General features: G+C 41.0%; 15 protein-coding genes and 1 long non-coding RNA gene across 26 annotated transcripts; 7 read left to right on the top strand and 9 right to left on the bottom strand.

The window, feature by feature from the left end:
* Positions 1-5994: 5994 nt before the first annotated feature.
* Positions 5995-26594, top strand: crip2 (cysteine-rich protein 2). Its single transcript, XM_014414333.3, has 8 exons — positions 5995-6166; positions 19744-19838; positions 22827-22884; positions 23130-23261; positions 23971-24039; positions 24171-24265; positions 24812-24869; positions 25116-26594. The coding sequence occupies exons 1-8, from the start codon at positions 6124-6126 to the stop codon at positions 25181-25183; spliced, it is 618 nt and encodes a 205-aa protein (XP_014269819.1). The 5' UTR covers positions 5995-6123; the 3' UTR covers positions 25184-26594.
* Positions 26595-52090: 25496 nt separating this feature from the next.
* On the top strand, positions 52091-56085 carry crip1 (cysteine-rich protein 1). Its single transcript, XM_004540206.5, has 5 exons — positions 52091-52263; positions 54958-55052; positions 55242-55299; positions 55657-55701; positions 55831-56085. Exons 1-4 carry the CDS (start codon positions 52224-52226, stop codon positions 55695-55697), a joined length of 234 nt encoding a protein of 77 aa, XP_004540263.1. The 5' UTR covers positions 52091-52223; the 3' UTR covers positions 55698-55701; positions 55831-56085.
* A 3858-nt stretch (positions 56086-59943) lies between these two features.
* On the bottom strand, positions 59944-62556 carry LOC143413937 (uncharacterized). The gene is made up of 3 exons (XR_013094495.1): positions 62502-62556; positions 61148-61205; positions 59944-60115 (listed from the first exon to the last, which is right to left on the bottom strand). It is a non-coding gene; the product is annotated as an uncharacterized LOC143413937 (long non-coding RNA).
* A 3511-nt stretch (positions 62557-66067) lies between these two features.
* Positions 66068-92155, bottom strand: mideasb (mitotic deacetylase associated SANT domain protein b). 4 transcript variants are annotated; one of them, XM_004540200.3, is made up of 13 exons: positions 92041-92155; positions 84652-86412; positions 82571-82843; positions 81636-81972; positions 81303-81369; positions 79686-79828; positions 79238-79341; positions 76149-76224; positions 75100-75188; positions 72982-73125; positions 72445-72567; positions 71298-71497; positions 66068-69634 (listed from the first exon to the last, which is right to left on the bottom strand). In XM_004540200.3, exons 2-13 carry the CDS (start codon positions 86119-86121, stop codon positions 69400-69402), a joined length of 3261 nt encoding a protein of 1086 aa, XP_004540257.1. In that variant the 5' UTR covers positions 86122-86412; positions 92041-92155; the 3' UTR covers positions 66068-69399. The 4 variants fall into 4 exon arrangements, with proteins under 4 accessions (XP_004540257.1, XP_004540256.1, XP_004540258.1 ...); XM_004540199.5 differs by lacking the exon at positions 92041-92155 and adding an exon at positions 91482-92022; XM_004540201.4 differs by lacking the exon at positions 92041-92155 and adding an exon at positions 88498-88916.
* Positions 92078-95572, top strand: ptgr2 (prostaglandin reductase 2). The gene is made up of 9 exons (XM_012922266.5): positions 92078-92219; positions 92306-92387; positions 92525-92643; positions 92818-93009; positions 93237-93407; positions 93546-93755; positions 94871-95080; positions 95204-95243; positions 95321-95572. Exons 2-9 carry the CDS (start codon positions 92351-92353, stop codon positions 95383-95385), a joined length of 1044 nt encoding a protein of 347 aa, XP_012777720.1. The 5' UTR covers positions 92078-92219; positions 92306-92350; the 3' UTR covers positions 95386-95572.
* A 1281-nt stretch (positions 95573-96853) lies between these two features.
* Positions 96854-105106, bottom strand: tmem62 (transmembrane protein 62). The gene is made up of 14 exons (XM_014414313.3): positions 104926-105106; positions 104564-104768; positions 104151-104262; positions 103877-104014; positions 103409-103454; positions 102880-103021; positions 102534-102658; positions 102109-102231; positions 101855-102010; positions 101594-101753; positions 101131-101329; positions 100837-100932; positions 100485-100603; positions 96854-99667 (listed from the first exon to the last, which is right to left on the bottom strand). The coding sequence occupies exons 1-14, from the start codon at positions 104961-104963 to the stop codon at positions 99347-99349; spliced, it is 1980 nt and encodes a 659-aa protein (XP_014269799.1). The 5' UTR covers positions 104964-105106; the 3' UTR covers positions 96854-99346.
* A 3355-nt stretch (positions 105107-108461) lies between these two features.
* ttbk2a (tau tubulin kinase 2a) lies at positions 108462-127921 on the top strand. 2 transcript variants are annotated; one of them, XM_024806255.2, is made up of 16 exons: positions 108462-108802; positions 113574-113735; positions 114814-114961; positions 116082-116155; positions 117524-117664; positions 118063-118167; positions 118643-118708; positions 118846-118938; positions 119020-119145; positions 119283-119440; positions 119703-119910; positions 120021-120244; positions 120362-120914; positions 121760-122098; positions 122887-123854; positions 124013-127921. In XM_024806255.2, the coding sequence occupies exons 2-16, from the start codon at positions 113667-113669 to the stop codon at positions 124458-124460; spliced, it is 3720 nt and encodes a 1239-aa protein (XP_024662023.2). In that variant the 5' UTR covers positions 108462-108802; positions 113574-113666; the 3' UTR covers positions 124461-127921. The 2 variants fall into 2 exon arrangements, with proteins under 2 accessions (XP_024662023.2, XP_024662025.2); XM_024806257.2 differs by lacking the exon at positions 121760-122098.
* A 2071-nt stretch (positions 127922-129992) lies between these two features.
* cdan1 (codanin 1) lies at positions 129993-143068 on the top strand. Its single transcript, XM_004540197.4, has 28 exons — positions 129993-130136; positions 130650-131311; positions 131407-131607; positions 131942-132132; positions 132348-132467; positions 132561-132639; positions 132728-132848; positions 133026-133135; positions 133390-133479; positions 133602-133677; positions 133799-134004; positions 134155-134296; positions 134479-134622; positions 134804-134970; positions 135067-135148; positions 135322-135411; positions 135486-135540; positions 136536-136672; positions 136762-136865; positions 137231-137380; positions 137495-137558; positions 137720-137798; positions 140131-140354; positions 140590-140697; positions 140797-140860; positions 140973-141184; positions 141881-141988; positions 142111-143068. Exons 1-28 carry the CDS (start codon positions 129993-129995, stop codon positions 142231-142233), a joined length of 4053 nt encoding a protein of 1350 aa, XP_004540254.2. The 3' UTR covers positions 142234-143068.
* Positions 143069-143233: 165 nt separating this feature from the next.
* stard9 (StAR-related lipid transfer (START) domain containing 9) lies at positions 143234-186481 on the top strand. The gene is made up of 32 exons (XM_012922909.3): positions 143234-143524; positions 145690-145759; positions 148343-148459; positions 162348-162464; positions 162653-162685; positions 162811-162872; positions 163623-163735; positions 164862-165004; positions 165157-165224; positions 165420-165517; positions 165649-165855; positions 166006-166103; positions 166193-166270; positions 166561-166638; positions 167001-167180; positions 167976-168027; positions 168293-168418; positions 170346-170428; positions 170609-170670; positions 171097-171290; positions 171453-171933; positions 172045-178800; positions 179056-179244; positions 179369-179552; positions 179727-179891; positions 179984-180077; positions 180333-180481; positions 180659-180723; positions 180863-181065; positions 182400-182479; positions 182837-182995; positions 184509-186481. Exons 1-32 carry the CDS (start codon positions 143478-143480, stop codon positions 184608-184610), a joined length of 10653 nt encoding a protein of 3550 aa, XP_012778363.3. The 5' UTR covers positions 143234-143477; the 3' UTR covers positions 184611-186481.
* Positions 186482-186795: 314 nt separating this feature from the next.
* Positions 186796-229360, top strand: sptb (spectrin, beta, erythrocytic). Of its 2 annotated transcripts, XM_014414325.4 has the most exons (37): positions 186796-187134; positions 191348-191618; positions 202960-203111; positions 203242-203415; positions 205179-205276; positions 206377-206457; positions 206582-206697; positions 206801-206913; positions 206990-207177; positions 207411-207528; positions 208045-208203; positions 208363-208665; positions 208745-208895; positions 209219-210089; positions 210256-210393; positions 210838-211597; positions 211837-212039; positions 212688-212778; positions 213157-213303; positions 214390-214656; positions 215081-215305; positions 215799-215888; positions 216346-216636; positions 216862-216992; positions 217222-217426; positions 217921-218144; positions 218443-218593; positions 219728-219972; positions 220802-220940; positions 221300-221384; positions 221764-221960; positions 222068-222150; positions 222524-222587; positions 222731-222981; positions 223630-223803; positions 225856-225898; positions 226391-229360. In XM_014414325.4, exons 2-37 carry the CDS (start codon positions 191471-191473, stop codon positions 226580-226582), a joined length of 7068 nt encoding a protein of 2355 aa, XP_014269811.3. In that variant the 5' UTR covers positions 186796-187134; positions 191348-191470; the 3' UTR covers positions 226583-229360. The 2 variants fall into 2 exon arrangements, with proteins under 2 accessions (XP_014269811.3, XP_076733624.1); XM_076877509.1 differs by lacking the exons at positions 186796-187134; positions 191348-191618 and adding an exon at positions 194096-194736.
* Positions 229361-229453: 93 nt separating this feature from the next.
* Positions 229454-244480, bottom strand: snap23.1 (synaptosome associated protein 23.1). 4 transcript variants are annotated; one of them, XM_076877510.1, is made up of 10 exons: positions 244384-244480; positions 243916-244058; positions 243011-243188; positions 239753-239867; positions 236603-236644; positions 235930-235978; positions 235053-235170; positions 232224-232397; positions 231969-232113; positions 229454-231588 (listed from the first exon to the last, which is right to left on the bottom strand). In XM_076877510.1, exons 3-10 carry the CDS (start codon positions 243016-243018, stop codon positions 231526-231528), a joined length of 714 nt encoding a protein of 237 aa, XP_076733625.1. In that variant the 5' UTR covers positions 243019-243188; positions 243916-244058; positions 244384-244480; the 3' UTR covers positions 229454-231525. The 4 variants fall into 4 exon arrangements, with proteins under 4 accessions (XP_076733625.1, XP_004540252.1, XP_076733626.1 ...); XM_004540195.6 differs by lacking the exon at positions 243011-243188 and having other exon boundaries at positions 244384-244479; XM_076877511.1 differs by lacking the exons at positions 243916-244058; positions 244384-244480 and adding an exon at positions 243718-243888.
* A 3602-nt stretch (positions 244481-248082) lies between these two features.
* On the bottom strand, positions 248083-328915 carry efna2a (ephrin-A2a). The gene is made up of 4 exons (XM_004540191.3): positions 327804-328915; positions 257232-257524; positions 252097-252162; positions 248083-250574 (listed from the first exon to the last, which is right to left on the bottom strand). Exons 1-4 carry the CDS (start codon positions 327944-327946, stop codon positions 250450-250452), a joined length of 627 nt encoding a protein of 208 aa, XP_004540248.1. The 5' UTR covers positions 327947-328915; the 3' UTR covers positions 248083-250449.
* A 3523-nt stretch (positions 328916-332438) lies between these two features.
* On the bottom strand, positions 332439-346966 carry ptbp1a (polypyrimidine tract binding protein 1a). The gene is made up of 16 exons (XM_004540190.3): positions 346870-346966; positions 346036-346089; positions 345754-345784; positions 342330-342390; positions 342010-342182; positions 341463-341609; positions 341026-341199; positions 340666-340776; positions 340298-340478; positions 340101-340178; positions 339776-339933; positions 338307-338340; positions 337140-337232; positions 336662-336878; positions 336356-336433; positions 332439-336075 (listed from the first exon to the last, which is right to left on the bottom strand). The coding sequence occupies exons 1-16, from the start codon at positions 346875-346877 to the stop codon at positions 335943-335945; spliced, it is 1731 nt and encodes a 576-aa protein (XP_004540247.1). The 5' UTR covers positions 346878-346966; the 3' UTR covers positions 332439-335942.
* A 2045-nt stretch (positions 346967-349011) lies between these two features.
* On the bottom strand, positions 349012-372556 carry palm1b (paralemmin 1b). Of its 3 annotated transcripts, none has more exons than XM_004540188.6 (7): positions 371955-372556; positions 360343-360444; positions 357892-357934; positions 357130-357210; positions 353489-353604; positions 353175-353245; positions 349012-352920 (listed from the first exon to the last, which is right to left on the bottom strand). In XM_004540188.6, exons 2-7 carry the CDS (start codon positions 360387-360389, stop codon positions 352541-352543), a joined length of 738 nt encoding a protein of 245 aa, XP_004540245.1. In that variant the 5' UTR covers positions 360390-360444; positions 371955-372556; the 3' UTR covers positions 349012-352540. The 3 variants fall into 3 exon arrangements, with proteins under 3 accessions (XP_004540245.1, XP_004540244.1, XP_004540246.1); XM_004540187.6 differs by having other exon boundaries at positions 360343-360401; XM_004540189.5 differs by lacking the exon at positions 360343-360444 and having other exon boundaries at positions 371955-372553.
* Positions 372557-381101: 8545 nt separating this feature from the next.
* Positions 381102-403395, bottom strand: plppr3a (phospholipid phosphatase related 3a). The gene is made up of 9 exons (XM_004540185.3): positions 402852-403395; positions 398123-398226; positions 397574-397759; positions 394949-395078; positions 394028-394223; positions 389603-389660; positions 387276-387449; positions 385629-386441; positions 381102-385194 (listed from the first exon to the last, which is right to left on the bottom strand). The coding sequence occupies exons 2-9, from the start codon at positions 398201-398203 to the stop codon at positions 384241-384243; spliced, it is 2592 nt and encodes an 863-aa protein (XP_004540242.1). The 5' UTR covers positions 398204-398226; positions 402852-403395; the 3' UTR covers positions 381102-384240.
* A 3805-nt stretch (positions 403396-407200) lies between these two features.
* grin3ba (glutamate receptor, ionotropic, N-methyl-D-aspartate 3Ba) lies at positions 407201-501597 on the bottom strand. The gene is made up of 12 exons (XM_024806207.2): positions 500805-501597; positions 447467-448167; positions 441012-441508; positions 439664-439935; positions 438812-439048; positions 434091-434237; positions 432672-432817; positions 429759-429874; positions 413727-413878; positions 412361-412525; positions 411018-411085; positions 407201-410238 (listed from the first exon to the last, which is right to left on the bottom strand). Exons 1-12 carry the CDS (start codon positions 501336-501338, stop codon positions 409284-409286), a joined length of 3990 nt encoding a protein of 1329 aa, XP_024661975.2. The 5' UTR covers positions 501339-501597; the 3' UTR covers positions 407201-409283.
* Positions 501598-512478: the final 10881 nt, after the last annotated feature.

Raw genomic sequence — 512478 nt, 5'->3', positions numbered from 1 at the left:
ATTGACCATCCCAGCCTTGCCGTTATGGTCCATTTGATTCACCTTTTATTGTTTATTTTATTTTCATTTGCTGAATACGGGACAGACTTGACTGGAGGAAAGAAGGGGAGAAAGAAAGAAAAAAGAAACACAACAGAATAGGCAGAGAGAAAGAAGAAGAAAAAAATGCATATATCGATCACCTGGATCACCTGTTGAGAAAGAAAAAAAGAAAACAAGCAGAAGAAAACGAGAGCAATAGAATAAACAACATCACAATGATTTATGGGAATACGACAGTAAATACCAAATACTAAACATTACCGTTAAGCACGCAAGATCGACAGCACACAGTGCGCTTCGAAGTAGGAGCCAAAAAGGGTGTAGTTTGTGTGTGTGATCACCCGTGTGTACACCTGTGAGCATGGGCGCGCTTGTTTTTAAAAGGTTCCTTCATGTAATGATCTGCTAGAGGGTGTGGGGAGCCACTGCCCCGTCCTCCAGGGCATGAAGCAAGTATGGAGGAGATCAAAACTCCAGACATCCAGAGGCCCTCAGAACATAAGAGATCAAGAAAGACCATCAGAGGGGCAGCCGCGCCACTGTCCCAGAAAGAGCTGAGGAGAGTCCCCGATGAGGGGTCACTCAGCAGCCGCGGAGCAGAAACCAGGGGGGGGTTGCAGTGACGCGCCCGTGAGCTCCGCCGGCAGCCAGCTGTGCCTGAGTGACCGAGCCCCAGGCCGAGAGACCGGGGGCGCTCCACCCCCGAAGTGGCCCGAGCGAGCCCCAGGTTCCAGGCCCTGATAAGCGGCTGCCAAGGAGTGAGCCGGTGTGTACCTGGACGCCCATCCCCGGACACAAAGAACCACCAACGCACCGATGTCTGAGGGAGTCCGCCACCGGCAGGGGAAGTGGTGGTGGGGGAAGATAGGCCTCCAGACCTTGGAGGGCTTGAGATGTCCCCAGGGAGGTGGCGTCTGATACCCAACCTGACATATAGACACAGACATACAGGCACACACATATACAAACATCCATTCCCACCCTCATGCTCTCATATGCACTTACTCCACACTCAACCAACGTGGAGACAGACATAAAGACACGCTGTACACACAATCACACTCCCCAAGCATACTCTACGAACCGGGTCTAGGTACCCTTTCCCCTGGAGGGGGGAACTGCACCCAGACCCAGGTGGTGTTACCCTTTTCCCTGCGGTGGGGAGAAGCAGACCGCCCCGACTCCGCAGCAGCCGGGAGGCCCCACACTCCAGACCCCAGTCAGACGGCCAACTCTTCCTCCTAGCCCCCCGCTCCAGTAGGCCGCAGAGAATGGGGGTGGGAGAAGACTCCAAACCTCCCTCCACCCGCTCATTATAGTGTTGATGCATGTGTGTTCTAAGGTGCATTTAAAACGCAGGAGGGCTTGGAGCTACCTGCCAGAGAGCAGCAGGTAAGCGCATAGGCCCTCCTGCTAGCCCTCAATGTCTACGTGTATTTAAAATTGAGAGGTGGGCAACGACGCCGGGGGTGAGGTGTACACCCTGATGGTAATTTGGATTCCGTGTAGCGTGCCCACCCCCAAGATCCTATATGTATGTGTAATGAGAGTGTGACTAATGTGAATGTCTAGGTTGTGGGATAAAATTGAGGCAGAGGCAGCCAGAAGGGGACAGAGGGGGGGTTGGCCTCCTCTGCACCCTGGTGACATACCCCTACTCCAAGGTCCTGCATGTGTGGGTGGTTGTGGTGGAGCGGGAAGAGGGAGGCAGCTGGAGATGGGGAGGGAAAGAAGGGAGGGGCAAGTGACCCCTCCCTGGGGCCAGCTCCCCCGCTGACCCCAGTAGGCACCCCCATACTCCGCGACCCGCCAGGGAAAGGGGGCCCAGGCCCATCCGGACCGGGGCCCAGTGCAGCAGCGCCGCCCGGCCCCACAGAGCCCGGGACAGTCCACCCAACCCCACCACAGAGAAAACTCCACCCACCCAGTCATCCACTCATCTTCCAGACTACACAAGACAATAGACGCCCAGGTTGAGATCTTCCTCCACCTCTCCTGTATCTCCCCCTCCTGCAGAGAGAGTTCCCGAAGAGAGGAGAGCTCCTGCAAGATGTGACAACCCCCCCCCCCCCCCCCCCCACCAGTTGAAGAGCCCCCCAGGTGGCTCGACGCACCGGCGGCACCCTGCGCCAAGGCCGGGCCCCCACACACCCACCCGCCCACAACCCCAGCAACACACCAACCAGGACCCAAGCCCCCGAGGCCCAGCCAGGCCCCCCCCCCAGAGCCGGAGCGCCCCCAGAACCTCATGCCCATCCCGGACCCACCCAGGGGCAGCCAGGCTACCAGGTCAGTAACCCACGTCCGTCAGCACAGACCCTCCCCTAGCCCCGCTACACGCAGCCACGAGGAAACTGTCACATAAGAGCCCCTAATTGGCTACCCCGAGTTGAGCCCCCCGAGGAAGATGCCTCCGGGGAACCCCCCGACGCCCTAAGCCTGTCCCTACCCCCACACCAATCACAACAGTGAAGTGACATAAACCTTGATGATAAAACCTTACTCTAAAGTGCTGTACGGAAGTCTTCATTCACCCATTATTTCTTTATAATTAGATAAGAAGATAAATGGGAATTAGAGACATCTGCAAACACAAATTTCTCCAGGTTTTTTGAAGGACATTGAAGATTCATTGGATGTTGGCCTTCCTTTTATTACGCTCTCTGTCAACACACTACTGTATTGAAGTTTGTGGAGGCGAGTCCTTGACAGATAGTGTTCCATCGTGTGTTTTTACTGCATTTGTACTGTGTTTGGTTCATTGTTATGCTAAAAAACTGAATGCTAGTCAGCAATGATCGAGATGGTATTGCATGGTGGATCAAAATCATTCTGTGCTTTTTGTGTTCACAACTCCAACACCACCAACTAAATGCAGCCTCAACCATGTTTTACAGATGGCTGTAGACACTCACGTTTGTAGCTCTCTCCTGACCTCCACCATACATATTGATGGCAAAATTTCAACTTTAAGACTTGCTGCCACTGATTTTTCTTGCATGATGTGGCATGCCTCACCTTTTTCACCCTTTTTCCTCTTCCTTAAGATTGGCTTCTTCACACCCACCCTTCCACTGAGACCATTTCTGATGAGGCTGTTGATTTATCAACAGAAGGGCCAGATGGTTACTTAAGGACTTTACTTTTGGATAGTCTTCAATATTTTTAGTCTTGTTGTGCAGACACAACACTGGCTCATCCGTTTTAGAAGCTTTGATGATTCAGAAGTCAGTGGCAAGTGTTGATCTGAAAATAATCAGGTATGAGGACAGGAATGAAAATGAGTGAAAAAGCATCCAATTATCCAAAGAAAAACATTGACCTACCCTTTAAGACCACATTAAGTAAAAAACAACAAAATCTGGCGCTTTGAAAATAAACAAAGCAAAATAAAGCAAAAATAAATCAGTAACGGGTGGCTCAAGACGTTTGCACAGTACTTATCATTGTGCGATTTTTACTGCTATGAAGACTAAGTTTTGACTTGAAATGGCTTAATACTTAGTAGCTCTGCTATAAAGCTATTGATGCATTCCCTTCCAAAGGGTGTTTTTTTAATAAAGACACTTTACTGTGTTCTTGTTCAGTCTATACTAACATGCTTTAAGACCCTTAGGACCACCTCACCCTTCCCTCTCTAACTGTTGCTTTCTATTTCTGGCTATCCCTGTGGGGCTAGACTCTTGATCTGCTCGGAAAGAGCATTGCGGGTTTGAACCAAACACCAGATCAGAATCAAGTTAAAAGTAAAACTGGTGGCCTGAATACGTTCGCTCCGGTCTCTGTGGCATTACCCACTCCTCAAAATCATCAAATCACATCACACCACTGTCAGGGGCACCTGTTCCCTCACTTGTCATTCAGTTTTGGCTCCATATATTTTTTGACACTGAAATGAATAAAATCAAGTTCTCAAACTTTGGTTGTTTGTAGTGCATAGATGCAGGTAGTGGGGATAATACACCCCCTCTTTTATCTTTATCATGTGTTCAATGAGCCAAGGGTTTTGCAGAACACTGCCCTTCAGTTTCACTCTCTTAGTCCTCTTTGTCTCCAATTCACTCCATAGAAAACTTGACCTCTCCTCTCAGCAGCTTTGAGTGCATGCTGCAGCTGAACGGGCAGCAAACCTGCAACCACAGCACACAGCCGAAAGGTGAACTGTAACGAACTCATGTTCTCTGTGAAACCCCACCAGATGATCAACTGTTTAACTGCAGAGTGCACAATTTTGCTACCATTGAGAAGCCTTTCCAACCGTTAGTCTAAGGTCTTTTAAAAACAGTGAACTCATAGATAAGGAGGGACCGGTTACAGGCATGCTGACGGGTGCTAATCAGCTGGGACACAGATGTGGGAAATTTCAGTGTGTCTGTTCCTAGATCAGGACCTGTTCTGTGTCACTAAGCAGATAGACCAGGCAATAGCAATGTGTGAATGTGATGATCTCAGTTACTCCCAAGATTGGAAAGAGGCAGACACTCTGCCGGAGGAAGTGATAATCTCTTGAGTGTTTTAATAAGTCATCATAAGTGAGGGCAACAGCTACATGTCATCCTGGGCTGTGTGAACTTCTGCTACTGCTTTCCAGCTCAGCCTATCACTCTCAGTGGGCCTAATTTGTCATGAAGCCAGGAAGCCTTCTAAAGGGAAAGCTGATCCACCCAAACCACGTTTCAGCAGCATCTTCCTTTGCCTAACAAATTCCTACGAGTCACTCACTCTGAAAGAAAGCATTGTGATTCATCCAACCACTGCCTACTCCTCCTGTGGAAATAGGGAAAAGGAAGTGGGAGTGCGTTTGCCCCAGTGGACTGGCCCACCACTTGCCCAAAAGCATTCCCGCCTGAACATGACTGACTATGGCAGACAGGCTGGCCCATAGAGAAGGCGGTTGCCTTTAAGGACAGCTCGTAAGACTTAAAACTCAAAATCAAGCTTGAAAGATTCTGAAGCTGAAGCATGTTTTAAAGAAAGCAGATTATACAGCATGTCATTTAGCCGTGTTTAAAGTTAAAGTGTGCATGAGAGACAACAACCCCCCTTATCTTAATTAAATACAAGTTAATTAAGATATGATAACTGGGTAAAAATGAGAAGAAACAGAAAGCATATGAAGGGAAGCAGCTGAAACAAATAAAAATATAAAAAAAATTAAGGGAGATTCAGCAAGGCTGATTTCCGCAGGCAGGTTCTTATAAGGGATCAGAGCTGTGATCCCTAAAGCATGGATCACCTTTTGTCTTTGCTTTGGCTACAGGGACGTCCAGGAGACCCAGAGGATTCCAGATTGTGCAAAGCTAGAAGCTGGGTTACTGCCTCTTTAGTAAGATAAAGGTAATCAAGAAAATAAAGCTCCTTAAAAGCATCCGCATAGTTTTTCAGTAAGCAACTAGGTAGCTAAACTCAATAGTTAAAGTAGGATTTTCAGATTTCTAAAGTAACAAAGCCTCATCCCAATCCTGACATCAGCAAGAGACAAACTTTTCAACACTCACACATTAAACAGACACATTGTTTGGAACACAATTTAAAATCAATGGATTTTACTTACCATGGGAAAAGCTTCCCCAGACATTCAATCCATATTCATGTGACTAAACAGGATAAAGATGTTGACTAGTTGCTGTTTTGTTTTGTTTTATGAAGAATTATGTTGCCAGAAATTGTAATACAAAAGCACACAAGCATCAAAGTGCACTTTCAGTGACGAACAAGTAACATTTGTCTAATTGTCTAAGCTCATATAGTGTAGGATGCAACGTATAAGTTCTGCAAATTACACAATCAATTTTCAGTAGAGCTTTTCGGAAAATTCACTGAAAACTTCGGCGTTTTTACCAGTCTGTCGTGAAATTGTGACATTTCCCACCATTCTTGAAGGGGGCATTAGGAGTGTTTTCATAGCGTGGGGGGGCGGAGCTATGTAAATGACGAGCCGTTAGCTGAATAGATGCTCCAGCTTCTGTGAGCGGAGCGGGGCACTTGCTGTTGAGAGCAGAGCTAGAGGACGATTAGAGAGTAGAAACCGCTGCGGACAACCAAAACACATCACTTTCACTCGAACCACCACACTCAAAAATGGCCTCAAAGTGTCCTAAGTGTGAGAAGACGGTGTATTTCGGTAAGTGATTCCCGGTTTAAGGGATCCAGCGTGTTTAAATTACTTTTTGGCTCGTTAGCTAAATATACTCATCACAGCAATCAATGTAATTTTTATTTTTACATTAATCCTCTTAATTTAGAAATCCCATGAGCGGTGCTTTGAATGGGATATAAAATATTTTTGATATTTTTCAAAGTCCATTCATTGGAAATAAACAAACATTTGACCTAGCACTAGCATTTACACTCATTTGCTAAAAATGGCTGATTTTTAAATGAGGTTCTGAATGTAAACACGAACTGGGTGTATTTTGTTTGAAGAATTTGTGAAACTGTAGCTAACTGTATAACTTAATGTATAATGATGTGTAAAGGAATATCTCCTTCAGCTAAACCTCCTAACATGTCTTATTAGACTAAAGGTTGCTGACAAAGTAAATGATTCACAGAGAAATACTTTGATAAACCTAGAAGCTGACGTGAAAGTGGGGTTAGTGTAAACAAAAGACCCAATAAGTGCAAAAAAAGTGCAAACATTTAATAGATTTTATTTTTGTACACTAAACGCTTCTAACTTATGTGAATGGAAACATGCCCTGTTTACACTTGTCTACACAAGACTGGATGAATGATTTATCTTATTTCAACACTGATCTGTGGCATTTTTAATTTGTTGTGTTTGGTAAACATCCAAGCCTGGCAGTTGGCTTTGGAGAGTTGGCTGATGCAGGCCGTTGCCAAGAGTGCAGAAATGCCATATGCTGAGATTGCCCACTCAAGAGAGGAGCGGAGCAACATCATGCTGCGTCAGTGGGATGAAAACCTGAAAAAATGCATCTTTCACATCTTTGTAAATAAAAATATGAAAACAAGACACCCACTTGAGCCGTGAGCTTCGACTCGGTCACAGTGAGAGTGATCGCACCTTATATTCATTGCAACAGATGTTTACAGTGCAAAGTAATCTACGCGCAGAGCGCTGGATTAAAGGAGAGCATTTACATCTGAAAGCTGCACTTGACATGCTCACTCCTCAGTTTGTTTTTATTGCTGTTATGCAGTTGAACTTCTGAGTATTTCTGTGTTTGTGTTTGACTGCATGCTGGGGGAAAAAAAATCTTGGGTACCGATCTGTTGTACACTTCACAGCACACATCTGAGCTGTTACGGGGGTCAAAACCAATTATGTTAGTGGATGGAAGTCCTCTTATGTAACACGGGTGGCAGTGAATATCCCAGCTGCTGCTCATCCTATGGGTCCCGAGAGTCATCGGCATGGAATAATATCAGCACAAATAAGATTTATTTTCCTCCAATACAAATTTTATGCACCGTACCCGTAATGCGCTGCAGTGGGTGAGTCACAGCTCCTTAGTGATGTGTGATGTTTTTTTATGTAACATGTTGAGATCCAGGCTAGCGGAGTTATTTTTGGTTGGGGTGTGTTATTGGGTGGAGAGCAATGAAGATGACGGCGTAGGCCTACTGGAAGCCAGTGCGTACTAAATTAACTGCACTCATCCAGCGAAGGAGATCAGGGGAGGTGTGAATGGAGGTATTATTAAAGTTTTAGCCATTTCAAGGGAGGCTGTGAAAACTATGACGAGACAAGGGAGAGGTCAGGGAGGGAGAAGAGTTTAGCTGCCCACAGGCTGAGCGTCAACGTGTCAGTGATGAAGTTCAAATATTGTAGATGAGCTCAGTGGCTCCACCTACACACGCCCTCCTCTCAGCCATTTGGTTTTGCAGAGTGATGAAAAATGCAGAGCAGAGATCAATTTTCAGCTCTGCAAAACTGTTAAAGTCAGAGGGAAAGGCATGAATGGGGGTGTAAAGTGGAAAATAAAAACTCTGTGCTTTAGAAATGCACCGTGACATGTGTTGTTGATGGAGAAAATTGTCTATTTTCCATCTTATTTTGCTCTACCCCTTTTCTTCTTTTGGTGATGGTTTGTGGTGTGCTGTATAGATGGGCCCACCCTGCTGTTCCCCACCTGGTCTTCTTGCTGATTGGCTGAGTCCCACTGTAGGACTTTGGGGGTTGGGAACATTATTTCAAGTGGCCTCGGTGAGCCGCAGTCTGGGATGGAAATTCTTTCGGTTTGGGGAAAAGGAGATTTTTTTTATTATTATTTTCCTTTCAGTTTTAAAGGACAGCTGTCTTCCGGTGGTGACAGTTCAATTTCATTGCCACTCGATGCACATGTTGGAACGTTTTCTCTACTTTTAAAGCTTCTGCAGCCTAAAAGCGAAGGCTTATTTTTAAGAAACCCAAATAAGCAGTAGCAGAAAAAGGAAGCTGCTCTTGATGCTGGTATTAAAAGAATGCAAACATCTCAGAGATGGTCACTTCTTAATTGCAGGGCTTGCTTACTAAAATTCTCAGCGTCCACATTGCGGTGACGCGTCTGTTAGTTCCTGTGGTATGGAGATGCTCATAATACACGGGGCACTATTTGCTGACACTGTTGGCGTGTGAAGGAGGACAAAACGGCTCGCTGAGCTTGTTTCGAGCACCCAAGTTCAGCCGAGTGATGCAATTCTTGTTCATAACAAACGGGAGCAATGCATCTTTGTGCAGCTAACTGAACAAATGAGAGCTTAATGGGAACTAATGGTGTTCTGCTGCGAGTTTCCCTTTTCTCTCTTTCATTCAGTAGTCTTTCTCACTCTGGCTCTCTTTCCTCTTTTTTGGTCAGCAATGCCTCAGGCCCTGAATTCCTCTTCCCGGTTTATTTTTTTCTTTAAACTACAAGGACCGGGGGAAATGGGGTGAGATGGCTCGCCTTTATTTAAACTGAGACTCTCAAAGTGCTTCATGCATTATAATGAGAAAGGACATCTCTATTCACACAGGGCTCTTTCTGTCTCTCCGTACATTTGTCCTTCTAGTGAGACCGAATACTTTCGTCTCCTCAGTCTGACCACAGAGACCAGGGCACTGTTTCCCACACACCATCTTTTTTTTTTAAACCCCGCTTTTACCCCAAACACCTACACAATACCCCTATTTTTTCCCCCTCACCTCTTCTCTGTCGATGCTAGAGTACCCTGTTTTCCACTTGGCTGCCCAGTGGGCTGTGTGAATGTGCCTTTTCAGTTATGTAACATCATTTCTTGAGTTGTTGCCTCTTGTTCAGTGCCATTGCATAACCTATCAGCTCCTGTGTGCCACTCAATGAGAGTCCCTTTTCTCTGCCTTTTTGAGGCACAAATATGATCCCCTAATGGAGATGGCATTAAGCTGGGTGCTGACAATTGAGCTCCCCACTACCCCACCTCCCCACACAGGTCAAGCCTTCCAGCAGTGCGACCTGTTACATAACGGCACAGAGGAAACAAAGGTGGATGTGTGCATTTCACCCAAATAGCTTGCTCATTACATTAGTTCTAGAGATTGCATTATTACAACACACCTTCTTTATATTTTTTTACAAATAGATTTTGTTCAGCAAGCACAATTTGTTGTATTTATGTTCTAAACGTATCGCTATGTTGAAGCCCTCTATACATAGAGAGTACATGTGCAGTCACGTGGCAGGTTTCCAGTAAAAACTGGAGGCTGATAAAACACAGAACACTAGGTGATAGATTGTAAATCATATAGATATGAGGTATAGTTGGATAACAGGTTTTGTTTGTGTGAGATGGAAAAACTGTTAGAAGTTCAGAAGCAAAATATGATAGAGTGCAAGAGAAACAGGCATGACGTACATGAACCATGTGACTTATTTGTCACTCAAGGTTAATATATCAGAAAATCCAAGTTTGTCTGAGAAATTCAACAGTTTTCAGTAGATTGAGTTTTATTTGGAGCTGTTTGAAAATAATCTTTTTGCCCTGTCTGCAACCAGCTACCAAAACACCCACTGTTTCTATGACAACAGTGGATCGAAACATGAAAGTTAGCTTTCGATAGCAAATCGGTAAGTAAGTGGGCTAGACTTGTAGCTGCTTAGTCTTACCTAGTTAGACCATCACTAACACACTAGACTGTATATAAAAGATGGCGATAACCCCATGATGTCACCCATTGTTTTAAGGCTCTTTTGAAGCCATTAGCATTTTGCTCGTTTTAGTGTTTTTGGTCATCTCAGGTTTATCTGGAGCCAAAAGTGATGATATTTACTAATTTATATGCTTGTTAGGTAACAGGATGTGTTCACACTGCCTATTGGTGCTAAATATAAAAGACCAAAGATATAAAACATTAGAATTTTAGCCTGTGTAACAGGAGTACAGATTTCTTGGATGGGCTGTTATTACAATTAACCATAGAGGAAGCCATATTTGCCATATTTGAAATGCTCTAAAAGCCTGGCACACAGCTAGCATCAACCTCCCAGACAAAGTGTCCGTGCCCCGATCATGCTTAAGTTTAGCCCTAATATAATTGAAAGAAGTCATTTTAACATGGGTTTATATGGATTGGCTTGATTTAAATCGCTGTAGGAACTGCACATTTTGCCAGTGGATATCAAATTTCTTTTTTTCTGTTCGTGTTAACCAAAAAGTAGCCACTACAGATACATTTGCTGCCCCAAATGGCTAATGCTGGTGTTATTGTGGATGTTACCACTGGGTCCTTGTTATTAAAAATCACATGTCAATTTAAAAGTGTTGTGCACTTTTAAATCGAGGCACTCCAGTACACCACACTCTTCTGTTTTAATATTCCACTTTACACAGCTCAGATGATTTCACTTAGCTGCTACATTTTCTGCCTCCGTCATATGATGTCTCTTTCCCTCAGGGCTTCATTATCAAAATTACCTCTGGCTGGAGCTAAAGAAATTTCAGTGATCCTGCCTACACTTCTGAATGCATTGCCCGCTACTCTAAGCTGTACATGCAGAATAGATCTTTTAGAAAACCCTGAAGCTGGGCTAAGTGTCCTGACTGGTTAGAGAAGAAATGTGGTGTAGGGGTAAGCATGCGTAGGGGTTTGGGGAGGGTGAGCATGTCACTGAGACGGACTGCGGTGAGGGTGCTTTGCCTGCGGCTCCTTTGACCAGCCCAGACAGGATGCGAGTCAACTGCAGTCCATTTACGTCAGTCAACAGGATTCACGCGGTCTGCCTTTTTTTATTCACAAAGGGAGGGGAGAAAGGGAGAAAGCCTGGGGAGGAAACCTCGCCTTGGCTGAGGCGACAGACGACCTCCAGAGTTAAGTTTTGCTATGGGGTTGCATCAGCCAACAGGAGACTCGTCCAAAAAAGTGTTTCCTACCCTCTCTTTAGCATGGCTCTCCACCCTGCGCTGTCACTGAGCACCACAGGGAACTGCAGACACACATTCATCCTGAACAGATCAATTATGATGTTCGACACAGCAGTGCCAGGGTCAGCTTAGTTTTAGTTTAAACAGATATAGCACTGGACAGTCTTAAAACTATTTTCTTGTCAAGTGGGGATGGATTTTTTTTTAACAAATTATCCCTCAGAGCTTCCTTCCTTAACATGATTGTAAATTTTAAAGAAAACTTGCTGATGGCCACAGCTCTATCAAGTTAATAGAACAATTTGATTCCACTTAGGCAGGATAAAGATGCCACAAATGAACACATTCCTTACTTTAAAACGCCCCCAAAGTCACTTGTGAGGCTTAATTCCCCTGTGGGTGCAAATGAATGGCCATTGTCTTTAAGTTGAGTAAAAGGTCACAAGTCCTTGAGGGTATTTGTACTTTAGAGAGCTGAACAGTAAGAGGATGCAGAGGAGGAAACACAGGCTGCTTATTTTTTTTCCTTTCTTACATCCCTCTGTGTACCCTTCACGCTTGAGTCCAACGTTGCCTTTGGGGCCCTTTACTCTGCCAGTCAGGTGTGTGGTGCTTATTAGGACATGCAGTCATCGTGCTGCTGCGACAAAAGCCAAAAAAGCGAAACACCCGCGTGGACTCAGCTGTCACTGATGGATGAAAGGAATGAGAAAAAGGATGGAGAGGGAGTATATGTGTCTGTGTGTGTCTCTGCGTGCACACGCGCACGTGTGTGTTTTGGTTTGTAAGTGTGTTTAATAGGGCTTTATTGTGGGAAAAGCTGAACAGATGGGTCCACATTACCAGAAGGTGCAACAGAACAGAAGCCAGGCAGCCATGAGTTCAAGATATTTACAATAACATCGGTTACATCATGACCATTACGAAAGACTTGATCGCTTAATCACTTGCAAAAATGTAAATAAGCTACTAATTTGATGTCTGCACGCTGCGTCAAGCTAATTCAGAGCACTTTCAAACCGCCGATTTTTATATACCTTTGGCTTTGATGCAGTAGAGTTCTCCTAAACATACAAACCAGGACCCGGTACAGTTATTTTTTTTAAATCTCATTGCAGAAATGAGCTCCAGCTGCATGCAGAGCTGTGGCCCTGTTGTCTTCCTCTTTGTCAAACACATTAGATTTTCCCCCCACTGCACCCTGATTGAATTATTGAGTGATAAGAGAGCACCCATATGCGATTCCAGAGCCTGCCCCCCCCCCGGCTGACATTCCTCCCGCACTGCATGGTGGGAGATCAGCTGGGTAAATGTTTTTCAGTACGTCGAGCCCCTTTATCTGTTATGACTCCGAGTTAGGCAGCAGACAAATTTCCTCCTGACCCGGGGTGAGTACATCAGGCTGTCGTCAGCTCTGGTGTCTCGATGCAGCTCCTTCATTACTGTTGACAATCATGCAACTGTGATTAAGTCATTTGGAGAAATGGCCCCTTAATGCTTATTTCCTCTGAAGACCCCTTGTTAAAGTCCTGTTGCTTAATGTTCTGTGCAATTACCCGATGTTTGTAGACCATTTGCTGCAGGCCTTCTCCGGTGCCTCTCCCTTTATAGGCTGAGGAACTTTGTCTGAGCATAACAGCGTTCGGCCTTAATGCAGTCTGGTGCATAATGGCATCTTGTAGCTGAACAAACAAGGTAAATCAAGTTATAACCTGCTTAAAGTTCTCTGAGGTACTACTGTGTTTGCAAGTGGAGCAGATATTCTTACCAGCTGAAACTCAATCACACAAGTAATTTGTTTTCAGACATCCTGAATCTACTTGATGTTGAATTGCTGTTTTTATCCTTAGACGTCTTATGATTTCAATTTCCCGGGGAAAAGTTAGACACAAAGTTAGAATAATGATGCTGTGACTCCTAATAAAACAATAAGACCAGATTATTGGGTTGGGGATCTACTGGAGAGGATGTTAGTGCTGTAATTTCTTTATAAATGGGTCATGGGTTGTGCAGTACTGTATCTCGAGTTTTGTCTCCTTTACTTTGACTAATGCATAAATCAGTGAGAAGAGGGATCAGCAGCAGGCTCACTCGGTGATTTAAACCATATTGACAATGCAATCAGGGCAACCGAGCACGGACTGAAGAGCTTAGACCAGGAATTTACAAATGAAGTTAAGCAGCTTACAGTGGTGCAGGTATCATATGGTTATAGTGATGACCTCCGTCCAGCACTTTTTCTCATTTAAAGCTCGGTGTTCCCGCAGTAGCATCATCTCTGTCAGGACTGCATCTGCATGGAGAAATTTATTTTCACTTCTAAGTTCAACAAATTAAGAGATTTTGTTTTTTATGCTTGAATGCAAATACTTTGCAGTAAATAACTGACGTCTGGGACACGAGGTCGTTGCCAAATACCGAGTTCCCACCCTTGAGATATTTTGCCAGGCTATTATTGCAGCTGTCTTTGGTTGATGCTTGTTTGTGGGCCTTTCTGTTTTTATTTTCCTTCTTCAACATAAAAGAGTAACCCAGTTCCACTGGCAGCCTTATGTTACAGTCGCACTGGGGAAAGCGACCAAATTATTGTGACCATGTGCAATGAACTTGTTGCCTTTGAACTGGTTGTTTCAAAGATGGAGACAAGGTCTGCGACCGTTCAGTCAGTTGGTGTCTTCAAAATGATGTTGGTGTGCCGAGATGGCAGTAAAATGGCAATAGCACGGAGCCAGTGTGCTATCAGTTTGGGTCACAATAACTACTTACAGAGTTCAGAGGTCATCCAGAACGTCAGTTAAAAAACAAATTCAGAAATTCAGGCTATGTCCACACTAGCCCGGATAGATTTGAAAATGGCGTTTTCGTCTGAAAACGCTCCGCGTCCACACTAGCGTTTTCAGTCGTTTTCACAGAGTTGCACGTCCACATTGAAATGGTCGAAAACGCTTACGTTCCAGTACTGCGCATGCGTGAAACGCAAGAAGATTCGACCTGCCTCATTTCTGTTTGCCGCTTATTTACTTTCCGGCTCTTTGAAACGTCGCGGCAGAATGTTGAAGAAAAGCACCGAGTTTTTTAAATGGACTAACAATGAGGTGGAGTTGTTGCTGCGAGTAACACAAAAGTACAAAGTTGCAAAAGCGAGTGAGAGTTAAAGAATTTGAAGAAAAGCTATCTGGAGCATGTACATACTGATATTAAGCTTTAATAGGGCTGTCAAAACTGAACGCAAACAAAACTGCTGTATGATGCCCTCCGCTATCTTAGTTTTATTGGTCACACGACTGGATCATATGACTAACACGTGTCATCGTTTTCAAAAGTCTGCATTTTCGCTGTCCACACTGCAACGCGAAAGCTTCGTTTTTGAGAGCGTTTTCAAAACGGTGCGTTTTCCTTGTGCGAAAACGGCATCTCAGTGTGGACTGTCAGTGTGGAGGCCAAAACGGAGAGAAAACGATGCGTTTTCAAACGAAAACACATCAGTGTGGACGTAGCCTCAAAAATCTTCACTAATCTGCCTGAGAGTGATTGCAGTCAGCATGTTGAATGCCATTGTTTAAAGACAGGTTGCCTTCCACCAGGCAGCATGTCCCCTGTAATTAAAAGCGGTCGCCCAGAGGTTGAGGGTGTTGCTCAAGGTAAATCTCTTATATATGCATTCATAAAGCTGTTATTGAAGCCTGTTGGTGTCGGTGTTTAACTCGCCAATGAAATCTTTCTTGCACCAAAGGCTGATTTTTGGCACTCTTAAAGGTCTCTTGCCGATGGCCTCATTTCTTTGGACCACGTATTAAGTTTCTTAGATCAGCTATCAAATGCAAGCTCAAGACTTGGTGTCATGTCACTATATCTTATGTCACATTTAATTTAGTTGCTGTGTTTTGGGTTAGGCAGCAGTCACACTCATTAATATTTGCAATCTACTGTGTGACAGTGGTGTTTCTTCACCCCGCTGTTTTCAGCCCCCGGCTATTTCAACGCAGTTAGAAGCCATGAATTGTTGGCATTACTTCAGCTATAAAGCAAAAGCAGAAAGGAATGTCAGGTGAGGTGCTCCACCACTGTTCAGCAGTGATTTCCTTAAGGACTTCCATTGTTTACATCAAGTCATGGTGGAATCCTTTTTTTGTGTGTGCTTTTGAGTGAAGCAAATCGCATGTTGTCGTGAGAGAAGACAGTCTGGCTAAAAGGATTTGGCACATTCTCGTCGGTGTTGACAGTGTAAATGTGAGTATCCGGAGAGGAGCCTGCTTGTTTACACAAGTGGGTGCATTTACCCTAATGTTGTTGCCGTAACCAGGTAGAGGAAAATGCGATGGCATTTTATTTGCTTTATTTGCACCCACACTGTTACTATTTTGGGATACTGAGACCATCTATCGTCCCTTGGCGCAGTCATTATGTAACTTTTATTTATTTATTTTAAATGTGGGGTTTTTTTTCTCCTTTTCTTTTTGACATGCTTGTCAAATGACATACCCAAATCCAAATGATCTAGCTTTATTTTAGTGTTCGGGGGATGTAGATCCCCTCTACCTCCCCCCACTCTATAACTCCCCCACTCTATATTCCCCCATCACATAACAGAGAGAGACAAGCTCACTCCTCTTACAACAGCAGCCGGCTTTTAAATCAGGGAGCCTTCAAACAGTGGACAGTCACTCATAGAGGAACAAGGACATGCTGGCGAGGCTCTGACGTCCGTTTCCATTCATACACTGACTTCAGATCTGTCTGGAGGTGTGTCTGTATTCATGAATCTGCCCTGGCAGGCTACCTGTAGCCCATTTATGCAGCTTATTTTAACACTGAATTACGTGTCAAGAAGTAGATTCGTGTCCTCAGATTTATGATGAAACAAATCAAACGCTCATACAGACAAGGCAGAACCCTTATTGGTTGTATTTGCACTCTCTTCAAACATCATCTCAAGATACTGTAAAGATGTGAAAGAAACCTGAAAATGCATGCGCTAATCCTGCAAACAGGTTAAAACAGGTTAAAAGGTCTTTCCTGTGAAGTATTGCTAGAGTTAAAGCTGAAACATCAAAAGGAGCTACAGTGTCCATGCAAATCTTTCTGTCACATGTATGTGCAGCAGCTACACATGTATCATTCTGCATCCCCCTCTTTCCACTATTCTCCAGGGCCTTGTTGTTGCCCTTTTTGTCTCATTGTTGTAATGGCCAGTGAAACTGTTTGTAAGTGGAAACCTCAGCAGGGTGTAATCAGATCTCCCAAAGCGATCCTTTCCACACCAAAGTCCAAATCAAATTTTTGTCATTCGCATCAAATCAAATCAAATTTAACTTGGTTATCCAAAGAACAAAGTTGATTTAATCAGACGAGCCCAAAATATAAAGACGCTGTAGAAAAATTAACAGAAGACGGTCTGTTCAAACAGCATTTCCAGAAGAAAGGCAGTGCATCATGACCTGAGGTGTGCTATTGCTTCCAAAATGAGTAGGACGCACAGATACACAAGGCTCAGAACTTACTCTTTTGTCATATGGAAGTTTGCAATCATTGCAAATACTAATAAATTTTAGTGATATAAAATTTGTGTGTGCTCACAGCTGCAGACTTTTTTAGAGAGTCAAAACATTTTTGAGGTATTTCAATCTGGTTTTAAAGCACTTCACAGCACAGAGACTGCACTTTTGAGAGTTTTTAATGATATCTTATTAACTGCTGACTCTGGGAAGTCTGTCTTACTTGTGCTTTTGGATCTCACAGCAGCTTTTGATACAGTAGATCACAATATTTTGATTTATCGTCTAGAACATCATGTTGGAATTAGAGGCACTGCCTTGGAGTGGTTTAAGTCATACCTCTCTGATAGAAGTTTTTCAGTCTCACTTGGTAAATTTCATTCATCTTCCGTCCCCCTCCCATGTGGTGTACCTCAAGGATCCATCCTTGGGCCCCTTCTTTTTAGTATTTATTTACTTCCCCTTGGCCATATTATTAAAAAAACAAAGTCTCATTTCATTTTTATGCAGATGATTGTCAAATTTATCTACCGATGAAACACAATGACCTTAACCCCCTCAGGCCTATTTTAGAATGTCTTAAGGATATCAGAGCATGGTTGGCTCTGAATTTTTTAAACTTTAACGAAAAGAAGACTGAAGTCATTATATTTGGGCCGAATGGACCTGGTGTCCCTCCATCTGACTTGGGTCCTCTTACATCGTGTGTCAAATCAATTGTCACCAACCTTGGAGTAAAATTTGACACAGCTCTTAAAATGGACAAACAAGTAAATACAGTGGTGAGAAAAAGCTTTTTTCAGTTGAGGCAGCTCTCTAAAGTAAAACCTTTTATTTCTTTTTGTGACTTGGAGAGAGTTTTGCACGCATTTGTGACCACTCGCCTTGATTATTGTAATGGACTTTATATTGGTATTGATCAGGCTTCACTATCACGCTTGCAAATGGTCCAGAATGCTGCTGCTCACCTGTTGACAGGGACACGCAAACGTGAGCACATTACCCCTGTTCTTGCCTCCTTACACTGGTTGCCTGTCCATTTTAGAATTCATTTTAAAATTTTATTGCTTGCTTTTAAAGTTTTAAATGGCCTGGCTCCGTCTTACCTGTCAGACCTTTTACACCAATACACTCCACAAAGGTCTCTCAGATCATCTGACCAGTCACTCCTTGCTGTCCCCATGTCGAGACTGAAACACCGAGGAGACCGAGCTTTCGCTGTTGTGGCCCCCAAACTATGGAACAAACTGCCCCTCCATATTAGGCAGGCCCCAACACTTGAAATGTTTAAATCACTTTTAAAAACACACTTTTTTTCAAAGGCCTTCTAGGAGTGTTATCAGAGCCAGTTTGTAGTCAGTTTTTAGTCAGCTGTTGGTCATTCTTAATCTTTTTACTTTGTTAATCTTATTCATTGTATATCTTATTGTTTATTCTACTCATGTTGATTTATTTTTATCTTCTTTTTCAATTATATATTTGTTTTGTTTATTGATTTCATTGTATGCTTAAAGTATGGTTTTAACTGCTATCTCTGTTTTATTATTGGAAAGCACTTTGGTCAACTTTGTTGTTTTTAAAAGTGCTATATAAATAAAGTTGGATTGGATTGGATATAAAAATAGACAAGTGCTTTCAGTACTTTCCTTGTTTTGTTTTTTCTCAAAGTCGAGAGTCTTCGTATCTTAAGTCTAGTTTTTATTATTGTTCAAATTGTTGCTGACACGTGACCACAGTGCTCTTCTGATTTCAATTAGATGTAATAAAGAAATGCCTTCATAAAGCAAAAACTTATAACTTTAATGAGGTTTGGTCAGAAGACAATCTGTTCCAGCCTGAGACAGTGCTGCTATTGTGATTGTCATTAAATGCACACAACCCGGTAAAATCATGCGTTACACTAGTAAGCAGGGCTTCCATATCAAAGTATCCTAGTGGAAGTTTGCGAATTCAGACAGATGTTTTGTCAGTGAGCTTCACCTAGCTAGCCAAGCTAACTCCTGTAGTAGTTCATCATATGTAGCAAAAGGACTGTTTCACGACTCAACATCTCAAATTTCTTAAGTCCTAAAACAACTTGAATTCCTGGTTTTATAGCACAGGAAGAAAACAACATCAGAAGGAATGAATGCATGCCCGATGTGCATATGTTTGTGTTTTTTCCAGTCTTGGGTATGTAAGGAAGCAGATTCCCGTATCCGGCTATTTGTGCCCTGCCTTGATAAGGGAAGGTGTTTCCTCTGCTGCCTCTGTGACTCCTTAGGGCTCATTGTGTTGAAGCAGTGGTGATTTATTATTGGAAAGTGTATAATAAGGCTCCCTGGCTTGTCTACAGGGCCAGTTCGACTGGATGACTCGGGGGAGGGGGTGGGGGGGTAATGGAAATGCAGTTGGAGGACCGCATCCAGCAGGATGGGTATACTGTAAATCGGGGGATGGGTGTTTGTGTGTTTGTGGGTGTAACACAAAAGAATTGGGTTAGATGTTGCCAACCCCCTGCTGCTAACGCTGGTCTGGGACTAACACAGCTGTCCGTCTATCCTTCGGTGACATCATCACAGCATCCTGTGCGGTACACAGGCATTCCCACTCTCCCCACCTCCTATACCAACCCCCCACTCTCCCCTCATCCCCAGTTGGCATGTTGACAGGTTTTCAATCGGGCCACAGAGATACAGTACGAGGTTATTGTGGAGAGTGAAGCAATGAGGGACGTCATTCCTCCAGGCGATGACTGATTGAACAGCACGCACAAAGCCCAACACAGCTGATGGGGAAAATAAAAGGCTGTTGTTTCAAGTAATCTATATAAATGTTGTTTTATGCCCGTGGTTGCACTCATGCACTTCTTCTTTCTTTGTTTTTTGTCTTTCTTGTGCAGCTGAAAAGGTGTCATCACTGGGGAAGGACTGGCACAAACTGTGCCTCAAATGCGACCGCTGCAACAAGCTGCTGAACGCCGGGGGCCACGCTGAGGTCAGTAAGAGCTAACGGTGCTGCTGTGTGCTGCTGATCTACATGCGTGCAAATTCTTATCTGGTTCTTCAGCTAAGCATTTTCCCCCATCGTCTGTTAATCTCTTCTGTTTAGTTTTCCATTAAGTGTTTTGCTCTAATGGCTCACAGAAATTCATGAAGTGCCACAGTAAAGTGGCCAATTTTGGCATGTTAGAAGTTTAAATCAGAGGACTGTTTTTGCTTGATGAATAACAAACGTGGGGTTATTATTGCCAAACAGCTTACAGGAATAATCTGGTTTTCAAACTGATTAATATGGAAGAAAGATTATTTTGTAGTTTGCTTCACATTTGTGACACTTCTGCTTTTATTTTTATTTGTTGCTAAAATATAACTTTCTGCTGGCAATGTAATTGAATTGGGGGGGCTCTGTATCTGCAGGCGGGACAGTGATATGGCACTCAGCACTGATGTGAATTACTCTAATTAAAGTTGTCCTCTTAATAGCGACCGATAAGCTATTTATGAACTAGTTTTCTGTTAATGCAAGTTCCATTTCCAGTAGTTAAGCCTTTTTTTCTGCAAATAATAATGGCAGCACAGTACAGGTGGCCAGAAAGAATCAAGTCTGCAACATTACTAATTGACACAAGACGTTTGGCTTTTCCACAGGGAGTTTTTGCATTTTGAGGGAAACTTAAAAAAGGTGTCTTAACCTCAAATATTTAAAATCTCGTTAAACTTAAAGAATACAGTCTTTTCAAATAGAAGCTTTGTATTTGGGGGAGTTTATTTCACTGACCTTTTGTAATTTTTGCAGGAAACTGCTGAGGGGATGTCCCTTTTCCTTCCTTGTTTTATGTCTGGTTGCATCTGTCAATATGTTTTGTCCCCATGGGAATTTGACCCTCTTTAGTCCTGCAGGATGAGTCGCTTTCAGATCCTTCCTCTCAGTCTTGTGTAACCAAACCACTCTATCATGTCTCAGCATACTGTAGTTTCCCCTGACTATTCACGATCTGGCACCTTCACCCTGGGGGTTTTCTTATCTCGCCCTTTTTATTTGCCTTTCATAGGCCAGCCAACAATTCAATTTCACCTTCTTGGATGTCACTCAGACACCTTTTTGAGTCTCTCGCTTTGGTTAAGGAGGATATGATCTCAGCCTCTTTGTACACAAAACCAATTTCCCTGCAGACCGCAAAGGATGCAGCTCTGCTGTTTTAATCTCTTTGTGATTACAGTAATGTAGTAGTCACACAGTCTCTCTGAGGCCTGCACTCTCTCTGCCCACCATCCTCTCCGTCCTCCCTCTCTCTCCATGGACGGCATCCAAACCCGAACCAGTCCATGTGACAGTTCTTTTTTTTTTTTTAAAATGTAAAGGGACTGTGGGATTGCCTGGGAGAGGGTTTGATGTCATCTAAAACCTGGTATGCAGAGGGTTGTGAACTTCTTCTTTAAAAGGAGTTAAAGGGACAGGATGAAGCCCAGTGCGGTCAGTTGTCTGTGGGCTAAAGGAAGGAAGCAGCTCTCTCTGGTTCATGCAGTGACCAGCAATCAAAGAGTTAATGGGAAAAGTCTCCACATTGGACCTTGAATGTGTGTAAATGTGGCAAATTTAGGCGCTGATGAAATGAATGAGGGTTAACCGAATGGAAATTAAGCAACTTGCAGTAAAGAAGGTGAAACTGTCTGGGGGAAAATGCTGAAATGCTGGAAACCTGTCATCCTAAAACACCTACAGTGCAACATGTGCTGTGTATAAAATGAGGGGAAATAAAGGAATGTGAGAAGTCTGAAGTTAATCCACCTTCCTTTTACTGTTTGACATGGCACCTCCAGTCCAGCGCAACAGTGAGAAGTTGTTGAGGTACAGAGCATAACAGGAGGATTAAAAAAAAGGTCAGGAAAGAATAGAAATTTGAGAAGAATAGATGGAAAAGACAGATTTAAACTTCAGGATGTAGGAGTTGAACTGCTGGGAACAGAGTGGGTCGTTCTGCTATAGATAATCCAGTTTCAGGGTCTCTTTGGCTCTGGATGGGTAATGTCTGGTGCCATAGGAGGACTCTGTACATGAGGCTGTTAACAGTACACTCTTGACAGAGGAGCCCTTTGTTTTCTGAGAAAGTCACTTACTCATAGCCTGGCATCGGCACCCCTACCTTCATGGATCTCGTAAGTGTTTAACAGGAAGCGTGAAAGGAGTGTGTGGCTGCTTTAACAGTAGCTGATCCTGTCCCGGTTGATACATTATTAAAGCTGAAAGAGCAGGCTTTTTTTTTTTGCTCTTAGAAAAGGAGCTCATGTGGCCAAAGCAGAGGGGATTGTGGGTATGTGCGTTGTTTAACGGCAAATGCCTGTTTTTGTGGGGTCTTTTCTGTTTTTTTCACCTCTACCACTCTGAGCCTGGCACCTAGCCTGCTGAATTACTTGATTCTTCTCATCTATGGGCATTGAGCTCTGGACCAGTGGCCACCCTGGCTCTCAGCCCTGATCCCCTACCCAGGCTGGTCACATGCTCCTGCATTGACCGCCACATTCCCAGCATGCATCAGCAACAGGCCATTTTTGACTAGATTTTTTTTTTTTTTCTCCCCTTCCTCAAGTGGAAACTCACAGCGCTCCCGCATATGCAGACACATGGCTCACTGTGAAGTGTGGCGTGAATTTATCAACACAGGCCTGTTGCTTGGATACGGCCACTGTCATCAAAGTAACCTGTGACAGTGACATCATCATTAGGAAGAAGTGAGGTGAAGGGGGGAAATGAACAGGAGTCAGCTCCATTTTTGGATATAGTCACTCCATCTTTTCATACACCTAAATAAAAGACCAAAATTAAAAATGTGACATCAGAAAGGAGTGTCAGAAATATGACTTCTCAGAAATGTCACGCCCAGTTTTCCCTTTTGCGTCAGTATATATTTTTTTGTCCTTTATATGGATGTTGTATCAGTTTGTTTCATCCATAAGTCATGGTGTTTTTCTCTTTCTCCTGCAGCATGACGGAAGGCCCTACTGCCACAAACCATGCTATGCTGCCCTCTTTGGGCCAAAAGGTGAAGTGCAAGTCAACTTCACCTACTTGAGTTCCTGTCAGGTCTTTGTACACCATGTTATCACGTCTTAATAAGCACATAAATAAGCAAAAAAATGAAATAAATAAATAAGATATGGAAAATTGGTTGATTTATCAGGAAAAATAAATCTGTTTTGTTTTTCCACATTTCTTTGCATTTCTGTGTTGCTGTTACTGACCTCGCCACCAAAGTCCACCCCTCACTTCACTCTTATACATTTGCAGGTGTGAACATTGGTGGAGCAGGTTCGTATGTGTATGATACCCCTGCCAACAACAACGGGTCTCCCACCAGCGTGGATTCAGCCTCCAAAGCTGAAGAGAAGCGTGCTTACGCACCCAAGGCACCATCAAAAGGTAAACAGGAAAGTGTATTCATGCTGCAAATTTGTGGCTCTTTCAGCTGGTAGGATTTTTGGGGTTTTTTCTCCCCACCCGATGAAGATTTGGGTGTTTGCAAGAAGCGGCTGACTCGGTGATAAGAAAGTCGGTGTGCAAAGTCTCTTGAGGCCTGAAGGGGATTTTTTTTTTTTTTTTTAGATGTGTCAGACAAGAGCAGATGCAAAAGTATTTAAATAGTGTGGATTCAGTTGTTTGGCATTTCTGTAAACTTTCATTATGTGAGAGCTACGTTTGGGCAGTAGATGATATGAAGATGTGAACTCGTATCATTTCAAAATCAGGAAAGTTGAAAGAAGGTTTTAAAGTTTCTTGAAATATAAAGAGGAAAGTAGTTAAGGTCAGGTGTTGCATGTGGAACAAGGTGTTGCATGTTGTCTTTGCCTTTTGACTCCATCTGCTGTTTGCAGCAGACCAAATGATTGGCTCCTGCAGGAAGGTGTTTAAAACTGGCAACCAGAGTATCTAAATCAGCAGCATTAGTGTCTTTACTCAATATTGTTCCCTTGAAGTGTGTAAAAGCTGCTTAGCACTTGGTCCATTTTTATTTTTATTACCCCATGTTATTAGTTGACTAAATTTTACACCTGGGAAAACAGGTGGTCATTTATTTAACCGTTCCCCTTTGCTTTGCCACTATTGTAATGTGCCTGTAATGTGTCAACAGCTGGCAGCATCACCACTTTTTCTGGGGAGGCCAACCTGTGCCCTCGGTGCAACAAGAAGGTGTATTTCGGTAAGTAGTTTCACGCTTCCAGGAAACGGGGTATTAAGAAACGTGTCTGAGCAAGAAGGTGTGAATCTGCGAAGTGGTTGCTACAGTGTGTCACCAGGGTTGTATACATTTGTGTGTGTTTTCCACCGTAGCCGAGAAGGTGACATCACTGGGCAAGGACTGGCATCGCCCCTGTCTGCGCTGCGAGAGGTGCAGCAAGACTCTTGCTGCTGGCAGCCACGCAGAGGTGAGAAAAACGGGTGTTTTGGCGGAAGGAATTCAGAACAGAAAAGTGGAAAAACTGAAGAGTTGAGAAAAGAAGTGTCGAAAAGAAAATGAGGCAAAACATCTTGAATATGACAAGAACGTACTCTTTGTATTCCTAACCTAAAATCTCTTAAATTAGCAGGTTTGCTACATATAATCCAAATCTGAATTGTCAAGTTTGCCCTTAAAAAGCTTGTCTCACTGGTTTAAAAATATTAGACAGTCTTAACAGTATGGCAGTTAATGCTTTACACAAATAAAGAAGAAATGATTTGATATGGGGGCAGCACAGTGGTAGGCACCATCGCCTCACCGTGTGTGGTGCTTGCATGTGCCTGCGTGGGTTTTCCTCCCCCACTCCAAAGATGTGGGTGTCTGAACTGTCGGGTGTACCGACAACAAGTAGATCTGCTCATTTGCAGAAGTAAATTAACTAATCTTTCTAAAATAAAGCAGAAATGAGAGCTGTCACCCTTTTTCTTATTGCTATGGTCGTGTTAATCTTTCTTTTCTTTTCACATTACAGCATGATGGCCAGCCCTACTGCCACAAACCATGCTATGCTGTTCTCTTTGGGCCCAAAGGTAACCGCTAGGGGGTGCTGTCAACCCACCAGTTATCAGCTACACTTGAAGCAGAATGTCTGAGCTGCACATGTTACACATTTCAGTTGTTTCATCATAAGTTCGTATGCTTCACAGAAGCTTCCTCCACTCCGAGGTTAAAAATACAGGAAATGCGTCGCAACCTGTCCTGCTCATGTCGTAGCTTTGCCTCTCCCTCTTGATTAACCCCTGACTCCCGCTGCTGTGTCCCTGTGGTTTTTCCAGGTGTGAACACTGGTGGTGTGGGCAGCTACATCTATGACAAGGAGCCCAGTGCAGTGACCCAGCCTTGAGCCTTTTGTCCCCTCAGCCTCACCTCTTTTCTCCACTCGACACTGACCATCAACCACAGTATTATTTGTAGCCTCTTTTCTCTTCCCCACTTGTGTGTCCGTACCTGAGACAACCAGCCTTCTGCTCCAGATCTTCTCCTAAGTCTCTGCTTTTCCCCTTTGCGCTAGCTGGATCAGATTTAGCTACACAAGGAATGATTCATTGACTACAAATGCTGCCTAGACATGTGTTAAATGTATTTGCTGCAGGAGCACAAAACACATCAAGCATTCCCACATTAATGATATTGCACACCAGCAATGTTTACACATTTCTAAATGTATATGAACACGATAAATGTCAATAGATTAAAACATAAATGTCTTAAATTTTCTAATATTTTACCCACAAAACAGCCTGACCAACAAATGTTTTTGATCATGCATGCTCATTTTAAAGAAAAAAAACAATCAGAATGGGATTCTCAGGTGTGCAAAAAAGTGCATTGTGGGTAAGGGAGGTGCAGGTCTTTACTGTGACGTGCTGACAGCCTTAGGAATTTCACCCCGTGGGTGCTGCAGACACAGGTGGTGCTCTGTAGCACGTTGCCAATAAATCTGTGTTTTACAAATGCCATATTTTTAGTTTGGCCACCTGACAACATTCCTCATGTGGAGGGGGAAAAATCTATTTTGTTTGGAGAAGAGGGGAAAAAAGTCCCGATATGATGTTTAGAAGGTGGGAATGTGGATGTCGGAGCCGATTGTTGATGATTTTTCAGAACTGAGCAAATAAACTGTATGTCAGAATCTGGATAATAATATATGATGTGCTAATACATAACAAATGTTCTGACCCAGTTATATACATGAAGTCTTAGTGAAGTTTAAGGAAGGTTGGGCTGCAGACAAACCTGTATTTATTCTTTTCATTCAAGTCCTTTGAGTTTCAAGCCACTGAAGCCCTCCTGGGACTGATTTTGTGTTTTCTTTTTTGAAGGAGGTCAAATGAGGCTGCATAAGCTGTATAAATCTCTACGATCAAGATTTTTATTATTATTATTTTCAAAGAAGTAACCCTGCTGTTATTTTTCCGAGAGATGACGCATTATTTGAAGTATTATATTTCTTGCCATTAATGAACAAAGTAGCGTAGCTTGTAGAAAGAATAAGACTTCAGACAAGTCATTCTGTAAGAATGTGCATCCTAGTATTACTGTATGACTGTTACTGTGTTTGTTTATTACCTGTTGTACATCGTAGGGCTTAACAGACCCTGCAGGGCTCGCTGTTCGTAGAGCCGAATCGCCCTGCCGCATTCATCTTTTTAATCCCTTGGATAAATATTGCAGAAAGTCTTCATTTGCGCGTGACAGATTCTCAACTCCCTCGTTCTGTTCATGAATTGCAATAAACAAAACACTACACATGGTGTGAGTTTGTGGTATTTTCGTCTCGTTTGTTCTCCTAAGATGGATTATGTAAGTTTTTGTGCTTTTGCTTCAGGGGAGAGTTATGTGTCTGCTTTTAAATAAGAGCCAGGGAGCGTCAGTACAGGAAAATGAATGCAAAACATTATTAAAGTAAATGAATCTGTTGATAACCTTCTCGTAAGTAGTGTGTAGAGTTTAAGTAGTGTGGTTAATGGCACAATAATTTAATGTGTTTTATATTAAGGAAAGACATATGAAGCACATCTGCTAGTTTAATTGGTGACATCTGTGTTACAGCTTAGTGTATGTATATGATACTGTCTGTATCACTTTACTTTCAAGTCTATTATTTAGCATGGATAAGCAGTATAAATGTGTACTGAATGGGTAAACCAGTGTAGCTGGAATTGATACAAAGCAATTTTAAGCATTATTAATGTACAGAAACAATTGTTTTTTACTGTTTTTACTGCACAGTCTGAAAGGCCTCGAGTATTATCATCACCGTGCATGGCAGCGGGCGTGACCGCCCATTTTTGTGCGTGTGATAACTTGAGAGAGATGTCACCTGGGCTTGCCCTCTAATAGGTCAAGTTCAGAGGGCAAGTCTTTTGAAAAGCTCGTGAATGAGATAACTCAAAAAGAAAGTCAGGAATTTCAAATTAATACCATAGGTGCAGCTACTGGGAGGCTGAGCAGTAGCACTGGTACGGGCCAGTATTTTTTCCATTTGTTTCAATTTGGCCTTTAAGGCCATGACAAAAGGATTTTTGTCAGTTTAAGAACATAATTTATTAAACTAACGTAGACATATACAAAATTAATGAGCTGTGCAAATCAGTGAGATCAGTGGTGCAGGGTGTGTATGGGTGTAGATGAACATGAGGCAGAATGGAGTGCCAGCCACAGCTTTAATGTCCGGGAGCAGGGAGCAGGTGTTCCCAGTTCATACCGATGAGCTTTTGCTCAGGAGGAAGCTGGAACACGTGCAGTGCAGAAGATATTTCTATGCATCAGCATGCCTGCAGAGGGAACGAGTTAACAGCTTTTCACATTTGAATATGTAGTTTTCAGCATGTCGAAACACTGTAACTATTATTCTTCCCATATTTACTTGATATTGGAGTCATTGTCCATGATGCAAATCTCCTGTTTTGCTACATCCCACGGGTGCTCTACTGGACTGGGATCTGGCCCTTTGACATCATTTCAGCTTCGTGACATGATGTGTTATCCGGCTATAAGCTGTGCTAATGCAGGGGCGGACATGGTCGGCAATGATGCTCAGGTAGGCTGGGGCATTTAAAGTACGCCTAACTAAGGGGCCCAAAGTATGTAACTACAATTCCTTTCGCCACCAGCTACCTGAACTTGAACCTGAATTCTAGCCTCAGTTTCCTGTTCTTAGACACGAGCGGCACCTCGTGTCTGCGCAATGTTTATTACAAGTGTGTTCAGAGATGCTCTTCTGCATACCTGGGTAAAAAGAGTCATCATTTTTTGAATTTGCATTTAACCAGACAATTTTCTGCAAATTGAAAAAATGGTTGTGTGGGATAATCCCAGAACCGCTGCCCTGATGAACGGCTACCCTGAGGGACGGACACCTGAGCAAGGTAGCGTACCTACCCACTGCTCCCCGGGCGCTGCACTGGTGGCTGCCCACTGCTTCACTGGGTGAATGGGTTAAATGCAGAGGAGTAATTTCCCTACGGGGACTAACACATACACATTATTATTACATTATTATTATTAGAAGATCAGCAGTTTCTCAAACTGTTCAAACCTTTCATGGTAACTTTGACTATGCTACAGTCAAAATTACTTAAATTACCTTTCTTGAACTTCAGCAAATCATCTTCACCGCGTCTGTGCCTAATTGCATTGAGTTGCCATGTGATTGGTTGATATGTTCTGCATTAGCAATCAGTTGCAGAGATATACTTAATAAACTGGCCACGAGAGTATGAAGAGGATTTGGTTTTCTTTATATTGTTAGGTATTGTAGTTAGTTTGCCCCTGTTCTGAAGGCTAGAAAGTGTGAACCCAGCACCATGCTGCAATTATGAATGAGTGAGCTATGAGATACGCTACATTGCTGGAGGCTAATACTGAAACTAGTCACAGTATCTAGATACCTTGCTGAAGAAAAACAACATGCTTGAAATGACTGGAAGATGTCAGTTATATCTATCACACACACACATTTCCAAACTTGGTGAGTGAAAGCAGCAGGAATGTCTTCACCCTGCTGCACGGTTTCAGCCTTACATCACTTTTTAACAAGTTTCACAGTATTATAGGTGTGGTTGCATTGCTGCTGCATGGACATGCATGGCAGCACAGTTGCAGCTTATGTCATCATCAAGTCAAAATACAAACTACCAGTTTCTTCCCAGCATTCAGTCACATCTACTAACACTGTGAAAACATCTTTGTATCGTTGGGCTGAACCGCACCCTGAAACCTGTGTGGTTTCCTGGATACCAAACACATTTCTGTATGTACAGAGTCACTGAGCCACCTACACTGTTTCACATCACTGACTACAAGGTCACATGCACCTCGGATGGACTGCCACCTTGTGATGGAGACTGCCAAATAAAACCATCTGCTGCAGGCAAAATTAGACACTCAGGAATTAGAGAGAATACAGTTGTCACCACTCATACAATATACTAGCTTCAGAAATACGGATTGTGATCTTCACCTCCGGTTTAGAACTCGCTAAATGTGAAAGATCCACCGTAGAGTGTCTCATTCAGTGCGCGTAAGTCGTGAGCCAGCACAAAGACTTGCCAAAAATCCACACCCATGTTTTTTTCTGATTTGATATTATCACCAGGATCACAAAAATGAAAGAGGAGCGCCCTATGAACATGTTTAGTTATAGAAAAGCCGACAAACCGGGCAGCGCTAAAATAGAGTCTAACCTTAAACCCTGAGAGAATTGGCAAGTAAAGAGATTTCTTGTGAGAGGTGTCAGATATGGGAGTATTATCTGTTAAAGTAATGTGTCTCATAACTGCTTTTCCAATAAGGTGATTTCAATTCCTCCTTCTCTCTTTTCCTTTTGGACCATTTCCTTTTCATTGAGGGGAGCGAGCTTTGTCTCACATCATAAAACAATATTTCCAGCAGTTATTCCCTAAATAGATATTGCATACTTCCACAGGCCTAACCCATCCACCAGATGTCCAAAGGTTCCAGTAAAGTGACCAAAGCAGCCATACTGTACAAGTATGTAGGCGTAGAGGTCACTCCAATGGATCAGGGACAAATCTGTGGAGACGTCTTTGTCACTTTCCGTGGACGCCCAGTCTTGCAAACGTAAAGCAACTGCTCTCCATGATCAAAATGTGTTTTTTAATTTAGCTTTGTTGCAAAAATACACAACCCTGAGAGTCATTTAAAACGGTAAATTGCTTCCTTTATAGCAGGTATTGTTTGTATTTTGACAGTGGCTCTATTTTTAGTGAACCCAAGCAAGACACATATAGACTGCATGTGAAAGATGCATGACATCTCCTGCTGGTTTAAGTATATTGGCTGCCTTTGCTATGAGGTGACAATTTTTAAATGAGAGGGTGGAGTGTTTAAGCACGGTTAACATGTAACACCCATATACTGTTTGGACACAACACACAGACACAGATACCTGCTACATGTGTCTAGTATCATTGACTGAGACTAATAAGGACTATTCCCAAAATGGGCCGCTCATAAAATACTTAAATTTAGCGCTCTGTCATTAAAGTACAAACTTCTTTGGATGGTCAGTACCTCACAGTGGAGTGGAGAATCTTATTCATGAGTGACAGGAAGATGGGACCAGTGGATTGGTGCAGTGATTTCCTGGTGTTTCTATGTCCCAACCCTTACCTGAGGTCATGAGATCTCTTTAGTGATCAAAAGAGTAAGGTAGTGAAAATAAGCTGCGAAAATGAGATAGGGTGAGGCCCATAGATATCTGAGGGATCTCAGAGTAGAGCATATGCTCCAAAAGAAGCCAGTTGAGGTAAGGATGCACAACTGGGACAAGACCCCAAGACACTGGAGAGCATTGCAGGGGAAAAGGCTGCTTGGAATAGCATGATGAGCCTGCTGATCTCACTTTAAATAAGCAAAGATAATACATGGCTGGATACTCTATTAACACCACAACCATAGCGGTTGAAGATGAGGCCAGGCAGAAAAAGGCTACAACTGTAACCACACCTGTCAACCACACCCTAACTTTAAACCTTTATGGTATCCTGATGGATATGTAATATAAAAAAATAAAACAAATCACCCTTGTACAGTAAGTATGGCAGAAACTATCCATGGAGACCAAAAATGTGTTTTGTATCCAGCTGTAAACATGCTGTTAAAGCTGTTAGGTTGGGCGTTTTAACATCAGAGTCTGTGGGGATTTGCCCTGTTTTGGAGCCAGCCTCAAGTGGTCGCTCCAGGAACTAAGTTTTTGGTTTTGGGCACTTTTCAGTTGTTCAGTGCAGCCCTGGAGATTTTTTGCTTTGCTGTGACCAAATCCAGAGCTAAGGATGGAAAACTCCAAATAAATAATAATCCTTTCAAGTCTGAATAAGTGTTTATTGAATCAAATATATATAATTTATATAGCAAGAAGCTGGTTAACAAAAGAGTTTTTCAGGATGTCTTCAGTGACTCTTAGGAGTCGTGTGTCAGTCTGACTCTGATGCCGTTAAACAGCTGTTCAGCGCTCCTCTGGCTCGCATCCACGTTAGATTAACTTCAGTCCCAGTGAAGTGGGTGACAGACTGCATGGGAGTCACAGCTTTGTTTCCCCTTCGGTCAGGCAGGCTGAATGAATTATTGAGGCGCCTTTTGGTAATTACATTTCAAGTTTTTAAATGCCCTCTGATCTGCTGTGATATTACAGGGAGCAGTTACAAGATAAGACATGTTTACTTCAGTTCTGGTGTTTTTACCAAAAGACTTTGCTCCAACCAAAGAACATCTGATGGGAGGTGCGCAAAATAAGCATAAAGTCATATTAGAGGCCCTGGCTTTGCACCATGGGTTTGGTTTAACTGTACAGCTACATCAGATCCTCTGTATTAGTAAAAGGCGTCAGAGGTTTAATTAGCATTGTCCTTTTCATTACAGTGACGGTGCTATCTGTACACGCTTCCACTGCCTGTGACGGTTTTCAAAAGACGCTGCGAAAGCTTTTGTTTCAGTTTTCATGTTTGGCATCAGCATCGAGTGTGTTTGTGTGATGCTAATGCAGAGGAGCAGATGTCAGAGTTTAATCACAGCACAGCCATTCGGCCTCTCCCTTCTTCTGCTCATAACATCCTCCCTGTGGCTGCCACAGCTCAGGCCAGCCAGATGGACCCACATTGAAAGTGAGATGACACGATTGCATTCGATGGATAAAAACGAACCCCAGAACCTCCCTGCTACCCCGATAGACCAAAATGATATGCTGTTTCTCCATTGCTGCCCCCAAGCTACCTCACAAGAACAATCAGCGAGCACAGGTGGGCCGTCTGCTGTTTCAAACAGACGAGTACAGCAGCGCAGAGACACGAAACCATGGCGAGCTGCCACTGTCTGGGCCTAGAGCCAAGGCCTTCCCTCTCTCCCTCTTCTGTATTGTTCTCCCACTGTTCCCCCAGGGCCTAGCCCAGCCTGCGATGAAGGGATTTTTATCATGCTTTTGGTAAAGAGAGCTCTATTTTTCACAGATATCAGTGACTCAAAAAGACCAGCTGCCTTTCTAGGTCATATTACAGTTCGTGGCAGGGGTAATTGAAGGCTGGTGGCAAAGAAAATGAGGATAACCTTGGTTTTGGCTCACCTTTTGTTTACGCCATCAAAACATGACACAGATTAGTTAACGAGGTATGCAAAGACCAAAGTCCCTTTGGTTGCAAATCCAAGAGCAACAGCAGAGCCTTTGCTGGCATTTATCTCATGTGTCAGGTCGGAGAACAGATAAAACAGAAAGTGAGATTGGAAAAACAGACTCTGTGCTGATATTGGAGGGATGCTTTTGAAGCCCTGGCTGAACTTCCATGTACCACTCCCACTTTGACCTTCCCATCAGTCCTTTCTGCAATATCTTAAGCAAATAGAAACCCAGTGAAAAGCGTGCTTTTGTGTGTTTACTGATGTCAGTAAATGGGTTACATAATGTTCAGCCACACCCTTCAGACAACCAGGAAGCAGCTGCTAAACCGCTCACATGAAACGGCCGGCTCCTCATCACCACATCTGTCCAGAGTCTTTTCCCTCTTTTGTCCCCTTTTCCTGTTTTTCTTCTCTTTTCAGTTTTCCATTGTGCACATTTAATTGAACGTACATACCTGCATGAGCTACAGCAGGGTTATTAAAAGGATCTAATGAGCGATGAAAAGAATAAAAAGGATCTCGAGATAAATAGGGAAAGTTGGGTAGCCTCCTGCCATTAAAAGCAAGGTTGACGCTCCCTTTGGCTTTTGGGTTTTTTGGCGTGGTTTTTTCATTGTTTTGTTTGTTTGTTTTTTTAAAATCCAGTTGGAAGCAGAAGTGAGATAAAACAGAAAGATCTGGTGGGTATAACAGGTTACAGGTGGACTTCTGAATTCAGACTCACTGAAAAGAAAGAAGAGCAATGGCTATAATTTCTATTTTAATAGCTGTACAGCTAACAAATGCAGTAGAATCAAACCAGATTCCCATAAAGTCTCTCAAGACATTTTGTCTTCGCTGGATTTTTAGAAATGCATTAATTAACTGGAAACAACAGAGCTGCACTTTACAAAATTACTTTTATGCTTCTCAATTGAGAGTGGAGCGCTATTAAAGCTACACTAATCAACTCTTTTTTAAAAAATTTTAATTATGTGTATAGCAAAAAATGTTGCTGTCAGGGATGAAACCTCTTACGTCTCTGCCTCTTTTTATCTTATTGTTTGTTTTGAGGAGGTCCATCGGCCTTCATCTTCTTTATGATCTTGCCACAATTGTTTAAGCAAATACTTTGATAAAAAAGCAGCCAGATGTAAGTCACAAAACTTCACAACACCATGATTGTTGGATCTGTAAATAAGTTTGTTGTATCCATCACAAAGAGAGCCACGGATGCGAAAAGTGTCTGAATCTTAAATATCTTGCTTTAGTCAATTAGTGCTGCATTCGCTGCATTAAATGGTAAGGCTGAACTTCCTGAAATGTGTGTGACTGAGTGCCTGTGAATGCATGAGCAGTCACATGTAATTCCCCTAATTCTTATCTCTAACCGAGCTCAGATAAAACAAAGTGCTGACAGTGGGCCCTGAGCCCCTCTGAGCACACTCACATGCTCATAAAAATCAGTAGCACATGTGGAACAAGAAGGCAAATATTTAACCGCCATGTTGATTTTGTTTTCATTCATCTTTCTGCACATGTTTACATTTTCATCATACGTGTCCTTAATAAATGTAAAATAAGCCACGCTGTAAAGGCGTCGGTCTGTGTCCAAGGCCGCGCCCGCTGACGTCACAGCGGCTTTCCTCATTGTTGAGTATATTGTAAATGGGGACAACCTCCTTGTGTACAATGGACTCAGTGTGCATGCTGCCAGACTGAGCTGGAAAACAAACGAGGAGGGGTGCTTAGCTAAAGCGCTGCAGAGTTTGTGTCGCTCGTGGAGGAGGACGAGCGATGACTGGAATGTGAATGAGGGGAGATGATAGGACAACAAAGACACTGAGGACAGGAAGAAACAGGAAGAAAGCTCCAAAACTAGAATAACTTCTCGAAGTAAAAACTGAATTTAAAAAATAAAATGCATAAAATAAACAGCTATCATTTTCTTTTTTTTAAAGCTTTTGTTCTTTGTTGCTAAAAAATTAATTACAAAGAAGTATTTTTCTGCTGTGAGGTTACTGCCACTATTTTTTCATTGATCGAGTAGCTGTGATGTTTGAACTATTGATTCAAAGTCTACACAGGAAGTGAGCCAGCTAATACGCCTTCAGGGTTAGTCATGAATCTTTAACATTATCTGTGATCTTATGACCTGCACCTTATGTTGAACACACACACAGAGACCAAAAATCTGGGTGGGGAACCACGGCAGAAGCTAGCTGGTCTACTTTCTGAGCATAATTATTAGCATATAGAGCAACCCAATTATTAAAAGAGGAATTAAAAAATGTTATACACAAAAAACTGATTTTTAACATTTTATTATTGCTTTAGACACTCGCACGAACACCAACACTAGGCTGGACCCTCTTGTGCCTTTAGAACTAGCTGAATTCTTTGTTTTTGTACACAGATCCAACAAGGTGCTGGAAATATTCCAGATTTTCTGGTCAATGTTGACATGATAGCATCACAGATTTGCTGCTGCAGATTTGTCAACTACATTCCACGATGAGAATGTCTTCCACAACATCCCAAAAGTGTTCTAATAGTTTAAGATCTGTGGACCGTGGAGGTCATTGGACTACAGTGAACACAATTTCATGTTTAAGAAACCAGTTTGTGACGTTGTGGATTATCCTGCAGGACGCAGCCATCAGACTGTGGCACACTGTGGTCATAAATGCAACTCAGTTAAAGCGATGTGTTTGAACGATGCCCGGAGGGCCCAGAGTGTGCAAAGAAAATATCTCCCCCCACCAATGATGATCCATGCTTTCGTGTTGTTTACAGTACATTCTAGCCCTGCTATCAGAATGTAACTGCAAGAAATTGACACTCATCAAACCAGTCAATGGTTTTCCAGTCTTTGATTGAACATTTTAGTGGGAGTTCTTGCCTCAGTTTCCTGTTCTTAGCTGACAAGTGCAGCACCAAATATGGTCTTCTGCTGCTGTAGCTCACTGCTTTGAAGTTCAGCCATGCTCTTCTGTGTACCTTGGTTGACTTCCGCTATCTACATGGCATTTTCACCCAGACTAACTGCATCGCACTGGATGTTTTCAACCATTCTCTGTTAACAGTGAGGTTTGTGGGAAAATCCCAGCAGATCGGTAAGTATTCAGACCAGCCCATGTGAAACCAACAACTATGCCACATTTAAAGTCACTTATGGCGCTATTCCCTACTTTAATGCTTGGGTTAAACTCAGGTTGTCTTCATCACGTCTATCTGCCTAAATGCATTGAGTTGCTGTTGATGGGCTGTACAAAGTCTACTAAAATGCCTTAAGTGGTGGAATTACAAAGAACTGAGCACACCACACCTCTGTAGCCTACGTCCAGGCTTTTAGCTCTTGCTTGTATAATACACCCACATCTGCATCCCGAGCTGTAGGCATAGACTTACACTGCGGGTAATGTAGGTGCCAGGTTTCAACAAGAAGGAAGAATGTAGGAAATAAAAATGACATCCATGATGCGTCTCACAGCTTCACCAGAGTGCAAAATCAGTGGAAAGCTCTCAGTGTTATGAAGTGTTTTGAATCCTTGTACAAAGCACATAACAAAAAAAGTTATGTTTCCACACAAATGTGGAAGGAATTCATATTTCAGCATCCTAGCAGTTTCATGCTGTTTTAATTTAGAAGTCTGTTGTTTTCCATCCAACTGTACTCCCGTCTCGCTGAAAACAAAAGCCCAAGATGCCAGATGAAACAAAAACCAGAGCAAATAACGTGGGCACTGACAGGATATGAATTGTGCACGCTCAGCCTGCAAAAACCCCAGCTGTTGCTCTCATATTATCTCACAGACTTCTTCAGTGGTCACAAAGTGTTCCCACATAATCAAAGTCCACCACTGGGACCCTCCAGAGACCATCACTTGGGAAAACATTCTCTCCGCTTTCGCCCTTTATTTGCCTGGAGCAGGAATCGAGGTCTGTTTGTGTTATCGGGAGGCGGTTGCCAAGGAGACCTATGTTTCTCAGACGAGCAGCATTCCAAGTTATTTTGAACATCTCTTACTTTTGCACCGTGTCCTTTCTGATAAAGCATGTCTTCATGCAAAAATATGCATTCAGAAATTGCTCCGTTTTCTCTTCGGTGGTGGACACCACTTAGGAAAACATAATCCAGATGCAAGCATGTCTGATGATTGATACGTATTTGGACTAACATGCTATTAGTGCTTGATTATTCACCAGTGTGTGGCTGCACAAGCTTCTTAGCACTGCCAGAAATGTGGCTTAAATATCCCCCGACCAAAGGAACCTTTATTTGATTTGGCCCAAGCAGAAATTGGTTAGGGAAAACCAACAGATTTTATTCTTCCCTCCAGGCAGCGAGAAAGCAGCTCGCCTTAAAAATAGTCTTTGTTTTGGAAAATGTCTTTTGGTTGAGCATGGCTAATCAGTTTTGCTATAAATGAATTTTGGTACACTGTATACTGTATATACTGCTGTACTGACAATAAAGCTCTAAATGCTCAGTTTCAAATGTTGTAATCATGTAATGTAATAATCTGTCTAATTAAATATGCAGATCCAGCTGAAATAAGATAGCTAGGTCATATGGCACACAGCTCTGGCTGACCACACAGAAGCCACACCCACCTGCTGTTCAAATGTTCTCCTTGTGAGGGGCAGCCAATTGGAAGGAAGCTGGCTTAAAAGGGAACTGCAGTGATTTAACTGGGAGGATGCATGAAGGCCCGTCACATAAATGAGGATTATTTTGAGAGTAATTGTAGCTATTCGAAGTTTAAAGTCCTACATTATCTGATATGACAATAAATCTGCCCTCAACCTAAAAGCCTTCTTCCTAAAAACAACACTATTTTTTTTAATTAAACTTAAGCCATAGCTTCCTAACCCCTGCATTAACATTTCCAGAAACCATTTTTCACATCGAGTGATTGAGTAATGCTGTTGTTTGGAGACCTCAAACTTCGAAATCCTCTGTTTTCATTATGGAAGCGATAAAGTGGTCCAATGTTTACCAGCCCTGCTTCAAAGCTAAACTCTAAACTCACGCTCAGATTTTCTCCTACAGCCCAACGAGATGCTTGCTATTAAGTCACTGCTTACTGTAGATGTGATTTTAAGCATGAATGACACTGCTGGTTGGAGATTTAAAGCAGAAGCTTGGATGCATTGATTACATTTTTTTTATTTTCCTCTTTATCATATATAAAACCTTTCCAGCTCCTAGAAAAGGAAAACACACATGGAAATTTGAACAACTGAACAACAGATTTGAACATTTATAATGAGCTAGATAGTAAATATTTGGTAAGACCACCTTTATTCTTTAGCATAGCCTGAACTCTTTTTGACCAGCTTCTTGTCATTTCTTTAAGTATCTTGCAGGAATATTTCTCCAGGCTTCTTAAAGGACATTGAAAGCTCTTCTTTGGCTCTTGGCTGCTCAAAATAATCCCACACTGCTTCAATAATGTTGAGGTCTAGACTCTGGAGATGCCAATCCATGGCTGACACTGTTCCATTGTATGTTTTTTTGCACTGGTGGTGTGTTTTTGATTATTGTCAAGCATTAAAAAAAATGAAGCTGACGTTATTTTTCTGTAATCATAATTCTAACAATTTTGACGAGCTCTCCACTTTTAAAATGCAGTCCCAAATCATTACAGAGATTCCACCGTGTTTTACAGGTAGCTGTGGACATTCACTGTTCTACCTCTCTACTGAGCTCCTGCTTACATACTGATGACAGTTTGAATCAAAAGCTTTCTATTTGGATTCATTACTCTGTGAGACCTGTTTTTGGTGCCTGTATGATCCTTGAATGATTCATAGATTAGTGTTAAGTGGCTTAACAAACAAAAAAAATACCTCTGAAATTCCAAAGTACAAGGACTGGACTAAAAATGGGTGAAATAGAAAGTCTGGCTCCTTGGAAACAAAACATAAATAAATGACGGGTTGAGATTTTTGCACAGTACTGTATCTGTGATATCTACACAAAGCTATGGGCCAAGTAGGAATCTGCAAGTGCAAGTTCCCCCATGTGACTGATGGGGTAAGGGGGGGGGGACTGCCATTTACAGTACAATCTCTCAGTAAGAAAGTAATCCTTTGACTCTGTGTCATGCCCTCAAGCAATGCAAAGTAGTACCACCCTTCCAATACAGCAGTCAAAATACAAAACAGCAATGCGAGAGAGTTCCCAGATTCAAATGTGTGCGACAATGTCGCTGATGAACACACGCACAGTCAAACTTTCCTGAATGCAAACCATCATGAATCTATTTGCATGTTAAGCTTCTTCAGAATCCATTTACATCTACATCCACTTCAAAAAAACACCTCATTATCTGGTGCTCTGTTCAATGCAACATCCAGATCTCTCCCCAAAAGAGGCCCCTTCCTAAAGTGGACCACATCACACAGGGGAATTGCAAAGTCCGCAGCACAACTTTGTAAACGGGGTTATCTTTATCCCGATGGAGCCGAATGAAAGGAACGGTTCGCTGGAGGTGAGCTATACTGCTCCGTGTGCGGTCAGCCTAAAAGCTGAAAATCGAGGCCTTAATGGCAAACACACTGAGAAAAAGGTATTTGCCAGGAGCATATGAGGATTTCTGCTTTAAATCACATAGTTCAGACCCGCCCTTGATTTACAGCCATGTGCAATGGGCTGAAGACAACAACAGCAGTTATAAACAGAAGACCGCAAAGATGGCCGCCCGCCTTACTCGTGGAAATAAATCTTGCAGCAGGGAGAGCAAACAGTATACACAGAGTCAAGTTTCACGTTTCTATAAATTCTGTCACATTGAGTACATTTCTAAGGATTGCAGCTACACAGAATCACTGTGTTTGGAGATGGTTGTGCTCAGGATAAAAAAAAAAAAAAGAAACAAAAAGAAACAAAATGTCATATTAAAATAATCCCAATGTTTTCATTATTGCTCTGCAGCCTGTTTTTGATACACTCAAATCTTTACCTTCCACTGAGTTGCACATAAACTCTCATCAGCTCTCCGTAGTATAACATTTCACAGTTGCTGAACCAGATTTATGAGAGTTTATGGAAACACAGACAAAGACATGAGCGCTGGATGATTAATGGCTTTCTGACTACAAGTCGACGTCCGCTGGCATTCACGGATTCTTTCTCGAGGAAAGCCTGATTAGTTTTCCGGTGCAGAGGTATAAATATCATGAGATCTTGTTGTTTTAGTTTTCCACTGGCTTGGTGAACTCTCCAGTCACACGGAGCATACTGTACAGTGGTTGTAATACCAGCATTCAGTCATTTTTGGCCTACTGCTATTCTAAAAACGGCACATGGGAAAGTGTTGCCTACTGGTGGTGGTCAGAGGGCCCGGTGGCGCCAGTGTCCGGCAGCCTCGCCTCTGTCAGTGCGACCCAGTGTGTGAATGGGTGGATGACTGGATGTGTAAAGCGCTTTGGGGTCCTTAGGGACTAGTAAAGCGCTATACAAATACAGACCATTTAATAGGTTTAATCTTTCCTCCAGGGTGACATTTGATTACTTTAAGTACCACTTATGGCCTTAATGATGGCGATCGCTGATTGCACAGCTGGTTCATTGGGTCATAAATACATTAACGTTGCTTCATTATTGTTCGCAGACTTTTAAATATCTAAATACGCTTCGTACTATTACAGCTCTGATGCACTATGAGCTTAATAAAGTATCGCACTAACTTTTTCATCATCCAAACCTCGGTTATTGATTGTCCGTGAAGTGAGACTGTGTAAAATTTATAGCTTGTCACCAGTCACGACAGCCTCTCCTTAACATGAAGTGCAGATAGATGGACAGACATATAAGCACAGACATATAATTTAGTGCGCTTTGTGAATTATTAGTCCCATGATTGATCTGAAGTGGGATTTAAGTGGCATTTACGGGATGGAAGTGAAACCATTCAAAGTAGTTTGGTTGATGATTGCTTACAGTGTTCAGGGTTTAAGAGTACTTTCAGCCTGGGCCGAAACCAACCGTGAAGCTTTAAAAAGAATCAAAGGAAAACAGCTGTGTGAAGAAAACTCCGTGTTAGGAACGGTGGATGAGTGGCGCGACTTGGATTGAGCAAAACCTGCTAACCTTGCGTGGCATTATTCCTCCTTATTGAGGAAGCTTTGATGATTGATTGCTTTCTCTGTTAGTTCGCTGCCCTTGAATAAGATTTAGGGAACCACGCACTTTCACATTTGTGCAAATAGTTAAGACTGGGATCAAACTGAAGGCTAAAGAAAACCTAGACAAAGAAAGAAAGGTTTCAACTAATTGTGCTGACTGTTGGAAGGGAGAACAACCCCTATGATGAGTAAAACACACTAGAAAACACAGCACAACACAGCTCGACAAACTAGCAGCAAGTGTGTAGCAAAGTTCATTCTGAAATGGCAAAAAAGGAAAAAGATGCAGGACCAAGTCACTGACTTGACAGATATATTACTTAATTGCGGATATTTAATAATTTCCCACAAAATTAAGCACAGACATATCATATGCATTGTTACTGATGGTGTTCTGTTTTTAGCTGGGCTCTTGCTGTTGTTCACCTCACCTCTCTTTAAGGAGTCATGCTGCAAAATAGAAATCAGGAGTGTTTTTTGATCATCGTGGCAGAGGCAAGAGACAATGAAGTCTTCACTAGCCTTGAACGCATTTTTGGCACTTTTACAGAATTTGGGCATTTTTGCAGTGTGCTGCACAAAACAGGATTATTGAGCTGTCTTTTGTCCAAGTCAAAGCCCGGTGATGCAATGCACCACGGGTCCACCTACTGTAAACTTTAAAAAGGCCAAGAAACAGAAAAGAAAGGGAGCTGGTCAGCTGGAAATGCTTTCAGACTTGTGAATGTTTTGACTGCTTGCCAAGTCTACAATGAGGTGAGAGTAGATCCACTGACTTCCTACAGACTGACAAATGATTCCCGATCAAGAAAACACAATCCCCGTGTTTGCATTAATGCTTGCCATTTATATTCCAAATGATATAAAAGTCTCCCTCTTGGCCTTCTCTTACCTTTAATACGCCCTGAGCTGCTGATATAAAACTGCACGGCTTGGCAGCACAGCTAAGCGTAGGCTCTAATGAGCAGGAATCTTAACATATTTCGGTGGTACCAGAAGGGAAGTTATGAACAACTGCGAAGCTGTCAACAGGTGCTAAATTATACAGCAATGATCAAGAGTTATTTGGCATTTTGAGGTGAAAAGTGGTTTGATCTACAGTGAAGATGGAAGCTGCTCGGCTTTTTTCAGTGGGAAATGCCTTCTGGGCAGAGACTTCATGTGCAGACTGCAGACAGTAGAGGTTACGGAGGCCAGTGAACAAAGAGGGGATTGTATTGTTTTGACCGCGTATTGAGATGGATGGAGAAACCAATTCCAAGCCAAATAGAGAGTAAATATTTAACCAACACTCACTTCTAATCAGCTGGGGAAAGTAGGAAACCACTGGCCTGAAATCCTAAAAGTAAGCAACTGCTGTATAAGTGATGAAAAAAAAGACCAAACTTCCTTTATTTATGATATTATTACTTAATTCGAACCACACGTGGGTGGGGGATAGCTGTGTCACTCGGTTTGGTCATCCATCACTTGTACAGTACGTCAACAATGGATGGCTTGCAATGAAAAGTGGTTCCCCACAGGATAATAATTTAGCATCCAATCTAAGGGCATCATCAGTTCAAAAAGTAACAAGCAAATATCAGCATGGAAACACAGACTAGATGTAAGCATTATCTTATAAACCAAATCATCTAGTTATAGGACAGCGGGCCTTTTAGTTTATACGTTTATTGTGGGGATAATTGAAATTGCCCTTTATCACATGCAACATACAACAGGAGATAGCACAGTAAAGCTTGCAGAAGGGGCTCGAGCTCTGGATGGAAAGTGGGTCATTTTAGGGTGCTCTTGGATAAGTTACTGTGCGCAGGATAAAAGTTTGTATCGATGAGCAAATGCTTGTGATTTATAGTCTAAAAATGCGCATGATGTACTCATACTATATGAGTACAACTAGTTTTTTACAATTTAGCAATGCAAGCATCCGCTTGTTCACAGTGAGTTCCCAAGATAATTACAGGGCATTACACTGACCTTTTGTGCATGATCGATCTGCAGGGGACATTTGCGTTCCCGCTTGCACCTCTGTTGTGCATGCCTGCACTGCATGAGTGAGATAGCCATAGTAATGCACAGCCTCAAAACTTTCTGCCACGCCTACAAATCACAGCAAATCAAGAATGTGAGAGGGGAGACGCAGTGTTTCAGGCACTTATTACTAGTAGACAACATTCATAGTGTATTTGAATGTCTGATGATCGGTTCGGTGAGTTCAGAAACCAAACTGTCCTCAGACCAGCACTCAGCAGATGTGGCTTGACAAGTATTCGTTCATCTGGCAAGAAGCATACTTGTTACATATTTCTATCACCAACAAGCTACCTCTTAAGTATTATATGAAGGGCTGTGAGGAGAACTGAAACACAATATAAAGGCATGAGATGAGTGAGTGCTGCTAAAGCAAGAACTCCATAGAAACCCATTTAAAACATGTGGTATTGTTCCACATTCTCACCGCTGCTCCATCTTTCCTCTGCTGTGCTTTCATTCAGAATAATATCCCACCTTGAGCTGTTTTATATAAGCAATGGTGGAAAACTGGAGTTACACTTTTTTAGAACAAAATGCTCCCTAATTTGATTCGACATACCTTCCTGCTAGTGATCGTACAGCTAATGAGTTCCAGGAACAGTAAATCTGAGGCGTTACTGTAAAAGTGAGGTTTTAAAACTGTTACTGCTGTCATCAAACTAATCGTAACCCCTTTACTGGTTGATGAATATGATAGGCTATTAGTGTCGGTGAATGGTCTTTACAATCCTCAAAACAGGTTTTTACAATTAAGAATGAAATATATTTTTGCTCCTGGTCAGTGAGCAAATCATGTGAAGCAGGTTACTGTAAAATGAACAGGCAAGTATGCGCAACAAATCTTAAGACTCTCGGGAAATCCGTGAGGCTATAGTCTACTGTAGTTTCAAAAACAGATGTTGATGATTTACAGACACTCCCTGGGTAAAATATATTCTGTGATGTTACTAAGCAGCAAGCTACTTCTTTTATTGGCACATACATCCTGAATTTATTTATAGATGTATAATTAATAGTTCCCAAGTTTAACTACTTGATTTTTTTTCCTTTATTTTTGCCTGTTGTTTCCCGTTTCTACTACACATGCAGTCCAGCGCTGGAGCACATTTGACAAAAAGGCAGTACACCATAGAGACTTAGAGAGAAAACCCCAACAATCAGATGATCCCCTTTTGTTAGCATTTGGCGATGGTGGAAAGGAAGAAGTCCCTTTTAACAGGAAGAGAGGATTGTTTTGAGTCTAATTTTAGAAGCAGAGAGGATGTCTGTCTCCTGAATCCAAACTGGGAGCTGGCTCTATGGTAGACGGGCCTCATAGCGTCCAATTCTACTTTTAGGAGGATCATTTAGGATAATATGATGCTACAGAGTCTTTAAGATTGGATGGGGCTGCATTATTAAAGACTTCATATGTGAGAAGGATTTTAAATTTAATTTGAATTTATGATTTTGCTTTCTCTTCCCTGTCAGTACTCTCTCTGCATCTCTTCTGGATATAACTAGAGACATTTCGCAACAACTTGATAACAATAAATTACAGTAGTCCAGCCTAGAAGTAATAAATGCATAAAACTTGCTTTTAAACATCACTCTGAGACTGAATGAGTTCTGGAAACCTGCCAGTCAGAAAAGAGAGGAAAAAGTTTACCTCATAAGCCCTTGTAGATGGTCTTATTTTCAACTATGTTACATTTTTAAAGTTAAGCAATCCTTATGAAGAACAGAGTTGACTAATTCACTCTCTATGAACTAAACCTATTCCAGTATTTTTGCATCTGAACCTAATAATAAATTAGCTGTATTCCCTTAATTTAACCAACAACTGAACACCAAATTCAAAAAATTATCGCAGATGAGACGGTTTATTTTGAGGCTGAGGTTTTAGGTTTGTTTGTGCCTCCTTCTCTGGCTCGCAAAGAGGAAACCTTGGGAACAAAATTTGGCTGGTGCAACATCGTGATGATCTCCTGCAAAACAGTTCACCTTACATAACACTAGCATTAAAACATGAGAAAAATAAGCAATGTCGCAACAATGTTACTTTTACATTCTAAAAAGTTACAAAGTTACAAAACATAAGATTAACTCGACACCAGTCAGTAAAATATTTTGTATCTTCTTTATGTTGTTCTATGATGTAACTGCAGCATTGTAGAAATGCCTGAGTGTCATCTGGTTATTTTGAAACTATTTTGTCACCCACTAGTGATGTTGCAACCTGTCAAATTATGACCACAGGCAGCACTAGGATTGAGTAATGTGTTTTTAGGGAACACTCCTGTAACTTCTTGAGCTGTGTAGAGCTAGTTAGTAGTGGTTGTAATGTATTTGATCCAATTTCTGGCTAATCTAAGGTCACACTCAGTGTTTATTTCACCACAACCAGCCAAAACATTGAACTAACTGTTTTGGCTGGTTGCTGTTTGTCTGTTTAAGCGCTTGCTCAGACACAAAAAAGGCAAATGTACGTGATACTTTCACACTGTGTAACACTGTGCTCTCTTTCATGTCTTTAAAAGGAAACGATCTTTTAGCAGGCTCAGAAACTTGCCTCTTCACTTCCTGTTATTGAGGAACTCACAGTTGCCATGGCAGCGAACACAACCATCCTAACAAACAATTACGGTTGCTAAGGAAATTGCAGCTTACCACAGTGTTTATTTGTTTGACCTTTCTTTTCCTACTAAATTGTTGAACTGGTGCCCGGTCCCAGCCTTAATGACAGCGGTTTACTGTAGCACACTGAGTTGAAATGACTGTTTTAAATTCATTCAGTCTGAATAGTCTTTACTGGAACCTTTTTTTTTTCTTCTTTATCAAATATCGCCTGCATGTTTCATCTTGATGATGTCCGTTTTGGACTTTCCGCCCTTGACATTTCCCACGATGGACCAAATGCTTGATCTGTAGCATTCCTCAAAAAGCAGGCTTTGCACACACATACATATGTGTTTGTGTGTGTGTGTGTGTGTGTGTGTGCGCGCGCACATGAGTGTATTTGTTTTGACTGAGGGACCACAACTGAAAGACGCCCAAGATAAACATGGTTTATGGAACTTATCTGCCATCAGTGACTTCTTGCACAGCGTACCGAATATTTAACTGGCACTTTGCAACCATGGGAAGAAAATGACGTAAATTCCAGGACTGGAGGGTGCAGGCTCAAATGTATTTGCAATTTTAATATATTTTGACACAACGAGGCAGACAGAAATACGTGCAAGGCCAATTAGATTGATTTACAAGTGAAAAAAGATCATGCAAATTTTAAGTCTTACAAGCCTCCCCAACCCCTACTAACATTCCATTGGCAGCATGTTCCCAAGGTTTAATTGCTAATTGTATACCTAACAAAGATGGGGAAAAGGAATGCCTGAGGCAAACTCTGGGGAGGGACTACTTCTTGCCTTCATACTCTCTGGACTGCATCTTTAGCTGCATTATGAAGTTAAAAAAAACAACAATGTTTTTTCAAACTCTTGATATCAGCTTTCACTTTATATCACAGCTTGTGAGCCATATTAGCAGGCTGAAAAGAAGCATTTAGAAACACAAACCATCATATATGATACATAAAAAGTTTTTAACTCTGTAAGAAAAGGCAGACCTATCCCAGAGGATTTGGAAGGGTCTGTATTGATCGGGTTTGGCTTGAAGAGCCCTGACGATTTGAAGTTCAATGCAAAGACTTGCCTGTAGTGACATGGTGGGGGATCTGAATTAGCAGTAACTTGTAAGGAGGCAACCTTATCTTAGATTTAACTGCACAATTTATTGAGATAAAATCAGAAAGCGGTGTTTGTGCATACTTCATAAGAAAATCGTCTTGCTGGCACAACATCAGGATTCATCAGTCCGCAAGTCACCTCGACAAGAAGATTACTGGGTGTACATGTTCGAACCAGAAAAGTGAAGCTTGACATGATGAAAGAGAAAAAAAAATGCCTCGGAGATAGTATGATGCAAGACAAAAGACAACACAAGCTGAGTGACGATGATCTTTAGGGCATTTGAGGGTAAATGAAGGAGAACAGTGTTATATGGTATGACATCACTGGTACCACATGCAGTTTGTAATGCATATATCAAAAGGGAGTTTCCCTGGGAAAAGATCCCCTTATTACAAGTAATTATGTCAAATTTGCAGTATTTCATTTTGGCATCCAGTTATGTTCCTGCCATCAAGACAGGAGGAGTTTTCTTGTTATGGTAAGACAGGTGTGGTTACAGTACTGAGTGGGAATACAGTTCACCTACAGCAAAGAGTGAGTCGAGTGTTATGGTTCAGATGCGAGGATAAAACCAGAGAGCACTAGTCCTTCCAGAAACTTCGACAAAGCACAGACAGTCCAAGGTTTCTGTTTGTTTCAGTTCACAGGAAACTGACGTGGAAGCTGAGGTAATTGGCTCATCAAAGGAGAGCAGAGATAAAGACCTAATGTGAGACACTGCAAATGTGATAAAACTGGGAGCTGATAGCAACCCTGGAAAAACCTGGAGTGTGTCTTTGTGTGTGTGCGAGCGAGGGGGGAAAAAATAGAGTTTGGACCTTTGTCGCTGATTAAAGTTGTGAAATCTGTGAAAGTGGGTCTAAACAATCATGTGGGGGCCCCACAAAACTAAAGCAGTGAGTTAAACGCTGATGAAATGCTCCACAAGCTGGGTGAAAAACTAATTAAAGTCTCTTTGAATAGTATGTAAATAGGTGTATGTGCAGAACGTTTTGCGTACTGAATCCACGTACAGTAAATCAGAAAGGACTTGCTTCCATTGCTCAGCCACAGCTGACACAGTTTGGCTTTCATGATTCATCTTCTCCCCTGCTCCACCTCCATCCCCTGGGCACCCATCTGACAGATCTGCAGGAGTGATGGCCAACACCTTGCCATGATTCTTTTTTTCCCTTTACTCCGCGTTTCCCTAAAAGCAGATTTAGTTTACTTGTGTTGCTCCTTATGCAGAAACTGATCCATCACTGTGCATAATTACAATGCGCTAACATAAATTCAACAAAACCCAGAAAAAAAAATCAAACAACCAGGGCAGAGGTTATTTTGAGACCCGTGACATTAAATTTATTGGGCTCATTTTGCTGCTCTGTAAGTAATTTTGGACTTTTTCCATGGGCCATTAATCTTCCTGCAAATTAAGGGGCCTCTCTAATTTTCCTCTTAATTTTCTGATTAATGCACATGCAATTGAAATGTCAGATTTTACTGCATCAAATGCACCAAGCAGTGATGTCATGCACCCTAAGAATAACACAGTATTTAGCTGACAGTAGCTTGCAGTAGCTGCTCCGTGCACAGGGCGCTTGAGCCAGAACCTCACATGTATCGCATGAATTCTCTGGTTTAAAGGTCACGAGCCGTATCAGAGTGTTTGAATGATGTGACCAGAATATAAAACAGCATTGTGACTACATTCGAGGAAAACATGACGTATTTTCAGCAGAAATACTGAATAGACTTTTTCTGTCATAAAATATAAACCTATATAAAGAATTTGCCTAGGCTGCGATCAGAGAGGCTGTATCACCATGACAACACCCACTGGTCTGTCAGCTCCATTTTCACAGTGTCATGTTAGGCATTTTTGTCACTCTGAATCTTCTTTCATCTGCTCCTTTATTTGCAGGGGGTTTCCACAGCAGGTAGCCCTGCAGGTCTGTTTTGATAGATTTTTACCACCAATGAATTATTTTTATTTAGTTCGTTTTTGCTGTCTAAAAATCCAAATCGGGGCTTTTATCTCAACACTAAACATTAAACTAAACCCAGAATTCTGACTTATGTATGGCAAAAAAGTTTCAGAAAAACAAACAAATAAATAAATCTTTCAGCGGCAGAATCAAGCCTCCATACCTTCTACTTTTATGATACAATCCCTGGTAACACTTTATAACACGACCCACAAATAAGGCGCAAGTACCCTGTACTTACGTGCATTTTGAGGGCAACAAGTCGGTTTTTTGCAAGAAACAATGAAACAGGTGCACTGTAAGTACCCTGTACTAGTTGCCTGCAAAACACATGTAAGTATGCAGTACTTGCACCTTAGTCACTCCATAACACGACCCGCGCCCCAGAAAGTTTAGGGTACTTACAGTGTACTTGTTTCATTGTTTCTTGCAAAAACCTGACTTCTTACCTGCAAAAACACAGGTTGTGTTATGAAGTGTTACCTAATCCCCAGAGGATTGGTGTAACCTCGCAGAAATTTGCTGGGGATCCTTCACTTCTTAGTCAAATGTGTAACCTGCTACACTGTTGAACCTCATGTGTGTTTAACACTCTCATCCTATATTTCTTGGAGCCAGGAAGCTAGAGGTCTAGCTGGCACTTGACAATCCATAACTTTAGGCATAAAAATAATTTCGATATAATTTGAAGGACGAAAAGAACTCAGTCCCCTTGCTTTTGTCACGAAAGGGGAAAATAGCTTTGTTTGTATTTGTATTGGGCTGTAAGCACATTAATTCCTGCTGTACACTTCACCATTTTATCATGGGGACTGGCTCAGTTTTGGAGCCAGCCTCACGTGGCCATCTGCAGCTTTTAATCCTTTTTGGCTCCGAAGACTTTTGAATTTCGTGACTACACCAAGCTGAAAATGGAGTCCATTATTCCTGATTCAGCAGAGTTCCATCAAAGGTATAACCTCAAACCAACTAAAACCAGTTTGTCCAAACAATTCTGCCACCCTAAACAGCTTTAACTCTTAAAAAGCTGCAAACTGAAGCTCACATCTGCCTACAAAGCTCAACCCGGCTGATGTGCATGTGTGCACTGTTGTCTTCATGTGGTTCTTGAGTTATTACTGTGCTTGATTAGTGATGTAGAACATAAAACCTTCACCTTAATCTTGCCTATTTAAGGGAGTTGAACTAATCTCTTTTTTTGGTGTAATTACAAGGCAGCAACTCATCAACCTCAATGGCTGGACGAAGCCCAAGCAGACTCTGGAGCAGATCTCAGGCCACTGAGCCATAACACCGCTCCCTTGCAGCTACCTGGGTGGCAGGGAGATTAGTTCACCAATTAATCATTGAAGATTAGGCTTCAGCCTTACATCTCTAATTTAATGGAAACCATCCCATGAAGAAAATTACATGGTGATCTTCTCACACCAACGATTTAGCCAAACCTGCAGGTTAAACCTTCGCCGTGAACCACAGCTAACAAGATTTCAACCATACTGCACTGGATCTTCTTTTTTTTCAGCATTGTTTAATTTTCCCCCGGTGCACAGAAATTTGCAGTGCCGAGGACCTGATTAGTCACACCGCTAGCACTGATGGAAGCATGTTAGGTTGGATTTCTCTTTTCTCCCTCTTCGTTTTGGTATGTTTCCCGCCGCTGTTAAGTAACACTGCTGCCTGCAGATGAAGAAGAAAATAATTTAATGCCTGACACCTAACATTAGAGGGATATGGGTTGGATCTTGTGTTTAGGGCAATTTCAAATGATCTTAGTGAAACTGTCGTCTTGATTAGCTCTGCTATCCTCGTGAACGCTAAAGATAGCTAAAGGTAACATCATAACTGATTTTTTTGCTTTGTTTTTGTTTTGTTTTGGTTGTCATAGTGATCTAATTTCCATAAGCTCCTCAGAGGGTTTGAGAAGTCCTTCAGCTGTGGCAGACAACAGGCGTGTCTGTATGCGCAACATGCTAAGGTCCTCACTCATACACATATGGATTGTTATGCAACAATGGCTTTTCTGATCAGGTCAAAAGTCGCCCTCGGTTGGGTGTGATCGGCCTCTGCTGAGGTGATTACGGCAAAGAACAAGCATGAGAGTCAACTGACATTAACATTGTCATGAATGTGATGCAATCTCACGCCAACAGTGACTTCTTAAAAGAATAAAAACCAACAATAAAAACAAGAGAGCAGGTGCCGTGCAGCTACCTCCGCACGCAGGTGCACAAACCTTTTGCAACATGTTAAACTGATCACTTAAACTCACTTAAAGTCATTTTTTACTTTATTAATTTTATAAAAGTGAATATTGCTACTTATCTTTACATCCATGTGTGTTTGGATTACTTCAGATAAGCTTGCAGCTTGAGTGGAAAACGTTTCAATTTCACCAATTAATTAAATTCTTTTAAGCCATTTTCTGTTTATGTTTACATGTTCTTTTCACAGAGATTTAACCCCTTGATTATAATTGTTTTTGGTTAATTTGGAGATTTGTCTGCCTTTGAGTCTTACCATAGTCAAAGGAAAGGTTTTTTTGAGGTATCATATGGGTCAGGGTGTCAAACTTAAGGCCCAGATGCCAGAATCAGTCCAGCAGAGACTCTAATCCGGCACATTGCATGATTTTGGAAAACGTGACGGAGCGCATAAATTTTGGACATTTCGGACAGCATCTGAAGCTGGGTAGAAGTTTTGCGATGGAGTAGGGCACTGAAGTAGCTGCCTTTTGGAGCAGCCTAGTCAGAGCCCAAAGCTTAGTCTGAAAGGGGCTAACCTCAAAAGAACCAGACATCAGATCTGCAGATAAGAGCTGATCTTTAGTGTCTAGAAATTGTTTTTTTCACTGTGACCAAGCATTCGCTTCCTTTTTCTAATGTTTTTCAAAGTTTAATCACTGTCTACATTTAAAGCATGTAATTATTTTTTGTGTTGTTAGCTTAAACACATTGTGTTTGACTCTACTTGGCACTTATTTGCACAGAGTAATTCCAAAGAGTACATACATACGTTTTATAATGGCTACAGAAAACCTGCACTCCTGAATACACAAAGCTCTTCGTGCACAGGTGTGTGCACCTCGACTTGGATTATTCATCATGTGGATTAACTTGCCAGCCAGCAGTGAATAGCCATGTGTCAAACAGATCGATGATGATGACAATGAGGAGGCCCCTTTTACCCTCCTTTTAGAGAAGGAGCTCAGGTGTGGGAGATTCCTCAGGATAACATTTTGTTGATACTTTCTTATAGGAGTTACAAGTCACACAATCATTGTTTTTAAAGTTTTAAAATGAGGGAGATGAGAGATTAAGTGGACATGAAGATTTAAATATGAACAGAAGATTTTCTGGGGATGAATAATTCAGTGTGTTTTTAAAATAATTCATCGTATGCAATGCTACACTCTAATTAACTGATCGCTCATTAGTTTAAGGAGAAGATAACAGCAATTTAACATGATTATATTTATTTAATTATACAACATTAAAACAGAGCAACTTTTGATCGATTTCATCATGTGACCTTGAAAAGAAGAAATGCTCAATTTGCAGCTCACAATCAGGGACAAAGCAAAACCGTGTTTTATAATAGTGCAAAAAGAAATGCACTTTATGTGTAGCAAGCTCATTCTTTAATTTCGGTTCCTCGTGTCATGTGCTCTGCACGTACACGTCTCTTCAACACAACGTGGTTGAGGCCTCTCCCACTGCAGGAAAAAAACACAGTCGAACTATTTCCTCTGCGCTATAAATGCAGCACGGAGCGCGGCAACATCTGCACTTTAGAGCAGGCGTGGTCAGTCAGAGCGAACAGGTGGGCCGGTGACAGCTGCAGGAAACTTTATCAAGACTTTGCTCTCTTCTCCAGACTATCACTCACAGCTGCAACAAAAATGCCGAAGTGCCCAAAGTGCGAGAAGGAAGTTTACTTCGGTAAGATCTGAGTTCTCTATTACAATTTTACTCGTGTACTAACACTGTGAGAAGCATCCGGGATTTTCTAGTTTTTAAAAACCGGTGGCTTTTTTGTACAAAGGACGAAACAGGAAACCAAGAGTCTGACAGACTGACTGAGACGCATGCCTTTCACTTGCATATTAGACGGGGGGGAAAATAGTAAACCTGTATATAATGCTTTCCTGGTGTATATTAATAACCTGCTAATGTTTAGAAAATAAGAAATAGTGCATGTTTTGTATTTTTGGAAGAGTTTAGCGTTAAAAAAGCAGTTAAATTGCTCAAAAATACGCAATTTACAGGAAGTCAAAGTATGCACGAAGTAGGATGAATTATTAGATTATTGCTTACACCTGTGATACATAATATTATCTATACTGAATACACTTAAGTTTTGACAATCACTAATAATAAATTAAGTGTAATCAGATAGTTACACAGATAAATAGCAGTTTTAACAGGTCACTGCACTCTGGAAGCTTTCTTGCTGTCAGACTACTTTAGAGTTTGAGGTCTTTGCTCCTGGTGGAAGTGGTTTGTCCTCCTTAATGAGGGATGAGTTCCGTGAATAATGACTAGACCAAGGAAACAGGTTTCTCCTCTGCTTAAATACACCTCCGTCTATCTTGTGAGAATGCTCTCAAAGCAGGGACCAGTTACAGCATCCGGGGAGGAAAAAGGGGGGCTCGCTCAGGTTTATTTGTGTCTTAATCCATTTACCACATTGTCTCCTGCTCAGTAGCGCAACAGATAAATCTTCTCTTGGGGAAGATGTATAGAAGCTGAGGCCAATGCAAAATACAAAGACGAGTCTTTGGACTGTCAGTCAGATGGATGGTCCGTGTGACTTTCCATTCTCCCTGCTCATGGATAAACTCTTCCCTCTTGGCCAATACAAGCAAACCAATTTGTTTTGGTCAGAACAAGCTAGTCAGACATGGCTTGTTTTTTTTCCTCTTTTTTTCCCCAGTGTAGGAAAAGAAAAAGTTTATATCCAGCCGAAGGAGAAGAAAGCTAGAACAAAGCTTTGCCTTCTTTGTGTGTGCTCACAATCTTCTCGTTGTCTTGAATTGTCTGCACAACCGTCTCACTCCTTTCCACATCAATGTGCGATTGTCTTTATTGCACTTCACTCCCCTCGCATCTTTTTCCATCTCTTTTGCTGCTCTTCTATCTTAACGTCAGCAAGCTCTCAGATGGAAACGATCAGGCTACCGCTGCCTGCCTGAATGATGGAGGTCCAAGTCAAAAGAAAAAAGAAGCAAATACTTTGCTGTTGATGGAAACTTTTCAGACACTCGTGCTTTGTGCTGCAGGACCGCTGTTGGGAGCAGGGCAGTGTGTTGATTAGGATGTGTAGAGATTGTGCGTGCATCTTTAAAGTTTAACATTGAGTCTTGTGTGTTTAATTTACCCACATATAACGGATATTTTTAATCAGCCAGAGCCTCGGCTAAGCAGCTAGTTATTTTTTTCTGGACAGAAATAAATGCGGGCTGTTATCTGCTTTCTCATCTAACTCGCTAAATAAGTGTACTTTTATAAACACGTGCAGAAAAAAGTTCTCATAACTCTAAGTGCTTAAAACTCCCTGTTTATTTCTCCTTTTTTAGCATAGCAGCCTGTCCTTGATAATTTGGGAAATTATTTGAAAGTAAAAGTGGGTGAGTCTCCCCTCCCATGGTACGTTTCTCCATTCAGATTTGCATGTTTGTGTATGCTGGACCTGCTCCAACGAGCTGCAGATTCAAAGCTGAGAGCGAACTTCGTTATTCTTCTGTCTGGCTCGCCTAATTTCACGTCATATTATGAGGTAAAATAAATACTGCAGCTGTCGCACAAAACAATGAGACTATCAGATTTATACGCGATCAAGGGAGCGTGAATGTGCATCATTATATTCTCCTACATCACTGTCAAGCCACTGTTTGCTCAGCGCATTGGTTTGTTATTTGAAGTTAAGCACGGTCATTGTTTCAGGGTCGGACTTTTTTGTCCACCGCATTCAGCTGAAAAATTTTCAATGAGTTGGCCTGAGAGAGAGGCTGACCCCACCCTGCATCCACCATCTGTTGCATAACCCCGTGCCACATCGGGCTATTCTTGGGAACTAAATAGGTCATTTCCTGTCATTTTGACAGTTTCATTCTTTCGTGCATCCGCTGTCCTTTCTCACTTTTTAATTTTTAGAAAATCTGCAGAGGCTAATCTTGTCTTCAGTTACCCCTCTATGGCTCGGAGGTCTGCCTCGCTGAACCTGAGCAGTTTCTTGGCTGCAATTCGACCACATGTTAGCATGTGACTTGTCTTCTCCATACATGAAACATAGGTCTCTGCTGAGTACGGTTCCCTCCCACGTTTACAGTCCTTATGATGGATCTTTGTGCAGAACAGCCCTGACAATCTGATTAAAAACTGGCTATATCAGGGTTTATGAGGGACGCTTCTCAGGGACACTTCGGGCTTCGAGTACCACACCCAACTTTTAAACAGACACTGAATTAATATGTATACCTATTATTAATATACCCCATATGCGCCTCAGATTGTGACTGGCCCAGTAAGTTATCGTGGAAAGCTTCCGTGTCCTCTCCAGATGATACTATGTGTGTTTGTGGGGATAAGTTAGAGTCCGCTGTGATTACATTTGATTTTTTTTGTGCTTTGCAGCCGAGAAGGTGACATCACTGGGAAAGGACTGGCACAGGCCCTGCCTAAGATGTGAGAAGTGCAGCAAGACTCTTTCACCAGGCTCACACGCAGAGGTGAGATAGTCAAATCACATGAAAATATCCTGTAGTTTCACCTCCTGTGTGCACGGTTTTATCACATCTGCATAACGTTGAAGTGTTTTACTTTACTAAAACCACCTTCTAAATACACTCACAATGCAGACATGCACAGTAACAGCTTTACTGTTTCCAGATGGTTTGACACATGTTTGCCTCTTACAGCATGAAGGCAAGCCTTACTGTAACAAACCCTGCTACGCTGCTCTGTTCGGACCTAAAGGTAAGCGCATTCAGCTCGAATAATCCAGATTACACAATAACTGAACTCGCTCTGACCCCTCTCAAACAGCACAATCAAAAAACTATAAAAGACAGACGCAATCACCTTTGGTACTGAGACTCAGGAGCTGCGCCCTGATTGGGGATGATGTTTTGCATCTGTGTTGTGTAGACTAGAAATGGTCCTATCAGAGCACACTTATCAGCTGATCGCACATGCAGTAAAACATTTAAACGTCTCTTTAAACTCTCAAACCAAATGAAAGGATTTGCTCTGTCTTAGATTCCTGCAATGTTTAACAATTTAACCAATGTTTAATCACTTTTTTCTAAAAATCATTGTCTTTCTTCCTTCCAGGATTTGGACGCGGTGGAGCTGAGAGCCACACATATAAATAAATAGGTATTCACGTCCATCGTCCTTTCATTCATTTGCTTACATTTGCTCGTCTCCTATAGTTTCCATGCCATTTTCATACACAAAGATAGTAATCTCTCATCTCCCTCATGTTTTTCTTGGCGTCTCTGTCAGGTTCAGGGGCCCTGCAGTGAAAATGTTGCCTGGAAACTACATGGAAGAAGCCAGCATGCTCAGAAGTCACAATCAAAACCAGCAAACAAACCGTGCTCTCGTTCAGACACATTTTGTGTGCGTGTTCTTTTATTTTATGAATTTGAACTCTGTCGTCTGATTTTTGCATTCCCATTATATGTTATGAAGTGACTGTCCTCTGGTCTCATCTTTTTATTAGGGCGGTCAGTCTGATTAAACACTTTTTAAAATTTGTGTCGCTTCTTTTGCTAGTTTTTTGCTCATTGACTCTCTGCAAACTTTAATTGATCCTATGCATGGAGATCTAACTAGCTGTTGGAAAATAAGGAGAACATATTGGAATAAAAGCCAGTAACAGCCAGATACAATACACAGCAGTAGTTATTGCGCGATGATAAACTTTTGTTTGGATTAGATGATCTTCATCAGCAGGCGGAGCTCAATTGTGATGAGCTTGTGTATTTTTCTTCGCACTTCTCACTCTAAATGATATCATTTTAAAAATGTGTGACAGAAAACACAACACGTGTGGGAACTCGATGTCATGAAAGGTCTATTTCTGGACCCACAAAACTTGCTAATCCACAGGATGACACATTAAAGAGAGATTTATTATCAACATTGTCCCAACCTATGAAGTAAAGCCTTACCCACAGCTAAAAATAAATGCCCAGTGCAGATGCACTGATTACCAGGTCAAGCCAAGAAGAATAACCCATCAGCCTCCTGTTTTTGTTCCGTTTTATGATAATGGAAGATAATGTGAGTTATGACTTCATCCCAGCAGCATTAATGTTTCCATTTTAGTAGCTGGCTTTTGAAAGGAATCGACACCTGAACCTTGACCAGGCCGCTGGTTAGATGGGCGGTTTGAGTCTTTGCAGCTCGCCGCAAATTTCCGCTTGGTTTCCAGAGTTTTGCCCTTGAAAAGCAGAGCAGCCACCATCGTCTCTCTCCCTCTGCCATCACAGCAGGACGGTTGCCGTGGCAACAGACACAAATAAGCCACAACAGATGAGCAGTGTGTCCGTCAGTCTGGCTGTCACCCTTTTTGTCTTAAACAAAGAGGCTCGCTGTCAGGGGAAAATCTCGAGCAAGGCCTCAGACACTCAGGCAGCTGATGAAGGCATGCAGAGGATGTTTGGCAATCAAGTCATTTATTTCTGCTTCTCCTCCAAACTGGCTGCGACATACGGTGTAAAAAAAAAGCCTGTTCATACATGCTGAAGGTTCTGTCTAAGCACTTGTTATTTTCCGGTTAAACTGCATGATAATGCCGGTGAGACATTATCAGGGATTGATTGCAATCTAGTATGATATAAACATCTGTATTTCTATGAAGAAGACCAGCTGATAAATTCCCAGAAGTGCCACAATAAAATTTTTAGTTTTCAGAGTTGCCCCCTTCAGGGCATTAAAAGAAAATATGTTTTATGGAATTCGCTTTTCAAACCCAGAAGCTACAGTAGGCCGGTCTTTTATTTACGGCCTTGTACTGCACTTAGCAAGCTTGACCATGCTGACAAACTACAAGTTGAGACGATGTGTGACGATACAGACACCATTTAAAGAAAAAAGTTACATATTTTTGAATTTGATGGCAGCAGCATGTCTTGTAACAGTTGGTACAGAGCCATGTTTACCACTGTGTAGGATCTCCTCTTCTTTTAAAAACATGATGTAAACATTTGGGACCTGAGGAGTCCAGCTGCTGGACGTCTGGGAGAGGAATGTGTTCCTATATTTGTCTTGTCTAGGATTCTAGTTGCTCAACACTCCTGCGTCTTCTTTTGTCGCAATTTTTGTATCATGATGCAACAAATCTTTGCAACATTTAAAGACTACAGGGAGGTCGGTTTAGCACCTGTATCCCTCTACTATGAAGCCATGCTGTTGTAATAGATGATAAATGCAGTTTATCATTGTTGTGCTGAAATATGCAAAACCTTCCCTGAAAAAGATTTATCTGGATTCGAACATATGTTGCTCTAAAACCTGTGTATACCTTTTAGCACTGATGATGCCTTTCCAGATGTGCACAATTTGCTAGGCACCAATGCACCCTCATAACATGCATTACATCAGAGATGAAGAAGGCTGTTAAACAGGTGGACAATGATCTACAAAGAATTTCAAATGTCAATTCATCAGACCACAAAAAAATGGGTCTGTTTTTGGATCATGTTTATATTTGTCTTTCTCTCTTCATGATGGAGCTTTAACCTGCATTAGTGGACAGCAGAGTGAATTGTTTTCACAGACAGTGATTTCTGGAAGTGTTCCTGAGCCCATGCGGTGATTTCCATCACACTGTTATGGAATGCAGTGCCGCCTGAGGACTGGAAGCGTGCAGACATCCATTTTTCCCCACTACTGATTTGCAGCCCTGTACCTTGCGCACAGAGATTTCTCCAGACTCTCTCAATTTGTTGATGATATTATGCACCGTAGAGGATGAGACACTCAAAGTCTTCACAATTTTATGTTCAAGAACATGATTTTCCAGCCTTTTATTGATGGCACCCAACTTCTTTGAGACACGTAGCTGTCATCAACTTCAAAAGAAGCCAACATTTTTCTTAAAATATGGTTAATTTTCGCTGATTAAACATCTGATATGTTTTCTATGTTCTATTGTGAATAACATATGAGTTTATGAGATATGCAAATCGCAGGTAGCATTCTGTTTTTGATTACATTTTTCACCAAACTCGAATTAACAGATGTAAATTTGTTCTGAACTAGATGCCCGTATCAGTACCGGTTAAGAATTTCCCCCCAGTGCATCCGTTGTGCATACAGCAGTAAACATCCGCTATTACACAGTCAACATCCAGATCAAGGTCTTACACAAACAGATTGGCCAGTATTTCTAAAAGAAAATGGAACAGCTTTAAATCCATCAAAGATATCAATCAGTCAAGTAAAATAACATCTAGAAAAAAGGAAATCAGACATTATTAGAAACAATATTTAAACAAATCAATAAAAATATGAAGCACTTACAAGCCAGATATGCATCAGTAAAGTCCAATAATGATAATGAAGGTACAGTAGAAAAGAATTGATCAAAAGCTTAGGCAGAAACTTTTTATATTAATCAAGCAAATCTATTTAACACTTATGGATGTTTACAAATATAAAGCAGTGAAAAAGTGCTTAATTTCTGCATTGGAAAACTAAATGATCTGAATGGGGGGAAAAGAAAGTCGAAGCAGGTTCCCTGCTTTTGAATAACTTTATTTGGAAGTTACGAATAAGTAGGGTTACTTTTCTTTGAATTGGTATAGTGGGGTGCTGTGCATCTAAATGCCTCCTGTGATGATAATAATAGCTACCACTGTGGCTTCAAACATTTCCCTCTCAGCTTTCTGCACAGGAAATACCACATCTTTGTGGTTGTGATGCCCTCAGATGTTTGTGTGAAATCTGCAGCTTTAGTTAAGTTCATAGCTTCATGGTAAACAGCCTTTAGTGCCTGAAATGTGACCATAAGCATTGTCAAAAACAAAAGTACATGCATCAAACGCAGTCAGTGATGAGCACACTTATTCCTGGCTCCCAGCGGCACATACATGATTCATGTGGTTGAGGCCTAATTTATTAAAGTGCGAATAATTTTGCTGATCATAAAGAAAGCATAGTGCAGGCAGTACACATTCACTAATGCTGACTTACACAGCACTTAAGGTGAAGGGCTTCCAGGGGTTTTTTTTCCCGTCACGGTGGAAACCAGGGTAATTTGCCAACACAGACCCGCTGTGTCAGCATGAAAAAGAAAATTAGACCCATGAACCTTTTAAAGACTGGAAAATAATTGTCTCACAGCTGTAATAACTCATGCACACACAGACCTGGGAATGCCACTAGAAAGATGGACTAATTCTTGGAAAAGATCCAGTTGTTGTGAACGGGATCCGCAGCAGTTGACAGCATGAAAAGGAAGGATAAATAAAACATGTAAATAAAAATAAAACACATAAGTGCCATTCTTATAGTTTAATTTAAATTATCACTAAACATGAACAGCACATAAAATTAATTACAAGCTCCACAGCAGGTTCTAACTTCTAAATGTTTATTAAAATCTTCTTGAAATTTTATTGACTTTGGCGACCCCTGGTGGCAGTGCAAAACGCTGCACGCTGACCTTGTCCCTGTTTAAAAAGCTGGAGGCGGTTTGAAGGTCATTTTTTTATGATTGGTGGAGCACAAAATCAGCAGGTGAGGTCATGGCAAGGATCTGTAGCATCCTATCATCCACCTGAAAAAGCAGGAACAGATGACTGACAGCAAAAAGTGTAGCAACACTTTAATTGTGGTTGAAATCAAAGTGCAGAGGCAACAACATTAAAACAAGACATGACCAGAGATGTTTGTGCTAGAAATATCTGGAAACCTTAAAAATCATGATTCTTGTCATATCTGTAATAAACTTCATGTCTTTCTTCGTAATGTGTTGTTGAACTATGTTATTCTGGAGTTTGGCTCGGTTGTCTGAGTGAAATGTAAATAAAAACGGAAAAGCAGTGTCTTGCAGATCTCACAAACCCAGCATATCAAATGTTTAAACTGAAAAAATGTTGAATTTTAAGAAACATATAAGGTCATTATGAAACTGATGGAACAGGGCCATGTTTACCACAGCGTAGCATCCCCCTCTTCCCAACAGTCTGCAAACATCTGGGAACTGAAGAGACCAGCTGCTGGACTTTGGGGAGAGAAATATTGTCCTATTTTTGTTTTGATATAAGATTCTAGCTGCTCAACAGTCCTGGGTGTTCTTTGTTGTATTTTTCAGTTTGTGATGCTGTGACTGACAGGTCTGGACTGCAGGCAGTGCGGTTAAGCTTTCAGATTCTACTATGAAGCCATCCTGCTGCACAGGACAGTTTCCACTTTGCCTCAGTCCTTTTTAAATAAGATTTGGCCAAGAGAAGATGGCAGTGTTTCTGGGTCTTATTTACATATGGCTTCTTCTTTGCATGATAGAGCTTTTTTGGAATTTTGTACATTGGTTGACTAAATCCAGCCTCCGATTTCTAGAAGGGGGTTTAAAAAGGACAATGCGTGAGAGCACCGAAGGACAGGAGGGATATTTTACATCCTTCAGTTTAACAGTGAATCTGTATCAGATGTGTGAAGCTATGGAAGTCCTAATCTGGAGCGCACCAGTTTATACATTAGGCCTATGCCTCTGGCAGCACGCTAATATTCCTCCAACATTACATCAGTTTTTCCTACAGGACTGGTCTGCTAAGAAATTAGAAGGTGTGTTTGTGAAAATGTTCCTTACACCCGCACCGGCCTGTGAACACGTGGTAGAATGTCCAGCCTGCCATCAGCTGCTAAACCTGTTAGTGGGATTTTTTAAAAGACAAAAAATTAGAACAGGAAATCAACTGTATACTTTTCACTCACTTAAAAACTGACCCTCGCAGGTAATTAGTAATAACTGTTAGGAGTTTAAAAGAGTTGTTCACTTTTTCCCCTCCGTTAGAAAGAGGGATTTCTCTTGCTCTAATGGCAGTAATTCAGTCAAGGTTAGCAATTTTCAACAAAGCAATTTTCCTAATTGCTTCCAAGTTTAAATATGATACTGCAAAGATGGCTAAAAATGACTATTGTTTAAATCATAGGAGAAAAAACCATCCTGCAAAAGGAGCTCAAAGGAGCTAAGATAATTATCGAGCCCTTTAGGCCTCTGATTATTTAACCACAGCAATATGAGATTTGGAAATAACCTTTGATTGAACTGCTTACAACTAATCTCTGTGTAAACAGATGGAAAATACCACTTTCATATTTGTCCAGCTACAGCCAGCAGTCAGTTTGTATAGCTCAGCATAAAAACTGAGGCCTTCAACTTCAAACATGCACCACAACAGGAAGTCCCCTGCTTCAAACTCCATTTGGTGTATAAGTGAGGAAGCTAGCTTCATTTCCACAACGAAAAGGCTATTTCAACACTTTTAATGTATTGTTAATCTTCATTGTTTTTCACTTAAGTCTCTCTGTTTAAGCCCCGTGATAGACTCACAACCTGTCTATGCTAGCAGCTAAGATGCTAAATTTGATAAGTCTAAAAAATATATGGATTTTTTTTTTGAAAGGTGTTCCCATCATTTTCTTCCTCTACCTCATCTAGAAAAAAAATCTGCTGTTATTTAAAATGATTTAATTTAACTTCTTTGAGGTGTGTTGCAGTCGCAGTATTGCTTTGGACATAGCTAGGCTAGCAGTTTCCCCAGGTTTACAGTCTTCATGCTAAGCTATGCTAAACAGCTCCTGATTGTAATTTAACAAATTAGCGTATTTCCCAAAATATTGAGCCGCTGTTTTCAAAGATCAATTTTCAAGCTTCCCAAATCCTCTAAAAGTATTAAAAGGTTGACTAAATGTGGAGCAGACATTCTTGCATTTTTAATGGCTTTAGTAGTACGCAGTAGCAGCAGCAGTAGCAGCAGCAGCACGGTGGGGAGAGGCTGCACTACTTAAAAAGCCAAAAGACTTCTTGCCTTTTTTCTTTTTACCAGCATTTCAAGGAAGGTCAAGAAAAATTTGACCTTGAGTGAAATAAACAGCAAACTATTGTTTGTTATTAGCCTTATTAATGCCACCTAATTTTACTAATTTTTTTATGTGGTCACCTGCAAACACTCCAGTTGGACAGTATCACAATCCTCCACACTCCCATTATCATTTTTGAACTGGCTTTGGCAAAATAAAATCCGGTGTGGGGAGTTTGTAAAATGAGTCTTGCACAAATCGGGTAAATCGGGGTCATCTCTATCCCTGGTGAGGATCCCAAAGCTGCCTGTTGGCTGTATATGTTAATTTAGAAGTTCAGTTTTCCTTTGAAAGACTGTGTAGCAGGAGAATAGCTGGAACAGCTATTGTGAGAAGAATCTGGTCCTTACTTCTGTTACTGATTATTGATGGCTTTCTCAGATACTCTCCCAGTCTTCATCTACACCTCTTTCACCCCTTGATCCCTTTCTTTCTACCCTTCCCCTCTTAATTTCTTTTTTCCATCCTGCCGCCTCTCCTATTTTTGTCTTCCCGCCTTCACCCTCCTCCTTCCCCTGGTACATTATTCCTCTCTTCCCTCTATCCGCCCTCTCATCTTGTTTACAGGGATTGGGCTGGAGTTGATTAGTGCTGCTGGATGTATCTGTTACCGCTGCAGTGCTCTGTCTCAGCAGATGTGTATAAATAGACCCTCTGGCGTTGTAATTGCTAATAAGGATCCAGTGTGTGTATGTATGTGCAGAAACGATGAACCGCTGCCATGAACGCTTGTATGGGAGCCAGCTCCCCAAAAACCACACAGAGAGGGGATAAGTCGGCCTCTCCAAGCCCACGAGAAAGCCTCTGCTCTGAGGTAGTTAATGAGACGGGAAGGCCTCCGAGCCTGGGCTTGGATGTTTGGGAAAATAATAAAAAATCTTGTTTTTTTCCATGTGTTTAAGCCAAATGAACGAGTTTAGCAAGCATTCCTCTCTGTTAATATGGCTTCAGGTAGTTTCAGTAACAAGGGCCTCCTTATAAGAATGAAATTCAACTGTATTTTAGTCTGTTTCACACTCTTTGCACCCTCCCCTCCCTCTGTTTAGGAACGACGTGAGAAAATAAACCATTTGCAACTGTGGTGAAACAATGCCATTAATCATTTACAACAATAAACGGGGATTGGAATAAAAGGCCACGGATGTGGTTCTGTGAGGCTGCACTAATCAGCATCCTATCACCATGTCCAGCATCTTAATTTAGCACATTAGTATGCAAACCTTTGCTAATTACGCCTGAATGCAACAATATGCACAGCTGCTTGTGAGGTGGTCAGGCGTTCCCCTCCCGCACCAACTTGGGGCGTCGCAGAGCAGCCTTCAAACATTTCTGTGACTCTGTGCAACCAACAGTTCACACCCACCTCATTCCATAATTATTAGCCATCTGTACAGCAGTGAGATGGAAGCCAGGGTTTGAATGCAGTTTATTTTGTCACTTTTTTGTGCTTAGTGAGTGCAACCAGATGAGAAATGTCTGAAAACACGCTCCAGTGTTCTAATAAGTGGTTATTAACTCTGGAGGAAGGCTCCTCAGAAAGCTATAAGGTACAATAAAATAAGAGCTGGTGGAAATATATTTTGCAAAACCTTTGAGATGATTGCACAGAGAGATAGCTGAGGGGTATATAAATGTCTGCCACAAAATCAGCTTCAGTCAGTCAAAATGTTGCTGAGATGTTTCATGTTTGAAATGGATGGATATCTTGAAAACCTTTCATTGTCTGGACAAAAAAACAAAACAGATTAAACTTAAATCAATGAACCCTTTATACTCTTTGTTGTAACCTTGAACTTTTCAGCAAACGTTTGGAAACATTTGTCAGATTTTAGGTGCTACATTTAGGTGGCAGATCCGTCCAGGATTTGGCAGGATCTGGACATCAGGCTGAGAGTTCTCATATCACACCTCCTGCTGGGCTTGGCTCTGATGGCCAGACACAGAAAGTAATATATCGGGTTTGAGCAACAACAAAAAAAACCCCCCACATTCATTTCCTCTCTCTCTAACTCCCACACACACTCTTGTTCACACACACTCAGGGAGAGCACCTGGCTGTATTTGTCAAGTTTCTCTTGACACATGTTGTCTGAGCCTTGGGGAGGGATTTGGACTGTATGAGAGCTGTTATAAATAGCCTCTAGTCTCTCTTTGTTGATGTGATGGATGCTTTGCAATACCGGCGCTGATACAAGTTATCATTAAGTTGCAGGAATGTCTTAGAAGTGTTTTTAGATGTAAAAGATGAGTGCAATTTTTCAAACTCAACCAACGCTCAGAGATGGATGTGATGGAGGTGTTGTGCAATTTTGATTCAGTGTTTGCAAAGCTTTGCCCGCCCTGATCTCTAATTTTCTCCAGCTGTAAGATAGGCAGATAAATAGATTGTGATGCCTGTTTCCCTCCTTGGCTCCCACTCCTCCTATTTGTCTTCCTCCTCCGCCTTCTCCTCCCACGGGCTGGAATGAGCAAAAAGAGAACGAGAGGACACATCTGAACAGCATGCTGTTCTTGTTTGCCTTTCCCAGACTGCCCTGCTGCTAGTGGGAGTATTCAGTTCCCCTCATCACTTTATCTCCACTGTCAGATCCTACAGTTATCTCTTAAACATCCTACACAGTCACAGCCATATAGACCCAAGCATCATTGCTACAAAGGCTCAGGTTTTTACAAGTTTCATGCTCTAACCTGCGCATGCGCATCCTAAGCTGCAGTGAGAAACCTTTGACACCTTCTCTCAGAAATAAACTCAATAATGAAAATGAAAGTTTTGTATTACACACTTTTGTTTTCACTCTAATCTCACCAATAAGAGCAGGAACTTTATCTTTAAGAGCATAACCTCACAATGAGGATGATGTAATGTTTATCTATGTATTTGTCTACATATATATAGATACATAGCTAGATAGATATTAGGAAACTGGACTAGACTAAAAGACTAGAACAGATGGATAGTGTCTGAAAGCTAGATCCTGAAGAAATGGGAATAAATCCAGCAAAGACCTGAGAGATGCAGCTGATTGATCTACTGTTCGTTGAAGCCTCAGCAGAAATTGTCTCAGTGGAAGGGTGGTGGTCAAGAAACATTTAAGGAAGAGAAAGAGGAAAGGCTGTAGGCAGTACAGTTATGGTCTAATTTAGACCATAACTGTACTGGAAACCAGCAGAAACAGGACCGAGGAGCGATGAACCCAAATGAGAAACTTTTGGTTTCTCTTCTATATGGAGATCTTTAAGAGATTAAACTGTGTCGAAGAAGAAAGACGGTCATACCAAATATGAACAAACTGTTTTTGTCTGATTTACTGTATTTCCATGAATATTTAAATAGGTTGGAATAAATTGCTGCACTGACTTGCTGTCATGTCCCAATTTATGATACCAAATAGCGTACAGCTATATGGTTAAATATGACATAAGCCAATCAGATGTGATTAAGCCATCACAGAACAGCCTGGCTCTGGGCACAGAACAGCTTCCTCCTCCTTTCCTCTGCCTGAATGAACCGCTGCAGCAATGCTGCCCCCTTGTGTGCTGGCTGTGAAGTAATGCAAACAACAGCAACTGTCACTGTTAGAACTTTATCAGGTCTGGTTTGGTGTAGTGATCGTGAGGGGTGAAAAAAGTGACTCAGAAAGTCATGCAGAATATTTTAAAACTTTAATATACAGTGCTTCATAAATCATTACTAAAAACACAGGTGGTAAAAATCAAAACAAATAAGTTACACTGTAGTAAAAAGCACTTGAGATTCCTTTCTGTTTTCATCATTAGTGTGAACCTCATATGAAAATAGCATAGAAAGTATGCAAACATAGAATTCCATTCTTATATAGATTTCTAATCTTTAGCTAAATAAACCTTTTGTCCCCTCAAAATTCCCTTAACCGGCCAGAAGAAACAAGGAAAGCTCGTGGCCTCGACTTCACCCACAAGTCTGCTTTTAAGAAGCGGGAACACCTTTTTTCTGTTCAACATCCCCCCTCCCTCCCCCGGCATGAACCCAAATAAAAAGAAATATAAATTAACATATCAAACATGTGAACAGTCTGCAATTTCTTTTCTCCGCACTAACTGGTGTACAGTTAAACATCTTACCTATCAGCAGTCAGACACACACAGACACACGTTCTTTTAACACGGTGCCCCCCTGCCCCCCCACACACACACACACACACACACACACACACACACACACACACACGTGAACAGTTTGTGCATAGACCCAGGTTTAACTTGTGGACTAACCGGTAATTGGAGCCTTTTCTCCCCGCTCCCCCGAGCTCCCCCACTGTGGTTTGTCCTTTAAAGGAAAATAACCCTTTAACCCATTTGTTGCCATGGCAACAGAAGCTGGCTCTGGGCTGAAGGGCTTAACACAGATATGCAGCGATAGACAGATCAAAACACACCGTCTCCGTGGTCCGATTCGGCGCCTCGTATCAGCATAAAGTAAACAGAAAATAGGCGACCACAGATGCACGGCGTAGGGTTAAAACGATTTCGATATCAGCCTTTGATCAGCCACACTGTTATACAAGTCATTTAAATAGCTTCCTTATCACAGCTACACCACTAACGTGCATTTTATTTTATTTATTTCTTTTGCACATGTTTCCATTTAATTATCAAATGCATTTGTAAGCTGAGTCACGCTGTCCTTTAGCTGCTGCTGCTGACGACGACGACCCCCTCCCCACAGCTAAGCTCTCATTGGAGCGTGTTGGTGCCACAACAATCCATATGCAGACTGAGACACTTTTCCATGCTGACTAAAGAGAGACACTATTCTTCTCTTCTGTCGCATCATGCTTCAATTTAGAAACACCGAATATCAGCAACCAAGTGCAAGAACACGAGTTGAATAACGGCACCGACATTTGCCTGCAAAGAGAAAAAAAATCAGGTACTGAAGTAGAGAATGGGCCCTCCCTTTGTCCCTATCTGTATGTTTTATAGTAAACAGTCTGTGTGAAGTGTTTATAGTAAACTTAGGAGCAAACACTCGAGGGGAATTTGTATGACAGCGATAAAACTCTGTAAAGTTCGAGCTTCCATCTCTCTTAATGCCTGTGTTTCAGCTTTTGCCAGTAAATTATTTACCATCATCAACAGTTTGTGGGGAGTGTAAATAATGAGCTGTGGCTGACAGGTTTAGCTAGAGGGCATGTGTAAGAAAAAATAATAATAAAAGAGCCAGATTTAAGAATCTGTGAGACAGACGAAGCAAAGAACTGCCTCTAAAAACCTACAAAATATGACATTTTAGTCTGAACCAGCCACAAGAAGAAATTTCCTTTTGTATTCCGTCGGTAATTAGATGGAAGTATGAGGAAAAAGCATACTGAGGTAGAAAGTATGTGCTAAAGGCCTACAATATTGGTTCAGTTAGCAGTGAGCAAAGTTTCTGCTGCTTCACCCATTTGTTGATGGAAGTAAAGAATTTACTTACACAGGATAACGACAATTTTAGTTTGCTTGAGCCAGATTGTACAAGCAAAAATTTCCACTATTATCCAAATTAATTTAATTGAACTGTCTCGAGTTGGTCATTGCCGTTTTCTGCTTCAATGTGTGCATCTGTAGAGACCTGCAGTTTCAACAGTCTGAGTCAATGCTTCCCATCAGTTACAGCGGTGCCAGTGAGGCATCCGGAGCAGCTGGTTGTAAGCGTGAAGGAGAAGGTGGGAGGGGGCCGGGTGGGCTTGAACACTCAGGTAACAGGGGGTCAACTTGTTCTATTGCACATACATCTCTGCCTTTTCTTCATTTCATGTTTCCAAAAGAAATCTCACAGTTATAAACAGGCAGCAAGTAGCATTATTGAGTTTTTTTGTTTAAATTAAAAAAATAAAAATAAAAAACAGAAAAAAAAAAAAAAAAGAAAAAGAAAAAAAAAAGCTCTGGACAAAGATGGGAAAAAGCGCTTAATTAAACTGCAGCCAATACCAGAATATAATAGTAGTAGTAATAATAATAATAATAATAATAATAATCATAAACAGGAATATTCACAAAAAAACAACAATAACCGTATACAGCTACACAGGCAAAAAAGAAAAAAAAAAAGTAACGTCACCTGTATACATATCAATAAAAAAAACAACAGTGTAAAATTGATTGTCATTTTGAGATAAAAAGCATAACATCCAAGGCATCGACAGTGAGGAACTAACTGGGAGCTATAAAAGGTGACGGGGCTGAAGGTGGAGTAGGTGGAGGGGGTTTCACAGAACAAAAGCCCAATGAACACAGAGAACCCATTTGGCGCACATGCGTCTGACAAAGCTTTTGGCAGCTTTGTGTCCAGGAGAGCGGCGACACAGAGGCAACAGTTTGCACATGCCATCCATCCATCTGTCCGTCCCGGAGCGGAGAACCTAACAGCACGAGCCTCCGTTCGCTTCAACGCTCCCCCAGCTGTCCGATTTTAATGTCTTCAAAACTTCACCCGATGCTGGACGGTCGAGATGCAGCTTTTAAGCGGGTGCTGTGGCTCATCGTAAGAAGCGAAGTAGAAAAAAACGAAACAAAAGGGGGTCTGACGAGTTCCACACCTGTCAAAATGATGCAGGGCGAGTTTCAAACTGGCGAGGAAGGCCGCGGCTGGGAGTGGAGAAAAAGGACAGCGCCGAAAGAAGCGGCATGGCTTTGATTTGACCGAGCCCTGTGACCAAGAGAGGTAACACTTGAAAAGCTTTTCAAGCAGAGTAAAGGGGAGTTGGTGAGTTTTGGAAAGCACGTTGTTCCAACACGAATAAAACACTCTCACTCAGTCCACGCGTTCACAGTTAAATGAGGACACGGGAGCTCATCTGTCCCTGAATGTGCCAAGTAACAGAAGTCTTCTTGTTCCACAAAAATTTACAGAAACTTCACAGGGGGGAGGGTTTCTTTATTTCTTTTCAACTGTCCTTCTCCTGTTCAGTAATCAAACCTCGCTACCGTTGCATTCGGTGTGTACGGTCTTCCCATTTACTGCCAGTCATCGTCGTCCTCGTCCTGTGCGTCTGAAGAGTCATCATTGGTGCTGTCGCCGCCCACCTGTCGCGTCCCGTTCTGCTGCCGCGCAGCCAGGATGGCAGCGGCCTCGGCTGCTTTAGCCGCCGCCCGCTCCTCAGCCTCCTTCTGCCGCAGAGCCGCAGCCTTCTTCTCTTGCTCGGCGTGGCTCTTCATGTGAGCGCTGCGGCTCTTCACTTTGTAGAAAATCCTGCAGGGTTAGGGAAAAGCAGGTCAAAGATGCATTTTGCTTTCATTGCTCAGAGTGGTTATATTAATGCCTTCATGCTTTACAAGCAGCTAAAATGCAACTCTGCATAATCGCCTCATTTAATATGTACGGCTCTATAAATATGCAATCTGCTACTCGTGCTATAAAGAGGAAAGCAGTGCTGTTTGTGTTTGTTAAGCAGGCTCAGTTAAGCTCAGTTTGTAAGTCTGGAGGTCAGGAACACAAAGCTGCTTTCAAGCATAAAAAAAAAAAACCAAAACCTGGTACTGGACGGACACTGGACACCAGCTACGTCCTGGCTATGTGCGTCTGTTTGCAACATGACAAATGGAGGTGGCTGAACACACACAGGGCACGTGTAAGACATCAGCCTCCAACATCACTATTATCAAAACAACTAATCATGTGTTGCCAGAGACAGATAAACCTCTTTCCTCATCACTAGGTCTGACTTGTTAGATATGAAACTGTGGTTCTCTAGAGTTTATTTTTGAAACAGTCAGTGACACATTGGAAGTTCCTCAGCCATGTCATTGACAACTTAATTTAAACATATTAAAACAAACAAACAAACAAACAAACAAACACTATCGGGTACCAATGCAAAGGGAAAGACATGCAAAGAAAACAAGGCTGTTTGGAAAAAGGTGGAACCCATTTCAGCTGCTGTTTGCCTGACATGGTCACAGTAAACAAACCGCTTAAGAATGAATATGCAGAATTTGAATATATAACTTTATGAATTATGGTGTAGAGAAAATGTTCAAAGCCCACTAAGCAAAAAGACATCATTATAAGTAAAAGGGTTCAGCCGGGGGGAATTATTTTATTATTTTAAAGAGCACAAAATGAAAATTAGATTATACACTCTGGGAACTATCTCATAAAGCCTCTTTTATTCAAGTTTTATTGAAATACTGCACATTATTCAACAACTCATATAAAGGGTTCTCACACATTTAAGCTCAGTACTTCCAGACAGCAAAGAATCTGTCTCTCTGTAAAGAATGAGGTCAAAGTTCACTAGCATACACGAACACAAGCTTCTAAACAACAATGATTTTCAGAAAACATTACAACTCCAAAGAGTACTAAAATCCGATCATTTTAGCTCCACAATAAGTCTCACGTCATGTGACACAACAGCAGATCTGCGATAAAACATTTCAAAGCTGTGAATCACCTAGCTGGATATCTGTGGTGGAGGACAGTCTATAATGAGGACACTGAGCTGGTGTGAAGAGCAAGTGTAGTGCTCTTCAAGTCATTGGGTAGAGCTGCACTGACAGGAGGTGTGATGTGCCGTATCTACTCTGTGTTTCGGTTGCTAGGACACAGTTGGCAATAACATGGCCGGTGTTGCCAGAGGACGAGTTGTTATTTTACCAAAGCATGACAGGACGGTTTGATTCTTTCAGAGAGACACCATGAGACACTTCCCTCTATTTACCATTCATATTCCAAGTGGGCAAAAGAAGTACAAATATTTCTGACAAAATTTTTATTTTTCCCATCTTGTCCTGTCTAAGGCTACTTACGCAACTCGAATGAGTGCTGCTGTCATCTTTACATAAGCAAACAGACTCACCCCAGCCTCTCCGACACAACAGCGGTGACTGATGCCACATTTCTGATCACTAACCTGCCACATTTCTTGCAGGGAAATTCCCCCTCCTGACCAGCTGGGCCTTTGTTGCCTGTCGAAGGAGTCGTCTTGCGGGCGTTGCTTTCGTAGCGCTGTTTGGAGCTGGGAGGTGGCGGGTGAGGGGGGTGAATAACCCGGGACAGCGACTGCTCCCTCCCCGTGTCGTCCTGGCCTTTCATAATCAGAACGGTCCCAGGCTGCACACCCAATAAAAGAAAGAAGTGCATTAACATGAAAGCTCCAAAACACCTTTAACATAGCTGCTTAGTGCAGCTGAAGCCACTTTACGAGCAGCTTTTATATAGAATAGCTTCACAACGGTATGCATGTGGACGCATAAATGAGGACACAATCAAACTGCAACATACGCACAGCCTGAATTCATCTTTAACATTTAAAAATGAAAAAGAAAGAAAGGAGAAAAGTTTCTTGCTGAGTCACCGTTTCCCAACAAAGACTATGGAGTTGCACAATGCAGAGCAGAGAGCTGAGGGGAGGACTTGAGTTTTCTTCTCCAAAACCCCAGCGGGGGGCAGCAAAACCAACAGCCAACCAGCAACTCAGGCAAGGTTCAAAAGGACAAATCTTCAACTGACACATTTCTAAAGCAGGAATCAGTTTGCCGCAAAACATTTTCCATAAAATCTAATCTTATCTTCCCAAACTCTCCTGCAGTTTCTCTTTGCTTTAAATTTATTTATATCAAACTTATATGTTCAATCTAAATCAGTCGATATACTCGCTTTACAATATCTTTTAGAATAGTTTGTGTGTGCACAAAAGCAAAAAACTAAAGATGATTAAAATAAATTACATTATTTCTACTGTGAAAAATTATTTTTGAAAAAAAAAGCACGGATATTATACTACTAAATAAAACACTATATGCGATAAGTATAATGAGTATAATAACCACAGTAATGATAGAAATTCAGTGCCACCAAACTAGAGCACCAACCTTCGTATTCTGGGGTTGTATTATATTAAAAAATACTGTTTTACTCATTTTATCTCATCTTTGAGGACAAAGAGGAGAAAACACTGAAAGGAGAGACTTCTGCGCTCGCTGCTCAGCTATACATGTTTTCATTTAATTTATTCACGCCATCATTAATTCATGCAGCTCTTCTAATTGCACACGTACATTCTCTGTGGACGGCAGCGCATGAGACGTCCTGGTAGGGCAGACATCCGGTTTCCTGTCAGCTGACCCTTCCCATTTCCTGCTGTCCTCCTCCCGCTGTGGCTCCAGTCTGTGAGAGCCCTGCTGGTCCAAGAAGAACATTGACTGTAAGGCACACATGTCTGAGGGAAACTTACATCTACTAGTATACAATTAATGTTGAGAGCTATTTTGTACATGACTTCATTCGCACTGTGGCTACTTAAATACAATTATAGCAAACATGCTGATATAGAGATATATATATGCATGCAGCACTATTCAGTTACCATAAAACCCAAACAGCCTGCAGTTGTACTTTTTTTTAAACATGCTCTACCTTCTATTATCAGTGTGTAAGGTTACTGTAGACACCATGAACCACAGTTGCAGACAGATACAGACTTTTACATAGTTCAGTTCAACAGCGATCAGTGAGGATATTTGCATGTATTAAACAGACATCCTTTTATCCGCTATTTTCTGCAACGCTAATGTGAAACATGGTTTAAGACTGACCTTGCGGTCCATCTCCTCTTCTGTGGTCTTGCTTTCCAAAGGCTCTGTCTCACCGTAGGTTAGCGTACCATTGCGGCCAGTCTTCACACGCTTCTTATAGGTGTAGTAAAACTCCACACACTGGGCCACCGTCTTTGTGGATACCTGTGAACCGCAACCGCGCTCTTTATTAGTGAATTTTAAACATTTCTCTTTTTCATACAGTCGCTCTACATGGATGAGCATTTCAGAGCTGCTAAAACAAGCAATCGCACCCAAATGAGTTCAGAGCTTTAAAAAAACCAAAAAAAACAAACACATGTGTGTGTGGGTCTTTTTATGCATCATGGCATTTCAACTTCGGCTTAATTATATCTGATTGCCTTGAAAAATCTTGTTGCAAATTCAGCTGGAATGATTCATTTCGATATTGATTCATCTGCCATTTCCTCCACCTCTCTTTTTTTTTTTCTTTAGTAGTCAGTGAACTATGGTGTCAATAATGACAAACGCCCATCACAATGATAGACAATGATAATGACAATAAAAAAAAGAAAATGTCAGCACTAAATCTAATTCAGAAGTTTAAATTTGATTTGACTAATGAAGCTAAAATAACCCAGCTAACACTGTCGCTACCACTTGTCCAACTACACTTTTTGATGATCATTTTGTACTTAATTCAGTTAGCTTAATCAGCTAGCTCAGCGGTCCCCAACCCCCGGGCCTCGGACCGGTACCGGTCCGTGAGTCGTTTGGTACCGGACCGTGAGAGTTGAGGCTCAGGTGTGAAATGTATGGTTTTCAGGGTTTTTAAATCAGTTTTCAGCGTTATTTTGTTATCGTTTTTTATCGTTAACCCTGTTTTCCTGGGTCTTTTCACGTGTGTTATGAATAAATCTTCTTTTTTTCGGTACCAGTACTAGTTTTATTTTGTTGTATTTATCCGCGACACCTTAAAGGCCGGTCCGTGAAAATATTGTCAGGCATAAACCGGTCCGTGGCGCAGAAAAGGTTGGGGAACGCTGAGCTAGCTGATGTGCTTGGTGCAGAGTGGCAGGTAAGGAGCTCTCCAGCCTCAGTCTATAGTAAAGGCATGGACCATGCTAGTGCCCAGTATTAGCTTTCTCGGGTTCACTGGCTAGAGAGAGGCTATTTTAGTAAAGCAATAACCCGAATGACAAATGATGCCACATCACTCTCTCTTAAAGTGAGTGTGTTTCCGTCTTGACGCAAGCCAATGATAGTTAAAGTAACCTTACAGGGGTTGTATCACATCCACCATATTGGATGTGATGCAACATCTTCTGGGGGAAAATTGGTATTCCCAAATGGTTGGCAAGGGATTGCTGGCAGTTGTTGGGTGAAGCTGATCACAAATAGGGTTTTACACCAAAAACATCTTTAGGATTCTTTTGGTCACTGGCAGATATTTGCAGCTGCCTGAAGTTGTAGAGACAAACTTCTCTGCAAACAAACTCCAACTGCTTTCAGAGCGGTAATAAAACTTGGAAAAGTGTGCAGTAAACTGGAAAATGATAAAATTTGCTTTGCTTTGAAAGCACATGGCCTAAGTTTCCAGTTCATGCTGCACTTTTCACAGTTTCACTACCATTCAGAAAGTAGCTGGCGAGTCTGCATGTAGGCTGACCACAGCAATCTGCTCGTGACCAAAGGCACAGTTGGAGAATATACATTTTTGTCCCCTCATGATCCCTGGTTGCCAGATGGTTATGAACCAGCCTCTAGGCCTGTGTAACTAGGGCCTTATTCACTGACCCTACACTGTTACTATAGTTATCATAGGTCCAATATGGCAGACAAGTAAACGTCATGTGCAAAATCCTCAGGAACCTCAGCGACACTGAAATTTTATTTTTGAAAGAAAACCTCCTTGATCTCTGAAATGGTTCAGACAACAAAATTGTATCATTTTGCACTTTTGAGAAAAACCTGTTGACTATGAGACACCAAAAAAAACATCAAACCAAAAGGAAATACTTCTATGAAGCAACTCAAAGGAAGAAAAATATGTCTACAGTGATCATAGTAGAAAGTGATTGACAGCTACTAGATGGCCTTGTTCTTCCATCACTGTAGTCTGGACTTCCCTCTCCTTGTGTTTGAAAGGACACATACCTGTTTCTGCACCGTGAAGAAGTCTTTCTTGTATGCAGCGATGCCTTTGTTAAACTGGCGTCTCTCAGCTGCTGTCCAACTGTCTGATCCTGTAGAAAGACAGAGGAGGAGGAGGAGAGGTAGAAAGAAAAAAAAATGCAGTTGTTAGTTTAAAACACTCCAAAACTATCTGTTTCCATATAAAGTGTGTGTGTGGTGCCTCGTCAAGTTCACTTCCACCCCCACTCTCAACACACACACACACACACACACACACACACACACACACACACACACACACACACACACACACACACACACACACACACACACACACACACACACACACACAACTGGATAAACAAAGGCTCCCCTGTCTCCTGCTTGGGATTAACCACATGCTGCAAGCCTCTCCAACCCCCCCACCCAATTCTCCTACTTCCCTCATCACATTGACTCTGACAATCCTCCACAGTCACCAACTAACCCACCACGGCCACACTCTCACTACTGTAGCTGCTGCTGCTTTGAGGCAAGGCAGAGGGCTCAAAGTCAATCACTGTTTTAATGATGAAAGCACAAAAACTGGGGCTAAAAAAATGGTCTAAAGAATGAAATGAAAAGCCAAAATATGCACACATGGGGTTCATCTTGGGTGAAATCAGAATTCTCAATGATTTATAAGAATTTTTTTGAGTTTCTTGAAGTACCAGCTGGTTGGAGTATAACAGAAATAGCAATAATGGATATGACTTTTACTTGACAAGGTCACAAAAACAAGGATGGTGCATAAATACGGTGCAATTTAATTTGATTTTAATCTAATCTGATCTGATAATCTTACCGTATAGCAACTTGCTTTGTGCACTCAGTCTAAAAACCCCACGTTATGAACTTAATATCACTGCAGACCGAAACCAAACAACTTGGATATGTTTAGCACAGAAAAAGGCTTGAAAATCAACTTTTTGATAATGAATCCAGTGTTTTTTTCCTACTTTACAAAAAATCTCAAATACCCTTTTTTAAAATCTAACGTTATTTGAAAGAAAAAAAAAATCTTAATTTACCTGAGTAATGGTAGTTGGACAAATGATGAGACTTTGGGAAAATTGGATTCCTCAGCATCAGCATGGACAGAGCAGCCTGAAAAACAAATAACATACCATTACTGTTTGAAAGTGAATAAACACGGCACAGCAGCTGCACAGCAGTGATTGTTACGAGCCTTTATACAGCCAGTCCCTCCTGCTACACAAAGCCAACTCCTGCTCTATTAGGCGCTCCAATTGTGCTTTTATAGATCCGTAAAACACTGAGCCAAAGCGTGAATCAGTTTCTCACAGGTAACTAGGGACTGAGATAACCACTGCTCTCATTTTCCCTGAAAATGCCAGGTATCTGAGGGCTTTATATCATAATTGTACCGCTCTCTGCCATTGTCAAAATAACAATTAACTTTGTGCTCTTAAAGGAGAAACTGACTGTGCATGAATGCTGGAAGGCGGCAGCTCGAGCCGGCCCGCTGCAGAGAGTGGGCGCTATGACAGCCCCCTCCCCCTCCCCTCGTGGTTTCCTTGACAACGTTGGACCACTGCTGGTCGCTAGGGCCTGAAATCTTAACCAGCAGCATCATAAAGCACACTGACAGCTCTACTACTACGCTGCAAGACAACTTCTGCTTCAGTAATGGAAGTATTGATTTAAGATCTGCATTAAAGTCACTGTAATGAAGTGCAACGTAATGCGCAATGCAAAGAGTCTTCCTCTGCTGATGAGTATCATACATAATTACCATACCATCATCAGTTACATCCTCTTTAATTTGTCTTTACACTAAGCCCCTATCAAGTGTGACAGAAGAACACTTGTGTGTTTCAGGAAACAGTGACTGACATTTTGCATTGTTTTTAAAGTCAATATATATGAAAAAGTCACTGGATGTTCAGTTGCTGGGAATTTAATGGGGTTGATATGGTGGGTAAGAGCCACTAGAGATGCTGCCTCCTCAACATTTAACAGCAACCACTCTTTGACCTCATTACAACAAGCGCAGAGTCTATTATTTCTCACACACACTGAGGTTTGGTGTGTTTTATGTAAATGTTTTATTATTCTGCTGTTGAACGCAGCTGTGAAAGTTGCGTTTCAGTCGGTGGCTTACATGTTGCAGTATCAGCACTGAAATCTTCACTAGATCGATCTGTTCATGTGCTCAGATGCAACTAGTGGTCTTCAGTAAGTATGAGACACAGGATGCATCATAGCTGTAGTGTAGTGGAACACTCGTCTGTCCAGGCAGATTTCTCAGGAACGCCACGCTGAGTGATGGCAAGGTCATAAACATTTATGTCACATGTTGCATTTAAGGCGCTTTTCTCTTGCGAGTAACGCCAAGAAGAATGTGTGAACCTGACAACGTGACTGACAGCCACGGTACATTTTACTGGCCGTGCTGTCTTTTTCTCTGAGCTCAACGTGTGAAACAATGCACTAAAGCACACTCAAAACATAACACTAATCACCTGGGAATGCAGCCAACAATTTCATCAACCACTAAAGATATGTTCACTACCACATATGACAAAGAAAAAAGGCAGATAGCTCCGACTAAGAGCATGAGAGCTATCAAAAATGTGGCACATTTCTTTTAAAATCTCCCTTAACCATTTTATGTTTATCAACTGATTAAATAAGTGTTTCAGCTCTACAGCCCCCAGCAGCACATGTACCTCTTTGTGCCTCGATACAGGAGGATCAGTCTGCTTCTGACTAAACGGCCAAACGGTTTTACTATCTCCGTCATCTCAGGCCACCGGGGTTTCAGAACAGAGTAAAGTGAAATTCTACTGATCACTCACTTCCTTCCTTTCACTACTCACCAAGTGCTAAAGGCACTGAATGACTACATTAAAAACATGCTCAGCACATGTAAGGGCACTCATCACTAAACCGAACATGTATAAGCAGGCAGTCAGTATATTCTATAATATACAGTAGTGTACTGCATAAATCTCAAAGCAGCACTCATTTTATCTATGAAAAGTAGAGTATTTTTCTACCAACACAGTGATTCCCAATGATTTACTATCCAACAACTTGGTATATCTAAGAAGATGTGACAGGCCAACAGCCTACAGAAGATTAATATCTGCCATTCTTCAGGAAGGGAAACGGGAAGAAAAGTCTGAGGCATTCCAAATTACACGAGAACTGGACTGAAAATCAGTGGCAGTAAGTCCTATAAAGTGCTAAATCCAATCTTGAAATCCAAATCAGTTTTACCATACAACACGATCTGATGATAACTGCTTCATTTTTCAGCATTAAAATGATCCCAAACACACTCTCAGTTCCATAAATGCATATGTAGTTTAAAAAAAAAGAAAGAAAAAAAGACCATGCAATCCTATCAGTAATGAATTGGCCTCCCCAGAGGGGATCATCTTGACTGAGATAAATAATGTTGCAATAAATCACTGCACCCATTTCCCATTTTCCTAGAAAGGTATAATGAAATATTGGGTGGCTCAAGATTTCTGCAGTGCATTTTTGAAATGGTGCTGGTCTATTTTCAGGGTACCGAAGATACAGCTTGACATGTTTTCTGCAGGCAGGATTTAATTATTTTGACAAGGACACATCAGTACAAATACTGATTTTTTTCTTCATTCCTCTGCCTTTTTTCTCCTACACTGAACACGCAGGCAGAATTGTTCACATGAGATTTAAAATAAAATCTCAAGTAAAATTGCCAAATATTCTAGCTATTTAAATTTTAGTAATTTATTAGTGCATTCTTGTCTGCTTTTGTGCTGCGACAAATATAATTCATTCATTCTGTTACATGGAGCACTGCAACAATAAATGAGCATATAAGAACTATGCATGATGTCTTTGTCTCAAATATGAAATATTACCATTTAACAACTTCTACCGAATGTTACTATACTGTAACACAATATAATCTGTGTGGACTTTATCTGTGATCTGTAAGTGAAAACAGTCTTAAGAGGTAAACAGGTTGGTGTAAAGTGTGAGTGGGCTAGAAGAAAACCTGGCTCGAGTCCGACCACGGTGAAGTACAGCTCCCAGTTATGTTTTTATTATTCATGGTGATCCCTGTTGCAGTCAGTATGGATTGTTCTGTTGAACTCACCATTATATCCCCTTTGCACTCGTACAGACAATGGTGGGCTAACTCCTGGTTGGTGCCTCCTCCACATAAAACGCTGGAGCAGGCCAAGTGCATGAGGTCTTCCACTGCAAAAGCAAGAGAGAAAAAAATGATTTTGCATACAGTGATGACAATAAGAAAATGTATTATTAAGATATGCAATACATGGAGACAAAATATGGCTGGTTTCAGTGTTCTGGTATGTTTTTATTATCCATGACTCAACAAAATTACATACTCCAGCTGTTAAATCAATTCCGCAATATTGCAACATTTATATACTATGAATTGAAATTCTTATGAAGAGCCGTTTTTTTCCTTTAAGGCCACTTTCATTTATCAAACCTTTCACTGCACCACCATCTGCGTGCCATTATATAAGCTTTCGGTTTCACTTCATATTCTCAAAAACTCTCAGGTAGTGACTCACCTTTCTCCTCAAGGTTAGGTTTTCCTTCCAGATCGCACAGGGGAACCCAGACCAGTTCTGCACGATGATGATCCTGCTCGACAGCAGATCGCTGCCTCAGCTCTGGTACTTCCGCCTGGTACCGTGAGCCAATATTTATGCGTCTGGGAACAGGACATCAGTTTTAAAAACAAGGCAGGAGGTGTTTGATCTATTTAAAATTCATCGACTCTTTCTGCATTCACGAGGCATTTATTCACTCTTAAATATTTTAGCGAAGACAGCATTTGCTTTATGAGTATCAGTATCAAGTTGCGCTTTACAGTAAAGCTCGTGTTGTTTCTGAGAACGTTTTTATTTTCTTTGCTCGTCTGTTATATTCTTTAAAAGGTCACAGAAAAATTGCTGAGGCGCTCCGGCTCTGAACATTGCAGCTCTTGTACTGTTAACCCAGCTGAACTGATGGTCTGGATTTAGCAAGAAAAAGAACAAAACCATGCAAAAATAAATGTGAATCAGATACAGTTCTTTAAAAGCTTACATATCAATGCAAACCAGATATCTCAGTGTGAAAGTTGTGAAAATTATGCTGTCAACAGATAGAGCTAGGATATCCCCTCCCTCCCTTGCATTTCCAGAGAAACTGCAGTGTACCCAGCTGAGTGTGTGTGTGTATACTGGCAGCCTCCCCCAGAGAAAGTGGGCTGCTAAAACTTGACCTGCAAAGGCTGTTCTGCGTTTGAAAGCACACCAGATCCAGCTGAAAACATGATTTATAGGAAGCCTCCCTAGCTCGTCCCTGCCTAACATCTGAGCAGCTGGCATCAGTGAAGCAACAGCTTGCACAATGCACCCCCATAAACTGCAACTCGTCGTTGATGCAACTACAAAAAATGGATTTTCATACACACCCAGCTATCAGTGGCTTTGTTTATTCATGGAGTAACTGCTGACTTTATCTAGGAATGCATTTAAGGTTGTAATTCTACGTTCTATAGAGTAGTTTTCACTAGCAGCTGTAGTGTATGCCATTCTCACCCTGGATCAGGGTCCTTCCATCTAGGATCTTACCATATACAACCCTCACAATCTATTACTCAGTCTAGGCATTTCTTTTCCAACAGCAGTCCTTTTTTTTAAGTTTTTGATTAAATGAGATTGTATAATATTGTTTCTTTGTATTTATAACACAGTAAGTGCAACCAGTGAGCATCCTTAAAGCAAAACAGGTAGCCCCGCTTTACTATCAGTAACGGCTACATGTGCCCATTCTAATCACTTTCCAACTCTGGCAAAACTTTAAATAACATTTGCATATCACACTGAAACCAGGTTTCATGTACACCTTAAAAAACGCGATGTTCTAGTGCGACATTGGGCCACATAGTTGATTCAAAGAGACAACTTCTGGTAATAATGTTAGCTGTGGATGACAGAGCAAAAGAATTTAGTGGTAACTGTGGTGAAGGGGGAGGCTGCATTAAAAGACGGGATTAGAATTTCAAGAAGTCTATGTTCTCATTCTAGACATTTCATAATTCAATTCACTGTTATGCTTTGAATAATTCATTGTAGCAATATAATTCCTTTCAAAATAGCACTTAACCTCTAAACTGATCGTACAGGAGAAATACTCACGGCTCATTGCTGACCGGAGTGGCCTCGCTCATAGCAGACAAAACTGGTGGTGTGATGTCGCAGCTGTCTAAGGGGGCAGCAAAACACACACATAACGCACTCACTCCAGCAACAACAAAGACACAGCACAGGAGTACACTAACATGCAGTCCGTCAAAATTCTAATATATTAAAAAAATAAAAAAATAAAATTGTACCTGGTCTTACATTCAGTTTTTTTTTAATGGGGAACTACAGCAAGGTGCTTATTACAAGTGCACAAAACTTTGATCCAAAGGACATCTAAACTGGAAATTCATTCAATCGAGTTTTATAAACTTCCTTTTTACTTACTAGATCGCAATAGGCTGCGTGTGGCTGACTTGGGTGTAGCGGGAGGGGGCAGGCCTGGGCCACTGGCCAAAGCAGATGACAGGAAAGTGGAGAAGTACAGGCCGGTGCCCTCACGAACAGGGCTGAGGATCGGCGGTGGTGTGTAGGGGGGCATGGTAATAACATTGTCGGCGAGGCGTACGGGGGAACGTAGGTGGCTTTGGTAGGGTGTAATGCTGGAGTAGACGGGCGGGGCGATGAATAAAGGTTTAGGTGGCGGGATGAAGAGAGGCTCAGGGCGTGGACGGCGTTTGGACTTTTTGCCATCGTCGTCTTTTTCACCCTCTGCGCCATCGTTCTGGGAAGGAAGGAAAATTTTATTTTAAGAGGTGAGGTTGTAGCAGAAGTTTTTGTGTCTCAAATTAAAAACATGCAAAAAAAAAAATTATACACAAAGTTGGTTTAGTGACTGTAAACGCCTCAAAAAAAAAAAAAAAGAAAAAAAAAAAGAGAGAGAACAGGGACCCCAACCCTCAAATCTTAGGTACATAATGTACAGTATGGCAGTGCTAAACCCTGCTAATCTGCCTGATCTGGGACAGGGCAAAGAGTTCACCAGCTATACCCCCTCCACCCAAATAAATGAGAGAAAGGGAGAAAAGGGTACAGGATGAATATGGGGGCAGGGAACGCATGAAGCATGGCTGGGGGAAGGGAGAATGTGTTCATGGGTGGGACAATGTGGAATAAATTCAAGGATTTATAGTTGGAATTAAACAGAAAAAAAACAAACAAACCAAATGTATATAAAAGCTGGAACTCCAGTCTATTCTCCCTAACTGCATGGAGAGTCCCATGAAACTTCCCTCTGAGATTTTGGTGAATGAGTTCTGCATATGAAAGTGTGTTTTAAGTGTAGAAAAAGCAAAACCAGCAAGAATTTCATGTGTATCCACCTGCTCTGCACTGTCTGACAAGGAGTTCCTCAGTGAGCGTCTTCGGGTGACGATGACCGAGGGCTTGTGGTCTGCACGCCCGAGATCCTGGGAGTTTGAAGACCTGTGAGGCCAGTTGGTTGCCAGACTTGCTTCGTCACTCTCGGGAGACGAGGGTTCCTGCCTCCGGACTGGAACAGACACGGGGATAACAAGTGGAACAAGGTTGTCGTCTCGAGGTCGCTTAGGGTTCATAATCTCTTGTTCTGTGGGACTCCATGGCCTGTGTGGCTCCTAATAGAGATGAAAATCCGTTATTGCAATGCTCTTTATAAATGGTTTTCTTTTAAAGCATATGACATATCAAAAAATTATACCCATACTAAATGAGTTCTACTGCCTACTCAATAGTATTTTTGGAAAAAAAAAAAAAAAAAAAAAAAAAAAAAAGCTAATCTGACTCCTCAAACAACAACACTGTAGACTAAAGACTAAAGACTCACCAGAAGCAACAAGCAAAAAGGACAAGTAATTAAATCAATTGCCTATAAACAACATCTGTAAACAATGCCACTGCCTACCAACTCCAAGGAAGAGTAGCTTTGTTTTCCAGCTTAGCACACCCCAGTAAATAGATCTGATTAACAGGATGGGTGTTAATTCAGCTGAACAGGCTGCCGAACTCTAATCAGTACAATGAACTGGAATCCCACTAAACAACAATTAAATCAATACTCAAACAGATGCAGGCACCAATCACATTTAAAAAAAAAAAAAAAAAAAAAAGCACAAGAGAAAGTGAACAGCTGTGGAAAGAAAAATTTCAAATGTCAGAATTTGAAATATAATAATGTCTCACTCTCAGCCCTTTCACTATCGTATTTTACTGCTAGGTGCAGCACTTTAGTGACATATTTAACATGCACTTCGACGGAACAACCCCCAAAGGCATTCTTCACAGTTTTTTTCCTTCGACAAACCATAATGAGTGGGCCCGAGCAGCCTCTGTGCCACGATCAACTGAGGAACAACTTCAAAGCCATTTAAACGACCACATTATAGGACAGCTGAAGGCAGATGCATGCCGTCTCTGCACACTGCATCTTCATGGTTAGAAAGGCATGCAGCACTGTGGCTAAGCTGGAGCAGCTCTCATTATTGCTGGTGGAAAACTCCAGCCCTTCCACCAGAGTGGTGGAGAGATATTCTGCTGAGCACTGCAGGCAGGACAACCCTGCACCCCTCCCTGTATAGATAAAGGGGGGAGGGCAGGCTGGAGTTTCTCTGCTTTGAAGGGGAGGGCGTGCAAGCATGTAACTAAACACACTGCCTGTACAAGCAGCTAACTGTGAGGGAAATTCAGGCCAAAGCCATGCTTAACTATAGACGTACTGACTCAGCACTGTTTAGCAACAGCATTTGTTGCACAATAAAGACATTCAGCACATAAACACAGATAATTGTATGACTTTGCATGTAACAGTCAGGGTATAATATCAGGTTTGTACATTTAACAAATCCTGTGAGAGGTGTAAAGTCATACATTGAGGCTTTCCTAGAGCACATTTTACCCCAATTTAATATTTGCTATGTAAAGTTTTGTCTTAGCTGCAGATTTTCCCCACAGGGCAGAGCTGAGCAGTTTACTTTTGCGGCGTACACTTCACTGGGCTCTGATTACATTCAGCATCTCTTCCAGCAACACGTTAATCACCAACAACACAACTTTTGGCACAGTTTTCCTGGCAGGGGCATTTGTCCCAGTTCCCACTCTTGCTCTGGGAGTAAAAATCCCAATGCAATTATGCCCTGGGATAACGCTAGAAACCTAGACTTCCAGCTCTCACCGAAATATTTGCAATTAAGGCTTCCAGCTTGTAGCGACACGTTTAGATTTAAACAGCAGTGCAATCACTCTGATTCAGAACATTCTGTCCTTTTACATCAATACTTGTTTCTGCTGTCCTTATGCTTGATAGAAAACAGCTGAGAAGCAGATGAGTGGGCAAAACAACATGGAAAACAGAAAGGCACATAAAAGCAAAGGCAAGGGGGGAAAAAATAGCTGCATTGCCAGTTTCCAAATGAAATTATGCATTTACCTTAAGATGTGATGGTGGAGACTCCCTTTCTGAGGCCTTCTGAGCAAGCATCTCCAGGTTGACCTCCTGGGAAACCCTGCGTTTCCTGCGTGTGCTTTGGATGACACCTGTCGGGGCTGCCTGGATGTCTCGTGACCCGTTCTGCGGTCCCTGAAGCACTGGTGCTGACTGCTCCAAGGGGACAGGCAGGAAGGGATTGTCCGAAGGCGCGCCGCCCTCCTTGGAGAGCCGTCGAGATCTGCGAAGCTGCGTTTGGGATTGAGGCTGCATCTGAGGCTGCGACTGAGTCAGGTGCTCAGACTGCAGAGGGGGCTGCAGCGGGTCTGATGGCTGCTGTGGTTCTGGTGTGATGTCCTGGATGATTGGTTCCTGGATCTTTGGCGGCGCTGGACCAGAGGACTCGTAGGAGTGTACCACAACGGGCTGGGGGTGAGCGTGAGGGTTTGCATTTTGCACACCAGGGTAATAGTCAAGCACATGGGGGTTTTGTTGTTGCAACTGCTGATGCTGCATTTGCTGAATTTGGAGCTGTTGCTGCTGCTGTTGCATCTTTTGTTGCTGCTGCTCATGCTGTATTTGTTGCTGCTGCTGTAGCTGTTGCTGCACATGTTGTTGGTGCTGAAGGATTTGTTGCTGCTGCATTTGTTGCTGGATTAGATGTTGCCGTTGTATTTGTTCTTGCTTCTGCAGCTGTTGTAAATGATGTTGGGATTTTGCATTCTGTGCCGAGTAGTTTGGAGGGTTAGGTAGAGTTGTCTTGTTACCTTGGAACGTCTGGTAGTAGGCAGGCAGGTGCTGCTTGGGCTGACCAAAGGCCAACTGGAAGGACTGCAGGACTGAGCTTCCTCCTGGGTGGGATGTGCTCTGCTGCTGGGTGTTGATCACCCCGGATTTTAAGGTGTCCTGAAAAACTTGCGGCTGCTGCTGCTGTTGCTCCCACTCCATCCCCCGAGACTTGCCTACATCCCTGAACACTTCCACTGCAGGTTTGTCTGCAGCTCTGTTAGGGGGTTGTTGATGTGGCTGCAAGCCAGCGGTCTCTTGCATTGACTTCACAAATACATTCTGGGTCCTTGAGTCAGTTACTCCTCCAATATAACTTGGAAAGTTCTGCCCCCAGTGAGGCATGGTGGTCCAAGGTGCAGCTCTCGACTGCTGCTGATTGGGCTCCTGGTGAGCCCACTTCATGGGTACAGTCTGCTGATAATGACCCCTGCTGTGGTCGCCCTTATCTGGGCTGAAGATGACAGAGCTGAGGTACATATGAGGGCCCTCTGGATTGGATGTCACAGTACTTGCAGCCTCACTCTGTCCAGGCTCTGAAACATTACCACTCGCCACATAGTAGGACCCATCTGGGTGCTGAGAAGTCTCCTTCATTGCTACACTTTGATCGTTGAAAAATGTGATTCGTTTGCCTGTTCTTTTGGCATTAGGTTTCTGCTGCGCCGGTACGCTCATGACGGGCATGAATATTCCGAGGCAGGTAAAAATTTTCAGTCAGCTAACGTGATAATACTCCACTTGAATGTATCAATCCAGCAATCAAAGATGGGAATATACACGTATACCCTTTTATAGGGAATGTACAATAAAATAAACCAGTAAAAATCACACTGACGTCAGAATAAGCAGGAGCCAGGTTGAACAAGGTTATCTTCTATCCCCTCTGAAGTTCTTTGTGACCTAATCACAGGTTGTCAGCCGGGAGTGAACAGATATGAAGACGTTTGTGTGTTTTTCTCATTCATGGACAACACCCTGTAGAGAAAATGAGACAGATATCAAGCACTGAGCTATCAGTGTAAAGGGACTCTCCCCACTGGAGGGTCTCATTAACATCCCTGACTCAATCGTTTAAAAACCTGTTGTTTGCTTTTTCAGCAATAGACCTCGACCGAAAAGCATGGGTGTGAGAACAGAGCATGCGAGGGGCCTATTCACAAAGCTCATGTGACAAAGGGATGATGTCCTACATGCAGGCTAGCATGTATACAACCAGACGTGTGTAGAAAACTGGAACCAAAATAAGGTAGTTGAGAGAGACAGCCAAATCAATAGTTCCTGGAAATGTTACACAGGATATTACTGTGCTGCATTTAATCAGCAATGAAACAAAAACAAGCACTGTGGGAGAAAAAAAAAAAGAAGCATAATTGTACATCGTGCCACTGCTTTATCACCATTATCAAACAGCACACGTGACCTTTGACTAAAAGGAAGCTCCCTTTCCCGCGTAACAGACGGCGGACTGAAAGTGATAGAAACCACTTTTTTTTTTTTCCTTTTTCTCTTACAACTCAGTGACTCATCAAAGGGAAAAGAAGGGAACCCATGCCCTTTGAACCACGGCCGGAGACTCGAAAAAGAAGGGCAACTGAAAGTGAGCAAAGATGAGTCAGTATGAAACTATCTATGCAAAGGGGGGGAGCAAGGAAAAAGTCAAAATGGCCTTGAAGGCTTTTTTTTAGCTTATGGAAAGATCTTGACAATTGCTGGTAACCCATTATTAAAATATTATCTGATGTCCGAGTTTCAAAACAGATTCTGGCACAGTCCAGTTTGCCAAAAACATCCTGGCTGCTCCTGTTAAAATTTCAAATCAATCCTCTGTCTGTGTAAAACAAAACAAACCTTGTGCAACACTAAACAACTTCAAGAGAAAAGCATTACAGCTTTGTAATCACTGCACGGCTCGTGTTGCACACCAACAATTTGGTAAGATGATTACATAAATGAACATGAGAATCTTTACAGGATGGCCTTGCCAAAGGTCCTTTCTGACAACATAGGAAGTGACTGACAATTGTCACCCTTTACTCTGGTGACCTGGTAAGACACACACACACACTGCTTAAAATAGAAAGCTGCAGCTGTTCAGATCCTGCACTCTCTGCGAGACACCACTGACAGAGTAAAGTGAATCGCCACACTATGTGGGCTAAGAAGCTGTTTCTGCATCAGTAGCAACACAATGTGCTGCTACACATGCATGCAGACACGTTGTCAAACTCTGACACATCCACTACGAAAAGCTGCACGTTTCTTGCAGGATGATTAAAATAATCAAGTAAATAAAGAAATAATTAAATAAAAACGGTTAAGGTTGACCATGCCGAGCATTAACCGCACCATCTGAGGTGAGAGATCATCATGACGCATCACAAGTGCAGCCTTACACAAGCCTGGGGTTTAGCCCAATATACAAACTAACACGTTAAATGGCTTAAAATAAATGTCAAGCACCATTAGCCGCCCTAATCCATCGCCATTTCCTAATTCAAAATCAGCACTAGCGCTCACACATACACACACACACACACACACACACACACACAATACGCGGCCTGCACAAATAAAGAAAACGCAAGAACACTCAACGTGTTGCCCTGGACCCACTCCCTCCACATCACTTTCTGTTTCCAGCCTATTTTACGAGAAGCCCTTTGTTGCAGAAAACGGATTGTCTACTCACTAATGCCATGTCCCATTGCAACAAACCGAAGCAACAATGCAGCTCCCCGTGACGAGAGAGGAAAGAAAGTGTGGTGGCACGGCTAACAGACAACGCTAATCGATTCAACTTGTCAAAAAAATTAATACGTCACGTTTCTTTCTATGTATTTTCGTTGCGATCCGCGTTCACTGGCACGTTAAACACGTCGCACAGGGCGAGCGGTAAGCCCCGCATGGAGCTCCGATCTGTCGACCGCCCAGTCCGCCACGGGCGAGGTAAACAAAACTTTGTCAGCAAGCCGTGGCCACAATAACGCGCAGTGTCGACCGTATCAACAACGCCACAGTCATCGACAGCGTGGCTCCGGCCCCGTGTTCCCCGATACTTACTGTGTTTGTCATGAAAGCTGCTACTAACGGCAGCTCAGCCCGCAGGATCGCACACTCGCAGCTCTGTGCGGCCAGCAGCGGCAGCAGGCCCGCACAATGCACTCCTGCGATGATGACTGCATATATCCCCGAGGTTGACTCATGCTATGTTGCTGACCTCACTCACTCACTGCTACTTTTCTTCCCTTCACCTCCCCTTACAAAGAGGGAAAATTTGTGGAGAGACAGGGGAGCGAGGAGGGGGTGCACGGGTCAACCTCGCTGCGTAAACAAGAGTCCTTCCCGATAGGAAACGGGGTGCTAATCTGGAGAAACGTGAGCGCAGTGATGCCGCTGTCTGTTGCACATTATTGCACGATGATTGCACTAAAAACATACACACTGGCAATGCGGCCTATTTGCTCTGCGCGTCTCTGTTCGTCTTGTGATTCCCCCCTCCCTTAACCCAGCCACCAACCCAGCCCTCCAACACCACCAGCGCGCTGGCCACACCCACTTCCCTGCCCAAATAAGGGGTTTCCTTTGACATACAAGGCGCCGTAATTTACGGAGCAAGATCCTTCTCAGTCCATGCGGGAAATTCCAACACACATGGGAGGACCGACGGTCTGAAGGGGAAGGACGTTCACTTTCCTTTCACTGCATTCACACTTCTTGTTTTCTTTCTATTGAATATTTTCTCTGTGAAATCTATGTGTAATGTTTACACGTGGAAACAGCAGACGGAAGATTGTTTCTAGAGGCAAATGCAGAAAGGCCCTTGAGGGTGTGGGGCACAGAAAGTGTTTATAACAAGGGTTGTGTGATTTAGTTTTCCATATAATAATGTGAAACAATGAAATGCTACTTCATAGGAATCACACTGTCTTCAATTCAATGGGGTATTTTCATTACCTTAGGAAACATTGCGAAATGCACGCCCAATTTCCTGACAAAATACAGATAAGGACAAAATCTCCACACTGAATCATAGACTGGAGCCAGAGCATGTAAGGATTTCTAAATGAAAAACAGCTTAAATGGCTATCCAAATAAGTAAACTGTGAAAATAAACGTGGAACAGAGAAATGAGATATACTCTAAGTAGAAATTGGCAGTTTCACAGATAACTAAGAGGAAGCACACAGGTGCAATTAAAGGAATGCACTAATATAACAGCTGACTATCTGTATGCTCGGCCTGATTATCCAATGGGCATTCTGTGCAAGTACCCAGGGGCCTCCACCACTTCCATCTCCTCTAACTGCCAGGGGCACACCTAGGCATTCCCAAGCCAGCCTAGAGTAATCTCTCCAGTCTCTCCAGTGTGTCCTGGGTCTGCCCTGGGGCCTCCTCCTAGTGGGACATGTCTGCAAAACCACCTCAACTGGCCCCTTTTGATGTGGTAAAATAGTGGCTCATCCTCATCCGATCTCTTAAGGCCGAGCCCGTGCACCCTTTGGAGGAAGCTAATGGAAGTTTTCATTTTTTGCTCAACCAATTCAGCAAGCTAACAAGAGGATAGCTGTAGCAGCACCTCACAATTGCAGTGGATTTATAATCTGAAACTGTGGTTGGATCTAAATGAAGAAGCCAGGCTGCTTTCACCAGTGGAAGGCCTGCCAAACCTCACAAATGAAGAAGCAAGTATCCAGTGAATATTTTATACCTGCATCATTATTATTATGTCATTATTATTATTATTATTATTATTGTGACAAGCAAAAAAAAGAACTCCCTTTGTACAAGTAGACACATCTCAAATCTGTGCTTTTCCCAAGAAGAGCTCTATCTAGTGAACAAGTGCAACAGATAGTGATATTGGCAAGTGGTGCTGACGGGAGGAAAAGGAGGAGATCATCATGGAGACAAATAGACAGAAAGAAGACAACAACAGGTGTGTGTGTGTATGATGACAATGACATTATTATTATTACTATTATTATTATGAGTATTATTTAAAAACAAAAGTGAAAGAGCCCTGACTGCTTGCGCTAAGTTTTAGCAAAACTGTATTGTGGTGTTCTCTATTCAGAACTATTCTTTGTACATGTATGTACACATTCATGTCAACCATCCACCCCTTTTCTGAACCATATCACAGTTGCAGGGGGTCTGAAGCCTATATCAGCTGACTTTGGACTTCAGTGAACTGAAACAATTCAATAAACCAAAAGGAAATGTGGGTGTTTTTTCACCAATGTGCAAAGCCTTTTTTCATATGTGTAAAGGATCAAATTAATTACGGCTGCATCCTTTAATTTCTACTACAACACTGGGCAAGATCACGGCAGTGCAGGCCTGTAGTCTCTCCTTCTCTGTGGATCTCAAATTACTTGACAGGACTCACCAATATAAGTTTTCAAGGTTTATGGCTGTAACATTTGGTTGATTAATGGAATAGTCATTAATGTTTGAGGAATCCAGCTCATTATCTGGATTCTGGATTTTCTGGAAACAGTAAGAACAAAGTGCAGAAAAGGAAAGCATGAAATCACAAGAAAACAAGCATCTTCCCTCTGTGTGCTGACATTTTAAAGCCCACATTCTTAATCAGTACAGTAATCTAATCTACCATGTACACAACAGAAGAGGTTTCTAAAAAGTGCACATAAATGTCACTGTAAATGCTGACACGCTTTTGCAACGACTGCCCAAAACCGATGCTTCTCCTTAATAAAGTCACGTTTTAGCACGTCGCCACATTCCAACCTAACTTACAAGAGTCACTGTTTACGTAGGAGGGACTTTTCAGATAAATGTGACATCCCTGGTATGAATGGTAGTCTGGGGGCTTTCTGGGATTTTTACAACTCGCGTTTGTGAGAAGGACGTGGGTTGAAAGAAAAAACAAAACAAAAAAACAAACAAAAAACAAAACAGGGGTTAGATCAAAGCTCGCTGTCTAGTAATGACACATTAATAGCTTCCCATTTAGCATTCGCCTTCATAAACAAAATACTTAGCAGCATGCAAAACAGCCCTTATGCAGTAACGGTACTTACATTAAACTCTGCCCTTCCATGGCACATAAGCCTTCATCATCTCGCTGTTTCGACAGCGCCCCGCTGCACCTAATCCTGACGGCATGCTAGAATAGTGTAACGGTAGCGACTGATTTAAGCATCAAACTTTTTTTTCCCCTCACCAGGCGTCACTTCCCCAGTCCTACTTTGATTCAGTTTTAGCTAGCAGTCGATGGTGCAACGGGACATTAACAGTGAATATGTAAATGTAAAACGGACCGACTGAACTGCTAAAATGTTAATTAGCTGCAGTGTTGATAAACTCGACTGTAATAAAATGGGGCTGTTGAGGCCGCGTACCGTTTATGTCTTAACGGCTCAACGGCACCTAGTTTATCACAGTTTATCACAGGCAAGATAGTAAACCCCCGCTGCACCGGAACATCGGTTGAATAATGTCGCACTTTCATTCAGGTATCTCAAGTTAGAGCTTATATTATTTCAATATATACTGCATTTTTTTTAAAAAAGAACGAATTACTAGCAAATCTAAATGTAGACAAAACTTCTAAAAAACACAAAAAAAAAATCCACCAACCCTAAGCAGTCAGCCTCGCGGGATTTAAACGAACACGGACTTGAGCAGCACGGAATTCTCTCGCTCTTGTGGTCGTGACTTTCTTCGTGGTCTCTGTTGACATTCTGCTAGCCTGCAAACTGATAACAAGAAACCTGTTCGGTAATATAAGCCGTTGGATATCTTCACGTGTTGCTACGGTAAAATACTTTGTCCACGTTGTTTTCTCTAACACTGTAACCGAGCCCACCGCTCACAGAAACTTGACGTTTGCTGCCTGTTTTAGTCATTGCTACAAACTCAACCTCGGTGCTCGCGATATTTCAGCGAGATGCAGGTGCAAAGAGTCGTTCTTAACTCACGACCAGGTGTGTAACATTTTTACTCTCCTCTTTTATCGTGTTCTGCACCTTGAGTTTTTAAGTCTTTAATACAGTAACTGATACTGCACCATTACTGCAATCACGTGGCTAGTGTTTACTCAACCTTCTATTTTTGCATACAGGTAAAAACGGGGCGCCAGTTCCGGAAAATTTCCGCCTGGAGGAGATTACTTTAGCACCTGACCTGAAAGATGGGGAAGTTCTTGTTCGGACGCTTTATCTTTCAGTCGACCCTTACATGGTATTAACACAAACACATGACATTGATACAGCAACAGCAGGCATCAGTAATGACCTTTAGCATTTGCTGTCTGGAGTAATTAAACGTTGTAATTAAAATTAAAGACTACAGCACAGTAAAGTAACAACTTGTGTTTTGTTTTTTTAACTCCCACTAAAACTCTTTCCCTGTCAGCGATGTAGAATGAATGAGGACACCGGTGCTGATTACCTGACTCCATGGCAGATTTCCAAGTGTGTGGATGGTGGAGGTGTGGGACTGATTGATTCCAGCCGCTGCAATAATTTTGCTGCGGGAGATGTGGTCATTTCATTCAACTGGCCTTGGCAAACCCATGCTGTTATGACCGGAAGTGACTTACAGAAGGTCTCTGTTGCTGTGTGTCACCACTGTTTGGTGAACAGGGTCATATTTCCTCTTGCAGACAGGAAGAGGAAACCTGTCTTAATGATATGTACATAAAAAATTACACTGTGTTCTGCAAATGTGAAGGAACTGATTCATACCCTGTGTTTGCAAAACACACTGACTAAAAGCAGCTTACCTGCTACAGTATGTATGCTGATGTCACTCAGGTTTTGGTCTCTTTGCAGGTTGATCCACAGCTGGTTGATGGACATTTGTCCTACTTTTTGGGTGCAGTTGGAATAACAGGTCTCACTGCCTTACTGGGTATCAGAGAGAAGGGTCACATAACCAAAAGAGCCAATCACACGATGGTAGTAAGCGGCGCAGCTGGTGCTTGTGGCTCCATAGCTGGACAGGTAAATGCAACAAGTACCAGATAGTTTAATGTCTACGAAATACACTAAACTATCTGAGATGTTGGAAAAATTACTTCCATAAAATTGTAGATCTATTGCTCTGCTTGTTTTTTTTGTTTTGTTTTGTTTTTTCCCCAGATTGGCAGGTTGGATGGATGTGTGAGAGTGGTGGGGATCTGTGGTTCTGATGAGAAGTGTAAAGCTATAGTGGAAGATTTAGGTTTCTCCACAGCCATCAACTATCACCTGGAAGATGTCCCGACAAGGCTTAAGGAGAGCTGTCCTGATGGCATTGATGTTTACTTTGACAACGTAGGGGGTGCCATTAGTGATGCTGTTATAGCACAGGTACTACATAATTTTCATCCGGATGGATGAACTACTTGATTAAATGTTCTTTGTTATGAACAGTTATGCCCAAAACTATTCATACCCTTGTTGAATTTTGAGGGGGGGGGGTTGTTTGTGTGGTTTGTTTATTTTGTTTTTTTGGACAGATCAAACAAACAAAAAATCTTTATGTAAGTCTCTCTTGAAAAGACATTTTAAACCTCAATGAGAATTTTATTTTTTATCTCTTATTTGCAACTATAGGGTTCTTAATCCAAATGAGCTTTTGCAAAGGCTAGGTGAGTTTTGTATGCCTGTAACTGAGGAGTGGTCTTCCTTGCCTGACCATAAAGACTCCCATCCCCCTTGTAAAATTTTCTCTGCAGTGTCTGTTTTGAGAACCATGAAAACTGGAGTTGCTGGTATTCTGCAGAATATCCTTGGTTTTGTTGTGTGGGTTACAGTTGGCCTGCTGTGAGCTGAGGTGTCCCCTTAGGTATTCTAACGGAGCCTTTTCCATTCTTGATGGTGTGGAATACATTGTTAACAATGCTCTTTTCTGGCATCAGGAACTTTGAGTCACTTGGATATGGTTTTGTAGCCTATGGCATTCTCACGCGCATTTAAAACACATGACCGGAGATCCACACCTAATTCTTTCTTCTTACATTCTGGCAGATGTCCTAGTACTGACCATGAACTGAGAGTGTTTATACCAATTCACTTCAATTTATAGCCCCCAGGAATGCTTTAGAAATCAACATGGCTTGGATTTGTTTAAAATTGTAGAGACATCTGGAAAATACTGAGTGTACTCAAATACTGCACAGTAAACAACAATTGGCTTAATAGTGAGGCAGGTATTAATCATTTTGGAAAGGGTTAAAAATGCATCTGGAAACTTCCATCACAACTATATTTTGCTGAATATCGGCAAAATATAACCAGCCAAGCTTTTATGTCGAAGAGACTCATAAAGGAATGAATTTTTCATAGGGGGATGAATCATTTTTGGGAAGTAAACGGTTTGTGCTGTAAAAGAATAGTGTTGGACGTGATGGCTGTAGGTGTAACAGTGAGTGTTTTGTGTGCTGTAAGCTCAACTTGACACATCGACTTGCACTCATCTCCAGATGAACAACGGCAGCCACATAATCCTGTGTGGTCAGATCTCACAGTATAACAAGGATGTGCCATATCCACCACCTCTGAGCGAGGAGACTCAGAAGAACCTGCAAAGTAAAAATATCACCCGGGAACGTTTTACGGTGCTAAACTATATGAGCAAAGCAGACGCTGCCCTGTGTGAGCTGAGCCAGTGGATTAAATCAGGTCGAATCAAGGTACAGAGGAAATGGTGATGCTGTGTGGTTCACTGTATGGTTCACTGTATAAGCACCTTTGCAAATTGCACACTTCATCTTTGTCTTTGTTTTCATCGCTTTAATCTTGCTTTCACTCTTCAGGTTCTGGAAACTGTGGTGAATGGTATAGAGAATATGGGAGGTATTTATGAATTTCAACATTTTTGTAATTGTATAAGTTGTTGTGGGCAGTTTCATTTTTTTTTCCTTTTCTTGCAGATGCATTTTGCTCTATGATGAAAGGCGGAAACATTGGCAAGCAAATCATAAAAATATCCCACTGAAGAAAATCACCAGTGTTTCCAGTGGAGGCTGCGCTCTCACCACTCACCATGGGAAATTAACCTTACTGCTGCCTGTTATCTCTGCCATTAAGTTACTTAATGAGCTGCAGTCAAAATATTGCGCTGATTAACCGAGGCCAGCTAATTGCAACTGAATTATAAATAATAAAATCTAGCAATCGAACAAGTCTTCAGTTTTTAATAAGAGTTTGTTTAGTCTTTTGGAAATTGGTGCAGCAGTGAAAGAAATGTAGAGCAGTGTTGCAGTACTGATACATGATATTAACTTAAAAATCATAGTCTCTTAACGGTGCCGATGTGGGATAAAACCTGGAAATTCTCTGCTTTAGTATAGCAAAATTAGCAGGGCTTTTTCTGTTTTACTCAAAGTTACTGGGTACACTCAGGTCATAATGGGATGGGCATGATCAGTAGCTATACTTGGGTAGGCTAAATGAAGAACATATCCTCCATACCATTACACCACCATCACTAGCATTAACCACTGAACCATCTATACTTTCATGGTGTTCAGGCCAAAGTCTGACCCCCAAATGTTCTAGTAGAAGTTGAGATTTAACAGACCAGGTAACATTTTTCTAATCTGTTGTCCAGTTTTGGTCAGTAGAAAATAAATTAATAACATTATTTGTTGATGCCATCAGTTTTAAGCCACCCCTCATTTCTTCATATTTTGCTAGGAAAGTGGGAAATAAGTGGTTTCCAATATAGTATGTTTGAGATCAGTGTCATGCTGAAAAATGAAGCCGTTGCTATCAGATGCTTTCCAGGTGGTATTGCATGGTGGATCAAATTCTGACTCTTTATTTCTATGTTCGTAGTTGCATTAATTTTAACAAGATATCCAACAACACTGGTTGAAATGCAGCTTGAAACCATGATGGGGCTTTCACTGTGTTTTACTGATGGCTGTAGAGACACTGACCTTCTCACGAAATGATTATTTAAACCAAAAATGCCAAATATTACTTTATAACACCAATCACTGCACAGATTTTCACTTTGGTACTTGTGTAATTTGCATACATCAACCTTTTCTCAGTTTTCCTTCTTAAAGGATGGGATCTTTCAGCCCTTCCACCAAGACCGTTTCTGAAAATGGCCTTTCGCGTTTCACATAAATGAATGTTGTGAATGAATTGTGTTCTTCCAGCAGGTTGCTAGTAACAAAGTGTCTAAAGATGTGTTCAGCTCTAAGGAATGGACTGAGAATGAATAAAACCTTATAAAAACCTTCAGAAAGCCTAGAGAACTATTGCTCAAGCCCACTTTAAAAATGACAAAAACACATGTTGGACACAAAACATAAATAAGGGTTGGCTCAAGGGTTTTTTTCCATTACTGCATACAGTATGTTTTTTTAAATCTGTCTTTTTCACTGTTTTGCCTCCGTGTTCCCTTCTGTGTAACATCATTTGGAAATGAATGAATCTATACAAAGTTATTTACTATAATGAACATTTTTATTTCACAGCACTAGAAACCATTAATAAAATAAAATAGTGGTCGGCTCTAATTTCAGTTGTCACAAGAAAAATATGTGGCAGGTGTAAAATCCTCATCTATTCAATCATATGCTTCAGTGTTTGAACACATTACAATATACTCCTTGTAAGAGCTGAAATGGTTGTGGAGGCATTGTCAGTTTTTCTTGTGTAAAGTACAGAACAATCACATCCAGACTCATTATTAACCATAATCATTTAGTGGCATTAAACTAATAAACCCGTCTTTTAATAAAAACACAGTTCTGATGTTTTGTTCAAAAACAAAACAAAACAAAAAACATTCCCATGCATAATTTTAAAGTGAGAGTGAAATGCAGCACAGTCATGATTCATCCATATTCATTCAACACTGCCTCCTTGTGGACAGATTACACAGCTTGACTGAGGTACTGAGCATGATTAGAGAAGAAATCCCTAATAACAAAAGTCCATAATTTCTAAATATCCATCTGTTTCCTGTTTGTACACTTGGTGGTTCTCCTATACAAATGAAGACTTGTCTGTGCAGAAAGGGGTGGAAAAAGTAATTAAACCACTGTTATCAAGACGGCACATACTTTCATTTATTTAGTGTCTGGCAGCTGTTCTAGTATTAAACCATGAGGGTCAGATCCCCACAGTTCTTGCTGTGTATGGCTGAGGATAAAAAAAGAAAATAAAACACTTAATGTGTCTTTCAACACATTTCTGTACTTCAGATGAGTTCTTGTAGAATCCAGGCGACTGCTACTGTTGAGTAGAAAGGACCGAAAGACTTAGTTTACAGTTCCCACAGATTAGCAATCTGAGCAACATAGAGAAAACATGTTTGTACGCACACACACACACACACACACACACACACAGATCAGTTCAGCGTTCCCCAATATTTTCACGGACCGGCCTTTAAGGTGTCGCGGATAAATACAACAAAATAAAACTAGTACTGGTACCAGAAAAAAAGAAGATTTATTCATAACACACGTGAAAAGACCCAGGAAAACCGAGTTAACGATAAAAACGATAACAAAAATAACGCTGAAAACCGATAAAAACCCTGAAAACCATACATTTCACACCTGAGCCTCAACCCTCGCGGCCCGGTACCAAACGACTCACGGACCGGTACCGGTCCGAGGCCCAGGGGTTGGGGACCGCTGAGTTAGATCGACTTCAAACACCAGGAATGCTCTAAAATCTTTTCAACCACACTCATCCTGACAATGAAGAATACTTTCCAGTGCAGATTTAAAACACCAGTGGGGAGAAATAAAAATCACACAATAGAATAAGAATGAATAAATTAAAAAAAAAAAAAACAGCATAGCGCTGGCTCATCTCATTTCACCAAAGCTATTAAAACATTCATTTCGTTTTTTTTGTTTTTTAGCCACCACACATTTGGATTGTTTAATGCGGGTTTAGTTTACTGAGCTACTCTAGGAGTACAAAAACATTGTCCTGAAGTACTACTTGGACCAGCTTTTTGTTCAATTGCTCACATTCCTGAGAAACAAACAGCTGCTTTCTGTAGTCATGTTTAAAGGAACATGAAAAAAGTGGAGGCGGCTTCTCTGTGTTTTGGTAAAGACTGGCGTTAAAGTTTTGATATGAATATTCCAATGTGAACATTGAACAGTACTGGCAGTTGTTTAACTTGAAAACTAGCAGTCATAAACCTCTTGTACACACATCAGCTACAGTACTTGATTAATTTGTACTTCCCTTCATGTGATTATCTGTAATTGTGTGTAAAATTTACTTGAGAATACGATCGTCTAGGTTCCACTACTGGCGTGACCTTCACAAGATGTAAAAGGAAAAGGATATAGCATACAAAAGGTGGTTCAATCCTTTCTTATGCACCGAGTTGTTATCAGAAGGTAACCACAAGGATCATTTTGGCACATCCAGCCTTCGTTAGCGTATGAAAATGGGTTTAAAGAGAAAAGAAGAAAAGGAAAGGTGAAATCTTTCTTATTCATCCTTTGGCAGTGGTGAAGTGGCATTTTGGCCAAGGCAACACTTCCAAAAAGTGCTAAATCTCAAGTAAATGACTCAGCTTAAACCACAGGAGAATACAACTCTAATACAGTATACTGTCAACAGCAGCATACGTTGGACTAGTCTGTCACATAGCTCAGATTGGCTAATTTACCCTTTAGTATCAAAGGTATTTTTTGATTGGTTTTTTTACACTGTACACATTGCTATGAATATGGCCAGAAATGTGCTCGCCGGTGATTTACAACAACATGCATATTAAGTAAACAACACTATCTAGAAACAGGATAGTGAGTGATGTACTGTGAAGTGGCTTCGGATAGAGGAAAGAAAGAAAGGAAGGGGCTGCTTTGCAGGGAAAACTGAGGCTTGCGCCGTGGATAGAGACAGCAAAATATATCTGAGAGTCAGGCTTGAGGGGAAGCAGCGGCGGTACCGTGCAATTACTGTCAAGAGGGAGAGACGCTCTTGCTTGTGTCACGAATGAGAGAGGCGGGGCTTGTCCAGGCGCGGTAGACCAATAGCAGGCTGAGCCCTAACGCCCACGTGCGCACAGGAGACAGGAAAAAGGCCATGGGGCCATAGGTCTCCAGGAGGAAGTAGCAGGAATGGGCCTGCCAGGTGAGGAGGAGCAGCATGAATAGGTGAACAGCCAGAGTCCTCCAGCGGCAGCCCGGCCGCAGGAAGTGGGATCGGAAGGTGTTGCCACGGCAACGGTGGTGGAGGCTCCAGCAGAGATAAGAAGTGAGGGGCATGTTGAAGAAGAGGAGCTGGCAGAGAGGAAGGGAGTTTAGTTGATGCGAACAGAACATGCATTTATAAATGAAGCAGTACCCACAGGTTATATCATAGCTTCTAGCTTTAGAGAGGGAATGTTGTAATTCCCCCACACATCTGCATGCTTTGTCCTTCCTCTTTCTGGTTCATGAAGGGTGTAACAGATGAGTCTTTAGAGGAAATATGTTGCCACTCTACTAATTGTTTAAAAAGGACCTTATAGCTACCATTCTCTCTCTTCTCCCCAGCAGGCAAGTTTGTTTAAGCTTGACTTTGGGTTTAATTTTCTTTCTGCCACTTTCTGCCAGATTTTGCCACTGTATATTTACTTTCAGTTTAAATAAAGAATTTTCAGTTCTCTTTAACTCCATTATTTGCGACATTGCCCAATTATGTCTGACCTTTGATCCAGTTCGTGGCAATATGACCCAACCAGTGATTTTTTCCATCCTAAAGAGTTTGTTTTCAGGAATCATGATCATTATTATTATTATTATTAAGTACTTTAGGGGAACTTCTGAAATGCTCCCTTCATTTCCATGTCACTGATTTATTTTTCTACAGGTCCTGACCAAGCTTTCCACCTCTAAGGGTGCCACAGTGTTGACAAGCTGTTAGTTTTTCCTATCCAACAGTCAGTGCTGGGCAGGAAGTTCACAGTTCCTAAGAGTTGCTGAAAACAAAATTAATTTAAATGTAAAGCAAATATGTTCAGTAACAGTCTACAGCTGGACATATAACATGTATGCACAGAATCACAGAGAGGCTAATGTGTCCAAAACAAGGAGGGAAAAAATTCAATGTTCTTACTTGAACAACTCCAACCACATAGGTGAGACTGCCCTCTAGGAAATGTCCATCAATGAATACTCCAAAGGCAAAGCAGGCCCCACTGTGGCCATCAATCAGCTCTCCTATGAACCACGGGCCTGAAGGAAGAGAGGAATGGATTACAGCAACATAGGAGAGATTACTGGGTAATCTTGTAAAAACCAGATGTTATTTGTACATTGCTTTGTACAAACTTCAAATCTGGCAATCACAAACAACTCTATTGTTTATTACACATGACAGATACAGTGTAGAATGGCAGATAAAATAAAATTTTTGACAAAGAGGATGGAAAAAGTTAAATGGGAATAAGGCACAGCATTAAACTCACCTAAGGCCGTGCACAGGTTGAACAGTAGCAGAGAGTAGTAGAAAGTGTCTATTTTACTGACCAAGCGGAGTGACATACACACTTGAGAGGTCAATCCTGTAGACATAATGAAATACCAAACATCTATGATTGCGCACAGTGCAGAAAGACTTCTTATAGTGTGCATTTTAAAAGCTGACATTGACATCCTTATTGAGAACCCTGTCTGTGTCTCAAGTTCAGTGCGACTGAACCTGAACAGTCTGTTACATTATGATGGTGTATTTATCTGAAGGTTAGTCAGAGACAGCTCACCTCTGCCCGAGAGAATAGGCATAAACCTGAAGGCCATGAGAACACCGATATTCAGCAGCATCATGAATATAAAGGCCACACGACCCAGGACGTAGTGATCTGTGAGGAGGATGAAAGACTGCACGAAGCCGAAGGTAGGAGTCAGATCGCCCTCCAGAGTAAAGTGCTGCTCCCGCACTGATGACCGGCCTGCCGCGTCCTGACTCACATGCACATGTAGAAAGACAAGAAGTTCTTAGTTTTTAGAGAAAGGTAGGAGCATTTTTTTAAAAGTATGAGAGTACAACAAACCCCGAGCCACCAGTGGGTGTTTTCTAGCTACAATTCCCAGACAGCAAATCTAATACAGCTATTCATAATTCAACAAAGGAAAACAAATCTTCTTAATCTAATAAAAGACCCATGAAATATTCAAAAGTCTCAGAACACAATAAAGTGGAAGATAAATGAATGTTGCACCGACCTCCACTTTAACTCTGATTGTATGCAGTCCTGTGAGGTAAAGAGATGGATCCCATAGCAGAACATAAAGGGGGCCTCCAGCAGAGTGACCTTTCCCCAGTGGTTCCCCATCTACACTCACATGCACCGCAGTGATCGGGGCCTCTGAGAAGGCCAAGATCCTTCAGAAAAGGAAAGAAAATGAATTCTTAAATATTAGAAATTGAAATTCATTTCCACTGGAACATAAGAAAACAGAAAATTCAACGCATAGACAAAACACCTGATGTGCGTCGACCTTCGTATCCGACCCAGTGCCTCCACCCCTGGGTGCAGATATTGTGCATCCTTGGGGTTCGTGATGAGCACTGCAGGCCACTGCTCAAACCTCAGATCAGAGAAACTCAGCAGGTCATGGTCAAAGGCCAGAACTCTGTACCTGTAGAAAGATGTTAGAAAAATATGGGCGATAATACGACAGAAACAGAAATACAAGTAAGAAAATTACTGTTAGAAACACCTATTGAATATAAACACCTGCGATTGTCCATCCAGTCGCCCAGCTCCAGCTCCAGAGTGCCTTGGGGATGCCGGCTGTGCAGCACAGGCATGAGGCCACCCAGAGTGTGCAGATGGCCGCACAGATATGCAACTGCAGATCTTAACACAAAAACGTAGAAATTTTAGTTAGACTTGTTAAGTGTCTGCAAACAGAGGCAGTTGAAGATGTACGATACTTTACTCCACAGCATGAATTTGAAACATGCAGCCAGTCAAAATGCTTCTTACTTTTGTTTTTTATCATTCTAAGACTGAGACACAATTTTAGCTTGCAGCCAAAAGGAGGAGGTTGCTGAATGTTTGCACCATGACGTGATGGAAAAAAGGTTTCATTTCCTCAGCTCACCCTTAAAATAAAAATAGGAAGAAAAAAAAGATTCAAAATCGGGGATTGTTCTTGCCTCATCATGTCTCGTACTCCTGAAGAAGGAGAGACGATGGTGGAGGTGGTGTAATGGCCAAACCAGATCGACTGGTTGCTTTTCAGACTCTCAGCTCTGAACGTGTCCAGCAAGTCCATTTGAGTCTGTCAGATATGACAAAAAAACTTCATGTTTATGAAAACTGACAGCTAAGCAGATACTTTCGTTATTGCTACTCAGAAACTAAAACACTGTGCGTTTACCGTTTTCTTTCCTGTTTTCTTTACCGTTTGTTGGACCACATTTTCTAACAGAGGTCCTTCAAGAACTGGGCTCTTTCTAAAGATCTCAGAATTGTTCATGAAGAGATGTTGCACAAACTCACCTGGTTGAGAATACCAAAGAAATTGTACGGCCTCTTGGGGCCTGGAGTCAGGGTGGCATCCACACAGACAAAGGAGTAGTTGCCAAAGGGGGTCGTGTGAACGTAGTGGAAAGAGCCTACTTTCTGATTGGCTGAGTATTTCCTAGAATAAAAATTGAGAAACGTTACACATGAGCATCAAGCTACTGTACAGCATAAAACAGATTTTTTTAAAATAAATAAATAAATGCGATCTTTAAAGAATATCGGGAAGATTAAAGACCAGCCAGCGCTAACAGAAGCATCACCAATGTCACATAAAACATGAAAAGAAAAAAAAGAAAAAAAAGAAACAGCGTGTTCGTGTAGGTCCTGCTTCTATTTTTGTCGTCAGGATGTTCACATAGCTGAACTATTAATGGAAAACAAGTCTGCAACTATACTGGTTTAAGGGCGTCAAATGCCACAGCATACTCCAATCAGCTTTCTCTTGTTGCTGTGAAATGCAGTAAGGGGCTATCCTGGCCATTTACTGGTACTTTGTACTAACCTGTAATAATTGGTGGTGCTGTCCAGTGAAATAATGTTGAAAGCATCTGTGAGGAAAAATGAAATAACTGTGAGATTAAGCAGTGTACAAGCTGTATGGGAGTTGACCGATGAACTATTCTTGTACTGTATTGTAACAAAGAAAAATCTCCCTTTACTAAAGGACCCACAGATAAACATCCGGGAAACACATCAGCAGCTGTAATCAGCAGCAGAATAGTTGTCAGAGCCACTGCAGATCCAATGAACAGCTTTCCCTTTTTTTGACAGTTACAAATTCAGGGTGTCTTGTTTCACATCCAGTCACAGACAAAGGGAAGGGGAGGGGTAGAACCACTTCCTGTGGGATGCTCCATGGATTCTTCTGAAAATCTTAGCTGTACACTCGGCACACTGAAGATGTTTCAGCTGAATCAGTGAGCCTTGAGAAACCATAGTAATTTTTTTTTAAAGTGCCATGGTTAATCACCGTGATTTCCGCGGATGTCAATCCACTTGGTGCGCTCCATTACACGTGACCTCTTTAGGATGTTGTGGTACGCCTGCCACTCCACCTCGTGCTGGAGGGATCCCACCTTACTCTCTGTTTTAGCATCAGTCAGATCCCCTGGGGTAAAGGAAAAAAGGAGGAAATCTCTGTAAGCAAACTGTCATCTGATGGCAATGCACGAACTTGAGCCACACCCAATCAGTCATATTATAATGCAAAGAATTTAACAGGAACTAGTTAGAGATCACTGTACCTGTTGCAAGCACAAGAGCTGGTTTGATCACCTCTATGGTGTCGGTGCAGAACTTTTCAAAGTCTGGGATGCGCCTTGGGTCATGAAATCGACTAATGTGAATATCGGACACCTTGAATTACACACACACACACACACACACACACAAATGGAGGTGAGGGGTAAAGGCAAATATTTTAAATGGGGCTCTGTGACATTTTCAGCTCTTGTGGTATAAAGGCTATAGAACAAGAGTCTGGCTCAGAGTTGCTGTTTCTGTGTTGAAACACCTTTTCACCCAACATCGGAGCACTTCTGTGGACACTGACCCCTTTCTGTCAATCATTCAGAGCTTAACCCTAACACAAAGTCAAACGCCTGTATTGTATACACACTAGATGTAAATAATCACTACAGACGGAATAATAGCCCACCTGTACAAACCAGAATATATTGTTCAAGTGTTCGCCGGGAAATGGTGGAGAACTCCCCTTAGATTCAGCTTCATCACCGACAGTCGGGTGCTGAACGCTCCGTTTAGGGTGCCAAGCCGTGTCATAGCTGTCCAGCACCCAGGAGGTGATGCACGCCAGGGCCAGTCCGAGGATAACCAGTGCACCAAACAGCTTCAGCATCCTCCTGTAGTGGCGAGAAAGGGGGGCTAGCTGCCGCTGTCTATCCCGGACAGAAAAAAAGCTAGCTACTGGTGGAAACAGCTAAGGGCACGAATCACACTAACATTAACTACAGATATAACAGACAACTGAGCTACATGGCTAAGAGCTAAGGCTCAGACCGTTTCTGTCGCTGCCATCGCGGCCACACGGGATGCATTGAAGTGCGTGGTTCATTCACAGCTCCGTTCAGCTGCCTTCGGAGGCGGAGGAGGTAGCACGGCAGGTTAGCCAGCAGCTAGCTTCCTGCCTACCAGCTACCAACACAGCTCTGACCGGGTGGAAGGGGGGACGTCACCAACAATGACGAGGCAGCGTTATGACAGACAGAGCTCCCACTCTGACATTGTTTTTCAGAGCTCGGTAATGCTAACACACCTGCCATCGCGAGGACTTTCGGGAGCACCAAAGCAATTGTCAACTTCGGGTTTTTGTAATCATTTATTCTCCAAAACCATTTTTAAAAAAGGAAATAATTAAAGCTTTCGCACAGTTTTTAACTATGCCATTTGATATACGGAACTGCAAACGCTTGACAGGAACTGGCTGATATTTGAAAGATGAATAAATGAATAAATAGACAGATGAATAGATGAATACATTTATTTTAAAGATAGAAAAAAGGAAAGGACCCTTCACTTTATATTTTTTTCTGTCTTTTTCTGTGGGGCGGGATTTTGTAAAAAAAAAAAAAATCCAGCTCGAGCATCAAAGATACAATTTTTTTAAAGCATTTTTCAGTATTTATTTTCCACATCTTTGCTCAGATACACCCATTATATAATAATTCAGAATGTTACAAAGGCAATAGATCAAACCCTTCTGAGGTAATAAAGCATTTCTGATCATTTTATCAATCGTGACATGGCAACTGGGTTTAAGTTAGAGTATCAGGGTTGCAAAAAATGACTCGCCTGAATGGATATATCCTTTTATTTGTAGATTATGACATATTTGCGACAAATAAATACTCGGGACCACAAAACCGTTGTTAATATAATAATATTTTGTATTTTTTTAATATGCATTTCTTATGTTAATGTTATATGATAGCAGGGTTGCAAATCAGCACTAGTATTAGTGTTTTATCAGAAAAAGATATTATCTGTGGAATTTAATGATCTGTGAAAGTCAAGGATGTATTTATGTAAATAAAAGGACAGAAACTCTGAAATGAGTTTGTCTTCTTTTGATAACATGGGCAATGGGTTTGCAGTTAGAGTGACACACTCAGTCTTCAGAAATCACTGGAAAAAGACAAAATACGTCAAAGAGGACTGACCTTTGGTCAACCCATGGTGCTAGCACATGACTCAACCATGTCACTTCTTCTTTGTCAGGTTGTCTCCCTGTTTTCGTCTCTTCCTCCTCCAGGCTAAATAGGTTTTGGTAACTGAGATGCATATATGTTGTGAATGGTTTCCTTTTAAAAAAAATATGCTGATAGTAAATGGTTTGATATTTCTAAATGAGATCTTCTCAGAGGTTCTCAAAGGCCATTTTGTATTTTTAAATAATGTTTTTCAAACCAACAATAGGTTTACGTTTTGTCTCAGGAATGGTGTATTTACACAGCAAATGCATACCTTAGTATTTATGAATTCATTATTTTCAAATTATGGCTGGGACAGAAAATGTCCTGCAATCGTATGTTGACCCAGATATCTGCAAATAGGAGGATACTTATGGCTGTGGCTGATGTTTATCTGATGTTCCACAGCACTTTTGTGCGGGCTAAATTCTCAAAAATAGTGTGACAAAGAGCTTAAAGGCTTTAAAAAATACTGAGAATTCTTTGATCCCCTGACAGAAAAGAGAGAATAAATAACAAAAATAAAATGAATGAGAGTACACATTAAAAGAAAGTAAGTCAAAGTAATCATTGGAATAAACCTAGTAAAACTGCTGTTCAGTTACAGTGCATTGCATGATGCCAATGACTAATCTCAAATGTAATTGAGTCAAAGCTGTGCAAAACAGGAAATTATTAAGACTCGGTTTCCAAACAAATTAAACCTTCAGCTGTGCTGAATATACACTGTATAACAATTGTTCCACACCAATGCACCGTAGTGGTGCAGGGAAAATAGGGTGCACAGTGTGCACAGAGCGTGCTAGATAGAATCAAACAGAAATAACTGTATTGCAATCTTGCAGTTTTTTCTGCAGATGGAGCTATATTACAGTAATCTTGCATATCTTTTCACTGGATATTTTATTTTTATGCAGATAAAATGGGATAGTCTTTTTACAAACCACATTTTCTTAGGGTTGTATTTTTAGTATTTTCATTTTTAGTATGTTATTATTTTCATATGCAATATATATGTGTAAAAGTAAGGATTTAGAAACTGTGATGTAAATCTAACTCTACTGCAGTACTTTGCTGACATTAAATTTTCATTATTTATATGTGTTATGTCTGTGCCATGACTTCTGTATAACTTCATCAGTCTCTCCCATTGATGCAGATGAGTTTTGGCCCACTTTTTCTTTAAAATATTGTCGCTGTTCATTGAGGTTTATAGGCCCTTGTTTATCTTTAGCTCTTTTAAGATCCACTAAAGCATTTAAATCAAGTTGAAGAATGCCCTTTGACTGGAAAATTGCAACACCTTGATTCTTTTCCAGCTGTTCAGTTTTAGATTTGTAGGTGGCCTTAGGGTCTTGGTGCCCAGGTCCTGTGGCTGAAAACCAAACCCATATCATAATGCTTTCACGGCTGTGCTTCATAGTTAGTATGATGTGTTGATATGCTGTGTTTGGTTTTGTGATTTATGGCCGCACATGTCCACTTTGGCCTCATCTTTCTAAAGGACATTGTTCCAGAATTCGTGTGGTTTGTTTAAATGCAATTTTGCATTCCCAAGCTGTGCTACTTAGAGAGAAGAGACTAGAGAAGATGGATTTTTTGCAATTTCCCCTATATCACACTGTGTAGCATTGTAATAACACACATCTGAGTCCTGCGGACCAGCAAAATGCCACAACCTCTGCTTTTATAGAGATGCTCACACTTGCTGATGATCATTTGATTAGCAACACCTTGCTATTACTTGCCCTCTTTAATTAGAAGTATTTTGTGTGCACTTGGCTTTTCACAGAACTCTATGCAGTCCTGTTTAAACTTTCTATTTCACATGACCGAAAGCAGAGTTTTGAGGTAACTTATTTACCCCAACTCCATTACAATTGTTTTACTATATCATCTTTCCTTTCTTTAGATTGAACTACAAGAAAATCACGTAATCACTACATGTAAATGCAACATTTTTTGACAATATCTTTGCTGTCGCACTTTTTTCTGTTCCACTTAAATAAAAACCGTGTATCGTATGTTTTGTATTGTAAAATACACTTTTCATCACTGAGTCTTGTTGTTTGTATAGCAATGGCGTCTTTTGCTTAATGCCGCCCCCTAGTGTTATTGATAAAAAACCGTCTTTTGTGGCCGCGTTCCAAACCAAACCGATTGTATCCTTCATATTATCCTCTAACATCATTTTCTCATATCTCCTTTGTACGTCCATATACGATGACACTCCGCATACGCTTTGGGCTGGGAAAACAAACGCAGACGCGGTGACTGCGTACTGCGCGTGCGCGCAACGCTAAACCGCGGAGACGAGCTTTAAAGAGGGCCCCCTCGCGCGCGTGGCCGTGCTGTTGCGAGGGGCCGAATCGGGGCCGCGCGCGCAGGAAGGCTGCTGATCATCAGAGTTGTCACGTCACGGATCCGCAGCGACAGATAAAGATGCTGAGGTGACAGGCAGAAGGAGAAAACGGACGATCACACTCAGACATATTTCCTTCGCTCCTCCATTCGCTCTTTTATTTTATTTCCAGTCACCGACAACTCCACCACCACCTCCGCCTATGGACGCTTCGCTCGCTATGGGATTCCGCTCGTTGTCGTCCCCGCCGCCCCCAAACCAAAAGGATTTTTCGTAACCACACCCGGCTCTTCTTTGGAACAAGGGCTGGCAGCTCAGACCCGAGGTAAGGATCCAGATGATTCAGTGCCTCCTCTTTTTTTCCACCACTCTTAACACCCCCATGTTTGTCGGCGGCAGCTGCGTACATGCGTTCGGTTTGTTAACCTGCATATTGTCAGCGCTTAAAGTCAGGCAGGATGGGCTTGCGTGGCCTGCGGGTGGCCAATGTGCGTGGACGCGCCTGAGTAAATCTGCTGTGGCAACCAAATCGCTATGCAACAGCTCTCCACAGCAAAGCCGGGGTCAGTCAATGCAGGCAAGAGAAGGGGTTTAATTTTGCAGGGCGGCGTGACACCTTTGCTGGGACTCGGCTGTAGCTTGTTATCGACACATCCCGTTGAATACGATACAGAAGGCCTCTCTGTATTTGCTTGGTCACTGTGGTATGCACTAACAATGATCAAAAAGATGCACTGGAGGCAAGTGTAGCTCTTTACGTGAATGCATCTTTGATTCCCTATATAAACACACTTTCTGGTCCCATCCTTCCCAGCTTCCCAGTCTCCTCTTGATAGAACCCATCGTTCTGGAGAGAAGTCAGTCCAGAGATTAATTTTCATCCAGCAGCAGTCTCTCCGTCCTACCACTGAACCAGGCCACTCTTGGATTAGGCAGAAGATATTCTCGTTGGATCCAGGCTTATACGCATGTATGCATAGCAAGCTTTCAGGGTCAGGTCTGATTTGTTGTTGTTGTTTTTGTGAATATTCACCATCAAATCACATTCATATTCACTCTCAAGGAGAGCTACTCTGCGGCAGAATCACTCATTGACATTTCATGATGCTTTTTGTAGCTGTAAACTTGCAGCTTCCAGCAGACCTAAAGGGCAGAGGCGATGACCAGCTGCAGTCAGCAAATGAAAATGGCACTGCACCATCGTCGCCATGGAGATGCTGGGGTCAGGAAGCGGGATGCATTATGAGGCAGGAGCTGGCTGTCATACGCGGCTTTTAATTTTGGGGTCCAAAGGCTGCTTCTGGTGGGCTTGTTGTTTTCTCTCTCGTCATTGGCGGTGTCTGGTATGGAGGAGGAGGAGGAGGAGGAGGAGCGGAACCGTGCCCCCTCTGTAAGGCGTTAGATTAGTCACAGCGTGAGGCAGCCGGGCTGGCTTGTGCAGGTGTGTTGATTTGTGCAATATGTGTACAAGCTTATGTTTGAATGAATGCTGGTGTGTTTGTGGGTCAAAGATGGCCTCAGATGAAGCCACTATTTAAAACTTTCTTTCCCCACACCCTATTTGCATGAAATAACAACCTCCAACTTCTGACTAATTGTAAGCAAATTATCTGCTACAGCCTCTTATATGTGATAGCCAGGTGTGACCCTGAGGAAAAAACATCCTGAAGGAAAGCACAGGAACATGGGATGACCTTGAAGTTCTCACTCAGAGCACTAGTTATTCAATCACAGAGAAAGTTGCCCATCCCTTGAGGATATGAGCATTTTTGTGCAGCACGTTTGATGGCATGCTCTGTGATTTTGCATAAGCAGCAATTAGCTCAACGTTGAGAATTTACAGTTGGCTCAAAGACTTCCTGTGTTCATCGCTAATTTACCAAGAAAAATACTTTTATAGAAGTTTAGCCGGTGTGAATTAAAAATATTTCCTCTTTTGATTTACTTTTGATTCTCTTGAACCAAAGCAAGATAAAAGATTCAGGAGGTATGCTCAGGAGAGAAGAGGAGTTAGAGAGAGACAGGTGTAACAGTGAAGCTGGGGGGAGCGGAGGTAATGAAGGTGGTTGATTTTAAATACCTGGGGTCAATCTTTCAAAGCAATGGAGAATGAAGAAGAGAGTGCAAGGCAGCGTGGAGTGGGTTGGAGAGTCAGAGGCAATTTGTGACAGTAGGATGTGAAAAGGAAAGGTTTACAAGATGGTAGTGAGACCTGCTATGACGTATGGTTTGGAGTTGGTGACACTACCAAAAAGACAGGAAGCCAAGCTGGAGCTGTCAGAACTGAAAATGCTAAGATTTTAAATGGGAGTGACCAAAATGAACAAGATTAGAAATGAGTACATGAGAGGGAGAGCTCAGGTTGAACAGTTTGTAGATAAAGTTAGAGAGGCAAGGCTGACATGTGCAGAGGAGGGATAGCAGATATTCTGGGCAAAGGATGTTGATGCAGGTGCAAGGGAGGTGTAAAAGAGAAACATCACAGAGCAGCTTCATGGATGTAGTGACAGAGGACACGCAGAGGGTAGGTGTGACGGAAGAGGATGTTAGGGATCATGGGTGAGATGGAGGCAGAAGATTCACTGTGGCGAGCCCCCAAGGGAGCAGCTGAAAGAAGAAGAGTGAATGACCCAATGCTTAAAAGAACTAATGGTGAATGAATGTCAGCACTCACTCTGCTGTGTTTGGTATAGTAATTGGAAAATTCTAGCATGTGAAATGGTGACCGTGATCTCTGTTAATCCAAGCCTGCTGACAACAGAATGAGTGGCACTCCTGTAGAGCATACTCTAGTATAGTTCGACAATCTAAAATGTTTTAGTATCATTAAATATGGTTTTCAGTCATTTTTACACAATAAAAGGTAAGGATTAGGGTTAGGGTTAGCCTCAAGGCTTCTTCAGCAGTAAAACTGTGCTACATCCTAGTTCATCGCAAAACAGTACAATGTAGAGATTAGTGGCATTTTAAACTAAATCAGAGCATATATACTGAATATATGCAGTGTTATAAATGACCGCACACAAATTTCCAACCTTGCATTGTCACAAGTCTGATCACTCAAAGCCGCTTCATTGTGCTGCACTGGCCAAAACGCACAACCACTTTAATGTCATCTGATATTTTTTACACTGCGCTGTTTTTACGACATTTAGTAAGTGATTGTTGATTTCGAATTATCGCACGTGTCTTGATTTCAGTTAAGTTTTTCCATTATGAAGATATTTGGTTTGTCGTGTATTTTGTTGAGGTCTATGCATGCCATTTGTTACATGTTTGATATGTTTAACCGCCTATAAATAAAGCATAAATTAGCTTATTATTATCCTCGCTACACCAATTCATGTAAAACAAAAAAACTGAAAAGCTGTAGGAGATGTAGACACATTCATAGTAGGAAGCATATATAAATATGCAGCTGGGGTCATAATCAAGCCCCTTTTGTCCCGTGAAGGTAAACATTTTAAAATAGACTGTAGTGTTAGTGTAATGTAAGTCCATTACAGTAATTGCGAGTCATTAAAAGGGATTTGTTTGGTCCAGTTGTGTCGTTGGATCTGTGTAGCTTCAACAAAGACCACCTTACTCCTGAGCCTTAACCTTGGGTCACATTTCATGCTCATCACTTCACTGTTATCTACTCTAACCACACTTCTCCCTCTTCCCAGCCTCACTAGCATGCTGCATGATGGGATTGATTCCCTCCTTGATGCCGGGATCATGCCCTGTAACCAAATAGTGTTTTGAAGGCTCGTTGCGTAACCGTAGATGCTCGGGCGCCGTGTACAGAATGATGAATCAAAGTCGGGCTTGCTGTAAGCGAGTGTTTGAAGGCGGACTAAAGGAAGTATCTAGCGAGTGCTCTCCGGAGGAATGTTTATCTGCGACACGGATGTTGTATAATGCAGGAACATGGACTCGGTTTTTCAAAAGGAAATTCCATTTTAAAGTTGATGTGTGTTAAAGGAGTTTGGCCACATCATGTCAGCCTAATTAAATGATTGGTAACACTTTTTAACAGGTTGTATTTTATAGAGATTCTATAAATTATTATTAAGTTTATTAATAATTTTTCTATTAATGCATTAGAAGCCTTCAATTTGGCTCCTCTGGAAGGTGTTTATCCTCCAGCATGGTGCTTTTTAGACATCTAGTCCAAAAATGTTTTATTAACAAATGATTACCGTGTATATGTAGTAATACTGACACAACTAACTTTATTTAATATGAACTGTAAGTTAGAATTATTACAGAATGATTCAGTATTGTGATAAATGTGAAAAGAGTTTATCTACAGCTGGATTTGACATGAATCGTCCATCTTTTCTTTCTTTTATCTTCATTCAATTTCCCAGTTGATGCCAATTTTTCTTTCTTTTGTATCAGGCGTAGGTATTATGTAAGCTGTAGCTTCAACCTACACATTTTTGGTTTGTCACTTGATTTTGTTTTTTTTAATCATTCAATTTCTCGTGATATAAATGAACAGAATAGAAATAACGACTGCAGATATCCATATTTCATTTGTGTGTGGAATTAAAAATAAACTTAAAACTGTCTTACACAATGAAATGAATGAATATGTAATTTCTAAGAATAGTTGGTGCTTTGTGTAAATTCAGTTATTTATAAAAATGTGAATTTTTGTGTGGTTTGTTTTTAATCAGTTCACTACTGAGTCGATTTAAATTAAGGAAATTAAACAGACTCATTACATCTGATAATACACTCATAAGATCTGCTGCTTGGCTTTCATACACAGAAGAGGGAAAATGATACTAAGATGATGAAACCTCTTTGTAATGTAATAGTTTTGCCTGTGAGTTTGTTGGGTGAGCTTGTCTAGAAGGACAGCTGCTGGCAGCAGGTGTGGCAGCTGCTGCAATGGTCACGTATCAGAAAGCTTCAGCTATTGAGGCAACGGTCGGTCTCTCAACTGAGCGGCATGCATGCTTTCTGTAGTGTTTTTAATGCCGTAAAACCCGCTGGATGTTAGCCTGAGATGCTAAAGTGCAGCTTGGTCAAATGTAAACAGATTACAGCTGATTTCCTCCTTCCGCTTCTGACTGCTTTGTTTCTCTCTTGGACTTCCGTAGGGTTCTTCATCAGATCCCAAATGCTCTGCCCAGTGTGAGGCTGCTGGTCGTGGGGGAAGCAGTGAGGGCAGCGTCCCTAGATTTGCTGACGGGATGAGTGGGGGAGCAGAGCAAACTGACATCTTGAGCGTGCTCTCCCTGGTTAAGGAACGATGGAAAGTGGTAAGCGCCGTGTTTTCCAGCTACAATAGGCAGCGTGTTTGTGCAGCCCCATCACTGCCTGTCCCGAGGTCACCCTCTGTTCCACAAACAGGATTTCTTTGTTCCTCAAACAATGCTTCCCCTGCCTATGAGCACCACCGCTTTCTTTTTAAGTGTCTCACCTGTGTTTTCGACAGTTTGGGGTCATGTCTCTCTGTCCAGGTTCTGCTGCTGCAGTACGGGTGATCCAAAAATAGCCTGTATAGCTATTTGTGGCAGTGCATTGTGCTATAGGCAGCAGCAGCAGTGCTCCCCAAAGGCCCATGTCTCTCACTGCTGTGCCAGCCTGGGCTCCATGTGAGGCTGTTGTTCCTAACTGGCTCCACTTCCTGTCATCTAAGGAGTTACATAAGAATGCTGCAGCTAATCCCACAACTTTAGCTCCAAGTGCGACAGAAAACTCTGTGCGAGCATGGAGGACAGTGAAGGGCACATCAGAGCTTAGGGGGAATTAAAGCTGTAGTAGTTGAGATACAAGATGAGCTTGAATACTACTGGTAGTTGAGAAGCAGCTAAAAGAATGAAATAAGGACGATGCTATGCACAAGTATAGGTGAACTATAAACTGAGTCATATAAATTCCTGCTGGTTAACCAGGAAAGAAATTTCCCATTTGCCAGCAGTTTTAATCAGAATCGTTTTTTTTAAAGAAAAAACTATTCAATTCAATTAATTCAATTCTATACATTCAAATAAGAACAAAAAATCTCCAACTAAGGATCAAACCAAATCGCAGTTATATCACGCCACAGAAAGGATAATAAATACTATTAAATCGCAAGGAGGTTGGTTTTAAAGTGGAATAACCCCCTGCTCACCATCAGAAAAAGCACAGGTTTAAGGCCCTTTACAGACCCAAAGGCTACATCTGTCTTTTGCATACAGTTTGTGGGCTCATGTGCCATTGTAGTATTCTTCTAGTTGACAAAACACCTAATTGTCATAAACTCTGTGAAGCCTGAAATGATCTTCACCTCTTACTTTTACTCTGTAGAAGTAGTATTTTTATATATCATATGTGCCATCATCTTTACTCCAGGTGAAGAAGATCGGGGGTGGTGGGTTTGGGGAGATCTACGAGGCGACGGACCTGATGACGCGGGTCAGCGTGGCACTGAAGGTGGAGTCGGCCCAGCAGCCCAAACAGGTGCTGAAGATGGAGGTCGCGGTGCTCAAGAAGCTCCAGGGTGAGTGCAAATGGATTCACTGATGTCACTTATTGGTACTGGCCCATCGTCTCACACGTGCAGAGTATTTATTGTTATCATCCAGCAAATGTTTAAGAGAAGAAAAAGCATTCACAATGTCTATCCTTCCTTCCAAAAATCTCCTCCTAGGAGAAAATGCTGGTATCACTTGTTAGCATCAGAGCAGGGTAGAATAAACTCTCCCTCTGAGAATAGATATAGATCTGAAAACAGTTTGGCCCAGGGTTCAGCACAATTTGCCTCAGTCCATGCTGTGGAAAAAACATCTGTGGTGGTCCTGCTTTTTAACAGAAACAACACAGCAAGTGTACGGTTGTCTGTGCTTGGACACTCCCAGGGTTAACATAAAGTTAGATCCTTTAGGGGGACTGTGTTACTTCCATTTCTCTTTCTTTTATAAAAGAAAAAAGGTCCTTCCTTCTCCCTTTTACCCACAATGCTTTTTTACCTCCCCCCTCCCAAGAAGAAAATCAATGGGCTGGGATCATGTTTGCTGTCTAATGGCTTTGGCCTGGAGCATCGTGGTCCTGTTGCTTCCTGAGGGAACCAGCATATAATTTGAGATGGGCTCAATTCCAGCCCCCCAACCATTGCTGACCCGCCCAGCTGTAGAGAGTAAATATCAACCAGCAGATATATAAAGCATAATGGAGTCAAATATAACCCACTTTCAACTTTGATGTATTTTTACCCTTAAATAACAATTTTGTAATAACAAATGATCTAAATAGTAGCATTTTTAGCACGAAGGTGTTGTCACTAACTATGCATGTAGACGCTGCTAGCTGAAGGGCTTTGGGGTGTGGCTGCAGCCAACCTGCCGGTGCAGCAATGTCCTTCCCATGCATAAACACACACACAAATGCTCAAGGCATCCATGCACACATGTCTAGACCTGGTGTCATGTGCTATATCCCATAAATCAGCAGGGAAATAATACAGTGAAGCTGCTGATGAGAGGGCACGGACATTGGATACGGTAGGGCGACTAAGTATGGGCACACACATCATTATGATTCATACAACCAGCCCTCAAATAATACAGCACGTGTAAGGTGAGAGGAAGGATCCTGAAACTCTCTTGTCCTTTTTCTCTTAGGTAAAGACCACGTGTGTCGCTTTGTGGGATGCGGCCGTAATGACCGTTTTAACTACGTGGTGATGGAGCTTCAGGTTAGTCCCAAGGGAAAAGACTCGTCTCTAAAAAGACTCTAAATGAAGCTTCTTTAAGAGTCAACTAAATCACTCACCAAGCAAGTGTCAAACATTTGCTAATTTCAGTTTGTGCAATAAAGATTTTTTGCCTTTCTGTGTTTCATATATTTGGAAATGTAAAAAATGTGGGAATTGGATTACTGGCTGTCCAAAGCATTTTAAAATCACAGAGTCAAGCTAAGTTAAAGCTCTAGAATTTATTTGAGTGGACTTTTAGACATTTTACTCAGTGATTATTTGGGAAATTAAAAAAAAATAAAGCACAACCATGCAAAGAGCAAGAATAACAACACAAACAAAGGGAAAACTAAATTAATAAGAAAAAAAACTTATAATTGAGCTAATAAACATCCTCATAGCACCTATTCTGCTTTGATCACTAGCTTGCTTCTGTTTAGCGTATTTCCAGTCATGCTGTAACTGTGTCTTGTGGTCATAGCCACCATTCAGTCAATATGTGCAATGTTTGACCATTTTGATTATTTACCCTGGCCTTGATTGGACTTTGGGCTGTTGACTTGGAGAAATCATGGTGAGCTCTTACTCAAAGTTACTGTTATATAGAAGATGGTTACATGAAACCAAAGCAAATAAACATTTTAGAAATTTCTAAAAAATACTGCTGCATGTAAATAATTCAGCAGCTAACCTACAGTATATACAAAAAAACCAAAAAAACCAACAAATATGGCCAAAAGAACAGTAACTATTTCCACTTTAAATGCATGTAGCATTTTGCAGAATATCAGGCAGAAGCAAACTCAAGCTGCAGGCTATTGATAGACTGCATCACATGCTGTGAATTGCAGGTATAAGATTCGTTTTCCATCGACCACATGAGGCTGTGTTACCCAAGACATGATCAGAAATTATAAATGCATCCTACTTGAATTGGATAGTAGTTGGCCTTGGGGTGTTATGAACGTGTGATCTGGTTGTAATTTGTGCAACCATTCCCACAGGAATGTCAAATTTTACTGCACCGCACTGGCTCCCGACCACACCATGTGTTTAAACTGTTGTGTGCAGCTCAGTTCATGTTGTACCTCACTTTTGGCTTGTTTCCTGCCCGCTGAACACATCTGTCTATCGCCCAGGCCAAACATTTCAAACAGTAAAGCCTTTGATTTGTATGTATCTTTAAATACTTTGTTCTTTTGTTTCATCATGTTTCAAACACTGTTCACTTTGTTTAGAGCACGATGGATGGATGGATGGATGGATGATTTGATTGATTGACTTGTTGTTCATTAAAAGCCAGGTGCAATGGGGAGATTTATCAGACAACTGCCTCTATACTAATAACTCGCTTGCGTGGCCCTTTAGGGTCGAAACCTGGCCGATTTGAGGAGAAGTATGCCTCGAGGAACATTCAGCATCAGCACCACCCTCCGTCTGGGGCGCCAGATCCTGGAAGCTATAGAGAGCATCCACTCTGTTGGCTTCCTGCATCGTGACATCAAACCGGTGTGTAGCAGGGAGTTGGGTGCAGGACATTCTTTGATTGCACATATGTCCCTACAGTATATTCAAGGCAGATAAGTAATATAAATATAGTCATATTTTTATTTCTATTGTCAGCATTGGACTCTGCCACTGACATCATTTTTTTGTAACTGGCTGCTAACATTGCTGCTGATTCAGTAGTTTGCTTTTTGCTTGCAGTAAGTCGGCTCAGCGTCAGTGTTGGCTAGATTCCTAAAACTAACAAAATGTAAATATTGTTTATCATCTGAGGTGCTGTCTTAAATTATATTCCCTTACTGGAAGACATTTCTTATTCATATATGGATATACTGTAAATAGAAATGACATTTTATTGCACATAGATTTCACTCTTTTTCAACTTCCTGTTTCTGCTACAGTCCAATTTTGCCATGGGTCGCTTCCCCAGCACCTGTCGTACCTGCTACATGCTGGACTTTGGTTTAGCTCGCCAGTTCACCAACTCTTGCCAGGAGGTCCGACCTGTAAGTGCATTCTCTGTTATGGCTTATATACTGAATCTGAAGGAGCAGTATGTAGGATTTAGTGACATCTAGCTTTTAAACTGAGGAGTGGAACTATATGAAAGTCCTATTTTAGCTCTATTTTAACTTGCACATTTAAGAACAGGGACATTTCCACTGATAAAGGTTCTGCTCTGTTTACTGAGTTTTTGTGTAGCTTATTGTTTTGGTCTGTTGTAAATCCACAATGGAGACAAAGTTAACAAGTAACTTTTGAATATAATGCATGTTTTGCAGCTATAAAGACAGATACTTTTGTAGTTTCGTGTAGAGTATTGAAATTCAAACCAATTCTTATCTTGTTCTCCAAATCTCTGTTTGTAACAGGAAGCAAATTAAAAGTTTATGTCTAAAAATCTTGTTTGAAACTAACCATAAACAAGTTAGATATCATCAGCATCACCATTTAATGACTATGCCTGTCTTTATTTGTCAGCCCCGTCCAGTCGCAGGGTTTAGGGGAACAGTGCGATATGCATCTGTCAATGCGCACAAGAATAAGGTCAGTATCTGCCAAGTATGTGATAGAGGTTTTGTTTCATCTGTGATGCTGTCCTGCATGCGTCTTGCTCTTCTTTTCTTTTTTGACAGTCAAACATTATCCAATCCTGTTAACTCAGAGTTGTTTTCATTCTGCAGGAGATGGGACGTCACGATGACCTGTGGTCTCTCTTCTACATGTTGGTGGAGTTCTTGGTCGGTCAGTTGCCGTGGAGGAAGATCAAGGATAAAGTGAGGGCACTGAAAAAAATGAGCTCTGTCCTGGTGGCTCCAAATGATGACATATAATTGATGTGTGTTTGTGTATTTTAGGAACATGTGGGAAAGCTGAAAGAGACTTATGATCATCGTCTGATGCTCAAACATCTACCGGCAGAGTTTGGTGTGTTCTTGGATCACATCTCCAGCCTTGACTACTTTACCAAACCTGACTACCAGGTATGATTTACATTCAATAAAGAGGGAAGGTTTTCCTGTATCATAACCTGAGCAAATCGCTCAGGTTTTGGAGTGCATGTATATTTTCTGCTTCTATCATGATGAATTGATGATTATATATTTTTGTGTTGTTGCAGCTGTTGATGTCAGTGTTTGACAATAGTATGAAAACCTACAATGTCGTGGAAAATGACCCCTATGACTGGGAGCGGACCACTACTGATGGCACGCTGACGATTAGTGCCAGTACCACGACACCTCAACATCACACTCGCCTCACTCCAGCACACATGGGGTATGTTTGAAATATATACATGTATAAGTATAGAAGCATGTTTTATGGTGTCTATTTTCAGTAACTTCATGTATGGCTGAAATTTCTCTTGGGTCCATTTAAAAAAAAAAAAAAAAAAAAAAAAAAAAAAAATATATATATATATATATATATATATATATATATATATATATATATATATATATATATATATATATATATATATATATATATATTATATCTTCAGAGACATTGAAAGTGTGTGCACCTTTTCTTGTTACAGTATGGCAAATGCGTCCCTGATCCCTGGCGATCTGCTGAGAGAAAATACAGATGAGGTTCTGCAGGATGAGCAGCTCAGCGACGTGGAGAACAACCCTGCTCCAGAGCGTCTGCCGGGCTCTCCCCTCCACCCGCACCGGAACCAGGAGACTGACGTCTGGGAGGAGCTGGATCGCAACCGTAACCGCATCAGGACAGCTGTCTGGAAGGTAAAAGCCACAGGGAATTCAAAGAAAATATAAGAAATGAACTTCACCTGCTTCTTTGGCATTTAAGTTACTTTTTAAAAAACAAAACAAAAAAACACTGTCTCCCACAGACGGCAGCGGAGGAGGAACACTGCAACAACCAGGGCAACCAAGGGCACCAGAGCCCCTATGCTGGTCCAAGCCTGGGTTCCCCTGTCAAACTGCACTCTGAGGTGGTGGCTTCAGACCGTGATGGCCCTCTGCTCAGGAAGCTCCGCAACATCCACAGCTTCGAGCTGGAGAGGAGGTTTGGCCTGGAGTCCAAGCCCAGCCCAGAGCGCTTCGTGGATGCCTGGTAAGTCTACTAAGCAACCAATACTTGTACTGCACGGTAATACTTACTTTCTTATCTAAATTCACCTTTAGGTAGACCAGAAGGTTGATTGTTTGCATTTGTCTTGTATATGTTCAGTTCAGCAAAGCAGCAGCTAGGCACTCAACAACAGGAGAAGGAATCTGACAGAGCTGCTATCATCCCAGTAACTCAGGCTCAAACTGTAATTGCCGGGGAGCGTCCTGATAGGGTTTGGCACTATGATGAAGAGTTCCTATCCGGTGGTGGTTCTCCTAAGCCAGCTTCCCCTGGATCGTTAGAGCAGGGAGAGGGGGCAGCCAGCAGTGGGGGATTTGTGGCCCTCAATTTGAGCTCTGGGAGGCAGGACTTTGACTCAAGGGAGTGGGTAATGGTGGAGCGACCCAGTGGGTCCCCAGGAGTCAAGGCTACCACCAGCCCTTCGGAGGAGGATGAGGAGCCAGAGGTGCTACAACCAGATGGACAGGATCCTGGATGGGAAAAGGGCAGCCAGAGCCCTAGATCGGGGAAAGCCAAACAAGAAAGCACGGCCTCTTCCAAAGGAAGTGTAAAAATGGACAAGTTGGAGCTTAGTGTGGGCCCTGCAGGGCCCTTGCCCCCAATCACTCCAACCAGCCCGGCTGAAGCTCTGGCTGAAGGAGTCCTCACACAGGTAAGCACTTTCATTTGAATACCATATCATAACATGGCATACATAATCCTGACTATAGTCAGCATTTTACAAGGTTAAAAAGCTGCACAGAGTCAGAGTTCTAGGTATAGAACGTAAATGCTAATATCATTCAACAGAGTGTCACCAGCTGCATCTTGCTGTGGTTTGAAGCTAAATGTTACTGCTTTATGTCTGCTCGCTTCTTCACTTGTGTGTATTTGTTAGAAAAAGATAGTTGTGACACAACTCAGAGCTTTTTATCAGATCACAGCATGGGAGAAAGAGGTCTTATGGCTTTGATTTACTTTAATTTGTAATCAATCTAATTATTTATTTGCAGGCATTTGGGTTAAGTGGTTGCTTTTTTCCTTTTTTGCTTCTCAAATCAAACTTTTTATTTCCAAAATATGTTTTGATTTGCTTACCTTAAACTACTTTCTTGCTACTTACCTATTCATAACATCCCAGTAGTCTATATCTTCCATTTCCATATTGCTGCTCTGTCTCTGAGCTTAACTTTGACTGATTTTAACATGTAAGAGAACAGACCTGCTGTCTATCCCCTGACTTCCTCTGCAGTCCGAACTTCTATATCCAGATTGCAAACATAAACTGCCATAACAAAAACTCCCTGACTGGTCTCCATCTTTCTTCATCAGTGTATGCAAAAATTTTAGAACTTCTTTAATTGATCCCTTCATCACTTAAAGCTCTGCATCCTGCTCCCCGCTAGCGCAGCCTGCTTGTCCCACCTCACAGTACTTCCACTATACTTCCTCAGTCCCTCACAAATCTCACAACCCCTCCTCTCTCCACCTCCCACTTCTTTCCCTCCCATCTCTTAGCTCCCTACCTCTCCTCCATCTCTGCCCGAGGAGATTGCGGTCCGGACATCCAGCCCCATCCCTCTGCGCTCTCCCAGTCCTCACACCCTCCTGACCACCTTGTCGGACCCACTGCACCAACGTCAGCTGCCGGCCCTGAGGCGCAGCCAGTCCGCCGACCAGCAGCCGCAAGAACGCCCCTCCTCTTCCTCCTCCTACCACGCCTCCCTACCTCTGCCACCAAACCCCACCCCCAGCACCTGCTCACCCAGTCGCAGGAAATTGCCAGCCATCCCTGCGGGTGCTGCCAACACCAAGTTTCCCTCAGTCATTCGCATCACCCGTGCCCAGCTTCAGCAGGTGATGAGCCCATCACAGTCCTGTAAAAAGAGACCTCCATTCAGCTCCCTCTACATCAGTAGCATTACACCCGCTGTCAACATTTTTGTTCTTTTTTTGTTTTCATTTAAGTTGCTGGTTTTGGCTTCTTTTCTTCATTTGGCTTGCTTATTGTGTTGCTGTCAGGCAGCTCTCTCCAGAAACCATAAGGGGCATTGTGCAGGCCAGACAGAGCATGGGTCAGATGTGTCCTTGTGTCTGGACATGTGTTCCTGTGATCTGGATAGGGTTTGTGTGTTTGTCTGATTGTGGCATGTGTGTTTGGAATGTCGAGTCATGACTACAGGTTGCATGGTCTCTTTTGTTTCAGATCGTCTTTGTCCTCTCTATCTTTCTCTTTCTCTCTCTCTCCCTGTATTTGTTCCTCACCCTCTCTTCGCTGAAGCCCCCTGCGAAGTTGCGTGAACGTTTCCTGTCCTACTTGCTGGTTTAGTACTCACAGCTTGACTGACACTGCCATAGCACTTGTGTGTTTCGGTCTGATAATGGTAGCTATGGTATTGCATGCTGTTGCCAAACTAATCACCATTTATTACCACATTTTGTAAAATTGTTCAGTGTTCACACATCTGCAACAGGCTCTTGCTGCAGATCTACAGCACAACTCGCCATGTTGTAGTCTATCAGCAACAGACCTTTGACAATTTAGAATATTACTGCCATTTTTTTAGTCTTTTCTTTTTCTTAAATAATACCTGTGTCTTTTTCTCTTCCCTCCCATGTCTCCACCTCTTCCCTCCCCACTCCAGTTAACGGCTCAGCGTCCTTCTGGGCTTTCCTCCCAGTCAGGTTCAGACAGTGCTCCACAGTGTCTCCTGCTGGAGAGGCATGGCGAAGCTGAAGCAGAAGCTCAGCAGGTTCAGGAGCGTACAGTGGACATCAGCTCCCCGCAGGACCATGTGGCCTCCCATCCAGGGTCACCAGTAGACCCCCTGGCTGAGATGCTGGTTAATGGAGACAGCCGCACCAAAGCTCAAAGCCCTGTGCCAAGCCGCATGTCTTCCCCGCGCTGCCCTCGTTCACCGTGCTCGCCTCCTCCATGCTCGGCATCTTCCCATCGCTCTCCTCGCAGCCCCTTGTTTGCCAATGGCCGTCTTTCCCCTCCTGTTAACAACCAAAGGGATTTAAGTATTGGAACTTTCCTCAAGCTTAAAGACAATGAGAATGACTCTATCCCCACTCCCTGTGTCACAGAGCCTCAGTTGAAGGGGGAAGACCCTAGAGAAGTCAACCTGACCCCAGAACAGATCACTAGCCCAGCCTCCTCCACCCCGCTGGCTGCCCCCCGTAAAGACCCTAGCCGCAGGCAAAGTCGAATCCCTGTGCTGGAGCCCTCGGCCCTCCTGGAGCTCCCTCCACCAGGATCCGCCAAGGAAAAGCTCTTACAGAAGAAAGCCAGCCACCAAGGCCAGGTCCCCTCACCCACTGCCTCGCCATCCCTCTCTGATAGGCGTGGCCCAATGGTAGCCTCCCTCACTAGAGATCCACTGTCCTCCACCTCTGACCGCTCTCAGGATGAGGACTCTCTTATGGGCTCCCGTTCTGACCGCCAGGGAGACGACGCTCCGTCTCTCTCCTCCTCCTCTAGCCCGCTGTCCCGCAAGAGCAGGATCCCTCGTCCCGTTCAGGCAGCTTCTTCTGCTGAGCAACTGGCTGCTCAATTCATGCCACGTCCACCTCCTGGAAAACCACCGTGTCGCCCCACAGTGGAGGGCAGGTAAGTTGTTGCCTTGCATCTTTTACTTTCATTAAGATACTATAAAGATATTTTCTCTTTTATTTATTTAATTTAATAATTTATGCCAAGAAACTTGATTTATCTCCATTTGAGCTTTGCTGTAAAATATCACTCGCTGTTTTTCATGTTTCACTCAGGCTTAGACGTTACCGCATCCGAGCTGGCAGCACCAGTGACTCAGAACTGCTGACGTGTATTGCTCAGCTAATGCATGGCTCCCGTGGCTCCCCCCTTCACCACCGCTCCTCTGCCCAGCACGGGGGCTCCAGGATGGGCATCTGCAGCCTGACGAGCTCTCCGCACCACCACCGCAGCTCGAGCGCCTCCCCCCGCAGTTCCTCCTCCCTGCAGCGCTCGGTCAGCTCCTCGCCCTCTCGCCACGAGCACCGTGGCGGCGGAGGAGGGGGCTGCTTTGGCCGCAGCCGCTCACCCCCTAGCTTCTCCGGCTCGCCGCCTCCCCGCCGCTTCTACCACCACCACCAGGATACATGCTGTAGTCGGCAGGCGCGCACCAGCCCGTTCCACCTGTCTAGAGGAAAAGGCTGCAGCAAAGAGAGCAAGTGCTCCAGCAAACTGAGTAGATAGACCCCACCAGGTTGAGTTGCTATAGCAGAGAAGTTGTAATAGGACAGACATCAGCCAGTGAGTCTTCCTGTATAATCAGTAAAATAGTCTGAACTTTACTCCTCTCACAGTTTGTCAGTGTTCTCTTCGCTCCTTCTGTTTTTTGCATAGGCTTTGTCATTCAGTATGTGTCCAGCTTTTAAATACCACCCCAGTGATTGTAGTTTTGCACTAAGGCTGCCGGACTCCTGGAAAACATATTTTAAAAAAGACTTTTATTAATCTTTGTGGCACAAGCCGGGATATCCAGAAATTTTAGTCCAACCCCCAAAAATGCTGCCTTTCCCAAAACTCTGAGGACATTAAATACTTGTTCACAAGCTGAATGACGATGCATGACTAGCAGACTGAACTTGAATTGGTGGAGTGCGTCCTTTATGATAATTTACCAAACAGGCAATGTTGTGTCAGGGTCTTCTTTTCATTTTTACAATCAATGCTGTAGTTTAAACCGTTCATGCAGCGCTGTAACACATAAATCAGAAGTTAGTTGGACCAGTGGGCACATATATAAAAGTCTCCGGATTATTGAACTTTGATTTGTCCTGCACCGCAATATATTAGAACTTATTTATCCCCAGCACTAATGCATTTGAATCATACTGATGGGATTTGCGACTTTAATTATTGGCCGGAGGGCCTAACTCAGATCAGGCAGGGTATAACGTTTTCTTTCTGATAAATGTGAATGCATAATAGGCAGAATTTGTGTATTTATTGAGATATTTATTTTGATGCTTAGCAATGCTTACGACTCCTATCCTCTCGCGTGCGATCGTTAAAGTGTGGTTTTTGTGTCACGTGCATTCGTTTTTAAAATGAGGGGATCGCTCAAAGCGACCCTTTATACAATCAGTCATGTAAAGCATGTGAGGAGGACTCACACCTTTTTGTGCCTACTGTGTTGCTGAGAGGGAATCTGAAATGTCACACTGGAATGAAGGAATTAGAGGTTAGACTTGTGATGTTTTAGTAGCAGTAGTAAGTTTAAACGACTCAAGGTGCACTGATGTTCGTCGTAGCGCGTGCCTTGGCACTTCGGGCAGCTTGAAGATTCACTTTGGTGTGTTTGTAATTAGCGGAGGAAGATAAAAACAACAAAAAAACCAAGAGCCAAAAAACAGACTTGTGCCAGCGGTTATAAGACAACCCTTTTCATTCATTTATGTAGAAAAGGTAGCAACACAAATGTTTGTTAATCAAACATAATTTGAGCAGCAGTTTACTTAAGGACAAAGTAGCTATTATTTGTAACAGGAAATATTAGCTGTCCTGTCTACATACCAGGCCAGTGTTTGAGATAAAACTCTGAACAAATGTGAATTTCAGACCTCAAAAAAAAAGAATTTTGTCAAATGTTATTGAAAACGGAGGCCATATGTACATATTTCTCACACCAAAACGATGCTCCATGCCTCCACGTGCGAGAATGTTTTTTTTTCCGTTCCCGTTTCTCCCGCACCGGAGAATGTCTTTTATATAACGACATACAGTATACGTTCTGTGCACAAGGTAAAGAAGCCAGAGTGTTGTTTGTGTTCAGTTTTTAGTCAGGATTCCTCACTGAAGCTCTCCTCCACAACCTATTCCCACTCCTCTGCTTGTAAGATACTGTAAAATAACTTCAGCTTCCTTCCAGTGCTTCTCTTTGCATGCTCAACAGAGAAAACCCCCCAAATCGACTACTGAGTAAAAAGCCGCATAACACTCATCATTATATAGCATTTACCACATTGGCCATTTCCTGTTAGGTGAATCTCTAAATCTTCTCTGGCTCATATTAAAAACTTGCTTTCTTACCTGATGTTAGTTTTCTGCACCGACCTGGGATGATTCTATCATTGCATATAATTGTAGTGACATGCAAAAATAAAAGGAGAACAGACTTTCCTGCATTTTACAGTCTTGCATTGTACTCACGAGCTGAAGCCTGATGGTAGTCACAGTCACAAACCACATCGCCAAATATTTTGATATACTTTGCAGTTTGAGTTGAGATGAGAGCGTCTTATTTCTGTCGATATTAAACAATGCTGTTTCGTCTGACTCATGTAGATTTCGCAGGTACCTACGCTAGCCTCACAGAGCAGCTATGATGACTCATCCTGAAGGCAGACATCGTTCAGTCAGTCAGCCGCCTTAATGTCTCTTCTCTGCCCCTCTGTGCATAGCGAGGGATGACTGAGCCTTGTCTGTGTTGGAGATCATTCCAGTATTAGGCCAAGCCAAGCCTTTCTCTCTCTCTCTCTATTATCTCACGGTCTATAAATGGCATGTGCTACCATGCAAACCCTCGCCACTGAAATCAGTGCTGAAAGACTTCTGTGTCAGAGCCGGAGCGCTCCACTGTGAGAATGTGTGGACCATTTACTGATCGACTGGTTGAAATTGGAGAATTTCAGGGTGCCGTATTCAAGGTGTGTTTGCAGTGTGATAGCTGTATGCTTTCAAATGGCTGTGCAATTTATACATCGCCAGCGAGCAGTCTTTGAATTCCCCCTCTTTCAAGGCTTCGAAGTTCAGAACGCTGTTGTGCAGACTTTTAATATATACCTGTAAAATATTGAAAGTAGTATTTAAATAATATCATTATCGTACAAATATGACATATATCCTAACGGGCTTCAATGAAAGGGAAGGACAGACACTAAACAGTGTGCTGCTGATTTTAAAAGATAATCAGATTTCTTATCATGGGTTTTAATATTATTATCTCACAAGTGGTGTGTAGTCGTAGGATTAGTGTTACCTTCCAGATGAGATTTTTCTTTGTCACTTTTAACAGTGGCTCGCTATTAGAAAGTGTCATATTTATAGTAGCTTGTTGGGGGTTTTTTGTGGTTACACAAAGCCACAGACCAACAGAATAAAGCCAGCTGTTTTGTTTTATTTTGAAAGGTGAGATGGAAACTAATAAAAGCTTTGGTGTGCACTTGTACACTTCTCATGTCATGATATTGAATTGCTTATAAATACTTGACAGAAATTATTTATTGTGACTTTTGCTAATTTGCCCATCTGTCATTTTCACTTGAGTTGTTGGGATTTTTTCAATGGTTGATATTTTTGTGTTGTAATGTATGTCGTTGTTTTGAAATGTAACTGTACAGTCTCAAGGAAAGAATGTAACAAGCGGGAGTTTTGCATTGTATATACCTGTAATTATTTATGTTAATTCTATTATTTGTATCATATCAATGCCTTGTACAGTGTTTTGTTTCTTTTTGTTTTCAAATTATTTTGTATTTTATTTTTATAAACTGGTTACAAATAAAATACTCATTCCGCATGCAGAAAGAATTTTGTGACAGATTCCTGTTTATAATCCTGAAATGTTGGACACTGAGCAAGGATACGCATATTAAAATTGCTAATTTATAAAGTGCTTCTTTTTAATTGAAATAAAACCACTGGGCATTCAAGCTGTTGTTTTTTTGAAAAAGACAAAAAAAAAAAAGCATCCAACAAAACATAAAAAAGTAACTGAGTTAATAACATTTTACTTGCTTGTGCTTTTAAGGTTACATTGAAAATTAAAAACAAGTAAAAAGGGTTTATTCATTGTTTTGTTTTTCTAAATGGAAATGTGGAATTAGTCCCAAAATTAAATAAAATATATCACAATTTTTGAAGATTGCATTCAAAGTCAGCAATGCTGTGTGTATCTTAATACAATATGATTTAGACTCAATCATTAAATAAATAAATAAATAAATATATATATAGCTATAGACACCCCTATAGGAACATAAAAAATACACTACCAGTCAAAGGTTTGGACACATTCTCAATGTTTTTTCTTTATTCTCACGACTGTTTACATTGTAGATTCTCACTGAAGCCATCGAAACTGTTAATGAACACACAAGCAATTATGTAATAAACAAAAAAGTGTGAAATAGCTCAAAACATTTTTATATGTTTCGTCATGATTCTTCAAAACAGCCACCCTTTGCTTTGATTACTGCTTTGCACACTCTTGGCATTCTCTCGATGAGCTTCATGAGGTAGTCACTTGAAATGTTCCCAGAGATGCTGAGCACTTGTTGGCCCTTTTGGCTTCATTCTGCGGTCCATCTCATCCCAAACCATCTCGCCTGGGTTTAAGTCAGGTGACTGTGGAGGCCATGCCATCTGGTGCAGCACTCCATCACTCTCCTTGTTGGTCAAATAGCCCTTACAGCCTTGAGGTTTGTTTGGGGTCATTGTCCTGTTGAAAAATAAATGATGGTCCAACTAAAAGCAAATAGGATGGGATGGGATGACATGTCGCTTCAGGATGCTGTGGCAGCCATGCTGGTCCAGTGTTCCTTCAGTTTTGAATAAATCCCCAAAAGTGTCATCAGCAAAGCACCCCCACACCATCACACCTCCTCCTCCATGCTTCACGGTGTGAACCAGTTGTCAAATAAGGGCTGTCAGCTGTGTACCAACCTGACTTCTGCACAATACAACTGATGGTCCCAACCCCATTAAGAAGGCAAGAAATTCCACAAATGAACCCTGTCAAGGCACACCTGTGAAGTGAAAACCATTTCAGGTGACTACATCATGAAGCTCATTGAGAGAAGGTGGTCAACAAAGCAAGTGGTGGCAACTTTGAGGAATCTAAAATATAAAACATATTTAGAGTTTTTAGCATTTTTGTTTTGCTACATAATTCCATATATTTGATGTCTTCAGTGTGTATATACAATGTAGAAAGTAGTAAAAATAAAGAAAAATGAGAAGGTGTGTCCAGAATTTTGACTGGTAGTGTAGGTGTAGCGATTCATTGTAAGTTGCAAACATATGTAGAAATACAGTATGTGAGGCAAAAATACACTTCATGTGAGCATTTTCAACACACCCCGAGGTTTTCTTTTAATTTTTTTAAGTTGTAAAGTAGTGTTAAGGAATAGTTATTCAGGCTATTTGAAGAGTATTTAAAGCTCTTCTTTGAATGCTGGCTGCCCTTTCTTTTGTTTTCTGTCAACATGATCCCACATTTTTTCGGTAATGCTGAGGTCCAGGCGATGCCAGTCCGCGACTGATAGTGTTTCATTGTATGTTTTTACTGCACAGGCAGTGTTATCGGAATCATTGTCATGCTGAAAAGCGAAGACGTTGATCAATCAGATGTTTTCCAAAAGGAAGTGCATGATAGGACATGACTTTAGGATACTTTTTAGGATACTTTTCAAAAACTTCCAATTTCCTCAGGTTATTTTAAGGCAACACAGCACACCATGCTATGATTTTCAGAAAGCCCAGGAAACTATTACGCAACACCACTTTAAAAGGTTTTTGAGAAAGTCTCCCTCCTTGGAAGCGAAATATTAAAAAATGAGTGGTGACTCGAGATTATTTTTTTTTTGCAAAGGACTGTATTTAGGTTGTTATTATTAGTGTGTGGATGACATGTGAAAGCAGGCCCTTTTAACGGTCCTTGAATGACTCTTGAAGGCTCAGATGACAAACACACGTGGTTGGCACACGTAATTTGCAACACGCATGCGTACACAGGCTAACCCCGCCCCCTTTCCTCTCAGTTCTTCAGCCGCGCAGCGCTTGGCAAGAATGGCGGCTCTTTTGGAATCGCTTCTATCACACAAAGTGGATATTATTAAGGTGGTGGACTGGCTAAAGAGTGCAGGGGTAGGTCTGAAACGGGTAATACTATCACGAGAGGAGCATTTATCTGCGTTTTATCTCCGCTTACTTTGTTCTGTGTGATGACACAGCTCGTAACTAATTGTAAACAAAACTTTTAGCTGCTGTGCTAGCGAGCCACGTTAGCTGTAGATCAGGTCGACTACAGACAAGATGGTAGCTGTCAGCTTCCCTTTTTTCAGAAGAAATGTTTTCAGTAAAACCTGTCATAATTTACCACAGTTACTTAATAATTTTACTATTATTTTCATTCTCTTAAGACAGATGTGGGGTTTTGCCATAAATTAGCCAGCACGTTGTTAGCTAGGTTAGATAATAATTTTCTTAGGAGATTTAACTGTATCTATCCAGAAAATTTAATTGCGTGGATATCTACTATCTTGGGATGCATCTAGGATTTAATCGCGCTGATGATCTGAGTTATTTCATGGTTGATAGATGGTTGATGCGCTTGTCTCGATCCAATTTTCCAACACTTAAAGTCTCTTTCTTCAACAGGACGAGGACAAGCTGTCGATTAGTGAACTCGGGCTGACAGTTCACAAAGAGGAGTTCGTCCCTTTTCTTTTAAATTTTCTGAGAGAGCAGAGCAGTCAAGCACTCACCCATGGCCCCGCCACCCCAGCTAAGACTCCCAGCCGCCCTAGGCCTGCTGCACAGACCCATGTTTTCTCGGAAAAGAGGGGCTGCAAGTCTGCCAGTGGTGGAAATGGTACTCGGGCTGCGAGCCGCGTCCAGCTGTTTTCTCCTTCATTTGTGTCACCTGGACCTGAAGGATCTCACTGTCTGAGCGGGGTCACTGCCTTCAGCAGCCCCTCCTCTTCTACAACATGGAGCCCTGCTTCCAGGCCTTCAGGATCTGAGCGGCGTGGTGGGCAAAGGATCATGCTTGGGGACTACATGGTTTCTCCTCCTGACTTTCAGCACAGCCCTAGCTTCCAGTCCCAGAAAAGCCGCAAGAAGAGTGGTGGCAACATGTCATTGGGGGGGCGAGGACGTGGAGGGCATTATATTGATGAGACTGGGGGGAGGAGATCAGTAAGAGGAGGAGAAGGGTATGGTAGGATAATTGAGCAGGTTTCACCTCCATCTGTTGGTCAGCTCAATTTCAACAACTTGGAGGAGTTCCCTCCTGTTGGCTCCTCACCCATTTCTCCTGCGTGAGTCTGCACAAGTCTAACATAAGTAGAGTCGTAAATATATAGATTTGAACATGTAATTTTCAAACAATCTGACCACTTCTGTTATTCCTCAGGGCATCTAAGCCAACTAGAAGAATAAACCCGACACCAGTAAGTGCAGAGCGGCCACGCTCTAAACCAAAGACCTGCTTCACTTCCACCCCGTTCAGTAAACCATCCAGCCCCCTGTCAGGAGTAGTGCCACTCGAGGGGTCGATGACAGGGTGCAGTTCTCTGAGTCTGCAGGAAGAAAGGGAATTGCTTAAAAAGGAAAAGTAAGTGCACTTTTCCTCGATTTGGTCAAACAGATTTGAGTGCATTGTGGGGAAAATGTGTTTAGTTTTTGGATTGGCCAGTAATCCATGTCTGCTAGTGGGTGCCATATTACTTACAGATGGGTAATATTTTGCTGTGTTTTACAGGGAATGATGGAAGTGTAATCCATATTTTGTTGGTAATCGTCTGTACACTCTGGATTAGAGTAAAATTCCCCTTCAGGTTCTTATATGTATAACAGTCTCAGCTGTTTTTGCACCAGCTGAAGTATCTTTTTTTTCCACATCTCAGTTTATCTTTGTAGTTTTATGATCAGGAATTTCTTGTTTTTAGGACAAAGCGTGCCCAGCAGGTCGGCTCTCCTCAGCCGTCTTCTTTGGAACCATGCACCCCTACCAAGACAGTGCTTAAAACAGGATCTAAAGTTACACCAGAACAACAGACAACTTGTCCTGAACCATCCAAAGTCACTTTCTCCTTGGAACTGGATCTTTTGGTTGAGCTGTATAGTACCTGCATCTCTGGTAAATGACCACAAGGTGGTGATCATTATCTAAAAACAATTACATGAGGATAAAATGAACTTGTACAAACAATTTTGCTAGATGAAGAACAGCTATTAGTAAATGCCTGTCAACAGGTTTCTGTTAAGTAATTAAAGAGTAATTAATAATGAAAGAAATTTAAAAAAGACTAAACACATTTAAATTAGTTAAAAAATTTTTTTATGTGTTTTCAGAAAACCTCGTACCAAACATTTTCCTGGAGCTCTTCTTTGTGATGCAGTTACTAACGTCTCGGTCCCCTCACACTCATGACGATGAACAGGAAAGTTTGTGTGCAGCTCATTCACACTCAGGTGTGCAGTCACGGAATATTACAAATACTAGGATTGCATATTTGCGTGTGTGTGTGTGTGTGTTGAAGGTCCCGATCTGTTTCAAATTTTCAGATATTCTCGAAAGATGTTATTTAAGACTAGTACACAATTGTGTGTATTTTGCAGTGAAGGTCCTGGAGAATCAGTTTCAGTGAGTGTCTTTTGTTTTCTCCACTTAACCGACTCCTCAACATTCTTAACTTTTTGACTCGTAACCATGTCTTCTTGTAATTTATCAGGTTGGTAGCTCATTTGGACAAGTGCACATTGCGACTGCTGGCAGAGAATGAACGGGTGGCATCTTTCTCTCCACATCTCAGGGACTTACTCACTCAGGCCCAAGATAAAAGCACGGCCAAGGTAACAGAGTTGTATTGTACAGCTGATGAAGTAAATGCAAACATTTATTGTGTTTTTAAATCTTTCCCAGTGCTGTATGCTATGTTATTAACATTACTACCAACCTATGTTGTTAATCCAGATTCTTATTTTGACCCATCTTCACTTAAAAAATAAAATAAAATGAATGTATTTCAGCTCTCTCCTTCAGTGTCCACTTTCATCCACTCGGTCCCTTTCCAACCTGATACTGACAACCGGTCCAACTTTAGCAGTGACAAGGCTTTCCACATCTTCAAAAAACAGAGGTACATTTCTGCTTTTGTCCATTTTATAGAGGTGAACTGCTTTAAATTGCAAACGCAATGTTGAAATATTATAGTTGGATAATTTGTAGATTTAATTGTGAGATGAGAAACTTTTCTTGATTGTTTGGTGAATTAAGGATTCAACTGTTGAAATAAGTTGAATAAAACCACTGAATTAATTTTATTAATGATCAAGTATATTTTTTCCATTCATCAATTATCTTAATCACCTGATTCTTTTGTTCTTCTCACAGAGATATTTTTTATGAGGTGCTGAGAGAGTGGGAGGACTTTCACAAGGAACCCGGGTGGAATTTTGACACTGCACTTGGAAATAGGATCAGGTAAGTCCAGTTAGTTACAGCAGTGTTTTATTTATTTATTTATTTCTCCCCCTCATGGTCAGGAATTGGGTGAAATTAAGGATTTCAATGTAATAAAGGATCTTTTTCTGTCTTTACTTCAGAGGAATGATGAGTCAGATGACTTCTGCAGGAAATCATTCTCATTTTGCGCGTCTGTTCCTGAAGCAGCTTATTCAGGTAAATCATACATTTTAACAAAAGCTATCTATCTCATTGCAGAAGTTGCCACCACGTGACATTCTTCTTACTTGGCCCAATAAGGTCTCAAATTGACCTTTTTTTTTTTTTTTTCCTTTAGATGTGTAAAGGTCCCCGAGTGAACAGCACTTCTGGAGATGCTCCTGATGCTGACTTGTTAGGCATGTTGGGAGCTGAGGGTCTGGGGCGCCTGAAGCGTCTTGAAGAGCGTCTCATTCAGCCTCACGGAGTTGTTGGCCCGTGCTCACCTCCATCTTTTCCTGGTTACCAAGAGTTCTTCAGGGACTTCCTGCAGGCTGCTAGCTGGTGAGACAACAACATTTAAGTAAAAAGATAACAGCATAATAAATATTAAATTTCATATAAATTTCCTGTGTTCTTACTAGTTAAACTTTTTTCTTTAATTTTTTTTAATGGACTATGTTGTTATAATCTGTTTTGTATATTGTGCACTAGCTGCCAGCTGAACCAGCACCTGCAGGATAGCTTGTGCCAGCAGCTACTCCAGCTGGACGAGGTGTCCATCCTGAGCCCTCCTGCTTCCATCTGTGAGCGGGACAAAGAGGAGGAGGAGGAAGATGGAGACATGGAGCAGCAGGTATTTTGTTATCTGCATCTGCAGCTCTTGTGGGTGTTTTGTTAAAATGCTTTACAGCTGTATTTTCCTTTTTTATTTGAAGCAATGTATTTTAACCTGGGTACCTGGAGAGCTCATCTTCTTAAACCTGTCCACTCTAAGAAGATGAGCTCTTATGCTGTTTATTATTTCATCCTTTTTAGGACGAGAAGCAGCGGTTCTCCTCTGTGTTGCTCCTAGCTCGTCTTCTAGCAAAGTTTCTGGGATTCATTTCCTTTCTGCCTTACCAAACATCCGAGAAGCCGTCCAGAGAAATACAGGATACTGCTATAGCCCTGCGCAGCAAGGTGACGAAACAAATACTTATTGCACCAAATGTTCAGGCCTGTTTTTAAATGGTGTATGTAAAAGTCAGAAGTAGTTTCAGTTCCTTTTATTTTCTTCCTGTACATCTGCAGTACAGATATAAATGTATATTTGATGCCATGCTACTTTTTTTTTCTTTTTCTTTCCCTCTTGGTCCCACAGAGTGTTCCAGTGCTAGATGTGTGTGCTGTGTTGAGAAACAGTATAAGGAGAAGGCACACCATCCTCACTGTTCCCTGGCTGGTGGAGTTCCTCTCCATGCTAGACTTTATCGGCCCTCGGCTGCTCTGCTACAGGACCACATTGGGCACACTGCTTCTCCTATATAGGTTTGTCTTCATATGCATGCATGTAAACTAGTTATGACAGTACAGGTAAATGGTATGTGTATATAGTAAAATAAAAAGTCTCCTGTTTGCTTGCAGGAAACTGGTTCTTGATCGATGTGAAGAAATGTGTTACCTAAATAAGCTACTGATGGTGTCAGTATTAGGCTGGCTCTTTCAGGTGAGTTACAATGTGTAGGCAAGATTTGTTTTTTATGTAATGGTTTATACAGTGAGCAGCAGACTCACCAATCATGAATCAAAGATCTATTTAACACTTTTATGATGCCTGAGAATAATATTTATTTATACGTAATGCTAACATGTAGTTGAACTTGTGTTTAACTTGTGTAGATTCCAGTGATTCCAGAGGATATTTTCTTCACTAGTGAGTTTACTGAGGTTGCCAAGGTGGAAGAAAGCGACATAAATGTGGCAGGGCTTGTAAGTGACAAACTTTAATAGGTGTTTGTCCATAAAACGACTTGTTTTTATATGCTTGTTAATTTTTTTTTTAGGACTGTATTCCTCTGGTGGATCAGCAGCTTCTTTATACTTGTTGTCCATTTCTTGGTGAGTAGAAATGTGGAATGCTGAATGTAAATCTTATGTTTAAATTGGGTTTAAGGGCACTGTATTCTTATCTTAATTTATAGTAGCTGTTTATTTCTGCATGCCTTAATTTAGATGGTTTAATAGCCATATTAACATTGGAGTCTTTACCTTCCCCTTTATTACTGAGATTCATGGGAACAAGGAGTCACAAGTTTGGTACAACCAGCCAGCTGATTCGCACATTCATCTACACGTGTATGTTTATCTGTGAGGTTTTGATCTTTTTTTTTTTTTTCTTTTTTTTTTCTGTTCAGTGTGTGTTTTTTACTGGTAGTAGCATTAAAAAAATAATACTAATAAAATGGATTGTCTCACAAAGTATTTGAATTGCAAGAAAGAGTGTCTGTCGCTGGCTGTTACAATTACAGTAAAAATTATTACAGTGAATTACTTTGTATGTTATCAGTCACTTTCTTGGCTTTTTATAGTTTCTCTTGGGCTGGTTATGAGCTTTTTTCATAACAAAACTGCTTTGTCATTTCATCTGTAGGTTCGAGGCTGGTCCTCACGTTATTTTTGTGTCTTTTAATTTGCATATGGGGAGCTGGGTTGTTGGACTAGCATGTCCTTTTCTTCTGGTTAAAGTGAAGCTCTGTCTTGAGGATGGTAATTTCTTTTTTTTTTTTGTTGTACTGGTGTGATTATTCTTAACCATAGACACATTAAATTTAAAGTCTTGCATCTACAGGACTCAATCTTTGCCGGATTTTTTGCCCTTTGATTGGATGCAGAGTAGCGAGTGCAAGAATGGCACAGTTCTTATAGGTTGTTTGGCCTTTTGTTTAGTCATTGGTGGACTCGAGTTTCATTAAGAAGTTTGAAAAATAAACCGTCCTTTAATCAGAAACTGCACAGCTTTGTTCACGTTTGCTCAACACGTTCACCACAGATGAGCCAAGGGACAGCAACACGCGCTTTCTTTAGATAAATCCATCTTGTTTTTATTAATTCAGGTGAATTTCGTAAGCTTTTGGCTGCCTTTGTGTCCGGAAGCACAGCCAAGAGCGGAGGAATTATCCGCAAGATTACTCCCACGTCTGCTGAGCTCAAGGACACGCCAGCAGCTCACAGGTCACAGCAGAAACTGCAGGTGAATAACCAAGCGGCACAGCAAACAGGACTTTAAATGCAATAATTCCTGTGTGTGGGGTATTTAAATCTGTTGCTTGAATATGACAGGTGGACCTCGAGCAAGCCTTCTTTCACAACCAGCCTCCATCGTTACGTCGCACTGTGGAATTTGTAGCTGAGAGGGTTGGATCCAATGCTGTCAAGCATATGAAGTGAGTATTGTGGAGCTTTCAGAGTAAGCTGGTTTTTAAGCCACTAGATTGCAAATTAACTGCAGCTTTCACATCCCTTTGTTTTTATTTAACCTGCCTTCCATTAGATTATCCTTTTCCAATTGAAAGTGACTCTGAGAATGGTTTGTAATCAGCCTGCAGCTTTGGTTGGTTGCTTACCTAGGAGGCTAGAGACTGTCCAACAGCTTGTTTTACAGCACTTCAGTGGCAACTGCTGTAAATTTACCACTCTGTGTTTAAATGTTATATAGATATCTGCTCAAGACTTACTAAGAGCATCGTTGTTATTTTATTTTAAATGTAATTTTTCTACAGTTGTGTTATTCGTTTTGGGCTTCCCGCAGGGCTACCTTAGTAAATGAGTTGGTGGGACGAGGAGAAAAGATGCTGAGAGACGGACTGGGGTCGCCAAACTCAAATCCATCAAAACTGAATGACTCCATTTGTGCTCAATTGTGTGATGCGGGATTGGAGGCTTTGGCAAGAGCCACCAGGTACGAGAGCTTATTTTACAAGCGCCCAGCCGTTTTCTTGTTACGTGAATAGATTTGATTGGGAATTATTACAAGGTGCCACTTTCAGTTAAGAAAACACCCTCTTGCTTGCAGATTTTGCTGTGAGAAGAGCCCTGAAGCCATACGAATATTGCTCCCTCATGAGACTTCGCCTACTGTAAGTCCAAGAATACATATTTGGTTTAAGAAAAAAAAAGGAAGCAGAACATAAGTACAACAAACTACAGCAATATAGAGTTTTAGCTAATAAAATAATTTTCTGAGAAACCTTTGTGGATGAGTTTGGAATTGGATATTTACACTCGAATTTCTACGCAGGTACTCGCCACTTCGGAAAACATCACCAAACGTCTTGCAACAGAAAAAGCCTGCAGCTGGCTTTCGGCTAACATTACAGGTAATTAGTTAAAGGGATAGATCACCCAGAAACTTAAATATAGAGCTGTTTCAGATGTGCATTTTCTGCATGTCTGCAGAAGAAGATTATAATTTTTATTTATCTATTTATTGGAAGGAGATCCAATGACCGGTTGTTCATTTTATTTACTTTCAAAAATCTTAGCTTATACTTCAACAGACACAGACAAAATGTAATGTCATATTTATTCTAGAGAGGCATCTAGGGATGGGTATTGATAAGATTTTAACGATTCCGATTCCATTTTCGATTCTGTTTAACAATTCGATTCTCTTAGCGTTCTCCTTTTAGCTTAGAACTTCTCTTTGAACAAGATAGAAATTTAGGAGTAACATGGCCTTACAAACCCAACAGTGAGATCTTAAGAGATCCACAGCCTACGGCTCTTCAATGGGGTGTCACAGGGTCCCCAGGAAAAAAAATTGTAAATGTAAAATAATAAAATAAATATTCTTCAGTAGCAATTACACAAGAATATCCAGTAATGTCCCTGCCTACAATTAAACACATTCACTTACCGAAAATCGGGGGCATCTGCTGTGGCAAATGGGTGCAAGCCTTTTACCACAAACTTAGTCACTGCTCGGTGACATTCGTCTATCCTGGCCTGAAAGGAGACGCTACCGGTAGACTGCAGCGAGAACTGCCAGCATCTGAGCCAGACTCTGTCTGTCTCTCTCATCATGGTCACCTAAATGCACAGTAATGGCAGGTTTTGTAATAAGGCAGATCGCGCTAACATAATATGCACTGTTAGTTGATTATTTACCTGCCGCATTAACGGGAGAGGACGTGCAAACGTTACCGCTGCTGCTGGGTTGAGATTCACGAGTCCGGAGCGGAATTAAAAACACGACATTCATTTAAGGTCATCGCGTGTTTTGTGAGCAAATGCTTTTGCATATTCGTAGTGTTTCCTCCCTTAATTGAAATATCTACTTTGCAAGTATTGCAAGTTGCCCTGTTGTCATCCGTTCTCGTAAAGTGTGACCAAACTTTTCAGCGTTTGAGCCGCTTAGGCGCCGTGTTTCCTGCCAGTTTTGCAACTTCGGCCAACGAAGTTGCAAAACGTTCCGCAATGTGGTGATGTAATTCGGGGCGACTAGAATCGATAAGGGAATCGTTTGCAAAAATGGCAAACAACTCCAAGGAATTGAAACAATGGGAACCGGTTCTCAACAAGAACTGGTTTTCGTACCCATCCCTAGAGGCATTTATACACTTGTGTTTAATTTGATGGCGGCAACATGGGGGTATGGCAGCTGGGGCGCAGGGAGCAAAAGGCTGGGAAAGTGAGTGGTATTGAAAAGGACACGCCTGGAAGAAAATCTTTCAACCTAACCTGAGATTGACCTTTGGACCCTCAGGCAGCACTGCATTTAAAACGGGTATGATTCTTGAGTTTAGGAAGAGTTCCAGAAAACATTACGTGGGGAATTGTTTACAGACAGGTGGACCTCGAGCAAGCCTTCTCGAAGAAGCCATATGTGAATATAATCCAGAGAACATTTTGTCTTCTCTGAGCCAAAGCTAATTTAAAATGGACTGAGGCAAAGTGGAAAACTGTTGTGTGGTCAGATGGATTAAAATTGCAATGAGGAGAAGAGAGGGAGCATCCAGTTTGTCATTAGTGCTCAGTTCCAAAGGCTGGATCTCTGTTGGTTATGGGGGTGCATTAGTGTCCATGGATTTTGCAGCTTGCACAGCTGGAAAGGCACCATCAGTGCTGAAAAGTACATACAGGTACATTAGTCCCAGGTAGGAGATGGGGTTGATGAACTGTTTTTAAAATATGATGCACAGTGATTACGTGGCCCTATCCAAACTTTTTTTGGAGACGTAGGCCTGCCACCCAATTCAAATGACTTTTTTTTTTTTTCCCCTTAAATTATACATTTTTACAAATTCAAACAATTTCTTCCATTTTTCTTTTTTAAATGTTTTATTTTGAATAAAATTTCGGTTTATAAGATTTGCAAGTGTTTTTGTTTAACTTTTTAAAAACAGTTTTGGGAAGTCCCCACTGGAACATGAATGCATTGATTGCTTTGAACTGCTGAATGAATGTAAATGAAGGAAAGGCTGAATTTTATGGCAGGGCAGTAGTTTTGCAAGCTTTTTGTGCTCGACTTAGGCCTGTTTTACTACTAACTAAGCCTCCAGACTAAAGCGTACAAAAACATTGAACTGACCTCAAACTCTCTGTGATGCCGGTATTATTTTAAGAACATAATTTCCATTGTAGATGAGAGAAGCACTCTCAGGATATCTAATTTCCATTAATTTCTCATTATAATTCTCTCTTATAAAGCACTCGTAAGACGGGAGTGGAAGAGCAGGTATGACCGCGTGATGAAGGCTCTTGGTAGTCCACCTGCTCCAGACTCTGATGTGGACAGAACTGTGGCTGAGCTGGTCCCTCAGGAAAAGTCACAAACTCCCAAGAGGAAACAAGGAAGTGAGAGAGTGATGTCCTGTCCTCCCCACTGTGACCACAGTGCTTCACTGCCCTCTGACATCATCGTTGAAATGAAGGTATTTTTATTATTTTTTTGTGTGTTAGTACTTTGTCCAGCAGTGCTTTGTAATAACAACATTTCATTTGTGATTCTTTTCTCTTTTTATTTTTTCCCCACTATGTCATACAGTTTACTGTTAAATCACGAGTGTGCCTCACCAGAATGTTAGAAAGTCCATGTAATAAATAAGATCTTAAATATGTAAAAGTCAACGATATGTCTGAACTCAAAGGGTTTAATTTTTAATGTAGGAACTGCTGAGCATCGCTGTTGGCCCGAGGACTGATAAGGAGCTGCCGACTGGCTCTCAGCTCCTAACACTGCTGCAAAAAGTGGGAGAAACATTATCCTGCAGAAAGGTGCGTCAGAGAGAGACGAGTGTCATAAAATTACACCGAATTTACTGATGAGTCGTTTCCCAGTGTTAATTACAGTCTTCCTTCTTTTTTCTTGCTTAGTTTTTGAATGTACTGTCAGAGCAGATGCTTCTGAACTGTAGTGTCCTACTGGCCTGCAAACTGGGTGAGATTTTAAGTGTTTAACTCTCATCATTCAAAATTGCTCTGCTTCTTAAATGTAAACATTATGAAACGTCCTTGACAGACCTGAGAATGTGTTCTGTGTATCTGTTCAGTGTCGGCAGAGCTCCCGGTGCTGCCTCTGTCAGAGTGCAGCGGACGTGGCGGGGATGCTGTTGGTAATGGTTCAGGGTCAGAGCCTCCTGTCACAGCGCTGCTGGAGCAGCTCGCTGAGCTGTGGGAGAAAGACAGCTGTTCCTCCGCCCCCATCCACCTGCTCTTTACCCCGCTTACAGTCACTGCTGTGCTGAAGGCCAGCGACACAGAGGTATGAATGATATAGATGTATTAATGATCATAATATGACAGTCAAATTGAACATATATCAAACTTGTTATACATGTCCTTGGATAGATCCTAAAAAAACATTAGATTGAGGTGTGCAACACACATCGTTTTATTTTTTTTAATTTTTTTTTTCCTTTTCAATTTCAATGTGTTAAAAATCTACAAGACTGAACAGTGTCGGCAAAATGGAACAGTTCTGTTGATGTTTCTTTTCTTGAAAGTTTCTTTACTATAAATTGTTCAAACCTACTCGCCTAAACACTTATAGCATGTTTATACTGGATGGAGACTTTATTTATTTCCTTCCTGGATTCTTCTTCTTTGACTTATTTTCACTGCTTCTCCAGTGGATTTTAATACTCCTCCTGCTTTCCAGTCTGTCTGCTTTCTAGAGTAAACAGACTGGAAACAAGGCCGAGGGGAATGACATGTGAAACGGTCCCTGTCTTGAATTGAAAGATTTGGCCTCCAGCATTCTCCATCATTTTGAATTCTTCCTCTTTTTTTTTTTTGTTCAGTTCTGTCAGGCCCAGTGTTCCTTAAACAGTTTTATTTATATACATATTTAAAAATGTAACCTTTTTCTATAACCTCTAATTATTTAATTTAAGGTCATTTGACACTGAAATCTCTAATTTTCTGCAAATGTTTTTATTATTTTTGTTGTGTTTTTTAGAGGAAGAACTACCGGTTTGTAATTGGAAGACTGGTGGACAGAGGATTATTGAGTGAAGAAGAGGTCAAATCCCATTGGAAGAAGCTAACAGAACTGGCCTTACCTGTGGTGAAGCTTCATTTTCTTGTCATCTTGTATAGCTTTGGAATTATTTCTTAATACTAATGATCTGACCTCTGGCTTTTTCTGCTCTCCTGTTCTAATTTTCTTGTCATTTTTTTTCTCTTTAGGAGCAGATAGCGAATTTTCAGCTGAAGTTAAAGACCGTGAAACCCGTCTCACCTCTGGCGGAGTTACAAAGCCACATGGACATTCTGCAGGTCTCACATCAGACAGTAGAGGGAGCTACATGATAGCAATAGTACTATCCAGTTTCCCCGCCGCAATTGTGTTTTCGCCCCAGTGTTTAATGTAACATCTGCTTGTGTTGTTCAAGAGGTACACAGTTCTGAGTGACTTCTTTTTGCTGACTAGCTTTCTGTTTCACAGACCGTCAAAGAGAGTCAACAGTCAGCTTTTGCAAGCCTCAGGCTTAGGTTCTGTAGCTGCAAACCGAGAACTAAGGTGCCAAGTAGAACCAGAAAACCCCGTCAGTCAGGGGTAACATCTATGGACCACACAATCTCATCTTAGATCCAAAGGAATTTCCTGCAGGCAAACCTGGATTGATGCTTGTGTCTTTAGGCAAACAATAAACAAAAGATCGAGACGATGCATAGATTGGAGTCATAGTAGATTCACGCTTAAGACTGAAGAAGACTGGGCAATGAAATGGGGAATTTTTGCATAAAAAAAAAAAAAAAAAAAAAATTGCGTTATTAATATTTATCACGTAAAATCTATAACAAATACTACAAGTTTCAAAATTAGAAAAGTCACGTTTGTGTAAGACACATTGTTGTCTTCATTTCAGTATAGCACTTTCACTCTGCTGTTGACCGCTTCACTAGTGACTGCGTCTCTTTCATAAATGCAAGCATTTGTGATCATGTTTTTGTTCATGTTGAACAAGCGCCCTACTCCCTGCTGCTTTTAAACTGATATTCTTTTTAATGTTGCCGCATAGTTTAAATTCTAAATGACAGTGATGTATTCAGATTTAAGTGTTTATTGTGTATTGTCATGTTTGCAATGAGTAACATACAATTTCGTAATGAAAAAGAAAATAAAGTTTATCAGCTTGAATAATCTGCAGATTTTTGGGGGGTGTTTTTAATCAATGTGAAACTCAATTTAAAGACCTTTTGAAATGTAGAGAAATTTAAATAATAACAGACATGCAAAAAAAAAAAAGGATTTGAATGTGGCTAAAAGGGAGGAGTATCCAGCAGCATCCCCTCCCTCTCCTTCCATGTCTGCCCTGCAGGAAGTTTCACTTCTCTGCTGAGACTTTTGGAGACGTTCGGATTCTCGATCAGAAGTCGGGAGATGGCTTGAACAAGAGCGGGGGGGCTTACCGGACAACTTTGCCCCACTGTATTGGAGAAATATGAAGCGATGTTCACCATGCTCACATTAAAACCGTTATTTTACACTAAGTCCGACTTGGACAGCTGCTGAGTTGCGTGTAAAACCCCTCAAAACAACAACACACATCATGGCAAACGTAAAAGTTGCGATTCGAGTCCGACCTCTCAACGCGAGGTAAGTTCCCGAGTTAGCTTATCCAGCTAATACAACATAATTTAATAGTTTATTGTTGTGTTATTGCTTCTTTGTGTCTGGAGTGCTGCTACCAGTATTTAAAACCATGTAATGTTGCCTGCTTCTTGGTGTGTTCAACAAGGCGTTATACTTCGTATGTTGCCCTCTTTTGCTTCTATTTTGTCCGTTTTGCTGCTTTAAATCGAAATCGAGCGTTAAACTAGCTCGTTAGCTAGCTCAGTACAACGCCGTGGTTTAAACGATGAGTGGTGCACATGTTGAATGATGACAACTGTGGCTGTCAGGGGTGCTGCCTACTAAATCAGCCTGTGTAGAGCTGAGTAGTAGTAGAAAAATGCAGGAAATATGTCTAAATTCAGGCAGGAAGTGAATGAATTACATTTCTGACTGACCCCTGCTTAAAGCCTCGTTTCGTGGCTTTTAGCTACAATCATATAAGTCATTATATTCCATTATGTCTGACAGTGTTATGCATATTCCATACAAAAACCTTTTTCACTTTGATCACATGGAAATGTGATGCATATTTTTTTTAAGGCATTTGTTACCTTAAACAAGGCAGGAAAGTTGGAATGAACACGTTGGTTTGGTTTAATTTTCCGCTTTATGTTTAGGTGGGAAGATTTTGTTACATTTTATAGCGCTATGAAATCTGCTGGAACTACCAAAAACACGCCAGGAGGTTTTAAAAGCTGCCATTTACATCAACAGGAAATTGCTACAGTATGTTAAATGCAGTTTGTTATTTTGAGGGGGTCTGGAGAAACACTTCAGACAAGTTCCATGGTGGTGTATTTAATTATTTTGAACTCTGGCTGGGTTGCTTAACCTCAGAGGCCACTACAGTACCGTAACAAAGCATTATTCAGGCTATGAAAGGCTGGACAATGATTCTTTCAGCTGGTCTTCCTGGTGTTTTACATAACAAAAGAATTTCTTATATTAAATGTTCACTGTCATGCAAATCTGTCCTTCCTGATTTGGGATTCTGACACCCTCATTTTGCTCATCGCTTTGAAGGATGTATTTCCTTCCTCTATATATTTGAATAAGGACCTGCTGTGTAACAGAGATAACATTTACACCAGCCAGGTCTGCATTCTTCATTCGACCTTGCATTTGAGCGTGTTGCTCTTCTGTTTTAGTTGACTGGCAGGATTCAGTAGGTGCCCCTGACAATGTGGGCAACATCTCACATATGCAAAAAAACAAACAAAACAAAACATGTCAGCCTGAGCTCATCTTAAGTTTGTATTAAAACACGTTTTTGTGCAAGGTTTACTGTTTTCCAGTCCCCAACCACCTCATGTACACGCTGTTTAGAGCCTAAGATTGAAGGTTGGTGGTTTTGGGTTGGGCCGCTGCTGGGGTTGGCAAAATGAGTCCCACGTGGTGAAGCACAGGGGGATGATTTACAACAGCCGCCTCGTGTGTCCCTAGCCCACCACAGAGATGGAGCTAGATGCCACTGCAGGCAGCATTTGCCATCATTATCACTCCTGGAGATCGAAATCCTCTCAGCTTCGTATTGTGATTGCCTTCAGTTTTGCTTGTGTTGCATCAGATTTGCTTGGTCCAGCTGCTGAAGCACACACATACACATACAGCGCACACAACGGATGACACAGTGGTCTTGATTACGCTCACAGAACCCTTGTGTGCTCTCTGGACTTTGTGGAAACGGCTCCAGCTGCATCTCAGACAAAGTTTTTGCAGAGCATGTCGGGGTCTGTTTTCATTTGAATCTGGGACTGGTCAGTGGTGCACTTGTGTTGCAATTTCATGGATCACATGCGCACACACACACAATTCATTGTGTTAATTGTCATGTGATGGCCTCAAGGCGAGTGGAGCCAGCGTAAATTTATCTCGACACTCTGAATTATATCAGCTGCAGCAAAAGAGGATTTTTAAAACCGATTTGAAACAGTGTATAGGATGATTATACAACTTCTGAATTTAGAGTGAAAATGTTCTTAAAGCTCTGTCTGGTTTGCATTTGAGGTGTGAGAGCCTGGTCAGTACTGATAGCATCCCGTAGGGCCATTTCTCTCTAGTGGAAGCATCAACCTTCTCAGTTGTTACCCACACCTAATAATAATAATAATAAGCATACACTTTTTTTTTTCTTTTCTTACTCACAGGGAGAGCGCAGATGGAGGAAGGCTAGCTGTTCGGGTGGAGGATAAGTTTGTGAAGATCCGAAACGTGAAGGTGAGTAGTCCTGTATACAAGTGTGACAGAATGGGAGTTGCACATAGCAACAACAGGATGTTTACAGGCTTAGTTCAACTTTTCCCCCCTCCTTTAAGCTGCTTCTGTTTGTTGTACAGTATGTGTTGAGCTCACACACACACACACACACACACACACACACACACAGCATAGCGACCTTTCCTGTCGAACACATGCAGTCTGAGCCCTCGGTGCACAAATATAAACAACAGCGCAACTACGTCATACTTCAGATACCTCCCAAACATCTCCAAGAAGAAACTGTGAAAGATAAAAACACCATGCAGTAGCTTTACTGTTAAATTAGGGGGGTTTATGTGAATCTGGCATGTGGCTGGAGTTATTATTCGAGGTTTCATTGAAGTTCTTGACATTTGGAACTAATTATTTTGTGAGCTTACAGTCCTGTAAGCTGATACTTTCCCCACATTACCAACCTGCTGTGTCATATAGCTGAGTAGGCATGTCTGATTGGTTGAGCTGCATTGCCTGCAGACAGTCTAATGCTGTCTCTACAGCTTCAGTATGGAAAATGTTACACTTTATTTCTGATTTGGAATATCTGTATGAGCTAATATAGAAGTGAGAAAGCTCTATTTAAAGGGTCTAGCCTGTGGAAACAACAGCTATTATTATGATTCAAAATGATAAAGGACTTTCAGCTTGAAACCATTTTTGAAACTCACATTTAATCTTAAAGAAATGCTTCTCTTTATTTGCATTTTGTTTTAAATGCATGCTTTCAGGAAGAAGGTTTGGGTGGTGGACTAGAGAATCTGTTGCACATGATGTGACAGGAGACAAACCACATATGGCCTCCCTCTGCCTTGGAAAGGGATCGTGAACCCACGGCTCTTGCAGATCTCATGGGAATAATTATTTATGGAAACTGGGACAGTTTTGGAGCGTTTGAGACAGAAATAATAAAGACTGGATTTCAGTCGCAGTAAACAGCAAGTGAAACAACCTATAAAGACCTACTGAAATTAGCCTGTGTAAAACAAGAAAGAAGTAAAGGATAATGTTTTACAAGTTGTCAGGTTTCTTTAATATAAGTTGTTGGAGCTTTGTCGTTCAGGAGATTTGCCAGGGGCTGGTGTTGCTCTTAGTTCATCCCTCACACTACAAGTTCATTGTCCGTTTCCTCACAGTGCACAGGGGTTAAGTAGTCATGCTTTCAGGCAACCCAATTGCTGTGAACAAAATTGAATCCCAGGGCTTAGTGCTGCCTAATGCTGCAGTCAGTAAACGATTACTTACACAGATGATAGAGTGGGCTACACCTACAAGACTCTTTTTCCAGCCCCCTTCTTGGTGCTTTTTTTTTTTTTTAACCAGCTGTAGTTGTGCTGTATTACAATGGAATCTGATCTGAACAAATGTAAACACAACATGTAATGTCAGCAACTTTCTCAATCTATTTATCAGTTCACCCCAACAGGGACTACTTTCACCTAGAACAGCAGAAAGAAAAAATAACCTTCCTCAAAGCCACTGTGTTCAGATATAATCTTTTATAATAATAGTAACATGCTATCTCATATACAGTACTGTGCAAAAATCCTGACAACCCCTGATTGATATTTTGCTAGGAAAAAAACATTAAATAGATGCAGTGTTTTATTAAAACATGTACTCATGTAAATGAAGATACAGTATATAAAGCAGAAACAGGGTTTGTGCAATTCTAACGAACTAACGAAGTCAATATTTAGACTGATCACGTTTATTCATCAACAAACCCAGAACACTCTCGGGAAAGCTTTCTTGTCATTACTTTTAAGTAGTCTTTGTGACATTTAAAGCAGCGGTTAGAAAATGGTCGGACTTATGTACTGGAGTGAAAATGATTGAGCCCTTCAGATAGCTGGCTGTACCAAGGCCCAGTATAAGAAAATATAATGAGCTTAGTAGGTCTACTTTAAGTTAAATGATATAATGACATAAATATAATTATTACCTTTTCAACCACAGGCAAAATATTAGATTGGGAAATTAAGTGCAAGAACAATAATAAAACACAAATGTTATCATGAGCAGATGTAGCAGAGACTCATTGGATCCCCAGTAAATTGTAATGATTTTTTTATTTTACATTGCAGGCAGTGACTTAGAAGCATTGTTCAGGTGCTGGACTTTTCCAGTGCAGTTGTTACGCACGAGTGAATGCAAATGCTGCTGTGCTGTCTTTCCTCAGTTCAGGATTCACTTGCAGTAAGCAGAAAGTTGTGCAGTGTTAATGCACTGTGGCAAAGAAAGAACTGGAGTAGGAGTAAGCTTGTTGCTAATGAATGGAAAAAGCTTGCTTGCAATTCCACACTGTTGTTTAGAGCCTCATAAACAATGTCCATAGTACTCACTTCATGACTGGGATGTTTGGTTTCATTTTCTTGTTTTTTCATGTTATTAAAAGCATGCACGCTGTAAAGTCTGTCACTATGCTTATTTGTATAAGGTAGAATTTAGTACTTACTGGCCGTGCTGCTTTACTGTGGTAAGCATTGTTACTTATCTTAAATGTAGACTAATTATATGTCTTACACTTTTATCTCCTTCCTAAAGTTGGATGGACGGACAGAAGGAGCTGTAGATTCCAGGGAGAAGCTTCTGGAATTTTGTTTTGACTACTGCTACTGGTCGGTGGATCGCGCAGACCCTCACTATGCATCGCAGGAGGAGGTAATGACCTAACTCACTGTGATTATGTTACTCACCGCAAATAACATGGTATCCTAAGTCATTATTTTTACAAAGGTGGTTGCTCACTGACTTATTGGTGGTAGTTATTTATGTTGTAAGCATCTACACAGTATATTAAAACACCAGAGTCTATGTCTATCATTTAGCCTCAAACATAACCTTTCTGTAATGTTAAGCCTGCAGTTCAGACCTTTAAATCCACAATCAAAATTTAACCAAACAGAATGCTCTAAAATTCTTGAATATACAGTGGGGCAAAATAGTATTTAGTCAGCCACCGATTGTGCAAGTTCCCCCACTTAAAATGATGACAGAGGTCAGTAATTTGCACCAGAGGTACACTTCAACTGTGAGAGACAGAATGTGAAAAAAAAATCCATGAATCCACATGGTAGGATTTGTAAAGAATTTATTCGTAAATCAGGGTGGAAAATAAGTATTTGGTCAATAACAAAAATACAACTCAATACTTTGTAACATAACCTTTGTTGGCAATAACAGAGGTCAAACGTTTACTATAGGTCTTTACCAGGTTTGCACACACAGTAGCTGGTATTTTGGCCCATTCCTCCATGCAGATCTTCTCGAGAGCAGTGATGTTTTGGGGCTGTCGCCGAGCAACACGGACTTTCAACTCCCGCCACAGATTTTCTATGGGGTTGAGGTCTGGAGACTGGCTAGGCCACTCCAGGACTTTCAAATGCTTCTTACGGAGCCACTCCTTTGTTGCCCGGGCGGTGTGTTTTGGATCATTGTCATGTTGGAAGACCCAGCCTCGTTTCATCTTCAAAGTTCTCACTGATGGAAGGAGGTTTTGGCTCAAAATCTCACGATACATGGCCCCATTCATTCTGTCCTTAACACGGATCAGTCGTCCTGTCCCCTTGGCAGAAAAACAGCCCCATAGCATGATGTTTCCACCCCCATGCTTCACAGTAGGTATGGTGTTCTTGGGATGCAACTCAGTATTCTTCTTCCTCCAAACACGACGAGTTGAGTTTATACCAAAAAGTTCTACTTTGGTTTCATCTGACCACATGACATTCTCCCAATCCTCTGCTGTATCATCCATGTGCTCTCTGGCAAACTTCAGACGGGCCTGGACATGCACTGGCTTCAGCAGCGGAACACGTCTGGCACTGCGGGATTTGATTCCCTGCCGTTGTAGTGTGTTACTGATGGTGACCTTTGTTACTTTGGTCCCAGCTCTCTGCAGGTCATTCACCAGGTCCCCCCGTGTGGTTCTGGGATCTTTGCTCACCGTTCTCATGATCATTTTGACCCCACGGGATGAGATCTTGCGTGGAGCCCCAGATCGAGGGAGATTATCAGTGGTCTTGTATGTCTTCCATTTTCTGATGATTGCTCCCACAGTTGATTTTTTCACACCAAGCTGCTTGCCTATTGTAGATTCACTCTTCCCAGTCTGGTGCAGGTCTACAAAACTTTTCCTGGTGTCCTTCGAAAGCTCTTTGGTCTTGGCCATGGCGGCGTTTGGGGTCTGACTGTTTGAGGCTGTGGACAGGTGTCTTTTATACAGATGATGAGTTCAAACAGGTGCCATTCATACAGGTAACGAGTGGGGGACAGAAAAGCTTCTTACAGAAGACGTTACAGGTCTGTGAGAGCCAGAGATTTTCCTTGTTTGAGGTGACCAAATACTTATTTTCCACCCTAATTTACGAATAAATTCTTTACAAATCCTACCATGTGGATTCATGGATTTTTTTTTTCACATTCTGTCTCTCACAGTTGAAGTGTACCTCTGGTGCAAATTACTGACCTCTGTCATCATTTTAAGTGGGGGAACTTGCACAATCGGTGGCTGACTAAATACTTTTTTGCCCCACTGTATTACTTTTGAATGCAGTCTAATAGATAAAAATATCCATGTATTTTTGGTGAACAGGATCTGGTTTGATGTGTAGTTGTTTGCACTGCAGCATTGCCCAAAGCTGTTTCTTGTTTTCGTGCCATATTACATGCACTATTGTGGGTGGACACTGTGTGTGCGCTGATCCAAGTTTTGGCCACAAGTTGACTCTGGGCAAACCGAATCTCCAAAAGAAGAACCCAGAGGAAGCACGGTCCTTGTAGACAAACCACAACAAGAAGGGTGTGTGTTGTTTTCTATGTTTTTACACAGACGGCCACTCGGGGGACGTGATATCAGCTCCATCTGTTACCCTGCAGTCTCTTTGCCTCAGAAATGGCATGGCTAGAGTCGGCTTGCTTTTCATGTCCTGACTGTGACTGGGTGATTAGATATCTTCGCACTGCTTTGATTGGAGAGTGTTACTGGAACCTGAGATGGGCTTGAGATTAAGACGAGGTAGTGCTCATTTTTCAAGGAAATTTCCTCATATGGATTTTTCTTATTACACATAGGTTTGTCTCATTATGAATTTCTTTTTCCGTCACGTTTTACTTAGTGCAAAAGCTTAACAAAAAAACCTTTGGTTTTAGAGCCAGTCCACTTATTCTGTCCTTTGTTAATGGGGTTTCCTTCTCTGCCACGCCCTCTGTGCTGCACTCCACTCTTGTCAGTACTGCTTTTGTATGTGTTTGAGAAAGACTGGGCTGTGCCGATGGCCCACACACTGCACAGAACTATAGACAACACAACACTTCTTCCTGTCTCTGCTTCTGGCTTTATCCGCTTGTGTCCTCAGCGGAATCGTGTCCAGTCACAGTGGCCTGAAGACATTCCTCTGATGGCCTGGTGTGGGAGAAAGGGCACCAGTGATGGACTGAGCTGCTGGATTTAAATCTGACCTCCTTTCCAGAACTAGAGTCCAAAGCATTGTCTCCTCAATAGATTATGTATATCGTCATGTCAGCTGCTTACTGATCAGACATTATAGTTGAAAATGTTTAAACTGAGGGTTTCTCTGATGGATTTGATGACACAAGGCCTGATGTAAAAAGGAGAAAAGACTGATTGCATGCTGCAGGGCAAGAACCATGATTAATGGCGCATTGCCAGGTAGACTTACATGTTCAGAAACCAGTCGTAACTATGTTACCAAACAAACTGGCAACCGAACTTTGCAACAATGCCCTGTTGTGCTACCTCATTTAACTGCCATTACATTTTGGTCATTGCTCCAACGTCACCCCTATGGATTTTGTTGTTTTTGTTTCCTAGCTTAATAAGGTGATGCTATTTTTTGCCAGTGCTGATTTCTCATAGTTTCTACTCAAGCAAATTATATTTTTGCATACTTTACTTTTTTTTCATAGCAGGAAAACAGACTTTGCCTTGCATGCAGTGTAGTTCCCAGGAGACTGAGACAATCTGAAACAGTGGGGGAATGAGACATGGAGAAACTGGATCTTAACTCCTGCTTTTCCAGTCCAGCAGGACTATCTCACCACTCCCACCTCCCCTCTCCTCTCCCCATGGATACATGCCTGCTGCTCTGTGCTGTCCACTGTACATGTCCATGCATCACTGATAGTTTACACTAGATGCTTGTAGTGTCTTCCAGCTTCATACACGGTTATAGTGAAGAGTGAAGACAGAAATGCAGTGTCTTATATCTGATTATATCTGATTCTTTTCAATGAGGACTGTTCACAAAAAGTTGACCTTTTAGGTCGGGAGGTTTGGTGTTTAATATTTATGTTTATAGGAGAAGGCTGAGTAGGGAGGAATGAGAATGGCTTTGCCAGGTGATGAAGGGTAAGATTTTGGAAGAGATTTATAATGCATAATGAAAGCCAGCTGTTTGGCTAATGTAGCAAAACAAGTGGGACTATTTGTCTAAATGGTGCCTTTGTTTTTGGCTTAGATATTAGGCAAACAAATATTATTTCCCCCTTATTTATTACCACAAACCCCTCAGCTTGTTTATTGCTTCGGTCTGTAAGAAACATGGAAGGGAAAAATTACAGAGAAGCAGCGGATTTGAGTTTGGATAGAGACAAATGGCAAGAGAAAGTGATTAGAGACAAAGAGGGAATGCTGCTGAGGAGGAGGGGATATGGGCCGGGGGTCCGCTGTGCCTCTGCAGCCCCCCAGCTCTCCCCTGCCAAACTCACAGCTGCCTCACTAAGCAATTTTTCACAGTCAAATTTCAGTGTGACAACGTCACTGCTGAGGATTCAGCTCGGAGCACAAGGTTTTCTGTTGATTGCCTAATGGACTCAGATTGCAGGGGCTTTCCCCTCCCTGTCATCTGTATCTCTGACTTTTGTCAGTGTGCTGTGCGATTTAAATATGGCAGCAGTGTTTCTAGGTCTGTGTGTCAGTGGTGCTGCAGAGCGAGGGGAAGAATGGCTTCTCTGTGCATTGGAATAATCCTTCACACGCATGTGAGCAGTCGGCCGAAGCAACAGCCAACAGCCCTCTTCAGGCTGGTTTGAATTATCTACAAACATGGCACCAAATAGACCACATGATGTCAGCATAGAAATCTGAGATCTATGCCATATGGGTGCAGTGTGAGCACCTGTGTTTTATGGATACTCTGCCCTCACTTTTTCTATCAGCGAGGGAAGCAGATGAAAGGAATCATTTACGACAACGAGTTAAAGTGTGTACATAGAAGCGTACCACAAAGGATGCGGTGAAGTCATTTGAAGACAACTGTAAACTTCAAATGGAGCCTCCTCTCTGTAACATGTTCACTGTGCACACTTTAGTTGCTGTAGAAAGAACCTTGTGTGTGTGTGTGTGTGTGTGTGTGTTATTTAAAATGGGACACTTGTTACTGTTTTATTTATAGTAGACATACAACATTGATATGTTAGTGTATTATGAAGTGTGGTGTGAACGTGTGGACCTCTGGAAGAGCAGCTGCTACTCTATAAAAGCTAATGGGGAGCTAACAATATTGGTGTATTTCAAGCCTATCTGTAATGATACTGCATAAGTCTGGTCCCTAGTAAATGCGACTATATACTGAGCCACTCTAACCTACCCATGGGGGATATCACACAAGGCTCCCACCAGTCTGAAGCCTGCAGAAATAATTCCCAGCTTCCCATAAAGATTGTAATATGCAGGTCCACTGTACAGTGTTCTGCTTTGGCCTATTTAACAGCGATATGAGGGGGAGGAGCAGCAAGTCCCCAAACTCTTTCCAGATATGGTTTTATTTATTTGTGTTAAGCCTTGCCTTTGCCACAGTAGTTGCATCAGAAGTCAAGGCAAAATGAAGTGAAATACACTGTTGGAGTGCCCCCTGCCTTCATTTTTCTTCACTTCCCCTCCTCTGCTCTGCTTTTCTTTCCCTGGTGCCCTTCATCATGTGTAGGGATGCCTGAGTAATGAAGAGCAGCCTATCTGTTTGGCCTGCACATCTCTGTCTTTCCCCCTCCCTCTCATACAACCTCTCTGCTCTTCCATGCTAATTTGACCTACAAATTCTGTCCAAGTGTGACAAACGAGAGCGTTGTTGAACTCTGGCCAAACAGCTTCCTCTGTGTCTCTTCTTGCTGCTTGTGATTCAGCCTCTGCTGCCCGTGTCCTCGCGCTCCCTTTTTCCTCTCTGTGATGTTCCCTTTCCCTTTTCTCTCTCTTTCTAATCTAACTCTATAAACCCAGATTCCTTGCAGGAAGGAAAAAGATCTCCTGTGACATCTTTTTTTTTTTTTTTTTTTGTTGTTGTCCCATGTCTAAACAAAGGCATTTAGTTTTGCTCAGGGCCCAGCTGTTGTGTTTGTGTAACCCACTTGGAAAGTGTAGGACGGGAACTGAGTGACCCTTATCTCTGCTGCAGCTGTCCACCTCTGGACAGAAAACTGGGAGTAAAACCATTTTCACATGCAGACTCTCAGCTATGCATTGCTGTTGGTGACGCCCCTCTTGCCCGATCCTTTTGGTTGCGTCACACTCGGCTAAAGCAACGAGAAGCCAAAGTTTTAAATGTGGTTAAATGCTTCGCTCTGCTGGCCGTTTGCCATCACCCTTGACGACATTTACACGTATTTACACACAGACACGCTACACATAAATACTTCTCTGGGGTTTAGCGCAAAGCAGGCCACATAAAACCAGACCAGCAGTTGGCACTTCCACAGTGAGCGATTACAGGACTTAACTCATTACAGAGGCATTATTCCATGACTTTTTTTTCCCACCGTATTGCTGTATTTCTGTGCAGGAATCGCTTTTTCGTCAACCTTTCTCACGCACTTCATTTCCTTCCACCACTTTTCCCTTCTAGTTTGTTACCAAGCCACAAACTAGGCTCTGTGTTTGGGAAAAATTAGTTTTGCTCCGTGTTTTAAAACAAACTTGAACACAGTATTTGCCAGATCTCTGGCATAAAAAACAGCCAGATTCTTGTTTTACAGATCTGCTCCAGCTTACTTTGATGCGCATGAGGTAACTCAGGATTTTAGGTCTGTTGCTTATATAAACTTTTAGTAGATAGATACTAGACAGGACTCACCACTTGTTTAAAAAAAGCTGTAGTAAATATCACGTGGCACCATTTTAATGTAACATTTCTTTGCTTAAGTTTCATCATAATTTGAGGCCGCAAATGCATTTTATTAAGAGATAACGGTGTGCACAGTCTATTCTTGCACAACCAAGTGTTTCACTTAGTGCATCCCTGCGTAGCTGGATGATAAAAATAATATTATGTGATCTGCATTTTAAGTAATCTTTCCTCTGGAGGCTCTGAAGGCAGTTTTTCTCCATATTCTTCTTGATAATGTTTTTTTTTTTTCCACACTGAAGAGAGGGATTTAGCTTCTGCTAGATCTGGAGCCCTTCTGCTTTCCTCTTTCCTGCTTACTGTGTTTTGACAGTGACTCTGACCGGTGTTTCCTTCATTTAGAATGAAATCTATATTTTGCTTTTTCATTGTTAGATTGTTTTTCCTCAGAGGGCAACGCTTTTGTCCTTGTTTTGGTTGCTGTTTCGGCAGCCACTTAACTGGTCAGATGCAGACATGGGCGCGTGCACATGCAGCGACCTTCCTGTTCATTGTGGTGTTTAGTTTCTGTCTGTTTTGAGGAGTTGATCAAGCCTGCACATTTGCTGTCGCCTTGGCCTGGAAATTTCAGTCTCCAGGCTATTTCTTTATTCCAGAAATGCCATCTGCCTCATATCTCACCTGCTTTGTTAAGCCAGAAATGCATCCTAATGCTGCAGGGTGTTGCAAACTGGGAAAGTAGGTTGTGACAGAAAGCCATTGTGTTCACTGAAGCAGGTTGAGTACAGTGACACAAATTACAGTTTACTGATTTTAATTTGGTGTGACAATGGCGACAAACAATGGGGTCACTTTAATATTTCCTGACACTGGCTGTTGAGACAAAACTCACACACAATGTTATTGTGTCAAGAAGCTGAATTAAAGTCGAGCTTCTTCTTGTGGTTTTTACAATATATAGTCAACTTTGAATAAAAACAGTACAAATTTCTTGATAGAAACAGAAAACAATAGTAATGGTTTACTAGACAGTACAGAGACAGTCAGGTTCAAAGGAGCGAAAAGTTAAAGGAAAGTTCCTGCTCTTTGTGCTAAGCCTGGAGGGACACTAGGCCTTGTTGTAGAGGCCTTGTTGTAGCCCCCATAGAGTGAATTTAAGAGGGTCAACTTTAACAAGGACTGTATTGATTCTCTGTGTTTGAGAGGGGAGACGTTGTCTGTGTCTGTTTTTCAATAGCACCATGAGGACAAGACAGAGGCGGCAGTGCTTTTTGTCTTCATGTTTAAGCCTTCATTCAGCTAAGAGGCAGGGGGTAACACTTGGTGGTCTGCACCCAAGTGGGCTGCACACTTTGGCATTTGTAGGAATGAGAACCGTTATTGAGCTACAGTTGCACAGTTAAGGTGCTTTTACTTTCAAATGATCTCTTTGTATCAAATATTACACTTTACTTTGGCTTTATTCTATTATTTTGATCTTTCTCTGTATACAGTATATCATACTGTATATTAAAAGTCAGTTACAAATTATATTCTTACTATCAAGACCCCAAAAGGTTTTAAGAACAGAAGTTAGCTTAAAGATCTTCTGCACTAAAGATGGTTAAAATCAATTCCTAATTTGGAGGGAAAATTATGATTTAGGTATTTCTACCTGTGTGTCTGTAGAGTGATTTATGAGGCCATTCAGAAAAACCAGCTGTCATGGAAACACTTTTACAAGCTGGATGTGGCTCTTTCTGTACATTTCTTTAAGCTGCATACATTTTCATGGTTTTTATTTCAGAAGTGGCATGTGGTGCTAGTTAATATTTGAAGCAGGTGTTTACTATTTATATAAAAGTTTGACAGTTTGCTTTCTTGCTGTTTTTTTGCTACAATAACACGATATGCTGTTGGTCTCTGCGTGAGCTTCGCTCCATCATGTCAGTGCTAAATATTTTACTTGTCTGAGAAAACCCAAGGCTGTTGAATATTACCACACAACCTCACACAGTGCTAAGAAGAACTAGATGACCACTGAATACATTCAGAGTACTTTCACAAGGCTTGAGTCTTTCACAAGAGTTTTCAGCCACATCCAACTTAAATCTGGCCTTGCAAAATTGTGGGAATAGAGTATATACAGGCTTAACTCCAGGTTCTCGCATATCGTCAAAGCAGTTGGTAGTGTGATACACATGTGTGCACACACACAGGAGGCATGTTAAAAGTATTCCTTGATCTTTGGAGGTTGTGGTAGCTTTGAGAGGAATCCTCCTCTCTTCTCTGTGTACCCACCACCAGTCTCCATGGTCCAAACTTGAGCCTGGGGGCCTGGGAAAGAAAACCCCTCTCTGATCCCAGGGTGTGTTATGGTTTTTGGGGGAGAATGTGCATCTCAGGTCTGGTCTAGCTCAGGTTCCCAATGCCCCCAAAGGTATGTGTTGCTTTTGGACATAGCTTTTGGGTTGCAGCTGAGGCCACATGTCCTCAGAAACGGGTTTATTGATCGGTTGTATACAATGGACAACAATCAAGTCCATCCATCCATCTTCATCCGCTTATCCGAGGTCGGGTCGCGGGGGTAGCAGCCTAAGCAAAGAGGTCCAGACCTCCCTCTCCCCAGCCACCTCCTCCAGCTTGTCCGGGGGAATACCAAGGCGTTCCCAGGCCAGCCGAGAGATATAATCTCTCCAGCGTGTCCTGGGTCTGCCCCGGGGCCTCCTCCCGGTGGGACATGCCTGGAACACCTCGCCCAGGAGGCGCCCAGGGGGCATCCTTGCCAGATGCCCGAACCACCTCAGCTGGCTCCTTTCGATGTGGAGCAGCAGCTGCTCTACTCTAAGCCCCTCCCGGATGGCCGAACTTCTCACCCTATCTCTAAGGGAGAGGCCAGCCACCCTTCGGAGGAAGCTCATTTCCGCCGCTTGTATCCGCGATCTCGTTCTTTCGGTCACTACCCACAGCTCGTGGCCATAGGTGAGGGTAGGGACGTAGATCGACCGGTAAATTGAGAGCTTCGCTTTTACACTCAGCTCCCTCTTCACCACGACTGACCGGTGCAGCGTCCGCATTACTGCAGCCGCAGCCCCAATCCGTCTGTCGATCTCCAGCTCCCTTCTCCCATCACTCGCGAACAAGACCCCGAGATACTTGAACTCCTCCACTTGGGGCAGGAACTCATCCCCGACCCGGAGTGGGCACTCCACCCTTTTCCGGCTGAGAACCATGGCCTCAGATTTGGAGGTGCTGATCCTCATTCCCGCTGCGTTACACTCGGCTGCGAACCGCTCCAGTGCGAGCTGGAGGCCCTCACCCGATGAAGCCAACAGAACCACATCATCCGCAAAAATCAGAGATGAGATTCTGAGGCCACCAAAGCGAAAGCCCTCCGCCACTTGGCTGCGCCTAGAAATCCTGTCCATAAAAATTATGAACAGAACCGGAGACAAAGGGCAGCCTTGGCGGAGCCCATCACCCACCGGGAACGAGTCCGACTTATTGCCGGCAATGCGAACCAAGCTCTTGCAACGGTTGTATAGGGATTGAATGGCCCGTAGCAATGGGCCAGACACCCCATACTCGCGCAACACCTCCCACAGGACGCCCCGAGGGACACGGTCGAATGCCTTCTCCAGGTCCACAAAACACATGTAGACTGGTTGGGCAAACTCCCATGCACCCTCAAGTATCCTCGAGAGGACAAAGAGCTGGTCCAGTGTTCCGCGACCAGGACGAAAACCGCATTGTTCCTCCTGTATCCGAGGTTCGACTAGCGGACGAACCCTCCTCTCCAGCACCCTGGCATAGACTTTCCCGGGGAGGCTGAGGAGTGTGATCCCCCTGTAGTTGGAACACACCCTCCGGTCCCCCTTCTTGAAGATGGGGACCACCACCCCGGTCTGCCAGTCCACAGGTACTGCCCCTGATCTCCACGCAACATTGCAGAGACGTGTCAACCAAGACAGCCCTACAACGTCCAGAGCCTTCAGGAACTCGGGGCGGACCTCATCGACACCAGGGGCTCTGCCACCAAGGAGTTGTTTAACTGCCTCAGTGACCTCGCCCCCGGAAATCGGTGGGTCACACCCCTCATCCCCAGACTCTGCTTCCTCCCCGGAAGACGTGTCAGTGGGATTAAGGAGGTCCTCGAAGTATTCCTTCCACCGCCCGACAATTTTCTCAGTCGACGTCAACAGCGCTCCGCCAGCACTATACACAGTGCAGGTAGAGCACCGCTTTCCCCTCCTGAGACGCCTGACGGTTTGCCAGAATCTCTTCGAGGCAGTCCGAAAGTCTTTTTCCATGGCCTCTCCGAACTCCTCCCACACCCGAGTTTTTGCTTCAGCCACTGCCCGAGCCGCATTCCGCTTGGCCTGTCGATACCTGTCGGCTGCCTCCGGAGTCCCACAGGCTAACCAAGCCCGATAGGCCTCCTTCTTCAGCCTGGTGGCTCCCTTCACCTCTGGTGTCCACCATTTGGTTCGGGGATTACCACCACGGCAGGCACCAACCACCTTGCGGCCGCAGCTCAATGCAGCAGCTTCGGCAATGGAGACGCTGAACATGGTCCATTCGGACTCAATGTCCCCAGTCTCCCTCGGAATGCTGTTGAAGCTCTGCCGGAGGTGTGCGTTGAAGATCTCGCGGACTGGGGCCTCTGCTAGACGTTCCCAGCACACCCTCACTACGCGTTTAGGTGCACCAGGTCTGTCCAGCGTCCTCCCCCGCCACCTGATCCAACTCACCACCAGGTGGTGATCAGTTGACAGCTCAGCCCCTCTCTTTACCCGAGTGTCCAGAACATATGGTCGCAGGTCTGGTGATACGATTACAAAATCGATCATCGACCTACGGCCTAGAGCATCCTGGTGCCACGTGCACTTATGGACACTCTTATGTTCGAACAGGGTGTTCGTTATGGCCAAACTGTGATTAGCACAGAAGTCCAATAACAAAGCACCGCTCGGGTTCAGATCAGGGAGGCCGTTCCTCCCAATCACGCCCCTCCAGGTCTCGCTGTCGTTACCCACGTGAGCATTGAAGTCTCCCAGCAGGACAACAGAGTCTCCAGGTGGAGCACCTTCCAGCACCCCCCCCAGGGACTCTAAGAAGGCTGGGTACTCCGAACTGCCACTCGGCGCATAAGCGCAGATGACAGTCAGGACCCGTTCCCCGACCCTAAGGCGCAGGGAACAAACCCTCTCGTCCACCGGGAAAAACCCCAACGTACCGGCAGCAAGCCGAGGGGATATAAGAATACCCACCCCAGCCCGCCGCCTCTCACCAGGGGCAACAACAATCAAGTGATTTATAATTTGCCCAGTCGTTGTTCATCTAACCTGCATGCACATAGTTGTCTGTATAGTGCATTTTATAAGTGATAAACAACCACTTTGCTTCATAGAGCCTGTTCCCATAATAGAAGATGTTTGGCTTCGCTAAGAATCATAATAAATATTTGCTGATTCTACACCTCTGTGATGCCAGGCGAAGCTTTTGAGCTTAATTGGTACTAAAGGGTCGAACGCATTCCAATAAAATATCCCCCAAATTCAGGATTCTGACCCCACCATTCACATGTTACAGGAGAAAATGAGATTTGCCAGAAAAGGGAGTGTTTTTCCAGTCTTCTCTTGTCCATGTTTGGTGAATCTGTGTGAACTGTAGCCTCAGTATCGTCTTCCTAGCTAACAGGAGTGTCACCTGCTGTGGTCTTCTGCTGCTGTAGCCCATCTACTTGAAGGCTCCACATGTTGTGCATTCAGAGATGGTCTTACACATATCTTGACTGTAAAGAGTGGTTACAGCATTTGAGTTAGTGTCGCCTTCCTAGCTTGAAGACGTCTGGTCATTCTCCTGTGACCTCTGGCCTCAAATACTCGTTGTTTTTGCTTTCCCAGAGAACTTCTGCTCACTGGATGTCTGTCTCTTTTTTTTTTTTTTTTTTTTTTTACATTATCTGTAAAGCCTAGAGATAGTTTGAACTGGAGCGGGTCCTCTTGACCATGTCTACATGCCTAAATGCATTGGTTTTCTGCACTGTGATTGGCTGCTTAGAGAGCTTGTGTTCAGGAGCAGTTGAATAAGATAAGATAAGATAACCTTTATTAGTCCCACACGTGGGAAATTTGTTTTGTCACAGCAGGAAGTGGACAGTGCAAAAGTTATGAGGCAAAAATTTGAATACAATAAGAATAAATACAGTACACAACTGTACAGAATAGAATAAAATAAAATACTATATACAGTAGAATAAAATAAAATAAATATACAATAAGATAAAAATAGAATACAAATACTATATACAACTGAGTAAAAATACAACGATGACAGAAAGGATTATTGCACTTAGTATTATTGGTGTACTGCAACAGGATTTTTCACTTTGTATATGTTTATTGAGTTTAAACAACAACTGAGAAGAGCCCAGCTACTGAGATAATGTCTTAATTGTTTTTGCACAATAGCCATATGCTCATTGGAAAACAGATTTCTTGTCCATAAATTATGACTGTGTAAGATTAGTATCTTAATAACTGTTGAAAGTTGTCAAGATTAAAATCCTGATTGTTTGCTGTGCTGATCGTAAAGCTCTTTGAGGCCTAATCATGATTTATGATTCTATATAAATAGAAATGACTTCACCTCAGTTTATAAGACTTTGTTATTCAACCCTTATTTGGTATTTACTGCCTATTACTCCATGATTTTAAGACAGAGGCTCAACATCCTGGATTACTGTTATATAATATATCTGTTTAGATTTTCATCTGTTTTGACATAAATGCAAGTAATAAAAAGCTAATTTGTAAAAATGCAAGTTTGGATTGATAGCAAATTCTCCTACACTACTATATCTCTGCTGCAAACACAAAATGATATGACTGCATTTCATTTGCCAGTATAGGTTTCAGGAAAAGTCTTTGTTCTCCTATAAAAATAAGTAGTTGAGATTTGGCCTTGTGCTGGTCATCTGCATGCTCTGGAGCTCAGATGCAGACACAGTAAGAAGGAAAACAAGAGGCCTCAGTTGATTGTTTTAGCGGGGCTTTCCGGGATCCCCTGTCCGAGGACTTTGCTGTTAGTCAAAGTTTATTTTCCTGACCCAGCCATTTTTCAGTCTTTTTGCCCTCACATTTGTTTCTCTTACATCTGCACTCTGCAAAATTGTTTACCTTGAGTATTAGCTGACCTCCATGCTCCCTGCACAAATACATCAGCAGGAAGGAACATTACCTCCCCACCACTGGCCTCATGCCACAGCATTGTGATCAAGAAACCTTAGTGTAAATCTATACTCGTGTAAAACACAACTGCAGTGCAGATCAAGGGCTTTCAGTTACATTGTAAACAACCCAGCAGCCCCTACTTGTTTTATTAAAATAATCTTCGAAGGGATGGAAGGGAGGAATCCAGGTGTGCTTTTTAACTCTGCATACTCTTTGTGCATTTCTGGTTAAGGGAGTGTGTGTATGTGTTAATTTCTTCAGGTGTTCCAGGACCTGGGTGTGTCGGTACTGTCCGGAGCTTCTGAGGGCTACAATGTGTGCCTGTTTGCTTATGGTCAAACAGGATCTGGAAAGACTTACACCATGATGGGGACGCCGGTGAGGAGAGTCCTGGAATCACTGCACAATATTAGATGCACTTTTTTCATGCCTTAGTTAATATTATAAAGGACATTGAAGGGTCCAGCTCATGCTACGCAGGCAGAAAATGCTTTGTTTTATAAATCTTTCGGTTGTGGCCCACACGTTAATGTTGGTCACTCTTTTTTTTTTTCAATTTTCTTTAGGACTCCATGGGCTTGACTCCTCGCATTTGTCAGGTAAGGTGGTTGATTAATACTCAACTCAGGTGGCGACACGAATGAAGTGAACATGCTGAACATTCATCTTCCTGAGTATCTAGTATTGTAGGTTGAAGTAACCTGCTGATCTTCTTTCCTCCCAGGGTCTCTTTCAGTCTGAAGACACTTTTTCAGATGGGCAGAACTCAAGCAGAGTGGAGATCAGGTACTTCTTTATTGCAGAGATCTGTGTCTTCTGATTCTAATCAATTTAATTGGGCCTTTTGTTGAAGTTTAATTCAAATTAGACAAGAGTTTATGGTGCAGTTATGCTGAAAAACTGTAGCCAGCAAAATTAAAACAGGATTCATTTCTGTTTTAATTTCTCTGGGAAAATTTGTTCATTTTAAGCTCTTCCTGCCCTTCACTCATAAATGTTAAATGGACTTGCACGTCAGTGGAGACGGAGCGCCAGGCTGGAAAGACTTTGGGTTCAGTGTCTTCTCCAAGGACACTTTGGTTTGCGGAGGGGCCAAGGATCAAAGTACTAACCCTGCCATTAGTGGACACCTGAGTACACGCCACTTGAGCCAAAGCTGCAGTATGGTTATTACAAGGAAAAATACAGGGTTTTTTACAATTTGAAGATTACAATCTCTCTAGCATACACACTGTTTCCCAGTTATTTGATTTGCTAAGCAGTTTAAAACACTGCCCGGGTAGCCATGATTACTACCTGGCTGAACTACAGCCAGCTTTTATTGTGTTTTCTAAGCTCTCAAAAAATAGAGCAGAAATAAAAACCTCAGAAGAGTAAAATTTAAGACATAGACATACAGATAATGAATGGAGTAGATTTAGCCAGACATGTGGTGTGCATCTAAGTGACGTTAGGGATATAAAAGACTTTAAGCTGAACTTATATTGAAGCTGATTTTTTTTAAACTTCTGCCTCCTTATTTCTCTGTCCTTGCAGCTTCTTGGAGATCTATAACGAGCGTGTAAGAGATCTGCTGAAGGGAGGAGAGCAGAAGAAGAAAGCCACACTGAGAGTTAGAGAACATCCTGAGAAAGGACCCTATGTACAAGGTGAGTTTTCATTCCTTTCCACTGCTAGACAGAAGAATGATAAATCTACATTAAAAACCCCTAAAATCAAGATGAACAAATTGCATTACAATGTTTAAAACATGACGTAGCAGTTCCAGGTGATGATGCACTAAATGTTGATCTAACGGACCAGCTTCAAGGAGACACAAATCCCTTTGGGATTGCATCAGGAAGGGCATCCGGTGCAAAAAATCTCCCAAATTAAACAGACAGTGACCCCTTGTGAGTAGGGGAGCAGCCAAAAGTATCTTGCATGAATGCACACTCAAGTAGAAGTCAGAAAAAATTCTCTAAGATGTCTTGTTTGTGTTGTTTACAAGTTACAAGTCTTCTTCTGTTTTTGATTTAGTTTTAGTCACATCTATTTTTAGTTGTTAGATTCCTGTTGCTTCTTTTATTTCACCTTTTCTCTTTTCCCCTTCATCTCTTCATCTTTTCCCTCTCGTTCCCTCCATTTCTTTCTCTCCTTGTCATCCGCCGGACTCTCCGTATTCAGAGCCCCACATCCACTCATTGTCTGTATCAGGAGAAATCCCACTTGGCCAGAGGAAGTGAAGTCATTTCCTTGTGGTTCCAAGCAGTTCCACACACATCATATCCCATTTAGGTTTTCCAAATTCTACTTCTAATCCCTCAGTGCTTTTCCATCCAAACACTGTTTTGCTGCCACTCCTGTTTTCCTTAAACAATTTAACTCTTTGTATTGACCAGCTTAGAGTTAACAAAGAGGAAGAGGCTAAATGATGAGCCAAGAGGCTCCATGATGATCTGTGTGCACATGTTTAACAGCTTTTTAAGTTGGTGATTCATGCCTGGAAGTAGAGCATTGTTAGAAACTGTTGTTTCTAGATGCTGTGGGAAATATTAAAAAGCACATGGTGGGAGCAAGGATTGATGCATTTCCTGTTTGTGTCTCTTTTTTATACTTCTTTCCTCTTAACATTTTAATCCCTGCAAATAATCAAAGCAGCTTTTTTGTCTCATCTCCATTCAGTTTCATGTTTTTAGAAGTTTTGTATGATGTAGAATAAAAATCGGACTGTGTTCAGTCTTGCTCGGGGTTGACCAATACAAATTATCATTCTCTTTGCGTCCCTCCCATCAGACCTTTCATCACATGTGGTCTCAGACTGCAAACAGGCCATAGACCTTCTGGAGGAAGGCATCGCCAACCGCATCACCGCAGCAACCCACAACCATGATGCCAGCAGCAGATCCCATGCAATCTTTACGATTCAGTACACACAGGTCATCTCACTCAGACTCTGCATGTTGTGCTGTTACTTTTTTCCAGATATTCTCATAATACTCCAGAGTATTGAATTTGTATGACGACTGTATAACTGACCACTGATCAATATGCAGACTTTGGGTTATTTACTTTTGTCTTTTCTCTTTAGGCTATCCTAGAAAACAACCTTCCTTCTGAAACTGTCAGCAAGATTAACCTGGTCGACCTGGCTGGGAGGTGAAAATGTTATTTCCTGCTGTCGTGTGCCCTATTTTTTCTCCTTCAGCATTGTTTAAGCCCAAATCGTTGACAAAAGTGCCCCCTAGTGGATACTGACTCTTGCCCTCACTTTGCTGAACTCCCTATTTCACACATTTTTTAGTCATTTTTTATTGATATGATGTTATACTTTGTTTTTGTTGTGTCTACCAGTGAGAGAGCAGATCCCCACTACTGCAGGGATAGACTGACAGAGGGCTCCAACATCAACAAGTCTCTGGTTACTCTAGGCATTGTCATTTCAGCTCTTGGTAAATAAAATGTTTTAGTATTTTTATTTCACTTGAATAAACTTCCACAAAATTCACATCTATTCTCTTGTGTTCTCTCCTGTGCTTGCTTTTTGGCACATCCTTCAATCTTTTTGCCACCACCTCCGCAGCTCAGAACTCACAGATGTCAAGCAGCTGCCAGAGTATCAACAGCGTGGCCTCTGAGGGCGATGGTAGCACAGTGGGTAGCCACAGCAGCTCGCTGTCTGGAGGTGGAGGTGGGAGGAGGCACTGCTTCATTCCCTACAGAGACTCAGTCCTGACATGGCTTTTGAAAGACAGTCTGGGTGGAAACTCCAAAACCATTATGATTGCAAGTGAGTTCAAACTGAGTGATTCCACAATAAATTTTTATTTTCATATATATTCTAAAACTGTATTTAAGAAAACTGACCACCTTATGCCACGTAATGTGAGCGTTAACTGCTGCTGGCTTGTGTGCGTTTCGCGTGTATTTTCTCTTGCAGCGGTCTCACCCTCTGCCAGCAGTTATAACGAGACCCTGAGCACCCTGCGCTATGCTGCCCATGCCAGAAATATTGTCAACAAGCCTCGGGTTAATGAGGTTAGCGGCTGTTTGGAGTCAGATGCCAAGGTTTAATGTTTGATCTAATTGTTTGGATTAGGTTAACGTGCACTTTGATTTCTGTGCAGGATGCGAATGTTCGGCTGATCAGGGAACTGAGAGAGGAGATTGACAGGCTGAAGAGCATGCTGCTCAGCTTTGAAATGGTATGGTGACCTTTTATCGCTAGAGCGTGTCTCTAACTCTCCCAGGGAGACACTCGGCTGCGTTCACTCCCTTAAAAAAAAAAATCCTTCTTAGTACTGTAAGGCTTTGTATAAAAGAGATTCTCACATTACACATTTTTCTACCAAATCCTTAATACAGTGTTTTATATCTTGGTGACATTTCTAATCCCCTTAGGTGGGCAGGACTGAATTGCATTGTAATGTCTGTGTGACATTTTCCTTTTGCACAGTATGTTGACTGATCATTTCTTTACTTTCTTGATTGACAGCAACGTAATCCCAGTCCATCCTTGAGTGACGAAAGGGATGGAAATCTTTCTGAAATCGTGCTGCAGAACGAGCTAAAGGTAACGCAGGGTCGACACACATGCTTGCATCTGCCTGTCTGAGTCTTTGACACTTTAAGCAAGTGTGACTTCGGTGGAATGTTTTTATCAGGTCGCTGCTTTTTCCAATATTTACCATGTATCTTCTCAAAGATTAGACACAGACACTAACTGAACTGGGATTTTATTTTTTGTTCTGCCTTACTAGGAGACATTGGAAACTTAAACAGTTAAACTATGTGTTAGAAATCATTCTATCTGAAGAAGTTTTTTCAGTACTACTATCTATAGGACTGGACATTAGTAGCAGATGTTGGTGCCAACGTTTTCTACCTCCCATTCTTCCTGACATTCCTTTCCCCTTACCCATTCCTGGGTTGCAGGTGGAGCAGCTGACAAAGGACTGGTCAGACAGCTGGAGAGACAAGAAGGAGCTCCTGGAGGAGTACAGTGTGGACATCAACAGAGACCGGGCCGGCTTCCTCATCAACTCCCTCCAGCCACACCTCGTTGCCCTTGATGGAGATGTTCTCAGCACCGGTGTCGTCTTTTATCACCTCAGGGTATGATGAGAAAAAAAAGGAAATACAGGGTTTATATTCTTTCTCTTTTTATGCAAGTGTCTTTGCAACCCAGGAGATACGTATTTGTAATTTACAGGCATGCCATAACATTCAAAATATATTTTTTTGCACAAACAACAGAATGCAAACTTTTGCATTTGCTCTACTTTTCTGAAATCTCAAGTTACTGTTTTTGTCAGCTGACTTGACTAAAACCACCTCTGTTTTTCTACTAGATCCCTCCAATCCTCTCATCTTCTTGTACTACTATTTCTCTCTGTACTTCTAGAAAAACTCTTGAGAAAAGGTGCGTTTCTGTTGCCTTTTCTTTTCACTGTATCTTCCAACTGTCCTGTCAACTTCCCCTCTGTGTGTACGTGTGTGTGTCTGCGTGTACCTTCTGCAATGCATAAAACTCTCTTGGATAAGAGGCTCTTAGTTCTGAGGCTAGGAGTCAGGGGAGCTTAAGCTGTCCTGATTCTGACAATGACAAGCGTACCCTTAGGCCTGACAATTACACAGTTTCCTTCATGTGAAGAACTGAGGCCACCTGGGAGCACATGTGGACTTGACACCAAATAAGAAAGCCTTTAATCCCATTAGATAAGACTTCAGATTAAACAAATCACATTTATTTTTCTTCCAGGTAAGTGAAAGAATAGACGTTAAAACCCCTTCACAGAAGATTTTGTGTCAAAATATTTGCTTGTTTTTTTTTTTTTTTTTTAGATATTTTTGTGTTGTATGTGGATTTTGATTAGAGCTATCATGCTCACAATATATTTTTTGTTACAGGAAGGAGTTACCCGCATTGGACCTCAGGACCAATTTGAAGAACCACAAATAGGTATTTATTTATTCTCTTAAAGCCATGCGATAAGAGAGGTCTGGAAACAGAAATGATACAATACAGACAAAGTATGTTTTTGAGTTTGTCATGTAGGTTATTGCACACAAGGTGCAGGGTACATTATGACGATGTGGATGTATTATAAGCCCCTTTTTCATTAAATGTTGCATTAGATGCTGTAAATGTTGTGTAGTTGAATAGCAGCAACGGTACAGCTTTCTAAATCAAAATGTGTCACAACATTTCTGCATTCTGTGTGTAGTCTTGCAGGGCAGCGCCAGCTGTGAGATTGAAAACCACGGGGGTGTGGTGACGCTCAGGCCAGTGCCGAGCTGTGTCTGCCTGCTCAACGACAGAGAGGTCACAGAGTCCTGTAGACTGGCTCAAGGTCAGCTCATGTCCTCAGCAGAGCACTTTGTTCATACTGTCTTTGGTTCCCAGCAGGTTTGCCCCAGATAATGTGACAGAAGCTGGTTATCTTGGTACAAAAAGGAGAAAAAAATTTATTTTTTAATTAGAGACGGACCGATCCGATATTACGTATCGGTATCAGTCCAATACTGACGTAAATTACTGGATCGGATATCGGAGAGAAATAAAAATGTAATCCGATCCATTAAATATCAAAAAAGCACCTCACAAAACTTGCGACACGGCGTAACTCGGCTCATAACCGTAGCACGTCGGAGCAGTGTGCTCACGTGATAGAGCGGCTGTGTGTATTTGTAGCCTCGCTACCAAACCAGCATTTCATCTCCGAGGAAGTTATCCCAGAGAGAAGTAAAGCAAGTGTGTAAGTTCATCTCTGAATGTTTGTAAAGCATTCCCACGTTAAGCTTAACAACCGATATATGGAGCGACTGCCTCTTCTTGCTGCTACTTCAATCGTGAAACTGATTAATGATCAGCTGATCGGCTTTTCCGTCGCGTGTCCGTCTCTCTTGTTTGTTTTTGGCCCACTTCGCGCCAGAAAGAGGAAACCAGCGGCTGAACAACAGCAGCACGTTTAAGCTTGATAAGCTGTTGTTAGAATTTATTTAATATTACTTTCTACACCAGGATCGTTTTCTACGTAGCTGATGGCTGGTAACTGTGCAGGGGCGGATCTAGCAAAGTTTAGCCAGGGGGCCAATAGGGCATGAACAGGGAAAAGGGGGCACAAAGACATACTTTTCTTTCTTATTCTCATTTAAAATGTCTAGCTTTTAATAAATAATTATCTGAATCTTACACCCAAAGTTTTAATCTTATGTAAAATATATAGAAGTCCATTACTGTATATAGTAACTGTTAAGTCTAATATACCCTAGTAAGCTATACTACTTTTTCCTTTGGGAAGACACCATCTGTGCAGTCTGCAATTTTGTTGAAGAAAGATGTTGAATCTATTTAATATTTCTTGAAAAATAATTTATTTCTGTGCATTTTTTTTTTTCACACTGCATCAAATTAAGGTTGATTACGTCGATTAAGCATCATGAGGTGGAGGGTGGGGGGTGGTTCCCTATTTTTTATTTTTTTTTGCTGGGAGTTTGCAACCCTGTTAGTTAGGTTGCTTAATATTTCTGCTAAGTACTCTTTAAAATACCAGAATAGGAAGGATTGAGTAGGTTTAAGTTTATTAGATTGATCAGTTTTGCTGAACTATGAAATATTTTGGGTGCAGTGTATTTTTTACATTCAGGTATAATAGAATAGCTTTAGTGTTGTTGTTTATTTAAACTTGAGTATGAACTTATACAAAATGCAGCAATATATTAAAAAAACAGTTTTATTGATTAAAAAAACACACTATATCGGATTCATATCGGTATCGGCAGATATCCAAATATATGATATCGGTATCGCACATAAAAAAGTGGTATCGTGCCATCTGTAGTTTTAATGTTGGATTTGAGCTGTGCGAGTCCAATTTTGTGATTTGATTGATTATTTTTATGTAGATATTGCAAATCAGCTTTTGGTGAGTTACTGCTTTGCTCTGCTGCACGTAAAGCTAATTCATGACTTCAAATGCAGTTGATGCCTTTTGCTTAATTAATGCTGGCCTTAAACGAAACTTGAATTTCATCCAAGAATCAAAAGAACATGCTGTGAGCAATTTGTCTTTCAAATAAGCAGGGGGAAAAAATGATGTTCTCGACACACATATACATTCAGCAAAGCTGAAAAAAATATAAATGCACATATGCTTAAAGATTTACAGAGTTACCTTAAAGATAAAAATGCAGGGTACACACACACACAGCTTCCATGAACACAATGCCATGGGTTTAGCACAGCTCATGATGAAAGATTTGTCTCTCTGTCTCCAGGGACAGTGATTACCTTGGGAGGGGTGCATAAGTTCCGCTTCAACCACCCGGCTGAAGCAGCTGTCCTTCGGGAACGCAGGCGGGTAGGTGCTAATCGTCCCAAAACGAATGCGATGCTGTTGATTAGGATGACAATCATGAAAATATTTATGATGAGCAGATGATTGGGTGATACACTTGAATGCTAATGATACACAGAATTTCCCTTTTAACACATTTCTTATTTTGTCTGTAAACACTAAAATATTAATTTTTCTTTTAAGGCCAGTGAAGGTGGCATGACCTGCACCTACACAGAGCTTTGCCTTGTGACCCCTGATAACAGGTAAATACTGTTTTAAGGCAATGTTTCCCACTCTGTGAATATATGTGGGTTAAACAGGTATTTTTCTGTCCCCACTTTCATATTTGATAAGAATTACAAATCCAGTGTCCTTCCTGTAGATTCATGCATAAGTCCTTCCACTTGGTGGAGTGCATGTTTCCATTAGCCCCCACCCTTGTGAACAATCCCAGTTAGCTGTTTACGATTCAGGCTCAGGGGTTGCTTAGTTACTCATGAGACGCTGAACACAACAGTATCCTTTACTTTCAACCTCTCTGCCACCAAACTATAAAATTCTAGACATCAAACTACACATAGGTGAGGTAAAATGATCGTTTTACTCCCCATGGTTGTCTTTTTTTCTCTCTTATTTCATCATCGTTTCTCAGTCTGTGCTTCATCTGTGTCATGCATCTCTTTTTGTAGTGTCAAAGAAGCGAATCTCCCACAGCAGGTGGGTGCATGCTTCTCTCCCGGTGAGGAGCCTTCTGCCAGGCAGCGTGTGGAGGAGCAGAAACGCTTTGTGGAGAGTTTGCGTCAGGAGATTCAGGCTGAACAGAGACGGGCTGAGAGAGAGCTAGAAAGGGAGCAGGCCTACCTCCAACAGCAGCACACTGAGAGTGAGAACTCTTTGCATTTCATCACTTACACAAGTATTATTCAAAATCCAAGCTGAAATTCTGCATCGTTTAAAAAAAAGAAAAAAGGATGACATACCAAAAGTCATATTGATTGCGATTTCTAGTGCTCAAAATGTCCTACTTTCTGTCTTTAATCAACAGTCCAGCAGTGGATTTTGAAGGAGAAACATCGCCTGACAGCTGTTGAACAGAGGATCACTCAGGAGTCTGGAGTTCAAGCAGACCTCCTCCCTGCACCCCTGCTGGAGAGGTTAACAAGTCATGTGTTCAGGGATCAGAAAGATGTTTCAGTGGATTGTCCATCCCAAGTGATAAGAGCCAGGAAGAAGGCAGTGCAGGATGAATTGCTAAAGCATCACGCTCTCTGCCGGGCCGAGAGCCGCATTCGGCGCAAAAGGCTGCGTTACCAGCTGGAGAGAATCGCCAGCAAGCAGCATCTGTTGGAAGCAAAGAAAGAGTTACAGCAGCTGGAAAAGACTCTGCCTTTAGGACCAGACAGCCCAGAATCTCCTGAGGCTGGATCGCCCTCAAAGGTCAAAGGACGACCGTTTGATTCTCGTAGACACTCGTTTTCATCCGATCTTTTGTCCCGACTCTACCCACAGAACACACCCATCTTCAGGTAAGGGGACAGTAAAATCTGTTGGTGAGGATTCAGGAAGCAGTTTTTCAGGTTTTTTTAATTATTTAGGTCTTGACTGTTAAGACATCTGTTTTTCTCCTTCTCCAACAGACACTTCCTCAAGAGAAACAGATCCACAGACCTGACTTTAAATTCACCCACAACGTCCGATTGGACTGGTAGCAGGAAGTGGGTTTCGGATGAGTGTCTTCCTCGGGAAAGGACCCAAAGTTGTTCTGGTTCTATCTTCTCAGAGCAAAATCAGCCCCGCCAGAATGGAGTAACCTCCCCTGAAAAGATCACACAGACTGCCAAGGAGGGACCACAAACCCAGCTCTGCCGGGAAAGGCCAGAAAGGAAACCTCTGCTTCCGAACCGAGACCTGTCTTTTAAGAACAGGTCAGACCAGAAATTGACGGGTACACAGAAGTTGCCTCTTGGATGTAGTTTGCTGCTAGTCGGCAAGGAAAACTTTCAAGGATCATCCACAGACAAACCCAGTTCTGAGAATGGCCCTGTTATGCACGAGAAAACATCCTGTCATGCAGATAACAGCAGATTAGGAACCATCAGCAAGTCGTTTCCTCGTTCTGTGGGGCCCAGGATAAAAAGAGCTCTGTCCAGAGTGTTCAGAAAACCTCCCTCAGGTGTGAATAGACAACTGCCTAAGCTGCTTGGAAAATTTACAAGTAAATTTCACTGGAGACAAAGAAGAGACAAGAGCCTTAGAGACACCAAAATGGGTCAAAGGAAATGTACCATTAAAACTACAGTCTCGTGTGAGGAGCTTGACCAAAGGACTCTGTTTGAGAGCATTAGACATAGACGGTGGCATAGTACTGAGGCTCTGATGAACAAGACTAGTAGATGGATCGATGAGCAGCATGGACTGGTTGGATGGGAGGAAGAGCGAGAAGTCAAAGACAATGGGACATCAGACTGCGAGAGCCTTTTCTCTCTTGATTCTCTGTCCTCTGCTTATGCCACAGCTCTAGCAGAGCAGCTGAGACATGAGGATGCAGCTCAAAGCGAAGCAGAGAGTGAAGACAGTCAGATGTCTAAAGATTCACTCAGTTTGGAGAGCACTGTTAAATTCTCAACAGTGAAGAGATTTAGCCAGACACTGGTACCAACCTACTCACTGGTGACGGATTCCACTGATTCATCCAAGCTGCACACTAAAACAGCAGAGACCAGTTTTGAGTGGGACAGCCGTCAGAAAACTCTCGTAATCCCAATAGAGGCATACTGGAGCCATCAAAGCTCCCCGAAGACAAGACAAATTGATACAACAATGAAGCCTTCTTCTCAAAGCTCATTAGTAGCAGATTCTAGAGGCAGAGACACTGTACATAAATTAACTCAGGACTTTGGGAATGTGGAGGCTTTAACCAGTAGCCCACGCTCTCTGAGCAGCTGCAGTGTGAGGGAGCCAGAAAACCCGCTGGTTCTCACTGATGCCTGGTCCTCCACAGATGCAGCAGAGAGTCCCAGGATGCAGAGGGATTCTCTACCTTTTCAAAGAAACATTATGTTCCGACACGCAGAGATCAGCAGCAGTAGTCCCAGTCCGACAAGTATGAATCTGTCTGGCTCTCAGGTTGGATCTAGAAGCCATAGCTCTATGTCCACTAGCACTGAAGGTGTAAACATGAAAGTGGAAGAACACGACCTTGAAGTTTTGGGGGGTTTTCAGGCGCTGACAACACCAGACAATGCCCTGAAGTCTGATAATCAGAAGGATGTAAGGTGTTGTGCAGAGTGTTTAGGAGAACCCGCAAAAATGAGAGATCCTTCTATTACAGGTACTCCAATTTTCAGTTACAGTCAGCATCCAGCATCTTCATTAGATCAAATGGAGACTGAAATTTCCCAGACCACACAAACAACATCAAATTTGATTCAGGTGTTTGCAGATTCCTCCAATATGATGTTTGCTGACATTACAGTGTCCTCTGACCATGAAATGTGCAGCTCATTGTCTCAGTCAGTAATCCATTTCTCCACAAATCCTACAAACCCACGTGAAGTACTGGCTGAGATGCCTGAAGCTGCAAGTCTCTTAAAACCTTCTACTGAAAAGGCAAGAGTATGCAGTCTCGATTGTGGAACAGAAAAGGTGAGAGATTTACAGCAGTGTAAGTTTACAAATGCAGAAGATGCATTTCTTATAAGGGATGGAATCAAAGACGCTGAGCAGGCCACTGCACTACAGCAGGAAGTTGATAAATCAACTTGTAAAAATTCCAGGAAGAGAAACAAAGACAAAGAAGATACTTTCATGGGCAGCTTGAAAATACCAAATACACAGGACAGCAGCGAGCTGGTAAGCTTCTGCTGTGCATCAGGTGACAGCCATGAGGAGATTTGCCCTGATGACAATAATAGCACCGGGGATTCTAATAAAGAAGAGCCTGCAGTAGAAACTAGCAGCAGAGGATGTGATTCTGTTTGTGTTGTTGGCAGCGTTACACAAGATACAGTGTCTTCAGTTGCATTGCCAGTATCTGATTGCAGCAGTGGGAAACTCGAACCAAGTCGTGGCGTCTTTGAGGACTCTCAGTTTGGGCTTCAGAGTCATGAAAAAGATTCACAGAATAGTATTTCATTTGGCGATAATAAAGTAGTCCAAAAGGTGGGTGTAACCCTAAAGGAACAGTTTGTAGAAACAGAACAGAGAGAATCCCGAGTGAATAACCATGGAAAAAACCAGGAAAGGGGAGAACACGTATGCAAGTCAGATGCTATTTGCAGCACTATTGATCTGAGAATCGCAGAAGTGGTGAAAGAGCACATGAAATTGACATTGATGGATAGTGATGGGGCCAGGAAGAGCTTGAGTCAAAGTCTGAATGCCTTGTCATCATCTGCAATTCATTTTGTTTCAAACAGTAATGAATGTAGATGGACAGCAAAACATCTGCGAGATGAAAGGAGTAATCAAGCGAAAGAAGGAACAAACCTGAGTGGACATCCTACACTGGAAACTTTACTGATAAGTAAAAATAAGGTGGATAAAAGTGAGCACCTGGCTTCAGCTATGGCAGCTGAATTGAGGAATAGCAGCACGGTTGTATGTACTGAAGTGACGGAAACCTTTGACAGCGCTCATAGCGTGTCTGATGGAACATTAAACAAGCAGGTCTTCAGCCGCTGTGTTTTCCAAAACTCACTTCCACATATCCACTCAAGTCTGACTCTGTGCAGCCAGGCAGGGTGCGAGCACGCTAGCGACTCTTTGTCAGCAAGTGATGCCTTTGTAACACAAAAACAAATTAATGATGCAGGCAAACGTGAAATAATAGCTAATCTTCATCCAGTTATTACTGATATTTGCTCCAAAAAAGCGGACAGCCAGACAGATCCCCCAGCTTCCAATGCTAAGCAGACATGCCCACAACTTAACCAAATAAGCCCTGAAACACTTTTCACCACTGACTGCATAAAAGTGAATTGTAGCTGTACTGCTATGGGGCGCACAGGTGTGGAAACTGCATCGAACGTTGTCAATAAAGATAATTATTCACCCAAACCAAACACGCCAAAGATGATTCAACATTTCCAAACCAGTGGCGAAATATCTGGAGCCATGAAGTTATTAGCTGGTGGTGGATTACATCAGTTTAAAGCAGACAGAAGCTACAGCAACCAGAACACACCCCGTGGTGAGGATGTCTGCATGAAAGGCTCGGCTGGGCATGATGTAAATGTTGAACGAGACACCACAACAGGAGGCAAACCTTCTGTCACAGCACAGGATGAGTTCAGCTATCGACAGACTGATTCCGATAACTCGTCTCAGAGCTGCTGCAAAAACAAACCCCCAAATTTATCTGAGTCACATCCCAAATTTAATGAAAATACTCAAATCATTAGCAGTGGAGATTGCATAATGAAAAGTGACAAAGAGACTTTGACCCAACCATTCGTGCCACACAATCGAGCAGTAACGGCGGAGTCACAATCTAAAACGCTACAGCAAAACTGCTTTAAAAATCCAAGTTGTTTTAGACCTGTAATCGCCAAAGAGCCCAAGAAAAGCACAACTGGAGGCATGTTAGGAAATTCTTCTCTTATGATGCATAAAGGCAAAACTAAGCGGTTCAGAAAGTCTCACATCAGGACCTGTCCCACATCTTCCTCTGACTCCTCTCTTAAGTCATCAGACGAGGATGAGGAGGACCACGCCGCCACTAGGATGCATCACAGCAGGCTGGCATCTAAATGGGTCAAGCTTGACATTCAGAATGATGTCAAACCTGAAGTCAGACAGCCAAGAAAAAGCAATGCAGGACAATCTACTTTAGCAGCAGCAAACAAATCAAACGTGAAGACTTTTTCCCATGGAAACCCCGGCAAAAACGAAGTTAAGCTTAGTAAAGCTTACACGCTAAAAAGACACTCCTTACCTCTTCGGTCAGTGTCACAGAAAACGGAACAAATTAGCCCGCATGCAAACAAAAAGGAGCCACAGCATGTGCCAAAGTCTCAAGACTCCCCTATTCATTTTGCATCCAGTGACATCAACCCTTATGTTCACCAGTGGCAAGAAGACGACTCAGGCCAACATTGCTACCCAGCGTTTGGAAGTGCTGCTGACCTATCCAGTAATTCTCCACTTTTAAACAGCTCAGAGAAACGTATAACAAGGTGCTGCAGTGTCGATAATGGTCTGAATGAGCAGAACTCTCCATTTAATTCTCATCTTAGCACATATGCTACAAACAAGGGACTCTCTAGTACTCTTAGTAGTGTGGAGGATTATAAAGAACAAGCAACTAAAACATCTCGGCTTACACCCTGTCAACAGGCATTTGCGAATATCTGCAGTTGCCCTGCTAATCTGACAGCAGACAGCGGTTCTTCAGTCAACAGTGTTCCTGGCGATCCTGGCAACGCTTCCGGTCGAGTAGATGAAATCATGTTTGTTTACTCACCTGAGCAAGAGTGCCAGACGAGCAAAACAAACGCACAAAGGACATGCGAACACAGTACTCAGACTGAGCGTGAGCTTCAGGCGCAGGGTAACGGTAAGAACTGTAGCTCTCTGAAGAGGAAAGATCGTCACAAAAGGAGCAACACAGATGTACCCGCGTCACAGAAAAACAAGGTGGATATCACAGAATCTCCAACTTGGGCCAGTATGGAAAGCATGTCAGCTCACATTTCTAAGTTAATCAACAGCACCTCAAACCTGCTGGGGGACGTCCAGGGAATGAGGACAGGTGAAGTTCGCAGTTTCAGTTCAAGGAGTATTAACTTCTCTGATCTTAGCACATCTTACGTCGAGTCTAATGGTGGCACCAAGAGAGACTGCTCAACTCAGACAGCTGCAGATGTTGGGATCCAGACTGAGAGGCTTGTAGCTCCAGCAGAGAAGAAAGCTGCTGTTCTTCTGTCACCCAGTGAGAAGTCTAAATCTCATGAAGTCAATGTCATAGTCAAAGTGATTGGTTCTGATGCTGTGAGTGTCTCTCAAGACAAAAATATCCACTGTGTGGTAAAAACAAAATCTAACACAGTTGAAAAGATGCAAAGTATGCCTGACCTGAGGTTTAACACCTCTGTTTCCTCACAGCCTGCGAATGACCCTCTCAAAACTGCTCGTGCAAAGACTGCAGCTGACTGTCAAAGGCGTGTAAGGTCTGCTTCATCTAGAGTCTCTGAAGCACTGGGCCGCAGAAGTACTGCAGTCCCTGAAATCACCCATAGGTCATCAAAAATCTGCTACCAAGAAAATCACAGCCCTTCATTAACACACCTCACATCTCCTCATCTGAAGAAAATGGTCACATATACAGACCGTGCGTCTTCTCCTATTCTTACAGTGGGAGCCAGATTACGCACGAGGCTCAAGGGTAAACAGTCGGTAACATGTTCTGCAAAATATAAGGCTCAAAAGACAAACCATCCCTCTGAGGATGACAGCATGACCATTCCTTCTGTTTCAGATGGCAATCGGATGTCCTTACGGGATTGTGATTCTTCCTCTGACAAATTAGAATCAGTATCACTTGAGAAAGTGAGTGAAATTAGTTGCACAAGCTCTAAAAGATTAGATAAGTGCTCTTCAAGTCCAAATCCATCAATGGAAACATATGCAGATTCTGATGGGAGACATGTGAACTATCAAGACAAGGACAACCACAAGCTCGGGTCCAAATGGCCGGTGGCATCCCCGCAGTGGACGCCTACTTCAGCAAATGGTTTAATTTTGCAGAACCACATTTCCCCCACATTAAAACAGACTGATGTGCACAAACAGCAGGCATCAGACTTCAGAAGACTTGTGCCTAATGCTGGGGATTTTAACTACAGTCTATCTCCATTCAGCGACAAGGCTGATCAACCTCAAGAGGATGATATAATGTCACTAGCACCCAGTGAATGCAACACAGATGTGCTTGTGAACATTGAACCTGTCAGCGATGTGTTTCCTTGTCAAGATAATCAGAGAGTCCCGGAGGACCTGCCTATGCACAACAAGTTCACCAACTGGTCGGGGGTCAATCAGCAACAGTCAAAATGCTCAAAAAACCTGACCACATTTGTGACCAGTGAGCACAACAAACGCAGAGAGTGTGCCGAATGGGGTGAAGTCGGGAGCTTTGGTTCAAATGCAGAATCTGTGGCGCAGAGCGACAGGAGGGCAAAGGAGATAGTGAAGCTGCGACAGGAGAGAGAGCAGGTGATGGCGACGGTCAACCTCAACATGAACCCGACACCACTGACTGTGGAGCTGGCAGAGGCTAAGCTTCATTACAGGCTGGGAGAGACGGACACGCTGCTAAAGATGTTGTCCCCGAGGTCCAAAGAAGAGCTTGTGACGCCAGCTTCTGCTTCTACAAAACAGCAGCTGTATGATGTGTAAGGATACAGTTGCCACAAATGCTCTATTTTGACATAAGATTTGCTTTAAAATGTTTAATACACACCAAAGTGGAAATACCTAATTAAAAAATCCAAAAGAAATAATAATAATATTCTCACCTGACATTTAGTGCCAGCTTTTAAAGCATAAAACGCTTTCGTAATTGATACTGCGGATACATTGATATTTTCTAAAACTGGTCTTCTCTTAGACTTCATTGACATTACTGTTTTTTAAATTGGATCTCTCAGGCATCGCAGGAGTATTGAGGGTTTGAGGCAGGAGAGGGAGGAGCGCCTCCAGACTTACCGGAGAGCTCGTAGCTTGAGTCCGAGCAAGCACCCACGCCTCCGTCCTCAGGAGGCTGCATCTATTGCAATGCCCAGTCGGCACAAAGAGCATCTTCAAAGGCTTCGGCAAGAAGTGATAGAGAGCGCCAGGTGAGATGCTGAGTTTCACAAAATCAAAGCACAACGGGCTCCTTGAATCTCACATTTCGTGCTTAGGTTTTCAGGAGTGATGTAAACAGAAAATCTATTTGGCTCTTATTTGTTTTTACTGAAGAATGCCAGATGCTCCAAGGGAAGAAAGCCAGTATCCATCTGACATTGAGCAGCTGTTGCGGGACTATGGTCGAGCTCGGGAAGAAGCCAGGACGGAGATCGCAAAGGCACGAGAACGACTGCGAGAACGGACTGAGCTTGAGAAGAGGAGGCTACAGCAGCAGGCCCTATCTCAGGAAGACAAGGTCAGTCAGATCCATATCACAGAGAATAATTAAAGATCCCAGCCAGTGAACTCCAGGGTCTTCATCTTATCATGATAAAAGTGACTATAGAGGGGATCCTGTGTGCTGTGCAGCATTTAGATGTTGTTGTAAATGTTTGGATAAATAGTTTTGTCTGTATGAACTTGACTCTAGGTGACGTGTGCCGGACAGGATGACTTGAGGCATCGGACAAGGATAAGCAACAGCACTTTGTGCACGGGGTCCAGTCTGAGTCTTTCCTCTGGACCAACATCAGGGTACAACAGTGGCAACACCATCCAACTACAGCAGGGCAACAGACCAGTTCGAACAGGACAGGTCTGTATATTAATGCTACATGATACATTAGATTTGAAATGAAACTGAGATTTAAGACTGAGCTAAAAAGGCTCAACTTTTCTTCTGTCCAGATCATGAAGAATGAAGGGCTGAAGGTTGGGACACGTCCTCCTATTTGTGCTCCACAGAGTGTGAAGACACAGAGAGGGTGGCTGTCAGCCCAGGGTAACAGCAGGACAGTTAATCACCAACCCCAAATAGATTTGGGCAATAATCATGATTAATTATTATTTCAATAAGACGTCCAGATAAATCATTGCTATTTCAGGCTTTATATTTGCCTTCCTTGGAAGCTTTGGCAATTTGTTAAATATGGCGACTAATAAATGAGATCATTGCCCAGGTTTGTCACCACTTCTTTACCCTCTTCTTTACACCCTCTGTATCTAAATGTGCTAATAATATCATGTGATTTATTAGACGTCCAACAGAGCAGCGGGTTTGAACCTCTGATGACTTCATCTCCGGCCTGTACACGCCAGCGGACAGCATCCGTCGGCTCCTCGTCTTCCATATCGACAACCTATCAGGACATCACATTCAGTCTTCTCGGTCGAGCTCTGGCTGAGGTAATATAGCTGAAAAGTCAGCTGTAGAAAAACGTGCTCTAGGAGAGACATTCTAATTAGTATTTTGTATTTGAGTTGAAAGATTCACATAGTAATTAACTGTCCTTTATAAAAATTTCGGGTTTATTCTCACTGGCATTTGTTTTTGAGGTGAGTAAGACATTTTTTTCTCGACAGGTGCGACTGGCTGCCTCAGGGGATTTTGGCAACTTGGTGACGGGCAAAGCCGCAGCAGGCTGGAGGTGAGCATTCTCCAACCATCTCCCCTTTTCTCGATTTCCTCCGTGCCTGCTCCAGGATAATTTTGAGCAAGTAGACAATTTGCAACACAAAAATCATTTATGTGCTATTAGAAAATGAACTCTGTCTATCTTTACCCAGTTACCAAGGAGATGAACGGGGAATTCAGGCATACTACAAACCCTCTTCCTGCCCATCTGTCCACGGTTTCCTGGGGGCTGGGGAGCTGGACAGACCACCGGATAGCCTGTGGAACCTAATCTCCCAGCTGTCCAAGAGCCACATGTACAATCAGTCAGTCCGCTCAGTGTGGACACGACCACTAGATGACAGCACTCAGCTTGGTGAGCCAACATCCTCATAGGCAGCAGTTTTAATGACAGTATATTTAATCTTGAGTTATCCTGAATATCACAATTTTAAGGAGATTTCTTGAAACTTCATTCCTCCCTATCCATTCATTTGTTATAATGCTAGTAGTTAAAACATCATCTTAAAAAGTAAGATGCTTATTTTCTGAGAGAGTTCAAAAACTAAAACACTGCTTAAACGTCATTGCTCAGAAAGAAAAACTGATGAATTATGGTTGTGTAAGGTGGCCTTGTGCAATCCGTTTACCTTGCAAAAACCTTTGTGCTTTTGCTAAAAAGCAAATCTTAAAAATAAAATATAATATTTACACTTTTATCTTGACAGCAAAACTATTTATATTTTGTGCTACGCAGTTAATAGAGCCTGCAAATTCTTCTCAGCGAACGCATCTGCATCCATTAACTATCTGTACTACAGCGTGGTTCAGCACAGTCTCATTCATCACTGCCAAGTTTGTTTTATTACGCGGCCAGCTCCATTCTCACACCTGCAGTGTGTTTTCATTTAATACCTGCAGCCCACCACGAGGCCTTTTTTACTTCTGCTGGCCTCTTGTTCTCCAAGTTTTCATTCTTTGGATAATTTTTGTTTTTTATGCAAGCATGTAGAATTTAAACTAAAGTATCAAATCACTGTATCGTGAATATGACATTTTATTTAGTGAACTTTCTTTCCACCAGTCTAGTATCCCAGTATTAAACAGAATTGGTGCTGGATAATTAAAACACGTAGTAGAACGTACTGAAGGTACATGATTTGTTTGTAGTGTAGTTTTTCTTTATATGTGACTTTGTTTTTTAAATGTTGTATTTATTGATTTTTGTACAGCATACACAATCACAAAGAACAAGTAAGAGTCTGTCAGACACTAAAATATACATAAAGAATTGAAGATAAAGATGCAGCGGCCCGAGTTTGAGTCCAACACGAGCCCCTTTGCTGTGTGTCTTTCCACTCTCTCTCACTGCTCTCCTGTCCACGCTCTTCTGTTACACTATCTAGCATTATTTTTATTACTTTTTAACAGATGGAAGTCTGAAAAAGGCGAGATATGTCATGTGTGGTTTGTTGTGAAGATTATGAGTAGGCTCGTTAGTGTATTCATGAAAGTCTGAGAAAGAGCCTTGCGCTCAAACATCACACTGCAAATAAAATCCTTGCACAGGAGCTGTTTGGTTTGTCTGTTTCTATAGTAGTAAATCTATTTCCAGTATTGGGCTTTTATTACATTGCCCCAGTTGTTTTATTTCCAGGTTTGTATCGACTATACTTGATCATTTTCACGTATCTCTCCATTTTTGTTTAGTTTACATTCTCACAGATTCGTCCACCTGTCACCTCAGCCAGCCGCGAGATTTCTGCTGCATCAGCTCGCAGTCCAAACAGGTGAGCACAGCTTCAACATTAACCAGCCGGCGTGCATGATTACTGTTCATCTCTCTTGTGTAAGGCTCAGGGAGTATGTGCAGCGTTTGCACGCTTTAGCTTGACAAAGAAAAATCCAGATTACATTGTAGTGCAAACAACAATTTAACAGCATGTTCCTCATCCACAAAATGTTAAACATGCTATTTAGATACTACTCATGCTTAGAAGTCACCGAGCATAAACAACACTCTGACTCAGAGGCAGTGGGTGTGGAGGAAATCATGTCAGCTGTTGGTGTCGGTGTACACTTGCCTCCCGGCTGATCAAAAGAGTGCAGCGGCACCTGTTTTATTGATATTGTTTTCTCTGCTGCAGGGTGGCCTGCACGTGCTGGCAATGCAGTCTGTGTTTGAGGAGTCTCTCCCTCGGCCCAGTGTGGACGCCATCCGTGGGGAGATGTTGCCCAGTTGCTGGATCTTGCAACCAGTTAGACGTAATGAAAAGGAAGTAACCAGAGTCATCTACCTGCTACAGGTAAAATATGCTTGCCAGAAATACATCCGCAGGCTCTCATGCATCACTCCCTATTTCACTGGGTGCAAAAGTAATGCGTTCACATAATTCAGAAGAATAAATCTGACCTTTGTGAAGGTTATTATGTTCGGTTTCTTTTTTGTGGTCATTTTGGAGGCTGCCGTTTAAAGGCCAAAATACCTAAAAGACATCTTTCAGTGAATTACTTCTATATTCCCACTGTATTACTTTTAGATATACGTAATAGCGCAGTTGTGTGTATTGCAATACAACCAACAGAAGGGTAGCAGAGTTGAAGTCTATGCATTTTAACTTCCAGTAAATCAGTCTTTCGAGCTGATTATTGAGGCTGATTGTGCTGATCTAAACAGCAGGATGACTTTATGGCTCTCCACTGGCAGGCTTATCACTATTAGGGAAATTAGTTTCGTGGAGTAGAAGCTTTTTTTTCACCTTCCACCAAGTTTACCACAGGAGCAGCTGATACAGCACAGACAGACTTCACTCAGAGTCCATCTTTATAATGAAAACATAATTGTATTTTTGTATTTGCTGTGTTTGAGTAACTTGCTCACTGGACATTTCATTAGGTATACCTATTTAGCTACTCATTTATGCAAATATCTTATCAGCCAATCGCATGGCAGCAACTCTGTGAACTACAAACGGATGGGGAATAAAGGTTATTTCAGTGACTTTAAACATGCCGTGGTTGTTGGTGCCTGACAGGCTGTTTTGAGTATTTCAGAAACTGCTGATCTACTGGAATTTTCCCAGACAACCATCTCAAGAGTTTACAGAGAATGGTCCAAAAAGTTATGTGGGTAAAAATCCCTTGTTGATGCCTGAGGTCAGAGGAGAGTGGCCAGAAGCTGACAGATAGGCAACAGTAACTCAAATGTAACCACTTTAGGCAGCCAAGGTATGCAGAAGAGCATCTCTGGTGTACAGCAGCAAAAGACCACAACAGGTGCCTCTTCTCTCAGCGAAGAACGGGAAACTGAGGCTACAATTCACACAGATTTACCAACTTTGGGCTGTAGAAACATGAAAAAATGTTGCCAGGTTTGAATCTCGTTTTCTGCTGTAATATTCAGGTGGTGTTGGTGTAAACAACATGAAAACATGGATCCATCCTGCTCTGTATCAGTGGTTTGGGCTGGTGGTGTAATGGTGTGGGGACTATTTCCTTGACGTACTTCAGGAGGCCTTGGTACCGATTGTATCAATGCCTTTATGATCGCAGTGTGTCCCCATCTTCTAATGGCTGTTTCACTGGATGTGCAGCTAACAAATCTGCAGCAACTGTGTGAGGCGTGGCTCTCATGTCAATGTGAACCAAAAATCTCTGAAGAATGTTTTCAGTACCTTGTTGACTCTTTCCACAAAGAAAATGGGGTCCAGCTCATAATTAGCACGGTGCACCTAACAAAGTGTCTGGTGAGTGTAATTTGCAGGCTGTACTACATGGATGTCATTTGTTATCTCCGTTTCCTCTTCTGTTTATTTTCAGCTGGACCTAGGAACTCCATCTTTTCCTCACCGTCTCGTGAACACTGTTGCCAGACGACAGGCAGCCGTCATCGCCGATCTTGACGTTTTCCTTTCTTCGTAAATCGGCGGGACGCGCAAAGACGCATCATTAGCAGCGAGCACTTAGATCCTCTCCATCACGGAGTCGGTCTGTCTTTTGAATTTGCACCTGAAATGTTATTTACTTGATTTTTTTTTAAGGGCACTGTTACATTTTATATCCAGACACAAAGTTGAAGCAGCTTTTTTTTTTCTTAATGAAGGTATTTTTGTAAAATATTGGTGTTTTTCTATATTTGTGCATGCACATGAATATTTTCAAGACTGTTTTACCAAAGATGAGATGTTTTTAAATGAATGACTTGGCATTACAGTTATTGCCAGTTGCTTTTAGGTGCTTTCAGGTTGAGACCACTTAAGTTTCCCCTCTAAATCTTATATCCCCCTGATAAATAGCAGGCATTTTACCTCCTCAGTGACATTTTTGTCTGTTTACTTTCTTTTATATGTTGACTGACAGATGCAGCCAGTTCTGTTAATGTTTTAAATCCACCAGTGTACATCTTTGACTGCTTCCTCGCAGATGCACATAAAAAAAACACGGTGTAGTGATAGACAGAACAAAATAAGACAATTTTCACAAACTTCTCTTTAGTCCTTTTCCCGCTACATTTGTGTGCCTACAGCATTTCCTCACATATTCAATAAGATTAATTCAGCAGAATATGACTTTCAAATATCTCTTAGCAATTCTCACAAATGGAAAAGAAAGATATGTAAGCTATATACTGTATTTTATAGTAGCACCATGTAGGCAAACCTGGAGGAATGGTAAGGAGTTGTTTTGTAGCTGCAAATGTTAATCAGCTCACTGCAAAAAAACACGAGGGGAAAAAAAGTTTTGTAGCAAAACAAGGAAGAGGAAAGTTGGGAACCTTTTGACTATTATCAACTCTTAAGGGCATGAGGGCAGATCAGTTTTGAACCAGAACATGATGGTTCATGCCTTCATGTCAAACATGCAACGTGTTGATGAGACTATTATCCAGCTCCAGGGTTAAGCTCTCATAGTTTTCAGTACCCCGATTCTGCATGAGGTGAGTTTTTAAGGTCTTCCCCTCCCACTTGTTTCTGAAGCCTGTTATTGATTTAGTTTCTCTTGCCTTCTGTTTGAAATGCTGTTGAATGTGTTATGTAGCTGTTTTTCGGAGTGCTGTGTTTGTGGCTGCTTGCACAAAACCTTTTATGCATTTAGTAAAATTGAAGAGGATTGTAAAAAGGTTGTTGTTTTAATGTGTACAGTTCTTTAAATTAAGATGAGAAAAGGCCAGACTGCTCTCAGACATTCCGGGTCTTGTGTATTTGGATATGAAGCCATGTTATGCGGAGTCATTAAAAGACAATGTTGACTCTGAAAGTTCAACTAAACCTGTTCCCTGAGGCACCAAAGAAAAAGAGACAAGTGAAAAATGCAGTAGGAGCTGTATGGAAGGTTGAAGGAAAATAAAACTTTAGCAGGAAAAATTAATTGCAAGATTTTAACTTGTCAGAATTTTGAGATGCCTAACTCAAAAGTTTGACTTACAGATTGCAATTTTAATATTGTCAGTAAAACAAACCTCCGTACAGCTTTTTGTAATAATTTCTTGGTTTTTTTTTAATAGCATATTTTTTATTTCTTAAGAAATATATATATTTATGTTTTTCTGGTGTGATATGTATGTATTTTATTATAAGCGCCATACTTCTTGTTGCTAATAAGTTGTTATTAGCCATTTTTCAAATAATTTGTTTGTTTTTTATGACACAGAAACTGTTGCATCAAAACCTCTTGTGTGTTCAGTTTTAGTTACCTTGTATGTAGCAAGCAGAACATTTACCTTTAGTGCTGACTGAAATTCTTTTTGGATATTGTTGTACTGAAAGGTGATATTAAAAAAACAAACAAACGTATTTCTCCGTGTGCTTCTGGGTTAGAAACATTGTGTTGCACTATATCTTTAATGAAGTTTCTAATAAGATTATATCGGTGCAGTTATATCGCTTAAATGGTTTCCAAATGAGCTTTATTCCTTTTTTGATGTCATTTCTTCTGACTCTGACTTCATCACACAGGTGTGTCCACTCTCCATGTCCTGGCCTCTCTTCTCTACCTTGGAGGTGACATTTCTGAAAGGGTCTCGATAGGTAGGTGGGTAGTTTCCGTGTGCGCGATTAGAGCCCTTTCTGGGCGGGGTGGAGTGCACTGAGGTGGGGGTAGGAGGCGTTGCACAGGACATCAGAAGTGTCTCTGCCATTTAGAGTCACCAGCCCTTGTCAGGAATGTCCGTCCCCTGCGCGCACAGATCATGTACTGGATGCGCCAACTTTATTTTTAACTCTGCAGGGTGGGTCACTCGCCTGGCTTTCAGGAATGACCGTGGAGCGCGCGGCGCCTTCAGCCCCTTTCCCTAGTCCCCAGTGTAGGACTGTGCCCACCTCGAGCTGTGGAGACCTCTGTGCGCTCTGACCAGGACCCCCACTGAGTCAATGGGATTATAACTGGTTTACTGGCAGGAAGAAGACTAAAGATAAACACTTTCGGACAGAAGAAAAACCAGAAGCAAGTAAGTGTAAACTGAAGGCAAAACTAATGTGCCATTGCAAAATTAAATTAATGATCTTTGTGCAAATAGTAACGGAGCCGTGTTCATTTATTTAGACTACTGTTCGCAGTTGTTTGTTGGTTAAGTTTCCTCCAAAGTACCTGTTGATCCGGGCTGTCATGTTTAATAATAACGTAAAAGCTCTGGATGATTTATCATTGTTATAATATTCACTGATAAAACCGCTAAACATTGTTTTAATAAAGCTATATACAAATTCCCAAGTTATTAATTTGTTTTCTTTTACTGTAAAACAGCCAGGGTGGCGTGCGTCTTTAAATTTGCGCAGAAATAGGCCATTGCGCGCGATTGCGCACAAAACTGCGCTTTCCAGTAGGTATTGCGGAACTATTCAGATAATTTAACAATCTAAAAGTAGCAACACTTAGCTCAAAAGTAGTCTGCTATACTTCAAGTATACTTCCGTCACTTAAAGGAGCACAATGCTACCGAAACGTGTGCTTAGACATTTCCGAAGTACAAGTACTCAGAAGGTGTCTCCAGTGGGCTTCCTGTCATATTAATACCGGTGCTTTAATGTAGGTAATACTATTGATGTCATATTAGTTTCACGTCCAATATATTAGGAGAGATCACTCTAAAGTTGTATCATGGTTCTTACGCCTGTCGTTATTTTTTATAAAAGTGACCCAAGAAAAGCGCCAGAAATATGTATTTCGTTACATTCCATCGCTTACGTTTGCCAAAGCTTGAAAACATTCCACTGTAGTATGTGAGCTAGTTTTCCCTTTGTTAAAGCACCTTGCAAAGCCTTTTCCACCTTTGATTGAAAGCAGTCTGCTGCCCTTTGAAAGGCAAAGATATGGCACATTTCCTGCTCAAAGAAAGTTCAGCTTTATTCCCCTTAAAAGGACAAGTGAGCATGTGTGGCTCTGTCTGGCCAGGCAGGGACTTCAGTGTAAACACACTCCAGGAATAGTTTATTATCGATTCATCTTAACCTCTTGCACGATCACACTCAGTGCTGTTGAAGTCCAAACAACACTGACCACAAGAAATGAGCTTCTTCTTTTAGCTTATGTTTTATGGATTGATATCCTTTCTAGTCTTGGTTTCGGTATTCATTCTTATATATAAAAAAACAAGTAATTGTTCTTTACTCCATATTGATCTCTGAGTGCTTGGTGTTTATGTCTCAGATTTACTCTCAGCTGGACCGCAGGCCTACCTCTCCTCAGTCCAGTTGCTCCTGCCGCTACAGTTTCACAAACACACTGTAGGTCACACATCTCGACCACACCCATCTCTTATTTCATCCTCTCCATCTGACTCTGTGCTGCTCAGAATAATGCATGGCCAGCTAATGTTTTGTTCTGCTCAGAGTGCAGAGCAAGCACCAGCGTAACATTTACTTACAGCTGGAAAAATGGTCTGCAGAGTTGTAATTCAACTCAAGTGCTGATTTGATGTTTGCATTGGACATACTTGTTCACAGTGTAGTTTTGCTATTTTAAAAAAAGGGGGTCCAGTAAGTGCAGTAAGAGGTAGGTTACCAACTAATTTCAGCCAAGCATAAAGGTAAAACTTTGATTCACACCTTTAAATATTTTTTCCAAGATCCTCTGCTGGCATTATATGCAGAGCTGTTTCCACAAAAGTCCAAGCTCATGTTGCATATACTTACACGCACCCAGGTCATGCAACATGTGGGGATCTGAAGGAATTCCAGCTGACATTCTTATCATCCCTCTTGACATTTTACTGCTTTGGAGAGATTATCCAGCACCTCTTACCCACCAACACACAGCGTGCAGTCACAAGAATGATTTGTATACAACAGGAACATGTTCTGGGGTCTTTATCTACTGTAGGTGATAGAAATCTATCCACAATCAGCCAAACAAAAAGATTGAATCAAATTAAGCTTTATTAGTAGAGGCGTCAGAACTTAACTGTGTCAATTTTCCGTCATATTTAAACTCAGTAATTTAGTGATATGATGGGTAAAAATAACTTTAAACAGAATGAAATCACTTTAGAAAAATGAAAAAGAAGTGCAACGGTGCACACATGCCTTTTATGCATAATAAAGTTTCCATCTGTGTATTTGTATTTTTTAAATATTTAAAACATTTTCCAGGGTGACCTTCTGTGAGCAAGCAGGTAGATTAGAGTGTTCCCTCTCACTCAAGGACACCACGAGAGGACACCTTGCTATTGAGACACACATGCTGTGGCAGGCAGAGAACTTGTGACCTTTGTCGGGCGATCGTGGCTCAAGAGTTGGGAGTTTGCCTTGTAATCGGAAGGTTGCCGGTTCGAACCCCGGCTCGGACAGTCTCGGTTGTTGTGTCCTTGGGCAAGACACTTCACCCGTTGCCTACTGGTGGTGGTCAGAGGGCCCGGTGGCGCCAGTGTCCGGCAGCCTCGCTTCTGTCAGTGCGCCCCAGGGTGGCTGTGGCTACAATGTAGCTTGCCATCACCAGTGTGTGAATGGGTGGATGACTGGATATGTAAAGCGCTTTGGGGTCCTTAGGGACTAGTAAAGCGCTATATAAATACAGGCCATTTACCATTTACTTTGTGTCACTGGACCTTCTATAATAAAGAGTTCAGCATGTCTCCAAATGGAACTGACTGCAGCATCACCGTGTATAAACATGTTTGGATTTGTGTTCAGCAGCTAAATGGAGCAGTCGGTCAATCCCCAAACACGATTAGATTCTCACAGCTTTGTGACAGTTTGTGAATATGAATTTGTGCGCCGTGTTAGAGAAGGTTTGTGCAGTAGAAGTGCGTCGTGCAGTCATGCCGGGCCAGGTTGTGCACGAGGTGATAAGGGGATCCCTAGTGGTGGGTGGAGCATCCCTGTGCTGATAACAGCCCTCTGCTGAGGACTGATACTGAGCAGGAGGAGGAGGGACACCTGTAGGATGCCATCACTGCGCATCACTGAGGGCCTCTTCTCTGAATGGACTGAACAAACAAACCTCTGTAGTTTGTAATTTGTGTCAAAGTACATTTAGTAAAATAAAATACTTACAGTAGAGACAGTTTAAGTTTTTTTTAATATATATGTTTGTCACCTTTTAAAGTAATATTGAACTAATTATAAAGATGCAAAGTACTGAATATCATGAAATACTGAGCACTGTGCAGGTAAACTATTAAAAGTATTACACTTATAATAACACAACGCCAGTAGTGAAGATAATCTCGTAGAGATGGAGTCCATCTACTGTTTTTAGTGAACTTTAGAATCACATCAAAAACCACAATTATTATCATCAGATTACAGATTATAGCCTTTATCTGTAATCCATCATTTAAAGCTCTAATGTTAGTAAAAGCAAAATGCATGCGCCCTTAATTTGTGCTGTAAAGGGGGACTTTGGCATGTTCTATACCCCCATGCTTCATCTAATGGAGTATTAACCTAAGTTAGACTCCCCGCCTCACTTCAGCTCACATGACTATTCTCACCAACAAAAAGACGCAAACACAAACACGTTCGTACTTCGAACTACGTGAGCGGCATCATTCAAAAGAAGGCGGTTTCGTCACGTTTCTGCAGTACAGAGGGGTTCCCCTCCCCCCGTGTGGCATGATAAGAGAGCTATGCTGCACCCAGATAGAGCTATCTGAGTGGTTGCCCTTCAACCCGCCATTCCACACGAAGAATACACAGACACACGGCGCTGTGACAGTTGACCAAAGTCACACGTACAAAATGGAGACTGTGAGGAGGGGGCACAAACTCATGTGGGCATCTTGAAAGCTGCCATACATTTGATTTTTGTGTAAAAATATCCTAAAACTGCAGCTGATACCACACCAATGCCCCAAATTAAATTCTGGTGTCAGTTATAGATACAGCCTCGTATAGATTGAAACTTAAACTCCTCTCCAAAAAAATGAACTGCAGAGAATAAAAGTAGAATTTATCAATAGTTGGATGGCAACTAACTGTAAATATCATCACTGGTTGTGATGCAGATAATATTTTGACATCTTTTAGACTATTAGATTGGAAAATTGCCTTTATATTGTCCCTAAATTAACGTTACATTCTGCAGCCAACAGCCCAATGATATACAATTAACTGTAAAAGCACTAAATTCTCACAATTTGCGGAAAATATTAAAGAAAGTAAACCCTACAGTCTGTCATTTTTTCTATTAATCATGCTCTGTGTATTTGCCCTCTGTTTCAGGCCGCCTTCAGCATTCCGGGTTCATCCTGCCGCTTTTTCCATCTGCTCATCTCCCTCTTCACCCAGACCACCTGAGGACGCCGCCAGCCGTCCCCCCGCCCGCTTGTCACCCTGGCTGCCGCCATGACTTCCACCACAGATTTTGACAATGTGGAGATCACGCAGCAGTACAGCCACATCAACACCCGCTTTGACCTCTCTGATGAGGAACTAGACAATGACAACAGCTCTGCCAGGCTGTTTGAGCGCTCGCGCATCAAGGCCCTCGCAGGTGAGTGCCTGCATAGTAAACAGGCTGCGTCCTCGGTGACAGATTTTCGAGATGACAGTCTTTTTAAAAGCGAAAGAGAAGGGCACAGAGGATGAGCTGTAAAGGGTGAGCACCTGTTTAACTTTAGTTGGGTTGAATAAAACTGTGACCTTCACTCAGATTTCTGTTACAAAAATTACAAAACTCCCACCGCAGGTCAGCTTTGAGTTTACTCCACGGCTTTTGCTAGCACTCTCCAGGGTTGGTTGTGTATGGATGAATCTAACAGTTACACCCAACCAGCAGCTGAGCCCTGACACTGCTCCACACCCTCTGCAAATAACTGGGATCACTTGCACATTCCCTGAATGTCCAGTGTCTGACCGATCTGGACAGCTGCCCTGTCTCTCTTGCTCCCATAGCATAGATCTTTGGGATTTCTGGCTAAGCTGGTAAGCTGTGACCCACCTGTGGGCCTGCTGCTCTGAGTTTTTAAATAGCAGTGTTCCTGTGGTAGCAGGAAGCGAATCACAAAAGGGGAGTGATGGAGGGTCAACACCATGGTCGGTGCACAAGAGAGATGATAGGACACAAATTAATCTCTGTGGAGTTCAGACTTCTGGAAGGGCTTAAGATATTTAAAGAGATTGTAATGATGCTGACACTGAAACGTAGTCCTCAATGAACTTTGAACAAAAGCATTTTTTAAATGTTAAATGTTGTCAAATACACTAGTATTTAACACATCATCACCACATCCAGTTTAAATGACAAACCTGTTAGTGGGCAATGACACCCAGCAGACACTGAGCAACATTAGCTTTTCCCTGTGTCATCTTTGGATCCACCTGACCAACACAAGTCCAATATTTACTACTTCAGGCGGTCATACAAAGGCAGCAGCGGCTGAACCAAAACATCTGCAGGATATAAAAGCAAAAAATATGCTTAAAGACATTTAAAAGGATCCTTTTATCTCAGCAAACTGAGGGCTATTTGGAGAGTTAGCAATCTGACCCACTATAATAAGAAAATAAATATTTAATAGAATGGCTTTGACAATACAGATCAATGTAGTTGATCACTGACACAAAAGCTGACAACTTCAACTTGTGACTGGATTTTGTGTAAGCACACACTAGCTCTTACATTCTGTGTGATATCTATTATGCGTGAATGCATGGTTTCCTGTGAGGCGGTTATGGGTGGGTATACAATTTGAGTCCAGTGTGGAAAAACTGGGCTCACCGACCAACAAGGAAAACCGCTTTAGGGAGAATTATGTTGCAGACACAGATGACTGGTGTCACTTAGCTGCTTTACCGTCATCATGTTCAATCATGTTAATGCTGCTTCTCTCACTGCTGCGGCTCATTAGTCTAACCCAATTTCCTCCTTTTACAAAATTTACAAACAATTTTACAACCATTTGCTTCAAGCAGTGAAGGCGCCAGACAAAAAACAGAAAATGGGCAAACACAGAAGGCAAATTCTCTGTAAAATTCGGCTGGATAACAACAATTAAAGTAGCAGTTTTGCCGATGAACATCAACCGCTCTCATCAAAGCCATCTTTTTTTGCCGACAGGCACATGTCAGTACATCGGTGGATCTGTGGAAAATTTTTTACTTGTGATTTGAACTTAGATTCAGTAACTCCCATATCTTAGTAGTTTTCAATATTTGATACTCTGGATGGACAAAACAAACTCCACAGGTTTGATGCCGGCTGATATTTTGGGTTTCCAGTATGGGTTTTTTTCCGCCTTTCCAGGATTGTTGTTTTTTTTGTTTTTTGTGTTTATAAAGAAGCACTACTTTTCCTGCTGTCTCTTTAAGTGATGAAGGCTTCTGTGTGGGTGCTGGTGATGTTGTGTTAGAGTGCTGCTGCTGTAATGCAATAAGTGTTTCCTGTCAGAGAAAGAGAGAGAGAGTGAAGGAGGGAGGAAAGTGATAAGAGAAGCAAGAGATGAGAGAGGCTGTGAATGACACCCGCTGCTGATTTACAGCTTGTGAGCTCAGAAATATGCTCTCAGCAAGCCATCAAAGAACATACAGGCCGTACTGAATATACACTAGTTTACACTGTGTCTTACTTTGGCTTAGAAAAGACACGTTTCTTTAAGATACGCTTCAGTTTCATGATGGTTTATTGGCTCAAAAAAAAACGACCTCTCCATGTGTACAGTTAACATTCAGCGATGTCACGACTTTGTGGGAGTGTTGGGTATGGGGAGGAGGGGGTTTGTGGGAACACGTGGATGTATTGAAACATAGTGTATGCGCGGCTGGAGCTGGAGAAACCACTCAGATCTGAACTGAAGGGTGCCTGAGCTCTGGTGTTGCCTGAGAGTGGAGGCAGAGCATCACCACGGCAGCAGTGAGGAGAGTGAAAAAGTGGAAGGAGGAAGAGGAGGGAGGGAGGGAGCAGGAGTGAACGTGAGAGGGATCTGGAAAGGAGGACAGAGAGCCAAGAGACTGGGAAGAAGAGAGACGTGGTGTGCCAAGCTCCTCTGCTGGCTCCAGAGGCAGTGTGTGTTCCTGTTGTTGTTGTTTGGGGGTCAAGATGAGCAGCCCGTGCCTGCTGCGCACTGCCCCTATAAGCCAACCCCGGCTCAGAGAGGTCAAGATCAGCGTGAAGGCCAGCAGCAGGGAGACTACAGCCATTCGGAGCAGCAGCGGAGGGGCCAAGGAGGCTTCCAGTCGCTCTTACATGCCACCTGAAAAGGAAGCACCTGTGCGGGTCAGTGTGAGCAGCAGCCGGAGCAGGAGCACGCCGCCGGTCCACAGGGCCCAGAGACCCGAGAGCAGGAAGTCATCAGGGGGAAGCACCTGCAAGCAGCAGCAGCAGCCGGAGCACCACCCGGAAAAGAACGGCACCATCCTGCATGTCCCGCTTGGCGTGGCGCCCACGGGGCTGTCCCTTTTCTCCTCATCTTCCTCCTCGTCCTCCTCCTGCACTTCCAGACGTCAGCGGCCCTCTCGCCCCCATGTTACCCCTGCCCCCACCCCCCTCCTCCTCTCGTCCTCCTCCTCTTCCTCCTCGGCCAAGAGTATGAAGCGAGCTCGCTGGCTGAGTTACAGCACCTCTAACATCTGCTTCAACTCCATCCTGGACGGGCGCTTCAGGCAGCTGCAAGGTACAGGGTCCTGGTGGCAGAGCTGTGCGTGTGTGTTTGTGTGTGTGTTTGTTCACCCTCTTATGCCTCACAGACACTTTTCCAATTATGCCCCTCACTTACCCAACTTGGGTTTCTTGTTAGGCCGGGGTGAGATGGCAGGGAGGTCGAGCTGCGAGTTGAGTAAGTGTGAGGCTAGTTTGTCATCCTGTTGTAAGAACTGGAAAAAGGCAGCAGCAAGTAAGTGCAAACTTCATAGCAGTTGCCATTTTATTAAATGTATTTGGTTGTAATTTATTTATTTCCAGGAAGCTGTGGCTCTGCCCCAATTGTTCACTGACTTGACTTTGAATAATTCATAGGCAAACTCCTAAAAAGGTTGTGATGTTTTTCCCTCCAAAGCCATTCATGGCTGGCTACTGTTACGCATTCTTATGTGCCCTGTTTTTTTATTTATAAACAAGAAACATATCCGTCATTGTGCCACCTATTCTCCGTACGGCCCTTTCCACTTATAAACTCTTCCTAAGTATAAAGTATGAGTGCGTTTCGTTCCTAACCTCCTTTTCCCCTGAATGACTAGCAATGGTGGTGTTAAAAAACAATCAATTTCTCTGATGGTTTTACCTTCTCCCTGCCCGTGTTATTAAGGTTTTAAAAGAGAGGTCTGCCGTCACAGTGGATTTTTGTTAGCTTGCACTATGCTCTCCAACTCCCCGATGACAGGAGTGCATTAGTGAGTGGAAGAAAATGGAGGAGACGATGCAGGAACAGAGAGGGGAAATGCTTTTTTTCCCCCTGCCTCTGCTAGATTTCAAGTATTGACTGATTCTGCAGACTGCAGAGGCAACTGATACGTGAAGCAGCAAAGTTTTGAAGCCTCCCCAAATCAGGGATGTGTCTTGAGATGTGTATTGATCCGCCATGATATTTTATTTACTTCCTATTTACCTGCTATTAGGGAGATATGGCCAAGACTGCAGTTGGGCAGAATAAGATTTGTGTTTCACGTTTATTGGTTTACTTTTGAAATGTACACATGCTCGCTGTTGTCAAGTATGTCTGCCGCCGAGGTTACAAGAAGCAGTCTTTGAGTTGTTTGACTGACCTTTAACCCTTTTAGTTTTCACCAGTGGTGTATGCACCTCTCTCCAAGCCCTTAATCCTCTGCTGTTTTCTAATTATAAATACAATCTCACTATTGGATTGATTCTCAGATTATTTTTTAATGTCTTCTTTAAGCTTGAGCCAGGCTTTACAGTTCACTTGCTTCTTTTGCAGCTGCTCTAAATACCTTTGAGTGAGAACGCATCAAGAAACCCTGGGAGCATCAAATATGCATTAATATGATGCTCAGCAGTTGCCAAGTACATGTAATGAAGACTCAGACAATCCACTTGCCCAGTAAGCAAAATGTTTTAGTCAGTTAGATGTCTAGAAGACATCTGTAGTAGTGTAGTGCTCAGATATTTAGGGTAAAATCTGGTTGAAAGGTCAAGCTTTAGTAGATGTACCAAATCTCACATAGACATTGTTTAACCAGCTATATATCTACTTAAAAAAAAGCTTATTTTTGCATTGAGACTGATTGCTTGATTTAACCTACTCACCTAGATCCCATCTCTGACTGCTTCTCTCTATCCTAGAATATATCTGCCAAAGTATAGCCTGCTTTTAGCCCAATCCAACATTTAGAGATGTTTTTGGTGGTACAAATATGTGATAATAGGAGGTAAGTGTTGGTTAGTCTTGTTAATAAAGCACAGTATGATAGCTGCGGGACAGGTTAAGCTGGCAGTGACATGACTCAGTCATGTAACGGGGTGCTCTAAGACCTTTGGGCCAAACTCAATAAGAGCTGACTGTGGGAAAAGACGGATCAAGCTTTATACAGGGAAACTCCATCAGCATGAATAAGTCATCGGGCTTTCGCTGGAGTCAAAGAGTGGACGAGAAATTACAAAGTAAAAGCATGTGAAACAGAGGAGTGTTTAGTAAGGTTGCACTGATAGCAGGCGGGAGGCTGGATAAGGGACAAAATGCAGGCGTGACAAGACGCAGCTGCAGTCCAGAGGAAAAAAAATGAAAGCGAAGTGAAAGAAGTTGGACATACAGTATGACTGCTGCACTTACACTTAATATTTAATAGCATGGCAACAGCAGGGCGACGAACAGCTGAACAGTAAGGTTATACTCAGCCTGTATCACAAATTATTAGTACAGCCAGTTTTATATTTATAAGCTGGACTTAAATGTTCATGTTTCACTTCCATCCAACATTAATGCTTTCGAATAGCTTTGATTGATCAGTTTACAAACTGTGATACGTTTGCATTTCACACTAGCTTCACAGATTTTTAAGCTGAACTACATAAATAATGTTAAAATGAAATATTAATCAAAAACTGAATTAATGACCAATAAACCGTCTTCCAGCTCAGTTTCATAAAATCATGGATTTTGGTGCTCCAGTCTTCTTTTTCCTGGTGAGTCCACCAGACCTCAGTTGATGTTACTGTTGGCGTGTCGTTGAACACGGCGCAGACAAACATCTCAATAGCTTTAACACAAATAACAACATATTCCATATTAGTAAGTAATCAGAGGAGGCGTGTCCCGATTCCTGCTCCTTTCTGTGACTGAGTTTGAGCTCGCCTTATTTTGACGTCTTATTTTTGAAACAAGAGAGCCAAGAAAACTTTTGGACTTAAGAAGAAATGCTATCTTTGTCTCGTGTTAAATATAGAAGATCAAAAAGCAAATGGAAAACCCAAACCTATGACCCGTAGAGCTAGGGTGTCTAGCTAGGCTCTCTTATGCAACGTTATGGTTCGGATCACTGCAAATCAATACAGCGCTGTCCTCGGTGACATTCCTCCTTATGTGAGTGGTCTCTCCAGAATAAAAGTGCATCCCTTCCAGCAACTATATGTTATATTATTTCCATATTTATTTACTAGGAAATCAAAAAGCTACAGGAAGTGTTGTGGTAAAAGGTTCCAGAGCAAGCACATTGAAGCTTATCCAATAACCTGTATGTAGCAGCAAACCGCTCTATTTGAGCTCTCTATTATTAAGTACTCTCAAGTGTATGAAACCCCTGACTTACATTTACAAATTTATTCTGCTCTCCATCAGCAATTCATGGTGTTAAATCGCGTATTCTTTAAATAATATTTGAAGGTCATAATTCAGCAGGCTTAGTGGCCTCATATTCTCAAAGTGAAGTGCCTCTAAAATCATCAGTGGTGACACTAAATTATTATTATTATTATTATTGTTATTATTATACAGCCATCTGGTCTTAGTCACCCTCCAGATTTCATACCCTCAGTTACACTTTAAATTTCTTCCTTAGTAATTTTTGACCCCAGGTGTCCTTTTTGTCTTCATCTGAAATGTAAATTCTAGTTAACCACTCAACAACTGTGGGACTATGAAATGTCCAGAGGGCTCTATTAATTTTAATTGGATCTGCAATAGATATCTCATTACTTTTAATTGATGTGATTGATTTTTTTTCTTTCTTTTTTTTGTTCAGTGTAATTTGCTACGCAGACTTTCTGTGATATAAATGCAAAAGCTCCAAATTTTTATTACATTGTAAATCGGCTCTGAGACCAGCAAAGAGAAACTCTTATATGTATCTCAATACTCGAATATTAAAATCACAGATGTAACCAGATCATGAGTCAGTAATCAGGTTAAAATTATAATTTTCTGCTGCTCTACAAAACCCATAACTGAGTTTATGGGATTAAACAGAACTTAGTTTCCCAAAGAGGGCCGAAGGCTTTTTTTATTTTTACAGAGCACTTATGTCATATTGAGCTTGTTGAACTGTTCATCTGGAGACAGCTCAGTGGGGTGCATGCAAACAACAGCTTCCCTCCCATCTTCCCTCCCCCGTTGTCCTCCCATGCTTCCTAAATGGCCGGGAGCATCCATGTGGGCTGCGTCCCCTCTCAAGGTCTCCCGATGTGAAGTGATACGGCAAAACTCTGTGCACGTCGCAGGGATGCACTGTAATTGTCCTCTCCTCTCTAAAACCCTCTGGAGGCAGCACTCCAAATAGTTCAGAAAGGATTTGTTACAGTTTTTATTTTTATTCGAGCCTTTTTGTGTGTGTGTCTCTGCTTTCTGTGCTGCTGACAGATAATGATGTGACCATTTGTGCTAAATCAACACTGACACCACTAATGGAGCTTTGCATGTTTTAATTGTCATTACTTTTTCATGGCGCAGTTATCCATGTGGATGTAGCCGAGCGGTGTGTGCTGTTGTTCTGCTGAAAGGAGCAGAATGAAGCATGATTTATTTACAGTACTCCGCTGCACCTTGTGTTTTACGTACAATAACGCCTGATTTCTTCTCTTTGATATGCTAAAGACCGAGCTGCTGCTTCAAAGTTGCTCACTGGGCGGTTTTTAAAAGTAGGGAAGATGCTGCTGGTGATGTGTCTTGGTCTCTTCTCTTGGATGGGTCTCTTTGGACTAAACCTAACACTGCAGTCACTCTCCCCATTACTTTCTTTCAGATCTGACTCACCCTCTTTTTCCTTTCGTCCTCTTGACAGGTTTACCTAGCAGACTCCCTGTCTCCCCCCTCTTTGTCCTTCTTAACCTTTAAATCAATATCTTTAACAACTTCCCTCTACTACCTCTTCTTTTGTTCCTCCTCTTGAGCTGTTCTTTACTTGTTCTCGACAACCTCAGTGTTTGAATCATTTATTACACCAGTCCTTAAGGATGCAGTCCTTTGCACTCCGTGGTTTGCAGCTGTATTCGGGTTTGGGAATAAACAGGGCGATCTGCAGCAGGCATGCCAAAGGGAAGTCATGTGGTGCAAGCTGGGATGACTTGAGGAGAGAATGTCTCATCACTGATCTAAAGTTTAGGAAGCTATGTGTGGGATAAAACAAAAGCAGGGGAGAGGTGGGGATTTGTACTGAGTTGTGAGTAAAATCAAGGTCAGTATAATCAAAAAGCATCACCCTTCTGCTTTACTTGATCCAGTCTAAATTAGTGTACCAGGTCTCTGAGCTTCAATTAAATCCTCTGTGTTAAATCAATTTATCCTTTTACAAACTTCTATTGTGATGCCAAGCAAGATTTAATTTTAAATTGACTTGACTCTGGGGTTTTTACTCTCGCAGAATTTGACTATTTTTTAAATAATAAAATTCTCAATAGCTGAAATAATTTCATGCACTGAACATCCATTTAATCTTTGTTGTATTTGGTTATACTATGAATGGATTACCTGCTGCAAAGTAATTTGTACAAAAGTTTCTGATTTAGGTTATTTTTCATGGAGTAATAACTGCTAACATTTTTGTCCGTTTATCCTTATCTTAGTTTTAATTTTTCATTGTCTGGTACTGGTACTGATACCAGTAGTGGTGACTTATTAACAGCCATCTATCTTCTTTCTTAACCAGTGCTCAGAGGAACTGCAAAAATAATTAAAGCTACATATCAGATTTGTATAAATCTTGAAGTAAATAACCTGAAGGGCTGTTTGGAAGGGTTGCCAGAAATAAAAAAGAATGTGCCAGCAAAGCTTAGTTTTGCGAAATTACAAGTGAACAAAGTAGAAGACGTCTGGAACAATGCCCTTTGGATAGACAAGGCCACCATGGAGATGTCTGCCATAATACACAAAACCAAACACAGCCTAATGACAACAAACACCTCATACCAACTGTCAAGCACGGTGATGAAGGGGTGATACTGGGCACCTTCCAGTCCTTGAGTCAACAATGAAATCCTCTGTATAACAAAGTATTCTAGTCTCACATGTGGGGACATATGTCCGACTGCTAAAGCTTGCTCCAAACTGAATCATGCAACAGGACAAAGATCCCAATCACAGCAGCAAATCTACAGCAGAATGGCTGAAAAAGGAAAAAGGAAAAAACAATCAAGATGCAGCAATGACTCAGTTAAAGTCCAGACCTCAACCTGATTGATATGTTGTAGTGGGCTCTTAAGAGACACATGCATAAACAAATGCCTGCAACCCCACGTAGTGTATAAGAGTAATTTCAGCCATATTTCAGAAGCCTTGAGTTGAGGATTTCCGCCATCATCGTTTTGGTTGGAAAAAAATGGATGTGATGAGAAAGTACAGATTGTGACTTATGCATAATGGCTTGTGACTGATAACTTGTTAGCCAATGGTGGTTTCATACCACAGATCATTCATTTTAAACATGGCACAGTATGACAAAAATTTACAAAATAGACTTTATTTTTATTTAGTATGGCCTAAAACGAGTGACTGAGTCGGTAAAGTCGGCAGAAAAGTGTTCTCAGAGGTCATGACAGAAAGCCCCTTTCCCATAGACATGCATAGGACCACTAATCTTTTTGCAACCACAACCATTGCCATCTAGGGGCCTTCAGACAGAATGCCGGCAGAAGGCACTTGAACATCGGCTTCATTTTTCTGACCCAGAGGCCACATCCATTTTTATACTGTCTGTGTGCAAAAGTGCATGAACTGAAGCAAAATTGTAAAGAATTACTGGCTAAAAATTCTCTAAAATGATGTGAGAGACTTACAAAGTCATGCAGAAAATGATTACTTCATGTTAATGTTGATAAAGGTAGTTATACAAGCTACTGAATCATGGTGCGTGTACTGTACTTTAATACACTGCTTCTACATTTTGTTAGTTGGTTGGTTTTATAAATAACACTGAAATATGTAGTGAATATGTAAAAAAAACACTGTAATATGTCATATTTAGGTCATTAAGGTAGGTCTTATAGAAACACACTGAATGCCCATTTATAGCAATACACCCACTCAGACCTCCCACATCTCCATTCACAGTGCATTTGGCCACAAATAAAATAAACAGAGTGTAGTACATTGGGTCTTTCTGCCATATGGTCCCATCAAAATTGGTTTTATTTTTGCTGCCGAGTAGGAGGAATATCTTCCGTACATTTTAATATGACGCGCGTGTCTGCGTGAGCGTGATGTGTCACCATGTGGGCAGCGCTCATCCTCCCAAAAACCTCTCAGTGTGCGATGCTCATGCTATCTTCATCTTTCTGCCTTGCCATTCCCGAGCTTTTTGGAGCATTTTCAACAAAATTACAACACGTGGCATAAATACGCTGCATCATGTCTGAGGAGGCATTGATAGTTACAGTAAAGCTTTTCCCTTGTGAGCAGACACCAAGCCTCCATTATATAAAAAATCATGAAGCCATATGAGCAGTCATGCTATTTACCAGTTTAAGCAGAAGTGACCGCTAATATCTGCTCCATAATCAAGTAAAAGGTCAAAACTGCCAGATTTAGATTTTTCAGCATTTTAAGAGGCTTGATGGATGGTTTGATTGGCATGCTGTTCGGATTCTAATAAAATAGATGCACTGTACAAATACAGTGGGGATAATAGGACTGGCCCTTTAATATTGGCTGTGTCATACAGAGGAGGTCTTCTCCAGAAGGGCAGCATGCTGACGAGATTGATTGTTTAATGAAGATTCTGTTAGGTGGATATTGATGGATTACTGAACCGGCATACGGGTCACAGGCCTGGAGGCCCAGAGCCTGATTCTTCCTTTGAAGTGACATTTCTTGTTGGTGCTCACAGTGTTTTGCACCCGGTTGATCGGTCTTTTAATTCTGTCTGCCAATCACATTTAATTAAAATACAGTAAAGTTGGTGAAGGAATATAAATTAGGGGGAAGTGGAATAGTTCTGTTTAAAAAAACTGCAATGGTTTTCTATGGAATTTAGGTCTGGTGGTGTTTCCAATATTTGGAAGGGGTTGAAGTTCATTTAAATGTCTCATTGTCTTATAGTCATTTATGCTGTTGAAGTAATAATATTTCCTGGAGGCAGATTTGATGTACAGTGTGAAACAACATTATTAGCTGAGATGAATTTAACAACTGGAAACAATTTGAGTGGATGCTGGCTGCAGACAATGCTAACGTCATGTTTTTTAGCAGCAGTGAAGCAGAAGTATACACCTTTGCTTTACCCTATACTAAGAATTAATTTAACTTGCATGATTTCTGTGGCTCTGGAGCAGATTTGCAGATGTTCTGTAACTCCTGCCAGGTTCTTCCTTCAGCCTCCCAGGCTTCCACTCGTCTAACGTGCCCTTGTGCAAGACTGTAAATCCCTACCAGCTCCAGCGCTGCTCCTCTGTACCTCTGAGGATTTTGCATTATTAATGGGGCTCATGTTCTTTCTTAACTTTGTGCTCTCATCAGACGAGCGAGAGGCGGTTCAGAAGAAGACCTTCACTAAATGGGTCAACTCAATTCTGTCCCGGGTTGGCTGTCGCATCTCTGACCTCTACCTGGACCTGCGGGATGGACGCATGCTCATTAAACTGCTGGAAGTGCTGTCTGGTGAACGACTGGTAAGAAACATTTCTGTTTCAGCTTATATTCCTCTTTATATTCTGTGTATTACTCAAAACTCTCTTGTAGTCATTCATTTTTCTTTGAAATGCTCTCCTAAAATCGTTTTTTTTGTTCTGGTCTTTAAAGCCCAAACCAACGAAAGGCAGGATGCGTATCCACTGTTTGGAAAATGTGGACAAGGCTCTTCAGTTCCTCAAAGAGCAAAGGGTCCACCTGGAGAACATGGGTTCCCATGACATTGTTGATGGCAACCATCGCCTCATCCTCGGACTCATTTGGACCATCATTTTGCGTTTCCAGGTAAACCTAGGACATGTGATTGTCTGTGTCATGTTGTTTTAGACTATTCTTTCTGTGTACATTGAGATTAAAGAAAAAGAAAAGGAAAACAGAGACCAATTCTTTGTAAATGTAAACACAGCTTATCACAAAAGCATATAAATGCTTCTCATTTCTTTAGTTGAATCCACGGGCAATGCCACTGATAATACAGACTGACAGGCATAAAAAACATTTTTGTGCCACCGAGATGATTCCCAAAGCACTATCAGTCATATCTCAGCATGGTGTGCAGTGTGTCTCTTAAACATCTGAGGAAAATCAAAGCTGGAAACACAAGAACTGGACTAAAAATCAGTGATAACAGGTGTTATGGACTCTTGGTCTTGTCTAAACAGATGGAATTATGAACACAGAAAAGTTTGGTCAGATTTGGATCCTTCATGAAATGCCAGAAAATACACTTTCGAACACACTGAGTCATGGATTGGCCTCCCCAGAATCTTGACTTTAATATTATTGAAGCAGTGTGGGATCATTTTGACAGAGAACGCAAAAAAAGGCAGCAATTATTATATATTCATATATATAAAATACTAGTGTCATTAATATGTATACTATACGACAGAAAGACTTATATAATTCATATAATAACATCATAAAAATATCATTATTTTTATGTTATTATATGTAAAAAAAATTGAATTACACTTCAGCAATCACGTAATCTTCATGTTTTTTCAGCATGCATGTTGAAGGTTCATCAAACCTGATTAGCTGATCTTATAAGTAGCACAATCACTTCAAGTATGTTATTGTACTTCATATGCTATACTCTAATTATGCTACCACTGACTAACAGCGTGCAGTCTCTTTTATTTAAATGAATCTTAATTACATTCTAATCACATTTACATTTGCACTGAAGTGAAGCCAGGGTGTACAGCATATACAGCATGCAGCGTTATACAGACAGCCTCAGATAGTTTCAGCTGGCTGCCTTGCAATGTTATATATTTTTTTTTTGTTAGTATCTGTTTTTCCTCAGAACCGTGCCTTCAGGTTCCAGCCATTATTATCTGCTGCTACAGGAGCATCCAAAGCATCAGAACATGTCTGTTTGACTCTTTTATCATCTTGGAGAGGCTGTATATTTATTTTTAATTTGACAGCAACTCTTCTATTTTTAGAGATGTTACTTCAAAAAATATAGCCCGCTGCATTATTCAGCCTTTTCAAAAGGACAAAAAAAAGAAAAAAAAAAAAGAACAGGAAACAGAAAAGAAAAGAGTTGACTTGGTCCTGTCTGTATCTTAAAGTCTGCATAAACCAAGGAGAACCAAAGCTGGCTAAATTTAGCCGCCCCTCTCTCAGGGCCTGTCTCTCAGATCACATCACTGCTCTAATTACTGGCCCACTGTGTGGGAAAATAAGAAATTCAATAATTACTACTCCTCTTTCTGTCAGTTGGATCCGATGTCTAGTTTTGTGAGAATCCAGCCAGCAACACTGATGATGTATCATTTTACATTTTTTTTTTTTCTTTTCCACAAATACCCCCCCCCCCCCCCTTCTTTTTTTTTTTCCCCCTTAAAGCTGTGATAAATGATGCATTTCACAGTGATATTTGTGCCACTTTGACAAACTGTTCCCTTCTGGTGCAACCCATTAGCAAGATATTAATATTAGTCAGATTTCTTGTTTGTTCTTGTTTGATTGCAAACATGACACATTAGTTAAGTTTCATTATTTACCATCCAGCTGTGCTTGTTGCTGTTCTTCAGATCCAGGACATCATTGTGGAAACGGGCCAGGCGGACCAGAAGGAGACACGCTCAGCCAAGGATGCTCTTCTTCTTTGGTGTCAGATGAAAACTGCAGGGTAAGAGCTACATGTGACTCCTGGCATCATCAAACTATTGCAAATATCCTTTGGGAATAACTGAATGTGCTTCTGACTTTTTATTAGTTTAAAATCTTATAATTCCCCATATTTTTTTTAATTTATTTCACAACTGACACATAAAGTGTCCTTAAGAGTCTTTAAAGCTGAAAAAATAAGCTACGATTTTCTTGTTTAATTTTTTTACGGTTAAAAAGTGTTTGACATAAGTAAGCACAATTACAAATGCTCATTGTAATGTCCCATCTGCACAGTGAAAATGTAAAGTAATCTTCTTTTTATAGCAGTGGAAAAAATATAATGAATAATAAAACAATTACAGCCAAAATTTAAATAAATGACCAAATATTTGCTCCTTGAATATTTAAAATAAATATTTAAAATAAAATAAACCAAGTAGTACCTAAAGTAGATAAATGTGCAGCTGTGTATAGTTCATTTTTTATTTTTTATTTTTAATTTTTAAATTAAGCCACAAATAATATTTCTCATAGGAGTACTTTGATGTTTTTGGATATACTCATTAAATGTTTGTTTTATGAGTAGACTGGTAACTCTAATCATGTCTATACCAACTAGTAGATGCGGAAAAAGGAAACCCAACATGGCAGAAGTTAACAAAATCCCCCCTGCCTAGTTAACAGAGATGGTGTAAAAGACACTGTAGACAGATTTTGCTACCTTTGTTCTCAGATACCTCTTTTCTTCTTCCACGACTTACAAACTAAGCAAATCAGTGTCTGTCTTCATTTTTGGTGTGGAGGCACGAGTGGGAGCAGTCTCTTTAAAACAAATGTATCTCCCAAAAGATGTTCATTTGAAGTATGGTTATTAGCATCCAGCTATTGTTAGCATATAGCTGTTATTCTCTGAATCTATGTCGCTATGTCTGTCAAGATCCTTAAAAAAAAGTGTGATCTTTTGAGTAAATAGATGCTGCCGTTCTGAGAAAGCACATTTCTTTCAAGGCTTTTAAACTGCAGAACTAAAAGCTTGAGAAGTGGGATGAAACCCAGATGCTGATTTTAAACAGCAGCCTCCTCCTGTTCAGTCCGTGACGTCTCCTCGCTGTTTTACAGATATCCCAGCATCAACATCACAAACTTCACCACCAGCTGGAAAGATGGCATGGCCTTCAATGCTCTCATACACAAACATCGGTAAGGGGAGATGAATAGCAAAGCCACTCTCTCCAGCTTTAAAGTGTAAACACACATGAAATCCGTCTGCTCAGTCTCTCACTCTCTGCAATATACTCTCTTACCCTCTATATTTCTCTCCCAGCCCTGATCTGGTTGACTATAACAGTTTAAAGAGATCCAATCCGACCCACAATCTCCAGAACGCCTTCAACGTTGCAGAGCAGAAGCTTGGTGTGACCAAATTGTTAGACCCAGAAGGCGAGTGACTGTGAACATTGTGCTTCCTAGAAAGAAGACGAGTGATTGTCTCTGGTTTGGCCGGGAATGACTTATTTGACTTGTTTTCAATTTTCTTTTATAGATGTTTTCACAGAGAACCCAGATGAGAAGTCCATCATCACTTACGTCGTGGCATTTTACCACTACTTCTCCAAGATGAAACAACTCGCTGTTGAGGGCAAGAGAATAGGAAAGGTGAGTTGGAAGGTGTGGTGTGCATTTTTTATGCGAGTTTGCCCCGTTCACTTACTTAATCTTATTTATTCTTCAGGTTCTGGATCAAGCCATCGAGACGGAGAAGATGATCGAAAAGTACGAGACGCTGTCGTCAGACCTGTTGATGTGGATCGAGCAGACCATTGTCGTGCTGAACAACCGGAAACTTGCAAATTCTCTCAGCGGCGTTCAGCAGCAGCTTCAGGCCTTCAACACCTACCGCACTGTAGAGAAGCCACCCAAGTGAGTCAGTGACAGCTTCAACGCATTACAGTCGCAGTGGAAACTGGATCAGGAGCTCAAGACACACTCACACACAGACACACACTTGCACTCTATTTTTCATGTCTTAGTGAGGACGTCTAATGTACATAATGATTTCCCTAGCTGTAACCCTGACACTAAAACCACATTTTGAGTCTCTGATGTCCAATAGTACTTTTTGTGCAGTTACTTAATTTCTTGTTTTCTCTCAGGTTTCAAGAGAAAGGTAACCTCGAAGTGCTGCTCTTCACCATCCAGAGTCGAATGAGAGCCAACAACCAGAGAGTTTACACACCTAAAGAGGGAGCCCTGGTTGCAGATATCAATAGGGTGAGATGCCTGGATGCCATTTGGAGACAAATCAGAATGCAGAAGATCAACTGTAACAGGAAGATTATCTTTGTGGTTTGGGGTTGCTTGGGTGGACAGAGTTTATTAATTTAGCTAAGTTCATGCTCGAGGCAACAATTAAAACACAAATGAAATTAATTACCCCTGCAAGCCTGTTGTGTATTTTCCTAAATGACAACATAAAAGCCATTTTATTGAAGAAAATTAAAAAAGAACTTTGAGACAGAAAGGAAAGCACAGCTTGGTTTGAACTAAGTTGAAGATTTCTTAGGTGTATCAGTAGATATCTACCCTGTAGTGCCATTACACATAATACTTAAAGCGTACCAGCTCCAGGAGGGGTGCTCTGAACTTGAACTTCACTTTTAAACTCTTTGAAAATGAGGAAAGCTTTCTCATTTTCAGATCTTAAAGTATGAAATTGCTGTAGTTGTTTTGATGACCGACTAACGCAGATTGCAAATCCTCATGATGATTCCCATCATCTATGTGCAGGCTTGGGAGCGTCTGGAAAGGGCGGAGCATGAGCGGGAGCGTGTCTTGAGAGACGAGCTGATCAGACAGGAGAAGCTGGAACAGATGGCGAGAAGATTTGACAGGAAGGCTGCCATGAGGGAGACCTGGCTCGCGGAGAACCAAAGACTAGTGGCCCAGGTAAACCCACAGCAGCTGAACTAAAGCTGTTATGAAATGTTTTGTGGAGTGACATGGTGGATTTTTGTTCGGAAGTTTCAGTCTAAATCCAAAAGTCTTTAGTTCGTTTTAGTTAAAAAATTGTCCATAATTTGGCACCCTCCATTCTCTCCTCCTCAGGATAACTTCGGCTATGACCTGCCAGCGGTGGAAGCGGCTAAAAAGAAGCATGATGCTATTGAGACGGACATCGCTGCATACGAGGAGCGTGTTCAGGCCTTGGTGGACATCTCAAAGGAGTTGGATTCGGAGCGTTATCATGATGCCAAACGGATTGATGTGAGAAAAGACAACGTCCTGCGTCTTTGGGACTATTTGCAGGACCTACTGAAGGCTCGAAGGGGACGTTTGGATAAGAATCTGACCCTGCAGAGGATCTTCCAGGAGATGCTTTACATTATCAGCTGGATGGATGAGATGAAGGTAAGAGCAAAAGATTTTTAAAGGAAGAAAGTAAAAATTAAAAGTTTAAGTGAATTAAGTTGCTTCTTTTCCTCTGCAGGACCGTCTGCTTTCTCCTGACTTTGGGAAACACTTGTTGGAAGTGGAAGACCTGTTACAGAAACATGCTCTGTTGGAGAATGACATTGCTCTGCAGGCAGAGAGGGTACAGAATGCCAGTGCTGCTGCTCTGAAATTTGCCAATGGAGATAGTAAGTCCAAAACTATTTAAAAAGTAACATGAGAAAGTGTGCAGAAGGTATTTTTATGAAGTATTCATTTCAAATAATACCCAACCACTAATTTTCTCCTTCTTCTTCACCTTGATGATGCTTCTTCATCTTTACCTTCTTCTTCTTACTCTTCATCTCTGCATCATCTTCTTCTTATCCTCCTCAGATATACTTGACAATAAGATGGATTGGACACAGTACAATAAATATCAGTGGCATGCAATATGTGTTAGTACTTACAAGCTGAAATAGATGCACATAGACATAGATGACACTTATGTTGTCATTCGCTCTCTCCTTAGGCTATAAGCCATGTGATCCCCAGGTGATCAGGGACAGGGTGCAGCACCTGGACTTGTGCTACCAGGAACTTTGTGCTCTAGCTGCCCAGCGAAGAGCTCGCCTGGAGCAGTCTCGCCGCTTCTGGAACTTCCTGTGGGAGGTAACAGAGCTGGAGAGCTGGATCAGGGAGAAGGAGCAAATTTTCTCCTCCCTGGATTATGGCAAAGACCTGACGAGCGTGCTGATTCTCCAAAGCAAACACAGTGCTTTTGAAGATGAGCTCGGAGCCCGCCGTGCCCATCTTGAGCAGGTCCTAGCTGAGGGAGATAAAATGATTGAGGCCAAACACTTTGGCTCCCCGAAGATTCAAGAATGCAAAGATGACTTAAAGCAGCAGTGGCAGCAGCTGGAAGAGCTGGCTGCATTTAGGAAACAGAGCCTTCAGGACACGCAGACATTCTTCCAGTTTCAGGGAGATGCTGATGAACTCAAGGCTTGGCTGCTGGACGCTAAGAGGCAGATGAGCAGCGATGACGTCGGCCACGACGAGTACACCACTCAGCGGCTGCTGAAAAAGCACGGCAACTTGAAAAACGAAGCCATCAAGAATGGAGCCACTATTGATGCTCTGTCCAAACAGGCCAACGCACTACCAGAGGAGCTGCAAAACACCCCAGATATCCAGAGACGACTGAAAGACATCAAGGACCTTTACATGGAGCTCATGTCCCTGGCTGACCTGAGGCAGAAGAAGCTCGATGACACTATGGCTCTGTACACCATCTTCAGTGAGACAGATGCCTGTGAACTCTGGATGGGCCAGAAGGAGACGTGGTTGGTGGATTTAGAGGTGCCTGAGAAGCTGGAGGATTTGGAAGTAGTACAGAACAGGTGCACAGACAAATTATATTTTAAGCATTTAATCACTCCTGAATTAGATTTGCATGTCTGATTAAAACTGTGTATTTTTTGCAAATAGCATTACATCTACTAATCGTGTATTTTTATCCAGTAGATTGTGCAGATGTTGTTTTCACCAACCTTTTCTTGTTTTCAGATTGAGTATTTTAGCTCAAGAAATGGGAAATTTCCAGTCACGAGTAGATGATGTCAACAGAGCGGCAAAACAGCTCGAGGACAGCAGACACCCTCGCACCAAAGAAGTCAAGGAATGTCAGACGCGACTGAATAAGAGGTGCCGTTAACGAAGTTCACAGTTATACCTGAGACAAATAACAAAAAAGATGCATATCTGAGATCAGACGAGGTCGGGCGTGCTCAGGGTGGTATGGCCGTAAGCTAAAAGATGCATATCTGAAGCATTTAATACTGTATAAGGTTTTGAAATTACTTTAATGCAAAGATGACATTCAACAAAATTTCCGAAAAGAAGTCTTTAATTTAGTACTTGAACACAGAGGCAATGTTAAATTCTTCACACTTCCAGTTACTTTTTTAGTTTATAACAAGCTCTGCACACCACTGCAAAAATGGGCATGCAGAAATTTGTCTACAGACAAATGAGCTTTCCTTATTTTAAGAAATCACACATCCATAACTAAACATTATCAAAGATACTTTAATAACAACAGTGACCCACGGAGTATTAACCTCTGTTATATAAAATATTGTTTCCTAGATGGGAGGCTTTCAAGGCGATGGTAGAGGAGAAGAAAAAGAAAGTAGATTCTGCTCTTAGTCTGCACAACTACGGCCTGGAGTGTGACGAGACAGAGGCCTGGATCAGAGACAAGACACGGGTGATTGAGTCCACGCAGGACTTGGGCAATGACCTGGCAGCTGTTATGACCATCCAGCGGAAACTTTTCGGTATAGAGAGAGATTTAGCCGCCATCGACGACAAGCTCAATTTCTTGCGGAAAGAAGCTGACCAGTTGGCCCAGGACCACCCGGAGAATGCAGCAGACATTTTGGCCCGCAGAGGAAAGCTGGACGCTGCCTGGGACATGCTCAAAAACACCCTGAAAGACAGAGAGGACTCTTTGGGTGAGGTCAGCAAGTTGCAGACCTTCCTTCAAGACATGGATGACTTCCAGTCCTGGCTTTTCAAGACCCAGAAAGCTGTTGCATCAGAGGAGATGCCCGCCACGCTGCCAGAGGCTGAGGAGCAGCTGAGCCTTCACGATGCTGTGCGTGAAGACATAAACAACCACGAAGAGGACTTTCACCGTGTGAGGGACACTGGCGCTCAGGTTACCCAGGGTCAGGAGGACGATCCTCAATACCAACAGCTCGACCAGAGGCTAAAGGGCATGGACCGTGGTTGGTATGAACTCCAGAAAATGTGGGACAGCCGCAAGAACTTTTTGGACCAGGCTTTGGGCTTCCAGCAGTTTTTGAGAGATGGCAAAGCAGTAGAGGCGATCCTCAACAACCAGGTAATGCATAAATAATATGGCTTGTCTTAATGTTGTGTTTAAGTGGAACAGTCATCAGTTACCACATGGGATGAGTTGCTAATGAAGGGTTAGTGATCCTACAAGTATTTAAAAGTTTGTGATATGAAAGAATGGGACACGGTCAGTTCAAACGCCCAGTGCTGACACACGGCCTTTCTTAAGGTCGTGCATTTTTCTGGTTATTTTTTCCCAATACAATTATTTCGGATTTATTGCAGGAGTACACTCTAGCCCACATAGACAAACCTGACACGTTGGCCGGGGCAGAGAAGGCTTTGAAGAAGCATGAAGACTTTGTGAGCACCATGGAGGCCAACGAGGACAAAATTGACGGAGCGCTGCAGGGCGGACAGCGACTGGTGGACAACAATAACCTGTACTCTGGGAAAGTTCAGGAGAAAATGGGCTCGATCCAGCAAAGGTCAGTCAGCATGGTTTTTGGTCAGCATTCATTCAAGTGAAGTGTTGACAGAAGGGCAGCGCATTGGAGAAATACGGTTTTGATATAATAGTATTTGAGCTTCACGTGATTTCAGCAATTCTAGAAGGGATCAAGGAGTTGATGATGATTTAAAAATCCTAATCTGTAGAGTAATTAGTGACTATGAATGTTAAATGAATGTAGTTCAGTCTGAAAAGTCATACAAGTACAGAAAAGCAATGGATACTTAAGCAAAAATCTAATGTGAAATTCAGGATTTTAGCAGGATTATAATGTGAAGGATTTTCCTATTTTCAAAATATAACCACAGGTACTGATCTAATCTGTTCAGATCAGCAATTAAAAGACATCAACAAGACGGTGTATAGAGGGCATGGGAGCGACTCCCATTAACTCCCATAATTCAGCTTGGTAGATGGGCACCTGCAGTAATGGATATTGATCGTTAAGTCAGAGGTATTCTTCACAGTGTAGCAGAGAAGCCGTTTTTTTTGGTGGAGGAGGAGCTCATGTAGATACGTGAGTTACATCTTGTTTGAAGTGTGTCACAGAGGGATTTCTTAGAGAAAAAAAATACTGTATGTTTAATGCATTTTCTTGTTTTTTTTGTGTGTTTTTTTACTTCAGGCATGACAAGAATAAACGAAGAGCTGAGGAGGTGTCTGAGAAGCTCAGAGATAACCGTGACCTGCAGCACTTCCTGCAAAACACACAAGATGTAAGTTCACTGTCAGTTTACAGTTTATTTGGCCATTGGGAAACATCAATTAGCACATTAATTATTAGCTTAATTATTCCTTCACTTGCACTTGACATCACAGTGTTTTCCTCTTTTTATCTCGTGATTATTTGAGTTAATTTGCCAAGCACATCCTGCTGTGCTTATTCTAACGCTGTGCTTTTGCCTGTCCTAATGTTTAGAATTGAGGTCCCATTTTACTAATTGGTAAATGCTGTGTTTTGTAAAGATAATGAAGTAAATCCTGCTTGTGTAAAGTTGCTTCTGCATAAACGTCAATAGTTAATGTTTAGATGACTTTCCAGAGTATAGTGGGCATTTTTGCATGGATCTTAGATGTTCTTACTCTTGCTTCAGTTGACAGTATGGATCAATGAAAAGATGCTGACAGCGCAAGACACATCATACGATGAGGCCAGGAACCTGCACACCAAGTGGCAGAAACATCAAGCCTTCATGGCCGAGCTGGCCTCCAACAAGGACTGGCTCAACAAAGTAGATCAGGTCAGTAAAAGTTAAACGCTACTCATTACTGAACTATTATGATTTCCGCTTAAGAGCTGCTCAATCTCTTTATAATTGCATTTTACAACAACTAATTAAGGCTCCCTTTAGTCAGTGAATGTCATGGCTATTCCAATAAATAAGTAATGTAAGTGGTAAGATGCCTATCACAGATTAGAAATGAGGTTTTATTTATTTAGCATCACATATTACTTATATTACATGTACAGTTTTAGAAGATGAGGATGACTGACTGCTGCTCAAATCACAATGGACTGAACCCCCACATTTCCCCTGTGGGTGGTGGGCCCACAGGAGGGTGAACCCAGGTACATAATTTGGACTAAGCTTGGCTAGGCGCCATGGGTTAAGGGACAGTCACCAGACGCTCACTACTACCCTGAGCATGTGTCCAGAATGACCTCTCTGAATGGCTCTTCATCTGCCACCTGAACCAGGACAAATTTGCCATTGGAGATACTACCACGGTCAGATCGGCCCCAACAACATAGCTCCTAGGGCCTACAACCCCCCTCCACCACGATAAGGTGGTGATTCACACAGAGGAAATGAATCAAAATGCCTCCTAAGTGAGGTGTTTTTGGCATGTCCTACTGAGTGTATAGCCAGGACATGCTGAAGATATTATCCAGTGGATGGATGGATTTTGCATATAGTATATAGGGTCGGTTCACTGAAAATAGCAACAAAAATCACTTTGTGATTGCAAAATTTAAACATTCAGAAATGTTATCTGTCACAAGCTAATTGAATATGTTCAGTGAAGCGCAGGGTGATGTGCTATTAGGAGCTAGTGTGCAACAAATAACTTTAATTGGAATAAAAAGGATGTAAGTTAAAGCAAAGGAAAAGAAGTATGAAGGATAAAAGAAGGACACTCAGAGTGTGCAGATTTCACTCTCTTTGAATGTCAACATATAAAAATCTGAAATGTACACAGGTACTAATATACTCATGTACTAAGTGTTCCACTTGCTTTAGATAATTTATGTATCTTATTTAAAAAAAAGTCATACAGTGTTTTTCCTTCACAGAAACATTCGTCTTTGTTTTTTGCAAGTACAGGAAGGTCAGGAGCTGATGGAGTTCAAACCAGAGTTTGAGCCAATTGTGACGGAGGAGCTGGCCAAACTTCATGAGCTGTGGGACAAATTGGAGTCCACCACCCAGGAGAAGGCACGGCTGCTATTCGATGCCAACCGCTCTGAGCTTTTTGACCAGAGCCTGGCTGACATGAAGAAGTGGCTGGGTGAGCTACAACAGCAGTTACAGAGTGGAGAGGATGATGTTAAAGACCTGACTAAAGCCAACATCCTGCTCAAAAACCATCAGGTTTGTCTCTTAATGCACCATGCTCTGCACACTTTAGATTTGTATGCTGCCTTTTCTTTGCAGTTCCTCTTCACACGAGCACCCCACTAAACAGAATTAAATAACTGGGAATGAAGGCTTTATAGCTTTAGGATTTATTTTGTGTGATCATCTTTGTGTTTACTATTTGCATCTAAACACAACAAACTCCAAAAAGCTTTGCATTTGTCTGAAAGAAAAACTGGAACACAAGCTACACTAAATACTAAATTGTAAACATAAGCGCGATCTGTACTATGAATTTATATTAGAAAATTTACATGAATTAAAAACTGTGTCTGAGCTCAGTTTCATACATAAATGGCATGACTAACTTTTACCGTCTGCTACATCCTGATTAGTAGCTTGAAAGGTTATTCATCTTCATGTTTTTTTCCTATGCCAGATGATGGAGAACCAGGTCCGTGACCAAGCTCGGGAGCTGGAGGAACTCCAGGAGGCTGTCAGGAAGCACGGCGGAGGCAGGGAGGACCAGCCGGAACTGGAGGCTGAGCAGCAGGCCCTGCAGAGAGACTTCCAGCAGCTCCTCACCCCACTGGCCCAGCGCAAGGGCAAGCTTGAAGCCGCCAAAGCTGTCCATCAGTTCTACAGAGACTTGGCTGATGAGCTCGTAAGCATGGATCCATTTTCACAGCAAAGTGTTCAAAGTCACTACTCTGACAAAATGACCGATAGCAGAAGTTGAGAATAAAAGCCGTTAAGTGCTAGAGTTACATTTGTGTTCGCACAAAGCTGAAACCTTATCATAACGTAAACTTTAAGGTTTATTTCTTTGCTAAAATTTGCAAACCTAAAGTATGAACTAGCAAAACTACTAGCTCTCACAGTGAAACTTCCTCTTAAGGTGAATTTGTGTAAAGAACAGTTTAATCCCTCATGGGTTGCACTGCCTTAATCCACTCTAGTCAGCTGAAGAGAGCTTAAAAAAGGATTTTGACTGTTTAAGACATTTGGTCAAGGGTTAAACATTCAATAGAAGTCACTTGGTCATGGATGTTTTTTAAACAAATACATCATAGATTTATAAATCTCTTCACAAATTTCAGCTGCGTTCTGTCCTCTTATCATAACCTACTTTTCCTTTATTTTTTTCTCTCTCTCAGCTCTGGATTGAGGAGAGGATGCCCCTGGCAATGTCACAAGAACATGGCCACAATCTTCAAACTGTGCAAATGCTGTTGAAGAAGAACCAGGTAGAGATTTATAGCTGCATAATAACTTGTGGTTAGCTAAAAAATTGTAACACTGATTCATTTCATTGATTAATTTACTTTCTTAATTAGTCTATAAATCACAGCTTCCATAACATGTCAGAAAATAGGGAAAATGCCCCAAAGCAAGATGGTAAAATTAGTCATGTTATACTACCAGTGGTCAAAGATAAAAGAAAAGCAACAAGTACTCTCAGCAACTTGAAAATTATCTCAATAGTTGTAATCATTTCCATAGATCTCGGCATAATTAAGTAACTAATTGTTTCAGCTCCATCTGCTTTGTTTTTACAGTATACTTGGTGCATAATATGTAATAAATTAATTTTCAGATGAATATTTCTGAATATATGTTTGTCGGCTGCACAATATATCAAGTCTTTGTTTCTGTATATCAAAAACCCCTGTTGAGGTCCACAATCTCCTTTTTGTCCCTCAGACTTTGCAGAAGGAGATCGAAGGCCACCAGCCCCGTGTAGATGAAGTACTAGAGCGAGGAAGGAGAATGGCCATCGCCGCCGGCGCAGAGGGCAAACCAGAGGCAGAACGTATCACGGACCAGCTGAAGGAACTAGAGGAGGCATGGGCCCGGCTGCAGGATGAGATGGTGAAGCGCCGAGAGCGGCTGAATGGCTCCAACTTGGCCCAGCAGTACTACAATGACGCTGATGAGGCTGAAGCCTGGATAGGGGAGCAGGAGCTCTACATGATCGCTGATGAGAAAGCCAAGGTGAGGCTAAGAGGAAGACCACAGATATATACAAATCTGATCTAATGATCTAAATTAAAACAAGCCATATTATCCTAAAAAAGACAAGCAGTTCTGCATCCATTAACATAATTACATGGTTTGAGTTTCCTTTAATTAAGGTGGCATACTTTTTATAAGTGGCAGCCTGCACTGAGAGTTCATCTGGAGTACTATAACATACTCTTCTTTTCCTTCTCTCTCTAGGATGAACAAAGTGCCATGCTGATGCTGAAACGCCAGGTGATCCTTAAGCAGGCGGTAGATGATTATGCTGACTCCATTCAGAAGCTGGCTGACCGTGCCCAAAAGATGTTTGGAGAGGAGCACCCTGATGGGTTTGTACACACTGAAGAAAATCATTTGAACTCTTAGTCAGGATGCTAATTCACTCATGTTGTCCCAGTCAGTTGTGGTTTAGTGTGATAAGACTGACAACCATGCAAAATTGGTATTTTAATCATATGCCTCATCTAGAGTAAACCTAAATTCAATCTCTGTGAGCTATTTTTTCTAATTTCCCTAGATCTCATTTTCTTCTGCTCTCTCCCTTTACCTTTTGTGCAGTGAAGAGATCATCAGGCGACAGAGCCAGGTAGATAAGCAGTATGCGGGCCTGAAGGAGTTGGCAGAGGACCGCAGGAAGAAACTGGACCTCACATTCAATCACTTCCTACTGAGCCGAGAGGTGGAGGACCTGGAGCAGTGGATCTCAGAGAGGGACGTGGTGGCATCCTCCCAGGAGATGGGCCAGGACCTGGATCACGTCACGGTATTTTATATACAAAGAATTATAGCACATAGAGGGAGAGAAACTGGGAGACAGGCTGGCCACAAAATGGGAAAGATTTTCATCCAAGTGACACAGATGGACGTTTTTACACTCACTGGGATAGATTAGTGCAGCGCACTTCCATGTGGTCTTCCCCAACTTTTCTGCTTAAGTGCTAACCTTTTTTTAACCTATTTCAGTCCAAACATAAGGACGTGTTCACAGCGATTTAAAACGTCTTTCACTTGCCTTGTGTGAAATGGTTTGAGAATTTCTATTTAAATCTGAAGATCAAGTTAAAGATTGAATTTATTAAGCTGTGCAATATATTTGATCATACTGGGGTTTTTTTTGCCACAGCTTCAAAGTTTTTGTTCATTCTTACTGACTTCATTTTCAGTGATTTTAGGTGAAGTGAAGTCAATCACTTAATCACATATAAATTCTGTGTTGTTTGGGATTTTTTTTAAAACAAAACAATCTTTTTCCTTCAGCTTCTGAGGGATAAATTCAGAGACTTTGCGCGGGAGACGGGAATGCTGGGTCAGGAGCGAGTGGACATGGTCAACCAGACGATAGACGAGCTGATCGAAGGCGGGCACAGTGAGGCGGCAACCTTGGCGGAGTGGAAGGACGGCATCAATGAGAGCTGGGCTGATCTGCTGGAGCTCATCGACACTCGCGCCCAGCTCCTGACAGCATCTTATGAACTGCTCAAGTAAGAAAAACAGTATTGACAAACCGCTCCACAGGCTGAAAGATGTCCAGTAATCTGAATGGACATAAACAGAAGCTTTTGTGTCTAATCCTGTAATGTCACATGCCCAAATAAGTGAATATAGATTGATTTAGGCAGTATTAAACTGTGGCATGACTAAAGGCATCAAAACAGAAAACATATGCATGCGATAACAGCGTCACAAAGAATTAAACCTAACGTGATGACTACATCTGATATTTAAGTAGGATGATAAACACAGAGCTGAAGAGATAGACATCGATCTGTTTTCTTTAAGGTACTTTGATGATGGAAAGGAGTTGGTGGCTCAGATCCACGACAAGCAGAAAGAGCTGCCTGAAGATGTGGGTGAGGACTTCAGCAAAGCAGAGTCTTTCCACAGAATGCACGCCGCGTTTGAGAGAGACATCACCACTCTAGGCAAACAGGTAATACACACAAAGGGGCCTTTTACTCAGTGGGAACGCACTAGGCAGTGGCCAGAAGGTAACTTTGATGATTCATATCTAGAGGGGGGAAGAGAGTGCTGTAATGTTTGGGTAACTGCGAGGAGTTTTCTCAAAAGGTGAGAATCAATGAAAAAGCTGTGCAAATAGTAATTCTTAAATTTGCCATCCCTGCCCACAACTTATTGCAAAGAAGGAGACTATAACAATTAAAGGTCTAGGAATAAAAATATTTATGCACGTTAGACCGATCTATGTAACGTGAAAGGTGTCTCAGAACTACGGCCTCATTCAGCAGTATCCCTTTTGACGCCATTGAAATCTTTTGCACCTTTGCATAATTTGGGTTTGAAGACAGCTAAGGGGCTCCCAGCATTCATAAACATCATTCATGTAATGTCCTTAAATTGACGTGCTGTGATTTTAAAAGGTTTCATGCTGGCTGCAGGACATCAGCAACTGCTCTTTTATAAACAAGACAGTGAGGAGATAAAAGAAACATTATTTTATTTTATAAGGAAAGCCTTTCTGTTTTAGTTTGGCCTCTATTTGGTTCAGTAGCACTAACTTTGGAAACAGTATCCAAAGTTACAAAAACTGGTAAATACAGTGGAGGATTTGGCTTAAAAAGGTCTGTACTCCCCCCCCGGGAGTTGGTGGAGGATAAAAACAGAGCTAAAAGCAGTGGATATTTTGCCTGGATTCTCCAGATTTCCAAACACAACTTCAAATGAATGCAAATGCTGCTGCGCGTCTGTCAGATGTGTAAATAGGCATCTGTTTGCTAACCCGTTAACACCACACTGTAGCAACTAATGTCACAGCCTCTCAAAATTCAATAAAAACTGCTTATAATACTGACCACGTTAAAAGTCACAGCATTACCCTCAACGTACTGTGCAAATATTCATATATAAAAAAATCTTAATTTCAGAGAAGAAGCAATGTAAAAATAAGTGTTCCCTAGTCATTCAACCTCCTAGTTTTACATAAATAAAATAATAATAAATTAAAAAGAAATGCAAAGAATATTTTTCTCTGACATGATTCTCTTCACATCAGGGAAACAAAAACCCCTAAAGCCATGTTTTGACTTGTCCCTCTCCTTCACTCCAGGTTCAGCAGTTCCAGGAAACAGCTTCAAGGCTTCATGCCCAGTACGCAGGGGAAAAGGCAGATGATATTCAGACTACAGAGAGGGAGGTGGTGGAAGCCTGGAAGGGTCTGCTGGATGCCAGCGACGGACGCAGGGCGGAGCTGGTGGACACAGCAGAGAAGTTCCGCTTCTTTACCATGGTGCGAGACCTGATGGCCTGGATGGAGAGCATCATCCAGCAGATAGAGACCCAGGAGAAGCCCAGGTGATCAAATATGTCAGATGAGGACCGTCTGGCCTTCGGTTAGCTGTGCTGGATCTTTCAGTTCCTCTCACACTCGACTTGATATCCAATCCCGGAGCCTGTCTCCGGATATTTCGGAGGAGATGATATCTCCCCCCTGACCTGGCGTCCTGGCCCCCCCTTGCCGTAGCATGTTTGTTGTAGAAGAAGAAAATAAAGTATACAAGAGATAAAATCTGATTGTGGTAGCTGAAGACCAAAAACTGTGCCAATATTTGTTTTTAGGAGGTGGAGGGAAAGAAGTGGAGCTTTTTTTCCTGGGGTTTATCTCTGCACATGTATTTCCTTTTTAGTTAAAAGAACAGAACAACTTCAACTAAGTAATAACATATCTATTTAGTTAATGATTATGAAGTATGTCTTTCACTTAATATATTTGTAAAACAATTTCTGCTACTATTTACATTTGCATTTTACATTTACTTTGTTTACTCATTTGCTCCAAATGGATTTGTTTGTGTTGCACATTAATTCGCTTCTGGATGAATCATCTTAATGAGGAATATTCAGATATGCGGCAAGATATATTTTATTGTCTGATTTTATAAGAAAAGCTTTAATTTTTCATAAATGGCACTTTGTTCACAAGAGATAATAGCTCTGTCCTATTTATGTGACAGAATTCATCTTCCTAAAGATATTCAGCATGACTATAATATTCTAGAATAGAGAACACTGGAAGTCTGCCAGAGCCGACTGCAACAATGCAGTTCCAGTTGTTACCAACAGAGGTAGGTAAACTTCATGCATTACCTGTTATCACTTAACATCCATCATTTCTCTGCTTTAGGGACGTCTCATCCGTTGAGCTCCTGCAGAAGTACCACCAGGGGATCCGCTCGGAGATTGAAGCCAGGGGAGCCAAATTCACTGACTGCGTCGACCTCGGCAAAGCCCTGCTGACACGCAAGCACCGAGACTCTGCTGAGGTGAGCCTTCAACAGCAAAGACAGCTCCTTTTCATCCTCAGCTGGGCTTCAAATTGCTGCTTTCATTAGATTTAATTACTTTTCTGGGAGTGATTGTTCTTGTCTGGCTCAATGGAACCAATTGGCTTGCCGTGAAATAAAAAATTCCACTCATCTTACATTCATCAGGGAGACTATAGAGCAAACACTAATTAGAAATGGAAAAGCTAAAAGAATTTAAATGAGCAATTGACCCCGGCCTGAATTTAATATTTGGTTAATTACTCCACAATACTAATTCTTAGAGGATAATGGGCAGTCTTGGGGCTGAGTTGTTTAATAATACTGATATGTAACTGAGACCATACTACTTGTGTCAGATCAAAGAGAAACTGGTGCAGCTGATGGAAAAAAGAAAGGAGATGATGTTCAAGTGGGATGACAGATGGGACTGGCTCCGGCTCTGTGAGTAATATTACACTTATCTTATACTTCAACCCAGAAAATATACCCTAACCCTTTACATACATTATCTCTTTGAAAAAACAAAAAATCTTTACTTATATCCCAAAGGCCATATGGTTAAAATATGTGAAAGCTCATGCATATAAATCCCAGCTCAGAAAGTAGCTCCCAGGCTTTTGTTCATCAGAAGCCTCCATTAACAACAAGGATACAAAAATAGTTGCTTACTTCCAACAATGCCCCAATTTGTCACATAATGCACCCCCCAGTCATAACATTCACCTTACAAGTGAGGGATCGCCGCATAATATGAACACATCTAAAAGAAAGACTTTTATATCTTAAACTTCTCATGATGACGTGGCTTCATTGCGTCTAGTGCTGGAGGTCTGTCAGTTTGCGCGAGACGCTTCTGTGGCGGAGGCGTGGCTGATCGCTCAAGAGCCCTACGTGACCAGCAAAGACCTGGGTCAAAACGTGGACGAGGTTGAGAAGCTCCTCAAGAGGCACGAGGCCTTCGAGAAATCCACCGCCACCTGGGAGGAACGCTTTTCCGCACTGGAACGCCTCACTACGGTATGCAAAAATCTTACACGTGATTTACAGTAATTTGATTACTTCACGTGTTTCATTTACCCTGTAGCTAGCCAGGTTACTGATCCTTGTTCGCCACTGTGTTGCAGTTGGAGTTGTTGGAGCTGCGAAAACAGCAGCAGGAGGTGGAGCAGTTCATTAAAGATGGGCAACGCTCAGATAAAGAAAGCAGGTAAACATACAACACACTGGCTTTCATGTTCGTACTCTATATGCATGAGGGCATAGTATTAATTGGTAGCAGTGTCATCAAAGTGTAAGTCTGGTGATAAAGGCAGTGTAATTTTAAGTCAATCCTTCTGTTGTTAAGCCCCAGAGAGAAATACAAAAAACTGCAGTGAGCATCTGTTAAAGGAAATTAGTCTGTTAAAAATGAAAGTATTTATATTAATACCCTAAATTGTGCAGAGCAAAAAAGTATTAGCAGCCAAATGCAATGTTTTGCAGACTTTCAATGAGTCGCATTTGATCTCTCTTTCTTTCACATACACACTTCCACACCTGCTGTTCTTAAAAGTCCTCTCATGCTGCCCTGTTTCCTTTAGGAGAGAAGACACGGGCTTTGTGGAAGAATCTTCACAGCTCTATACTGCTGAGGAACAGACTCTGGTTAGTACTGCACTCAATCAGCACAAGCTTTCTGTATTTATAATGTTGTCAACTCTGTTTCAGCATACTGACTCAGCTCTCATCTCTTCTCCAAGGAGACAAGTTCACTTTCTCATGAACTCATTTATTTATTTTTGCTTTAGTCTGGTGAAGCGGAGCCTAGTTCGGGTCTGCAGGAGGGGACGGCTGGTGACTCGACGGTGCCCTTAGAGTCAGAAATGAGAGAGAGTGCCTCCCTGGAGCTGGAGCCCTCTGTCTCGGTGGTGACCCCAAAGGAACCAGAGAAAGCAGCCACCATGCCCTCGGACCCCCTCAGAGGCCAGCCTGTGCTGCAGGAGGGCATGTTGAGCCGCAAACATGATGTAGAGGGCTCAGGAAAAAAAGCTTCAAATAGGTAGATAACAAATGGACCACAGCACTGTGTTTGTCTCTAATATGGCCTTTGACTATTCCAGGCATTGTTTCCTTTCTTTATGTTGGGAAAATCTATGAGCCTATTATTACTTGCTTATGTTTGTTCATCTGTCACGGTGAACATCGAGACTTTTCCTTATTTTACTGACCACAGTGCTTTCGAAATCACACCACACCTAAAAAGCGTTAAAAAAACCGACCATTCAGCACAATTTGTGTTCCTTGTGATGGATTAAAACCAACTCGAGTAAGTTTGAAACTTGTTAAAACAGCAAAGGGAGATCTATACTTTAACTCAAAGTATGGATCAGTACTGCTTTAAATCAATTTTTCAATAGACAAGCCGCCAAAAGTAGCCCTACAATAAAAGTGCTTTTTGTCAGGGATCTTGCAGGGCTTCATTACAAGAAAATATTATTACTCCTATTTAAAGATAGAACAACCCACTGTTTTGCAATTAGTGCTTATTTAAAATGAATGTTCACAAAATAAAGTCTCGATGGATTGGTGAGGTAGCTGCTCTTTAATGGGGATTAAATGAAATTCATTTCGTGTTCTTGCCAGAAATTAACCTGAAATGATGTTAAAGTCCTTCTTTTTCCTGCTCCTGCCTCTTCTTCGCTGTCAGGTCATGGAACAACTTGTACTGTGTGCTAAAGCCCGGTCAGCTCTCAGTCTATAAGGATGCCAAAAGCTTTGGCCACGGAACGACGTATCATGGCGAGGATTCCCTGCCCCTCACCAACGCCAACTGGGAGATCCTCACCAACTACAAGAAAAAGAAGCATGTCGCCAAACTACGGTAAGAATTACATCATAGGTTTACCTGAGTCATGTTATTCGGAAAGGTAAATATACGATATAAGACCTTATTAAATTGACTTATTAAGAGCAACAAGAAAAGGTGGTTTGTACTTGTATTCTCCAGGGTTCTTTATTTTGAGAAGCAAAAGGTGCTATAAAAATTCACCTGACTGAAATTTCATTACATTTACTGGAAGTTAGTAGAGACATCGGGAATACACCCCTCAGCCCCCGGTCCTATTTACAGCTGAGAAATAGCCCTTTGTCACCAAAACCTCTTCAGCTTAGTAACCATTATTCAAATGGGGAGTTATTCAAACAGATTTAGAGATACGGAAAAGTGGATTTTTTTCCTTTACCTTTGGACAGAGGTAAGCTGTTTCTAAACTCACCGCTTTCTGACTGCAGTGTTATATTTAACAGTGTTATATGGATGTTGGTATTACCATTTAACATTTGCAAAGGGAGCAAAAGAAAAAAAAAACATTTCCCAAAGCTCCCTTTAAACTGAAAAGAGATAGAAGCTAAATGCAAACTCACATTCCTCACGCATACAAGTCTTAATCAATACACGTTGAATTTAGTTGAATAGATTAAATTCTCTGCTCAGAATGGATTGTACCACTGAAGGTTTACTTTAGCAAGTTTTTACCTTGGTGTGGTTCTCTGGTTTTTAAAAATCAACCACAGCCTCTTGATTTTTCATGAAGGAAAAAACAGGCAGCCAAGACAGATTTATATGCAAATTACAAATGAATATAAGCACTGCTCAGCTCTTTGATAAAATGGTCTTAGATCCTAACTGGTTAGATATTAATTGTCATAAGGAATTGTCAGAGTTTGTTAAATTCTGACTTTTAAAGTTTTGGTATCACTCAACAGCCATGGGTTGTCCTAAGCAGCTGACTGAAGTTCTGAAACTAAAGACTGCTGGTGTCTACAAAGCAGCTAATATATCAATGTGCTTTCAGCTTGCAATTTACAAAACCCAAAGAGCCATTAAAAAAGAAAATCATAGTTAAGGCAAACTGTGGAAGACATTAAAAAGTATGGGAGACCAAGAAAACTTCCAGAAAAAAACAAACAAAACTACAAATCTGCTTCACACTACAGCATTGATGCACAAACATGGTTCACATAGAAGAGTCCTCAGAGGGATAAACTAGGCAGATCAATTTAAGATTGAGTCCTATTTGAATCAAAGAAGCCTGAAAAAAAGCACCTTGGCAACTGTAAAACATGGGATTTAATATATTCTGCTTTAGGGTGGTGTGGTAGTCGTTGGCAGGAAACACTGCACTGATATTAACAAATTCTGAATACGAATGTTTTTGTCTCAGGGCGTCAAATACTGCTGCTCTCTGTATACACACGAGGTGGCCTTCAGCACTGATGCCTTGGGGACATATGGGCCCCTTTACAACATTAATCTCTGGCATTGTTAGATGTTGAGAAATAATAGTCTAGTATTGAAGAGCATGTGTTATAAGGATCAAGAGGTGGCTTTGGAGTTTGACATCCATTAGGCAGCAGTTGATTTAATCCACTGTTTTATTTTTGCTTCTGGGTTAGGTTAGCAACTAAAAAGTAATTGCTAAGGTTTGGTAAAAGATCATGGTGTGAATTAAAATATCCCCCCTCGCATCAACTCTAGAGCTAGAAAACATCAAGGTCACCCAGTGTGACCTTTACAAGCATCCATAAATAATTATTTATCATTACTGGCTAAACCAGGTGCAAGTTGGACAACTGGTGCATAATCTTAATTTTGCCAGCGCCTTTGACAAAATGGCAATATCTGACACCATGGTTCATTGCACCATATGTGCAATAAAGAGCATGCATTTGCTTTAATAACATGACTTCCACTCAAACATCTAGTGGTTGTTAAGAAATACGCAGACAGGCAAAACTTGGCACGCAGTAAAAGAGTTTTTCACTTATTTGCCAATTTCAGGGAAATGTCTGGATGTTAACATGATTTCATTCTGGCGATTTTAATGTAAAACATAAGTGCTTCTAATATTTATATAATTTTAACCTTTTACAGGCTTGGAGACGGCAGCGAATTTTTGTTCCAGTGTAAAGACGAGGTGAGTTGAATTACATCGGACTTTCTCCTGGACTTGAATTATTCTGGTCAAAAGGCATCTTATATAATGGCTGACCCTATGTAAAGCAGTAATCACAGGTTGCAATGCTACAGATAGCAGTTACGCATTTGCATTTAATTTTCCGAACTGTTTCCGTTTAGCATTGCTGTCCATGTCTAAGTAATTTGGCAAGGTTGTAGAATGTGACATAAATGAGGTTATTCGTGTTTCTTTCTGAATCACTATCAGCTAGTGAGAAATTTACCCTACGGGAATCATTAAGCCTCACAGAATAAGAATGCTGACAGTGAGTTTGTCTTTATCTACATTACCCCAGTTTAACCTCACCAGCATTTCAAGTTTCATTGTTAAAAGCGTGGCCACCTCTGCTTGTTTATGCTAATAGACTGGGAGACCAAAACACTCACTGCCCCTCTGGAGGTGGACTTGCCTTTCTAAGCTGCTGCGATGTGTGCGTGTGTTTAATTTCAGGAAGAGCTCCAGCGTTGGAGCCAGGCCATGGAAAAGGCCGTTCAGCCCCTGGCAGCAGAGGAGGCATCGGGGCCCTCGGGGGCCAAAGCCCAGAGCCTGCCCCCTCCCTCCTCCTCAGCTGCACTCCCTGAGCCCAGCTCTGCCAAGAAAGACAAGGAGAAGAAGTTTAGCCGCTTTGCCAAGAAGAAGTGAAAGAGACGGGAAGGCCATCAGGAGGAGGGGGTTGTCTAGGCAACCTGGGAAGAGAAAGTATTATGTGTACAATCAATCAAAGTATGCTTTTTGTCACTAGATTTTCTATATTATTTTGTGAGAATTACCATAAATATTGTAGTTAAAGTCATCACTCTTTTGCCTGTATTTAAGCCAGTGTATGTCTACAATGGTCCACCGTTTTTGTTTGTTCTTTTTAGGAAAAGCCAAATTCAAAGCATTAAATTAAAGCACAGGAATGCTCCTCTTCACACACAACCAAAGAATGTTTGTAAAACTTTTCATTTTGATAATTTAGCTGAAGTTTTTTTTGTCTTTTTTTTTTGTTTCACTAAGGCATGCTTTGATATAGCCATGTATAACATGAAGGCCTGTAATGAAGATGACTCAAGAGTACTGAAAAGTACTTTTAATAACCTGCCTTATCAAATGGTTGTGAACTGTAATACTGTGCTGTTTGAATTTGGAGCACTAAATGCTACGTAAAGAACCAGAGTTTAATAATCCTTTTTTTTTCTTTTTTTTTTTAAAGAGCTTTGTAAATGGCATGTAAGATTTGGGGATGAGAAAACCTCAGCATAGTGCTGTACAGTATATACACACACACTCTCCAAGTATATCTGCAGTTATGCAAACTAAATGCTCTATGCACTGTGAATGATTGACTTGATTTGAAATTGCTTACCAACATTGCACGAGCGGTCATGTGACACCACAATGTGTCAGTTTTGGATAAGGACCCATTCAGGTTTATTCTCAATTGAACTGTGGCAGTCTGTCAGCTTGAAATATATTTAACACTTGTGTAAACTTAAATTTCAGAGCTATCCATCAACATATACCGTATATACATATATATATGCAGATGCATGAAGTATGCTATACATTAGTTTGATATGGTGCTATTGTCATATTCTTAAAACTTCAAACAAGACCAACTTGACCTACCTTGTTTGTCTTCAAATTTGGCTTGTAGGGACACACGTAAAAAGTGTTGGAATATCTGAGGGGTGCTTCATAAAGGTGGCTCAGAAAAGCAGTAGTTATTCAGGTTTACATGCATCAAGAATCAATAGCATTTACAGTCACAGATCATCTTAATTACCCTTTTAAAATGCACAAAAAAAAGCAGAAATAAGCACAAACACTGCCATGTACAAAAGACAGCTTTTGTTATGGAGTTGTAGGTCAGTGATGAGCTCAGACTCCCAAAATAGGGATCAAATCTGCAACACTGAACTGTTCATTTGCAGGGCTTTACCTGTAATTATGACTTCACGGCTTCCCATGAGAGTAGTTTTTCTTTGTGCAGTTGAACTGCACTTGAAGTTTTAGCTTGAAGTTTTGTTGTAACGAAATATAAAAAGCAAATGTTTTTTTTTGAAATCAGAACTTCTCCATCTTTGAATTTTACTACTTGGTTTGTGAAAACATGATACTGGATAAATGCCTTCAGGTTTGTACTTTTTAATTACAGAAACATGCTGACCCAAATAAGGCTAAATAAAAATATGGGTCAAGAAGACAAAAAAGCACAAGCCAAGTATTTAATCTGACAAATGGGTCACGATCAAAGACAAAGTACAGGGGGTAAATGACTACACAGAGGTGCAAAACAACTATGAAAATAAGACCATGCAGCAGCACAACATGATGGGAGGTTAGGGGCTTTTTACATGTACTGTATTTGCCCCAGAACCCCCATTATGTGTTCATGCCCATGTACGCCTCTCTTGATTTATTTAAAAAAAAAAAAAAAAAAAAAAAAAAGCGCACCTTCAACCAGCAGTCCTTGCTTTATGAAACACCCCTCTAGTCTTGCAAGTTGGACTTTATTCATTACACAAATAGAAATGCTAAAAGACGACAAAATGTTAGCATCAGGATGAACTAGAATTTAAACCAGGTGCTGTTATTCACGAAAGCAGTTTACAAGAGCCTGCATCATTATTTGAAGTTTTATAGAACTAGCCAAAGTCTAGAAAAGCAAAGGGTTGCATGAGCCTTTCCTGCTTTTCCACACCACACAACAGGACCAGGCATGCTCCCCAACCAAGGATCGTACAGTAGCCGTACGGAGCTGAAGGAATGTGTTTTTAATATGAATGTAAGGAGTGGAAATAAGTTCATATGGGAATTTCCAACAATAAAGCCATTACAGAAATCAGCATTTCAATTAAAAGTATGTACAGTACATGGATCTGCATTTATACTTTGATGCCAGGATGGGGACGGTCAGTCTCACTGCCGTTTTGCCTTGTCCCCGAATTATGATCCAACTCAAGTGACCTCACTGAAGCGATGGAAGTCAAATCTAGGAGGATAAATGTTCAGCTCAAGTGTTTTCTAGTAAACATGGTAGCATCTCTGTCTACAGATTAAAGCAATTGTTAAAGCCATGATCTTGTGACTGTATGAACACAAACTACAGAAGCTTTTGTGCGCCGTGTGCCAGCAGAACATCGTGACCATGCTACTCAAATTTTTTAGCACCTCAAAATGTTTTGAGACTTGCATCCCACAGATTCACTATGCTTTCTGTTGGTCGATATATCTACAGATTGACACTTCGACTTTGTCACCTTCACCCACAGTTATTCCTTCACACCTTCCCTACCTGCCTTTTCAGTTTAGTGGTTTTTAAAAATTGCATTTTGTACTTTCCAGGTATGTAAAATATCCAAAAATGTTGACCCTACAAAAAAAAAAAAACCCAAAAAAAACAAAACATTTTGAAATAAAGTTAAATTAAAATTATGATAATATACAAGCTTGTTTTTGTTTTTTTAAACAAATGCAGTCTTTAATTATTGTCACTACATCAAAAGAAAAAAAAAAAAGTGCATTCAATTGAATTTCAGAAGAGATTTATTGAGTATAAACAATTCAACAGTGGCAAGCGTGAAACAGAAGGCATTTTCACTTTGAGCAGTCATCCGCTCACCGAGCTAATTTCAGATAAGATGAGCTCCATATGAACATATTTAAAATACACAAAACTGTTGTATTTACATTCCAGTGGCTGTGGGTGAAACAATGAATAAACAGCTTCCAGACAGCAAGGCAGCTTTAGAATAATAATAATTAGATCCGAGCTCATACGTAACAGGCTGAGGATGATCACTTATAGCAATACAAAGCCCTGAAAACAGTTCATTTCAATCCTTACAAACTGAGTAGGTATATGCCTGCAGCACAGCATGCAAATTAGCATTTTTCTTCAAAACAAATAAGAAGATTCATACGAGAGATACTTTGGGCACATTGTATCCCTTTATCAATGGCCAATTTTCCTCAGCGAGCCTTAATACAACCCACCAGGACTTATTGTGCCTCTGTGTTTACCCCTTTAACAACTTTCACTTACATGTATACTTTTTGCATTTTTGCTGCCAGCGACGATTTCTCAGCCTGGCTACAGCTTCGACAACACAAATTTAAATTCTCCTTTCAATCGTCAGATGATATTGTACCATAGCTGTGCTGTAAAAACTATTTACACATGTAAGAGGAGCATTTTACGATGCAGCGGCTGTTACAACACAACCGTACATCGTGTATAAGATTGATTGGGTTCCTACAGATTTCACCACTTTTTATTATAGGATATTGTTTTTAAAATGCCAAGATTTTAGTAACCAACTGGCCTGAACCTAGCACATAAAGAGACCTCACAACAGGTTAAACAATGCTCATCTGTGGTTCAGAACTGAACAGTTCCACAATTATCAAATTGCCCTGCACAGGTTGTTATGTCTCCTCTTGTAAGCTACTAATCTCCATTAACCATTAAGAGGAAACAAAGTTAAGAAATTAGATTAATTGCCTCTAGTCATCCTGTTAAACAGTATTTACATCAACACTGTGATCAAAGTGAAGAAACGGTGAACATAGAAGAGAGCAGTTCACCTACTGTTACATATCCCAAGTTCAGTGTTATTGTGAAGTAAACTAATTGCTTCAGGGCAGGTAATGATAAACAGACCTCATGATCCTTGCAGACCTTCCTTCTCATAAGAAGAACGAGTGATTGCTATACAATGTTTCTAACCACAGGTCATCTCTTTGTAGCAAGTAATTACAATGACCTTAACTCCCCATCTATCAGAAATTTTAAGTAGTAACAACATCAAAATTCTTTCATTCAGGTACAACATTAGATTTTTATTTTTATTTTTATTTTTTTAAATAGCCCTTTTATATGAACAGGCATAAATGGCATGGGAACAAAGTGTTAAAGAGAACTTTATTCGCAAGTCATTTCTGCTTCATGAGTAATTAAATAAGCAAATAATATCAAAGCATTACACATGATACAATAAACCTAATTACACAATGATAAGGAGTATGTATAAGGATTTGAGTAAGATTCATTTCAGACCAGAGTTGATGTTTCCTTTTAAACTACATGAGGCTTTATGGAGACAACAGCTCATCAGTTTTGATGAGTTAACGGTCACATCAACAAAACAGCTCATTCTTGACTTAGATGAGAAACAAAAAACAAAACAACAAAACGGAAAGCAGCAAATGTGCCACTTCCCTCCCTGTGAAGGTTACATGCATGTAGTTTGGTATCAAACAGCAGTGATAGGCAGTCAGCCACTTACTGAAGTATCTCACACTGTTTCTCACGGTCCAGCATGACTAGGCATGTGTGTAAAAGGGTGTGAATAGTGGTGGACAGTCCAAGAAGTTGTCTTCACTCTACGTACAACTTAGTGCGATAAGGGCAGGCACACTACTGGCAAAACTTCTTCATGAGAGAATTTCTTTTTACTTGCAAAGTATGTTTGCAGATGCGCACAAATATACAGTGTGTGTGTGTGTGTGTGTGTGTGTGTGTGTGTGTGTGTGTGTGTGTGTGTGTGTGGCGAGAGAGGCTCAAGGTTGATGAAACTAGCAGAAGCGGGATTTCTCATCTATTTGATGAGCTTGTTGGCCCTCTGGTTTGCTTCATCAATGCGCAGCTTGTTCATGTCCGCCTAAAGACACAGACAGGTGGAAAGGGGCAGTTATACAGCTGTTTTTCCTTCCCCAAGTAGCAATTTATTATCAGTTGTAAATTTTTATGAGTAAGTTTCCATTCTCTTCCTCTGTAAGAACATATGCATGTTTGTGAATGTTTTTACAAAAATCTGATATACATGAGGGGGTAACAGCCCATCATATGAAGCAATGAGTCGACGCAGACATGAGCATCAACTACATACAATTCAAATTATTTAGGGGGGGAGTGTAGAAAACAAACAAACAAATAAAATAAAAAAACAGCAACTAAGTGTTTTATGGATCAGTAAAGTAAATTTACTTGGACCCCTTTTCACATTTACTAGAGGTTCATGTGATTTTAAGCCGTTTTTACCTTGTCGTTGATGCGGTCAATCTGTTTGTTCTGCTTGTCTATCTCACTTCCCATGTCCACAGCAAGGCTTTTCAAGTTGCCAATGATGCTGCCGACCGCCTCCAAATTCTCCTCCATTTCATCTTCACGTGCATCATTGGTTATTCTGTTATACATATGCAAAGTATACATATGTTCTGTTAAATTGACTGCAATAGTTTTGGCAACACCAAAAAGTTCAAGACTTTTAGCAATATAAAATAACCAGGACAGTACCTCTGGATGTATGGGCCTGATGGTCCCGCAGCATTAACCTGGGCAGCCTGGCCATTGCGGACGCCTGAAGGCTGCTTTGAGACCACTTTTGAGCCATCTGCATCATTTTCACCTTCAGTTCCTCCAGTACCCCAGGTACGCTTATACCGTGAGTCATTCTCGATTGATGACACTCTGGAGCGAAAAAACAAAACAAAAAAACAGCGTGTCAGGATGCATGAACAAATGCAGAAGTACTTAAATTCAGTCACTGCAACAATTACATATGTTCAGTAATAGCCATGAAACTCAAAGGATTCCCTACCTTATATCTTGATAATCAAAGAATCTTCTTCTCCAAAGTGAAAGCATTTTGGGAAGATTTTTTTTACATGTTAAAACCATCATAGGATCTCAAAGTGCACACAAAGTGACACTCCAAAATCATCGCTGCATGGAGGATTTTAAGTGCATTTAGCCCAGATGAGTATGCGGCTCACATTAAGAAGTTGGCTGGAACACCATCACATTTCCTATCTGTCCATTAATGATTGGAAATGCTCACAAATTTAATCAGCAATCTTCTCACCACGAAATGTACATTTGCCAAGCAGAGAGTTTTTTTTCTCCTTATGTCAACACACACAGACATTGTGAGCCACATTTGGGCCACAGCAGCCAATCAAGTATTCGTGAGAAATGTTCCTGACTGACCACTGATATTGTGGAGATCTTTAAGCAAATAATATTCAATATTTTAAGAGTTGTAAGCAAGAGGGTCACAAAGCTAAAACATACATTTTCTGAGGGTCTTGTTAATTTTCCTTGAAAATGTGAATGAATAAAGCCCCATGTTCACAACTTAGCCGTTTAAAGTTCACATTACATACATTTACGCTCTAGACAGGACTGTCCAGAGCGTAAACGTAAATGTTTAGTATCCTTTAAAGGATTAATACTTAGAATACTCTATAGATTCTCGGGAGAAATGCTGCTTGGGAGATAAGTGCTGCCCTCTCATTCTAAAAAAAAAAACAAACAAACAAAAACAAACAACCTGCATTGCTTTGAATTTTTAAAAATTCAACCAAATATTCTGCAACCAAGTCCAGCTTTTGTATTAAGGAGCAAAACTGAAAGGTGTCAATGCAAACAGTAGCAAAGTAATTCAATTGTCACTTAACATGCATAGAAGAAATTAGTGCAATTTTTACTAGAGATGGCACGATACCACTTTTTTATGTCCGATACCGATACCATAAATTTGGATATCTGCCGATACCGATATGAATCCGATATAGTGTTTTTTAATCAACAAAACTGTTTTTTAAAATATCTTGCTGCATTTTGCAAGTCTGCAAGTTCATACTCAAGTTTAAAACAACAACTACACTAAAGCTATTCTGTTATACCTGTGTACAAAAAAAATATTTAATAGTTCAGCAATACTGATCAATCTAATAAACTTAGACCTACACCATCCTCCCTATTCTGGTATTTTAAAGAGTACTTAGCGTAAATATTAAGCAACCTAACTAATAGGGTTCCAACTCCCAGCAACAACAAAAATAAATAAATAAAAAATAGGGAACCACCCCTCACGCGCCACCTCATGATGCTTAATCGACGTAATCAACCTTAATTTGATGCAGTGTGAAAAAAAATGCACAGAAATCAATTACTTTTCAAGAAATATTAAATAGATTCAACATCTTTCTTCAACAAAATTGCAGACTGCACAGATGGTACCTTCCCAAAGGAAAAAGTACTATAGCTTACTAGGGTATATATATTAGACTTAATAGTCACTATATACAGTAATTGACTTCTATTCATTTTACATCAAATTAAAACTTTGTGTGTCAGATAATTATTTATTAAAAGCTAGACATTTTAAATGAGAATAAGAAAGAAAAGTATGTCTTTGTGCCCCCTTTTCCCTGTTAATGCCCTATCGGCCCCCCTGGCTAAACTTTGCTAGATCCGCCCCTGCACAGTTACCAGCGTCAGCTACGTAGAAAAAGATCCTGGTGTAGAAAGTAATATTAAATAAATTCTAACAACAGCTTATCAAGCTTAAACGTGCTGCTGTTGTTCAGCCGCTGGTTTCCTCTTTCTGGTGCAAAGTGGGCCAAAAACAAAGACGGACTCGCGACAGAAAAGCCGATCAGCTGATCATTTAAGCAGTTTCACGATTGAAGTAGCAGCCGGAGAGCGAGAGGCAGTCGCTCGTTAAGCTTAACGCAGGAATGCTTTACAAACATTCAGAGATGGACTTACACACTTGCTTTACTTCTCTCGGGGATAACTTTGTCGGAGATGAAATGCCAGGTTGCTAGCGAAGCTCCAAATGCTATCCAGACCACCGACAGGTCCCGCATGCCACAGCCTCTCTATCACGTGATACATACTGCTCCGACATGCTAACGTTCTGAGGTGAGTTACGGCGTGTTGCAAGTTTTGTGAGGTGCTTTCGTGATATTTAATGGATCGGATTACATTTTTTATTTTTCTCCGATATCCGATCCAGTCATTTAGGTCAGTATCGGACCGATACCGATACGTAATATCGGATCGGTCCATCTCTAATTTTTACTTTTGTACAACACCAAAATAAAAATAACAGGTTGTACTGTAAAATGCAGTTTTCTCAGCTTTACACAGACTGCTTGTGTGTTTGCTTTGTATCATTGTGAACCCCCATAAAAAAAAACAGTCACGTACACACAATGAACATACAAGCCACCACAGCACACAAAAAAAAAAAAAAAAAAAAAAAAAAAAAAAGGGTGTTATGGATCCAAAAGTCAGTGATTTAGATCTCTCGGCAGCTCCAAGTATACACTATACCTATCACAGGGGCAGACACAGATGCCACAGCACTTTGAGAGGTCGGTAAGGTTTTTCTCAGCCTGTCTCATGTCCTGGTTGATCTGATCCATGCCTCGCTCCACACGGCTCAGCTGTTCTAAAACAGACAGGCACAGCACACCATGTCAAACTCTGCTTGCTATGCACTAGAAAACGGTTGTAAATTGTGTTTTAAATATCACCTTGATTTATTCATTTTTAGAATAGATTTAATTATACTAAATGATCCCTGGGGGAATTTTCAAACTGGGTCAATAACTGGGCCACTGCAGCAGAAAAGAGGCATATTGTAAAAATACTGCAGTTAGTGCAATAAATAAATACAAATACACAATTGTTTAGCATGGAACATAAACCTGCAACAGCACTCGAAAGTTAAAGCAAATCTTACTCAAATAAAAAGTATAACAATGGCCAATTTTTATGAATGGTGAATTTCAGTACGACAATGAATATATTTGCCTGGATGCTGCAAATTCAGATGTGTAAACCCCCCAACTTAACACAACACTATAGCGTGCCTGCAGCCACTGTTGTTGGTGCAAATTAATTCATCTCATGTCTAGAAAGTAAATATTTCTACTGGCATAACATTCTCAAGCATCTTTACACATTCTTTTCTTGCAATTTATGTTTTGTTTTGGTTAAATACCAAAAATTTTGTACAATCTTGACTTCCTTTGGTGCAAAATAAATAAATAAAAATTTTAATCAGGAAATCTGTACTCTTAAATCATCAAAATTAGAAAAAAAAACTGTCATTAAAGGCTATGCTCTTTGGCTGATTTTGACTACCAAGTATTTTTTTTTTGATAATACCACAAATATTTAACAGAAAAAAAACATCTTCATCTACCTCCTTGTTGGTCCAACATCACCACTGTGTTGACGCCTGTTTGTTTGCTCTGAAAAACAAGTTAAAAAGTCAAATGTCTACAAATTAATTTATGCATTTAAAATATGGTAAATGGTAAATGGCCTGCATTTGTATAGCGCTTTTCTAGTCCATAGGACCCCAAAGCGCTTTACACTACATTCAGTCATTCACCCATTCACACACACATTCACACACTGGCGATGGCAAGCTACATTGTAGCCACAGCTGCCCTGGGGCGCACTGACAGAGTTTGTTAGATTTCAGAATTAGGATAAAAGGGAAGTGGCCATTTTATCTTGTGTCCTTGTTCTGGTCTACAGCTCAAGCACACAAACCCTCCAGCTCACACAGCCTCTCTCAGAGAGCAGAACAAGGACCAACATTTCTGGTTTCAGCCAAAAAACTGACAGGTAGTAACAAATGCTTTGCTAAAGCAACAGCACAGTCTAGGCATCTCCAATCAGGGTTTGGGCATTTAAATACTAACAAAAATATAAATCTGGATGCTTAATCAAGCCACAGTTCTTGATCCCACCTCAGGTAATGGCCTACGACAAAAACAAACAACAAAACCTATCTGGCTGCTACAGCAAGACTCCACTGAATATATCACAGTGGTTTATTGGCAAGAGCAAAATCAATAAAGTCTCACCTCTTCTGCCATCTGTAGCATCCTCCGTGTGCTTTCAAGTGACTTTAAAACAAAAGACAAACAGAAGGCATTAGAGTGTAACGAGAATTCAAGGTTCTAGTTAAAAGTAATCTGTAAACAGACTGAAAAAACTCAAGTAGTAACTGTAGTTACACCTAAGACTTCTTATGCTGCATTGGTTTATCTGGCTCAATTAGTGTGCAATCCCATGCTACAAATAAGAGGCAGCTAACAGGGCAGTGTTCTGTGAACTTAAGTATAGATATAGTTTTAAAACTTGGATTGCTTAACTGCTAATGTAAACAGATACACTGATTATTGTGCGAGAGAGAACGAGAGACAGAGAGAGAACGAGAGAGAGAGAACGAGAGAGAGAAAATCAGGAAAGTGGAAAGATGCAAGTGATAAGCAAAACAGGGAAGATGCTACACATCTGATATTCACAGATAAATGAAAGTAGATACCAGCAAATTTATAAAACCACATTTAAGAGTATGGAGCTGTAGGTTAATATGGTATACTGTCTGATTTAATTTCCCTGCACTCTAAGAGCACTGCTCAGCTGTAAGCTCCTCAGCACTGTGCAGTCATTGGGGGAGAAGTGTATGCACTAACAGCAATAGAGCTGATAGTGAACACTGATTCACTCAGACTCCTTCAACACAAAATTAAATCTGACAACTCTGAACTGATGGCTTTTTTTTTTTTTTTTAAATTCTTAAAGAAAAACTAACTCATTCCTTGTTCCAGTCAATCAGTTGTGAGGATGTGCTGTATTTCTGTCGTATGTTGTTAATTGAAATGTTTGAGCATCCTGACATGGTATACTGGCGTCACTTTTTTAATGTGCACACCCAATAATTTTTTTTTATAATTAATATATATATATATATATATATATATATATATATATATATATATATAATAACACTTACAAAAAAAAAAAAAAAAAAAAAGCTTAACATTTCCAAGGATAGCGTGGACAACAATACAAATACACCCACAGACACAAAGTGACGGCGGTGAACTGGAATGCAGTCGGTTCAGGTGAGTTACAGCTTTTGTTTCTCTATTAATAGTAAACGCAGTGAAGAGAACAGAGCATCCAGAGGAGTGGAGGACTGAAGCACATATGCGACTTCATTGTTACCATCACTAATGAACTGCTAACGAGAGCGCGAGGACCAGATTCCTCATTCTCTGTGTTATGTTTGCTCTGAATACATTAATCAGTGAGCTGAGAAACAGACAAACACAGAATTGGCGAGAGGGATATGATGAGCTCAGCCAGGTTTCTGTTGGCTTAGCCAGAACATCACTTGGGTGGATAAACATTACATTATGTCTCCCAAAATCCTTGAACTTGGCTAATTAAGCTTGAAACCACTGTCTTAGCCAAATTTTCCAGATCGGGATGCTGCGACAATTCTTTGAGAAACAGATGAATCCTGAGGTGTTTCTGTTATTTGTTAGGAATGGCTTAATTGAAAGTAAAGTTAGGTGAGGTGCATGACAGTTGTTATTCTACACACAGAGAAGCAGAAAATTGCTTATGGGTATTAACTGGCTGCAATATGTCAGGATTATCAGAAAATATCACAAATATTTAACTAATTTTACAGCCTCGAGGGTCTTTAAACCTAGTTTTTTTTGACTGCAAAACAGCCGTGATATTAGAAAGACACCTCATATTTAGCTTCCTAAAGATAATCTGGTCTTATAACCAATTCCTGTAATGCCCTGACACATTACCAGTCCCTGCATGACAGTGTTTCAGGTATGATATGAGTGGTTACCCAAAGCCAGAGTGGTAAGCATTAGCAGAAGGACCCTCCCAAGCCCTGTCCCTTCCTCTTTTCTCCTACGTCAACCAGGCAGCAGCAGACAGAAGAAAGATTAAAAGAAGATTGCAGGTTAAGTCAGAAAGCACACAAAGAGAAAAAGAAACAAAAGCCACAGATAATTAGTACAGTAAAAATTACATGAAGGTGAAGTGCACAGCTACAAGCCCAGCTAGCAGGTTAATTTGCTTCCATTTGATTCAGATGGCTGATTATATGATACCCTGAAGTGCTGATTAAACAATTATCTCCCTGATAATAAAACACTAAGATATAGCTGATAACATTTAAACTGTCAAAACCAGAGGGGTAAGGGAGCTATCAGGTTAAATTAGGCGTAAAGTTATACACACACGCGTGCGCACACACAGGCACATGCATGCGCACACTTCCTATGAATACTGTTAGTGGTTTAAATATTTCAGATTTGTTGCTTATACTTATGAATACTATATAAAATATTCAAGAGCTTTCCTGCCAGAGTTAAAATAAGATGACCAATATCTCTCTCGGGTATTTATGCCAAATTTGGAGCTATAGCTTATGTTCTTTTCTAAGGATTCAAAAACCAACTTTCATAGGTGCTAGCTGGTGGATAGTTTTAACCTTCAGTCAGACCCTGGTTATTTCTCCTGCACACAAGCTAACTGTGGTTTTGCATGCGGGACGTAATAGCTGCCCGGACTTACAATGCTAGCCTTCTGGATGCCTAGCATTGGTTTGTCATCAAGCGACACTCAATGAAAATCCCTTTTTATATTCAAACTGTGATCACTTATTGAATGCTGTCTGGGGATAAACAATTTCTAAGTCATTACCCAATTATTTATTGGGAAGTTTCCTGAAGAATTATGTGATTTACAACTAATTATTAGGAATTCTTGGCTGCTGTAATGAAATGCTAAGTTTGAATCCAAGTAAACATTCATTCATTACTAATTTAATTTTTATATAAACTTGGCTTGTCTCTAGGCAGATTTCTACCATTTATACTACACTGACCCTACCCAACCCTACAAATACATATACTAGTCCTTTATACTGGTAAGTAAATGGAATACATTCAGCAGATGTGTTTTGCCTTGTAGCCAAATTAAATTGACGCGTCTAGGAAAATTTATACTGAAAAGCTCATATACAGAGCATATAAGCAAACTTATGAAGTGCCTCCCTTTCAGCATAATCCATTTCCCTGCATGACATTCGTACATTTACAAACTCTATATTAAAAACTCACTTTAAGGAAGTTTCACAGTTCGACAGATGATGACACAATGGATGTGAGTATGCATTGTTTAGGAGTCAGTACCTCATCAGTCACTTGGTTGGCCCTAATCGCCATCTGTTCCACAGTCATGTCATCCATGTTGCTGGTGTCCTGTTTGGAGGCTCCTCCCGTCTTACTGAGCTCAATAGTCTGAGGCCTGCAAGAGGGGCAGAGTTCAAAGGTCACTAAATAGCATCAGAGTGCATCAATTATCATGAAATTGCAACTTATTTTTTAAGTTGAGCACAGTTGCCATGTGAACTTTGCAAGTGTTAACAAAATTTAAAGAACAAAAAACAAACATGGTTATATAATATGTAACTTATATAATATGTAATAAGCTTCTTTTACATGAATTTCCTGCAATAAAACAGCTGATATATCAAGGCTTCTGATGCAGCCACGATATCGACAATAGCAGATGAAGGATATCAAGGCCACACTTCCCGTTCACCAGTCATTATCAAAACAAACCAATGGTTTCCGACCTTTTAACCAAAGCCTGTTGAATAGGAGAAGTGGAAACCTGATATTTTCAGGTATCAAAATGATGTTGCTTGCAGATACTGTCTATATTGTGCTTACAGATGTGTGCTTATAGAGATTACAACTCATTAAATGTTCGGTCTACTTTGTTTCCTGGCTTGTTCGTAGATAAATCTACCAGAAAAACTGTGATAATTTGTGGTGGAAAGTTTCCTCACATTGACAACCCGCTACAAAGTTATCAAATCTGATTTGACAACATTTTTTACAGCAGTGAACCATAAATGTAGAACAATTAATGTTTTAAAAAATAAGGATAAATGAATCCATCTGTTAAGATTTGGAAAGACCACAAAATAAAAGAAAAAAAAAGGCTCAGTGTTTTACATTACTAAAAATAGAGGACGCATTTAAAAGGTTAAGCATTTAAATGTGCAATCAATGTTCACCTTGTTTGTATCCATCATATGGAGAGGGAAAGAAAAGATGCAAAATCCAAACAAATCAGGCTCTTTTCCTTCCCCTGAAGGAGTGTTGCGAGTCTGGACACAGAGCTGGCTTAGTGATAAGGCATGTAAAGCTTAGCAGTGGGATGGCTAGTAGAATCATGTATGCCAACAATGAGGGAACTTTGATGTGGAGCTTATGATATGGAAATCAGAGGTGTGAGACTGGATAGTGACAACTAGCAGGAAACACTTATCGTGCCTGCCTACGATACATAAAAGTGAATTTAAATCACTGGTTATTATTAGACATTTTAAGGTTGCAGCTCAGTGAAATAACCAGTAAAAGTTTATAAAAAGCACATGAAATAAAGTCCTTAAGGAATATTTAGAGGTTTACGGTGGTATTTACATTTGTTAACTTATTCGACTACAACTAAGTGATGAGCTTGTGATTTTCTTCAGAATTTTCAAAATGCATCAACCTCCCGCTGCATGAAACAGATGCAGTGTACGTCACTAAATAAAATTGGAAAAGGAAAAATCATGATACCATAAACTGATATAACAAAATAAAAAGTGAGTTTTTACATCTTAAGTCAGTACCAGAGCTACTTTTAACACAGAACTGTGAAAATGAAGTGCATAAATACCTAAAACACAGCTATGCTGCTACATTAGAATAATTATATAACAGCAGATGCTCTCTGTGGTTGGTTTAACACGAAACTAATGACAAAATGTGATTATAAGATAACAGGCTGTGCACTCACTAGTATCTTTATGGTCGGCATATGTACTGAAACACTAAATCAACTTAATTAGTGTCCTGTCCTGTCATATATCCATAAAAAAGGTGCCTTGTAATGTGAATCAAACAACTTTCCTTCCTCTGTGTTAAACACTGAATTCTTAAGAAGCTTCATTGTCAGTTACTCAGTCACCAAAAACTGGTAATGCCTGAGAACAAAGGCATTACCAGTTTTACTGCTATAATCTTGGATGTGATTAACTTCCAGAGCTGGTCACATCAGGATGCACAAGTCCATGTTTGCCAGCTCAGTGCATGCTCTGTTCAGATCAACATTCAGATTTCATGATCATGCACAATTTGTAAAAACAGCAGGCTAGGCATGAGGCAGTATCATCAAGAAGCTGTGAACAGCAGCAGGAAGAGCTGACCGTGTCTAGCAACTAAAACCCAGAAAGTGTGAAAACTGCCTGTTTTTTTGTGCCCTCTGTAGTTTTCAAACAATGCAGAGTATGAATAGTTCAGTCAAAACAAGACAGATGAAAACAGATCAGAAGAAAATGCTTATGTTTGTTAGAGATCTAAAAACAAGATACACGAGGAACAAGCTGTCTCCCAACTTGTATTGTGCATTTCAGTACAATTCATTTAGAGGAACAAAGTGTGTTAATTGTTGCAGTTATAATTTGGATCACATAATGAGTGATGTTAGCTCGTGCAGGAGTTTAGCAGATACAAATCCAATCCAAACAAAATTACTTTGTCAGGTGACCTTCATGCAGTCTCGTATCATGGGATATGCTAAAAATGACTGGCGTAATGGCCTCAGACAAGCTTTGGTGAACAAGGCAACATTAGATAAAGCTCATCATAACCAAAGAATTAAGCTTGTTTTCCTATCACTGTACTGTCAAGGGCAGAAGCAGTAAACTGTAAAAACAAAGCTGAATCATTTACTCCAAGGCTAGAGTTTTTAGATGCAAACACTGCTGCTTTTTCCCCCCTCATTTTTCCTGTCATCTGCTTTTCCTTGTTAACATTCAAGTGGCATTTTCCTGTTTTGCAAATAACCCCTGAACTTCAAGTTCCCTTTCAAACCTGCAGCCCCTAAACATCCTGAGGGGAAAAGGAAAGGAAAAAAGAAAAAACAAAATACGGATAGTCTACTTGGCAGACAGTGCAGAGGATTTAATGTTGTTGACTCTGCTTTTTGGACAAGAGTGCACTTTATTCACTCAGGCTTCACTGCCTTTTCTGACCGATTATTGGACTTGGCAAGACACTGATGTGAGTTTACAACTATAACAATGAAGGTGGACTCCTTTACACACCTACACTCTTTAGATAGCCACGATGAGGGCAGATGAACATGTCAGCGATACATAATAAATGTGACAGTAAAAGCAGAGCTTTTTATAAACTGATAGCAAATGTTCTCTGTGTTTAGCCACATATGTGACTAGATTTACTAAGTATATGACTTAAATATTATATTTTGTTTATTTGCACCCCAAACTACGTACCCAACCCTTAAATTCATTCCACAGTTAATACAAACAGAAAAATGTTAGTTCAGAGGAACAAAGGAAATAATACAACCGAGGCTAAAGAACATACCGATTCATGTTGCAGTTTCTTCACTTGACCAAGCACAAGTGGCAAACACCACACAGGGAAATGCGTTTCTTGTTCTTCTACCCAAACCTGTTCCTCCAGATTTGATTGGAGCACAGGTGGCGTCTTATTCCAATCACGTTGAACACATATCCTCATTTCACTCTTGATGTTTTATTTTCTTTAAACAATCAGACAGAAGCTATTGTTCAACGATTTGTCCTTACAGGCTGTCTTGAATAAAGACAACCTATTTATTATGCCGAGGAGGAAAGTGTGTCATGTTTTGGGTCATGTTTTGGGTAGGAGGGTTGACTAATAACAAACAAGGGGACCTGTGACATCATACCAGTCAGGCAAAGCCTAAACTGCGACATTTGATTCAACTATTTGTAAACGATAAAAGCATTCTTCAAGACAGAAGACTGAGGAAAATACGACATGTGGTTAATGATTCCTGCTGTAACACGTATCCACACACCTGACTGTGGTTAACTGCCAAGTGGCCACGTAACGTGGATCACTTGATAAACAGGTGAAAAAGCATTACAAGAAACCCCCGTAGTTTCAGGCAGTGTCCCACACCCATTACACTATCACTGGGGCCGAGAGGTTTCCAAAACAAAACTTCTTAAACGCAATGAAAAAGTTACAAAAGAGGAAGAGACAAATGTCAAACAGTTTATCAAAGCGAATTAAACTTGTCTTACATTGTCTGAAAACTTGCAGTGGTGCTCAGCTATCGCAAAGAGGGTAAAATCCGAGAGGGTAATTTCTTAAACAGGCTAATGTACGTGCTGGCCTGCTAGTTAGCTAGTTCCGCTTTCTTGTCAACTAACGCTAACACTGAAACAGCTGTGTTGAGAGGAAAGTGTAGATAGATATTTTCCAAGGGAGTAAATACTTACAGTTAACCCTCCTTGTTTTTTAAAAAAAAAAGATGACCTGAAAACTCCTCCTTCTTGACGGTATGTGAACTTGGCGCTGGCAACTCCCGAATTCCTTCACTGGTTCCGCTGTCTGTCCGAAGTTACGATGGTGCTTTCAAATGCTGTCGGAAATATGAAAACTCAAAACTTTCAATGGACCTTGCATCCCACGTGTTGCCCAGAATGATTTGAGGCACGGCATGCATTATTTCTCTCCCTATAGGTTTAACAATCTAAAACTGAAAAAGTAGTCTAGTTCTCAGGTAGTCAACTTTACATGAAAAGTTGACTTAAATATAACTGTTAAACTACTTGTGTTTTTTGTCTGTGTTTATCTTTCAGCTGCTGTATACTGATTTAACAAAATCACGAGATAATACAACTTGTGTGAAGTTACTTGGCTTTCAATTTTTCTTTCTTGCTAATCAATTTTCTTTGTGGCCTTACTGTGCATCAAACTGCGACTCATAGAGAAGTGAGCGTTCCGTCAGCACTGAACGCAACACTTAATGATGCGCGTGTCCTGTCATATGACTCCAGAGGAAAAAGAAGAAGAAGAAAAAAAGCGCTGCTCATTTTCCCCACATGAGTGCAGCATTTACCCTTCACCTGGACCTCCCCCCCTCGCCCCCTCGCCCCTCCCCTCTTCTGGGTATTTTACATGAAGACAGACTGTTGGATATTTTTCATAGTGTTTCTAAGCGATGCTCTGAAATCCGAGCCTCTAGCAAAGAATCTGCTGTGTAATTCCCCAAGTTTTATGGTTTAAACCACAAAAGCCTTTTGAAGGTGACTGCAAAGACACCGGGCAGAGTGCCAGCCACAATATCAGCTGACAGTGTCTAAAAGGCAAGTTTTATTTTTCTCTCTAACTGGAGCTAAATATTTTCCCTGTTGGGTCACCTATAGCTAAATATGTACAAGCTGAAAAGCCTGTTATAGCTCCAAATTTGCACAAGGGATGCTCCAACGTTGCCCTCACCAAACTGGCCATGGTGCCTGAATGATTCTTAGCTCTCTCTGCCCATGTATCTTTTATAGAGTCTACATAGCATGCATTATTCAGCAATAACACACGGCCCATCTGGACTCCTGCAAATGTGTTTGTGCATGTGTCTATGTAAGGGTGTTGGGGTCCATAGTTAACTTTCTTGCTGTGCCATTTCACCATTTCACGCCACATCCAACAGTGCCTGAAGAGCTGAAATTATTTCTTCTGTAATTACAACTAAGGTATAATGTGTGTGTGTGTGTGTGTGTGTGTGTGCGCGCGCACGCGTGTGTGTGTGTAAGAGAGAGGGAGAGGAAGGTAAGGGCAAAGAATAGAAAGAGAAATATATTAGGTGAATGTGTAATAGTGACTGCAGATGGCACATTGAGGAACAAGCTCTTTCATCATCCTGTTCCTCATTAATAGAGATGGGAGTGCTGCCCTAATTCCATAATTCCTAAATCATGCTAGTTAGTTGAGTATGAGGAGACAAAAATACAAGGGAGAGAGGAGAATAGATTAGCCTATACCCTAATAATGTGTTTGAGAGCGCAAGGAAGCATCAGAAGAGGAGATGAAGGGGGAAAGGGAAAGAGGGGGGGAGAAAAATGGAGATCGCCATCTGTATTTCCTCGGTTGCTTTTTGATTGTTGCCAAAACTAACATCATATAGGCCAAGTTTATTCTCGCCAACTATTGTCCCATGTGTATGGCAGCCAGTGAAAATAGATAAAATAATCAAGTGATTAATTAGATCTGGAAGAGAATACATGGGGATATAAAAGAGCGTGTCTGAGTATGTGTGTCAGTGACATAGCCCTGATTTCTTGTTTCTCGTGATTTCAAGGAGCACATCTGTTCATTTCTGGCGCCGCTCCAGTTGGATCGTACATCCATCTTTCCTCACACAAGGACCGAGACGTGGGAATGTTTCAAGGCCTTGCTTGATCGGGCTTAATTTAACATTAGGCTAATTCCGCTGATACCTGATACTTGTCAGGACAACGAATTGGCTGACCAAGCGTGCATCTCAATATTCAGAGATAATTTCATTCCCTCGTCTCCTTTTCACTGCAGTCTACTCTTTCTCCATTTGAATTGAGCTCTCATGTGAAGCAATTTGAAGGAAACTAGAGACATCGATAGCCATTAGCCCGCTTTGCACAGGAGGGCCAAACATGGAAAGCCAAAGCTCATCTATTATTCATGTGCCTCAGTTTTCCCCCAAAACAACATTTCTGATATTCTTTTTACATCTCGTTGCCAAAAGCGACAAGTCAGTAGTTTCAAATAACGCTTTTAAAACAAAGCTGATGAGTGTTTCAAGCTAGCACTAGCCCTTACAAACCCCAAAAGGGAAAAGTGCCCATTGTCTGTCTGGCTGTTTATGTCCGGATATGGGGAAAACCTAACAAGCTTAAGTGAACATTTCATTTTGACTTATTAAACATTAAACTTTCTTGTTAGATCAGTCCAGCTGCAGAGACAGTGGAATGGTCACAATCTTCCTCCTCCAACCAGCATTACATCCATGTTTGTTCAGACTTGACCTTTGACCTTTCATACTCAAATGTTTATGCTTTTAGACATTTGTCAGTGTGTGAATTCTCGATTTATAGGTTAAAAGGTCTGGGAAGGGGTACAAAATAAATGTAGGGTAATAAATTGATGAATTCTACAACAATTGTTTTTTAAGTTAGAAAACTAATTCTCATTGATTTACTTTTTGCTTTCTTTTAAACAGTTTAACAGTTAACGCTTACTTAAATGACAGCTTGTGTAAAGGGAAAATCATCATCAATGTTGGTGAAAATTAAAACAAGTCGTAAACAAACAGCTCAAAGTTTCCACTCAATTCCGGCTTATAATGTTATAGAATTTAAAGACAGTCTAAAAATAGAAGTAAAATATTAAGACACACTGTTGTGAAATATTAAGGATTTGAGATAACCCCCTACTGAGATAAACAGCTGAAGACAGTTGCTCAGATGCCATAAAACCAGTGCAGAAGAAGACATCATAAACAGATGATGCAATTAAAACGAGCAAATTTCAAGTGAATTTTGTTTGTTTCATGTATTATTTCTTTAATCTATTTTAATGTAATTTAACTCCTTCTTGAGCCACCTATCTGAACATTTACCCACTGCAAGTGTTGGTCTTGTTTAAAGCTTGAGTGTAATATTTCAGCTTCAGTTTGCATTCTCATTCATTTCCACCTTTAAAAGAAAGAAGGCAAGTGCACAAAAATGAACTTAGAGATACTTGAAATCTATCTGGACACAGCTTTGTGCATAGAGGAGGTCTTTCACCTGTCTTTTGCAAAATCAGAAATCTAGTGGAGTATTTTCCTTCTAAATGCAGTTTAGACCATGGGCATACAGTAAAGTGCAAGTGCAGTCAGTACATGAGATCTCCTTTTATGCTCGTTTCTAGCTCAATGTTTTTATTCTGGGACTATGGTAGTGTGAATAATTTAAAGTTCAAAATAATTTATCTTATACTAAGCTACTGTGAAGCCACTTATTTCATCCACTGCCTGAAACGAGCTCTTCTCTCTGAAAGACCACCCCGCTTGAAGAAAGCTTTCTCCCGATTGGCTGCCCCTCCCAAACAAAAGGTTTTAAAAGCAGGTCTTCGAAGCTCTTATTGTCATAGCCAGATCTGAGTACCTTAAATGATCATTTGAATGATTTCCCCTCTCTACTCATATAGAGCCACGAGTAGAAAAAGCCTGAACTGACCACCAACCATTGCTACAGCATTTACAATTACAAATTGCGTAATAGGTCAACTTCGAAGACACTGCTTGGTTATTAGCACTTGCAGGCCACCCTTCTTGAAATCTGATGGAAACAGAAGAGGAAAGGCTATCAAGTTATTCACTCTCCTTGTTGTCAGCAGTTCAGATTAGCTGTCACATCACTGAGGGAGAAACAGCTGAAGATTGGAGAGGGTGATTTCATCTGAATAATTTCATGCTTTGACTGGCAGAGCTCACTGCTCACCGTCCCACAGCTTTGATGTCAGAGGAAGATAGACTGGGCAAAATAAAGACCCAGGTGCAGTCTAATATACGAATACAATCATCAGCACTTTGGAGGAAGAAAACAAAAAACAAACAAAGTTAATTCACATTTCCACTGAAGAAATTCCACTCACTTGGCTTGATTTCCGAGTAGACAAAAAGACAATCTTTATTTGTGTGTTTCTCTCCTTGCTCTGACTTCTGTGTTTACTTTTGACTGACTTTAATGACTGAGGTCAGCGTCCACAAGAACACAACAAACAGAAAAGGAGACAAACTCATACATGACGCTCAGCCCCGGAGGCATCCTACCACTACCAACCATGGATCACAAACCAGAGAAGAAGAAGAACAATAGAAGGACAGCATCAGTGGAATAGAAGAAGAGAAGACACATTTTTTTAATCTTCCACAGGCTATACCCCATCACTGCTTTCCACACAGGAGTAATTAACAGTGATTTTAAATGCTACAAAAATAAGATGAAGTTGGGAAAGAAGTGCTTCCCCTTGTTTGTGTTTTCTTGTGTGTGTGTGTGTATGTGGTGTGTGATTGTACATGTGTGTATGTTCATGCCATGTCTTTGTAAATGTCTAGATCTGCATTCGCTCTTCTACATGTCTTTACGTGTGTATATCTGTACATGGGTCATCGTGTGTATGCAGGTGTGTGTTCACAGTGCTTACTCATTATGTTCACTTCCCAACATTAAAGAGGTCTCAGTCCCATCATACACACATGCTTTCTCTCCCCCCCTCCCTCCTCTCTTCGCTCTCTCTTTGTGCTGTTCCCTTTATAGTCATGACCATGAATGCTCCCACCATCTCAGAGGAACAGTCTCGTTATCAAAGACTAAACATGTGTATGTGAATGTGTGTGTGCGTGCGTATACACCCATATGTGTTATTTAGTGATGCTACCACACGCTTACACACGCACACACACACACACACATCTCGCCTCATTTGCCACAGTCTATGCACTTCCCTTATTGGTTTAACCCTCAGACCCAGGACCAGCTTCAGTCAGTGTTTATGTCCATTGTGATCTGGCCTGGGCTCTGAGGGCTGATTTCCAGTCAGTTTCACCCTGTGGGTCCATTTATCTCCGGGCCCAAGCTAATCCATCAACGACTGAAAGCCAGACAGGAGAAACCGTGTGAGGAGAGAGGTTAAATTTTCCTTTTGATGTCTGAAAAAGTCTCAGGGAGAGCAAAGGAGCGGCAGCAGGGTGTTTCTGATTTTCCCCATGAAAAAATATATATCATCATTAGAAACAAGATTGATCTGAAGGTTTCACAGTGGTCATGCAACTTAAGTGTCGCCTCCTTTTCTCACCTGTCCTCCGTTCATCCTTACTTCACCCCCCGCCCCAACTCCCACATGTCATCTTTTCAAATCCCTGACTCTTTCATCCTGCCAGTCTGAGAGAAGGTACTGTAAGTGACCACAGTCATAATAATACAGAAAGACAAAGAGGTGGGTGACCAGTGGTACATTCATACATGAGAAAATCATGGTTCCAAAAGTCACCCGACCCATTCAACATTAGACAGTGCTGAAGACGCCTGTGCTGGCCAGGCTGTGATAAATGCTTTGTTTAGAAACACGAATAAGACAGAACACATCCCACCTGAAGATCTACATCTCATCGAACCTACCCCGAACACCCCCACACCCTCCCAATGAAACAGGCTATGGTTATACTTGTCATTTAAATGAGTTATCTGAGTCTCTTCTAAAACTGCATGAGTTTTGTATCACATTGCAGTGACTCTACACTGGATCTGAAAATATCAACACGTGTAATATTACATTTCCCATATGGACGTATTCATGTAAATCTGTGCTCATATTGTTTCCCCCTTTCTTTTCTGCACAGCCTGAGCCACTGTGCTCCTCTCCTCTATGCAATTGCTCTTATTGTTGTTGCAGCTGGAATTGGTCCACATAGCATAGAATTCCAATTACAATGCAAGCTTGGCCACTTCCAATTCTTGGTTTGAGGATTGGATAGCAATGTGAGCAAAATTCAATTTTTGTGCATCCAGGCCTATCGCTTAATGCATCCTGCCGTGATTGCATGATTGGAATTGCCCCAGAACGACAAGTTTAATCATAGCCATGGCGATATCTACCCCATCAGTGGCCAAGAGTCAATAGTCAAATCAAAAGGACCCTCTGATATGAGTGCAGAGGCATTTCTCTTGTGTTTTTCAGCTGAGAGGTGCTTTTCCACCTGGAATTCAGGGACCAGAGATAAACGACAACTTCCCAGACAGCTTAAGACCCAGCCCTCTTAGTCAGGCCTGTGAAGGGTGTCCGTGGCTGGGCCATAAAGGATGCTGGCAGTGGGGGTGGTTGGTGGTTGTATTGAGGTGGCGGTGGGAGCGGAACGGAGACAGAGGGCTTCCCTGAGGGGTGGTGGATTGAGAGGGACAGCCAGCCCAGCCCATTATCCCTGGGCGGGAGCTCCATGAAGAAGGAGAGAAGGGTCACAGCCAGTAGAAGAGTCCCAAGAAGAGTGAGGCCAGAGCAGCTAAGAGGGTCATGCACCCTGCCCTCCAGCTTGAACTTCCATCAGTCAGGAAAGGCTCCGGAGAATCATATCCCGACCCATCTGAAACAAAGAAATGAGAAAGAGAAAAAAAACGACAAAACATCTGAACTGAGAGAGGACGCACAGACAAAGACAAAACAATCTAAAACACAGCAAATGAACGAGGGGGTGGATTTAGCCAAAGAAAAATGGTAGACAAGTGAAACGATTACGGTTGGGGAGAGGTGGAAAGCAAGCAGCAAAGCACAAAACTCTCATCCTTTAACAGCTAAGGAGCGGCAAAGGAGGAAGAGGAAAAGAAGACGACGGCAACTGAGCTCTGCAGGGGGTTTAACCAACCTAATTACAGTTTAATCACAGAGACTCAGAATCTGGAGCAGCTGACACACAGACACACTCACAAAGACACACACACTCACACACATGTACAACTGCTCAGAGCTCAATCGAATGACAACATTTCACAGAAAAGATGGAAGCTGCAATGTCAGACACATTGCTTTAACAGCAACTCAAAGAGGAGCTGGAGCAACGACAGAATGTACATTGTTTCAGTAATTATGAAGGAGGAGAGAATTTCCTTTTCCCTTAGCGAGATATGGAATGATCTGAACCTGGAAAGCTGTGTAAGCTGACTCTCTTTTATGAAGCTCTTCAAAGCCATGTCATTATCCAGGGAGACGTGTAACTACCCAGGTTTGATTCCTTGGTGGGGTTTAGGCTGGGGGAGGGGGATAAAAATCCACATTCGTAGACATACAGGTAGATTTTCAAGATAACGCAAGTATAATGTAATGCTTGCCATACTCTGATCCCCATGTACGCAAGGCTTCTCTTGAGTTATTTTTAAACAGCGCTATCATTGGACAGCATGGCTCACTAGTGTCAGCACTGCGCTCTGCCTATGAGGAAGCACTTATCAAAGGTGTGTGTTTTAGCAAGCTGCACAGTGACGTGGCAAGCAAGTCATCCCTCATCTTCTCATCATCTGCCTTGTCAACTTTAAAAACAAACCTGAAACATTAGGAAAACTTTAAATCTTTAAATTAAACTTCTACTGCATGCAGCTGGTTTATTATTAGATTGCTTTCTGTTTCCTATGAGTGATTCAAGCAAGTCTGATGATGTTGAGGCTTGGTAACATTCTTAGAGAGCACTTTCAGCCGGCTCTGTTCTCTTTCTACAAGGACAGAAGGTCTCCCTCACACCCAGTGTGATGTGATGTGATTTGATGTGAAGTGCGTATGCCACTTTTTGCTTATGTGTGTGTGTATGTGGGTGCACTCTTCTCTGTGCCTGTAAGTGTGTGCTTGCGTCTGCGCACGGTCATGTGCGCTCGCATGTGTGAATGTGTCAGTATGCGGGCGCGCGCGTGTGTTTTTTCAGCGTGCGTGTCTGTGGGTAAAGGTGTTAAAGTGTTGCCTGGCCGGTCTGTGAATCAGAGCGAGGTCTGTTGCCGGGGCATTCTATCAGACCTCTTATTCCCCCTAATTTTACTTTGATAGCCAATCTGGACCTCTGTGTGTATATGTCATTGTGTGTTTGTGAGTGAGCATGTGTGTGTAGATAGAGCGTGACTTACCTGGAGGTCTGACATACACTTTCAGCTTTAGACATGCCCGCCCCACATGGTTTGGGTGAGGAGATGCTGTGAGAAGAGACATTGAAAGTGGAGATTAGTTTAGAGATAACGTGATTTTTGCTGCTGATTGCAAACCAAATACATTTAATAACCAAATATAAAACAAGATTATTTTGTGTTTATGTGAACCAAAAGTAGATTTGACAGAATTTTTTCATTTTTAATAACTGATATATTGCAAGCCAGTAAGAACCAACAGTATTGTGTGAAAGTCATGAGATACTTTAAAGCTCTTTAGACTTTGCTTCCAAGGAGCCAAACTTTCTTAGAAGTTTTAGAAGTTGTCACGAGCCATAGTTCTCCAGAGGGGCGTACTGTGAAGCGTGATCAATGGCTTAGTGAGCTATGTTGAGGTTAAAGCCAGAGTTTTCAGTGTCACGAAAGTGGCTGTCTTTTTACTTGGCTAAATCATTGTAGTATCTTGTGCTGGGGTATGTTCAGAGTTTTGGTTTTAAATTGGCCACGTTTTCACTGATTCTCGTGTTTACAGCATTCTTTATGTGCAATTGAGACTCTCGGCTGGTGGCATACATTTTAAATTTGCAAGTTGTTAAGTCTTACCCTACTAAAATCAATGAATGAAGCACAAACTGTGCATTGCCTAATGCAGAAAATGTAAAAAAAAATTCTTGATTGCAAAAAATTGTAAAAGTCTCTTTTACACTGCTGGAACTGGAGCTACTAGAACACAGAACACACACTAAAAATACCTGTTCAATCAGTACAATTAAATCACTTTGATTTGCAGATAAACTTTCCTTTATTAGGCTATAGGACAGTAACTTTGATGATGACCTCCCCTTTAACCTAAATCACGAGGTTTGATACCTCTCTATATATACACAAATACAGATGTGGTTTGAGGACCATAGATATAAACTGAAACTTAAAGGGCTCATGCAACGATAAATTAAAATGCTTATTTTACTGCTCTGTGAAATAAATCCAAAGATGGCTTTACTTAGCATTAGTCTTTTCTCTTATTTGTAGCAGTATTGTGTTGAAAAAGAGTCACAGGACATGTGAAACAGAGAACGGCTTAGTTGATAACCACTGGTGTGATCTCCAATGGATGGGATTTGGGGTTTTGTTGAGCCAGTGCAAAGAAAGAAAGAATGCAAAGAAAGCCCGGCTGTGTTGAATTTCATTTGTAGTAAACCCCACGAAAAGTTCAAAAGACCTTTAAAAAGGCTTTCAGTTTTTTCTTTGGACATGTTTTTTTCCCACTTATTTTTCAGTCCTTGTACCTGAGCATTTTCAGAGGAATTTTTATTTTTAAGCCACTTAATACTGAGCAATGAATTATTTAGGCATTAAAAAGTCACCTAACTCGAGGAACAAACCAGAGATGTTGTGTCTACACATAAAAGATAACTTAGCAAAAAAAAAATTCAATTTGTATCTTTATGCACTTTGTAACTAGCAGCCTGTATCAAAAACACATCTTTTGTTCATAATTTCTTTAGCCGAGTCTACAAAAAAATACCAAAGATAGCACGGTTCATGTTTGCAACAGCAAGGTGGTTCCTGCAGAGCTATTATCAAAACCTTGGTATGCAGCGTGCCCTTAAAAACTTTAATTTAACTGAATATGTCAGATGACATAAAAATGTATCCAAAAGATAAAATTTTTCAGTTAACATGTTAAACATTTGTCACAATTTAGCATTAATCCAGTAATTAATTAATTAACTGTTTTGCAGTTGCAGTGTTTAGAAGTTTAAGCAAGTGCAGAGTTTCATATATTATGTCCTCATACTATATGCTCCCATAAACACACTAAGCACGTTAGGCAATGTAAACAAGTTTGTAAGGGATCACTGAAATTCATTCACACTCACATTCCTAAGGGAAATAACTGACTCTCAAATCAACCTGGCTTGAATGTCTTTGGAATGGGGAAGGAAATCCATGCAAATTCCCCACAGTCGCAGGTCTATCTTGCCGTGAAGTAACAGTGCAAACCACTGAGCCAGCTTGCTGCCCAGATTGAATGCCAAAAAAAAAAGAAAAAGAAAAAAAAGTTAAAAAGTTAGTGTGATTCAAACTTCAAAGTAGAGTAAATGAAATTGAATCTGGGTTTTTAGTCCCACCTCGCTCCAATGTGAAATAGAGCTGGAGACCCTAAAGGAGATTGTGTCCAAGTCTCTGACCAGTCAGACATGCTGACGAGCACAGCCACCCACACACATACGCAGATGTGTAAAAGAATGTGCTCACGCACAGTTGGTTGCAGAAGTGTGCGTGGAGACCTACTGGCCTTCTCCCTTGAGGAAGCCACAACCCAGTAGTGACCCCATAGAGAATCATGTTTGAGATCCACAGTGCACAGGAAATAAATCTGACCCCTCATTTGCCCTCTCCTCCCTCTTTTTTTAGCCCACGACTCCTCCCTCCATCTTTCTCTCTGACCTTCACCTCCTTTACCCTGTAAGGCCTTACCTATAGGCCACTTCCTATCCATCAATTTTTTTCAGATTATCTCCCTGCACTACTTGTAGTGGGCAGAAGAACTTGGGCCTAGCATTAAGGCTTGTCCTAGTGGACGTTTCTGTTTTGGCTTGACTGAAAAAGGCAAAATGGCTAGAAAGGTTTTTTCCCCTCTTCTTTGTTACCCCCAACAATTTTCACCTGTGTCATTTTTAAAAGTCACACCAATTCACCCAGTGACTCATTTTCCCAGCACATCCACAATCTAAAGTCTCCTAAAAACCCATTGAAAACCACTCAGCCTCATCAGATGACAGCTGGGAGAAGCAAGGGGTGGAGCTGACCTGTCAACATGTCAGCCCCATGACAAATACACACACCAGTGTGCACTCACAGGGATGCACTCTCATGGATGTGACCACAAATGCCAATCAAATATGTGCTTCACAAGTATGTTCAGAGAGGACGCACACAATAAGGCACTTAGCGGAAAGGCCGGGTGGTTAAAACGGTCGGCACGTTGTCGTTCCACATCAGTACTGACCTGTGCATGAGTGTGTTTAATGTGAGCATGTGAGTGACGGTGAGAGGCAAGAATGTGTGTTAGCCTGCCAGTCAAGATGATGGACATGGCCTTTCACGGACTCACAATCGCTTGACAACTGACCCCCATGACCAGGCCTCCCCCCGCAGCGCGCACACACACACACACACACACACACACACACACACACACACACACACACACACACACACAGATATATATTGAAACACATTCACAAGCATTCTAGTCATGTGGAACACACACTATCCCTAGGGGTCCCGTGAGCACAATACCATAGTCAGCAACTAACTAGAGGGGCCCAAACCATCCCTACATGAGACTGAAAACAGAAGAATGTGTGCTTGTGTGTATGTGTGCCAACTGGGAAAAGTGCATCGGGACATCGGGTGGCTGTTATCGTTGCCTCTTCAGCTCCCTGACTCTCGCCTGCTGTGTCTTTGTGGTTGTGCAGACAACAGACTTGGGTAAATATTTGTAGATGACAACTAGCATTTAAAAAAAGTTTCTTTACCTACAAATAGTCTTAAATGCAAACTTTTCAGTAATGCAAAAGTGTTGTATCTTCGCATTGCGCATTTGTTTTTATATTAATTGTATTGCAAAACCAGTTACTGTTGCTGCATGAGAAATAAAACCTGAAAAACTAAACCTGTTTCAGAATCTGCCTATCTATATCTAACTTTTTTTCTTTGCTTAAAGTCTCTTTGTACTCTCAGAATGAAGACAATATCACTGTAAAATGAGAATCACTATCCAAGGACAAAAAAACTCCCTCTATAACCTGACCTGAAACTGGTGCTACAGGACCTTCTTCCCATTATGAGTCATGGTGAGAATGCTCCATCTCCTGCTAAAAAGGTCAAGGTCAGTTTTTCAGCCAACTGTGCAGCGATAATGTAAGGAGAAATGAAGAGACCGTCAGGCTGCATACTGGCAGAATTCCACGCAGTAAAAAAAAAAATCTTTTGGACAAAATAAGATTTTTCTTAAGAGAATCTCAAAGGTCAAGTCAGAAAAAAAAGAATAGGATGACTTTCCTGAGTCGTTATAGCTATCTGCTGGCAAACTGAATCCTGCAAGAGCAAAGTATTTTCTCTAACACTGCTGACTGACATGTACTTATTAAAAATTAAACTGATCAAAAACGAATGATGAGTTTACATAACTCATCAAATGACTGTATGGTCATTTGAGACTGACAAAGAAAAATAAAATCAGCCAACCAAACAAATGAAAGCAAAAAAAAAAGAAAAAAAAAAAGCATAAAACAGCATACATAGTTTTTTCAATTGCTTTTGGTGTCCTTGTCATTGTGCGCTCTGTGAAAAACACGTTTCATCCCAGGTGGTTTGGATACTAAAACAGACAACTGCAGCTCCTACAGCATAAAAAGGAAAAGTGGTGCTTTCCTGTGTTTGAACATTGACAGTAAAGCTTCCCAAAGTCAATTTAATGTTGCTTTTCTGTGATTACCAACTGATTTTGCACTAAACAGTCCGGATGCGGTAAATCCATCCCACACTGAGAAGTTGAAAACAATGTTTAAGAGTAATTTGAAGCTACTATATGTCCCACGCCTGCTGGGGGAATGATAGCTTTGTTCAAAAAAGTAGTCTCAGGGGGGTAATACTAATACATCACTTGTTGAAGTGAGGAGAAACATCAATAGAGCTAATATAAAAATGATTACAAACTACGCCTGCTGACATTTTTACCACTTTGCCGAGCACACCACTTATGATCTCGACAGAAGCAGCGAGATGCGCTAAGAAATAAAGTGAGGGAGGAGTGAGAGGGGCGAATAGGAGATGGAAGGTGTATTTGTGCGGGCTGTGTTTGAGAACTCTCTCAATCAGCTTCTGTTGATTGCATATTTATATATTGTTTACAAATGCAAATTGAGCAGGAGCGTGGATACCATGCAAACAGACACACACACACACACACACACACACACACACACACACACACACACACACACACACACACACACACACACACACAGATAACAAACATCTTTACCTGCACACACAATTTCCCCAAACACAGAGAAACACACTCTACTTGGCTGATAACCTACAGATATAGTAGTACTCGTGTCCAGGCCTGAACTCAAAGCCCAGGGAGAAAGGAGTGAAGAGCTGGAACTTCTCTGAGAAGCGCAGGGGCCCATCGGGACCGGTGGGACGGTTGCACTCCCAGCGCTTAAAGCCACGCATCCTGTGCTGGCAGGAAGTGTAGCCCTCATGGTTGACCATGAATAGGATGTAGCGCTCCATGCGTCCGTGGGATGGAGGCCCCTCGTAGTATGGACAATAGATGTCTAGATAGTCATTGATGTTCACTGCCACCCTGTACTCTCCATGCCAGAACCTGTAAGACACAGAAAAAAGGAAACATTCTTCATGAATAAAAAATAAGCGAACAGACTCAGGGATCTGCGCAGAATCTGTGAGGAGCTGTGCTTTCTGTGGTAAAATGAGACCGTGGAAGACTTACGTTTTAAGAAAAATCTTTATATTCCTGAAAAACAATCGATATTTACTACAATTTCTGTATGACTGCACAGCACAAAGGAAACTATCTGCCTAGCGTAGTCATCCGGTGCAATGTAACCATATGAAATTGTGCGATTGTTGGAACATTTTTGTGTTTCCACATCTTCAGAGGCAAATCAAAGGTCGCAGAACAACACTCCTTAGAGTTTCCATATATTGCTCAAGGACACTGAAACTGCTTTTCTGATTTAAACCACCTGAGTCAGTGAAAAGAAAAAAAAATCCTAGAGGGCATTTAAAAAAACAAACAAAACAATATATTGTTAAAGCCAGAAAAATCAATGATGATCCCTCTGGTTATGCCAGTTTAGCAACCAATTTTATTTTAATAAAGCTCGGTAAACTACAATTTATGGGAATTCGAGGCATGTTTCAAATACAGGTTTTTTTTTTCCAGTCGGCGTGCTTGAATGAACCTTGTGGTATGATACTTAAGAGAAGTAGGTCATCGTGGTAGAGAGCACACATTGCTGTTGTAGGTGTCCACTTAGTTCAGCAAGCATGCAGATCAGTGAGGTTGGCATCATGAACCGAAACAAGTTATTAAAGAAAAAAAAACTATTGGTATTAAAACGCTCATCCTGGAGTTTCTACACTGCGGCAGTCCCTTATAATATTCATAGAATGCAGGTGATATGGAAACGCATGAGATGCTGGCCCCTTCATCCTTTTTCAGCAACCTCTGCTAGTCACTTTTAATACATTAAAAACATATGGCTGCACATTTTCCCTTTATAATACAGGCTCTATTTATGTTTATATTTTGGTGCCAGTGCTGTTTATAAGAGAACTGAACTTCTGTTTACAATCTTGAAGTCAGTGAAGTGAAACAGTCTCTCTTTAAAGGATGAGGCTGGAGATACTCTATATTTTTGTTATTGTCAACAAATGCAGATGAGGACTAAAACCAACAGCGTGCAGCCTGCCTCTCTACACTTCTGGATTTCCCTGCCTTGTTTTTCTATAGACATACATTTCAAATAATGCACGGTGTGTTTATAATGAATCGTTTGCATTTGTTGGAGGCTATTTTTTTGTTTGCTGATTAATAAACATGGCAACTGGTGCTGATTGCTCTGGGATGTTTATATCAGCAGGACAGAGTATATGTTGACTCAGTAGTTAAGTTAAACAGGCAATGAGTTAAGTTGAGTTAAGTTAAATTAAAATAAAATGTAATGTATTGTTTCCTGTAGGAAATTGCATTTAATTCCTTTCTATTAGTAGCCAATACCTTATGAAAGAGCACAGCAGATGTGTTTTAAAAAGCAGGGCAAAAATGAGCTCTGTAGAGTAAAAGTATAAACATCTTTTCAGTAAACCATCTAACATTTCGATGCATTTTTAAATAGTCAGTGCAATATCCATTTTATTCTTTGTGGTCAAGTAAACCTGTCGATGTCTGCAACCGCCACGTCCTCCGGTGTTTTTCATTACCTTCATTATCATCACCACAGCTACAATCAATTCAATTCCAAATGTACCACCTCAAGTACATTTAAAATTCATTACACCGCGTTATCAAATCTTGTATGTCGAAGCTCGGTAAATTTGAGACGCAGGAAAATGTCTTCAATCAAATAAGCATAGCCTAAACAAAACCAAGCTGTCGTGCAATCTAGTTGTCACAGACAGCACGCACACAGGCGGCTTGGGCTTTTTAAACAAATTCATCATTTTCTCCCTCACCTTGGCAGTAATTGATTGCCTAGAATGAAGACATTTTGGTCTAAGCACTCTTGGTTAGTGGGATATTTAGCTTTGGGACAAATTATCCCTATAACGGCAGTCCTATCTCTCTCCCAGAGGGCAAATCAGGAAGTGAGTTAGATGTGAAATGAGCGTCTTCATGCTTCGGTGCCCTATCAGAGTGCGTTTTGCAGCTTCTAAAGGGATCCTTGAACAGATCATTTAGAGGCATTGATCCACCAGGGAGCTCCTCTTGGCTCTCTCTGCTCCCAATCAACTCTTATTAACAACTAAAGGGGGAAGGCAGAGGGAGAAACAGAGGGAGAGATGTATAGAATGAGAATAAAAAGCCTGAAAGCAAAGAACAGAAGGGGTGAAATAGAGAGAAAAAAAGGTGGGGGAGGAAGGGAAATATGTGCAAAGCTAGAACAATAGAGAAGAAAAAGCAGAGAGAGGAGGGCGACAATCAAATATGGGGTAATGAGATTGCATGAAATTAGTTTAGAATAAAGCTGAAAAATGAGGAAAGAAAAAGCAGAAGAGGAGATGGAGGCCAGATGGAAGAAGAGCAGATGGAAGAGGAGTTTTCTATATTTCATTTCAATTTATATGACTATGGTTTTTCATCTGAGACAAATGTGCTTTGCCTATTGATTGTGCGCTGATACATTTATGGATGACTACCACTTGAGCATTAGTACATTGGATATGCAGCAAAGTACGGATGTGTGTGTGTTCATGCAGGCAAGCATGTGTGTGTGTGTGTGTGTGTGTGTGTGTGTGTGTGTGTGTGTGTGTGGCCGGTTAAATGGTAGCATGGCAAAGTGGGTCTCACTCGGTGAGGATGCTCAATCCAAGAAAGGGCTAATGTGCCAGGATACATTAGGTTGTATCAGTGCCCTGCCCTGCTCCTGTGACACTGTCTGCATTCCTAATTTGCCGAGGCGAGCCGAAACCGTGTGTGCAGGTGAGTGGGTGAACGTGCAGGTGTGCCACTGCACTGTGAGCTGTTAAAAAGCGCATGTTGGTGTGTGTCACAGTTTGTGTGTCCCGTGTCTTCCACTCTCAGGCTGAGTGTCATTTGGAATTAAACACACACACTGCACTAGCCAAAAAAGACATGGGAATGCACTCACATATAAGACACGGCTCTTTGAGAAAGAGCTGTGTGTGTGTGTGTGTCTGTGTGTTATTGGTGTTTTTAATGGGATGTCTTTGAATCTGTATGTGCGTATATTTCAAAGCTGTGAAAGCAGTGATATAACAGTATTGTGCAACATTATATTTAAAGAACTCATAATAAAAGCTGACATTATGAAGCTTCATAAATGTTTCTATTTATGATGTAATTTATTTGCAACTTAAGTCTTGAAAATTACATTTCGCTGAACATCAGGGCTTTAATTTCTTAGTGTTATTAGCTCATAGTCAGAGCACTGTAACATCATTGTTACATCTGCAATAGAACAGTCTTTTAAACACACTTCATCTCTATAAGCGGGCATCTTCTTGTCCCTTATTGGCAAAATCTGCCAAGAAGAGCTTTATTATGAAATGTTTTGTGGTTTCTAATTGTTGTTTAAGTACCATTGCGCACCCACGTTTGAGCAAGCCTAGGTTGCATGCAGGTAAACTGTTGGACAAACCGACAAACAACACATAGTCATTTCCCAAATATCTAGGTGCAGCTTGAGTCCCGAATATTAACACCCAAATGGTTCAGTGGTTCAGGTTTAGAGGCTTAAACCTCTTTAAATATAGTCATTTCTGCTTTTTTGAAGGGTGCGCCATCAGTTGTGACATCTCTTCGGCACCGTTGTGGCTTGTGCCTCTCGATTTTTTTGTGAGACAGACAGTGTTGCTAGTTTGTAAACACAAGAATACAATCCTCTCAGCTTAAAAGTATCAAACTTTGTGAAGTTTCATACACAATATTGTGATGGCTTTTGTTTGCCTGTTTCGACTTCTTTTATTCCTTTAGTGTGGAGTTTTTTTTTCAAAGTGTGGACACCGATAATTCAGGAAAAGACTGCAGCAAGTATGGCAAACCTCATGGGGAATTTCTGGCTCAGCTGTGGTAGCACATTGGCAGTCTATTAGCGATCCGTGGGCAGCTTCGGACTGCTCATCTACCTGCAGAGAGTATCTGTTGTCAGATGGGGGCAGTGTCAAAAATATGTGGTACAACCAGTCTGTGTGCTACTCTTGCTTGTGTTGTTGTTGGCCATTCAGTGGAGAAAATTTAAATTATAAAATTTTTTCTTGTGCTTCTCTCACTCCTGATGAACTCCGCTGTCACTCCCTTCCCTGTGCCAGCCCATTTGTCAACCAATCAGCATTAGATCAACCCACCACCCTTTTCTGTACGCTCTCTAAATAGGCAAAACCTTTCTCAGTACTTATTACTCAGGTACTGCTTGCAGTTACATAAATTAAGCATCTGCACAAACAGTGACTGGGCTATGCAGAAGGATCTAATTTACAGAGTTAGTGAACTGGCTGCAATGAAAACATCAGAGCTACCTACACATTATACGTACAGGAGCAGCTGCACCATGGAAACCCATGCCATGAAGCTCCTGATACACAGTTTGGAGGCTGTTGTTAATGGCAGAGGAGATTTGTAGCTCTGCAGTTACTGAGTCAGCAGAGCTTTGATGACTTTTATGCACTACGCGACCATGCGCTAAGTTTCTGTGGTTCCTAAATGCCTCCACTTCTTGGATCATGGAATATCTTGGAGGGAATTTCAAGTGACTGAACAGAAAGCAGTATGGATTGCACCAATTTTCATAGAGTGTCTCATTTTTGACAAACAATAACTCCCCCCAACCCTATTTCATCATAATAATTCAACATTTGGCACAAAAGAAGCTTTAAGGTAGCTTACAACAAAGTACAGAGCAAAATTATAAAGTTTCACTAATCCTTTTACTCATTCAGTGTAAACTTTTACAACCGGTACAAGAAATAATGTCCATGCTTGTTATTTTACGGCTGAAAAAACTTGATTATCTTTCATTTCCAGGGAAAGATATGTGTTTGTATTTCTAGCATATTGATAATTAAGTTCTGAAGGGGTACAAAGATAAAGATTTAAAACTTTATGTTTTATGCTTTTGAAATTAAGCAGTGTCTATGAAAACACTGTCTTAAATTATGCCTGTTAAACAGACTGCTGTTGGAGTGCATGTTGTTTAGTACATGGTCTTTTCATATTTTTTTTGTTCCGCCGCTTGAAGCAATTTCTTTCTAATATTGTCTGTGTATGAACCTGAGCAATATGATATCATTCATAATCCTCTGATGCCTCACAAATTCTCCTCACTCTCTCAGTGCAATTGAATTGTCTGGTGATGTTAGCCAGACGCAGCTGAAAGACTTGGCTTTTGGCTGGTGGCTCTCATCTGGATATAAAAGGATCATTCTGAGGCTTGGACCATAATCAGTGGAAATGGATCTGCGTTAAAGTGTTTTATGGTTTTGTGTGCACATATCAGGATGAAAGAAAATAGAAATGGGAGAGCTTAAAAGTTGAAATAAAAGATCCAAACAAAAAGGGGACGAGAGAAAACATGTCTTTGAGGTTTTTTTCTGGATGTGCGTATCTTTGTGGAGCATTGGACTGCCATTACCTCATAAGACTTTGTTGTTACACTTTCTCTTACCCTACATTACTAAATCTCCATTTGCACTATTTGCCTATTTGCACTACTCTGCCTGGTTTACACTCAATGTCACTTACCCATTATATTGTATATTGTATAGCTTTCTTGTTATATGTAAAATTGTATTTATTTAAATTTTTACTTTTTAATTATTTTACTTGCATTTTTAATCACTTTTATATTTAAATATATTTAAATGTTCATTTGCTATTTATCTAGGGATTGAGAGTAACGCAATTTCTATTCTCTGTATGTCCTGTACATGTGGCAGAATCGACAAATAAAGTTGACTTTGACTTTGACTTTGATCTGCTGCAATCGCAAGTTCTGTATTTTTCCATACAGTAGTAACTGTACTCCTGCGTGTAGTGGCCACTCTTTAGTATTCTGACGACAGTGAGTCATCAACATCCTCTCTCAATATGGCTGTGATCAAAGCCTCTGGTTGGAGAAGCCTTGGATGTTTACCATACCTGCCTGCGTCCTAAACAGCAGGCTCCATCAACCACCAAACATCAAAGGATGCTTCTCTCTCTCTCTCCCACTATGTCATCCCACTCTCATTCTATAACTTTCTCCTTTTCTTTAGCTTTACTTGATCTGTCTTTGTCACTCCCACTTATGGTGCACTCACACCGTGGCCTGCAAAAAAAACAAAAAACCCCAGAAAAACCTCTTTCTTCCGTTCTTGGTCTGTCAGTCAAATTCTGATCCAGTTGCTTTTGGTAAAAATGGCTCAGAGGAGAAAAGAAACTGGCTGCACAAACCCGCAAAAACTACAGGAGGCACCATTTCAAAATACAACGTCTTCATTTGGTAGACACTTCTCGACACTGGATTTTTGGACACTTCTTCACTTCTTGAAATAACTTATCGCTTGATTTATTTAAGGGAACAGCTTTCAGATTTTACTGTGTAAACAACTTTGTTTTCCGTCTGCATGCTGTTTTTTTGTGTGTGTGTGTGCAGCATCTGTGCCCAAATAAAGTGCAAAGCATAGGGCAGTCAAATTAAGCCAACTGCCAAGTGACAGAACATGCAGTTCCTCTAACGGCAACCTGAGGCTGACTAAGGAATTAATTCCCCATAGACTCTTATGTTAAAATGCCCAACTTATGCCAATAAAATAACACATTTAGAGCCTTCATGCTATAGTTAATTTTCCATAACAACTGTACTGGGTATGATTATTATTATTTTTGTTATAAATAATCATGATAGCTGACTGCTCTCTGCTGGACATCATCACTGCTTATTCAAGCCAACGATTTGAGACTCTCAACCACATTTGTGGTGTATGTTCATTTTGTAGCATTTCTAATGGAATTATCCAACAAAGAAATATGGCCTGCTGGGAGACGGACAGTCGCTCATATTAGTAGTAGTAGCAGCAGTAGTAGTAGACAATCAGGCCAACAGGTCTAGTATTTTATTAGTCTGTTACTGAGACTAACTTGCAGGTACATGTATGTGTCTTAGTGAGTTGCACCCATTCAGCTTATCATTGCTGCTTGCTATCTGATAACTTGGGATCTTTACCTTACAATATAAAGAGGCTTGAGGAGACTGTTGTTGTGATTTGGTGCAAATTGAACTGAAGAATTAGGATGAGGATGTTTGGGCTCTTTTAGCGTTACGGGGCAGAGGATTTATGAGTGAATCTCTGCTTGGGTTGCATCATGTGTAAGAATGCACATGATGCAGGTTGTCTTCATCTGAAGTGATGGGAATGACGTGTCAACACATGTAGCAACTCTAATGTTAAAATGCGCAACTTACACCATGAAAATAAGACAAAAAAGTTTTTGGTCTTTGTAGATACTTTTTCTGCACAGAGGTGATTTTCTTTTTTTTGGGGGGGTTGCAAGCAGGATAGGTGGAAGAATTGGATTTGGCTCAATTTTTAAATCCAATTCACTGTCACATCTTCAGTCAACTCAAAAGTTGTTGTCCAACTTTAGTTGCCAACTCCTATCTTGACGCAGTTTATCACCATTCTCTCATTGAGAGTAATGAACATCCGGTTTGCTTTCCTCCACACACCAGCACAAAGAGACTCCACCAGTATTGCTGCCTAACCCTGGCAAATTCTGTGCACTGTTGGCCAAATGAATATGTGGAGTCTTTTAAATGTAACATTTCATATTCAAAACAGGCACGATTTCACCTCATTTGGCTTTCTGGCAGGAAGAAATTGCAGGCTTTTGTAGACGTGTGTGGCTGAAAGTAGCCTCAGTTATGTTGCTGTCTCAGTCTCCTACACCATAACTCCAGTCACTCTCAATATCTCTCCAATTAACTCCACATTACTCTCTGTTTCTATCTCTCCATCTTCATCTTCTCCTGACTTTACTCTGTCTTTTCCTCCTTTTCTTTACTTTCGTTCCCTCAATCTTCATCTCCAGTCACTTCTGCTTCATTTACTCCCTGTCTATTCTTTCTTCTTCTCCCAGCACTTTCCTTTCTGGAGCTCAGCTCCAGCATCTTTTGACATTCTTGCTATCTCCTCTTTTCAGTCTTCGCGACTGTCAACGCCCCCACCCGCCTCTTTTCTCTTCCTGTTCTCTCCTTTGTCTTAACTTTCTTCCCCCATTATTGTATTTTTATTCCCTCACCATGGCATCATCTGCTTTCTGCTCATTCTGTTTGAATGTTTAAAAGGACTCCTTCATGCACACAGACAGACACACGCACACATACATCATCCTCTGGCTAGGACTCTTTAGCTGCTTTTTTCCCCAGCATGAGGTGTTCCTTTCTCATGCTGTTGTCTTCTCCTGTGTCTCCCATCGCATTGCTGCTGATGCTTAGATACGTTAGGAAAAGTAAATATGGTACCTCCCTGGAAACAAACACACTGAGGCTGACATATCTAGACATTTCCAACACATGGATGTATACTATAGCGTAGAGTACAAGCTCATCTCAACAAAATAACACATGTAACACTGAAAGCATTAATGCATTCAGTATAATGTAAAGCCAAATTAACACAAATCGAAGTACTGGGATTCATAAGCACAGATGTACATGTTTAATTATGCAGATTAGCTCTTGATCCTCACTTCTGTGTTAAACACATGCAAACAGCATGGAATAGAGCACATAACACACACATGCACATCTCACTGTACATGCACCGAAGCCAACATGAAAAAGAAACCATCAAAAGCCTCAACCCACAACTGGCACACACTCCTGAGCAGCTCAAACTGTGTTGTTTTGACAAGTTCCACATCTGTCACTCTGAATAATGTCGCCCATAGATCACTGTGGTGACATTCAGCACATCTGAAAGGTTATTATGTATTTCTCCAAGACAGGCAACTTAGCCCCCCTGCGGATTAAGTGCTGCCTGTGTCAATCCCTGGGAAATTCTTACACATATGTACACATACACACAGTCAGACATAAAACAGGCTGCCCATCACTCACATATACACATACAACCCAACGCCCACTGACTGGATTAACATAACAAACCTTGTTCTTGAGCCCCCCACCCGGGAAGGATAATTACCACTTTGGTGATGTGTTTGCTAAAAAATACACACAAAAAGTAAAGACAGAATAGACCCGATGGCAGTCAGATACAGAGACAAAGCCACTGATGGATGGGCAAACAGGTTGAGTTAGTCAGACGGACAAGATGAGAGCTCGGGCACACACGGTATTTCTGACAAGCTGACAGGCAGAGTGCATGATATGCCTATATCAGTCTCCTTGTTTTCTGAGGGGCATTCACCATGATGCAGCACCAACGCTGGCACTGTCGACAGCACAAACAGCACTGGGGCTCTATTGGTATCGACAAGGTTGGCTCAAAAAGATGTACGAATGAAGGAGCTGATGGCTGGTGTCCAAGTTCGCCAATGGGAATCTCTCAACAAGGGTGGGGAGCGGCAGAAATGTCACGTATCCACAGAGTCAATGTTTAAAGAAGGGAGAAGAACTGGCTGACATTTTTTATTCCATCAATACTCATGCATTCTTCAAGGTTGAGTTCAACTTTTTTTTTTCTGACAGATTGGGGGCCATCTTTGGCTGTCATTAAAACGGACCGCAAACATTTTGTTAAGAATGATGAAAATAACAAAGTGTTTCCACAAAAATGGCCAGCCTACATCTGGCCAGAGGTATACAGTTTGTCTTCTGGGAGTACAACTATAAAAACCTTTAACTTTATTTTGTACATTTATGATTTTTTTACACCCCATATTCTACAAAAAACCTTTCAAGTCTGGCAAGCAAATAATATCAATTCTCCATGATATAGACTTGGGACAAATGTGTTTACTGTTTTAGCTCAATGTTGGTGTAAGAACCTTCACTTTAAAAGTTACAGATCAATTCTTTTCATGTTTTTTTCAGTTTAACCACCGAGTTGCATTTAGTCTGTGCTTGAGGAATACTACTGTTACTTTCATATATACCGTAAACAAAAGGTTTGCAGTGTTTTTCCGCTCTCAGATTTCTGCCCCGATCAACAAAGTGATTATGTAACTGACTAGTTTAGCCAGTTTGACTTATTCGCCTACCAGTGGACTGATTATCATCTTTCAGTGGAAAAAAACTGTCTGCCTGACAACTACTTTTACACCAGAATAAACTGATGGAGTGTCAGACTGACTGACATATTAGCTGTCTGCCTTGCTTTGGCATCACCCTCTGGCTTAAGGATCTTCATCTAATATGGATGGGTTGATCCAGATTGACGAGGTGAACTAATCCATGTAGTTTGGGTCAAAGCGTTTGAGCCTCTGTGGGTTGCGAGTCACAGAGGGCAGAGAGAGCGAACGGGGAAAGCTGGTGTATAGATTGCTTTGCAGCATCTCTAATGAGTAATTAAACACTTGAATGGAGTCCAATTAAGATACACGCTGTGTATGCTGGCGAGCACGCGCACACACATAAATCCATGTGTCGACATGCAGGCAAACATCAGCATGTAAACAAAATCAAAGACACACATACAGAAGCGTGCACACTCATACTAATAGTCACACTCCTACGAGTAGATCAAAAATAGAAACACAAACACACACGTGTGTATATATATATACACACACACGTGTATATATATATATATACACATATATACTAAAGCACACGCATACACAGACTCAGGTCTCGCCACATTAAGTGGAGCCATATGTGCTGAATGTTGTACGTGGTTCAGCATGGAGTGAAGGTCAATGCTGTCTGACTCTAATAGCGAGCATCTCTTTTCTGACTCCTCTCCCTCCTCCCCTCAATTTCTCTGATTCATATGTGTCTGACTCTCTGCCTTGATCTCCTTCTGGTTCCCTCCTCAAAACTCTCTGGCTTTCGTTCTGTCCACTTCTCTTTGTATCAATCTCTCTCTCTCTCTGTCACTTGCTTTCAATTCAATCTCAGGGCCAATTCCAAGAAGCAAAAGACAAAAGAAAAAAAAACCCTACATGGGTAACTGAGATTGCCCTGACTAGAACAACATCAGCATTGTCTTTTGGATCCATGGTTATGTTGACTAGTCAGGACCTCTAGTTCTCGGGCTAGAGGTAAGGAAAACACTCTGCATTAACTCAAAAGGAGAAATGCTATTTACAGATGTTTCAAGTGGTAGCATTCAGACACAAAAAGAAGAAAGTCTGCTACACACTGAGGGAAAACAGGTGACACTTTTTGGTGGTTTCTTCCTGGGAGCTTGTTTGTACTGGAAAGTGACATGCTTTGTTGTGTGAAAGGTGAGCTTTAGATAGATTTCTCTCCACATACCTGATCAAATACTGATAACCTTTTCACACCGACGAAAAACAGGTTCTGCAGTAGTTTGATAGCCTAATATCGAACCATTTGAAGCATTTCAACCAAAAGTAAATTGGTTCAGGTGGGACCAGGAAAATAACAAGTTTTCAAGTGAAATATGTCAAATATGCTGGAGTGAGAGAATGTGCAAAACACCCAACTAACAGTCATACTTGCAATGGTCTAGATTAAAATGGTTGGAAATATGTTAAATAGCACTAAAGTTGCAAGAATCCTCAAAGGAGCTGATACACAACCAGAGCTGTTTTGACATGCAAAAGTTAACCTGAAGCATACTGACAGCTTTACAACATAGCAAAACCTGATGGTCGTTTCACAAAACCTCTGACTTTTGGACGTTCTGCTAAATCTACTTAAACCAGAGGAAGAGATAAAAGACACATTTTGTGACTACCTTTTATAATGGATTTGTTTTCCACCCAGAAGAGAAAACTCTCATTTGGGTCATTTGTAAGATATTAACAACAGTTGTTTTTCTGGCCTCTAACACATAACTGGCTAAAGCTCTGCCTCATTTCTCAAAAGAGACACACTTTTTTAATAACTGTAAACACAATTTCCATGTTTCCACATTTCCTATGTGCAAACACCTTTCTGCAAAGTAATATTTAAAACTGGACAAAGAAATCATTTACTGCACTTTATCTTCATTCAACAAATACATGAAACCAGTGCAGTACACTCGAGTCATTACCATCCACACTGCAAGTGCACTCCTAAAAACAAAGCCACTGAATCAGAATCATGCGAGCTCTACAAATAGGGCTATTTGTTTGCCAGCGCTCTGGAACAATGGATCCTAACCGAGGAGATTATTAAGACGATCTATTTCCGATGCAATACACAATATCATGATTACCTGATTTCTTCTTTTTCCATATTTCTCACACTTAGATATTTCAGGTCATGAAGCAGTTTTTAATTGGACAAAAATAACCAGAGTAGATATATTATATCAAATATATATATTTGTGAAAAAGTAATTACCCCCCCAAAACTAATGATTGGTTGTGCCGACCTTGGCAGCATGAACTGTAATCAAGCCACTGCAATAACTGGCAATGAGTCTTTCACATCGCTGTGGAGGATTTAGGTCCACTCTCCTTTGGAGAATTGTTTTAATTATGCCACATAGGAGAGTTTTCAAGCATGAATTGCCTGTTTAAGTCCATCATTTAAGTCTAGACCTTGGCTAGGTCACTCAAAAAGCTACATTTAGTTGTTTGTTTTTTTGTATGTTTTTCACGTGGGGCCAGGCAGGTTTGGATAGCTTTGTTGCTGAAATAAATGGAATCTTTATAAAAAAAATAAACCCCTCAATTTCAATATATCTAATTCTGATGATCTGGAACATTTAAGTGCAAGAAAAATGCCAAATCTAAAAAAATCAGAAAGTATAATTTTTCATTGCATGGGAATAACTTTTCCCAGCACTGTATGCATCTATTACTCGATGTTCTCATATGCTGGATGATGTGAGGCTGGCTGTTTCAGTGTCATATTCACGAACTCTTATTTTTTTCCCTGCATTTTTTTCTATTCCTCTATTTTTTTTGGCGGTGGAAATTCCTACATAAGAGAAAGCCTCTTGATTTCAGTGGCTGAGGTTAATGTGGATGCATTGAAGGCATTCAAAGCTGGATTTGCCAGGGTATACTTCCAGGAGCAGGTTTCACAAAGAAGCATCCTTTGTGAGGTGGATTATATTTTGAGACCAGATCAGGAACAGAGAAGAGATGATGATGCAGAGTAGTTTTTCAATAGATTTACAGTATAGAATTACATTAAAAAAATCTTATGTACACCTAACCATCTATTTTCTAACCCCGTGTTTTGCTTTTTATCTGTCCTAGCTGACATTTGACGAGAGGTGGTGGATAGTTTGCCAGTGAATCACAAGACTAACATAGATTATTGACGCTTTCATCCACATCTAAAGTGAGTTTCAATCAGTGGTTAACTTAACATCTGTCTTTGGAGAGCCAGATAGAGAAAGCTCCACACAGAAAGACACTTTGCTTTTGTGGAAGTAAAGGGTTGAAAATGTTCTGCTGTCTTTAAGCAGTGTTTTGGATAATCTTGCAAAGGTGTGTCAATAAAGAAATGTTCTCAAATTCAAAATAGAGCAGATTCTCAAAATACTTATTACTTAATGAGTACTTAATACCTCAGTCATGTGGTCATCAGTAATGTATGATTGCTTGTTTGTGTGTTGTGTAATGGGAAAGACTGATTTTGACTGCAAAGCTAGCCGGTTCTATGAGACTGAAGCTTTGACAGTGTACGTTTACAAAATGGTGAAAGGTTTCATAAGACGTTTCAATTTAGAAAAGAATTAGGCCAAGCAGCTCTTGTTCCCAACACATTTCCATTTTTTAGATAATATATAAACCTAAATTGCTATAAACAGGAAGTCTCTTTCCTCTTCATTTTTTATTTTTTTTATTTTTTACTACAAATCAAAAAGAAGTGCTGCTGTCTTGGTGTCTCCCCCCCTCTCTGTCTTTCTGTATTCCTGTCTCCCACTCACCACGTCTTGGAGTAATCCCACTGTGCCCAAACCCTCTTTTCTCATCTTCTTCTTTGCCACTGATCTCCCAAAAATTCCACCCCCCACTCCTCTTCTTTGCGCTCTCTCTCCTTCAAAAAAAATGTCTCCTCTGCAAACGTTACAGCTCTAACTGCGCTCTAAACCGAAAAAAGATTCTTCAGCCCCGAACCCCATTTTAGAGCCATAATGAACACTTTTGCAAATGCTCTTTGTAGCGTCGTACTCGAACCGTTCGCACAGACCCTTTACAACATTGTCATTTTTCTGTAAAAAAATCAAACGCTACAAAATCAGCATAGTTAAAGTGCATTTTTAAAGTGCTACTCTTTGATTTTCTGTTTTTGTAATTTTGAAGTCCAACTGAAGTTTAACAGCATGATCTGCTCTAAGAAAATTATTCTGTAACCTCTTTTAAGAAAAATAAATTCCCCAAAAGGGAGAAATCTATCATTTATATACTTTAGCCTTATGACAGTAGCCTCGTTTTGGAGCGGCAGCATTGCACTTGACTGTACGATGTGTATGTAGGCAATGCCTTACATTGTATTTTAAATTATTTGTTTCTCTGCCATGAGATGATGATAACACTAACAATCAGACAGCTACACAACACCACATAACACAAGACTAACATTCCAGTGAATTCGAAGTATTGACCCGTTTGTTTTTTTCTGTAATAAAAGTCCAAACAAGCATTCGTGAGGAGAAAAGTGCATTTCCAACATCAGTCTGCAGTCTTGAAAACTACCCATCGAACACCCCCTAAATAGATATAGTTACTAGCCGACATTTGTTTATATTTTTTTTATGCACTCAAAGGCACTCTGTCGAGTTTGTGATTACTGGTGGACCAGTGTTTAATTTTGTTTTTCATATCATGCAAGTTCATAATGATATGTATGCACGATACAAGCAAAAACACAAGCAAACAACCTTTGATGTAAACAATGCATAATTGAATTGTTTGTAACGCGTTCAAAACAGCGAGTGCAACACGTTTGTCGGATATCAAGGACAGACATGCTTTGCTACGAAATGCTGATGTTAAACTTAACTTTTTAAAACTAAAACACACACTAAACTTTTTTTCCTACATGCTTTTATTTTTCATTTAACTCATTTTTTGTGTAACTTTATCAGTCTCTCACATCATTGTGGAGGAATTCTTCTTTACAAGGTTGCTTCAGTTTATTGATGCTTGATGCACAGCTCTCTTAAATCCCCAACACAGCATTTAGATCAGGATTAGGTCTGGACTTTGAGTGGGTCATTGCAACATCTTGATCCTTTTCTTTATTATCATTGTCCTGTTACATGACCCGGTTTCTGCAAAGTTTTAGATGACCTCACATTTGACTATAGAATATTTTTGTTTATTTTTGGTATACAGAGGAGTCCATCAACCTTCTACTGCTGTGTTTCCATGAGGTGTTTCTGCCGATATGCTGTGTTTGCTTTTTGCCAAATGTGCCGCTGTGCAATATAGACAAACATCTATATTTTGATGTCATCTGTCCAAAACACATTGTTCCAGAAGTCTTGTGGTTTGTTTAGATGCAGTTTTGCAAACCTAGGCCAAGCTGCCATGTTGATTTTAGAGAGAAGAAGGGTTCTCCTGGCAGCCCTTTCAAACAAGTCAACCTTGTTCAGTCTTTTTTTAATTATCCGATCATAATATTTCAAATTAAATATGCTAACTGAGATCTAGCTCTTGGGTTTTCTCTGAGAATTGCCCGACTTGACTTTGGGGTGAATTTGCTCTTCTTTTTCACTCTTGGTAAGATTGTTTCTTTAATTACACACCTGAATGTCCCAGACAAGCAAAGTGCCACAACTTCTGTTTTTATAGACGTTGTCACACTTGTTGATGATCAATTAATCGTTTTATTAGCAGCAACTGACTGCTACTGACCCTCTTAATTCCTATGGAAGCGGAAAGAATGAACTTCAGTTAGTCCTACGAAAAGTTTCTTTTTACATGTAGTTTTTTAAGTCTTTATTTAACCGGGGAGAAAAAAAATCCACTGAGATTAGAAAATCTCTTTTACAAGGATGTAGTCTATCCAGAAAACTGAAGTTAGGTGTGAACAGGTCACTGGCCAGTGTTTAATATATAACAAAAACATATATATGTTGTTGTGCTGGATGAAAAATTAGGGAGTTAAGAACCTTACGCAGAGATGCGTTTATAAATCAGCTAAACATTTACTTTTAATACCACCTCACATCAGTTTTAGTCTTGCTAAATGTTGAGATTTTAACACTTTGGTTACATTTTAATGATTAAGATTTGTTTGTTTTTTTATTGCACAAAATGAATTGAAACAATAAAACAAAAATTACATTGGAATATGGAAATGTGGCCAAAACTGGATGAATTTGGGTAAACATATTATAATAGGCAACAATTTCATAGTGGGTGCATATACACTCAGGATGTAGAATAAACATGTCTAAATTCATTAACACAGTTTAAACGATTATATGAATTCATAGCTGCACTGATTGCACATTTAAAACAACCAAGTTATTCTAATTATTGTTACTGTGGTAGTGTGAATGTACTGATGCAGTTGTCTCTCTGGTTCTACATCTAAGTCATATACCCTGACCATGTTTTTACAGACCGTTTTGTTTTTATTAAAGATGAATTTAAAAATCAAGTTGAAGAGATTTACAAAAATGACTCATTAATCGGGGGAATTTCACAAATCATTGCCAAAGCCAGAATCTACAGATGAATCCACATTTCTTGGAGTGCAGGTTCATTCTCTCGTTTTCTCTCATCATCTCCATTTGTTAATGCTAATCTTTTTCCCCCTCACCCCCCCATGCCTCTGTTCGCCCTTTTCTCCTCCGTCTCCTGCCCTCTGATCCTCTCCTTCCACGGTGCTGTTCTCCCCCAAATTTCCCTTTCCAGTCTTTCATTCTCTCTCTCTCGCTCTTTTTCTCTCTCTTTCCATCTGGTGTCTCTCTATGAGCATTAATCAGTGCTCAAGCACCATGACCAAAACAACTCCACAGAGACGAGCTGCTTCTCTCTTCCTGAGTGTCGTTCCTATTTTTCTCAAATAGTCACAGATAGCCCCCACCCTCTACACACACACACACACAATCACACACACAAAGAAATCCATAAACATTAGTCAATCTTGGTTATGATTTCACCCTAGCCCAAAGCTCCTTTGGTTGTGATGCTAGAAGTCTTTCATCCATCTCAAAACTTGCTGTTGTGTGCAGAGAGCTGATTTTCACAGAGTACGCTAAAAAATACCGGGGACAAATTGTGCAAAGATGTCCTGCAGTAATATTTTTCATAAAGTTGTTTTGAGTCCATCCATCACAGCCGAGTCAATGCAAATCACTAACTGGGTTATGAATTTACGCTATCAAATGGACCTTCAATCTTTTTTTTCTTTTTCTTTTTGGCTGGCAGCAGGTTCAGCTGTAATGGAGGCTGGAGCTGAATACGGCATTAAAATTCACAGCTGAGATCACACGTGGATGCTGTGAATCCCCTGAGAATCCAGAACATGGTTGTGCTCTTTCAGCAACAGGTCACAGCTTGTTGATAAGGACATTGCTATTTTAGATGACGTGCTGAGATCAATATATTGCACTGTGTTAGGGCTTGAAAAGATTATCGTAGCATATAAAGGTTTAATGTTATGTCATCCCCTGAGTAATCTGTGGGGCACGAATGGTATTTTTTTTTTAATAATACAGAAACATGCAAAGCTTAACTTTTTTTCCCTCCATATTCAAGGGTGATCTAATTATCATTGTGCTTTTAATAAGGACATGCCAGCTAGTTTGGGGATGAATTTTAGGGCTGGGAGTCATTATCTCAGGTACAACTGAAATATATCATTAATACCAGGAAATACATCAAAAGGCACTGCTCGCTTTCATGAAACTTTAAGGTGCAGTAGAGTGAGGTTTTTTATTTTTTGCATTTTCTGGATTTTAGGCCTTTTTAACTTGCCACACACCATTATTTCCATTAAAAAATCTGCCAGGTTACTCCAGCTAGAGGAATGGGGCAATTATGCTGCATACTCCACAGAGCGTCACAAACAGGGTTGGAAAGTTGACACTATCCGTCATATAAATACTGCTTAGTTTGGGGTTTGTTTAGCATTCTAACAGCAATTATTTCAGACCCTTTATTTTCACTGAAAAGTATATGTGTTTGGCTCGATCATGAATATCGATGATGATGATGATGATGATGATGATGATGATGATGATGATCCTTTCTGTCCAGCTCAGTCTGATTCTGCATTCCCTTGAGTTCAAACTCTTATGAGCAAGGAGGTGAATTGCACATTTATCTCTGCCCAGTTCTGCTGCACTACAGAATGAATGCTCATGCAATCTTACTGAGTGCTTCAGCAGCTAAAAGTGCAGAGTTTTGCCCCAGTTTTGAAATCTGGCATTATGTTATGTCTTAAAAAAAGCATTGTTTAGATATGATTTCTGTCTAGGCCTACAACTCTCTACTACAAGCCTCCCCTTAGGTAAAAATTTGATGCCAAAAAGTCAGAATGCCATCATTACCCATTTACCAGACAGCTAAAAGTGTCATTTTGTGTTCAAGTAAGAAATTGAACTAAGAAATAACTTTTGGTTCTGTCCTTTGCTTTACTCAAACCGTTGTCAGTATAACTAAATGGTAAATTGACTCAAAACCACATTTATCCATGCATACACCCCTTTATTCTATCCCTTTAAGCCCTTTCTATAATAGACAGTCCGATGCATGCAAGAGCATCATCAATTTGGGGCTCAGTATTTGCAGGGGACATTTCAGCATGCTAACTGGAGGAGCTGGGGATTGAGTTACTGACCTTCTGGTTTTTAAACCACCTACTTTACTTCTACCACTAAACCTTTTGGACATAAATATGCTCTTAAATTTAAGAGTTCTAATGTTCAGCAGTCATATTTGTCCACCTTTAAAAAAAATCACTTTCTGCTATTGTTTATAACAAAAAGAAAAAAATGGGTATGTTAATTTTACCTGTTAATTCACCTGCGTTCAGTTACATCTCTGAAATCATATCCTGCCTCGCTCCCTGTGTTTTCTCAGTCAGTCTGTTTGCTTAGAAATAATTGTCACCTGTGTTTATTTCAGCCTTTCTTCATATTTTTGCTTCACTCTCTTTAACTTTCAGCTGACTTGTGAAAAATAATTAATAACTTCCAGATCATGTGATGCTTAAAACAGGTCTTAAAGGTTATTCTTTCTTTTAATTCTAAGTAGAAATGAAAGTGTCAGAGTGTTATTAATATCTGCCTGTTTAAAGGTTTTATAAATATGGACCCAGGCTTCACATCACTCTTCAAAAACCTAAAAAGTGATGTCACCAGTGCTCTAACCCTGTTTATCTGGTCTAATGGACTTCAGGCCAGGGTTAAGCTATGAGTCAGAGACTGAGTCACCACAATCATGACTCTTAGTTTATAAATGCTAGAAGCAAATCCTAAGCCAAGCGACCAAGGTTGTGTATCATCACAGTTAAGCATATTGAAGGTCTACCGTGTGTTAATCATATTCTAAAAGTTTCTGTATTGAGCTACGAGGCAGATGAAGAGTTAAAGCGTCAACGTTTTCACTGATGAAATCATAGCTGCATCAATTTGCTCTGTTGCCTCCAGCCTGTGCAAACAAAGATCCATTTGAATTGAAATTTTAACAGCTTGGCTTAATGGTCAGTGAAATGTCATGCATGGCAGAAGCTGCGGTTTTTATCTCATTCCTTTCAAAGGGGATCTGTTATCATAGCCGCACTTATGAGGATCTGTGTAGCGAGACGCTATGTGGCAGAGCAAGGGTTAAGGCTTTAAGGGGTTGATGTGTGTTCGGACTTCTTTTCATTGTGAGGCGAGAGCAAGAGCTTTTTTTTCCCTTTTAAATGGGAACACAGCTTTTCTCCACCGGTGGCCAAACCTTGACCCTCAAACCGATCTAGAAATAGGCATTCGCTAAGGGAGGAAAAGAAAGAAACACATGCACACACATAAAGCCTCCAGCCTTTCCTTTCACCGCACACATTCACTCCCCCATTGCCTGAGCGTAGATGGATATAGTGCACACAAACACACACACGCACACAGCATGGTTTTCCACTTTTTCACTCTGGGGAGAAGGTGAACTCATATTGTCGACTGCTGAGTAAAACGCAGGAGAGCACACAGACACACACACATATACAGCCCCCATAGTCACAGACCCAGACTGTTGTTCTCAATGTCTCTTTCTCCTCTTTTCTTTAACCCAAAGTGTCCCAGGAGATCAGCCTATAGGGGGGCAAATACTGAGTGTGTACTGTACCTTACTGTCTTTTACTCACCAGCTAGATACACTGATCAGGCATTACAATATGACCACTGACAGGTAAAGTGAATAACACTCATTATTCTCCATCATGTTAGTGGGTGCGATATATTAGGGAGTAAGCAAACATTTTGTCCTCAAAGTTGATTTGTTAGGCGCAAGAAAACTGGGCAAGCGTAAGGATTTGAGCCAGTTTGACCAGGTGTGATTTTGTGATGGTTAGACTGGGTCAGAGCATCCCCAAAGCTGCAGCTCTTGTTGGGTGTTCTTGCTGTCTGCAGTGGTTAGTATTTATGAAATGTAGTCCAAGAAAGCAACAGGATCATGGGTGGCCAGGACTTATGTTGGGAGCGAAGGCTGGCCCATGTGGTCTCGTCCAAAAGATGAGCTACTGTAGCTGAAATTGCCCAAAAAGTTCATGCTGATTTGTATAGAAAGGTGTCAGATTGGTCTACATGTCTGAAGTATGTATTTCTGTGCCGTGTGATGCAGTAATTTGACAGCAAGAAGACCAAAATAATTACACAGAGACTCTCTCATTACTCCTGTGCAATATCTTAAAGTTAATAAGTATACATGAGCATGAAGCAAAACAACATAAAATGAAATGAAAAACTTCAGATCTGCTCAGTTTGGATTCAATGTTCTCCATCGACGTAGCTTCCTTCCTGGAGACAGTTAACACAGAGGACTGGGTTAATAAAACATTAACAAGTGATGCTGCATATCAGAGATGTTTTGGCGTGCCTTCAACTTGAAAACAAATGCAAAGTTCACTAATACTTTTTCAGCTAGAGGCAGTGAGCCACTCTATAAAAATATGATTCATGCAACAATCTGGTTTTGATGAGAATGGCACACAGACTTCTAAAAGCATCCAAACAAAGTCCCACTGCTTTAGCTCACAATACCCTCTCCTCATTTTCCTCTGGTTCGTCTTCCCAAATCCACTCATCTATCCCTCTTCTCCATAATTCCTCTTCCTTTGTTATCCCCTTGACACCAGGCGTTCCTTCAGGCCAGCCTAAAAGGAAGTGAGTCCAGAATGCAGCAGACTGCCTCCGGCTGGTCGACGGAGTTTACAGCTCCTGTGTGGCGCTGTGTGGCTGTAGCTGTGTGAACAGCTGCATACTGGCAGGGCATGACATCTGTGTTTACCAGCTAAACAAAGATGTAGCCTGCATAGAGGTCCCAACTTCTTTACTGCCTTCATTTCATGCTACACTGAAATACAACTGATGTTGTGCCCCCCTAGAGAAGGAAGTAGCAAAATGTAAATTTTGCTCTGTTGTTAGCTGACTGAGGGCATATTATATGATTGGGAAACACTATTTTTCAGCACCAGCATGCCTGTCGAAATCTATTTAATAACACTGTTAAATAATGAATCTAGGATACTGCAATAATTTAGAGCTTAGATTTTAATAGAGAAGCAGAGTAAACACATGATGGGAATGTCCCTGAACTTTCACTATCATGACTCATGATGGACAGCACACAGCGCTTCCTAAATGATTAAAATGTGTCTTATCACGATTTTAATTCAATGTGATTAGAGTAGATATTCAAATTACAGTTAAATAATGAAAAAGAGAATGGATTTTCACTTAGGTTAAAGATCTCCTCATCTCAGAGTTCAGCGACTTTTTCATTTAATTGAAAACCACTTCCTTGAATGCAATTAATTGAAAAAGGAATAGAGCCTTAATTTGGAACTAAGGGCCCGTAACTGTGGTCAGCAGTGAGACTAATGGCATTCGGCTCAAACAGAAGAGCCTGAAAAGTGGACTGGGAGTTGTTTGCCTAAAATTCCCTGGGCAAGGCAGGCATTGATCCTCAGCAGCAAACTTTGCAGCCTTGGTACAAACAGAGACTAAATGGGGGCACGAGGAGAAAAAAAATCAAGATTTTAGCTCTTAATAGAATGTTGGGCAGCGGGGTAAGCTCCACGCCTGAATAATTCACTTTAGCCAAACTGTTGCTTCGGGTTCCATTCATTTTTAATGCTGTCTTTTGATGTTGATTAATTAAGCAGTGCTAGCGCTGCTTTTTCTCCGCCGTCACTGCCTCTCGCACGCACGCCCTCCGTGCACACACACAAATATGCCAAACACACTGCTGCCTCTCCTTCTTCTCCCTCGCCTCTATCCCTCTAAACCCTGAAGTCTTAACACCCCCAACCCTCCCCTCGCGCCTCCTCTCCCCACATATGCATACACACACTCATACGTACACATACGCACAAGGATGCACACAAACTCCTAGTCACAAACAGACGCACTGTAACACACACATTTACAGTGCTCCATATCCTCTCACGTACACACCCTCTAACACCCCTAAGCCACCCCAAGAAACTGTTAAGATCCGTAAGTCTTAAAAGTCTTTTCTTTTAAGGCTGTTTGTGAGGAGGATATATATGTGTGTGTGGGTGTGTGGGTGTGTGTGCATGATGAGGAAAGAGAAATGCAAGTGAGAGAGGAAGGGAGGGAAGTAGGAAACGGTGATGCCTCTCAGCAAACACGTAGAGGATTAGCAGAGAAGTGTGTGTGTGAGAGAGAGAGAGAGAAGGGCGGATGAGTTTATTGTTAAAGTGTGTACTGTACGTTACAGCTTGGGGGTTGGATGTTAATTAGGAGACATGCATGCTAAGCTGGTGGAGGTATCTGTGCACATTTGAGGGCGTGTGGTCGTACTGGTGTGTGCTCGAGTGTGAGTGCATTCACCAGCATCTGCGTCCGTGTGCATGCTCTCTGATTCTTTCATGTGTTTTTATCCAATGAAGACAAGAGCAACTATGCAGCAGCCAATCAGCACAGCGAAGTTTATAAATAGAGTTTAACTGACTGAATTCTTACTTGTTCTCTCAGGAATCTTCTTTTCGGATTTGCTCCTTAAGTGACACTAAGAGTGGGGACTGAATCTACTTAAACCAAAATGCAGTTCCAGGGTAGGTTTCTACTAAGATGTCATAGACGTGGCCTGATTTTAAATGGAAGGAATATAGTGGATTTTTGTGCAGAGGTGGCTTAGTGAAAAAGGTATGAAGCGTGATTGGAAGATGGCTAATGGTTGACCACCCACACCTCGGTACATGCTAAGTGTGACCAGGGACAGGCTGAAAAAGCAAGCAAGAGCCAATGACATTCTTTTCCACTTTCATGACTGGCTCCCCTACATCCCTGAGCATGAGCGCACACACACTGTGAGCGACTTGATTTGCTCCTAATAATGAACTGTCTGCGCGAGAGCAAGAGGCCATAATGCTGTAGTCTATAAATACCTGGGCAAAAAGCTCCCTGTCATGTTACATTGATCTTAGCATGATGGTGTGAGCCTTTCTGATTCCATTAGTAGCTCTGTTACACAGCTCAGCTCTATAATAAGGAGCTGGAAGGAAAGAAGGGAAGTAAGAAAGACAAAAAAGGTATCTTTTTATCAATGCTTTTTAAATTTGCCAGAAAGTAAAGGTCTCACGGTAAAGGTCTCATTTATCTTCGCCAATGACTAATTAGAGCAGGGAAAGAAAAAAAGGAAAAAGAATAGAAAGAAAGTCTTTGCACTGTCCAGACTGATTCTTACCTGCAGCTTTTCTCTAACAGGGAGTATACACTTAATGAATACATAATAAGTAGCTATTAGTTATGCTATTCTACACTAGTCTTAACTAAATCAGCTGGGAATCAGGCGGTCTCAGGTACACTGATGGCCATTCTGTTATAAAGTCCTCCTTTCCTATCATGTTATTTAAAGCATTCGCTACTAGAGACATTCACAAAAGACTAATTTATCAAACAGACACAAAACCAGTTATAGAAGGTTAGGTTTTTTCCTAATGCCTAAGCACAGAATATGAAACCAAGTACAAAGGCGAGACTCAAAGTAGGACAGAATACTAAACAGCCTCTATTCTAAGATAAAGTGCAGCTACATACCTGACTGTAGTTTGTCTAGCTGTGTATATATAAATAAGCTAAGCTGAGATCTTATCATCAGTGTTGGTTCAAACAACCCAAATGGTCAACATGTGTGTGAAAGAGCCACAAATGCAACCATTCGTCAACCTGACAAGTATGACAGCCAGCCATTTTTGTGTGGAGGCTTTGTCAGGTGACTGTTAGCGGCTATAGCGGTTGTTTTGATACGCTTCTGAGATCAGTATTTGAAAATCTACACCTCAGGAGATCACATATTTGGCCTAAAAATGTCTGTGTGCATCTCAAGTGGATGTAAATATGTGCTTGCTATTACAATGCCCTGCATTACTTGTGGATTATCTTGCAAAATCTTGCCGTTTTAAATCTTATTCACAAGTGGGGGAAGAGGGGAATGCCAGATTGACAGATGAATTGGTGCAGTGTCTGCTATGATACACAGGCAGTGCACTGGTTTGATGTGGTGAAGAGAGAGGCAAAGTCGGTTGGTCGATCTATGTTCCTACCCGCACCTATGGACACCAGCTGAGAACAGAAACCAAAATTATAAGATTTGAGATGCAAGCGAGAGAGATACTTAAATATTATTCTTATAGATTTCACAAGGAGCTCAATCACTCAGAAAGTGACTCTTCACATTGGGGAGTTGAGGGGGTTCAGACATCTGGCTAAAATGCCCATTCTTCTAAGTGAGGTGTTGGCAGGAGACACAGGGCATGCTGGGCAGTTTATCTCTCTTTATTTACTAGGGAATTCCCGAGTATCGCCCTGGAAAAGGTGTAAGCTGTGACTGATATGGAGGAGAAGATGGATGCATGGATGAATAGGTGGTTGGAATTTCAATCGTTTTGATGATAATGGTTGAAGAACAGACCTGTCTTGGCATAATTAGTAGTGAAAAATGTTATCAAAGCAGCAAAAATGGCCAGTGTATCACTGTTAATGGAGCTGATTTTTTCCCCATGCTACACTTACTTTCATCTAACACATAGCATCGCTGTGCTATGATCTGAACACTTCCTACTGCTGCTTTAGCATCAAAGACTTTCCAACAGCAAACCACTGGAATTGTTTTATTGTGCGGCAGCTTCCAGCGGTGCTGGACTGATGCACTTAAAACCTTGTTATATCAGAGATATCATAATGATGACATAAATACTCAGCATTAATATGATCTTCCAAGTCACAGTGTCTTCCAAAAGCTCTAAGTTATCCTGCTTAGTATTTGCATCTTTCTACAATTTAATCCTCACATGACAAATTCTGTCAACAGCCATCCTGGTGATTCAAAGGACTCGTCCCTCTCTGCTATCCCTCTTAAGTTAATGCAATATAAACCACCAAGATATATAAGAGAGATCTAACTTCTTTCATAAAAGCTGTCTTTTCTAGAAAAATTTCTTAGCCTCAGTTTTAACATATGCAGTAAGGATTGTTTTTCATTCTTGGATGAAAATCATTTGCGGTCGATAACTGGCTGAAATCTAAAATGCATGGACATCCTTAAATGCTGTTCTTCCTTTGAGATACTCTGTCAGGCCTTTAGTGCAGCCACCTTCAGTTGATGCTTGTTTGTGGGTTTCTCTGCTTTCAGTTTTGTCTACAGTAAGTGAACAGCATGTTGGGTCGAGATCAGGTGACTGTCCTGGCCATTGAGGAATATCTGATTTCTTTGCCCGGAGAAACTCTTGGATTCCTTTTGCCGCTTGCTTTGGCTCATTATCCTTTTGCACTGTGAAACAGTGTCTGCTAAGTTTGGCAGCATTTGCCTGATTCTGATCAGAGAGTATAGCCCTGTGCATTTCACAATTCATCCTGCTACTTCTATCAGCAGTCACATCGTCACTAAACACTAGTGACCCAGTCCCACAGGCAGCCATACATGCCCATATCATAACATTGCCTCCACTGTGTTTAACAGATATGATATGATATATATGTGCTTTGGATCATGAGCTGTTTCTCTCCTTCTCCATACTTTTTTCTTCCCATTATTTTTCTAGAAACCCTTCAAGTGTTTTCTGGCTAATCTGGACTTGTTTGCACCTTGCTCCAAACTCTCTCCATTTCTATGAATGGATTCTGCAATCATCCACTTTAGTTGCTTTCTGTGGTCTTTCAGGCTTCTTGATGTTGGTGAGCTTGCCAGTACAGTTCTTCATTTTCAGAAAACACCAGATTGTTGAATTGGCCTTTCTTCAAGTTTTGTTTTATTTTGGTTTTTCTTCCTAATGACAGCCTCCCTCATTTGCATCAATATCTATTTGGACCCGATATTAAGAGTTCCAGAGAAAAGAGACCAAATGAAAATTCAGCACTTAATAAATTAACTCCATATCTTTTATCTTCTTAATTTGTCATGAATTAAAAAGGAAACAGGCCTCACCTGGCCATGAAACTACATGTCAGTCAATTTTAAAATGACTTTTGAGCCTCTGATGGGGTATCATGTATAAAAATGGTTATAATTCCTAAACAGCTAATGCTAACTCACTGATGACTAATCTAATATCCACTGCACAGAGGCAAAATTAAAAAAAAATTCTGCCATGGTCCAAATACTTATGGACCCATCTGCAGCTTCCAGCCAAGACAAAGAGAACAAGAGATTTTTATTATAGTCTAAGTAAACTGGAAGCCGTCAAAATGACAATAAGGCAAGCACGATGACAGTGATGGTTAACAGTCTTTGTCAAAATCGCTTCAGTGTGCCTACATGAGTGGAACTGATCATGTGACTATACCGAATTTGGGCAGTGTCAGCAGCAAGGTTAATACATGTGAATATGTTCTTAAACAGGGAGAGATTTTATTAAACAGAGCTGAAGAAGCCTCCCTGAAATGTTTGCTTTTTAAAGCTTCTGCCAAAGGGCAGGGTTGACTTTCTCTGTTAAGTGACTTTTTTTCTGTCTGCACAGTCACTCAACAATGTTGGAAATACCAGAGCTTCTGTTCTTACCTGCTGAAAAAACCCTGTTGGTGCCATTCATTCTTGTAAAGTGTGGAAAACAACTTAACACAGACTTGAGAATTGCCTGAGCTGCTCGTAAAGCTTTCAATTAGCTTTGTCATTTTTGCTGTTTTATCATTTCTGCATTGTGCTGCATCATGTTATGCTCTTCTTACCCATATTTACCTCAGAGCACATTGTGGTCTTGTCTAAGAGTTCAGAAAAAAAGTGTCAATCATTGTTTGGCTACAAGAACAATGATAATTTTATATAGGTTGTTTGCATACCCAATTAAGCATTGTAAGTTACTGCACTGCAGTCTGAGTTAGAAAAAAAATGCTATGTGTGAAGAAATGACCAAATGAGTGATGTTTGGGTCCTAACTCACAGTTTGAAAGCAACACAGTTTCAGTGCTTTTAAATGCACAGCAAGAGTGGGAAACAACCCAAACTGCATGTGAAAGGCTGCGTGCAGAACCCAAGATAAATAAAAAAAAGCTGTCAGGCTCACAAAAATAAGTTTAAATGCGTTTAATGGAGCAAAGCGTGCCTTGTCCCTTTGGTGCAAGCCAGTAAAAGCTCCTTTTGGGTTTGTAGTCCGAGTATCTCTGAGAGTCCAGCGGGCCACTAATGGGGTGGCTTGTGAACAGAGGCCATCAGAGGGGAGCGAACACAGAGATCACACAGGACTGTGTCAACACACACGCTCTTCTCGAGGCTGACGCACATCACTCTGCCATGCAGGAAGACACAGAAGCACACTGTTGACTGTTGAATGTTGAAACGGAGAGGGTGTGACATGTGAGAGCGTAGGTGTAGCGTGTGTGTGTGTGCGTGCAGTCCCTCAGCAGGGGATAACAGCTGGCACGCTGAGAGCACCAAGAAGCTGTGGCATAGGGGAATGATCATTATGCAAACACACATGCGCCCCTGCACACATACCTACACACGCACTCCTGCACATCCCTGTTAAATTAAATCTAAAAAGTTGCACATCTAAACTCGCATGTTTAGAAAATACTGTCACAACCACTTAACGCTGAGAACTAATTATAAATATGCGTAAAATTAATATGCATAATAACTATACCCCGCTTGCACTGATAAAGGAAAAAGCTTGGAGAGCAAAAGCTGCTTTGCTGCATATGTGTGCAGGTGTGTGTGTGTGTGTGTGTGTGTGTGTGTGTGTGCGCGCGCGCAAGGGAGCAAGGGTGTGTGTGCGTGTGTTCCTCTCCTCTCCCTTTAATCTGCGTATAGGGGCAATGGTGGGAATCTGCACACCATGCTAAATCGATACACTCCCGCCTGCTTTAGTATGCTTCTGTGTGTGTGTGCCCGTGTGTGTGTTTTGAGTGTGTTTCTTAGTATGCAGCTCAGATACAGATACAGAGTGAGAGAGGTTACATAAGAAGAAAGAGGGACACACTTAAGTGCTTTTGACCTTGGGTACATCTTCCCTTCCTCTCAAACCAGTCTCCCCACCACCGCCAACCCTCACCCCCTCACTCCCTTTTCTATGGGCTAAATAAATAAACTTTATTTTAAGCCTGAAGTATGGACATGAAGGTTTAAAGTGTGTGAATATGAGGCTGATGCGTTTGTTCATATAGATTAAGAGGCTCAAAGAGAAACGGCATCAAACTGCGGGGACTCTGGGATTCCTCTTCTCCATCTCCATCTTTCTCCACTTTCTTTTCCTCCCTTTTGCTTCACTCTCTTGTCTCTCCATCCTCCCCTCCTGCCAATCTCTCCCTAACTTCCTTTGTTCTCTGCTTGTCGGTCCATTCTTCTGCTCTGCTTAGTTTGGCCTGTTTCACTCCGCTTAAATCTATCTCCCTTCTTCCCCCTCCCCACTCGCGTATCTTCTCATCCATCCAAATCTGTCCTTCTCTTGCTTAGATTTTCTTCAACTACACTTCTCCTTTCATTTTGCATTCCTTTTCTGCATCCCTCCTTCTATCCATCCTCATCCCTCATTCTGAGTGACCGCTGGTCCCCGAGGCTGTGAGCACATCAGACTGGCAAAGCTCTATCTTCCATCACCCGCCATCTCCCTCCCCTCCACACTCTCCATCTCTTTCACTCGCTCTTTCGCTGCTGGCAGCATTGGCAGCATGACAGTGCTTTCCCAGGGCAAGGCCTTATGTAAACAGCCCCATAGCACCAAGCAGTGTGTGTGTGGGTTCATGCATGTGAGAAGGAGCGTTAAATTTCCTACTATGTGTGCGCTTGTGAAGAGAAAAACAAAGGCAGGGACAGAGTGCATTTGTATGTGTGCTGCATTTTGTGTGTGTGTGTGCATGAGAAATGCTCGTTAATAGCCGTGGAGGTCAAAGTCTGCTCAAGTCGCTGATAAAGTATGTGGATAAAGGTTAGGATCTCTCTGTACCCACCTTCTGAGAGAGTGAAGCATGCTCACTAGCGCTTCCTTTCTTTCATTCCTCCGGCGTGTTTTGTCGATTGAAGATGATACGGTGACTGCCGTTTGATTGGTTGACAAAGCTGTCTTTTGATTGGCCCTCCCCCTGGGCCCGTCCCAGCCACGCTCTCGGACGACCTTCAGGAAAGTTTACCAAACTTCGCTTTGATTTACCCCCTCCTTTTCCCTTCCCTCTACTTCCTCCCTCGCCCTACTCCTCCCTCCAGCCTCCCACTGGATTCCCCAAATAGTCGACAGCCTCTCCATGATAATGAACAGCAGTAGTCAATCTGTACAGCTGACAAAGCGCGGGAGGAAATCATAAGGCTTCCATAGCAAGCCCTGCTTTACTGCAATCTCATCTCAATCAGCGGCAATCAGACTGTCTAGGGCGAAATATTAGGGTCATGCTGCCCTCCCATTGCATGGGACGCAGCAATCCTGAGCGCACAACTCTAGTCTGGAGTTAAATGTAAGGGTGCTGATGACGGAGATAATTTATGGTGCAGTTTGATGACGGTGGTGATTTTTCTGATTCTGAAAATCTAAATGCTGAGTATCTGCGAGAATGTTGTAAATCTTTGATGAAGTCATGCACATCATTATAACAGAAGAGCGTGACGCTAAGAATAATCCAAAGAAGAAAACAATGTTTTTCTTCCTTTCATTTGTCTCGATATTTTAAACGCGTGCCTCTCTTTATAGTGATGTTAATTAATTACGAAAGAGATACTGACCTCTGTGATTATACTGGAAATGTTTACGAACATGTCTCCTCTCATTCTGCAATAAACTACCCATATCTTTCTCCCTCAAGAGCAACTTTGAGTGTTATTGACAGAAAGGCAGAAAGACGCCTACTGGCATCTAAAGATAGCTGGAGAAAACCCTTATGCTGCTTTGAAGTGCTAATTGATGCTATCATAGTTAGAATCAGAGAGAAGTCCTCGGCTGCCGCCAATTTGTTGTGGTTTATTTTCCAAGAGGAGTAATCTTGATGTAAGACTTTGATCTGCCTGAACCTGGGTCTCTTTGCTTTTTCAGCTCTGTGTTCTAACACAACTTCTCGCCCAGAGCTTATTAACCTTACCCTTATTTACCTTACCCCTTATTATCTGACTTTATTAAATCTTATAAACTACATCCCTCTCCTGTGTTCAATGTGAAAATCCCCAGTGTTCTAACCTGGAGGAAATGAGGGCGATGCTGAAGGGGTTGTCTGTGTGTGTGTGTCTGTGTGTGCATGTGTGTGATGCTTTTATGTGTATATTTGCCTGTGTTCCTGCATCAATTACCCATCTGTGAGTGATTTGATTGCATTTTGTGTGTGCAGGTGTGCGTCTTGGTGTACGCGTGTGTTCCTGCCTCAATTATCTATCTGAACAGATTTTGTGCCTGCAAACGTCTTTGTGTGTGTGCGCGTGCACGCACTTGCGTGGGTGTATGAGTGCTTGCATCAGAAGACGCGTGAATACCTGTGTGCATAAATAAGTGCGGGTAGGCATTAGCATCTGTGTGCGTGTTTGTGTGACAGAGAGTAGTGCAGTGTGGAGCAGAGGGCCGGCCCTGTCTGAGACTGCTAGGCAGCGTTATTCACGGATCACGGCAGACATATGGGCAGACTGGGACTCGCTGAAGACATGCCCTTACTGCTGGGACTGATACAATGAGATAAACAGATGTGGAGGAGGCCACACGCACACAAGCAGACATTTGACAGACGCGCCCCGAGATGTTTGCCACGCACAGAGACATTCGAGGGGGAGCACAAACTTTTCAGACGCACAAATATACACAAATTGCATGCACACACTAAAGCACATAAGCACACCAAATGATCCACAGTTGTTCATGTGTACCGACACAATCGCAAAGCCTTGTCAGACACATTTTTCACATAAACATTCAATACAAACACAAACAACCCCCAAACCCTCAAAGATTGATAACTCAACAGGGAGCTCTTCATCAGGACAGGCGTACCCTTATCGTCTACTGTTCCAGCTCAGTGGCTCACACTTCACATTTTCAGACTGTAACCCCTCACCAACGGCCCTATTTCTGCCCACTGCCCCTCGGCGCTCTCCGTAGGTGCAACCGACTCGCTTTCTTTCTCTAACCTCCCTCCCCCAGAGCAACTCCCAACTCACACACCTCCCCTACCCCCCCATCCCATCTCTTCTTGCTTCTTGTCTCTGCGCCAGCTCGGTTGAATAGCGAGGGGTGGGGAGGGGAGCTGGAGGATGCAGCCAAAGGAGCGAAAGGGAGAAGGAGGAGGCGTGTGAGGCTTGAGGGGGTTGGAGGTTTGTGGAGAGGGTTTCATTCAATATGCCAGCTGTCCTGAGAAAAATACACACAGCACTGACTGGTGGAACATTTTCTCCCTGAACAAGTGTCTGAGATCCATAATCTGTTAGCGAACTTTATAAAAGATGCACAATCTACAGTTGACCTGTTGGCAACGTTAGTGAGATGGACCTAAATTCACTTTCCACCAATGACCATAATGAGGGGACTAAAGATATGTCTAATGCCTAAAATTATTAGGTAGCTATAGAAATGTATGTTATAAATTTAGGATAGAAGAATTCAGTACCTTACTCAGCTCCGTTTGAGCTGTTTTTCCATGTTCTATCTATACAGTCTGTACACACAGGGATGTAAATATGTAGAATCAATAGGCAAGTAGAAAGATCGTTGGTACTAGGGCTTTCTGGTTATTGTCTGTAATCTGCTTTATATTTTGCTATAAAAATGGGAAATAGGCTGGATTTCTTGTAATTTCATTAAGTAGTCTTTGGGAATAGTTTTTCATGCTTCTTGAAGGATATTCAATGCTCTCTTTTTGATGATGTTGGCTGCCTTTTGTTTGATTCTCTAATAATAATCCAGATGCACCACTGGCTGAAATGTAGCCTCAAACCATGACAGAGCTTCACTGTGTTTTACAGACGGCTGTAGACACTCACAGTTGTCTATTTCTTATTCCTCTGTACATGTTACTTAAGGACATAACTTTCAGTTACTGTTCACCTGCTGTAGATTTTTGTTTTTATCCCTGCCACTTCTTCTTTTATCTCCTGATCTAGTTTATTCTTTTAACTTTTAAAGTCACACTACACACCATGCTGTGGTATGTCATGTTTTCAGCCAATAGCTCCTTGAGAATTTAGTATGTCAGACTATTCTATCTTTGGCATTGTTCTTAGATTAGGTAAATAAATGTGTATAAATCATGTGCCTAAGTTGGTGTTATATGTAGACACTACTTGGAAACAAAATACAAAGAAGGGAAGGATGGCACAACATGGTAGTGTTCAGATTTATTCATAACACACGGGAAAAGACTCAGGGAAACAGAGTTAACGATAAAAAAAAATAATGATAAAAACCCTGAAAACCATGAACGACCGGTCCGTGGCCAACGGGTTGGGGACCGCTGGTGTACAGTACTATACTCTGAGCTCTATGGACCAATCATGCTTGAGAAAAATTTGATTGCGTCTAAAGAGGACACTGATATCTTCAAAATCTCGAAACCATCGTCCATTACCTGATGACAGTTCTTATTATCTTTAACAAACCTTAATTAAGTTTTTAATCATCATTCGTAAACAGGAACAAGAAGTCCTGATATCTCAGATATCTGAAAATCCTCACAGAAAACCCCACAATACTGTCCGTTGTCCCTAGAGGCAAATTCAGCAAACTAGCTGATGGGTATCCATAATTTTTAACTGGTCATCAAGTCATCATGACTGGTGATTTGCTGCATTCTCAGCTCAGCCATGATGTTAATTATGACCTGAAGCAAATAGCCCTTTAATTAACAGACTGACCAATGACAAAAAATAAAAAAAAAGAGAAGATTATCAGGTAAAAATAAAAGGCAGTGTGTCATGAATGATAAAGACGTGAAAAAGTTTGAGGGAAAAGTTCACAATTTACTCTTATTTTATACCACTATGAACTTATACTATACCTCACTGTTGCAAATAGATAATTTATAGTCTCATTAACCTCACACGCACACACACTGTTGATATTGGGCTAATAATGCACTGGACTGAGCGAAAAATCCAAATTTCCCAGACTTAAGACTGTTTGGAGCTTAAGTGATCCCTTTTTATTAAATGAGCGGCGCTTGGCTAGAACACTTCCAAACTCAAGCTTATCGTGGATGTTTGAAAAGAAAAGAAAACACGAACACTGAAAAGTAGAGCTCCTTATACAAACAGTGTTAAAAGTATCTTTTTACACAAGCACCTACAAGCAAAGCTTTTTAAATTTTCTTTTTAATAAAGTAAAGCTTGGTTTGCGTATAAGAGCATTAGAGTTTCGAAGATGGGGGAAATAAAACTTGTAACAAAAGAAAGAAAGAAACTGGATAACAGAAAAAGACAGAGGAGGAACTGGGTATAGCATGCTGTGAGTAATTTGTCAATTCCAGTTTGTGGATTTTTAGTTTTAGCTTCTTGCAGACACAGAAATGGGAATTTTGATGCAGAGTTGTGCAACTGGGGACTCGCTAAGGCAGCTTGGTTTGGAAAGACAGTTTGAGTGTAAGAGAAAGCCTTTGAGAAAAAAAAAAAAAACCAACATGTTGTGTTTCCCTGTGTGTATGTGTGTGTACATATGCTTGTGTAACTTGTGCATTACTGTGGGTCAGCGAATGCTTCTATTTTGGTGTTTATTCTGTGTGTGTGAAAAGGAGATAAAGTTTGTGTGGGAGATTGAGGAAGAGAAATTGAAAGAGTGGAAGAGGTGGAGATGGACAGATATAGAGAAAGGTGAAGAGCTAGAGAGATAAACCGATGGAAATAGATGGCTTTACAGAGCTGGAAAGATGAAGAAAATGATAGATTTGGGGTACAGAGAGAGAAAGAGGGACCTTGGGGAGCCACTAATTCAAGGACCAGCTAATGCACACATCCACGAAGACCTGGAGCTTCCACTCCAAGTACAAAGGCGTCTGCTCTCTTTTCCTCTGAGGATGCCCAGCAGCACTCTTAACACTGTGAGGTCTTTGTTTCCCTCATTTCCTCCCCCCTTACTCATCTCCCCAATCTTGTCTTTCCATTCCACTCTCTTTTTCCACATCTGCACACCTCCTAATCCTCACCGCGTTTTTCCGCTGAACTGGCGAGTATATCCATTTTATTTACTCATCTGCTTCTTAGCTTGTTTTCTGCCTTTGATCCTCTCCTTTCTCTTCTCCTTTTCACATGGTACTTGCCTCTTTCTCTCCATCACTTTATGTGTGTCTTGCACTGTATCAGTGTTTGGATTTGGACTGTTTGCTGTGTAAAACATCTTGTTGCCTATACTCTGCAATGCAGAGTGTCAGAGTTAATGACTGTTTACTTTCCCGCAATTATTTATGTACACCAACTCTCCAAGCTAAAGTCCTAATGTATAGTGCATGCAGTTTAATGAACACTTTTATTTAAATTACAAGTATCTCGACACTCGTTGTGTAAATGATCTATGCGGGGTAGGCCGTTTTCTTCCAGTTAGGGCCCATTAGGATAGTGAATCCTGCTGATTTTGGTTGCAGGTTTATCAGTTAGTTCACTATAGTTCACATTTGGACCTTTTTGTATTCCACTCGGTTTTGCTTTGTCTCTGTTTCATTTTCTTTTTACAACTATTTGCAATAGCTGGTTAGGCTGAGGAAAAAAGACCCTTTAGTACAGTAACTTTGCCATAACACCTTGTGCATGACTGAAATATACAAACTGCTCTGACAAAACGGTGCAATTTGACAGGCTGGCTAAACGGATTAGATTGGTTGTTTCAGATATGATTGTTAAGTTGCAGGTTTTCATTTTCTCTTTAATATTTGGGTTGCTGTTTGGAGAAGTTGGAGAGAAGAACATGCATTGGTTAGCAATGCTGCATAAGCATAAGCCTGGGTTTGAATCCACCATCTGGCCGGGACCTTTCTGTGTGGAGTTTGCACATTCTCTCCATGTTTTTGTGGGTTTTTCTCTGGGTACTCCCACGTCCCACCACAGTCCAAAAAAAGGCACTTAGTGGGGATTAGATTAATTGGTCATTCTAAATTATGTGAATATGAGTGCGAATGGTTTTCTGTTTTAGCCCTGTGACAGACTGGCGACTGGTCCATGGTACCCGACCTCTCGCTCTGGCAGATGGGCAGATAGGCTGAATTGGTTAAGTATAAGAAAATGGATGGCTAAAGTTGTAGTTGTGAATAAAATGTCTCAGCAACTTGAATAAGCATTACCCCCAAATTAACAAACAATCAAGTTGTTGACAAGATAAATGCCCTAATCAGACATCTTACTCATTTTTCTAATTGTGCAAATACAAACAAAGCAATGGCGTTCTTTTAACCGCAACTGCAGCTCTTGTGTAGTGCTCATTAGCAAATTCAAGCATGTTAAGAGTAAGACAAGTGACATAGGTACCACTGTTCCTGCTAAACATCAGCATGTAAGTGCTGCTGTTACGATATTGCGAGGCTGTTTTGCTGACTTTAGCACCACTGTGCCCTTGCACCACCACCACAAAAAGTGACTAACAAGGGTCTTTGTCTTCTTGCCGTATACTGTTAATTTGAAGAAGAGTTACACAATGAGTATGGATGGTCAAAGTGGGAGTAAAAAGAGCTCTTTTGAATTTTTGTGCGGTCATGTACTTGCAAATATACCTGCTGATTAACGTGATTCAGAGTCCCAGCACCCCTCTTGATTTGGTTTGCTCAGACTGATTTATTTGGACCTCACTGTTTCTCTCGACATCGCTAATTCCCTGTGTTTCTCTCTTTTTCTCCCTGTTATCCTCTGCCTCCCCTTCTTTCCGACTGCCCCCCTGCTTTTCTTGGTAATCCTAAATCGAGTGAAAAGATAGTTTTCTCATTCTCTCCCCTGGCCTCTCTCTTTTATTTCCCCACTAAATCTAAAGCTTCCTCTGCCCTTCAATCAGACAGGATGCTTATGTGAAGCTGCGAATTAACTCGAAAACACTAAATAGGCACTTCAAGGAAGATGCTCTGAACATACATTACATTATTCAAATGCATCAGCACACACATTGTGATTCCCCGAAAGAGTTCTATAGGGGGAAATCTGCCCAAATTCCTGCCTCATCACAACATTCCCAGCCAAATATGGAGTACTGCCTGCTCAATTCCTACCAGCATCATCCAATCCTGCTCTCCTTTCACCGTCGGAGCATCACAAGAGCCAATCAGATTAGTCGTGGAGAGGAAATTGGAGAAGGTTTGGCTGCGAGTCATCGAGCCTGCTTTTCCTTTTCATGTTCCTCTTTCACTTGCACTCTTCCTCACACACAGACACACATATGCATACGCAAACACACACTTTCAGAGACACACACACATGCAGGGGACAAGAAAGAGAGTTGCCCTGGGAGACAGAGGCCTGGGTGAAAGAAGGATGCTGGCAGTGAAAGGGCCTGACCCATCTTTTGGCAACGTGGAGCCTCTCACCCTCCTCTAATGCACTGAAAAGAACAGTTCAACAATGCAGGGCAAAGCATTCTGGGTGATCCCTGGACCCCTGCACGTGCCTTCATGGGGGAAAAGGAGATAGGCCATGCATGTGTTTGCATGTGCTTATACTGGTGGGTGTATGTGTGAAAGTAGCAAGAAACTTGAACCGTGGGATCCGCTTCTTCTTCTTTTGCTTTCGCGAGACAAAAAGAAGGGGGAGGGAAAAAAAAGAAAAATCCTCCCTCCTCACATTCTCCTCCCTCCAAATTAGGGCTCCAATCATTACCCGCAATTTATATGCAAACAGAGTCATAATCACGGTAAATTAAGAACTTCTTTCTGAGATGTCTTGTGGAAGATGATGAATGGCGACGATGGGCTGTAAGTTGTGGGAGTCAGAGGAAATGATTAGAAATTTTAACTCAATGCCGACAGCTCTACCCCTTGATAGCTTCTGTGGGAGAGAGACTTTACCATGCTGCTGACACCTGTCTGGTCCGCTTAGCTCTCCACATTGTACCGAGTTGATTTGGGAACGGGGGCATCTCCCTTCTGCCCTCTCCCTCCCTCTCTTTATATACAGTAAATATGTCTTATTCACTCCCACTCATTTCTATCACTCCTCTCACCTTTAGCAGGTTGGACAGCCCTAATCAGTCAAAGCCTTGCAGATACTCTGGGCTTTGCTGCTAAATCCATATGGAGGAACAGGGGCCATATGTAAATCTATATCAGAGAGAGCATATCTGCCGGCTCTGCGCCCCGCCTGTCACGGATCGATACAGTGTCTGTGTTTTATTAATAACTCTAAACGATGCTGCGCGCAGTCAGCCATTTATCAAACACACCCCACCTCTGCTTGCAAACCAGGCTCTAAACTATCGTTTCTCCACCCCCCTTTTCCTCTGACTGTGTTAATCAGCAACTCCATAACTTCTTTATTAGATGGGCGGTATTTTTTTCTTACAGGACCTTATTCTGAGTTTTGCATGTTTGATCATATAAACTATAACTCATTTTGGAAATAAGCCTAAATGTTCTGTAAACCACAGATGCAAATTGAAGTGTTTCTTGCACAAACGATGTGTGCACACAAAAACATAAACTAATATTTATAAAGGAGGGGTAAAAATACAGACATGTGCACATGTTTTAAGAGAAGGTGAAGCCTAATACAGTGGGGTGGAGATTAAAAAATAAAAATAAAGGGGGACAGACTGTGATATAAAACAAGGGCCTAAACCTCTTATAATCATTTTTATTTTTTACGTACCTAAATGGAAAACATTTATTGTGTGCTGTGTTTCCATTTTATTATTATTATTATGATTCTCATTAATTGTGCTATAAATAGCTGTGAGTGTGCATAATGGTCTGCTTTTGTTGTGTGAACTGATGTGCTTTTTTTTCTTGCCTCCTGTTTTTTCTATTCTGACTTTTTCTTTTTTACTCTGCCAGGATCCTTTGCTTTGAATTTGCAGAGTTGATAGGCTTAATTATTTTTCCCCTCACATAGTTTTTCTGCTGTTCTTTATTTCAGAACCGAGACCACCAACCACACATTCCTCTTTCTTCACTTCTCCATCAACCATGTCAGTTTCACATTAAGTAAAAATCCATTTATTATTGGCTGTTGTTTTTTCCACTGTGATAACTTGAGGTGGAAACAGCAATTTTATATGCAGTCGATCAAATAAGAAAATTTCTGTAGCCATTCCAAGGTAGAGGTGGGAGTGGAAATCAGATATTTAGGCATGTGTGTGTCCCAGTGTTTGGGATTTATCAAAGAGGTGATTTGCATGCACACGTCTACCTTTGTGCCATAGATTTTTATGCATTTGGCTCTCAGGTATCCCATTTTCAGTCAATATAAAGATTAACAACTAGGCTTGTGCACAAACTTGTGTAGTATATTAGAGTTAATATTAAGTGTGAATTCATTTATTGGTAGATTACATTAAAGTACATTAGATAAGTATTTCCACATTATGCTGTTGTCATCTATGGTAAGCGGTTCTTTACTGCAAACCTGTGTTTATTTTACACATACAACATTTGATCAACTGTTCTACAGCATTAGAAAATATCAATCTCTGTCTCTTGCTGCATAAATTTTGACCAGAAATGTATGCAGGGAGACAAACCCACAACCTTGTGATAATGCAAAACTACAGAAGTCCCAGATTAGTCTCCTGTGTGCTCAGTGTTTCTTCTGTTCACAAATCATGTTGGAGTCACGTTTTGCAAATACGTGGTGCTCTCAAACTGAGGACAAACAATTCCTACGGATCTCTTGGAAAATAAGTAAGAGGAAATAATCACATCATGTTGCACATTTGTTGTAACAGGCTTGAATTCTTGTTATACAGCTGTTACTGTGATGCCGTTTCAACTCAATCAACCATAATTCGCCATAATTATAGAACAGACAAGAATGATTAGACTTCGATGCACACAAACAAATAAGCAAGTTTTTAAAGTTTGAAAGAACTGGAGGATTAGCTGGGCTACAGCAATGAATGTGGAATTGCTCTGCATTTGAAATTATGTTAAGTCTACATGATTTGCAAAAAAACCCTGCAAATCCTCCACAGGATGGTCTTTTGCTACATGGGGATTGTGATTCTGCAGGATACATCTTTGGTGTGTGGATAATGGGCTGTTGGGGCATTGATGTTAAGTTTGCAGATCCGCGGAAGCAGAACATGAGATGCCTCCACTCGTGGAAAAAGTGTTTAGAGAGAATATTCAATTTGTCAGGGTGGAGGAGTGGAGGAAAGTGCATTTGAGAGGAGGAGATGATGGCACAATTTAGCATCACCTATACTTGCGGGTCTAAGAAATGCGGGGGGGATAGGAAGCAACAAAATGGTGCGCGCCACTGAGCAAAGAAACATACGGATGGAGACAGAAGCAGAGACAGAGAGAGGAGATGCAGAAGGAGGGAGAGGGAGTTAAGAAGGTGGGAAAGGAGGAGGGAAAGACAAATTGAAAGAACAGGGTGAGAGGTTTTATATCCCTCCTCTCCCAGCTCTAAGACTCTCATTAGCAGTATTGATTCACAGTTTTTCAGGTCTTTAGCAGTCAAATGCTCATCACACACCCACATATGGACACATACACATAGAGGTTGGTGCACACATGTTCAACCTTCTCTTCCTACACACACTGACACACACACACACACACACACACACCAGACTATTATGGTTGAACGGGTTATGAAGTACCGTGTGATCCACCCTCGTATAACACTGAGGTTTCAACTCCATAAATAGCAAAGTATGCATTTTTAATTGCTCTCTGCGCCGGCGCACCACAAACAAAACCTGTCAAAAAAACCCCAGAATTTAAAAAAGTAAACACTTCTAGTATTTGACAATAATTCTTCTGAATATAATATAAAATATTCTGCTGCAGATACTGTCTTTGAAACAAAAAAGTATTTAAAACTTGTGGAATCAAAGAGGGTTTTTTTCAGGTTGTGTATGATAGTTTTATTTTATTCATTTAAGCTGAATAGGGGTTAAATTAGAAGATACCTAATATGTATAATGTAAGGTACACATACTTTTGCACATGTTGGCATCTGCACTAAAACATTATTGATGAAACAGCAGCAGGTGAATTCAAGCGGCACCGGTCATTAACAGGAGCGACACCTCTTTAAATGCCTTTCTCGTTTTGCAGAGCGGCACACACATCTTCTAAACAGCGCTCTCTGTCTTCTTAAACAGCTCTTGATTGGACATCGTAGCTGACTGGGCGATTTCACTTGCAGCCTCAGTGTGTGTGTGTGTGTGTGTGTTTGTGGTTGCTGGGGAGTGCATGCATGTGTTGTAAGGCAATAGCTGTTGTGTATTGATTTAGTTTAGCAGAGCTAAAACAGCCTCTAACAAGACTCAAAGTGACAGAAAGCACAGTAAGACCACTAATGCCTTGTTACTCCGCCTCCGTGCTAATATGATGCATAAATACACGCGTAGCACACAAAGATACACACTTGCTGTGGGACGGTGAGATTTATGCACGCTCTTTCTCATTCACACATATAGATTTACAACAATGCATGTTGGAAAACCACTCTTACAATTCATAGTCTGATTTTTTTTTTTTTTTTTTTTAGCTCAATATGTTTAATAAAATAAAAAAAATGCATGCAAACATGTTTTGTTGTGCTTCCCTCAAAGTGAGGCCAGGCATAGCTGAGGAAATATACCTTAAAACACAGGGAAGAGGAAAAAAGGGAAAGAAGGTACAAATGAGCAACTGATTATGCACCAGTGAGCAAGGAGGGAAAGAAAAGGTTAACATTTGCACTGCAAAAGGTATTTTAAAATCCAGCTTGGTCTCAGATTTTGCTATGACTGCATTTTAAAAATCCTTGTTTTCTGTCCCTTTTTAATTTTTCAAAAAAAGAAAACAAAAAAGAAAAACGGTAAATATTCTGGAGTTGGGTATAAATATTACAGATAAAAATAATGAGCCCCTTAGTCATCGAAACTTCACAAGACACCCACATGCAAACATGCTGGCTCACAAATGTTCAAGCATGCATAGATAAACGCAGTGGAGCTGCATGACGTGCAGTTACAGTGCACACACACAAACACACATGCACTCCCCCCAGAGGAGTCCAGAGGTATCTGACAGCTGTTCTGAGCGTTGAGACACAGAGGGGAGGTAGTTTGTGTGTGTGTGTGTTGGTTTAGTGAGGCAATGTTCTCTCTGAAGTGGTAGACGGCTCTGACTTGAAGGTCTGGAGGAAGACTGGAATTGTTAGTCCCAGTGGAGCGATGCATGTGTTCCCTTCTTCTTTCTCTGTTGTCTTTCCTTTGCTTCGCTACCGTGTTTCCTGCTACTTCCTCCCCCTTTTTCTCTCACCCCATCAATTTATCTCACACCACACTGCTCCCAAACCAGCATACTGTGTACTCCTTTGAGCATTTTCACTGACTAATTTTCCTAGCTTTCTCTTTGTGTATGTGTAAGTTGGAGGCAAGCAAAGACTGACAGGATCAGGCAGGTTTGAACTTGGTAACCTTTGTGCCCCTTGATGTGCCCCAGTGCTTTCTAATATAACTTATAACAACTTTGATGATTTTGATGATTTCCTTTATTTTACTGGTTTCCTGGATACAACTTAACAACAGCATCACAGTTCAGATTTCTGCAGATGATCTTCAAGGCTCTTTGTAATTGCATTTGTATTCATTTATATATTATAAATGAACTGCACATTTGGTTAATGTTCACTGGCAATACTTCTAATTTGTCTTCTCGAAGCAGGAAAAGCATTTTAATCAAAACATATGTTGGAAGATGTGAATCCCGGTCTCCATCACTACATTTTTGCTCAGTTCATTTACCTTCCAAATATTTTTACAAGCCATCGTCGGTGCATGAAAAACCAAATATAATTGGCTCACATCAGCCAAAGCCCTTGAGTCAAGGTAAATATATGTTAATTTAATGGGCAAAAATGACCATGCACAGCCATCATATCAGTGATGCATTATACTTTATGTTTAAAGTTGTACCTCTAAGTACTACAATGAAGCTAAAGATGGCATTCCTGCACTTACAGTTAAATGAACTGATTAACAGTGCACCATTTAAATTGTAATAATAACAAAAAAAAACCAAGTTACTAAAAAAAAAAATCACAAAATCTTTAGTAATTATTAGTTACTAAGAAATTAAAGACCCAGTTTTTAAAAAAAGCAATCGTCTTTATTCTATTATATTACTATTCATTACTCACAACAGCCTAATGCTTGTCTCCAAGATGATACAAATATTTCAATGTTTTAAATGGTTAATGTGTGCTTAATGCAGTATAAAAGGCAAAATAAATAGCTCATTTCAGTTTTTAATGAGAGACAAGTGTTAAAATGGTGTTAATACTCCCCCACACTTCTCATATCGCTAATTGAACATCCGCACATTTAAAACATTTCTACCGCTGTCATCGTTTTCCGTGTCGTCTCAGGCGTCAGCTACCCACACACTGACATTAAATAGAATTGTATGGCTAATATATAGATTTAATATGTGTTATTGTACCGAAACGAGACAAGAAGACATATTGGACAGGGCACGCGGTTTTAAACAAGCTAATTAGTTAAAGGAAAATGTCAAACTGGAAAGATAGAAGCTTTCTCCAGGACAGTAATGATTTAATAATACTCAGCGAGTGAATGAGATAAAACGACTTGCCTCTGTGATCTGCCTCTAATCCACATCTGATAGCAGCAGTAAATACCAGAGCTCACAAATGAGGTTGAGAGGATTCCTACGTCTCCAGCGGCTCGTTTTTCATTCAGCTCATCACTCTTGCATCGTTCTCTCACTCTCTCTTCTCTCCTGGACTTTTTTGTCAATAAAATAGAGAGCTATTTAGTTACAGTGGCTTGGGGAAACTAAATTGACTTGGAGACACTTTTTAAAGCATCTGCCGTGTGTATTCTTCTCGCCGTCTCTCACCGTCTGCTTACTTTCTGTGATGTACAGAGGTGCTGTACAGTGAGCGGCACAGTACAGGGTTTCATTTTTCAATATCCAGACCGTGTATCTGTTTCTTCCTTCTCCCCTCTGTTTGCTGTCCATTAAATAGAAAGCTATTTAGTTACACTGACAAGGAAACTCTAAACAGGGAGGAGGACACATTTTTTCTCTCTCTTTCTCTGACATCTCTTCATGGATGTTTCTCTCTTTCCCCTCCCTTCCCTGCATGCTGCCAGGTACACAGAGCTAAGATAAAATGCGCAGAAGCCTGTTGTTGTTGTTGCCATTTCGCTGTTGGCTGCACTGGGATTTCTTCTTCTAAGAGGAATTGTTCAGATGTTTTTCAGGTCTTGTACAATGCAAGGGCTGTGCACATGTCTTGAGCCAGCCCTTATTTCTTTATATTTTGCTTCCAAGGAAACATATTTTGTTGTAATTTTTTAAAATATACTTTTATATACACTGGTTGCTTCCTCACTTTTTTTCAGTGCTGTCCTTTTCATCAGACTTTTGAACCATTTAAGCATAAAAAAGGAATCTAACTCAATGGATGAACCACTGTTGGGCCTACATATAATAAAGAAATTAAAATCGAATCCTATGCACTTGGCTATTTGCAATCTGTCACAAAAATATGTAATTTATTCACATTTCTTTAGCTGATTCTTTAAAAATACTCAGTTTGACAGGAATAAAATAGTACTGCATCAACATGGTGATTTCCAAAGAAATATTAGCTGAAAACTGAATTCTGAGGTATGCTAAATTACACAAGAACCGGTATGAAAATCAGTGGCATGGAGGGAGATAAAAGTGTTGTCTGTAAAAGTGTGTGAAACACACACTGATTAAGTACTATTAAAAGCTGGCACTGCAGGTTCAGTGTTAAGTATGTAGTTTTTGTTACATTGAAAAAACAATTACTTGGAATTAAAAGTTTAATAAAACACAGTTTTGATTCAGGAAATCATCTTCAATGACAAAATTTAGTAACTCAGTTCTACAGGTTATGTTTTTGGTGTCATCTTAATTTATGAGCAGTTATTTTGAATTGCAACTTGATTTGATGGGAGTATGTATTACTAAAGCACACTACCAGCTTTTATGTAGTTGCTGTTTTATTATTTACTTTTAAACAGGGCCATGGGAAGTAGTGGCGCTGTGGGTGCTGCAGCACCCCCTGTCACAAAAGGCAGACATCACAGCACCGCCTGACAAATGCAGAAACAAATAAAGATGTTAAAACATTTCAAATAGCATTCCTGTTTATTTATCTATAGAACACTTGATTTCAAGTGTTTAAATAAATATGTAACATTAACAAATCTTTATTATTTCTTAAAATAACTCCAAGCATCACGGTCAAACGATGTTTCATAGCCTAGTCACCAGTAGCTAATGGTGCCTCACTGAAAATTAGCTAGATTTTTATAACATCACACACTGAGGAATTGTACCTGTGTTTACCCCCATCAGTGGCCTCATCTGTGATCACTCTCCAAATTGAGGTGATTAAAACCAAGGCTACTGTCCATCATGGCACAGAAGGGACTCACACACCTGTACCTGAAGACATTTTGAACACTTTGGGCATCAATGCCCTCAAGAGGGACTTAATCTCCTTAAACCCCTGAGCTCCAAGCCACATTTTAAGCATTATAAGTGGAGCACTCAGATGAAGGTAAAGCCTTGGCGTATTATGAGTTGCCACAGAGCAATTTTTCCTATTGATTCTTCTGCAGCAAAAATGTTTACGACTGTGTTGCATGCTGCACAAAGTGGGCCTTTAAGTCTGTTAAAATATCATACTTAGAAATGTTCTAGTCAGCTGTGTGCACTAGGCGTATAGTATGTTTTTGACAGCTGTGTATAAAGGGATCTCATAGATGCAAAACTGGCAATACCTTTTTTTCTGGTTTCATAAAGGTTTTGCTCACCTGTGTGTGTGTATTGTCTCAGAGAGTGGAAATTTAATTAATGTCACATCTGTGCTGTTAACATTTTTCCTCGTTTTTCCTGCAAGACTGTTTATTCTCGTCTGCAAAGTATGCTAGACTGCAAGACTGACATACTTTGATTCATCCTGGAGTTATATAATGTTGCGTATTGATGATAAAACTTCAAGGCCCTTCCCAGGGCTCTGCTCTTCAGTCTAGGAAGTTAAAAAAAAGAAAGAAAAAAAGGCCTCTCTATCAAAATACAGTTTGGATACTTTAAATGCTTGAATACAAATTCTGCTTAAGTTAACATACTTAATGAAAATACCACACAATTTTAGAGCCTATAAGCCGGTTTTACAGCCGCTGTTTTGACGTGAAACACTCAATAAACACAGGTGTCACTAATCACATTAACAAAGAGTGCTCTATTTAGGTGCAGAGCTGTAATTAATGTGATTAGTAACACCTGTGTTTACCTACTATTTCATATTAGAACGGTTGTGGTGAAACAGTGCTCTGTTGTTCACAATCACCAAGAGAATTGTTTGCTGTGCGATGTACAGTACATTAATTTTAGTTTTACAACTGTTTATTAATATTCGCAATTGTATATCTATAATCTGCTATAGCTTTTCATATTTATAACCATACATATAACCTGTTCATAGCCTGTACATAGCCTGTACATTCACTTCAGTCATAGCCTGTACATACTTACAGTTATAGTATATTCATAAGATACCTTCATTCCGTGTACATTGTATCATATCTATATTAGATCTATATTCTGTAAATATAGTTGATATTATTGCTAAAGCACTTTCCGGATCGATGCAAACTGCCTTGTACTTGTGACGTGTGCAATGACAATAAAATTGAATTCTATTCTATTCTAGTCTACATTATTCTATTGTACAATAAAAGACTTTTGCAAGTTTGCAACATTACATTTAAATAAGAAAAACATGCCTCAATCAGTTATTGTCCATTTGTGAATAAAACTAAGTGGAGTGAAGAGAAAATTGTCCTGATGATGGATCTAATGCAACTTTTGATAAACTTCTCGCAGAGCGGACTAAAATGTTTTGAGGGTTTTCAATCGTCTCTCTCGCTCTAACCCCCTCTGCCTTATGTCCACTGAAGTGAGCACTAAGCAGCTACAGCCAGCGAAAACACTAAATGAGCTCGGAGACACTTTCTCCCACCTCTGCCTCTCTTTGCTTTGCTGTCCATTAAATAGAGAAATGAGGCGCTGTGCAGCACGTATCATTTGCTTTATTGAACAGAATTAGCCACGGTCACCCGCTCTCCTTAGTGAAAAACACCCTCAAAGTAATAAAAACACCAAGATCCCAGGATAGGAAGCAAAAATATTAAAGCTTTGAAATTCCAAACATCAGGGCAGCGCTTATATCTAATGCATTCCTATCACCAACTGCACTTTGATGTAACTTTCCCTCTCCTCTCCTCCCCTCCTCTACTTGCCTGCCATCTATTAAACAGAGCTGCAGCAGCAAGTTACTCTAAATGAGTTTTGAGACTTTTTTTAATCAAAGCATCTCCCATGTGAACCTCCTCTTCCTGCTCTGTTTGCAATTTTTCAGATAGTGAGCCAGCCAATTCCTGCACCGAGTCCAGCTACACTAAGAACTACAGTAAAGTACATGAATGCACTTTTTTCCTCTACTTTTCAATTGAAACATCTCCCCAAGTCTCTTTTCTACCTCGTCTATCTTTCCCCGCCGCTCTGCTGTTCTGTCCATTAGTGCGTCGGCTGTCTACAGTGCTGTAGCGGCGGGATAAACTGCGCAAGTAAAGCTCCGTTCTAGTTTAGGTTCTTTTCCTCTTGACATGGACTCAGCTGACTGTTCCCGATACTCAGTCACCCATAAGAGGGAGAAGAGTCGATGCTCCATCTCCCTCCTTTTTGTCGCCCTCTCACTCTCTGTTTCTCTTTTATCTCTACATGTTCTCCTCTTGGCTTGTGCCTTCCCTTTTGCACGTTTCCACCCCCACCCACCCCCCCATCCCATAACAGTTCTCCCTGCGCTTTATGCCTCACTCTCTCGTGCTCTTATCTTGTTTCCTTTACATGCTTTAGGTGGCTTATAGCTCTTTCCCCATCTTGGCCTCCTTTTTTTCTTCTTTGTTTTTGCTCTACATTACTTTGCTCTCTGCACATATACCTCCTCTGTGTTCTTTTCCTTCCACCCTCTCTCTTGTATGCTTCCTCTCTTTATGGATTTCTGTATCTGTATCCACCAGAAGTTGGAGAAAAACTCTGAATTTAAGTTATCTAAGTTATACATTTAATTTTAAAGCTGGTCAAAGAGCTCATTTCTTACTAACTAATGTAGATCTTTTGCAGAGATGTTCTGACTCGTCTCTACAAGATACACACAGCTGTAATGAAAAACCTTAATGACTGCTGAGTTCTGGTGTGTATCCCAATAATCCACCACTGCCAGGAGCAGGGAAAAGGCTCGCCTAAGTGGAATTCAGTCATCATTACTGTTTATACTTACTCCTCTGCTTTCCCTGTAACGACATGTCAAAATGTCTGCAGTGAACAAGTCTTTCTCTCAGTATTTCCAAACTTCTCCATCCTGTTAATGACTTCCAGTCACTCGTTCCTACCGAAGATCCATTTTCCATCCATTTTCTTAACCGCTAATCCAACGCGGGGAGCTGGAACCTATCCCAGTCGAGAGGCGGGGTGCGCCCTAGAGCAGGCAACCACACACACACTGGACACATAAAACAAATATAAAATGCATAAAATGTGTTTGGATTGCGGGAGGAAGCGGGGACTCCACGAAAGCACATAGAAAACATGCAAGCGTCATACTAAAAAGGCCCTAGTCGGCCTTTTAGCTGTAAGGCGACAGCACTAACCACATTATTAAGAAAAAGTTATAAATATATAATATCACAGCTTTCTGACTGATAGTCCAGATGGACACTAGTTTTTAGGAAATGTTATGGAAACTAGAGTGAATCATACAATTCGGATATATTTTTCTGCAGCACTACAGTACAACGTCCATATACATAATACTAACACAATACATAATACTGTGTTTGAGCGGTGAGTCTTCTGAATAAAGCTTTGTGGCACCAATGGATGGGTGAAAAGTGTGCTCTATGGCAAAGGGGAATCGAATAAAGTAGTGCTTCACCGATATAACACATAGAATACTGTCAGGAAGAAGGCCAATTTAAAAGGAAATGTCACAAAAGTGGAATAACAATCAGTCTTCTTTATTTTACACCTTCTTCTTGTCAAAAACTGGCTGCTACCTTTTTGACAATAGACCTCAACCCCTAAAAATTCAGAGAGAGATTTTGGGGGATGTGACAGGTGGCCTTATAGGTCTGGTGAACTCCACAATTCCAGATTTCTTTCATCGCTGAATCACTGTGAAATAAAATGTGCCATAAAATGCATTAAATGAACTTGAGCATTAAGCTGTAACTTTTTCTTCTGGCAAAGCAGTTAATGTTAATGTGACTCAACTAAAGGTCAGTTTGTTTATTATACACTAAACTTGATTCTTTTTATTTCATACAGAGCAGTGATCCATAGATTGCTTTCTGCACGCCGCAGATGTGCGGCGACAGCACAGCCACGCAGACTCGTGCGTGCCACGTATTTTGGGTTAAACTGAGGAGCTCTGACATTTTGGACTTGTTTAAAAAAAAAAAAAAAAAAAAGGAGACATTTTCCACTTCAAATACAGAAGCTTGTTAAAACTCAAAGCTGAGATTTTACTTTGGTATCACTGATCAATAGGAGCACCTGCCTCAGCAAACAGTGTAGCCTAGCCTGTCTTCCCAACATATAGACAGCCAGACAAAAAAAAAAAAGACCTAAAAACATACCTCACCTCAGCCTTGGCAGACTATAGCTAGAAATGTAGTCTCACACAGCCAGATATATCCCTACATTTCAATAGGGTATACCCTCAAATATAGTTCAACTTCAACCCATAATAAAAATGTGAATTTAATAGAACTTGAGTTACTACTTGCTGCTACTCTGACCAATGCCCCTGTTGCTTCTTGTGCTTAGCTACAGTGCATTAGCCTATGCAACTGAAACGATCTTGACTGTAATTCAATGACATCAGTGCCACTGAGGTATATAACAACTTTTATTAGCTTATCCAAGACCTTTAGTGAGACTTTAAGTGTATCTAGTGGGACAGATTAATTCTTGGTCTCTTCAGAGAACTTGTTGACATTTTCAAATATAAATAGTGTAGTAATGTATTATAGCACAGCATTACCAGACCTTTAGTCTGCAGTTATAGATTATTATGATGGTCACAGAAATATTATTAAAGGTGCAATATTTTAATCTCAACATCTCCCACTTGTAAAGTGGTAGTAAATGACCATCCTGTGGAAATACTGGGGTTAGGTTCATCTACCTAAAATGGGATTTAAATGCATTACTCGAGCAGATGTATCCATTCTCTCTTTTTCTCACTTGCTTCTTCTTTGCTTCCGTCCCTTTCCAGCCATTTCCCTCTTTTCTCCCCTTCCCTCCTTTGCACTTTATACCCCTCTTTCATCGCTTCTCTCTCTCCTTCCTCCCACTCCCGTACCTCGTTCTTTCTGCCTCTCTCCTCCCCAGAGGGAATGAGTAAGTGTATGGTTGAGTGGAGAAGAGAGGTGGGTCTTGCCCTACCAAATTCTATTTCAGAGAAACTCGAGCTCAGAGAAGCATGTCTGCCATCAGAGAGCAAACGCTGGCCTGCTTTTACAGTTTCATAAGCAGTGCGGGAGAGCACGCTACGCAGAGATAGATGTGAATCCCAAAACCAATAAATACACCAAAGGAAAACAGACGTCAAATGTTTTACCCACGCTCACTCCTTTTAACCCTGAGCCATGTAATGAAACATACAGCAAAATGAGCGAGTGGGAGTTCCCACGACCATGCAAGATTTATATCAGTGTAAAGACACACAAGTGCACAGGAACACACGTGTACTTAGCTGACCCGCTCTTTCCGCTTTGGGTGAGAAGTAATGGTGGCAGCGCAAACACAAACATGCACACTCTCACATAGACACACACATATGCACAGACACACACCGAGAGGAGCACGGCTGGCAGAGGGGATATGAATTATACATCCACCCTGTCTCTGTGTATTAGATATAAAAAAAAAAGGAGAGCTGGAAGGAGAGAGAAAAAGAAATGGCAGCAAAAAGTAGGAGATAACGTGCTCCGTATATATAACATGTTAACTTGTGATGAATAGGAGTGGAAGGAGAAGAAAGAGGAAAGGAGAAGGTTACATCCATAAAGTGTCTATCACCTTCACTGTATGGCCTTAAGACAGAGACTTTGTGTTTGTTTTGGATGTGCGCTAGACGTGTGTTTAATGTGTGTGTGTGCGTTATGCATAGGTCCACAGCTGGATGTAGGAACCGCTCCTAGCAGCATCTTTCTGCTGCTGAGATGCTCATTGGTTCACAGTTCAGCGAGTTCTTTCCTCTGCAGATGGGGGAAATGCTGGGAGAGGAACACACACACACACACACGCACACAGACACACACCTACTCACACACGCTAACTGATTTGGGTAGATTTCCTTTTTTCCCCTGAAAGCACCGTCCTTGGTTCATATTTGTCCATTTGGTGGAAAAATGGCAACAGTTCGAAGCTAAAGTGCTTCAGGGATGTGAGAGAGAATCCTGCGTTTGAGATGCAAACCAAATCAACTGTGGTGAAAATGCAGGGAGGACTTCCTGCCTGTCACTGCTGTCAAGAGAAATTCCTCACGTCTCTGAAGAGTCAGCTTCTTGGGAATAAAAATAAATTCACATATTTTCAGATTGAAAGATGTCCAGTTTCGGTTGATCTGCTGGCAGAGCCTGTGATATCGGTTGATGTTTACTGCACAGATTCTCGTTTTCTAATTTATTTTGCCTTTTGATTTTATTTTTTTTTGGGGTACCGTTCATGTTTGCTTCATTTGTTTGCTTTCAGAGATGAGAGGGCCTTTTATCAGCTTTTTATGCTTTTGTGTTAATCTCTGCCGACCAAATTGGGTATTTTCTCCTCTCACATCAATGTTTCATCACAGCCTTGAAATTCACGCTCTCTACATATATAAAAGACAAACTAGAACCATTTCCACAAAAGCACCATGTATGTTGAAGAAAGAGTCACTTAATACAATCGCAAATTAGCATTTGAACTCCTCGGTGACTCATCCTCTCTTTGGGGGTTATATTCTAATCTGTTTAATGCTTTATGTTACATTTTCCCTGCATGCAATGTTTAGTTACAGCACCTAATATGATATGCAATCATGTGTTTTTTGCTTGTTCTTGATTTTTCTAAATTGAGGTATGGTTGACACTGCGCCTTCAGAAAGTTAATCTTTAATCTGGATTTCCATCTTGTCTTGTTTGCTGTTAATGCTGTTATCGCTGCACAGATAAAGAAAAATCAGATTAAGCTTGAAAAAGATTTCATAGCAATTGATTTAAGTGATGCAGCCGGGGATGACAACGGGAAACTAAAGTTTGTATTACTGTTTCTGCCTGTGCCTGAGGCCTGCATTCTATCCGTGTGGTGAATCTGCACAGTCCAAAGGGCTTAGATTTGAATTCTCCAGCAAAATTTGGGCCAGCTGATAATAAATATCTAAATATCTATGACAAAAGGAATCATTGGTGTGCCATGCAGTCCCAGGAGAAATCATGCATAATCTGCATGTGGGTAAAACATGGAAAAAAGCAACTAGTCACCGCCTGCAATTCATGCATGCATGCTCATGTTTGAATAATTTCTCCCCTTTTTTTTTAGATTTTCACAGCAAATGCCAACATTCTCAGTGAGAATAGAAGTGTTTTGAAAGGCTGAATCTTTGTTACACTCATACTTTCTGATGGTTGTGAGGAGGGAATCACAGAAACGCTTTGAACAATGTGAGTGAAAAAAGAATCATCATTAGAGAGAGAAAAAAGAGGAAGTTTAGTGTTAGAAATAAAATGGATCCCAGAACAAAACGCGTCTGACGATTCACATCATTCAACGAGACAAGCATTCAGTACACATGTAATTGAGCCGATTTGAGCCTCACAGAGTACAAAAACACGGCTTCCTGCGCAACTGACTTTTGTCAATAAAAAATGACAACAACTTTCCAAGTGATCCTCTCTCTGTCTTCTGACGACAACTTAAAACTCACCCATAAGCGTGGCCTAAGGGTGCGTGCCTGGTAAGCAAGTCCCTTCCTGGGAAGGATCTGATCTGCAGTGGTTGCCCACAGCTATTTGACTTGGATTATCCCAAAACCTTCCTGGTAGGCATATTCTGCCGAAAATGTGAGCTTTCCTGCCTCTCCGTGGGCACGTATAATTTGGATGCAGATGGTGACAGTCGGTGTCACAGCCAAGAGACGCAGCAAGACAGAAAGCCATCAGCAAACTGGAAAATGGGTTTAAGAAAAGGGAGACCCTCTGCGGAGAGTGATGCTACCTTCTTCATTACTGACTCCGAGTTGTTTGCTAAGTGGCTCCCAAGATGCTTTGGTCAGAGTGTGTTTAGAGGCAGTCAACAAATGGGGCTTCTAAATAAAAGCTCAGTAACTGACACTCAGTTTGTTTCCTCTTAGCAGGGATGAGGCGAAAAGTAGTGTCATTAGATTTATTATCCTGTCACCTTAAAAACTCATTTGAACCTTGTTTACCAACCTTTGCACAATGAGCAAAAAATGATCATTATTATTATTTTACTATTTAATCATACGGTTCGACTTCTACCCCATCATCCAAGAATCATAAAGTTATATCTGATCAAAGACTCTACTGCAGTCCACAGTTACATCCAAGTGCAAAAGTATCATTGAGCTTAAATATGGAGATCTTTTTAAGTTCTTTATCATCTCATATCTTTTCCATAATTGTGGAGTGGATGAATGCAGTTTATAAGCATAACCAGGCTTAAGAGAAGAAAATTAATTGTGATGACCTTGGTTAAAAGCGTGGCTTCATCTATGGGCAATAACAATCATTTGAAGCCTTTGTTCTGTTTCACCCGTTTAAAGCTGCACCCTCCAAAGGTCCCCTGAATTACATGCAACATTTGAATAATTCACCCACTCCTTGCTTTTATCCAAATAATTTACGAGCAATAAAAAAATCATTTCTGTGATATTAAAGGACACTATGAAAAACAGAAGGAAAAATTCAGCTCTGCAAAACTATCCCTTTATCAGTTTCTCCTCAACAAGTGCCACTGTCAAGTACCTGACAGCTCAACTGCTAATTGAACCCTTTTCCTGTCAGCATAACCATGCAACTTAGCACTTGGCTCTCCTTTGACCCAACCCTCCATGTATGCAGCCACTATTTAGAAAGATAAACACTTCAAAAGGGAAAGAACGCTCATTTTTAAGCTGGGAATATGAGTTTATGAGAGTCGGTGCTTGCTTGCCTCGGTCAAATGCTTTTGGTGAGAAGTCATTAATACAACCTGGCAGCACTGGCGGCACACTTTTCTCTTAGTGGATAATGCAGAAGATGAAGTGCTTGTACAGCAGCTGAAGAGCGGTGACAGCAGACACGGTCTTTCCATCATTTGTCGAGGTGCTCCACACATGACCCAGATACATATTTCCCCAAATGAATTGTTTCCTACAGTTCCATCACACTGCTCAAAGACTTCCAGCGGTCGTCTCCTGCTTTATTAATCAAAAGTAAGCTGACTTACAATTTTGGACTGGTGTAGCCTCTTGCCCACCTAAATATTATTTATTGGGGAGTTTTTGTTAAGTGTATTTTATGGTGCATTGCTTTGGTCCTCCCTCTCTCAGTCTGTGTGTGCACGAGTCTGCTTTTATGTGGTTTACCCTTCCAGGGTATATGTCATTTTTAATGTTAATGAGCATGTTTGTGGAACACTTGATTAATTATGCTGATTGGTCATTTGTGTGTGTGAATATGTGGCTGCTGTTCCAGGCTACATCAAGTCCTACTAATGTTGGTGTTGGTGCCGATAACCTTACCTCTAAAGGTGTATTAGGTTTATATAACTGAAGTCATTGAACTTTAGTTAAACAGAATGATAGTTGCCTATTTTGGTCACTATAATCTTGACTGGTCTTGGATGGCTGGAGTGGGACTTTCTAATAAACATCTTGATGAAGTGTTTAATCAAGTGCTACATTATATAAATGACAGAACACCATAATACCCTGCTTTATATGTATATATTAATATGAGGGTGCTCCAGTCAGGGGGCTATGAAAGCCAAAAATCTTCAGATCACTTTGTAGAAGTCCAGTTCTGTTCACTTGGACCTGTGCATGTGCACTTGATCTCTTGTAGCCTATAAATCAAGTCATAGATTCACAGTGTGCCGAAAGTGAACCTTTAACTCGATTTTCATTTTCAAGAAGCTGAAGCAGTGACAGGGAGGCAAACTGTGAATGGTCTAGGTCAGGGATGTCAAACTCATTTTACATCATGGGCCACTCTGATGTAAAGTGGACCTCACCAGTGAAACGACATGATAAACGTGTAATGTTACAGAAATGGTTCTGATAGATCATTGCTCAAACTGTAAGGTTTTTATTAATTTACAGATAATGTCCTTGTACTTTGGTGTTGTAAGCATGACAATGGGCAGTGGGGGGCCTTTATCATTAGGAAAATCAGTAAAACTTATGAAAATACAGCTAAAAGTTTCAAATCTCTGCACCAAATCATGTTTTTAAGGCTGTAGCGTGGGCCGGATTGGAATCTTTACTGGGACGATTCTGGCCCATGGACCTTATGTTTGACACCCCTAGTCAAGGTGGTACCCAACAATTGTATTCATGGAGAAAAAGCTATTTACAAGGCACCCTGTGCAATCAAGAGCTGCCACAAAATAGCTCAGTTGATTTCTGCTGAATGTTCACCCTCAGCCCCCTTAGGACATTACAGTCGCCTCGGGAGGATGAATTCATGTGAACTGATTAATGTTAAAAAATAAATAAATAATAAAAGAAACCCTGCACGCTCCTCAGTCTTCTGCTTGGAAACTGTCGATCCTTTATATGAAAACTGCTGGGTCATTACATATGATATGAAATCTAGGTCAAATTGTCTGCAGTGAAATCAACACACAGTGGAACTGGTAAGAACGGGACTTCCAGCGATCTAAAAATGAGATGCCTGAGGAGGTGACCTTGAACTGGAGATTGACTAAATTTTAATCAGGTAAGGCTTTTGATCTTCATGGACCTGTTCCAGAATGTTTTGATCGCACTTTATAAATATACTCGTGCTTAGCTAGGTGAGCTTTTAGTACTCCCCTCATGCTCCGGCACTACATCCATGTTTTCTATCTTCTACAGAGCCCCGCGGCTCTGATTGGACAGCTGTTTTGACTTCATGGATCCTAGCAGGCAGAGTTACAGATGCAGACACTTGTAATCATATAAACAATTACATTTTCACATTATCTAACACCTTATCCAGCACACTGTTCACACATCCACCTACAGCTGATTCAAGTGTCCAACAATTATGCAACTACAGTTGGTATATTCTGTTCACAGTTTTGTAAATGAACACATTCTATCGATTCTTTGCAAAAAACTGTCTCAGATTTGAACTGTAGCCTTTTTGCAATCCATGCAAGACTCACACGGTGAGAGACTCTGAAATTGTTCACATCACAGAGCATTTTGAATGATCTTCTAACACAGAATCATTACTGATATACCATCAACCTCAGCCTGAGTTATCACTTTCTTTCAAACTGATAAGCATGCTGGATGACCACAAATTCTCATATATGCACTCAGCTTCACCTATGCATATACAGTCCCATGCATGTTTTAAACACTCACACAAACAGGACTTCTTGACTCGTGTCTAATCTACTGTCGAGTAGACTTCCCACCTTGCTGATCAATAATTCATCAATCTAATCTTCAATAATGTTCCTAATCAAACTTTCATGTGACAGGATGAGCGTGGTAACATGATTTTAATAGAGGAAAATTAAGGAAATCATAGTGGGCCACAGTATGCACATTATGCAGCATGCATGACCTAAAGGAGGTGACGGGCAAGCAGATATAAGTGAATGAGTCAAAGGTTGGTTAATCAGTACTGGAGCTGTTAGCAATATGAAATGAGACAACAGCGAGCGAGCCTAACTATTCTGTGACTTCTCTCTGCTAATGGCTTTAATGAGCTCTCTGGAGTCGTGGTTCTTTAAGACGTAGAGATGCACAGCTCCACAATGGGGGAACATGGAGAAAATGAAGACATGAAATTAAGTCGAAGTAGAGAGCATTTAATGGCGAATAACTTAATAGAGGTGAAAAACGTGACTGGGGCAAAGATAATAGAGAAATAGTGCACACACGCTCAGCTGTGGAAACACACACACACACACACACACAGAGCAGTACAACTACACACACACAGGGTCATTCGTCAACATTATTCACTGGATTGGGAGCCGCAAGGAAACCGCAGTTTACAGCAATGAACATCTCAGCCACTGTAGTCACTGTGCTTGTTTTGTTTAGGGTTGACCCATTTTAGATAAACAAAACATCAATAACGCTTTCCTCAGCAAACACCCAGCCGCACGCGCATTCAGGAGAAGACGCGCGCACGTTCGTTTCCCAACCCTCTGCAAGAGGAAGCCAGAGAGGGTGTTTGAAGTGTGTTTGATCAAACACGGAGTATGCAGCACCACTAGCGGATGCCACAGCCTATACTCCTCACTGCACCCAGAGACAGCCATACACGCCTCCTGTCGATTTTCTCTCTTTTTCTACATCTCTCACGCTCTTCTCTTCATTCTCATCCCACTTTTTTCCCCTTGTTTCCATCCATCTTTCCCTCAGGTTTTTGTCCATCACATCACCCTTTCTTCCCTTTTAAATTTTGGATCCATTTGAAACATCTTTGTATTCGTCGCTTTAAAAAAAAAAAATCATGGCGTAATTGCATCAGACACTAATCTCATTACGATACATGGCTGACAAAAAAGAAAAACTGTAAAAAATTCAAACTTTATTTAAACTGGAACAGTTCGTTTCTATTTCTTAACACATCCTTATCTCCAAAACGAGGAAGCTCCTTAGAGCCATTTTCCTTATTAGGCAAATATAATTCAGCACTGTGCATGTACTATAAATACATCTCCTACTATCTTGCCTTTCCTTCCTGCCTTCCTGTCTTTGACTGCACCTCAGGCTTTGGATGATTGGTGCCACAGCTGGCTTCATGTTATCCACCAATGTCCACAGTTGGAAAATAAAGACTGCAGACCTTCACAGTTTCTTCACAAGCTCTGCTTCTTCAAAGACTCCTATAAGGAAACACGTGCTCGTAGTCAGTGCAACAGCTATGAAGGACGTCATCGAAAAACTCGGTGAAGAACAGAGCCCTCCTGCAAGCCCTTCAGTAATCAGAGATGAGAGTAGGCAGGAGAGGAGGGAGTAAAAAAAAAAAAAAAAAAAATAGGGAAGCTTCGGAACTACACAAGAAGCGAGAAAATTTTGCCAGCCTTTGATTAGACTCTTCAAACCGGTGTAAGGACCGTTTTCTGCCACTGACGCCAACACACTTACACACTCCTAAGCTGCACCTAAACACCCACATCAAATGAACAAAGAAATAAAGACCCGTGCACGCACGCGCGCCAAGAGTTGGCAGGCATGTGCACACACATACATACGACCAAAGTATAAAAAAAACGGAGGACACAAAAGAATAAATGAGTAATCTCCCTCTCATTTGTGACAAAACACCTCCCGGCGGCTGCACGAGGGAGTTAAAGGTGACGCCTCAAAGAATGAAGCATCTCATCAGTGGTGAATCTGCTCATTTTCCCATTTCTATCAACAGAAAAGACAAAACTGCCAAAAAACTAGTAATGTTCTCACATCTGCCCTCTCCTTCTTCATTTTCCTCAGAGAGGTAACACAAGCGAAAGAAAAGGAATCTTAACGGAGCGCTCTGATTGTCCTCTCACGAACCTGCTCAGTGGGGGGAGAGGAGGGGGACACGGGTGAAGATGGTATGCAGTGGGGAGTCTTGAAATTGGACAACAGGAGGGGGGAGCAAACAGCAGAGAGGAGGTGACTCATTATGCTCCTTTCATCTTAGTCTTCAAAACCATTACTAATCGTACTATCTTCGACATCATCATCATATGCGCACAATCACTGCTATCATCGTCATCATCATTTCTTTTAGTATCAGTGTCATTAATCTTGTTATTGTCAACAACTCAGCTATTGTGTTCAGAATCATCACCCTAGTGCAATCATTGGGAATTATCACCATCATCTCTTCTAGCATCAGTGTAATCCAGCTTCATCATCAACAAACTCACCCCATGAAAATCACTTTTTTTTTAATCCGTTTCTGCTTTTCTCACTCTCTTCACCACTTCAATTACCGTTATTATGGCTTTTTTTTTTTTTTTTTACCGTTGTCATCATCGTTCCACAGTGCTCATTTTCTTCATTATTTTGCCATTTTTCTCATTCTTCTCATCAACAATGCCGCCATCGTTCACATTTTTTTTGTCATACCGGTGCAACGACTACCAACATCAGCGTCATTATCACTGTTTATATCTAGAACATAGCTACTTGTTGCATATCACTGCCATCATGATGCTTCTTCCCATCAGCTTTTTGCACATACACCCTTTTTTTTTTTTTACTTTTTACAGACATACCCCGACTGTACACCTGTTCAGCTGCTTGTAAAAGTAAATGTTTAATAATCAGTGAACCACATTTTAGCGACTTGGTGAATCAAGTCAAGCACTTGTTTGGGTGAAAATGCCCTGTAGATGCCACAGGTCAGAGGAGAATGGCTATATTGCTGTGAGCCAACAGGAAGGCAACAGTAATAATGATTTGTTAAAACCAAGGTATACAGAAGATGATCTCTGAATGCACAGCCTGATGGACAAACAGAGCTATAATCCACAAACAGAGCCGTGGTGAACCCACTGACCAACAAACTGACACTGAAATAATATTTAGATGTGGTTTTCATGATGTTTTTGAACAGTAAATATCTTTATCTCTCAGACAAATAGAGTAATTAAAAGACAGTTGTCCACAGTTTGAATTGTTGAATGCCAGTTTAGCAACTGGCTGCATTCCATTCAGGTGTTACAGAGCTAGCCTCACTGTGCACGCTGCCTCACAGAACCAGCATCATTAACGTGATTAATTACACCTGTGCTTTTCTGCAGGGATGAAGTGTCTGCTAAGAGAAGATCTGTTAGGAGTGCTACCTTGCGATATATATATATATATATATATATATATATATATATATATATATATATATATATATATATATATATATATATATAAATCATCTAACCAAATGTATGACACTCCCTATTCACAACAATGGTGACCTGTGGTCCCTATGCTAATCTCCTCTGCCAACCATATTTCCTGCAGCCTGCTGTCAAAGCATGTAACAATTAGAACTAAAAATATATCCTTCCCCACGATTTTATTTCTCAGTGGCAGAAATCTCATCATTTCACTTTAGGATTATTTTACTCTTTCTCTTATTAAAGGAGTGGCTTAGAATGATAATCCTTGTCTTAGAAATGATTTCTTTTTCTCAAAAAAGGAAAAAAAAATCCCCCCAGAGCAAATGAAATCAGACCTTTCCTTTGCATTTTTCATATTTTCAATCCTGCCCTGACAGAGTCTGTACTTGGTGGAAAATATCATCATCATTTCATCTGTTCATAGGAGTGTAATGATCTGTTTAGTATGTTAGCAGCATGGCACTGAATCAGTAATGCAATATGAAATGTTTACTTAACTTCCCCTCCGCGTTTGATCGTTCATGCAGAGGAGCAGGTTGAAAGACTGAGTAAGGATATTACGCTGCAGAGCTGCTGCTGCTGTTGCTAGCTTCCACTAATGAGGTTTGTTGATGATAATGACTATGGCGGTGATGGTGATGATGATGTAAGTCCCCGAAACAACCTGGGGGAGATCCCGAGAGTTGTTGTTTTAATGAAGAGAATGAAATAGTTGGAGCCAGGAGATAGAGAAACTCAGAGATCCATGGATCTTTAGAAGGAACAGAGAGGCCAACAGACAGGATGAAAGAATGAAAGCATGAATAAAAGAGGACAAAATAGGGAGATACCAGCCCAGAATATGAAACATGCCAGACTGCACTCAATACATCGTGAACAATGGGCATTGTCATTCCTGCTCCATCCTTGTTTCTGCTTCCCTCTAATACTTTTCCTCAGGTCCCGGCTGGTTGTGCCGATTGTGTTACCCGAGCGGAAGAATGGCACTCTTTCAGTTCTGCCTGCCTGATACTCTGATGGGACCCCTTCTGTTCAGTGTTCATATAGACCAGTTGGAGACTGATAATAACACATATTCCACTGTCTGGCTATATGCCTCGGACTGGCCTTGAGAGACAAAAACAGACAAAAAATGTGAAAGAGAAACAGAAAGATCTACTTGAAGGATTAGACCCAGAGCGCGGATATGAAGAAGGACAAAAAGTTGAGAGCATAACAAAGACGAGGCCACTTCAGCTTTTTCACAAAGAAGAAGGAAGATGAAAGTTTCTGGAAGAGGACTGAGAATCAAAGCAACGGAAGGGAAGGAAAGTCAAAACAAAAGAGAAATTAAGCGAAAAAAAGAGGGAAAGCGGTGGAAATCTGTGACGCCAAGAAGATGGAAGGAAGGGAAGTAAGAGTCCAGCAGTGTAGTTGGACGGAGAGCACATGGTTGGATGGTCTCAGCAGGTGAGAAGCTGGTATTACAGGAGAAACAATGGCCTTTAGCGTGGTGCCTTGCCAAATATTTAAGATGCCCTCTGGCGCGCAAAGCTTTTAGGATGAGAAAATTGGCATTTAGAAAAGAAGAAGAGAAGATTCGTTCATTTTCTCCTTCCACTCGAGGTGAGGTTAAACTGTAAAAGCTGACCCTGACAACTTTCACGCTGGTATTCGCCGAGAAGCAATTTTTTTTTAAAGCCATGCAATTTGGCAAACAAATTCATCCAAAAGAAAAAAAACAACCTGTCTTTTGGCAGGGTTGTTTTCAGCATGTCCGACTGCACAATACCATCACGAGACTGTTGGCTTGCATTCGTGTGTGTATATATGTCTGTGTGCATATAATACGTGCATGAGTTGGTACAATAATAATAATAATAATAAAAAATCACCTTCATCCAAAAATATCCCTGGTAGATTTTCAAACAGCAGGAGTGGAAGGGTCAAACAAAAGAAGGAGCGAGTGAATCATTTGCATGTAATCCATCAAACGAAGCAGGGCGAAACTGTCTAATTCCCAGCCAGCTATGGACACCCCACTACCTTTGTTTTATCCAGAATGGGGGCACTATAAACTCCCCATTTTACACTATGCTAATGGGACATAATAAGGCAGAACCAACAGATGTTGCAGCACTCTCGTGATTTTGTCGCTACTTAATTGTGCTTGGTGCTGCAGAGGCTGCAAACTAATTCAGTCCATTGATTCTTATGTCTCTCCAAGGTGTCTGCATGTATTCCGCCTTCTGGTTGAGAGGATTTGAACTTTTTTCTCTGCAGCAATCCTCCTTCTGACCTGCAAAATCATCCTCACCTCAGGTCTAATCCTGCGTAATTCTAATAAAGACTCTGAGGGCTGTATGCACTAATCTGATATGCCTCCAGAAAGAGGGAAGAAGAGCAGGTGATGACAAAGGTGGTGATGATATTGATTATTCTGATTTGATGAAGGTGATACTGAATGCATTAGTGATGATGAACATACGGATGAGGATGACAATGGAGGTGATAATGATAAAGTCCGTCATCATTATCCAATCCGGGCTGGAAATTTGTCTTCAGCCTCAGCTCAGAAACTGTAAACAGATAAATTAAAACTCTACAGCTGATAGATTAAAGATTCAGGAGAGGTACGCAGCCATTCACTGCGCGGTTGTAATAGTTCATCTGGTGTTGTCATTGTCCCTGACAGCCCAAAGGACAAAGACCTTTAACAAAGGTTGTTTTGTGGGTGCATTTTCCACTGCCAGGCTGAGGAGTTGGAAAATTAAAAATCAAAGATCATGCAACTACTTTCAAAACCTTTTCCACACCTGAACTGCACTCGGTTATTGCAGCTGTGTGTTTATTTTTTCTCCAGGTTAATTTAAAATGCTGTTTGATGAATATCTGCTTTTTGAATTTCACGTTTCCAAAGCAGGTAGTCGTACCAGAGTGTTAAGCATGTGTTTCTTAACTTAAAAAAAAACAGAAAAACATTTGGTGTTTATTTACATGCCTGAAATCAGTGTTGATTATGAAGGTGATGCTAATGATGTCTATGAAGATGATGATGATAAGGATAATGAAAACAGCAGGGAACATGACAGCAGTGATTAAAGTTTTGATGAAGAAAATTAAGGTGGTGACAGTGAGGGCGATGGCTACGATTACGGTCATTTGATGCTGATTATATTAATGTTAATGATGATGATGCCAATGATGGTCACTGTGAATAAGGAGAACAGAATAAATATGTATTGACCCATCAGGGCAAGAGATTACTATCTCACTAATAGAGACCACAATAAAAAACTAATAACAATTTCCCCAGTCTATTAAAGAATTGAGTCAACCTGAAGAAGTTGGAATATGGAAGGTTTGTTTCCACCATTTATTTATTAATTTAGTATCTTGAAATGTACTAATAAGAACGCATACTGCTCACACTGGGGTTTTTTTTTTTACCATAGTTTTTCATGTATTTTTTAATCATAGTCTTTCAGTCATTACTTTGATCACTACTTTAGTCTCTTTTTTTTCCTAAAACTAAAATTATACTAAATAAAAGTACTTATTACTTAACAACATAAAGAAATGAAAGTGTTAGATGCGAGATAAAAGTACAAAAACCTTGAAAAAAGTTGCCAATAACACTTATTGGAAATAAACCTTAAAGTAGACTGCTTCACTTTGCGCAACTATTTTAAATCCCGGTAGAACTGCAACCACGTATAGCGCAATATTTTTTTATTCGCATATGGAATAAGAGAAGTTGTACTTACATCTTATGCATTCAGCTGTCACCACATATGGCTTTGCAAAAATTGCACAAAAATCACTTGCAGAAACAAAAACATGATATTCCAGAAGCACGTTGCGATCCGATCAGCTGTTCATAGTACTTCCTACGTTGGAACAGACGACGTCAGCGCGAACTATCGCATGTGCGCCATTAGCCTACCTGCCAAAACCGGGAGTGCATCATATTTCTTGGGAAACGTAGTTTTTCCCTTTAGGGCATTTATACATGTATACTGGTGTTTTTAAAAGTCATGTTTGACTTTATGCTTTTCTGTATAGTTTCTGGGCGGCTTAGAATTCAAATTGCACTGTTGGAAATAGTTTATTTTGATGCAGATTTCGTTTTTTTCTGCAAATTTGCATTATAATATTTATTTTCGTTTTTTCTGCAGCATGTAAAAAATTGGTGTGTCTCAAAAATAAAACTATGAAGACACTCAAAATAAATTTCCTGTGGCTGGAAACGATTTTGTGCAAATTTTTATGCATTTACAGTTTTGAGGGATATACCTCAAACACCTGAAATTTCTCTATTTTCTATGGATTTAATGCATACATATAATTAAAATTTGGGGTATAACGGTTGTATCAACGTATAGCAACTTGAAATGCTCCCAAAAATGGCACTACAGCATGTAAAAATATAAAGATAAGCTCTGGCGAACTTGGTTCTATGGTGGGTCTTAAAGGGTTAAGAGATAAATAAAAGCCTATGAGCTAGCTCTGTCAGGAAAATCAACCTGTGATACACATGTTCACTCTTCTACCTTACTATTTTATGGAAGTTTGTTTCCACCACAAAATTTGGAAAAAGAAGAAAAGAAAGAAAGAAAAGCGTAAAAAAAAGTGAAGGAAAAATCAGGTGGTAAACACATCTGGTGGTAAATTTAAGCCTCAGTTTCCCATCTCTTCCTCTGACATGTCAATGACACTCCTGACCAGCATTCCCTCCTGCTGTTTCAAGCCTTCCACTACCCCAGCATCCTCCTGTAGGCTCTGGTGAGATAATTATTCATTACCACCTATTTTTATGTGTATCATGCTGTGGGGAGTCATGCACTTGGAAGCTTGATGCTAAAATTTAACTATATGCCTTTGCTGTAATAAATCATTTGAAGTTGTCTGACTGACTATAATAGAGAAATGGTAAGCTGAAACTGGTCCAGATCGAGTCTGAAACGAGTTCAGTTGAACACATTTGAAGATGTCAGATGCTGTTGAGGAATGACTTTTTGTCCATCTGACAGGGCTGTGGGGGTCTTTCAGATGAAAAAGGATGGGAACCTCTTAGATATATAAAAGTGTCTTAGCTTACCTCAGATGTTCCTTATCATTACACTGCATGCTGTCTTTCTCTTGGCTTGCATTATCATTCAACAGACATAAAATACCATCCGTGTCATCAAATATCATGCACCCATATTTAAAACAGCTGTACTGGTAGAGCTTTTAATATCAGCAAACACGCTGTTCCACCTCGATGCCCCTGGATATTCAGATGACCCCCTCCTGCCAGTCACTGCATTGAATCTGCTGATGACTAAGATCTGCTACACTAGATCTTCTTATGTAACTGTGTCTCTCCTGCTGAGCTGTGAGAAATAATTTGCGAGGTAGCAGCCCTGACTTTAATTACTCTAAGTATCGTCTTTAGCTTGAGACCAGAGGGAACGAATTCCAAAGACAACTTCTGAGACACGTTTCACTCAACATGACCCAAAGCTGTGCTGATATTTTAAAGAAAGCCATACAAGGTCATATAGGTCAAAGCACAAACATATAACCTGATGTAGTGCAGCTTTAATGTACAGAAAAATGTTGCCTGAGGCAAGGTGGACAGTTCAGGGTCCTGCACAAGAAAAACATGCAAACCACATCCCAATGGGATAAGCGAGAAGTGGTGATAAAAGAGAGAGGAGATGAGAGAGTGGAAGATGGGAGCTTGATAGGGAGACATAAAGATGGAGAGGAAGAAAGATGGAGAGAAAAAGAGGTGGAGTGGGTGGCAGTGGCAGATAGATTTAACCCAAGGGCAAGTTTGAGTCTGACAAACTGTCAGTAACTGAGCGGGGGTGACTACAAGTCTACATGTAAATTGGATGCAAATCTTATGTGTACGTGTGTCTGTATGTGTGTGGTATGGCTGAGGAAGTGTTAGTCACTACACATATCACAGTACGCCACAGGGGACGCAACGGTAAGACAGTGAGTGTGTGGGGGTTTATGTGCAGGGACTTGTGATGTGCTCGGTGTGAGTACGGACCGCATGTATATGAGGTGCGTGTGTGTGTACGGACCCGAGCTTGCATTTTAAAGTTTCTGTGGGCAGTATATGTGCTCGATGCATAAGTCGCTTCTTCCTCAAAGGCTGTGTGGGTGCGTGTATTTCTGTGTGTGAGTCTCCAAGGAGATAGATTCTGTCCTGTGGAATGAGAGTGTCGTCAACCATCAGCGCTTCTCACTGACACGGAGTTCCTCAAAGACACAGAGATGAAGAGAGAGGAGGAACAAAGAAGAAAAGGAAAAGAAAGTCTTTTGAAGGATAAACCATGGGATTAGATAAGGTGCTCCTTCTGGACCATTGAGCCAGTGTACTCTATGTGTGTGTCGGAGAATGTGTGTGTGGAGGAGAGCCCATTGCACTGAGCACATTAGCTGCTCGGGGTGAACAAAGCCCCTCACCTGCGAGCTTTATAATATGGGCCTGGGAGCCAGAAAGGGGCTCAGTATTTGTGTGTGTGCAAGTGCAGCCCTGTGTGCAAGCCAGCAACAGGAAAAAGGATGGGTTTTTACTGAATAGAAAAACCAATCTGGCTGCGCATGTGTGCCCCATATCTAGCTTCCATTGATGTGTGTACGTGTATGTGTGTGCATGACAGCAAGTAAATAGAAAAATGGGGGCTGCCTAACCTTGTATTCAATGGGCAGCCATTCTGCTTGTATGTGATTGTGTGTGTGAGTTTGTGACCTAAATCTAGCTGGTGTGTATAAGTGCACATGTGTGCCTGTGTGTGTGCTTCTCATACATTCCTTCTTGCATGTGGCATAAATCCCTTTATGTGAATCTGGGAGATTTCCAGATGCTGTTCTAATGTTGCACTATTGTTGTGATAATGTGTGTTATGGTACTTTGTTATTGTGCAGCGCCATGTATCTCATCACAATAGCAGAATGGACAACAATCTGAGAGTGCACGAGTGTTGCTCCCCACCGTGACCAAAAGTGGCCAGAGCCATTTGAATTGGATTATCTCATACATTTTCTATTATCCAGCAAGACCTTGAAAGAGATAGGCCTGCTGAGAGTCACAGCCAGAGATTTAAAGGGTTTGGCCAATTTGTAGGATGCCGCCTTTCTTAAATAGAAACGTTTGTTTGACTTATTTTTATTTTTGTCGACTTATCCAGGTTAGTTTTGTTGAGATCAAGGCACTCCTTAAAAGCACAGCTAACTTACTGGCAGCACAAAGCAGGTGAAAACAATTAAAAGATGTCAGTGTGGATGATGATTAATCTCAGAGAAGTATGCAAGAAAAAAGTAGAGCAAGAAGGAACGGGGTAAACAGAGATGAAGCTCTTGCTACAGCAGCTGAAAAATACAGGTATTGGGTAAAATACCTTGTAATGATGGCCTCCCAAACTACAAAGATGGATCAGTTCTTAACACCAGTGGTGTTTCACCATGTAGGTTTTTTTTTTATGTTGAGATTTTGATTTTACTCAAATGTTACTTCAAGGTAAATCCATTGAAGGTCTACAGCCTTTTTCTATGTAACTGGGACAACATCTCTAGGGATGGCTGCTGCTGTTGAATTGAATGTCATGACATAATTTTATCAATGCTTTAAACACAGAGACTATACTTCAGAGGCAGCCGGAGAGCCCAACATAGAACATTTCCTCGTTTTGCAGTTTTGTTCTGCAGAAAAATTTAATTGCATCTTCGCTACCTCATGCTCCACTTCTCTTCCAATTTTTTATGGAACTTGGGTAAGTAGCTTTAGCATTTAAAGAAATGCAACAGTCAATTAAATTTACCCCTAAGTTCATAGCTGGATGCGTAAAACCATTTTCAGGTAGAAAAGCTCTTCTCATCCTAAAACTCCGATGACAAATTTTCTGCTCTTTTGTTTTTTGGCGCACATACATACATATACAATACAGAGCATGCACGACCATATCTCTGAATACTCCTTGCAACCATTTAGCAGCTGAACTACCATCTCCAGCTGATTGCTAATTCTGCACAGTGCATTTTGAAATTTATTTGGCTAAATAAAGAGGACTGAAACAAAAATAATCAGGTGTGCTGTCGTTAATAGCACACATGGGGTTTAAGAGCTTCATTGATTAAGTTTAAAAGCAAAAAAACCCAACAGGTGTAATCTTTGTATATTTCAGTATGTACGAATAAAAGTTAGGTTGCAGATTTTCTTCCAAAGTAATTTGTCACCTCATGCCAGAAAGTTAAAGCTGCACTTCAGATTGACTGATTATCAGTTCTACAAATTCCAACCCAGTACTTGTGACCTTGCAGAAAACACCCTTCTCGAGCTGTTGTGGTGTGAGCAAACTTTTGATGAACATGTGAAGAGGCAACGCACAATACAAGCTGCGTGCTTGATGTTGTGTGATCAATTAAGACACACAGCTGTTCATTTTCCAAGCTGTTTGTGTCATTTCACTGCCTCAGACAATAGCTGCTGCTCGGATGCGGTGCAGTACTGTTGCATTTGTTCTCTGAGCTTCGGTTATTGGTGACTAAATCACAATATAGTGTATTAATAGGTGAGCGATCTTTTGAAATACTTATCCTAAAATTATATTTTATACATAAAGCTGTTTTCACCTTGAAGAACAAGCTTATGTTAAGACAAAGCTTGTCATGTTAAAGATGACAAAGAAGCACAAGGAAGTGCTATTCTTTGCTGAAATATATATGTGCCTATACTTTATAAATACTTTGAATAAAGGACTTGTAGTCACTGTAGTGATTTTATATTTTTGAAATGACAGTGGTTACAATAACCTTGATTTCCCCTCCCTAACAGTTTTCTTTATCTGCCTGATCACCTGATTGTCTGCTCTTGTTTCTTGTCTTGTTTGACTTTATTGCATCCACCACCTGGCAAATAACTTTGTGAGAAATCCTTAGTTTAACAGACAAAAACTTTCCAAATTTAACCAAAGTTGTTAAAAAAGAAACAACGCAAATATATAAAAAAGCAGATCCTCCTTTAAATTTTACATAAGCTCCAATGATTTTAGTGTCAGTATTCTCATCTCTTTTCGCCAGTCTTGAGTCTCTCATAAAACTTCCTGTAATCCTCAAAGGATTACAGCAAGGGATGGACCTGCATGTATGTGTGTGTGCAGAAAAAGGCACAGCATGAGCAGTGACAGAGCCAGAGTCTAACAGGGGGAACCAACCTCGCCAGGGCTCCAGAGCCTAGATTCATTGCTTTAGCAGCAATGCATTTTTGATGTACCCCCTTTCTGCTTCAGCTTCACCATACGACCCTGACGGAATAACAGCGCCCCCAGCAACCATCAGTATAGCTTAAATTTTCCCTGTGACGTTTGCAATGTGTTGGTGTATGTGTGTGATGAGAAAGCAGGTGCACAGAACGACGAAAAGAAAGACAGAAAGGGAGAGGGAGACATCGAGAAAGGGAGAAAATGTTCCCCCTTGCCTGTTAAATATTTGAGAAGCCTTCTGTGGAACAGTGATGCAGTCAGAGACAGGCCTGTTAGCGCTCTCTGTGTATGTATGCGTGTGTGTGTGTGTGTGTGTGTGCGCGCGCGTTTGGTTTTTGCAGAGAGACAGGGCAGTTAGTTTGGACTAATTCAGCCGTGAGTGAGAGGGAGCACTTTCAATGTTTATTTATCTACCTGGGAGAAAGAAGGAGGCAAAAAAAGAAGAGGGGGAGAGAGAGGGGAGAGAAGAGGAAGGGGTTGGAGGGAGAGAGATGGAGAGAAAGAGGCTGGCCAGGTTGTCACAAACCATTAGACAGACGGACCCAGTGTGCTCTGCCCCATGTCAATGAGAGAGAGCCGGCTAAAGACAACCATTTGTGTGTTGTGTGTGTGTTAATGCGCGTGCATCCTTGTGTGGCTTTGTGTTTATTTATGGATGTGGGTTTTGCACAAGTGCTTGAATTCACAAAGAAATAATGTGCACTTGTGTGACTGGCACAGGAGCGAGAAATTAGCAGAAAGAAAGGTAAAAGGTTTGAGTGAGAGTGTGTGTGTGTGTGTGTGTGTGTGTGTGTGTGTGTGAGTGAGAGTGAGAGAGAGAAACTAAGTCTCTAGACACTGTTGAGAAGATGAGGCAGGATGCCCTCATTGTTTAAAACAAAAGGAGCTCTCTGTGCCACAGAATAAAATATCCAAGGTTCACACAAACACACACACACTTTCATTTGCCTCTGTCTGTGTGTGTGTGTGTTGTTAAAACATCAATATTGCAGCTTTCTGCCAAACCGCTGCTTAAATAGAAATGAAATGTAAATAAGACTGATGTGATCAGACAGCACATGACAAAAGACCGAGAAATGTGTAGGTTCTTAAAGATTTCAAGGTGTACGTGAGTAATGAGAGTTTTTGAGGGGCATCTATAGCAAGCAGGTAGCCTAGATAAACAATGTTTCAAACACACACACACCTTCAGGCCAAACTCCTACTAAAACTCACTTGGGGTTGGAGCTATTCCAGTAAACAGCGTGTCTGTCAAATATGATCTTCTCCTCCGCCCACACGGACACCCAAGACAGGATGGCCAGCAACACCACCTCCATCACACACTTCTGCCCGAGCTGGCACAACATCATAGACATCTAGGGGGGAGTCTTTTATTACTAACTGATATCAGGCTTTCACTGCGCTGCTGCTGCTCCAGAAATCCTTTCTAGATCATCAATGTCCTTCTGCGCGTCTTTTGATAAAATCGGCTCGGCGGTTAACTGGCTTGATGCTTGAAGTTCCGATAACCTCGGGGGTGTTTCAAGTCATACTGAATGTTTGAAATTCACTCTCAAACTTGGCCAATTGCGTATAAAACAGAAGAATTCACATGGTATTTACGAAAGCGTCGTCGTCGGCAGGATGCTGCTGGTGCGTCTCCTCTGCAAGGTCCGAAAGTTTTCTCCCATTACGCGCAGCCGGAGAGAGAGATGCGCTACCTGGATTAGGTCCTGTCTCTCGCTCGTTCGCTCTCTTTCTCTCCCTTTTCAGAAAAATGGTAATCAGACTCCAGAATTCATCCGAGGTTTACAATTCTGTCGGTGATATCGTAGCTCATCAGCAGACCTAAGACAACGCCAGAACCGGCCGTCATATTTGTTTACCCAGATTTCTGCTGTGCCTGGCGCACGCTTTGTTCCGCTTGTTCCACGGTGCAAATCTCTTTGCAGCCTAAAACTGCGTCCACTTGACCTTTTCTCTTATTGCAGTTCAAGAAAATGCATTCCGCACACAAAAGCGCGCTCCTTTTCGCTATTTTTTGCTCAAACTTGTCACAAAATAACATTTGCAAGACGGGAGCATCCTTGTTAAACAACCGTAAGCTCTCACGGCGTGTCAACTTGGTGATCCCTCCGCTGCCACTGGCTCCAATCCAACGTAACTCCAGTTACTGCGCGTCTTTCCGTGCGTCACGCTGACCGGCGCAGGCAGGGAGCCGTCGATGATTACAGCTTTAATCCCAACACGCTCCCGTGCAACCTCCACCTATAGCGGCAACATCACTCAGAGGTACCCCGACTCGGTGTAAGTAACCCCCACCCCCTCTCTCCATCTCCCGCTCGCTTTTCTTTCTGAGCGGGCGGGGTCTGGAGCCGTGCTGTGCTGCGCTCCCTCTGGGGACTCGTGGCTGGCTGACTCACTGCGCTCTGGCCATATGCAGCCGGAGATGTATAGTGGAAAGTCTGAAGTCACTTAAACGCTTCATTCTAGGTAGTTAAATTACTTTTTATTGTGACACGTATTCGAAATCTTTGTATAAATAGTTGACATTAAGACCCCCCCCCCCAATAGGGAAATGGTAAATTATAGCTGAAGTTGACTTTGTTATTTTTCACCACAATCATCAATTTGACTAAAGACTGTTTGTTTGCATCTTATCGGGGCATGTAAATCGCCCACGAAGTTCACTGTTTGAAAGCCGCTCTCTGATGAATAGAGAGAGAAAGAGGGCGTCTGATGGATCGCTGGAACAGTGGAGTCATTTTCCATCAGTGTCCATTAGGCCCAAATGGCAAGCGGAGGCAGCACCGAGTCTAAAACCTGTGAGCCATAAACCTCCAGATAGCTGTTTGACAGAGCCCTGCCACCCCTGATGCCTCTGTCCTGCGAGAATGTGCAGACTACTCTGCGAAAAACGTATCCATCGCAGGTACTTAGTCTTCCCCCAAAGGAAGACGAAATAGTAACTACACTTGTGGTTCCCGCAAAGCGCTCCATGCGTTTTCGAACACGTGTTGATAAGACTATGTTGTGCAAAATGAGCTCCAGCGAGGATCAATCCAGTCTCAACAAGATGAGAATTGATTGCAGAAAACAGTTTTCAACAATTTCATTTGCATTCTTTAGAAGGGCATTACCACATTAAGAAAATGAAAGGAAAGAAATACAATTTGCAGAATCACGAGCGAGTAAAAGGGTTTTCAAGAGCGACCTCTAACCAACTTTGATGTTCCTACAAAAGACAGTTTCCCCCAAATCAAACCCAAATTACTTGTTCCAAACTTCCCAAACCTAAAAGGCCCTGTTATATTAAGTCCAAGCTTTCTACTGCTCCATCCTTCACATCTCATTGTGCCTCTTGGTTGGACCCTTTATGCAAAGTGGCCTAGTTTTTCCTCTGCCCTGCTCTGCCTGCAAAGTAATGTCTATAATTTGGGCTTCAAATTCAGGCAGGGATAGAACCCATGCACCCCCATAACCCAAATACAGCTGCATGTTGTCCGCCTCTGTGTATGAATTATTCAACATCTGTCTGAGGCGTGCATATGTAAACAGGTGGATAGTCTCCTGATGGCTTTCTTAAGAGGAAACACTATAGACCAAAGACATCCTTCACCTCAGTTTCATACTTTTCCTCCTCAACTGTTACACTCTTAATGCGAGTCTAAAGCTCATGTAAGTGATACAGACTAAACAGTGTTGAGTTGATTCTGATATTACAGCCTCTTAGGTGAACCTAAATCTAAGAGTGTTGGTCAGAGAGTCAGCATAAGGGTGCATGCCTCCTTAATGTGGTGTTAAATCCTAGAATATATTGCTGGTTAAGCTTGTGATTGCACTGCAGTTTAACTCTACTCAAGAGAAATAAATTATAGACATGAGTAAGCTCCAAGATTCGAAAATCCAATGTGTTTTCAAATGGTTCATTCACAAACCAGCCATTCAAATTCAGCATTTTCCTGACTTAAATGGCTGCTTTAGGGATTGAAAATGTCAGAAATTGTATACAGAACAGCTCCTTGAACCACTTGTCCACCCTGCCCCCATTCATTAAGCATGAGGTTTTCATTTGTGTGTGGCCTTTATGTTTGCCAGGGCGTGCTTGATTAGAGACCGCAGTACTAATGTAAATAAATGTTGCCAGATGTGGTTGAATTACTACGCCACATGGTTTCATTTAGTCCCATGCACATGGGCACTGGCGGGATCAAGCAAGAGACACCCCAAGGGTCTGTATTTGGGAAACAAATGGGAGGGCAGGTGGGGTATGATTACACAAATTGTACACTTATGTTTAAAGTGCACATGCAGTGCACTTTCTGTGTGCTTTAGACAGTGCAAAGGAGTTGAGCAGTAAAAAAAATAAAAAAAATAAAGGCCTTCTTTGGTGTCGAGTAACTTGTGAATCAGAGCAATCTTGGAACAAAAATGTTCTGCATGAAAGTTTAAAATGAGATCAAAGCACCATATTCTGTGAGCTAAGAACATTACGTATCTACATTTGGATCATCTTACTTTGAGTTACCCTTCCACCCAAGTATGTAATGTCTTTGTGTTTCTGTATATTCCAAAGAGGTTTCTGTGCACACAGGTCTCTGCTTCAAATTAGTCTTAGTAGAGAGTGAAATGGAAAGATGCTGCAAGCAAACTAAAGTCTCTGAGGCAGCATCAAAAACATAGGTGAACATTAAACGTGAGATTTGTTGCAATTTTTAATGACTTTAAACATGAAAATGCACGTTTGGGCTAACACCACCTTAGTTCAGCATGCCAAAATATCATGCAGATTTTTCCCATTTTGGCTGTGCTCATCAAATATTCCGACTGACATCTTTCTTCAATATGACCTTCAAGGCATGCTTTTCTGCACAATGTAATGGCACGGGAAAAACGAGCGTGAAATTCAAACCAAGCCGGAGCTCGCTATATTTACGATTGCACTCGATGAGCTGCTGGCTCTATACAACAAAATCCAGGTCTCAGCCACAAATACACACCACTGGGCTCAGTTCTATTCTCATTTGTCCCCCCCCCAAAGGCAAGGAAGAGCTGAGGTTAATCCTCTCCACTGCTCTGTAAGGAAGTAGTAGAAGAAAAAGGAGGATAGCGAGACGAGGGGAAAAAAAAAAAAAAGGATATAATGCCAGAAAGCCATGGGAAGCACTTGAGATTAAGCCACTAACTATTGACATTGTGAGTGGCAGGTAAAGTCACCTCTGTTCAGAAACCTTTGATCACCACCAGAGAACAATACCTCCCCCTAGTGGCCAAAAAGGTGTACACCTAAAATTACTCACAGGGGTTTGGGGTTCACCTCTCCTCACATCCCAGGGCACCTCTGATAAAACATGGATGCCAGATATACTAGGCAGCTATACTCCAGTTTTTTCTTAATCATTAACTTTATGAGATACAGTACCTTGGTTTCCACAGCAACACCCCTCCTTCCCGAGTTACACCCGCTAAACTTCAAAAGGTCAAACGAGAGCACAGGAGAATTACTCTGAATCAGTGAGAATAGTGAGTATCCAGCACTGCATCTCCAATTAACTCACCACAGTTTCATCAAGGAATTGTAACAGGATTGCGCTGAGTCCAGATGAGCAGTCAGTCAAGTTTAGATGGGATGAGTATGAAGCTGGAAACGCAGTAAAGGACAAAATACAACCCACCAGCAGTAAACAGGATGAGAAATGTTGAAAATGTTACAAGATGTTAACCGGTACAGAAGGAAAGCGAGGAAGAGACAGAAACCAAATGAGGCCAGATGAAAGAAAGAACAAACTAAAGATTTATTGAAGGCAGCAGAAGATGCAAGAGACAAGATCAGAATGGCAAGGGGGAGTGGGGCACATACAGAGACACTTCTGTGTTCATATAGGTTTAATGTCTTTGTGTTACAAAAGTTTTTTTTTTTTCTGTTTTACAGCTCAGGAGAGCTTAATAGGTCTGTGCTGTTTTATCAAAATATACATGTTTTGAACGTATGTGGATATACTCCAAATGATTTTGTGGTACAAAAACATGAATATATACAACCATCAACCCCCTTCATACAATACCCCCACCCCCAGGCCCCATATAAAAAAAGAAAAGAGAAAAGTAAAAGCTTTTAACAAAATTGAAAGGCATACAATTTTTCTACACAACATCACAGCTAGGACTGCGGTTCAATTAAGTATTCATTCTAAGCAATCTCTACCAAAGTAGGCTCTTTGTAAAGTCAATCAAACAAAAGGGGTACAATATACAGTATATGTTGTTAATCAAAAGACAATTTAAATTAATGTGACTTTTTCCAAAGCATCTGAGGAATAGAACTTGGAACTGCCTCGTATTTGTTGTAACGTGGGGGTGAAAGACGAGACAAAAAAAAAAAAAAAAACTCCTAAGAAATCAGAATGCTACAAAACAGCAGGGGTAGAACATACTTTGGTCCTTAACAGCAATAACCGTCTGCAGCTACATGAAGCTTTGTTAAATCATGCATAAGAATCTTACAAAAATAGAGAGAGCACATCTGTATCTGGTCCAAGACAACAGTGGTCAAGGCTGTGGAAACTGGTGCTTGAGGCACACAGGAATGTGACAACGTGTAAGACTTCAGCGTGGTGGATCTATTGTTGAGAAAAAAAGTGCACTAAACGCACCTGACTGTGGCATAAGTGTACACCGACAGGGTACTGGGTGAGGACTCTCTCACCCTGCAATTCTGGTATCATAAATTTAAGGAAAAAAAAAAAAAAGATATACTGGGATTTCAAACACCATTCAAGACTGTTATTACCATCAATTGACAAGTGAGTCAGAGCTGCCCTCTCACAGGTACGATTACCTGAATATAATGGGATAAAGGCATCTTTGTAGACAGGCTAAGATACAAACACCTGAATGAGAGGTAAACAAAATCAACTAACCGTGCCCGTTTCAGCCTTAAATTAAAAACTTAAGGAGTCAAGGCACTGAGATAGCAATCAAACCCAGCTACTACAAATAGCTATCAGTTAAGCTTAGAAGTGATACAAGTAAATTTTAACATTTAAAAGAGATAAATGAATATATGTGTCCACATATATTTATATATATAGATGAACGTAATGTGGTTAAATGAGGCTCCAAACAACTGTCCTGAGGACTAAGTGATAGGAGACTGTAAGACAAAAAGGCTGAATACAGCTCTACACCTGCAACAATACACCTAACAGAGCTACATCACCTAGCAAGGATATTAAGCATCTAACTGACTTACATTCATAGTTTCTAGATACATATAATGGGGCTATATGCATACAGAGATAAACATTTGTTTTTTTAAACAAGAAACAGAAGATTAAATGAGCCACTTTTCCCCATTTTAACAATGCTGGTACAAACCAAAGGACAAAAAAATAAAATAAAAATTGAGAGCCATATATTACCAAATTAAGCCAGAGCAAATCTGTCTGGAACAAATTCAAAGTAAGGCACAAGACTGTAGAGAGAAAGACAGCGAAAGAATGCATTCAACCAGACCTCTTTCATAGCAGTGATGTTGTTATGAAATAGGAGGGTGTTGTTAATCACATTAACTGTGGCTCTGCACTTAAACCTTCATTAATATCATTAGTAACACTTGTGTTTACTTCCATTTCACATAAAACAGCTGCTGTGAAACAGGACTATTGAATAACCTTTGATAGTGGTATGGATCCCCAGAAGTAAATAGGTGGAAAGTCACACAGTAAAATAAAAATGGATGCTGGGAAATAAGTTTTATGGTCTCCGAGTCAAAACTTAATCCTTTGTCTCAAACCGTTTCTCACTGGCCAAACAGGTTCTAAGTGGCATTTCAAAAAGGCAAACACACACACACACACACACGTATCTCAACACAACTACTGTAATAAAAAGGAATGCTGAAGTGTGTCTGGTGCGGATACAATTCATCCACATAAGCATACATCTGTGGCGGAGGGTGTTTAAGTGATTTGGTCTTAAAAGGACAGTTCAACAGCTGCCTCTACTTTACCTCCAATTTAAAAAGAAAAAGAAAATACAAACATGTTTCATTGTAGAATGTTGCCTCTTTCCCAGGACCCCATATGCAAACTTATGGTGGGGGGAAAAATTATTAAATGTTAGACTGGATTTGATCCCGACCTCCTAATAAAGCTTTTATCAAGTTTTAGATGAATTGTTTCATTTGCAAGAATGCATGAGTTTCCATTGTTACAAGAGTTAGCAAGTGTAACAAAGCTTAAAGGACAACGCGATAAGCCCCTTTCAGACATGCAATCCCTTCCAATAATCTGACAGCATCCAAAGGTGTCGGGTTTGTGCTAAATGAACACCCTAGCCACTTAACCTACAAAAGCTGTGACAGCACTCTTACTAGGTTGGACCTTATGTAAGACTTTCAGCACACGAGCGCGTGCAGTCACAGCATTATCACTGTGCATGTCTCTAGTACATCTGTTAGATGCACAGCTCACTAGAGAATGCCTTAAACAGCAATAATGTAGATAGTAACATTTTGCATATTTGAAACATCTATGAGAGATCTCTGAGTGTCTGTGGGAGGAGCGGTGTGCAGTCCTATGATCAGCATTGTGCAACAAACACACCCTGCTCTTAGTGACAATGGCAGAAAGAATATTCCAAAGTGCGGTTACACCTCACTGGCATTGCTACTGACAGTACTTGTTCACACAAGTCTTTTGCAGGTATTGTGGCTCTCTCCGTCATTGTTGTGGATTTGAGAGAACGAACGCTACAGTTTAAGCAAGGAGTCTAAATGACAGAATGCTGTCAGATAAACAGATAAATTAAACGGGCAATGTTTAGTAACTCATGAAAGGATGCCAGTGTACAAATTCAGGAGCTTTTCTTTTAAGGATAACACAGAAGAATAGGTGTTTTTTTTAATAATAGGCATTCTGAGTTGTCACAGTGGGGAAGCAAAGGTATAATAATGATTACTGTGAAACAGCTTGTATTAAAAATAGGACCTATCTAAGTGGAGCCCTCATTAATACATCCCTGCTTTCCCCACTTTGAAAAGTCAATAGCTCTACGGAAGTCATCTACCAGTTTGTCAGTCATTTTTCTACACTTTAATTTAAAAAGCTTTGACATCAACTTAAGACTTTACAACATCAACCAACAAAAAATTAAGTTGTCCCCCCCCCATTTTCTTAAGCTTAGAAGAGAATCACAATGAATAAACAATGTTGAACCTATTAATGACGGTGAATGATTTGTTGTGAAAGGGGCAACATTCATCAAAAGAAACAGCTATAAATAGGTAATGGTGGCCATTTCCACTGATTGCAACCTCAAGAGTGGTAGCATTCAGATGGCAACAGACTTGGAGGATGAAAGGAAAGGCACTCAGATGGTGGACTTGGAGAAGGACACTCGAAGATGGTGGTTTTCCCCCAGATCATGGTTGTGGAACTCGATGAGGGACTCTATTGCCTCCTCGACTGAGCCCATCTGAATCAGAGCCATCTTGCGATCTTTTCTGTTAAAGTAAAATAAAAAAATAAAAAATTTGAACAATTTGTTCAAAGTGTAAGATCCAGCGCACTTGTGTGTGGGTTTTTCACCATTTGCTTTGTTGTACTCTCAAAACTAGGTTTAGTTCATGTGTCTATCAGACTAAAAAGGCCAACACTTTACAACCTTAATTTAAAGCAGGCAATTTAACCAAGAGCTGCTGTAGAGTGTTCTGAAGAAAGAAGAACTCAGCCGCAAAAAACAAACAATTTGAGAAAATTGGGTTTAAATGGACTAAAACTTACTGAAAGAACTTGAAGGCCTTGACTGTTGCTCCTGAGCTGGCAAATAGCCTCCTGAGATCATCCTCCACCACAGAAGGCCTGAAAGCAAAACAGCAGAGAAGTTAAAAAGCTTTGTAGGTTTATGTTTGTTTACTAAGCTGCAGGTTTCTGTGTCTGAAGTTGTAAAACAACAAGGCATGATTAAATATAAAAGCCACCCCCTCCTCCACATACTGAGAAATAATGTCACGAACACCTGAAGGAAAAAGCTTACTGTGCAAAAGGTTGCTGGGTTAGAGCAGAAATGACGCCAAGGTTAACACTCACGGTATGTTGGAGAGGTGGAGTGTTGCAGAGGGTGGAAAAATGTTGGAGTAGTTTTTGGAGCCAGGCTTCTTAAAACGGTGCAGTGGAGAGTTGCTGAAATCCTTTGTGAGGCCCTGGTCCTCGTGGCCTTCTCTGGGAAGCTGCACTGTTGTGTGTTTTGACAACGTCACACGCATGGCCCTGCCATGAAGACGCTGGCCATTCAGGTGGCTCATAGCTGAAAAACATAAGTCACATAAACATGGTTTCAACACACTATTTGTTAGCACATTCTCCATCACTTAATTTAACTCTAAACAGCCACAACAATAAGCAGATAATCAGCCATCTATCACAGGAGGAGCTGAATTACCCTTCTAAGCAAAGGCTCCAAACAATGCACAGTATAATAATGTGAGGAGGAAAAAAAGAAAAAAAAAGATGAAAGTGGTAGATCAAAGACAGAAAATTGTGTTTTGTAGGGCTGCAGCGTCGCTACCTAGTTGAGCCTGTGTGCCATCAGACATCTGGATTAGAGCATTCTCCTTTTTATTGAACAGGATCTTCACTCTCATCACATCGCCATACACACCTAAGGAGGAAGGGGAAAAGCATCACAATGCAAGTCCAGCAAATGCTACACGCATCATGCCTAAACCAGGAGCCACACAGTCAATCACAGCAACAACAACAATTTAAACCATCAAATCAGATATAAATAGTCACACTAAGCCTAAGGAAACAGTGTGATTGAAGTTACCGTTAGGCTATTCTAGAATCTTTACGTTCAATTCTGCATGGGTGTCCTGTAGCCATTCCTACATAAGCCCTCTTAAAACTAACTACACATGGATGCTAAAATGCCTTAAGAGGGGAGAAATCGTGATTTGAAGACAAAAATCAAAGATTAGTAAAATGAGTAGTAGTGATCAATTTGATTGCTCTACTGTGAAGATAGAGTTGATTACTTCCCAAACTTGAGGGTCTAAACAGAGACATGCAGAAATAATCTAAACATGCACATACCTACATTTGAATAACTGAGAAAAACTGCAAGAGAATAAAACTGTGACATAATCCTGAGATTATGTCAACCCATAATCACAAAAAAAGCTGCAGCATTTCATCATTCTAGTGCAGCAGAGAGAGAGAATCACTGAAAAACAATCAGCATGTAAAAATGAAATTTGACCACTTTTTATGGCTAAATTTGGCTGGTGCAGAACCAGTAAAGGTTTGACTTTTATCCTCTTCTTTATGGTGATGCTTTAAAATTTAGATCGGCCTCCTGCCTCATTGCCAAACAAAATCATTCCCACATTTCTATTTAGCGGGGCAATATTTACATTGAAGGGCTTTGCTCTTTGAAGATGGGAAAAGTGCAAATGTTTTTTGCCCATGGACAAGTATCATAGCTTTTAAAAATTAAATGAAATGCTGCAGCTTTGTGGCATTCTCACCATACTTTTCTCACACAAACCCACAACAACCAAAACAGGTCATACAAACCCTCAAACAGACACCCCCACCCGCCATAGCCCTGTACTCTGATGATGAGCCATCAGTGGTTAAAAATAAATAAAAGCCAACAACATGAGACAAGACATGCCCACCTTGCCAGGTAACAGTAGTAATAAAAAAAGGAGATGAAAGGATGATAACGTACCGAAAAGAATAAAGAGGCAGTGTGGCGTAACGCTCTTTAGAGACAGCAGGAGGGAGCAGCGGGGCAGGGGGCCAAAAAGGGGAGAGGGAACAGGGGACAGGGGAAAAGAGACGGAGCGGAGTGGAGGACAGTGGAGTGGAGTCGGGACATGTCCGCAGGCCACAGGCAGCGAGGTCCACAGGAAGGCCACAGTACCATGGAGGAAGGAGAGGCATGAGGGACGAAGAGAATGAAGAGAGGAGAAGGATTTGAATAGCATAAGAGGATGAAGAGAAATGTGAGGATGGGGGGGAAGAAAGATGATGGAGAGGTAGATCATGGCAAAAAAATAAAATAAAATAAAATGAAAATCAGGGTGTCAAAGAGGTGCCAATGTAGTGTATGCGTTTTCAATTTGTGGTGGTGGGGGTGGGGGATTTCCAAATTAGGGATAATGGTAAGGGGAAGGAAAAAGGGTTGGGTGGATGGAAGGAGGTGGTTACAGTAGTAAATAACAGAGGAGTGACAGGAGGAGAGAGGGAACAATTGGTCATGGGGCGTGCAGTCAGTTGGCAAGATTTAAAGTGAGGGGTTAAAAAAAACAAAAAAAAAAACAAAAAGAGGGATTAGGGGGACAGAAAGGAGAGAGAGAAAAGGAAGTAAAAAAACAAAACAAGGTCAGTATACACAAAGAAATGTAGTGCTTCAGACAGTAGAACTGGCTAAATTAAAATGCACTGTCACTATGGGAACACTAGGAGAAAGAGAAGAGAAAAAAAGATTAACAATGAAATACAGGAAAAAAGGCAGAGACAATATGTACTTTTAAATTAAATGTCATGTTTGTTTAGATTACGTAGAGAATGATATAAAACAAAATTCTGAGCATCAATTTTAATAATTCTCGAAGAACTTAAACAGAATCCTTAAATAACCAAACTAAGTGTATTGACTACATTAACTACAGTAAATGTAATGAGCTTAAAGACTACTTGTATATTTATACACTATTAACGAGAATAATGTACATGATGTGTTGCTTTAAAACAAGACCAAAAAAGTAATATTGTCTCCCCAACAACTCAAGAATGATTTTAACTAATGGACAAAAATGAAGATATGAAATGGTAAGTTTTCTTTAAAGAAAACACAAAAAAAAGAAGTTAGTTTTTTGAATAAACTTAAAATTCACAGTGAGCAAAGTGGCAGGGCAGAAACGCAGCAGGTTTGGTCAAACACAGAGAGGTCCTGAAAGGGAAGAGGTTTTGACTTAATGACCCCCTTGCAATTAAAAATAGTGGTAAGGGTAGTTCCTCGTGCAATCACGTGAAGTGGTAAGACATGAGGCGTAAAAACATTCGTTTCATTTGATCAAGTGGATCCACAAGCCAAAGTGTAAACAAAAGGCAATGTAACTGTTGAATGAAGCTCAGCACTGAACTAAAACAAAAGCAAAGGTAGTAGAGCTGTTTAATAGCATGTGTACTGACCTCAGGGTTCAGATTGCTGACCAACAAGACATTGTGGCCCCCAGCGGCAGCAAGCCCTGACAGGCCGAGCCGGCTAGCGGCCGCTGCTGCCGCCGCCATGCCAGTGTGGCCCACACCGAGGGACGCCAAGGCACTAGGAATACCGGGTACTGAGAGACCTAAGAGCAGTAAACCACAAATTACTCTCAACTCAATGCAATCCGTAGATAAAAACCTGAGAAATAATTTAATCATGAAGATTATCTGCTATATGTACATCTGAATAAACTACTGAAATACAGACATTCGAATCAGAATAGCAGGAAATATATTTTTTTGTACTGACCTGCCTGCTGAATAGCAAAGGTTGGGGGGAAGGCATGAGCGCCACCATAGGGAGAGGCTGAGATTATACCTGGTGCAGCTATAACAACAAGATATAGAAGTAAGATTTTTTTTTTTTTTATTAATATAAATTAAAAGAATGACAGTGAAGTAAATCCTGCGAATTCTAATTCAAAAAAGAATGGACTACATTCTTACCAAACGCAGCTGCTGCCATGGCCTGGTGGTCAATGGAGGGCTGTGAATCTGCAGTTGGAAGGTCTGGTCGGGTGTAGTCCCTGCTCTTGTCGTTGTTGTACTTGACGTTGAGGCTGGTAAGCTTGGAGAAGCTGATTCTCAGAGTACAGCAAGCATTGTAGATGTTTTGTCCATCCAGAGACTAAAGAAAACAGCGTTCTGTTAAACTTGAGATAACATATCTGGTGTGTTTTTACAGTGGCGAGTTTAACTAGTGACGTCTGAGCGACTGTTCCCAAAGTGTACTAACTGCCCTATAATGATATTGCTTTGTTTCAAAATGTCCTAATCTTAGTCCCATGCTGACAAAAAAAGTGAACCAATCGTACCATCTTGGAATGCTGCGCTGTCATGGCATCAGCATACTGGATGAGAGCCTGGAACTGGTTGTTCTTGGTAAAAGTGATGATCTTCAGCACTGTACCAAATTTAGAGAAAATCTGCAGGAGAGACACGATTATAAAGGTCATAATTTTAACACACCTAAAATAAATAAGAACTGCAAAACAGCTTTAGACTTTAGTGCTAGACAATGAGTGGTCAAATCAGTAGCTATACAGCTAAGATTTGAGGGACGTTTTTTTTTGTTTTTTGTTTTTTTAAGGTGGGGCATGCCCAGACTAGTTACTTAAAACATCTCTGACCAGTCAAAAAAAAACAAAAAAAAAAACTGTAGTAGCTGCCTTTACCTGGTGGAGTACATCCAGGGTAACAGGATAGAAGAGGTTTTCCACTATGACCCTGAGCACAGGGCTTTGGGCTGCCGCTGCTCCAGCCATGCTACCAGCATCAGCAGAAATGGCCACACTTCCCATTCCTCCTCCATGAAGGGCATTAACTGCCTGCAGAGCTGCCTGGGCACGCTAAGGAGAAACAGAAATACTTCTCAGCATCAGTGGTGAAAGGATAGTACCACCGAGTGAATGTGTGCAGCATAATGTTGTAAAACAAAACAATATTTTTAACAAATGTAAATAAGTTATTCAATATGCATTTTTTCAGTATGGAGCCAAAACTTGAATCCCAGCATCAAGCAATAAGTTAAACAGCTGATGAAGCCTCAAATGCAAACCATTAAAATAAATATAAAGTGCACAGATCTGTGCCGCTGCTGTAAAACCCTTACCACTTGGTTTGGGGAGTTGTCCGTCTTGAGCTCTTTGTGGGTCGAGTACTGCATGTAAATGGGGTGGTTTCTGATGACAGGGGTAACAGAGGAGTAGTAGCTCACCATCGTCTGTGCACACTCCTCGCTGTTCAGTTCCAAGAATGCCTGGGACATAAACATACTTATTTTGTTTATCCCATCACATACAACAAAGGTGACACCCTAATGCAACAAATTTAACATTCTTATCGATTCTTTTTATCTGTTATTAACCATTATAAATAACACAATTAACATGGTTACAGTATTACTGGTTATAGAACTACTTCAAACAGAAAACAGGTGTTTCGTGACCTGCTGTATTCCTCCAGGAAATCTTAACATCAAGCAGTGTCTATCTACCAACAAAGTCACAAGGATGTAACAAAAGGGTCATTGTTATAATTTTAGGTCAGGACAGAAGGATAAAAAGCTGATCCCTCGGCTCAGGCCTGGGAAAAAAATAATTCAACCAAAACTGCAAGTCATACAGTTTGGTAAGCAGACAGGCAACCGTCTTTCCTACCTGGTTTTTCCCTTTCAGCATCAGCAGATTAGTGACCTTCCCAAAGGGCAGCCCCAGGCCAATAACTTCAGCCTCATTTATGTCGTTGGGCAGCTTGCGTACATGGACCACACGTGATGGAACACCAGGACTGCGGACGTCACCTTTGAATTTTTTGCTGTCGTTGCCATTGGCTGCAAGAGAAAACAGAAGCAGATACAATCAGGGAGGGAACAGGAGGCTCCGGTTCTTCCTGAATAATGGATTGATAACCATGGTAACACAAACACGTCAAGCACTTCAATAAAAAGGGGATTCACCCCTCCATGGCAACCCCCTACCTGAGTTCATGATATAGGGTCCGTTGGATATGCAGGAAGAAAAGAGTTCGTCGGATCCCCTCTGCAGAAGGAAAGGAAACAATGGTTCACTTCAGTGCGTTCACCCAATGAAGGCACAGCTTGGCAGGTGGAGAGCACGGTTCTCACATTACTAAGCTATTGTGTGATAAAGCAGGAAGTAATCTGATAACCAAAAGAGAACTGAGCAAACACACTTGAGAAGAACTCCACCTTCCTCACTAGGAGGAATCCAGCGAACTATCATGTCAGCAGGAATATCTGACTTCCCATTCCATTAAACGCCTTTTACAGTATTGTCAAACCTCAAGCTACTGTAACAATAGGCCATATTTTTGAGACAATGTGCAATAAAACACAATTATGCATAGCACATTTAAGTTGGAACAGGTAGTTTTCAGCTTGAAGGACAATATTCAGTCAGGTTTTGGCCAAATAGCTGTCGGTGAGTACATCCCATCTTCTCATAATCCATCAGGAGCAGGGATAACACACTGAAGCCCTTTGGATCGCAAGACAAGATGGGGACACTTCCACTCCACACTAGACTACTGTCTGCCTTTTACAGACTCCCTCTCTAGTACATAAAAAGTGCTGTTTCAGGGCTGTTCACATGGTTGTGTGTTTGTGGCTGAGTGAGATGAAGTATTGCAGTCACAAGAAGTGGCTCAGCAGCATAAGCTCTACAACACTCTACAATGAAGGTCCTGTTCAGGCTGAGACTAGGGACATTGTTACGCAGCAGCACACACATATGTAGCCCGGGGGACTCTCTGGGAGTTGAAGAGCCCGAAGCACTTTAACAACAACCAGTCATGCAGGTTTGCTAGCATTCTTCACCTTGTGAATCTAAATAGAGGGTGGGGTCAGGTAAGCCTGCATACAAAAACTTATGAGAGATAACATTTGGTCATGCCTCCAAACAGTAGAACAACACTGCAGTAAGACAGTACTACAAGCAGTGGTATAAATACTCTGGCTTCTACACAGCCTGACAGAACTAATCAGTCTAAAATATAAATGAGTAATGGGTACTGTTTAGACTTATGATCCAAAAGTTAAAAATATTAATAATATTAATAATAACAACAACAAGAACAACAAATAAAAAAATAAAATAAACAAGACAACACTGATTACAATGAACAGATGAGAATGGTGTGTTCCAATTTGTGGGAAGAAATTGGTCCCGATAATTCAGCCAATAGCAGATGCAAACCATGAGAAATGAAGGAAGTGGCTCCAGCCTGACTCGCTGGTTGTGGGCGGGCAGCGGCACACTTATCACTCAGCAGACTGGTTCCAAACAGGAAGAGCAGCAAGATGAGGTCTGCTTCCAGAGTTTTGCTAAACTTCCTCTGGGGAGACTGTAGGTTACTGTTAAATGTCGACTCCCTCCTCCTTCTTCCTCATTCTAATAATAACAACTGCAGAGCTAAGACAGTCCACGGTGCAGAGCAGGAGCATCAAGTCACTCACAAAATGGAGACTTGTGTTACAATTGAGCATTTAAACAGGATGTGTCAGAGTGCTTGCTAAGCCTATAGAAGAAAAACAGACCTGACCACGCATTTGCTTGAAGTCCAACACAGCCCAAATAAATGTATCAATGTGTTCACTTCCTTTGTTTGCTTAGGATGTGGACAGGATAACAATAATCTTCAGAGTGATGACACACTGCTGGCAAACACACCAAAACTTCAGCTTCCTTTCACTGACAACGGCAATACTTTGAACTCTATTTTTAAAAGTTAACATGTAGCAGAAGCAATTTCTCTGTCCCATTCACCAAGTTAAACCTGGTTTGCATTGCATCAGCAAAAGAGGGAAAGGGACACATACTCTCCAACTCTACTGCAGCACATAGGGAAGGGAAAGAAAAAAGAAAACACAAACAAACCCCATTTTCATCTTATAAGGAAACTAAACCTGAGGTGATTTATTTGTATGTGCCCTGCCTTTTGCAAACAACCTTATTTAGGGTTATAGGGGGTTGGCTGGTGTATTCTCTCAGGAAAAGTACAAAGGAGAGAAGCACAGGTATAGGCATGTTTGTTCACTGTGATCAGCCTTCACACTTGGAGGGGGCAGGGAGCTGTGCCTCGCCAGGGGGCTGGAGGGGGGAGATTGGAATGTGACCGCGGAATGCCAGACACTCTGCCCAGACGGAATAATTACAGATTCCAGCAAGGCAGGGCTCCATAACTCAGTGTCATCATTACCGCAGCACTTTAAATCCAAAAACAGAAGTAGTTAAAAAGAAGAAACAATCTCATCTGGAGTTAAACCCTCACTATTAAGCAGCAATCATTAAATCGTGTATTAGTGCACATGATGAAAAGAAACAGGCATTACTGAAATGAATAGAGGGGGTGGGGTGTGTCCCATGTATTGGGGGTGTGTATAAGAGTGCTTGTTCAAACACTGTAAAGACCTTTGGCCGGGAGGATGGCTACAGATCTAGGTTGAGCTCAATTAGTCCACCTACACTGAGCTGCTCCAGGCAATGTTACCAAGGATTACAGCAAAAACAGGAATTTTAACAACCAGCAGCATGCTGAAGAAACGGTGTGGTTTCTTCCTGTCAAGTCTGCATGCACAAACATTCAGTTTCACAAGAATACAACAGCTCAGTGACTAATTTACAAGTCCAATTCTTGCTAAGGATTTAACATTAGATAAGACTTTGTGGTTTTGTTAGAGCAATGATGGTTACATAGCCCTGTAATTGAAACACAACTGAGCAACAACAAGAGTCAGGGCAGAATTCAGCTTTCCCACATTCCAATAAGACCAACAGACTATTAAGGAACACACAAATAAACAACAGGAAGTTTCATTTCAACAGCCACACAGGCAAACGGAGACAGAACAGGAAAACATGAAAGCCCCACCTCTGAGAATCTATGCTAACATAATTATTGAATAATCCCCTTCCACCGTCTTGCTGTAACCTCTGTGCTGACCATTCAGCTCTATTTCATGAATGTTTAAAAAGCAAGTCAGTCTTCTCCTGCAACTTCATTACACATGAGAAAAAGCTTTGGAAAGGTATTCTGTATTATGGAGGAGGCTTGCAAAGTGATACACTACGTGCCACCAGAGCTGGCTCAGTTCTTTGAAATTGTCACTGTATTCTGAAAAACACACCTTTGTACAATATTACACATTTCTCTCTCTCTCTCTCACTCTCTCTCTCACACACACACACACACACACACACACACACACACACACACCAAAAGTCACAACTATATATGTTACAAGACCATATTTGGAGTTAAAAACACTACATACTAATTTCAGCAAGTGGGAGTCATTACTTATGCTGTAGTAAAGGAGTGCAATACTGTAAAATAAAAAAGGAAATAAGCAACCAAGAGGAAGATGACTCAAAACTGCCTACCTTTGTGCCAGCTGATATGTCATGGACACTGCTGCAAAACAGAAAGTTCTCAGTAAGAAAATAAGGAAAACCATCCACGAACTATCCTTAAGTCATTGTTATAACATTCAACTGCATCGGAAAAAAAAAACAAAAAACAAAAAACACACACATACACACACACACAATCCTACAACACTGTTAGCCCAAAAGGAAAACGACTTCCTTATTTAAAGCCATAAAGAGCAACAGGAACCCAAATGAGTCGTACACAAAGACAAAACTATACAAAAATTTACTTACTCAATTTCAGGGACGTAGCCGGATCCCAGAGGGTACAAGTCAGCGTCTAGGCGGCTATAACGGTTTAAAAAGAGATGCAAGTAAACTTGTGTGAGTTAAAAAAAAATTGAAAAAGAAAAACACCTATAATTACAACTAGACGCCGGGGGCGAATGCGAAGCTGTCTATGAGCTACTTTCGAAGTCCTTCAAACTTACGACATCAGACGATCAGAAGAGAAGGACACGTTCGAACTAAACAATACGCTATCGTGTATCCTACTGCGATTAGATAACTCGGTTTAGAAGTCCCCGATTCAATCAAATGTTAAGGCCAGACATCTTCAACATGGCCCTGGCGCTCCGCGAACAAATGAACACGGAAATGAGACACGTTGCTTTAGCTAGCGCTCGAGTTCCCGTGAAACCAAGTTACAAAGGTACCGTTAGCCAAAAACTAATGTCCGTCGTAGCAAACAAGAGGCTATCATTGTCTTCCTTAAATAAAGGCAAATGTTCCTATCACAACTCAAATTAAGTTGGTCTTGCTTAGAGTTACTAACGTTTACGATAATTAAATAAATAAAATAAGTGCATTAAAACATTCACATTAGTATTGACTGTTAGCCAACGCTAGCGACGACTAGCAGCTGCTAGCTAGCTTACGCTCCTGCTAACTGTTGCATGTTTTGATGGAAAAAAAACTGTTTGAAGTTAACTTTTCTATTTCGACGGTACGGTGAAGGTACTTCAAACATCACAATATGTCCATAAGCAACCGAAATAAGATAAGAAGTTACTCCGCGATCGGTTTGTCTTATAAATATAAGTGTTAAGTGTGGCTCTTTTCACTTACCCGTCCATTGCACAAGAAAAAAACTGCAGGTCTGAAGCGAAGGTAGGGCGGCAGACTTGCTTGGTTTTCTTACAAAATGGCTGAACACACGGAGGCGAGCGCTGATTAGTCCAGGAACTTCCAAGAGCTGAAAACGGGCGGTGACCTGAGCTGCGATTGGACAAGAAGGCTTTCATTTTGTGAAAAAACCAGGGCCGCGGCAAATTTCCAGTGCATCGTATCAGAGACTCTTTTAGGAGTTAGGAGTTTGTTTTGGCTGCACCCAGATAAAAATACAGCCTAAAAAAGTGTTTTAGTTGTAAAAATCTACTCGTACACATTTTCATCAAAAAGTGTTTAATAGTATACCCTAACAATCATACACACACGGCTGTTAACACACTGTTAACAACTTTATTAGGTTAACACGTGTAAGGTTTATGGTGTCCTAAATTAATCGTACTGTCAATTGCCAATATCATTTTTATGTTTCTGTAATAGTCAGTCCACCAGTATGCAAGCTTTTTCACTGCTAAAATATATTGATATTTTTTTACCAATAATTTTCAAATGTACTGTTCTACAGAAAAGCAGAAAAATAGTAGTAAATATTTCGATTCAGATGCCAAATTACAGTTAATTACTTGCACGCCTAAGAAGAAATAATTGTTTAATTATTAGCATCCATAAAAGAGCAGAGAGGACAGCAGCAAAAGCAAAGAGACTACATTTCTGAGTCAATATTGAGCCCACTTTGAAGGAAAACAGTAACAGTTAAGTATAGATATATTGTCAATATATAATGTGCAAAAGTAAAAGCAAAAAGGTGAAATCTCTCAGCTATATAGGTACTCTAATAAGTACCACACACACACACACACACACACACACACACACACACACACACACACACACACACACACACACACTAAGTTTAAAGTACCTAATAAGTGTATAAGTAAACAGAATTAGCTCTACTTTATTTAATTCATACAATATAGCAAATTGTCACAGTTGGTGGTGTAGTATGTGCTTTGATTTGTTTCTTGATGGTTTAAAACATTGCTGCTGCATTGAGGTTTGCGTTTTAATTTCACGTTCATCAGTGGGATAAGTAGGGATGGCTTTACAATAAAAAGGGAGCTATGTTGTTTTATTATGTTCGTATACCTTTCCTAATGCGAGGCTCGTAATAGGATAGCTGAAGCATCCATTTACCCAACACAGAAGAAAGGTAATTACTGGTGACTGATAGCATGGCAGCAATTAGATTTTGCTTTGTCTTTAGTGTTGATTTGCAAGATGTATTTGCTCCATACTTCAATAGATAATTGCGTTAGAACTCTCTTTTACCATTTGATTTTATTTTCCATGACTTGCTATATCCTTCTGGTTCATTCAGGGACATTTTTTTTGTTTATGCTTCTGTCAGCAGTATAACCTCAAAACAACACGATAGTAAAATTTGTTTCATCAAAGGGAATACACTTCTAACAACCTCAAGAGCATTTTTAGATTTCAATTTATCTGATATAAACATTGTAATATATGTATGCAGGATAAAGCAGGACAATTATAGTTATGCTGAATAATGCATACTTAACCCTCTACTTATGAATGCCATTAAAATGCATCCAACTCTTCCTAGAGTCCCTAATTAACCCTCTTTCTCTTTCCCTCTCTCCCTCTCTCTCTCTCTCTCTCTCTCTCTCTCACACACACACACACACACACACACACACACACACACACACACACACACACACACACACACACACACACTTAACAGAATTTATTACAACGGTGTAAAATGACGAAATTAAAAGATAGTAGATGTATGCTATGCCCCCTAGTGGCATGTTCTGTGTAGTGCACACTACAAAATTATGACGTCAGAAGACAGAGAAATTAAAATCCCGCATGCTCAGACTACTTCAGCTGTCTAAATCACACCTTTAACTTTATTTCTTCTTGCTTCATATTTTTTTCATTAATGATTGTACAATTTCATCTTCTTGTTTCTTGATTTTTCTACCCACTTAGCCCAATAATAAATAGATGGTTTATCTCCTCAGAAGGGTGTCCTGTACTCATATGTGCCTCCTTCAAATGGCAAAATCACACATTGTTCAGCTTATATTTGGTTACCACATACACACTCAATTTGACCTGCTGTAACAAACAATAGTTTTATTCAAGATTAAACATTTAGACGACCACAGAATAGATGAACAGGCATTGGTTTAACACAAGGTTGATTTTTCTGCTGCTGCCCCGGAGACCCACTATTAAGCAAAGCTTTAGCTCACCAATTTTATGCATTTCTATCTATACAGATGCATACAGACATACACATGTGCATGTATTGTATATACATATGCTATCAGTTAGTCTTCTGTATAAAGTTTGCATCCCCAGATAATGTTAAACATCGGATCAAGGTTGGTTTTGATTAGAGTTTCTTGCATTTCTGGAATTAAAAAAACCAAAACAAAAAAACAACAACAAATAAAAACCTTTAAATCTGTCAGTTGAAGTGATGTCATCAACTTTAAAAAAGTTCATAAGACGTGTTACAAAGTTTCTTGGAGACTCTCAGTAGTTTGCATATTATCAATTGTCCTAACCGTGTTCATTTATAGTTATCACTTAAAGAACGAGTGTAGTATTCGATATACTAGTGACACTTCATAGTAGAAGGCAGTGTTTCCAAGTGGGTCATCGTAACCAGGAGCACAGCAAGAAAAACCCTGGTCTGAAAATGGCATCAGACAGACAAGTCCAGTCAAATGAACCTGACAAAGGCACCGACAATACACAGATGTAGTAATCTTTTTTGTTTTTTAAAAATACACACATCAAATACGACATACTGCCTTGCAAAGAGACCATAGAAAAAAAGGATGAGAGGCAATATAAGAAATAAAGTTGTACAATTATTTTTGAACTATACATAGACTATAACTTATCCATGCCTGTTGTCTTCCCTCTGGAATGTAAGAAGGGATCATTTCTCTGATGTTAAAAATAGGCAGGACTTGAGAGAATGCATCTGGCACTGAAGGTTGAAAAAGACTCTTATTCATCAAGCAGGCGACAGTAGAATCCCTTTACCAGCAATTTGAGTAAGACAGATGGGACAGGTTGAACAATAGTTGGTGGATGAAGAGTTTTAGAGAAGATTTTGGATTAGCACCAACTTCAGAGATTTTTTTTTTGTTAACTGCGTGTCTCCAAGCATAGAAGGTGTGGCTATGATTTGACAATAACAATGAAACAGTATAGTAAGGAAATAATGGTGATAACATTTAGGTGATTCAGTGACATGGATGACCCTGGGGAAGGAGAAGCATTGGCAGTACAGTTTACTGACCAAGCTCATCCAGAACTGCATATGTCTGCCAAACACATCAGATTTTTTACTTTGAATTGCTATAATGTACATGCATATTTTGTCTACCATTAAATGTGGCTGAGATGCTTTTTTTCAAGAATTTAAACTATCTGTAATAGTGGAAGAAAGCTAAATGCTTGGATACCCGGATAAAGCTGAAGTCTTTATAATGTGTCCAAAGATATAATTAATATTTGCAAAAAATCTACTCAAATGCCCTCATTCTCTTTTCTTCTTCTGTAAATCTACTCAAGCACAATTAGGCCCAGGTGTACAAACAAAGAATCAGGGGTTAAACTGGGAGTATAAGCAGAACAGAAACCACCAGCCAACCAAGACACAGTGAAATGACTGATTCATCAAATTTTATTTGGTACATAAAAACAAAAATGCTAGGATGAATCCCAGTTTAACCCCTGGATTTACATTCATGTTAATGTGATAGTGTATGCTACAGACCTAACAAGAGACAAGTTGAAACAGTTGCAAGGCTTCATGCAGTGCTACCTCATTAAGACATACATTGATTCTACTGTTGTAAGAAGAAAATTACTTAGGCCTTCCTAAACACTGTGTAATGATCTCATGAATCTAATCATAAAGTGATTTCATCTTACAGGCCTTTTCTAAAAACGTTGAAACACTTCTTCAAAAAGTAAATAAAATACAATGCAATGGAGAGCAAATTATTTGTATCCTTTTATTTGATGTATAATAGATCAATTGACGTAGCTTTGTTAGCAAAATACGGCAAATGTTTTAAATTGAGTGACACGTCTAGATGCACTTTAGCACCGGGACTCATCTCCTTTGTAGTAAGCCCATGTTATTGTTATATGTGCACAATGTGTATTGGCAGTGTTTTGCAGAAATAAACAAGGACTTCCTTAAAAAAGGTCTCGTCTAGATGGGAGCATATGGTACTCCAATATCTGTAGATATCATTCAGCATTAATGGTGCCTTCACAGATTAAACAAGCCATGTGCAAAAAGCACTCCATGTTACCAATTATGGCTTTTAAATTGTGAACAGATTAATACATTCTTTCAACTTTTCCTTGTATTGTTGAACTATTTGACTATGCAGACTTTTACAGAGTGGTGAACCCCTCTGCATCTTCCCATCTTTTACTTCTAAAGGAAATGGGCACTTTTTATACCCACTCATGTACTGTTTAACCGTATATTACAGTCAAATTGAAAATGAGAATACATTTTCAAAAATACAATCATATTTTTTTTAACCTTTTTTATGGTTTATTATTCAGTAACTGTACAGTTTTTATGACTTGCAAATCATTGCATTGGTTTTATTTACATTTTGCACAGCGCTGCAACGTTTTGAGAAACAGAGCTGCATTCAAAAAACACAACAGCCGTGATCTTAATGTACATGTGCCACATACAGTACGAAACTATTGTGATTTGCAACCTAGTTAGTGATCATATTTATCTTTGTCTCCTTGCTGTATTTTTTGACATAACGCATATCTCTAACAATGCCAATTATACTTACTGTTACTGATAGAAAGACTTGCGTGACTAAAGATATGAGCACGTATGAGTCTAAGAAAACACAGACACTTGTATGAGTGTGACACGACTGTGGTAGTGCTTACAAGCTTACATGCAGTTAATGGTTGAAGATGATACAGAGAACCAAAAACAATAAATACATTGTATAAAACATAATTTCATATCAATATATTAAAATACTATTTAAAATAATATCTTAGACAATATTGCAATATGAAATTGACCGATAAATAGCTGTTAGGCCTAAACAGAGAAATATATATATCTAAGTATCTGTGTCCTTCATAGTTTGCTTTTTTTCTTAAATGATTTAAAGTTTCCAGATTTTCCCAACTGAGTAGCAGTACAGTCCAGAGAGCTAATACATTTTCTTTTTTTCCCAACAATAGTAACAATGAACTTACAGTACACAGTCCCATAATAAAGTTATACATACTGAATACAATATAAATGTCAAGACAGAAAAATAGAAAAATATCAATAGAAATCAAAAGTCAAATACATATCAGAGAAAGAATATAGAGTAAAGTGTACTTATGAGTCTTTGTGGTTCTTGTTGTAGCTGGAGCTTGGATTGGCTCTCATTGTTGGTATATTGGCTGTGCAACTTTTTGTTTTTTTTCCCCAGTCCCGATACACACACTTTCACACAAAAACAAAAAGTTACACACATTTGCAAATACAGACACATGCAATGGCACACATGCCTGCAAAGGTGAAAGTGTGTACACACCCACGCGCACATACGCACGCACATACGCCTCACATGACCGTGCAGCATTTGCAGGTCTGTTTCTTCTCCTTTTCCTTCTCGCCCTCCTCCCCACCTTCATTAGGCTTCTCTTTTTCTGCCATGCTTCCGTTAGGTGGAGGCTGCTCTTCTGTGGCTGCGTCTCCGCCCGCTTTCTCCTCCCCATCCTCGATCACAACAAACTCGGCTTTGACATTGCCATCCACCCCGTCCATTCCTAAGGCCGTGCGAGTCTCCTGTTCCTCCTCCACGGTCTTGTAGCCCATGAACACTAGAGTAACTGGGTTGTCTGCACTAGCCTGGTCAGGACTAGGGCCGAGCAGCTTGGCCTCAATCCCTGTCACCTCTCTCTTGGGTGTCTGACCAGAGGTCTGCACTACTCCATTTTCACCTATAGAGAGCACCAAAGCATCGTTGAGAGATTAGGGAAGTGCATGAGAAAAGAGCGTGGTCAGGGTCAGACAGTAGGACAAAGAAAGAAAGGAAATATTGTTTAAATGACCTCCGGCATGGAGAACCGATTTCACAGAGTAAATCAAGAGGTTATTATGAGCACACTTTGTCTTTGTGACACTTGCGCTCAGGCTGCATTGCCATGGTTTCCCATGTGATGATACAATATGTTGCCATGGGCACCAAACTTACCTCCATTTTCTTTGGCCACACCCTTATTGGCTGGCACGCCTGTCTCAAGTTCTTCAATCTCTTGCTCAAGCCTGGCTCGGAAACACACACACACACACACACACAAAAAAAATCTGTGGATCATTCATGACCACAAATTGTATTATATTTGAGCAAACTCTGAGTGCAAATCAAAACACCATTAAATCACACTGCTACTGCTACTCCTGGTTTTTTAAATATTGTAGCAATTTACCGGTTAATTTCAAAATAAAAGAATAGCAATGGATAAACTGCTTCAAAAATTAAACATATGGTGGATTTAAAATGCTCACCTGAGGATGACTTGTTCCAAAAGTTTGGTCTTCACCTCGTCCTCCTGCAGACGCTTCTGAGTCTCCTCCTCTGCTGGAGCTCCATCTAACAACCAGCGCTCTCTCAGTGCCTTTGACTGCAAGGATAATATAGATGTTGAGAACACAGATAGAGTGTAGGTAATCCAGACCATTTAACTTACGTTCTATAAAATGGATCTAGCAATGGTAAGACAAGGAATATAGTTTTACTGTGTATGTACTTGATGTGTCCATGGGTGTTGATGCATTTGTGTGCATGCTTGCTACATTGAAAGGATCTTATGGAAGATCTTTATGCATACATTATGCACAAGTTGAGTAGTTAAAACGTTAGAAGCACCTCAATTTCTCCACATGCTGCACAGAGTCAGCCTCTCTTTGGACATCGATGTACTTTCTTACACAAGAGATTAGTGACACCATCTCTGACACTAATGATGAACTCTTTAGTTAATCTAAAGCAACAACATCTTCTTGCCAGGCAGTCTCGTACTTCTCTGCTGACTGCTGAAACTCAGGGATTCTGTCAAACACTTTAACTGCTGCCAAATAGTTTGCCAAGTGGACTAAATGGCACCCGGCCAGTGGATCAGGACTTCTGGTATCAAACTGGGAAATCCAAACATGTATTTAATATCATTATACTAAATTAAAGACAGGAATGAGAGGTCGCTGGGAGATAAAAAAAAAAAGGAAGTGGCTCTAATCTTAAACTAGATCAAATATTTCTTAGGGCTTAATTCATTCCAAGTAATATCTTTATGAACAAGCTTAGAAAACTAACAGTGACTACTATTATTCCTTATTATTTTCCAACCAGGCCAGTATTCTTATCTTCAATCCCCATCCATCCTCTGGATGAGTTAATATCAAAGCAAATACTTGGCGTGCTCTGAGGTAAATATAACAGTGTGTCTTACTCGCAGCTGTTGGACCATGCAGCAAAAGACAACCCTGCCTGACCATATGGAAAAGTGTTAGAAAAAAAAGCTCTTGTTTTCACAAGTTAGGCTGAAAATCTGGACATGTGCTTGATGCGAATTCCTCTCCAGTGATGCAACTAGAATTTCTACAAAAAAAACACCCCCCCCCCCCCCCCCCCTTCCTCCCTCGTGTAGCATATGCCTCTTTGCCCATCCTAAATTTTAGGAACCTAAAAAGGGTTGTAAATGTCAGGGTGTATCTCCCTCAATTTATATCCGTGTTTAAATTTTTTTATCTGCTGTTCTGTTTAAAATCTTACCCTCTCCACTGAGTAATTCAACTTCAGACATCCAGCTGCAGAGCTTTAGAGCACACACTTAACACTGTGTAATTCAACACTCTTCATTCCACAGTCCTGCATGGTCTCTTGGGCACTGAATCTAAACCTGCTTTGCCCTCTTACTACTCTCTGAATCTTGCTTGCTCTCGTGAGCCACACCCTACTACGCCAGTGCCTGACATCACTTTAATGTGCTCACTCTTGCATATGGAAGCACTCACACACACACACACACACACACACACACACACACACACACACACACACACACACACACACACACACACACCAGTCAATGTGAACAGTTGAAAAGCTAGGAATGCTGAAACAACGTCTCTCCATTGTTCTTTGGAGTAAAAGCTGCTAACGTAGCAGACAAAGGGCGGAACTGGGATACAGACATACGCACACGCAGGCAAGCATCCATCCACACATGGATATGTTATGAACAGCTGGAAAGAGAAGAAGCTTATTTCAAATCACATTGTGCATCTATTCAAAAGTCCGTTTTGTCAAAATAAAGTTTCTCTGGTCCGTGTAGCATAAATGTTTTTCGTCAAACATTTCGTCAAATTTACATTTTTTTCCTTTCATTTCATTTTGAGCTAATGTCTGTGGTATAATAAGAGGATGGCGAAAGTGACTTAGCGGCCCAAAGCTTAAATGTTGTACTTTTAGCCTTTGTCTCTTGTACAGGTTAAGCAAATGTCCTTGGCTAATTGTTTTATTCTGAAAAATCACAACTTGTATACACCATGTTGACATTTACTGACTGCTGACTCCTGTTAGCGTAATCATATCTCACCACATTTTCTGTGTTAACAAGTCTGTGTACATATATGTGTGTGTGTTTAATCATGTACTGGTGTGATTTAATGGTGGGGTACATGCCTAAAAAAATGTACTGCGTAAGCAAAGACGTTCATTAGGATTTCCACATCGGTCTGCCTCTGAGTCAAGAATACTTGCTGTGGTCCACACAAAGAGCCTTCTAACAACCCTGGACAGCATGATTACACTTCCCCTCTGTGTGTGTGTGAGACGAAAGTGGGGTGCGGTGGGTGTAAGAGCTGTTTCCTGTTGGTGGGAGTGGGACAAAAATCTGTTTCCTCTGCTAAAGCCCACTGCATTGTCTGAAGCTTCTGTGTTCCTTTATAAAGCAACCTACACACAACTGGACGCGACATGTACAGATACACACTTACAATGATTTGCCTGGAAAATAGAAAAAGTGGGAGCACACAGGGACAACAGTACAGGTCACTTTTAGAAACACACACACACATACTCGTGTGCACATGGCAAATACACACCTCAACCTTTGCTCTTATCTGTGACCTGCTGAATTGTCGGTGGCTGAAATAGCTTTGATAACGCTGACACATACGCTGACAAAAACCTTGGCTCTGATATAATGAGTGTGTGTCTACATGCATGAGTGTGTGTGTGTATAAACAGCATGTGGAGGAGCTTTTGGTATTATCTGTTATCCATTCTGAACATTCCGTGACAGCAGCAGTTGGGGAGTATCTCACTATGTTGGACAGATATATTTGAAGGGAACTGCTGATTTTAATGTTGTGTGGGTGTCTAACATTGCTCACACACGTAAGAGCATGAATCCCAGAAACACGCAGAGGGCTGACCGGCAGTGTTTCTGTTAGCTTGTTAGAAGTTCTGTGAAGGGAGAGGCATGTAGGAGTACAGATGACACATACTGTACATTAGTTTTATCAGTGGAGAGCTCGAGTGCATTTCAAACAAAGCCAAACTGGCATGTTCACGAAGGATGAGCAATGTGATGCTGGGGTCAAATATCCCAGTTTATGCACTGCAAGCACTCTTTTGGTAGCAGATGGAGGAATTCACAAGTGTAGATGGGAGGTGATAGTATTAAATAATAACATTTAAACATGTGCAACAAAGATAATTAGTACTATGACTACTGTGACTGCAAAACAAAAAAAATCTATTGCTCAGGTTCAACTAGCTCTCAAGCTTCTCTGTGTACCAACTGAATTTCATTTGCTTACTTCAACAAATGAAATAAGAATACTTGATATACAAATACACATAAAAAAAGGTGGATGGATTTCTTTCCTGGAAGAAATCCAACAAACTCAATATGTGCCTACACAAGGTGGAAAAACAGTTAAACTGGAAACAAGTGGCCAGCGGCAAGAGAAGCAGGGGAAACGTGCTGATGAAGTAGTGAGCAGGAGGTAACTGAGAGTGCCCTGTGCATACTATGAGATCAATGTGTTGTGGACACCAATACTTGTGTGTATTCTTGTCAACCACCAAGTATTCTTATGGGATACGTGGAAAATGCGTATGCCTGTGAATGTGTGTGTACCTTGAGATGCTGGAGTTGCCGTCGGTCATCATCCAGCTGTCTCCTCTTGTTTTCAATCTCTGTCTGCTTCTTCCTTTTCTCCTGTTATGATATACATGCATTAAGATTGGTAGGAAATGCACAAATGCATATTACAAAGATTAGAAATAGAAATAATATCATAATTTTAAAGAACAATATGAACTATATATTTATTTATGCAGTACTAGTGTGGCAACCAAGGAATTTTGGTAACTTCAAATAAATAGAGCTGCATATACGGCATCTTTAGTAGTCAACCAATATATTTTTTATATACATACAGCTTGTTGACCATAGGCATAGGAATGTAGTACTGGCATTAAACTGATATTATGTAGTAATATAAATGTGTTTCCCTATATCTGCCACAGGTAAAATAAAAAAGAGATTGCAATATACAAAGTTTAGCTAAACAGACACCTGGATGTTAAAACAGAAAAGGCAACAAGTGACAATAAAACATTTGTGAAGTATAAAAGATGAACAGAGACAGAGGAACAGACAGAAAAGCGCAGTGAGCTGTAGCTACTATATTAGCTTTTGATGTCCTCTAATGGATGAAGGAGATGGGATCTAAAAGGTTGAGTCATTAAGACTGGCAGTCAGACCATGACGGGCAGCAATGATTTGTTGTTTCTTCAGCCATCAGTGTGCATGATGTGCACTCTGTGTGTGTGTCTAAGTGTGCGTATGAAATAGAAAATAGAAAGCAGAATGTGTCTATGTGTGTAGATAACTTACAGCGATGGCCTGGAGTCTCTCCTCATGTGACACCTCAGCCATCCTGATGAAGGACAGACAAGTTAAGGGGCAGCATGAGAGAGAGAGAGAGAGAGAGAAGGGAGGAGGGGGAGGGAGTAAGAGTTACGTCTCATAATGACCAGCGACATCAGACATTAGACACAGCGTCAAGCAATATTCTGTGACCCCTAGTTTTTGCTCACCGGTCATTTACCTTCCAGTGATTTCTCAGTGACTGAGGTTAAATATCTTTCTGTTTGGCACTAAATCAGAGTCTCTTTCCAGTCAGGAAAAGTTGGTGCAGGCATGCTAATGTGCAGCGAGGGCTCTGCTGGAGATTCCTGCTTTAATAGGTTCCAGACAAGAGCTTCAGGATGGAGGATGGACAGATGAAAACTTAAAGCCAGAGGAAAAGACTGCACACTGTTGCTTAACGGAGATAGGATAAAGCTATTGCTATGAAAAAGTGATAAATCCTGCACTGAGTTCCACCTTTTTCTGTAGTAAATAGTTGAGATTATCAGATCCAAAAGGCAGCACTTATCGTGACCTCTAGAGCAAATTAAACATAGAGATAAATTCATGATCCCAGACTGGAAAATTTTAATTTATAAAGACTATATAAGACAGAATCGACTGGGTACAAGAATTCAGTACAAGGATTTTAGTATGCAAGCTATAGACACCTTCACTAACAACTGTGAGTGCCATATGGGGGTATTATGACGTTGATACATTCATATACTATATTTAACCCTGACTACTTTCAGCTCTCTAAGGACAACATGTGTTATGTGACAATAATAGCTAATGTCTCCACATATGTTTTATTTTGGTAAGTATTATTGTGCTGAGAGGGAATTATATCTCTTATAACTATGTCTAATGTATTGGGATATAATCTTCCATTTAAAAATTACAACTAGTCCGTTAATTCTTACATTAAATATAACATCTAGGTGAGAAAACTACTGTTTTAATAAATGCGAGATTTGATTTATGCGACTGTAAACGGATGATACAGTTCTGGCAATTTGCTGGTTTTATTTGTTTGTATTCAAGCAAAGTCTCAATCTCCCCAGGAGTGGACGTATACAGAAATTCTGAAGGTAATGTATCTAAAAGCTAATGGCTGGCCAAAACTGGGTCGTACAACAGGACAATGATCGCATGTACACCAGCAAAACTGCAGTGGCCCAGTCCAGACCTCAACCCAACTGAAATGCAGGACTTTAAGAGAGCTGTGCATAAATGAATAAGAGCTTTGAAAAGAAGAATAGACCAAAATGTCTTCACAACAATTCAAAAGACTGATGAAGTCATATACAAGATCTACCTGCTCTAGAGGTGTTTCTACAAGCTCTCAAATCCTGGGATGAACTCAGTTTGTCACAGGACTGCATAGAGTCCTTTGTAAACCTTCATTTGACTCTATAAATGATGGAAAATGAGGACAAACACAATATGTCTCATTTAGGTTTTAGACAAAATGACAGATTAAAATATTTTTGTAAAAATCCACTATTCAGGAAATCAGCAGGCAGGTTAATCAATGTTAAAAAAATATATGATAAGTTGCAGTCCTAATTAAGAATTACATCCATAGGGCAAACTAATGACTTTTTGGTTTTTCATCTCTAATTTAAATTATTACTTTTATGTAAAAACATTTAAAAGGTGACATTTAAAAAGGTGATTCACATAAAACCTTAAGGGGAAGTATGTCTCTTTCACCACATAAAATTACACCCCTGCACAGATATAATTTGCTATAATAGCAGGAATCTTTAGAAACATTACAGTGATCAAAGTAAGAATTAACGTACTTATTAAATACAGGTTCTGAATGACTTGGTGTCAAATTATCCATTTTCTCTACTCCCAGAGAAGAAATTAACTTCTCTGAATCTGACTAGAGTTTCTGGTTGCTTAAGTGTTTGATGGAGAACAGAAGAATGGTGTGCTCTCTCTAGACCAGAATGAAGCTTTACCACAACATATATGGGCTCATCATCTAATCCAATCTTTTTAAAAACAGCTATAACAAAAACAGCTGTCAACCTAACCTACAGCAAGGCCAGTAACATTTCTAAAATTGTTTGATTGCGTTGTTGTTGATGAGGAACGAGGAACAGCATCCCTGCTCGTAACAGATTGTATCATTTCTCAGCTTAGTACATACAAAGGTTGGATTGTGAGTGGAAAAATGCAGCATATCACCAGTTCACATCCCTCCTATCCCACCCTTTTTTTGCGGCTGCATTTTTATTTCCCACACAAAGGCATGCAGGGTAGCAGCGCTGACCTAAAAAAGATAAAGAAGCATCTTTTTTCATGCTCAGTGTGCAACCATTGACCCTCTAAGACTTAGGCATGCATGAAGGTCAGTCTGTAACATGTCCAATTACTGTCTTTCCTGTGCATTTACACACATATAATCAAACAGCTCACTTCTCTTCCATTCCCTCTTCTGTTTTTCCATCGAGCCACATCACCATCACATGGAGACCCTTGGGGGGGAGAAAGTAAGTACCACAATCATCTGATCACCTCCTGAAGTACACACAAACACAGACATATTGTACCGTCTAGACACATTTTCCCAACTTTTGCCTTTACCCAGTGATCCTGACATGTGGATGTACTGAGTCAAATCAGCTTTTATATGGCTTAATGTGGTAAGATTGCACTCTCAAAAATAAAGCAAATCTTAATTTTGCTTATAATTGTTTGTTTAGAGCAAAATTAAAAAACATATTAATTATGTTTATAGTTTTTGTTTTGGCATCGTTATATAGCGCATTTTTGTCCTAAGCCTTTGTCCCTTCCCATCCCTCAGGTTATAGTCGAAGATGGGCCCTTAGATTAGTGCACATCTGGAAACTCATCTGAATCATTTCATCGGTGGAATTTGACCAGGGAGGAGCAGCTGACCTCTGTCGTTTTTAAAGGACCAAACATCTTAATGTGGAAAAGGTCAAGGAGCAGGTCCCACCCGCAGCTGAACTTGACAGCAATTATACAATGAACACATTACCACTGTTTGATACATTTGTTAAAAATGCAGGATAGAGAGACCATTCACAGCTTCACATTTAGAACACCTGAAATGTGCCAAATCACCAAGAAATTTTTGCAATTTCAACTGCTTTTTAGTCACACAGAAATGTAGTTTTTGTTTTTATTAAGTAATTATGCATAACAGTTTTTGGACATAATCTTACTATGTATGTGTAAGTTACAGACTTTTATTAGCAATGTGCTGATCGACCAGCTAGGGACTGAAATCAGTCAATTTTCAGCATTCTTGGCTCTGATTGGTGACCGGCTGGTCAGCCTAATCTATGTCAGATTATGCAACATGCACACTGTGGTGCAAGCAAATGGTTGCATTCGCATTCTAACAGGTTGTTGGAATGAAAGCTCTTCACTATAAGTTAAGACACAAAGTGTTAGAACAGACCTAATGAGACACGTAATCTTCACCCAGATGAACATGGACAATTTAAAGAAAGTAACAACGCTGCTAAAGCTTCCCAGAGCTCAAAGCCAAAGGATCAGAGCAGTTACAAGGAAAAATTATAGAGACAAGAAAACAGAAAGGGGCTGACCTTTTATCTGGTGAAATTATAAACATACTGGAAAATTATTTAAGTAAATGACCTTTGTTATGTAAATCTGTTAAACGTTCTTTTGTTTAACAGTTTAACAGTTATTTGCACCTCTTTCCGGTATCGGAGCACTTTATTTTCAGTTACTTCAGTTGTTTCAGTGAGAGGACATCCTGCAACTTACTCAAATTTTGGGGACACTATAAAGTTGAATCTTTTTTTGTTGTTATGAAAATAATATTTAGCACTGAAGAAAAGTTTACTTTTGTTTGAATACGCTGTCATTTATAGTTTTTACAAAAAATGTGAAATTAGTAGCTGGAAACTGAAGACTGGAAGTGATACATCTCTTAATTTTTATGCACTTAACTCTTGGAAATTAGCTGGCAGTTAGCATTTCTAAACAGCTAACTGAGCATTAGCATTGCTAATAGACTTCTCTAAGTTCTTCTGTATTTCCCTGTTTCCTTTTTTATTTTTGATGCTCTTCCTTGTAATTGGCTTCGTTGTAATTATCCACTTGTTTACTAATTAGGTTACTATTGAGCGATTAGACCATTTTTTTCACATTGTTTGCCATCCATTCGTCTTGTTGACATTTGATCCATTTCAGTGTTGCACTGTCCAAAACCGAAACTGAAAACAAATTTATCACATGAGCACTACATAAGCGCACCATCTTAATAAGAGAACCATGTGATTTTCTATGGCTGTGATTGCCCGGAGAGCTACAGCTGCTTTAAAACATTTAATTTGCAGTCAGTATATTAAACATCAGCACGTAATATAGTTACATCAGTTTCCATCACGCTGTCCTAGCTGGACACAGTTCAGCTAAAGCACACTGTAAATAAGGTTAGCTTTGCATAGATAAGTGTAATGAATTTTAATTTAAAAGTTGTACAAAGGTTGTATTATGCATTTATCTAAACACAGGATGGCCTCAATTGTGATACAGATATTCTGCCCATGTTTTAGTTACAAAGACAAGAATTATGCGTGGACTTTGCTTCTATCCTGCCAGTATTAATAATAATTATTTTTGCTCAACTGACTACCAAGTTGTGAATGTGAAAAGGTAAATACAACAATAGTCTAAAATCCAGATTTAGTCAGATGGACATGATATCAGGTGATATGAAAAAGTACTGATAACAATCCAGTCACTGTCAGATGCATCTAAACATCTACATTCAGCAACAGTGAATAATACTTACAATCTTGTGCATGCAAGACTTAACGGCAACAGTCCAAAACCAAATGTAAGCGCTAGTCCTGATTTTATAACCTCTGGAATAATACTGCAATGAAATTTTAAGGACATATTGGAAAACTGTGTCTACCTTGTTGGAACACTGGGGGCCTATGTCCTACAGCCTCTCTCATAAATTATTGACGCACAGGGAGAAAGGAAAGCAGGCAGCCATCTTTGCCACAGTAAAAAGAGTAATTACATTTATGACAGAGAAAGACATCAAGGGAGGGAGACAGTCACTAAGAGACTGGTTTGCCTGACACAGATAAATGCAAGAGATCAAAAACATCACTCAGACAAGACTAAGCGATGGATGGATCGTAACAGGCGGATTTAGAGACAACCAGCAAGCTAAAACCACATTTTTGACAAAATGTAAAGGTAGGTACATATCAGAAGAAGTCTGAGAAACACATTAATGACCAGCCCAATTCCCTATTGAGTGCACCGCTTCTGTAGCATTTCCAGGAACACATTAACTGCCAGTGTACAGCAACAGCATTCTCTCTTCTAATAGCATTGTGCTCATGGTCCTCTGGAACCAGCAGTCACTTTACATACTCTAACTTCACTATAATGCACTAAAAGTAATCAATTTAATGCCCATAAATGTAAATGAATTATAGCCCAGTGGTATATCTTTGTTGGGGGTGTTATATTGGCATAAAGTCTTACTAGGATAAAAAAAAATCTCCTTTTAAGGTAAAGAAAGTATTTTCATTCCACTTAATTATTAAGATACATAAAATCAACATCAGGTTCTTCTAATTTAAAAAAAACATTTCATCTCTTCCTGATCAAACTAATTCTACCTTCTGTAACAAAAACAACACTTTTTAAATCATTACATGTTGCCTTTGTAGAAGGTTTGCTGTAGATAATTTCCAATATGTGATGACAGAGAATAGCTACTCTTTGACTCCAGACAGCAATAGGTCTGCTCTCTGTCCGCAGCGGTGGCAGATTGTGTCAGTCCAAATTACCTCAAATTATCTTAAACAAACACCTGTTGGGCAATCCAACATGCTGATTCTGAACATGCCTCCTACGCTCACACATACTCAGATGCACAAATTTATTTAAAGCTTGTTTGTGCGGCATCTGCTCTTCATTAGGTAGTAAGCACTTTAATGCACCTATACTGAACTGAACACCTACTGCACCATTAGGACCAGGCAGAATCAGGTCCCTTGACAAAGAGAGAAAGACGGATAAGAGCACTTTCAAATGATAGTTAATAAGTGGAGTTAATTAAAGTTAAATCTGGTGATATTTCTATATCACCTTACTATAAGCTTAGTCATAAAGGGAGGTTTTAAGCCTGATCTTAAGAAGTAGATAGTGCCTGTCTCCTGGATCTAGAATTAAAGCTTTTTGCATAGGAAGGTGGCCTGATAATTCAATGCTCTGCCTCCCAGTTTGGAAACTCTAGGAACCACAAGTAATCCTGCAGTCTGAGAGCAAAGCGCTTAACAAACTGTCTGAAACACTCAAAGCCAGCAATTAATTGAGCCAAAAAGTATCATTTATATAGTTAAATCCTGTCAGCGCTTATTCCTGTGGTCCACAGAGACCCGCTGCTGTTCAAAAATTGCTCCCCAAACATCAATGAGCCAGCCGCACACACTGGGTGACATGTTCCACACTGAAATATTTACATATATGACCATGAACATGGGCATTTAACTCTATACTCCATCCTCCTACTTTACTATGCCATGTGCGCAATCGGATTGTTGTTGTTGTTTTAAATATGAAATATAAAAACCTCCTAAAGTGAGATGTTGATAATCACACCAATCATCTGGTGCCGAAAGTGACCAAGTTACAACAAATAAACAAGACATTTGTTAACTTAGGCTGTGATTCACAACAGCGAGAACCTTTAAACTAATATTTTGCAGCTATAATGAAACTCCTGGGTACACACACACACAAACACAATCACAAAAAGAAACCCAGAAAAAAAAAGAAAAGGTGACTGAAACGGCTGCAAGCCAAAAAAATAAGAAAACAGAATATTATTTATTCTGCAAATCTGGAGAAATCCCAGATGTGACTGAGACTGTCATTTCTGGCTGCTTCCGAAAGAACAAGCATGCCAGACACAGACAAAATAACAGAAAATGTTTCCTCTTCAGAAAGAAGGATGATGGTGAAAATGACTCTTGAGTTAATGACACAGACCCTGCATTTAAGAAACGCTAAAACACTCTGGAAAAGGAAACTGATCTCGAATCCAATCACCCTGACTGTGTCAGAGTGGCCCTTCTTTCTCCTTCTCTCTACTCCCCACTTCCACGGCTTCCTTCCTTCAGGCCAAAAGAGCACAAGGACAACAATACTCCTCCCGCCTCTCTGCCCCAGCCACACACTTGTCCCAGGCCATTACACACATATACACACCAAGACTTCTCAACCACCACCAACACACACGCAGCTCTGCATCCTTCTATCTCAGGCAGAATACAAATTGTGCCAAATATAAACAGTGCAGTGCCTATAAAAACTAGAGGAAGTCCACTGAGGTCACACGTTAGTGTTCAGGAGTCAGAGGGCAAAAGTCCTTTCCCTTTGAGGCCAGCCATAAATAACAGCTCTGTTAGCACAAAAGAGAGTGAACTACTGTGTAACATCTATGTCGAGAGGGCAAATGGCAAGTCACACAAAGACTGAGACACATGTGTTGGGACGGGGGAAACTGGGAAAGTTCTGATGTCTTACTTGTTTCAGTGTCAACAGCATGCAAGAATGAATGAATCCTGACTTTACATATGTAGTGGCAGGATTTCTAGCAAAAAATGAGCAACCAATCAAAAGTATTCCTGTGATCTTTATGACTCTTTTGTCTTTTCTTCTGTACATAAATGGTCAAAATGGACTGCTTTTTATGTATCACTTTTCTAGTCTTATTGACCGCTCTAAGCACTTTTACGAGTTGTCTGTTGGCAACATTAGGAAAAAGACAAATTTCATTAAACTTGGCAGAGAAGTGAAGCATGAGCAAACAAAAATTCAGCTAAATTTCACTTGCTTAAAATGGTGCATTAGTGAATTAGCCTTGGCAGACCATGTGCTCTTCATGCAGTCTTCTAGTTAGAAAAAAATAATGAATTCAATTACATTTGTATTAAATCCTTCACCAGTTTGGAAAGTGTTATTTTTTGTATTGTCTAGCAGCAATATTAATGAAGTTTATTTATTGGGGCCATTCATGCCACTCAAAGTCAACAACCATAATGGAAAATTGTTAAGGAAACATAAAATAAGCAACACAACACTAAACATGAATGAGTTACAATGGGTATTATGGCATTACAAAGAGATTAAGCTAGTTAAGAAAGATTACCTTAATTTAGGTCACAAAAATAGAAGTTTTAAGAGTAGGTTGAGGATATGACAGGAAGCTGAAGATGGCAAGTTTTTTTCAGTGGGAGTGGCCAGAATGGTTCGAAATGAGTATTTGAGAGGGACAGATTGAGGCAAGGCTGAGATAGTTTAGACACACACAGAGAAAGACAGTGAATACACTGGAAATAAGATGCTGAATATGGAGCTAAAGAGGAGGAAAAGAGGAAGATCGTGCAGAAGATTCATAGTGAAGGAGACAGAGTTTGTGTGACAGTATGCTGTGGATGGGGTGAAATGGAGGCAGATGATCCCCTGTGTTGTTCCCTAAAGCGAGAAGCCAAAAGAAGGGGGGGGGGGGGAAAGAGATGCTTTGAGCAAGAAAGTTCCATCAGTAGCCAAAAATTTGTTGTCACAGACTGACGTCAGTCCACAGCAATCATAATGGCACAAAAATGGGAACAATCTTTTTTTGTATGCAATTATTCTCAAATTTGTGACATAAGGCAGTAGAGAAGGTGTTGCGTAACCCTGCCTTATTTTCTCAACCTTCACACTGCTGGTCAATAAGTCAATATGAAGTCTTCGCTTTGGAAAATTACAGAAATACTCGGATGCAGCCAACTCTAATGTGTAAAAAATTTAGGTTTGCAGGCACTTTTCAACAATGGCCACATTTTTTAGGCATTCAGACAGGCCAGTATTTCTTCTACTCAGTTCCTAATGTGCAACAAATCTCCACTCTCACATTCTTTCCACCAATTCCTTCCTCGTTCTGCCTTCTACAAATACCTAATGAAAAACCTTTAACAGAGGCAGTGTCCCTACCCTGTGCTGCTTCTCCCTGGAATCTTCATCAACTAGTCTCATCTGACCGATCTTGACCTTCATTATGCTACGCTGCAAAACTGATGAGTTTTGATCTTTGCTTGTTAATGTTTAGATATCCACAGAGTGCATGCTGAGTCCACAACTCCTGTGACACTTTATGATTGATCCGGGTGTTTTGATTATAGCTGTAGAGGTCAGAATGCAGGTTTAGCTTGTCAAAGGTAGAAATATAGTACATACACAGTTAGGGCTGTTCGATATAACGATATATATCGGATGACGATATAAAAACGTCTATCGTTTCATTTTATGCTATCGTTTGTTTCGTGGTGTCTCAAAATAAACTGTTTATGGCAATACTTTTTCATTATTTTGATAGTCACTCTAGTGGCTACATTACTTTCTTAAAATTCTCTCTTTCTCTTACATTTAATATAACCACACTACAGACAGACAAGCGTTTGTTCATAAACCTTTCACAATAAACCTTTCACAATAAAGCTCAAGATCCTGTTGAGACTTTTCAAAATAAACTGAATCACGTGAACGATGCAGAGTGTTTACGGATGAGAAGCAAAAAAGAGCCGTCAGGTGCTAAAAAATAAACCTTAGACTCAAACGTTAGAACAGGCTTTCTCCCCGCAGCACGCCGTGTAATAAATACTCACAAAGAAACGAAACAAACGATAGCATAAAATGAAATGATAGACGTTTTTATATCGTCATCCGATATATATCGTTATATGAACAGCCCTAGTTCCTAGGATGAATAATCTTAGAGTTCTGGACAAAAGCTCAACCTTTTTGGACAGAAGATTAAAAACCTGAATGAGTAAAGAACAGGATAGTGATCCCAATTATTGACTTGTTCTTCAGCCTTTTTGCAAAAACAGTGTAACATGACCTGCTGACAACACTGTCTTATGCTTACAGAAAACCCATTTCAGTAGTGGCCTGTCTCCTGCATCCTGGTGTGTTCTTGTTGGTCAATAAGCAAATTCTATATGTCCGGAAACCTATGGACTTGCATTACGGGAGCAGCCTTTCTATGTTAATGCAGGAACCATTAGGCCTAATAGGTGTCTTCCCTTATGGCATGGTCCCAATATCTACTCAAGGCTCTCAAGGACTTGTTTATACTAAGTATGTTTGTCCAAGATCAGCCTGTCCAATCTCTTCTCACAAAATAAAGTTTGATTTACAAAGGGGACAAGGACTAATATTCATCCTACTTCCTCCCCTTAAACCATATTGCCATGTGTGCACCCTGTAGATGAGGTTATCAACAGAGCAAAACGAAGGGTGATCTACTGCTTATCAATAGGGCTTTTGATATTATCTCTGCAACAACACTGATGACAGTCATATGAGCATGTGGGAGTGCACATGTTTTGGGCAGTAGGCACACACACACACAGGCACACACATACAAATGTACAAACACATACTGCTGAGCACACTTCCCTCTGAGATTAAAACGACTTAGTGGCTAAAAATGACAGTTTATCAGAAGACACACTATCCGCTGGGAAGAAAAAAACAAATCCTCTTTTGCCTTATCTGTCATGACAAAGCAGCAAGGAGGGGGATTTGTAATAAGAGATAGTCATAAAAAAGAAAAAGTGACTATCCAGGAGGAAAAGAGAAGGCAGAGATTAAGAAAAAGAGAAAAAAAAAAACAGAGACAGAAAGGGCGAGGTGGATTGCAAAGCATTATCTAAGAATATCTCACATCATCATCATCGGCCCAGATGTTACTCCGTATTACTTTGCATGCTTGCTGAGCAAGCTTTCACTTCCACTTCCTCTTTTGCCCTACAATACCATCTTTCAGAATGGGACAGTAAGTTTAAAGACATTTGGAATGTATGACATTCATTTTCCACGACTAGCTTACAGATCTGATTTTGTAACCACTGCATAAATGGTTTCTTAATGACAGCAAGGTCAGAGAGGGTAATTGGCAATATCCATCACTCTGGGGCTATTTGCTCAGGGCAGGATGTGAACCCATGAGAGGCCTCCTGTCCACTTGTAATAATGCTGTACCACCGGATTCTGGCAAAACTTCTAGGAAATTGCAACCCAACAGTTGTCGAGGGTTCTACGTTAAATTAGATCTATTTACTCATATACTCCGCTCTAAAACAAAAGATTTTCATGAAACCTGCATTAACTGATATTTATACAAACAGTTAGTGTGGATCCTGATAAGATTTTAATTATACTAATGCCAGTGTTGACTCTGCTTATAGGTCTGAGTCTTTATGTTATTGATTTGTTATTGGTTTTCTGTGCAGGTCTAGACAGGTTTTTTTTTATTTTATTTTGTTTTATTTTTTGCATCAAAACAGCTGTTTTATTATCTGAGAATTATCTGAGAGTCTGACAACAGTATAAGAGCTGCATATGAGTCGAGAACCAAGAGTGTGACGCCACTTTATTGCAATGTTTAAGTGCCAGAAAATAATAAAAGGAATTGATAAGCTTGGAGTCATTTGATTCACATCGGTATTCCTAAGGGAAGACTTATAGCTACTAAATGTTCATCAACTGCTCACTGAGTTCTGTCTGTTTGGGTTGGCACTGGGCAGGTAGTGTACAATTGTTCATCATAGTTGCTTTGTTTGAAAACCTGCATTTTGCCACTGGCTATACATGGTGACAATGAAGCAAAACATAAAATCTGGGAGGGGGGAAAGCAAAACAATCCGATGAATAACACTAAAATGGTCATGTGTCCCAATGTTAATCTGAAAATGCTGATTATAACTTCTTTAATTTGTACAGGTTATGTCATTGTGACTTTATAACTGTAAGTGTATTTTGGATGCTGCTTACTATGAGTTGCCTCAATGAGAATTTCTATTATTAGCCTCTTGGCTTCCCGAAAGGCACTTTGATTGCAGTTAGTTGAGAGTAAAGACTGTTACTCATTCACATTTCACCTCAACTTTTTTTTACTGACTGGCCATGAATAGGAATGAATGACCTTCCGGTTACCAGGCTCATTTCCCCTAACTAAATTGGTGAACGCAGACCCATCCCAGTACCAAGCCTGCCAGTGCAAGGCACAGTCATCAACACACGCATAAACAATCCATCTGTTTGTTCCATTCATACATGCAAAATGACTGGCAGAAATGCACAAACAAAGCTGCACGTATGCAGGAATTCAAAAAGACAAAGACAGAAATGTGACTGTCCAAAGTCATAATGTCAGATAATGTTTGGGCGGGCAAGACAAGTGCTGTCGCCTCCACTGTGAGTTGCTGACACGACACAGAGCAGCCAACTGGATATAGACCCTCCACTCACATGTAGCCTGGCTGGGGCCTTAGGACTTAACTGCTTATAAAATGAAATGAAACAACAGAAGGCAGGAAGTGCTGCTAATAAACCAAATATCCAACCTCTTTTTAAATGTTTGACCAGATAATTAATTGTCTTAAATCTTACCAATAAAATCTTAGAATATTAAATGGTATAATGCATAATTGATATCTATATTTTTACACATTTATCAGTGGTGAGAATTACATTTTGCGTTATTTTCTATTTACTAGTCAATTACACTATTAGACAATAAAGACTGATGTTCATTGTGAAGCAAACAGGCTCTTGGGACTTGAAATCAATTAATTTTGTCTCCTTTTCAACATCTCTCTGATGGCGATGGCTGACCTAGCAAGAGGATAAAATGTCTGGCTGGAAGTAACCTCAGAAATCAATCCCCCTGATGCACTTTCCCCAGCATTTATAAGAATCAAACAGGTGTCTCTTAAGCTTTTTTATTGACGAACATACCTAAGAGTGTGCTGTGCTACTTCAGGGAAATAATGATCCGTTATGTTTATGAACTCTCAGCTATCTTGCAAGGGCTGGTCTTGTCAACAAAGGTGTTTTCTACAACAGTCAACAAGCCCCGCAGAGCAACAATGAGCACAAGACCAAACAAAAACACACACTTTGTCCGTTTGTGCCTATGCATGCTGTGATCAAACGTAATTACAAAAAAGAAGAAAAAAAATCAGGGCAAAAATTAAGGAGCTGGTCCAGCTGACATTGTTCTATTCACAGACAGGAATAGAAGCAGAAGAACACACACAAGCCCGGGCTACGTGATATTCTGGGAGGATGGAGAAGCCAGGTTGTGCCACTGCTGGCAGCCTGCGCCTGGATTCATTTGAGCTAACGTCGTCTATTTAAGAGTTTCATTCGCCGCTACAAAGCCAAGCGCCTCATCCACTGCACGGTGTAAATTCCAGACACGAGTATGTAATGGCCAAGGTTTATCAGCTCATGCGCGCCATGTTGGAGGGGACTGCTCACATCACAACACACACAGAATACCCTGTTACTGTCCTCTCCTCCAGTCTGTAACCAGTCAGCATCTCTCCACCCGTGCAGTGAGGGCCATGCGCGGCTGGCTGGCTCCACTGGAAATTCACCATCGAAGCAACAACAACAACAACAAATGAAGAGACACTTGCTTCGCACATCAGATCGATATTACATGACGGATCATGAAAGGCATCCGCGTAAACACGTCTTCCCATTACACCTGTCGCCCCCATTGGAAGTACAGTAGTGTAAGGCGGCCCTCTAGGCATGCAATAGAGGATGATATGACATAATAATGCAGATGTTCAGTAACTCTCAGCCGCTGACTTAAGCCAAAGCAATGCTATTTTCAATTTGCTCTCATCTGTTTTGAAGGATGCTGCGCCTCCTGTGATTACGAGTTGTAACCTCCTAGCATATTAATGCAGCTGCACAGTGCTTACACAGTGAGGAATTTCACTATTACAAAACAGCCAGTATATTGTTCGATATGCATATTTCATCCACCCTCTCTCATCCCTCTGTCCCGCTATGTCAGCCCTCGTGTCCGAGGCACAGGATTGATGCTTAAATGTTCCGCCGCTGCACAACCAGCCGCTGAACAAATCACCAAAAGCAGGTCAGCTACAGGAAAACACATCACCAACCGCAGCACACTGAAAATCACGACTTACTCAGTTTACAGATCCCTTTTTGCTTCCCGCCGCAGACGTCTTCCAAACGAGGTGTCCTGTTGTTTATTTTTCGGAGCACTCTCACACCCCTTCCTTTCCTCCCCCCTTCTCTTCTTCTTTTGGATGGCACCCCTTGTGCTATAGCTGAGGTGATGCCGAGGGCAGCTTGCGCGCACGGCCCGGCAATTATAAGACACCGATGGCTTCCTCTCGGGCGAAAAGGACGCACGGCGGACTTGGTTCCGCGCTGGGTGGGAATCTCATGGGTTGTGGGGCGTCGTCTGAAGCAGGTTGTAGACTAGTCAGGGTACGTGTGTGTGTGTGTTAGAGAGAGAGTCAGAGTGGTATGTGAAGGGGAGTGCAGAGGGGGAAAGGATACGCCTCCCAGCCCCGCGAAGATAAAGGGGCCCTGGCTGCGCACGCTGACTAAGATAAGGGTCCTTCTCTCCAAAAACGAGGCCCTGCTGGCTCTGCTCCAGCCTCACCATATGACGTGCAAGGAACCGGGCTGTCTGCTTCAGCGGTGCTTCAAAAGTACGTGCAGCCTGAGGCTGGGACCACATCCAGGATTTCTACTAGAGGAGAACGCGCCATTCTTTCCAGTTTTACTGTTTCTCCGTCCACTCCATCTAGTGGTGAAAAGGCTCAGTGTCAAGACTCCTTGAATTTTTTTTGAACGAGGAATCGCAGGCTGAAGGGTGAATGCTTTCACTGCCTCAAGGAGCGGGTTTGAAATAGGATTTCGTCGCCATCTATCTGCTGTTTCTTTATCAAATCAGGAACACTCGGAGGAATCAGTGTAAACTTAAGCTGTGTGCTCAGTTTCGCTCATTTACATTTTATTTATCCAATTATTTGACATCTGCATCCTTAAATCATCCAAAACATGTTGCACCTGCACACAGTATACAGTAGGTGGTGCTAGACTTCCAGACATGTTCTCTTGTCCTTTCAAGCTTGCTTTCTCATAGGTTTATGGTCTGCAAATTCATTTGAGGTGGTTAGGCCATAAATGTTTGTGTGAAAATAGTAAACGAGATATGGGTGTCTACATTATTCTGTATTTTCTTCTGTTTTAGGATATATCTCTTTTCAGGGAGTTTGATCAATTCTTTTATACAGGCGAGAAGAACAGACACAAAATCACCTGTGCCTCTGTTAGCTTATTGATACCGCATTGAGACTTTAACAATGTATTATATTAATAATACGCTGTTATAATGTATTATAATAATACATTGTTCATTTTGGCTACAGACAGTTTGCTACTGCCCACCACATTTCATCAAATAACCAAAAGTGTAGAGTGTTTAAGAAAAAACAAGGGCTGAAAAATCTGCTTGTCAAAAGACATCTGTTTGTCTAAATGGGAACTGGGTTACATTTAATTGGAAAGCACAAAGGTGAAAGGTTAGAGTACACAGTGGGCTATTTTAACTTAATGCAGCTGATGTGGGGGACAGAGCAAAAGTTCCTGCCTACTCTTAAATGTCTGTACAGCAAAGGAAAAAACAAAACAAAAATAAAGATGCTTCCTTAAAAACATGATGTAATATTTTTAATACTAAGTATAAATGTGGCTGGTTATTTTAGGCAAATCCACCACTGTGATCAAATTGGTGGTGCTGCGATGTCAGGCTGATGCATTTCTGAGTTCACTCCTTAGAATTTTTCAAGGAGCAAAAACTGTAGAAGAGCGACACGGAAGGAGATCAGATTGTCTAGCTTTTGTCTAGGGACTCAGATTAATGTCTAGAAATAGGAAAGTGGCTAAGCAGTTTTTTTCTTCTCTTTTTTTGAGCCTGTGAGAGGGAATAAAAAGGAAGCACTAAAACCGGTTTCGGAGAAACAAACACCTCCGTTTCTCTGTCTCTTGCTCATTTCATGCACTTCACGTCTCCCGTCTTTCACACCCTCTAGCAGTTTTACACGTATGCACAAAGCAGAAAGCAGGCAACATACAAACACAACTATATGCAGGAAGGAGGGAGGGTGAAAAAGAAACTCAGCCTCCCATGTGGTATGTGTGTGTCTGTCATGACATCATGATAAACACTGCTGACAGATAAGGGTCAGGCCTGTTTCGGTACTGACATCTCTAAAAAAAAAATCTCTCCCTGACAAACAGAAACAACAAAGGGAGGGAGCCGGCTCAATCGCAGTTTGATAGCGTTTTGGGAGTTTCACTCACAAAATATCTCAGTTTGATCGTGATACAAAACCATACTGGCAAATGTGTGTTTTTGTGTTCTCATGGGCCTGCACCCTGAGAGCTTTCTCATGTATTTACATGTGTGCGTGTGACTTGTGTCGTTGTGCATGCAGCATGACTTGGAGCCCTCACAGCCCTCGAGGCCAGCTCAGCACTTGGCTTCTTATCTCTCTTTCAGAACCTTGGTCATGAATAAACATAACTGGAAAAAGAAATGATCCAACATGAAAATAACTGAGTGGAATTTGGAAAAGCCAGGTTCAATCCACAGCAGGGGAGGAGTGCTGAAAAAGTGAATGGATAAGCGAATGAGTGCTGAGAGAGGGAGACACTGAAGTGTTTCCTCCATCCTGGAATACCCTCGGTGTACTGGCTCCAGAAAAGTAGCAAAATCTTTCACTTCTTCCTCCTCTCTTCTCTTTTTTGCTTCGCCTGCTCTGGACTCCATCTCTGTCTTTCACTGTATGCTTTAAAATACCAATCGTGCCTCTGTGGGCTACTCTAGATTGTTTTGTATTCTCCTATGCTGTTGTGCCAGTGTGTGTGGGTGTGTGTAGGAGCCGAAGAATTTTTGTCTTTTTTGTTGTTGCTCTGGGTTATAATGAGCTGTTTCACTGAAATACACAAAACGATAATGTTTCTTTTGAACCCCACCCCCTGTTCACACACACACACACACACACACACACACACACACACACACACACACACACACACACACACACACACACACACACACACACCCCTTTCATTTTTACCTCACCTCTGTCTTATTTCCTCTTTTTCTTATCTTCCATTTTTGCCATTCCTTTTCACGTCCTTTCTTCTCTCTTGTCTCACTTTCTTTCTTTGTACTCCTCTCCAGAATACTGCTGTTAGATCAGACATGAATAATAGAAGACCAGCTTTTTGGTGTCCAAATCAGTAAATCTGTTTTTAATATCATCCTTAACACTTTGGCTGTGTCTTTGAATATGCCCACACAATGCACCCTGTTGCCATAAATGTAGGGAATAATGAGGGTCATGCAGTGGAAATGTGTGAGTGTAAAGCAATGTGTTGGCCCCATTATAAGGTGGCGTCATTAGCTACACAGCTACTGTCACTGTCCCATCACGGCATCTGCCCACACACACACACACACACACACACACACACACACACACACACACACACACACACACACACACACAGCTTTCATTTTCTGCTCTTTCTCAATCTCTGTCTGTCTCTCTGTTTTAGTCTTATACACACCAACACTATTACCTCCTTTTCTCCCTTTGGTGCAGATCAGGCTGGCATCAGATGCGACAATGTGTTAATCGGTGGCTGTTACACGGGTCAACGAGTTTTGTGACAAAGCCAGTGATCCATTCTTAGGCTCAACTGGGAGCCGTGGTGGAGTGACAGCTCTTTTATTTTCACTCATGAGGTCATTTGAAACTTTTAAAAGAACCTTTTCTCCTCAGTAATCTTTTAGCCATTTCTTTTTTTCTGCTTCCCCTCTCTTACCCACCCGCCTCTTTACATCAGTTCAATTTCCATGTCTGCCTTTTCTTTTCCCATTTCTCGCTTTTGCCTTAAACTTTTCTATTCTGTCTTTCATTTGTATTCTTTTAAGTGCTCCATCTTTACTGCTATCAGTTTATTCTTTTAATATTCCATTTGTTCCTTATGTTTAACGTGTTCAGTCATTCCCACATTCCTTCTCTTGTTTTTGATGTTTTTTCCATCTTCATTCCCTACACATACTTCTCATTTTCTTCCCTTCTGTTCATCTTTCTTTTGCTTTTGTTCATTCTGTTTCCTTTTCACGTCACCCTCACTTCTTCCCTTTTAATCATTCTCTTTAATTTATAATTTCATCCTTCTGTGCATCCCAATTTTGATTAGCTGTTCATCCCTGTATAGGTTTCTTCTTTGTGTTGTGCCCATTTATCCATCATTTATTCCTTCTTTTGAATCCCTCTTTCCATCCTCTTCCCTTACTTGTTCTTGTACTCCCTCTCGTGTCATTGTTTTTGTTGTTCCCCTTTTCTTTCTTTTCTGAGGTCTGTAGCTCATCAATTTCCATTATTTTGTAAAAACTGTAATTCAGATCTTTCACCTCTGATCACAGCCCACAAGTCCTGTCATTGCAAATAGATGGAGGATGGGAGCCAGGTTGGAAAATACCAGGAAACACGCATTTAAATCAAGTCACATACATTAACATGCAGTCATTGTCTCCGCTCCCCTGCTTGTAGCTGATATAAAATAGGATGGATCACAGCCTTGAGTACAGATGAGTGCAGTGCCACAGCGCTCTAATTTACTCATTAAATTGATGCTCCCAGACCGACTGATTTAGACGGGATTAACGATGGAACTTCTTCTTCTTCTTCTTTTTTCAAATTTAAGCCACATCAATGTGCATGCGTGCATGCTGCAGATTTGGTGAAGCATATTATCACGGCATAGCAACTGTGGTGCATTGTGCAGTGAGCAAGCCTTAGCTAAATGTTTGTGTTTTTTGTGTATTATGCATTATTTCCCCCAGCATCTTAACCGTAGGGATGTCAGACCTAAAACTGGGTCAGACAGTTGTAAGAGTGCATGATCCTCTGCCAAGAGCTTCCATAGAAACTCTGACACATCTAAGAGATTTTCCTGGCTGGAAAAATATTTATGAATATGAGAAGACATAGAAGAGTAGAGGTGATACAGAAGGGACATTTGAGACAGTATATCTAGTCATTATAGATGTGTAAAGGGATGCAAACACAAAGCGCAGCTGGGCAATGACATGCATATCCTCACAGTCTGATTTCTTGCCCACATTTGAGAAGAAGTGAAAGAGTGGTGAAGGAGAACAGGCATGCAGTGATGTGCACAAGGTTTCCAATGCACGAAAGGATCACACTAACATTTTAAGACATATACAAAGGTTCCCCTGCATACATGTAAATACCCATAGTCCCTGACCCAATTAGTCTGGTCTGATAACTGTGTCAGTGTGTTACTACCAATTCCTAAGCCTGGAGGGTATTGAAGTCATGTACTGTAAAGTCTTGCTCATGCATGTAAGGCCACAGCAACATCAGTGCTCAATGCTCATGTACTCCATCCCCCCAATTTTCTCTGTATACATGCAGAAAAAACCACAGTGTATTTGTATATGTATATGTATGTTTATATGTGAATCCGTGAACCGTATACCTGCAGTGCACACACACAGATACTAGGTGAATGGCCAAAAGAAAGAGACAAATAAATCACTAGAATTTCAGTCACCAAAAATGGAGTGTTTAACAATGCTCAAAAACACCCAATTCCAGTGAAGTGAATTAGCAAAAGTTTAACTAACAGCTAACAGCTAAGTTTCCTGCATAAAGACATCTGGTAAAATGAATGCCATGTACAGGTCTTCTGTTTCTGTTCGATTGTTGAAACTTTAATTAAGTTGAAACTTCATCCCCAAAAGATGCTATATTATATGTAGTGTACAAGTGCTTATGTGTATGTTCTGTATGTACCCATGTGGGCTACAGGAAAACACTGTTTCCATCTCCATCATTATCTCCACAAGTCTCCTAGGAGACTTGTGGAGATGAGGCATGAGCAGACAGCCAAGCACACACATCAACAATGATTAGAGAAGCAGAGAGAGGCAGAGCGAACGACTTGCATACATTCTCTGCTTAGCAGAGTGTTTCTTTAAACTGTCACATGAAAGCCTTGCAACTTTGCAGAGTCAACTTTCAAGGAATTTTTAGAATACTGCTTTATTTTCACATTTTTCTGCATATATATTTTTTTAATTCTAGGTGGATGAATTTCACGAGTTTTTAGCTATGCTTGTGCTGCATCTCAGGTCAGTCTGCTCCTTTGATCCAGAGTGAAATTTCTCAACAGCTGTTACCAATCATCCAAGGACTCCAGGGCAGTGAAGGACCAGGAGTAGGTCATCAATGGTCATTTTGAGGGAAAAAGCTACTAGACTGACATTTCATACAAACACTCACGTCTCCCTCAGAAGGACTTGTAGTAACGTATATGATGATTATCAGGCTTTTCATCAAGATGAAATTTTAATTTCAGTTCCCACTGAATAATCCCCAAATACCTGATAAAATAATGGAATTCCAGTATACCATTTCCTTACACATTGTGCACTAATGTGTGCGTGTGTGATATCTAGACGGTGGTCCACTGGAAATTATTTGGTATGGTGACCAAGTCCAGTCAGTCTGTGAGGACCTGTGGTTACTGGGATTCTCTTATTTGTTCCTTGACAGCTGTCTATGTTTCACTTTATCAAGTCTACATGTAAATCTGTTTTGGGTTTATGGTAGCCTAGCCTTTTCCAGCCGCTGACTGGGGTTGTTGTCTGTGGTTCTGGAATGATACTATTGACATTTCTGGTTACTGCTAAGATGTTATTTTTGGACTTACACACTGCAAAAATGTATGTGCGTGTGTGTGTGTGTGTGTTTATGAGATAGAATGTGTAAGGACCCATGTGTAAGGAGCAGTAAGGACCCCAAAAAATCTGTCCCTGAGCCTATCACAGAGTTGTTATTCCTGTGCCTTGGAACACCTTGAAAACAGAGGACCCTCTGAGAAAACCCACGCAACTCAGGATCCTTTTTCATATCTGTATTAAATGCTATATAAATCTCAAGATCACAAATCCTGGGAGCAGATTAATGACCTGCTTTTAGCAAAAGTAAATGTCAACACCCTAAAATCATAGTCATTGTAAAGACTGCACCTGCTTCATGTTTGCATGGCCATTGTGAACCTTTTAGCACATAGCTTTAACCACTATGATCTCCAGCAGAGTCTCACAGAGCTGCTAGCATGATTGTTGACCTTTAGTTAAAAAAGAAAAGGAAAATAAAAAATGATCCTTTCTAAGAATATATAAATAATCAGTGAGGTTGAAACCCAAGCAGCAGCAGCTTCCTTGTGAGGTGAAGCCAGTCTTAAAAAATGTCAGCCTCCAGCTGGACTGTAACAGCATAGTGGATATACTGCTAAGACATTTATCACCTTCCATACCCTGTGGGTTAAACAGTAAGACAAGTAGCAAATATCCTCAATTATATATCCATATGAAGTTTAATGATCCTGCAAGCAAAACCTTGGGAAATTCCTCTGGTTGTTTATGCTACTCGCATAACTGTTATGGCAGGTTATTAGTCACACAAAACCTGAAATATTACAGATTTTGCTTTCTTGTTCTGGATTCCAAGGTAGAAACAAGCTTTGGAAGTAAAGCTGCTCAGTGAATCCAACCAAGTAGAAATGTCAGTCTTAGCCCCCAGCTGTGGTGGTAGACAGCTGACTGGCACATTAAGGCCCGTTATAGTTGGAGCTCCAAAAGAGCTCGCTACAAGGCCTGTGTCTGGTGGGTCGACAAATAAAAGGATTTAAACGTCCCTAGTGAGACTAAATTTAATTTTCTGAGGATCCCAGGCTGAAAATTTTAACAAGCATCACACCATGGGAATATAAAAGCATCACTTTCATTTCTTTTTCATAATTGATGAAGCCTTTCAAGTACATTAAACACAGGTTCTTCGAGTATTTCAGCAACGGGCCAAGTTATTTCATGTGGATGTGAATCAGAAGGCAATATTTTGTATGTGACAACCTTGCTATGCTACACAGGAATCAATACTTTATTTCTCAGAAAAATAACCCTCTTTATTGATTGGACTCAAAGTAAAATGATCTTTACGATCCTTTTGAACCGTACTCCCTCACTCAAGCCACTGAGAGCTGAGGAATTTCATAGCAGAACTGTGGGAGCTTCAAAGCCTTAAATCCATTTTCTCCGTGTGTAAAGGTTCATAAGGAGCTGGGCGAGATGGCAGCAGGTAGAATGAGAGTGACAAAGAGAGCACGATAAAATTAAAGCCGCGGACAAAAGGCTTTTGTGCGTTTCTGCAGTGGTAAACCAGTGCTGAAAAGGATGTCACCAGTATCTCCTGGACAGCCACTTTCACACCCACACACACACACACACACAAAAGTATAAGCATACACAAGCACAGGGACACAAAAATAGACACATGCATACAGACAGCTCAGTCTGCATTTTCTGTTGCCTCCTGCAGTCACACATACTTACTTACACACGCACACACACACTTGTTGTCTCGTGCTTTCTGGGCCACTGAGGAGAGAGAGAGGGGAGAAGACAGGGAAAAAGAGCTGCTGGCTTGCTGAGTGTGAGTCATGGACAGGCTGACTGTCCTTAGGCCTCGATACACCATCTGCACCCCCCACTACCTCTACACCCTCATCACACAGCTCAATGCTCCACAGCACCGGACACACACAAATATGAATACATGCAGAGACAGACAGACATGGATTCAAATGAAAGAAACAAATGCCCACATCTGACACATATCTGGAAGGACTCACAACCTTGCTAAATCTGGGCCATGCACTACTAAAACACCAAAACTCTCATTTATATATTAATAATCATCCAATCTGATGCATGTGGATCTAGAAATAAAAAGAAAATCATCTCAGCTTTATACTGGAAAAATATCAAATATTTTAAAAATGACATTTTTATGTAAAAGTACATATTTGGACAATTCTTTCCATACTAACACACACAGGAAAAAAAGACCACTGAGCACTGAATCCCTGCAGGTTAACTGGGATCTACCATGATTCTTTGCAGAATTCATTATGGAAACCTGACACTAGCCCACAGGAAAGGCGCAAATGTGGCTCTGCTGCATCCATCTGGCCATGCGTATTTGTGTTAGTGTGTGAGCGCGAGCGCATGAATGAGCACGTTCTCGAGGAATCAATGAAAAAGATCTTTTTCATTAGAGTAACAGTAAGCTGCTTCGGCATTGACCCCCTCTGTATTTTCAGCCGCACCATAATACATCCCCCCGACTCTGCTTTCAAGTACCACAAGCTAAAAACTGTATTTAAGAAGTCTTATTTTTTATTCAATGAGGTTATTAATGTTACACATCACAACAGATAGAAAACATTAGTCCAAAAAAGAGGACTGTGGAATAATAAGTATTAATAATATTAAGTAATGGCAAATATTTTTACAGTCAAAATGGCATGATCACTGGCATGTCTGTCTGTCAAAATGTAACATCGCAGACTCGAAGCACAAAAGGTCAGGTTATAAAAAAAGGACACACTCGTACACACATGCAGCACAAACTGACGAGCAACTTTATCTAACAGCTCCTCGCCTGAGGAGCGCCACTACAAAATACAACTTGTTCCATTTAGCATAGCTTCTTCCTACTTTACAAAGTATCAGTCCATGTATCCTTCAGGTGTTGTGGTGCATGGGTGCAAACCAACTTCATCTGTGTGTCTGAGTCTGTATTTGATTAAGGTATGATCAAATAATGGCATCATATAAAGCACTTGTCATTGGACAGAATATCTGCTGACAAAAAATGAACTGGATAACAACTTTATACAACAAAGTATAATTACAAAGAAAGGGCAGGAGTGCACTGAAGGAACACCAAACTAGTTGTGTTCACTTTTCCTGCTCACAGATCTTGCTCCGAAGTGTATAATTAGGGCTGAAATGATTATTTTTTAAAGAAATGTTTAACTGACTGATAACACCACCGCCTCTTCTGACTAATCAAGAAAAACGTCACTCACGGTTTTCCAGAGCCCTAAGTGGCGTATTGAGAGTGCCTTTTTTGAGAAACCAATTAAAAACCCACCACATATTCCTAATCCTCATGTTTATGCAAGTGAAATCCTCAAACAACATTTTTTTTCTTTAACTGACTGGAGTTAATCAGTTATCAATATGGTTTGAATATCATTTCTGTAAACTAATTATTGAAGGCCTAAACTCACTGAACTGTATTTGACCAGAGACAGTATAAAAATGAAAACTAAAAAATCTTAGGTTGCCCATCAGTTGATGAATGACTGATGTTTATGGGCTCAGTCACTCATTTTGGGACATAATGAATTAAAAATTAAGGCTGTTTTGTAGATTTTGCTTGTTCTGTGTTTTAAAATAGACAATTATCTCTGCTATGAAACCGCACGCTCATTTCTTAATGAGGGTCAATTTAAAGTCTTTAGCCAATGATTCAGTTCAATTCAATTTAATTCCATTTTTTTGTATATAACTATATAACTATAACAATATTCACTTCAATGAGCATGCATTTTCACAGTATGATCTGCTTTTCCTTATCACATCCATTTTTAAATTTTTTTGCAACCACAATGGCGATGGTGAGTCTTCAGAAACCAGTGGGTGACATTACTGTAGATGCATCCATCTTTACAACTGTCTTTGATTTGGAGTCATTTTCCAGTGCAGTGGGCAAATCTCACTTCAAGGCCCTCTTGCTCAGTTGTACTGGGCCTTTCCAACGTATTACATGGTTATCTTCAGCAAATGCATGTTGGCCATAGTTTATCTGAAGATTATAGCTCTACAGTAGAAAATTACATTTGCTGATGAAAAGTCTAGAGGAAGTGAATTTTTGAGTTAAGATTGTTTTACCAACATTTATTTCAAAGAAATCCTAGCTTATCATAGTGCTGGTTGGCTGTTTTTTTAAACTGGGAAGTTTTTAAATATAAAATAGAATAATTTAGCCTCATATTGTAAAAAGGTATAGTTGATAATCTCTTAAAACTGCAACGAAAAAAATGGTATAGATAATGGATAGGTGAAGTCTGACCTTGCAGGTATTAGTAATTTATGAATAGAATGATTTGGGTCTTTCTGTTTGGCTTTTCCTGATAAATTAGAAGCAAAGTGAAAGCCAAAATGCTAGTGAAAAGACTTTCAAGACCTGAAAACTTAAAATCTACTCATAAGGATGTTTTTTTACTGAGCTATAAAGCCAGCTCGCCCATCCAACTGGTACCTACTGAAGCCACTTTGTTCCAAGGTTACGGTGGGCAACACTACTGGCTGGGCAGCTTTCCATTAACATTCCCTTTACTATTACGATTTGCAAGAGGGCCAAATACAAAGAGTGTACTAGCATGGTTTGATAAACACGTTAATCTCCTTAGCGCGGCTTCAAGCTCCGTTCCGTGGAAGGTTTCGTGCACAGAAAAGACAGACCGTCTGTCTGGCTTGCTGTGCTGTGTCCAGCCACATTCTTCATGTTAGGAATAATTCTCTTTCCACTTGACTGCCTCTCATGTTTGCTACAGTAATCCATTCAGTGACGTCTGTATAGGGGTGCCCAACTGTGCACGATCCTCCCCACATCCAATCATCCTTTCTCCTCCTTCTTGCTTACCTTCCAGAAGCAATGTTTCCTAAATCTGCTTCTTCTGGTAAATGCAAGCGCATCTGCCTGATCTCAAATGTAAGAATTTGTTATGTGGTTTGTTTATTTGGAGGTATAAGAATTTGTGGTTTTGTCAGTTGTTGCTATTGGCAAGTACTCTTAAACCTGTGTTTGAACTTGACTTTACGGCATCCTTATAGCTTTTGAATGCTTTGAAGGATGATTTTTATAGCTAGTAACAAGAGCAAATTCTCTGTGTGTAATGGCTGGCAATCTCAAACAGTTATTCAACTTCAAGAAAAGCTAGTATTGCTTGTAGTTGTTTTGTTTTCTGAGTCTCATCCCCATCTCAAGGGAAACTTGATTTAGCAAATCCCAATCCATTCATTCAGCTCTTTCAGCTGCAGCCTCTTCGACTCCTTTGAAACACAGAGGATGTGCGTGCTGAAACCAGAGGTAAACTGGGGTTTTTAATTTCTCTCCCTGCTCTATTTAACATCCGTTTCTTTTCTTGTCTGTTCTTTTCTCAGTGAGGGCTGCTGAGCTAACACTGTGGGTAGTTTGTGTATGCAGGAAGTGGAAAAAAAAAGATTCCCCCTGCTGAGTTTGTATTCTGCCAGACTTTCACCTAGTCCTCAATTCCATATCCAGGATCTCTAAACCACTTTATCATTTCTCAAAAGTCATAAAACTCTGTTCACCTATCGCTGCCTACTTTTCTTCAGTGTCTCTTTGAGAAGAGTCCTCCCTTCTCTAGTACAATCTGTGATTTTACAATGGTGTCTCTTGTCTTCACGCTTCACTATAACATCCTCTCGTTCTGCATGGCCTTGTAGTAGTGCTCCTGCTCAGCATGGCTTCGGGCGGACACAGACGGCCGACGGGGCAGGGTGGAAGTGCGGGACAATAACTGGTTGTGGCCATCTATCAGTAAGTCAGGGTGGGGAGGTGGAGGAAGCATGCTGGAGCAAGACTGGTGAGGAGGTAGAGGCATGGAAGAGGGATGCGGTGGTGGAGGCAAGGGCGAAGAGGATGGGTGTGGGTGTGGAGGCATTTGGGAAGAAGAGGGGTGAGGAGGGGGAGGCATTTGAGAGGAAGATGGGAGGGGTGGTGGAGACATCTGAGAGGATGGGTGAGGAGGTGGAGGCATATGAGAGGAGGTGGGGTGAATGGGAGGCGGAGGCATTGGGGAGGAGCTTGGTGGTGGAGGGGGAGGCAAGGGAGAGGAAGATGGTTGAGGAAGCGGTGGTGGGATAGGGGATGACGACAGCTGAGGTGGGGGCGGAAGAGGGGATGAGGAGGTGGGAAAAGGTGGGGGAGGCAGATCAGCTCCTCCTTCGGCACTGCAGCTGACCGAGGAGGAGCACAGGGAGTCTGATTTCACTGGGAGTGTCCTGTAGTCCCGGTAATGACTGACATTGTCTTGTCGCTGCAGCGCGGCACGGTGTTTGTCACCCGTCGGGTCAGCGGCCATCATGTTGCCACTGATGGTGTTTCTCCATTCCCACGGCTTGCCATTAGTGGCCGACACACGCACCACCGGATGGTGAGGGGCATGAGCGTCGATTGTGACGATGCTCCCGCTGCCAGCGATGCTCCCTGGGTTGCTCCCAGTGCAGCTGTCTCGATCAGATGGTATCCGGTAGTATGGTGACTCTGAGCAGTTGGAGCCAGGACCAGAGGAGGAGCCGCCTTCTGATGTCTTAGTGGAAGGAGTAGTAGGTCCTTGACCCTGCTGCTTTGACATGGCTACGACCTGCAAGAAAGAGACAAAAATCTCATGATAATCCATATATAAGAGCAGCTGCAAATAAATTACTCAACAACTATCCAGGAAGAGGGACATTTTTTGGCGTGGACATGGCAGAGCATGATAATAACCTATTATATACCTCTAAAATATTTTCAGAAGATTTAACTCTAGTTATAATTAGCATTTGAAGTCTTATGAGACTGATTTATGTTGGAAACTAATCAGTGAAATTGCTCCCACCAGTGTTGTTTTGATTATACCAGCAAAAATAAATCATAGATGTGTAGTTTACACAGCATATGGCAGCTGTTAAATCTCCGTTCCTGTCTAAACTGAATTGGCTACATGCCACGTGACAATAAAGTATGAAAAATTATGGCTAAAGATAATATCGTTGTGATCGTTTTTAAGCTTTCATTTTCTAATTTCTACCTCACCTGTGTGACTCTTTGCTGGCTGGGAGGCTGGTTGGGCTGCGTGTTGGGCACACGGGGAGTCGACACGGCAATGGGCCCTGTTCCAGGCTCTTTTAGTCCTCCTCCCTCTGTGAGTGACAACCACTTTGCCCGTGTCTTGGCACTCTTAGGGGAAACAGGAGGTGGCCGAGAGGCCTCCTCAGGGATGTGAACAAGTGGGGGTGCCACCACCATCCTGGCTCCAGTCGGTGTGGTGGTATTGGCTTGCACTGTGGGATAAAGAGAAGACGGCATTTGTTGGTCGCCCCCTTCCCCTGCAGCTGTGCCTCCTTCACCTCCTCCATCTCCTCCCTCTTCCTCATCTCGTGAGCTCTGGCTACGGAGCTCCATCGAGCGCTGCTTCCACTCTGACACCAGCTGCCGAGACCTTTGTGGGTCGAAGGGCACGTGGAACGTCATGTGACGCTGGGTGGTGACTGGCTCCTCTGAGGGTGAGATGGGGCTGTTGCCGTTTGCAACTCGAGGCAAGGTGTTGCTGAAGGTTACCATGGTTTCCTTGCCCATGGGACGACTGGTCGCCAGAAGCTCCACATCAGCGCTTGCTCGTTTGAGGGAGGCCAGGGATGCCTTCTCCCTCCTCACCTTACTCCGTGCTCCAGATCCCAACCCCAGCTCCTCCCTGCTTTCAGACACCCTGGGAGTCTTCCTGTACAAGGAGTCATGGCTCCTCTGACTCAACACCCTCAGGCCATCCTTCTGCTGTGCTGAAGCTAGTCTCTGTAAAGACGGAGCATCTTCTTCCGAGGCTTTGAAGTTTCCCACTGCGTACACAGCCTAACAAGGGACAGAGGGACAAAGGAGAAATAAATGAGGAAATAGAACCACTCAGGGTGTTAAATAAAGACTAGAGCATGAAATTGTGTTTTCTTTAATCATTAGGAGGGAAAATTTAGATTTTCATATTAGTGGAGAGAGTTTGCGTGAATAGACATCTCTCTTTCCTGCTATTCTCCTGAGGTCAGCGTGAATCCCTCTCTAACCCCTCTCTTCATCCTTTAATGACAAGGAGAAAAACTCCCCCTCTTGAAAAGTGAAAGACGAGAGAGACAGAGAAGGCGAGGAGGAGGGGAGCGTGGAAAATGGCAACGACAAGTTTTCTTAAAACGAAGTGTGAAATTGTTCCAGAAAATTCTTATCGGATTATTCATTCCCTCTCCCTTCCCTCCGTAATAGAAAAGGCTATATATAGGCTGCCAGTAAAAAAAAAAAATGCTCGGAGAGAAATATATGGAAGCCACACAGGGAGGAGAGGTGATGAAAGAAAGAAGTGTTTGTTAGCACATACTGTGATACTGTTAGAATAATACAATGGGACAGTTCAGTCGCAGCAAAACAACTAAACCACGTTAATAAGAAAATCTATTTATGTGCATTTTGTCATTCCCACCCTGCTGCATATTGATGGTTAACTACTCCTCACAGTCAAACAAATCCCTGAATGGATCCAAACACATGCTGATGCTTAATTCACAAACATAGGCCTAAAATAGAAGATTTGTAGACATCTTCATTAATTCAGATTTCTTTTTAGAAAGTTCTATTATTAGATATAAAGCAATTGGGGAAAAAAGCAGGAGCAAACATTTTTGTGCACTTTGTTGAACTAACCAAGTAGACTCCAATGCCGGCTCCTATCACGTATCCCACGTACACGTCTATAGGGTGACTGCGGTGTTGAGTTATCTGCGTCAGGCCAGCGAGGCCTGCTGCCATGCAGAAAGCAAAGACGAGCATCGGCTTCAGCAGCTTAGTAGTGCTGTTGATGCTGGCGTTGAAATACATCTGCAGAGAGAAACAAACACACACAGCATATCAGCAAAGAGCAGACGTTTGAGACATATGAAGCCCGGGATTAAGATTAAAAGGCATTACGATAATTTTACCTCAGGTGCACATAGACAATTACTTTACAGTGTGTAGTGCAAATGTAGATTGCATTACCCGGTTAATAATAAAACAATATGCTAGTTAGAAGAGATATCAACACCAAACTCATATCTGTTTATTAGATATTAAGCCAAAGTCTGGAGCTTAGCCTAACATAAATGGAGAAACAGCTCTCCAGGCTGCATTCTTAAAGACGAATAATTTGCCCATTACCTCCAAGAGTTAACTCCAGGACTGAAAAATGAAGCCAACCAGGATGTGCCAGTTAAAGCTGGATGCAACAGCCAGTTAAATAGCCACAAGCTGTCTGTTTGGCACCACTTAAGCTGAACTGAGCATGTGTGCATTGTTGCTACCTTTTGAATTCAATTACCTGACAATTAATACGGCTGGCTATGCTGTAAATTGTATTAACAGGCTAATTAAATACTAGGTGCTCCTTGGACCATTCTGTTCAAATACGGTCACTTTTGCAAATACAGTCTATAATCAACACTTAAAAAGTTTTTCAGTCTTATCTGTACAGTTAAGATACTGAAATGTTAAAAAAGTATTTTTAAAGATACAGGCTTTTCCTCCTTTAATCCCCCTTTGTACTAAGAAAAGCTAAAGTAAAGCGGATATAGATTCATATTTAATAACAATTATTCCAAAGACATCCATTATACAATAGCACTTGTTTCCTGTGCAGCTCGAAGCATTCTCTTTAATATAACTCATATTGTCTTGAAAAAGGGAAATTAACTTATTTTGATCTTATTTGTATATTTCTTTTTTAGCTCATGTGGTAAAGTAGTTTCGAATTCAAATGTCTTGGCAGTAAAGCAAAGTCGATGAGTGAGAAAGTCAGGCTGTGAAAGGGGGAAAATATATTTACAGTTACTGGCCGTTCGCATTCTCTGCATGCACACCATATTTCGATTATATAAAACGGAGGACAGCTGAGTGACAGAATGCAGGCTTTGCAAAAAATTTCCTTTCTAACAAGCTTGTCTATCTAGTGCTGTGCATAAAAATCCTGCTTTTCTTGATGCAAGAGGGAAAATCTGTCAGCCTGGAGAGATGCGAGTTATTTTCGATGCAGATTTTCTCGGCACTTCTTGAACCAACTATCTGCCTTTTGTGGAGAAATTTTCTTAGGTATTTTCTTTATTTGATTTCATTTAAATTTAGCAGAAAAGTTTTTTTATACTGAACACAATAAATACATGAATGTCTAAATTTGCTGGACAGGTATGACCAGAACTGAAAAAAAAATGACCTGGCATCAGCGCGAAGATCCGACAACATGTTGTAGTGCTAACAAACCCAACAGCTGCTTTTCTCCAGCTCCCCTGCCTTATCTTGTCAGAAATCTGTCCAGTGAGCTTTAATGAGCTCATACAGGGCTCACTGAGGCAGCAGTGATATGGCCAGTAGCTTGCAATAGCCATTGGTGGAGGAGTGTGTGTGTGGGAGGGTGTTACCTCGTGGAAAAATGACAGTGCTACTTTGCCGTACAGTTCACATACTGCTGCAGTCAGTGCCAGATTGCAGAACGGCAAAAAAATCCACTAGAACGTAACAATGAACCCCCAAACCTGACCTCAATCTGACAGTTACAGTTATTTTTTATTTGAGTCAGATGTGAGCCCAGCCTGAGGATAATATGCAATCTGAAAATCTATGAACTATGTATCAAATGGCAGTTAATTCCAGTTGAAAGTTGCTGATATGGTTGTAGATCATACAAGTTGTATGATGCCAGCAGCAATGTTTGTTATGAATTAGTGGAAGTTCTGGATAGTTATCATGAAACAAATTTAATTGTTGTTCTAGGACAAAGATACAAAATGTTAATGTATCATTCAGGCTTTAGAAAAAGTATCAAACTAAACATGGTTACCTTGCATATAGTTTTTCTCCTGTTTTAAAGTTCTAATGAATCAGCTATTCATAAAAAAAAGCATCAAATGAACCACACGCATATTCACAAGCAAACAAACATCATGCAGATACACAACACTTAAGCAAACACATGCGGCAATTAAGGCGAAGGGAGTGCTTACAGAGATATATACGGCAGCGAAGCCAGAGAGCGTTGCATGCTGGGATGGGAATGTTTTCCTAAAGGGAGAAAAAGGGAGAGTTAGAAGCGGAAGAGTAAAGACAAAAAAAGAATTCGATTCCTGTTTTCATAAAGGGCTTTGTGTATTCTGAGAGCGTTTATTGCCTCTTGAATAAACCTGAATAAAACTGTCGCGGCTGCTCTTGTTATGCCGGGATTGCATTTGACATTAAAATCTGTGTCTGCCCGACTGAGAGTTGTCAGACTGAGTGTGTGTCCTTGGATGTGAACATTAATAAACACAAAGAGAATACCACTGGGCATTAGTGGGAACATTAAAGGGAGAGTGATTGAATTGAGGTCAGAAATGCTATTTAATTTAATTTTTTTTTAAATGAAAGAAATCTTGTGTTTGCTCTTAACTTCTGCTGTTGTGTTATCGTTTCCCATTTTTTTCAGGCTAAATTCAAGGATTATTCTTTAACCCTTTAGAGCCGATCGGAGCGGGAACGCTCTGTTATGCGTAACTATTTTTAAATCCCAGTAGCACTGCAACCACGTAAGCTAGCGCAAAAAATTTTTTTGCATATGAAACCGGAGGAGTTGTACTTACATCTGATGCCATCAGCTTGTCCTAGGTCACGGTTTCCTTCCACATAAAGCTTTGCAAAAACTGCATAAAAAGCGCTTGCAGGAACAAAAACATAATATTCCAGAAACACGCTTTACCGATCTGATCAGCTGTTCAAAACACTTCCTACGTTGGAATAGACGTCAGCGCGAACTTTTGCATTTCCGCCATTACCTGCCCGAAACCGGAAGTGACGTCATTTTCGCGGAAATGTAGTCTTTTTTGCGATCAGGGCCTCAGGGCCTATACTGCTCTTTTTAAAAGTTATCTTTGACTTTATGACTTTCTGTGTCGTTTCTGGGATGCTTAGGACTCATATTGCACTGCTGGAAATAGTTTATTTTGATGCATATGCTGCTTTTTTGCAAATTTGCAGTATAATATTTATTTTCGTTTTTCCTGCAGTGTATAAAAATTGGTGTATTTCAAAAATAAAACTATGAAGACACTCAAAATAATTTTCCTGTGGTGGGAAACTATTTTGTGCAACTTTTTTGTATTTACAGTTTTGAGGGATAAGACTCTTAAATTTCTCTAACTACAAATATATGTCAAAAAATCAAAAACGATTTTCAATTTTTTTGTAGTTTATTGCACTTTTTTGCAATTTATGTAATTACTATGCACTTAATGAATACATATTATTAAAATCTGGGCTATAATGGTTGTATTGATGTATAGCAACTTGAAATGCTCCCAAAAATGGCTCCACAGCATGTAAAAATATAATATAAGCTCTGGCGGACTTGGTTCTATGGTAGGTCTTAAAGGGTTAAAGGCCATGTTTTCTTTTAGACCTGGAGTCTGAATACACTTTGGCTGGCCTAAAGGTCTATTTTATGAATAGATTTCAGTCATATTGCCCTCCAGGCACAGAGCCCTGGACACCATTCAAACATGCAGGTCAACACTGGACACTCCATAGAACTCCAGCACAGGCCTGTCAAATTTCCTTCTGTTTCTGTCTGTGAATATTGCGATCACTTCTCAAAGTAAGAGAAAAAAATGTAGACACACTGCCCATTTTGGATACATCAATCCACATGCAAGAGTCTCTGTGGTATTTCCAGCACAAAGAAACCACCCAGCCAAGTTTCTGCCAGAGCAATTTACTGATCTATAGATTCCTCTCTGAACAACCCTTTCACTTTCACGGCCAACAGGATGAAACTGCTCACTGTCAAAGCAAATGTCGGTTGTAATGTTAGCAAGCTATATAACAGCGATCCACTGGTAGTTAGTTTCAGTTGGAGTCGGCGTTACAGGGCAGTAGTGGCAAGCCAGTAATACTGTTAGATTATTAAAAATGTTATGACTAATCTAATCAGGCCTTATTTCTGTGTCAGTGTAAATGACTGAGCATTGGTAATCTGTGCTGGTGAGATTTTTCCACTGTTCTTGTGAGCAGGTTTAGTATTTTCACACACAAATAATTGAGAAGCAGTGGAAAAAAAACACACATCTTGCCCTCCGGGTGGGCATGCCTATAATGACGTGATGTTAGGTGAAAAGGATGAATTTGAGGATCAAGGCTGGAACTATATTTAGGTTAAGATGATGTTAGTTTTGGCAAAAACTGCAAGCGTTTTATAGAACATGTCTTGCTAATCCTTTAGACACTGAGGTGAGTAGCAAGTAGAATGCATTGTGTCAATAAGAGTCACGGCAAGTAAAGCAGTGCTAACATATGCACTTGTACTACAAGGATTATCCCTGTATCAACTCTATTTAGCTATAATCTTTCCTGTGTGTGTGTGTGCTTAGTGCCTCTCATACCCATAGATCGGAGCTTATTTGTCTAGCCTATGTCTGCTTGTTAGAAAATGCACTGCAAAAGAGCATTTACAAAACCCAAACTTAGTCAGAGCACCTGCGAGGAAGATTCTGCAGCTGAGTGGCAGGTCTTCTTATACAAATAAACATTTGGCTTTACTATCAAGTATGCCATTAAAAAGAAAATCCTTATTATTTTAAGCAACCATTTCTATCTATTTTTATCTTTTTATCCCCTCAATAAGTTGTCATTAGTCCTTGTCTGCTATACTCCTGCAAGACAGTGATGTTTCACCCTATTCAGTAAAATCTGCAACATTATTGTCATAATACATTGGGTTACATTTTCTGATTAAGGATGTATAGTTATGAGTAGAGATGGACCGATCCGATATTACGTATCGGTATCGGTCCGATACTGACCTAAATTACTGGATCGGATATCGGAGAAAAATAAAAAATGTAATCCGATCCATTAAATATCACGAAAGCACCTCACAAAACTTGCAACACGCCGTAACTCACCTCAGAACGTTAGCACGTCGGAGCAGTATGCATCACGTGATAGAGCGGCTGTGGCATGCGGGACCTGTCGGTGGTCTGGATAGCATTTGGAGCTTCGCTAGCAACCTGGCATTTCATCTCCGACAAAGTTATCCCCGAGAGAAGTAAAGCAAGTGTGTAAGTCCATCTCTGAATGTTTGTAAAGCATTCCTGCGTTAAGCTTAACGAGCGACTGCCTCTCGCTCTCCGGCTGCTACTTCAATCGTGAAACTGCTTAAATGATCAGCTGATCGGCTTTTCTGTAGCGAGTCCGTCTTTCTTGTTTGTTTTTGGCCCACTTTGCACCAGAAAGAGGAAACCAGCGGCTGAACAACAGCAGCACGTTTAAGCTTGATAAGCTGTTGTTAGAATTTATTTAATATTACTTTCTACACCAGGATCGTTTTCTACGTAGCTGACGCTGGTAACTGTGCAGGGGCGGATCTAGCAAAGTTTAGCCAGGGGGGCCGATAGGGCATTAACTGGGAAAAGGGGGCACAAAGACATACTTTTCTTTCTTATTCTCATTTAAAATGTCTAGCTTTTAATAAATAATTATCTGACACCCAAAGTTTTAATTTGATGTAAAACGAATAGAAGTCAATTACTGTATATAGTGACTATTAAGTCTAATATATATACCCTAGTAAGCTATAGTACTTTTTCCTTTGGGAAGGTACCATCTGTGCAGTCTGCAATTTTGTTGAAGAAAGATGTTGAATCTATTTAATATTTCTGTGCATTTTTTTTCACACTGCATCAAATTAAGGTTGATTACGTCGATTAAGCATCATGAGGTGGCGCGTGAGGGGTGGTTCCCTATTTTTTATTTATTTATTTTTGTTGTTGCTGGGAGTTGGAACCCTATTAGTTAGGTTGCTTAATATTTACGCTAAGTACTCTTTAAAATACCAGAATAGGGAGGATGGTGTAGGTCTAAGTTTATTAGATTGATCAGTATTGCTGAACTATGAAATATTTTTTTTGTATACAGGTATAACAGAATAGCTTTAGTGTAGTTGTTGTTTTAAACTTGAGTATGAACTTGCAGACTTGCAAAATGCAGCAAGATATTTTAAAAAACAGTTTTGTTGATTAAAAAACACTATATCGGATTCATATCGGTATCGGCAGATATCCAAATTTATGATATCGGTATCGGTATCGGACATAAAAAAGTGGTATCGTGCCATCTCTAGTTATGAGCTGCATCCAACTGCAGGCATGTTGACAATAAACTAGGTAGCACAACGTTGTCTTATTCTTATTACAAGGCAACAGACCATGGAGCCAGAGCGCTGACAAGACAGGTAAGACTCTGTACAAGTGCACTGATGATTTACTTTAACGACTTCATTAAATCTGTTTGTCTTATTAGCGTTTATGTTGTTTTTATATGTGCAATGATGCAAATTTTGATTTTAAGCAGATGGAGACATTCGGTGTTTATTCTCCTTTAGTTATAAATGAATGCCTTACCGAGCTGACATAATAGCATACTGGTCTTTGCCCATGCAGATGTCCTGTGTGATGTAGGCATTGTTGTCACATGACACTCCCGGGGCCGTGTAATTAGGCTGGCAGACAGTAAGGAAGAAAGGGGCGTGGTAGCCAGTAGCTAACTGGATGACATCTGTCACCAGGGCTGTTGCCAGGAGACCGAATACATGAACACCTGAGGGAGAGAGGTAAAGGGAAGAGATAGTAAGGCAACCTTAGTAAATGAACTAAAAGCCTCTGGTGGTTTCCGGACATTGAGATATTCATTTATGAATGTGTACAGTTGCGCAAACTACGCTTAATTTGCTCCGACCTTAAGTGACACCAAAAGCCTTCAGTTTGTCACATTTTGAAGCTTTCCCGCAGACAGAGAAATTTGGCAAGGTGAATTAATTACTGTTTTCACTTCAAAGCTCAAAGTCAGCCTCAAGATATTTCCTGTAGAGTATGATATCATGCCTTTTTCATTTTAAGCCACCCTTCATTTAATGCATGTAATTAGCTTATTTCTCTACTCTAAAACAGGGATAAAGTTGCAGGCTGAGAAGGATGAATAATTTGTCAGAGCCAAAACTGATATTCATCTTAAGAACAACAGAATTTTGCTCTAACTTTGTGGTTTGCATAAAGGACAGAATTTAACCTACGCATCTTCCATTGGCCTCAGTTTGATAAACTGTTCATTGTATTAATATGACTATTTTATTTTATTTTGCTTGTTTGGGTAGTGACAATACAAAAAAAACTAGAAAAACAGAGTTCTCACGTGTCCTCAGAGATGCCCATCAATAATTTGTCCTGAACTATTACACCATGTAACTAAGTGTGCTCTGAATAACAGTGTGGCCTTAACTCCTGCAAGCAGCCCAAACGCTCTGAAGGACTGGCAGTTATACACACCGACGAATCGCACGGTCCTGCGTAGGAAGGAGTTGAAGCTGCAGCCTCCAGCATTTATGCTGCCTTCTGACTTTGGACAAGTCTTCAGTTTGGACTGCATGCAGTACATCAAGCCTTCCCCCATCATAATCTGCAGACAGAGGGAGAGAAAAAAAAAGGAGAATAAAAGATATGGAGTCTTTCTTCGTTACACTTCAAACGACTACGAGAGTAAATGAAAAAGAAAAAGATTTGAAAAGTTTGAATCTATCATTGTCAGATACAAGATATTGTGATCGATGAGAAACAATGCATTGTAGAGCGAATGGAGCAAAGGTGCTATTGAACAGTGATCACTTTCAGTCGGAATGATAGATGAGTTTTGGAGAGGTCTGCTGAAGGATTAGGAATGTGTGCGTCTGGGTGCGAGTGTGCATATTGATTGGAGGGCCTGTGGTGTGTTCGATGATGTGCATGGGAATGTCAGGTATATATTTAGTGTCTACATTTATCTTGCTTTGTGAGTGTTTGACAAGCTGTACATTTGTGTGATCTATGCATTTGTCTATATGCACAAGTGTATCTGCGGGATGTTTATGTGGAGCACTCACAAACCCTCAAAGCTTCAGACATATAATAGGTCACTGAATCTGTGACAGGATTATGTTCTGGTAGAGCTAATCAACACTTTCATATAAGGAGTTCATTAAATGTTAATTAAATGCTCAGTGGAAAACCTAAATATAATTATTACTCAAACTTTTAGGTTCATTTAACATGTTGTTTTAGTTCAGCCTGTGTAAATCATGCTCTAATAAGTTTTCAATCAATTTTCAAATTAAAACAATCCCAAAATACCAATAGAAACTGGATGTCTGGAAACAGGGCAGCAGAGTATTACTATAACAAGTCAAATTATATTACATAATATCTAAATATGGATAAACTTGTGGCAGAAAAATATTTTTAATTACAAAAAGGTTTTACAGAACTGCTCGTTAACACAAACATCTAATCAAACCACCACATGGCAAATAAAAGCATTGAGCAATGCATTTACATGTGTACACGTGGTCTAGACCAGCGGTCCCCAACCCCCGGGCCTCGGACCAGTACCGGTCCGTGAGTCGTTTGGTACTGGGCCGTGAAAGTTGAGGCTCAGGTGTGAAATGTATAGTTTTCAGGGTTTTTATTGGTTTTCAGCGTTATTTTGTTATCGTTTTTATCGTTTACTCGGTTTTCCTTGGTCTTTTCACGTGTGTTATGAATAAATTTTCTTTTTTTCGGTACCGGTACTAGTTTTATTTCGTTGTATTCATCCACGACACCTTAAAGGCCGGTCCGTGAAAATATTGTCGGGCATAAACCGGTCCGTGGCGCAAAAAAGGTTGGGGAACGCTGGTCTAGACAACCTGCTTGACTTCAAACTGAGAACTCAGAATGAGGAAGAAAGGTTATTAAAATGTCTCGTGGCGTGGTTTCTGATGCCAGATGAGTATTTGATCAACTGAAGGGATTTTCCTGCACAAACATCTTTAGGGTTTACAGATAATGATCCAAAAAAGAGAAAATTTCCAGTGAAGGGAAGTTCTTTGAACAATAATCCCTTGTTGATGTCAGAAGACAGAGGAGAATGGACAGACTGTTTTGAGCTAATTGGAAGACAACAGTAGCTCAAATAATGTGAATATGTCAAACCTTGAAGGAGACGAGCTACAGCAACAGAAGACCAGTTACCACTCGCATCAACTAAAAACAAAAAACTGAGGCTACTATTCACCCAGGCTCGCTAAAATCGGACATTGCCTGGTCTGATGAGTCTCAGTTTCTGCTGTGTTACACATTTGGTTGTAATTTGATGTAAATAATGTGAAAGCATGGATCTTTCCTTTCTCAGCAGTTCAGACAGTGTATCCATTATTTTTAATTAAAACAGGACCATGTATAACATTAAGATAAATGTTGCCATTTGCACCTGAAAAGCTAATTAATATCTGCAGTCTCTTGGCAGAAGATCACAAAAATGTCACATAAAAAGAAAACATAAAACACACAAAACATTCACACACCCATAACCACCAAGCAAGAAGCAAAATCAATCAAAATGCCTCCACAGTCACCAGATACACACACAGTCTCCAGTAGAGCACTTTTGTGATGCGGTGGAGTTGATCATAGATGTGCAGCTGCTACGTGATACTATCATTTCAGCATGGACCAATTTCTCTGAAGAATGTTTCCAGCATCTTATTGAATCTATGTTATTAAGAACTACGGTCAGTTCTAAAGGCAGAAGGGGCTCAACCCGGTACTAGAGAGGTGTACCTAACGAAGTGTCTGGTGGGTGTAAGCAGAAAGTACTGCACAGATTGTAGATAGTCATTGCACTGAATGCCATAGACATATATGCTTAATAGAAGTCAATTTTAACCTATTTATTAGGTATGACTAATATAGAATAATTTATTAAAGTATAGCACGTAACATTGTGGTGTGATGGATGGATGGATGGATGGATGGATGGATGGATGGATGGATGGATGGATGGATATTTTTATACACAATCCAATGGAGTAACTCTGGGACTCGGTAACACAGGAAACTAGCACCCCAAATGATCCTCACATGTGTGTCATATAGACTTACAGAAGCTGCAGGTCCAGCAAAGGCCAAACTCAGCAGCATCAACAGAGGGATGAGCTCATCGCCTGTTTCCACATAGGGCATGGAGAGGTCGCGGTCATGGCAACGGAAGCCCACCATCGCCGGGGACAAAACATCTGTCAGCTCCAGGAAGTAAAGGGACACCAAGGAGGATAGGACGATGGGGAGCTGGATATGCATGCACGCACACAAACACACACACAAATGCGACCAAGGACATAGCAAAGAGTGACTCGCAGATAATATTTGCTTGGAAAAAAGTGATTCATCCAATGTTTCATCTTCAGTACAAACAAATACACACTTTCAAACACATACAAAAGGGCAAGTTATACCCGTCTTGCTTGCTTTACAACAGATGTCAGATGCCTCCAAATGCAATCAACACAAGGCACTCACTACTGGTATCATTGTACAGAAAAAGGAATGATTCAGTAGGGACTAATTCAATAAATGCAGTGAGAAATGTCAAACAAGCATCTGTATTTTAAAAAGGTGACTCATTCATGCATCTGATCTAGCGACACATACCTCTACAAAATAAAAGCATGGCAACAGTGTCATGCTGTCTTTTGGTGGTTTCTTCTTGGCTTTGTTTTTGGGAGATGTCATCTTGGGATGGGACCAGTCACAGCCTGTTGGGATAACAGATTGCAAAGAGATGTCAGAGTGGAGTTTCAGAGCAGGTTCATGGATTTCCACCATCAATCATCAATCTAAAGCTTCAAAAAGATGTTTCAAAAGTCTGCCAGGCCCTGACTTATGAATTAAACAGCAGGTCAAAAAGTTGTCAAAGGCTGGTTGGTGCTGCAAAGTTTTCTGTATGAACTAGAAAGCATTAGAGTGTTAGAGTAATAATAAAACTAATAAAAAACACAGACATTAAAGATATTCTAAGCAATTATGGTATAACGTTGCTTTAGCAATTCAGTAGTACTACAGAAACATTTAATAATTCAGTCTAATTTTTTGCACACTTAATATCCAAAGTTGTTATTTTGACTTTGTCTGAATACACGTTGTAAATGGGCTGGTTCTTACATAGTGCTTTTAAAATCAAAACAACAGTCGCCTCAAGGCACTTTATATTGTAAGGTAAAGATCTTACAGTAATAGAGAGAAAACCCCAACAATCTGACCACTCCATATGAGCAAGCACTTGTTGACAGTGGGAAGGAAAAACTCCCTTCCCAGTGTCAGGAAGAAACCTCAGACAGAACCAGGCTCAGGGAGGGGTGGCCATCTGGCTCGACCAGTTGCAGGAGGAAGGCAAGACAAAACAGACACTGTGCAAGAGAGCCAGAGCTTAATAATACCTAATGATTAAATGCAAGGTGGTGTATGTTCACATACACACAAGCACTTTTTTTCTATGCTGAAGTACTTTCTGTCTAACACTTGCACACCAATGGATACATCAGGAATAACTTGGGGTTCAGCATCTTGCCTAAAGGTACTTTGGCAGACAGGAGCAGCCAGGGTTTGAACCACCGATCTTCTGATTAGCATGACTGCTATCCCTCCTTAGCTGCAGCCACCCAAAAATGCAGGGAGACAACAAAACACACAAGACTGTCATATTTTGAAAAGTGTTTTTTATGTCACTAGGAAAATAAACAAATGGGGGAAAAGAATTAGAAAGAATTAGAATGAACTGATTAACTGAAAAAAGCCTCTCCTAAAAGAAGCCCAGTTACCATTTACTCAGGTGCTTAGTATTTAGAATAATTCTACATACCTGTTACATTTCAAATTAATCTTCCCCCACAAAATTATAGACGTGCATATATAGAGATATCTCCTTCCATCAGTAACCTGCAGGCAGTCAAAAGGCGTCAGAGACAAGCCAACGCCAAAGGCAGGAATGGAAAACTAAACAGAGTTAAATATTCACAGCTCTCTCTACAGAACCCCATTCCCCCCCCCGATAAGAGTCTGTCCCCTCTTTCTCTGTCCTCTACCCAATTCTCCCTTTCCCTCCCTCTCAATCTTCCCTCTCTCCTGGCTCTGCTTGTCCCATTTTGCTTATCTCTCCTTTTCAATCGGTTTCATTTCCCTACCACATTACTAACACTTTCCTCTTGACCTCTTTTCTTTGTGAGTAGTTCTTTTTATACCAACATTCCTGTTCCTATATGTTACTTTGCCTTTGTTTTATCCATATTTATCTTCATTACAATCCATGCACTGACTAATATGATGAATGTGGAGATTTGGCCTGTGGCCACTTGCTCAGTGGCCCCATATGCAAATCTACTGCACCTTGTGTCAAAGGCCTGCTGACCCAACTGAATGGATTTATGCTTTCCCAAATGAGTTTCAGTGGAGCGCTTTGGTCTTTAATGAAGGTATGAACATTTTGTACTTGTAATATCCTTCTTCGTCACAGAAATAGTCCACTTTAAAAGAGAAGGCCCAAAGGTTTTTGTGAAGCTTGAATCCAAAAATACCATCCACATCACCCTTCAACAAACTCACGTTTTCTGAAAGCTGTCATGGCCTCTGTAAGTCTTTCTACCTCTGTCACCTTCTACATCTCAGTACTTCTGCTGAGCTCTTGTTTGTTTCTGTCTTGCTGGTCTCTCTTGTATCATTTCTCAGCATATCCCCATCTCTGCCTTTTCACCCTTCATTTCACGTTTCACCACCTGTCCCTCTTTCTGCACACCTCTCTCGTTCCCATTTTTAATCTCCTCCCTCTTTTATTTTTTTCTGTTTCTCTCGAAACAGAGGAGGGGGGGGGGGCTGACCCTGAGGCAATGTAAGGCGCAAAGAATCAAAGACTTCCACAGTCTAATTTCCATGACCGCTAGAAATGTATTGGAAACGAGAGAAGAGGACAAGATAAGCACAGATCAAAGAAAAAAAATATTTCAAAAAAAGCCAAATGTGTGTGTGTGTCTCTGTGTGTGAGTGTGTGTATTTGTATGTCTGGTGGTGAGGGTAGGAAGGGGGTGAAGATCATAGAAGGGGGGATATTGGGATGGATGGATTTCAGTGTCGCTAAAAGCAGCTTAGGAAGACGCTGGGGTCTGGGTCTCACTCGCCCAGCAGCTTGGTCTCAGTGACCTACTCCAGTCAGCACTTAAACCGCACCCCAACTCACATTACACACACAAACATGCACTGAATGAGCTTCTTGACTGAAGAAATGGGGGTCGTTTATCTATTACACCAGCATTCGTCCTCTGAGGCGCATCTTTTATGTGTGTGTGTGTGTGTGTGTGTGTGTGTGTGCTGCACTGTTTGTAGTTTGAGCTGCTATGCTTGTGCTTGCAAAGTGTCTGAGTGTGTTTATAGTTTAAGCGATTTGTGTACATCTTGTCTGTGTGTATGCCTGTGAATGAAGTGGGTTGTATAGCCCATGGCATGCAGAAACAGTCTGTCAGGCACTGAGGAAAATATATGACTCAGGGAGCATCAGCACAGGGGTGGGGTTAAAGATAGTGAGCTAATGTATGGATGGGTGACTAATTAAAGGATAAACCTACAGTACTGACAAGGTCTTGGGTGACTATAAAATCCTCCAGGGCAGCTACTATGGTATATTTGTAAAAGCTCTTGGAGAACTGAGCTTAATTCTTCTAAAAAAAGACATCCTGTCGTTGTTTGTTTGATAGAAAAGAGTGCTGGCTGACAATTTGAATTAGCTGAGAATGAACTTATTGTTTTGTCTTTGTGTCTTTTGTCTAGATTGGCCATTACAGTCTCCCAGAGCCCAGGTTGGCATCTTCACATCTCATTTTGATGAACATTTAGCCAACTGGCTATGCAATGAGATTTGCTAAAAACATATCTAAAACAATTAACTGGTTAGTGATCAGATCAAATTTATTTTCTATCTACTGACTGATAAATAATCACTCACGCACTGTAATATAACCTACTTCTATACTACAAAATAGAACAGTATAGAGCAGTCATCCTGTAGCATTCATGAGATGAGGGGTTTTTTGGTGGGGATTAAATTGAATCAAATGGGAACAAAAACAAAAAATCAAAGCCAGCAATTTATTTCTCAAAAGGGAATTTTTTTTCACATACTTCACAGCATCAGCCACAACATGAGACCACCTGCCTATTACTGTACACACCACCTTTGTGCTGCCAGAAAATGTCAGACCCATCAGGGCATGTACTCTTGACCGCTGAGAGTTTCTTGTGATGTCTGGTATCAGAACATTGGCGGTGGATTTCTGTGGGTTGCGGGAATTGGAATGTGATCTGGGGAGTTTGCAGGCTGGGTTGGTGCTTTGGGCTCTTAGTACTGTTCCTTGGGCTGTTTCTGAGCAGCTTTTGCAGTTGCCGAAGGGTACTGCTCTGCTAAGGGAGGCTGCTGCCATTGGGGAGTGCCTTTGCAGGTAAGGGGGTTTGAGGTTAATTGAAGGGGCTGGCACATGCCAAAGAAAGACAAATCAGAAGCAGGATCCAGTTCTAAGCAAAGCAAAATGATTTTAAACCACTTCATCATCAGTGGTCTTAGAGTAATGGCTGATCCGTGTATGTCTGCTGTCCCTAAGTCCCTATAGTTACTACACTATTATTCAGAGTAGAAGAGTACAGGACAGTACAGAATAATAAAGTGAAATAGATTTGTGGTGTCTCCCTACTCGTTATTCATGCATAGTTTTCAAAAAAATGAACTTGGAAATTAATTAATGAGATGAATATGAAGTGGAGAACCACAGCTCACCAGTTTTCTATTCACTGTATTCATGGATTCAGCAATAAAGTTGCTGTGTTGGCTAATGTAAAGCCATGTGCACTGCAGGGCCCTTAAACAGACATATGCAAAGCGCTATTTGCTCGACTTTATACCTTGGTCAGTTTAACTCACCTGCTTTTACAGCGAAAGAAACAGCCGTCCTTTAAATGTAGCTTTATCTTAATAATATAAATTGAGATGGGTGTAAACGGTGATACTGATTTCATTTTTCATGGATAGGAATCGTGTTTTTTGATTTAAAAAAAAAAAGGGGAAAAAAAGCTTTCATTTGTTTTAGATCATCTATTGAAGGCTCTAGTAACCAGAATCTGATTAAACACTATATTAAAATGACCACTGGGCAGTTACTCCTCCACAAGCAGAAATCAGCAGATTGCGTATGATATCATCAACGATGGAAACGTGAAAACCATGTGCTAATTTTTCTTCTGTCGCCTCTCAGCTCCTGCCAACAGGAGAAGCATATAGGTTCCTGAGCTTTCTTTGGGTTGCGTACGGGAGAAGAGAACCTCTATACTACCGGACAGCACTCACCTCTGTCCCGGGGGCTCCGCGAATTCACCGAATCCCGTCGCCCCCTTCCCCCTCGGCGTGGTCGTGCGTGCTGCTCCAGTTTTGCGGTGCACCGTCCCTTTAATCCATCTCCAGAGTCACCCCGAAATCCAAAACCTTCACTAATATTTAGAGAGAGCTCCGCCGTGAGGCTATTCTGGGATCATAGGAGGTTGGAGGAATGATGGAAGTAAGTGAGGAGACCTACAGAGAAGGAGCAGGGATGGCGAAAGAGAAGAGAGTGAGAGAGAGAGAGAGGAGGGTTGCTGATGGTGGAAAGTCCAATTTGCCGCACTTGCTGGTAACGCGTTCCTTTCCTTTAAATTTCCTGGCTTTGAATAAAGTGAGAGATTCACGTGCGTCCACCCGGTTCCTCCCCTTTATTTGCCCATACAGGTTCCCCCTTTCCTACAAAATACAAAACAGTAACAAGTAAGAAATTCCCCCCAAAAATTAAAAAAATTAAATCTGATTTTAAATGCACAGCATCCGTCACACGGTTTTCGGGTTACGCAGTCAGCCTCACAGAGCGCACATACACACACAAAGGCGTGGGGGGAGAGCAGGGGTGTGGAGGAGGGGAGGTGGGGGTACAGGGGGAGGAGAATCATGGTGTGTGCGCTTACCATGGGGGGAGGAGACAGTCTGGTCCACACACTTGCTTCTATCTCCGCTGAATTCCTGTTACGGGGCTACCGCCGTGAGGCGACCGAGACAAAGGGGTATATTTTGGTATGTGTACGTGTGCAGTGTGTGAGAGGAGCACACGAAACTTGCGCATGTGTGCGTAAAAGTGAGGGGGCGGTTTGGGAGATAACCTCTAATCTATTAGAACGAGAACGTTTCACAAACAAATATGATTAAGGCTCAGCATTAGCTACGCCCCGCGCTTCTGTAAATGCCATCAGAGTCATTTGTTGGCCCTGAGATTTTTCGGTCATCGCCCAAGGATTGTGGCTCAGTTGTGTCCGCCTTTGTTTACTCTAAAGGGTGTGGCAGGCGGATGACCACCGTGGTGCATTTAAATTCCCCTGAAGGAACCGGTGCGGTGAGGACCGTGAACACGCGCTCACGCACTTTGTGATAGCTCTACCGACACCTCTGGTTTACTGACTCATCATGAATGACATTGCGGCAATTAACATCAAAGACTCGGCTGTGCGCACACACGTGCGTGCATGTGTTGTGTCGGTGGCACACGTGCTTGCAAAAGATGCTCTCTAAGAGATCTGTAGTCTTCTGCTCTCACGGTTATCAGTTCTCAGTGGAAGTGAAAACTGAACTTAACCATCCACACCCACAGCACCCACACACCTTTCCTAATTTAAAGAAAAAAAACATTTTATTCCACGTCTGGCAGGTCAATAATTAAGTGTGATACATTCAGGGACACTGGCATCCCATATGTTAATATCGTGGCAGACTAATTTGAGTAGGTTCAGTTCAGGAAGTCTCCTGCTGACCAGCCTCCAGTGGCTTTACACTCATTCAGATATTTGCACCCCCTCCACTCACCCCTTCTCTCTCAATCTCTGTCATTTGGCTGTGTGACACTGCTTGGTGCTAGATGAATGGGGGCGCCCCATTTAGTGTTTATCCTGTCTCCAGTTGCCAGGGAGTTTCTCTGGTTCTCATGGGGTACTCCCCCGTCTCCGCCTCCATCCCCTGCGCCCCTCCTGTTCCCCCCTGCCCTGCCTGAAGCCCCCACCTAAACAGCATCGCACACAAACCATGCAACCAACCCACCAATAATACCCAAGGGCTGGTCACAGCTGGCAGGAGCTAATAAACTCATCACTCACACTCTCTGGCTCCTATTTACCCACTACACAAAGCACTAAAAGAAGGGGGGTGGAGGTGCTTGAACGCTCTTTTCTGCTTCCCACAGACACTTACACTTTTCTCAAGGTGGTGAATTTTGATAATTATGAACACAGTTATAGAATTTGTGAAAGCCACACATCACCACAATTGCATTTTCTCTAGTGGAGTTAGTGCGCTATCAGCACTCTTTACCATTTACCCCAGTTGGATGGTAATTGATTGCTGGAGGGGATGTACAATGGGGATTCTTAAGTTTGATTAAAATTTTCCTCGACTGGTGTTCACACATGTGACCCAATTATTTCGTCTGAGCGAAAGGGCAACCATCTCTGTTCAGATACAAACATATATGTGCACATTCAGACCCAGACTTGCAGCGCATGTTCACATGGCTAATGCATGCACAGAGCTTCTTGCAGTGCGCACATAGCATACACATGTTACAGTAAATGCAGACTTTCATGTTGATCAAGTGCACATGAAAGATATTAATTCTATCATTGCATGCCAGCACATTTACCCATCCATCCATGCAAACCCCAACTTTACAACTCGATTCTGATTGATTTTTTTAAACAACCTATTCAGCTTACCCTGCGTGCTTTGAAGACACCTGACACAGAGGCCATGCTTATTTTATTATAAGGGAGAATCCAACCATGTGAGTGCAGAAAATGAAAGATTGATCTTCACTTTATCCAGCGTGGTTGACGTAGTGGAACTAAATCAGCGCCTGCCCCCATCCATCTATCTATCATCTCCTTCAACCAACACACAAGTTGTTATTGCTCTTCTGTGTTACACAGTTGTGGTATCAATATCAGCTTTGGCTTCACTAAGTGTCAGGTTTCATATAAGCACTCAATTTTCAGTCTCAAATAGCAAACGGGATTTTAAAAGAATATTAATATAGCTCTGATTGTGTTCCCTTGTAATTTGAAAGACAATCAATAGAGAAATCTGAAACAGTGATTTGTTTTGGCATGTTATGTAGGCCGGCACTTCATGGGGTGGTTGATGTTTGGCTGACTAGCAAATGAACATGGGAATGCAGAGATAATCACATAATATAGGATGCACTCTCACTGAAGGTGGCTTTTCTTTTCCCAAAAGTAAATAAGTGCATGTCTCTGTCACACTGTCAACATAATGTCCTCAGTGGTAAGTCATTCTGTGCAGGTAATGCCACTCCACAGTCTATGCTCTTGTGCTTAGGGACAGCTTCAAGTGCCACTGTGTGGCTAAGAGCTGTCATTACATGACAAGTTAAACAAAGCCATTATACCCTGAGGTGAAGTAGTGCTTAAACCTTTACTTGAGTAGCCTCAGGAACCCTGGCATTTGTTTGACAAGTCTATTAGGTTGTGATACCATTGATTCTGTGCTCCTTTTGTGTTTCCAGACTGCACTTTACTTTGATAGGGCTCGTGGCAGATAAGAGGAGGATTTCACTGTGTTATTGGCTCCAGCATGTTAAAATGTGATAAGGATATTGATTGAGGGCTTACAAAGTGTTCACATTTTATCAACATTTCGACAAGCCAAAAATCATAATCACCCACAATTCTCACACAAATCAAATGCTTAAGTGCTCCATGGTAATAATTTGCTATAGCAGAGGCACAGTGGTTAGGATTTGTTCAGTTAGTTTGATAGAACAGATATATTCTGCAGCTTGACTTTGACTCTGCAGTTCTATGCTGTCAGTGTTCGTTCTTCTTAATGCATTTGTTGTTGTGACTAAAATGACCTTCTGCTACTAACATTTTAACAGTTCTGTCAAGAGACCAGATACACCTCAAAACGTCATTGTTTAATGGAGGACTGGGAACACTGTGGCACATTAAAAGGAAAGAGTGCAGGTTTACTGCTTTGTTTACCACAGTGGCAGACAGCCCAGACTATCAGTACAGAAAGAAAGATGGATCTCCTGACCATTAAACTAAAGGGTATAAAAAGTCCTCTGAGATAAAAATTTTGGTCAGTAAAAACTGTCCAAAAAGTAACAATATATATAGGATTCTACTTATTTTTTGTCCATAAATGATGCCAAACAGACCAACAATCCTTTAAGAACCTGCTAATCATTTACTGGGTCATGCTTACTCACACTGGATAGTTGTTCTAAAATAAAACGAATTGGTAGGAAACACATGTTGAGTCTGATGTGCTGCTATGCTCTTACACCTTTAGAGAAAATGCTGTTTCCTGATTACAAAGGTTTTTTTTATTAACATTTTTGGTTCTGAACTTTTTAATCGCTTTGACACTTGTGACAGGACGAAGCAGCTTTATCTGTAAAAAGCATTAAATAATAAAAACAGTTAAATACGGCTGACTAAGTTCAAATCCATTAAAGCAACTTGCTTACAGTGTTTACTGCTGTTTCCTGTCCTTAAATAATAAGAAAAGCTCGACATTTTTTGCTATCCTTTGTTTCCATTCAAAATATGAAATAATGCCAGAAAAATAAGTATATAAATGTTTATTTCAAAACATGAGGATGACCATTTATGATAAAATTCAATAATATGCCCTATATAATTTTTTATGACGGGTAACTTTAAAAGTATTTCTTTAAATATCCAGTACAACAAGCTCTTTCTCAATAAAGATTTAAAATGTTTTTTTTTCCTCATAGACACCATGGGATGTGAACACAACCACTTCACACCACACCAGATTTTGAAAAATTTAAATGTACATCAGTACCATCATCAGCCATGTTAACTTTCACTGCTATCAATTTTTTCTTAAACTTGCTGTCACATCCCCAGTGCTTGCTTAAAGAACTGAGAGACACACAAGACTGACTATCCCAATACAGTTAGGTGTCGTTTCATTGTATAGTGCTGGAGCGAGTTCGTAAAACCTTATTTCCCAGATCCTCTGCTCTCCATGAGAACTGCATGGCAATATTCAGTTTCTGTCTGCCATTGTTTCTTCAGAAGTTAATTGCTTAAATTCATCTGTTTGTCATTTTGCTGGAATAAAACCTGAATCCACACACTCGCCAGTGTCCATAGCCGCAGGAAGCAGGGATTCAGTGCCATCCAGTGGTGGACTGAGTAACTGAAAGCGAGTCCCACATGCAGCCAGTTTCTGAAGAACCTCAGATCTTCGTAGCTCCCAATGGCTGATTTAAAGCATGGAACTTAATTTACGTTATAGAAAAAAAGTGGAGAAGAAAATGTGTAAAAGCATACATCTATTTCAAAGATATGTTAAAAAGATGAAATCTCACCTATCAGATCTGCAGGTACTGAGTAAATTGCAATCCACACTCAGTGTTTTTTACATGATTGTTTTAGTAATGAAAAATAGTGGATACATTTATTCCAAACCCATACCCCAGACACACTATTCAGAAAATTAAAGGGGTTTTTGATTTAGTATTGCACTTTTATAAAGGTGGTGTAGTCACGTGAGGCAGCTTATAAAAAAAGATGCTAAAAACTCAGCAGAGGCTGAGATGAACAGCTCTAGCATTGGCCAAACTAGAAAAACACAACACTAGAACCCGCATTGTCCTGACTGCATCTTTTTAATAGACCTTCCGTGGCCTTAAGAGCTAATATTTGTGGTACAAGCTTTGCTGAAGCTGAAATCCCTTATGTCTTTTAATCACTGGGTCAGGGGAAAGTCACCTTTTTATAACTAAACTTTTCAGGATAGTTGGGTTTAATGGCTTTAAACTATTTCACTCTGCAGACTTTCAAATTATTGCAAATTCAAAAACAGTTTGTTTTTTTAAAGTTACTAGCAGAGGAGAATTACCATCTCACAAAGTGACGTATTGTAACAGGAGAGAAGCATATAAAAATATCCAAAAAGAGTATTTGACTCGTTGGGTATATCTACTGCAGAACAACATAAGCAAAGATGCAAAGCGTCAATGCACGTAAGGCTTGCTTCAGTTTCATGGGATCTGGATTGTTGCCCCAAAAGAGAATTGTTTTGGGATTGTGCAACACTTTTATTTTCATCATTCATAATTTTAGGAAATTATTATATTGGTTAATTGAAATATGCTAATTTGTTTCTTTTTCTTATCCTATGTATTGGATGTGTATGTGGATTCATTCAATTTAGTTAACGTTAATTGTGATTTTTCTGTGCTTTTGCAATTATCCATATGTGCTTGTAGGCCTTTTCAGCCAGCACAACACACCACATTTTTGATTTATTATAGTTCCTACAGCGATTCCTCATGTGACCTACTGTTTTCCACAGTAAGCACCGTGGTTTCTGGATTCCCATTTCAGTTTGTCGGATCTGGTATGTCGGGATATTAATGGGGTTATGTTCTGCTTTTTATTTAAATATTACATTGCTTAATTAATATTTCATGGATGACATCAGCTCTTCACTTGCAGAAAAATATTTTTAGTTGCATTTTTAAGTAAGTGTGGAAATAATTCTCAGCATGAAAATTATTAGGTTGCAGTAAGTAACATTGTGAGTAAACACGTACTGTTATAGTTCAGCAAACGCCACATAAATGTAACCCATACCAATAAAGCCATCTTCCCGCGGCTATGCAAGCAATACCTCACTAACCCTGTTGCAGTCCTACAGGTCAGGAGTTAATCAAGTCTCACTGCTTACAGTCGACTGGTTAGCATTTGTCCTCTCCAAAGTGTTCAGTGCACGTGATAGGTTAGCCTTCTGTCTGTCCAGGCTAGAAGTATTCCGTGTTTGGATAGTTGTATTTCCAGCACCTTGTTGGTTGGCTCGACTTCGCTCCAAACTAGTGGACGTGCGCGACTGGACAGTCCTTTCTCCTGTCAAAGTATTAACAGGGCGCACTTGGTTGGCTCTGCCTCTGTCCAAACTGTTAACTGTGTTTAACTGGCTGCTTCTCCCATGCTCCACAGTCCCAGGCCCACCTGACTGGTTAGCCCGCCCAGTCTGCTGATTATTCAGGGTTTGCAGCTGGCTGGTCCTGTCTCTCTCAGGGAGCCTGGGCTGAGTGGAGCTACTTCTGTCTGTATTAATAGTTTGTATCCTCTGTCTGTCCCTGTCCCTATCAAGACTAGTATCCCTGCGTACCAGTCCACTCCTCTCTCTCTCCAGACTGCTCTGGATCTCAGCTCTCCTAGCCAGAGCCTCTCTCAGCTGGGTGCGGAATATCTCGATCTTTGCTTGCAACTCCTGGAGCTCCCCTTCCCATAAGCTCGTCTGAGCACCTCTGGTTCCCATGGGAGACAGCACCAAACCTGTGGAAGCCAGAGTCGAGACAGGGCCCCCGTTGACATGGAGGCTAATCTGTGGAGGAGAAGTAAAACTCCCCAGGTTGCCAAGCCCCAACCCTCCGAGGCCAAGTCCAGGACGGCCAACCATCCCAGGCCTGCCGCGCACTGAGGCGGTGTGTGTGCGCAGGCGGTAGCTGTGAAGCGTTTCAAGGTCAAAGTGCACACGTTTCTCCTTGGGTTCATTGGATGGTGAGGAGTTGCCCGTGTCCCCAGCTGACGTGGGAGGGGATGGTGGAGGAGGCTGATGCTGTTTCCTGTGTAGGGTGCAGTTCTCCGAGATACAAGAGGGGCTGGTGAAAGAGAGAAAGATCACAGCAAAGGGAATACACAGAATCAGATATGCTGTACTGCAATGCAAGGACTTTTATATATAATGTAGGATAATTATACCCAGTAAACCAAATGTAGAGTGTAGTGATATTAACTGACTAAACACTACATCTTTTGTCTCAATTATAATTTATCTGTTACGGCTTCTTTTTTAAATTAAATAAAAGATTTAAACCCATTACAGGACTTTCACAAAAAAATATCTCCTTCACAATTAATTTTGTTATCAAGTCATAGAAATGTAATAATCTGCCACAGTAGCACGAAGGGTCTAACCTGCTTCTAATATGATTATTTAAGAAAAAAAATAGTTTGACGTTTGGGCAAAATATGCTTATTCATTTTCTAGCAGAGGGTTAGATGATGAGATTGATAAGACTCTAGACTGTACATATGAAATTGTCAGCAGCTGCCAAGCTCAGATTAAACAAGATATAACGGCTTTAATTACTGAGCTTTGCTGAGAGGTGCTGGTAAGTAGATTTTATTGTCCATTTCCAGTCTTTATGGCTTTATTTTTAGCTTGCTGCTTCATATTATTGTTATTAACCAACTTAAAGCAAGAAAACAAATAAACATTTGCCTCCCAAAAACAAAAAGTCACGCTCTCTTTTTTTATTTTTATGAAGTAAAATAATCAGTTTTTGCGCTTCCAACAACAAAGTGACATCTGTTAAACACACAAACAGAAGAAAATAGACAACATAGTGGTGCATTAATCACTTAGTGAATTCATTACTTTTGATCAAGGCCGGCCATTTCCTTTCCAACATCCTCATATGTGGTGTGCAGGGCTCTGTGAATTTTCTGCAAGCAGAGAAGATGATTAGTAACATGGAATCTGTTAAGACACCATCAGATTTGAAATAAATCAGGAGAGATGAATTTGCAAGGGTTATTATTCTATCCAGCTGCAGAGAACATCTGTGACAGCCGTTCCTGCTATAGTGCACTTTTGAATAATTTACTCTAATAATTGCAATTCAGTGAGAGACGGTTCCTTTCTGCTTAAAGTTAACGCGTCAGTTCCTTGAGGCCTTTTTCATTTAAGTATCAAAATGCTTAGGTTAGCATGATCAAAAAAACAACTTTAAAGTGTGACTATGCTTTAATATTTCCTGCGGGAAATGAGGCTTATTCTAAAGATAAGAATAATATTGAGGGTCTGACACAGATGCCAACGCCTCATAGCGGAGCTTCTTTTGTGATGAATGCTAGAGGCTGCCCGCGAGTGGTTGCCCTTTTAGAGAGATGTAGCAAACGAATATGAGCAATATGAGCAGTCTTGATATTTACACTGCTAGTTCCATTATTCACTCAAAAAATGTTGCCACTGGCACCTCATTTGGTAATGGCCAGAGCCTCATAAAAAAAACAAAATATGACCTTTAAATATTCAATTTGTTGTTTCTTTGGTGGATGTTGTCATAAACACACATTTGCTGTCAGAAACTTCCTGCAATTCACATTTATACACTGACTTTGTGAAGAAAATATAACATATTTGAATTTTATGTAAAATAACGAATATTTAAAATTATTTTGCAGATGAAATCTGTATAAACAGCTTCATATAACGATCTGTCTCTTCATCTGTCTGAGAAAAGGCTAAACAAACAAAGGCACGAATGCATAATGTGTCTTTATAAATCAATTAATAAAACACTGCCAGTGGTAAGATTTATTAACTTTTTACTTACAAATTGACTATTCAAGAACCTAATTTGTATTAATTAATGTAATTAACTTGATGGAAAGACATGTTTAATTGAATATGTCTGCTATCACAGACAATTCAGCTTTAGGAACATTTAGTCTAATTGTTGACTTTTTAATTTGTAACCAGTAGAGGGCGTTGGTTATCTGCAAGAAAAGTGTGAGCTCCAGGGGGTAAGGATGTCTCACCAACAGCAATATACATATGAGCACACATGCATATAGCCTTTGACTGTGCTCCTATGCGTGTCTTTGGTGTGCACGAGAGATCATGTGAGTTTTAAATGTCTGAGCATAACTCTTTGTGCTCAAGTGCATGGCATGTCTTGCTAGCATGAAAGATGGTGTGGCCTTATGTTTACTCACCTGGCTGGTGTGCAGCCAGTACTGAAGTGTGTGGCTACGCCGGAGGCGAGGGATGACCAGGTGATAGAAAGTGTGTTCACCTGCCAAGGTCAGCAAGGCTCCACCTACCCCCATGCATAACAACACGAACAGGCCTGAGAAATGCTGGATTCCCATCTGTAGAGTCTGAGGGGGCGGTGACAGAAAGAGAGCATGAAAGAGAGAGAGTGAGGGAGAAGTTGGGGGAGTGACACAGATTACTGAAGACCTAAGCCGACAGAGAGGAAAATACAGAGATTGATGATTTATATTTACATAATTACCATTTAGGCCACTTTTTGTAAACGAGCACTTGATATTCTGCTGTTGTGTATCTAGTTTGGCCGTGTAAGCCCATAAGAATATTAGTCAAGAGAAGAGGACAACAGCGTAAAAGACATTTTTGGAAAGAAAAGGGTGCAGAGCAGCGCGGCAGCAGAGAAAACGGGGGAGGCATAAAAGAGAGTAATAGGAAGAAACAGCAGTTAGTACAGAGATGGTAAAAAGAGACGATGGTTAATTGAAGAGCAGCTTTTCCCTATTTGATTTGCCTAAACCCACCCTGACATAATGTCTATCTCGTATGAGGCATTCATCGGCCTGGAGGAAGTGGAAGAGGCAGGGACAAGAGCAATGCTCTCTAATCATGTTTCCTCCACCCGACTCATTTCTGCACTGTCTCCGATGGCAATTAGCCCCATGCTGACACCACAAATTCATCAGTGACAACACTGACCTCCTTTTGCTCCTAATCCAGAGGGCAGGTTCACACCAACGCCTACATTGTTAGAAAGTAGCCAGCTCTCTGCGCTTCAAATGGGATGAACAGTAATAGCTTTCCGATGCAGGGTGAAGTTAAGGTTTTCGTTTCACTGGAGAAACCTATGACTGCATAATTGCATTTGTTGCTATATTATGGTTTAACTTTGAAGTGGGATTTAAAAGAGATGGCCAAAGGGAGTTGAATAGCTTCTCGATTCGCAAACAAGAGATGTAGATACGGACATTTTGCTCTGTCTAGAGATTTCCAGTCCTTTAAAAGGAGTGCAAGTAAAAGGGAGGGCAAGAACTCAGAGTACTGTAGCACCCACACGATACAAATAAGAATCGACACTCAGACAGTGCGTGCCTGTAACTCTGGTTAAGGTCAGTTTATGTGATTGTATGTCTTTGTTTGTGTGTGTGTGTGTGTGAAATTGTCTGTCAGTGTATGTGTGCCTAGCTGGCAGGCAATCCAGTCTGTGTCCCAAAGGGAGACTCATTTATAGAAGTACAGCAGCAGAAGGCTTTGCTTAACACACAACACACGTATACAATTCATGAACACACACTCCCACGGATGACTTACCTCAGTGACTGCAAAGACTCTCTTTCCGCAGGGTACAACCTTATACCATTTGTCGTGTAGCATGTCCATGAAACCGTCAGACTTGTAGCGACTGACGAACTCTGACACATTACGGGTTAGAGGAGAACCCTGGGGAAGGCCAATACCATAGCCTGAAAGAGGACACAGACACAGATGTAAATACGTGTGCTAAAGGTAACCAACCTGAGAGCTACAGTCATGCCTCAGGAAGATAGTGTCTAACTCGGTGTTTTTTTTTTTGCAGTAAAACCAAAGTCAGACAGTTGCACTTTGCCAAAGGGCAGATGGCCTCTGGAAAAAGAAGATTTACGGTTTACAGTCTTCAGATTGAATCATAAATAAACTATGTTTTCTGGCAAAGTATTTCCACCTATAGAGTGCAAATACAGTGTCCCAAGATTCACCTGGACAACAGCTCTGTATAAAAGTGGAAACCCCCCCCAGCTAAAGCTGTTGGAGGTTGTATTACAGAACACACAGTGGATCAACTTTAAGTATTGCGTTGTTTGAAGCTTCTTTCGATATTACCCAAGAAGTTTATAACTACAAACTCTAATCAGATCTAAAGCATAGAAAAGATTAGATGTTATTCCCAGAGGTATAGCAATAGGTGATCAAGACACACAACCAAGTGGTCTTTCATGACCCGTGTGACCTTCAGGAAAATGTAGCAGTCGTTCTTCATTAGTCTTTCCTTTTTAAAGTTCCCATTCAATTAATTTTCCCTACTAGTGCTTGTTTTAGATGCAGAAAGAGCTGCCAACCATCAGGGTTTCAAATAATTATTCTTAAATGTTCTAATTTAATATCATCCCCGCTGAGACACGATTTAGTCTTTTCTACTCTTTTATGTTTGTTTGGTTTCAGACTTCAGGGTCAGAGTGTAACAAGCTGGCAGCTCTGTCTGATATCAGTCTGCTTCTGTGTCTTGAGTTTGGGGAAGAAAATTGCTTAAATGCGCATAGATGATTAATGATTTTATCTCAGTAACTTAGATGTGTTTCAGAAAGATTTCCGCATATGTTCAAAACTTCCTGTGATTTCGAAACATGTCAAACGCATCAGTGATGAGCTTATGGAGCGAGAATCGAGGCTGATTTAAGATAAAATTATTTTCTTCTTATTCTGAGAGTAGTTAGTAAACTGGGAACAACCTTTCTAAACTCTCAGCAGTGCCTTAGAACTTGGTTTTCAGACATTTTGAGAAAGAAAAAACATCCTCGTGTTGGAACTCTTCCTCCTTTTCCCATCTGGCGGAGCTGTATTAACTCATAATTCATAATCATATTTTGGTGGATTTAACAAATACCCAGCCTTATTAGAGGCTTCTTCAATGAGTAATGTTGTGGTGTTTCTTTCTTTTCATGTTTTTATCAGGAGGATGAATGCACGTGTTCTGTCCCCTTCTTTGCTGCTGAAATAAATATACCTGTGTGACATGGTATGAGATTTTTCTATGTAACAAAGTGGTTCTGGTGACAAACCCTAACAACATGAGAGTGGAAAGGAAAGAAATTTAAGATTATATCTCCACAGTCTACTTTACTTGCTTACACAGTCTTCATCAGTCTTGTAAGTCGAAAGCTACGTTGCTGGAGAGAAAATGTGCTTCTCGCCAACATAACTCAGAATGGAGTTTGCAGCTGTTTGGAAAGTCAGTTTTAGAAACATGTATGATTCTTGAATTTTTAATTCTATTTATGATAATGAAAATAGTTAGGTCTGCCTCTTGAGACCTTATAAGGCATTCTAGACAAATTGTATATGTCACATCTGATACTCATTTCCATTCCAAATGCTCCAACTCCACCCCATTCTCTGTGAGTCAGGCCATTTTAAGGCTGATATCAAATAGTCTGATCCCAGCTTAAGGAATGGAGTGGGATCAAATCTGACTCCACCCTTTAGAGTTCCTTCAGTGGCAAGTATGCAAATATACATATTTTACCTGACTGCTTCTTATGTTGGTTAGATTCCCTTTGGTTACAGTCACATGGCAGTGCTCAGACCGTGGTGATGAATTATTGTCTTGTAAATTACTTTTATGTAAATGAAATTCTCTTTATGAGGTCTTGGTCCAACACAACATCTTGGACTTCTGGTTCTGCTGTGAGGAGTAAATGTAGTAGATGTGAAAATGTCAAAATTAACTTCTTGTGTTATTATTCTTCACTTGTGCATCAAACTCCCTTCTCTTGCCCCTCTAAATGAATGTTAATGGTGTCTTTTTTCCATTTCATTTCTGCTTTAGCCTTTTCTCCCTTAAATTTCACTACATTGTGCTCCACTGTAGAAATAAGATTTATAACACTATAGCATATTACTTTAGAGGTTTTTATAGGTTTTACGCCATTTGCATATCCTGTTTGAAATATATTTTAAAGTGAGCACAATCTTTCTAAATCTGGAACTAGACTTACAGATTCTGTAAAAAATAAAACACCTTCCTCTCACCAAGCCTCACCAGAGCTACTAGCTGCAAAACACTTTTCAAAGCCTGATGCTGATCATCCACTCTGGGCTCACTTCACATTCACACCCTCCAGTTACAGATACAAGACCTTATTTTGTTGAAAGGCCAAACAAAGGTTGGTTCCACTCCATGTGCACAGGAAATTGATACCATACTGATATTATAGCCCTTTTATGAATCCCGTTCTTCTGGTGACACTAAAAAAGAAAGAAAGCTACCTTAGCTGCTCCCTTATTCACGAGGGGTCGCCACAGCGGGTAGCTCTGATGATAGTGTTCCTTTCTAATTATGTAAGTGTAGCTTTCTGTCGGAGGTAGTTATCGCATCACTTTCTTGACAGTATTAATAAGTACTTTTCACTTTCACATCATGGATGGTGAAGAAAAAACATCTTGAAGTGAAAAAAATACAGAATAAATAAAAGTATGTCTTTTTTTTATCTGATTAAATATACAAAATGTCAAAATCAGGTATAGTTTTAGACTGTTTTTTCATACACTTCTGTGGAAGACTCTTAAGTCATCCTTCATGTCTTTATATTTTGCTAACAAGGAGCCAGAATATATATTTTTAAACTGGTGTAGAACATATTTCTTCAGGTTTTCTTTGACTCATTTTCACTCCAACCCTTGTATCTGGACATTTTCAGATGAATTTTGTTTGATTGTTAAGCCACTTAACACTGACTTACAAATCATTCAAGCATAAAAGGAAATTGGACAAATGGAGGAAAAAAAAGGGGGTAACTACAACACATGAATACTATCTGAAAGTCATTTCCTCAAGAAATAGGAAAAATTCCAGTAAAGAACTGACTGATGCATCTGGTTAATCAGTTGATCCATGTACTGTCTGTAAAAGCCTCTCCAGAAATGGTCTCAGTGGAAGGGAGGCTGTGAAGAAGACATTCTTAAGAAATGGAAACAGGGAAAAAAGAAATTTGAAATCTCTGGTTTAGATCATTGTCAATATGATTGCAGGAGGTCAGGAAAGAGGTAAAACATGGAGCAGCTTCCGTTATGATTTGGGGTAAAATTTCAGCCAGTGGCAAGGCTGTGGGAAGTAGGGGTGCTGGGGATGCATCATGCCAAATGCAAAAAATAGATACATAAAGGTTTTGACTGCTGTGTCTTAAGATACCTTATAGTTGGAAGATACTATGAGGTTTCTAGTACACTTCACCCCCAGCTGTGCTCATGCACACACACGCATGAGTGTGCATAACACCCTCAATTCCAAGGACTTTTCCACAGCTCTGGCCAGTGGAGATCTTGTCAAAACTGATGGAATTATGAACAAAAAAAAGTTCAGTCAGATTTTGATCCATCATGCACTAGTATCTGAAAAGAACTTGACTGGCAACGGCTTAATTTTTTCAGCATGTCAATGATCTCACTGTCATTGCAGTAAAAGCATACCTGGCTAGAAAAACACATAATGGAACACTATCAGTCATAGACTGGCCTCCTTAGAGCCCAGCCCTCAACAGTATTAAAGCAGCGTGGGATCATCTTGACAGAGAATAAAAAAAAAAAGGCAGCTGACATCCAAAGAAGAGCGTGAATGTCCTTCAAGAAGCCTGGGGAACTATTCCTGAGGACTACCTAAAGATATGACAAGCTGGCCTGAGAGAGTTCACGCTGTGTTGAAGAAGAAAGGTGGTCATACCAAATACTGACATCCAAGCTCATAAGAATTGCGCCAACTCTGTTTCTGCCTTATATACTGATATACTATGTTTCCACGTATTTTTGCACACTTCATCACCATTTCTTTTTCCCTAGCAAAATCATAAGAATTGAGGGGTAGTCTGAGACCTTTGTATAGTACAAATCTTTTGCCCATTACATGCTATATACTGATGCAGTCATTGTTATGTTCCAGAATGCTGCCAAAACAAAGTTGAAATGTTCTGTAGAATATGAAAACAATAGATGCAATCATTTGCAAATAATTTGCACCTTATCTTTAGTTAATTTAGTTTCAAATATTGTTTCAAATATTGAAACAAAAGAAATTCATTTTGTTCATTTTATTTAATAAAAAAAGAAGAAGCTAATTTTAAATTTGACAGTACCAACATTCATGTACGCTGATGCTGGTGGAGTCCAAAGGTGATCCTCAGCCACACCATGTTTTCATGTCTATGAATTGTAAATTGTTTGGGGTGAATGACTCACCGAATGGTTGGTCTGCACCATAGTCTGCCTCTGCCATTTGAATCCATCTGCTCAGTGGTCATTCATCACCCAGTGATTTCCACTTCAGAATGGTGCCTGTTTTAAATGCAGTGCTGCCTCAGAGTTCGAAGATCACGGCCATTCATTACTAGTTTCAGCCTTATCCCTTTCAGCCTTATTTCTGGATTCTCTGAATTTTTAAATACTATTTACCACAGATGCCAAAATCCTATTTTGTCAAGTATTTTCCCATGCACCGTTTCAATAGTCATGTCCTAGATAGAATAGAAAGTAATATCCTCTGTTTTTCTTTTTATGCCAAATCATCTTAATTATCTAATTAAAGTTACCGTGTGTAAAAATGTCACCACTAGATGTCAATAGATTGCAGATTGGTGTTAACTGAGTTCTGTTTTCTTACCTTGCCCAATTCGAGTGCATTATCCCAGCTATGGTGGCTCCTATTAGGACAAACTTAGACTGTGCACAGACTGTACGGCATAAGAGCTGGGCTGAGACTAGCCAGTGTATTTGTACTGCTGTCTGGACCGAATCTGGATCAACCCTAGATTTGTTCCTTGACTGTGCAGGCTGTCTATCCTCTGTTTACGTCAGCTGCCAATGCCGGATGAGAAGCATCCACCTTTATTTACTCTGTTGGAAACTGTAAAACCTTGTGACAGGAGTCCAGTACGAGTCCAATATGAGTCAGAGACGCTCATTCTGACCGATGACAAGGATACTGAGGTGAACTGAGGATATGCTGAACTTTTCTGTCAGTAAGACTGCTGTTCTTGCTGCTCGTAGCTACTGTTAGTGGACTTTTTGGACACTCAAACCTAATATTAGCTGGCATAATGCTAGCTTAAAACCAGCTGTTGTTGTATAGCCAGCTCTTGTCATCTGTCCAGAAATGGTTGCATGTCTAATCTGCTCTTCTTTGCCTTTGGTGTACTATTTATAAGGGTGGTCTCTAGCCACATTAAGTTAAAAAGAAAAGACTTATTCCATCAAATACGATTAGTTGGAAGGGACATGTCCTTTTTGGCTGCTGCGTTTAAATTTAATGAGGAAAATGGTGGCTTCCACAAACCCGTGCCTGCTCCTATTATATGTGTTTTTTAATAGTTTATTTAATAAGATAAGATAAGATAAGATAAGATAAGACTTTATTGATCCCACGCCTGGAAAATTTTTGCGTTAGCTCAGCTCAGGTACAGATATCAGAAGGAAAATACAAAAAATACAAATAAAATACAAACAAATAAAAATAAGTAAGATAATACACTATATACAACGGTAGCATACACAGTATGTGATTATGGATATGGTTGTGGAAATATCCAAGACATAAACTATATAGCTTAACATAACTATTCTACCACTACTATTCCTATGCATAGACATGTACATGCACACGCACATGTACACACTTGAGACAGCATCAGTTTGTTGGGAGATGTAATTACACACTAATCTAAGTATATTTGTGAGCATAATATCTTTTTTCCTATTAAATAACCTAAATAAAAATTACTAACTGCACCTTTAAATGGTTGTAAGCTACTCCATTAAATGTGTTGTTTTTTTTTGCATAAACACAAATTATTCTGTTTTTTATTACCCTCTTACTACTTCCTGAAGTTTAATGTGATTTGTTGTGTTTGTACAATTTTTAATGACTGCATGATTGTAGTTATATTCATTCTTTTACACATCCTCGCGGCTTTGTTTTTTTAGACAAACCAAGGGGTGTACAGTACAGTTCAACTAGAGTTAAATGTCACAGATGTGAAACTGATAGCTTAAAAGGTCTATCTAATTATGCAGCCAGTAATGCAAATCATTATTGTAGTGCATTAAATATTAATCTGTTTTTTATTTATAGAAATTGTTTCTTCTTCATCATCATCAATTGTTTGGTAATGCCTTAGAAGTTTCCCCTTTTGCTTAAAACACCAGCAGCAGCAGTTGGAATAATGAGAGCAGACAAAGCAATAAAATACAGAGTAGTTACGGCAATAAAATTATATAACTCTAATATTTTTAATTAAGTCACACATTTAAGTACAATCTTCCACCAGTGTTTATTGCTTTAATTTCTATAGCAGCACATTCAAGTGTTGTTTAATAGCTGGAGAGGATTGCCTCTCTGCCCTTCACAACTTACTCAAAAGGGATCTGTTTTGCATTACGACCACTATTTCTACAGGTGAAAAGTGAAAGAAATGTGTTCCTCAGCTTTGACTCAAAAGAGAAGACCCTCTTTAAAATGTATTGCTATACCAAACCTCCAGGGATTGTTTGTTTCATTTCATCTGTACTGCAGTCACAGACACAGTCATACCAACAGGGGTTTTGTGTGTGTCTCTCTGTGTGTGTGTGGCTGGCTCAGACTTGGCAGCTGTTTGTCAGTGTGTTTATGTGTGTGTATGTGTGTTATGGGGCTGTCAAGGTGTATGAGCCCGATGGGGGTTGTGGACAGAAACAGAGAATAGCGAAGGTTCACGTAGCTGTCACACTCTGCTTCCTACATGACAAAGACTGCCAAAGCCTCCATCCCTTTGCTCTTTCCTTCCTTTACCGACCCTTCCTTTCTCATTCTGCTTCCTTTCGTCTTCTCTTCCCCCCTCATCCTTTCTCTTTCCCCATCCAATGTCTTTTCTCTCCCACCATTGCCGCTGGTCTCTTCCTCTGTTAGTCCACTCTTTATCTCTGTCATCCCTTCGCTTTCGTTCAATTTCTGCTTCAGTTCATTCTTCTCTTTATCTCTCGGCTCCTCTCCCGAGTCCACTGCTTTGTCTCTGTATGTCTCGCTCCTCATGCTTTTTTTTTTCTTTCAAGCAGACAGAGCATTTTTCTGTCATCAGCATATCTCCATCCACAATTCTTTAGAGCACTCAGTCAAATACTGAAATGCAAGTGGGCACTCACTTGTCATTTGTTTTGATTCTTTCCCCCAGACGTTCGCATTTTCACTGTCACTCAAATCCCCCCACACACTCAAAGACACACCGGTGCCCGTCGAGTTTTACTTAAAAGCACTGGGTTTGTAAAAAGCTCAGCTTATTTCAAAAACACAGATGATCTGTTCAAACTTTACAGTTACATTTTTTGTAAAAAGTGCATTTAATATTGGGTTCATGTTCCCCTAAGCACACCAGCTTATTAGTGAGTATGGGTTGTATTAAGTCACTTTCATGGCTCATTGCCTACATTCATTGCTGTTATTGAGGTTTGACTATTTGCAGGTGTTTTACTCTTACATTGGTTACTGTTTGAAAAGTAAAGCACATATTTTTTTGTGCACAAGTGGGTTTTCTTGCTACTTTGTAGGTGTAGTTTTTCCAATTGTGTGAAAGCTACTAAGAAGGAAATTTAAAGTACAGTTGGAGGAATATTATAAATAGGGATGGGTATCGTTTAGGTTTTATCCGATACCGGTGCCAAATCGGTACTTTTGAAACGGTGCCGGTGCTCAAACGGTGCTCAAACCGGTGCTTAAAGAATGGAGAACACAAAATTGGTCCAAAACCCTCTCATATTCAGCTGGTTTTGTAAAAAGATAACAATGTTAGCCTTTTCTGCAGCTATGGGGCATATATGGTATCACTCTTAGCTGGAAGCAGTGCTTAAACAATGGAAAAAATACAAACTTTGTCCAAAAACCTCATGTTTAGCTGTTTCCCTCTTTTTCTTTGGTCATTTTAGCCTTTTTGGCCAGGGTGAAGGGAGTATCTGCCATCAAACAAGAAGACAGCCGCATGTAGCTATGATGGTGTTTGCTAGTTCACCTTACATGCATTAATGTAATAACGTGGTTAGCCTACTCAACATAAATTACACACGAACAACATTAAGCTACTCACGCAGAGAAGAACGGCTGCTGCTGCCATCAAATACGGCGCATTTCTCGGCTTTAAAAAAAAAAAAACACGCTATGCGTCGCCAGGTGTTTCATCGGATTCTTGGTGTTACTTCCTTTGACAGTATCAGCTTGTAAGGAAGAGGACTCCCTTACTGCATTTATTTATATTGTATTGTCTGTATAGCACTTTAGAGCACACCTTTCACTTTATTAAAAGCACCTTATCAAGCACTTTATGTAGCATTGCACTTTAAGCATGGATTTGCACACAAGAAGTTTAAATATTTATTGACTATTTATTGGGAATTTTAAAATCAGTTGGTAGCCTTGTTTCAGATCCTGCACAGCTGCTCCTCATCAAGGAATGTGGTGGTTGTCTGTCAGGAGAGAAGAATGGTGATTGAGATTGTGATTAAGGTTTACCAATAAGGAAAACTAAGGCAAATGTGTGTGTGAAATCTAGGGATAAAAGTGGTGCAAATAAGTGTTTGTAAGTTAATGATTACTCACCTTTCTTGCCTGTGTCCTCTTCAAGGTGTTTGGGCAAATGTTTCCCCGGGGGTCCAGACACCATTTAAAGGTTCCGGGAGAGTCCATTGGTAAAGAGAGTGTGGTGAATCTTTTTGTGCTTGGGTTTCTGGGTTTTTATAATATTGGGTTTGGTGTAACATTAAAGTGTGAAATATTTATTAATATGTAAATGTGAAGATGTATTTATGTATTTATTTATTCTTATTGATATATTGTATACTGTGGTGGAAGGTTGGGATTTAAGAATTTACCTGAGAGTGGAATAATGGTTAAGTCTGTGACAGCTGAACATATTTAAGGCTGCCAGTTGTCATTAGAGGTGGATTTTTTGTGCTGTGAAGAAGCTCGACAAGTAGTGATGGGCAGATGAAGCCCCATGAAGCACTGAAGCTTTTCATCCAATTGGTTCACCCCAACGCGAAGCTTCATGAAGCTTCATTTGCTCTAGCAGGACACCTACTGGACGTAAAAATAATAGCTGGCATGAATTTGAAGAGTGTGGCATTTTGCACACAGCCTGTAAATGTCAACAACAAAAGGAGTGTGTAAAACATGTATATTGTAGTGATGGCAGTATACTGTGTATATTTATAGTGGCAGTATGGGAAATGATTATTTGGAAATGCTTGAAATGGAAATGATCATTTACTGTGAGGTGAGGTGTGGTTGGGGTGTGGACAGTAGTTGTGCTTTTGTAACGTTGAGGTATGGACAGCTACACACTGAGGCTTTGAGCCTCAGTCCTGCCTGTTCACATTTTATTCTGTAAAAACTAAATTTTCACTGCTTTTACGTCCTTTTTAGTGGGGAGAACATAGCTAGGATTTAATGATTTAACAAATCTTTTGAATCCTTTGTCCTCCACAATGCTAAATGGCTGGGAGTCCTCAATCACCATGCTGACCAGGTCTTCATCTATTTGAGATTGTTCTCCTGAGGAAAGACAATAAAGACAAAGCACAAATATAAATATCACACACGTAACTTATAACAGTTGTATAATATTGTTATATCATTTAGTAACATTACTGCATGCTATATTATCATTGCATTTGATGGCTCACCTGGTCTTGCTCCACAATCGGTGTTCCCCTTATTCTCATGCAAAGCTCTGTAGTGCCTAAGCATGGATGAGGTGTTGTTGTTATATCCCAGCTCCCTGGCACATAGCAAACACTTCACCTTGTACAAAAGTCAAGACAGCTCAACATAAATTGTATTGCACCATCAGTATCATGACAATACATCTTCTGTAGAAATTTACATACCTTGTTGGGAGGAATAAAATCAAAATGTTCCCACACAGGGGAGGACATCCTCCTCTTCTTAGCCGGCTCCATTCTCTCCTGACTTTCTCTCCTCACTCTCATAAACCTCCAAACTGTCTCCAAACTCTCTCTAACCGCAACTCTCCATCAAACACCCACATTTTGAATGAAGTCTGAGGGGTTTATATCGCTGTCATATCTCGCGGCAAAGTTCGAACCACTTCATGAACCAGTCACGTGGTACAGCCGGGCAGCGAGGCTTCGGACGTCATCATTTTCAGCTCCTCCCATAAATGAAGCAAGCCTCGATACGCGCTTCGCGGAAACGCCCCCTCCATTACTCGACACACGCTCCGAAGCCTCGATACAGAACGTCCCATCACTATCGACAAGTTAATTGTTGTAAGGAGAGCCATATAGCAAATAAATACTTTGTTCCACTACACTTGCCTTGGTCTGTCTCACTGTGTTTCCAGCTGCGAAGGGCTACCCTGTTACACAGCTTAAAGCACTTGTTGCTGGCTGCTGATTTTGCATATTTTGCTGTGAAGTACAGCCAGACTTTTGACCGCTTCGCCTTGGGCATTTTTAATCTGTAGCTCTGCATAAAAGAACGTACGTACCTGGCCCCGCCTACTGTCCTCGGAAACGTAAAATGATTGGCTAGAAGTGTATCACAGCTCAGGAAAAAAAAGCACCGAAATAAAGCACCGAAATGTGCGCTGCTTTTCGGTCTGGTTACTACCGTTTATGTCAGAACCGGTGCCATCATGGCACCGGACACCGGTACCCATCCCTAATTATAAAATATATATCAAGGTGAAGTAATAGATGATCCAAATGAGTAAAATAGAGAAAAACTGTGACCAAGGTGCTAAAGTTGAAGCTTCCAAACAATAGCCAATGTCATGGTGCCTACAGCCATCATTTATATAAAGTCTAAGAACGCAACCTAAAATTTCACTGAAGAAAAACAAATGGATTTGCTGTAAATTTGACTTGTGTTACATTAAACATCAAAGAGCATGCTCCCTATTTCATGTTTTTTTTTTTTAATGTACTTTTACTTCAGTTTTTTGGAGATACAGTAATTTAATAAAAAAGTTTTAAATACGCCCTACTCTCCAAGCAAAACGTGAAATGTGCACTCTCTAAATAAACGTATAACCTTGTGTAACCCTGCATGAGTTAGGCAGTTACAAACTCAGGTGCTTCTGTGAGAGTGGTTGCATCAATTTAGTTTCAGCAGCATCTCCTAGGCAACATAAATAGCATGTGTTATCCCACCAACCTCTTAAAATATGAGAAAAATCCTGTTTGGTGCATGGATATGTGACCTTCAAGTGACACTTTCACTTTCAGCTTTAATCTGTAATTTTGTTTCTTCAAATTGGTAAGAGATGTGCAGGTAAAAGCAGCAGGGGCAATTTTTAAAAGAAACAACCAGCACATTTCGAACTTCAGCTATTTCTGTATTTAACTCGATTTTAAATAGCTAACTGAGAAAACAGGTTTTCAGACACTTTAAATATTGCTGGTTTTCAAAGTCTGAGGTCATGTTTCTCTGCTGGAAAATGGGTTCTGGTGAGAGAAGCAGAAAGGGGAGTTCAACTATCCTGGGATCTTATGAGTGATGGGAAGGTGGAATGTGAGGTGGACCAGCGGATTAATCCAGCATCTTTGTGGTTGTTTTGGGACTGTTGTAGTAAAGAGAAGGCTGAGCTAAGAGGTGAAGCTTTCAATTTACCAGTCCATCTAGATTTCAGACCTCACTGATGGTCATGAGATCTGGGTAATGAGTTTCCTCTGAAGGGTGTATGAGTTCAAAGATAGGCTGGGGAGCTTGAAGTAGAACTGCTGCTCCTCTGTGTTAAAAGGAGCCAGTTGAAGCCGTTTAGGCATCTGGTTAGGATGCCTCCTGGGTGCCTCCCTCTGCAGTGTTTCTGCACATATCCAAGTGGGATGAGATCCCAGGGTAGACCCACAACCCACAGGATAGATTATATATCTCATCTGGATTGGGAGGAATGCTCCAGGAGGAAATGGAAAGTGTTGCTGGGGAGAAGGACATTAGGAATATCCTGCTTAGCCTGCTCCAACCACAACTCAACTTTTGATAAGTAGAAGATGATGAATGGATGTTTGCTGAAGCTTCTGCTTATTTATACCTGTTGATCTCATGGTGTGTGCGAGTTTTTATTTCACTGAATTCCAACTTAAAAATATTTTTTGTTATTGACTGGGGCTAGGAGGCATGAATTTCTAGCTTTTGAAAGAGGGCAAAACTGGATTCAATCAAATATTAATCTTTTCAGGTTGGATAAAAGATTCTTAAGGTTTGTGTCTATGTGTGAACAAGATCCACAGTTATAGGGTTGGATCAAATATATATTCATGATTATTTTTCTTGATTAATCTCTTCTTCAATAACCCCCCCCCCCCAAAAAAAACAAACAAACAAACAAACAAAAAAAAAACCCTGTTAAGCTAGTCCTCTAAATATTTCAGAAGATGACATCTTTAATCTAAAAACTGCTGTCACATAAAATAAGACATCAAGCTGAATTATTATTAATTAATCACAACAGTTGCCCATTTCTACTAATCACGTAATCAAGTCAGTAATGCTTAATTTTGTTTCAGACTCTGCCACATTTCTGCACGTACGCGCACATGTCACACACAACTACAGACAAAAAAACGTGTCTGTACGTCACTCTCGTCAGACGTGAGCTGCCCGACCAACAATACTTTCACCCCGCCAACAGGATCCTTTGCCATCCTCGTTTTGATCTTCAGACGTGCTTTGTTCTGCTTGACTGAGCTTGTGCAGACCACTTATGCACGCAGGGACACATGCTCCGCATGCACACCAACCCCATACACACACATGCGTGCGGGCAGCTAGTGGCTGCGTGTTCAGTGGCAATATTATTAATGGGGTGTGTCTAGGCTGTCGTAAACATCTCCCAACAGCACTCAGCGAAAACAGACGCACGGCGACACCCCCGCATCTCCCTCCACTTAAGCAGCCTGAAGATTTCAGCAGAGCACCTTGCCTGGAGCGACTCCACAGTCCCAGTTCCAGCATCTCTCTGTATCTCCTGACCACAAACTGCTCTATAAATCCCGCTTGCATCCACATACAGACAAAATAACACTTCCTCTCTTTCTTTGCTCCATTCTTCCACTCTGTGTCCTTTCTTCCCCTCCCTTATTCCATCTGCTTGGGGTGAAGGTTTGTCTTGATTAGGAGACTCTGTTGGCTGCCTCTTTTATCACTAGCTGTGCAGAAAGGAGCAAACTGGCAGTGGGCAAATGAAAGCCCTCTATCTCCTTCTTATGCTCAACTCCCACCTCACTCACTGGCCCCCGATTTCTTTACTTTTGTTGTTCTTACTTACTTTTTAAAATCTTTTATTCCGTCTCGTGTTTTTTTTCTGTTCTCCCTCTTATTTGTTTTACTTGTCTCATGTTTCCTGTCTGTGTCATTTCCTGTTCTTTCTTTATTTAGCCCCATCCTACTCTCCCTCACTCCTGCAAAATAGCTACTTGAACAAGTGTAGATTCTTTGCATGACTTATTTGTGTAGACGGTGAATCAAGTAGTCATCAAACTGACACGCTCTACATATCAATGAGACCTGCTTTCCCTTCTTCACATTCATGAGTAATGGCTCAGCGCTGTCCCTGGGCTCATTTTGTACAATGCAATGAAGAAAGCACTAGATAATCTCCAGTGAACAAGGACTGTAGAGGAAGTAGGGAACGTGGGAGTGGGGTCTTTCTGAGGTGACACTTTGATTGACAGAGAAATAGTATCAAAGATAGTGTCTGGTCCCAGGTGGCACCCGTACTAGCTTCTATTTATCGTCTGTGTTTCTGTTTGTGCCTGTATCAGTGATATGAGGAGAAAAGAAGTCTGATATGAATCAAATACACAAATGCATGCACCAGCACACAAACGCACACCTACAGTAATATGCGTGGACATAAATAAACATATGTGGTCATGCGTGAGCTCCCAGCGCCAATTCTATCCTAGTAAAGAAAAACCTCCTGGTGACTAAGCTACAATGGGTTAGAGGTTAAATGTTTGATATATCCAATAAATGTGTTGCGCTAGCAGAAATTTCACTTCAAAGTCACCTTCAGAATGTGTATATGTGCAGACGGCATGTGACTAGAATACTGTAAAACTTGCTATAATAGCTAGAATGCTTTATTTATCTCGGCGAACGGCAGAACCTGAGATTTATTGGCGCTGGGACATAATTTCTTTCGGCAGGTCGTCAGCAGCGTTTATTTCTAAAAGTGTTATAATTTACTCCTGTGTGTGCGTATGTGTGTGTGTGTGTGCACATCACTGCAACTCCTACTACTGCTACAGTACTGCAACTTCTTATGTTGCAACTTTTTCCAGTATATGGGGCCATAATAATCACGTAAAGTAATCAGTTACTTGGCCAAAAAACATGAGTTATTGTTGATATAAATGATCAATGGCTACAGCACACAGTGTAATTTGTCTTGTATTAAAGCCTCCAGAAAAGAGTGATATAAGCCCTTTAGACTTTTTTGCAAATAGGGGCAATGCTGTTTACCTTGTAAACAGATATATTATATATTTCTTTGCATACATAAATCTTATTTACAATATTTAAAAGCTTCTATTATTGTTATATTTCTTCTTTTCCAACAGTACCTCAGTGACACGTGCAGAAGGAAAATGCTGGAAAGAAGGAAAAAAATTCAAATTTAGCTGCACATGTTTTCCGTGCACGTCTCTGAAAATATTATGGTTTTTGGGGCAGAAAAATAAAGTGTACCAAGAAAAGAATCACGCACACACATCAGTGCCAGACTCTCAGATATAAGCATGCGTAAGCCCACATATTCATGGAGCAGTGTGCAAGAACTTGAATCTGATATCCCCCTGTGGGGGTCATTAGCTATTTTCTGATTGGCAGTGGATTTTTTTTACATGTTTTTTAAATGTTCTTGGAATGTCTGAGCATCAAAGTCCAAAGTGTTCTGACTGGGCAGTCTTGTTAATAATAGATGGTTGAATACTTTTACCCTGGAGCGTTATAAGTTCACACAGTGAATCACCGTGTTATTCTGTCAGTCATGTTGTTTCCTTAGCTACTACATGACTGACTACAGCATTTGAAATGAATCTGTATATATCTATATCTATATGGGTCTCCCATTGCCTTAAATTCACTTTGACCTGCCTTGAACAGTCAACTTGACCAGTGATAGCATAGCAAGGAGGAATGAGCCTTTAAAAATGCATGCATTAGCTAGGACTCTATCCTCACAGCACTGACTCTGGAGAGCAGGATCATGTGGCCCACACCTCATGTGTGGCCTTCCACACATATCCTGTGGATATATACTATAAGCAGTCAAAGAGCTAGACTAGCAAAGGTCAGTAGAAATTTTTAATATATCCCCCAACCCTGAGTTAAAGTCCTGACCTGAATTATTGTTTCAGTGGACCTCTAAGTGTGTGACTACATGAATAAATGTTACTGTTTTATAGAGTTTTGGGGTGTGCATGTGTATGCATGAGTGCTTTTCAACGCCTTTCAAGTTGTTTTTTAAAAAACTGGCTTCAAACAACAACCACGGGCCCTCACAAGTGATAAAAACAAGTGTGTGTGTGTGTGTGTGCTAGTGTCTGTACCTTCAATAGCAAATGGCTTTCCCACAGTAAGTAGTTTGCAGTCTGCATCGATAGAGACCTCATAGTCCAACAGGGCTTTATCCATGATGAATGCATCCAGGGCAGGAGGATCTGTCCTTCACCACCAACAACACACACACGCACACACACACATCACAAGAAGTGAGAGAGTAACATTAATTGAAGACGATTAATCTTCGGTTTTACAAATCAGATTCTGTTTCCACACAATTCCTAAATCTCCAGACCTGCTCAGGAACCTTGGATTTAGGGCTGTTATGCCACTGTGTCATTTATACAGGGGATAAGATTAACTGCATTCTAATACACTATGTAAACACATACATCATTACCTAAACCAACATCCTCTGTCGCGGACTGATAAGGCATTATACACACTGCTGAAGACTTTCCTACTCTGGCAATATCGATCCAATTGACCCTGATTGACCCTTAATTATAGACTGTTCCTCTGTGTGCAGCCTGTGCTGCTGACCATGGTTGGCAGAGGATTAGTTCCAGGAAATAAGGCTCAACAGACAGGGTCTGAATGATAGACCTACACACAGATATGTATGTACGTTCGATGCAGAGACTTTCAAAGTGATAATAATGAACAAATAAACTCAGATTTGAAAGGCATAAAGAAGACGTGTACAAATATAGTCAGTCCAATGGAAAAATAGACAAGACTGATCAAATTACCTGAAACTTGTTGTTATTCAGGACATTTACCACTAAACACAGGCTGACTTTACAAAGTCTTTGCAGTGCTGGGAAGAAGGAAAGTCTGTTTTTCTCTGTCTAGACCTGTCAAATACTATGCACAGGGAGAAAAGTGAGGATAGAGAGTTCTTTTGGGACTAAAGAGAGTTGGAAGCTACCCGATGCACGGCCTTGGAATAAGAGTTGTGTGTGTGTGTGTATTTGAGCATGCCTATAAATATATAGGCATGAGAGTGAGCAGGTACAACTGTAAGCTCTAAGCTTGTGTATGTGCACACGTGTGCACAATTTCCTCTGAGCTTATATGTTTGTGTGCACCTGCATGTGTATCGTGCCTCTCCAGGAGAAGGCTTGGGATTTTTCTTCTTTAAGATTTGACTGCAGTATTGGGGTCAGTAGTTCTGCCAACACAGTATTTTACAGCCTTACTCCAGTTCTCTGCACTGCTGTGACTTCGACTTCTGCTTTGCCTCACACGCAAACAAATGCCGCCTTCATCTTTTCTGTTCTCATCCTCTTTCTCTGAACAAGCGCTTTCTATCTTCCCACTTGAATCACAAAGTCAGCACATGCACCATCTCAGTAGCTCTGCTGGTGCTCTCTGGAGTAGGCATTGTGTCTGAGAAGTGTGTGCGTCGTTGTGGTTGTGCTTGGTACAGTACATGGGCAGGATAAAATTATTATTATTATTATTTTTTTACTATTTTTGTACCCTGTGAATCCAGTCTAGTGTTTTTGATGTGAAGTTTAAGGGGTCTAACGTGGTAAAACGATCTGATTTTACATAAAATAAAATGATAAAGTAAAATGTAAAAACCTGCCTCAAAACAGAATCTTGTGCCCAAACATTTAATCTTTCTGTCATAAGCCCTTTTCTTTATTCAACAGCAAAACTATGAGCGATGAGATGCCACAAAAACTAAATGCGAATACTAAAAGTATTGCCACTCTCATCCTCGATTGCTGGTAATCTGATGGAGAAGCTAAATCCAGAAGACCGCTGAAGGCAAAACAGTTTAGGCTGCCAGAAACCAAAGTGGGTTCATCCTCAACTGCTTAAGGAAAGCCAGCTGGTACGGAAATAACAGATTTGCTAGATGTGGAGGAGTGAAGGACATGTAAAATAAATAAAAAAGTAAATATACAAAAGCAACATAATTTGTGAATAACTAATATAATGAATGACGAGTGTGAACATAGTCTAATTAACTGGTTATTCAGAATGATTATTTCTTGGATTCCTCTGTATGACCTTTTTTCAGCCTTCAGATCATCTTTATAACTTCTGTAATGAGGTTCATTTATTTCATCCACATCCTTTGCATGAACCTTATGAACAGAACTACTTTCTGTCACACTGACTTTTTTTTTACGGTTTTCCATTCATTTTTATTTTCCCCATCACTTAAATTTGTTTTTTAAGTGCAATTTGTTGTAGCTCTTTCTTTTCATTTTCAATGATTTATGTAAAGCATTTTCAATTTCCTTTGTAAATTAAATGCGATACAAAAATAAACTTGTCTTCTGTGCTTGCTTTCATCTGCTTTCTGTCCCCATTCGACATCAGAGTGAATAATTTTTTCTCAGCACTCCCTACATCAGCCTGCCCCTGACCCTTATTCATCCCTCATTAAAAAAAAGTCTAATTATTTCTTTCTTTATAAACTACAAGGACTAATGAAATATAATTTATGTGTTTTTACCTCGGTTACACCTTATGCTGAATTGTGTCTAGATAAGGAAAAGCTCATGATTATGCATGGTTTAAATACATGCGGCTAGAGCACTGAGCACTTCTTCATATTTCTGTCGCATGCACTTGCAAAACAGTGTGTTCTCTTAATAAGAAAACGCTGATAAATGGGTTGCACACAACAGCATGGCAGGTGTAAAGAAAGCAGAAATCATCCCCAAAGCAAAACTTACATTAAGCTTGTAGCTTGTTCTTCATAATAATTCAAAATAAATATTTAAGAGAGAGAACGAGTAACATGCAAATTGTTGGTGCAATTAGTAGAACTGTTTTGCACAATGTGCATAGAAAATAAGTCCACTGAATATAGAAAGCCACAAATACGAGATGTGAACGTGACTAGATTTTTTTTTTAGGTTAGCAGGAAAGGAAAAGGGTAAAAATGGTTATTTTCAATATTTCAGACAGTGTCCATGGATTTGATTGTTTCTTACTTTAACATGTGTACACCTTCTGGAGTGGTGGGTTGGTTGAAGCGTCTCATGTAGTCGTGCATCTCTGGGAAACTTTTCTTCATGTAATCCTCAGCACTGCTCTCCCTCACTGTACCAAAACGGAAGCCCAGGGACGGATGGTGCAGCTGTGGAGATGGAATAGGAAGGCATGAGTATAAGAGAGGGTGGATATGTAATTTAAGTGATGAATTCAGGTGATATCATCCTATTTAGGAGTTTAGATAAGGTGCTCCCTTATTCCTAAGGCGTTGCTACAGGAGATGGATCTCCGCATTTGATTTGATATCAATTTTTATACCGGATGTCCGTGCTGATGCAACTCTGCAACCCTCACATTTATCCAGGCTTGAGACCAGAAATAGCGTTGGACATCCTGAGCCTGGGTTTTTGTCTCCTTTAGGTCTTGAACCCAGGATCTTTCAGATGCTAAAATAAGTAAAAAATGTACTTGAGCTGATTTTCTTGACTACAGTTTTGATTTAAGTATTTATTTACTTTGATTCCTCTCTTGAATAAGCCCCTTGCTCCACCAGGCGCCACATTTTGCTCTGATTTCAGGGCTGAACAACAAGTTTCCTTGAAGGATGGGAAACAGTGTATATACCAGGCTTTAAGGTATGTTTTCTCATATTGGTGAGTATGTGAGAAGTGCTACCCAGTCAGCAGTGACATCTATATTAAAGCCCAGCAATTTTAAAGGAGGCAGTGCACACAATGGATCAACTGCCATGGGTGTGTTTCTTGCACAAAACACAACAAACAACACACCACTGCATCCATTTAAATAATGGGTTTACTGCATTTTGCTGGGGCGGAACACAGCCCTATTGTCGGCAGTGGGTCTCCAGTGGGAGTGGAAGAAAGTATTTTTCCCTTATTAAAATTAAGTCTTGGTTGGATAGTTTGTTATATAGATATTGTGCATATTCAAGGCCTGAATACAATAAATTCTGCATAACTTTAATTGTCTGTTTTAATTTACCCTTGCCATTAGCGGTATAGTTTGGGCGGGAAGCTTTTAAAGTTATTGTTTGATTTATGTACCATTTTAACTGTGGGCTGGGAACCTGCCTCAGTGAATTTCCTTTGATAGGCTTTCTTCGATGCATATTGATGTTTGGAAACAACAACAATTTTGGTTCTCCAAAACTCCCAGCTCCCATTTTGATCATCTTTAGCCCAAGAGAGGGCAGCTATCACGATGGGGCACATATTAAATTCACAGTACTCCTGAACTCCCTACAGAGTTTAGGGAAATGGAAAGCAATAAGCCTTCACAAATATTTCACTGTCTTCTCATTAGTTCATCCTTGTGTAAGATTATTATGCGTGTGAATATATGTGTAGCACGCTAACATTTCTGGAGTGGCATGTTTGTGACCTCGAAAGTGGTCTAACCTTGTCATCGTGAATTCCGGAAACCTGCTCGAACGTCTTCTCCCCCACCATTACTGCAGCAAGGTTGGCCGTATAGCTGGACAGCACCAGTAAACAGAAGATAGCCCAAAGGTTCATCAAGAAGCGTCCTGTCCAGCATTTAGGGGTCTGTAGAGTGGAGACGTATGACAGGTGAAACTTGAGTTTGGCTTACCTTTGACAGAAACTAGGTTTGAAAACATATATGTGAGAAAGGACAAAAGCAAAAAAAAGAAAAAGTGTTTAAAAAGGTCCTTTCAAATGTGTCCCAGCTTCAGATATGTACCCTCTTCATCCAGTTCTGCTCCCCAAGGAAAGGCAATCCCATTTATTAAAACAGAGCAAAAGAACATCTAATGCAAAACACAAAATCTAACAAAATGTGACTGTTAGTGTGACACGTCAAAAATATCTCTCCGTGAAATTGGCTGCTTCGGGGAATGAATCCACCTGAACACTGTGATCATTTATTTATTCCACCAATTAAAATCCACTTAAAAGAAGAAAAGAGATGAATTTCCAGTGTTGTAAGGGCTCGGGATTAATGAGATATTAATTATACAAACAAGGTTGTAACCCATTATAAAGGTTTTTGAAGTGTTTCAGAACTCTTTGCACAATTAATTGGGGAATTCAAAAGGGAGAAACAGAGAATGGCGTGCACAATACAAGCATAAATTGTTGTCGTTCTATTTGTTGTGAGCTTTTTGTTCTATAAGCCTGTCGCACTAATAATAACGGCAGAGTTACAAGTGGAAATTTTGACTGAGGAGCATCTTAAATAATTTTTTTAAACATTATCATTACCCTTATGCCCTCGAATTGCAGTGTAGCAGTGACAATCTTAAAACATGGATTCAGAGAGTCACAGTTTCATGTTTAACAAACCTAAGGAACCACTGCCATTAACCTGCAGTGTGGAGCCAACGGTCAGGACAAAGTTTTATCAGTCCTTAGCCACACGTAATTAGCTGCTTAATAACTTGGTCAAAACTCATGTTGTCTAGATACTCTCAATTCACTTCACAGCTCAGGATGAAAGTCTTAACAGCATGGTGGTACGCTCCTTTCTTTCTTCTTGTTGTTTCCACTGCTGCACATGTGCATGGAGCAGCACAGAATAAATGCATTGCTCAGTAAATTATGGTACTCAAACTAACACTACTAGTAGCTACTGTTAGTGCAGTAAGGGGTTCACAACTAGTTTTAACTCATCTACTGTATATGCTTCTTTTGTGTTCTTTGCTAAGTTTAGCTCTGACTGAGCTAAAGTAAACAGAGCTGTCACAAGAGCTTCAGGGATTATATTTTTTTTAAGTTCTGTTATTCTTTTCTTCCCCTGACACAACAGAGCTGGATTTTCATTCTTTGCACTTTTCATGGTAGTCAAACAACATGACACCAGAGAGATACTGCACATGTACAGGTGCAAATTGATTGTCATAGTCCACAAATGTGCGTGACTGGTCTCTTTGATAAAGAGTGACTGTTGTGATCGAGACAATTACAAAGTACCATCCTGAAATAAATCTCATTTGTCAAGCATATGATGGAGCGAGACATTTGAAACGCCAGTATGCATTGTTTATTCACTGTCATGTGCACAAGTTTAACGTAGCCCTGCCTCAGGGAACAAACAGTTTTAAGAAATTAAAATCTCTTTTTGCCTGTCGTTACAGCTTTCACAACTTTTTCAGCTATTCAGATAAAAAGACAGTGCTATTCACTGAGGCGGACAATAATACCCGAGAAGATGGTGGAACATAAGAAACCTGGCTGTGCAAGCCGTACATGAGGTTTGAGATAATAAAGAATATTGCTTTTAACACCATGTGTTATCATTAGGCCTGGATGGGATCTTGCCCTGAAATAAAAGTGGAATGACTTTGATTTCATTTTCATGCCTGAGGTTTTTTAAACCAGGTCATTCGTGTGTATGCCCACTTTTACAAGCTGCCGGATGAGCTGCTGGAGACGTTCATAAGAAATGAACTGACCGCTGCTTTAACTGAAGTGTGCAAGCTGCTGAGGCTGATGCTCACCATTCCTATTACAAGCACATCTGCAGAGAGGTCTTCTCCCTTCCTGAAAAGGATTAAAGTCTACCTAGAAACACCTGTGGACAGGAGAGACTTGGCAACTTGGCAACAAGTTCAATGAAACCTTTTGATTTCATTGACAGAGTTGCTGAGAAAAGTGAAAGATAGGAGAATGCCCTTCATCAAAAAGTAGAGGTGAGGAACTACACATACTTACATGGCCTGTCAGATCTCTGTTCCAATATTGTGAGTTTGCTTGCTAGCAATCCACTTTGGTTGTGAATGGTGAGCTTTTTAAAATGCAACTGCATTTGTAAACTGAACACCTTTTAAGATTTTCTGTTGCCCCCATGAGGCTAAGCTAGCAGCCTTTTGCAGCCATTGCTGACAGATTGGGAATGTAACACAGGGTGTAAAAAAATAACTAAGAAATAACATATATTGTGTGAACTTGGACAAAAGCATTCTTCTAACTGCTAAAAATGCAGCTTTCACTGACATTTTAGCAGTACTGGCTAGAAAGCTAATTGCGCTAACATTGGCCCCGTGGGATGGCTGACTTCTGTGATGTTTCTAGCTGACTGGTTTTAAAACATGAATCATTTAAAGGAGCTGTAACTGAAAGTGAACTTGATGGATACAAAAATGATACTATGGACAACTTGTGATTTTATTATTAGCCTAAATAATAAGGCTAAAGCTGTATTTCCTAGGCAAAACTTTACTACAATCCTGCAAGTTAAGAATGCACAGATAAAATAAACCCCTGTTCAATTTAAAGGTCTAGTATCACTTAAAAGCGACTGCTAATTCATTCTAAAAGCAACAGTTCATCATCTAACACACTTGTTTCCAATCTCAAATGGCTTTTAAGGTTAGATATGTTGACAAGAACATTGCTATCTCGGTTATTTTTACCTGGGGTTGCCTGAGTGTAAAATCAAAAGGAAATGAAGAGCAAAACAGAGCATCTAATGTTACTCTAAACCCTGATAACAATGGCAGCTTCATATAGTACAATACAGTGATATCCTTGTTGTGAAACACAACCACACAGATTAATGGTTCTTGTGCTTGGCCTGCGGAAGTGATGCTCAGTTATTGCTATCTGTAGTAGTCAGGTATGTTGAGGATAACAGCTTATGTTAGAAGAGGAAAACCTAAATATATTCCTTAAGCATTTGTATTGCAGAAAGACAAAAAATCAGAAAAAATTTTTCAGTTGGTTTCCTTGTCTTGACATTCGCCTGATCATTAAAGTCAAGTTGTAAAACTCAACCCAGCAGTAAAGGTTTAGCAATCAATTTATTTCCCCCTTTCTTTCCCATAGCCTGAGTAAACCTGACGACTTGGCTGTGACCCAGCACACAGAGGTTCAGAGAGTTGCTCAAGGACATTTTAACAGGTCACAGGGCTGCTAATGAACACAACCTGTTAACTGACACATCGCCAATGCGATGATCAAACCTGTGACCTTTCAATAATGGGAAGGTCTTACTAATCACTCGACCGTTCTTCCACTTAAGTTGTTTTCTCAGTTTGCTTTAAGGGTAAAATGTGGTTTTGTATTTATTTAAATATTATGAGCGGCAATCTCACTATAAGGACAGGAATAATTTAAGGAAAAGATGTTACTGCACGGAAACTTGAAAAGCAAGCAAGTTATCTTAATGATTGATTCTGGAACAATGTGAGGCTATATAAAACAAAGACTGCAGAAGACAGAGTCGTTATTCACTGGCAAATACATTGAGATTGTGTTTGTGCACCAGTGTGACTGTGGGTGTCACACGATCTGTTAAATCTGACAAGGTTTTGAAAAATGCTGTTACTCCAAAGGTACATTTAATATTTGTAATTTACATTTTCATACCAAACAAATGTCATGAAAATAAGTTGTCTTTTTTAAATCTCTGAAGTAACAGACATTGTTTTTCAAGTTGCTTTCAAGTTATTAGATAAATTTGCCTCAGTCTGAGGATTTGACTTCCATTTATCTTTCGCAATTCTGTTTCTCCCTGATATTAACCTATGTCGCCATGTTTCAACTTTGCCTGCTCGCATGCCCCCCCTCCTTTACATCATCCCCTTTCTGCCCACCTCCACGTCACTGTCAATCTGTTGCTTTTCTCATCCCTGCTTACCCACTTACCCTTTCAACCCCATCTCACCATCCCTCTGTCAGCCTTCCTAATACCGTCTTTTTGAAACCTATTTCCTGATTCGCCTTCTCACCTTCCTATCCCCCTCACTGGCCCTCTTCTCCGTGCCTTCTTGTTTTTAACTTTGGGTCTGACTGCGTTGGGGAGCTAACCTCAACTTGCTCCCATTTTCACCACCTTCATCGAACCCCATCATCCTCACCATAACTCCTTCACTCTCTGTCACTCACTTACCCTTTCACCTTTCTGTCCCTGTATGCGCATTATCCTCCCTGTACCTTTCTACTTCATCACTGCCTACCTTCTTAACCTATCCACTATCAATCTTTTCTTCTCCCTAGCCATCTCCATCATTTTTCTCTCTAGCACCCTCTTTCAACTTTCCTTTGCCATTGACAATAAGCATCCCATAAAGCATCCCCTCCCCCTCTTCTTTGCAATGACTTTTCCTCGCCCTGCCCCACATGATGCCAATTAATCACAGAGAGAAGAGCTTTGTTACCTTGGTGGCGACAGTGCGTCCAAACAGTATGGCGTAGCAGAGATTAAGAGCAGAGGAGTAGGAGAATACACGTAGTCTGTTCCGGCCATGGGGTGTCATGCCAAAGGGGCTGTTCCACTCATACAAGGTGAGGAAGAGCGCTGTGAGATGCAGCGTGACAAAAATACCCACCCACATGGACCAGTGGAGGGGCCACATGAAGGCTCCAATGGGAGCTGCAGTGTCCCGGCTACGGACCTGTTGGATCAAATGCAAACACAAGAAGCAGACTTGAGACCGTTGATTGCCATGCATTGTTTGTATAAACTTCTGTTAATGACTCCTCGGCAAATTAGTTTAAAAAGAAATGCACACATTGTTTTTTATTCCGTGCTATTTATTATTCAGCCAGGAGAAGAAATCACTTTTTAAAATGATGAATATCTCATTTTCAAATGGAGCCGTATTGTCAGATCATATCATGCGTTGCAGATTGTCAGCTATAGAGGGAAATGCTAACCAATCAAAGAATAGCTACAGCATGTTTGAGGACTCTGTCTCTCAAATGCCTCTTAGACTCATTACACACTCTTAAACTGCATCCAAGTTCAGTAATTAACATACATGCTCAACTAATGATCTCCCGCTCCTTACTACAATACCAAGGTGAGGGGGCTTAGGGTGAACAATAAGTAGCTGCAGGCCAAATGATTAAATCATACCGGCAGAGGCATAAAAAGTCAAAGTAACACTGAGGACTGCAGTGCTTTAACTTAAAACAGAGCACATTTTTAGGACATGCCATGAATTCTACAGTCGTAAAAAATCAAGTTTAAACCTCCAACAATTAATGATGACTTCAAGCAGTTGTACCAGAATGCCCAGGCTGGTGGAGTAGAAGGGTGAGGTGAAATCTATGACTCTGCTCCTGGCAGAGTTAATAGAGAAAGAGGTGACGGCCATATCGGCGGTTCCGCTCAGCAGATCTCCTACCAGTCCCGTCCAGCGTCCTGTCCCACTGAGCGCCCCATACTTTCCATCTCCCACAATATATAAGTCGAATGTGAAGCCCATATCTTCTGCCAGCTTTTCCAACAAGTCAATGCAGTACCCATAGCAGCACTTTCTCAGGTCCTCTGGTAGTTCTGAGAGGAAAGAAATGATGATGGTGTGATATCCATCCGGACATTCATATGCATGATTTGGATGTGGTTGCACATATGGGAATTGCCTACAAACAACCATAGCTGAAGGAAAATGTTGATAGATTCTTACATTACACTTCAGCTTTGGCATTTTTTATGACCTGGCATGGACTACATTTATTCACATTAAGTACTTGGATAAAAAAAAAATTAACAACCCTCAAACTCATTAAAGAAAAGTAGAGCTGGCAAGATGTAATGGAGCTGCTCAATATGAATTTTTAAGTTCTTGCCATGTTTGCCATTTTAACTGCTCTGGCAAACATTTTCCTTGCAATATCGCTTAATCAACATCAGCAGCGTCCCCGTTGCTCTTGCTTGGCTTCTGGACCTCTTTTACAAATGAACCATCATGAATTTTATTTTCAATATTTTGTAAGTTATGTTATGTAAAGGTGTAAATACCCCTCTGCATTGAAACGATTAATCCTATCAATGGCAACCGAATAAATTCACAGTACACGTCAACATTTAGTACCTGCATCATCGTGAAAAAAATTTACATTTTCCTATAGCTTCCATATGCAATCGGCTGATTAAAGTTAAAGAAAGTCAGGTTGACTGTTATTACTATGCTGTGGACTGGATGTATAGCTGCAGATAATCTCATGTGTGAAAGAAAGATCGTAGTAGTACATCTTTGACAAGATACTCTTGATCTCTTATTGATTGAATTCCTATATGCTCTTCATTCATGAAAGATGTAGCTGGTGAGTGTAGCCCTTGACCCTGACCCTGTTATATTTTCAACTAAACTGACCTGGTGCAATCCCTTATTGATTCTACCTCAAATTTCCATATGTGCTCTAGAGACATGGCCAGCCAAATACAGCAACACTGAAACTGAAAGGAAAAGATCTGAGGGTTTATGTAAGCAAAGCTTGGAGAGGCCATAAATTAGAAGTCATAGATGCTCACAGTACAAGTTAAAATGTTTCTGACAAGTATTACACTTCTACAGTATAATGGTTCTATAATGACAGTATTCTATGGACAAATGGCAAAATAACACTCACCTGTGCCATCCCAGTCTACTGTTGTAGTATTTGAGTTGTGAAGCTGGTTAAAAAGGCCATGTATTATACTAGACTGGTTAGTTTTGGGGTCCAGACAAAGCTGTCCAGCTGGACACAATCCATCCTCGTCCACCTCCCGTGTGAAGACAAATGGGTGTTCCACCAGGGTCACAACCCTGAGGCGGTGCCCTTCAACCGAAAGTCCCGGCCTCCAGCGACCTCCAAAGTTGCCGTCACCCTGGCCATCCCCTCCCCTCACCCCGGCTCCAAGACCTTGTCCCTGGCTGGTCATGAACCCTCCCACCAGTCCCAGAATGCCACCCTCCAACTCCAGTCGACCTCGGGTCCACTGGCCTACAGTAACCCAAGCAGGCTGCCCCAGAGCACCTCTCTTCAGACTCCATACATGAAACAATTGGGAGGACAGAATCCGAGAAACACCAGCATCGACCTGGATCAGGCCTGTGGCCCCGGTGAAGGAAGTGTTGGAGAGAAACCTCGAGGGACAGAGGACAAAGAACAAATAATAAGTGGAAGCCAACAAAATATAGAAAATAAACTTGACATCCACCTTAAAAAAGTACAGCCTGCAATATTATACAGATGACACTAAACATAGTCTATGAAAAAAGGCTTATGAAAAAAGGAAAATGGGGCTAATGCAAGAAAAAAGTTACAGTGTGGTTGCAGAGCTTAAGCAAGTCTGGTCTCTAATGGGTAATTGCATCTTCCAGAGAGTCATAATTAAAAGTTAATGCAGTGCAGTGAGGGTCTTCTCCTCCTATCTGCCAGTCCATACAGACAGTCATTGCTATTCGGCTCACTCGTCTCCACACATTAGGAGGAGCAATCCCCATTCGCACATAAATCTCTCCTGGCCTCTTGAACCACGCAGGGATTTTTTTGCACATGTCTTAGCAGTCGATCACGTGGACATCATCAAGCCATACGAGCTCTGTTTGATCATAAGGGATTGTCATGAGGTCATTGTAAATCATAGGGGTGGTTGTTTAAATGTTAAAGTATGCAGGGACCACTTCAGTATGGGTGTTGAACCGTGCCGGGACTGTTGATGATGTCTGGGTCAAGGCTAGAAATGGCAAGTTTTCCTTCCATATAATAGAAACGGGTGGTTGAGCCGGAGTCCTTTCTTAGAACAGAAAACAGGTTTATCCTCTTGCACTTAGTTCCCTCCCCCATCTTTTCTTCTTTTCTCACTCTCATCACTAGGTTATATGCATGCATTAGCTTAGATTGTGGCAGCTGAGAATATTCTTCATTAAATATGGAATATCCAAAGGATAATGAAAAGGCTAAATTTATCTTGTGGGTCATTAACCTGTCCTCCAAGTTTAGCCTTTACTAAAGCCTGTCTGCCCCACACAGCGACTGATATAAAAATGTGAATATATGTAAGGTTTTATGTATTCCGCTTTAGTTCCTTGCCCTATATCCTCTCATTGTGATTTACTATAACATCAACATAATTGTAAAGAACTTGATTAAAAATGCTTCTGATTGGAAGCCATCCCCGTTCCCTTTCACATTAACTTATGTTTCCTCATCGGCAGCTCCCTTCTGTCTCTGTGGCCATAAAGCGAAAGTGCTAGCCTTGCCTTGAGCTGAAATCACTCATGGTAATAGCACGGCTGAATCATCATATCCAATAGACAGCAGATTCATCAAGCCAACCAACTCCAGACTCTTAGTCTAAGCTGGCCAAAGAAAGAAAAAAAAAATAGCCACACTGTAAGCTTTACATCTTTTATCCAAGGAGAAAAGTGCAAGGTCTCAAAGGGTCCTCTCCCACTGTTTGTGACACGTTTGGATTCATGCCCAGAGATAAGAGGTGAGATAGGAGTGTGACATAATATAGGGATAAGAGCAGTGGTGTAAAAAAATGTACTGCACACTTTAAAGCTGCACCACCTTTTAGTTATGGGTCCTGCGGATTGTTTTTGTAGCATCAGGCCAGAGGCTGTATTTAAAGGATGACTCTGGATTTCACAGCAGGTTGATAAGTCACCCAGCTATGTCAGAGAGGGATGGCTTCCTTCCCTAACACCTGGCCCAGGTTTACGCACTCAGAGTAAATGTCAGTGGTGTGGTCGGTAAATGATGACTCTATAAGACTGTCCCAAGCATGCGTCTCAATCTCTTGTCAGTCCACCTCCTTCAGTTTGGAGGAAAGTTTACTCCCTTCGTCTTTTTCTGCCTGTCTGTCGGGAATGATACAAGGCCTGCTTGTTTCATTGGTTTTAATCTCTTCGGGGGAGATGGAATCAGCGTGGCAGCTTGTGTCGAGTGAGATGGCACTGACTGGCAGATTTCACTCTGATAACAACAACCCGCTATCTTTTTTCCTCCTTTTTCTCCTCCCTCACATCCTATTCCACACAAGTGTGTCCTTCTTTTCCTTTGTTTTTACTTCTATTTTTCTTTAGCTGTATCCTACTTCCTCTCTTTTATCTATCTGTTTGTCTTTGACCACATTCTCCCTTCTCTCTAATGTACTTTTGGGAATAAGCACCTAGGGATTCTGTGATTCTGGACATTCTGAAGAGCAACATCAAAAGTGGCTAGTTTCTCATATTTTTATCTTCATTGCTTTGAAAGAGTAATTTTGTAACTTTTATTTTTGTAACCTCTCATCCTCTCATACCTTCTTTACTTGCTAATATCTCAAGACATCCTCCCTCCCTCCCTGCTTTCCTCACTCTGTCCCCAGGGCATTGAGCTGTTAATTGCCTTTTCCATGTGGAAGTCTCTCACTTCCTCCAGCTTTGTTAAGGCTCTCCGGAGAACTGCCGTGTCTGGCTGTTGGAGGCGAGGGATAAGAATCAGGGAGTACACTGGAGAACAAGTGCATGAGTTTGAATAGTGCAATAGAACAACCCCTTTTATCAGTCTTTCACTGGCCATGAACAAAGGTCACTGAGACTATTTTGTGGAGAACTCTATTGTAAATAGTTTAATCTGATAGGCTAGACCATGTGCCAATTGGTTGCCCACGAAAAGATTGCATTTTTCCCTAGAGTCCTGATGAAGTTTGAGTCATTTAAAAATGTCTTATTTTCTTTTCTTCTTTAAATAAAAAAACAAAGCAAAACTTATATCTTCATAGAAATAGGCTTAAGTTGAACTGATAAAATATATACCTTGGATGCAGTCTTAGTTTAGCATGCACAATACTTCATTAATTGTCTCTAAAATATAGTGTAATAAAGAGTTGCTTGAAATGATATTCATTTGGCACATGGGGAAAAACTAAAGTGTTACGCAAAGTAAAATTTTGACTTGATACAAATTTAAGATTAACAACCATGGTGTTAAAATTCATACAGTCGTAAAAGAGGAGAAAAACAATACAACATAATTCAGCCAATAAACCAATAACATATAAAACACAACTTATAGAAAATCAAAGATTTACTAAATAGCCGTTACTAGTCATGATGTGATTGTTTGGTGTGATATTAAGATGAAAATAATGTTGTAGTCCCCTGGGAGGCCTGTCTGTCCCTTACAGCATTCTGCTGTGTGTTTTTATATGCTGGTATCCTTTTACTACATTGGCAGTGTGTTTGGGATTATAGCCATCCTGAAAGATGAAGCGGTTACCAATCAGATTCTTTCCAGATGGTATTACATAGATGACTGCACTTTTTTGCATTCATCAATTTCATTTCATCAACGCCACCCACCCAAAAAAAACCTGTACCACTGGCTAAAACACTGGCCCAAATCATGACAGAGTGTTATACAGATGGCCGTAGACACTCTTCTTACGTATATGTTGATGATTATTTGAACCAAAGTTTCACATTTATATTCATCACTCCTTAAAGAACTGTTTCAGTCCAGTTCTTGTATAATTTGTCATACCTCAGCCTTTTCTTCCCGTTTTCATTCCTTACAAATTGCTGCTTGAAAGCCAGTCAGACAATTTCTAATGAGGTTTCTGATAAACAGTAGATGGATCATGTGAAGGACTAGATGCATCTCTCTGGTCCCGTGCCAGGTCTTTGCTGTATGTCTTCCTATTTTAAGGATATTTTTAGTCCTGCCACTTCTTCTTTTATCCTCCATTTGTCCATTTTATTCTAATTTTTTTAAGGGCCCACTATGCAGGGATATGCCAAGTTTCCAGCTAATAGCTCTTTGGAAATCACCTTGATGGTGAAAATGTAATTTTACACCTGTCAATCCGTACTATTTTTGCCAGTTTTTTGTAACTTCAACTGAATGAATAATTGATAGGCCAGCGATAAGTGATTCAAGAGTGAAAATGAGTGAAAAACCTTGAAGACATTCAGCAGCCATTCAGAACTTTTGCACTTAACAAAAACTGATGAGTTAAAGTCTGGCTCCTTGGAAACAAAATATCAAGAAATGAGAGGCGGCTAAGGAATTTTGCATAATACTTTACAACATATTAAAAATATAGATATGATAATATCATAAATGGTCCATCAAAAGCCGGTTAGGGTTATAAACTCTCTTTCCAGTTTACCTCTTCAGTCTCTTCTATTTCAGTAACAGCCTTGCACTAAGTAGGACTACACTACAGCCTCAGCTTATCAGCGCATTTCATGCCTGACTAAAGTAAAGTGACTACCACTGTTGCATGTTTTCTGTCTCTGCAGCTTCTCTGTCACACATCGCCTGAGTCATTTAAAGCTAGTCTGTTAAACTGCACTAACATCTGCATGGTTGCTGGCTTGATCGAGTCGCTACAGTTTGGTGCTCTTAAATTCAAACTTTGTATACATACTGGCCCCTGCTTTCATCAGCGGCATTTGTTTGTAGTGATTTAGGCAAGTAATTTATCAAAATGTTTGCCCTATTATCATTATTGTGAGTTGTTTTGGCCACAATAACCATGAAGTGAAAAATCTATCGTGGCGGCGCTACTCTGAACCTAATTAACTTGTTTCAAACTCTAATAATGGATGTTCAATAACACAACTTCCACAAAAGCCTGTGGCCCTCCATGCCCCATGGTTCTGAGATCCCAGTGCTCAACTAAACTGCTTTGCGGACAGAGTACTGTGAGAATCCAGCTTGTGATTATGTGGCTGTTGTCTGTGATCACTCTCAGCTGGCAGGCACCACGTGGGCTCAATATTTGCTGTGGACCCAGCTCCTACCACAAATCCTTCCCTCACCAGTATCACATGACTTGGATGCATGCTGTTTTATCCATTGTACCCTTTGAAGTATATCCATGTCAACTGTTAGAGAAAAATATTTAACTTTGCAGTGAGTTTATTGCAGCAGGCTTCAGTGCATCATGCACTATCAGCCACATATTGCTCAAGAGGATTTCTAGAGTATGCGAGTGTGATAGGTTTTTGCACTCCATGTCCGAATGCGAGGATTTACGTTTTTCTGCTTCAAATGAAAATGTTTAAGGTTTAATGTGTATTTCAGTCAGTTTTTTCCCCCCATGTGTCAGTGGTTATCATCGTAGACCACACCTTGTCAGACCCGTGAAAGCTGTCAGAAGCCTTTTTTTGAAAGCTGCAGGAGTTGGAGCAACAGCAAACAGAAACACACAAAACCCCTCTGGTGTCAGTCTGCCAATCTGTATGCCATAAAGACCTCCTCCCCACCTCCAGTATGACAGTGCTATTCAGAAATTACCACCCCCATGGTGCAAAGGACAGACAAGGGCAGCAACCAGAGCATACAGTACCACAAGTGGAGCCAGTAACTCCTCACAAAAATGTCAAAATGTCACTCAGAAAGCTAACGACCTAGCATGTATTTAGTGATGTGACCAGCGAATTTTAAATGCAGTTTTTCACTGTCTTCTATGAATCATTCGGTTATTTAAATAGTAAAACTATGTGCAAAAATTCAGAAACCCAGGAGTCATTTAAGGTGAACCTGTAGCTGCAAGGAAGTATAGAGTGTAGAGAGTATAAAGCTAGTCTTATGCCATTTGAAACAATACATTTTATTTTTAGAGGAGGTATTACTATCATCTCTAAACTAAACCATAAAACTCTGGAGTTGATCTCAGTGCATCAACATTGACAGAGAGTGGGGTTTAATGATGATCAAGTAACACTAGGCACTAATTCTAGACTTTGCTAAACAACCAAATTGAGATTAAAGTAAAAGTGAAAGCTTATAGCCAGCATCAGCATCATCAAATCAACCCATACCCCCGACTGTTATCTGTAAGGGTGCTTATAGCAACAAACTACACTGCATAGGACTAATAAGAATTACCAGTTCCTGCACTGTCAGTCTGTATACCAAAAAAATATATACTTGCTGTCTCTGTCGTGTGTACTCACTAGTCAGATCAAAGCTGCCAAATAGAGTAATTTGTTACAAAAAACCCTATATAGCTAAATATTATTAGAGGTGAACAAAGACATTATTTTAGCCATTTTTATGTGAAGTAACCCTTTAATTAGTTGGTGTATCCTGTACATTCTTACCTGGCTAGATATTGTCCAGAAGAGGGCTGTTCATGTCGGTTTGGTTTGTCATAGCAATTTACCATGTTCTGAGTGAGTGCCAAATCTGGCCTCACCATGGTTGCTGCAGTGACCGCCCGGCCAATCAGCTGCAAAGCATCCCGTATATAGAAGCTTATTGGCTTGCGGCCGACCTCCCCATAGGCTAACAGTCCAAGAGGACCTCCTAAAGTGTGCAGCGAATCTGGAGACAAGGGATATCCCATGATCCACTGCAGTGCTGGTAGTGATGGTGCGAGACGCTGAGCAGCCCGAAGGACGGAGGATAGACACTCGGGGTCGGATCCCAGGAGGAGAACAGACGAAACAGGTGAGGGGGAGCGCAGGAAACGGGTGGAGATGATCTTCAAAGCCTCTTCTTCCATCTGCTCCTCCCTTCTCTCCTCACTGCTCCCCCCTCTTCTATCTCTGCTCCCTGTGATGCGAGTCAGGTTGATTATGTCCCACAAATGCCAGGTTGAACCACTGTACTTCTGAAGGTGGGTCAGTAAGCCATCACCGCCTTCGTCCCAGCCTGGGCAGATTACAGCTGCTCCTCCCCAGCTGTCCCCCCGACTTCCTCTATCCCTATCCCCACCATCTCCCCCCTGCAAAACTGCAAGGAGCAAACTTCCCAGGGTTGATGGAGGCACACGGGCTGACATCTGCAGGTGAAATCGGTTCTGTGACAGAGGATAGGAGTAAATAAGAAGAGTTGAAAGAACCAAAAGAAAAAAGTAGATCAGTGAAAGAGTTAGGAGAAAAAATACAAAAATATAAAAACAGAACAAATAACAAAAAGAGAAAGAAGATAAGAGAGGAAATAAAAAGCAAGATCAGACCAGAGATTAATAGATATCACCAAAACTAAACACCTCTGGGCTGAATAACATAAAATCACATTAAACGTAGCTTTTCTATGCACCAGAGCTCTGCAAAACAATTCCTGATGCGGCAGTAATTTACAGCAACACAGATCAGAAACAATCAGTCACATTTGTTCATTATCTCTCACTCTGAATGAGAAGAGTCACACTGATACAAACAAGGAGTCAATGATTCGCATCTAATCTGCAACATCACAGTTGGCTTGGCAAGACAACAGTAGCATCCACAGTTCATCCAGAAGCCCACATTTCCAAACCCCACTGAAAACACTAGCTTGTTTCATACTGTTCCAAAATGGATAACACTGTTGTCCTTGAATGCAGCTCACAGATGGACCTTCCCCTTCCTTCCTTTGGGGTTTCTATCCATTTTTCATCCTATCAGTGCTCCAGGCAAGGTTGAGGGGGGAGACTGCTTTTATATAAAGAGCTCAAAGTTTAGCTTAACATGACCTGAAGTTTGCTTTGAATGGCTCCACCCAAATGAATAGAAGAACATCCTCTGGCACAAATGCATACACATTTTCAGGATCTTTGTAACATATATCCAGAAAGACGTCTGTGCACTATAAAATAAAACACACACAGAAGTTACCTAATTGAATCTGTATACTATTAATCTACGAGCTTATGTCCAGAAACACTTGTGGAAAGCACACACATGCCTGTATATCTGAAGATAAGCTATCTGAACACAGATGTAACCCACACTGAGACACATTTATTCAAGTGGAAATATCCCACCCAGGAGTACAGAGTAAACAGCGCAACCCTCTGCTGAAAGTCCTTGAGTCTCTTAAGAGAGTCAGAGAAAAAATATTTGAAGTCTGGAGAGACATGGATGAATTAATGCCGTATGTTTGTCTTCCCGGAAAGGCCCAGGTGTGTGCAAGGGGACAACTGAAGATAGGTCTTCTCGTTTGAACTCCGCAGGGGAGCTAGAAATGTGGGGGTATCTGGTAAGTGGGGGTTGTTGGCGAGATGGTAATGGATGACAGAGACTAATAGAGATGGGAAGGTAGTGCCTACAGGTGCAAGTTTTATTCAGTGTATTTCTGATAGGAATAAAACTAATATTATGCATATACAGAAAATGTGACGATAGAAGATCAACAGAGCGCCTCAAGGCAGCTGGAGGAATTAGTATGTAAATCTATATCTGCTCTCATCCTAAATTCCTCTGAGTACGATCTATCTAAGCTAGCGCTTAAATATTAATATTCGACTAAATGTATGGTTATGTTATGATTCCTGTCCTGAAAAAATTGTCAGAGGCTACAAAAATCGGAACAGACTGAGTCTGCATAATGGAGAAAAAGCTGTAAATTATGTTCCTTGTCTACATAGCTTGTTAGAAAACGAGAGACGAATTGTTGCTGCATTTATCACTGTCAGATTAATTGTGATAATGTTCATCTGCGGGATATCTCACTGCTGCGTCAGCTGTTTTGTACCAGCATTATCTTTTTTTCCTTGCACAATCATAGATAGCTTGTTTGACTTTTAAAGAGATTCTTTTACAATTTCAATTACATTTAAGGCATTTAGCCTGCGCTCACGATCAATTTACAGGGAGCACGACAGCAGAACTACTTCAAGGGTGAGGACGTGAGAATAATAGCAAAAGCTCAGCAAGGCGTTAAAGAAGTTGTGTTTGTAGTTGCTGGTGTTAGAAGAGAAAGCAAATTAGAGAACTCGGAAGAGGCAGACATGGGGGCCGTGATGTGATTCTGGAGAGATAAGGCGATATGAGCCATTTCGAGAGGACGTGAGTTCCAGCCCATAAGATAAGGAAGCACTCTGCTGTTTTGGCTTGAGAGGGAAGACTTCTGAAAATGTTTTGTAGGAAGTCGAATGTGTGATCCACACAAGTGGACCCAGTGAGAAAGTTCTTAAAAAAAAGAAAAGAAAAAGCACATCAGTAAGGCTTATTCTGGTTATTAATATAATCCTTTCTTGTCTGCATTTGAATGTTTCATCACAATTGTGGTATTAGAGTAAAAGAGACATGTTTTTGATGTGCGTATTGGTGCAAAGGTGATGTAATGTAACATGAAACAACATCAGAAAAGAAGGATCACCAACAAACAGACACCTTCAGCTTTGTATGCTGAAAATACTCTAGCCTGATATAACCCCATTTTATCTCACCAACTCCTTTTCTACTTTTGCAATAAGATCAAGAAATTCTTCTGTAATGCAGTTTTGCTATAGCCAATCCCGAGGAGAGATCTCTCCCTGAGCCTGTGTTCAAGGGTCAGGGGTAGCAATGACTCGCTGGAGAACACACACAGACACACTGCTCTTAGTGATAATTGTGGAGAGAACTAAAATTTTAAAAGTGTGGTTACACTTCACTGGAGTAGATAACAATGCTCATTTCCACGGGCTTTTGCAAATTGGCAAAAAATGAGATAAAAATAAACATGGGCAGCATTAAACACATCTAAACAGAGCGTGGTAGCTACTAAACTTTGGCTTTTAGGTAAGGAAAAAATCCAGTGTTGTAAACGAAACAGCTGCACTGGATTTCCAATGCAGGAATGAGAGCATCATTGTGAAGCAGAATGTAGCACATTTTTCTAACTTCAATTATCTTGTTTTCAGAAATTTTGGAAGCCAAAACCTTAATTAAAAATAAAATGTAATTGCGATTGCCAGCCTTAAGGACTCAAGCAAACAAAATTCTTCGAAAACAACTCTTAGTAAGGTAAGTTGGCAAGGCACTGCACTGGCCAAGCAAATACATCAAACACACCTTGCTGCGTAATTCAAACTTTTGAATCTCATATCTTCCTGCTTATGTCACAGTGTTGCAGTGTAAGATAAAATGATTCAATGACCTAGCTGCTGATGCCAACTCATAGTAAGCTTCTAACAGCTTACTGCCAGTCAGCCTTTTATTCGTCATTATGCTTTTCTATTAAACACACATGCACACTGTGTTCTTTTTTGGATTATAAAAAGGAGGCATTTGCCACTCATTCTCAAAAAAAAAAAAAAGCTGAAAAGCTCTTCAAAACCCTATATATAGCATTTTTAAGTATTGCAATGTATCCAGAACAATGAAAGCTCTGCCAGTCAGCCATCGCTCCAGCTTAATCCAGCGTGTCTTCAAAATAAGCTGGAAACATCAGTGTTTATCCCAGTGACACACCAGATTTAATGTATGCATATGTATATGGTTGCATTCTGGCTTGTGAATACTTACAACAGTCTTCACTTCGAGCTGTCTGCATGAATCTGTGTTGTTTTTGACATCCCGGTGTTCTTGCCTCGGGTTGAGTCTGATTTTATTATTTTACGTACCAGACTTTGAATTTAGCGGACCTGAGGACACCTGAGTCATTATCTAGAGGAATACATGTGGCATATTTGCTACGATGTCAAGATTAAAAGTGGCTGTGCTGTCTGGAACTAGGAAGTTTAACGTGTGTTGGCAGGCTTCTTCTGAAACACAGATTCACTTCTGTGCTATTTTGTGGAATTTGCTTTGGAGTGCAGGGACCAGCTACAGACAAACAGTCCTGATCTTGCTAGCTGTAGTTCTGAGCCCCTCTGTGCGACTCAGGTCCAGACCCAGGTTTATCTTTTTGTAAAGTACACAGGACTTTTTCAGGCTGAGTTAGAACTGTAATGGATTCGCTAAGCAGCGCTAGATTTTAACCTGTAAGGACCTCCAGTGTGTGTATGTGTGTGTGCTTTTGTGCGTATGCTCTTATCTTTTTCTATTCTCAGGTAAAAGCTCTATCCACAAGCATGAGGTTAGAAAGACTCAGAACTAAGGATGCAAGATAAGCAAAGCTAAAAGAGTGTCAGCATTATTCCAATGAAATATAAAATCCATAGCCCCTTTCACACATCTGCAAATTAGGATCCTTGAACTAAACCTTTGCTTCTACTTAACAGTTCCAGTGTGCTGTTAGCCAATGATTTTCAGGTCTTCAAACAAACTGCAAACCTAACACTCCCAGGCAGCAGAGAGGCGCACACGCAGTAGGCAAAAACAAGCAGACACAGATACAGTGCAAACACACCAAGGTGTGAGCATAAACCCAAAAGGATCTTTGGGCAATGTGGAGTAAGCAAACCGACAGGAGTGCGTTGAATCAGAACAGGAGGTAGCAGCTCTCAGTTAGTTAGCTCATTCCTTATTTAGGTCTCCATAAGAAAAGCTGGGAGACTCAAAGGCGTGCACTCAGTTGTAGACTTTCGAGAGCCAAAAATGGGGGAGGAAAAAAGATTTCCCTGAACAAAAAAAGAAATAAAAAAATAAGCACAGAAAAAACAGCAGCACCTGCAGTTTCAAAGCTTATTAAAAGTAAGTTGGAAGGAAAAGCAAAGGGGTGGGACATGGGAGCAAGTGCATTTTCTGTGTTTGTATTTGAGAATTTGGTTTGTTGAAGGAGGCAAAAAGGCCCAAGCTGAAGCACTTAAAAACCAGATGTCTCTGCTTGGCCTTCCGTCACTGCTTCAGGCAACGGATCACTTTACCTTGCTGCAGCTTGATTTATTGCAAAAGCACACTCTAGCTCTAGTTGGGTTTAACATTGCGGTCATTACTCATTTGCATTGAGCTAAGCAGTGGTGGATAGAGTGAGGCCCTGCTTGGAGTCATCCTCGCTGCTACATCCAGCTGCATGGACCTCTGCCTGAGCCTCTGAATGGCTGCTTAGCTTTTTCCTCTGTCCAGGAACAAAGCTCATGGTCAGGGCAGCACTCCAGACAACAACACTTCACTGAACACATTAATATTTTACCCCGACTGTCACCAGGCGAGTTGCCTGTACGTAGGGAGGATGGAATGAGAGATAGGAAGAGAGACAGAGGAAGAGAAATTCGGATGTAGATGGGAATATATGTTTGAGATGAAAGCGGGAAGAGAAATTGATATGTGGTTTAATATCCGTGTTTGTGAAAGGAGGTAAAAGGCGATAGTTTGCATCTGAATGTGTCTGCAACACAAAGGAACACGAGAGATAGTGATGGTAGAGTGCATGCGTGTCTTGAGGAAGACAGAGAAATATTTTCTCTGCAGGATGCCAGCCTTACATTTCAAACACCTGAGATGAAAACTGAGGATTGAAAGCTGAATGTCAGACTAAAATGTCAGCAAATGCAGGTTTACACGCACACATAAAATAATCTAAATCCAACTTAAGCGGAGCGATTTAACCCTCAGTGCACAACTGGCGAATGAAAACATGGGCACTGAACATCATACACTTGCATTAACGCATACACAATGAATAAAAAAGCTGTTGAATTTGTGCAATTTTTTACCCTCACAGTCCAAATAACACCCATGACTGAATAAGGCTAGTCAAAGCTGTTTGCATAAAGCAACACTGACAGCCGCACTTTTTAGTTGACCAGACAGTGGCTAACTGGGCTGTTTGCTTTGCTGTTGAGTAATTGTATGCAAATGGCATTGTTTAATTTTCTTCTAATTTCCTTACGTCTCCTGGCGGTAAGTGTAATATGGGTGACTTTAATCTTACTCAGCCATGCTGCCGGGGACTGGAGCTAAGCTTGGTGTTGGAAAGAAGCTGGCACTGCTACACAAACATATGCAGCTGAGGCAAAAGTGGCAATGTGCGCACACCTAACTGCAATACACACGCAGGCGAGCAAATTACATTTACGTGCTCACACATGCATGAAAGCATGGCACACACTCACACATGCACGCAAAACACGACTGTGAAGCAATCAGCCACTTAACACAGCAAATGACTATGGTTATCTAAGCATAACAGCCTGTTGGCTCAGAGAAACAGTGATAAGCAGTAAGATACACACTATTAGGCTCCACCACGGGACTGGCCACAGACTAAAGGATGGCTAAATCTTGTTTCACAGTTAACTGTTGATGGAGACAGTGCCATGTCTTTCTGATTGTCACCACTGAATTATATATGCAAAACCCTGACTCCATCCAATTCCACCCACCATCTTCAATACGGTGATCGAGCGGGAAAGTATACAAGAGACTGTGGCCCTTGGGGGAGCAGGATGAAACAGCAGGCATAAAGTGTAAAGCACACTTTGAATTAGGTTTGATTAGAGGGAAATGGTTGCTCATTGCTTGGGCAGCTCGTAGCTATGACGATTTGAAGACCGCTGGAGGTATGAGCGTGTTGAGCCCATTAAACATAAGGGCCTTGTTAGTTTCCTTGGTGGTGTGGCGTGTTAGGAGAATTGGGGGCTGTACTGCAACATCATAAAAATACCACTGTAGTCCTGAGCGATTGTAGGAAAAGCCATAAAAGCCTTGACAGGCCATGTCTTCTCTTTATCTCCAGGCTCTCGGTTTATGGGAATCGTTCTGCGTGGGGGAGAGAGAGAACTGAAATAAAAGGGGTTTCGTTCATTGTGCATGTTGGTGGCAAACCAACTGTAGCAGCGTGGAAGTGTTTGTGTGAGTTAAAACGTGTATACGTGTACAGGTATGCTAACTATTTGTCTGGGTGTGAGGGTGTCTGCAAGAGTATTTGCGTGATGAATGTGAATGTCTATAATTTACAAACCATTTGATGGAATATTGTTCTCAGCGTGGTTTCAATTTAATTTGAATGATCAAGACACAGAGCACATCAGCGTTTTGTTTTTTCTCCATTCCCTGAAGCCTTGCGAGCTACTGTAGAACAGAAAGGACCAGGAGGATACAACGCACACACAAGCACATTATGACACACAAATCCAGACAGACTGATCACATACTCAAACCAGCCAAGTGCTTTGGGCTTTACTCATGAAGAAGTTTTTGCTACATGATTCCACAGTTTAATCAAATGGCGATCCAGGGGGAATAGCTAAAAAGCAAGCACATATCAAAGCATGCAAATTCTTCTGTGATAGTCGTGTTGAGTAAATTAAGTAATCCAGTGCAGAGTGTTCACTTTCATTATCAGTTGACTTCTGTTTTAATGAGCCTCCACGGGTTTGCGAATGTCCTGATGTCATCAATAATAATCAGATAGAGGAAACAGCAGGGGGGGACTAAATGTGCTGTTCTGGACTGGTTAGTCAGGTCTCTAGTCAGCCAATGTTAGTGCTGAGTGCACTTCTAGCATTGGTGAAGGCTGTCATCTCAGCACGCTGCATCTGCGCCTCTTTTGTCAGGAGATCCTTTGATCCCCTCAGTTGCAGAGTTACAAGCCCACAGCAGAAATATGCTGAATGGATTCATGTATCATCCTCCCCCCTACAAACAGCCTCTGGCCCCCTCACTATTTATGATCATAATAGCTGCCGTTATTTATTAAAGAGAGCGATTGTTGTCCTTGCTCTATAGACAATGTTGTTTTCTCTACCAGAGAGAATAATATTTGTCCTTTTGGTGCGGCCCTGTGTGTGATATGAGGCAGCGTAGTGAATGTGATGGTGATTGATTCCCGTGTTGAACAGTGGAGAGAGGTACAGAGGAAGGCTAATCTGAGTTATGATTGCTACTGTAATCGCATTTTTCCCCCTGCCTCATCCATCTGCCCTACAGTAGCGGATACATGCTGTATTCTGATTACGCCGCACATCTGTCAATAACCAAAAGGAAGGAGCGGCAGCGTGCGCCTGCTCTTTCATGAACACCTTTCACTGGCTTCCCATCACCATGATTTCCAAGATCATGACTCTCTCACTTCTTGCTGTCCAGTTTTATCTTCCTCGCTCACTGATTTGCTAACCTGCCGGAGGTGGCGTCAAGCATTTGGAGTAATCATGCCATCACGTTGGGGGTAAACTAAGCTGTTTTAGATGCAGTGGCGCAGGGCAGAAAATAGCCTCTCGCTTGGCTGTAATTTGACCAGCAGGCAGCTGGACTTGTGAGATGGGAACATTATTTAGTTACCAGGAGTATCATACTAACAGTTTCCCAAGTACAGATGCAGAATGGCGCGATGTCATTAACAGTCAGCCCACGGGGAACAGAGCTGCAAACAGCAAAAACTTCAGGAGGGACGCATTCATTCACAATACCCCAGCGATGAAAGCACACCATGCCAGTAATGAGATGTCTAGAGCTTTGAGCACGGGGTGCGTGCCTGACTATGTGTGATATTTCTTAGTCTTAGACCATGTGTGCATTTTCGTTTGGGTGAATGTGCATGCTCAAGAATGTGTGAAAGAACAAATTCCTGATGGAAAAGATCCCTTTGCTCCAGTCAGCTTGAATATTTAAACTCTGGCCAGGCTTCCTAGGAGTGAAATAATACACCTAGAGAGATGGAAGTCATTTAGACGCAATGTGTTTGTGGGAAAGTATGAGGTGAGTAAAGGTATGTGTGCGTGTTTTTAAGTGGGTATGTGTGGGTTTCAGGATGGATGGGCTTGTGGTGAGTAAATGACCTGCCTTGATTCAGCCTATCAGCTGAGCTCTCCACCCAGGCTCCCTGATATCCCCTTTCATCCATCTCTATAAGAGAGAGATGACGGAGAGATGGAGAGGCAGTGGCAGACAGAGTGTGGGGGTGAATATGCACAGAAGAGAGTGAAAGATTTCAAGTGCAAGATCAAGCATAAAGGGGCTAATTAGAGAAGAGGGAAAAATTTGGGAGCAAGTGTGACAAAGGCAGAAGTGAACAAAAAGACTATTAGCCTCAAGTATAAATCTTGAGTAATATGTATGACAAATGACACCCTGCTCGCACCAGAAGTGCCTCTCTAATATGACTCTGAGTTCCAGTCGATTAAGGGATCATTTGGGGTGAGTTGATTTGGGGCGCATACGGGTACTGTGCAAAAGTCTTGAGCCACATTTCTTTATATTTTGCCAGGAAAATGGCAAATAGCTGCAGTGATTCAGTGAATGATTTGCAAACATAAATGGAGATATACTAAGGCAAAAACAGAGTTTGCACAATTCTAGCAAGCTTGAAAGTCAGTATTTGGCATGACCTCCTGCTTTCTTTGGCAAAGCCTGAACTCTCTTAGGCAGGCTTTCTAATAATTTCTTTAAGTAGTCTTTAGGAATATTTCCCCAGGATTCTTGAGGGACATTATAAAAGTCTTAGTTGGATCCCTCATTGCTTCATTAACGTTGAGGTCCAGGCCCTGGGGAGGCCAATCCATGACTAATAGTGTTCCATTGTGTGTTTTTCTATCCAGGTATGTTTTTTCTTTTCACAAACACAGTGTTTGTGATCATTGTCATACTCATAATTGAAACCACTAGGAGTCAGATGCCTTCCAGATGGTCTTGCATTTTCAATTCAAATATGATGGTACATTTCTGCATTTATAATTCCATCAACTTTGACAAGATCCCAAACACCAATGGGTGAAATGCAACCCCAAACCATGACAGAGCCTGTGTTTTACAGATGGCTGTAGACACTCACGCTCTCTTCTAGCCAAAAATTTCAAATTTGGATGTATCACTCCATTAGACCTGTTGACACTCATTTCGCTTTCCTTAAGAATTACTTCTTGAGAGCCACCCTTCCATTCAGACCATTTCTGATCAGAAATGGTCTGAATAGCTTCCTACAGTAGATGGATCAACTGACAGGCCAGATGCATCTCTCATGTCCTGTGTTAGGTCTCTTCTGGATTTTTTCCTGATTCTTGATGACATGACTTTCAGATGCTGTACATACTTCTTTTGTCCTCCACTTGCCAAGTTTACTCAAATGTTTTTAAGGACACACTGCCCAGAATCACCTTGTTGGTACAGAAAAAGACTTCATGCCGGTCAGATGTGTTATCATCAGTGTTGGGTAAGTTACTTTAAATTAGTAACTTAGTTACATTACTAGTTACTTCTATCAAAAGTAACTCAGTTACTTCAAGTTACTCGTTACTTTCAAAGTAACTAGTTACTAGGGAAAGTAACTTTGGTTTTACCCAGAATTCTCTTGTTAATGTGTTGCTTCCCTAACTGGATACCCAGCAAGATTGCCAGTCTTCTAGCTTGCTTACATGTTAGCACTATCCTGCCACAAGTGCACTGTGCTACCTACCAACAGAAAGGAAAAAAATAATGTGCATATTTCCACGAGAGAAATCCCACGCCTGGACCGTCGTCGACTGCTGCCATGATTCTAGCCTACGTCACAGCGTCACGTGCACTTTTTACATCCAACACAAAAACTGCAGTCGTGGTGCTTTCGATTGTACTCAGAACTCGGAAATTCTGCCTTCCGAATAGGGAGATGTAGGTAACTCCAGACTGCAGATGAGCCACATACAGGGCTGGACTGGGACAAAAAATTAGCCCAGGCATTTTGACTAGAGACCGGCCCACCATTATAGGAAAAACCATAAAGCCTTTGAATGAAAGCAAATGCTGTTGTGACAGTGATGTACACTGTCTTGATGGTATATATGTATCAATCTATCAACCGTTTGTTGTAAGATTCAGATAATTATTTGTTGAAAGTAGATATTTTAAATGAGAATAAGAAAGAAAAGTATTTCTTTGTGCCCCCCTTTCCCTGTTAACCCTTTAAGACCTACCATAGAACCAAGGCCGCCAGAGCTTACTGTATATTTTTACATGCTGTAGTGCCATTTTTGGGAGCATTTCAAGTTGCTATACATCAATACAACTGTTACAGCTCATGTTTTAATAATATGTATGCATTAAGTCCATAGTAACTACATTAATTGCAAAAAAATGTGCAATAAACTACAAAAAAATTTAAAATCGTTTTTGTTTTTTTTACATATATTTCTACTTGGAGAAATTTAAGAGGCTTATCCCTCAAAACTTTAAATACAAAAAAGTTGCAAAAAATAGTTTACAACAACAGCAAATTTATTTTGAGTGTCTTCATAGTTTTATTTTTGAGATACACCAATTTTTATATACTGCAGGAAAAACGAAAAACAATCCTATGATGCAAATCTGCAAAGAAAACAGCATGTGCATCAAAATAAACTATTTTAAGCAGTGCAATTCGAGTTCTAAGCATCCCAGCAACTATTCAGAAAAGCATAAAGTCAACCATGACTTATAAAAACACCAGTATAGGCTTTTAAGGTAAAAAACTACATTTTCCGCGAAAATGACATCACTTCCGGTTTCGGGCAGGAAATGGCGGACATGCGATCGTTCGCGCTGACATCGGTTTCAATGTGGGAAGTGTTACAAACAGCTGATCAGATTGGCGAAGCATGTTTCTGGAATATTATGTTTTTGTTCCTGCAAGCACTTTTTATGCAATTTTTGCAAAGCTATATGTGGAAGGAAACTGTGACCTAGGACAAGCTGATGGCATAAGATGTAAGTACAACTCCCCCGGTTTCATATGCAAAAAAAATTATTGCGCTAGCTTCCACGGTTCTGGTTCTACAGGGATTTAAAAATAGTTATGCAAAACGGAGCGTGCCCACTCCGACCGGCTTTAAAGGGTTAATGCCCTACCTGGCCCCCTGGCAAAACTTTGCTAGACCCGCCCCTGCACAGTTACCAGTAGTCAGCTACATAAAAAAAGGATCCTGGTGTTATTTGTCTCTCAGAAATAGTTCCTAACTTCCTTTCAAGTCATTTATGTCACCTAAAAGCTAAAAACCTGTTTCTCCATCACCTGTTCAGCAGTGATGATTCAGTAAGGACATCTCCTGGTATCATCTTCATGCTTCCCTCGCACCACATATTCAAACTGATATCATGACCAGCAGCTTTTACAGCTCTGGCTCCAGCAAACATCAGCTGATACTAAAAGGTAATATTAACAAAATTTTAACAACAGCTGATCAAGCTTAAATGTGGTGCTGTTGTTTAGCGCGACATCCGCTGGTTTCCTCTTTTTGGCGCAAAGTGGGAGATAAACAAACAAGAGAGAAAAGCCGATCAGCTGATCATTGATCAGTTTCATGATTGAAGTAGCAGCAGGAGAGGGAGGGGAGAGAATGAGAGAAGAAGAAACAGCTGTGCAGCGTAAAGACACAGAAGGACTCCAGCTTTGTGTCTTTTTCCATTCTAGCTGAAGTACGGGACAAACTGTGTTCCTTTTGGCCTCAATACGAAACGCGTAATATTTTCTATTTTTACGGGACGGTTGGCAACTCTACTAACTAACCTTATGAATAAAATAAAGTTCACTATCAGTAACATCATAGCACCCACCCAGTCATGCTAGTTAGTGCGCAGTACGAGTTATTCTAACTGACTGTAAAAGTCAGCACAACGAAAATAAACTCCACCTAAACTTGGTTTATATCTGACCCAGATAGACTGCAGGTCATAACTTCTTACCTGAAGATCAGTTCCCCTGACACTCGGACCGAAGGCCGCCTCGGGTCTAATTCAGAGGCTTAGTAAATATCACTATGAATATAAGTTAGATGAGCCTGATAAAATCTATGAATATCCTTTTAGTAATTATTAGAGTAATTGACTACCATGAGCCTTTTTCATAGTTTTGTTCATTTTTAAAAAAAAATACTCTGAGCTTTTGTGTTTGCTCTCCTGGTTTGCCATTTATCCTTCAAGTATGTAAGGCTCTGAGCTAAAAGGGAAAAGGCTCTTGTCTTTTTAGTGCTTGTTTATTTCGAGTTATTGCCATGTTTATGAAAATTTAATTTTTGTTTGGAAAAATGTTTAACATGTGGTCATTTTTCATACATGTATTATGAAACACATAACTACATATTAGTTTGTTTGTTTTTTCAGACTTTTCAGACCAGTGAAATATAATAACATTCCTATTTGAATGTTAGGGGGTGATCGTGGCTCAAGAGTTGGCAGTTCGTCTTGTAATCGGAAGGTTGCCAGTTCGAGCCCCGGCGCCGACAGTCTCGGTTGCCTACTGCCTACTGGTGATGGTCAGAGGGCCCGGTGGCACCAGTGTCCGGCAGCCTCGCCTCTGTCAGTGCTCCCCAGGACAGCTGTGGCTGCAATGTAGCTTGTCATCACCAACGTGTGTGTGAATGACTGAATGATGCACACTACTGAATGTAGTGCAAAGTGCTTTAGGGTCCATAGGGACTAAGTAAAGCGCTATACAGATACAGACCATTTACCATATTTAATATTAAGTACAATTTTGATTACATTCAGTTTACAATATTAAGAAAATGGAACAAATTTTTGGATTAACTGACCATCTATATTTCAGTTACATTGACCAAGCATGTCAGTGTTATTTACTCAATTTTTCATGTTTGTGTAACAACTACAATTATTAATTTCAATTTAATATTTTTAAGCTTTAGTTATTCAATTGATCAAGTATATTGAACAGATTTGACTGGTTTCCAATCTACTCAATATTTTTAAGTGTAAAAGTGTTGCCTCAAAAATTTTAAGTAAATGTCAGTTTTAGTTTTTAGAGTGTACTGAATCTGTGGAAGCTCCGCGATAGCCACCACCAAACAATTGAGTTATTTTTACACATCTGCCAACATCTGGCCAATCCACTACCTTTCACTGTTTATACCGTTACGGAAAAAAAGAAGAAAAAAAAACATTGGCCCATCAAAACAACAAATCACCATTGGCCCACCGAGTCCAGCTATGGCTGCATATGTGTTTAGTAGTAATTTCTTTTTGTAGAGGGCTAGCAAAACAACCGTTTTCGAAGGCATTGCCATATTGGAATCCCGACTTCTCTGACGAGGCTAACCAGAACGCCGTTTACTCGAGTGTGACATTATTCCCAGGTCCGTGTTCCGATTTCCGAGGTAAGTCGAACGCAACACACGAAGTAACGAATAACGACCCTATCTAAATCCCAGTAACGATTAACACGTTCCTGATTTTGGCATAATAACTAGTTACTGTGCTCGTTACCACAATAATAACGTAGTTACTGTAACGCGTTACTTAGTAACGCGTTAGTCCCTACACTGGTTATCATTGATGTTTTGATGCATGGTCAATCATCCAGGTAAGTAAATCCCAAAAGGTTGATTCTGTTCACCTGGATGTAGCGTTTTCAGTGGGAGAAACATTTCATCACTCATCCAAGAGACTTCTTCAGTCTCATTCAGTCCATTCAGTGGGCTGGTTTCAGTGCACAATAACTAAAACCAGCCCACTGAATGGGTTTCAGTTTTTGTGCAAATGCACTGTTTATAAGGTTGGGGAAACCTGCAGTCTGCTGAGACTGAAGAAGTTACTTGGATGAGTGACTTCCAAATGCTAATGTGACCACTGAAAATGCTACATTGAGATGAACTGAATCAACCGTTTAGGAGACACAACATTAGTTCAACCCTTGAGTTATTGCGTTTTTAATTCTTGATTGATTCATACATTAGTTTTAATGAGTCTAACAAACAAGCCAACAAACAAAACCACTCTTCTGGTTGGATACAATGACCAGACTGAAAGTAAGTGGGGTCAATGTCCAAAGTAAAACTTTCAGAAATCTGAAGGACTATTGCTCAAGACTACTTTAAAAATAACAAGGGGTATGGCTCAAGACATTTGCACAACACTAAATGAGTATGCTGTTTGACCTCACACCACCACTTGTGCTACATGTTCAGACGCAGTATTAATTTCAGAGGTAGCGAGAGCAGAATGAGCAAAGGAAAATAGGCTATTTGGAAAAAGAAAACAAAGAGGACACCTCTATACTATAATAATTTTACCATAAACATGAGTCACCTGAATGCCTTTGCTTAGAAAATTGTTTTGTTTACTAAATGAATACAAAGTAATTTAGAAAGAAATGTATCCGGTGCTGAAATGTCCTTGCTTATCCAAACCAATCTTCTGGTCCTTGTACCTGACCCACCAACCTACCCGCGGAGGTACGACTTCGAGAGTTGTGATTTGTTCTGAGTGTCAACTTTATTTTTAAGTTGGAGACAATGACTCAGAGAAAGTAATTTTAAAACACATAAGCTCTATATTAGAAAACTGTGGACAAGGACGGCGATGCGTATAAAAATTCAAAGAGTATGGTTGCCCTGATAACACAGAGAAGGAAGCTCAAAAGCAAAATTGCAGATTATTACAGGTTTTTCCTATCGGTTCTGTCAGTTATACAATGCTCTCCTAAGTGAGGTCTGAGATTGGGGAGCACAGAAACCCATTTACAAAGTCTGATGAAGGAAAGACAATCAGACAGACACAGAGGTGACAAACTGACAGTTTAACTAAACGTATCTAAGACCCTGTTGTCTGGTAAAACTTAAATTAAGCAGGCTTAAAATGACATTAATGATCTTTCATTGTATAATAAGCCCACAACTAAATATCACATTGAAAAGTTTAATTCAGTAAGTTAGTCTAAAAAATGGGAAGTATGGGTAACAATTTGTGTAAAAATGTGTTTTTTCTTAGACATAAATTTGGCCAGTCCAACAGCTGAACATTTGAACAAGTGGGATCAACCCAGCTTGTATTAAACTGGCATTTCCTTTGAAATCAGAGCTCTCCTTTACCGGCTTTCCTATCCTGCCACATGGGGAGACATAAGGCACATAGCCACATAAATGTTGTGCATCTGTGCCTGTCATTAGCTCAGCCTGCCAATAAACTGTGAGTAAACTGTGCTAATGTTGTTCTAATGAATAACTTTCGAGAGGGGATTACTTGCAGTGCCTGCTATAGCGCTAATTCAAGATAGATGTTGACATTTTTCTACAGCTACAATTGCGATATCTATATTTAAGCCCTTATTTATCCAGGGATGATTTGCAGAGCATGCTGAGACTGCAGGTTCCTTTACAGCAAAGCACAGCTGACACACATTCATACACAGAGAGCTGCACAGCCCAACCGCATCACAAGGGTCAAGAAGTGTGCATTCACTTTCCAGTCTAAAATACTGTGGGATTCCAACCAGTGACCTTGGCCACCAGCTGCTTGTGGCACTAACAGCTGTGTTATAATTATATATCCTTTACACTATGGTTTTCATCAGAGAGCAAACCAGAAAAGATAAACTACAGCACTGCAGCTGTCAAATGCAGATTTCAAACTACAGCATTTGTCTCTACAGTATTTTTGTCATGTTAGTCTTTCCTTTATGGAAGAAATATAGTATCATCAGAATTCAAGTATTTTTAGACATTGAATTTATGACACTGAATTTTTATCCTCCAAATTTCCCTGCAAAAATATTCACCTGCAAAAATTCACCTGCAAAAATTCACCTGAAAAAAATTCACCTGCAAAAATTCACCTGAAAAAAATTCACCTGCAAAAAATTCACCTGCAAAAATTCACCTGCAAAAATTCACCTGAAAAAAAATTCACCTGCAAAAATTCACCTGAAAAAAATTCACCTGCAAAAATTCAACTGCAAAAGTGATGAACTTTAATGACCCAAGCCAGAGCAATCATCACCAGATCGAGTCGAGTGGCTCTCAGCCAATTAAATTACGCTGTTTGATCACATGACACCGTTAGCCAGCAGTGTGTCTCCTAAAAGAGAGCTGTTTAAAGGTGAGTGATTAAGTTTTTCTCCTAAATAGAGATCATTACAGAACGCCTAGTCCTACTTAAAATCCCATTTATTATTATTATTTTTTTTATCATCTACTCGAACTAAGGAAAACGTTTGACTAACTCAAAGACAATTTCCACGCCTCCCCTGCCTGACTGCAGAGGCAGTTTTGAATTTAGGAGCGCCAAGATGGCAGCGGCAAACCCTGGCGGCTCTCCGGTGAGTATATATATATTTTTTATCTTCAAGTTTGTCTTTTGAAACCTTAATTTTATTTAAATCCGTTGCTCACGTATAAAGTACACAGACGGGGTCTTTGCTCAACTCGTCTGAGGCGTGTCTCACTAAGCGCTACATGCTAGCATCCTGCTAACCGAGCTACCCTTTACATGCTGTGCTTTAGAAAATAGGATACTCGTTAAAAAAAAATACTCCGCAGATATTGATAGATAGACGAACACTGCAAATATAATGTTGGAAACGAGAACGGCCTTTGGTGAAGGGGTAAAATACACCATGAATAAAGCCATAGAGTGAATGGCTGCCATGGTTGCAGAACAGCCTGATTTAATGACAAGAATGGGGTGAATTGAACCACAGCCACAAAACACGGTCAGACAAGGCGGCAAAGGGGCAGTGATCTGTCCGTCAGTATGAAGTTGGTGTGTGCTTTGGTGAACAAAAACTCCAGACTGGTAGCAGGAAGATGGGAGACTCGTGTTTCACTGGAATAGTGGTGAATTAAAACATCCTTTGTTGGGGACATTTCGGTGTAAATGCATCCATACAGGCAAGACAGAGGCAGACTAGACAGTGAAGAAAACAAGGCAAACATTAGAAATATAAAAACGGAAATATAGGATGAGTCGGGGATGAGTTCCTGCCCCAAGTGGAGGAGTTCAAGTATCTCGGGGTCTTGTTCGCGAGTGATGGGAGAAGGGAGCCGGAGATCGACAGACGGATTGGGGCTGCAGCTGCAGTAATGCGGACGCTGCACCGGTCCGTCGTGGTGAAGAGGGAGCTGAGTGTAAAAGCGAAGCTCTCAATTTACCGGTCGATCTACGTCCCTACCCTCACCTATGGCCACGAGCTGTGGGTAGTGACCGAAAGAACGAGATCGCGGATACAAGCGGCAGAAATGAGCTTCCTCCGAAGGGTGGCTGGCCTCTCCCTTAGAGATAGGGTGAGAAGGTCGGCCATCCGGGAGGGGCTCAGAGTAGAGCAGCTGCTGCTCCACATCGAAAGGAGCCAGCTGAGGTGGTTCGGGCATCTGACAAGGATGCCCCCTGGGCGCCTCCTGGGTGAGGTGTTCCAGGCATGTCCCACCGGGAGGAGGCCCCGGGGCAGACCCAGGACACGCTGGAGAGATTATATCTCTCGGCTGGCCTGGGAACGCCTTGGTATTCCCCCGGATAAGCTGGAGGAGGTGGCTGGGGAGAGGGAGGTCTGGGCCTCTTTGCTTAGGCTGCTGCCCCCGCGACCCGGCCTCGGATAAAGCGGATGAAGATGGATGGATGGAAATATAGGATTAATATAACATACAATTAGGGAAAATGTAAGGAACACAATGTAAATGATATTGTAAAGTCATTAAAACAGCATACTCTGATTAAAAGAAACACATAATTGGGTAGGATAATAATTAATAATTAAAAAAAACTAAAAAAAAAAACCATGTACAAGATGGGTATGTATACTTGTAGCCAGAATTTAACAACTATAAAGTTGTAGCATGTCAGTACCTTACCCCATCCATTGTATCCACACTTTCAGAAAAGGATATGGTCAATATCTTTACAAATACTATCTAAACTTAAACGGGATATTCCCTCTGCTTCTTCTGCTTCTCGTATACACCCTCAGGGTTTGTGATCAGCCAGCGGCTGATATGATCATTAATCCTGTAAAATAATATTCTTTCGGTTTATGAATCTGTTTGCATGGATTTCTTAATCCGTTTCCACTGTTAGCAGTAGTTGTGCATGCAGTTTTGGTGTGCTGCTCTCCAAGACTACAAGCTGCGTTAAAGTTGGAAGTAACTGGCCGATGTTCCACTGTTGAAGATCAGCTGTGCCCATTTGTTGCACATTGTGGGTATGGAGAAGTTGAGGCTCTTGCAGGCTACCCACAATTTCCCCAAACTGAGCGATTATACATCTTGCTTCCATATTTGTATCTTGTGTCACTAAAAATGCATTTTATTTTAATTTTATACATTGATTAATGACCTGCAGAATCTCCTTATCATATTAAGTGATTCATAATTGTCACTTTATGCTTTCTCCATCTTGAAAGTGATTACATCCTTGCATTACATCCTTTAGGTTCATTTTCTGCAGGCAGGTTTCTGACAGAACAGGCAGATTTAGAATATAACATGCAGCGTTCTATAGATGGACACATAAAGAAATGAAAAATTACATGTATATGCTAACTTTCTAAACACTGTTACATTAATGATTAAGTAGATAAAACATTTATGTCAGCCTTGGCTCATAGTTCATTTAAAGACAAGAACTTTGTGTGTGTTTCAGGTACTGCACTCTCAAAGACTGAATGAACCAGCATTGCAGCCATGGGTCATTGTGAGCATCACAGGGAAGGTTGAAGCCGCCCACTCCAGCTGTAAGGCCGGAGTCACGGAGACCTGCACCCACGTCACTGCTCTTCTGTTTAATGTAGAAGCAACAGTGTTGATCTGTGGCACAAGGACTGTTACAGGTGAACCTGCATACTGGGTTTTGCTGGGTAATGTGACCAAGATACAGTCAGAGGTTGGCCATAAGATAGACTTCTCCTCTTCAGCTGCCCAAAAAAAGGCTCTTGATCAGAACAAACAGACCATCTGTAGTGACAGGTAAAAGGAGCTGTCCTCAAAAAAGAAATCCCACCTGCTACTGTGGAGGAGTTGTCACTGCTATAATGCCATCATGTTTTATCTAGGGGTCTAGATTTATGCCTATAGTGCACTGCCATGTAAATAATTTGCATTTACTGAATGAGTATCACTGTTCAAAAATTGAATAAAGAAACAAACTAATTTTTGCCTTTTTTTTTTTATTAAAACCACTTTATAGAACATCACATCAGTTACAATGTAGAATCCATGTCACTGGAGCATTTTGATTCAATAAACAGTAAAAAGGTGAGTTGTGAAGACCAAGGACAAGTGCAGTTCACAGGTTTTCTATCCAAGGAATCCCAGAAGATTGCATGGTGTCATTGCCCAGCAGTTGTTCGCAGGACATATGGACTCAACCTCAACAATCCCTCACACTGAGCAGCATGAAGTGACAGTGCAGAGGAAAAACTCCCCTTTAACAAGAAGAAACCTCCAGCAGAACCAGAACCCGGTTCAGTACCAGCAGCCATCTGGGTTTGGAGGAGAGAGACACAGAACTACCAAAAGTATATTTTTTTTAATGTGATTGACTGTTGTTGTAATTAAAGCCCTGAGTGTAGAGCAGGTAAGATATAAAGTTGCATCCTAAATTCCATGCTCATGCAGAGTGTTTAGTTTATGACTTTTTCACCTGGTCATTGAACAGATGGTCTTTTAGGGTTGACCAAGCTGGTACCTTGACTCTGTTCTCTGCAAGATGTTGCAAAAAACAAAATCATATGGAGACAATATTGGACACAAAAAATATATAACAATTTAGTTAAATGTAGCATTAACTCATAAGTCTTGCTAAAGTAAATCTTGTATTCTGATTCATCACAGCAGCAGTTCAGTTGGATGATGTCAGCAACTGCAGCAAGTGTCTTGCTGACTGAATAATTTCATCTTGCATAATCTGAAACAAACACATAAAGACAGAAACAATTTATAAATTAACGTTCGATAAAATCTAAGAATTAATCATTTATTAGATACCAATATGAATATGTCTACCATAAAACTTGTGTGTAGCGAAGTTACATTCAATCAAGATGGTCTGGCATGCTACAACTTTATAGTATTCTGGCTACAAGTATACATACCCATCTTGTACATGGTTTTTAACATTATTATTGTTATTATCCTACCCAATTATGTGTTTCTTTTAATCAGAGTATGCTGTTTTAATGACTTTACAATATCATTTACATTGTGTTCCTTACATTTTCCCTAATTGTATGTTATATTAATCCTATATTTCCATCCATCCATCTTCATCCGCTTTATCCGAGGCCGGGTCGCGGGGGCAGCAGCCTAAGCAAAGAGGCCCAGACCTCCCTCTCCCCAGCCACCTCCTCCAGCTTATCCGGGGGAATACCAAGGCGTTCCCAGGCCAGCCGAGAGATATAATCTCTCCAGCGTGTCCTGGGTCTGCCCCGGGGCCTCCTCCCGGTGGGACATGCCTGGAACACCTCACCCAGGAGGCGCCCAGGGGGCATCCTTGTCAGATGCCCGAACCACCTCAGCTGGCTCCTTTCGATGTGGAGCAGCAGCTGCTCTACTCTGAGCCCCTCCCGGATGGCCGACCTTCTCACCCTATCTCTAAGGGAGAGGCCAGCCACCCTTCGGAGGAAGCTCATTTCTGCCGCTTGTATCCGCGATCTCGTTCTTTCGGTCACTACCCACAGCTCGTGGCCATAGGTGAGGGTAGGGACGTAGATCGACCGGTAAATTGAGAGCTTCGCTTTTACACTCAGCTCCCTCTTCACCACGACGGACCGGTGCAGCGTCCGCATTACTGCAGCTGCAGCCCCAATCCGTCTGTCGATCTCCGGCTCCCTTCTCCCATCACTCGCGAACAAGACCCCGAGATACTTGAACTCCTCCACTTGGGGCAGGAACTCATCCCCGACTCATCCTATATTTCCGTTTTTATATTTCTAATGTTTGCCTTGTTTTCTTCACTGTCTAGTCTGCCTCTGTCTTGCCTGTATGGATGCATTTACACCGAAATGTCCCCAACAAAGGATGTTTTAATTCACCACTATTCCAGTGAAACACGAGTCTCCCATCTTCCTGCTACCAGTCTGGAGTTTTTGTTCACCAAAGCACACACCAACTTCATACTGACGGACAGATCACTGCCCCTTTGCCGCCTTGTCTGACCGTGTTTTGTGGCTGTGGTTCACTTCACCTCACTCTTCCCCATTCTTGTCATTAAATCAGGCTGTTCTGCAACCATGGCAGCCATTCACTCTATGGCTTTATTCATGGTGTATTTTACCCCTTCACCAAAGGCCGTTCTCGTTTCCAACATTATATTTGCAGTGTTCGTCTATCTATCAATATCTGCGGAGTATTTTTTTTAACGAGTATCCTATTTTCTAAAGCACAGCATGTAAAGGGTAGCTCGGTTAGCAGGATGCTAGCATGTAGCGCTTAGTGAGACACGCCTCAGACGAGTTGAGCAAAGACCCCGTCTGTGTACTTTATACGTGAGCAACGGATTTAAATAAAATTAAGGTTTCAAAAGACAAACTTGAAGATAAAAAAATATATATACTCACCGGAGAGCCGCCAGGGTTTGCCGCTGCCATCTTGGCGCTCCTAAATTCAAAACTGCCTCTGCAGTCAGGCAGGGGAGGCGTGGAAATTGTCTTTGAGTTAGTCAAACGTTTTCCTTAGTTCGAGTAGATGATAAAAAAAATAATAATAATAAATGGGATTTTAAGTAGGACTAGGCGTTCTGTAATGATCTCTATTTAGGAGAAAAACTTAATCACTCACCTTTAAACAGCTCTCTTTTAGGAGACACACTGCTGGCTAACGGTGTCATGTGATCAAACAGCGTAATTTAATTGGCTGAGAGCCACTCGACTCGATCTGGTGCTGATTGCTCTGGCTTGGGTCATTAAAGTTCATCACTTTTGCAGTTGAATTTTTGCAGGTGAATTTTTGCAGGTGAATTTTTTTTCAGGTGAATTTTTTCAGGTGAATTTTTGCAGGTGAATTTTTTTCAGGTGAATTTTTGCAGGTGAATATTTTTGCAGGGAAATTTGGAGGATAAAAATTCAGTGTCATAAATTCAATGTCTAAAAATACTTGAATTCTGATGATACTATATTTCTTCCATATTCCTTTGGGTAATTGCAAGCAGTCATATTTTTAAAGGTTCCTTGATTACTCATTCGAAAACAGGAAGGAATGCAGATTACTCCTCTTGGTTTCAAGGTCAAATCTCTGTAGGAAAAAAGTAAACCCGCATATACGGTGCTTTTGTAAAATGTGTGATGTTGTAAAGAAACTAGCATTTTATTTATGAGCCTAGAGCCCCAGTGACTACAGATTAACGCTACACAATTAATCGAATTTTAATCTTGATTAAATAAATGTGACTGAGTGATACAAAAAATGCATGCTTCACCAGTAGAATGCAAAGCAAAAGCAAATCAAGCAAGATGGAACAGCAGGCATAAAGCGTAAAGCACACTTTGAATTAGATTTGATTAGAGGGAATTGGTTGCTCATTGCCTGGGCTGCTTGTAGCTATGACGATGATGATGCAGCTTGAAGTTTCCTGGGCTAAACTCAATGAGTAATCCTATGTTAAAAGATATACAACAAAATTTTAATGTAAGAAGGTGAAGAACATCTCCCTCAAAGCAGGTCACCATCTGCTGCTTGCGACAAGTGATGTTAACCAGAAACAAACCATATGCAAAGAGTGCTGTCGAGGTGTCTCTGCACTGCAAAGCAACACAACTTATTAAATCCCTCGAGAATACACCATACACTACAGTATAATTAATGCATGAGGGCCAAGAAAAACAATGCAACGCTTGCTAACGTGAATCATTCAACGTCAACTCAGACATCCATAAAAGTGAGCCTGTACAGCATGTCAGGATATTCATGCAGCTCACAAAGGCTTACTGAAATCTCCAATGCAATCCCATTCCATTTGGGCAAAGACATGCGTCCTCTAAAGACGGTGAATGACGCAGACAAATTTCACGACAAAGGATATGGTTTCCCTCCGATCAGTTGTTTTTTCTTTTTTTTCTTTTCTTTTTTTTAACAAAAAAAGCAAAATTTAAAAAACAAACAAACAAAAAAAACCCAAACAAAAAAACAAAGAACAAAAAACAAAAGACAAAAACCAACTACCACAACAACAACAGAGAGAAAAAAACAAACAAAAAACCCCCCAAACAAACACAATAAGCAGTCTGAGACATGTAAACGGAAAACTAATACAGTATATATAATTCGGTCTACCACTCCTTTACACATTTGTCCTGACAAACTCAACCCGCCATTGGAGTGGGGCTGCCCCTCTCCCTATGGTTTTCTTCAGATCATCAGGTAAGTAATCCAATAGCGGGTGCCATATATCCAAAAAAAATATCATTGCCACTTAATTTTGCACTCAGTCTTTCCATTGGTAAAACTCTAAAGATTTCTTTATACCACTGAGTTATTGTTGGTGGTTTTTCATTAATCCAATTGAAAAGAATACATTTTCTGCCAAAAACAATAATTTACATAGTAGCATATATTTGAATCTCTGAAATATTACACTTTTCATTCCCGGTGTAAAGTGCCAATTATTTCTAAAAGGTGTTAGATAACTCAGTATAGGATTACTTTCAGGGATCTCACACCTCTCCAGTAATTTGCTACATGTTTATGTCACGACCATCATGCAGGTGCAATGAATGGAGTGAAAGATTTTATATTTTGCTTTTAGCAGATGCGTTCAGGCCAGGTGAACAAACACCCTTATTTGTTTGCAAAGATTAATTTATAGAGTGGCAGCTCAATCTATAGGTGAAAGCAGTGGTCTGTTGATTTAATGTTGTGCAAAATTTTGGTGCATTTTTATTAAAATGTATATTTTATTTTGATGGAAAGATTTCTACAGATGTAAAAGCTGGTTTTTGTTTACATGCCCGCTAGCTTAGAGACTTATTCATCATGAAGAAAACAAGACATAACAGAACATCTTCAACCGTTTTTTTCACTCGCTAACGAGGGAAGTTTTTGGTCAAGAACCAGCTCTTGGAGCTCACGCTCCTAACCTGTCTCATGCCCAAAATCCTTCCAAGAGCAGCTTCCCTCGCAGCTATTTATTGACAAACTGTCACAATACACATTACAACACAAGCACCTCCCTCTGTAACTCCCCCCCCCCCCCCCCCCAATGGTTCTAAGACAAGGCACCATGTGTGTGTATGTGTAAGCACGTATGTGCATGTGCAAGAACGTGTGTGTGTGTCATGTGAGAATGTGTGTGTGTGTGTGTGTGTGTGTGTGTGTGTGTGTGTGTGTGTGTGTGTGACCTCCTGCTGACCAAAAGGGTCATAAAAGCAGGAAGCTTACAACAGAAGAAACAGATCTGTCAGATAGGATATATCTACATTAAAACCTCTCCAGCACAGAGTGGCTGGAGAGGTGGTCAGGATCAAAGGAATGTCTTGATCCTATAGCTTGAATTCAGAGTTTACAAATGTAAGAAACCCAATGACAACATTCAACAATTAGACTTAACACCTACTACAAATAATGTCATTATCAGAGGAAAGAAATTCTGGTGCAGCCAAATCCTAAACGGTAGATGTAAATGGTGGAAGTTCAGCAGTATTAGAAGCTGTCGCTGTGCTCACTGTGGGAAGCTATTAAATAAACAAGGACTTTTTCAGGGCTAAAGTGGTGTAGTTAGCATACTCTGGAGAGATGAATGAGGTTAAAAAAAGTAATATCATAAGAACTATGCACTTAACATAGCCCCTGAGCCCCTTTCTCCTTGTGAATGTGCCATTAGTCATTTTGATGATTCATCCTGCATACAATGGTCTAATTGTCTGTAGCAACCGTTCCCTTTAGATGTGACCTTTACGCAACCTTAAAGAGGCAAGCGCATGGATTTATTTATAAGACACAAATGTGCCATTGTTACATTCCTGCCCATAACACCTGCAGCAAACACCATAGACGAAATATACCCCAAGGAGAATGCCTAAAAGGACATTTCAGTGCTGTCTCTTTAGTTATGACGTATCATTACAACTAACCTTGTTTGATTCATCCATGGTGGTTAATGCACACACTAGGGGCGGAGCTAAATGACCTACTATAGGGGCTTTAGGCTCATTTGGATTCACAGATATGGAGGACACGGTACAGTGACTATCTGAGGTTAACAAAAATCAGACTTCAGCACAGGGGGATGTTGGTCGACTGTTTCCTCCTGACAAACACAACTGATTTCTGTTAACCTCTGACATGATTATCTCTAACAAAATGGGTGGGTAAAGTGAGAAATGATAAAGCAACACCTCTATGTGTAATTATGCAGGGCGATGACAAACGATGTCTTTTTTTCATTTATTATGGGAGACTTGACGTGGCTGTCAGCCTATAAAAGCCAGCTTCATTATATTTTGAGTTATCTCATCTCTGCCCTTGGTTTCTTATTTTCCAGTTAGTTGTGGAACTTGATTAAGCTGTTTATCCAGGTATCCCTGTGGGGGGTATAGTGCTGAGTCTGAAGGAAGTTGGATTGGCTTTTCTTTTCTTTTCTTTTTTTTTACACTATACCAGTCTTTAATGTGGCTTGACTGTTCCCACAATATGAGTTAAAATGAACCATTACCAAATTTTCAGCACTGCTTATAAAATATTTTCCTCTCTTCTTTCTGTCTTTCTTTTTTTTAATCCTGCATTGAAATTTTATTATGCTTTAAGATTGATATCTGCAGGGAAGGTAAGTGAGTAAAGGAGTCTGTGTCAGGCTTCTGCTAGTTTCCTTCAGGCACGATCTCATGCACCAATTTTTCTCATGCTAATCTGTTACTGGCCAAAATACATAAAAACTGAGGAAGTTCTACTCAATCAGTCAATGGTGAGGAGAATATGTAGACATGCCATTGCTCCAATGATAAATTGCAAATTTTAACTGAAATCTGTCATAAGCTAGCAGTAAAGATAGACACAGACGTTATAAAAAGTCTATAAAAAACACAATAAAATGAAAAAAAACTTAAATGCCAGATGTTATTCAAGTATTACAAGTATTAGTCCAAATTTCTTTATTTCAAATTTTGGTTTTCCTTTCTCTTATTCACACATTGTATAGCATGTACGTTTGCTAATACAACAATTAAGCCATAGAAGACCTGAAGGATTACCATAATGGATTGGGACTTGGGAAGCCAGCAGTGGCAGGATGTGACTGGGGAACAGATGGAAAGCTTCTCTCTGCTACTGCTGACTTTGGCATCCCGTGCTGCTGCACTTGGCTCATTGGAAACTGGGTCCCAGTATGGTTGACTACCTGCTGCACACACTGCACAGAATGCATAAAGTTTTGGTTTTGCAATGACTTTTCTCTTTTTCTAGGAAGATTAGACGCAACATCTGGGCTCATAATAGCTGTGAATCCATACCCTCAACGTACAGAGTCAGAACAAACCAACTCCCATGCAGAAAAACTCATAACATACTTAATTTTGGCAAGATATTTAATTTTTTCCTAATACCGTATGAAATTCTTCAACCTTCATTCTGCTCTGCTGCTGTTATGTTCTGTGATGTTAAATCAGTAAACTTTCTACTTTAAAACCTCAATTTGGGAAACTGTGTAAAATACTTATGACACATGCTGCTCTAAAACCTGTGTATACCTTTTAGCATTGATGGTGCCTTTCCAGATGTGCAGGCTGCCAATGGGCACTAATGCACCCCCATACCATCTGGCATGTGCTCCTTTGAACTGGATGATGACAACAAGTCGGATGGTTTCTCACAAGAGGTCCTCCAGACTAGAGACTAAATATCAGTCTTCAATGTGAATTTTTTCACAGGACCAAACCCCCAAAATTGACATTTCAACAGTTTTCCCATGGTGCATCAGTCCATTTTAAATGAGCTTGGACCCAGAGAAGACAGCAGCATTTTTAGATCATGTACACATATAGCTTCTTCTTTGCATGTCAGACCTTTAACTAGCTTTTTCAGGTCCTGAAGATCTAGTATTGATTTTTAACCTTTCCTACAGAGATTTCTCCAGATTCTCTCAATTTTATTTGTCAATATTCAAATTTGATAATATGCGTGTGTTATTCTGTAATTGTTCCACAATTTGTTAATGCTGTTTCTTTCAGAACCTGTAACCAGCTTTGCTAAATAACCAATTTACCAGTTAACCTAACTGAGTTGTTTTAATACCACTTACTTTTCCAGCCTTATGTTGCCCACATCCTAACTTTAGAATAGAATGACAGCAGTGACAAGAAAATTGGATTGGATTATTGGATGACTGCAAAAAAAGTTAAAAATGTTAAATTTTATGATTAATTTGACCAAAATGATTGGTTATAATACGTAATAAACACTATGTTTTAACAGTTGTAATTTATGTAACAGTTGTTACATTAATCAACTAAAAAGAAAAGAACAGTTAGATTAAGTTGGAAAACTAGTCATTAGGTGGTGCTCTAGGCTATGTTATATGTGTCGAGAGAAGGTCATATTTAACCTTCTCTCTGAGCTGTGCTATTCGTTGTCAGCTAATTTGAGTTGTAATGCTAGCGTCTTGATGACCCCAAGCAGTCAGTGTAGTTTTAAGCTTGGATGAGCAGTAAGTCAATAATATTGACAAAACTGCTATCAGCAATACTGGAGGGTAAAAGGCCTGTTTTAAACAGGCACAGACCTGGTCTGTTGTAATATTCGGAAAAAATCACTACGGTAACATAATTAGAACAGTAACACTTGCGCTGATTAAGTCGCTAAAACTAGATTTTCGCAAACCTTCTCAGCATTCTTTTCACAATAGTCCCAAATTGCCACAAAGCCTATATATCAAACTGTTACGTGGGACAAAATCCCGGAAGGCTGGGGAGGAGGGGAGTGGAATTAGCCTGCCCTTCTTTTTCCAGTCTTGATCACGGACTAAATATCAGTCTTAATTCATATATGATTTGTAATGGAATTTCTATTGATCAAGCATCTTTTCTGTATTTTGTACAGGCCAAATTCACTTGCCTTTAGTGTTTCCACTTAGTGTCTTTGAATGCAGAAATGGGAACAAACAGAAAAGAAAGTTCTGGCACAATCAGCAAGATTCTGAGCCAACAGGACCCCCCCTCCATTTGTAGGGTACAAATGTAATCACTGTGCCATTTTTGTCCATTTTGCCTCCTCCATTTGGGCCACAGGAAAATTAAGTAACTAATCTGTCTCTCTCTTACCTCAGTTTTCATCTTAATTGCTGCATCAAATAAATAGGACAAATCTCTGCACCAGGTCCTAATCACTTATCTGCTATTAGTACGTCTAGCCAAGGGGTGTAATTGTAGCAGAGGAAAATAACTTATCATCAACACAGATACAAGGGTGGCCGGCTATGTGCAAAGCAACTATTGTCAGTTCAGAGAAAAATAAAGGGATTATGCTGTAAATTCTGCGGTGGTGTAAGCTAAATGTGCTCTCATGTAGGAATGTTTGTGAGCTCTGCGTTAACTTGAGTGAGCGGATGTCCACACGTGTGCGACTTATCTTTAATATTTGTGTGACTATATCACAGGATCTCAGCGCACTGCGTGGATGCTGTGTGTGCCGTCATTTTTCGTGTATACTGAAAGCCAGTAGATACATCCAGAAACAAAGTCAGCTAGAGATAAGACGCCTTGGGGCTAGAAATTTCGCCTGTCTCCTGACAAAACCCATTGATAACTATAGCTCAGCTCCTTCAGGCTGAAGAGCAGAAAAGAAAAGGAAGAAAAAAAGAGAGAAGGCAATAATCTTTCTGTAAATGCCAACTCAGAGTTTAACACTCTACAAAGTCACCTCTAATTTAGATTCATAAAAAAGATTGCATGCGTCAGATCTTTCTAAGTAGATAGACATTTAGGAGCCAAACTTAATTTCCTTAGTTGGCAAACACCTCTGCAATGTGTGATCGTTCAATTAAAGGGAGCAGCTGTGAGTCTCAATGATTTGTGTCTGCGTGTGGTGTGTGCAGGTCAGCAAAGTTACTTTGGTCTACAACATTTAACCCTATTATGTTGCAAGTGAATGGAAAGCAATATTCACTGATGTGTGAATATTCCCTCCCTCCCCCTCAGCAGTTGTATTTTTCATTCTCAATTAATATGACGAGCCGCATTCCAAGTGTTGATTGATGTTGATTGAAACATGTAAAGGGCATCAAAGAGCAATGAGAGCTGAATTGTCGGCCCACATATGCACACACACACTGGGCAAAGTGAATTTCTCTCCACTGTGTGTATATGTCTGTCAGCTTGCGTGCATGCCCCAGTGTGCACACCCTTGACTCAGTGTGCCTGGGAAGGAGCACATAATTTACAAAATATCACAGATAATCGTGTCGAGATTAATGATCTCATTTTGATTAATGCCTAATGTTTAATTAACTCAACTTTAGGTCTTCGGCTTGTCGGAGGTTCCCCTGCATAGCAAATAGGCTTCTTGCTCAGTGTCAGGTACACCACGGGAATGAGTACATGCCGGTGAGGAAGTGGGACGGATAAATTTCATATTAATCTTCTGGGATGATATTTGTGGGTGCCAGTAGCAATGAATAATTAATATTACCTAAACAAAATGAAGAATAACAAAATAATAAATAGTACACGGCGGAATGTGTAAATGTACAGTAGGTGAGAGATTGTGTGCATACTTCTATAAAATATGTCCCACATCTCTGAAACCATATTTTACATTTGAACCCTTCAAGCACTGAAATTCTATGTCTAATGTGAAACATACATAAAAGTTTGCACACTTGAGTGTGCAGCCATATGCCAGAGCAGGGGAGATTATGCCAATACTGGGTATAGTATGCACGAGCATGTGTGAGCGCATAGTGTGCTGGTGATTATACGCACCGCCTTTTATCTAAGACTTTTCTTTGAAGCTTACGTTGGCATACAAAACAAAGTAACCATGAAATTGACATGCCATCCTTTGGTCCGACCATGTGCACATCCAAATTATCCATTTGGTTGTCTGGAAGTCCTTCTAGTAATAATTCATCAATGTAAAAATCTCTACCTTTCAATATGTGTTATGTTCTGTAGCCAGGATATGAAAGCCTACAGTTGTCTCAGACATTTCGCCCCCTCCTGTCTCTCAGCTCCTCCTCCTGCTGCTTTCTTCTCCCAGCTGGCATACCCTGCACCAGTCTGATAACGTGATTTCACGCAAAAGTGAAATCCTCCTCATGTCTGATGTGTGCATCTCTCACTCAATTCCCTTCTTTCCCCAGCATCAACTTTTCCTCTTCCTTCACCTCCTGTTATACCCCACCTGACATATTTAGGGAGTCTGCTCAAAGGGAAAAGATGCTTTGTGGCACTGGCAGGTCAAAGTGTGTGTGTGTGTGTGCGTGCATGCACATGAGAAAGGAGGTGGTGGAGAAATCAGTGCCTTTGGCAGGTGTGTCCCCATATGTATAAAATACTCAGCAAGAGAGCAGTTGCAGGGAAGAGAGAAGAGGGAGTGTAATTGGCAGGTATGCATGTGTCGTAGTGGTAAATGGGAGCTCTGAAGGGTAGCTTCGCATTTGGGAGTATCTTTAATATCAGATTAAGCATCTGACGGATAAAGGAAAGGGAGGGAGACAGAGGAGAGATTGAATGCGTGCAAGTGTGTCTGTGAAAGGCTACACCCTTAAGAGAGACAGAAAATGAATTTTTGAAAGATAGCCAAGAGATAAAATGACATTTACGGATCAGAAATTCACAAGTCTTCCATTCTTGAACATCAGGCAGTCTGTCCTTTCCTTGGGAGCGATCTGTCACCTCAGTTGGGCCCCTGAGCTTGGTAAAAATCATGCAGATGGAAATGGTGTGCAAAAGCAGCTCTACTTTGTGCCAGCTCTTCTGATTTACAGAAAAGAGTGGTTGTGGTGAGTAGAGCCTTTTCAGAAAAGTTTTTCTTCTTTTTAACTGCATTTTAATCCAGGAATCACATTCAAGCTTTGTCACGTTCGCCCTATTTCTCAATTTGCCTCTTTCACGCCACTTCCACTTTGCTTAAGAAGATCCTTACACTTTACTCCCAACACATTTTTTCCAAGCAGTAACAGTCCAATTCAAACTTGTATCCATGACCACAAGAGTTGTACACCTACTGCTTTACTGAAGCATGAGCAAATCGATCCACGGGGGTGTTTATGGTTCTAGGACTGGCATGGGATCCTTTCAGAGTGTGTGAAATGTTTGGAAGTGAGTATAAAAGCAATAGAATCAGGACCTCTGATTCCTTTTCTGTTTGGTTATCGAACACTGAGTTTGGGGGCACCACAGGGAGCATAATCTACTTTTTGTTTTTATGAGTTGGGGTGACCAACTTGTCTGTTACCAAACAAACCTGCACAACACTAGAGAACGGAGATTTGGCAAAAGCATGAGCATCACAGACAAAATTTCTTTGGATGCAACTTCAAAAGCCCTTCTTCTGGTTTATTTACTTTACTTTACTTCTGTGACTCTGTTTTTTTCTAGTATCATTGGTTTGCAGCATAGCATAGCTACAAACTGAGCAGCTGTCCTTTTTTATCCTTGATCAAATACACAAAGGTTTTAAGAAAAATGATCAAAACCACCACCCGAGGAAATTCCACCCCATGAAACATTAATCTAATAATGCTGAATTATTTTACAAACTGGCAGTAAAACACACAGACAATCAGTCAATCAAAATTAGGACTGAGTGGCCATAAAAGAAGAAAAAATCTATTTAAATTAAAACCAAATTATTCCTTTATTTTAATATGTTTCTTAAAAATTAATCTACAATCACAATATTAGATAGTTAAAAACAACAGCTCCACTAAATCAACAAATCAATATGGCCAACTTGGGGCACTGAAGAGTGCCCGGGGCTGCTACCCACTACTCACTAAACGGATCTCACTGCAAATCTTACTGGTGCACTTTATTTTTGTGTCCTGGAGTTCTTACTGACATGCATAAGTGTAAAGAGGGGACCTTATCAAAAGTGCCTAGCCTAGTAACAAGCTGATGTTGCACCATACAAAAAGGAAAAACTAAAAAACATCAGATTGCTAACTCTAAAGCATACAAATTAACAAGACAGGGCAACTCAGTTAAAATGCAGAACATAAAAAGGTGGACATGTGATTAACGCATTAAACACAGTCCGGCTAAAATTATCATTAGGAAATATAAGAGACAACCCATGAAAAGCAGAAAAATCCTTGTTATCCAGGGTTTGCACTACTTTAGCACCCTAAGAGAGCCTATCCCAGCTCTCTTAGGGTGAGAGGCAGGGTAACACATACAGACAGACAACCATTCGCACTCACATTCACACCTATGGGCAACTTAGAATGAACCTATTCCCACTAACGGCATGTCATTGGACTGTGGGAGCAAGCCGGAGTACCTGGAGAGAACCCACAAAGACACGGGGAGAACATGCTCCACACAGAAAGACTCTGGCCTGATGGTGGAACTGAACTCAGGACCTTCTTGCTGTGAGGCAAGAAGGTCCTGAGTGCTGCCTCGAGGCAAAACAGTGTGAATCTATTCACTGTCAGGTAATAGACAGCATTTCTTTCTGTACAATGCTGATGGGCCAGCTGAAACCAAGCCTATCCTAAAACCAAACGACAGTGGTATATGAGTCCCTAAATCCAAACCTGTAAATGAATTAATACGTTTATCATCATTCATTTGTCAGCCAAAAGCAGAGTCGGAGTTGACTTAATATAATATGTGATACACAACAGTTTTAAAATATTTATAATATATATGTCAGGCAATGCTGGAGCAATGAGAGAGAGAGAGGGGAAGGTGTTTTTTAAAATTCATTCCAAAACACCACTGCAGATAACATTCATCAATCCCGCAATCACAATAGAGAATTTCTGCCTAAGTGAACGTCTGGTGGACGGCTTTTACAAGCCAGTGAGAAGGTGGCAGCTGACTAAAAATAGCCCTGCAGCAGGGTCTCATAAATGGGAAGGAGAAACAGTAAAGGGGAACAAAACGAAAAACACACACACACACACACCCAAGTGGTGATTTCATTTCCCTACCTGTCATATCACGGCTAAATAACTCTGGTCAGGGTATTACAAGCGCTCGGCTCGATGGCTCTGAACAGCAGTCCCATACAGGTGGGAAATGAGTAGGAGGAAAATAGGGGAAAGGAAAGCGATAAGCAGGAGGGAAGGGTGAGTGAGGCAAAAACAAAAAGGGAGAGTAGAGAAGATGGATAGACCGAGAAGTAGAGGTGGAGAGGGGAGAAGAAGTGAGAAAAACGATGCTGCGAAAGGAATGAGGAAATGGAGAGGAAACTGAGAGAGACGGAGAAACAGAGAGGTGAGAAGACAAGTCTTAATAAGAAAGAGAAGGATGAAAATGGGACGAGGAATCGGAATGCCCGAAGGAACAGGAGAGAGTCCTGCTGTGCGTGCTCGTGCGCGGACACACACGTAAAACACGCACACACACAGACTGAGGTAGACTCTGACAGATGGAATTACACACTCCTATAACTCTGTAACTGTAGTGGAACACACACAAAGGTGACAGTTGACTTTCTGCAGCCAGAGTTCTCTGGGCAAGGTTACATCCTCAGCAAGTTTACACATGTCTCTCTATCTCTCACCCTCACACAGACTCTGTCACACACCCACGCACAGATAGAGAGAAACAAAGGTACTCTCACTGCTTCCAGTACCATATTGTGACAAACTGCAGTGGTGTCCTGCCAAGAGAAAGACGTGTGCATGTGAGTGGTAGAAATGAGAGGTGGATGTGGAGAGCAAAAAGTGTGGGAAGGAGTAGAAGAGAGTGAGGCTCACTTAGAGGCAATGACAAAGAGAAAAAAATGAAAGTAAATGGGGTACATTTTGTATTTGTGCCCAAGCACAGCAGGGACAGGACACTATTTGCTATTAAATGACAGGGCTAGACTGACAGTCATTAAAATCTGTGCACACAGTGGGCAGTGCAGGTATTATTATACTTAAAGGTATCCCAGTCTTTGAGCCAGGATAAGAGTGCATGATCTGGGTGTATTTAGGCTTCAAGGACACTTGATTGAAGTCATAAAAATGAAAGATGACTTGTTGGAACGGAGTCACTGCGGAATCTCTCCCTTAACTTCTCTTTTCCTCCCACCCCTCCTGCCTCCACCCTTCTCTTTCCCCTCCCCTCTCCCCTCTCTCTCCTCTGCGGGCTCTTTATCCTGCCAAAACAGTGCCTTCGTCCCTCACCCTCAGAGGTAGAGGCAGGGATAATTGAAAAAGTTCTCACACTGGGAGTTTAGTAAAGGAGATAAGAGGAGAAGTTGGAGGGTGTGAAAAGTGTTAACTGCACAACAAATATACAGGATGAATGTGTTTGTTTGGTGAGAGGGAGGGAGACAAAGTAAGAAGAGCAGGAAGAAATTTTTTCTGCCTTGAGTAAAAAAAGAGGGGGAAAAAAAGTCAGTAAGCAATAAATGGAGAGTTTGTGTGTGGCAACCGGGCAAGGGAGGGAGCGAAAGAGAGAATGAAAGCATTATCTTATCTACTTTAGCCATCGCTACTGTCCACTGGCTCAGAGTATAATACCCACTTATGCAAATACATCCACATCTCTGTTCCCATGATACAGTGGAAGCCCTAACACCAGTTTAACAAAGTGTGTTTTTGTGTCAGCATGTGTGCAAATGCACCTCTTGGGTCTGTCTCTAGTTGTGTGGATTCTGTGTGTGCAGGAAACTGCCGTGCCAGAAAAGACGCCAACATCCCCTCCTCTTTCTCTCTACTCATCCCTCCAGCCATCTATCCATGCCTTGCTTCCCTTCATCCCTCATTCTCTCTTCCTGGCTCCATACAGTACTTCCCTCCCTGCTGATATCCCTCTCTCCGCTTTCCTTCCATCTTTTTTCTTTCCAGCCCCCTCTCTCTCTGCTTTCTTCTTCTCCTCCTCTCCCATTCCCTCCTTCTGTAACTGTCTTTTTTCTTTTCATGGCCACCTCAAATAGCTTTAGATCAATCAAAGGCATTCACCGGAGTTTGTTAGTGAGCCTCTTTTGTGAGAGAAAGAAGCCATGGACCCAAGGGTCTGTTGCCCTCATAATTAAATAGCTAGAGGACTGAATGTTTTCCCTCTGGAGGACCTCCTGCACTCACCACTGACAATCTACTTCAGAGCGATTTGTGCTGCTGTAAAACTAATCACTTAGGCTTGTACAATCCCAGGCATGCTATAGAGAGAAACCAGCAATATTATTAGGTTTTGGAAATGTCCACTGTTAATAAAAGCTCTTGGAGAAGCAACTGATGCTAGTTTGAAAGCAGGGTTAAACCTCTGGTAGGCTGGAAAGTGGATATAGGTATCAACAGTCAGTGGGATGGACAGCTCCGGGTCCAGAAACTGTCAATCACAAACTGATTTACGTAAAGCTGGAAAATAAGTTGTGTGTGTTGCAATCAATATCTCATTCTTTAAGTGCCACCAAGGAACAAGAATTGACCAGCATTTCTTTTAGTGTATGGCCTGCTGTACGTATATATCCACAAATATGTGCACTGACTTTGTTGTTGAAGCAGAAAGGAGCCAGGTGAAATCACATTTGTTCAAAACTCTGAGCTGAAATTAATTGTTAAATGTGAATACTTTTGAATCGTTCATGGAATACATTTGGCTTTCAACAATTGTAACCAAGTTAGAAATAACATTATCAGCAGTGGATCAAATTAGTATGTGAAAGCTGTCACTTGTAGTGACAAACCGAAAGAGAATTGTCACTCAAATCTATTCTCGTTTGATGCTCATTCTCACGGAGCATCAAATACTGGTGTTTTTTAAAAACTGCTGTGTCACAGATATGTGCATGCAACCCACTGGGTTATTGCAATATTAGATCTCTGCTCCTCTTGGCGGTCACTCATGAAAAAGAGATTTTTAATCTCAATGAGAGTTTTACCTGGACATAGTGATAAGATAACTGACCAACCAGGAACCATAATCTGTGATTTCTAGCGAAATGTCTATTTCATTCATGCGCAACATGCACACAGCAACTCAGGTGTACACTCACAACCACATGAGAACACGTCATTAATGTGGAAGCTCTTTGTTGTTAATGAAGACTCGAACACTGTGAAAATGTTTGTAACAGCAAATGTAATTAGACACTTAACTCACCCTCCCCAGGTTTAACATGTAGATTTTAATAAAAGCTAACAAAAGTAAAGTGGCTAAAGCTAAAGCTGTGGAGACAAGTGATAAAGAGAAAAGGATTGATGTCCTTTATCTGGTGAAAATTTAATTTATAAAAATTAAAATTATGCAAGTACATGACATTTATTTAGTTATATCATTTTGTAATATAATTTGTTGCACCTTTTCTTGTTTGGTAAGGTAAAACGTGTCAGGTAAATGTGGGTGTACAAGAACTCATATTCAGGGAATTATTTGTACTTCTTTCCTGTAGCAGAGCTCTTTATTATCCAGTGAAAGGACATCTGGTACCTGAGATTTTGGCTAAAATTGTAAGGTTTAATTATTTTTGTAATTTGTATTATGAAAAAAATATTTTACATTGAAGAAACAATGTTTTTCTCCGTATATGCTGCACGTTAGAGTTTTTAAAAAGAAAATCAGAATCAGGAAAAAATAAATATCAGCAGGGTACACTTCAGCCATGAATATTGCAATCGGTGATAAATAAAGGATAGATGGATCTCTCATTTCCACTTAATAATAATGGATTGGATTTATATAGCGCTTTTCAAGGCACTTTACAATACCACTATTCATTCACACACTGGTGGAGGCAAGCTACAGTTGTAGCCACAGCTGCCCTTGGGCAGACTGACAGAAGCGAGGCTGCCATATCGCGCCATCGGCCCCTCTGGCCAACACCAGTAGGCAAGTAGGGTAAAGTGTCTTGCCCAAGGACACAACGACCAGGACAGAGAGCCCAGGGATCGAACCGGCGACCTTCCGGTTACAGATGCGAGTCCCAACCCCCTGAGCCACGGTCGCCCACTTGCTATGAATATACAGTGGCTTGCAAAAGTATTCGGCCCCCTTGAATTTTTCCACATTTTGTCACATTACAGCCACAAACATGAATCTATTTTATTGGAATTCCATGTGAAAGACCAACACAAAGTGGTGTACACACGAGAAGTGGAATGAAAATCATACATGATTCCAAACATTTTTTACAGAAAAATAACTGAAAAGTGGGGTGTGCAAAATTATTCAGCCCCTTTTGGTCTGAGTGCAGTCAGTTGCCCATAGACATTGCCTGATGAGTGCTAATGACTAAATAGAGTGCACTAAATTTGCACTAAACTCATAGTGCAAATGATGGATGGCTGTTCCCTCCACGGTGCTGTGTGTTATCTAATGTCAGTACAAATACAGCTGCTCTGTGACGGCCTCAGAGGTTGTCTAAGAGAATATTGAGAGCAACAACACCATGAAGTCCAAAGAACACAGCAGACAGGTCAGGGATAAAGTTATTGAGACATTTAAAACTGTCGTGGTCTGGGTGGTTTTCCACAGCATCAGCTCCTCCCCACTGGGTGGAGTCTTTGTTGTTCCTCACCTGATGGCAATCGGACCAGCAGTATTTATGACCGGCGCACTCAACTGGTCTTCGCCAGATTATCTGCCAACTTTACCTCTGAAAACCACCTACCAAGCTCTCCTGGATACCAGTTTGCTGCCACCGGTAACCCCTCTCCGTTTTGGAGCTGCCATTCTCTCCTGCCTGCCTCCCTGCATTGCATGCAGCACCCACCTGGACCTCTCCTGCCTCCCCCCTCCACGCAACCCCCACCTGCAAGCTTTGCCCGGGCCCGCCACAGTTTTCCCTGCCCAGTACCTGCACCCAGTTATCCCTGCCATCTAGTTTTCACCACAGTATTTTTCTCTCGCCTCAGACATCTAGTTTATGTTCATTGATTCTAGTCTGCACTTTCTGTTAGCCTCTGAGCATTGTAAAAATAAAGTCTCTTTTCGTTACACCTCACCCCTGGCCTCCGGTTTTGAATCTGCGCTTGAGTCCATCCCATGTCCACGGGCCACTGCGCCTGACAAAAACAGGCTTAGGCTACAAAAAGATTTCACTGCACAAAGTTGGCCTTTATGGAAGAGTGGCAAGAAGAAAGCCATTGTTAGCAGAAAACCATAAGAAGTCCCGTTTGCAGTTTGCCACAAGCCATGTGGGGGACACAGCAAACATGTGGAAGAAGGTGCTCTGGTCAGATGAGACCAAAATGGAACTTTTTGGCCAAAATGCAAAACGCTATGTGTGGTGGAAAACTAACACTGCACATCACTCTGAACACACCATCCCCACTGTCAAATATGGTGGTGGCAGCATCATGCTCTGGGGGTGCTTCTCTTCAGCAGGGACAGGGAAGCTGGTCAGAGTTGATGGGAAGATGGATGGAGCCAAATACAGGGCAATCTTGGAAGAAAACCTCTTGGAGTCTGCAAAAGACTTGAGACTGGGGCGGAGGTTCACCTTCCAGCAGGACAACGATCCTAAACATAAAGCCAGGGCAACAATGGAACGGTTTAAAACAAAACATATCCATGTGTTAGAACGGCCCAGTCAAAGTCCAGATCTAAATCCAATCGAGAGTCTGTGTCAAGATATGAAAACTGCTGTTCACAAACGCTGTCCATCTAATCTGACTGAGCTGGAGCTGTTTTGCACATTAGAATGGGCAAGAATTTCAGTCTCTAGATGTGCAAAGCTGGTAGAGACAGACCCTAAAAGACTGGCAGCTGTAATTGCAGCAAACGGTGGTTCTACAAAGTATTGAATCAGGGGGCTGAATAATTATACACACCCCACTTTTCAGTTATTTATTTGTAAAAAATGTTTGGAATCATGTATGATTTTCGTTCCACTTCTCACGTGTGCACCACTTTGTATTAATCTTTCACGTGGAATTCCAATAAAATTGATTCATGTTTGTGGCTGTAATGTGACAAAATGTGGGGAAGTTCAAGGGGGCCGAATACTTTTGCAAGCCACTGTAGATGCTTGCAAAGAACTACATCAAGAGACACCAGTAGAGCACGACCAGTTCAGTAAGGAGAGGTCATATGGAAGAACTGAACATGATTTATTGAGACAGAGAAATGTATGAATGTATTTGGTGATTAGAATCCGATGACCCATCATGGCAGATCCATATCCCAGGGGTGACAGGACAGGACACCCCCTAGATGCAGAGGTGTGGTGAAGATGAAGACTGAGGCTTGGATGGAGCTCTGGGTGACTTGGTTGAGGTGGAGATGGGAGGAGGTGGGTTGCACAATTCTGAAAGGGAGAGTGACGGAGAGCACAAATTTAAACCATGCAGAGTGGAGGCTGATTGGTTCAATGAAGGCAGGCAAGAAGATGACTGGACTAGGGTAATGGTGTTAGCACTGAGACTGACAGCATGGGAACGTGGTAGTGATGTAGAGAACAGACTAGCAGCCAAAAACTTAGGAAATATCTTCCTTCCTTATTGAACTTGTGCATACACGTCATTACAATAATATGCAGGATTTATGTTTTAACACAATATATTTTAACCCACATCTTGATCTTTTCCTTAACCTAACCAAGCACAGTGTTCCCTTCATCCAATGCAGCCAGCCTAGGGGAAACACTGAAGTAGTGTTTGGTGCCCAAGCAGTGAGTGGAAGCAAGTAAAAAAGCAAGCAACAGTCACAATGAATCAGCATATGAAAACAAAATGCAAAACACTTAGGTCCTTAATAGGCTGTGAATTGCGATACCCTGGCGGGCAAACAAGTAACTTGGCATCACTCTTTAAAAGAGGACCGTTATCTCTCTGTGTCTAAGACACAGACATCACAGAGCATATCTCGCTGTATTTCCGGAACACCAGCACAAGTGACAGAACATCGGTGACATTTTAACATCCTGGAATAAGAACGCTTTGAATTTTTAGTCCCATTTAACACCAACTCTTTATTTGATAAATCTTCCTTTCCAGACGCTGAAAACAGACTCTGATTAACCCACTGTACTCCACCTCTCCATCACCAAATGCCAAGCAAATTAAATTTGGAACTACTTGTTCCAAACAAGATCAAACTACATGTATGCAAAGAGTGACTGTTAAGCTTGCATTAGTTAAAAAGCCATTAATCCAGATAAATGCTAAGTGTGATCTTTAGTGTCTGCTGGGCAACTCGGTGTTTATTTTCAGCTTGTTCCTATCTCTCTGGGTGGCTAAAAAAATCAATCTTTTCAGAAACAAAAGTAAAAGTCAGCCTTAAATCCAAAATGAACACGACATCTATAAAGGACTCACAGAAATGAACAAGTAAACATTATTATTTCAAAAGATCCAGGCAATAAAATCTGCCGAGGAAGCTCGTGTGAAACTAAAATAAAACCTGAGCTCAAACTCAACTGTTTATACGGTAAAGTGAGGACAGCGCATTCATGCCAAAGCTGACACAACAAACATTTTCACACCCAATATAACAACAAAAGACACAGGCGCACAAACAGTGCTATTGGCAGAGCTTCTGCCTTGGCAGTCAACTTGTAACCCTCTCTGTTGATGCAGCGGCGATGGTTGGATTGAGAGTGACAGAGTGGACAAGGAAGTGGAATGTACAGATCAAGCACGTACTGGTCTATCAGGCATCCTTTAACTACAGCTGAAAAGCGTGCCAATGAACTCTGCATCTGTACTATGGTGCCATTTGGAAAATTAACACTGTTAAACAAAGTCTGAGAGTGACTGCTGCGGGAATGTCCAATGCCACAATTGCTTTGCTGACTCATAAGCTATGCTTTGTTTCTTTGCGCCATAAAAGAAAAGCAAAAAACACAGATGGCAGGAAAGTGCCATTTCTCCTTCTTGACTTGCATGTAAATCCAACTATTTATTAAGCATGAGTAAAAATAAAACTCAAAAATGTAATTTCAACACTTAATCTCTCTTGCAAAATGAACCCCATTTGTCCAGCAGGAGAATTGTGGGACTTGTATTTTAAGTTTGCGAGTTTCAGAGGATTACATTTATAATGCCTTATGTAACCTTTGCCCAACTTTGCTGTTTCATAATCATTTAATTAATTTGGAAGCTGTAAGCCTGCAATTGATTATTTCGATGTATAATTTTAGATTGCTATTGATATTCAAGCACAATGAGCCTTTTGGACAAGGACAAAGTGTGACTTCTATGCCTTTCCCATTTTTTCTGTTGAAGGAGTCATTTGATGAAAGCTAATTTTCTTCTTCTGTGCACTGCACTAAAAAAGGAATTCATATTTTCAGATACTGCACTGCCTTCCTTTGCTTTTCATACCCAGCTAGGTGACAAAAGGCGACATAAAATGCTTCTACTCTGGTGAAACAGTTCAGTCGTTTCAAATGTGTTTCATTATCACACGTCGCATGCCAATCGTCCTAAATGAGACTTTACATTTTTAAAGGACAGATTTCGATCCACTCGTTCTGCGGGCATCTCAGCTAAAATTGAGATATCGCTCCTCCAGTCCAATTTAATACCTGACAAGTCCCAGTCAGCAGTAGTCAACGGCGGGCTGCCTGAAAAAGATATATCCACCCAACCATTTTGCCCAGCTGTCCTGCCTGAAAAGGATCTTTCTACCAAACCATTCCACCTGCATGCCTCAGTGCCAGTTCACTCTGGTGTCATGAGTTGGGAAAATATAAACAGTTGGTTTCCAGCAAAACCTCACGGCCACTCTACTGCTGAAACACACAGAAAAAAACAATGCCACAAGCTTCTTCTTTTTTTAAACAAAAGAAAGAAAACAAAGAACAACACAATTCAATATTTGTTCATTCCCTTTTTCTCAATTAAAAAATCTTGACTCCGTTTCCTTGCCTGAGGTACTTCACAACTTATTGATTCTGCTCAGTCTTGTACTGTTTGCCGGTGCAACAACCTTGTTACATCTCAGGGAATCTGTTTTTTATACAGCATAAAAATGTTATGACATGACAACCCAAGTGAAGTTAGTTGACTGTTCACACCTACACGCCTACACTGTTGTACCGGGAAAATATGGCAGTCAGGCATAAAGTTATCAAACAAAAGTGATTTGTTTTCTTGTCATGCTATTTGTCATTTTATCTCAATAAGTGTCCAAACAGTCCACATTTTGGTCATACAATTTATCTTGAAAGGTTTTACAAATAGTAATTTTATGGTGTTCTTCAGTTGTCCCTCAACCACAACAAAGAAAATGAGCAGCTAGATGCAAGATATATGCATGCTACTACCTGAATTAGAGTGAAATATTGCACCGCTCTCTTGCGTGACTTGGCAGGAGATAAGTGCGACAGGGAAGCTGCTTTAGCGCTATCTGGAGGACGGACTGTCCTCTATAGTGAAGGACAATGAAGAAGGAAAATTGATCACATCCTATTTCTCTTCTCTCTATCGCACTTTTTTAGCTCTTTATTTCTCCATCTCTTTATTTCTTGTGGGTCATCCCATTTAAACTCACTTTGAAATTCACACATCACTTGCCTTCAATACTCGCCCTTTTAAATTTTTCCCTGCTACCTTGTATATTGTAGTGACTTGCTCTGTTGTGTCATGTCTGCATGTCTCTTCTCATCCAATAAATAGTATTTATGTGTTAGATGTTGTGCAAATGAATATCAGATCATCTTGACGTTTCCCCTGCACCTGCAGTCAGACGAGGATTTATCTGTCGTTCCGCTCTGCTCTGCTTTATGGAGCCAGCTCAAACGCAGAGGTCAATACAGAAAGCGAGAAGGTGAGAGAAACATGACTTCCCAAGAAATGACAACTGCTTGTGTGTGATGGATGGTCCCAGATACAGTTTGACTGAGGCATTCCTATCCACGCATGTGTGGGGCAGAGCTGTGGCTGCGACTGTCGTGGCGTTTGAACACTAGAGTTTATGTATTGATTTGCATCAGTAGGTCCCTGCAATCACGGGATAGGACATGCGTTTTACGGGGAGATCGTGTCAATATTAATGTAAATGTGGAATTGTGTGAGAGTTTTAGAAAAGTCCGAAGCATGTGCCGTAATTTTGCATTTGCCGCTGAAACAAGAGCCAAGTTTACATAGCTTTAATTTGAGGGTGTTTTCACTCACGTCAGACATGCAGTTCCGATTTATTTATTTTTGGTTGCACTTTCTAGTGCAGCTTCCAGTGATAATGTGGTAATAGGGGAACAACAAAGTGGAAACAAAAAGGCAAGAATGTGGAAATAGTAGTTTATTACCACTTAATTGCCCAAATAGATGGTGATCCCAAGTGACTACTGTGCACAAACAGTGGTTCTACCTGAGTAATATTACACTGAACTCTATGTACATGGTTAATCAGAATCAGAAAGACTTTATTTATCCCCAAGGGGCAATTAAGATACAACAGAACAGCATGACATTGAAGATAAGGACAGGGCATAAACAGACAATAAGAGTGAGATAATGAATACACAGAATATACAGTATATACACAGTTTTAAAATTAAAGTGACTGAATAATAACAGGTTAATTAATAACATTAATAACAGGTCAGAAACTGAGGGAAATGATAATTTTTCTACACTGATGCTTTGACACCATGACACATTAGAATGCTATTAAATGTTTATATATATATATATATATATATATATATATATATATATATATATATATATATATATTATATCATTTTATTGTAATTACATGGTAATAACATTCTATGACCTTAGTCTTGTTCCAACCGTATTACTCCACCTTTACCATATTATTTCTAGGCTTTAATAAAGAAAAGTCCTACCACAGTTATTTACATTTTTACTACAGTCAAGCTAAAAGCAATAATCAGCAAACTTGAAATATTTGACTTTATGTCACATGAATGTAAAATATGAAAAGGTCTGCCTTTTTAATTAATTTAACAAAAAAACAATTTTCATAATATTTTAATTTCTTGAGACATACTAGTACAATTTAACCTGTATTCGTTTTTTGTTGTTTCTGCAGTCTGACCACAAACACCACAAACTGATTTGAAGAAAGCGAGCTAATGGTAGTTTGACACCGTGAACATACAGAGCACTAAACGTAGCATCCAAGTCTATTCAGGATTTGTAGTAAAACCGTTGTTTGCCCATTGGCCCAAACCAGTTTGATGGACAATCCATTATTCAAAACAATGCACTGGAATATTAGCTGTGCTGAACTGTGAACTGTGTTCACAAATATCGTTAACAAAATTTTCCACTTAAAAAATTAAAAACTAAAACCTGCAAGCTAGTTACAGGAGCCCCACTTGAGTTAGATGCTGCATTTAAAAAAGCAACACACAACCAAATGGAAAGGGCCCTTTCAAGCTCATGTTCAACCAAGGCCAATTCCCTGATTTTTGTAATTTTTAAACAAGATAATCCAGATTTATGCCTAATTTTAAAAGTTCAGTTTTGGCCGTGCTCCATATACTTCTTCAGGTTTCATAAAATCCAGTTCTGTAGTTTTTCCTGTTGACAAACAGACTGACAAGCAAAAGGCAGCGATCACATACCTCAAGAAACCCTTTCAATCACAGCGGTGTACTTAAGCTGTCAGTGCTCTGCTCATTCTTTTGCTGCATGCCTGCACACACCAACACAAATCCCTTCTCCCTGCTGAGATGAGTAGAGTGTTTCCTTGTGGGGAGTGGCGAGGTCAGAGTGTAGTGAACAAAAACGCTGCACAAATTCCAGATTTCCATAATCATCATTCTATTCTGTGATCTGGCTAAAGCGGTAGTAGGCTTATAGTTTTTATGGTCATGCCTCATTACATAAAGATTTTTATTCCTTTAAACAAGGCGATCAAGTTTTCCATCCACAAACATAACTGGTTTCTCTTTCTTCAGTGCTGTGACCTGCTATGCAACCATTTTCATTTTGCCCTTACTCTTATCTTTAGCATCCAAAACATACACTAAATTGGACCAAAATATAACTTTATGATATCGTTTATGTTTAGGATCCTGTGCATTGCCCTAAATCCCAGCATTTAGACTCAAATTTAAAATGCCAAAACTGGAGGAGAGCCAAATCGAGGGAAATGGTTCCATTTCTACACATGTAACTGATGTAACGAAGCATGTTTGAGTGTGTACACGAGTGCCACTGGTGCACTGTTGTATGTCTCCTTACAGACAGCTTTTCCTCTGTGGGCAGGTGGTGTTGAAACCTAACCAGATGGGCTCTAAATCATGCCTGTTTTCTTGCCAACTCCCAACATAAATATCCCAGAAGGAACACAGAAGTTACCTTGGGGTCTACCATCCTTCAATCTTCTGTCTGTGCCTCACCCGCCTCTCAAATAACTTCATCCCTGACAGCTCTTGGCTCTGTCACACTTTCTCTGACACCGCCTGGTCCCCCCTTTCCTTTTCTATCTCTAACTTACTTGCTCACTTCACTTTGCTATTTCTTTCTCAGTTTTTAATCTTTCTTTGTTTCCCACCCCACCCTGTCGGAATTGCTATCTGTCTAATTCTGTTTGGTTCTCTATCTGTTTCTCTTTCCTACTCTTTTGCTTTTATTACTTGAATTTTGTCTTACCCCTTTCTGGACATTTACCCCATTTTCTCATCTTGTGTTTGGCTAACCTGTCTCTCTGGCAGTGGCTCAGCTATGCCCCAACGCCATCTGTCAGCATCTGTTTAATCTCACATCAGCGCATGTCTTTCTCACCTTCTCTCCCCTGTCTCGCCACTGGTCTGCCTCTCCCGTCTGCTTGTCTTTCACCCCTGACCTATGCCTATGGGATCTCCTATAGGAGGTCCTAAAATGTGTGTGTGTTGTCTCCCGATGTGCCCTTATCACTGAAGCCCACCTGGCCTAGATTTGTGGTGTTCTGCCTCAGTTGCCACATAATGAAAAACTATAACACACATTCTCATGTGTGTATGCAGGCAAACAACTGCTGCACAATCGCAGGTTCTGCAGAACGGGAAAGATGGCACTAACTTTAGGTGAATGGAATAAGTTTGGGAAGTTGAATAAGTTTGCATGAGTACAATCTATATGTGCACAGTGTGTGTTCGTGTGTAAACAGAATGTGTGTGTACATGTGTGCATGTCCACGTGTGTGCACGTGTTGGAGTGAAGGTGTTTTCAATCACAGATAACTTTTAGTTATCACTCACTAATCCTCTAATGAACCAGCACAGTGTAGATAAAACTGCCTCCATCAGACTGTGCAAAGGAAGAGAAAACACAAGTCGTGGGACTGCTGTCAGCCTTCCCCAGCATTACCACTTTCCCTCCCAGCACCTCCACCCTCTCTTCTTCATTTCTTGCAACCTTTGAACTCTCCTTCCTCTGCTGATCCCTCTTCTTTTTTTCCACCCTTCACTAGTTTTTCTATTTATTCCTCTATCCCACTTCCCTCCTTTTGCTTTCCCTCCCTTTTTTCTAAATAACTACTTTCTCCCCATGCCTCATTCTTTCATTCCTGATTCTTTCCTGTTTATTTACACTAAGTTTATTCCCTTATCTCTTTACTTTCCTTGTTTTCTACCTGGTGCCTCCCTTTTTCCATAGTCACGTTCTTATTCTCTGAAATATACTTCCCTTTTTCCAAGATTCATCCTTCAAATGTTCCTTAATTTTTGCTTGATGCGTAGTTTTTTCATGCGATTTCTAATTCCGCATATTCTGTCCATTCTCATATTTCCTAGCACCTGATTACCACTTTCCCCTACTTCCATATTCTCCCATTCAACGTTTTCCCTTCTTTCTGAGTATAGAATGGACCAATTCCTGCTTTCTTTATCCCTATATACCTCCATCAGTTCCTTTATTAACTCATTATAATGAAAACCACATCTCCTTTGCTTGCTGATATATACAGCCATTCTGGTGCTTTTTGCTTCCATCCATCACTGGTCTACTTCATTTACTTTTTAGCTCCACTGAGTAACATAAAATTGTTGTGGAACTACTGGAGACATTTGTTTTACCAGAGGCAAAAACACAAGACAAACATTAGAACACTAACTTGAATGCCATAGTGAGCAGCTCAAACAAGCCCAGAGTCCTTTTGGTAATACATACTCCGCTGTTTCTGCTCTGCTCAATTAATCTGGCTCAGTCAAGACCGCGCTGAACTGTCATCATAGTACTAATAAAGAAAAAGCTTTGAGCTGTTTGCATTAAGTGGCCTGCTTGTCCCAAGCTGTCAGTTTCCCTGCAGCGCTGGCTAGGCGCAAGTTTTTGTCCCTCTCTTTCCACTCGTTTATTCCACTGTGGTTTTACGGCACAAATCCCCTCATCATCTCAAAGAAAACACTAAAGGCAGCATGGCCTTGTAAAGCCTCATTAGGCTTAATAACCTTTAGTGAGCACAGGGCAGCCTCTCTGTGCGTGCATGAATCTCATAAATGCAAGATACATTTTTTTTTGCGTGAGGCCAGTACTTGCATTTCTCTGCAGATGTGCATGCGGGAGTGCAGATGTGTGTGCGAACGCGTTTGCAGCATGTGTGTCCTCTGAGAGCAGGGCTAGCTCCGAGCCACAATGCGTCTTATTCAGCAGGGTCCCAGGATTAAAATGTAATTTCATTCAAAGTCGCAAATTGGGTTTTTTACTGTACTAATCTTCATTTTACTAAGCAGAATGAGGTATGTCATTAAAAAAAGAAGAGACTTAATGAAAGAATGTGGGATGGATGGATTGCAGAAGGGAAAGTAGTTCACCAACAGAACGATAAAGGTTGTTTCAAATCATAAACAGTAAAGACCTCATGAATAATACACTGCATTACTTTGTGGAGTGTATTGTGGTAATTACAGTTTAGGGATAGTCAGCATTTGCAGTTATGGCGTTCTGTTAATGCTGCGATTCTGTGGGACTTGAGGTTCAGCAGCTCAGTTCAGATTGAGATTTAATTATCAGCATCACTAAACACACCGGCAATGTAACAGGTGCAAGCTGGGTCAAGCAAAATATGCCTTTGTACTCATAATGCATGTATACAAGGCTAGTACAAAATAGGCTTTATGAAATAGGAATAAAACACCGTTCTTTATTGAAAGGAATATAATAATATGAGGAATGCCTTGTGGAAATAATTGAGGTAAAGGAACTACAAAGGGGAAAAATATGAATGTTAGTCAGGATTAAAGTCTGTGAAATAGACTTCTGTACATTCCACCTTATGGGGGAAAAAAATCCAAGGTTTATTTCAATGGCAACTGGGAGTAAAGTGAGCTGCAGGAACTCAGTTCCAATTGTGGAGAATGACAAATAATGGATTCACTTCATACCACCCCTCTCACCTAATCACACTCAGAAATCAGCAAAACCATTTCCTTCGGCTCTCTCCGCTAATACACTTTCAAAAAAAGAAATCATGATCTCACTAAATAATTCCTGTGATATCATCAGCAAATCCAGAATTGTTTGGTAGTACTGTGCATGAAAAAAGGCTGGCCACATTAAAAATGCATAGATGTTCTTTTCAATTATGTCTGTTGGCAAATTGCACCAACTTTTAACAAAAAAAAAAACAGAATTAAATTGTTACTATTACCAACACACCCCAACATATCCATAGAATGCCGATTTCAAACCCCATCCCATTTTATAATGGTTTAATCAAAGCTATTTTTGGACTTTTTTGCTTAAATATCAAATATGCTCAATTTCATTACTTACTTTGAATCAATGAAAAGCAACTGATGAAAAAATCAGCTTCCAAAATGCCCATAATGGCCCTAATGGGAATTAGAAGTCCATTTTCTTTTCGTTCCCCACCCCTCTCTGTCCCTTCTTCCTTGCTCCTCTCCTCCCATTCTGCATGCCATAGATGGATGAGAGAGATTTACAGTTAGGGGTCATACAGTGGTTCTAATTAGCTTAAGTAGGTTGGAAGAATAAGCACTTCCTTACTGAGACACATCACATAGTCCCAGAGCTCTTTCTGACTAAGAAGGGAGAGGAGAACGCAGACGGACAGACGACCCCTGTCTCTGGCTGTCTTTCTGTCCCCGTGTCTGTCTGTGCCCTTTCATGTCTCTGTTTCATCAGTGGTGCCAAATATTTTTCAGTCTTGTGACATGGGAATAATTGACAATAGAGAATTTCATGTGACAATTTGTGCGACAAATTTGCATAATGATGACAACCCTTCAACCCCTCAGCATCTGGTTGGTTTGAGTTTTTTGGGCGCACTTAAAGGTAGTCAGGAAAATCTATCATCACAACCTCCAAGAAATGTCACGCATGCTACATGACGCCCCCGACGTGGAAGAGTATTTCTTTTGTTGTTGTCGTCAGATGAAACATGAAATATGGCAAATTAGCTGTCACGAAAGAAAAATAAAACTGTGCCACACACTAATTAATTTGTGAAAGGCTGTATTTTCTTTCCCCTCATTGACATTTTCTTTGACCTTGAGGAAGTCTGTTTAGCCTGTGAGGAAAACAAGTCAACAAGTCGCCTTTTAGCTTTCTGTGGTGTTTTAAGATTGATGTAGTATTCTTTTGGCAGGTAAAGGGAAGAATTAGTTTTGGGTTTTTTTCTAAATGTGCATGGACCTTTCTTTCTTTCTTTCTTTCTTTCTTTCTTTCTTTCTTTCTTTCTTTCTTTCTTTCTTTCTTTCTTTCTTTCTTTCTTTCTTTCTTTCTTTCTTTCTTTCTTTCTTTCTTTCTTTGTGTCTTTCTATCCCTCTCTGATGTCCAGGAAAGGTATCTGTTCACCAGAAAAACATGGGCTCAATTCCCAGTAGCCTGCAGAATTTCCACAATTTAAAAACCCCAGGAGGAAAGACTCTCTTTTGAAAAAACAAAAACCCTCCCCTTCTCATTTGGATCAATCTGTGACAGATTTTTTATTATTTTTTTGGCCAAGCCGTTTGTTTTGTCTCTGCTGTTCTCCAGCCCACCTCCCCCATCTCTGGAGCTCTCCGCCCTCCTGATGCTAGAATGTAAATAGCATCTTTAATTAGAATCATATCTTCTGATTTGGGTGTTTTCCCCCTATCAGCAGTGAAACCTGTGCACTGTTCCCTGTTTGTACAGGCTAACAATTTGCCTCCCTGTTGACCTAACCCACTCGTCATTGCCCTCTCTGTGTGTGTTTAAGATCCTGTCCCACCTCCTGCCAGCGTCCTTTAATTTCCCACATTGCTCCCTTTCTATAGAGTTGCACCCTAGGGTGTGAGAGAAAGAAAACACACTACGCTCCTTCACAGGCCATTCTCCTGAAATTCAAACTGTTTTTGGGCTGTGACTAAAGGCTATTTTATCGTCACCAAACCAACTGTATTTTTTAATGGTGAAATTATCCTGATTTTAGTCTCATAATTCAGGAAATTTGAAAATCTGACCTTTAAGATTTCTTACAGTCTCCTAAAATTGCTTGATTTGTCCACCCACAGTCCAAAATCTATGACAGTAATGAGAACACATATATAAAAACATGAAATCACAAAAGAAAAGAAGAATCACAAGAAACCAGCTATTAACTAACGAGCTAATGTTTTCAGCAGTCTACCCAATTGACATGAAAGTTCGAAAAAACAAGATCATAAAGGAGGTAGAAATGTTTTACATGAAGTAGATGCAGGGTTTTTTTTAAATAAGTGTTTCAAAATGGCTGTATTTGTCTTTTTTTGTTTTGGAGAGCACTTATTGGTCACACGCTGTACTCAGAACTATTCTCTGGGGAGTAATTTCCACTTTCTGGTCCTTTTTTTGTCTGTTAGCCATCATAAGATTGGACATTATCTTCAATAAAAAAGAAAGATTAGTCTGACACCAAGGAGAAAAAAGAGAAGCTTTTGTGTAGCATTAAACACAAAAATTAACCAAAAAAGGCTTTCATTTCACAAATGCCGCTTGAAATTATGGCTAAAAATACTGGAGCGCTACAACACAGAGAGACAAAGAAAGAGAGTGATGATTGTTGTTTGCCCTCTGACTGCTTGGCACAGTTCTATAGAAAAAAGAACCCTGTTCTCTCTTCCAGCTCACCCCTTCTATTCCCCCCTTCATATCTCCTAAATTTCTCTCCTTTTACTCTCCTCTGCTTATCTCCCTGCTCTGCCGACACATTCATCAAGTGGTTTGACTTCTCATTCATGCAACCTTTATTGAAATAAGCAATCCATTGTTGGCAAAGAGAGGTGGCAGGACAAAGATTTTAGACTTACCCCCACCCCACATGATGGTGATAGTTAAATATGTGTGTGCAAAGTGCATGCATTCATATGTTTGTGGTGACTTAGAGATGCAGTTGGCTGCTCAGTGGGATAGAGACATTTTTATGTAGGCAAATGTGACAGAAGCTGCACTGACTGACTGGCAGTTCTGCTGGGAATACTAACATTGCACACACACATAGATCTGTGTTGTCTACCTAATTTGCACGTACACACATAAACATAGCATATATGTGATCATACTAATAGAGTGAGCCACACTTCTCCGTGACATCTGTCTATCAGTATTTCAACTGCTGGAATGGGCTCAGAAAGGTGCCAGAAGCAATCTCTAAGTACACACATCCTTTCTGGCACAAACACACACATACGCACATAGATTCACAGAGAAAAGAGCTTAGAAAGAGAGAAATTTTCACCTCGCTCGGGGGTTCAGTCCAATACCAAGTCAGAGTGACCAGATATTAAACATGCATGTTAAGGGCCTGCAGGTTCACCAGAGCTCAGTTAAAATCAGTCTGAACAGCAGACATTGCTGGAAGAAGGCAACAGTGCTAGAAGTTAAAGTCTGATACACTAAAATGTCTCTTTATTTAAAATTAATTATCCATGTAACATTATCACCATTTCTGTCTGTATTATTTTAATCATTCTTTAGTGTAACTGCTCTGATGATCACAGTTCTTTACACTGTCCATTTGCCTTTAGCCTGCCTTAAAATCTGGCTAGTAGGAAGCATTTTGCACCAACTCAGATAACAAAATCCATGCCACAGGCTAATGGGTCAGTCAATGACTTACTGGTGAATGTCAGCTCTTGGAATCAGATGAAATTATGTTAGGTCATGGCATGCTGCTAATTGAAGTGCAAGATGCTGGAAAGATGAAAGCCATGATATATACACACATAACCATTTTTCACTGTCATCTTTCAAAGATGATTGCTACAGGTGCACAGTGACGCCAGGAAAGACACACAGCGTCAATTCCTACCTTAGTCACAAGGGGTTCTGTGTCCTCCAGGATAGATACGAAGGGGATCTCCAGGAAAGAGGAGAGAAACTCCACCTGGATCAGCTCCTCCCTGGAGCGGGGAAAGGCGAGCACGGCTGACACACCCCTGACCACCAGGTCCTGGCAGGCACTACGGGACAATGACTCAGGGTCCCCTCCCGCGGGCGATCGAGCCACCATTTCCAAGCTCAGGTTGTAGGGCAGCAGAGGAGGTGACTGAGAGGTTGTTGTGGAGGAGTCTGTCCCTCCGCCTTGATGCCGGAGGCTGGCCAGGGCGCGGTTGAGCGCGTTTTGTATCCGTGCCGGCTGTCGGGTAGGCAAGAGCGCACCGAGACGCACGGTGTGTCCTATCCGGGCGAGAATGTGGCAAGGTTGTGGGTGAGGGAAGCAGGCGTCCGGGGAGGAAGAGACGGTTAATAAGAGAAGCAGCAGGAGCGTTCTGGCAGAGAAGGAAAGGAGATGAGTTCTCCCCGGGGCGAGGCAGTAGGTCCAGAGTCCAGAAAGAGACACCATGCTGCAGCTCCGACACACAACACTGGAGGACTGGGCTCTGCTCGGCGGGAGATGGCATAGCTCCCTCTTTCTCCCGGCTCCACCGCTTTTCTCAGACTTGATGGTTCTTTTCTTTCCCCCTTTCTTCTTTGTTGATGCGCGCTGTCGACGGTGATTTGTCGGCGTTTTGACGTTTCGACTCTCACCTCTTCAAAGTTTTTATGTCAACAGTAAAAGACGCGCTTGGTGGAGGAGAGGAGAAAAGAGCGCTCACAGCTTAGTGCGGTCGCCCCGCTTCTGTCAGTCTCTGCTGGAGGAAGGCACACCAGCTGTGAAGTGTGTGTGTGAGCGTCTCTCCAAGTGTGTGTGTGTGTGTGTGTGTGTGCGCGCGCGCGCGCAGAGAGCCTGCCCGCCAATAATCTAACCTCTCACGGAGCTTGCCTCTTGTTGAATTTTAATGAAAATTCGTCGGGTAACATTTTCTTCCGCTTCTTCGGGTCCCGGGGAAAATTTGCCGTTAATCTTTTCATTCAGTTTTGAAAAAACATCGGATTTGTCTTATCTGATATATATATATATATATATATATATATATATATATATATATATATATATATATATATATATATATATATATATATATATATATATATATATATATATCCATAGGTCCCTCATCCTATTCATGTAGCCCCTTCCGCCGGGGTTACATGCGGAAGAGAGAGAGAGAGAGAGAGAGAGAGAGAGGGAGTATTACAATAGTATTAAGCCAGCCAGACAATCAAATACAGAAATAAGTTTGCTGCTTCTAGATGACTTAGATTTGTACAGAGAGCTATTGATGGCAAAGATCTTTCGGAAATGCACAAATTCCGAGCACAAAAAGTATTAGACTGCTGTGAGTGTCATAAAGATTGATTCGAAGCAAAAAGAGGACTGAAAGTTGTTGTTTTTTTTTTCAAATTGAATCCTTTTTGAAAAGGTGGCCATTCATTTTCTGATGTAATATGCCACTTTTAAGCACCTCTGCAGGCCGGATCGCGATGTTCCTGCCAGGTTGGGCAACACAAAGCTAATAGCTCGCTGAAATCTCAATTTTCCTCCGGGATTTATACCCACTTCTTTCCTACCGTCCAAGTAGAACATTACCCGTTGTGTAACCACGTCTTTTCAGCACCACGGACAGCGCCAATGCCATAAAAGAGATCTACTGTGCATGCTAATATGGCTTCATGCAAGGGACAGTGCTCAGTACTCCTTTCATTCATTCTGCACTCACTTCTCTGTCCCCCGGATCTAATTTGCCATCGTTAGAGCGGAACATTCAGCAAATCTTTGTGTCCACCGGGTGAAATCTGGGCTGGTGGTGCTGTGGTTCTCATAGTCCCCGCACACCCTTTTTCTGATAATTCCCTGTTTGTCAAACACCAGTGATGCCTTTAATGTCCCGTCTCTGCTTTTCTTTCTTTCTCACTCTCTGTGGCTTTGGCAGGGCCGTTTCACTGTGAGGTCTGGCTTGAAAAGGTTTCCTTGGCGAACCTGCAGATAAAAGTATCACTGCCTCTCGCTGACTGTCTATCACTAACGCACACACACATATTCCCGGGATCAACAAGTCATTTCACAGCCTACTGGGTGACCTGATGTGATACCAGTGCGATTTACTGACAAATATGAGACAGTTGGGGAAAAGAGTGTTTCCTTACCTTTCCTCCTTCGCCTCATGCTCCACTTGCTCCAAATAGAGGAAAGATGAAAACCAACACTGTGGGCTTTGTTGTACGGCAGAAACCGGCAGCATTAAACTTGCATGACTCTTCACACACTCTCCCTCTGGTACCTGTTGAAGCTGGGCAGAGGAGAGGGAAAAACGCGTTTTTCCAAATATATTTCTGTTTGTTTACGTAGTGAAATGTGATAATGTTTGTCTGGAAACCGAGTTCATTATAATGTGGAAATCTGAGCGGACCAGGGTGTTGAAGCTGTTATGTAACCAAATGATATATTATCAATTTGAGCAAACATTTTTCTCTTTTCTTTGGTTTCATTTTACATTGTTACTTAGGGATATTTGTAGTTATGTGCATTAGATAAAAAGAGAAAAAGAAATGTTAAAAATTATTTTATATTTTGATTATGTATGGCTTCTTGGCACTTATGAGACATATAACTGATGACATAAAACATGCACAGTAAATAATTTGGATAATTTAAAAAAAATCTTACAATCTTCTTGTTAGGTGTCACCAACCACAGTGGCTCATCATCCTTCATCGCACCCTATTGTTAGCACCCTAACCTCCACTGTCCTCTTATGTGGTCATTCTCTTTTCCTTCTGCCTGACAGCTCCATATTCAACATCCTTTGTCCATTAGATCCACTATCCCTCCCCTGCACATGTCCAAAACATCTCAGCCTTGCTTCTCTAACTTTGTGTCTTAATTGTTCAACCTGATCTGTCCTTCTAATTTTGCTCATTCTGGTCACTCCCAACAAAACAACTTAACACTTTCAACCCTGCCAGCTCTGCTTCCTGTCTTTTTATTAGAGCCACCATCTCCAAACTGTACATCACAGCAGGTCTCATCACCATCTTGTAAACCTTCCCTTTCACTCTTGCTGCTGTCCTTCCGTAACAAATCACCCCTGACACTCGTCTCCACCCACTCCTCTCTGCCTGGACTGCCTGTTGCTTTGACCCCAGGTGTGTAAATTCATCTTCCTTCACTCACACTTGATCTACTCCTTGCAACCTTACAGTTACACCTGTCTCCCTCTCATTCACTCATGTATTCTGTCTTGCTTCTACTGACATTCCTCTTGTCTTCAGTGCATACCTCCATCTCTTAAGGCTCACTGCCACCTGCTCTTTAATCTCACTATAGATCACAGTGTTGTCTGCAAACATCACAGCCTTACCTCATCTGTCAACCTGTCCATCACTCTTATAAGCAAGAAGGGGCTCAGAGCCGAACCCCACCTTGAACTTGTTCTGTCACTCTTACTGCACACCTCACTGCTGCCTCATGTATGTCCTGCGCTATCCTCACATACTTCTCTGCCACTCCTGACTTCCTCATGCAGTACCACAGTTCCTCTCTTGGCATCCTATCAAATGCTTTCTTCAGCTCTACAAAGACACAGTGCAACTTCTTCTGACTTTCTCAATACTTCTTCATTAACACTTTCAAAGGAAACATTGCATCTGTAGTGTTCTTTCTTGGCATGAAGCCACACTGCTGCTTGCTGAGCATCACCACTCTTTATAACGTAGCTTCAACAACTCTTTCCCATAGATTCATGGCATGGCTCATTAACTTTATCCCTCTATAACTTTATCCCTTCATCTACTTTTTGCAATGTATTGAGTACTATGATGGCATTACAACATTATAGACAATTTAAAAGTAAGAGGGAAACATAATATGCTGGGAGAAGATTTTGCCATACCATATGTAAACGAGACCAGGGATGTTCCTAGGGCTGTTTCTCACTTTGGCTGAAACACAAAAATCATAAAATGGGTCAAAATTCAGTAAGTGCAGTTGTATACAAGTACTATGCGCCTACTACCTTGTAAACATGCACTGGGAGACATGGCTGCCTGGTAACAATAAGAAAAACTCGATTCAACTGGGAGGTAATGAAGCTAACAAAATGCAGGCTGGCTACAAGCATAAATATGTTTTATTCTCATGAGAGTTAGTAGCAAACAACAATGTCGCACACATCCTGAATTTTAAGCTCATCTTTGCAACTGGACCAAACCACAATAAGTCATATGAGGAGGATTCCCTTTTTCAAAGCTTAAAATGTATTGTTTTGCATGTATAGTTATAAAAAAAAAGTTCCAGGACAGAATTTTATATTATTATCATATAGTCTTATTAATGATGCATTGAGGAGGGTTAAATTGTTATTTACCTGGAAAAAGAGGAACTGGAGTCTCTCAACTTTAAGGGAGGGGTGGTACAAATAAATGCCCTTCCTAGTTAGGCCCATCCCATAAGTGTGGTCCTCCAGTCCTCTCCTCTGCCCTGTCAGTGTTTGTTGTTGTGCTTCTGTTTCTCTCTCTCCTCCTCACTCCTCCCCCACCTGGGGGGTACTCTTTTTTGCAGTTTCCCACCTTTGGCAAACACACCTGGCTGCAATTTATTCACCTGCTGCTCATCATCTTCATTTGGGCTTACTGGGTGATGTTCTTCACTGGATCGTTGTACTTATCACAGTTAGTGTAGCCTCAGCTCTCTTTGTAATTCCTGAATCCCTCATCGTGCTATGCTGATTCTCTAATGTGTGTTTCCTCTCCTATGCAGACCCTCCTGGAACCCCTCCTGTTTCCTCTCAAACCCTGTCGAGCGAGCATGAGTGTGAGTGGACATCTGTGTAGAGTGAGTTTGGATGTGTGTTCCCTTCCCTGGATTCCCTGGAGCTCTCTTTCTTCCCACCCCCACCATATTTGCTGTCTACCTGTAAATAAACTCACTTAATTGCATTATTCAGAGTCCTGTGTTTGAATCCTCCCTGTTCGATCATGACATGATGTGTCAATCAAACACCAATAAAGCTGATGTGTATTCATTATAGTCGTTTAAAAGTAGTTTAATCTTGGATTTGTGCCAATACTGGGATGATTTGTACATGGTCATATTGTATTTTTATATGTACAACATTTTTACAGCAAGACCTTAGAATTTACTTCGTTAAACAAGCTGGGCAAAATAAATTAAATACAATACACAAACCACTCTAAAAATTTATTGAAAGACTTGCTTGATCATTCAAAAAAAGACACGAGCACAAATCCGAAACCTGAATAAAAATAATTAACTGTGAAATATGTTACATGAATTCTAGGTATAGAACACTCTAGAGGCTAGTAAGTGGCAACATGACAAACTAAAACACTGGGAACATGAGTGAGAAAGAGTATTTTTTCAAAATTGGCACAAGCAGAGCTGATAAACAAGGTCCCCAAAATGGATTTTTGTTTTGGGGCAAGTTGACTTATTTCCACTTGTTGCTGCCTTGCATGGATATAAACCATTGTTAAAGAATACAACAGTGATACAGTTATATTTCATCAGCACGATATGTTCCTGGGGCAAGATGTTATTTAGAGTCTCAAGTGTGATTTCAAACTCTATTTGGTGCTCAAAACACTGCACGGGGGAAAGATGAATGAGACACGTCCTCAGTGTGTCCCCAAAGGTTGTATACAGGTGTCCCACATGCACTCTTTATCTGCATTACGGTTTCCTATTAACAGTTTCTCCCTGTGGATGTATTTATTATGATTATGTACATTGTAAGGGATTAATATTGAGGATAGGATTAAGCAGGAATCAGAAACCCAATTAAGCACCCCTTCATCTTTGCTAGCGGAGCTGTGTCTCTGTTTCACAGTGTGAGATCGCTTCTCCTGTTCGCTCAACACCTACTGCCCTCTATTTGTTCTGGCCCTCCTTCTACCAAACCCTCTGTCTCTGCATTTTAAATGTGCACACATCCGCTCTTGATCCGTTTCCTTTTCGTTTATCTATCCAGCTCCACCCATTTCCTCCTGCCTTCACCTTCATCCTGGTTTTCCTCTGATCTTTTCCTCCCACTGCCTTACTCTTCCTTTCAAATTTCATGTCTCTTTGAGGTAGACAGCAAATTTGCCATTTTGCCCCCAAACATACAACCCACACTATTAAACCACATCAATGATTCATTCCCGAACCGAAACTTCAATTACACTAGTAAAAGACTGCGGGAGAACATAGTGGTTCAACTGAGGGGTGAGCCAACAACGACTGCCAATTTGAGTAAGGGTGAGTGCTCTTCTGTGAGGAGAAATGGTTTATGTCTATGCATGTGTGTGTGTCAGTGTGTCATTGTGTGGCTGTGTGAAAATGTAATCCTAAGTAATCTGGCAGTACAAACCCAGGTAGCACAGAGGGTGCTGAAATGCTAGGAAGCTGTGTGTTAGTATTCCTGGCACAGCTCTAAAGGCATTAATATCACCTTTTAGCACAATATTCACAAACAAGTAGCAAGACAGTGACACGAGAGGAGAAGAACGGTGGAGAAGAAAGAAAAGAAGAAAGAATACAACAGAAAAAATAAAGACAATCGATTGTAGCAAAGCTGGAAATGCTGTAGGGAGTACACAAGTGTGGAGAAGTGCGAATGTTTACGTGAGATTTGGGCTTGGCATGCTTTGTGTCTTTGGAGTTGAAACAAATTAATGACATGAGTTCATTTCTCTGACTTCCTCTCACCCTCTGCTCTCTCCACTGTACAAAGACAGTGGTCTATGGAGAGAGACTTATCTAGAAGCAACAGAAGCACTCTGCATGTGTATGTACGCCCAGTGTGTGTGTCTGTGTGTGTGTGCCTCTATTTAAAAAGTGAGTGTGTCTGCGTTTGTAATCGTATATGTGTACAGTCTGGCAACATTCTGCACATGTCTGGCAAATCCACATAGTGTGTGTGTGTGGGTGTGTGCATGTGTGTTTCGTTCTGTGAATGCGTTTTCTTGGTTTATTTTAAGTCATGAATATATATTCTGATACATTTATATGTAAACTCATTGGACACTTTATTAGGTACACCTTGCAAATGTTAGGTTGCACCACCTTTTGTTTTCAGAACTGGCTTAACTCTTTGCGGCACAGGTTCAACAGGTTGCTGGAAACATTCCTCAGAGATTTTAGTCCATATTGACATGATAGCCTCACACACAGTTGCTGCAAATTTGTCAGAGGCACATCCATGATGAGAAGCTCCCATTTCACCACATCCTAAAGGTTCTCTATTGGATTGAGATGTGCTGATTGTGGAGGGAACTCATTGTCATGTTCAAGATACCAGAGATGATCTGAACTTTGTGAGTTTTATTCTACTGGAAGCAGCCGTCAGAGGATGGAGTTTAAATGAAAATAAACTAGTACTAAGGTACCAAAAGTGTGCCATGGTAATATACCCACATCATTACACCACCACTCTGGACCATTGATACAAATCAGAATGGAGCTGTGCTTTCTTGTTATTTACACCAAATTCTGGCCTTCCTACAGTAAATGGACTGGTTTTTATATTGTGCTTTACTACTCAGCTTAAGCACTCAAATCGCTTTATAGTACAAGTCTCATTCACGAATTCACACACACGTTCAGGAATGTACTTTTTTTCTATGCCTAAGTGCTTTCTATCTAACATTGATATATTCATCAGATTCAGACTCTGATGAATGGACAGAGAAACTAGGATTCATCTTCTTCAAGGTTCGACGTGCTGGGCATTCAGAGAGGTTGTTCTGCATACATTGGTTGTAACAAAAGGCTATTTGAGTAACTGTTGCCTCCCTATCAACTTGAAGCAGTCTGGCCATTTTTCTATGCCCTCTGGCATCAACAAGGCATTTTCACCCAGAAAACTGCCACTCACTGGATATTTTCTATCCAAATAAACACCAACAACTATAGCACATACAAAGTCACAGAAACAAAGTTTCTTCCCCATTCTGAGGAATGGTTTGAACTTCAGCAGGTTTTCTTGAGCGTGCCTGTCTGCCAAAGTGACTTGAGTTGCTCCCATGTGATTGACCGATTAGTTATTTATGTAAACAAGCAGTTGAACAGGTGTACTTAACAAAGTAGTGAGTGAATATATATGGAAAACACTAGATCTTTAAAAAGTCTAAATCTTTATCTTTAAAGCAGCTGAGATTTGCTGGTTGTTTTTTTTTTTTTTTTTCAAACATCTGGGTATTTCTGTATTGGTATGTCAGTGCTTTTGTTCACTCAGTCCACAGCTATGATTCATAATTAAACATTTCAGTATTTGTACCTAAGACCTATTTTCATTTAGCGTACATGATTTAAAATGAATTTTTATAATGCCAAATGTTTCTGATAACCTCTAGATTATAATTACTTCAGTGGGCTTTTTTAGACAAAAATGTAGAAACGGTAATGTTATGAAATACACTTACATGGAGTGTTCGCACTGCATTTGGGGCAAACAAATATTGCTTCCCTCAGGCTAAATTGTGAAAACGTTCCATGGAGATGCCTTAATTTTTTATCTAGTAACATCACTGAGACAAGACTTTATTTGTGCAACAATGTGGTTTCTGTCTAAATACCTGCAAAAACAGTGGCATTCACATCAGTGTTAACAAGGCTTTGTGATTATTGTTAATTAGCCAATACTAGCTAAAGTAAACAATGAACAAGACAATATTAGAGATCAGCATGATCAACTTTCTGTCCTTACCCAAGTCAGGATGAAGATTTCTGTTGTTGTTTCATAAGAAATCCAAACAAGGAAATGCTCTTAAGTAGTAAATTATTTCACACTAAAAAGATTTTAATGATTAAATGTGAGATTGAAGTATGCAGAAGCAGAGTTTGAAAATACTTCAATTCATGCATATTTTACAAAAAAGGTGTACATTTTTTATACATATGAGCTGAGAACTGAATTACACTTGTTTTTGCATCACACTAAGTTTGCATTTCCCATTGTGCCTTCTGGTCTGCTATCCCTCTGTTCTTTTCCAAAGAGAATTTTGGCTGATCAGCAAATCAGAATACATTCGTGTCCTCTAAAAGACCTTGCACCCTCAGAAACAGAACAAAAGAAAAAGAAAAGAAAACACTCACTGTAGCTGTAGCTCTGCACAGAAATTGAATTCCAAAAATAATCACTTACTCCTGCAAATATAATCTAGAATCACAGTAAAGTGATATTCCGCCACACAAATATCAATCTTATCTTAAGCCAGCCTAATAAACTGTCATCTACGCTGCCACCAGTTTTTCATAACAAATCCCTCACCAACACCACAACTCATTAGCATCTTGCCTGAGGTTTTAAAAAAAAAGGAGGAAAAAAAGGACATCTTCAGCCCTCCTGTGACAACAAATGTGGCTCAGTTTTCATGATCGAACTCACAAACACATTAAAACCCAGATCTTCAAGGTAAGAAGAATATTTATTTATTGTTGTTCATGAATTCTGAGTTTCCTCAGGATGACTAATGGCAGGATAGTAGTAGATTCAGTCAAGGACCATCTGTGGTGGAGAGCTGCACTGATTAGCCCAAATAGTCTCCCAACCTGCTGTGGGCATAAGCAGCTGCCAGAAAAACATGCACACATGTATCCCGACTCAGTGTGACAGTGTGTGTTTAAGCTTGTATGTGTGTGTCTCTAAACATGTTAACACACATCAAAATCTGAGCATCTGTGTATTCAGGAGAGAAGAGATGTGTGGGAATGTGCGTTTTTCTTATGTGAATGTATGCATAGATGTGTGTAATTAAGTGTGTGTTTGTGTTGGCATCCGCTTAATCACCTCCCTGTGAGACACCGAGGGTTTGTACAGGTGATTGAGGTGAAGTGTTAATCAGGACCTCTGGAAAAGTTTCAGTGAATATATTTGTGTAAGACAGAGGAAATATGCACTCACTGCCCAGGTGAATTATTGTTTGTGCAGCTGCATGCATGAATATAAGTGATTAATATGTGCATAATATGCTGTTTTCCACATTAAATTCTGCAAGACTGCATTTGCACATTGGTATCCACAAACACGTTTGTTCTTTAGCCTCTGTACTGTAAATCAAACCAATCTGGTTGTGTAAAACAGTCTCCTTCTAGAGGATTAGAAAGGCCTAATTTTCCTGCACTTTTGTTTCCTCCAAGGGTCTCAATTGACATTCAGAGAGGAGGGACTCAGTTCTAATTAGGTTGGCTGACACATTCCAAGATTCAACCAATCATTGATTCGCTAATGGGCTGTCAGTCAAATGACAAAGCCTGGGACAGGTCAGGGTCGCTAGAGGAATGCCTTAATTTCTCAGCAGAATGGGACAAAATAGGCCAAATAGGAATCCGGCCAATGAGGGCAATTACAGAAAATGATGAGGTCCAATAGTAGGACATGAGGCATAATGAGCCACGGGATGGTGGAGGGAGGGCTGCTGTGAGCTTTTTAATCATTTAAACTTTCCCAAGGTAGAAGTTTGAGCTTGCCTGCAGCTCTTTTTGCTTTTATGTTCTTTGCTGGTCTTTGATTTTCACAGCACGTTCAGATTAATGTCTCCAGCACATTACAAGCTCGCTGTTATCATAAACACCAACAGAAAGATACACGTGTATCAAGTGACATCTGCAGATTTTCTGGTGTCTTTTATCTCAGTTGATGCGTAACACCTGTTGCTGATGTACATAAAAGACAAAGACGAGACAGATGCCGTTTTGTAGTAGGCCAGGACTTGAAAAAGCTTGTTTGGTTTTGTTTCATCGCTGTCACGAGGAAGAAAGAAAATGTTTGAATTGGAAAGTGGATAAAAAGGTAGAATTAGCAGAATCCAAGGATGAATGTACCATAGAAATGACTGTATAATCTTCAGAGGAAGCTGTACTGCATTTGCTCAAAAACCGAGCAAGCTGTCAAAGAAAAGACACGTTTTGTGTCATCAATAATATGACACACAGATTGTTGGGTGCAAAATGCGATCAAGACTGCTGGCATTTATTGCATTCTTTCTTGCTTTGTCACAAACTGAGTTTGATTGGCTCCTGAAAGTTCCCATGGCAAATCCGGTCTTTGACAATTGGACATGACTGCATTATGAAAACATTAGTTCAGCAGAAATGAAATGTTAATTTAATTGTGACATTACTGGAGGGAAATGTTTGACAGCTCATAAGCAAGTGTGACAATTAAACACAAATGCTGCTGAAACAATAGTTACTTTGCATATTTTATTTAAATGTTCAAAGTACATTTTGGCTGCGTGAGAACAGAAGCAGCACTAATGTGTATTTTCATATTTATATTCGATTATATGTGAAAGGGAACACGCAGAGATTTACTCACCTGAAAAGTGCCTTTTGATAATAATTTCTTTTGTTTCTTTGCTCCAGAACTTTAATCTTGTAAAATCAATTCCCTCGACTTATCTAATATGCATGGGGGAGGGGGAGGGGAGGGGGGGGTAATCATAAAAGCTATAAAGTGATGGTACACAATCTATCATAGCAACAAAACACAGACATACAAAGTTAACAACTTCTAGGTGAACATAAAGGGTTCTTCACTGGACCCAGTAGACTTCATTTGCACATTAAATGCAACTATACAACACAAAATACTTTAGAT

Source organism: Maylandia zebra, linkage group LG19, assembly GCF_041146795.1.
Source record: "Maylandia zebra isolate NMK-2024a linkage group LG19, Mzebra_GT3a, whole genome shotgun sequence".
In the NCBI taxonomy this organism is placed as follows: Eukaryota; Metazoa; Chordata; class Actinopteri; order Cichliformes; family Cichlidae; genus Maylandia; species Maylandia zebra.
This window is presented reverse-complemented; position numbering and strand designations above follow the sequence as displayed.

Excerpts from the sequence above, each read along its gene's own strand:
- stard9 (XM_012922909.3), top strand. The coding sequence starts at position 143,478 with ATGGCAAACGTAAAAGTTGCGATTCGAGTCCGACCTCTCAACGCGAG. Across the intron at positions 165,518-165,648 it reads CATTGTCATTTCAGCTCTTG|CTCAGAACTCACAGATGTCA; the intron begins GTAAATAAAATG and ends CCACCTCCGCAG. Across the intron at positions 170,429-170,608 it reads TCCTTCGGGAACGCAGGCGG|GCCAGTGAAGGTGGCATGAC; the intron begins GTAGGTGCTAAT and ends TTTTCTTTTAAG.
- sptb (XM_076877509.1), top strand. The coding sequence starts at position 194,163 with ATGAGCAGCCCGTGCCTGCTGCGCACTGCCCCTATAAGCCAACCCCGG. Across the intron at positions 218,145-218,442 it reads GCATCTTATGAACTGCTCAA|GTACTTTGATGATGGAAAGG; the intron begins GTAAGAAAAACA and ends GTTTTCTTTAAG. Across the intron at positions 219,973-220,801 it reads GAGACCCAGGAGAAGCCCAG|GGACGTCTCATCCGTTGAGC; the intron begins GTGATCAAATAT and ends TCTCTGCTTTAG.
- cdan1 (XM_004540197.4), top strand. The coding sequence starts at position 129,993 with ATGCGTACACAGGCTAACCCCGCCCCCTTTCCTCTCAGTTCTTCAGCC. Across the intron at positions 137,559-137,719 it reads CTCATGAGACTTCGCCTACT|GTACTCGCCACTTCGGAAAA; the intron begins GTAAGTCCAAGA and ends ATTTCTACGCAG. Across the intron at positions 137,799-140,130 it reads GCTTTCGGCTAACATTACAG|CACTCGTAAGACGGGAGTGG; the intron begins GTAATTAGTTAA and ends TCTCTTATAAAG.
- ptbp1a (XM_004540190.3), bottom strand. Across the intron at positions 340,777-341,025 it reads CCCTGGATGTACTCCACCAG|ATTTTCTCTAAATTTGGTAC; the intron begins GTAAAGGCAGCT and ends TCTCTCCTGCAG. Across the intron at positions 338,341-339,775 it reads TCAGCAATCTGAACCCTGAG|AGCGTTACGCCACACTGCCT; the intron begins GTCAGTACACAT and ends CTGTCTCTAAAG.
- palm1b (XM_004540188.6), bottom strand. The coding sequence starts at position 360,389 with ATGGTGATGTGGCTCGATGGAAAAACAGAAGAGGGAATGGAAGAGAA. Across the intron at positions 353,605-357,129 it reads GGCAACTCCAGCATCTCAAG|TCAAAGGCACTGAGAGAGCG; the intron begins GTACACACACAT and ends TTATCCTTGCAG. Across the intron at positions 352,921-353,174 it reads TGTGGCCAAAGAAAATGGAG|GTGAAAATGGAGTAGTGCAG; the intron begins GTAAGTTTGGTG and ends TGCTCTCTATAG.
- grin3ba (XM_024806207.2), bottom strand. The coding sequence starts at position 501,338 with ATGGTGTCTCTTTCTGGACTCTGGACCTACTGCCTCGCCCCGGGGAGA. Across the intron at positions 441,509-447,466 it reads TCTGGACAATATCTAGCCAG|GTTTCTCTCCAACACTTCCT; the intron begins GTAAGAATGTAC and ends CTGTCCCTCGAG. Across the intron at positions 412,526-413,726 it reads GAGTCTTTGCAGTCACTGAG|ACTCTACAGATGGGAATCCA; the intron begins GTAAGTCATCCG and ends CCGCCCCCTCAG.
- efna2a (XM_004540191.3), bottom strand. The coding sequence starts at position 327,946 with ATGTCTATGATGTTGTGCCAGCTCGGGCAGAAGTGTGTGATGGAGGTG. Across the intron at positions 252,163-257,231 it reads ACACGAGTACTACTATATCT|CATCTCCTCACCCAAACCAT; the intron begins GTAGGTTATCAG and ends CTCTTCTCACAG. Across the intron at positions 250,575-252,096 it reads AGTGTATGTCAGACCTCCAG|ATGGGTCGGGATATGATTCT; the intron begins GTAAGTCACGCT and ends TCTTTGTTTCAG.
- ptgr2 (XM_012922266.5), top strand. The coding sequence starts at position 92,351 with ATGCAGGTGCAAAGAGTCGTTCTTAACTCACGACCAG. Across the intron at positions 92,644-92,817 it reads TTTCAGTCGACCCTTACATG|CGATGTAGAATGAATGAGGA; the intron begins GTATTAACACAA and ends TTTCCCTGTCAG. Across the intron at positions 93,010-93,236 it reads CCGGAAGTGACTTACAGAAG|GTTGATCCACAGCTGGTTGA; the intron begins GTCTCTGTTGCT and ends GTCTCTTTGCAG.
- tmem62 (XM_014414313.3), bottom strand. The coding sequence starts at position 104,963 with ATGCATCCCGTGTGGCCGCGATGGCAGCGACAGAAACG. Across the intron at positions 103,022-103,408 it reads AGCACCACCAATTATTACAG|GAAATACTCAGCCAATCAGA; the intron begins GTTAGTACAAAG and ends TTTTTATTCTAG. Across the intron at positions 102,011-102,108 it reads GACTGGATGGACAATCGCAG|GTACAGAGTTCTGGCCTTTG; the intron begins GTGTTTATATTC and ends ATCTTTCTACAG.
- mideasb (XM_004540200.3), bottom strand. The coding sequence starts at position 86,121 with ATGCCCGTCATGAGCGTACCGGCGCAGCAGAAACCTAATGCCAAAAGA. Across the intron at positions 79,342-79,685 it reads ACCTAACCTTGAGGAGAAAG|TGGAAGACCTCATGCACTTG; the intron begins GTGAGTCACTAC and ends TTGCTTTTGCAG. Across the intron at positions 72,568-72,981 it reads AAGAGGAGATGGACCGCAAG|CAGGGCTCTCACAGACTGGA; the intron begins GTCAGTCTTAAA and ends TTCTTGGACCAG.
- ttbk2a (XM_024806255.2), top strand. The coding sequence starts at position 113,667 with ATGAGTGGGGGAGCAGAGCAAACTGACATCTTGAGCGTGCTCTCCCTG. Across the intron at positions 117,665-118,062 it reads TGCATCGTGACATCAAACCG|TCCAATTTTGCCATGGGTCG; the intron begins GTGTGTAGCAGG and ends TTTCTGCTACAG. Across the intron at positions 120,915-121,759 it reads CTGAAGGAGTCCTCACACAG|CTCCCTACCTCTCCTCCATC; the intron begins GTAAGCACTTTC and ends CCCATCTCTTAG.
- crip1 (XM_004540206.5), top strand. The coding sequence starts at position 52,224 with ATGCCGAAGTGCCCAAAGTGCGAGAAGGAAGTTTACTTCG. Across the intron at positions 55,053-55,241 it reads CACCAGGCTCACACGCAGAG|CATGAAGGCAAGCCTTACTG; the intron begins GTGAGATAGTCA and ends TGCCTCTTACAG. Across the intron at positions 55,300-55,656 it reads TGCTCTGTTCGGACCTAAAG|GATTTGGACGCGGTGGAGCT; the intron begins GTAAGCGCATTC and ends TCTTCCTTCCAG.
- plppr3a (XM_004540185.3), bottom strand. The coding sequence starts at position 398,203 with ATGACATCTCCCAAAAACAAAGCCAAGAAGAAACCACCAAAAGACAGC. Across the intron at positions 387,450-389,602 it reads TCGCTGCCGTATATATCTCT|ATGTATTTCAACGCCAGCAT; the intron begins GTAAGCACTCCC and ends TTCTCTCTGCAG. Across the intron at positions 385,195-385,628 it reads GCCAGCAAAGAGTCACACAG|GTCGTAGCCATGTCAAAGCA; the intron begins GTGAGGTAGAAA and ends TCTTTCTTGCAG.
- snap23.1 (XM_076877510.1), bottom strand. Across the intron at positions 236,645-239,752 it reads CCAACCAAGTGACTGATGAG|TCACTTGAAAGCACACGGAG; the intron begins GTACTGACTCCT and ends TTTGTTTTAAAG. Across the intron at positions 235,171-235,929 it reads GATGTTGGACCAACAAGGAG|AACAGCTGAGCCGTGTGGAG; the intron begins GTAGATGAAGAT and ends TGTCTGTTTTAG.
- crip2 (XM_014414333.3), top strand. The coding sequence starts at position 6,124 with ATGGCCTCAAAGTGTCCTAAGTGTGAGAAGACGGTGTATTTCG. Across the intron at positions 22,885-23,129 it reads TGCCCTCTTTGGGCCAAAAG|GTGTGAACATTGGTGGAGCA; the intron begins GTGAAGTGCAAG and ends ATACATTTGCAG. Across the intron at positions 24,040-24,170 it reads CAACAAGAAGGTGTATTTCG|CCGAGAAGGTGACATCACTG; the intron begins GTAAGTAGTTTC and ends TTTCCACCGTAG.